This window comes from Lygodium microphyllum, chromosome 17 (genome assembly GCF_053477565.2).
Source record: "Lygodium microphyllum isolate KBCC chromosome 17, Lygodium_microphyllum_v1.1.10, whole genome shotgun sequence".
Classification (NCBI taxonomy): Eukaryota; Viridiplantae; Streptophyta; class Polypodiopsida; order Schizaeales; family Lygodiaceae; genus Lygodium; species Lygodium microphyllum.
Genome location: NC_141151.1, coordinates 29,924,056 through 30,500,771, shown reverse-complemented (window position 1 = coordinate 30,500,771; position 576,716 = coordinate 29,924,056). Strand labels below are relative to the sequence as shown.

Genomic DNA, 576,716 nt, shown 5'->3' with positions numbered 1-576,716 from the left:
CAACACCCACATAAACAAACACTAATTTTTAAAAACCCCACATACAAAAAAAAACCAAAAAAAAAAACAAAAACAAAAACCTACATAAAAACACAAAAGAACACACCTAACAAACAAACACACATAAATAAAACATTTTTAACAAAAAAAACACACGAAAAGAAAAAAAAAAACAGTTTACCTAACTCCCCCATCGCATCGTTCTCCTCTCGCCTTCCTCCAACCTCCCCCGCCAGGCTTGCCCTTCACACCCCATCACCTCCTCCCTCTTCGCGCCCTCCTCCCTATCCTCCTCTGTCGCCCCGCCCCATCGCCTCCTCCCTCTTCGCACCCTCCTCCCTATCCTCCTTTGCCGCCCCGCCCCAATCTCCTCCTCCCTCTTCATGCCCTCCTCCCTATCCTCCTCTGCTGCCCCGCCCAATCGCCTCCTCCCTCTTCACACCCTCCTCCCTATCCTCCGCCTCGCCACCCCTCCAACTCCCTCCTACCTCTTCGCCATCTCCTCCTACCGCCCCTCCCCTCCCTCCCTCCTCGTTGGCCACCTGCGCCACCTCCGCCTTCACCTCTCCTCCACTCTCCTCCGCCACCTCCTCCTTCACCTCTCCTCCACCACCTCCTCCTGTGTCCCCCTCCTGTGGGCATCGTCCCCTCCTGCCCGCCCATCCTCTCCTTTGGGCCCCACCCTCCTACCTGCACATCACCTAATTTGGCCCCCTCCAGATTAGACCCCCCTCCTCCAATTTTAGCCCCCCCCCCCCCAACTTTGGCTACCCCACTCTTAGTTCCCTTAACCCACCCCTGGTTACCCTCAACCCTGACTAACCCCCTGTTACCCCTACCCAAGCCCCCTTTCCCATCCCTTCCCACTTCTCCCCCTCATAGCCCCTTTTCCCCACCCACACCCCTCTTCACCCGCAGCCACTCTCCCTTCTCCCTCCCCTATTCCCACGCCGTGCAAACCTCTCGGTGTGTCCGTGTGTAGTACGGGTGTGGCTAGCAAGCATTCACGCGCAACGACGCGCCCTCCACTTATCCGTGTGCGGTGGTGTGTTGCAGTCAGCCGTTCACACGCAGTCATCCTCCGTTGTTCACATGCAGCTTGGGTACCGCCTTTTAATTTCCAAACCCGGAATCCACATACAAACACATAAAAATAACATAAAACACCAAAAAACTTTAAAAATTCATTAAAATTTATTTAAAATCCAAAAAAATTATAGAATTTTTTCTTTAAAAATTTTAACATTGTTGAAATCATTTGGAATATTTTCTAAAGTGGAAATTCTAGAAAATAAATTGTTAAAAAATCAAAACTTTAAATTTCTTTCAAAAATACGTGCAAAATGAGTAAATTTCATTAAAATTTAGTAAAAATTCAAAAATATTTCCAAAAAAAATTCAAAAAATTTCACAAACCTCCTTGTCCATTTTGCCAATAATTTCTCAATTAGAAATGCTTCCATAAATTGCCAAAGTATTATTTGAAGCCAAAATCCTAAATTTTATATTTCACCCCATGAAAATTCATTTTAAATTCCAAAAATCAGCTGAAAAATCATGGATACATTCAAACACATGGTTGACACTTGTTGAATTGTTGAAATCCCACCCTTACACTTCACACCATATTCATGTGTCATATATCATGTTTTAATCTTTTTTTTAACAACAAAAAAAAGAAAAAGATTAACAAAACAAAAAAAACCAAACATTATACAAAATACAAACACATCTAAAATATAATTTTTTAAAAAATAAACAAAATAAAAAATAAAAATAAAACAAAAACACTAAGGTGCTTTATTTTTTCCAGTTAGTGATTTTTGCTTTTTGACTGGATTCCTTGCCTTTGGGACTACTCAGTGTGCCTTCAGTTTTTTGCATACACACCCTTACAAGGTATTTATTTTTTGAGCTTTATTCATTTTCATTATCTCTTAACCACAGTTAATTGTTAAAATAAAATTTATTCATTCACTTTTTCACGCGCACTCGCGCTAAACACACAATGTTTCTAATAACTTAAAAATCAACCAGTCGTTCACTTTGCACGCGCTACGTGCACTTCACATGCACCTTAATTTTTAATAAAAATTAACCAACCATCACAAAAAAGCACACACTGACAAAAAAACGCTCCACATCACCATTAATTTTTAATTAATGAATTTGCATTTTGAGACCCCAGTCTGGGAATCGCAGTCCCGGTTTCGTTAAAGCATCGCTTCACCCTAATAAGTTGTAGTTAAAATTTTAAGAAGGAACCGCCATTTTCTTATTAAGGTTTATCACCTAATAAAGTTTCACCCATTGTTAATAATTTCTTAAAATGTACCCTTCATTAAAATCATTTCCCCTCACTGCACTTTTTTCCCTTTTTAATAAACGCACTTCGTAAGATGGGCATGTAAAGTCCTCTTAGCTGACATTGTTGGTTAAAGTTATGGTTAGGTTCTGATTATATTTGTAAGGTATTATGGTCTGCTTATGTGATACGATTGCAGCTGCAGTTTGTAGTTTTTTCTTTTTTCTTTTTGCCCGATACAGGGTTTTGGATGCCTATTTGTTGCATCGCATGAAGTTTTCGATTGCATATGTGTAGAGCTCATGTCGAATTTTTTCTAGGATGTGGGTTGTTTGGGGTGGTAAATTGGTTAGTTACATCTGTGTGTGTACTTCTTTTGATCGATTTCTTTTTTATAGCTATTTGGTTGTTTTGCAGGCATTCTTTGTGATTGTCTATGTATGTGATGTGTGCGTTTTCCATCCGAATGGCGCCTCACGCTCCTCCTCCTATCCAGTATGTTCCGTTGATCAACAGGGATTATTCTTCCCTACTAGCTTTTGAGCCTATAGCGAAAGCAGGACTTGCAACTTTCGTGGCTGCTTCACTCCCATTGATTCCAGACGATCCATCCTTGTGTGCTGAGTTTCTTGCATCATACAGTAAGAAATGGAGCCTGGTTCGTGGTGCTTCCATGGTATTGACACCCCGAGGGTTAGGGAAGGCTTTGTCTCTTCCCTACAAAGGAGAACCCTTTGTTATAGCCAGACAATTATTTTCCAATTATGAGATTCTCACGTTGTTACAGAAGCAGACCAAAGAGATTCTGGATGTCAAGAAAGTGATAAACACTTCAGGAGTGTCTTTTTCCATGATCACTGATCCTCTTTGGAAGTTAGTCTGCGAGTTCCTCCAAGACACGTTTATGCCTGCCAAAACACCATCCAAGTTCACTGATCCTCTTTGAAAGTTAGTCTGCCAGTTCCTCCAAGACAAGTTTATGCCTGCCAAAACACCATCTCATTATTTGTCCAAAGAACTCTTCACAGCTTCTAGAATGGTGTTAAAAGGGGTTGCCATTGATTGGAGTACTTACCTACTTACGAAGATGGACCAACATTTTGTCAAAGTGACCAAAGGAAATGTCACAAATGACACTTATGGTTCCTACTTATATGCTTTCTTGACATAATCAAGCCTTAAGAAAGGTGTGCTACCACCACCTCCTCCATCTGATCCAATTCCTCAATCTCCACCTTCAGAAGAGTCAGAACCTATTGACATAGAGGATCTTGATTCCCCTCCTCCATTGGTCATTCAACGGAAGCGCTTGAAGCGTGTGGTAGATAAAACTCCCTCAGTCATTCCTTCAATCACAGTTCTTGCTACCTCTAGAAGTGACCTTCCTGCCTACCTTACATGCAACAATTTATTCAGAGCACATAGAGAGGGTTCACTGAACAGTTTAGTGTCAGGAGATGCTATTCCATTCCTTTGTAATGACATCCAAAGTTCTATTGAACTCTCAGTGACAGCTTGTGTTCAATAGTTATATGTTTTTTTTCTATGAAGAATTGATGCAGTCCAAAGACCAGTTGCATAAGGCAACCACAGAGTTAGCTTCTACTAAAGACACTATTGCTTATCTGTTTAAGCAGATGGAGCAGCAGACCCAAATGATTGAGACCCATAGAGAAGAAATATCTTCTTTGAAGACTCAGTTAATAGAAGCTCAGTCAGAGGTGACTAGAGTCTCGAAGGAGAAAGAGAAAATGTCCAAAGAAGCTCAAGAGTTTTAGACTCTTTTAGATGCGAAACTGTCAGCTTTACAGACTGCTCATAATACATTGGAATCACAAGCTTCCCAGATTAAGGAGTTGCAAGACCAACTGGCACAGTCACGATCCATTCCTCCAAGCCCCAATGTTCTTATGATTCCTTCTATATCTCTGTAGGACTTGGCAGTTCTCCAGAGATAGGCCACATTGTGTCCGTTGTTTCAAGATAAAGTGTAAAGATTGCAATCCCAAATGAATTTGTTATGGTCTACATTCGAGCACTTTTAGGAGTATGTTCCTTTGGACTTTGTCCACTATCAGTTGCAGAAGTTGGCCTTCTATATGAAGCTTTCAACGATGGATCTTCGTCTTCCAGAGGATGGTTGGAGTGGGGCTTGGTCTCCTAATTTGCTGACAGAAATGGTCCGTATGGTTTTTGAAGATTCTGTGATGACAGATACCATATTGTTGTTTTACATGTATCTACGAGGTGATTTGTTGATTTTAGATGATGTAGATCTGGCCTGGTATGTGGGGGATGTGATTTTGCAAGTTGTTTTATATGTCCACTATTTGAAGTTGAGGATAGATTACATGTTCCAGTGTTATTCTTCTAAAGTGGCTACTTGCCCTGACACTTCATGGCATTCAATTATTGATTCTGTGGTCCTGAATCAATGTCAGAATACAGCTTCTACTTATGTGCAGAGCACTAACCAACTGAGGGTGGATCTCCTAGCTTATCTTTCCAAGAACCATCCATTTGATTCATCCTTCTTTGATACCTATCAGAGATGATCTATTTTAGATCCCTCTGTTCCTAGCCTATTGTATTATCAACAAATGGCCCATCACTATGATACTTATCTTTCCCTTTATCAATCCAACTCAACAGCTATCTTACCTCTCCTTTTCCAACCTTAGGATTTTCCTCAAATTCCTATATTTATCTATTGTTATTTCATCAAAGATTGAGTCTTTTTCCCTTCTCCGCCATGCCCTTCTCCATCTATCCATATACCTTCTACTTTTCCTGCTTATCAATTGACACCTTTCCAAACTAATTCACTTAAATTTTCAACCACTCCTCCTTTAGCTTATTCCTCCTTTTATGATTTTGCATACTCGTCTCTTCATCCTCTTTTACTTATTCCACTTCCATCTCCTGCCACTTCTATTTCTCAATCCCCTCAGTTGGTTAGTGGGTACGAAGGATTTAATCAGATTCCGAGAAGAAGAGGATGGAGCTCGACTGATTCTCTTACGGGACCACAGATTAACTGGCCATTAATTCTAGGGGACTAGACAATTGCTAGTCAAGCATACCAGAATTACCTTCATTTTTCTCACCAATATTCACAATCTCTAGATCCTTCACTGAGATTGATAGCTCATTGCTTGGTATCTAGCATATATGCATAAGCATTCCCATAACTATCAAAAGGCCATTCCAAAGCTTTGTATGAATGTCAATGTGAATATTGATTCCCAACAGTTGGATGTCCTATATTTTCATGCCCTATGTCTACCTAGTGGATACCTTGTTTTGTTAGAAAGGATGTGATGCCTATAGTTCTTTCAAAATCCTCCAAAGACATTTGTGGATGAGTCCTTCTCCATGGATCATTTTCAAAGTCACCAAGCCTTCAAAAGGGATCACATTCATTGATGCCTTTGCAATGTATTTTGGATTATTTTTAATTATATATATCTCTTTTTGGAGGTGTCATTCAAATGGTTGTATTTAGTGTTTGTGTTGTGGGTTAATTGTATGTGATGAGTTCGTGCTGGTTGAATAATTTGTTCGAGAGCTCTTTTCAAACTATTGATGGTGGATAGCAAGCATATGATAGAAAGCTAAAGAAGAACCTCTTATATCCTTTACAAATTTGTTATGACTTTTAATTGTTTATCAGATGTGTTAATGAATAACAAAGTTTTCCTTTAGAAGTATTTTTTCTATTAGATACAGGTGATAAGTTGGGGTCGTGGTTTGGAGAGATTGTTGAAGATCCTACGGAAGATAAAATTGAGCTCTTTAGTGAACTTATATTCTTCTTTTCCTTAGGTCGCGAGAACGCTTCCTTTCTAAGTGTAGGGATATGTTGAGAGTGGAAAAAGACTGAATTTTTGACTGATTTTTGTTGTTTTTGAGATCTGAAGTGATTGATTTTTTATGGATTTAAAGTGATGTATGGTTGTTAATGAAAGTGTTTGAGAATGTTTTGGATAATATTGATTATATTTTAGAAGTTCGTGATGATTATTAGTGGAGATATGAGGCTATGTGATGTTCTGATAGGTTCTGTTAAGGTTTTAATTAGTTCTGTATAGCTTCTGTTTTGTTCTGATTTTCTTATGTATGAAGCATGGATTGATGATTGATGAAGATTGAAATATTTTGAAGGCTTATTGAAAATTTTTTGATAGTTTGGAATGGTTTTAGTATGAATTATGAGGATCTACTATTCTCCGATGACCTTCTGTAACCCTCTGTAAACCTTTTGCAGAGCCTCTGTCTCTGCTCTGTAATTGTTCTGTATCTGCTTTGGTCCTGTACTGTACTGTTCTATAGATCTTATGTAAGTGTTCTGTAGAATGTATGTGTAACTTTGAAAAAAAATTCTAACTTTTGGAAAGGATGAATCTAAGTTCAAAAGAGCTAAAACAAATGGAAGAAGCAGCTACTGAAGACTGAAGAGAAGATTGGAGTGACAGTGACAGTAGTGAGCTATGAAGAGACACTGTAGTGGCTCTGGTGCCTCTTCACATCAAACATACCTCTTAGGAGGCGCATTCACAACCTAAGAAGGATTATTGGGAGTCATTATGAGAGTATTGTAGTGAGGAGATAATGTACTATAGAGAGAGAGAGAGAGAGAGAGATAGAGATAGTAAATTCTATTAAAACAGTGTAACTATATATGAGAGATTGAGAGAGAGAACTATGAAGACATTGAAGATGAATACTATGTGATTGATTTTCATTCAAAAATGGTGTATTCTTTTGTGTTCTTTGTTATATTGAAGGATTCTATGAAAATGTCAAAGATTATGATTGATTCTATCAAATCCGCGGGAGATATCTACTATGATGTTGCGTGAAGAATTGTTGTTTTCTTTGTTTTGGTCATCAAAAGAATGAAATAAAAGCTTGTTGATGTTACAATATAGATTTTCTTGCAGTAGAATCCCCTTTTCCTTAGTGTTCCTCTTGGGGCTCCACACAAGAGTGAGATAGAAGCTCAAAGTACAAGAACAAAATCTTATTTACTAAGTTGCTCAAAGTACAGCTTGGGTACACTCTATCTCTCTCTTTGATAGTGACCCATAGGTTGTTTATATAGCCTCTGCCTGGCTAGGGTTAGGGTTTCCCATGTCCTTCAGGCTATTCACACCCATCTGCCCTCATACACCCTTGTTTATGGTGAGTTCCTATGCCTATATTCTAGCACCCCCCCCCCCTCAATGCCAGGGTGGCATTGGATTACAAAGCATGTAAAATGCCCCCCCCCCCGCCCAACAAATGTGATGCCTTTATAGATCAGGCTACAAGAGTATTTATAGGTAGATGGTTTAGAGACTCAAAAAAGTCAATCATCAAATGGATTGGAGGCATAGTTGGCCTCCAGTTCTTTGGGTACTTCAACAATGTTGGAGCATTTACTAGTGATATGCCCTGTCTTCTTGCATTTGTTACATTTCATTTTTTCGGAATACTTTTTTCGACACTTGTTTACAATATGCCCTTTTTTCTTACAAAAAGAACATTTAGTGAGAACTGTATGTACCAAAACTTGATCACGGGAAATTGAAGATGCATGATTGATGTTGCCTTCTTTGTGGTTCCTCTTTTTTTCATCTAAACAGGATTGGATGATACTTGCCAAGATAGGATCTAAAATGTTGATAAGAGTGGTTACACAGGTTGGAAACACCTTTTTCACAGCTTTTAGGAGAATAGCAATAGCATTCTCTTCATGGATTGGAGCTTGTACTAAGGCAAGATGTGCCATGAGACCCTTCATGTGAGAAATGAATTTTCTCAAGTCTTCTCCTGATTTATATTCCAAGCTAAAGAATTCAATTTTAAGGAAGATTTTAGTATTTTTACCACTGGCTCCATAGAGCTTTTCAAGCTCATCCCATTTTTCTTTAGCAGTATTTAGTTTATCAACATGATGAATCAAGTTGGGCATGTTGGTCATCCTCTACATCAACCATATTCGCAGAGTTTACAGCTCTAGTGCCTTGAATGAGAGGCCAATATCCTCTCTCCATCTTCTACTTGATAAGTACCTACCATGGGTGGAAATCTTTGCCATCAAATTAATGAATTTGAGGGCGGACATCAACATAGGTTGTGGCCATTGGGAAGGTCTTACCACTTGCTAAGACAAGGGCAATGTCTAGTCCCTTACAAACTTGCCAATGAATGCGAAAGCAAATCAAGGACACTCTTACAAACAATTGATATTCAAAATTACAATGAAGAGAAAGGCTAAAAATCATACATATGTAGTGCTTCAAAATATGACTTTGGTGGTCCTTTCTTATGTGCAATCTTCTTTTGAGGTTTAATGGTCTTTTTAGTCTTCAATGATGTGAACCTAGACTGGACTTCTGGCTCCTCCTTGTGGGATGGTTTAGTAGATGAACCTTGTGTTGAACAAGGACAGTCTATAATTTCAATGCTTGTTGCTGATGACTTCGAGGAGAACACAATGACACTCATCTCTCTGATTTCATTGACCAAGGTATTTGAAAGAAACCACACATGATATGCAGTAAGCAACACAAGTTTAGGATAGGATGGTCTATGTGTTTATAGTTGCACACATAGCCTTATGAAATAAAGTAGAGCACTTAATGGTTTTAATTTTCTGATGAAAAACTTAGATTAAGTAAATACCAGTAGCAAAATGATTGAACAATGTGCTTTAGTGCTTGCAAGCACTCATCTCTAGTTTATGCTACTAGAGATGGTAGATGTCGGTCTTGATGAGCTTAGTAATGCCCTACCAAGTGAAAGAACCTCTGAAATGGAGTTCCCATATTAGTAATTGACTTTGGAAAAGATAACTCATTAATAAAAATCATTGTTAGTTAGAGCAAAAGATGAAAAAAAATATGAAGGCCAAGCTTTCAAGCTTGTGGCTATGGCTGCCATGAAACCCACAATTAAGGTTTAACTATGTGGGAGCAGCAAAACAAGAATTTCAAGAAACCCTCTTGGGTGGAGATAGCCCACTTGGGGGGCTATCAAATCCCCATGGTCGTTGCCATCATTGTGTCTGCAGGCCACGTCGCCACACGAACTACCCAACTGTTCAGAAGTGCACCAATCTAACAATTTCCTCAATGTCATCGTGCATGCCGCCCAATGTTGCTCTTTGATGTGCCAGGACTAGTTGCATTGTGTCAACGAAGAAGTTCTTAGTTGAAGCCAAGAGTTGAAATGCTCTCCTTTGGATTCCCCAGGTCCTCCAAGGTCAGGGGTTCAAGCTAGCTATGGAGTTTGAAGGTCCAATATAAGAGAAATGAAGATTTTCTTGTGCACTTAGTGAGGTTGAGGTTTGAGGAAGCTGAAAGGATCAGAGGAGGCTCTGATACCATGTGGAAAACCAAAGTTGTAGCAAGAAAAGTGTGCACAAGAGGGAGATAGGAGCTCAAAGTACAAGAATAAAATCTTATTTATTAAGTTGCTCAAAGTACAACTTGGGTACACTCTCTCTCTCTCTTTGATAGTGACCCATAGGCTGTTTATATAGCCTCTGCCTAGCTAGGGTTAGGGTTTTCTTGTCCTTCAGGCTATTCACACCCATCTCCCCTCATACACCCTTGCTTACGGTGGGTTCCTATGCCTATATTCTAACACAGTTGGTGTTGTGGCACCCTATATGGCTACACTTGGCAAGAAACATTGGGATGTCGTGAAGGGTATCATGAGGTACTTGAAGGGCACATCACATATGTGTATTTGCTATGGCAGCTAGGATACAGGAGTTGTGGGGTACATAGACTCCGATTATGCAGGACATGTAGATATTAGGAATTCCACTTCTGGCTATATATTCACCTATGCTAGAGGTGCTATCTCTTGGATGTCCAGGGTTTAGAAGTGTACATCTCTCTCTACCACTAAGGCCGACTATGTTACAGCCAATGAGGCTTGTAAGGAGGCCATATGGTTGGGCCATTTGGTTCGTGACCTTGGGATTGATGCTATAACTACGCTGCATTCGGATTCTATGAGTGCTATTCAGCTAGCCAAGAATCAGGTCTTCCATGCAAAGACGAAACACGTTGAGGTGAGGTATCACTTCATACGTAGGGTCCTGGAGGACAATATTAATACACTTGGGATTATAGTAAGTTATTTTTTGCCATGGACCCAATATGAACTTTCCCTTGTAAGGTGACACTAAAAAATCCAATCCATCCAACTCTAAAATCCTTTTAGTGTACTATTGTGTATTGGGTGGGTAGGTGGGTGGGTGGGTAGGGTGGGGGAGGGGGAGGGGGAGGGGGAGGGGGAGGGGAGGGGGGTAGTACACATGTGTGGTGCATGTGTATGTGTACATGCATGTGTGTGGGTGTACACATGTCAACATTTTATGTATCATATGGCTAAAGGAAAAACACACATATGTGCCTTATCTTTTCTTGGGATTACTAATTCATAAATTTGTGTGTGTGTGTGTGTGTGTGTGTGTGTGTGTGTGTGTGTGTGTGTGTGTGTGTGTGTGTGTGTGTGTGTGTGTGTGTGTGTGTGTGTGTGTGTGTGTGTGTGTGTGTGTGTGTGTGTGTGTGTGTGTGTGTGTCAGTCATGGGTGTGTGTGTGTGTGTGTGTGTGTGTGTGTGTGTGTGTGTGTGTGTGTGTGTGTCAGTCATGGGAGGTGGTTTAAAAGAAATGACACCTTGAAGTCAACCATTTCTCTTGCATTTATCAAGTCTTTATGGTTACTGCAACTATTTTCCCATTTCAATTTTGAATCCATAGGGGTTCAAAAAGTGCAGTGTGAGATATATATTAAAATATTTTGGGATTATGCATATCATGTAAACACTCTTTACTCTATCTTCTTCTCTCTATGTGCATGCACGTATGTATGTATGTGTACATATGTATCTAGAGAAAAAGAAAAAGAAATGGGGTGAACCCTAAAGTGAAAATTCTATACAAGAGGCCTAACTTGAAGCTTTACAATATATTGGTAATAGAGGCTCCACTCCACAACCCCGTTACTCATATTCCACCTAGGATCATAATAAAAACATTAAATTGGGCACGGATGCTAGTGAGCACTTGGCACAAGGTAAAATTTGGACAAGTAGTATTAACAAAAAATATTTGATTTAAGAAATAGATACTTTTAAATTTTAATATTGTATTGATTATATTCATACACTTTACCATTTTCAATTTGAAAAGAAAAAGGCCTAAGAGTATTCAATAAGGATGCCAATGAAGATTTTGACTTTATAAAAAGCCCTTTCCAAGCACACCATATTAACAAGCGTGACTCTATTTGTGCATTGCCTGCTAGCCTATTTTAGATAGAGTAGATCACATTTATGTCACCTCTTCACATGTTATCATGTATGGCACTCTCATAGTTAGTTGTGCGCAATGATTTTACTCATAGTTTTAGGTCGAGCTAGCCAATGCACTTTCTTTTCCAACTTGATTTGCAAGGTCTATCATACTTTTTGCATGTCTAGGTGGTGCTAGAGCATTATTTCAACAAAAAAAAAAGTGCGGTGCAAAAAAAGACTTTGAACTTAGAAATTTGAAGTGGGTAGAAAAAGCTAAGACTAATTGGATCACATTTGATTCAAGGATAATGTTTGTTGTGGATTATTCTTGTGCAAACTCGTACCATACAAAGTCTTTCCTTAAAAGCATAGGGATTTAATAATGTATGTAATTTCTCAGTGCTTTCACAGTCCTAAGTTCCAAGCCATCATGCAAAAGCCAAATATCTTCAAGGCTATTTTCAACATATTTTTTATCTAAATACATGAAATGTGCAAGAAAGGGCTCTCAAGGAGGCAAATGGCTTCTTGATTCAAAGTAAGAATAGTAATGTAGATGAAATACAATATGAGGTATCATTAAAGGAGACATCATGTTGTGCATGTCCAAACTTTCAAGACATATCAACACATAAGAATTATATTTGGCTTACACATATAATATTTCTTGCTTGTATAAAGGTTTTTCTATACTTAAATTCACATGTAGAACTAGTCATCACTAATTTTTTTATTGATTAGCCATGATATATGTGAAGTACAAAGTGAAAGCAAAACCAACTAGTGGATACTCTAATGTGATAATAATATGCCCCCAACTCAAATCACAAAACGCATGTAGTTATGGATCACCATGATGTGGATATAGCTCATGATCTTTTGTGCCCTTCAACTATCAAAAGATCCTCTTCATAAATCATAATATTGTGTTCCCTCAGCTATCAAAAGATCCCCTTCATAGTTTACTAATGCTTTGAACCTAGGCAATGCATAAACCTCCTCACATGTGATACTATAAATTATACATGTAGCTTGGTGTAGTGGATAGATGGATCAATTATATCAACTAGATCTTAAATACTCTGATGTAAGATAGGTTTTGGTGGAGTACCACATGCTTACATACATTAAGACCAAACACTTTCAATAAATTCAAAATATATATGTTACGTAACAATATCATTCTATGCCTTTCAATGCACCGATCGCAAGTCTAGCATCTCAAAAGCCAAGTGTAAATAACCTTTGAATGTTGAAATCATAGCCTCATTTACGCTAGTTTAGTAGTAAACACACAAATTCATGACCAAGAGAGAGTCTTTAACTTTTCTCATGTAAGTCGTACTCTAAATTGAACTATTACAAATTTCACAAGCCAACGAATATACATCTATATTATGATACTAGGCTTGATATGCGTGTTTAAGATTATAAAGAGGATTTCACAACTTGCATACATTTCCCTCATGTCCTTTGATAGCAAAACTAGGAAGCTACAAAACTAGGAAGCTACAAAACATGTACCTTCATGAAACTCACCATTAAGAAAAGTAGTCTTAGCATCCATCAAATGTACATTTCAGACATAATGTGTAGCAAATGCAATAAGAGAAGAATAATAGTCATACGTGAAGCATATGCAAAACTTTCATCATACTTAATCCCCTTATTCTAAGATAACCCTTTGCAACAAGTTAAGCCTTGTACTCGCCTTCTAGATGTCAACACTTTGATCTACTTTCCTCTTCAACTTTTAGAATCACATGATACCAATGGCCTTTTTTCCCTCAAGAAAGTTTGAATTCCATATGTCATTTTTGAGGATCAGATCATACTCATCTTGCAAGGCATGCATCCAATTAACACTTGTTTTTCTTCAAATGAAGCATATTCCTCTCCATCAGAGATAGAGGCAACAAGATCTTATCCATTAACAAATGAAGGATGAAAAGAGATCCTAACGCATGTCCTTCTATGTAAAGGAGTAGCTAAATCACACTCTCTAATAGTATGTAATGCATTGATTTGGGCAACAATCTTGATGCATCAATAAGGGCCATAACTAAAATTTGCTATGAATGGATAATCCTCCTAAAAGTCATGTGCATATCCTTCTTCTCAAAAATTGATATCATACATCAATAACTATCAACCCTTTCTCTTTCCTTTTTTTCTCCTTGGCCTGCAACTTCTGGTAGTCTTAATAATGTAACTTTCATGCTTGCAACAATAGGAGAAATGCTATTTTTTTTTAACATTAGTCATTGTTTTTACAAAATTTCTATGCATAATCAAACTTAGCCTTTGAATCACTAGCAAAACAATCATTTTTATGACCTACATCAAATACATGCTAATTTATATGCACCAAAAAATGATTTTTCCTAGAGTACTAATATTCCTATAGTTGCAATAGACGCATTACATAAAAAGGTGTTGATAGCCCTCCATGATGGGCTAAAGAGTAAACACAAAACCTTGATAAGTATCTAATAAGGCATTTAAAACATTGGTGATCTTGTCATCCCACAAAATTTCATTAACTATAACAAGCTACTTTCAATCCAACTACTTACACATGCATAGGTGGTGGCAACAAAATTTGTAGTAACTACAAAAAAACAACCACTAAAAATAACAATCACTAAAACTAGCAAATAAAGTCTAAAATAGCCATGAATCTTTTAAAAGCACTACAAACTACCACACACACCATCCTCATAAGAGGCAAAGGATAGTAGCTACTAAAAATAAACTACCAAAAAGCATCAATTCAAGCCGTATGCACTATAAGCAAGCAAAAAATTTCGAGGGAGCCAAAAAGACACATTAATAATTTTTTAAAGTATCTTTACTTTTGATATGCATAAAAATAGATTTTTGCAAATAATTTGTATGTTTCATGAACTTTAACAATAATTTTAAAGATTCCAACTACATGTAAAACCGGTTGCCCCATGTGTAAATTCAAAATCATAATTTTTTTCTAAATTGTGGGAAGTTTGCACTTTTTGGGATAGCCATGCGCCAACTCTAAATGCACAATCAAGCCACAATGTAATATGTAAGGATATAGAGAAAATTGTTATGGCACCCTCTTATGTAATTCCATGTGTTTAAAATTCAAAAACAAAAAGAGACACATTGTTGACTATGCAAACATTGGAGATCCCTTCTTATCTTATCTCCTTCTTCTTCCCAACTTCATAGCTTAAGAGGGAGAGATTGAGAGAGTGAGGTAGAGAATATGAGAGTGTGAGACAAACTATGAGAGAGGACTCCACCATCTTTATTATTTATCATCCTCTCTTGCCAAAGAAATACAATAAGAAGATAAAGAAGAGAACAAAAGAATGGATAGATGTAAGCAAAGCTTCCATTGTTTATGTGTCTTGAATCAAGTGAATATCGTGACTTAATCTTTGGAATCCAAAATGTAATAAAGAAGGAGAAACATTAGTGAGCATTTCTCATATTCTCTTATTTTCTTTTCTTGTTTGCTTGCATTCATAGGAGAATGAGTGAAGTAGGAAAGAGATAGAGAATGTGACATAGAGACAGAGTCATCTTTGTGAGAGGTGGATGCCTTAAGAGTAATCGGCTCTCTCAAAAAATAAGAGTATTTTGTCAACATTCCACCATTGAGCTCATAGAAAAAAATATTTTGGCTCCATTCTTGGGGCCAATGAAAATCTCTTATAGGGAAACACTCTATTTCCTTACCAATTTCGATGGACAAGAGAGTGGTCATTGATTGGTAAGATTATTGGGATCTACTCTATGTCCAAGAAGGCATAGTTCACAAAACCCAATATGACTAGACTAGGAAGGGTAAATTAGGGGGAATGTATTTGATTGAATAGGCAAAGTTTAAAAAGATTAGAGAATAAAATTACTACATCAAGAATAGGTAAGACTCTTAAAATCTATGTAGATCTTTGTATCTTGAATATAAGAATTTGTCATGAGCTTTAGTTTAGATCTCTTATGCATTGGATGCATTTTTGAATTAATGAATTATGCAAGGATCAAGAAAATTTGAAAACATTCCCTTCATGATAAGGAAAAAACTAGTTTTGTTCCTCTTAAGAGCAACCTAAACTCATTCCATGCTTACTTGATTCATTCTACATATATTTTACTACTTATTATGTATCATGTGCCCTATTATGACATATCTGATGGCTAAATGAGTTTTAAATTTTCTTGTGAGCTTCATTTTATAAGTTTGAAATATTATGGTTATGTATTTGAGAAGGCTTGCTACAAGCTTGAATGTTCTTCATGAGCAAGGCATCCCTAGGGAGCTTGCATGGAAAGAGAGGCTTCAATGCACGATTGGGCATATAGATATTGCATTGCCTTAATAGTTCTATTGGTTGAGTACTTGGCTTAGAAGCCATAATTCAAAAAAAAAAAGCTTTGCACTTAACATTTTCATATATATGAAAAGTTTGCTTTATGCATTTTGACCATGAAATCATTAACTTGGGTTGGACATCATAGATCTAGGCAAAACATTCTACAGGAGCTATAGAAAGCATTATGTTCTTAACATTGTATCTTGCTTGCAAATCAAAATCGAGTGGGAGGCTAATAGGTAAAATACTTCTCTTTGTGTCCAAATTTCACATATCACATGGGGATTTTGAGCTTGCATTCCAACACTTGCATCAAGGATTTAACAATCATGTTGGTGAGTTGTGAGATAGTATTTAGTGTTGCCTTGTATCCTATTTGGTCATCTTTCATCTTTGGATTTTTCAATATCACTTAGTTAATAACAAAAGTTGGCCTATTTTGTGAGATAGTATTTATTATTGTCTTGCATCCTTTTTGGTCATCTTTAAGATTTGGCTTCAATAAACGTATTTAAATTCAAAATTTGGCCTTGAGATGAGTTTTTCACACCATGTTTCTAACATCAAGAAAGTGATCTCTTGAGCTAATATGCAAATAACTCATCTCATAGAGAGGTATTAGGGGATTGCCTAATGTGTTTTATCCTTGTACTTGGAGTTGCCCTTGAAACTCCCTACCCCCCCCCCCCCCCCCAAAAAAAAAGCACACACACACGCGTGCTTTCTCCAAAAATCTCATATTTGTATTCAACATATCATTGACATAAACCTCCTCCAAGGGTGATTTTTCACTTGTTGGATGTTTGAAGAACTTATAAGTACACCTCTCTTGAGTCAAACATCTTGTAACAAAGCTTGTATATCTTGTTATGCATGCTAAGCCGCTTGGACTTGGCTTCAAGATTGCAAATTACTTCCAAAAAAAAAAAGTTTTTGCTTTAGCCTACCCTTGAGATGAACCACCTCAACGGCGATTCTTCATCATGGAGCTTCTTCTTGCATATTTCTTGTGCTCCTTTGTACCACTAGTAGTATCAAGCACATATCATAGGAGTTAGAGATTGGAGAAGACTACACACTGAACTTTGCAATTGAGAGAGAGAGAGAGAGAGAGAGAGAGAGAGAGAGAGAGAGAGAGAGAGAGAGAGAGAGAGAGAGAGAGAGAGAGAGAGAGAGAGAGAGAGAGAGAGTGTGTGTGTGTGTGTGTGTGTGTGTGTGTGTGTGTGTGTGTGTGTGTGTGTGTGTGTGTGTGTGTGTGTGTGTGTGTGTGTGTGTGTGTGTGTGTGTGTGTGTGTGTGTGTGTGTGTGTGTGTGTGTGTGTGTGTGTGTGTGTGTGTGTGTGTGTGTGTGTGTGTGTGTGTGTGTGTGTGTGTGTGTGTGTGTGTGTGTGTGTGTGTGTGTGTGTGTGTGTGTGTGTGTGTGTGTGTGTGTGTGTGTGTGTGTGTGTGTGTGTGTGTGTGTGTGTGTGTGTGTGTGTGTGTGTGTGTGTGTGTGTGTGTGTGTGTGTGTGTGTGTGTGTGTGTGTGTGTGTGTGTGTGTGTGTGTGTGTGTGTGTGTGTGTGTGTGTGTGTGTGTGTGTGTGTGAGGCAAGCATAATTTAAGCAAAAAGAGAACTCGTTGTTTATTCAAAAGAGAGTACCCTTATCACAAATACAAAGGTGGATTTGCCAAGTGGATTGAGAAGTGACTTGCACCTAAATGATAAAAAGGTGAATCTGCTAAACTTGTCTAAGTGATTGGTGCTAATATTCTCTCTTATATGTTTAGATGTCAGTAAAAAAACTCTCCCTTTATTCATGGATACAAAAGAGATACAAAATAAGGATAGGAATAAAACAAAGCTTAGTTGGTGTGTCCCTTACATAAGACCCAACACACATCACACATTTGGTATTCCAATACCCCATTAAAACTCATGATGTAGAAATCTTAGGCATGACCATCATTTCTCAATTGTTTGGCCACCACATGACCTGCTCAGTGATTTTTCCACCTTTGGATAGATTACAGACACAAAGAGATTGTATAATCAAGATAGAGAGAGAAATTTTGGCTTCACTAATTGTGGACAAGAAATTTGAGTGGTTGAGGGGACCTAAGCTTTGATATGAAAAGTGCTTTGATTCAAGGATCAATCACTTATAGTTACAAAGGTTGCAATATGATTTAAGGGCTATTGAAAAAGAGATACACACTATAGAATATCACCATCACATTGAAGAATCTAAGGATCCTTTCTAGTTCCCTTTTTCTTGAGTGACATAATAAGAGTTTCATGATTCTCTTTTTCTTCTTCTCCTAATTGATTATCCTCCTCTTCTTCATCACTTGCTTCATGACATTGAACTTTTGAGGTCTTGTCCTCTAGAATCTATATTTCTCCTTGTGCCTTGGTTTGTGACAAAATCACACACAATCATTTTATTGTGAATCATCTTATTATTGGACTTAGACTTGTGGTAGAGGGCATTATGTTGAGGCACTACATTACATTATTGCTTGATATTTAATCTCTTCACTTCTTCCAAGAAAGAAATGTCAACTTCTACCAACTTGGGAGAAGGCATATGGTGAGAAATTAATAGTATTTAAATTCTATGTCCATGGCTTCTAACTTACAATACATGTAGAATTTCACCAAGGCATTTAAACCATAATACCTACACTTGATAGGCTAAAGATAGACTATGATACCTTGGAGAATGATCTTGTGGATGAGTAGTATAGGTTGCTCTAAATTTGCATTTATAGATCTACCCGTTATTGTAATACACCCCTTGTTTTTCCATAAAAGAAATGTGTGTATTGAAACCCTCCTAAACAAAGATGCATCATTCAATGTATTCTAAGATGATCCATCAATCTCCTTGCTTGGATCTCTAGATTTGAAGATATGGCCTCTCCAATGGCAAGTGTTCATGTAGTAAGAAAGATTACTTGTTCGAAAGATACAAAATTATTAGAGCTTAACTAGATCAAATGGACCCATAAAAGCAATTCAGAAGTGCATCTTTCAGCAAGTGATAACTTCTTACTTTGCATGTGGAAGATATTTGGCCTCCATTTTGTTGTGGACATCCTCTACTAGTAGGCAGTGCTATTTATTTGCAAGCTTAGAAGGCATGGCAACTCTTGATTAAAGGAGTATTGCAAAGAAAGTGACATGTGAAGTATTGATGCCACTATTGAGGGAAGAGAGCTCTTTATCTTCTTTTGGGTAGTGCTATTGGATTGTAGACTTAGATGGCATGGCATCTCTTGACTAAAGGATTACTGAGGGATTACTACAAAGAAAGTGACATCTGAAGTAGTAATGCCACTATTGAGGGAAGAAATATCTTCATCTTCTTCTCACATTAGTTTCTCAATAGCAAAACTAGCATGTGGTGACCACATAGAAGCATGCTTCTTTAGAGCATCAATTAAGAATCTAAGTGTAATGGCCCCAATGATCCATATCTAAGTTTCTCTAAGATACCATGTTGATAGATTGAGAGGAAAAAAAGAAAGAAAAAAAAATGTATTTACATCTCTAGAAAGCCAAAATGGTCTATGAGACCAAGAAATAAGTACACCTAACCATATCATCTCTAATCGACAACAACAATGAAAATGAAGATGAAGATGAAGATGGCTAACTATGATACGCTCCAATTGTGTACAAATGATCTCTCAATGGTCCTTCAATGAACATGTGGGATTCCACCCTAATCAATATAGCTCTTTAGAGGCAATGTACTATCCTCAAGGCAAAAATGTCTCTCATGGGGTGTTCCAAGACATCGAGTTCCCTAAGGGAGGTACTCATATCAAATGGAAAATAATGATGGCTTGAGTTTGTCAAAGGTAAGGCATGACAATAGGGTGGTGGCTACTGTGCTCTATGAAGTGTGGCCACCTCATCTTATGACTAGCAATGAAAAAATTTGTAAGAACACATTGTCTCACAAGCTTTGTCTCTGTCTTTGTCATATTCCTTAGTTGCTTCTCTCAGTTTTCTCATAGCTCTAATAAGAATAGTTCTAGGCATATCTAATCCTCATACTCCATCACCCTATGGAGGGGTCCAAATCCTTCCCAAAAAAGGCAATGAACGTCTAATCTCATCATATACAGTACATCTACAAGCAAAGTGCTCCTCAAACCCAACCTCCTAGCAGCATAGTTGGAAAATGCATGCATCCTCATACATGTATGTATACCATCCTATTTAATCCTAAGCTAGTGTGGTGATGTTTGTATATGTCCAATAATACTATTTATCCCATGGAAGAGGTGGATGTCCATGTACATTGGAATGATAATGAATCCCTTTGTCAACACGTGTAAGAAATGGTAGTGATACCATGCCATCTTTGCACTAAGGAAGTCTAGGGAGTGTATCCACGTACAATCTATATCAATCATCATAATGTCTAACCTGATAATTTGATACCGCTATATATGAGTGAGATCTAAGTATTGGCAATCCAAATTGTACTATAGTGGTGGGAGTGTATTCATCTGTAAACCATGTGTGTACTAAATCATGACTATATATCTATGCACAAACAATGTGTACCCCACTATCTTGGAGGAAATCAATGCAATTGTAGATATCTGTATATAGAGAGGTATCATATTCTCTATAAGATTTACTAACTTGAATAATGCATTTTATATCTATATATATAGAAAGGTCTCATATTCTCTATAAGAGTTACTGACTTAAATAATGCCTTTTTTATCACAAGTGCTGCTCCAATCTCTACTCTAATAATATCATGGGGTACTAACGGTTTGCTCCATATCATGCAAGCAATCATCATCACTAGTGGCCTTTGATTACTCTTCCAAGTATTTTTGCAAAGACCTATTGGGGATAAAGGCACATGTGCCTAGCCGCCCATGTATTAGTTACATTGATAGTACCAGCACCGTGTATTAGTTACCTTGCACAAGTGGTGAGCACCCATCATTATCACTTCATTCTTTCTTCTTTTAGTAACATTTGAATAAAGGGAAGGCCTATCACACATTGTGACTATTAGAATGTCCACATCTTGTGTGTGTCTCTCTCTTTGGCTCTTGCTCCTTCCCCTTAGCTCTTGCTTTCACTCCACGCTTTTGCTTCAGGGATCACTCCCTTCAACTGGTATAAGAAGCAGGTTTCTCGAGAGCTCAAGCCCAACCAGCATTGCCCTCACATTGCTTCAGCTTGTGGAGAATACCTTCAATTCACAGCTTTCATGGCAACCATGGCTCAGCTTAAAGTGGTATGTATTGTGGTTCCCTTACTTCCCTGTGCATGACATTTATGCCTCCTACATGTATGGTTATTGACACGCTGCAATTGTAACAATCTCGAGTGCCGATTATTCTTGGCTTTTCTTTTCTTGGTTGCCCACAATTGATTGTTTGCATATTGTTGCAATTTATTATAGCAACCTGTCATTTCAGTTCTATGAATTCTATTTGAGGGTAGTCACTTGGGTTTGACAATTTCTTGCCTATAGTTTGTAGACATCTCATTACTTTGGCAATATCTCTTATTTTCAGCCTGATTTGGCAGCAGCTTTGGGGATGATTTGCAGGTTATTATAACAACCTGCTTTGCCTTTTGTGCACTTTCTTGGTCCCATTATGGCTAATGGGGCTCTAATGATAGTGCTATATTTAATCTTGACAAGTTGGGTGGCACTAACTACAACTATTAGAAGGCCCAAATCTGCCAAGTTTCAATGCAAAAAGTACATATTAAGCCTTTGAAGCATGAGGGTGTCAAGCCCGAAGGTATTGATGCATATGATTGGGCTGAACTAGAGGAGCTATGTAATTCCACGATCATTTTGTCCCTCTCTAAGAAAGTTTTCTATAATGTTATCTTTGATGGGCACTCTACATGGGACTTATGGGATAAGTTTCACAATGTCTATGACAAGCAGAGCCCTATTTTATCATATGTATTGACTGAAGCAACTCATGGACCTTTGCATGAAGGAGGACACTTCCATGTCAGTCCACTTAAATGAGTTTCATTCTATTCTCAACCAATTGTCATCACAAGGGATTGAATTTAAGGGTAATCTCCCTCCCTTGCTCCTCTTGGTTACAGTGCCTGAATCATGGGATACACTTCATATTGCTATGTGTGTAAACATGCCTACTAAGGGGTTAAAGTTGCAGAATGTAGAGGGTGCACTCTTGAATGAAGAGATTAATATAAATAATGTTGATGCTTCTCGCACATCTCATTCTTTAATTATTAGAGGCAATAATGGTAGTAGTGATAATGATCGGTGTGGGAGAGACTCTCAGTAGTCTCATTCTCAATCACATGGACAGTCTCGTAGTAAGTCCCATGGCCATAAATCCTCATTAACTTTTCATTACTATGGAAAAATAAGACATATTTGGCCAGTGCCATAAAATACACGAGAACAAGCCCAAGGAAAAGGGCAAGGATAAAGTATAGGGTAAAAATGATGATTGCAACATTGTCCCTAGCAAGTCCAGCATTAAGATTGAAGAGATTAATATCATGCAGACTCATTCTGATGATAATTCCATACTTGAAGCTTCTTCTCTTGATACTTCACAACTAACCGATGCATTGTCAGGATATACTCAGTGTTGGTTGATAGATTCAAGGGCCTCATAGAGAGTGGTTTTACTCTTATCGCAGTATGATTGGATCTATCCATTTGGGTAATGACCTAGCATTAGAGATAGTTGGTATTGGTGACATCCAAGTTCAAGTAGCATGTTCACTCTTCATGATGTACATCATGTACCGACTCTCATGAAGGACCTTATCTCTATTGGCACCTAGGATGATGCAAGCTATGTTGTCTCCTTTTGTGGTTCCTCATGTAAAATAACCCGTAGGAATCTTGTCATTGCACGTGGTGCTAAGTCCAATACTCTCTATCTCTTACTTGTATCTGGGTTAGTTAACCATGTTTTAGCAGTGGGTGCAATTTCACATGTCTCTCCTTGAAATTGTCGCCTTTAGCACATGTCTTTGAAAGTAATAAAAATGCTTATTCATATGCACTATCTTCCACCCCTTGACTATATGTACTTTGAGTCTTGTGATCATTGTTTATATGGCAGGCAGACACGTAATATATATAAAAAGTTCAATATGACATGCATAGGTGAGCCTTTGGCTCTTGTTCATTCGGTTGTATGTGGTCCCATGCCTTGCAAGTCATCAAATGGTATGAAGTATTTTGTTACCTTTATTAATGACTATACATATAAGATCTGTCCATGACCTATTAAGCAAAAATCAAAAGTCTTGGCTACATTTCAGCATTGGCTTGCTCTTGTTGAGAACCAGTTTGGGTATAGGCTAAAATGCCTAAGGTCAGATAATAGGGGTGAGTATGTCTCAGCCTTTGAGCAATTTTGTGACAGGAGGGATATCAAGCATTAATTGACCATCACGTACACTCCACCCAAGAATGATATGGTTGAGTGTATGAAATGACAATTCAAGGGCAAGTCCGTAGTATGCTTAGCCAAGCATGCTTACCACAATATTTTTGGGCTAATGTAGATACTACTACCATACACTTGATTAATCAATCCCCATGTACTGCTCTTGACTATCAAGTTGCAAAGGAGGTATGGTATGGCCAAAACCTCCATCATATGCTCATTTACATGTCTTTGATTTTAAGGATTTTTTCCATGTCCCCAAGAACGAGCGCAATAAGTTGGATCCTAAGTATGTGAAATGCATCTTTATTGGTTATGCAAACATCAATAAGATGGGTTATCGCCAACGGGATCTGATGGTTGCTCAGAAGGTCATCCGCAACCATGATATTGTTTTTTATGAGAAGAAAATGCATAAACAGCCTAAGCATGTCATTGAGGTACACAATGTGATATTTTAGGAGGATCCTTGTACTATTGTACAGCCAGATAGATAGCCTACAGCAATGACTCATGCTCCAATTGACCATAGGATGTATAGGCCCCCAAGCCTGGTCTACTAGAGATAGAAAATAGCTCGAGTGGTTTGCACCCTTATGGATTATATTATGGTGACAAGTATTGGTGAGCCTCTTATTTATGATGAGGCTATGCACAAAGATGATAGTCACTCTTGTGAGAGAGCCATGCAGACAGAGTATGACCCACTATAGAAAAATCATATGTGAGGTTTGGTTCCTTTGCCTGGTGAAAAGTGTGCTTTGCAATGCAAGTAGGTGTACAAGTTGAAAAGTATCCTTAGATGCCCCAAGCCGACATTCAAGTCTAGGTTGGTTACTAAGGGTTTCAAGCAGGAGCATGGCGTGGACTTTGATGAAGTCTTTTCTCTTATTGTAAAGATGACAATCTTACACTCGGTACTGCCTTTGGTTGCTTAGCATGACTTGGATCTTTATCAGATGGATGTCAAGATGGCTTTTCTTTATGGGGACTTACATGATGAGATCTACATGGAGTAGCCCAAGGGCTTTGCAGACCATGGCAGGGAACACCTAGTGTGTTGATTGAGAAAGAGCATTTATGGCCTTAAGCAAGCACCTAGGAAATGCTACCACAATTTTGAAGCTTTTATGCATTCACGAGGATATTCCCATAGTGATATGGATCCGTGTTTATACATGAAGAATGCTCATTATGGCAACCTTATGATATTGATACTCAATGTGGATGATATGCTAATTGTTGGGAGTGCTTATGATGAGCTAGATACCTTGAAAGGTCAGCTCAAGAAGAGCTTTGAGATAAAGGACATGGGATCACATATTCTTGGAATGTGTATTATGTGTGATCGCTCTAAGGAGCTCCTTTACTCGTCATAGAAGGAGTACATCCAAAAGGTCCTTGAGCGGTCTCATTTGCAGGATGTTAAACATATTGGTTGTCGTCTATCTTCTCATATGAGAGTTAGTTAGGTCGATTATCCGCAATTTTATGAGTAGAAGGCCGAAATGGCCAAGGTCCCTTATGCATCCACAGTGGTCGGACAGTTTGATGTATGGCATGATAGCCACTCATCTTGACATAGCATTTGCAGTGGCAATTGTGGCATGCTATATGGCTACACCTAGCAAACAGTATTGGGATGCCGTCAAGGATACAATGAGGTACTTGAAGGTCATGGAAACTATGTGCATTTTCTATGGTGGCCAAGACACAGTGAGTCATGGGGTCATTGACTCTAACTATGTAGGACGATGCAGACAATAGGAAGCCCAAGGTATGTCTTCACCTTTGCTAGAGGTTCTATTTCTTGGATGTCTAGGTGTTGAGTGTTGAAATGACTTGTTTTTTTGGCTGATTTTTGCTGTTTTTGAGAGCTGAATGGTTGATTTTAAGGGATGATTGATTGATTTGGAAGTGGATTGAGAGTGTTTTGAATGATATTGATTGTGTTTTGGAAGATCGTGATGTTTGGAGAAGGGGGAGTTGGCGGTCGGGGCGGCGAGGCGGTCCGGCGCTGCAGCAGACGACGGCGGCGGGCAACGGCAGCGGGGCGGCTGCTGACGGCGGCGGAAGTGGCGCGAACGACGGGCAGAGGGCACCAGGCGGCGGTCGAAGCGCGAACTGCGGCGACCAGGAAGGGCGTCGGCGGCGGACGGGGCAAGGAGAGGAAGGAGAAGGGGAGGAAGAGGGAGGAGGAGGGGAGAAGAAGGAGGAAGAGGGGAGGAAGAAGGGGGAAGAGGGGAGGAAGAAGGGGGAAGAGGGGAGGAAGAAGGAGGAAGAGGGGAGGAAGAAGAAGAGGGCGATGGCGGGCAGGAGAGAAGGAGGAGAGAGAAGGGAGAGGAGAGAGAAGAAAGAAGAAGGGAGAGTACGTGCAGAGAGGGAGAGAGAGAGAGAGAGCGATCCTCAAGAAAAACACACGAGAGAGAGAGACAGAGAGAGAGAGAGAGAGAAAGAAAAAGAGAGAGAAGAGAGAGAGACGGTTGGCGGGAGGGGGTATCCATTGTTTTTTTTTTTTGAAATAAATTATTATTATTTGTTTTAAATAAAAGGTGGGCGGGCAGGGGTAAAGGAGGATGGGCGGGTTCAAGAGGGGACGGATCCCTGGCCCGCGCACGTGCGCGGGGCGGGGTAAAAAAATTTGCCGTGACGAGATTGAAATGACGCGGGGATGACAGTACGGGGTACGCGGACACGACCGGGGCGCGGGAAGACGCGTTAAATCGAAAACGGGCGCGTTCACGCGCAAAACGGGCGCGAGAAAGAACATAAAAATAAAGAAAAATTAATAACTCCCAATCCGGATGTCAAAACGAAATATTGTAAAAAGGAAAAGTAGGCAGGACGACAGGAGGGAAACAAGAAAAATATGGGACGGGGGTTCCGGGAGGGGGAAAGGGCAGTGACGTGCAAAAAACACAAAAAACGAACCAAAAACGCAATTTAAAAATTAATATCGAAAGATCCGTGCATCGGAATGAAGTGCGGAAAAAAGGAAAACTGTGCAGAAAGATGTGCCCGACAATCCTATCATATCAAAACATAATTCCGACTGAAATAAGACGCGTTCACATGGGAAAAACCCAAAAAACAAACCCGAAAATGGGATCGGAAATTAAAATCGAACAAACCGTTTACCGGAATAACATGCAATAAGAAGAAAAAATGTCCGCAGGAAGGAGTGGCACAGGGTGATCACGTTAAAACGTCGTTCCGGCAGAAATAGGAGGGGTTCACATGTGAAAAACTCCAAAAATACTCTCGAAAACTCATTTAAAAATTAATAAATAAAAATCCGAAAGTCGAAAAAGGGTGGAGGAAAAAGGAAAAAGGTAGGGGAAGGCACAGCGGACACGGCTGTCAAATCAAATTGGAATTCCGATGCCAATAGAGCAAGTTCACATGGAAAAATGTCAAAAATACGCACGAAAAAGGCTTAAAAACCCGGAAAATTAATAACGGACAAACCGTGTATCGGGATGATGTGGAATAAAAAGAAAAAATGTCAGGGGAGAAGCGTTGGTCAGGGTTATGACGTCAAATCACGGTTTCGAAGCAAGAAAAGCGCGTTCACATGGAAAACCGTCTGAATTGTGTAAAATGGTTCAAAAATTAATAACTCAAAAACCGTGCACCGGAACAGGAGTAGGTAAAAAGGAAAAATGGACCATTCAATGGGAGGAACAGGTCTATAAGGTTGGATTTGGATTTAAGTGAACGTAGGGTGCATTCACATGGAAAAACCTCAAAATCAGGGAATGAAGAAATACTGCAAGGGAACAGCCCCAAGGGTGGGTGGAACATAACCGGGTGGGTGGGAAGGGACCCCATTAGGATAAAAGCAAGGCATGGTATACATGCATGAGCAAAATAAGGCATATGCAGATGAGTCTGCAATGTAGACGCGCAGGGACGCGTCCCCACACTTAAGACCTTAACGGATAGGGTTAACCGAGCATTAGGGACCTGGGACCATGCCACAGACCATCGACTAACTTCCCCACACTTAAAACATGAACATCACTAAGAAACAGAAGTTGTAGGGTTAGAAAAACTTGGCCCGTTGCGTCAAGAATCAAGGTTGAGTGTCAACGGCACGTCCAGTGTTGTTGTCGGCGCTGGAGGGACCAAGGCATCTTCTTGGCACACGTTCGTCATGGCAGGGACCACGCAGCAGCACCCAGGGAGGTAGCTGATGGAAGGAATCGCAGGAAATTCGTTGTCGATGATGAGGGATATTGCACTCAACTCACAATCACTCAAACGAAATGAAAGAACAGTCACTCGCCCCATGACTAATATCACACGAGAAAGAATGATTAAAACCCATATCTCATACCCGGTTGAGGAATCGACAAAGGGGGAAATGGTGCAGAAGGAGTATGCCAGGGTGCACGATTGACGGTGCATTAGTGCGTCCAACCCGTCTGGCATAGGTGCAAGGAGGAAGGCAAGGGAGCCTTATGGTGCAGTGCACAGAACAGGGTGATGTGTCTTGTGTTGATGGTAAAGACCCATCCCGTGGGTGCATAGGGAAACGGGAACATACCTGACTCCAAGTGTCGTAACGTCCCTCAATCTCACCTCTCGGGAAATGATTGAAGAAACTCCAGTCACACTCAACCCACCCTCTGTCTCACTCTCTGTTGATAGATACAGGAGGGCAGCCTTTTCTTGAAACCCATTGATGTAATCCTCACAATCACTTGTGCAAAGGGTGTATGCCTTGTGCGCATTTGATGGTGCAACTGTGCATCCCGCCCTGTGCCGGCATACGGTGCGAGAAGGAAGGCCAGGGAGCCTTATGGTGCAGTGCACAGAAACAAATTGTGCTTTGTGCATTGAGAGGCCCATCCCGTGCGTGCAACACTTCATTCATACTTCTCACCTCTCATTCGATTTGAAGAGAAAAGACTGGTCTCTCGCCCCACCCTCTGTCTCACTCTCGGTTGATAGATACAGAGGGGCAACCCATACTCACTTCCCCATCCGGTTAGGATGAAAGCTCACATCACTCGATTGTTTGTCGATGAAGATCGCGTCATCAGTTGTTGAGGAGGCGTACCCAGGGAGGTAGCCATCAAATTCGAACATTGTGTTGGATAGGAAGATGTCGTTTGCTAGAGGACAGTTAGTCACTTTTGCAAAGAGACCCATGACACAGCGTACCAAGGGAGGTAGCTTCGGGATTGGATCCGAGGGATATCAATCAATGAATCCACTTTCTGGACTGCTGGGTGTTACCACCTTTTCCACAGCCAGCTTCCCGCCCAAGGGTGTTTACCACCTTTTCTTGGAGCGAGGCCTGCTATGACAGGGAATTGCTTCATTTTCTCTCATAACAGATTTGTTTGTTTGTTTTTTTTTTCTTTGATTTTTTTTCTTTTTCTTTTTCTTCTTTTCTTTTTTCCCTATCCTCGAGGGTGTTTCCACCTTTTCTCGAAGAATAGGTCGGCATGACAGGGACCTAAGTCCTTTTCTCCCATGACCGATATATTTTGTTTTTTGTTTTTTTTTTTTCTCTTCATAGTGAACAAGGAAATGGTAGAAAAAACCATGTGTCAAGACCCACCTCGCCACTGTCGCTGGTGGAAAATAGAGGATAAGAGATCAAGGCTGGAAGGGGGTTTGGAGGGGACAGAGGGTTGCGTCCACTTCATCAGGAGTGATTGAAGAACGGCTAACAGAAGTGTCATCATAAGAAGTACAGTGCCGCGACAACGAGGGAAAAGATCAAGTGACCGTAATTGTCAAGATCCCCAAGGAGGGAAGTACTTCTTCAGGCGATATCCATTGATCGGAAAGGGATCATCAGAGGCATCAACAGTCTGCACTTGGACAGAACCATTAGGGTTGACGGCAAGTACCTTATAGGGGCCCATCCACCGCTATTGGAGCTTGCCAGGAAACTTGCCAAAGCGTGAATCATAGGCTAGGACCAAATCACCTTCTTTGAACTCCTTGTGCTTGATGAAACTGTCATGGTAAGCCTTACGTCGAGCTTGCGTGGCTTCCATGCACTGTAGAGCCATCCTACGAATTTCATTCAAACATTCCAAGTGCAGGAGACGGCGTTGCAGTGAATCATCATCCCCCAAACGCTCTTTGATAGCTACTCTCAAAGAGGGTAGCTCCAGTTCAACAGGAAAAACTGCTTCTGTACCATACACCAACTGGAAAGGTGTTTGTCCCGTTGCTGCTTTATGGGAGGTTCTGTACGCCCAGAGGGCCTCTGTAAGTCGATCATCCCAATCACGATGATGTGCGGCAATCGTCCTTGTCAGAATTGAGCAAAGGATGCGATTGGTGACTTCGACTTGGCCGTTGGCTCTGGGGTAATAGGGAGTAGACTTGCGATGGCGGATCTTATACAACTCTGTCAACTCTTCCATGACTTTGTTGAGGAAATGAGTACCTCTGTCACTTACCAGCTCTAAGGGACTGCCAAAACGGGTGATGATATTCTCGTACATGAACAGGGCCACGCTGTTACCATCGTCCCGCTTTAGGGGTTTAGCTTCACACCACTTTGTGACATAATCCGTACATACGAGGATGTATCTGTTCTGTTTCCTTCTGGTAGGAGGATCGATCGGACCTACGAAGTCGATGCCCCACTTCTCGAACGGCTTCAACGGAAGGATAGGTTGCAGCGGCATGGCACTTGTCTTCGTGGGTTTCCCCATTCTTTGACAAGCATCACATCTTTTACAGTAATCATAGGAATCTTTGTGAATGGTAGGCCACCAATATCCTGCTAACAGAGCCTTCCTGGCCGTAGCTTCTCCTGCAAAGTGACCTCCACATGGCTCGTCGTGGCAAGCCTTCAAAACAATCCCAATCTCTTCTCCTGCAACACATCTTCTGAGTACTTCATCTTTGCCTTTCTTGTACAGTGCACCACCTAGCAGGGTGTATGGGGCTGATTCTAGCATGAGCTTCTTCCTTTCCCGACTAGAAATACCAGGAGGGTATTGTTGGGTTGCCAGCAGATTAGCAATATCCGCATACCAGGGAGTTACAGTTTCTACCAAGAATAGGGAAGCATCAGGGAGGTCTGGATCATCCTGCTCCTCGTCTGCAGTTTGTGGGATACGCGACAGATGATCAGCCAGAACATGGGAACGACCAGGCTTAGTAATCACCTCAAAGTCGAACTCCTGGAATAAAAGGAGCCATCTCATCAATCGTCCTTTCACATCTGCTTTGTTCATTAAGAAGGACAGGGCCTCATGATCCACATAAAATTTAAAGTGGGTAGATAGGAGGTAATGGCGAAACTTCTCCAGGGCAAACACCATTGCCAAGCACTCCAGCTCTGTCACTGTATAGTTTCGTTCCCTATCAGTGACTTTTCGGCTTGCATAATAGATCGGTTGATCCAACTTCGAGGAGCCCTTTTGGCAGAGGGCTGCGCCTAAGCCTTCAATTGATGCATCAGTGTGTACGTGGAACTCTTTCGTCCAATCAGGAGGTTGCAGGATGGGTGCCTCTATCAGACACTGCTTCAGAGTGTGGAAGGCTTTGTCACATTCTTCTGTCCAAGTAAACTCTGCATCTTTCCTCAGGAGCTTGTGCAAGGAGGTTGCCTTTGTTGCAAAATGGGCTATGAACCTTCTGTAGTAACCCACATGGCCTAGGAATCCCCTCAACTGTTTGAGGTTGGTGGGTGCTTGCAGAGCTGAGATCTTTTCGATCTTTGCAGGGTCTGTTGATATCCCTTGTGCTGAGACAATGTGGCCCAACAAGACTCCAGAAGAGACCCCAAAGATGCATTTGTCGGGGTTGAGGGAAATCCCATACTCCCGGCATCAGTCAAAGCATTGTTCCAAATGTCCCCAGTGTTCACTGATCAAACTATAGACACAGAAGTCATCCAAATATACCTCAATAAAGTCGTGCAGATGATTTTGAAATGCAGCCATCATGACTCGTTGGAAAGTAGCAGGGGCATTGCAGAGCCCAAATGGCATCACTCGGTAAGCGTAGGTCCCCCATTCTATGGTGAAGGTTGTTTTGGATTGGTCTTCTTCTGCGATTTGGACTTGGTTGTATCCACTGAACCCATCCAAAAGAGAATAAAGCTCATGTCCTGCCACTGTGTCCAACAGTTGGTCTGTGAAAGGGATTGGAAAGTGATCCTTCTTTGTCTTGGAATTAAGCTTTCGAAAATCCACACATATTCGCAATTTGCCATTCTTCTTGGGTACAACCACGATGGGTGAAACCCATTCACTATTTGCCACTGGATAGATGAACTCGGCTTCCAGAAGCTTCAGCAGCTCCGCTTTCACCAATGTGGAATAATTCGGGTTCATTCGCCTCTGTCGTTGCCGTACTAGCTTGGCATCAGGCTCCAAATCAATATGATGTTGACATATTGTGGGATCAATCCCCTTTAGGTCGTTGTAGGACCACGCAAACACATCCAAATTCTCTTTCAACAAGTTGTACAAAGTTGACAACTCCTCTTCTGGGAGACTGCTACCCACCTTCAAGTGGCGTTCAGTGCCTTCTGAATCCACAAAGGTTAACTGCCTTTCACCTTCTACTTCACGGATGAAGGTCCCGCGGACTGCTTCTGGATACAGATCCGACTCCTTCAAGGGAGTGGTATCCTCTTCTGATGTCCCACTAGAACCAACTTCTTCTTTCCGTGGAGACTTAGGTTGCTTCTTAAGACGTTGAAATGGGATAAGCGCCATTTCGGATTTGGTTTCAAGATTAATTACCTCGTGGCTTGAAGACTCATCTTCTGATGATGACACATCCAGAAACGTCACATAACAGGGACCCTCTGATGCTTGTTGGGTTGGTGGGACTGGTGCTTGTTGGCACGATGCATCATCATCATCTTTGTTTGGCAAAGATGGGTTAGGACGGCATGAGCCACTGCTGAAAGACGGCTTCCTCTTCTTAATCCATTTCTTATAAAGGTTTTGCATATGAGAAGATCCATTTACCAGACCAAATGGTATCATTGCCATTCTGTCCCATAGCATGAGCTCATCGGCTTCTGATGCTTCTGGAACTTCTTTCTCAAATGTATCCTCTTCAGGTGGGATAGACTCTTCTGGCTCACTTTCATCATTCTCTTCGTCCATATCATATTCATCCTCTTCTGTCTCTGTCTCTGCTTCTGCGTCTGCTCCTGTTGCTGCTTCTGCTTCTGCTTCTGTCTCTGCTTCTGCTTCTGCTTCTGCTTCTGTCTCTGCTTCTGCTTCTGCTTCTGCTTCTGCTTCTGTCTCTGCTTCTGCTTCTGCTTCTGTAGGAGCTCTGTAACAGAAGAACAGATTCTCCGTTTCCTCTCATGCCTCTGTCTCTGGCTCTGCTGTGGCCATATAACAGGGAGAGCAGTACATCCATGCTTCTATCTCACTGTCAGAAGTGATTTCAGAAGGCATTCCTGGTTCAGGCAGGAAGTATTCACCCATTGATAATGGCTTTGCATCTTTTGGAAGTCGGCTTACAGTATCCACTGTTAAAGAATGTGCCACTGTTTTCTTGGGAAGGATCTGTTTGACAGCATCTTCATCTGCTGATGTTCCATCTGTAGCCTCATTAGGGGAGTCAGAAGATAATTCCAAGGAGGTGGATCCATGTCCTTTTTGAGAACCATACAGTTTCAGCACCACTTTGTTGGGTCCTCTACCCAAGGTCAAAGTTCCTTTGAACCAATCAGTCCTTGCTCGGGCTTCAAAAAGCCATGGTCTACCTAGTAACAGAGGATAGGATGTACCATAAGAGTTTGGCTTCACCACCAAATAGGTCAGCCAATAATCTTTTCCAGCCACTGTAGTCTTCACATATGGAAGAATGCCCAAAGGCTTGATTCTACTCTGATCCGCCAGTCTGATGAGCCATTGGGTTGGTTGCACACCTTGTAAGCCTAGATCCTTCATCGTCACATCCGTCATAATGTTCACTGATGAACCACCATCAATCAGTGCATTTGCAATGAAGCAGCCTTCTATCCATACGCCAGTCTCTGGAGTACCCGGATCTAGGAAAGCGTTAGCCACATCCACTTCTTTTACAGGCTCTGGAGCCTTGTTGGACTTTGTCACTGTTGAGGGAGCAATCCTTAAACCACGTCTTTTTGTCAGTATACTTTTGAACCTTTTCCGGCAACTGGGAGACAACAACAATAATTGTCGGAATGTGAGGTTTGGTCTGAAGGTATCTAGATCTCTGACCAGATCGTATTCCTTAATAGGATCCACTGGCTTCTCTAATCGGTTAGGGAATGGGGCAACACCCATTTTCATTTTCCCTCTTTCTTCCAACAGAGGAATTACATGAGCTTCTTCTGCCACTTGTGGCACTTCCTCCTCTTCTGTATCCTGGACCTCTGGTCCTGTCTCTGTAATTGTCTCTGTAACTCTCTGTGGCACTGTAGGGCTCTGTACGGCACTGTTAGGCTCTGTTCTGTTTTGTTCTTCTGGTGGAAGACTGAACTTCACTGTTCTGGCAGGAGGGTTATTTTCTTTCTGGATAGGTGGTTCCTTCTGCTTTGCACGCGTGATGGCAGCAACTTCCAATTCCACCAAATTGGAAGTAGGCTCTTGGGCCTTGGCTGGACTATCAGTAGCACTATTTTTCACTGGGGCTGGGCTTGGACAGTCTTTTGCAGTGTGGCCTTCTCCTTTGCATCGACTGCATAAGGGCTTGTAATCCACTGACCTTCGAGGATTTGGACAATTTGGTGAGATGTGGCCCTTTTCTCCACATCTGTAACACTCCACTTCTGATCTCTGACCACCGCCAGACTGTCTGCCTCTGTAACTTTGAGAAGGAAATCTTATGGGTCCGAAATTAGGACCAAACTCTCTAGGCTTGGGTCCAATATCTTGTGTTGTCATTTTGGATTCCAGCAAGTTAAATCTTGCGTCTTCTTCCTTTCTTCTCCTATCATGCATCTCTTTCAGAGAGCAAATGTCCTCTGTATGGTTCTTCCGTAAACAGTAGGAACAGAAGGCTCCAGGGATGGTTGGTTTCCGTGTACATTCAGTGGCTAAATGGCCTGCTTGATGACACTTACCACACCAAGTATTTGACCGCATCACATCTCTTCCTGCTCCTGTAACGTTGGATATGCTCGCTGTGTTCACTTTCAGCGTCTGTAGTTGCTCTGTAATCACATCCATCAACTCCTTTTTGATGTTTGCAACTGAGTTAGATAAATAATCCTTCAAGCTTTCTCCTCTGGACGTACTGGCAGGAGGGTTTTGAGGAGGCTCTGTAATCACTGCATAAACTGGTTGGGTTGGTACAGAGGGATCTCTGTTCTGGTTCTGATTCAGAGCTCATGTTTGAACTGTTGGCTGTTGACTCCAGTTGGTAGGGTTCCACTGTTGCTGCTGATTTTGCATTGAGGAGATTGGTTGGGACCATTGTTGTTGTGGTTGAACCATCATTTGAGGCATGGATTGTGGCCACTGTGGATTTGGTGCACTGTACTGTGATACCGGGGGCATGTGTTGGTAGGGGTAGGGAACAGTCCCAGCAACTGCATTTGGTGGATACATCATTCCTGGCATCAGAGGAGGTAAGACTCCTCTTCCTGTATTCATTGCTAATCTAGCTTCCACTTCATCGTGCAGTCTTGCACCTTCTGTTGCAGCTTGTAGTGTAGCTGGTCTTTGTAGCTCCACAAACTTACGGACTTCTGGTTGTAATCCTCTGAGAAACACTCCCTTCTGAATGCCATCATCTAGATTATGGTTAGTCCATCTCTTCAGGATGGATTCCATTCGTGAGACATAGGCTTCCACTCTTTCTCCAGAGGACTGACTTAGGTTCATAAATTCCTCTCTCATCCGCTCTTCAAAACCTTCACGCCTGAATTTAGTGAGGAAGGCCAACTTCAGGTCGTCCCATGTGCCAAAAGTTCCTGCTGCTTGTCTCTCATACCACTGAAACGCCGCACCCTTGAAAGTGGCGGGGAATATCGCTAACCAATGCTCAGGGGTTTTGGCATTGTTAGCCACACATGCTACCATAAACTCTGCTACATGAAGATCGGGGTCTTCATTGTATTCTCCCTTAAAAACTGGCAATGGAACTACATTCGCTGGTCTGTCATCAATATTTCCAGGACGGATCTGGCTTGGAAGTGGACCTCCAGCAGGAGGAGGAAGGGCTTGATGTGCCATTGGGACTTCTATAAAGAGTTCCGCAAGGGCGTCCAAGGCGGCTTCTGCTGCGAGCTCGCTCTCAGCTTTGATTCTTGCTTTCTCTCTTCTCACGTACCTCTGGACTCGTTCTAACGCTTACCTTTTTATTGCGTCATTCATCAGGGGGTTGACTCCACTATGTTGTTAGTGCTCCACAGAGGGTTAACAGAAGCTTCAGTCTCTGGAGGACTCTCTTGCCAACATTTCTTCTACTTCTTTCTTTTCAATGTCCCTAAATTCCGCTTTCATGCCACTACACAGAGGAAGGTATTCGGTTCTGAAGGTGTCAAAATGCATACGTCTGAGCATTGTGGTGGTGCCATCATCATAGCAATGCCAGCTTCTGATGGTTTCAATAGTGTATGTTGTGAAAAACACTCTGTCTACCAACTTCCAGTGGGTTGCTAATTGAACAAACAGAAGATTATCAGTACACCAAGCATCCCATGTATCTTGCTGTTGAGCATCTACGAACAAATTCCAACTCTTTTCCTTCTTGTCTGTGTGAACCTCTACAGACCAAGACTCCTGTAGCTTCTTCACAATCTCCCACTTGATGTTGTCTGGAAACTTCTCAATGAATGCCAAATCTTCCATGGATGTTCATTCTCTCTGTTTCTGTTCTTCAGTTTGTTCCCAACAGTTTGCCACCAAGATGCAAGTTTCTGCTGCTTCAATAGGAAGAGGAAACTGTCCACCACATAGAGCATGCATCATGATGGTGATGTGTTTCCGCCATTGTGGGATGAACTTCTTATGGAAAGTGGCTTTGATTATGAGGAATTCCAACTCTTTTGTGGAAGAAGGAACTTTACAAACATCCATTGAATTCTTCTCTTCTTGGCAATGCCAATTCCTTCATTTTCAGCCTCTTCTGGTGCTTGTTGATGGCAAGTTTCCCCGGCTGCGCACCAAAAACATGGAGCCCCGAGAGGAACACCAAGGAAAAGGGAATTCTCTTGCAAGAAAATCTATCTTGTAACATCAACAAGCTTGTTTATCATGTTTCATATGATCACAATGAAGAAAAGAACACCAGGCACAACAAATCCTCATGCAGCATCATGTAAATCTCCCACGGTTTTTAATAGAATCAACCATATTCTTCAATATCTTCACAAAATCCATCAATAGAACAAAGAAAGCAAAGAAGTACACCATCTTTGAATGGAAATACATCACATAGTATTCATCTTCAATATCTTCATAGTCTTCTCTCTCAATCTCTCATATACAATCACTCTGTTTCAGTAGAATTGGCTATCTCTGACTCTCTCTCACACACTCCATCAATAATACATCATATCCTCTCTACAATCTCTCAAAAATTACTCTCAATAATCACTCTTAGGTCGTGGATACCCCTCCCAAGAGGTATGTCTGATATGAAAGGTCACCAGAGCCACTACAGTGTCTCTTCACAGCTCACTACTGTCACTTTACTCTAGTCTTCACTTGAGTCTTCAACAGCTACTTCTTCCACTTCTTTCAGCTCTTTTGCACTTGTATTCACCTCTTTCCAAGGCTAGAAAACTTTCCCAAAATCACACATACATTCCACAGAACACTTACAGAACAGTCTACAGAACAGTACCAGAACAGCTACAGTACAGAACAGAACAGAAACAGAATAGAAGCAGAAGCTCTACAGAAGACCTACAGAAGGTTACAGAAGGTCATCAGAACTACATAACTCACTCTCAAACCATTCCAAACTCTCACAAACCATTCAATAAGCTTTCACAATATCTCATTCTTCATCAATCAATACTCCATCCTTCTTTACAGAAGACAATCAGAACAAAAACAGACCAAAACAGAGCAAAACAGAAGGTATACAGAACCTATCAGAACCTATCAGAACATCACAGAAACATCAACAAACATCACGATCTTCCAAAACACAATCAATATCATCCAAAACACTCTCAATCCACTTCCAAATCAATCAATCATCCCTTAAAATCAACCATTCAGCTCTCAAAAACAACAAAAATCAGCCAAAAAAACAAGTCATTTCAACACTCAACACTAGGGTGCAAAAATGCAGAGCCCTATCTACTATAGAGGTAGAGTATATTGTAGCCACTAAGGTTTGCAAGGAGGCTCTTTGGTTAGACCATTTGTTGATAGTAGACCTTGGCATTATTGATGCAGTCCCTACACTACGTTCAAGTTCTATGAGTTCTATTCAGTTGACCAAGAATCCGATCTTCCATACGAAAATAAAGCACATTGAGGTGCATTATCACTTTCTTAGAAAGTTCATTCAGGACAAGTCCATTAAGCTTGTCAAGATCTCAACTACCCTACAAATTTCTCACTAAAAGTCTCTCAACAAGGCATTTTTCGTTCCTTAGGAAGTTGATAATATGACTCCTAGATATGCATAGAATCTAGCATATTCAACCATTTTCCCTTCAGGAGTAAATTGATGTCCTACTCGAGTTATCCAAGCTCATGTGGTGTTAAACACCATCACCTTGGTCTTCCAAAGGTTCATTAGCAATCCTCTATCCATGCAAAACATTTACAATGCATCCATGTGTCTCTACAAGCCTTAGGAGAGTCCAAGATCATCTGCATACAACAAGATGGGTACCAATATGCCAACTAAGTTCACACTAGGTCCCCCTAATCTTTCCACATAATTTGAGAGCTCATCAAACATAAACACTAAAGAGAGTAGGTGAAAGTGGGCACCATGCTTCTCCCCAATGGTATTATTCATCATATCAAAATGCCCTCATGGAGCATGCACCCTCCCTATCACTAAATCATACAAGGCATAGGTCCCTCAATATCAAACCTCTAGAGAGAAGCAACCACAATTGAAGTAGAAAGATACCACAATGTTTAATTTCAAAGAGATAATGAGCCTTATATACACAAGTACAAGGTTAGTTTGAGCAAGTAGATTTGAGAGGCGGATTGCACCTAATTTATAGTAGGTGAATCTCCTAAAGTTGTGCTAAGTGGTTCATGCATGGTGGATGAAAAATAAGCATTGGTACAGACCTAGACTTTATAGCCATTGTTGGCATTTGCAAGACCACCATCAACAATTGGATTAGAAGAAATCCCTCAACCAAAGCACTCAAATCTATCTCAAGAGGCTCCTACAAGCTTTAAACTTTGTATGGACTTACACTTGTGACCTTGAGCCATCATCCATCAAGCATAAAATGCCATATTCCCTTGATCAAAATCGTAGATACAATCGTTAAACTCTCAACTTTCTTCAAGAAATTCGTACTTTTTGTCAAACCTTGTCCTTGAGATGGATCACCTCAACAATAGTTTTTTGGACTTTCACCTTTGTGAATCCACATTGCAATTTAGTAAAGATTGAGTGTCAACTAACACATTACTTGTGCAATATTTGTTTGCTTATTGAACTTAGGTCTCTAATCTTTCAAGAAATTACTCATTTCTCATAAAATCCACACTCAAGGTGAACCATGTTAATGGTAGGATAGCCTATTACAGTCACATTTGAAGCTTTGAAATTTGTAAATAGCATACTTGACTACTAGGACATTGGACTAAGGTACACATGTAAAACTCTCTTGCTTGGAGAAGAAGCTTTAAGTACTTGATATATGTGGTAAAAGCCTTCAAAATATCAAGTGCCCAAAAATTACCCTTGGCTAAGGTACTTCCATAAAACTCACTAGGAAAATTGATGCACACAAAAAATGGCATAACTTTCACCTTTGAAATCAAAATATCTTTTTACTCAAAACGATTTGAGCAAAGCTAATTAGCAATCTAGCATAGAGTGAATTGCAAAATATCATCTTTAGCTTTCCTTTCAAGGTGAAAATGGTTACAAAACCCCATTCCCAAAAGCTTTGCACTATAGTGATGTTTGTTGAGGACCTGGGGAAACCAACTTATCACCTAGATGTACTTAGTGACTTTCTTGACCTTTCTTAGTTATCTCATTTGGAGTTGTTTACCTTGACCCTAGGGTGGTTCACATACTAGGGTATTTCACCTCAAGCATGTGTTTACAACAAAAATTTTGCATTTGGAAATTAGCATAACTTTCACCTCCAAACTCAAAATAGGGTAATATTTGTACTCAAATCATCAAAAGAAGATGGTTAAGGAGAGCCCATAGGAGAAATTCCATGAATTTCACCTATAGCTCAACTTGTAAGGGAATAAGAAGGTAGCATAGGGACCTCATCCCCTAACTATTGCACTGTGAGATTGTGCTTACTAAAAGACACGTGTTTCAAAATCAAGACAAGACCCGCTTTCCCTTGAATCCAAGACTTTAGTTAGACGTATATTTGGTTTCATCTTAGGGAATATTTGCCATGACTCCTTAATGCCCAACACACCTTAAAGCACCTCGGGTGCTTAAAAGTCCTAAGCTAGTCCATACCTTAAACACCACACTTTTATATGAAGTTGATTACATTGATTTGGCCGACTCAAGAAAATACTCTTGCCTTGAGATCCAAAAGTAGGCTTTATGAGCCTCAAAAGACTCCCATGCAACTTGAAGTATCCAATAGTTCACTAGCATAGTCAACTAGTACAAGCCTTAGACATAGACTGACTTTTGCATATTCAACTTGTTACATAGCTAAACCCAAGAGCCAAATCTACTCCATCTAGTCCGAGTCATTCTTAATTGGTCCACAAAAATTAACAATTGGTCTCCATGCCATTAAGACTTAGTCACTTACCCTTTTCTATTCAATCTATAAATAACATCTTTTTATAACACCCTTTTATATGTAAAAACTATGTAAAACAAGTATATTAACAATCTCTTTTTTTAATCCACTTGATATCCTTACAAATTTTTAAGTCACTTCCTCAAGCTAGAGTCATATATTAAAAGAAACTTAGAAAATATCTTGAGATCAAAATACCTTTCCTTAAAGTTAACAAGACAAGAGGGATCAAGCAAGTAGTCCAAGATATATCAATAAACCTTATATTAGAGCTAATAAGACAAGAAAGATCAGGCATACAATCCACGATTGAACAAGATCTTAAGTTCAGATCTTCAAGTTTACTAGAAGAATACAAGCCCAAGCTTGGGTAAGTTACTTATGAACATATGTGTGTATCACGTGGGTTAAAAATAAGGTATTTTTAAAATATCTTTTTTATTCATTTTCTTCATAAAGAAGAGTATAATGTAAAAGGGTTATTTACAAATTGATTAGAAAAGGGTTATGTTTTATTCAAGAAAAATTCACAGATAATGATCTTTCTAAATAGGTCTTGAATGCATGTGATGTAGAGGATATGCATATAGTAACTTCCCTGAGAGCCCAAGGAAGAAGAACCTGGCTTAAAGATGGTCTAACAAGAAGCATGACCAAGAGCGGTTTAACAATGCATGAGAAATAGAATCAACATATTGACAGCAGAGTCCCTAGAGCTTCCAATCTACCTTCCATCCCTACCCACCCCAAGCTTGAAAACGCATATTTCTTGAAGAGATCTTTCAATAGGTAAAGAATATCCACTACAAAGAAACCATATTAGAAAGATTTTTCTACATCCCCATAAATGGAATCAAAAGGGGGAGCCCTACAAAGCCGTTGCTAGCAACTCTAACATAGGTAAAACTAATATTAGAAGTATGTTGATGAAGTACACATGGCTATCACAAGGGCAACCATTCCCTTGCGAAAGATTAAACAAACAACTCAAGTTGTTGATCATATAGTTAAGAAAAAAACAATATGAAGGTATTGGTTGAACAGTCAAAGGTCAAAGAGATAGCTTTCCCTTTGGTACCAAAGTGTCCTCTAGTGGCTGGTACATAAGCTAAGAAGGAGATGCCATTGAGACAAAAATAAATATACAAAGACCACTCCCTTTGGCTACCAAAGATTAGACAAAAAACTTCCCAAGTTGTTGTTCATATAGTTAAGAAGAAGAAAATTGTGAAAGTAGTGGTTAAATAAGCAAAGGATAAAAAGATAGTTTTCACTCTCACGCCAAAGGGTCCACTAATGGCTAGTACAAAACCTAAAAAGAAGATGCCATTAGAGAAAAATTAATATACTAAGATAAATACTTAGCTACAATATTATCGTAGCAAACAAAGAAACCTATGAAAGACACAATAATTAAGAATAAGAACTGCAAAAGAAATAACAATGTATGCTACCACACCACAAGGACAACTCAATGAACCAGGGACATCAAATCATTAGGATTAAAAATATCCAAAAAGAAAACCTTTATTGCTTCCTAGGTTAAGATAAAAACAAAAGAAAGTTTACCACATGTACAACAATCAGTTAATTCTTGTATCCTTTACTTGGAGATGGTAGAGTCCATTTCATGCTTTTATCCTCTTTTTAAGCTGGAATCTCCAAAGTTTGACACATGGTGGTGGTTCCATGGTCCTATCTACTCATAAAAGCTATCAAAAAATACAAAATAATAATGTGAAGTTAATGGCAAATGATTTGAAGATCCACATTCAACTCATGTCATACTCTTTTTCTTAGATTTGTATCTTCTTTTGACATCATTAAAAATAGTTTCCCTTCCAAATAGTTTCACTTCTTAACCTTTTTTGGCTTTCTATTGCTCTTAATGTACTCATGTGTAGGATGATAAGTAGTATGTTGAAGATGCAACTTCTTAAATGGATATTTGCTCTTGGAAAGTTCTTTTGTCAATATATCCTTCATTACTACTTAGCAAAAATTTATCTTATTTTAGGACTTGGATAATGACTTGATATCATGCGATGTTGCTCTCTTTGTTCTCCTTGCCCTACTAACTTCTTAGGCTCTCTCATGTTAATACATAAGATATTGGTTGTCAATTTTTTGCAATTGTATAGGTGAATATTAATAGAATCTTTAAATTCTATGGAGTATAAAACTTATGTTGCCAATCTGGTAAAAGAAGATCCCTATTATAGGATATATAATCTAGAAAATATGTAAGGATCCAACATCTATTATTTTTTTTCATCTAGCTCAAAAAGATGGATTATATAATTCAACAAAGAGACCCTTTATTCTAAACCTCTTCAAAAGGATAGTCTCTTTTGAATCCTCACTTTGCATTGCCACATAGAATAAATAGCAAAGGAATAACCAAAAAAAAAAAAAACTAGCACTATTGTCCTTGAGGTACTTTAAATTTAGTAATATTTGTATTGAGACTCAAAACTAATTATAGCAATGTTAGTATCAAGTCACATTGACCAAGAGTTTCAATCCACATTTTTTAATGATCTTCTCAAAACATATATCTATACTATTAGTAAGGAGAGGTGGGGAACAGGTGCCACATGCAAGCCCTCCACCTCCCCACAAAAAAAAAAGAGAACGCGGGGGCAAGTGCCATGCGTCCAGCACCCGCCGACCTCCCCCCCTGCCGCAAATATCGCATCCGCCCCAGCACTTCGAGTCTAGGCGCGGAGCGCCTAGTATTTCATTAAGTCATGAAAAATTTAGCATACCTTTTTATGAAAATGAATCATAATATCCATTTTCAAAGTACACAAACAATAATATTATGACTATTTTCAAAAATACTACACTAGTCCACAAGTTGTAAAAACTTTCTCAAAAATATTACATAATGTATCTCTCAATGATTGGTTAGAAATTTCTTACTCCCCAACCTTCTTGCTAAGAATTAAAAATAGTTTTCTAAGCTATTAACAAGACTACTTTCATGTGATGCACTTTGGTTGCATGTATGTAAGATGCATGGTATAACTTACATTACCCAAGCAAACCATCAAAACTATCTTCAACATATCAAGTGAGATGCATTGAAAAATGGAGGAGGTTTCTCCATAGAAGGCTCCTTTTGATAAATACTTTGATCTATCTGTAAATCAATGTCCTTCCTTTCTTCTAATTCTAATCTATTGGCCTCATCCTCATCTAGGGACACTCAATGATTCTTTTCTAGGATGAATATAGTTGATCAATCTAAAAAGTTAACTTCTACTTGTGGGCACTTATACATTCAAAAGTGGCATTAGTTGACATTAGAATAGTCCTAGTGTGTGAGAAGAAAGACACAAAAAAGCAGAGAGAACATTGTTATCAATAACAGCGAATGAAGAGAGATGTGATTTTTATGGAGATTTTTATGGAGATTTTTAAAACAAAACATCTTTTAAATCACTATTGAGAAAGAAACATATGTGATTTGAGAGGAACAATTTGAGAATAGAACATTTAACCATTCGAAAAGAGATAATGACAACCCAAAAGTGATCCTTGAGATAAGGATCTCAAAACAATTAATGAAAACTATCTTAAATGGACAACACATTCTATCATAACTCACATTTAAATGGCATGTCTTGTTAAAGGAAATACATGTCATTTTCCACTAACATTATATATAAAATGCTTGGCTCTCTAGATAATTGAGACTTAAAACCAAATGAATGAACACAACTTCAAAAAGCGTTGCTATCACATGACATACTGAGCATCCAACAAAATTTTGGGCTACGAAGGCTAGCACACCTAAATTTGCATGAACTTCAGGACCACATTGTACATAATATGTGCATCTACGCTCCACATTCTACTTGAGACTCCCATATTAAGTCACAAGTACCCACACAACTAACATGAACAAATGCATGTTGTTAAATAGGGTATTGATCTCTAACAAGTCTCACGTTTGTTTTCATTGTTATTATGTGTGTTTTCATTGATATTATGCTACATACTTTGAGACTCAAACAGCTAAATGAAAGGACATCCCAAGAAACTCAGATGGCACATGAAACACTAGGCATTATATCAAGTTTAGTCGATGCATCCATCCAAAGAAGTACATAGAATAATACGAGACAGACGTCTTTTTTGGGTTACTCGGAACTTTATTGGCTATCATTTCTAGATATCGAATATCTTCAACAGCACGCTCGCCTTGTGGGTATTCATCTGACCTAATTGAGATACATGTATTAACGCAGATCTAGGACCCATGAGAGAGCTCGATTACTATGTACAGCGCTGAAACTGTATATACACAGAAATTAGCTGTGAAATTAGCCCCTCAGCTTCGATGGGATGAGTGCTATTCTGATTATTCTTTCTCTCTGCAGGAACACTGACACCTTGATTGATTCTCTTTCAGTTCCTGCTTCCAAGTCAAGGTAAAGACTATCATTTCTTCTTCCTAACAGAAGAGAAGTACATGCTCAGCATGCCATGCTCAACTATCAAATTTCAGTACGAGCCAAGTAATCTCTTACACACTAAATTCTAGACAAATTCCGGTGACAATTCCCACATTGTAAATTTCGACGACATCATGAGCTTCTGTGAGGGAGGGACCCCATACTGGCCCCGGGAGCTGGCAGCCCTCTGCCCCCCAACCGCACCTACCTAGGTATGCGGTGACTCCCAAGCAAAGGCTCATGATGTTGAGCAAACACTATACTAGAGAAAAGCAAGGAGAAAGTTCAAAGATTCCCTTCTCCCCGGATGAGAAAATGTGAAGAACTTCTTGTGTTAGGCTGGAAAGGGGACTTTACCTGAACCTGCCGCTGAAGAGACTTAACATATTCAACTGCCTCATCCAGCATCTCTGCTGTATTTGTTTGCTGAAAAGAGCAAGAATGTGCTTCCAAATGTAAAGCTAGAAGATGGCACACTCTGGTCTCACCAGAAACCCAGTGCATGCTATAGATTCTCCGTGAAACACAATATCCTGTCCTTACCTTGTCCATATTTGGCACTAGCTCTTGCAGCCTTTTCATGCGCTCACTGATTTTTGTTCTTCGGACCTGTAAAATCCGCAGAAAACCATGAAAAGTTCAGGCAGATTCATCAAAACAAACGAGGTCAACCTTGAACTAAAATCCTTCATAACATTCCCCATTCTGGACTATGCAGGACCCTAGCAACTCAGCAAGGTTTGATTCTTAATGCCAACAATCATAATTTGCCTCCACATTATATGCCCTTGTACTCACTCTAGTTGACAGTTATCCAAGCATATCTTATCAGCCTCTCCAAGCACCCGCACTATATGTCATGCACTAACTCTAGGAGACCATTGTCCCAACATATCTACACGAAGCAAAGCATAGATTGCAATAGAATCAAAGCAGACGAAACAAAAGCACTAACCCGTTCTGCAATGCTGCGTGGATGAGTAGCACATCCTCGCTTTGCTCTGGCTCGGCACGGTACTATATTATCAGGTGACAGGTTGTCAGTAGGGTACAGATTTTCAGCACTAGTGGCAATGGGTAAGCCAAAATGGTTTGAAAAAAGGCCATGCTCTGGGGCCTCTCTTTGCTGTGTAACCAGTCACAATTTTGGGAAGTTAATACACGAAGAGAAGCAGAAAATACAAATCAGACTTTCTGTTGTACCCACCAACAGCTTATTCTCCAGTTCTCTGATACGCTTCCTGGCTGCAAGTGAGACTCCAGTAGGTGAGCCACCCATGGCATCTTCTGCAGCATTGCACCCTTCCCCCAATAAACAAGTCCCCATTAAGTCTCTCCTCTCATAACTGCCATCTTCAGAAGAGTTTCCAGATGAACATGGAAGTGGCACTTTTTCGTAGTCCACAAAGTTATCATTCAGGTGTGATAGTAGCCCGGCAGGAGAGCTGCTGTGCCTAAGGAGATTACTGACACCTTTGCTTGAAGATGGAACCCCCACACAGCTCACAGAGGTCACGAAATCGTCACTTCTCTGAGAAGATAAGCCAGCAACACTAAAGGAATTGCTTAAGGGTAAAATGGGAACTGAAGTTGATGCCCCTGTATGTAATATAGAGGCACTGAGTGAAGGTTCTGATATTCCACGAGTCAAGGTAGCTGAGAATGACACATTTTTCATGTCCCTATCCTCTCCATGACCCTCGACCAACAATTGTAAGCTCCCATTCTCAAGAATGTTCACATTTTGCTCAACATGTGAATGTTGAGAATGTAGTCCACTTTGCTCAGGTTCTGCACCTGATCCACTCACTTTGGCATTTTGATCTGTCACACTCATGCCTGCCCCAGCACTGTTCAGAGGACGAATCCTATTGATCTCTGGATGGGCCTGTTTCGACACAGTCTGTGCAGAAGTGCACACGCTATCCTCATGGAAAATACGTGTAAGCCCAGTTTCCTGGCCCAGATAATCATTCCCCACGGCTACAAGGCCTGCAAGCGCAGAACTCGGAGCCGAATTGTACCGCAGCAGGCCTACAGCGGACACCACCTCCTTCATAGTTTCCTCGAGGAAAGTCTTCAAAAACTCATGATCCTTCTGGGTATGTCTTTCATCCATGTTCACATCCTCCTGATTACTTCTGTTAGTTAAAGCATTACCATTGCTTTGTTGGGGTGCATATGGGAGATAAAGTCGAGGCTGAGTCTGCTGCTCATGCTGCGACGGAGGCACTACCTCGCTAGGCGATGCAGAGCTCTGCGATAAGCGCTGCTGAAGGGAAGCAGCAGCAGCAGCAGCAGCCTCAAACCCTAGGGTAGTGCTTGGAGGCGAGGCAGGGGTCATCCCTGGCCCTAGAATAAGCCTCTCCATGCTATACATGCCAGAGGGTGTCTCCAAAGTCTGCTTGTCTGATGGTGGCATGGCTCCTGGGCAGAAGAGAGGCCAAACTAAACAATATACGCCATAGCTATGGCCACACTCTGGCATCTCGACACGTGAAACAATCCATCAAGCCGCGAAAAAAGAATGAAAAGGGGGAAAAAACACAGACAAGCAGACACAGAGAGAGAGAGAGAGAGAGAGAGAGAGAGAGAGAGAGAGAGAGAGAGCGATCAGAGAGAGAGAGCGATCAGAGAGAGATCCAGCGCACCGTAGAAGCTGCTTCTGCGTGTTGTCCTCTCACTTTCAGCAGTCAGCAGATACAGCGCACCATATTCCTTTCTCCTCAGCAAATGGAGACCAGAAGGAACAAAGAGCCAAATCGGGCAAATAAATATATGTTCGTAATCGGGGGCTATGGACGTTGCACCGCCAACCTGCTCCTGAGAAAGAATGTGTGTAGAGGATGATCGAAAGAGCGGAGTTTTTGGATCCTTGGGAACGCGTGCTTGGCAGTATACCGGCAATCGCCGGTCGCCTTGGTGTGTCTGACAGGCGTGACGGCGGCGACGAGCCGTCAAATTATAAATATCAGCATCGTCGATTTTCTTATTATTATGTATTTGTGAAAGAGTCAGACGACACGAGCTGTCAATAGACAATATTTAAGAGAAACATTGTTTATTTAAGCCAATATTATTATTATTATTTAATAATAGTCAACAGAAATGAGAAGTTAGAAGTTAGAACTACGGAACGGAGAAAATATTAAATTTTATCAGGAAACGTATCAATGTTAAATTTCGTTACTTTAAGTTTCTCCGAATATGAAAATAGGTAAAGTCATATTTACCCAATGAGGCATCTAGGACAGACCTGGTACATTCGGCATTGTCTCCATCGGGAGGTTATTCCACGTCAGCATGCGAAGTGCCAAGGCAATCAAGGTTTGCGTCGTTGCTTTGTCCGCATCCCATTGACCGGCAGAGTCTAATGAATCCAATTTCTTTCCTTATCTCCGGGCCCATGCCCACATTTAGTAGCCACGCATTCAAACAACCTCCCAAATTTTGGTCCCGATTCATCTCCCTTCTTCGAGGTAACTTAGATCATAGATGATAGATGCATAGACCTTAATGCAAGGTCAGATACAATATGTAAAAAGCACCCGTCCACTAGACCTCCGAATGACTCCTAGTGTCCATACCTAGGTTAATTGACTTATGGGGACAATCAATGGTGTCAAAGTTTACATGGTGTGGCTAAAGTGCCTCTCCTTACTCTCAAAAATTTCATGACTTTCTATAGTAGAAGTAGTAGTTTGAAAGGCGGCTTTAGTTTAGTAATTGGTGGTCAAGTGGGGAGAGAGAGAGAGCAAGGCGCATCAATTTGATGCACAACCAACTCTAAAGGTTTGAATCTTGTTGTTTGACCACAAACTTTAATTTAGGTATGGCACCATCACTTATTTAGTTTATGCCACGCCTACTTAAGTCCTTTATTTAGGCATGGCATGGCCTTGAGACTCCACCCCCAAGTCAATCCAAGTTTGGACCCCAACAATAAAGAAAAACAATTGGGAGAAGATATAGGCATTACTGTAAGCCAATCAATAAAAAAATCAGGGACTCAATAGCACGTTAAGAACCCTTCATACGAAGGGAATATTTTGAGGGGATATCACATAATATTTAGAACTCCACTTAATGGATTATCGATATAAAGATTATTAGAGCCCACCATGTACAAGTATATAAATTTGCAATTGCGAGACATGTTGAGATGTCGAGCTCTACATGAGCTAGCATTCACTACGCATCTTAATGATATGGCAAGAGATTACTTACTGGCATGTTAGATGACTAATATGAGAATACACCAATGATTCTACATCAATTTTTGGGTATACTGTAGTTTCGACTATGTCAACCGTTTACAAGTGCATAAATTACAAATTTCAAATCTATAAGGTTTCAAGTGTTTGTTGGATTGCAAACACAAAAGGTATCTGTATATACAGATTGCAGATTGTGGTTGCTATTGTATAATTAGTGAAAAAGGTTGTGTATTTAGTTGTGGTGCACCTAGTATTAGCTTGCTTGCAGATTACAATTTTTTGCAAGTTGTTTGTTTTGTCGACATGTCTGATAACTTCAACCAGATTGTCAGCAAGAAGCTTGATAAAAACATTTAGCATGCATGGAAGTTCAAGATGACAATTTTCTTGAAGGACAAAGGTGTCTAGAATTACATTGAATGACACATGGTAGTAGCACTTGAGGTTCTTGTGTGAAATGCTACTACATAATAGGTAAAAGCTAGGAAAGATTGAGAGCAAACACAAAGTAATGACATGTATTGGCTGTCTGTCAGTATCAGAGATAGCATGATGGGCTATTTGTAGGAATTTGATGCCCCCATTATTGCATGGAAGAATCTGGCAAGGCTGTTCAAAGTAAACACAAAGGTCGGCAAGCTACAACTCAAGTTAGAGCCAAATCAAGTGCAAAGAGGGAACCTACCCACCATTAATTATTATGCATTGAAGATCAAGAGTATTGTAGAGGCTCTTAGATCTATCAATGTGATAGTAGTTGATTGTGATTATATTGTGCATGCATACTTAGATAGACTTGGAAATGAATACAAGAGCTTCAAGTCATCTATGAATACGAGGGATAATATCTCTAATTTTGCAGACTTTGATTTCTATGCTGATACTTGAGGAGAAGAACCTTGGCTTGGATTTCTCTTCTTCTCAAAGCAAAAACAAGTCTAAACAAGTGTTTTACTCTACTACTAGAGGTAGAGCTCATGGCAAAGGCCAAGGTCGTAGTCATAGTCAAGGTTATAATGCACAACAAAATAGAGGAGAATAGTCCCAAGGACGGGGGAGTCAAAGAGAGCAAACTACAGATTCTAACAGGCAATAGAATTTTGGTGATAGTAGAGAGTGTTGGGATTGTGGTCAGAAAGGCCACATTTTTAAAAATTGCTTCAAAGATAATGCTAAAATTAGAAATGGAAAAAAGTAGTAAGGAAATTATGCATCCAGGAAATATAAACAATGATGATAGAAGTGAATAGTTATTTGTTATGTAACACTTTATGAATACTATGAATGTTGATGGTTCATCAAAGAATGATGTATGGTATGTAGACTCAGGTGCCTCTAACCACATGACTTCTCATGGAGAGTAGTTTAGAGAGATGTGCAGTCTAGAGTCTCCAATCTATGTGAGACAGGGGATAATACAGCTCACCCATTACTCATATTGGAAATGTTCCTTTAAGTATGCAAGATGGTAAAACTAAGTACTTAACTTATGTGCTACATGTACCAAATATTACAAAAACTTAGTTTCTATTGGTCAAATAGTAGACTAAGGATTGCAGGTTCGGTTCACATCTGATGGTTATTATGTAGAAGATTTAAAAAATGATTGCATGTTGATTACAAAAGAGAATTGTGCTAGCAAATTATTTACTCTTGATGTAAGTTTGCCTAAAATGGATGTTGTCATGTTTACACAAGGTTCAGATGTTGTGGCTAATATTGAACTTTGGCATAAGAGAATTGGTCATGTGAATGTGCAAGGGCTAAAAGACATTCAATCAAAATAGATTGTGGATAGCTTGCCCAAGTTTAGGATTGATGGGATGTATAAAGTATGTGAAGCATGTCAATTTGGAAAGCAAGCAAGGTATATATTTTCACAGGAAATGCATGTATACAAGAAGCCACTTAAATTAATACATTCTGATATCTGGGATCCTACAAAAACTACAACTTTGAGTGGCTGTAAGTATTATGTTTCCTTCATTGATGATCATACTCGCAAAGTATGGGTTTACATTATGTGTGAGAAAAGTGAGGTATTTACTCACTTCAAAAGCTTTAGGGCTTTGGTTGAGAAGGAGACTAAGGGTTGTATATTAAATGCCTAAGATCGAATAGAGGGGGAGAATATCTCAATAATTAGTTTTTTTATTTTTTATAGAAAGATGGTATACAGAGGGTATATACATATACTCCGTAGCAAAATAAAGTTGATGAGCATAAAAAGAAGTATATTGCAAAGATGGCTCATGCATTGATATCAGAAAGAGACTTGCCTCATTACTATTGGATTGAAGTAATTACTATTGTTGTATACATTATGAATAGGACACCTACTACTATTATACATGGTATGTCACCTAAAGATAAGTTTACAGGTAGAAAGTCAAATTTATCCCATTTGACAGTATTTGATTGTATTGCTTGGATCCCAAAGTAAAAAATGTATGTTTTTGGGATATTCTCTTGAGCATACACGTGAGTTGAGGGGGTTAGCAATTATTTTTTTTAATGAATAAGTAGCTAGTATAATAATGTATAGAATACTCTTTGGACTAATAAGCATGAGAGTGTGGCTATGTAGAAAACAGGTCAGTAGTCATAAACATTGAGTGGACTACAAGAATATCCTAGTCATGGTTTTATTGGTAAGATTTGGAGTGGTAGATTGAGGTCATAGGTTACTCCACTAAGTATATCACAAATATCAAGAAAAGATAAGGAGAAAGTTGAGAACTCACCTATTATAACAAATGTATCATCAGGTTTCTCTCGTGTTGATGTTGATTTAGATAGCTCTGAATAGAGTTTGGATGAGGAGTTTGGGATTCTGGCTATTAAAACACCAAGTGTACAAAAGACACAAGAGGATGGTAAAGCACCTGGTAGTAATCTAGGTCCATGCAGGTCAAGTAAGATAAAAAAGGAGTAAGAAAGCCAATGCAATAGTTGACATATGATAGCTATGTGCCCATCACTATACTTACATGGCTAAGATTATGCAAGATGTAAAACCCACCTATTTTGAGGATGTAGTGGGTAATGAGTATTGGGATCATTCTATGGATAAAGAAATGGTTGCACTCAAGAATGATAACACGTGGAAGTTAGTATATTTACCTAAAGGCAAGAAAGCTATTGTGCTGAAAATGGGTTTACAAGGTGAGATTAATCTATTGAGCACTATAAGGCATGACCGGTTGCCAAAGGGTATACACAGAGTCATGGTATTGATTATAAGGATTCTTTTGCTCTAATGTTTAAAATGGCCACTATAAGGTCTCTCATAATAGTAGTTGCTACATCAAAAGGTTGGATTATGCATCAAATGGATGTTAAGAATGCCTTATTGCAGGGGGGGTTTCAAGGGGAAGTTTACGTGTAGCAACCACCTGGTTATGCATATGAGAGTCATCTAGATTATGTATGCAAGCTTTGTAAGGCCATGTATGGGCTAAAGCAAGCACCCAAGACATGGCATGAATAGGATCGTAGAATACCTTATCTTCATTAGATTTCATAGAGCACAAGTTTATCACTCACTCTATGTGTGGGGAGTGATACATATATTGTGATTATTACTCTATATGTGAATGATTTGATCATTATGGGTGATAGGGAGACAAATATTGATAATGTGAAAGGTCTCCTCAAGACTCAATTTGAGATGAAGGATTCGGGAGAGCTGCACTATCTTCTCTACATAGGGATAATCAAGGCTCCAAAGGGTACTCAGCTAACATATTTTCATTAACATCTCTATGTCTCTTTTTGGGTCTCTCCAATCTACCTCATATACTTCAAACTGTCAAGATTGTGGGAGAGAAGGAAGGAGTCTCACTTGTAGCTTTCTTGCTTGCACAATGGGGGAATACACACACAGGTGGAGGCTGAAAACAGTTTTCCTCTTCTTAGTTGTGTAAGCCAAAAAGAACTCTCGTACATAGAAATAGAAGAACCCTATATATGGGTCTCAAACCAAACTCAACTAACTAAGGTGGCATACTAACTGAGCCACGAACTAGAGTAGATAAGGATAGCTATCATCTAGCTATTATTCATGGGCGGTGTACCAACCGCATCTACAGCTAACAAGTCGGTGACATAAATACACAACAGTCACCCTGTCATATCACGAGTGGAGCTAGATATCTCAACACTCCCCCTTGAGCTCAATCCCAATTCCTACACACCAAGCAGGTCTCTGAACTTGCGGAGCTTCTCTGCGCCCAATGCCTTCGTAAATATGTCAGCTACCTGATCCTCTGTGCTGACATAAACTAGATCAATAAGACCTAGTAAAACCCTCCCACACATAGTGATAATGCACCTCAATGTGCTTTGTTCTAGCATGATAGACTGGGTTATTTGCCAAGTGTATACTGCTCATGTTGTCACAATAAATGACAACTGGCCCATCTGTAGGCTGATGCATATCATAAAGTAGCTTATGCAACCAAGCTACCTCACATGCGCCATTGATGCACCCCTATACTCAGCCTCTGTGCTCGACAAGGCAACTGTAGGCTGTTTCTTGCTGCTCCAAGTGACTGCAGCACTCCCAAAAGAGAACACATATCCACTGGTAGATCGTCTATCAGAAATACTACCAGCTCAATCAATATCAGTGTATCCATGCAACTGTATCTGAACCCCAGTCTCATAAAGTAGTCCATACTGCAATGTGGACTTCACATACCTGAGTATGCGTCTAGCCGTATCCAAATGCGGTTTTCTTGGAGCCTGCATAAACTGACTTACCAATCCAACAGCATAGCTCAAATCTGGCCTTGTAATAGTCATATAAATCAAACTTCCTACTATGCGTCTGTACATAGTAGGGTCTTCCAGAAGCTCACCTGCATCTGCGCTCAGCTTCACATTCTGCTCCAAAGAAACTGAAATAGGCTTACAGTCTGTCATCCCATATTTGGACAGCATGTCGAATCCATATTTCCTCTGCAAGAGCCATATCCCACTTGGTGATCTAATCACCTCAATGCCCAAGAAATAACGCAGCTCTCCCAAATCCTTCATCTCAAACTTCTGCTTCAATAGCATTTTCACATAAAGGATATATTCATCACTATCACCTGTGATAATCAAATCATCAACATAAATGACAAGCAACATAATATATTTCTCTGTTTTTCTCACATAAAGTGAGAAATCTGCCTTGGAAATCTGAAAGCCAATAGTGACAAGATACTGTCCTATCTTGTCAGACCATGCTTTAGGTGCTTGCTTCAAGCCATACAAGGCTTTCTTCAACCTGCAAACAAACTCAGGATGAACAGCATGCACATAACCTGGTGGCTGCTCCATATAGACCTCTTCTTGCAAATCACCATGCAAGAAAGCATTCTTTACATCCATCTGATATAAAGACCATCCCTTTGATGCGGCCATAGCAATGATTGCTCTTACGGTTGCCATCCTTGCAACCGGACTGAATGTTTCTTCATAATCAATGCCATATGTTTGTGCATACCCCTTGACTACTAATCTTGCCTTGTATCTGTTCACAAAACCATCTGCATTGTGCTTCACCTTATAAACCCACTTACAGCCAATTGCATTCTTACCTTTAGGCAAAGATACCAATTCCCATGTAGCATTTGCTTCTAAGGCATCCATTTCTTCATCCATGGCTTTCTCCCATTTTTCTTTTTCCATGGCTTGCTCAAAAGAAGTGGGTTCTAGTTCCTGTATCACTTTGACCATATATGCATAGTGAATGGATGTAAATCCATCATATTTTAGCCTATCCACAAGATACCTAGCTCTGGTAGACCTGCGCAAAGTAGGTTCACTCCCAGCTGCTCTCAAAACATCCCTGGTCTTCCTTACTCCAGGTGTAACAATAGAAGAAATACCCAACTCATCATCAATGCTTTATTCTGAGCCGCTGGATTCACCATCCACATAAGAGTGACCTGCATTCACATCAAACATGGGCTGATCTACCTTCTCTTTTCCTTTTCGTGATACCTGCATACCACTATCTGCATTGATTTGAGAAGATTCTCCTGATCTCAATCTGCCTGTCCATGGCGAAGAATGTGAACCACTGCTAGAGGACGCTCCAGGTCCACTAATATCTTGTGACTGCTGCTATGAATTCTGTGCAGCATTACCATTTTGTGCATCTACATTATCAATCACATTTACTGGTTTATACCAGCTACTCATCTCATCAAAAACAACATCTCTGCTCACTGTAAACTTATGAGTAGAAGGGTTATAGCATCTATACCCTTTCTGCTTCTCAGCTTTTGGATCCAACTTGGATCTCAACTCATCTGGCACATGAACATAGGCAATGCAACCAAAAATTTTCAAATGAGAAATATCTGGTTTCCTACCAGTATACCTCTCCTCTGGAGTCATCCCATATATTGCTGCAGTGGGAGTCATGTTCATTATGTAGACTGTTGTAGCAACTGCTTCATTCCAGTAAAAATTTGGCAAGTCTTTTTCTTTGAGCATGGCACGAGATACCTCTCCAATATGCATGTTTTTCCTTTCTGCAATTCCATTTTGTTGTGGGGTATGACTGCATGAATATTGCTGCTTTATGCCATGCTCATGCAGGAACCTTGCAAACTCATTTGAGAGGTACTCTCCCCCTCCATCTGACCTTAGGCATTTTATTTGCAGGCCTGTTTCTTTTTCAACCATAGCTTCAAGAGTTTTGAAATGCCCAAAAACTTCACTTTTTTTTTTCATGAAATACACCCAAACTTTTCTGCTATAGTCATCAATAAAAGTGACAAAATAATGACAGCCTCCAAGAGATGTAGCTTTAGTAGTCCACACATTAGAGTGGATTAATTCCAATGGCTTCTTACTCTCTTGAACGTATCTAGGAAATGGTTTCCTTGCCTGTTTTCCAAATTGACAGGCTTCACATATCTTATGCATTTCTGCAACCTTGAATTTAGGCAATCCTGCAACAATATTTTGGGCCTGCATTGATTTAAGTCGATGTACATTAACATGACCAATGCGTTTATGCCAAATATCAATATCTGCAACTACACCGGTCCCATGTGCAAACATTGCTGCACTCAATTCAGGCATGTCTGCATCCAACGTAAACATTCTACCCTTCTTCTTTCCTTTTGCTATCAAGCGACCTTTATTTTTCATATCCTTAACAAAGCATCCATGAGGATTAAATCTGACCTGCAAGCCCTGCTCAACCATTTGACCAACAGAAACCAGATTCTTGGTGATATTGGGGACATGAAATACATCTGACAGGTATTTCTTTTTCCCATCCTGCATAAACAAAGGAATTTTTCCAATCTGCATAATATGATGTGCAGTATCATCACCAGTTTCCACAAATCCTGGTTTTTCCATTTTCCTTGCATCCTCCATCCATTCTGCATGACCTGTCATGTGGTTTGATCCACCTGAGTCAACATACCATACATCGTTGCTTTCTTCTACACTTGTCATAGAATTGTTCATGTGCTGCACCATAAACAAATGCTCATTTCTGTCATCACCCTGTCTACTAGAAGATGCATAATTTCCTTGTTGCAATTTTCCATTCATGATGGCATTCTGCTTTTTATAGCAGTCATTAGCCATATGACCCATTTTACCACAGTAGTAGCATTCAACATTACCGTTTGCATTTTGGCCTCCTTGCCATCCACCACGACCTCTTTGGCTCCCCCTGCCTCTAGAGTTACCACGTCCTTCTCCATAGGACTGGTTTTCTTGAGTTTGCTGCATATTCTGATTTCTACCACGGCCTCCAGATCAGCCTCCTCTACCTTTGCCTCTACCTTTTCCAGCATTTGAGTAGAAGACAGCTTCTTTTGAAGTTCCTCCTGAAGAAGATGCACCACCATTTCTCTACTCCTCAGAAATTAGAGAAGCAATCAACTCCTCAAAATCAGGAAATCTTTTACGGACGGAAATGGATGTTCGGAACTGTGCATAATCCTTTCCTAGACCATTCAAGGTCACAGAAACTAAATCATCATCTTCCACAGGCGACCCAATGGAAGCAAGTGCATCTGCAATCTTCTTCACCTTCATGTGGTAGTCATTGATGCTCATATTTTCTCTTTGCACATTGTGCAACTCTTGCTTGAGCTGCATTTTCCTGGCTTGCGTATTTGTGCTATACATTTTTGACAAAGTATCCCATGCCTCCTTTGACGTACTTGCATCTTGAATATGCACAATCATAGAGTCTGAAATGCTGATAAACAGCCAGTACATAACTTTCCTGGCTCTCTCATGCCATGCTTTAAATGCCTGCATTTGCTGTTGATTGGGAACATCAAGAAGAACTGGTTCTTCTTCATTTCCTGCAATGAATTCCCAATATCCTTTTCCCATAAGGAAATTCGTCATTCTAAACTTCCATGCTTAGAAGTTGTTCTTGTCAAGCTTTTCAGTGACAATCTGTGAAAGAGAATCAGAGGCCATTACAAAACACTGCAAAAAATTCTGTCACCGCAAAAAACACAGCTTCAGCCTCATAAGGGCAAATCTGCAAAACTGACGAAAGTGGTACTTGACCACACAGTCACTTCCTAGTGACGATTTTGCATCAACAGGCAACAAGGATGATTCTATAACTCCCAATGTCTCTGCGCACAGGCATACGATGCAATTTCTGCATTAACTTTCCACCGATCTATAGAACAGTGGTCGCACAGCATAAAACAGGGCCTTTTCCTGAGTGCGTGCAAAAAACTTCCGCCTACAAAACAAGCCCCGAAATGGCCTCAAATCAAAAAAACAGGGATACCAAGGGCTAAAGCCCTTGCCCGCAGCATATGCTGCCCTCTTGTCACACCGCAAAGGGCGTCTCAATCTGAGACAATGCACTCCTACACTTTCCGGCTGTGCTACCTCTGCAGAGACTTGCTCCCAAACCAGAAAAATGAAAGCAACACTGGTCCTCTTACCAGAACACCGCGAACTTGGTCTACTTTCTTGAGCTCCTTACCACGAACAAGGCTTTGATACCATGTCAAGATTGTGGGAGAGAAGGAAGGAGTCTCACTTGTAGCTTTCTTGCTTGCACAATGGGGGAATACACACACAAGTGGAGGCTGAAAACAGTTTTCCTCTTCTTAGTTGTGTAAGCCAAAAAGAACTCTCGTACGTAGAAATAAAACAACCCTATATATGGGTCTCAAACCAAACTCAACTAACTAAGGTGGCATACTAACTGAGCCACGAACTAGAGTAGATAAGGATAGCTGTCATCTAGCTATTATTCATGGGCGGTGTACCAACCGCATCTACAGCTAACAAGTCGGTGACATAAATGCACAACAGTCACCCTGGCATATCACGAGTGGAGCTCGATATCTCAACACAAACCCCTATTTTCATTAACATATTTGTGTGTCTATCTAGGCTACCTTGATATAATTAGCTAAATTGTGTAATCGATTCATGCAACTCCAACTTGACCTCACAAATCAATAAGCAAAATGAATACATGCAAGAAGGAGCTACATATTGAGATAGAGCTTGAATATGCTCTTTTATTCAATAGGACACATCAAACCAATATTAATCATTAAGTTCTACAAAGCTATAGGCAAATGGAATTAAATCATGTGATCTTATGGATTAACATGGGAATCTATCCAATTGATTCCCTAACCAATAAGCCTCCTATTTTCTTTGGAATCACAAACATAATGAAATATATGATTGAGGCTAAAAATGGATTGCTTGGTTACATTAGGTAGCTTAGTGAACAAGCATTGAATATGTTTGCAACCTACCAAGCAACTTTGAAAAACTATCATGATATCATTGTTGCACATTAACTTCAAATTCAATAGCTAATAGGACAAGTAAATCAACTAAATAAAATAATAACTAAAAAAGTAATTAGGTTATCACAATGCAAGGTACTATCCATGATATCGATATCATGTATAAGGAGACAAAGTTGCAATTGGATGACCTAAAAAAGATTAATAGTCAGTTGACACAAGAGCACAAACAAAAGAGAAAGCCTATAAATGAGTTGATTGTGAGAATCGGCTGATCGAAGTGGCACATCAAGGCATGCAAGGTCATTCAAAATGAAAATCTAGCTAAGGATGGGCCTAGATCATCCATTTGCATATTGCTGAAGGCAAGTACATTGAAAGACATTTTGAGAAACCCAAAGGCTATGAAGGAAGAGATGGTTGACTCCATGTAAAAAAAAGTCTCAAATGAGTTTTCTACTGTGGATGCACAATCTATTTGTGACAAGGCCAACATTGGTATGATGACTTAATTGAATTTATTTCAGGGTGTCAAGGATGGGTTTAGTTATATGCTAAAGAGAAGCAAAATAATACATTTTCCTAGACCTTCAAAGTCAATAGAGGACTGAAGGCTACTCAATGCAAAGGTTTTGGAGCTAATAGGAGATCCCATGCATGTTATTGGCATGGAAACATTAAATGTAGGGACATGAAATGCATGTAAGGTTTGCTTTATAGGTTTCAATAATTACTACATGGATCTATGCAAGGTGCAATTAGCAATGGTGACGTACTATAATATGACTATAGAAAAATGTAGTAGTAAATTGTAGCTTGTCATAAGTTTGGATGAAAGTGAGTTTGTTAAAGGAGTAAAGCTCAAAAGAGTTAGTGTCACTTTGATGAGAAGAGCCAAACGATGGAAGAAACTTCAATGTTTAATCAAAGTGCCATGTATGTTGGCTTGCTACATTTGAAGTTCCTAAACAAATATTTGAGGTGCTATAACTCTTCTTCACATGCACAAGCATTCCAACCATCATTGAGCACCAAGAACATGGCAAGATGCTCTCAGTCAAAGGGTATAGTGAATACTAGTTAAATGGCACCTTGGAAGAGACTTGAAAATTTTGAAATGCATCTATTGAATCTCCAATGGTGCAAATCTAATATTTCCATACTTATGCTTCTTGATAATAGAGAGGGTGAAAGGAAAGGATGGAAAGAAGAACTTGTAAAGACTTATAAGTATTATATCAACACATGATAAAGAAGATCCCACATAGAAGTCTAACTTCAACATTCCATTAGATCATATTTTTATTTGTTCATTGCAATCTTTTGTTAGATTAAGGAAAAAAATTTGTATGAATATATTTGCTTTGCTAATAGAATGCAATTGGAGAAAGAAGCCATTGCAACATATAAGAATATTAAGTGAGTGCTATTATAAGAGATTGAGCTACACAACCATCGGGTAATGATTGAAAAGGATAAGAAGAGATCAGAAAAATTTAGTAACTTGCCAAATAAACTTTGCTTTGAAGGAGCCAAGGCCATGAAGTTTCTTTTCAATACCATTGATGAGCAAAGGAATGTTATAGTTTGCAGATCGCAAGTCTACAATGGATGGAAAAAAATGTATGTTGTGGTTCTTAATTAAAGTAATGGAGGGAAAACAAGATTGGAAAAATCCAAGGTTTGGATTAGCCTTAATAAATTGACTCCCTTACTTCGAAAGCTAGCCTTATTATCTCACACAATCTATTCATATTCCATTCTTGAAGCTAGCTACTCTCTTCTCACTATCTTAAGCAAGTAAGAAAACAAACAACCAAGAGTTCATAGTAGACTCACCCTCTTGCTCTCATGTGTTATAGTCTGAATGCCTTTGATGGCTTGATAATAGCCTCAATTTGCTCCAACACTCCATCATAACTTATCACCTCCTCAAGTGTTCCAACAAAGAGAGGAAATGTATAGAAGAAGAAGAGGTATCCCAACTTCACCTAAACTCCACCTCTTGCCCTCCAAACTATGGAATAAGAAAAGGAAGAAGAGAAGAATTTGAGACAAGAGAGAAGCTTCACTCTTCAAGTTCCTCACTCACTCCCTCACTCTCACACTCTCACTCTCAATGTGGAACACGAGAAGATAGGATGAAAGTAGGAAAAAGAGAAGTCTCAAGTTTGCATACACAAGAATGAGCACTTCTATTCATTGTTTAGCTTTTATGCATGGATTTGTGATTTAAGTTTCCCTCCATAACTTGGGTAACCTTTCCGCTTTTTAACTTCATTGGGATCCCTTTTAATACATGGATACACCTTATGTTAATCACATTATCCTATCTAAAGGGGAACAAAAGCTAAGTGCCCAACTAAGTGCCTAAAAGGGAAAAGAAGCTAAGTGCCAAAAACCTTGCACAACTATGAGTTTTTCTATCTAGTTTGGGGTACTTTACAATTTGCACAACAATGAGCCTGACTCTGATTATTACAAATTAATAGTGCAAAATAATTAATTACATGCTATAAATAACAATGCCCAAAATAATATTATGTGATCCAAAATAATTAATTCTTTTAAAATGTTTTTAGCACATTACACCTCTACTTGACTTGTATCCTTCTTTGCCATTTGTGGGTTGCTATTTGTGCTTCACCATTTGCAATTAATAATAGTAAAGGGCGGAACAAATTTAGGGGGTTGCAAAAGAAAACTCGCTCCAAAAGCTTGCTCCTTGCATGTACTTCATAAATATCTCACGTTCACCTAGAGAAAGCTTTGTGATTGGAATCTATTTGGTGTATCTTTTGTATCATCTCCTTGGAAGAATCCCATATTGGCTCTTAACAAATGATTTGTGAGTCTAGTTCTTGCCATGTTTAGTAGCTTAAGATATGATTCTACTTCTTTGATACTTTGTGGCCTTCTAGATCCTATTCATGGCTTGAGATATAAATCCGCTTGTTTGATACTTTGTGGCCTTCTAGATGCCACATATGGTCATAGACTATTGAATGGTATTCAATAGTTGTTTGAGCAACTCTTGCTTGGACTATTGTAGAAATAGGTGAGCTAATAATTGTGGGAAGTTGTTTCTTCCTCCCATTCTTCATCCTCGAGAAATATTGTTTATGCTATCTAGAAGGCACATCTATTTTATACAATATCATGGTTCTAGCATTTAGTTGACTTTCTTAGAATATTCTATGTCTTAGTACTTAATGTTAATCGAGTATCACGAGGAGTGTATTAGGAGTATGTGCTACTCTATAGAGTTACTCTAGTGAGATACAAGTCCTCTTTCCTCTCATCCATGCAATTATTTCTAGAGTATCCCACTTTATAGCCTATATAAAGGTAATTTCACAATCCAAACATTGTGTGCAAACATATTTTTCCATGGTTGCCCCTTTGTTGGTTAATCTTTCATGATGATAGTAGGTGCTTCATCTTCACCATGTCAATAATAGGCCAGTGTCAAGGGTTGATCTCATGAATTGCATGGCGAAATAACACTTGAGATTTGCACGGTACTTGAATTTTCTTTGACCACACATATCCTATTAATGACTAGACCACCATGGCACCACACTCGTGTGATGTGAGATAATCATATTTTATTTCAATCACATTGTAAAATTAAAGCTTACATTACTACACAAGCTAACATTTTGAGGAAGCTTTCATAACAAAGGATTTTGTGTTGCAATTGTATGAAATATCAAGGTTAACTTGGGGCTCAAGAAGGAAAATGTAAGGAGCCAATAAGAAACATGGAAAAAGGGGCAACATCACCATCATTCCAGGTTATGATCAAGTGATCCAACTCAGAAGGAGTTCCTCGCAATAATGAAGCCAAGATGCAGAGAGAGTTCATGTGGTACATGGTTTGGAAACAAAAGTATCAACCACACATGTAACATATGTTCTTCCATTAAACTCGCTCCACCTAGAGTCCTAGAAGTGTGGCCGGTGGCTTGTGGCACATATTTGACTATAAAAGAAATCAAGATGTTAGAGAGTAGATGTTTGTTCTAGGGGACCACAAAAGTAGTGGGAACTAAAAGCATATGTAAATGTCAACAAGGTGTCTCGCAAGTTGTAGACATAAGAGGATAGATTATGCCTTGGCTTTAGATGCAATTGTAAAGGGCCACACCATGGTCAAAGCCCAATACACGATTTAAAAAACAGATACTTCCAACTCAAGTGTCTTATAGGAGTGCTACAATATGCACATAGCAAAGAATCTAATATGCAATTGTTGAGATTTTATGGATCATGCTATAGAAGTAAAGGAAAACCTTACATGCAAGACCTTATACTATGCATACCTCTATGTATTTGGAATGAATGCAAATGTTGACATATGTATACACTATCCCACCCTTATAAATAAAATTCATATCATATTTGAAAGGGCATTAACCTTCTCATCATCACCAATTGTGTAGCCATCCCAAAAAGAATGCATTATTCTAGTAATTACATAAATGTATTTTCTTTTATTAAGAATTTTAACTATAACCACTCACATGCTTTTCATTAACCCAATTTCTCTCCTTGGGGAAAGAGAGAGTTGATATGGAAGAAGGAGAATTGCAGAAAGAGAACACACACAAACATGTAAATGTAGAGTGGATGAAGAAGGATAAAGAGGAGAGTAGAAAAACAAGGAGAAGAGGAAGAGATGGCTATGGTGGTTGAGAAAAGGGTGGAACAAGTAGACTATGTGGAACAAAAATAGGGGGGTTGCAAAGAGATAAAGTTTCCGCACACACTCCATGAATAGGGGTTGCAAAAAGATAAAGGTTCCACACAGACACACACACACACACACACACCATGAATATTTGACATTGGCCTTGAGAATGCTTCTAAGACTTGTTCGCTATATCTTTTGTTTCATTTCCTTGTAGGAATCCAATATTGGTGCTTGGAGCTAGTCCGTGCCACATTTAGTAGCTTAGAATATGATTACATTCTTCGATATTGTATGGCCTTCTAGATACCACATATGGTTGTAGACTATTGAATGGGCTTCTCAAAGCTTTGTATTGTGGATTGGTGAGCTACTACTTTTGCGAAGCTTCTTTCTCACTCCATTCTTCATCCTCAAGGTATATTGTTTATGCCATCTACAATGTACATCTAGCTTCTATAGGACTAGAACATTGTAGTCCTAACATTTTATTAACCTCTTTGGAATATTATATCTATTGATACTTAACATTTATTGAGTATCAAGAGGAGTATATCAAGAGTATATATGATACTTTATACAATTCCTTTAGGGAGGCACTCATAATCAGTCCTCTTGGCTCTTTTCCATATGATTGTCTACAATCGCATCCCACTTTGTAGCCTATGTAAAAGTAATTTGGCAACCCACCCACACATAATGTACTACACTCATTGTTCACTCTTTCTTAGTGTGTATCTCACTATTCGCTCCAAATTGTTATGAGCTTTTTTGGTGGCTTACTTTGAGGTTACTATTGTGTGATCTTCATTGATATTAGATTACTCTCCATTTCTTCTCATTGCTCTTATTTATGCTTCATATTGCCTTCTTATTACTAAGTAAGTGCATCATTGTTGGATTGAGAGTTGCAATAAAATAAGTACATAGCTTGGAGAAGAAGAAGCTTGAGAGAGCACAACTAAAAGTGTATCAAGAGGTCTCAATAGAGAAGATTTACAAGACTAACTATGCTCTAAAAGTGAATAGGTATATTTACAAGGCCAATGAAAAAACTTCTAAAGAGGAAAAACAATGCCTCAGTGGTCCTAAGTGTGCTAAAACACATCACTACCAAGATATAACAGCAAATGTCCCTAGGAGTAATGTAGTGAACAAGAGTTGGCACTCATATATAGGAAAGTGATATGCTCAATGGACTATATCAATCCACAAAAGGGAGCAAGCCCAAAGATTTGTGGAAAGATTTAAACTTCTCATGAGGCAAAGCCTTTGTGAATAGATTTACAAGGTTGTTTTGTGTTGGCACATAGGCCAGCACAAGCTAATCTCTCCTGCAAAGAATCTCTCCTTGACATAGTGATAGTGCACCTCAATGTAGAGGTGATCAACCACCAAGACCCACGGACTACTTATTGTTTCAAGCATTCCAAGCCGAGCACTATTGGCTACCTCTCACATAGCCGACGCACCATCCATCTCTATGGGTGTAGTGAGCTTACATCCATGCCCGATCGAGTTACCTCCTCTCCCAAGCACTCCGGTAGCTCCATGATCCAAGTGCAAGCTTCAAGCGAGCTCCATCCTCAACCTTCACGCTCCAAGCTCCATCGTCGCGAGTAAGAGAAGAGAAGAGAAGAAGAGAGGAGAAGATTGAGAGCTTCTCCTCCCCAGTCCCTCACCCTCACACACTCACTCCCTCACACTCTCACACTCCCTCTCTCAAGCACAAGCTCAAGCAAGCAACAACAACAACAACAACAACAAGAGGAGAGCCACTTTTGGCCATACACAAGAATAAGCTTCTCATTCACTTTTCAACTTTATATACAAAACCCTAATTCCCTTTTGGACGCTCATCCCCTTATCCCCTTTTTTTACATGGTTGATCATGGTCTAGGCCCCTTTTTCCATTGTCCTCCTATCTTCCTAACTTCCTTTACAAATTGCACGAGTAAGAGGCACTCTTAAAATAAATCATGATGTGTTGTGTGCTCTTTTACAAAAGTACTGACTTGCACTTTTCTTGTGCGCCTTTTTCCTTGATTTAGGACTTTTTTGCACCTCTTGTGTTTCCATATTTTTCTTGGTGCGCCTTCATCTTCTGTTTCACTTTTTCCTTGGCCTTTGTCTTCTGCTTTAGGATTTTTGGATTTTCCACCTTGTTCATTTGAGGATTAACGTTACTCCCCTCATAGACGAGTGCCAGTCCCATGGCACTCACCGACATAGGTAGTAGGCTTTGGCATGCACCGAAGATGTGGGTGGAAGGGACTGCTGTGGTTGGCCTTTGAGGAGTTTTAGTGGTGGTGCGGATGAAGGCGATTGGTGGCACTTTGTTAGCCTACTTGGTTGGTGATAGGGTTGTCGAAGTTGGGGATAGGGCTAGTTTTTGTTGGGAGTTGCATTCCTAGGTTGGCACAGGTGTTGATGTTTGGGGGATTCTGGGACAGGCAACGATTCATTGGTGGGCTTGCAGGATGACGAAAGATAAAAATTTAGAGTGGAGTGTTGATTAAGAGTTGATGGTACTTTCATTGCAGTCTACAATACCTGCAATTGAAAATCTTTATATGTGGTCTCTCCCTGGGGGTAGTGCTAGTATTCTTATCATGCACAAGACGTAGTTTGATTAGTTTAGGAGACAAGTCAAACTCTAAGCAAGCTGAGAGTATTGTCCTGTACTTGAGGACCCAAACTGTGTATATGTTATGGTGCAAATATATTGCGAGTGCTCGTGCATACTTAGATATTATGTAGTTAGAAGACCACTAGTCTGGTTCCTCATAGCAACATGTGGATGAAGCAAAGGTGTCAGGAGAAGTGCCCATGAGGTGTATGAGATATCCTTTGCATTGTGACAACACAATGTAGCATAATTGAACACATTGACCCCTAACTTTTGGTAGTTGGTAGCTACTGGGTGTGCTCGATGAGTACACTGTACTTTCCATGGCCGTTCGTGCATTGCTTACCCCGCTCGATTCCAATGGTACGGAAGTGGAATGCAAAAAAGAAATCATGCAAATGGGTCAAGGTGGCAGGTCTAACCATACGTGAGACAAGCTCCCTTTGACAAACATTGAGAAGGTGGTTTATACTATTGAGCTTTGAGTCTTATGAGACTGAGATCTTCTTCACTTGGATGTTGCATGGTTGATATGCCGTGGTTTGCATACATATACTTGGGATGATATGGGCTTCGCACTCCCTGAGCATGCACCTCTTTGTGTCAGGTCTTGCTAGTGTTGTGTACACTTTGCCCTATTAAACATGGGCTGTGCCGACTTATTGATGAATTCGTTTGATATGCTTGGGTGTTTGCTTGATGTTCGTATGACTATCATATGCTGATTTATGCCCGCTTGATGCTAATTATGCTTTGACAGTCAGTGGTTGACTTGGTGCATTGATTTTGCCTACAGTTTGCTCTCATTGTACTTGGCTGTAATTTATTACAGCAAGCAGTTATGTATGGACTGATGTGGAATTTTCATGCTGAATCATCCTGATTTTATGTAGTTTTGATGGTACTTGGTGGGAATCATCATTAGCTATCAATTCGTGGTCATTCTGCCTTGGTTTTGGTGGTATTTTTGGCTGTTTATAGCAGAAAACAACAAGAAGTTTTGAATTGTTTGCACTCTTTTGGACTGCATTATGGGTTCTTCTTCCACTGACAGTGCTATCTTTAACATCACTAAGCTTGATGGTATGAATTATGCCTATTGAAGGAGCCAAATTTGGCAGGTATTGGTGTAAAAATTGCAAATAAAGCCACTAAGGATGCATGGTGAGCAGCCTAAAACTATGACGGATGACGAATGGGATGAGCTTGATGAGTTATACAAGTCCACCCTCATCTTGTCTCTCACTGAACAGGTGCATTACAATGTGGTTGAGGAAACACTGAGTGCTTGGCAGCTTTGGGATAAAATTAAGAACCTCTATGACAAGAAAAGTCCAGCAAGTCAGATGTATTGGCTGAAGCAGCTTATGGACTTGCGCATGAAGGAGAATATGACACTATCTGTTCATTTGAGCCAGTTCCATGCTATTCTCAAGAACTTGACTTCGCAGGGTATTACCTTTAATGATGAGGTTACTCCATTGTTTTTGCTTGGGACTCTAAGTGAGTCATGGGATGTATTTTGCACTGCCTTATGTGCTCCTGCTACTATTTTGAACTTGCCTGATGTAGAGAGTGCTCTTCTGCAGAAGATATCAACCATAAGAACTTGGATACCTCTCGTGTGTCACATGCCTTGACTGTTAGAGGTAGAGATGGTCATGGCAAGAATTACTGTCGGAATGGCCATGGCAAAGACTCGCACAAGTCTAGGTTTAAGTCGTGTGGTAAGTCGCGCATCAAGTCTCGTGGGAGAAATGCTAATGTGACATGTCATCATTGCGACAAGAAGGGTTATATACACCCACAGTGTCATGAGTTGTGCAATGAGAAGCACAAAAAGAAGGCGAAAGACAAAGTACAGGAAAAGTCCTCTAATCGCAACATTATACCTGTGAAATCCAGTGTGAAAATCAAGGAGATAAATGTCATTCAGAGTGATGACTCAGATGGGGAGTACATACTTGTAGCTAGTTCTTGTGATGTTACATCATTGACCGATGTTCACTCTATTTATGCATAGTGTTGGCTTTTGGATTTTGGTGCTTCATTTCATGTTACACCATGTCATGAGTGGTTTCACTTCTACCACACTATCTCTGGTTTAGTTCGCTTGGGTGATGATAGGTCACTTGCTATTGTTGGCATTGGAGATATACGACTGTAGTTCTCTACTGGCAATACTTTTCTGCTATAGGATGTATGTCATGTACTTGCGCTTACATGCAGTCTTATGTCTGCAGGGCAACTTCATGATGCTGGGTTTCATGTTTCATTTGGGGATTCTGCCTGGAAGATCACCCGTGGCAGACTTATGCTTGCTAGAGGTGCCAAAGCTAGCAACCTCTATCCTCTTATAGTTGATGGGTTCTCTTTTGACCATGTTCTATCAGTGGGTTCCATCCCATATGTATCCCTTTGGCATGCCCGTTTGGGCCATATGTCCTTGAAGGAAATGAATATGCTTTCTAGTTTTTGTAATACTTACCACCCCTTGACTAAGCATGTTTTGATTCATGTGAGCATTGTCTTTATGGCAGACAGACTAGGAATATGCATAAGAAGTCTGGTAGGATACGCATGAGTGAGCCCTTGGCATTGATACCTTTGGATGTCCGTGGACCCATGCCATGTCAGTCTATGGGTGGTACAAAGTATTTTGTGACGTTCATTAACAAATTTTTGCATAAAGTCTGGGCTTAACCCATTAAGCTTAAGTCCGAAGTCTTGGCTATGGCTTGCATTAGTGGTCGAGAACTAGACTGGGCATAGGCTGAAATGCCTTAGGACTAACAATGGGAGAGAATATGTATCACATGCTTTTGAGCAACTCTATGATGAGAGGGGTATTAAGCGTCAGTTGATCGCCCCCTATACCCCACCCCAGAATGGTTTGCCTGAGTGGATAAATAGAACCATCCAAGAGCGTGTACGTAGTATGCTTAGCCATGTAGGCTTACCATAGAGCTTTTGGGCTGCTGAGGCAGTCATTACAGTTGTGCATGTCATAAACATATCACCTTCTAGTGGTTTGGATTTCCAGGTTGCAGAGGAGGTATGGACTAGGAAACCTCCGTCTTATGCGCATCTATGTGTCTTTGGATGTGAGGCATTCTGCCATGTGCCCAAAGACAAGCATACTAAGTTGGATCCTAAGAGTGTCAAATGCATTTTCCTTGGCTATGGGGATGCAAGCGAGATGGGTTACCACCTCTGGGATCCGCAAGCACAGAAAGTCATCCGGAGCCATGATGTTGTCTTCCATGAAGACAAGATGCATAGGTAGCCTGAGAAGGTGATAGAGATACGCAGGGTTATATTCCAAGAGGAGCCACGTACTCCTGCAGAGCTAGTTGGACAGCCTACAGCAGCAGTTGGTACACATGGCCAGGGTGTTGGACATGCCACATAGCCTGCCATAAATTCCTTGAGCATTTTCGCATGCAGGACATAAAGCCTATTGCCTATCCATTACCTTCTTATGTGAAGGTTTCACAAGCCGATTGTCTGCAGATGAATAAATAGAGGGCCGAGATGGCCAAGATCCCTTATGCATTAGCTGTGGGTAGTTTGATGTATGCCATGATAGCCACTCATCTAGATATTGCATTTGTAGTTGGTGTTGTGGCATGCTATATGGATACACCTGGCAAGAAGCATTGGGATGCCGTCAAGGGTATCATGAGATACCTGAAGGGCACAATAAATCTGTGTATTTGCTATGGCAGCTAGGATACAGGAGTTGTGGGCTACATAGACTCCAATTATGCAGGACATGCAAATAGTAGGAAGTCCACTTCCGGCTATGTCTTCACCTATGCTGGAGGTGTTGTTTCTTGGATGTCCAGGTTTTAGAAGTGTACAGATCTCTCTACCACTGAGGCCAAGTATGTTGCGGCCACTGAGGCTTGCAAGGAGGCCATTTGGTTCATGACCTTGGGATTGATGTTATCCCTACGCTGCATTTGGATTCTATGAGTGCTATTCAGCTAGCCAAGAATCTGGTCTTCCATGCAAAGACAAAACACATTGAGGTGAGGTATCACTTCATACGTGGGGTTGTGGAGGACAAGTCAGTTGACCTTGTCAAGATCTCCACTGACAAAAATCCTGCTGATTTGCTCACGAAAAGCCTCATTATTGAGCGCTTTGCCTTCCTCAGAAGATTGATGAGCGTTGGATGAGATTTTCCTCATCATGTTGTACATGTGTACGTTGTATTGTCTTTTTTCTTTTCTTTTCACTCCTCACTAGGGCAGATTCGCGTTTCAATGGGAGGTCGTTAGGGGGTAAAGACGCCTCTGTCTAGCCGCCCATGTATTACTACATTGATAGTACCTACCATCGCACACTACAAGTGGTGGGCTCCCATCACTATCACTTTATTCTTTATTCTTTTAGTGACAATTTGAATAAAGGAAGGCCCGGTCACACATTGTGACTGTTGGAGTTCCCATTTATGTCTCTCTCTCTTTTTGCTCTTGCTCTTTGCCATAGCTCACTTCCAAGCAAGCTTCGATCCTTCTCTCCTTTCAATATCCTGGGTCGTCTGTGCAGTACCATTCAAGATGCATCCATCTTCAAGACTATCATGTCTAGTCATCCTCGCAGTTGTAGCTTGAGGTTGTTGCATTCTGCTTTGATTAGATACAGTCCGAATGCAACCTATACATGTTTGTGTGGTATGGCTATTTTTTTCCCTTGTTGGCTAGATTGGCCCATTGAGGTTCTAAGGTTCCTTGCTATGTCCTCTTACTTGTTTTAGATTTGTTTCAGGGCCTATGACTTTGCTGGTTGTCGTTAATATGCTGACTCTCTCAACCACCTATACTGAGACTGCTAAGCGGCTGTGTCTTGCGAATTCGCCTATTCCTTGCGCCAAAATCGAGTTCTGGGCTTCAAGATGGCTCACAAAGGTTTGCGTAGTTGAGATCTACCTGGGTCTGTTGCAAATTTTCAAAAATTTTGCAAGACTCTAACTTGGCCCAACTCATCCGAATTGCAAGGGCCGAGTGACAGACTTAGACAGGCTGAGTCAAAAAGGGTCGAGTGGAGATGGCTGAGTTGGTTTGGGCAGAATCGAGTTGGCCGAGGGTCGAATATTAAGTTGGTTCAAATGGTTATCTCGGACGGGCCGAGCGATTAATGTCTGAATCAAGTGGGCCAAGTGGGGGCATTCGAGTCAGGCAGACCGAGGGCCAATTTTGGGACTCGACCGAGAATCGTCGTCACTCAGATGGGTCGAGCGTGACGCGTTTTTCGCTGGACTCCACAGAATTCGTCGCGCCAAGTGCTCGAGGCCTTCCTACTGGCCGAGCACCTCCAGATCCTAGCTACTCATGCAGGGAAAGGTGTGGGATTACCTGTAGTGGGCAAAGAACTCCTCAATGGCAATATCGAAACAAATCCATGCAATGAAGCTCTCTCTCCCTCTCTCGGCTGTCGTGAAACTCTGCAATGCAAAATGTGGTCTTTCTTGCCACTCCTGGCCTCTTATTACCCTGTCCAGGCCTGCATTCACCTTAGTCTTGCTCCCCATACCAATATTTAACCCAAATTTTCATTTTTTGCCCTTCTTTTTTTTGTTTCAGCCTGTTATACAGCAACAGAAAACCCTACTGCGTGCTCCAATGTTTTGCTCCTATCTTACCTGATTGCAAGCAACAAATCATAAAGGACATACTTGCACTACTCCAACATGCTTTTTCCAAAAAACCAAAAACCCGCTTATTGAGGAGATCGAATACTTCTTCAAACTCCCTCGCTTCCTACCTATCTACCTCAGGCACCGGTTCAGGGAAAACCCTACTTCAATGCTTGATTCAAATTGCTCAAGGTTTGAATCCGTTGGTCCAGGCAATGGAACCAAAATGTAGAGGCGATCAACCGCCAAGATCCACGGACCGCTTATTGCTTCAAGTGTTCCAAGCCAAGCACTAGTGGCTACCTCTCATATAGCCAACGCGCCATCCATCTCTACGGGTGTAGTGAGCTTACCTCCATGCCCGATCGAGCTACCTCCTCTCCCAAGCACTCCAGTAGCTCCACGATCCAAATGCAAGCTTCAAGCGAGCTCCATCCTCAAGCTCCATGCTCCAAGCTCCATTGCCACGAGCAAAAGAAGAGAAGATAAGAGAAGATAAGAAGAGAGGAGAAGATGGAGAGCTTCTCCTCCCCAGTCCCTCACCCTCACACGCTCACTCCCTCACAGTCTCACACTCCCTCTCTCAAGCACAAGCTCAAGCAAGCAAGAAGAAGAATAAGAATAAGAATAAGAAGAAGAGGAGAGCCACTTTTGGCCATACATAAGAATGAGCTTCTCATTCACTTTTCAATTTTATATACAAAACCCTAAATCGCTTTTGGGATGTCATCCACTTTTTTTACATGGTCGAGTGTGGCCTAGGCCCTTTTTCCCATTGTCCTCCTATCTTCTTACCGCCCATCTACCTTTACAAATTGCACAGGTGAGAGCCCGGCACTCTTAAAATAAATCATGATGCACCTTGTGCTCTTTTACAAAATTATTAACTTGCACTTTTCTTGTACGCATTTTTCCTCGATTTAGAACTTTTCTGCACCTCTTGTGTTTCCATATTTTTCTTGGTGTGCCTTCATCTTCCGTTTCACTTTTGTGGCCTTTGTCTTCTGCTTTAGATTTTCCAAATTTCCCACCTTGTTCATCTGAGGGTTAACACTCAATGTCCTTAATATATGCATGGAACACTAGATTTTGTGCAACTACCAATGCACTTGGACTGTCAATATTGATGTTGATGGGAGATGAATGTCCAACACCCAAATCAACCAAGAGGCATTTGAGCCAAATCCACTCAACTCTATGAGAGCTACCCTATATTCAACTTTGCAACTAAAAGTAGACATAGTGGGCTACTTCTTACTCAACTACTATATGCATAAGCTACCAAAACATTGCTTGTGGAGGATAAAACAACCTAAGGATTCAAGTGCCACTTAAGTGGTGAAAGATCTACTTCAGTATCTATCAATGCTTAGTGCCTAGGCTATGCATAAGGTCTTGTAATGCATACATAAATCAAGCACCCAACAGCCTAGTGATGGAGAAAGATATTAAAGTAGTCTTTGATATCATGAAGCTCAACTTCAAATCTCTCTCTATACAGGAGTAGCAATACACTTGTAATCTTCAATTTCAAATCTATGTAATAATATTGCAACATACTTTGTTTGCCACAAATCAATACCTCTATCACACTGCTTAAACTAATGCAATAGGCCCAAATCCAACATGCTAAAGGTCGAATTCAACTTAACCCTAAACTTAGCAATATGCATCTAATTAGGACTAGTGAGTAGCATATTATTGACATTAACTACAATTATCAAAGGCACATCACCCTCATGTCTGGCATGTAAGGTGCTTTCATTTTGACTATTCCAAAAACCACATCCATTCAAGTATGCATGTATCTTCTTATACCAAGCATGGGGTGCTTCAAACCAAAGAAAGCATTTTTTTTATTTGCACACTGTTAACCCCAACATGAAGAAAGCAAAAGGAAATAAAAAAGACGTAGGGAAAAGGCGGAAAAAAGTAGCCTGACTGAAGAAAGAAGATGAGAAAAGGCCAAAAGTGCAAGGGCAACCTTAAAAAGTCCACGGCAAATACAAAAGGGGAAAGGTGCATTTTAAAATACAAAGGTGCACCCTGAAATCTTATAAAAGAGTGCCAGGCGGTGGAAAATCCGGAAAGATAAAATAGAAGACAAAGACAAAGGCCAAGGCAAAGACAAATGGAAGACAAAGGCGCACAAGGAAAAGCGCAAGTCAAAACTTTTGTAAAAGAGCACAAGCGCACAATGGTTTAATTCAAGGAGCATCGGGCTCTCACCCATGCAATTTATTAATGTAGACAGGCGGTGGAAAGGAAGCTAGGAAGATAGAAGGACAATGGGAAAAAGGGCCTAGGCTATGGCCGGCCATGTAAAAAAGGGGAAAAGGGGATGACCACCCAAAAGGGATTTAGGGTTTTGTATATAAAGTTGAAAAGTGAATGAGAAGCTCATTCTTGTGTGTGGCAAAAAGTGGCTCTCCTCTTCTTCTTCTTCTTCTTCTTCTTCTTGCTTGCTTGAGCTTGTGCTTGAGAGAGGGAGTGTGAGATAGTGAGGGAGTGAGTGTGTGAGGGTGAGGGGTCAAGAGGGTGAAGCTCTCCATCTTCTCCTCTCTCCTTCTCTTCTCTTCTCTTCTCTTCTCTTCTCTTCTCTTCTCTTGCTCGCGGTGATGGAGCTTGGAGCGTGGAGCTTGAGGATGGAGCTTGATTGAAGCTTGCACTTGGATCGTGGAGCTACCGAAGTGCGCGGGAGAGGAGGCAACTCGAACGGCATGGAGGTAAGCTCACTACACCCGTAGATATGGATGGCGCATTGGCTATGTGAGAGGTAGCCATTAGTGCTCAACTTGGAACGCTTGAAACAATAAGCGGTCAGTGGGTCTTGGCGGTTGAGCGAAAGCTTCCACATTTTGGTTCCGTTGCCGGGACTAACGGATTCAAGCCTTGAGCGCTTGCGCGCTTCGAATCGAGCATCGAAGTAAGGACTTTCCCCAAACCGGTGCTTGAGATAGGTAGGAAGTGAGGGGGTTGAAGATGGTATTCGATCTCCTCAGCAGGTAGGTTTTTTGCTTTTTTGAGATTTATGTTGTGAGATGGAGTAGTGTAGGTATTTACTTTGTGAATTGGATGCATTAGAGTAGGAGAAAACAAAGAAAAATAAAGAAAATAAGCATTAGTTACTGTTGCAAAACAGGTAAAACAGGGCAAAAATCGTGCAAAAAATGATAAAAAGCTCGCTTGTGATGCCTAAGATCGAAAAGTGAGTGATTGGGGGCATCAACACCATACCCGGAAGGGGCATAAGAGCCAAGAGGCCAAGGGAGAGCTCATTTGTGACCATTTCAATGAGAGAGAGAGAGAGAGAGAGCCATCACACGATTTGCCCCGATCTCACCATCGACAAGCCTACTGCTCTATTCAAGTATATGAACCCCTTCCCCTATCCCCCTAGATAGGATCTGGAGGTTTATGCTTGCTATGATTGGGTAAATCGCATGAATTAAGCAAGATTGACATCTCGCTATTGTCGTCGCGCCACATTCGGCATGTCCGAACGGCCACTTCTGGGCTAAGCCCCAAAATTAGTCCTCGGCCCACTCGGCCCCAGACCTACTCGGCCCGTTCGAGTCGACCATTCGGACCATCGACCAATTCGGCCCTCGGCCACGTGTCATATTCGGCCCTCGGCTCAAGTGCCTTAGCCCGTCCGAGTGACCTCGTCCAAATCGACCACTCGGCCCCCGTCCTAGTCTACCCTGTCCGAGTCATGAATTTGGCCCTCGGCCCATGCGCCTCGGCCCGTCCTAGTAACACACTCCGACCCTACAATTCGGACCAACTGGACCGAGTGTAAATTTTTATCAACTTCTTAGAAATTTGACCTGACCCGGCTGGAGCTCAACAGCGCGAACTGTCGAAAGTCCTTCTCACGCTCAAAAGTTGATTCTGGCACATGGAATAGACGAAATCCTAGGGAGCAGCTGCTTAGCAGCTTGAAGTAGGCAGCAACGAGACCCAGAGACCTAGACGCAAAACGCTGAGCAACTAAAATCTATTGGCCAAAAACAAACGAGGCAACATATTAGAAAAACCCTGAACCCCGAAATTGACCCCAAAGGCTACGTAGAGCTAAAGGCACATCACAGACCCATCACTAGGCAGAAACTTAGAACATTAGTTCAAAATTTGGCTAAATGGTGCTCCAAATTGCGCATGGTATTTACCGTAACGACCTTGCAGGCCGGGAGGGACTGCCCCCCCGGACCCCCGTAGAGGGGGCTCTGCCCCCTCCGCGCCTCCCCCAATTAGGTTGGAGAGAAAACGCACGCTGTGACAGGTCCCCCAAATTAGACCTTAGTGTAGTAATGGCTCTACACGAACGTGGATCCTCACTGGCAAAAGAGCAACCAAAAGCCCATACCCGAACCAAGAGAAATAGAGATCCTAGTACCTCAATGGGCCAATCTAGCCAACAAGGGCAAGGTGGTCACATTGCAAAAACACATACGTGTTGCATTCGGACTACATCTAGTCAAAGCGGAAGGAAACAACATCAGGCTACGATAGCGAGAATGACTAGATATGACAATCCTGACAATAGATGCTCCTTGAATAGCACTGCACTGACGAGCCAAGACATCAGTGGGAGAATCCACATCTGGTCGTGCACTTGGGGACTCAAGGGCATTTGTCAGAAGGCTTAAATTTACAAGCCAAGACCCGGAAGATGAAGACATAGTACCACCTGCTTATCTTAGGGTGAGTTTGACGAAGGCATCGATGGAGGGTCAGCACAACACCGCGGTGGATATCCAAAGCATTGCTACGTGCTCAAGGGTATTACGCAGATAACCGATGGATTTGGGTGCCAAAATCCCATGCTAAGCCATCTCTATCAGCTGAAGGCAAGATTGCATCAAAAGCAACAAAGCACATGAGAAAATCTAAGAGAAACTCTAGGTCTCGAGGTAAGAGACCAGACATGAGTGTTCAAAAGAAAGAGCCTCAACCTAGCATGCTTACTAAGCAGATGTCATATGTAGCCATTGAGCATGCACAAAAGCCATTAGTGCCGAAAGAGCCTTTGATTTTCCAAGAGGATAACAGGCATCATAGGCACGATATTGCTCATGGCAAGGCTGATCGTTCAACAACACAAATGGCACAATCATCTAATAGCCTCGAGCAAATCATTCAGCCACAGTGCCAAGTCCACCTAAGAGTCCTAGATCTCCTACATCCTCTTTTTCCAAATGAACATAGGAAGCACAACAGTGGTCGTCAATGGCAACTTCTCACTCCCAATCTCTATCTCTATCAAAGCTTCCAGATGTCCAAGAGGCAGGACATGACACCACCGTTAGCTCTCAACCTAAGGATATGCCTGTGCAATCCACCGTGGCTAGCTCAACTGATACTCGATCTACGCAAGGGAACGCTCTAAGGGAAACAAAAGACACGACCACTTCTAATTTCCCTAAGGACTTGACACTACAATCCACCAATAGAAACAAGTCCACTGAACTAGCTGCAAGTACTTCAAATCAGGGACCACAGCAGTCACAGCCCTTGGCCGTGACAATGCCCCTTGTGGAACGTGTCCTTAGTAGTTTACCTATGGAGGAGGTGTCACAACCAACTTCATTAACAACTCCAGCACTTCCAAAGCACCTAAAGCCTAGGCTGGAGAAGTTAAACACATGGGAATTGGCTGAAGAGCTAGACTCTCCCAAAATGGAGACAGTTGTACCTTCACAACCTGGCAAAGCTACTCAGCAAGCCATGGCTATGTTCCATGAGGACACACTAGAGAAAGGAAATGCTGAGGCCCAACCAAGCACAACAATGGTTGACCTAGTCTAGGGTCCTGAGTCGTTGAGAGATGCACCTTCACTGACCAAGAAAAAGAGGAGAAAATAGCGAAAACAACAACAGTTGCAGGTGGTTGTGGACCCCAAAAACTTTGAGACGAAGAGTGCTAGAGAGCTTATAAATGAAGCATCAAGTCCATCCACCAATGAACCCATTGATACCTCTCCTAATAACGGTGAAACCTCAGACACATCCGTGTGCTGTGAAAAATCAAAGCAGTCGTTGCCATCGACAGTTGCTTTCAACACTCAATCCATCGACAATAAAACTCGCATCGACCAATCAAGAGTAGATACAATGCTGTCACAACAGGGTGACAAATCTATACCAGTCACATCCAAGGAGAACCATGAAAAAATAGTAGCAAAACCTCAGGAAAAACACACAACCCCCAGGAGCATAAGCAATCCTAGCGTTGACCAATCTTGCTCATCTAGGCCTAAGCCCCCAGCTATGCTAAAGCCTAGGCAAACTCCTAGAACCTTGCATGAGATAGCAACCGAGCAAGCCCTCGTTAAACATAGAAGTGTCGCAAAATGCTTAACTAAGTTGGATGCTAAGCTCAAGGTGTTCGCACGTGTCTATGTCCTTGCAGACATGGGGACATTCCCTAAGGAGCAGCTTGGAGAATACTTGCCATTTTCCTTATCCTGGGAAGAGCAAGAATATCTTAATGAGCACTATGATTAGCTCCTGCATGAATGCATGCGACTCATCTCTGATGAGGAAGCCGACAAACTATGCTTAATTGTAACATTCAATGATGTGCTCTACCAACCAAATCTCTTAGAGATAGAGCAACTAAAGCGACAATTGAAGGATCAAAGACAATTTGAGAAATGTTGGTTTGAAAACCGTGTTGCAATGGCCGAACTAGGAGCCCAAATCATGACAATCTCAGAAGAGTGATTGGCCAAATGGTGGTTTCAAAGAGACCCAACCTATGTGGCGCCAACTTCCTTTTGAGTGCTAACTACCATTCGGGGTACGAACTTAGCTAGAACTAGGTAAGAGAACTCTTTTTCTGATAAGGTTCTCACTGAGGAGGAGCTACATGTTGCTAGTAGACTCGAACAAGGTTCAATGCTACTCGATGTTGCAAAATATCTATCAATATTGAGTAAGCTGTCACGAGTACTAGATGTGTGTGACACACTTTAGTACAATCCAGAGTTCTACAATTGGCTTTTATCATCGTGAAGTGACATGGATTCGTAAATATGTATATAAATAAACAATGATTTTTGTGTGACCCTGTATAGACAATATCAACACACACAAGCAATGATAGTCAAGCGCAGGGAGAAGAGTTGGGTTTGACAAGCTAAGCTCCTCAGGTCCTCCTCTCATCAGACATTTAAAAGTCATGTGACCATCCCGACCTCCAAGTCAAGGACATGCAACCCTCATTACCACCATAGGAAGCCCTGACCAACATCTCTGATGGTGTAGACAGGGTGCAGTCCCTTTCTATACACCTTTCCCTTTTCGGTCTATCCTTCCGAGGATGAGCCCTGCCCCAATCCATGACCACCAGTCCACGTAACTCAACGTGAGCCAAGATCTTCTAATGGCTGGAGGCTAAATGAACATCATCACGGGGGCCATCCCTCTACAACAAGCACTGCACATCTCACCTCTCCCCTTCTCGTCATATGCGCTTGATAACCCACACTATAATCCCTTACATGCGAATGGTTTTATCATGTATTAAGGACTAATCCTTGGTTTGCATCTTGCAGGTCCCTCTACGAGGAAGACATGGAGCACCTAAGGCAGTTGGCTTGCAAAGATGCTCTCCGTTGTTGACGGGAACATACAACACACGCCCCTCCGTTGGTGCGCTATGTACCTACCCTCAAAAGGTATGCAAAGAAACGAGGACCCAAGCGACACCGCGCCAGACGTAGGCCGAAGAATCCCCAAGTCAGAGGAGTAGAAGCTCAAAGAAGCGCACAAGGTGTGGCAACACCGATCGTACCAGCCCCCAACAGGCGCTCGGACACCAGGTGCTCAAAGGCTGAAAGGGCTGCTCAAGACAAGGAAGAATTCGATGCCTTGTTCAAAAGCATCTTGGAAATGGTCACGGCTAGAGACTACACCATTCACGTCTTGGCCGACATCTTCCCTGCCCAACCACACAGGAGCCCCTCACCAGCAGCAGCAGAGCCTCAGTCGCCTAACCACTCAGACTCACCCTGCCTTGTGCAAATCGAGTAGCCCCTACGATACGCAAGCAGCTTAACAAGCCATCCCGCCATAACTTTTTGTCTTTTGATGATTAAAGGGGCAAGCTCCCCACTTGTACACACTTCCTTTGCCTATCGTTAATATATGCCACGTCTTCAACAAGCACTAAAATAGGCATTGCAATCAGCATAATAGCATTTTGAAAAGTTATATCTTGACATGATTGCATTTGTTCGTTGTACTTGATGCATGCGACTTGCATATACTCTCATGAAGTGACAAGTGGATACAGGATGACACAGGTCTTCGTGCAAACGTGTTCAATGCCCAAGTCACCGCAAAACCACCAACCGCACAAAGAACCACAACAAAGCCACACTGTCGAACACGAAAAATCACCCTTGCGAGTGTCCACATCGCACGAACCAAAGCATGGTCATGGGCTAGGCTCATTTCTTGGGTGAAACTCTACAGTGAGCTCACGACGGTTGTTACCTCAATCATACCAACATTGCGACAACGGCTTCTCTAACAATGAGACTAGGGTGCAATCATCACTGTCATATCCATGTCCTGAGCCTTTGAAGCTTGATATTTTCCAACCCATCCAAAGGCTGATAGCCTCAACATATTGCAATGGTTGTACTCAAGCAAGTTGAAAAAAAAAAAACAAACAAACCAACGAACGAAAAGATAAGAAGCACCCAAGATCACAACACCTCACCTAAGGGTCCTCAAATTAGGTGCATCCAGTGACCTTGGTCGGCTGGCTCCGTCCCTAGTCCCCTTGTCAAGATTGTGGGAGAGAAGGAATGAGTCTCACTTGTAGCTTTCTTGCTTGCACAATGGGGGAATACACACACAGGTGGAGGCTGAAAACAGTTTTCCTCTTCTTAGTTGTGTAAGCCAAAAGAAGTCTCATACAAAAAAATAGAAGAACCCTATATATGGGTCTCAAACCAAAGACAACTAACTAAGGTGGCATACTAACTGAGCCACGAACTAGAGTAGATAAGGATAGCTGTCATCTAGCTATTATTCATGGGCGGTGTACCAACCGCATCTACAACTGACAAGTCGGTGACATACATGCACAATGGTCACCCTGGCATATCACGAGTGGAGCTCGATATCTCAACACCCCTAGCCCCCTAGCATCACCCACAATAGTTCAGGGCACATCGAGGGCATGCCAGACCTAAGAGCTTGTCTCGCCTATGGTTAGACCTGTCACCCTGACCCATTCACACATTTCCCTCTTGCACTCTGCCTTAATACCATTGCAATCAATTGTGGTAAGCACTCCACGAATGGCCATGAATAGTACACTATCCTCATCGCACAGGCCCAATGTCTATACCGATAGTGCAATATCCCTATGTTCTATTCTATTACGTCGTGCAATCACAATGCACAGGATGTCGCATACACCTTCACGTGTACTTCTTCCCACCATGGACGACTTTGCTTCATCCACACGTCGTTATGAGAAACTAGCCCGCAATCTTCTACCTACGTAATATCTAAGTATGCACGAGCACTCACATAATATCTGCACCGAAATATATACATAGTTTGGGTCCTCAAGTGCATGACAATACTCTCAACTTGCTTAGAGTTCGACCTATCTCCCAAACTAATTAAACTCTATCTTATGCACGATAAAGAAGACTTGCACTACCCCTAGGGAGAAACCACCTATGAGAGTTTTTCAATTGCAAGCATTGAAGACTCCAACGAGGGTGTCGTTTGCTCTTCATCAACACTCAACTCTGAATTCCTATCCTTATTACCCTGTAAGCCTGCCAAGAATCATCATGTACAGAATCCCCAATAAACCGCCACTTATACTCCATCAGTGCAACCCCCCCAACGAACAGCCCCACCACCAACTCCCATTGCTCTACCACCTACCACTTAACCTACCAACATGCCCCCAATGACCTTCCTCCCCACCATTACCAACACTCCGCCATGGCAACCACAGACGTCCTTGCCACCCACGTCTTCGGTGCATGCTAATGCCTACTACCTACGACGATTGAGTGCCATGGGACTGGCACTCGTCTAGGAGGGGGGTAATGTTAACCCCAACACGAAGAAAGTAAAAGGAAATAAAAAAGACACAGGGCAAAGGTGGAAAAAAGGTAGCTCGATTGAAGAAAGAAGAGAAGAAAAGGCCAAAAGTGCAAGGGCGACCTTAAAAAGTCCAAGGCAAATGCAAAAGGGGAAAGGTGCATTTTAAAATACAAAGGCGCACCCTGAAATCTTGTAAAAGAGTGCCAGACGGTGGAAAATCCGAAAAGATAAAACAAAAGACAAAGACAAAGGCCAAGGCAAAGAGAAACGGAAGACAAAGGCGCACAAGGAAAAGCGCAAGTCAAAACTTTTGTAAAAGAGCACAAGCGCACCATGGTTTAATTCAAGGAGCGACGAGCTCTCACCCGTGCAATTTGTAAATGTAGATGGGCGGTGGAAAGGAAGCTAAGAAGATAGAAGGACAATGGGAAAAAGGGCCGGCCATATAAAAAAGGGAAAAAGGGGATGACCGCCCAAAAGGGATTTAGGGTTTTGTATATAAATTTGAAAAGTGAATGAGAAGCTCATTCTTGTGTGTGGCAAAAAGTGGCTCTCCTCTTCTTCTTCTTCTTCTTCTTTTTCTTGCTTGCTTGAGCTTGTGCTTGAGAGAGAGTGTGTGAGATTGTGAGGGAGTGAGTGTGTGAGGGTGAGGGGTCAAGAGGGTGAAGCTCTCCATCTTCTCCTCTCTCCTTCTCTTCTCTTCTCTTCTCTTCTCTTCTCTTGCTCGCAGTGATGGAGCTTGGAGCATGGAGCTTGAGGATGGAGCTTGCTTGAAGCTTACACTTGGATCGTGGAGGTACCGGAGTGCGCGGGAGAGGAGGTAACTCAAACGGCATGGAGGTAAGCTCACTACACCCGTAGATATGGATGGCGCGTCAGCTATGTAAGAGGTAGCCATTAGTGCTCGGCTTGGAATGCTTGAAACAATAAGCGGTCCGTGGGTCTTGGCAGTTAAGCGAAAGCTCCCACACACACTTTATTTTCTTACCCCATTTGCACAAAACTATGAGGTTGAAAAATACACGCATCCTCATGTAAATCACCATTCAGAAAAGAAATTTTGATGTCCAACTAATATATATTCCAATCATTATGAGCTATTAATTTAAAAATGCTAAAAATAGTTGCGATCAATACCCTTCTCCTAAGCATAACCCTTTGCCAAAAGTGTAGCTTTATGGTCAACACTACCATCTAGCTTACACTTTAACTTGTAAACCCACTTGGTACCAATGGCCTTCTTGTTGCCAATAAGCAAATCACATAAGAACCAAGTACTATTTTTGATAATAGCATCATACTTAGATTGCATAGTAGCAATTCCATTTTCTAAATTTTATGTCTCTTCAAAATGCACAAGCTCATCCCCATCACACATATGAGAAACAACCAATGCATAACAATGTCATACATAAGAGGAGGTATGAGAGCTGCCTGGATGAGTGTGACTAGCCAATGGTGCATCCAACTTATTGACACATAGTGTTCATACCAACCATTTTAGCATAGTCCTAGATTGCTCAAAATGTACTCTCTGATCAAGAAGTGTATCATTCACATTTTCATCAAAAATAGATTGAGCTATGTTATTGTGAGAAACCCACACAAACTAAAAACTATCTCATTTGATACTGCGTGACTACACACCATTGAAAAGATGCAACAAAGTATCATAGATATCCTATGAGTGTACATCTATATCTTTTGTGCATGAGAGTAAAGGCTCAATAAAGATTAAGTAAAATCTTTGACAAAGACAACATCATGATTAGCCAAGATATGATTGCTTGGTGGATGATATAACAACATTTGCTTTCATTATTGTATCTAACAAAATTACACTTTATAGCCTTGTTGTCCAACTCCTTCGTACTTGGTATCAAAGCGTAAGCCAAGTAACCAAAAACACGTAAGTAAGTCACATATGGCTTTTTACCATGCCAAGTCTCATACAGAGTGATAGACTACAAAGTCTTAGTGGGACACTTGGTAAGTACATTGGCTATACGTAAAACAATCCTAAGCTAGAAACTATGTGGCAAAGCTAGACTCTTAATCATACATGATGCCATCTCCATGAGTGATCTATTTTTTCTCTTAGCTAGTGCATTTTGTTGTGGTGACCATGCCAAGTCTCATAGAGAGTGATAGACTACAAAGTCTTAGTGGGACACTTGGTAAGTACATTGGCTATACGTAAAAAATCGTAAGCTAGAAACTATGTGGCAAAGCTAGACTCTTAATCATACATGATGCCATCTCCATGAGTGATCTATTTTTTCTCTTAGCTATTGCATTTTTTTGTATTATATATAACATTGTACATTGGTGTTTTATCTCATGTTCAACTAGATTTGCATCAGATTCTTTAGACATATAACCCCCGGTCTAAATGGAGAGTGACCACTTTACATCTTGATAAAAAAATTTCCATTCTAGTAAACTACTTGAAGCACACAAACAATTTGGACTTAGCTTTAAACCATATATATATATATATATATATATATATATATATATATATATATATATATATACATATATATACACATTCTTAGAGTAGTCATCAATAAAAATCACAAAGCATAGGTAGTTGTTGCCAAAAGATGTTGTTTGCATTGCACCACAAACATCACTATGTACAAGTTGTAATTTGGGAACAACTCTCACTAAATCATCTCTTGGAAATGAAGCATTCTACAATTTTCCCAATATGTAGCCTTCCCAAATGTATTTTCAAGGTATGTCGAGAGTAGCTAATCAAGACACCATATCAGATTTTTACAGATGCAGCAAACTAGCAAGGATTAAGATACACATGCCAAAGTTTTGCATTTGAAACTACCTATGAATCTACAATTGCACATGCCATGTCTTCCATATGTTTTATGTAGTTATTAAGCCTATAAAATCTATAGTATAGTGGACCATATGCAAAAAAAAAAAAAAAAAAAAAAAAAAAACACCACAAGAGAGATCATGAACTATACATTTTTCATTAATAAACTTCACAATTAAGCAAAGTTGGCAAGTTATGCAAAAAGTGGCAACAAATTCTTTTTTATCTTTGGTACAAGGAAAGCATCCATGCGTGAAAGTACTACCATTAACAACAGTCAACATAAAATTTTCAACTACTTTGATAGGATAAGAGGAGTTATTTGGCGCATGTCATAGTATTGTCCTTAGGCCCATGCCTAAGAGAAGTAAATAGACTGGAGAAGTATGCTTTCGTGGCACCACTATCAAAGTACCATACATTTGAATCCACAATAGACATGTAAGAACCATGTAAAGAATGGTCATAAGTCATAAATACATTGCACACTATATGCCCATTCTATATTTTGCACAACATTTGCAAATTTTGACTTCGAAGGAGAGGCATTTGCAACAACCACAGTAGCCTCTTTCTTCTTGGCCATTTTCATAACTAATTTAGGGTAGTCCTTAATGACATGATCTTTTGTCTTACAATACCCACAAAACATCTATCTCTTTTTTTAAATTTTCATCCTCTCATCATTCTTCTTTGTTTGAATAGCTTTTGCAAATTTCTACTTACTAGCAAAAGGACACTTTTCATTTTTCTTTCCAACTAGCCACAAAAGCTTGGTTTGCAACATGCATAATGAACCTATTTTGCCTATATTCTTCTTCTTGGAGAAAAATAGAAACCAACTCATCAAATGACAAAGCATTTAGATTTCTTTTAATTATCAAATGAAGAGTAGACGTAAAACGAGCGTAAAACTCTCATAAGAATCTGAAAGATCATTGAGAACAATTTTGGACAAGTGAATTGTTTGGCAGGATCTCATCTGAAGATCTTTTATATTTATCCAAAAATTGTCCATGAAATCACATTCATCCATATGTTTGCTCTCTAACTACTCACATAGGTAAGCAACATAGGCCTCATTTCTTCCTTGTTACAAATGTGTAAGAGTATACCAAGCACCCTTAGTTGTCTTACATGAACAATATATGAGATCATGGTATATTGAACCAACAATGTAAAGAACGAATGAGCCTCTGCATATTTGCCATCCTAATGAATTTGCTTAGGAGTAGATGGTGGTGGTGCTCTAGCATTAACTGGACCCAAATTAGAACCTACATCATCCTCAAGAATACTTGTTTCTATTGCTTCTACTACACTTGCAACTTATGAAATATCACTAGGACATCTATCAATTCCATGCACAATGTTCCAAAGGCCCTTTGCAACCAATACATGATGCATCATATAAGCCCGTAGTGGACAATTGGTTCCATACAACTTGTTCTTGATAGCCCTTGTAGCTTTGTCAATTGCGCTTGCAAGGCTTGCCTAGCTCTTCGCTCTTCTTCCAATTACAGCATGATAAGATCCAGCTTTTGTTCCATGGTAGGCTCAGGTAGATCGTCTTCAGCCATAGGATCATCCATATGTGGGGTAGTCATCCTGTAAAACTCAACAAACCTTTCTCACTCAAAATCAGTTAGCGGGATGAGCGTAGCTCAAATTTGGGGTTACAAGGCTATGTATTTTTGGGTATTTTCTTCTTCAATTTGCAGAAATTCTGCAATATTTCTGTCTCCGTTTGCTGAAAGTACTTCAACGAACTTGTAGATAGGTAGAACAGCTTGCTGCAAACAACTTTCCAGTTCTGAGTTTTTGCAAACGAACAAGTCTTCTATGAGTTTTAAGCGTTAGTCAGTTCTGATTTAGTCTGACTTGCAGAGTTGCAGACTTAGCAGACTTGCAGGGTTGTTGACTTGCTGGACTTAGCCGATTTGCAGGACTTGCAGGACTTGATTCCAAGTGACTTACTGAACTTGACTTCTGTAGTGCGAGACCCGGAGTATTTTGACTTCTCTGCCCTGTAGAACTTGCAGAGTATAGTGTGTCTTAAGCTTTGACTTAAGATTAAGAGAGTTTTAAGAGAGCTTAATGGTGGAAGTGGCCGCCGTTTCTGATCGTGGGGGGGGGGGGGGGGTCCGTTTTTTTCCGCCGAAAATTTCGGGCTGATCCTCTTGCAAGTCGATTTGTCTCCTTCTCGATTACCAAGCTTCCTAAGCTTTCTTTTAAGCTTTTAAACTAAGCTTTTTTGAAGAAATAGATATGGCTTCTTACTGTTTCATCACGACTTGTTCATGGAGTTGAGGGAGTGGTCCTCCGCCTGCAGAGATTGGTCCTTCGCGATCTGACAGTGGAAATAGGGGTTCTTGATCGCCAGAAGTCTGCCTGTATCGACGGTTCGCGACGAGATTGACTGTAGAGGCCGTTTGTTCCTGGAGCTCCGCCTTCGCCCGAGATTGGTAGCGATTGGAAGCCCTTGATCTCTGCTCCGCTCTGATACCACTGGTGCGCAGATCGGACGCAGATAGCTCACGTGGTGAATTCCCGAAGGTCCCCAAGAACAAAGTACTCTACTTTTTAGCACAAAAACCCATGTAAAAGTAAGCACGACATGAGACAAGAGACAAATTGGGTTCAATCTCCCCCATGCCTTGTGTGAGCGCTTCACAAAGCATGTATTTAATGTATATTTCCAATCTTTATGCTCAAAAATAGCCCAATTACAAAAATATGACAAGCTTTTAGCTTTTGAGTTTGCTTTCTACCAAAAATAAGAAAATAAAGCTAATGGACGGTGCCCATAGTGTCTGGCACGCCCAATCTCAATATCCAAATAGAAATAATATATCCAGGCGCATAAGCGCATACAAAATAATAATAAATAATCGATGTCTCTATAGACATAACAAAATATAGGCGTGGCGCCTATCAAAATATAGTCCAAAGATCGAAAACCCGCTAGACTCCAATGCTTTCCTCCGCCACTGCTACTATCTCTACACATCAACTGAAGCATTCACAATCGTTAGTAAAATAACACAATTAAACCGACAAAAGTGAATACCTAGCAATCTTCAACTACATAAATAAATCAACTGGTTAGAAATAAATCCTAACCTTAATTTATTACGAGTGCGCACTCTAAACTCATAAACGCTTATTAATTTAATATGCATTTTGCGGAATCACCCGCTATGGAATCACCCATGTACACACTAAATTAATGAAACGCCCGAAAAGGACAGGCGTCCCCATCAACTTCTCGCACAAAGAATCCTCTTTGCGTATGAGCCCCGGTCATCTAAGTTTACGGAATCCACCGTGGAATATGCCTCCTGGCATCATAGCCCTCTCCCAGGAGTGATAGTCACCCCTACACATAGCCTCATTATAAGTGAAAGGCTCTCCTGCATCTGTAACCAAGACATAATGCATCGATGGCTGAAATCTATCAGGTGGACGTCTGTCTCTAGTAGACCGTCTCACAGCAGGCTCTGCTGCCTACCCAGCTACCTGTCCAACACCCTGACCATGAGCATTTGCTGCAATTGTAGGCTGTCCAACTGGCTATGCGGGAGCTCTCGGCTCCTCCTGAAATATGACCTTGCGGATCTCAACAACTCTCTCAGACTGCCTATGCATCTTGTCTTATGGAAGACTACATCATGACTGTGGATGACTTTCCGCGCCTACGGATCCCAGAGACGGTAACCCTCTCGCCTGCATCCCCATAACCAAGGAAAATGCATTTGATACTCTTAGGATCCCCCTTACTTCTCTTGTCCCTGGGCACATAGCAAAATGCCTCACATCCAAAGAAATGGAGATGCGTAGAAGAGGGAGGTTTTCTAGTCCATACCTCCTCGACAACCTAGAAATCCAAACCACTAGAAGGTGATCTATTTATGATATCCACAGCTGTACTAACTGCCTCAACCCAAAAGCTCTGTGGTAGGCCTGCGTGGCTAAGCATATTATGTACACGCTCCTGGATGGTTCTATTCATCCGCTCAGCCAAACCATTCTGGGGGGGGGGGTTGTAGGGGGCAGTCAACTGACACTTAATACCCCTCTCATCACATAACTGCTCAAAAGCACGTGAGACATACTCACCTCCATTATCTGTCCTTAGGCATTTTAGCCTATACCCAAACTGGTTCTCAACCAATGCAAGCCATCTCTAAAACACAACCAAGACATCGGATTTCAGCTTAATGGATTAAACCCAAACTTTCCGTGAAAAATCATCTATGAAAGTAACAAAATACTTGGCACCACCCATAGACTGACATGGCATGGGCCCACAGACATCCGAATGTACCAATGCCAAGGCCTCACTCATGCGTGGCCTACCAGACTTTTTATGCGTAGACCTAGTTTGCATGCCATAAAGACAATGCTCACATGAATCAAAACATGCATAATCAAGGGCGGTAAGTACTGCAAACTAGAAAGCATTTTCATTACATATGGCCCAAACGGGCATGCCAAAGAGATACATGTGGGATAGAACCCACAGACAAAACATGATCAAGGGAAGAAGCTGATACAATCAAGGGATAGAGGCTGCCAGCCTTGGCACCTCTCGCAATCACAAGTCTACCACGAGTAATCTTCCATGCAGAGTCTCCAAAAGATACATGATAACCTACATCATCAAGCTGTCCAACTGACATGAGACTGTGTGTCAAAACATGTACATGACGTACATCCTACATAACAAAACTGCTGCCAAAAGGAAACTGTAGCCTAACATCACCAATGCCCAGAATATCAAGAGAGCTGTCATCACCCAAGCGCACAGAACCCGAAACAGTACGATATGAATGAAACCACTCTCGGCAAGGTGTCACATGAAAGGACGCACCTGAATCCAAGAGCCAACATTGTGCATACATGAAAGAACGCACCTGAGTCCAAAAGCCAACATTGTGCATACATAGAGTGTATCTATATTATCTACGAAGCACTAGAAGAAGGTGCAAGGATATAATCATCATCATCAACATCCTCAGGCTGCATTACATTGATCTCTTCAATTTTAACACTGGACTTTGCAGGCACTATGCTGCGATTAGAAGACTTATCCTGCACTTTGTCTTTCCCCTTATCTTTGCACCTTTCATTGCGCAGTTCATGGCATTGTGACCTAATATGGCCCTTTTTCCCACAATGGTGACAAGTAACATCTGCATTCCTGCCACGGGATTTGGTACGTGACTTCCCATGAGACTTGGACCGAGATTTCTGAGAATCCCGTCCACGGTCACTACCACTGCCATTGCCATGCTTTCCATATCCATCATTCCTACCTCTAGCTATCATAGCATGCGACACAAGAGAGGCATCCAAATTCTTACGGTTAACCTCTTCCTGCAGAAGAGCACTCTCAACATCATATAATTTCAAGGTAGCAATAGAGGCACATAATGCAGTGCGGAATACATCCCATGACTCATTAAGAGTACCAAGCAAGAAAAGAGGAGTGACATCCTCTGCAAAAGTGATGTCCTACGAAGTCAAGTTCTTGAGTATAGCATGGAACTGGCTCAAGTGAGCAAACATAGTCACATTCTCCTTCATGCGCAGATCCATAAGCTGCTTCAGCCAATACATCTGACTCGCTGGACTTTTCTTGTCATAGAGATTCTTGATTTTATCCCACAACTGCCATGCACTATGTTCTTCCTCAAATACATTATAATGAACTTGTTTTGTGAGAGATAATACAATAATGGACTTGCATAACTCATCAAGCTCAAGCCATTCCTCATCTGGCATAGCTGCAGGCGGATGCCCGCTCAACCTCAAAGGTTTGATATGCGATTTCTGCATCAACACCTACCAAATCCGGCTCTTCCAATAAGAGTAACTAGTACCATCAAGCTTAGTGATATTGAAAATAGCATGATCAGTGGACGAACTCGCCATAATGTAGGCTGGAAGACTGTAGACAGTTCAAAACTGCTTGCTATTTACTGCAGAAAATGACTAAAAAATCACCAAAATCGAGAGAAAATGGCGAGAAAAGTGTAACCAAAGCTGCTGCCCACCAAGTACTAGTGAAAGTACATCATTTCATAATATTTTAGCATGAAAAATCCATGTCAGTCCATACATATATGCTTGCTATAATAAATTACAGATTTCAGTAAATGAGAGCTAATAGTGCCAAAATCGGATCCCAAGTGAATCAGATACTGCCAAGACCAAAGCCAGCATCATGCAGGCATAACATAGGCATATGACAATCGATAAGCATGAATCCAACACGCAAACATGTCATACAAACATCTGCCAGTGAGTAGGCACACCCCCCAGTCAACAGGGCAAAGTGTTCCTGCCACTACCAAGACTTAACACAAGTAGGTGTCAGCTCACAAAGAGAGGGACCCAAAGCAAAGAGTCAGCTCATAAGCATCAGAGGAACCAAGACATATGAACCATGCATCATCCTGAAGGGTAAAAGATCCCAAATAGTCTCAAAAGCTCAAAGAGCATAGACCGCCTGCTCATCATCCTGAGACATATGAACCATGCATCATCCTGAAGGGTAAAAGATCCCAAATAGTCTCAAAAGCTCAAAGAGCATAGACCGCCTTGTCAAGCATCCAAAGACGCTCCCACTGGCACAAAAGCTGTAAATATCAAGCAAAAAATCTCGAACAAAGCATGTACAAGCACCAGTGATGACAAGTGTCCAAGATCAAGCATCAATGGTACATCCCGAACATATAGGCGGTAGAGCATCCGTATGTAGCATCCATAAGCATGTAAGACATCAAGTACATCCCAAGATACAACTCTAGCAAGCCAATAAATAGCTCAAGTAAGCTCCGAGAATCCAAGGTCAAGCCAAGACAGAGCTCCAGTAGCAATAGGCTCCAAACAATGTAACTAGCATGTAGTAATGGCATAGGCTAAGCATGTCAAGACCGGTCAGACATAAGCAACATACATGCCATAAGTACATCCAAGATGGAGAATCCAAATGCTTTGCAAAGTGAGCTCAAGCTCAACCAACGATCCCAAATCAAAACCAAGCTCTATGTTGAGCCCCAAGTGTCAATACATCACCATATATGCCCGAAACATAGCCCGAAAAGCATAGGCATAAGCATACATGAGTAAAATGACTTCAGTCCAGCTGTGTACAGCAGTGATTTACTGTTCAAAACTGAGAATTTCAGCACAAAAATCAGCTCCAAATGGTTGCCAAACAATATGCATACATTCCCCTAACATCCGGGCATCAAGTGGGACCAACGGGCATCAAATGACAATGCCAAACAAGCTGTAGCATCAAATGTCAGTGTAACACTGTCATAAATTGCCTATGGACTATAATGATAGTCCCAAAATAGTGTTAAATTAGTCCAAATGCTATGCCAACACATCAATCATCAAAACCAAACATCAAAGCATGTTGGAGCCTTTCCAAGTGCCAATGGAGGAGGAGAGCTGCTGTTGTCTGTCAATGCTGAAGACACATATGGGAGGGCTATGTGATTGCGCCAACTATAAATGCTGGTCCTGGGCTGCAAAAAATGGTGGCCAATCTTCGGAGGGGTCCGGTTAAAGCTAAGGAAGGCCTCAAACAAGCTCCAGCAAGGGGAGAGCAACCCACATATGAAATGAGAGCTGGGAGTGTAATGGTTGCCCTGTTTCAAGAGGGCTGAAAACTGAGGTAAACCCTATAAAGAGTGAAACAATACCTCTGTGTGAATGCCTTGAGGGTGCCCAAAGGAGCCGGAAAGGTGCTCGGGAAGTCGGGGAGTGACGGGACCTCGAAGGAGTCGGATATGGCTGCCGGGAAGGAGACCCAATGCGAGTGGGGAGTCTATGGGAAGCTGAGAATGCCACGAACCAAGCTCAAGAGTCGGGAAGGTGAACTTTGATACCAGTTGAAAGGTGAGAAGGATCGAGGCTTGCACTCGAGAGCTATGGCGGGAGAGCAAGAGCAAGAAAGAGAGAGGCAAAAAATGGGAACTCCAACAATCGCAATGTGTGACGGGCCTTCCTTTATTCAAACTGTCACTAAAAGAATAAAGAATAAAGTGACGGTGGCGGGCGCCCACCACCTGCAGTGTGCAATGGCGGTGACTGTCAATGTAGTAATACATGGGCGACTAGGTGGAGGCGCCTTTACCCCCAATAGATCACCTATTCTTCAATAGTTTAAGCTTTGTTAATCAATGGCTCTTCAATCGTCTAAGCTTTTTTTAATAAATGTTGAGCACATATGATGCATTGGAAGGACCTTGCCTCAACGTGCAATTTGGGAGGTAGGAGTGTTCATTGACTATGGTCTCTTGGTTGTCATGAAGGAGCATGTCTACCTATGTGGCATGTTCTAGAAGGAAGCTGATACTATGCAATTTTGCATACCCCAGAACAAGGTAGAAATTTACCAAATATTAGCCTATCAAACCTCATGGAGCAGCATGCTACTATATCGAATTTCATGGAATGACATGATTCTATATTTAAAAATGTTGAAAATAGTAATGGATCGAAATATTGAAAAGAGATGTGGGATGAAAAAGCGAGAGAAGAGAATGCAAGCTATGATATACTCTTCTTGTGATGCAATTGGATTATTCCCTTGATATCGAAAGTTGAGAGATAATGTGTTTCTTTTTTACATCTCAAAATTTGAGGCAATTCTTTGTTGTAACAATCTTCATCGATAACTTCTCAATTTGAAGTCGTGTATCAATGTTGCTACAAAAATAGCCATGTATCAATGTTATACAAAAATATATATGTTAAAATGTGGAATTTTCAAAAGCATATCTAATAAAATAGTGACCCACATGTTAGTGCCACCATAGGTTTGATCACCAATGACATTCTTGGACAATTGGCGAATAGAAACATACAAGTCTACATTGTTGTTCATGTGATGCACCACCAATGCTTATTGCAAGAGGGTAGGGAAAGTCGAATACATTCACATTGCGAGAATGTGGTGACTAATTGATGTAATCTTATAATTTTTATCATAAATAAGAGATGCATTATGGTTTATAATTCGAGCAAAAGTAAACAAAGAATGGGAGCATGAAGGGCACTAGAGACTCGAAGAGGGTCATAGCCTTGTGGAGAAACACATAAGAAGAGAAGGGGGAGAATGTGCAAAGGATGGGAGAAAAGGAGGAAGAAATCTAGGTATTGTCAATTACTCAAGCAAGAGGTTGAGTTCCCTAATGCTACATCAATGGTATCATAGGCTTGTATGCATGCAACATGGCAGGCCATGCATAGCTATGAGAGCTTTTGAGGTGTACACAATAGCAAGAATTCAAGGCCACAATATGCCACCACCTATTCAACAATAACTATTGGGTGGAGGATCTATCACAAATGGCATTCCATTGCAAATAGGATGATGATATGTATGATAAGTATCGAGTGTAAGTACCTCATGAACAACATGCATCTACCTTGAAGCATTAATTCTTTGGTTGATGTGTAGGATTAATTGATGTTATGGTTATAGGTGCCCCATGATGTATGGTAGGACCATGTCCTTTGTTGAGAGGACTTCATATCCTTAGTGCCAACATACATTATCATTTGAAGCGCAAGCACTAAGTTTCATAGAGGCTCATTATGCTAACTATGAGGGAGATTTTGTGTGAAAACAAGCCTAAATTTGAACCATGCTACTCAATTAGCATCATATCTGGTATCACACAATTGACTTGTACCAAGATATATATCTTATCATTAGTTATTCATTGTTTTCGAAAGATTTAGAGGATAGTTTCTATATGATATGGATTAATATAATCTATGATAGAAATCGATATTAGCATGATAACTTTGTTCATTGTTATGATCATAGGCTTGACTACATCAAATGCCAATGTACTCTTTGGAATTACAATCTTTACCAAGGTTAGAGCCTATTCTTAGGATTTTTTAAAATTAAATTTATCTTCCCAATAGAAGAGAATAACAAAGAAAAGTACATTTAATTAAGTATATATAGTTACTTAGCTTGTATATTATATTGCAATTACTTAGTGTATTAATACAACTTATTCAATATTGTATTTGTACTTAGAGTTAATGTACTTTTCTCATTTGGTTTTGTGTCATTATTGCAAGATTCACTTTAGAAAAGACAACTGTAATCTAGATACATACAATCTTTCATAAGGTTAGAATCTACCTTCTTTCCTTTCTATCTCAACGGTAAATGAAAGTAAAGAAAAGCAATCTTGAAATACGTGGGAGTGGCATCTTTCTTCATAATTATAAAACAATGAAGATACTTGTGCCAACTCTTGACATACTACTTGTATAGCATAATTATGTGTTTTTTTGTATTATAGCTATGTTTTTATAAAGTAATAAGCTAATTTATATTAACCAAAAAAAGTAGTCAAATGTGAAAGCTACCACATCTCAAACTTCGACCAAGCAACTTTTTGGTTTTTGATTTCATGTATTGTAAGGCACTCTTTATCAACACAATGTCTCATAATGTACGGTAAGTTTCCAGCTAAATTTGATTAGCTTCAAACACTTGAGTGTTATTCATCTAATTTATACTTTAAATAGACTATATATAGTAATGCTTTTAGTGACATTATTAGTGACACCGCCAATTCCTCTCGAAAACATGTCCCTACGGTTGCATTTCCTTGTAGTGTTCTACCTCCATCTCTCTCTCACCCCTTCCCCCCCACCATCTTGGTCTCCAGCTCCTCCTACAGGTCACCGTCCCCTACTCCTCTTCATGCTACCAGGGTAGGATATCACCAAGCAAGGCCGTTAGAGCTCTCCCGCCTCTGCTCACTCCCACCATGTAGGTGGCCAACCACTATCGCCTTAGCTCGTTGTTGCCCTTTGTCTCCACGTTCTATCACCTCTACCTCTTCATCTTCCTCTCCTCCCCCTAGCCTGTAAGAACAATTCCACCTTCTCGGACTCTAAGGCCACTTGATCTACAGCATTCATCTCATTAAACATGGACTCAAAGTCTCCCAATAGCTGCATTGCCACCAAGCCCTTTGTTTGGCTTAGATATCCGCTTGAGAAGATGTGTCTTGTGTCCACCCTAATATATTCTTAGAATTAGTCTTTCTTCAAGGCTTTCTTGAAGTTAGGCCAAGATGGAATCAAAGTATAGCTCTTTAATGCAGAGCTTTAGGGAAGAAGTCACCAATTGCACAAAATACTGGCTCATTATATGCATTGGCACACCAAAGAACTTCATCTTTGACTTATAAAGTTTCAAATAGATTGAGATATTGTGTCCTTCAAAGAGTCTCTTCTAATTTTCTACAACTTCCATAACCTTGGTAGCCCTAACCTTATACCACACATTGACCTGAAGCTACATCTCTTGTAGCATTTTCTCCTCATCGCGTTGTTGTTGCTATTGCATGTATGAATTAAAGGTCCATAGAAGTTACTTCAACTCATCCCTAGAATCTGGTAAACCTACTAATAGAGATGGTTCTTCCATCTTGCTGACAATTTCCATGTGGCTTTCATGTTGAGCTCACCAATGATATCGAAGGGCAATCGTGTGGAGCCACAAATCCATAGAGGATACAAAAGAAGCAAGATGGAAGAAGGTTTGTAGTCTCCATCTAATTGAAATCCTTGTGGAAGTTAGAAGCTAAGTAGAACTTTGAGAAATAACTTTTAGGATCAACATGCAATAGTCAAACAAGCTAATTTGTAACATAAAAATTAATTTAATACAGCAAGGTTAATATCATATATAAAAAGAGACACATTGAGTTTTCAAGGAGGGGTGCTCCTCTCTTTTGAACATGAGGAGGTGTTATCCTAGAAAGAAAACTATATAGTAAATAGTACAGAAGAGGTTTCCCTATGAATAATTAAAAAATGATGAACCATTTGGCATGCCACTACTTAGAAGGGAAAAAAAGAGGGAGAGATGGTAGCAAAAGGAGGAATTCTTTTTCACTTCTACAACTCTATTAGCACACCCAATAGTAAATCCTACTTCAAACAAGTCAAATGAAAGCTATATCTCTATTACTTTAGATGGAACAAGCTTAGAATAAGTCCCCTTTTATACTATTATTGCTTCGCCAAGGATAGACTATCCAAAGATGTATGATTCAATCCAAATGGGTCTCTTAGAAGCCAAGGGTTGCATTATTACACAACTATTCTCCACCCAAGTAATAAGATATGCTTGCTTATTCCTCATGATATATACCATCATCTACCTTTAGATAGATAGATAGAGAAGTGGCTCACAAGTTATCTCATCATGGATGCCGGTAAGGAGGATTTAAAGAAGAACTAGATAGTGACTTGCATACCCATGAAAAAACATTTGTAAGATATTATAAATATAATGGCGAGGTTATTGTTTGAGAGCTCCCCTTCTCCTTGCCTAAGGCCCGTTACATATCGGGGAGGGGCTGCCCGAACTATCCAATGGGATGGGCCAAAATGGAAAAAAAGGTGCTCCCCCATTACACATCGGGGGAGCCTAGTCGCGCAGGAGTCGCGGGGGCTATTGAATCCCCCCCGGCCCTGTTTCCATGTTCCATAGGGCGGGGGAGCTCCCTCGTCCGATCTCATCATTGGGTGAGGTGGGCTCCTCCGTCGTTGCCTATTGGTCAAGCAAGAAGTCCATTGCGCTTGGAGCCGTTGCTGATCGCTGCTTACCGTTGCTGTTCGCTGCTCCCTGGGTGATGATCATCATTGTTTGCTGATGCTGCTGTATAAAAACGTGGACAGGAGAGATGCCATGCTTGCACAAAGGACGTCCTGCAAGCAGATCAAGGTATGCTTCTCTCTCTCTCTCTCTCTCTCTCTCTCTCTCTCTCTCTCTTTCCTGCACATGCATGGTCTCTCTGGTGATTACACATGAATGGTCTCTCTGGCGATTATGCATTCCTGCAAAAATATGTTATTGTGATAGTTGATGCTCTCTCTCTCTCTCTCTTCTCCACATGAGAGTAATCCATCATGCATCATCTTCTTCATTGCTTCGATCGGTTCAATTTTTGGTTTAATTTCATGTCCTTCATTTTGGCCCTTTTGATTGGTTTAATTTTTGGTTTAAGTAAGCAGTGAACCCCGAATTTATGGTTTAATTTAAAAGGGCAAAAATGAAAAAAAGGGCGCCCCCCGTTACACATCATCTGAATTTCTAGTTTAAACATGCATAATCTTATTCATTGCTCAGCATGTCCTTCATTGCTCTGATTGGTTTAATTTCTGGTTTGTCTTTTCGATTGGTTGAATTTTTGGTTTAAGTAACCTGTGAACTCTGAATTTCTAGTTTAGTTAATCTGTGAACTCCAATCAGAAGGGCAAAAATGCAAAAAAGGGTGTCCCCCGTTACACATCATCTGAATTTCTGGATAAAATAAACATGCATCATCTTCTTCATTGCTCAACATGTCCTTCATTGTTCCAATTGGTTTAATTTCTGGTTTAATTTCATGTCCTTCATTTTGGCCTTTTCGATTGGTTTGATTTCTGGTTTAAGTAACCTATGAACTCTAAATTATTGGTTTAAGTAACCTGCGAATTCCAATCAGAAGGGCCAAAATGAAAAAAAGGGTGCCCCCCGTTACACGTCATCTGAATTTATGGTTTAATTAAACATGCATCATCTTCTTCATTGCTCAGCATGTCCTTCATTGCTCCTTATGTCTGTAACTTGTGAACTCTGAATTTCTGGTTTGATTAAACATGCACCATGATGCATCATGATAATCGTGTTTAATTATGTTTCTAGAATGATGCATCATGTTCTGGATATTCTAAAATGATGACAATCTATATTTTTGGAATGATTAAACCTGTATTGCTAGCACCATAATCATTAAATATGCATCATGGATGAATGCTCTCTCTCTCTCTCTCCTGCACAAGAGAGCAATGCATCATAATTTTGTGTTTAATTAAACGTGCACTGTGAAGCATCATGATAATGGTGCCGTGATTGTGTTTTTGGAATGATACATCATGGTCTGAATTTCTCGAATGATGATAATTTGAATTTCTAGAACAATTAAACATGTATTTCCCGTGCCATGAATGTGAACTATGCATCATGCATCAATGGTGTCTCTCACTCTCTCTTTTCTGCACTGGCAAGCAATGCATCATGTATCATTCATGAATGGAATGTGATCGGTCTAGGGTTTTTGGATATCGATACAATGCCACTCCATAACTTCAACATATTTGTAAGGTTTTCATGAGAATGTTGTTAGCCCATTGAGCCATGAATGATTATTTGGTGCATGAAGCTCACAAGACAACTTATTATCACTTATAGTTAAATTTGTTGGTACACAATGGGAATCACAATAACATATTTTTGTAGGATTACACATTGGCTCTTGTTTTGAATTTAAAGTAGGCAAAATTTTCATGGATACTCTTTTGGTGCGGCCTATGACAAAGGTTTTCATGAGAATGTTGTTAGCCCATTGAGCCATGAATGATTATTTGGTGCATGAAGCTCACAAGACAACTTATTATCACTTATAGTTAAATTTGTTGGTACACACTGGCAATCACAATAACATATTTTTGTAGGATTACACATTGTAAGGTTTTCATGAGAATGTTGTTAGCCCATTGAGCCATGAATGATTATTTGGTGCATGAAGCTCACAAGACAACTTATTATCACTTATAGTTAAATTTGTTGGTACACACTGGCAATCACAATAACATATTTTTGTAGGATTACACATTGGCTCTTGTTTTGAATTTAAACTAGTCGAAAAATGACATTTCAAAACATTAGCCATTATCTAAGTGCTCTAAATTGAGGTCAAGCAATATAGATAATCTTATCTTTTATACATAAAAGATGTTTTAGAAGGCATTGAACAACATGGCATACATGTCAAGCGAAGAGGTGCAACCTTGGTAGAAACTATGGGTTAAGGAAAATGGCACCCATGACAAGCCTTTTCGAATGATGACTCTAAAGCGACAATAGATGAAACCTTAGGCACGTGTTCATAAGCATGTTCATAATGATGACTCTCATAAAGTTATGCAAGAATATTAGATAGGTGGCATCATGGTTTAGCCAAGCTCATAAAACATATTTACAAAGTAAATTATGTTTTTGTAAAAACCTAAGTACATTCTACTTGCTTGATAAGTTTTGACATATTGTAGTTAGTTTTCATTAAATCTATTTTAACTTTACAATTCATAGTTATGGATAGAATAAAGTTATTGAACAATAAACCTATTTTTCCATTTACGTAGTGTAAATTATGGATAATTTTTATGCATAAGGTGAAGCTCGATGGATTCTCAAGAGAGCACTCCCATGGAGGAGTTTCAACAATTCATGTCTCAAATGAGCCAGGGTGCAATATGCAATAAAGACTTTATGTACTTTTCGAGCCAAAGTTTGGGTGTTCCAAGCCATAGTGTGGTTGGCAGTATTTCGGTAAATGTGTTTCCAAACCACCCTCCTTTGATCAATCCTCGTCCTCCTCATTTTGCGCCATTCCAACGACCAAGACATTCAGGTGTAGAGGGACCTACAACAATACACAATCATGTAAAATGTCGTCCAATTGCACATAGTCCTCAACATGGCCCCTCAGCATCATCACAACAAGAACCACAGAAAATAAGTTCCTGTGATGCAATCCAAGACACATGTGAAGAGGTTGACTTAGTTCAGACTCAAGAACCAATGGTGCCATCTTCTGAGAATGCCAACAAGCAACGTCCACAGCGAACCTCATTTGAGTTCGATGCGCCAAAACCTCCTAAAGCAAAGAGGGTGCGGAAAGGAAAGAATTAGGATGACGGACCTAAGACACAAGATCATTCAACAACCACAAAAAAACCGTTTGCGTAGTGGAAGGACACATGGACAATACAACTCATTCACATCCGAGGATCCATGAGTGCGGAGTTCTCAAAGCCACCGAAGCAAGGAGTGGATATATGGTTGAAGGTAGCCACACAGCTAGTATCACTATTTCCAGAGTTTGACAAAGATGGTGTGGCATACAGAAAACGATGGGGACGCGTTTATGAGTCATATAGAAAGGATAAGGCCCACAATGCCATATCATGTAATGATCGCAGGATCATTTGTCAATGGTATCATCTTGTGGATGAATATATGTGGAATCATGCAAATGTTGTCAGTGATGCACATGCCTCATCTGTTGGTGGGTTGTCTTCTCCAGAAGACAACACTACATCTATTTCCAATGATCCATGTGACCACACCTAGGAAGACATTGGATCCAATGAGCCTTTGAAGATTGGGCAAGATCAAACAACTAGCCAAGGAGCACGCAATAAGAAGGGTAGAAAGATAGAGGAGTCTCTTAGTAACATGGCTAGCACCGCTCGATCTATGTTAGACAACCAGAAATCAAACCTAGAGGAAAAAAAGCATTTGAAGAGCGCAAGCTCATTATCATGGATACACTTACCTCCTCTGTATCTGGTTTGTTGGATGTAATCAAAACTCTTAAAAAGGAATGATGGTTTGAGCTTTAGATGAATTTGGAACTTTAAAAAAAAAAGTTTTTTACTCTACCTAAACATCTCTATTCAATTCTCATAGAGTTTCATCAAATCTTTTGACAGGTGAATGGACAACGAAAGTCATTTGATAATGTGTGTCATTGGTGTTACAATTGCTATCATGGCGATGTTTCAGCTATTGTTAAGTGATTTGGATGACGGGGATGATGATAGTATGCAATTGCATACTTTGATGGAGTGCATGGCTTGTGGTTATGTTGCACGTCGAGCTAGGATAGGTCAATGAAGGCACGATCGACAGTCATGCTGGGCCTATCCAAGACCACAAACTTTTACGGAGCAAGGGCTTCTGGGGAGTTATTCAAACTGAATGTTCAAAACTAGGTTACGAGTTAGCAAGAGTACATTTGAATATCTCGTCACAAAGTTAGCACCACAAATGCGACGCAAAAACACGAACTATCGAAGAGCAAACCTTGTGGAGAAGTGGGTTTGTGTGGCTCTGCATCGCTTGGCAAGTGGCTCAAATTTGAGACTCATAGCTGATTTGTACAGAGTCTCAATTTCTTTTACATAGATGGCTGTTCTGGACTTTTGCAATGCACTGGCCGCATGTGGATTGCATGCTATATACATAAAGTGGCCAACATCACAACAAATGCAAAAAAATGCAAATGCATTTCAGGCCCTTCGAGGTATACCCTATGTTGTTGGTGCAACAGATGGTAGTCATATTCCCATCATTGCCCCAAGAGAGAACCATGAAGATTATTTTAATAAGAAGGGCTTCCACTCAATTATTCTACAGATAAGTGTGGTAGCCAATTGTGTTGTTTGGGACTATGACGTTGGCTGGGTAGGTTCTATGCACGACTGGAATGTTTTTCAATGTTCAGACCTAGGAAAATGATGCATAAACAAAGCTTTGGGATAATACTGTCTACTAGGTGATTGTGCTTATCATACACGCTTTTGGATGCTTCCTCCTTTCAAGGGTGATAAGGATGGACTATCTTCAGAACGCTATCATTGGAATTACACACAATCAAGTACTCGTATGCCAGTTGAAAGGGCATTTGGCATCCTTAAAGTGCGATTTCGTATTTTGTTGAAGAGATGGGATATGCTTTTATAAAATGTACAGAAGATGGTGGCAACATGCCTTATTCTACATAATGTATGCATTGTGTATGGAGATAGTTTTGATGATGCATGGATACGTGAAGTGACAACGGAACTTGAGAGAGAAAGTAATGCACCTCGTCAAGATATGGACCAGCAAAATAGTTTGAGGAATGGATTAGCAGAGGTTGCTACGCTAACTAACACAGGTACCACGCAAGCAATACAAAGAGCTTAAGCAGCGGAGCCAACACCGGAGGCAAGCCATCCTGGGGGGGCATCTCGAAGAGACAACATTGCTCGAGCCATGTTTCGAGAGAGGGAGACCACAAATGTGAGAACAGTCTTTGGTGATTTTGACTCTGCGGAGGAAATCGACGACGAAGACAACGATGAGTAAACTTCAGTAGCGTCTGTAGTGCAGGTGAAAAGGTGGAAAGAGGGGTGGCGTGCTAAAAAAATTTCCCTCTTTCCACCTTTCCGCAGAGAGCTGGGTAGAGCCATGTCTCAATAGCATGGTGAAGGGGTTCAACTCCCCTGCTCTCTTTTTCATTACTAATTTGCGTTAGTGTTATAAGCCGTTTTTAAAAAGTTTGTAATGCTTTTAATTCAGTTAGTCGCTTTTTATAGTTTTGTAACACTTTTAGTTTTATGAATCACTTTTTTTCAATTTTAATAGTCATTTTTTAAAATCTAGCATCAATGATTGTGTTTAAATAGGTATTCAAATAGTAATTATTATATCAATAATGATCAACATCCGTAGCATCCCTTCATTCACACATGAGTCGAGAAGTGTTTGGTGCATAGGTGGTGGCCGGTGTGTAAACGATTACGAACGGAAGATGGGCGGACACTTAATGACCACGAGAAGTGTCTGCCACCCAGTGTATAAGCAGGTGACGGACAAGTGACCGGTGTGTAACGAGCCTAAATCCTCTACCTTTGGCAAGGACTCCCAAAAAGGCAGGTGGAATTACCAGTATCCACCTCAAATTGTCCCGAAAAACAAAATCCCAAAACCGAAGCCTAGTTGCACGTGTCAACCTAGTTACGTCGTTGTACTATTAATTATGTTTGATGATGGCAGCATAACTTTAATTGTATGATGGCAGAATGACTTTCAACAATCATCAAGATTAGTGAAGTTCATATTGCGATCGAAGCTGCGTGGCCCCGCCATCGTTAGGCGCGAGGGAGCTCGAGTGCAGGATGGCTCGTCCGAAGAGGCAGAAAAGGAAGGTACAGAGAGAGAGAGAGAGAGAGAGAGAGAGAGAGAGAGAGAGAGTGTGAGACTAGAAAGCCGTAACCAGTCTCAATCCGTGTCATTTGCAGTCCTAAGAAACTGCACTTCTTAATCTTGTTTTGTACTCGTATCCTTCCGCTTCTGCTGGCTTGAAATTTTGAGCTATACTTCTTAAGTTTGACGATAGAATCCGCAATGTCCTTGAGTCAGTGAGCACCTTGTATGTTACGCGCCTGGCTAAGCCAATCAGACACACATTTGGATCGTAGACATATCCTGTGGGAGAAAGTAGAGACAAAAGCGCCAGTGCAAGGTATGGATGAAGAAACTTCATCAAGGCAAGAAAACGATTGAAGAACACAGCAGTATACAGTAGCATTAGATCAGATATCTTGTCTTCAATGTTTTCAAAACAGTGCTGAAGGAGGAGAAATTCTCCTATGGTAGATGAACGATACCTTCAGGATCGTGTAAAATATGTGACAGTTACTAATGGCGTGTTTAGATTGTCTCTGAAAACCTCAAGATAGGAAACGAAAGCTTGAAAAATTTCCAGCTTGCTGGTGCCACGCATATGGCCACTTGCAGCATGTCATGCCATGTGACGCACCAGTCAAACCTTTCTAATTTGGTTTCCTTTGATTCCAACATGAATTCAAGTCTTTTTTTTGACAAGCTTGTTTACATGTAAACGAAGTTGACACTCAAACATGCTTTAGGAGAGCTTTATGATTTTACCATGGCCTTTCACGTACGTTCATTTAAATGGTTTGTTTTGTTGAAAAACCTTGTAGATTTTAGTTAATTAACTAATCAGGGCCTAAGTTTCACCAGTGGCAGGTATCAGGCTTAAGCCCTTCCCAAGTGAGTGAACCTTCTCTTGGCTACTTCCTCCTTGGCCACTACTTCTTCGATGTTATGGATGGTTCGAAATTTTAGTTGGTTGTAGGCACGGCTTTCCAAGGAGATGCTGTACTGGGTCCTCTCCTCTTCTGTGAAGAAGGGGAGTCCGTGGTGGGCACGATCTTGTTGTGACATCTTTCGTTCCTATCATGAACCATAATTCCCATTAGTGCTTTTAAAAATAATAATTTGCTAAAAAGAAAGACTTTATGTTTGTTACCATCACTTGCCACCCCATCCCCACGAAACCACACTCATGTTAAGGAAGTGAACACCCAGAAAACCCGAGCAGCCAAGAATACAAAATCCATGACGGTTGTGGTCAACAAACCCCAACCAATCTATCAATCCAAACAACTGCATGATAAATCAGAATCATCTGAGTCACGAGAGCTTGGCACCCCACTGACTGCGCAAGAAGAGGGCAATGCACCATCTGTGCCACTGGAGCCACCCTCAACACCCCAAAGCAAGAATGGACACACGAATCAGATTATGGAGCTACCCTTAGAAACATCGCTTTCAAGTCTCCCACCCCTAGAACCATTAGTGTCGCCTGAAGTGTATCAAATGCACCTTAAGTGTCTGGGTGTCACCCGAGATGTTTGGCCTGCTCATATGTCTATAAATAGGGGATTTGCCCAGCCAATCTGCATCACACACAGTTGCTACCATTGCCCTTGCTCCTATGCCATTTCCACCTGATGGCTGTTCTGTTGCCACGACTGTCTATCATGTCATCATCAACTGCTGGTGGCTGTGTTTTTCTGCATAGCAGAGGCTGCCCTATGCTACCCAACTGCCACATCATCATCTATCAGCTGGTGACCAGTTCCAGCAGTCTATCCAGCATTTCCAGCACTTGACATAGCTGCCTTTTGCTGCTGTTCAGGCTGCTTCAGCTTATGTTATTTCCTGGACAGTTTATTGGCTGTGATTTCATCATAATTGCTGCTCTGGAATCTTGGAGTTCTCCTACAGCTGTGATTTCATCTTCAAAGGCTGCATTTGCTGCTGATCACTCCTTTGGAGCTGCTACAGCTGTGTTATTTTCATCTCCGGCTGCATGACAAACTTCAACACTCGGGCTTTGGTGGTCTGCTGCTTTGGGATGTTCCAGAGGCCATCTCTAGTCGCTCGCTCTACTTAGCTTGCTCCTTGAGAGACAATGGCTCGAGTTTTTCTTTGCTCTTTGGACTTACATTGTATCATTCAGTTCATTGAGTCATTTCTTTCACTTGCACTATATGTTTTGTGTCTTCAAGTTTCTTTTTGAGTTCAATTGTTAGTTGCTCCTCACATGGTACCAAATCTATCATGACTCCTGAGACTAGGGCTTGCATGAGCAAACTACACTTAACTTTTGATGTCCTAGCTAGGTGCTCTCTTCCCACAACTTGATGACGCCTCTCAGCTAGCGACTTGATCCTTTTGTTGCATTTTGGTTCTCAATGGGCTGCCTTTCTATCCACGACATCCTCACTACAACATCTTTTGTGTTTTGTTGGATGGGCAACTCCATTATGTAGATTGCGACCGATTTCACTCCCTTTGCATACACATTGTGCTATTATTTCATGTGCACTTGGGAGCGGGATACTGCAGCCAACCTCCTTCTTGGAGAGGTGGTAATCACTTGATTAATCAACAATTACAGCAAACATAAAATTCACATAAACTGAAAATGCAAATGTTATCACTTAATCTTGGAAATAGATAGCTTGTTGGCTTCAAAATTGGTTGCCCTTGCGGTATTTGTTTATCTTGAATTGCAATTTGGATGGAATACAATGAGATTCCATGAATCTCCTTCGCTCTCCAATTGCCCCTTACTGTCATAAATGACCAACAAGCCTTCAAACCAATTTGCCTCCTGGTTTGCTCAGGGATTGGCGTTCAATTTTGCTCCTTGGGTGGCAAATTCAGCTCCAAATGTTTGTTGGCTGAATGGCCTCTTTAATCTCTCAAAATCGCCCCAATTTTAGTGATTGAAATTCAGGTGTTTAAGCCTTTAATTTTTGAGTGTAGTTTTTGAGATGGTTGTCAAACGCTGTTGTAAATTAAGATTTAGAGTAGATATTAGTCAAAATCTCCACCTCCAATTGTTGATTTTGCTGGTATTCCCTAAGTCTTATTTGCAGAGAGAGAGAACATTGTTAGACAGTCATTTCCTGGACAGCTGGACAGTACGGATGTCAGTGCCACGTCAATACCTGTAGTCGGACAGTATTTACTACAATCGGCTGCAGCCGACCTGCTGCAATTATTTCCTATTTTCGGCTATTTATAGCCGGGTTTTTGGCACACTTCAATATTCATTATTCAAATTCTGATCTTGAGATCTGTTGGTTGAGACAGACTGTGCTCGGGCTGACGGAGATCGAGGTCATCAAGTCGGAGACATACACAGATATTTTCTCTGCCCCCTTGTGTATCTCTGCACTCTAATACAGCATACTACACCGCAGATTTTCTGCGTTTACACTGTCTCCTTTTCTCTTTCTCTCTCTCTTCTCTGTGTTCACTCTCTCTCAGTCTTTGTCCTACGCTTCCGCATCGTTGCACTGCACTCTGACATGGTATCAGAGCGGTGAAGATGGACTGACTGAGAGCTGAACCTATCTGAAGAGGAGATTTCAGCGCGACACAAGGCTGTGTTTTCAGGTTTTGAGGGCGAGCGGGAGGGCTGCGTATCGGATCAAGGCTGAAGCGAGCGTGGGTGTGCGGGAAAGGAGTCTAATCGGTGAATTTGCTGTAGGTTATTGCTGTTCGAAGAGGAGGAAGGCTGTGTTTAAGGCCTTCCATTGCAGATTTTACCTTCGGCGGGTAAAGAAGGTTTGGGCAGCGGAGGAATCAGTCCTAGAAGGCTGCGTTTTCACAGTCAGAGGGGGTTGCTTTTGCGTTTGTGCAGGTTAACATGTCTTCAGAGACTGATTTGGAGTTCCAGGCGATCATGGATAGGAAGGTGCCTGTCCTACCGGCTCTTCCCACGGATCAAAAGTTTGATGGTGACAATTACCGCATTTGGCGGGTGATGATATTGGCCATTTTAGAGTCTTATGATTTGGCGGAACTGGTGATGGAGGAGATTAATAGGCCCTTGGTGAGGGATGAGTCCAAACTCTCTTCCAATGCTCGTGCGGAGTTGACCAAGGCCCAGTCTCCTTGGGACAAGTTGAATGCCAGGATTCGATCTTTTTTGTTTCTGTCTTACACCACAGCCGTGATAGCTCACATCGAGCACTTGACGGTGGCTCGTGAGATATGGTTGGAGCTTGACTAGATGTACAACCTGATGACCTTGATGATGAAGAGGGTTTCTTTGGAGATGCAGATGCGGACTTTGTCCGTGAATAAGTCTTCTTCGCTTCAAGAACACATAAACAAGCTTCGGCAACTTCAAATGTAGGTTCAAAATGCGAGGAAGCCTATTGTCTTTGAAGACATGGCGATCACTTTACTATCCTAGTTGCCTCCACAATTCGGTACTTTTTATTTTTCTTATTGCTTTAGGGCGGGAGTGGACTCTTCGGTGGGGAGAGTTGGTCTCTGTGGTCTTGGACCAAGAGGAACAATTGAAGGGACAAAATGCTTCCAAATCGGAGGCATTGGTTGGTCAAGCCTCTCAAAAGAAGGGGAAGGACCAAAATAAGAAGAAGGAGAACAACAAATCCAAGAAGGACAAGGAGAAGGAATCAACTTGCCATATTTGTGGCAAGACTGGTCACTGGAAGAAGGATTGCCCCGACAAAGACAAGAAGGATACCAAGAAGAAGGACACGAAGGACTTTAGAGCGGTGGCTGCACCCTCATCAGTTGCTTTTCTACACTTAGCAATCATTGAGGACTCTACATCGACAACTTCTGATGCTGTGATGATAGCTCCCCAGGCTCGAGAGTAGATTGTGGACAGCAGTGCCTCACAGCACATGACTCCTGTTGGTGTTGGCCATTTGCGACCTTTGCGTGGGTAGATTCTCATTGGAGACAGCTCTTATGTGTCTATTGCTGCACGGGGTGAGATACAACTTATTCTAGATGGACGTGGTGGTATCCACACCTCTGAGCTGTTGCATGTGCGAGGATTGGGGTATCATTTACTTTCGGTTCGTAAGATTTGTGCTCTTGGCCTCTTGGTGGAGTTTGATAGTGATACTGTTCGAGTCCTTGATTGTGGATCGAGGAAGGTTCTCTCTGCAGGGTATGAGGAGAATGGAGTCTACAAATTGAAGTCTTCTTCAGCTCTTACTTTTTTTCTTACTTCTCAGACACAGTCCGAGCTATGGCATGCTCGGTTTGGCCACCTGAACTACGAGTACCTTCGGAAGGCGTCGTGAGGGTCCTTTATTCAAGGCTTGCCGGACATAGTGGTGTGGCCCGATGAGGACCGAGCCCTTGAAGGGGAGCTTGTACTTCATGTTGATTGTAAATGACTACAGCAGGATGACTTGGGCCTATTTCTTGACTTTGAAGTCGGAGGCTTTCTCTCATTTCAAGGATTGGCTTCTCTTTGAGGAGAACCGTTCTGGCCGGTGATTGAAGACCTTGTGTTCAGACAAGGGAGGTGAATTTATGTCTAATGAGTTTGCTCGTTTTTGTGCATTCACTAGGAGTTTGCCAACACCAACACTCCCCAAGAGAATGGCATTTTGGAGCGGAAGAACTGAAGTGTGATCGAGATGGCACGCACCATGATGGAGCACTGCAAGACACAGTTTCTGTGGGGCGAGGATTTGGCTACCGCAGTTCACATCCTTAATCGATCTCCCACTTCGGCCGTTGACAGGATGACACCTTTTGAGGCTTACTTCGGGGCTAAGCCTGATGTCTCTTATTTCAGGATCTTTGGGTGTGACGCTTATGTGCACATTCCAAAGACGCAGCGTGATAAGTTCGAGGTGGCTTCCCGACAACAGGTTTTTGTTGGCTATAGCTCCCAATCCCAAGGTTATCGTTTGTTTGATCCCGTTAAGCGGGATGTCTTCACGAGCCGAGATGTGAGGTTCGTGGAAGTACCGGCCACAGAGGGGGGTGAGGAACACCCCGTCCTTGGAGATCCAGGGGAGAGTTGGGCTCCCGAGACAGTTTCTTTGGAGCTCGAGCCTCTTGATGGAGATTCTTCTTCGGATTTAAAGTCTTCTCTTCCATCGGCCAGCCCCGAGGAGCTTCTGTTAGTGGATGTTCTTGAGTCTTCAACAGATAGAGAGCGATAGGGAGAGGTTCGTCCTCCTCGTTGGGCCCGTGACACCCTCCGAGATTCAGGGATCGAGGGGGTCTGTGAGGAGTGGGAACAGTAGGATGGACCGCGGAGGTCACGGAGGAACCATGCATATTCTTCAGAGCTTGTCTGCTCCAACTATTGTTTTCTGACCCGTGTTATGCAGGATTGAGAGCCCACTTCAGTGAAGGAGGCTTTGCAGTCTGATCATTGGTGGAAAGCCATGGAAGCCGAGTTGGAGGCTATTGAGAGGAATGGCACTTGGTCTCTTGTGCCTCGTCCCTCTCACAAGAAGGTGATTGGTGTCAAGTGGGTCTTCAAGACCAAGTACCTTAGCAATGGTTCTTTGGACAAGCACAAGGCTCGCCTTGTTGCTAAAGGTTTTGCTCAGCGCCCAGGCATTGATTTCCATGATACTTTTGCCCCCACTGCTCGTATGGCGACTATTCGAGTGATCCTTGCCTTGGTTGGCCATAGGAGATGGCCTGTTTATCAGTTGGATGTGAAGTCAGCCTTTGTGAATGGTGACTTGCAGGAGGAGATCTATGTTGAGCAGCCTCCTGGCTTTGGATCCTCGGATGGGAAAGTTTAAGGTTGAAGAAGGCCTTGTATGGCCTCAAGTAGGCTCCGCATGCGTGGAACGAGAAGATTGACTCGTTTCTTTAGTTGAAGTTGGGATATCGGCGCTCCAAGGCCGATCCGCAGCTTTATGTGCACACTTTCGAGGTTGGTCGTGTGTTGTTTGTGTTGTATGTTGATGATTTGATTTTGACAGGGGATCATGCACAGAAGGTTCGAGAGACCAAGACAGCTTTACATCAGGCATTTGAGATGACGGATTTGGGGCTTCTTCATTTCTTCTTGGGTCACGAGATTTATCAGTCTCAGAGGGGGATTTTCATCTCTTAGCAGAGGTACACTTAGGAGCTCTTGGTGACTTTTGAGATGGAGACTTGTCGGCCCATTACTACTCCTATGGATCCGAATTGGAAGGCCACTTCACACTCAGATTTTCCCGTGATGGATGCTTCACGCTACCATCAGTTAATTGGATCCTTGATTTGGCTTCTCAACACTCGTGTTGATCTTTGTTTTGCTGTGGGTCTTTTGGCAGGGTTCATGACGGAACCCAAACAGGTGCATTGGCAGGCTGCCTTGAGGATCCTTTGGTATTTGAGGGGGACCTCTGACTTAGGGATTGCTTATCCCGCAGGTACAGATGCTACTGATTTGGTTCTTGCAGGTTGGAGTGACTCGGATTGGGCTGGAGATGTGGACCACCGACGGTCTACTACAGGCTACTGTTTTATCTTGGGTACAGGTGTTATCTCTTGGAGTAGCAAGAAGCAGCCCACGGTAGTCCTTTCTTCTAGTGAGGTGGAGTATCGGGTTGTGTCTTCCACCACATGTGAGGTTGTGTGGCTTCAGAGATTGTTGGAGGAGCTTGGTTGCCCCTAGACTCGTCCTACTCTTCTGCGGTGCGACAATGAGAGTTGCATTGCCTTGGTACGGAATCCAGTATTCTATGCCCGGACGAAGCACATTGAGATCCAGTATCACTTCATTCGGGAGAAGCTTCTGGATGGGACCATTGATGTGGAGTATTGCAAGACGGAGGATAATCTTGCAGATTTGTTTACAAAGGCGCTTCCCTAGGCTCTTCTTTGGCAGCATTCCAGATCCCTCAGTCTTTTGACCTGTCCAGGATTTGAGAGGGGGTGTTCGACAGTCATTTCCTTGACAGCTGGACAGTACGGACGTCAGTGCCATGTCAGTAGGCGCCACGTCAGCACCTGCAGTCGGATAGGTTGCTGCAGTCGGACAATATTTACCGCAGTCGGCTGCATTTAATGCAGCCGACTTGCTGCAATTATTTCCTATTTTTCAGCTATTTATAGCCGGGTTTTTGGCACACTTCAGTATTCATTATTCAGATTCTGATCTTGAGATTTGTTAGCCGAGACAGAGTGTGCTCGGGCTGATGGAGATCGAGGTCATCAAGTCGGAGACATACACAGATATTTCCTTTGTCCCCTTGTGTATTTCTGCACTTTTATACAGCATACTACACCGCAGATTTTCTGTGTTTACACTCTCTCCTTTTCTCTCTCTCTCTCTCCTCTCTGTGTTCACTCTCTCTTAGTCTTTGTCCTACGCTTCTGCATCGCTGCACTCTGACAAACATCTCAGCTGAAGTGGCCCCAACTTGGCTACTACCTTTTGGCGCTTGTGTACTAGCCTTCCTTCGTAGTAGTGAGCTGTCCACATTAGTTGTCCCTTGCAGTCAACCAGTCCCAAAATCTGCATTTGTTGGTGGCATATCTACTGTGAATGGCACTTATCCTAGAGTTGTCGCCTACTGTGGGCAACCCCCCAACTGGCTGCATTTTGATCCTACTTGCTAGTCTTCATAAAAAACTTGTGTTTTGCTGCTCTAGCACTCCACCATGCTGCCACGCCATCTCCAAAAGTTGTGTTTGCTGTTTTTTTTTCTCTCCTTTGCTTGCCTGCCATCACAGATCTAGCATCCATGTTGCTTTGTTTGCTGTTGCCAGATGTCTTCTTAGTTTGCCTTGCTATGTTTCGGGATCCATCGGAGTATGACATACTCTCCAACTCATTATCTTTGCGTTGGTCCTTGAGACATGAGTTCGAGGTTTAGTATTCATTCATTGCATAGTGTGTTTGCTGCATGAGCTCTGCAATTATTTAGGTTCATTCGTTCTAGATGATTCACTGTATTTATTGTCTCTGAGTTACCCTAACCCTATCTACGTTTTGTCATTAGTTTGTGCTTTGTCGCGTATGATTGTATTTGTATTTTTGCGTTAGGAAATTTCTTTACATGGTATCGGAGCTAGGTACTCTCTAAAGAAACCTAGGTCATTGATTTGGAAACTCTTTGCAAAAGCAGGAACAATAGGAGGGCAAGATGGCTTTAAGAACCACATTATCGCTTCATTCTCAAGTCAAATTCATCAAGAAACGAGCAAGGGTGGCTCTCCTAGCTTGCTTCGCAAGGTTCCGATATGGCTGGAGATACATTGGACTATTATGAAGTCCAAGGACCCTATGAGATCTCACGACCCGAGTATGCCCTCATATTTATGTTTCGGGCTCAACAACCACTTGAATGTAAATTGGAGTTTTCCCCTTTAGATTTGGTGCATTGGTCTAATTACTTTGTAGAATGGAAGCTCCACAAGAGATTGGCCATCTTGTGGCGGAAACAAACATGGAGTACAAACCATTCATATCTCTACCTCTTTTATATAGTACACCCACACCACTCACTTCTCTACTAGGCTACCCCTCTCATTTATGCCATTTACATCTCTATCATCATTTACTCCCATGCTAGGTATGCAGTTTCATACTTCTCAATCTTTTGATTTCACTTTCTCTTTTCCACAAGATTTTGGTGATTCTCATGGAGAAGAGGCAATGCAATCAAGATATTGGTTCATTAGTTTTAAAGAAGACCGACTTTCGTTTTTGAACTCTAAGAAAGAGGGATTTCCCAGATGAAGAGAAAAGTAATGGATTAATTAGAAATTAGTTGGTAGAGTAAATCAAAGTATTTGGATTGAGAGAGTTGTGGTGGATTGAATAACTAAATTAGTTATTGAGTTTGGTAGCATGGTGCTTTGAGAATCTAGAACAAAATATTTTTATGACCTTAGAAACATCTAGAGTAAATCCAAGTGTTTGCATTGAGAGGATTGTGGATAACTAAATTAGGGCTGTTTTCAATTGAAGAAAGAGAAAGGCAAAAGCAAAAACACTGAAGACAACAAGGCTAAGAAAAAGGACAGCCAACGTGCAAAGAAAAGCAGTGTGAAGATAGAGGAGGTAAATGTAGTCGCTCATGAGAATGATAGTGACAGTGATATACTCCTTGCTTCTTCTTTGAGTGCACATACATTGATTGTAGATTTTGATGATGACATGTACACTTGGATACTTGATTCAGGTGCATCTTCTCATGTCACACCACATCATGAGTGGTTTTCTGACTACAATGGTGGTGCACGTGGTGTTGTTTACTTGGGGGATAACTATGCATGTCAAATTGTAGGTCAGCATGGCTCTGAGTTTGTTTTGCATAATGTGAGGCATGTACCTTAGCTTAAGAAGAGCTTGATAAGCACAGGGTATCTAGATGACGAAGGCTATCATACTACCTTTGGAGATAGCAAATGGATAATTTGTAAGGGCCCTCGCATTGTTGCCAAGGGCTCTAAAAGTGGTACTTTGTATCCTCTGTATGTATCTAGTGACTGTGTAGTTACCATAACTGAGCAGCCGAGTGTTTCTTTGTGGCATAGCCGGTTGGGACACATGAGTTGAATTGGAATGAAAATGTTTTCTCATTTGGATTATTTGGCGTATTTGAGGTTTGCTGATTTTGAACAATGTGATCATTGAATTTATGGTAAGCATGCTCAAATGTCACATAGAAAATCTCTTTCTCTAAAGTCTTCACCCTTAGAGTCGGTACATTTAGATGTAGGTGAGATGCCAGGGTTATGTCTAGGGGGAAAGAAGTATTTCATTACTTTTGTTGATGATGCCACACACAAAGTATGGATTTATCCAATCCGTCGTAAGACGAGGCCTTGGATAAATTTAAAAAATTCCTGGTACTTGCTAAAAATCAGATCAGCAAGACATTAAAGTATCTTCGCTCCGATAATGGTGGAGAATATGTGTCCAAAGCCTTTCAGGATTTTTTTTGATAGCAAAGGGATTAAAAGGGAGCTCACCATCCCTCACAATCCACCCCAAAATGGTGTTGTAGAGCGTATAAACAGGACCATTCAAGACGGGGTTTGTATAATGCTGTCATATGCTGCTTTACCTCATGGATTTTAGGTAGAGGCTGTTATGATAGTCGTACACTTGATTAATCGGTCACCAAATAGGTCTTTGGGAGGGGGGGGGGGATCCCCGCAAGAAGTGTAGTCAAGCAAGCCACCTTTCTATGCTCACTTGAGAGTGTTTGGCTACGAGGCATTTGTGCACATTCGCACGGAAGAATGCAACAAACTTGAGCCAAAGTTGTGCAAATGTATTTTCCTAGGATATGGTGATGAGGGTGAAATGGTGTATAGGTTATGGGATCCCGAAAAAAGGAAAATTGTACACAGCAATGATGTTATCTTCCGGGAAGATTGCATGGACAAATAGTCTGAAAATACTGAGGAAGTTAGAAGAGTTGTATTGTGGGAAGATATATCGATATGATAGCAAAGAATGCCCTGCTGGATAGCAGCAAATACTTGTTGTAAATGGCCTTGAAAATGCAGGGAATGATGCTGAAAATGATCAGTAAGATGTTGAGAAACCCTTCATCCTTCACCCGCAGTTTGTGTTTTTGTGTTTCTGCGTTTTGCGTTTAGGGTTTGCATTTAGGGTTTGTAGCCCCAAAAAGGGGCGCCATCCTAGACTGACTGTGCCTATTTATAGGCCACTCTCTCATTCATTCCTTACGGCTGATTTATTCAGTCCGTCACCTCTTCTCTCCAGCCTCTCCACTACCCTCACACCCCTTCAAGAGGACATTGCGGTTCGTGGTTCGTGGCTGTCTTCATCATCTTCCTTGTGCTACGACATCCTTGTTCCCTTGCATCACATTCACTCCATGATTCAGAACTTCATCATTCCATTCATCAGAGTTTCTTCTCTCTTCTCTTTTCTTCTCCATGTTTGCTGAGTTCACTCCGTGTTCCTCCCCACAAATCCTACTATCTCGCTGGTACATAATCTTTTGACATGGTATCAGAGCTGGATCTGCTCATCTAGCAGCGAAGATTCTCCACTCTAGTGAAGGCAAACACCGGTGGCGGGTTCGGTATCCACTTCTCTTCTTCTTCCGCTGCATCAAAATCTCGTTTTTGTAGATTTCAAGTGTTTCAGCTTGCTACCCACACCCTGCTCTCGGAGGACATCTCAGTTGAAGCTGTCCATTATTGTCTCCATCAGTTGGCGCTTGATTTCCAGCCCTCTTCACGCAGTTTGGAGTTGATTCCAGCCAGGTGACTGCTATTCTTGTGCAGACCTGCTGCCGTATCGCCTGCCACGTCGTCACATTCGTGGTGTATGCGTTTTTAGTCTCTCTCTCCAGGAAGTTGTCCTGCTTGGGTTTTTAGTCTTTCTCTCTCCTGCAAGCTGTTCTGCCTGCGTTTTTAGTCTTTCTCTCTCCTCACCTGCGTTTTTCTACTGGTTGCAACCTCTTATTGCTGGTCACATCCTCCTCTCACTAACAGCTCACTTTCAACCCTTCCACTACCCTCCCACCCCTTGAGGCGAACATTGCGGTTCTTGCTTCACACTATCCTCACACCCCTTGAGGTGGACATTGTGGTTCGTGGTTCATGGTGGTTGGCCTCTTTCTTCTTCAGCAAGGCACACTGGTATCCATGGCTTCTTTACCAATAGATGACTAGATTACTGGGTGCTCCTACTGTGGTATCACCGGACACACCACCAATGCTTGCCGACTTTGACCCTTGCTCCCCACCCCCTCGGAGTATATACGTCTTTCACTAGGCACTCCTTTCTGGGCCACAGAGATCGTTTCGCATCGGCTATCAAAGTACTATACTCAAGGCAATAAGACGCATCCAATGCGCACTAAGTCCTTTCGAGCACATGGAGGATCGATGGCGCTACGACCTCCTGGAGATTGTCGCAATGCCAGTGGCAGTCTTCTCCCACTTATTTTCCGGTACAGTGGCTTCCACAACTTACGGATTTGCAGTCCGCTCCATCAAGAGACAATGATTGTTTGATACTGTCTCCTCGTTAGTTTGCTACTTCGAGAGATAGTGGCTGCTCGACTTCTTCCTCTTCTTCGGCTACCCAGTCTGCTCCACTGAGAGATAGCGACTGTTGCCCACCTCTTGCTCATTTTGAGCCCCACCCTTGCCCACCCTCGACTACTTAGGCTCGAGAGGCTACCTCTGGGAGCTCTTCGGTACCCCAGATACCTTCTTTGGCACGATCGGCAACACTTTCTTCGTCATCAGACATTTCGGAGTTCGTGATCCATATGTTTTTGGATTCCCTATCTACTTCAGAGGGAGATGTTATTTCTTTGCCCTCAAAGGGGGTATCTACTTGTTCTTCGACTTCAGCGGGGGCCCCTCCACCTCCCACCTTAGAGGGGGAACCTACTCCACATGAAGTTCTTCACCCATCCTCTACTTTCTTGGGGTGGCTGTCTTCGACCAGTCATCTCTTCTACTGATACCCAGGATCTTCAGGTACCATCTAGATCAGGACCTCGGAGGTTCAGCCGCGACTTGGTGACGAGGCCTTTGTATTCCTTCCAGCATGGATGCATGGAGCTAGTGGCTTCTCTCCCGAGGTTGAGTTTCGGTTTCTCGAGTTCACTTTGTCTACTGTTCTTTATTGTAGGTTCCCTTTCTAGTGGATATCTTGGCTCTTAGGGATCCTCTACATCTTCTTCCTCCTCTTCTCTTCTTGCCTTGGTCACTTGGTCAGCATGGAGCCACCTCCCGAGATCGAGTACGGGCATATCCTTATGGTTCTCGGCACCACACAAAGTCCGACATTCCTCCTATGCATTGTATGATTTCATCATCTATATATTAGGGCGCTTGGGCAAGTGAACAATTTCCCCACGAGGGACAGTGTCCAAAGTGGCACCTGCTGCATGAGCATTCTTCAGCATGTAGCATTGTATCTCCACCTTACTCTTTTCTTGTTCCCCTTTTTGGGCCTGAGAGGGGGTGTTGAGAAACCCTTCACCCTTCACCTGCAGTTTGCGTTTTTGCGTTTCTGTGTTTTGCGTTTAGGGTTTGCATTTAGGGTTTGCAGCTCCAAAAATGGGTGCCATCCTAGACTGACTGTGCCTGTTTATAAGCCACTCTCTCATTCATTCCTTACGGCTGATTCATTCAGTCGGTCACCTCTTCTCTCCAACCTCTCCACTACCCTCACACCCCTTCAGGAGGACATTGCGGTTCGTGGTTTGTGGCTGTCTTCATCATCTTCCTTGTGCTACGACACACTTGTTCTCTTGTATCACATTCACTCCATGATTGAGAACTTCGTCATTTCATTTATTTGAGTTTCTTCTCTATTCTCTTCTCTTCTCCATGTTTGCCAAGTTCACTCCGTGTTCCTCCCTGCAAACCCTACTGTCTTGTTGGTACGCCATCTTTTGACACAAGATATTGCCCATGATGTACAATAATTTCAGCAAGAACAGATGCCTTTGGAACAACTAGAATTGGCTGTACAACATGCTGAACCTACAAAACAACGATCATTGGGTCCATAGGTCGACAGGAATGCAAAGATAGCCAAAAAGGTTTGTTCTTGGTGTATATTATGTGAGTGATTATGTCATGTTGACAGATTGTGGTGAGCCGTCATGCTTCAAGGAAGCAATGGACATAAAAGACAACAAGAAATGGCATAAGGCTATGTTGTAAAAGATGAAATCTCTCATGAAAAATGGCACTTGGGATCTGGTGCATTTTCCTAAAGGGCAGAAATTGCTACCATGCAAATGGTTTTACAAAATGAAAGTCACTTTTGGTTCTTTGCCAAGGTATAAAGCACAACTGGTTACTAAAGGGTATAAGCAGGAACATGGAATTGATTTTGATGAAATTTTTTCTCTTGTAGTCAAAATGACTACTTTGTGAACCATTTTGGGCTTGGTTGTATCTGAAGATATGGAACTTGCATAGATGGATGTAAAAACAACTTTCTTACATGGTGATTTGCATGAGGAGATGTATATGTAGCAGCTTGACGGTTTTGTTGCAAAGGGGAAAGAGCACATGGTATGTAAACTCAACAAGAGTTTGAATGGGATGAAATAGGCACCGAGAATGGTATCATAAATTTGATACATTTATGAAATCTTAGGGATTTCATCTCTCTCAAGTTGATCATTGCTTATACACCAAGAAGGCAGCAGATGGCAACCTTATTTTCTTGGTTTTGTATGTGGATGACATGCTGATTGTAAGTAGGGATGTTCATGCTTTGGACTCCTTGAAACAAAGCATACACAATAGCTTTGATATGAAGGATCTTGGTGAGGCCAATCATATTCTTGGCATGTGTATACTTCGGGACAGATCGCAGGGTCTTCTCTATTTGTTACAACAGGTGTATGTTACTAAGGTTTTTGCAGCATTTCAATATGGATGGGGGAGGGGGGGAACCCATTGGTATACCGTTGTCTTCATATGTAAAACTTAGTGCAGATGATAGCCCTACATTTGATGATGGAAAGGTTGAGATGGCCAAGATTCCTTATGCTTCAGCTGTTGGTAGCTTGATGTATGCTATAGTTGCTACACGTCCTAACATTGCATTTGTGGTGGGAGTGGTTAGTAGGTACATGGCATATCCTAGCAAAAAGCATTGGGAAGTAGTGAAGGGTATCATGAGATACCTTAAGGGCGCAAAGGACTTGTGCATCTGCTTTCGCAAGCAAAAGTCATCCATTGTTGCCTTCATGGATATAGACTATGCTGGTCATTCTGATTGCAGGAAGTCTACTTCAGGATATGTGTTCACGTTCACAGGGGGAGTAGTCTCTTGGATATCCAGGCTGCAGAAGTGTGTTGCATTGTCTACTACAAAGGTAGAGGATGTGGCTGCCACTAAGGCATGCAAGGAGGTTTTATGGCTTTCACGTTTGGTGAGAGAGCTTGGTATTATAGAGGTTCCTATCCTCCACTGTGATAGTTAGAGTGCTATCATACTAGCACGGAATCTTGTCTTTTATGCAAAGATAAAGCTTATACAGGGGAAGTATCATTTTATCAGGAATCTACATGACAGCAAGAGTATTGAGCTTGTCAAGGTACATATTGATGATAACCTTGTAGACCTTCTCATGAAGAGTCTTCCAATAGAGCGGTTTAATCATTGCCGCCAGATGATGGGGGTTGGATTGTATATGTGCATTTTAGCTTTGTATATACATAGACTTAGCTGATTCTTTTCTCTAACATCAGACATCTTGTCTTTAGATGGGAGATTGTTGGGAATAAAGGGTCACCGTCCCTTATATGGTGTTCGGGTATGCATGCAGCCTTACACACACACACACACACACACACACACACACACACACACACACACACATATATATGTGTGTGTGTGTATGTACGTACGTACGTACGTATATATATATATATATATATATATATATATATATATATATGTATGTATGTATGTATGTATGTATGTACATGATAAAAAATCTAAAGTGGTACTTGGAGATTGATCCACATCGAGTCTTGTGCTCTCTCTCTCTCTCTCTTTCTCTCTCTACTTTGCACTCACTCTCTCACTGTGCGAACCACAACATCGCGTGTCTCGATGCTCGCGCACTCTGTTGACATCCACAAATCCATTTAATCTCCCACCCATCCCTTTCTCTTCTTCTGTTGCACCTTTCTTCACATATCCATTAAGTGTATCTCACATGTCTTCACACATCACATTGGGGGCTTTACCCTTAGACACAACCTTTAGAACCTCTTTTTTTCCTCAACTGGGTGATGTACCCATGATGGAGGCTAGTTCTTTATTTCACACACTTTCGTGTTTCTTACGAATTGGGATATCCTCCTAGCCATTATTGAGCGTGGATTAGTTGGTACCACGATTTGCCTCCATGGCGTTACCTGGTGGACCTTCTAGTCATTTTGCTATGGCCCAGCCAACTTTTAGAGAGGGCTCATGTGTCATGATGCTGCCACCTCCATCGGCACCTTATGGAAATGTCACGTTCTAGTACTAGCCTCTGCATCAATTGGCACCCTTTGGACACTCTTAGGTTATTTTTGCCTACCCACTTCCTCCTCCACCTCGTTTTTATCCCCTCCACGACCTCCTCCTTAACCACACTATCCTTCTTACCCCACCTATTTGACACCTCATGGTTTTTTCTTCGCATTAGCCAATCATGCTTTCATTGACAAAACTTGTTTTAATGGGTCAAACTACACTACTTCCTCCTTAGTACCCAAGTATGCTTTCATTGACAAAACTTGCTTTAACGAGTCAAAATTGTACTTGGTCCAATCAGATGGAATATTGTGCAGGGGTTGAAACCCCAACTTGATCTTGCACTTATTCCATAATACGAGGTTGTTCGCTCACAGAAGGCTAGGAATGCCTCTGGTATTATTGAGCTGATGTAGGGTTTATTGCTTGAGTTTCGTTCTTAGCCTTAGCATTTTGACTTAAGGTTAAAGCGTTGGGCACACTTGATTGATTGCTATGCAGCTCAAGGTAGGCCCCTTTGCATAAATCTTGACCATGAGCATCAAAACTTTAAAATTATTGACGGGGATGACTTGAAAGTCAAGTTGGTTGAGTATCGATGACTTCTTGCTGAATTCTCTACTATGGGGGCTTCTAAGTCGTGTGATGATTAGATCACGTTGTTTCTTAACAAGCTATCGCAGAAATACATTCATTTTGTGCAACAGAAGGGCAAGCAAAACCAAAAAATCAAAATCAAAAGCAAAATCAAAACCAGAACCGAGCTAGTGAGACCTAAGGGAACTCGTAGTCCTCTCTCAAACTCAGATGGTAGAATGTACCTAAGAAAAATAGGTATTGTTAGCATTATTAAAAGGCTGGGTATTTTAACGAGGAGTGTCGATCAAAGGCAAGAGACACAATACCAAAATGTATGATTTAGATCCCTACCTCTCAATCAGGAAATCCATTGCAAAGGAGGTAGGTTGGTGGCAAACCTCAACAGGGGCAGTGGGGAGGTCAGACCCACGCTACCGCCGGTCAGCCATCATAGTCAACATTGTTCTCAGTGCTAGTGGGCATGTCTGACTAATTTGCATAGGTCCATATCGTCTCCTTAGAGACATTTAAGGATGTGAGTCTCATCTATATATGCAAGTTGCCTCCCGATGAGATTACTTTGCAGTGGCCAACATGTCATAGCCAAGTACTTCAGCTACTTCTTGGATTGTGGATAGTGGAGCTACTCAGCATATGAACCCCATCTCGGATATTTTTGTCAACCTGAGCCCTTGCAGTTGGAATAGTCCATGTTGGAAAAAACTCCTCGGTCAACATTAAGGCTCATGATCACGTCGGTTTTGCCATTGACCAGGGCTTGGATCTTACTATGCTAGATAATGCATACTATGCCCCCAGATTGGAATGAGCTTGTTATCCATTCAACAGCTTTGCTAGGTGGGATGAGTAGTTTTCTTTACATTGACCACAACTAAGGTTCTTGACTTCATACAGGTTTAGTAATTTCTCATGGTGAGGCACAAACTATTGGCTCCCATGACCAAATTCCTTTTGAGCTGACAATCACGGGCTCAAGAGTTCCATTGTGTCAAAAGACGACGTACTAGTGAGACAGTAGGATCTGCGAGGAGGAACATAGAGTGAACTCGGAAAACACTGAGAAGAGAAGAGAAGAGAAGAAACTTTGATGAATGGAATGATGAAGATCTAAATCATGGAGTAAATGTGATACAAGGGAACAAGGGTGCCGTAGCACAAGGAAGACGATGAAGATAGTCGCGAACCATGAACCACAATGTCCTCCTAAAGGGGTTTGACGATAGTGGAGAGGCTAGAGAGAACATGTGATGGACTGAATGAATCAGCCGTGAAGAATGAGTGACAGAGGCAGTCTATAAATAGGCAAGAGACTGTCTAGGGTGGCGCTTGGAGAGAGGGCGTCAACTATCTACGGTGGCGCCCCATTGTGGGTGCTCCGCCCCTTTTTGGGGCTGTCCACTGTGAAACCCCAAACACAGAACATGAAATCCTAAATGCAAAATACAGAATGCGAAACCCTAAATAGTAGATGCAGGGGAGAGCAGCCGCCAGGTAAGGTGTTGATGCAACGGAAGAAGAAGAGAAGTGCCTTCACTGGAGTGGAGGATCTTTGCCACTGTTTGAGCAGCTCCAGCTTTGATACCATGGTCCATGTCAAAAGACGACGTACCAGCAAGATAGTAGGGTTTGCAGGGAGGAACACGAAGTGAACTCGGTAAACATTGAGAAGAGAAGAGAAGAGAGAAGAAACTCTGATGAATGAAATGATGAAGATTTGAATCATGGAGTGAACGTGATACAAGGGTACCGTAGCACAAGGAAGATAATGAAGACAGCCACGAACCACGAACTGCAATGTGCTTCTGAAGGGGTGTGAGGGTAGTGGAGAGGTTGGAGAGAAGAGGTGACGGACTGAATGAATCAGTCGTGAAGAATGAGTGATAGAGGCAGCCTATAAATAGGCAAGAGACTGTCTAGGGTGGTGCCCAAAGGGAGGGCATCAACTGTCTAGGGTGGCGCCTAGCCCCTTTTTGGGGGAACCCTAAACGCAAAATGCCAAACCCTAAACACAAAACGCAGAATGCAAACTGCATGTGAAGGGTTTCTCAACACATCGCTTCTAGGCTTTAGCTGCTATACGAAAGTCCATGAATAAGGAGTGTTTTTTGCATTTTTTCTTGGGACATCTCAGATAGAACTCTCTTTATGAGTTGTTTGGTCGACAAATAATTGAGAGCCTTCCACTATTTGAAACTATTTTGAGATATCTGTAAAGCTTGTCATACCCCATTCCTTCAACACTTTGTACATAGAGTTGAGGTGGCTCTTAGATTGATTCATGTTGATCTTTGTGGGCCGACATCCATTGTTGCCTTGAATGGCACACTATACTTCTTTTTGATCGTGGATAATCATTCTAGATATATGTGGGTGTACGAATGCGTGAGGAGTGCTAGTGGTGGCGAGTTTACTTTCCACCAAATTTTTTAGTTTCTATAGGAGCATGGTATCTCTCACTAGTTTGCTTCTATCAACTCCTCCCCTCAGAATGGAGTTGTAGAGCATAGGAATCGGACTATCATGAACATGTATGCTCTATGTTGTTCGTAGGAGAGCTCCCTGAGTGCCTTTGGGTGAGGCTGTTAACACTTTGGTGCATATCCTCAATTGGTGTCGGATTGCGGCTGTCCCTTAGAGGACTTCACATGAGGCATTGTTTGGCTCTGCGACTGTAGTTTCCCACTTTAGTAGCTTTGGGAGTCGTGCGTATATGCATACCCCCGATGATAAGATAGGAAAGCTCACTGCTCGAGGTGTCCTCATTTTTGTAGGATATTCCTTCAAAGCAAAGACCTATCATTTGTTTGATCCTCCGATGAATAAGGTGATTGTTAGGAGAGATGTATTTTTTGATGAGAGGGATATTGTGCAGTCTTTTGCACCGGACTCTGAGTTGATTCCTCAGTATATTCCATCGAAGATAGTGCCTTTTGAGTTGGGTCTACTACTTGCTCCTTATCTTCTCAGATTTTTCAGCTCCCAAGCCCTAGACACAAGATCCATTACCTTGTTGATACTAGTAGACCATGTGGGATTTGGGGATTCTTCCACCAGATTCCACTCCGAAGGGCCCTAGAAGATTTGCTCAACTTGCACCTTAGGCTTCATTTGTGTTGCTGTTTATAGCTGATCACATTGCACATTATGAGTTGGATAGCTGGCAAGAGGCTCTTAAGCACCCTCAATGGCAAGAGGCCATATAGAAGGAGCTAGAGAGTATTGATTGAAATGAGACTTGGACCTTGGTGGATCATCCAAGTTATAAGAAATTCATTGGGACAAAGTGGATATTTAGGATCCAACTAAAGGCTGATGGGACTTTTAGACAAGTACAAGGCTTGTGCAAAATGAGAGAGACAGAGAGAAGGCTGCCATAGCTGCTAAACAGTTGGTAGGACATTTCCAACTAGCAAGAGACCTTCCAAGAGTTGGTGACATGTTGTGAAGAGACTACAGCAGTAGGTGACAGTAGTTTGAGGGCTTCCAACAACATTGTATTTGGTGTGTTGTTCTATCAGTGGAGATAGCTTTCATGGCTATCTAGAGAGGCTACTACTTGCTATGATAAGTGAGGTCTTGGTGTATAAGGATCAATAATGTCTAACAATTTACAAAGGATGGATTGAATTGCTCACATATCTTTCTCTATTAACATCTACAATAATTAAATTGGCTAGGGCAATTTGTCTCCCAAGAGTCCTTGAGAAGTTATTGACCCCTAAACTAGCAAATTAATTAATTAATGCCTAGTCGCTAATGTCACCGTTGACATTAGTGGCTAGTAGATTGGTCTAGGCCCACATTTGACACTGGGTACCCCCTAGTACCTGTGAGGTATAACTTATTCCAACTTTTGCCTTTGGCACCAATTGATATCTCAAAGTCCTGCATCCCACATGTGAAATAATTAACTTGCACCTCACACGTACAAGTCACATTAGCACATTTTATTAACTTTTAATAAAATGTTAAGCAAAGCAATAAAATTTCACGTCTTTGTGACAATTAGACTTTTCTATATTCTTTTCCTATTCTAGATAGTTGTTATGGGTTTTATCTTCTTTGATGGTGTTCCATGAGTGATATTAAGGATCGAAACAATGTGATGTTATGGGAATATAATGTAGATCTATTCAAGAGTGGTCAAGCTTGTAGGTGTTAACCTTGATCAAGAGCCTTATACCTCCACTTTAATGGTCATACAATGTGAACTTTCAAATGTTGTTCATTTAAGTAATAAGACTCAAGCTTCTTAGGTGATGTTTTTAAAATGACATACAAATAGCCTTGCAATTTCTTTTCCTTCATTATTATATAAGGTTCTAAGTTGATAGTTGACTGCTGATTCATTCATAAGATAATTTGTAAGTTTTATACTGGACATGCAACCTTCAATTTGCAAAAGACCATGAGATAGTGTGTAAGCTGACATTATGCTATGATAATTCATTTGTAGGCTTTCAAAGTGGGGCTTTGAATTGGTCTAAAAAATGTTAAGAGGTTTAATGATCAAATATTACTATGTGGTTGAATTGGCACAGGTGACATATAGGCAAATCTGTTTGCATGTTGTTGGAGTAATGGCAATGTTGTCCATTGTTGTATCTATGGCGAGCATAGTTATTTTAGAGAGGACGAAGGCTGGTATCAAACTAAGAGCAACCACTAGAATTGCTTTTGGATCAGGTACATCATGGGATTATCGACCTCAACCTGTTTGGGTGGAGGGTGTTATCCCTAGTAACCCTGATGCATGGATTTGGTAAGGCTTTGCATTTGATGCGGTTGACTATTCTTAACTACATATTACATAATTTTTAAGATACGCTTTGATGAATATTCATGGGTAAACTTTGGCTATATTTGTACGTTTGATCATAATAGATAGCAACTTTAGTGTTGTACTTGGTGAACCTTATTTTTTGATTTGTCAAATTCACATATAATTGTAAGCAATTGTTCCAACTTGTTCTTTTTTCCATTTTCGCTAAGTCCTAATTCTTCTTGCTTGCTTTCAACGGGAGAATTGGCTCGACTTGTCAAGATTTTATGAAAAAGTATCATCAAGGTCCTACTAAACTTGAAAAAAAATTCCTAAGCAGGAATCCACCTGTTTATTTTTTCAGGTCATGTACAAACCAGGGTGGCTTTTAGCTTTATCTCATGTCTGTGGTAATGACTTCATATGGTCCTTGTTCTTGCCATGTCCATCCTTTGGCAACTAAAAGTATGCATCATGGCCCATTGAATTCCTTTGCCTCATTGTTGTATTCGATTAGCACTACACCCTCATGTATTATGAGAGTACTGTTTGGGCTGAATATTTGTTTTGGAGACATAACATTTCTAAGGCATACTATATGCTGAATAATTTTGGTGTTGCATAACCAATTTCTCTAGAATACGATCTGCATGAGACATAATTGAGGACAAACTTGCAGTTAGCAATGAACAAAATGAAAAAAAAAAAAAAAAAAAACTTTATCTGCCATTTTATAGCACAAAAATCCAACAAATCTCTATGAAATGGCCCAAGGGGTATTGCCTGTATCAACCTATCATTGCGCTGCTGGTACCAGCCTCCACACCAGCTCCATCAGTCCCATGACTGTTTTGCTGCCATGTGGTCCAGGCCTTGTTGCTGCTTGGGCAACCTCTTCTACTGCTGCACACTGCTGTTCTGCCCCTAAAGGCAGGTTCTTGCTGCCTACTGCCAGCTCCAAGTGACCTCTGTTGCTGTTCCAGCCACCCACACTACTGCCATGTCATCAGATCTGCTTTGATTGCTGCCCCAGAGATTCACCCCCTGCTGTTGTTGCCCCAAAACAAACTTTTTGTAGTGCGCCATGTGATTAGAGCTATATCAGTTGCTACTCTAGACACACTTGCTGCCCCTGAAACATGGTTTTTTCAGCTCGCCATGTCATTGTTCTGGCTTCAGACCATTAAGTGACCTAGAAATTGCCATGAATTTATCACATATATCTTGTTCTTAAACAGTTCAATAAGATGATTGTTTGAATCCTCCTAGCTATTAGGCAAGCCCAAAGTGGTTGCTCACACTGGATGCTCCTCTAGTTCTACCCCACCAATTATTCCAGACCAGCATATTGATGGTGGTTTCACCTATCCTTAATTTTGCTCATCCTATTATTTTGATGGCCAGTTGTTCCCAAACTACAGCCATACAACTTGCATGCTTGAACTTTCTGAAACTTTCAACAAAGATGGTAGAAGTCCAGATCTCATCCAAATGCCCATGTCAAGTACTTTGACAAGATTTACCCTCTCAATTATCCATGTTGGGTGTGTAAGAATGTGCAACAAAGGAGAATCACGAACATAGAGAGAAAAGGAGAGAAGAAGAGAAAGTAGGAAGAGAATAATGATTTGCATTGAATAAAGAAGAACATTGAATATAATGAGGACTGATTAGTCCCTACACGCAGCCCAAGGGATCACTGAGGGCATTGGATCAGGCTGAGTAATGATGACAACACCTTCAACAGTGACGGAGACAATGATGTAGACAGAGAATATGCAGTTTACTATCCATGACAGAGATGGAGAGGATTGCAGCCACTTGATGGATCACCTGTGAGACAGAAAAGTAAGTGACTGCCCCAACTAAGTGACCAGCTATATACAGCTGAAAATCGGAAAAAGTGGCAGACTTGATGTTGGCCAATTGCATTTAATGCAATCGGCAATAAAATAATGTGAAAAATGTTGAGGTGACATCCAGGTAGTCTGGAACAAAATGTAGTCACCTTGGGGGACTTAGAAATGATCCCGCAGACCAGCATAACTGACAAACACTCCAAGAGTAGGAAGAAAGGCATAGTCAGAGCTCCAAAATGTCCTTGTTAGACTTTGACTAAGGCTCACAACTAGGAGATGTTAGATAGACAAAATAAGGCAGGCTAACACCCCCTCAGACCTTGGGAGAGTTTGAAGACTCAACTATCTCATGTGATGAAGCATAGAAGCCTGGGCAAAGGCTTCATAAAGAGATCTACCACATTGTTCGCCACAGGACAGTAAATCACCACTAACACGGAATCCACGATCCACTCCGGTACATAATGATATTGAACCTCTATGTGTTTCATGTGAGGATGAAAGACGGGGTTCCTGGCTAGAGCTAAGGCATCTTGGCTATCCACATGCAGATGAGTGGGACTTGTTTGCGGAAGGTCAATCTTTGCCAGTTTTTGGTAGAGCCAAATTTGAAATTGCCTCTATAGCTGTGGAATAAAGAGCATGGTACTTAGTCTTTGTAGAAGAAAGTGCCATAGTAGGTTGCTTTTTATTGCTCCATGAGATAGCTCTTGATTCAAGGGAGAAAGCATAACCTCTGCCCAGTCGGAGTCATTCCATCCAGAAAGAGTGGCCCCCTCTTCGTGCATGATCTCGTGGGATTGATTCCCTTGTAAATAGCACAGAATGAGCAAAATGGCTCTCCGGTGAGCTTGAGTAGGAGTCTTTATAGAAGAAGACAACAATGCTACCACGTGCAAAGAAGCCAGATCAACAAGCCAACAAGGCATTTGTATTGGGTGGCATCTCGAAGGGGATGAGTAGTTGTCAAAAGCTTGGACTTTGGGTCCATGGGGCAAGAAACAGGTTGACACTCGACCATACCAAACTCTGAAAGTAACTGAAAGATGTACCTTGGCTGGGATATAAAGATGTCTTATGCCATTTGATAGATCTCCAAGCCAAGGAAGAAGCATAGGATCCCTAGATCTGTCATGTTGAACTCTTGTCTTAAGATCTCTGGAGTTCGGATCAAGCTCCTGCGAGAGTCACTCCTTATGATAATCAAGTCGTCCGCATACAAGACGACAAACACACACTTGTAACCCTCAACCTCATAATAAAGGTTGGGGTCATGGTTTGCTCAATGGAAGCCACTATGTAAAAAGAATCAATCAATCCTCTGGTACCAAGCTCGAGGTGCTTGCTTTAGGCCATAGAGGGCCTTCTGCAATCTGTAAACATGGTCCTCCTTTCCTTGCACAAGAAAACCAGGAGGTTGTGAGACAAATCTCCTCCTCCAAGATGCCATTTAGAAAGATAGATTTTACGTCCATTTGGAAAACATACCAATGGTGATGAGTTGCAAGAGCCAAGATAGCTTGAATAGTAGACATCTGAGTTGTAGGTGCGAAGGTCTTTGAGTAACCCGATCCTCCTCAATGGGCAAATCCCTTGGCAACAGGCCGCGCCTTATGCTTGTCCAAGGATCCATCTGCAAGATACTTGGTATTATAGATCTAGTTCACACCAATCACCTTGTTTCTTTGACAGAACCAACTCCAAAGTTTGGTTGCGCTCGATAGAATCGAGCTCCTCTTGCATAGCATGATGCCAAACATCTTGTACAAGAGCCTCATCAATTGTAGTAGGCTCACGATGCTGAAGAATTTGTGACATAAGGACATAGTTCACACAGAGTCCACTATCCCGTTGGGCTTGCAATTTGGTTGATCTATATGGGCCTCTAGTGGTAGTAGGAAAATTGGACACACCTGAATCTTGCATATTCTACCGATACCACTGTGGAATTGTGATAGGCTCACATCCTGTTGCAAAGGAGACCGCGTAGCCTCTGGTACCTATAAAACACTTGTTTAAGATAGGGACTTCCCCTCACTATGTGAAGGCAAATCCCTCTTATTCAGAGAGGAAGGCTCCCTTTTGATTGCTCAATACCCCTAGAAGAAACTTGAGGGGATGGGGAAGGAGTAGGAATACTCAAAGATGAAGTAGTAGAAGAAGAAGGAAGCGTCAAGGGAGGAAGGGAAGCAGGTGGAGAGGGAGGAGGAGGAGGAGGAGGAGTCGCAGATGAAGAAGTGTGAATGGGTAACCTAGAAGGAAGGGGAGGGGCTGATGGTAGGGGGTAATTAGTTGAAGACGAAGAACCATCGACAAGATCATTAGAGGCCGAAACCTCATCAAAAATCACATCCGTGCTCACCTTGATCTTTCAATTCATCGAGTCGTAGAGCTGATAGCCCTTTGTGGTTGTGTTGTAGCCCATGAAGATAAGCTTCTTTGACTTGGAGTTGAGTTCGCTCCCTCTTTTCTTCGTGTCCACATGGACAAATGCATCGCACCCAAAGATGCAAATGTGGAAAATAGAAGCCTTCTTTCCAAAGAAAGCCAAGGAAGAAGGCTGAATACAATGAGGATTGATCAGTTCCTACACGCAACTCAAGGCATCAATGAGGGCATTGTAACAGGCTGAATAATGGTGAGAACACCTTCGATGGTGATGGAGACGGACAAAAGCAGTCTGCTGTCCATGACGGAGATGGAGAAGACTGCAGCCACTTGACGGAGCACTTGTGAGACAGAAAAGTAAATGACTGCCCCAACTAAGTGACCAGCTATGTATAGCTGAAAATCGGCAAAACTGGCCGACTGCATTTAATGCAGTTGGCGGCAATAAAATAATGTGAAAACATGCTGGCAAGGCATTGGGGCAGTCGGGAACAAAATGCAGTCACCCTAGGGGGACTAAAAATAATCAGTAGGGCTGCATAATTGGCAGACACTCCAAGACTAGGAAGAAATGCATAATTAGAGCTCCAAAATGTCTCTGTCAAACTAGGGCTCACAACCAGGAGATAACAGACTGACAAAATAAAGTAGGCTAATAGGGTGGACCTGGTATAGTACCAAAGAAAGAACAAGGACTAGTCGTTGGCCATACACATCATGCAAGTTGAATTTAGGAGCCAATTCACTTGTCAATAACCTATATATAAAATACTAAGCTGGTGCACATTGCTTCAACATACCGGGTGGCTTGCTGATCGAGTTATGATTGGTGCTCCTTGCCTGTGTTGCCACCATCACAATCACAATGGTCTAAGCTGGTGGCTTTCCCCAAAGTCTCCAATACAAGTTGGCCCCCTTTTCTAGAGTCTTAACTTTGGTGACTCAACTCAAATCAACCATAGACCATTACATGAGGAGTTCAAAGTTTAGTGACCTGTCACCCACATAAACTAGATGCCATCGAGTCACATTTTATCTAGTTTCACAATCCACAGACCAGAATGCAACTTAGTATTTCTAGTTATGCATAGTATGACTTTCCAACGTTTCGTATTCTTATTTTCTCAATCTCTGTATTTGAAAAGTTTTAAGTTTTAACTTGGCGTTTTCTATGACATAATTGGGAGTTGCTACTAGCTGCAGGAAAAATCCTCTGGCCTGCCTCCAAAGCAGTGGCAAAAATTTTGCCATTGTGGCTGTTGTTGAACTGCAGAAGCCAGTTGTAAGTTCATGATTTAGAGATGCAAAAACTATTGGTTAGAACTGTAGCAGCTATGTGTACTTTGACAGCTGTGTACTTTGTACAGTAGCTAACTTCTTATTAGTTTTTCTATGCCCAGGGATTCATAACTATTGGCAAGCAGCTAATCTCACTCACTTTCGAGCTTCATTTTTCCATCTTCCATTTTCTATTCTAAAACATTTGATTGCAACTGCATAACACAGGCACAGCTACTATCGTGAATGATTGGTTTTGATTTAGGAACTGACTTAGCATATAAATTTATAACAGAAGGTCAATCTCACTTCCTTTCTGAGATTCCAGTTTTAGTGGATAAGCTTTATAAAAAAACGTTTTGTACGGCAATTATTTGAAAGTTTTTTCAAGAATGGGGAGTTTGGGGGTAGTTTGCTTTGCCTGTGTATAATTGTCCTTTTTTGGAGGATATTCTTTATACCAATATCCACAGCAAAGTACAGCTCTTTGTAGCTCAAAACTACATTTTAGAAGATGTATAACTTGTGTGCTTTGTTGTCTTAGCAGGGTAGGTGATATGGCTTACATGGACAAGCCGAGGGTCAACTGTGATGCCTTACCATGGCACCAACAGTGCAATTGTAGCAGTGACTGGTTTCATCAATCAAATCACTCCTGCATGGCTGGTGCTTTTCTCTTCTTTTCAAGGGTTTCACATGATTTTTCTGCCGTTAGAAGAGAATGTTAGAAAGGAATTAGCAAGTAGGATGTGTGTGCCAGGTCTTGAGGCATGTATGGTGATCTGTAGTGCTACCAATGTGCTTTAGACTTAAATGACGTCTATCCCTTATTATGGTGCATCAAAGACAGGAGCTTTGAGTTTTCTGCAATAAGCTGGATTGAGTACAGGACTACTTCATTCTCGAGTTGTTGCTAGATCCTACTGTATAAGGATAAAGCTTTGTGCCACTGTGTGACTGTTCTCTATATTGTGTCTTTACTAGGTTGATCTGTCTGTTGTTAAGTGTTGTTTTAGTATTGCTTTTGTTTTATGTTCATCATGAAAGCAGCTCATTCTATACATACTTCTTGTTCCCCTCAACCAGTTGTCTAGAGAGTTTGATAATAGCTCATTCGACAACATTTTATTTTCATAGATTACATGTTACCAGCAGGAATTCGGAGGCCCAGTATAAGAGCATTAGTTTATGGTTTCGATATGGATTTGTTGCAGGTAATCTAGAGTTTGCTTTGAGTCGTGCAGAGGTCCAGCTTTCAAACCCAGACTATGCACAAGTGGGACATCTACCTTTTATTCGGGCTACAGTTCAACAAATCAAAATGGCTGATCTTATACTTTTAGTTTTTTTGTTGGTGATGACAGTCATTATGTTTTCTCCAATAGAACAGTAGAGTTGTCTTTTTCTGTCTAATTCGAGAGAATATGATTGTTTCTATGTTAGGTCAAAACTTTAGATCCTGATCATTAATTGTCTATACTCTGAAATTGCAGGAGCTTGTGGTTTGACCATGCAGCACTAGATTGATCTGGCATAACTTCATCACTGTTTTTCTTTGTTTCATGGAGCAAAGTAACTGTTGTTTTTCCTCATCTTCTCATCTGGCATAACTTGATCACTGTTTTTCTTTCTTTCATGGAGCAAAGTAACTGTTGTTTTTCCTCATCTTCTCATCAAGTGGTTGACCTCGCCCAGCTTGGGTGCTATTGGGATGAAAGGCACACAATTCCTAATAGTGTGCTAAGTATGGCTTGCTTTAATAACCTTGTCATAGGAGCTGGACAATGCATCAGCTGCCAGACATCTTTGCTCCAACATCATTTTTTTCTCAGATGGGGTGGCCATGACCTGTTTTTTACGATGCAGGCCGACAGCCCTAGGTAGCAATATACTCCTGCTCCACGACTTCTCTCCCCCATACAACCGAGACTGCTTGAGAGGCTTTTTTTTTTCCTCTTCAGAGAAAAGTGAAAATTCTATTAACACACCTCAGAACAGTGTCCCAATGCAAAAATCAATTACAAAGCAGCCCTGTAAGGGACTTCCATATCAAGAATTATATAACAAGGGGAAGTCTATTACAAAGCTTGAGTAAATAGCCAGTCGCGAGGTCTATAATGACAAACCATGTGGGTCTGGAAGAGGAAAAAGGTGCCAGAGTCCCATGTCCTAAGAAAAGCATCTCTCCTCTTCCTCATAGTCTCCGAGCTGCCCTGTATTCTCTCCCATCTCCCATGAAGCGTATGCACAGTCTTTGTCCAGATCTTGGAAAGAGTCTCTGCAGTAGATATGTCCAATAAATCAATAGCTTGGCTACATCTGGCTGTCCATATGTACCAAGCAATAATGCTAGCTATGGGCTCCCATTTGTGACAATGTCCCTGAGCCCATACCGTCTGTGAGAAATCTGGCATGAAAGTCCTCACAAGCTGCTCCAAGATGAGATAAGCCTGTCACCCCTGTACATCCTCATACCCACAAGCTGGGCCTCTGTCAGTGACCCATGCAATTGTTCCCCACGTAGCAATCATAGAATCTGTCGTGCCATGAAACACCATCGTAAGGGCTCTCCTCTAGACCTCTTGTGCGTGGGCAATCCCATAAGCAATGCCTCTGGGTCTCCTCATGCTCCCCACATCTGAGCTCCAGCTTGACTGTTGAGCATATGTACTTTGTTGTAAAATTCCTTTGAGAAATGTAATTAGCCACCTTGTCACTGCAAAAAAAAAAGGTATGGCTTGCTTTTATAAGCCCCTCTTTTTCATGTTCCTTAGTGTACCATACAATGAGGATGTTTGTTATAGACATGGTGTACATAGGTTTGGGTCTTACAGGTCACTTTTGCCTTTTGAAGACATTAATATTTGTCTTTCGGTTTGTATATTGTCACTATGTTGCCATTCCCATTCCCCCCCTCCTCCCTCTTTCTACCACCTGCCCCTTGCACCACCACACAAAACAAACCCAACACACACACTCATAAAACGGGTGAAAAAGAGAAGAAAAGCTTATTGCGGTACGTTCACCCCTGAAACGGCGTGTTTCAGCATGAAACATTTCACTCTTGGGTAGCTCCTAACTGAAATGCCACAAGGAATGCCAAAAAACACATTTAACATACATATGCTCAGCAGGTTTTTAATAGAAATTGTTTTTCTCCCTTGGAATGAAACATGTATACCAAATGTTGCATACTGAAACATTTCATTAGTGAAACATGTTTTGCATTTCACGTTTTGTGAAACACACTTCATGGTCACCATGTTGAGAATCCTCTCCTTGGACATAAAGGGACTTGAAGAGGTTTCTTTATATTTTCTCAGCTTCCAAACGTCATTCTATCCATTCATACTTGATTGTTGAATAGCAATTCGTATTTTATATTTGATAGTTACTGAACATATTGATGAATTATGAATGATTTCTCCTTCAGGAAAGACTGCCTCAAATTAGTTTATTACTTGCAAGGGTGTGTGCACAAGCATGAGTGCTCATAATTCAATAGATTTTTAACTTAAAGTTTTGTTAAAAGAGAGTCTTTCCAGACCAAGTATGAGCTGACTCAGGAACACACAAATGCATTTCAACCCCTGTTTTGTACTACTCTATCAACTTTTTTGTATCATCTTATGTAAAAGCATATTACTCTTTGCTCCGGCACTAACTTTTAGTTGTTAAATCCCCTAGCATAAGACTTTTCTTCCTTGCAACAGTATTGTTTTGCATACTCTCAATGCTCTGGTGTGCTAGTTTAACTTTGTAGTCAGTAGGGGTATAAAAAATCATTTTATTCTTTGTTCTGGTTTTCATGGTCTGTGCATTATTAGAGCTGTGAAATCTTGGAGCTAGTGATGCTATTCTCAGTTTGAATAATGTGCCAAACATTGTCTCCGCAGTTTTTGGCTTTCATGTGCCCTGGACATCGAGTTAAGGGTTTGCACCCTCCAACAGGTTCGGATCCTTCTATTTGCCCAAGACCTATCCTTGGCACATATGATGATCATGATTATGGCTGGTATCAACTCATCCCGAAGTCTGCTCTTTCAGTTTCTTTTGATTTTCAACTTAAAACCTTTCTAGTGGCCCAATGGGGAATTTGAGTGCTGTAATCAGATTTTATCCACTTTTGTCCATGGAATACAATAAGGATTTGTTGTTCCCAAGTGCTGCTTGAAACTAGCATCCTGTTTGTACTTCAGATGCATTTTCAAAATTACAATAATGAAATAGAGAAGCTATAATAACGAGCTCTAGGTCGCCACTGAGCTACTACTAATTTCCCTGAAGCTAATATTGGAAGTAACTGAGCTCATTTGTTCCCCTACACAATAACCCATGATCCTCTATCATTGCTTCCTCCCTACTATTGTTCTTTCTTGGGTGCTTCCTGCTGTTTCCAGGTTTCCCGGTCTCCTCCCATCTCCCCATATCAACCTCCTCCACACCTGTTGCCTATTCTGATCTCCTCTTGCTGCTAACAATGCCCTTTTTGCTTTTTTCTCCACCTTGTAGCTGTTAAGCTGCTCAGAATTAACCAGTTAATATCAAATCATGGGATAATTTCTTTCAGCTCGTACAGCGCCAAAACATTTTTGAGATAAAACTTATGTAAATACAAAACTGGAGAGTTTTTGGAACAAATGGCTCAAAAAAAGTTCTATAAAAGTGATCCAGTGTCTGACCACTGTTCTCATCCCTGAAGTGTACTCTACATCCCTTGGTTTTACCTGCCAGCATCCATCACCCCTGCCATGCAACCTGCTGCACCCTGATTTCAATCTCCAACAGGACCTGCCCTGCCTCTATGACATCATCCATCAGCTGGCAACCTGATTTCTTGCTGTGGATGTCATCCCCTGCTGCTGGGACAGCCTGTTGGCATGTAACTTCAGTAGTTTTCCTTCACTCTGTTGAGCTAAGAAATGCATTCTATGCTGATTAGCCTCTTAAACAGCCCCAAAATATGCTTATTTTAGGAAAAATGCAAAATTGGTCCATGGTTTGAGAGAGTTTTTGTGAAACCCTTATTTGGGAGGGTCCATCCACATGTATAAATAGACAGGCTGCAGTCTTCATCCCTTCTATGCAGGTTTTTCATGTTCACGTGAAGATCTTCGCCATCAGTCTTCCTCCATGTGGCTGTCCAGCCTTTGTGGCTGCTGTCATCACTGTCTACTGCTCCAACCCTTGGCGACTGCCCTAGCCAGCCATCACCAGCCCCGGTCGACTTCTTTTTTGGTTTGTTTGGCAGTTTCAGCCATTGCAGGCATCCTCACGCATCTCCACTACTATCGCTAGGCATTTTACTGCTTCCAGTGATTTGTGTTTTGGTCTTCTACATCCTCTAACATACTCCGACTAGTGGTTACAACACTCCGGACCTGTCTTTGGTGGACATCACACTCTGATATTCACTGCTCTGGCCTTGAGCATTCTGTATACTCTTATTTTCATTTATTGCGTTGTTTCATTCACTTCAGAGTTCTCCTTCTCTCTGTGTTTGTGTTTGAGTTTTTGGATTTTTGAGTTTTGCATTTTGCGTTTAGGGTTTGAGTTTTGCATGTTAGTGTTTGTGTCTTTGTGTTTTTGTCGTGGTCGTACACTCTGTGTTTCTTGAGTCTAAACCCTAGCAATTTCTTCATGTGGTATCAGTGCCAATACTATTGTAAAGAGTATCTTGCGAATATTGTGGAGTGCTAGGTTTTGTGTGAGGCACATGAATGAGTTGTAACTGAATCACAATGTCTTAGTCACCTTCTTCTTGGGATGGCATGATGACTTATCATGCTTCTCCATCACTAGAGGCCATGAGGAGGATAATGGACTCGGCGAGAAAGACGACATCCCACCTTCACCTTCACCTTTTTTGTTTTCTCCTATTTTAGATTTTAGTCTCATGACAGAGGAGTTCGAAGAGTACTTGCGCATCACGTATAGTTGATCTTACACTCCTTCTACCAATGTTGGTACACCATCTGGACCCGTGGGTGAGGTTGGCTCTCTCTTTGATCATGAAGGACATACGACATTTGGGACGAGTGGTGACCCATCTTCATTTCAGCTAGGCCTAGCGTCAGGGGATTACACTTCACATCCGTATCCTCCATACTAGGAGTTGGAACCTCCATTTCTACTCCTAGCACATTCTCATTCTCTATTCCATACTCACACTTTTCTCTCTCTTCACATTATGGTACATCATTAGGGGGGATGCCACCCTTAAACATTGTACCATCCACTTATCCTCATGTATCTTTGCACCATGGGGCCTTGTTACAGGGCATTCCACCCTTTACCCAAGTTTCCTCTACCTTTCTATCAATGAGTACATCATTTCCTAGTGGGATGGTTGTGATGGGCAACCCCCTCACTACTCCTAATCACTCGTCTCCTTTGACCTCTTAGATGCAGGGATTTTCATCCTCTGCTTATGGTATGCCATCTCAGATTCCTTGGGTTACTCCTACATAGGATTCCCATCCTTTGCTCCATGTGTCCATATCCCTCCACCATGGGCTTTTCATGTGGTTACCATGCCTATACCTAGTCAGCCCATGCCCACATTTGGATCCACTATGCACACTTCTCGTATGCGTGGTGGGCACTTTTGGGATTTCTCTTCAAGTGTACTCCACTCCCCCATCCTATCCACCCTATCCACCCTACCCCCACCATTACAGACCTTATCTATCTCCTAGCACTACCACTCCTATTGCCACGGCCAAGAATGCCTTCATGGATAAGACTCATTTTAATGGGTTGAATTTTACCCGAACTTCATGCAACAACTGTTTGAATCTGAGGGACTTTGGGGCCTCGTTGTTGGTCTAGAGCTTATGTTGGACCCTGGATTAGCTCACCCTGATCTTATCCATCAATGAAGAGTCCGCAATGCCACAACCAATGTTGAGTTAACGCAAGGGTTGCTTCCTAAGTTCCACTGCCAATTATAGCATTTTCTCCTTGCATCTAAGCATTGGAGTCATCTCATTGACCACTATGTGGCGCGAGATCGGACTCGAGGTATCAATCTCAATTTTGAGCTTTAGGAGTTTTTCATTAAGGAAGGGGATGATTTGAAAGCTAAGTTGGCCAAATATGGGCAGTTACTGGCTGAGTTTGCTACTACTGACTCCACGAAGTCAGACGACAATTAGGTCATATTCTTCTGGAACAAATTGCCTAACAATACTTCCATTTTTTCTAGCACATTATCTCACTGCATAGATTGTTGACCTTCTATGAGTTTGAGTGTTAGTTCTTGCATTGTGCATGGTGGTACGATCAAGTCCACAAGAAAGCCTCCACATAGCCTTACTCTAAGCAGAGGGGATTGGTTGTCTTTTCTTTGGGAGGGAAAATCAATAGGGGCAAGAAGGCAAGCCAATCAAAGGGTGATGCCTGTTTCTCAGACAGAGAAACAAAACCTATCTAGCAATTAACTCGTAAAGAAAAATAGGGTTTGCACACATTGCCAGAGGTCAAGCCATGTGGGTGAGGAGTGTTGTATCAAGGCCAGGGTCTTCCACCTAGAAAACCACAACACAAATTTCGATGAATACCTTTGCTCTAGCTAGCCAATCCAGTGGGGCTACGCCTCCCACTACGGCACCATCTGCTTCATCTGCCCTAGTGGCAACTGGAAATATGGTACGCGGACAGCCTCAGCAGCCTATATCTTTCACTACTCAAATTCAAAATCTTGCTGAATATTCAGATCAGCTATAGGCCGAATTTCTACATTGCTTAATGGAGTAGTTAACTGAACATTTTGTTCATTTATTGAAACTCTAGTTGTATCACCAAAATAAATGGGCAGCAGCCCTTCAAACATATCATTTGTAGCCAGATCTGTGCCAAAACTGGTAAGAGATAATTCTGATTTTTCATAAAAAATCACATCCCTATTGACAAAGACTTTCTTGGAAGCGCGATCATACAATTTGTATCCTTTGCTCTCACTAATGTACCCCAAAAATATGCACTTGACAACCTTGTTGTCCAACTTCTTTTTTTACTTTGGGAATATGAGCATATGCAAGACACCTAAAAGTATAAAAGTCACCAACTAAAGGTTTCCGACTGTTCCAAGCCTCAAAAGGTGTGACATTTTTCAATGCCTTGGTACGGCATCTATTCAAAATGTGTCAAGCACATATAGCTGCTTTTGTCCAAAAGCCATGTGGCAGATTCTTAACTTTTAGCATACATTTGGCCATCTCCATGAGTGACCAATTTTTCTTTTCTGCAACCCCATTTTGTTGTGGAGTATATGCAATAGTATACTGATGCACAATGCCTTTCTACTTCAAAAAATTATTCGGCAAATAAGACTTGTATTCCCCCTCTTGTCCGAATGGAGAGTCTTAACCCAACAAACAAATTTATTTTCCGCAAGTGTAATAAAAGCCAAAAATGCATTATATACCTTTGACTTTTTTACAATGAATAGACCCAACAAAAGCGAGTAAAGTCATTAATGAAGGTGACGAAACAATAACATCCACCCAATGACTTTGTCTGCATAGGTCCACATACATCCGAATGCACAATTTGTAACCTGGCTGTTGCCTTAAAAGCAACATCATGAGGAAAAGAGAACCGACACATTTTTCCCAAAATGCATCCCCCACAAATATGCTCAGGAGGCTCTCCAAGAGAGAGAAACCATCTAACATTTGAGTATGCTCGATAAGCATCAAATTGCCATAGTTAACATTCCCCATGCGAACATGCCATAACTCCGCCTATGACATAGCGGAAGTAATAGTGGATGCCAAATAGACTGACTGGTCAATCGAATAAGTATCTAACTCATAGAGTCCATGATATAATGTGCCAGTCAATATCAAAGTCAAGAATTCCTTATTCCTGACCATGCCTTTGTCATCATCAAATGTGACCTGCATACCACATTTTGCCAAAGAAAAAATGGATAATAAATTATTCTCTATCCATGGCACATACAATGCATAATGCAAATGGAGAGTGGAGCCATCAATGGCTTTCAAGACAATCTTTCCCACTTCTCTAATAGGGTAAGATGCATTGTTGACACATTGCATAGATTTGCCAATAAGAGCTGCAATAATAGAGGTAAACAAATCCGTGTGGAATGTAATGTGCTTAGAAGCACCACTATCAAGGAACCAAGTGCTAGCATTCTCTATAAAGTTGAATGCTCTATTTGCCTAAGAAAAATCATACGTGTAGGTGTAAAAACAATAGTCACGGTCAACAACAAAAGACGTGGACTTTGGAGCAGTAGGAGGTGCATCAAAAATAGACATCCCTAACTCTTTCTTCTCCTTGGCAATGCGTTTCTTACATTCTATGATGTAGTGACTTGGCTTTTTACAATAATGGCACTTGCCCTTCTTGGCTTGGGTGCCCCCTATTTCTTGTTACTCTGTGAAGTACCTGAACTTCGAGAACTCTGCGGAGTATTTCTAGATTGGTTGCCCTTGCCCTTCTATTTTGCTATAAAAGACTGTTTAGAGGATACTTCTTCTAGGAACAAACTAACCAATTGAAGAAAGGTAAGTGGCTATGGAGAAATTTTCATGATGAGATTTCAGGCCATGTGAAAGGCCAAATAAGAGGGTGGCAAGGAATTCAAAGTTGTATAGATCAATTGTGCATCAGAACAATACTCATCTATATTCATTAACTGCTCATGCAAGTCTTGAATTTTGTTAAGATGATCCTACATGGCATCACCTTTATCCATCTTTACATTCTCATGCTCCTTTTTCAAGAAGGAAATGCGTCTCATTTTTTCTAGTAAACATCTACTCAAGTGTGAGCCATGCTACTCGTGTAGAAATAGCAGATCGTATATGCAAGATTATGGACCGTTGAACTGCCAATGCAATCAGTGACAATGCTTGGGCATCTTGAGTGTCCCAAGCCTTTTGTGCAGCTCTTCTTTGCAGGAGTCACAACTCTAGGATGGAATTCTTCATCACTAACATACTCCCATAGATTTTTAGCAATCAACACTTTCTTCATCATGAAGGACCATAGAAAATAGTTGTTGCCGTCCAATCTATCCTCTTTGGATACATAGGTGAATACATCACTTTGTCCTTGATTGGCCATGATAAATGTCATTGTTTCAAAAAGCACGAAAGCAAGAACCAAAGCTGGAACAACCTAGAAATCTACAAATTTTGAGAAATTACAGTATACACCAACCTATAATTAGCAAAACTGTGACTCACTTGATCACAACTATCCAATATGCTGAAATTCCCACTAATTTCAGTGAATAGCATGCTGTCCAATGGACAAACAGTGCTCAGCAGCATGAAAAATACAAAAGCCCCAAAATATCGCTGTCCAAGATGCAGAATTTCAGTGTATTTTAGACTGAATCTTAAGTACATGTGCCAATGTTTGCCAAACATCGAAAAGCCCCAAATTTTTTTGGCTTGAATCCCAAGAAATTTCTGCAATGTGTGTGCTCAAAGGCACTTCCAAAAGCAAAAATACACTCCTTGGGCAAAAGCCCCTTGTTGTAGCTTGGATTTCCGAATAAAAAATAATTCTATGTACTTGTTATCTTCGAAATGTGTGGTGTGGTTGAGTGGGGAGGATGCCTAAATTGACCAGAAGGTGGTGGTGGCTTGGTGGAGTTGTGTGGAGCTCGGGCGACAGCTGGAGGGACTCTCGGACCTGGCAGAGGTGGTGGCGGGTTTGATCGCTAGTGGGCAGTGATAGGGTGGCGTAGTAGAGGACAACCCGGCGGAGGAAGAGTTAGAGGCGGCGGCGAGAGGTTGGCAACGACATTGGTTGTCTCGGCAGAGCTGGCACCAGGCGGAGCTAGTGTAGGTTGGTGAGCATGGTAGCGCAGGAGGACCAAGAGTAGTAGGCGGTGGATCCTGCAGGGTGGCTGACTTGTGGCAAGCTATAGAGTTGTTAGTGGTAGTTGCTTTTGGATAATTGCTGTGGTGCAAGATGAGCAGGAGGCAGAGGCTGACAAGCTTGGGGTAGCGAGCTTGGAGCTGATTGAGCCCGAGCTCTGATAATAAATGTGAGAGAGGAGATGGCAACTTTAAGTTGGAAGTACATAGTAGATAGTAGAGAGAGTGAGAGTGAAGACACAACTCGACACACAATACAATTTCCAAGTGTGTAAGTGAAAGTAAAGAGTACATCCCTTAGACCTTAGGGTTGTTAAGGTGTGTTCACACCTGAGAGGTGTAAAGTATGGTAAGTGACCAAATTGTGTAACATAAACACACAAAATAGAACATAATGTGACTGGGGAAAAAAACCTCTTGTATGGAGAGTAAAAAATGCTTCAGTGTCTTACTGTGGATCATCGAGACTCCTCTGTGAGCGTAGGCGTGAGTGAAACCCGACATGGGGAACTCTTGAGCTGGCTCAATTTTGATATTACTTGCTTGTCTTCATGAGAAAACTTGCATTTTTCTGCTCTAGGATTTTGCTAGGCTGCCATGTCATCACCAGCTGCTATGTTTGGCAGTTGTCTCTCTCCTTGTTGCTCCATTTGACTCAGATCCACACGTCTTATGTTACATTTGCTGCTGACAAATGTCTTGGAGGCTGCCCTGCTACGTTTCAAAATCCAAAAGGAGTGCGATACACTCTCTAGCTCATTACCTTTGTCTCGGTCCTTGAGGCATGAGAGTTTAGGGTACATAATTCCTTAACTGTAGAGTATGTTTGCTGCATGAGCATTACATTATATAGATTCACTCATTTATGATCTTCAATGTGTCCATTGTCTTTGAGTTATGCTAGCCCTAAGTATATTCTGTTCAGTTTATGCTTTGTTATACTCTTGTATTTGTGTTTTTGTTGTTATTACTTTATATGGTATTAGAGCTAGGATCTCTTTGAAGAAACCTCGGCCTTGGATCTGAAAGGCCTTCGCAAGAAGCAGGAACAACAGGAGGGCAAGATGGCTTGGAACATGACATCACCACTTCATTGTCCTAAGCCAAATTTGTTGAGAGAGAAGCAAGAATTGGTCACACTCCTTGCTCCGTCATTCTTTGGCATGGTTAGAGAGACTTTGGACTACCATGGAGTCCAAAGATTATACAAAATTTAAGAGCCGAATGCAACCTCATCCTCATGTATTAGGCTCAACAACCTCGAGGACCTATTGTCATCGCTTTAGTTTCCATGTGCTAGGTGATTGTCCTCTATTGTGACAACTAGAGTGCTATTGTACTAGTTGGTAACCCGATCATTACACCTCGGACATGGCATGTTGGAGTATATTTCCATTTCACTAGAGAGCAAGTTGAGCTAGGCACCATTCACTTAGAGTTTGTGTGTTCATTAGATAATTTTGCAGTCATATTGAAATTTGACCAAGGTGGTTAATCGGTCGATAGTATAGTATTTACTATCCAGGATCGGCTTGGGTGCTTCCTCCCCTTCCTTCTTCAGATAGATGGGGAGAGGATGCTTTCCTCCAACTTTCTGTTCAGTTTGAGAGGGTGTTATTTACAACTTTTGATTAAGACATTATGTATATTGTACTTTGTATCTTCATCTGCATCATCAATGACCATGATTATAGAAGGGCGCTTGGGCAAATGAATCATTACCATGTGAGGGCACTGTCCAAGTGGCACCATTGCATTGCATTTTGCATGAGCATGATCCCTCTTGTATAATTCTAGTCCATTAGCATTCTATTTGTCTAAACATGCATATGTGTGTATTTATCCCTTTTCGGTCTTTGGAATTGTTGATTATTGGATCCACCATATTCGTGGCATGGCTCATGACAATCTTTGAGGTAGTCTTCCTTGCTTGCTTAGCTTGTCTAGGTTGCTTTTTGCACTTCTTTTTTGTCTCTCCACATACCCACCATAGATGCTTTTCATAGCTTATTTTCTTCGTCAATGACACCATGTAGTGGTTGGGATAGGCTTGTTTATTCTTTGAAGGTCTTGGGGTTTAACCATCCCTATTTCACCTTGAGGCACTGTTTCTCAATCGACCAAAAACTTTTTTTGAAAACCCTCACTTGATGAGAAATCTTTTGAAACCCAAAACCAAAGCCCTTAATAGAATAAAATAATATATAGATATACTTATAGTCCATTGTGTTCCATCGGCCTTTGTAGGCCATTGGGTAGCTGATGGGCACTCTTTGTCTGATGCTCTACCCTCTCAAGGGTGAACACCTGGGCTCCCTTGGTAAGATAACCATCACCTCTATAGTCTTCGTAGGTCACTGGGCAGCCTAGGTGCACCCTTTGCTCGATGCTCTAGCCGCTTTGGGGTGGAACACCTTGGGGAAAAGAAAAGAAAAAGGGCTTGGGCTTGTTAACATTCCCTTTCTGGTTCTAGTGTTTGGCTTGAGAGGGGGTGTTGAGCTAAATTACCATTAGCTTTAATTAGATAGCCCCAAAACTTAATTTAATGAATGAAATTTACCCATTTTTTAAAAGTGGGAGCAGTTTGAGAGAGTTTAAATGTCCCACATGTAAACAGTAATTTGGGAGGCCCCAAACTTTCTATAAATAGATAGCTTGCCCTCCCATTCAATCAATCTCGTTTTTGCACAGGCATTCTAGCCACGCTGCCCACATCGTCTTTGTAGAGGACATCTTAGCCAAAGCTGGCCATCAGTGTCTACCACACTCGGGTGCCTGTATCCAGCCTTCCATTGCGGTTTGCTGTCCACATCAGCTGTCACATGTTGCCAACTAGTCCCAAAATCTGTGTTTGGTGGTGACAATCTGTCTACTACGACCATCTAGGAGTTGTCACCTGCTGTGGGTGACCTCTAGCTGGCTGCGTTTTGATTCTACCTCTTTGTCTTCATAAAAAAACTTGCATTTTGCTTCTCCAACACTTCCGTAGGCTGCCATGTCACCGCAATTGCTATGTTTTGGAGTTTTCTTGCTCCTTACCACTTCCTTTGACTTAGATCTGGCATCTTTTGCTACATTTGCTGCTGGCAGATGTCTTGGAGGCTGCCTTGCTCTATTTGGGGATTTTCAGGGATACGATACACTCAAGGTCATTACCTCAGCTTGTGTTCTCTAGATATGAGAGTTTGAGGTACAATATTCCTTTAATGAATAGTGTGTTTGATGCATGGGCATAGTATTACCTCGGCCTGTGTTCTCTAGATATGAGAGTTTGAGGTACAGTATTCCTTTAGTGAATAGTGTGTTTGATGCATGAGCATAGTATTATACAGATTCATGCATTTATGATATTCTTTGTGTTCATTGTCTTTGAGTTACCCTAACCCTATGTGTGTTCTATTCGGTTTATCCTTTGTCGTATGTACAAGGCTTTGAGTGTTTGGGATGATCCTCAAACAACCACAAAACATTGCTCACCTAGTTTGCATGGGAAGATTTGCCAAGTGGTAGCCTTCTAATCCCATTTGCAAGCTTTACCCACCTTATTAAAGTACTTTTCAAAATATTAATTCTGAAAATTAACATAATAATTTTGAAAATATCAAAGTACTTTTCAAATTATTAATTTTGAAAATTAATTTAATAATTATTTCTTGTTTAGGAAAATAATTCCACGAGCCAATAATTAAATTGGCTTGGCCAATTTATCTCCCAAGTAACTTTGGACAGTTATTAGCCCCCTAGATAGACATTAATTAATTAATTAACGCCTAGTCTCTAATGTCACCATTGATTTTAATTGCCAATAAATTGGTCTAGGCCAAAATTTGACATGGGATACCACCTAGTACCTATCAGGCATAACTTACTACAACTTATGCCTTTGGCATCAATTGATACCTTGGGGTCCTGGGTCCTACACTGTGAAATAATTAACTTTCAGCTCACATTTGCAAGCCATGTTAGCACATTTGATTAACTTTTAATCAAATGCTAAGCAAAGCATTAAAATTTGACATCCTTGTAACAAATACCCAAAGAGAAGTCCTTATTGACATTGTACAAAGACCCATTGGTCTTTAGAATGCCCCCATGTTAGGTATTGTTTGAATATAAAAAAGAAGAAAGATTTGTATGAAAAAGTTTTCAGCTGCATAAAAGTCAACTAGGAAATATTGTTTTGCTGCAATCATAGCTTATCCAACTACCACAACTTGAGATTTTTCTGCTTTTAAAAGTGCTTGCTGTGCTTGCTATAACATGCCAGCAGGCAATACAAAGAACATTACCACCACAAACCAGGCTCACATGTTATCATTGTGAAAATAGGCAGTGATTGTGGCAAAATCATACACCACAAATAGAACAATTTCATGTGATGCATCTTGTGTGAAACCTCAAAATGCAAGCCAGTCAATGAGGGAGCAGTTTGACAGAAAAATCCAGTTTTCCACAAGAAGAATAAGAGGAAATTGTAGATGTAACTTCTCAACACTCCTCCATTCCCATTGTTTGTTCTTTTTCATGTGTCAAAAAGAGGACTTTTCTAAGAGAAAGGGCCTTAACAAGAGGTAAAGATAAAGAATGACGTAGCAAAACGTTTTCTTTTGGGCTGTGACAGCACTAGAGACTCTCATTTCTTCCCACCTGACTATTTTACTTGGTCTTAACCTTCTTTTAAGACCTCATGTGTTCAAAATTGAGGGAGAAAAAGCTCTTTTATAACCACAAGACCTGTCAAAACTGCTTAAAGGATTCGATTGGTAGAAGTGTTGATAATGTGTCTCTTTTTCCTGCTGTAGCTAGAGATAGGGTTAGATTTCCTGACACAATAAAATTCTATGAATTGTTTTGTTTCTTCATTTGAGAATGGGAGAGTTTGTTCTGGACGACACATCAAATCATTGCATTGTATATATGTGCTTCAATTTGGAAGCTACTGCATATGCCTTTTATAGCTTAGTGTCATGACATTGCAGGGTGACTTTGAGTGCATGAGGTGGAGAGATGGATTTCTTGATACAAAGAGTGTTGATTCTTTCACTCACCTAGAGTCACATGTGGTCAGACATTATAGACCAGTAGATTGGCTTTTTCTGGTGAGCAGCTAGCTGAAAGCATATTATATTTTGTTCTATTATTTGTTGGTGTTGTATACAAGGCTTTTATTGTATTTTAGATAATTGATTAGTAGTTAAACTCATTATCTGTTTCATTCTAGTGCATTCTGAATAGGTTTTGTTTGAGCCTCCTTAGAGGGACTAAAACGAACTTGAAGCAATTTTTTACACAAGGCTGAATTTGAGATGCAAAGCTAAGTGAAAGTGTATAACTTAGGGCCATAGGACCAATCAAGCTCAGAGGAAAACGTTGAGGGACACATTCTGTTATGCAATATTGACAAATCGGTTGTTCGACATATTGTAGGGAACAAGGGAATAAACGCTTACCTAAGAAAGATCAAATGAAGCAAGCATTTTTAGATGCAATTGGTGAACCGGATGGAAGTTTCCGCAGAGGATTGGGGCAGGGTATAGAATATAAGGTATGGATGACAAAAGAGTTGAATGATGTTTCAGTTTGCTAGTAATTTTCCAAACAGTAGTCAGAGAATTGAATGCAAGTCTTTATGCAGTAGGAATTAGGGCTTGTGCTTTTATGTAAAACAGGTAAAAGAGAAGGTAAGCAGCAAAAAATGGTCGGACCATCTTGTGGATCATTATAACTCATGTGTACATGATTGGCATAGCCCAGAGAAAATATGTCAATGATCTTGCACATTGTGCAAATACCACCATGACAAGCATATTAGAAATGTTGAAATGTTCCAACGTGTCCTAACATTTTTAATATGAGCTTTTAAATCTCAATTCACTGTGCTGAATTGATCAGAGTTTTACTGTTGCAAGGCGAACAGACAATTTAACCTGACAGAATGCCCAAATACATTGTCAAAGTGTGCTTTTATCTGATTGATGATGCACTTGAATTCTCCTATTGAGTAACTCTTACATTTGCTATGAAACCTGTGCGAAATGCCAAAATCAAATATTGGTTTTGGGGATTTCTTCTGCTAGAAGCCTCTTCTCTCTTTTGGGGTTGTCTTTCTCATTAAATTATTCCATGGAATCTGCAAAAGCAATATCAATTTTGTGTTGTTCATGCAACAATTATCCTTAGAACCCACTTTTCAAATAGAATCAAAATTTAAAAGAGAGAGATGATTGCTGAAAATGGCAAAGCCTTTGCACTTCTGGACATCCAAAGGATAATAAGATGCAAGATCACATAGTGACAAGTGTAGGGGAAAGGAGCAAAAAAAGAAAAAATAAAGGAGGAAATTGGGGGGCGGTTATAATCCTGCAATAACTACCAATAATCCTGCAATAACTACCAAGTGGCTGTTTAGGTGCTGCCAACATGGGCTGACTTTGTAGCCAGTAACTGGCTTGGTTGATCTCACTCCAAGTGCCTTTGCTTGTGGCAATTGCCATGTCATCTTGTCTAACCTGTGGTGCAGCTGTTAGCATTTCATGTATTGACGCTGTTCATCTCCTGGTTGTGAGGTCCATCAGAGTTTGACGGAGACAGAGGAGCTTCGGGAGTTAGTCATGCACTTGCATTTCATTTTTCAGCATTGTCAGTTTGTTTTGCAGCTGTTCACTCTGTTCATGCTGTTCACATTGTTTAAGACTGAGTGCATTTGAGTTTTGTCCATGTGGCAGGATGATTGGCACCATACATTGCAGGTGGCAGCAGTTTGACCAGGTCGGCCAGTTTATTTGGCCACTTTTGGCAGCTGATCGGCCAGATACAACCATGTGAAACTATTCATAGCTGCCAGCAAGCAGCCTGCCCTTCTCAGTTGCTGATTACCATTATTCTCTCTCCTCAGCCTGCTGTTTTCTCACTGTCATCCTGGTCCGGTCCCCTCACTGATGCATAACTGCTGCATGTAGGGGCTGACCAGGCCAGCATTGTTTCCACCAACATTGTTTTGCAGATCAGTTCAGTTTGTTCCTTCATCTTTCTGCATTCTTTTCAGTCTCTCTCTTCCCTTCACTCTTTGTGTTCATGTTTCTCTTCGGTTGTGCACTTGACATGGTATAATTGCCAAGCAAGAGAAACCAGAGCTTCCCTGAATAGGAGATCGTGTTTGGTGGCATCTGCATTCATTGCAAGTTCTTTGCATTTGCAGTCCCTAAAAACTGTGTGACATTGAAAACAACCCTGAAGGCTGGGCAACAGCAAAATGCAACTGTTCCCATGACAAAGATGATTGCCTTGGCCTGGATGACACATCTACATGCTGCTGCTATCAAAGCACAGCATGGAGCAGCTAGACATCAAAACACAGCCTCTCGAGTGTGTTTGCGATTTGTGCAGATATTCTCAAAGGACATTTGGCACGACAACTTAGATGATGACCGTGAAGAGCAAATGTTACATTCTTGGACATCCAGATGGGTGCTAGTAACATTGGTCATTGTGATTACGAAGTGACTTAGTGCGAACACACTAAAGATAATTTAGAGTTAGGGCAGTTGAGTCCTATTTATAGGACTCAAGGCCCTATTATGCACATGATTGTGTGATCACCACTCTTGGACTCTTGGCCCTTAGGCTGATGTGTCTGGAGGCACAACAAAATTAGTGCGTAGCACAGTTGGTGTAAAGCAAGGTTGTCCGCTCTCTCCTTTGCTGTTTGGATTTTCCATTGACGAGATTTCAGATTACATGCAAAGATAGGGTGGCATGAGAGCTAGCTTGGCTGGGGTATTGATACCAATATTGTTATATGCAGACGATATTGTGCTCATCTCAAATTCACCTGAGGGGCTATAGAGACATTTGGATGCATTGCATGTGTTTCGTGAAGAGAAAGGCCTCAACGTTAATCTTGGAAAGACTAAAATTATGGTCTTTAACACCTCAGCAGCTTGGGTGACTTGCTCAGAGCATCACTTTATGTATGACGGTCAGTTTGTGGAAATGGCTAGACAATATGTATACCGTGGGGTCACTTTTCAAAGACCACAGTTTTTATGGAAGGAGACTCCATAGGCTAGGCTTGCACGGGCACATGTAGCTTTGGGCACTCTAGAGCGACAATGTGCACACATGGTTCCAGGAGCCCCGTACCAAATTGTGGCTCTTTGACACTTTAGGTATGCCCACACTACTCTATGGAGCAACCATTTGGGGCCTAAGCCTTTATCGTACTAGATGGGTGCCTCTCATGGACTGTAACAGACTTGAAGCACAACATTATGATAGTTGAGAACATATGGAGAGACCGCTGGTCATGATGATAGCACGTATGATAAGGGTGAAAGCCTCAGTACCACAAGAGATCATCCGAGCAGAGTTGGGTGCAACACCCATGGTAGTGGAGGCACTATTCCAAGCAATCACCTTCCTCTAGAAGATATGGCAGCTCCCTAGAGACCGATACCCTAAGCTAGCTTTGGAGTCTTCAAGATAGCTTGCAGCAGAGGGAGATAGACAGTGTTGGTATGCACATATGAGCACGTGGCTGAACTTGCATGGCATGAATATAGACAGATTGCCACCGTTAGATTACAACCTTGATTGTCCCACTTTGAGTCTCAGGCGTTTAGAGTTGAATAGAGCGATCATAGTATACATCACTAAAGTGGAGGCAGAGAGGACTTGGTCCAAGCTGCCTTTCCCATTAGACACGAAGATGGCACAATACTAATGTCACTTCTTTCCATGATGGTTTCATAGTGAGGCCAAGATATATGGATGCTCAACTTTCTCGTGGGCTTTGAGTTGCTCTTGGACAGATCTGCACCTCATCACATTAGCTGATGATTGAGATAGGTCAAAGGAGCCATGTTGCAGCAAATGAGAGGTTGTGCCAGCTTTATGATGGGAGCCAGAGACAGAGGAATACTACATTTGTAGATGCACTGTATGCTATGATATCTGAGGCTGGTACCATTGCCTCTTTAAGGAGGGCTTTGGACCATTGAGATGGGTGATGGACTATGAGGACGAGAGATGGCTGGGCCTTTTCTTATTGGAGTCCCAACGATGTAGAGTAGCATTGTTACGGGATCGGAGGTAATCCTCGAGAGAGGAGCTATAGACTTTTTCAATATAGCTGACCCCCCCGGTCACTTCCACCTTACTATATCTTCTATTGACAGGTGCCATCGAGGGACATCATTAGGTGGCATCATAGTAGACAGAGCTACAATGTTATGTAGAGCACGACACCCTAGGGTACTTGCTTGGCAATGTAGGCATGCTCACATGCGACACATTTGCGTCACGGTTGCTCGTTACAAACAAAGATTACCATGACGACTCAGTCGGAGATAGCTTGCAAAGTCTTGATGGATTCCATACACTGAGAGGGGGATACTATATACTCTTCAAATTTTTAGTTTTCCATATTTTTCATTTTCCATTTTAATTTATCATGTAGACCTAGACATAATTCTATGTTTTTCTCTAATGAGAGGTGATGATACTGGTTGTATTAGTTATGGTCTCATAGGCCATTTTGACCTTCTAGAGACGTTAATAGATCTCTCTCTCTCTCTCTCTCTCTCTCTCTCTCTCTCTCTCTCACAGTGAAGTACCCACCTAGAATCCAACTTGCACAAGAGACATGACACAAGCTATATCCACAAATTTAAAGGGATTTAACATTAGACTCACCTTCTAGCCATATAGCCAAATGGGCTCACCTTGGAGCATGGAAGCTAGTAGTACTTGGGGTTAGGACCATTTCCCAAGGACTAGTGTTTTATACTACTAATCCACATTGTGTCAATGTATTGACACATTGGTCTATGACCCAAGAGTCCAAGAATGGTAATCACACAATGATGTGCATAATAGGCCCCTAAGTCCTATAAATAGGACTTGGTTTTCCTAACCTTGAGGTGTGCATTTACACTAAGGCACTTCATGACCATAGTGAGGAATGCTACTAGCACCTATCCTATGTAACACTTCCTCCCTTATGAATGATTCCTTCTCTTAGCAATATCCTCAGGATCATAGTGGGAGAAACAACTTTTCATTGAATATACCATTTTCCAAGTAGCTTTTGCCTTTGGGTAGTTCTTCCAATTGACCATGTGTAAAGAAAAATACCCTAACACAGAAACATAAACAGAAACCGTATGACAAAGCATAAACTGATAAAAAGAACACAATTAGGGTTAGGGTTAGAGTAACTCAGAGACAATGAACATAGTGAATAAATGGAATGATATGACTATTAATAATATGATCTCATGCAGCAAACACACTATGCAGTGAATGAATACTGAACCTCAAACTCCTATATCTCTAGGATCAGGGCAGGGGTAATGAACTAGAGAGTGTGTCGTACTCCGAACGGATTCCGAATCGCAGCAAGGCAGCCTCCGGATGTCGAACACCAGCAAACGCAGTAGTGAGAAGCTGGATTTGATGCAGACAGCAGTGAGGAGAGAGAGACTAAGAACGCAGGCAGGACAGCCCGCAGGAGAGAGAGAGATTGAAAACACAGGTAGAACAGCCTACAAGAGAGAGAAAGACTGCAGCGGACTAGAGACGGGAGAGAGAAAACTGTTAGGGCGGCATCTGGAGCTTGCAAACGTAGTAGTTTGCTGGTGTGGCAGGCTGTATGACAGCAATGCAGATGAACAACAGTCAATCGCTAGGCAGAAACAATAGGAATCAGCGTGTGGAGGGCTGGAAATAGGCGCCAGACTATAGGGAACAGTGATGGACAGCAAGGGCTGAGATGTCCTCCATGACTGGGGTGTGGGCAGTAAGCTGGTAACACCTGAAACTTGCAAAAACGTGATTGTGAAAGAGTGGAGGGCTAGTTGCCAATTTATAGAAAATTAGGGTTCTAGATCCTCTCCCACTTAACTTTCTTGATCCGCTCCCCGTTTTAGGGTTTTGGCTAAAATAAGCCTAAAATAAGCATGTTTTGGGGCTGTTTAAGTGGCTAAGTGCATTTCTTAGCGCAACACCCCCTCTCAAGCCCAAAATAGGACGCGAAAAGTAGGCCAACCTAAATTTTGATTTACCCCAAGGCATCCCATCCCAAAGCAGCCAGGGCATCGGACAAAAGGTGCACGTCGGCTGCCCAGTGGCCTACCAAGAGGGGATGGATATCTTACCAAGGGAGTCTAAGAGATCACCCCAAAGAGGTCAAGGCATCGGACCAAGGGTGCTCGTCGGCTGCCCAAGGGCCTACCAAGGCCTACAAAGGCGGATGGAATTAACAATGGACTTGTTTGTTTTGTTTTGTGTTTTTTTGAAAAGTGTTTTAAAAATACATAAGTAATATAGGGGCAGAGGCCGATTAAGTTACAGATAGGAAAAGATAAAGAGAGTTTTAAAGCCAAGTTATTTACAAAACTAGCAAGCCAATCGCTTGCACTGACGAGGATAAGTGCCTAAGGATAATAAAAGTAAGTGTATGTGTCAATCATGTGTTGAATATGTGAGAGGCAAAAAAAATGGTGGGCTTAGCAAGACAAGCAAAGCAAGCAAGCAAGCAAGGGTAGGAAAACTGCCTTTAGGAGAACTGCCATGTGTTATGCTACAAATATTGTGGATCCTAGAGTCGACCACTCCAAAAGACCGAAAAGGGGTGAATCTGCACAGATGCATGTTGACATGAATAGAATGCCAATGCATAGGGTAATGCAAAGGGAGATGCAAGATGTCATGCTTATGCAATATGCTATGCAACAGTGCCACTGGGATAGTGCCCTCGCAGGGGAATTATTCACTTGTCCAAGTGCCTTTTTACAATCATGTCATCCTGACAATGCGGATGAAGTTACAAATGTCCATAATACAATACAAAAAAATAAGTGAATGTAATGTCTAAAAAACTGTAAGCATCATCACTGTCATGATTAAGAGTAGGAGCCGCCCCCTCTTAAACTGGAAGGGAAAGCAAGAGGGAAGCACCCTCTCCCTGTCAAGTTGAAGTAGGGGAGGGTGTATCCAAGCCGATCTTGGGTAGCAGGTATTGAAGAACCGGCCGGTTGACCGCTTTGGTCAAGATATCTGCAAAATTATCTGATGAAGGCACAAACTCTAGGCGAATAGTGCTTAGCTCAATCTGCTCTCTGGAAAAGTGAAAGTGGACTCCCACATGCCGTGTCCGTGGTGTGATGATTGGATTGCCCGCAAGGGCAATGGCACTTTGGTTGTCGCAGTAGACAACTGTGGGAGAGTCACATGAAAAATGAAGCGCCACCAGTAAACTCCTCAGATAGATGGCTTTGGTGGCCTTGGTGGTGCCATCGAAGAGAGCCCGGTGATCCGGGTTTTTTACAACCCGGATTACTACCACAAAATTTGGCCAAAACCCCTATCAAGAGCTTACCGTATCACTTTGGGTTTACTCTTTAAGCACTAGGTATGCTACATTGCTTCTCTATTATGATAACTCTAGTAAATGGGGGGAACAAGTTCTTAGGAGGCATGTCAATGTAAAGGGTAAAAGGGATGGTTATCTTAGTGAAGATAGAAATGGATTACACCTAGGAGTTGAGTGAGTGCATAGATTTTTCAAAGGACTAGCCTCCAACTACACATGGGCTCCGTCTGCATCACTAAGATTTGGAATCTATCACCATCATTAGAGGACACCTCACCCTAGCACACAAGTCAATATCCACATCATGGTGTCACTTGGATCTTGCACAAAAGCTTACAAGCATGGACCCCTTTTGTCACATGCTTGTATGTATTTATATATATATGGGAGACTAAAGTCAAAGCAGCTTTTGGAAGCCGTTTTTTATAATCTCAATAACTCCTAAGAAAAAGCGAATTTCAAGAAAATTCCCGTGTTGCCCGATCGGTTTCGACCTGGTCTATAAAGTTGCAGAAGAAACTTTTTTTAGATTCTTCATGGATTTGAAGTTACGAAGGTGCAGACTGCTGGCTACATACAATTTGCTTCTCTTTCACCACACCAACTTTCCATTCTATCCTTCTTGTAAATATATTATAATAATGTGCTTTGGGTACCCAGCTCTTGTAATCTAGCTCCATTTCTCTATTTTGTCTACCACTACCCTTGGCTTCTTGCATGATGATCAAGGTGGGGACTTGTCCCATCCACTATTTTTCATATTTTTAAAGATGCCATACATCATCTAGGATTATGTTAATCAAGAAGATTAGCTTAATCTAATCCCTCATGGAGGCTATACCCTCATCTCTTTGAGGTGAGCTATGAGTAAGTTCTTTTATTATGTAGTATAATGGCAAGCTTCCTCTACCTCTTCTCCTATTATCTCCCTCTCTTCTCATCTTCTCATTCCATGTAGCATAATGGCAAGCTTCCTCTACCTCTTCTCCTCTTGTCTTCCTCTCCTCTCATCTCTCTCTCTCATATTCTAATATGGTGTCTAGTATATATATTCTCTCTTGTAAATTTGTGTCTTGGTTCTCTTGATTCTCTTTGAGAAAAGGGATGTCCTAGCCCATCCTCCCTTTGGCTAGGTGGTGCCCCTCTTTAGTTCTCTCAGTGAGGATTGGAGGTTGGATGGGTAAGAGGCAACTCGTTCATCATTTCAGCCCTTACCGGTACTCAGCCTCGGTTGTGGAAGCTGCCACGGTCTCTTGCTTACGGTTGGACCAAGAAATGGGAGCCGTGCCCAAGGTAAAGAGGTAGCTGCCATGGGAACGTCGGGTGTCAGGATCACCTGCCCAATCAGAATCAGTGTACCCCTGCAAACATAATCAGAACCAAAAGTCAAGCCATAAGAAAAAGTACACTGCAAATAATGCAATACACGAAGACATGCAATCCAATGTGACATCCTAGGAAATAATTATGACATATGGATCATAGTGAGAGATTGAGAAGATGTAAATCCACTCTCTCTTACAGTGAAGTAAAACCTATGCAACTAGCTTATGAAGGCAGGATTGAGAGCCAAGAAATCATTGGTGTAGGAGTATATTATAAAAGGAAGGAAAATGAAATATAGTATATAGAAATTAAGAAATTCATGAACATCCTTAAAGGATTTTAAGAAAACATGAAAAGGTTTAGCTCTAGCATTAGCATCAATGTGAACGGTCATGGATTGTTTCTTCTTGAATAGGCTTTTGAAGCATTGGATCGTCCACTTTTCATGACTTTAAAAAACAAGTAAAGTGAGGAATTTTTATGTTTCAAAATCCAATATGGTATGAAATCAAAAAATCTCTTAGGACCTCATTTCATTGAACTCATGTCACTTGCTTAGATTAATCTCTTGCTGCTATGGAATATCTCTGTCTCTGTAGTGGTTTAAAAGATGAATTTAGAGACGTAGAAAAGCAAGAAGTAGAAGAGATGCTGGCCAGAGAGTCCTCTGGATACTAAAGCCCGTTGGCCTCTAGCTATCCCCCCAGAGGCGGCGCTAGTAAGTCCGTCGGAAAAGCTCCGTGATGCTATGCTCCACCCAGTGTCTGCTACGTGACGGCGCCCAATCCGTATCCACTTGCATCGGTACGTATCTACCAATCTTGACAGTGTACTCCAGTAACGTCGATGGCTTCTTGGCAACCGCAGTGGCTGGCCATAGCCACTCTCCTGGATCCCTCTCTAGCTCATCAAGTGGTCTGCTCTCCCAGATCCAAAGGCACCACTCCCTTGAAGGGAATGCAATGGTAGTGGAGAAGGAGAAGAGAAAGATGCGGGAGAGAAGAGCACACACAATGTAGGTACTGTCAAGAATGATATGATAGCCTTATTGCACTATCTCATATATATGAATAAAGAATATGGGCGGTTAGTGTACATGGGCACGCCCAAGGGCCTTTTACCCCAACAACCTCCCACTAAAAGGCCAATGGGCAAGGGAGTGAAAAAACAAAGAAAAAAGGAAAAGAGATAAGGTGAGGAATCATGACATCTCACCCAACGCCCAATCGGAAAGCGAGCTGTGCAATAAGCGGGAATCTTTGTGAAAGAAGAGTCAAGCAGCCCCGAGTCCATTACATTCAGGAGATAAGCGATCCCGCAGCTCCATACAGCAGATCAATCCAAGAATGCTTGTCATAAAGCAAGCACAACTCATGAGTGCAAGGCTGTAATGCATAAGTATCAGAGTAGCGCATAGCATCAGCATGGCGCATAAGAGACAACTGAGAGCACATAGACTCTTCAAAGTCAATCATAGAAGAAGAGCCAACATCTAGGACACATGTCAGACGGGGTCTCAAGATAGTATGCGGCCTCAATGAAGCGGAAGACTGACATATGGCTGTAGCATCAACCATAAAGTGCACTGAACGCGCATTAAGAGGCTTGAGAGATGTTTGCGTCTCATAAAAGATAGCATGATGGCTGTGTATAACCTGCTGGGCATCCAAATCCTGTAACCTGTAAGCCTGAAAGTCACCATTTCCATAACCAAAGAGGATACATTTGTGTGACATAGTCATATTTGGCATACATTCAAATTTCTGGTAGCCAAATATCCTCAAATAATCATAGGAGGGTCTCATGCCACTCCATGCCTCATGTGGTGTAATACCATCCAAAGTCAAATACGATGTCCTATTAAGCAAGTAGACTGCCGTTATAAGGGCCTTAGTCCAAAAACCATAAGATAACCTAGCTGTGGTAAACATAGAAGCAACCTTTGCATGTAGTGTCAGGCACATGCTATGAGCAATCTTGTAATACTGTGGGCATAGGAAATCAATGCGAGATTGTTGACAATAGGACTGAAAGCTGGGAGAGATAGCATGACTCTCATAATCCATTTGCAAGCACCTAGGCTTGCAACCAGCAGAATCCATAAACTTGCCAAGCATAATTGCGGTATTCTCAATCCGCACCAAGGGAAAAGCCCAAACACGGTGGGTAGTATGATTCACGAAGGTCATAAAGTACGATGCTCCACCAAGTGACTAGGAAGGCATAGGTTCATAGACTGCACAATGGACAAGATCTAGAGGATCATGCCTCTTACGATTGTCATGAGCCAAAGGGGCTCTACAAGGACCATAAGTACAATCAGGGCAAGCATCAAGATCTGCATGTGACAAAGGAGGCAGCAATGAGTGTGAACGAGACAAGATCTGTTGGAAATAAAGGGCCATCGTGCCTTTTATATGTGCATGGGTGTGAACACACCCTTAGCACATTGTACTTTCATACATATATCTATCTAAAAACCTAAAGTGGTACACTCGTCATTGTACCAAAAAAAATGTGTTTATTCTCTACTCTGCTCTCTTGCACTCTCTTTGTCTCTGTCACTGCGCGTAATGATTGTCTGCCTCAATCTCTATGCCTAATCGTGTGCTGCAGATGGTCGTCAGGCTAAGGCAGAAGACCAGCGTGGTGACGAGAGCTCAAAGGTGAGCAGGAGAGTCATAGGTGTAAGCTGTAGGCAGTGATAGTTGACTACAGCAGGCGTGGACCAAGCGTGCAACGGGCTGCAGTGCTGACGAATGAGGAGGCTGCTGTTGCGTGACACGAACACAGGCTCGCGCGAAATAGGGACAGGGTGCCGGGCTGCACGGGTGACGATCGGGACCAGCAATGATGGAACCGGCAGCGAGGCTCATGGCGCCCGACTGATGGGTCAACGGACCGGTCAGAATTTTCCAAAAAAAAAACAATCTTTTTTGAAATTTCATTTACCCACTGACGGAGTTTCATGCGTGTAAGCACAAAATCTCAGATTTGTGCAAAATCGGCTCAGAAATTTGGGGCTTTTCTCGAATCTGGGGATCTCAACACGGAATTGGATAATCTGACTCAGAAATTGCAAAGTCGGTGCACATTTGCTCGGGAATTTTGGGGCTTTTCACATTTTAGTGAAATTCTTTCAATTTCACATAAATTAGTGCACGCAGGACTTGGAAAATTTGGGGATTTGTCCAGACTTGGTGTGAGCAAGATGCAACAGTGATATTTGTCTCAGAAATTGCAAGAATTTGTGACATTTTGTCCCCGACATTTGGGGCTTTTCATGTACATGCACAAATTGGGCTGAAATTAACCCAATTTCTTGACATTGAGGCACATTGGACCCCGTGCAATTTGGGGCTTTTGCGATTTGGGCAAAATTTGTGCAGCATTTGGTCATTTTATGTACATGTAGTTTGAATTCCACGCAATTTGGACATCAACACTTGGTAAAATTTGGGGGTTTTGCTGAAATCGTTCTATTTTGGCAAAATTGGAGTGTCCTATGCATGACAAAGGAAATGCAGATGTGTGTTTGACGCTTTGAGCACAAAATTTTGGGGCTTTTGACCGTTCGTGTCAAATTTTATGCTCGTAATGTACAACAGAAATTGCAGCTGAAATTTTTGGATTTCTCATGTAATGTGATGCACATGCCCTTGGAATAGCTGTAATCAGTTGGATAATGCTGTAGCACTTGTTTTGGGGCTTCTGAAATCTTAATTACAGATCTGAAATCTGTACTTCTGCATGGTTATTTATTGCAGATTGGTACTTGTTTGTACCTTGGTCACTTGGGTGATAGTTTGGGCCTGCATTTGCTGGTTTTTTTGGTCACATTTGGGCTGAAAATCATGTCTGGCAGCAATGACAGTAGTAATTTGATGCACATAAAGAAGCTTGAAGGCGCACATAATTTTGCAGTTTGGCAAAAACAGTGCTACAATATCCTGTTACAAAAGAAGCAGGCAAAGCCGATCAAAACCAAAGGGGCAAAGCCCGCGGACATGGATGAGGATGATTGGGATGAGTTAAATGAGCTTGCGCGCTCAACCATAGAGCTATCAATTTCTGATGCCTTGTTGTTCAACATTGAAGGTTTGGATTCTGCATATGCTATATGGACTAGATTGGAAGAACTGTATGCACAGAAGAGTGCTGCAAGCAAAGTGTATTGGCTGAAAAAACTTATGGATTTGCGTATGAAAGAAGGTACAGCAATGTCTACTCACTTGAGTGAGTTTAACTCCATTTTCAGCCAGCTGGTTGCCTTGAAGTTCATGATTGTTGAGGAATTTAAGGCTACTTTCTTGCTTTGCACTCTACCAGAGAGTTGGGATACATTCAGGACTGCTATGAGCAATTCTAATGTGATCCTTTTGTATGCTGATGTAGAGAGTGCTCTACTTATGGAAGAGATGAATCGGCAGAACAATGCATCCTATAAGTCTTCTAGTGCTTTGCATACTAGGGACAGATCACAGCAAAAGGGCAAATATATGGCAAGGGACCTAGTAGATCACGTGGCAAAGATATTGAATGCCATCATTGTGGTAAAAAGGGTCACTTTAAACGTGATTGCTACAAATGGAAGAAAGAGAAAGGAAAAGGCAAGAAGACAGATAATTGCAAGGAAGAGAAGAAGGACAGTCAGCCTAAGAAAAGTAGTGTAAAAATTGAAGAGGTGAATGTAGTCACTCATGATAGTGACAGTGGGAGTGATGTACTCTTTGTCTCTTCACATTTTGGTGCACATGCTTTACTTGCTGATACAGATGATAACATGCATACGTGGATTCTTGATTTAGGTGCTTCCTTTTATGTCACCCCTCATCGTGAGTGATTTTTCGCCTATACAGGGGGTCGACATGGTGTTGTCCATCTTGCAGACAACTATGCATGTGAGATTGCAGGTATTGGCAGTGTGCAGTTATAGTTTCAGCATGGCTCTGTCTTTACACTTCAGCATGTATGGCATGTACCTCAGCTCAAGGAGAGCTTGATTAGCACAGGGTAACTAGATGATGATGGTTTTCATACCACCTTTGGTGATGGAAAATGGAAGATCTGTAAGGGATCTAGGGTTATTACCAGAGGTTGCAAGAGTGATACTTTGTATCCACTTTATGTATCTAGTGTGCGTGACCATGTTGTTGTCGTGACCGAGCAGCCAAGCTTTTCTTTGTGGCATGGCTGGTTGGTACACATGAGTCAAACAGGAATGAAGGTGCTTTCTCGTTTGGGTTACTTGCCTTGTCTTCGTTATGCTGATTTTGAGCATTGTGATCATTGCATTTATGGCAAACATGCACAAACGTCTCACAAAAAGTCTCTTTCTTTGAAATCTTCTCCTCTAGAGTTAGTACATTTGGATGTATGTCAAATGCCAGGATTATCTTTAGGGGGAAAGAAATATTTTGTCACCTTTGTTGATGATGCTACACGGAAAGTATGGGTTTACCCTATTCATAGCAAGGATGAAGTGCTTGACAAGTTTAAAAAATTCTTGGCATTGGTTGAAAATCAGACAGATAAGACACTTAAGTGTCTTCGCTCTGACAATGGTGGGGAATATGTGTCCAAGGCCTTTCAGGCATTTTGTGACAGCAAAGGGATAAAGAGGGAGCTTACTACCCCTCATAATCCACCCCAAAATGGAGTTGCAGAGTGTATGAATCGGACCGTATAGGATAAGGTCCGTACGATGTTGTCTCATGTTGCATTACCCCATGGTTTTTGGGCAGAGGATGTTATAACAGCCGTTCACTTGATTAATCGGTCACCAAACAGGTCTTTGGGGGTGGGAGTTTCCCAAGAAGCGTGGTCGGGCAAGCCACCTTCATTTGCTCATTTGAAAGTGTTTGGCTGGGGGGCTTTTGTGTACATTCGTAAAGAAAAACGCAGCAAACTTGAGCCAAAGTCCTGTAAATGCATTTTCCTAGGATATGGTGACGAGGGTGAAATGGGGTATAAATTGTGGGATCCCAAGAAAAGGAAAGTAGTACGCAGCAATGACCTTATCTTCCGGGAAGATCACATGCACAAACAGCCCGAAAAGACCGAGGAGGTCCATAGAGTTGTATTCCGGGAAGAAATACCTTTTGGACAGCAAAATGTGCCCATTGTACAGCAGCAAATACGTGCTATAAATGAACCTGTGAACGCAGGAAATGATCAGCCAGCTATTGCCCATGAAAATGAGCCATTACATGTGCAGGAACAGCCAAGACAGGAAGCTGTTAATGCTGATTTGCAGGCTGAAATGCCAGGACAGCATGCTGAAAATGGAAATTTGTAGGAACAGCCAGCAAACAATGACCATTGGGTTAGGAGATCGTCTAGGGCTACTAGGCAACCTGATAGGTTTGTTTACTGGTGCAATTAATGTGGCTGAGTATGTCATGTTGACAGACTGTGGTGAACCATCTTGTTTCAAGGAAGCAATGAACAGACAGGACAGCAAGAAATGGTATAAAGCCATGTTATAAGAGATGAAAAAATAATGGCACTTGGGACTTGGTGCAGTTGCTTAAAGGGCAGAAATTCCATGCAAATGGGTTTACAAGATGGTCACTTCTGGTTCCTCACCCAAGTACAAAGCAAGATTGGTTGCAAAGGGGTACAAGCAAGAGCATGGAATTGACTTTGATGAGATTTTCTCTCTTGTAGTCAAGATGACTACATTGAGAACCATTTTGGGCTTGGTTGCAATTGAAGATATGGAACTCATACAAATGGATGTAAAGATTGCGTTTTTACATGGTGATTTGCATGAAGATATATATATGCAGCAGCCTGAAGTGTTTGTTGAACGAGGGAAAGAAAAAATGGTATGTAAGCTCAAAAGGAGTTTATATGGGCTGAAATAAGCACCAAGAGAATGGTATCATAAGTTTGATACATTCATGCAGTCCCAAGGCTTTCATAGAAGTCAAGTGGATCACTGCTTGTACACCAAGAAGGCAGCAGATGACAGTCTGATTATCTTGGTTTTGTATGTTGATAACATGCTGATTGCTGGCAGGGATACTGATGCCTTGGATTCATTGAAGCAAAGTCTTCATGGCAGCTTTGACATGAAGGATTTGGGTGATGCAAATCACATTCTTGGCATGCGAATACTCAGAGATAGATCTAAAGGCTTACTCTATCTATCTCAACAGGAGTATATCTCCAAAGTTTTGCAGCGTTTCAATATGGAGGGGGGGGAAAACAATTGGGGTTCCATTGCCTCCATATGTGAAACTTAGTGTAGAGGATAACCCTACATCTGATGATGAGAAGGCTGAAATGGCCAAGATACCATATGCTTCAGTTGTTGTTGGCAATTTGATGTATGCTATGGTTGCTACATGTCCTGACATTGCTTTTGCAGTGGGAGTGGTTAGCAGATATATGGCAACCCCTGGCAAGAAGCATTGGTATGCACTGAAAGGTATTATGAGATACGTCAAAGGCACAAATGAGTTGTGCATCTGCTTTGGAAAGCAAAAGGCATCTGTTGTTGGCTTTACGGTTGCAGACTATACTGGTCATGCTGACTGCAGGAAGTCCACTTCTGGGTATGTGTTTACTTTCACAGGAGGAGCAGTCTCTTGGATCTCCAGGCTACAAAAGTGTGTTGCATTGTCTACTACAGAGGCAGAGTATGTAGTTGCCATTGAGGCATGCAAGGAGGCTTTATGGCTTTCATGTCTGGTGGGAGAGCTTGGTATCACAGAGTTACTTGTTCTCCATTGTGATAGTCAGAGTGCTATCATGCTAGCATGGAATCTTGTCTTTCATGCAAAGACAAAGCACATACAGGAGAAGTACCACTTCATTAGAGATGTACTTGACAGCAAGAGCATTGAGCTTGTCAAAGTGCATACAGATGATAATCTTGCAGACCTTCTCATGAAGGGTCTTCCAGCAGAGCGGTTTGCTCATTGCCGACAGATGATGGGAGTTAGATAGATATATTTATTTCAGCTTTGTACATACCTAGACTTAGTTGATTCTTTTCTCCTCTTAAGGCACATTGTCTTTAGGTGGGAGGTTGTTGGGAATAAAGGGCCATCGTGCCTTTTGTATGTGCACGGATGTGAACACACCCTTAGCACATTGTACTTTCATACATATATCTATCTGAAAATCTAAAGTGATACACTCGTCATTGTACAAAAAAAAACGTGTTCATTCTCTACTCTGCTCTCTTGCACTCTCTTTGTCTCTCTCACTGCGCGTAACGACTGTCTGCCTCTATCTCCATGCCTAATCGATTCCTACAAGATCTCCATCTCTCTGTGGTGCATATGGCCTAGGCAATAATGCCATAACAATGCATGTGGTATCACGATAACTGCAACCATAGAATCTCTTACATGAGAGACATGGACTGGGTAATGAGAACCAACTCTAGAACCTCTTGCCAAAACCAAGCAACCATGATAGATCTTCCATGAGCTATCATGAAGAGAAATAGAGTAACTTGCATCATGCAAATGACTGACAGAAATCAAGCTCTTACTGAGCATAGGAACATGTAATACGTCATGGAGCACAAGAGAAGTCCCATCAGGCAAAGCTAGGTGTATGTCCCCTGTACCAACAATAGCGTAAGTCTGCTCAAGGTCCAAATAATACATTTGTCAACCTCCCTGTAAGAGGAGAACTATGCTCTATGAGGGGTAACATGACAAGAAGCTGAAGAATCCAAAAGCCAATCAAAGGCAGAGGCATGATCATTGAGCAAGAAAGCTATAGGATGTGAAGGAAACTGCTAGGGTTTGCATTGAGGACACATAGAGTGTACGACCACCACAGAAACACAAAGAGATAGACACAGACACAGAGGGCAAAACTCAAACCCTAAATGCAAAACTCAAAAATCAAACCCTAAACGCAAAACTCAAAACTCAAAACTCAAACACAAACAGAAGAAGGGAGAGAGTGAACACAACTCTGAAGTGAATGAATGCTGTAAATGAATGTGAGAGTGTACAGTGTGCTCAAGGGCAAAGCAATGTCGGAGTGTGACGTCCGCCGAAGACGGATCCCAAGTCTGTGACCACCAGTCGGAGTGTAGGAGTGCCGAATAGTGAATGGCAGCATGCTGGTCACCAAAACGCAGCAGTCTAAAGGCTGGAAACTGGTAGACGCAGCAGTGTACCACCGATTGGAGGCTGGAAACTGTGCACAGTTTATTGTAAACAGCAGGCTGAAACAATGTCTGAGAGTGTCAAGGCCTGCAATGCTGAAAGCGCAGGTTGGCTGACCTTGGAGATGATGGATACCAGGCTGAATAGCACTCTAGGACAGCTTGGAGCAGTTGCCAATAGCTGAGAGCTATCGCCTATAGCAATGGACATGTTGAAGATAATGTGGCTGCAGTCCATGATGGCTGGACAGCAGATGGAGGCGGGCTCCAGGCTGGAAACTGGGTGCCAACAGCAGCGGAGGGTGTGTGGGCTGGTGTAAATTGCAAACAAGGATAATGGTTGAATGGGGGCAGCCTATCTATTTATAGATGTGGAAGGGCGCCCCAAAAATTAGGGTTTCCACTAAACTCTCTCGAACCACTCCTCGTTTTAGGGTTTCCATTGAACTCTCTCGAACCGCTCCCCGTTTTAGGGTTTTACTCTAAAAGAGCATTTTTAGTGTGTTTTGGGGCTGTTTAAGAGGCTAATCAGCAAGTAATGCATATTTTAGCTCAACAACCCCTCTTAGGCCCAAAACTGAGTTGAAAGGTTAGGCTAGCCATTGTGATGTTTGTGTACCCCAAGGCATCCCATCCCAAAGCAGCCAAGGCATCGGACAAAGGGTGCACGTTGGCTGCCCAGTGGCCTACCAAGACTACAGAGGGGATGGTTATCTTACCAAGGGAATCCAAGTAGTCACCCCAGAGACGTTAGGGCATCGGACAAAGGGTGCACGCCGGCTACCTAGTGGCTTACCAAGCCCTACAAAGGCGGATGAAACTATATGGAATGTTTTTTTTTTTGAATAAGTGAAGTAAATTTGATGGGATGCGGCCGAATGAGTAAAAGTGACTCAGAAGATGGGAGCAGGGAGGGTACACCCAACACATCACAAAACAGTACAAGCTGACCCATCCACTGAGGGTGTCGATGACGAGATAAAATAGGTGGTGAGGTATCCATGTGATGAAGAAGGATGGTGGTGTGGTAACAATAGTTGCGGGTGGAAACAACTTAGGATCCGCGCAAGTGGTGCTCTGCACAATGAAATGCAAAGTATGCTACATGCTGAAGAATGCTCATGCAGCAGGTGCGACTTGGACAGTATCCCTCGTGGGGAAATTGTTCACTTACCCAAGCGTCCTAGTACAAGGATGATGTAGTCATGCAATGCAAAGGGTAAGATACAACAGGGGAAAGAAGCCGATGTCGAAGACGAAGTACTGAAGCCAGTAGAATACCAAGAAGGGTAGGAACCCCCTCTCAACCTGGATGTAGATGCCGAAGAAGGAAGAGGAGCCTAATGTCAGTCTTCATATGGTGCCAAGAACTATAAGGAATGAAAGAAGATGAAGTGGATGAAGCACCCCGCTCATAGTTACCTGGAACGGGGAACGAGAACACGAACGGGACTCCCTGGAACGGGGGGAACGTCCAAGGTCGGGGAACGGGAACGGGGGGAACAGCACATGTCTTAAGTGTCCCAAATATGCCTTGCATGACCCAAATTGCCCCAAAGAATGTCCCTCTAATTGCCCCAGTACCCGTCAATGCATGAAATTGACCCAAATGTCCCAAAATTGACTCGATTACCCCCATAGCTTCAAATTGCCTTGAATTGCCCCAATTATCCCAATTTCCCTTGAAATTAGACAATATAAATGGATGAATACCTTGGAATTGAGGATCGGCCGAAATTTGATTGAATGCATCTAATTTGAACTTTGCATGGACTCCTAATTAGCTTGTGGGTTGTCTTGACACTTTGAATCTTCAACCCGAGAGAGAGAGAGAGAGAGAGAGAGAGAGAGAGAGAGAGAGAGAGAGAGAGAGAGAGAGAGAGAGAGAGAGAGAGATTAGTGTGTGCACATTAGGCAATGGAGATGGGTGAATATGTGGTAGGACTATGGCCCAAGCAAAAAAAGAAGAAGAAAAAATGTCAATTTTTAGTAAACAGGCCTGGAACAGCCGTTCCAAATAGGGAACGGCAGGGAATGGCAGGAAACGGTAGGGAACGGCAGGGGGAACGGCAGGGAACATTCCCTGGCCGTTTCACCTCCTTGGAGGGTTTGGAACGTGTTAGGCCGTTCCTACAGGCTGGAACGGCCATTCCCTGTTTCTATGACCCTGCTAGAAGAGCAAGGTAGAAGTCACCGTCATGATAGCATCGAGAGAGATGCTGCACGATCGGCCTCGGGAGGGAAAACCGCCATGTTGGAAGAAGAGCAAACACTCCTAGGATGATGAAACCATGAAAGAAACCGTGCGCATCCCCACGTCTCTAGCCCAAGGAGGACCAAAGCAATCTGCAAGTTAGCCCTACATTGAAGGACAAAACCTTGCAAAAGAGATGAGAATCTGCAAACACAGAGGTTAGTGGTGAGATGCTCCAAAGCAAAACAGAACACAAATAAAGTCTAACTCAAAATAAATGCAATGAATATGTATGTGTAGGAGGTGGAGAGGAAGGTGAGATGGATACATGAAGTGCAACGGAATCGGAACCTGCAGACCAATCAGCCAATCCCTCAGGGGTAGTAAAAGAGATGGGCCGTTGAGGCTGTACTCAAGCCACATGCACAACAGCAACAATGGGTATTGAAGGAGCAGATGAAGCAGGAGTGAAGGGCGTAGCCCCAGTGGACTGTGCAGTTGCAGTGGTTTGCTGAGGCTTTTTAGGTGGAAGACCTTGGGCCTTGGAGCGACACTCCTCATCTATATGGCCTACTCTCTGGCAATGTGTGCAAAACTGGTTTTTCTTAGGGAGTTGCTGCCAAATAGGTCTAGATTCTGATTTGAATAAGGCTGTGATGAGCATTTTTTGTGGACTTGATCATACAGCCTCGCGTAACGTAAGAAGTGGCACTCAAAACTTGTAGAAGGTTGGCAATCTAGGTTGGGAGATGATGTGTTGAATGAAATTGAAGTACTTGTCGGGGAACTTATTTAAGAAGAATGTAACCTGATCATCATCTGACTTTGGAGGGCCAATAGTGGCGAACTCGGCAAGTAACTGCCTATATTCAGCTAGCTTGACTTTCAGATCATGCCCTTCCTTAATAGAGAACTCTTGAAGCTCAAAGTTGAGATTGATGCGGTGAGTATGATCACGAGCCGAATAGCGGTCGAAAAGGTGACTCCAACACTCTGACGCGAGCGGGAAGTTTTGCAACTAAGAGTGTAACTCAGGAAGCAATCCCTGCATCAGCTCAACATTGGTTGTGGCATTGCGGGCTCTCCATTGACGGATATAATCAGGGTGAGCTAGTCGAGGGTCCGGCATAGGCTCTAAACCAATGACGAGGTCCCAAAGACCTTGAGACTCAAGCACTTGTTGCATGAAATTAGACCAACTGGTGAAATTTGACCCATTAAAACGTGTCTTCTCCGGGAAGGCATTCTTGGCCGTTGCAACAAGAGTGGTAGTGCTCAGAGATGGATAGTGTGAAAAAGTGGTGTGGGTAGGATGGGGGAGTGGAGTACACTTGGGAATGGGCCCTAGAGTGCCCACCAGACATGCGTGTAGTGTGCAAAGTGGATTTTTAGGTAGGGATGGATTTATTAGGCATGGGCATGGTAGCCACATGAGGAACCCAAGGAGGTGGGACGGGAACACGGTGAGCAGAAGATGGGAATCCCTGCGTAGGTGTAACCCAAGGAGAGTGGGAAGACGCATCATAAGCTGAGGATGGAAACCCCTGCGTATGAGTGGTCATGGGAGACGTGAAGGTGGGGAAAGTGAGGGGGATGCCCATCACAGTCGTCCCAGGAGTTATGGGTGTGCTCATGTGCTGAAGGGTGAGAGGCACTGTGTTAAAGGGTGGCATTCCCCCCAATGAAGTACCATGGTGCAAAGAGGTAGAGAATGGGGTGGAGAAGGAAAATGTGCTAGGAGTGGAGATGGAAGATCCAACCCCTAGGGTGTGTGATGTAAATGTGGAGTGTAATCCAAGGTTTTGGAAGGATGATGAGAGGTGTGATATAGAAGAGGGTGACATGGGAGGGAAGTGAGAAGTGTGTGTGATATGCTCAAATGAAACAAAAGCTGTAGATGTATCTGAATTTCGTTTGCTTCGTGAGCCCCCTCTATTGAAGTTCACATACGCAAAGCTTTCTGGATCCTGTACCTCAAAAGAAGAAACAGGCGAGGGTTTTGATTCATGTAACACAAAAGAATTGTATAAACTTGACATTGGATTTGGTTGAGATGATGAAGATGGATCGCTAGACATTCCGAATGCCGTATGTCCTCCACGATCGGGGAGGTGGCCAGCCTCACCAACCGGTTCGGATGTGGTAGCAAAACTGGTAGGAGGGGTGTAAACATCACCATACTTGTTGCAATAGCACTCAAAGTCCTCCTTTGTCATGTTAGTGAAAACTGGTGAAGGTGGAGTGTCGTCCTCCTCACTGAGTCCATAATGCCGTCTCAGGGCGTTTAATGATGGAGAAGCCTGATAAGACATCATAGGAACTGGAGAAGAAGGTGTTTGGGACATTGTGATTTGGTTACGAGTTGTATTGTGTGCCTCGCACAAAGACTAGCTCTCCATAATATCCGCAGGATACTCTTTACAAGAGCACCGGCTCTGATACCATGTGAAGGAAACTGCTAGGGTTTGCACTGAGGACACACAGAGTGTACGACCACGACAGAAACACAAAGAGACAGACACAGACACAGAGGGCAAAACTCAAACCCTAAATGCAAAACCCAAAACTCAAACCCTAAACGCAAAACTTGAAACTCAAACAAAAAACTCAAACACAAACAGAAGAAGGGAGAGAGAGAACACAACTCTGAAGTGAATTGAGTGTTGTAAATGAATGTAAGAGTGTACAGTGTGCTCAAGGGCAGAGCAATGTTGGAGTGTGATGTCCACCGAAGACGGATCCCAAGTCTGTGACCACCAGTCGGGGTGTAGGAGTGCTGAATAGTGAATGGCAGCAGGCTTGTCACCAAAACACAACAATTTGGAGGTTGGAAACTGGGAAACGCAGTAGTGTACCATTGATCGGAGGCTGGAAAGTGTGCACTCTGCTGTAAACAACAGGATGGAACAGTGTCTGAGAGTGTTAGGGCTTGCAATGTTGAAAACGCAGGCTGGTTGACCCTGAAGATGATGGACAGCAGGCAGAACAGCACTTTGGGACAGTCTAGAGTAGTCACCAGCAGCTGAGAGTTGTCGCCTACAGCAATGGACAGGTTGAAGATAATGTGGCTGCAGTCGATGATGGCTGGACAGTAGATGGAGGCAGGCTGCAGGCTGGAAACTGGGCGCCAACAGCAGCAGAGGGTGTGTGGGCTGGTGTAACCTGCAAACAAGGATAATGGCTGAATGGGGGCAGTCTGTTTCCACTGAACTCTCTGGAACTGCTCCCCATTTTAGGGTTTTACTCTAGAAGAGAATTTTTAGTGTGTTTTGGGGCTGTTTAAGAGGCTAATCAACAAGTAATGCATATTTTAGTTGAACATAGGGAAACTAGATGATAGGAGGATATGCTCAACTGCATCATCATGGGTAACTGCATGTACCTCACCAGTAGGAGTGGTAACACCTGCTGCATCGCTAACTCTGTGCTCATGTCGAGTCCGGCTCTGTCTCTATTGCTCTCTAATCTATCTAAAACATTTTCTTTTAACATGCCCAAGCTTTCCACAATGGAAGCATACAACATCTATAACTGAAGAACCTGTAGAAGACGACAAGGAATCCAAGTCATCATGAATAGGGCTATCCATAGTATCCATGGAGCTCAAGGAGTCGAGGGTTGTCCCAATGGAGGGAACCTGCTCATGAAACCTCAACGGACGAGAGGACATAAAGGCATCAACCAAGGATGCAAAAGCTCCCACATGAAGAAGAGTCGTAGGCAACTGCAAGATATAACCAACCACAGTACGGTAAAGCATAAGACATCTGTCATAGGAGCATATGGTATTCAGCCATGAAATCAGACCATAACCATACGCATACGCATAGCTATGCTGTACATCATGCCACCTAGGAACATCCAAGTCAAGTAAAGACCGACAAGTAGCAAAGCATCCTACAAGAATCAAGCTCCAGGAGAAGCCCAAACATCTGTACAACATCATCCAAATAAGTGGCTCTGTAAGGTATACAATAGTAGACCATGTGCATAGACGGATAAGCATACATAGCATTTACTCTCTAACATGGATGGGCAACACTAGCCCAACTAGCATAGAAGCTAGACAACAGAGAAGCAAGAAAGCCATAACTGCAGCCCAAGCACTGTAAAGTCGACCAAAATAAGTTGCAATAAATCCAAGCACCAATGAGCGTACAAAGCTCAATAAAACTCTGCCATGACAATGAAGCAACTCTTCTCAATACGTCTGTATCAACCAAACATCTAGGGATTCATAACATTGGAGCATAATGCCAAGTAGCATCCAAGGTCAAAAAGGAAAAAGCCAAATCAATGTCCACAACTGCTCCACAAAAGTTCTCAAATGCAAGTCTTGTCAAGCCCAAACATCTGCCATACTGCAGCTGAACCGAGAAGCATCCACCAAGACATAAACCCACATGGATAGCCTAGGCATAAGTAGTCATAAGTGGAATGCTAGCTGCAAATAAAAAATTGACAGTGAACCATATAATTGAGCTCTACTTCTTGCTCAAAAGCATTCCGGGAGCAAAAAGAACCACGTGGCATCATCCAAATACATCAGTACATAACCTCAAATAGCTGGGAGCACCCCGTGACCAATAGGCATAACCCAATTGTAGCATAAATAGCTTCAGCCGTGAATATTCCAGCAGCAAATAACCTCTGTAAACTGAGCAAATCAGTGCTCAAACCAAGCTCAAATCGATAGGCAAACCATAGGCATACATTCCCATATGTGTAGGCACCAACCGGGCATAATCGGGCATCAAATGACCATGTAGCATGAGCATAAAATGTAATGACAGGGGGCTGCCCTGTTTTGGGGTGTCTGTGGACTATGTAAAACAATCAATGACTGAGAAAATTCAGCCCCAAAAGCATCTCAAATCAGTGGGCAAACATCCCCAAAGCATGTGGGCATCAAATACCAAGCCTCGGGAGCATCACATAAGCTAAGAGCATGATATTTTCTTGCTGTAAATCAACTCAGATCTGTTGCAAAACATTCTGTGATCAGAATTTGGCAGATCTAACATCGTCATTGCATCTAGAGCATGCGAAAACCCAAAGTTAGACTCTTACCTTGCCTAAATCGGGTTCCAGATGCCTAAGATATGAGAAAAAGTGGGATTTTCGAGTCAAATTTTGAAACAGGTGCAAAAAAACATGAGCTGCTACTATGGAGCCTGCTGGTTATCTTGAGGATAAGGGGGACAAATGGGGGCATATAAGGTGCCTAATGAAGCCAAGGAACACTTGCAAAGAGCCTATGAGGGCCGGGGAGAGGCAGGAGATGAAATCTTACCTCGGGGGGAATAAGCCATGGCTGGCATTGAAGCTCGAAGCTCTAGGTCTTTAATCCGGGCTGAAGTAATGCCGGGCCAAGCTCCACCATCAAGCTTTGATCCAAAGCTCTGATACCAATTGAGGGGGATGCAATGGCAGTGGAGAAGGAGAAGAGGAATATGCGGGAGAGAAGAGCACACACAATGTAGATGCTGTCAAGAATGATGTGACAATCTTATTGCACTATCTCATATATATGAATAAAGAATATGGGCGGTCAGTGTACATGGGCAGGCCCAAGGGCCTTTTACCCCAACATCCCTGAGCTCTCTCTAGAAAACGTAGGGGTTCAATCGCCATGTCTTCCCCTGAAAGCCCACCACCCGAATCCTCCTCCACGAAAGGGCAACTATCCCCTCATCTTGCTACCCTCTGTCAAGGGCCAGATGACCCCCCTCCTGAACGGTGAAGAAAATCCCTTGCGGGGCGCCTCTCACCCTACCTGCCACCTGTAGGGGGATGCCTGCTGGTGAAAACCTAGCGGCCCATACCTCCCCGGGCTCTATCGGCTCTCATATCGGGGGAGCAAGCCACTCCAGAGGTATCATTGCGTCTATGTCCCTTCTCCTAAACTCCACTCCTCTCTCGAGTCGGATACATGTTGCAGCACCTCCTCGTCCGCCATCCTGTATACCTCCCACCAAGTCCTGATGGTACGGGCCGGGCCGGCCTCCCGACTAGCCCACCGGACGTAGAGGCGCTCGCCAATTTGTGCCCCTTCCCGATCTTTGACCTAGGGGTTCCAGATCACCGGCTGATGATCTATCTCCTCCTGGCAGCTTGGGGGGGTTTCGATTAAGACCTTATGGAGGCCTTGCCACACGCCGAGTAAGTTGCGTAGAAAAGGTGATCCTGGGGGGAGGGAGGTGATCTGGGCTGACGTGAAGATCCATCTTAGGGATGGCCTCCACTCCCCGCTTAGTCTCGGTCTACAATCCTCAAGACCCTCCTGCAATAAGACCTTCTAGGTGTGCTCGCCTAGTGTGAGGCCGCGGACAACAAGCGTGTCCAAAAGGGCCGTACTTTGATACTCTGGTTCTATGATTCCAAGCCCTCCCTCTGATCGATGCCATATGATGGTCGCCTATGCCACCTTGGTTTGGAGTCCTTGGAGCCATTTGACCCTGACCAAAGGAAATTCCACACTAGGTGGCAAAGCTGCACTACGCAGGATGAGGAGAAGCACCAACACGAGGCGATTTACCAGACCGTCGCTAGGAGGACTTGGTTAACTACCAAGGCTTGGCCGGCTAGTGAGAGGCGAGCCGTGCTCCAGTAGGTCAGCTTCCTCCAAATAGAATGAAGGACAGGAAGAAAGTGCTGGGCAGGAGTGATATTGAGTCCCACATGGAACCCTAGGTACCAGACGGGGTCTGCCCTCTGCTCACCCATCTAAATCCGAGGTGGACCCCCCACTCCGTGCTAGAGGCCGGGTCTGTGAGGAAACCAACTGACTTTCGCCAGTTGATTTACGCTCCGGCTGCAGAACAGAACACGTCCATCGCTAGCCTTACTCTCTTCAGCATCAACTCATCGTCCTCTATGTAGAGTGCTGTGTCATTTGCATACTCTGAGTCTAACAACACAGTCTTCTCTCTCACTGGAAGTTGGAGGCCGCATAATCCACTCACACGCGACCTGAGGAAGTGAGACATCGCCTTTGCAAAGACTAGAAACAGGTATGTGGCCAGGGGGCAGCCTTGTCGGACCGATCTCTCGAGCCGAAACTCTTGTCCTCGCCTTCCACCTATGAGAACCTTGTTGGTGGCCGATCTGTAAAGTGCGGAGACCTTGCGAATCCAAACCTTGGGGAAGCCCAATCTCACCATGGTGCCCTCTAGGAAATCCCAGTCCACCCTGTCATAAGCTTTCTCGAAATCCAAGAGTAGTACGACCAATCTCTACCCACAGTGCTGAGCCCACTATGTCGTGTCAAAGAAGGTGAATACATTGTCTAGGATGCTCCTATCCTGGTCAAAGCCTATCTGTGTGTCACGGATGATGTCTGGAAGCACGGGGCGTAGTGGCTTACCAATCATCTTTCCCAGTGCCTTATAGGCCATTGATAATAGGTGATCGGTCTCTCCATTGGTAAAGCTCCAGCCGGTCTCCCCCTTTGGGGAGAAGACTGATAAGGCCTGCAGAAAGACTCCCTGGCATCTGTCCTGAAGTGAAAATCTCCTGGAAGGCCATCAGTAGGGGGTCCTCCACCACTTCCCAATAGGTAGTGAAGAAGGCCTTAGAGATGCCATCCTCTCCCGGGCATTTCTGCCCATCCTATGTATGGAAAGCCTCCTCTAGTTCATTCTCTGTGAAGGGGGCTAGGAGGGAGCATCCCATCTCTGTGACGAGGGATTGGATGTGATCCTAGACCTGTTGTCTAGATCGCTGTCCTCTAGTTGAGGTTGTCTCCTGCTGGGAAAGGCGCGTGTAGTAGTTAGTGGCAATCTCCATCACCTCGTCCGCGCTCGAACGAGTCCTCCCATACTGATCCCGAAGGCTGCGTATCTGCTCTCCTGCGCTGCGAGGCTGGTGCACCTGAAAGAATTCCCTGCACATCGTGTCCCCTTTCCGTGCCAAGAAGACTACTGAGGTGCGGAAAGAGAACTCCGAACGCATGTCCTCTAGGCTAGCAATGGTTGCTTGCGCGTACACCTCCTGTGGGTGGAGGGTGGGATCCCCTGGTACCTCCTGTAATAATCTCTGTGTGGCTCCCGTGCCTTCTACTCCTCCCCCGCCATGCCTTGGTAGTTTGTGCCTCTGTCGTGCTAGTCCTCTAGAGCCTCCAGGTTGTTGAAGTTACCTCCAATGATCCAGGAGGCTACCTTTGGGAGTCCATTCGTGATCTCCACCTAGAACCTGCTGTGTGCCCTAACCTCTGTAGGGGCATAGACATTGAGGACTCCAAGGCATGAGTCCCTAATATCCAATCTGATCCATAGAACCCTCCCTGCCACTATTGTCTCGTGGTCTCGTACACAAGCTGTCACAACTCTATAGAAACAGAATTTGTATCCTTTTTCATTAATTTGTCTATATAATGATTTATTAAATTTATTTCCTTTGCACTAATTAGATATAAAGAAAAGTGCATTGGAGCTAGCCCACTGATGAGTGGTCACAGGTTATGGTGGACCCACGGGGTGGGTTAGAGAAAAGATAGTTCACACTTCCATCTATATGGCCCGATTGGGCGCCTGTGACCAGAACTCACGCATATTAGGGTTAGACTCGCACACAGAAAGGATTGATGCCTTGAAGTGTGAAAAAAAAAAAGTCACATGAAGATTCTGATACTGTTTTTGCGATGTATACGGAAAAAGCTTTCATATGACACCCATATTGGGAGGGTCCCTAAATTTTAGGAGATTCCTAAATTTTAGGAGGTCCCTAAATTTTAGGAGCCTCGAATTAGCCTAAAAATGCTAGTCTAAAAAATAGGGATGTCATTCTAAAAATAGTAAGTTCTGTACTCTGACTGTGCTTACTAAATTTGGTTGTTTCTATTCTTGACAGTATTCAACCCAAAAAGGAAGGCCATAGAGAAGAGACAAGTGTCAAGACACTTGTCACACAAGTTTCCAAGTGTCCCACCACTTGTCACATCTCATGACATGTGGCTGGACACTTGTCTTGTGCTACTCCACTTTCCCCTTTTGTACTAGCTCTTCCCTCTCTTATAAATAAGAGCTCGTTTTTCTTTATTCAACATCATTTTTCTTTGTTGTAAACTTATGTACAGCACCCACAGATAGCCAGAAACTGGCCCCATCCATCCCCATCATCATCCCCCACTTCTCCATGATCAAATTCCTCCATATTCCCTCTTCTATCACTGCTGTTTTACAGGACAGCAAGCCTGTAAATTCATTACAGCACCTTCTTCTCGAGCTTTTTCTTCCATTTTAGCAAAAAGAAGCAAGCCCTATCCATGTACTGCTGATCAACGATGGAGAAAGGCTGATTTCCCCTCTTTCTTCTCTCATACTGTAAAGAAATCAGTTCTTATCATTGCATAATAGATAATGCATGTGTGTTTGTACATCTTTGCATGATCTTGTGAGAGTGAGAATTACTTCTCCTCACTCTCAGGTTGATTGTAACTGAGCTCTTCCCTAAAGGACTTGGGTTGAGCAGAAATACATTCCTTCGAGGGGGGGGGGCGGTTTGCCCATCTTCAACCCTCAATCTTGTCTCCATTACTTTTACATTTTCATGGCTGTAATTTTGTGAGTAATTTTCATTTTCAGCTTTAAGTGTTCATTCTCTTTTATATTAAATCTCGAAAACAAGCGAATATCATAATTGTTAAGCATACTACGTTGTTCGGGGCGTTTACAGTGGTATCAGAGCTTTGGCTCGGTCCTCACCCCAACATTGGTAGTGCTTACAATTATAAGTTTGTTTGTTTTCAGCCCTTGCATTGAGTGCTTGAGCATATTTTTCTTAGAGTCTCAATGGATCAATCGAATGCTATCCTTCAAGCCATTCAAAGTCTTAGAGAGGAGAATCAGCAAATTCTTGAGCAACATCTCAAATTAGAAAAAGTTGAGAATCCCAAAGAATTCAAGGAAAGAAGCCCATCTACTTCAAGGAGACAAAGCCATACCAATTAAAGGAGCCGATCAAGAAGTCCAACTACTTCTAAGAGGCAGTCCCATTCTTCTTCAAGACAAAGAAAGAGATCGCGTTGAAGCTTATCCTCTTCTTCAAAGTCATCTGGCGCCTACTCTGATGGATCCTCTTCTAGTGACGAAGAGTCACACCCTTCTCGTGGAAGACCTCATCATCGTCAAAGGCGTCGACATTCTTCACCCTCGTCTCCATTTTCATCCCCATCAAGCACTTCATCATCTTTAACCTCAAGATCCGAGGATAGACGAAGGCATAAGAAGAAGAAGAAGACTAAGTCACTATCTCAACTTGAAAAGAAGATCAAGTTCAGTATGTATGATGGTTCCCGAAATCCTGATCTTCTTTTGAAGTTTATTCGTCAATTTCAAATTTTGTATGGTCGTGACAAGTATAAAGAAAAAGAAAAGATTAAGTTTGCAGCTTTACATTTAACCGACTTAGCCCATACTTGGTGGACGGGGTTGGAATATGATCATGCTGCCCCAAAATCATGGCGGTCCTTTGTTCGCATGATACAAAGCCAATTTCTTCCTGTTCATTTCAAAAGAGATGTAAAAATGGAATGGGATCGGCTTTGGCAAAGGAAAAATGAGTCACTTAGTGACTATACGAAGAGATTTTGGGAGTTACTTTTGAAGGTCCAACATTTCAAGAAGATCAGCAGTTCGGAAAAGCTTAGGAAGTTTCAAGGAGATTTGCATTTTAAACTTCGTAGTGCTCTTAATCATTATCATTGTTCTAGTCTCAGGGAACTCATTGACCATGCTGAGACATGGGAAATGGAGCACAATGGCAACAAATCATTCCAAAAGAATGATAAGAAGAGAGTAGCTGACGATGAAGAGTATTCAGCCCCAAATGAAGGACATAAACAACGGCAAAAGCAGCCATCAAATCAAAAGAAGATGAAGCCCTATGCACCTCCTAATGCTTCTCAATTTCGCTCCAATCTATACCCACAAGCAAAGCAACTTTCCAAAGAAGAAAAGCAACGCTTCATGAAAGAAGGGAAGTGCTTTAAATGTGGACAAACAAGCCACATAGCAAAGCAATGTCCAAACAAGGGACGAAGCAAGGTTTTTGACAACAAGCCTAAGTCGCCAGTGAAAATCAATGCTATCAGTGATGTAGTTGCAAACACAACTCACACTCCAGAGACGCGCAAATTATTAAAAGCTTGGGGACAGTTGCAAGGTAAGCAAGCACTATTCTTGATAGATCTTGGGGCGAATGAAAATATCATTTCCTTACAATTAGCTAAAGAGCTTGGATTAAAGAATGAAGATATGGACACTCCGGCAGAAGTTCGCCAAGGTTTAAATGCTGATGAAGGTGACACAGTGAAGACTGTGACACCCTACATTGGCAAGCTCAAGTTTCAAATTCAAGGCTACTGTGACGAAGATACCTTCTGTATCGGAGACCTTGATGGTTGCGATGTGATTCTTGGCATGCCCTGGAATCACAGACTAGATTCAACCATCTTCTCTTAGAAAAAGAAGGTAGAACTCACCAATAAAGGCAAGAAGTACGAGATCCAAGCTGGAGTTTCTAGAGACACCATACCTATGGTAAGCCATATGCAAGTCTCTAGAGCAATTAAGGATTGTGTTCAATGTTGTTTGCTTTATGTCACTGATGTAAAAGATAATATGAATGCTGAAAACAAGAGTGACTTCTGCTCTTGGAAAAGTATAAAGATTGTTTTTTGGAAGATCTTCCTTATCAGCTTCCCCCAGAAAGGCCAGAAGACCATCATATTGATATTATCTCGGGCAGTTCTCCTCCTAATATAGCACCATACCGTGTGAGCCGTCCTCAACAAGAAGAAATCAGAAAGCAAGTCGAATACCTACTCAACCGTGGGCTAATTAGGCCAAGTAGCTCACCATTTTGTTCACCGGCTCTTCTTGTTCAAAAGAAAGATAGCACATTCAGGATGTGCATTGATTATCGAGCCCTCAACAAAATCACTGTGAAGAATCGGTTTCCTATTCCCAAAATTGACGACATTTTGGATCGTCTAGGAGGCTCAAAGGTTTTCAGCCGCATTGATCTAAAGAGTGGTTATCATCAAATTAGGGTAATACCACAAGATGTACACAAAACTGCTTTCCGCACTTCATACGGTCTTTATGAATTCTTGGTGGTTCCTTTCGGATTAACCAATGCACCAGCCACCTTTAATCGAATGATGGAGCGCATCTTTAGAGAGCATCGGCAATATGTCGGTACTTTCTTTGATGATATTTTTGTCTTTAGCAAGAATGAAGAGGAGCATCATCAACACTTGGAAATTGTTCTACAATTACTACAACAAAATCAACTCTTGGTAAATGGTAAAAAGAGTGAATTTTTCATGCATAAAATAAATTACCTTGGGCATGTCATCTCTTCTGAAGGGATTCAGATGGATCCTGAAAAGATCAGGATAATCCAAGAATGGCCTCATTTTCATGATGTACATGAGGTGCGATCGTTTCTTGGCTTATGTTCTTATTACCGCTGCTTCATCAAGCATTTTGCACATATGGCTTCTCCACTTCATGACCTTACAAAGAAGAAGGTCTCTTTCCAATGGAAGGAAAAAGAGAAGGCAGCCTTCACAAGGCTGAAAATAGCTCTTACTTCTGGACCTGTTCTTATCATTCCAGATCTGGTAAAACCATTTGTGGTGGAAGTAGATGCTTGCGGTGATTGTATTGGTGCAGTGCTAAATCAGGAAGGCCATGCCGTAGCCTTTGAAAGCCGCCGTCTAAATGATGTGGAGAAAAGGTATGACATTTATGAAAAGGAGCTCTTAGTAGTGGTTCATGCTTTAAAGATATGGAAACATTATCTTTTAGGCAATGAATTCCTTATTAAAACCGATTATCAAAGCTTAAAGTATTTCAAGACTCAAAAGCATTTGCAAGAGAAACATGCAAGATGGGAAAATTTCTTGTCTATATTTCATTTTCAAATTATGTACACTCAAGGGAAACAAAATGTAGTTGCTGATGCACTCTCTAGAGTGCCTCGCATTGCAACTATTACAGTGGCTCATCATGAAGATTTTCAAACGATGAAGAATACTTATGATGAAGATACTGATTTTGCAGCAATTTGGTCAAATTTACAGCAAGGAGGTTCTCATCCAGATTATTCCATCAAAGACGGTTACCTTCTCATGAACAATCGCCTTTGTGTTACTCTTCCTGTTTGACAAAAGGTGCTTAAAGAAAGTCATGAACCCCCTTATGCAGGGCATAGAGGGAGGGCAGCCACTCTAAGTGCAATTGAGCGCTACTTTTATTGGCCAACATTACGAAAAAATACACATAACTTCATTGAGGCTTGTCTGGTATGCCAAAATTCCAAATATGATAGGCAGAAGATTCCAGGATTGTTGCAACCTCTTCCAGTACCCAAAGATCCATGGGAATCTATCACAATGGATTTCATCTCAGGTATTCCAAGAACACCTCAAGGTCATGATATGATTTGGGTCATAATTGATAGATTCAGCAAACAATCACATTTTATTCCATGTCATAAAACATTGAAATCCGCACAAGCTGCAAGACTTTTCATTCAACATATCTTCAGATTACATGGTATGCCTTGTGAGATCATTTCAGATAGGGACTCCAAATTCACAAGTAACTTTTGGGGTGCTTTATTTGAGAATTTGGGAACCACTTTAAAGTTCTCCTCAGCTTTTCATCCTCAAACTGACGGCCAAACAGAGGTGATGAATCTCACTCTTTTGGATATGTTGAAAGCTTATGTTAGTGAACATAAGTCACAATGGGAGAAATATCTTCCATTATTGGAGTTTGCTTACAACAATACAGTGCATTTATCCACAGGGAAAGCTCCAAATGAAATAGTCCAGGGTAAAGTGATTCCTCTTCCAATTATTCTCACTAAAGATAAGATTTTTGCTGCTGATGAGTTTGCTTCAGATTTAAAAACAACAATGGATCATGTTCGAGCCACTATCAAAGTTGCCCAAGAGCGACAAAAGAAGCAAGCAGATAAACGAAGAAGACCTTTGGCTTTTGAAAAAGGTCAATATGTCTTGCTAAAGTTTGATAAAAGCAGGCTCAAACAAGGTTCTGGTCAAAAGTCATCTTTTCCAAAGCTCTCCAGTAGATACTTTGGACCCTTCAAAGTGATTGAGAAAATAAATGAAGTTTCTTATCGACTTGAGCTTCCTGCTCATTGGAAAATACACAACGCTTTTCATGTAAGTTTGCTAAAACCTTACATAGGACCAGAACCAAAGGAACCCATTACTGAAGATCCCACAGAAGTTGAAGAAACAGAGCAACTCTTGGAACTTGAACAGATTTTGTTTCACAAGGATTGAACCACGAGAAGTGGCCTTGTGACACGAAAATTCTTACTAAAATTCAAGAATCTACCCACAACAGATGCACAATGGGTAGATAAAAAATTCATGAAGGATTACCCAAACATTCTTCAGCCATATCAAGAAGCTTTTCAGCTGAGGACAGCTGAATAAGAGCCAGCAAGCAGTGAGACTCGGGCCAATAGAGGTGCATACGGCTCCACTCGTTCCGTGGGCACCCATGGCGTGCTCCCAGTAAGTGTGCGAGCTGCCCGGGAGTATCTTCCCAACCCGCTGGCCTGGGTGGGAGTGAGCTTGTACTCCTGTTGAAGTAAGATGTCGATCCCCGTCTGGCAAGGGTAGGCTCTAGCTCTTGGCAAACAATGAACTTCTTGGAACCATGTGCCCCACTCTAGTGGAGACTATTTACATTCCAAGATGCAAGGTGTAAGCTCATGGGGAAACCTATGACTGACCAAAGAGGCATCTATTCGGTGTGGAGGTTGCTGATGAGGACGAAAAACTATGGGTCATACAAGCTTGCTTTGCTGGCGGTTTGGACGGCGAATTCCAGTCCCCCATGGTGGCCCTCGGTGGGACCATAGGGGTGATAGATGCTGCAGGTGGTACTATCAATGCATCTATCAGCCATGCGGAGAGTCGTGACTCTGTACATTGGCAGAAACGGGCCGCTTGTGCCAAGGGCCATTCAATCACATCCCGCGGAGCTTTCCACTGTGGAGGGGCTCGAAAGATAATGCTCAAGTGTGGGACCTTGGCACCCGCCCACCAGTTAATGTCCATCATGCAGCTAGGCCAGAACTGTGCAATTAGTGCTAGTCCTTTCTCTCCCATCCACTGGGAGGTGTGGTCCACCACCTGACTCTTTAGTTCCTCCTCTATCTGTGTTGTGGTCTGCTCCTCTGAGTGAGCGGACTGAAGGAAAAAAGCGTAGTTTGGTCCATCCAGTGTTGCTAGTAGATGGACCTTGCCCCTCCTTGACTTACGAACCACAAAGATCCCCACCTGTAGAGATAGTGGGAACTCTCCGCGCTCCGCAACTCTGATGCAGGACCATGGGCCACTGCGGAAGAACTCTTGTGGCAACAACTATGCATGTCTTGGGAAAGTGTGATGGGCGGTAGGGGTGGATTTACGTTGGACGGGTGCCAATGGGGGGCTTGGTGGCAAGTCCTGGCTCTAGCCCTTGAAAATGACTTGTTATGTCATGGGGGTTCAAAATAAGAATCATTTAATGCCAAGGACTTCAGCTAATGAAAGTTTGAGCACTTTCAACTCCATAGGGCTTACCATTTTGAATGTGGATGGCAGTTTCTGGGAAGGGCCAAGTAATTTCTTATTCTCTAGTCAATTATTGCCGGAAATTCATTTCTAGAGGGTATGCATGGCCAAGTTTGCCACTTGGCATGCACAAAGAATTCATGCCATGCAACACTGGCACAATTTTAGGAAGCCATTCTGGGCTGGCTGGTCTACAGAGTTGAGGAGGGGGGATGGGTTTGGGGGGGATCAGCTGAGAACCGGGTTCGGATCGGGGGGGGTACTCAGTAGGGGAGGTGGTTGGGGGGAAGAGGGTTAGGGGATGGTGGGATGGTCGGAGGTAGGTGGTGGGGGTTGGTGGTCCTGGAAGGGGGGGTTGCGAGCGAGGGTCAGGGGGGGCATGGGAGGTTGGGGGGAGGGCGGGTATAGGGACTGTGGGATCTCAAGTGAGGTATTCTATGGTGCAGGTGGTGGATGTGGGGGACTACGGTCCTGCTGGGTGGGGCAGGCAAGGGGGGCTACGGAGTGCTTTGTCGAGGAGGTGTCGCCCGCCCTCCTACTCCTTGCTGCCAAGGTTGGGTCTGAGGAGCTGGCTGTGGCCCCCCCTACCGTCTCCCTCTCTATTGTCTCTGGACCCGTGTGGAGGTGTCGACGTCTACCTGTGGGCTTGTCGGTGGAACCACCTTGGCTCCGAAACGCGTACAATCTGTTGCTTGATGGCCAAAGTTATGGCAGTGCAGACACTGCCGTGGTTGCCCAGTCACAATGACCTGCTGCCTGAAGGAGTGACCTCCTGTCTCAATCTCTCGGAACTTTGGTATACTCTTTGTGTTCTTCACAGCCACTCATACCTTTGGGACTCTTGCAGCTATCACTGCATCGGCGAAGGAGGCATGAAGAACTGTGCGAAAGAGTCGTCCAAAGTCCTCCACTAACTGGCGGTACTCTACCGCGAGTTCGGGGAAAAGTAGGGTGACTGGGTGTCTGAGAAAGCTGTTGTGGATCGCAAATGTCTCCACTTTGAAGTAGCTATACCAGGGAACCATGTAGATGACCCCCTTTGTGGAGGCATAGAGAGAGCTCTCCACTAACTCACGAGCTGCGTCCGCAGAGGTGAGTCGAACCATGAAGATACCTGGGCCCATGAGGACTGCCTCCATGATCTGTGCTGTGCCAATGCGTAGCGTGGAGTGAAGCTAGTCCCAGAGTTGGGCCCTTGATGGGGAGTGTCCAACAACCTGACCAAATATCGTTGTTTCTTTTAGCTCCAACTCTATGGCCTGGACGGCTAAGAGTTGTTCCTCAGAGAGGATGATGCGCAAGGTGTTTGACTGGGGGACACTCGCAGAATGCACCGGTATCTGGCCAGGGGTTTCCTTTGTGTGTCCCTGTTGGGAACCTACCAATCACGTTGCTGTGCTACCGGGGGGGGAGGGGGGAGTTGCTGTAGGGGGGAGGGAGCAACTGGATGTTGGGGGGGGGGGGGAGTTGATGGCGAGGAGAGGGGGGGTTGGAGGGGGGGGGGGGGGATTATTGTTTTCCGAAAGGTGGTAAGACCGCTTGGCCGGGCCTCAAGGCGGAAGAGGTGCGGGGGGGGGGGAAGGGGAGGTGGCCGCAAAGGGGGGCGGGGAGGACTGGCGCAGGCGGGGGGGAGGGGACTGGCACAGGCGGGGGTCGGGGGAGGATTTCTTGTGGCGTCGGATTAGATGGAGGCGTTGGGGGGCTCGTGACGTGATGGCGGGAGCTCGTAATCTTTTAATATGAGTTGGAATTCTGGACTTGGCTACCCTAACCTTCAAGTATCCTTAGTGCATTTGATTTAAGTCAGTTCATAACTATACTGACTAATGCAACTAGTGCCTATCCAAATGTCCAAAGATAACAATGAAGAAGCCAAGATCATGATTAAGATTGATGGGAACCTTGGAATGATCATAATGAAGATCATCACGATTGAGAAGATTGTGAGGATCGTTGTAAAGATGAAAGAGATCACATATTTGAAATAGATTGCCCATTAGAAACAAGGTCAGAAATTTTGATAGGGATTGAAGATCACACCATGTTTTGTACCATGATCAGGCACCATCATCTTTGCCTTCACAACTTGTTTCTATTAGAGGCCCAATTGAGGAACCTTGCTTGGCTATCATGGCATTGTTTGTGTAGGTGCTCATGCTTCCTATTCTCTCGAAGAAAGGGCATTTGAATGGTTCAAACTACTTTGGTCCTGCAATGGAGTGCATGCTAGATATATTCAACCTATGGAACTTTGTCATTACCCCTATCCACTATTCATTGGTGGATCCCCATTTCGGTTCAATTGTTGATAAGATAGCCTCAACTCTTTATGAGTTGCCATGATTTAGTTCTTGTGCATATGATAAAAATTTGCTTTGCATTGAAGGTGTAGATTTGGTTTGCATCCATTTACCAAGTCCATATATTTGCACCTCGCACGACCCTGGAGATGAGGTTATGCTAGCTATTTGTTGTTGACGTCGTGATTATGAAGGACCGTATTAACAACATGGAGGAAATTCGGGAGATTCAGCATCCCTTGGCAAGAACTTAGAAGATATCTTCCATAGACATGGCTGTGACACTTCTGACACATCTTCCATCTTTGACATATGATGTTTTTTATGCGAGTCTCCTCATCTAAAGAGTTAGGGATGACGATCACATTTGAGGATCTCATGGCAATGAGTTTAGAGGAGGATGCGTGCTATAAGATTGTATGACAAAGCACAAACTGATAACATAACACAATTAGGGTTAGGGTAACTCAGGGATAATGAACACAATGAATAATCTAGAATGAATGAATCTGAATAATACAATGGTCATGCAACAAACACACTATGGAATGAATGAATACTGAACCTTCAACCCTTATATCTCCAGGACTGAGGCAGAGATAATGAGCTAGAGAGTGCATTGTACTCGAATGGATCCCAAAGTGCAGCAAGGTAGCCTCTGAAGACATTTAGCTACAGCAAATGCAGCAAGATGAATGCCGGGTTTGTGTAAGTCAGGTCGAGAAGAGAGAAAAATCGGCAAACAAATCACTAGAGTGTAGGCGATAGGGAGGTAGACACCAGGTAGATCAAAACACAAAGTGTGATGATGGCAACAATTGCTGTAGATCATGCGCCGTCTCTAGAGTGAAAACACGACATGTATCAGGCTGCCAACAGTTGGGTGATGGAGAAAATGCAACAAACATAGCCTTTTGGAGGTAGGCGATAGCTAGCACTAGTAGAACAGGGTGGAAACTGTGAGAGAAAGGCTGGAAATAGATGCCAGAAGGATGTAGACAATGTGGGGAAGCTTTGGCTGAGATGTCCTTTGCGGACCGGATGTGGACAACAAAGTTCTAGTTCCTAAAACTTGCAAAAAACGAGATTAGATTGGAGGGCAGATTGTTTGTTTATAGAAAGTTTGGGGCCTCCCAAATTAGGGTTTACATTTGGGACATTGAAACTCTTCGGTTTAAAAGAAATGGTTAAAATTCATTAATTAAGCTGAGTTTTGGAGGTGTTTAAGATAATGATAGTGTAGCTTAACATCCCCTCTTAGGCCGAAAATTGGAACCAGAAAGGGGTTGTAACCAAGCCCAAGCCCTTTTTCTTTTCTTTTCATTCCCTAAGGCATCCCTGCTTATAGCTAGCCAAAGAAACAATCCAAGTAGTTGAAGTACTCGGCTGTGATGAGTGGGCCTCTACAGGTACCTCGTCAGGAGAGGCAACTCACATAGATGTGGATGAAACTTGCATTCTCAAATGTCCCCAAGGAGACCATATGGGCCTTTGTAGGCCAGCTGGACATGCCCTATAGCAACGTGGGTAGTGTAGATAGAAGGTGGTGGAGGGGGATAGTAATAGAAAGATGAGGTGTTGGGTAGTGAGAAATAGGGTGAAGATGTCCAATGACTACTGACAAATGCGGAGATATTGGAACGTGAATGTTTCCGTAAGGTGCCGGTGGAGGTGGATGCTTGATGAAGAAGAACCATGAGGTGTCAGATAGTTAGAGTAAGATGGGTAGTGTGGATAAGGAGGTGGTGGAGGTGGATAGTAGGAGGAAGAGGAGGAGGTGGGTAGTGAGAAATTGGCTAAAGGTGTTGAATGGATGCTGATTGATGTGGAGATACTAGAACGTGGATGTTTCCATAAGATGTTGGTGGAGGTGGAGGTATCATGACAAGTGAGTCTTGTCCAAATGTTGGATGTGGCATAGCAAAATGATGAGAAGGTCCACTAGGTAATGCCATGGAGGCAAATTGTAGTACCAACTAATCTATACTTGGTAATGATTGTGAGGGAATCTTAGGCCATGATAAGCCTAAAAGTATGTGGACGGGAGGACGAGCCTCCATCATGGGTACACCACTTGGCGAAGGAAAAGACAAGGTCCTAAGGGCTATGCTTGAGGGTGGACCTCTAATGTGGGGTGTGAAGACATGTGAGATGCATTTAAAGCATATGGAAAGGAAGGTTTAGTGGAAGAAGAGGGAGGATGGGTGGGAGATTAAATGGATTGGTAGATGTAGTAGTGGGAAATGTTTTTGGTTCTTTTTATCCATTAAATGCATTGGATTGAAATGAAGAAAGAGACGATTTACCCACTTCAAAATGACCTTGAGATGAAGAAATTGAAGGAAAAGGAGGAGAAATACTTATAGTTGGTTGAATTAATCTTCTGTACTCTTCACCTTTCTTTGAGTTTTGTCTTCTTAAAGTGGAATCAAAAGATTGAGAAGTATGAAACTACCTACTTGATATACCAGTATATGAGGGTAGAGATATGACTAAAATCTTGTGGAAAAGAGGAAGTGGAATCAAAAGATTGAGAAGTATAAGACTACGTACTTGATTTACAGTAAATGAAGGTAGAGATATAAATGGCATGGATGGGAGAGAGAAAGAAGTGAATGATGTGGGTGTAGATGAAAGAGAGATGAATGGTGTAAAGAAAATACCCTAACACAAAAGCATAAACAGAAATCGTACGACAAAGCATAGACTGATAAAAAGAACACAGTTAGGGTTAGGGTTAGAGTAACTCAATGACAATGAACACAGTGAATAAATGGAATGATATGACTACTAATAATACGATGCTTATGCAACAAACACACTATTTTATGCAGTGAATGAATACTGAACCTTGAACTCCTGTATTTGTAGGATCAGGGCATGAGTATTGAACTGGAGAGTGTGTCGTACTCTGAACGGATTCCGAATCCCAGCAAGGCAGCCTCCGGATGTCGAACACCAGCAAACGTAGCAGTGAGAAGCTGGATCTGATGCAGATAGCAGTGAGGAGAGAGAAAGACTAAAAACGTAGGTAGGATAGCTTGTAGGAGAGAGAAAGACTAAAAACGTAGGCACGACAGCCTGCAGGAGAGAGAAATACTAAAAACGTAGCTGTGAGGAGAGAGAAAACTATAGACGGCAGCTGGCAGGTGAGAGAGACTGCAGCGACTGCAACAGGAGAGAGAAAACTGCAGATGACAACTAACAGGTGAGAGAGAGACTGTAGCGACTGCAGCAGGAAAGAGAAAACTGTCAGGGTGGCAGTTGGAGCTTGCAAACGCAGCACTTTGCTGACGTGGCAGGCTGTACGACAGCAGTGCAGATGATCAACAGTTAGTCGCCAGGCAGAAACAACAACAATCAGCGTGTGGAGGGTTGGAAACAGGCGCCAGACTGTAGGGAACAATGATGGACAGCAAGGGCTGAGATGTCCTCCGTGAATGGGATGTAGGCAGCAAGCTAATAACACCCGAAATCTGCAAAAACGAGATTGGGGAGAGAGTGGAGGGCTGGCTGTCAATTTATAGAAAATTAGGGTTTTAGATCCTCTCCCACTTAACTCTCTCGATCCGCTCCCCATTTTAGGGTTTTGGCTAAAATAAGCCTAAAATAAGCATGTTTTGGGGCTGTTTAAGTGGCTAAGAGCAATTCTTAGCACAACAAATGGTTGATACTCCATGCACATTTCCATGATAGGATGGTTAGTCCCTTTTGGAGCTTCCATCCATCCTTTTCCATGATAGGATGGCTAGTCCCTTTTGGAGCTTCCATCCATCCTTATAATCATTAGATTGGTGCACCGAATCTTAAGAGGAAAACTCATATTTACCTTCAAGTTGTTGTTGAGTCCGATAAGTAAGTAAGAGGTCATATTCCGCTCTTAAGATCTTGTAGGTGCGAGGGGGGTGATAGGATCGAGATGCAGCTGAGAGTGCAGTAGACAGTGTGAGAGTGAGAGAGACAGAGTGAAGCACGACACCCAATCCAATAGTCTGAAAGAGTGTAACATGAAAGTACAAAGTACAACCCTTAAACCTTAGGGTTGCAGGGGGTGTTCACACCCAACACACTGTAAGTGCCCATAAGTGTGTATCATAAGCACATAAGCACATACGAAAATAAGACTATAAGTCTGGGGGAAAAAACCTCTCCTACCGAGAGTAAAAAGTGCCCAGTGTCCTATTGATCACCGACACTCCCATATGAGCGTAGGCGTAAGTGAGGTGTGAGTCAAATACCCAACAAACCCCCTTGGAGTGAAGAGTGATCAAGAGTACAAGGATCATCCACCACCAAAGGATATCAATTTTAAAGCATCGCCAAATGCTTCAAATTTGTCACGAGGAAGAGCTTTGGTGAAGATGTTTGCCACATTACTGGTGGTAGGACAATAGACAAGGCTGATATCACCTGCATGTAGCCTCTCTCTGACAAAGTGATAATGGATCTCAATGTGTTTTGTGCGGGCATGAAGCACTGGGTTCCGTGCCACTGCAATGGCACTCTGACTGTCAGTGAACAAAGAGTAGGCTTCGTAAGAGATACATCCAGATCAGCTACTAGCAAACGTCTAAGCCATACGCATTCAACTGTGGTAGTGAAAGCTGCCTTGTATTCAGCTTCACATGACGATGTGGCAACAGTGGATTGTTTCTTGCTAAGCCAAGAAATGCAAGAAGAGCCAAGAAAGAAACAATTGCCACTAGTGGAGTGACGTGTATCATAATCACCAGCCCAATCAGAATCACTATAAGCATGTAACTGTAGTGGTCCCCCCTTGGCATAAAGCAACCCAAGAGATCGAGTACCTTGCAAGTAACGAAAAACACGCTTGACAGCTTGCTAATGTGACATACGTGGCTGATGCATATACCTGCTCAAAGCTGAAACTGCAAAATGTATGTCCAGCCTAGTGTTGCATAGGTAGATTAGACATCCAACTGCAGGAGCATATGTATGTATATCAAACAAATCACTGTCATCATGTAATGACAGTTTCAGTCCAGGTTCCATGGGGGTACAAATTGGCTTGCAATCCTGTAAGCCAAACTTCTCAAGAAGCTGCCCAATATACATTGACTGTGATAGCCCAATACCTCGAGCATCATGTATGAACTGGATGCCCAAGTAGTAATGCAAAACTCCCAAGTCAGACATGTTAAAAGTTTGCTGCAAATTTTGTTTGAATGCTGAAATCTGATCAGCATGTGTTCCAGTGAGCAAAAGGTCATCAACATAAAGACATATAATCAGCATAGATCCCCCTTCTTTACATACGTAAAGGGTAGACTCAGATGAGCTGTTTAGAAACCCCTAACCAAGCAAGAAAGCATCTATTTTTGCATATACCAAGCTCTAGGAGCTTGTTTCAAACCATATAGTGCCTTTTTGAGCTTGCATACCAAATGTTCTGAGCCTTCAACTGCAAAACCAATGGGCTGCTGTACATAAACTTCCTCTTGAAGTTCCCCATGTAAAAATGCAGCCTTGATATCCAGCTGATGCACTATTGTGCAGCCAAAGCAATCATAGACCTGATGGTCGTCGTACGGGAAGTAGGAGCAAATGTCTCCTCATAATCAATGCCCTTTTTTTGTGCATAGCCTTTAGCTACAAGCTGTGCCTTGTATTTATCAATGGATCCATCTGCTTTCCTTTTCAGTTTGTAGACCCATTTCATTCCAATGGCTTTCTTCCCAAATGGCAAAGACACCAAATCCCAAGTTTGATTCTTAGTGATAGAATCTAATTCAGCTTGCATTGCTGCCATCCAATGCACAGTGTGTTGTGCATCCTCAAAACATTCAGGCTCTTCATTATCAAAAGTACTTGCTGCCATAACAAACTCCATGGTATGTGCTGAATCATGCAAACGAGTTTGCCTTCTAGTACGACCAGCCATGGGTGCATCCAAAGGACTATCTTGCATAGTCTGCAAATACCATCTAGGTAACTGTCTAGCTTCCTGACTGTGTGCAAGCTCTTGCTGAATTTCAGTTTCAGCATTATGCTGAATATTCCGATTAGCCAATGGCTGAATTTCTGCACTTTCCATAGGAGCAGCTGGCTGAACATTAGCTTCATTTTCTGAAGCTCCAGCTGAATCACCAAAAGTAATGGGAAGCAGCCCTTCAAAAACATCACGGGCAGCCTGATATGTGTCCAAACTAGCCAAGGATAATTCTGATTTTTCATCAAAAACAACATCCCTGCTGACAAAAACCTTCTTTGTAATGGGATCATAGAGTTTGTAGCCTTTGCTTTCACTGCTATATCCCATAAAAATGCACTTAACAGCCTTGTTGTCCAACTTTTTTCTAAGTACCTGTGGAATATGGGCATAGGCAAGACACCCAAAGGTACGGAAGTGGCCAACAAAAGGTTTACGGCTGTTCCAAGCTTCAAAAGGTGTGATGGTCTTCAAGGCTTTGGTAGGGCATCTGTTCAAAATACGACAAGCACACATGATTGCTTCCATCCAAAAACTATGAGGCAAGCTCTTTGCCTTCAGCATACACCTGCCATCTCCATGAGTGACCGATTCTTCTTCTCTGCTACCCCATTCTGCTGTGGAGTATAGGCAGTAGTGTACTGATGGACTATGCCTTTCTGCTTCAAAAAAGAATTAAGCATAGAGGACATGTATTCCCCCCCTCGGTCCGAACAGAGAGTCTTAATTTTGCATCCAGATTGATTTTCAACAAGTGTACTGAAAGCCAAAAATGCATCATACACTTCTGACTTCTTTTTCAAACAGTAGACCTAGCAAAAACGTGTAAAGTCATCAATGAATGTCACAAAATAATAACAACCACCCAATGACATTGTTTGCATAGGCCCACAAACATCGGAATGCACCAACTGCAATCTGGTTGTTGCTCTGAAAGCAACATCACGGGGAAATGAGAAACGATGCATTTTCCCCAAAATGTATCCCTCACATAAGTGACTTGCACAAGTCTAGCTGCCACACATATTCTTTCCTGCCTAGTTTCTTTGGTAATGCCACACAATTGTTGATGATGAATGTTTATTGAGCCTTCTTGTTGCATACACTGCAAGACATTTCATTATAACTTATGCATGAAACTTACATCTAGTGTTGGGTCTTAGTGTGGTCTATTCTCAACTTTTCATCAGGGTGTTTCTTGGTCTCTATTGGCCCTAACTCTTCAATGAGTTTTCTTTTGCTGTCTTTCCACATTGTCTTCGGGAAATTTTCTCAACATGTTCATGATTGCTGCTGTGAACTCTTGATGCTGTTTGTGTTCATGGGCCTACCGTGTGCTTATTGTCTGAAGGCCTGCTTGGCAAAAGATGTGGGATTGGCAAGCTGTCTGCTACTTGGACCCTTCCAAAAACTATTATATCTAGTCAACATGAACATTAAAGTATGATATTAGAGAAAGCAATGATAATGGAGACTCATTTACTTGAGCACTCCCCAAAACCGAAAAATTCATGCATGGTCCACATAAGAATGGTTCTTATATTAGTGGACCATCTCTTCGAATGCTTCCTCACATCTTCCGTTCCAATTTCCTCCTCCCACAACATATTGAGATCATCAACTAATGGGTGGAGATAAACATCTATATTCTTAACTCTATAACATCCATGCATGAGCAAGCTAAGGATCAACTATTCTTTCTTGATAGAAAGCCATGGTGGAATGTTGTAGTTAACAAGGTCAAGGCTGCTGCAAGCCTATGGTCGATTCTCCTGAGGCTAGATGGTTTGCTGCATAGAAGTGCTCAGCTGTCTTTGAGAAATTTTCTCCACTTGTTCATGATTTGCTGCTGCCAACTCTTGATGCTGTTTGCGTTCATGGGCCTACCATATGCTTGTTGTCTGAAGGCCTGCTTGGCAAAAGATGCAGGATCGGCAAGCTCTCTGCTACTAGTCAGGGTTGCTGCAAGCCTATGGCCAATTCTCCTGAGGCTAGATGGGCTGTTGTGTAGAAGTGCTCAGCTGCTGTTGACTGGAATTTGTAATACCCAAATGCTGTGATTACTTGGGTCCTGTTTTTCTTAGTAGACAGTGCTGGCCTTCAGCAAAGAAATTAATTGGATTCAGAATGATGCCTGAAATCTCTGGATGGATTCATCTGCTTACTTCAGGCATAGGGCTGCAAAGAGTTGAATGTTTCAGCCTACTTATAGTACTATTTTGTTTGATTTGAACCTTAGAAAATCTAAATATAGTCCTATGTAAGTAAGCAGGCACTGCTTGAGTCTACAAAAGATGTTTCTAATCTGGCATTTAATGGAAATGTTTTTCACTGATTTGTGTACTATAATTTCAGACTTTGTTTGGTTTAAGTGTATTACTGCTAAATTTTGGATATGGTTGTAGAGTTGGGACTTACATTAGAATTTGGTTATAGCATACAGTGAATGAAGGAAAACCAGGGCAAGAAATTGATATTTACATCCTGGATGAGCGATATTACCGTGATACACTTCCATGTGACATCAGAAAACCTTTCTGTGAAAAGGTGGCTTTGACAAGTATACATCACCCAAAATACGAATGGTAAGTTTCTTGGTTTGTTTTTAATGCTGTAAGATCTGTCCGGCCATATGTGTAGTGATGGTTGCAGGGAGAGACAGAAGGATGAGAGGAAGGGAGAAGGTGGGACCAATGGAAAGAGGAGAGGATGGATGTTGTGAAATAGAGGGGTAGAGCGAGGAAGGAGTTGAGGGGGGGAAGAGGCAGTCCAAGGGGCCATATGCAGGTAAAAAGGAGAGGGTAGGGAAGGGGAAGCAGGAGAATAGAAGAAGTGAAAGTGGGGATGGAAACATGAGGAAGAAGAAGAAGTGGGAAGGAAGGAGAAAGTTATATCAACATTAGTTGCTGTGGTATCAAGAAAGGCATTATAAACGATTCCATGCTGGTTTTGACAAATATATATCACAGCAAACATGGGTGTTAAGTTTTCGTGTTTTCTCTTAAATCTTGTAAGACACCTCTGGCTGTATGTGTAGTAAGGGGAGAAGGGAGATAACAAAGGATGGCAGGAAGGGAGAAAATGAGGCCAATGGAAAGAGGAGAGATTGGAAATTGTAGAATGGGTGGGTAGGGCAGTCCAAAGGGCCATGTGTGGGTAAAAAGGAGAGGGAAAGGGGTTGTGGGACAGCAAAATGGAAGGCGAACTAGGAGAATAGAGGAAATGGAAACATGGGGTAGAAGAAGAGGGATGGACGAAGGGAAGAGTTCTATCAATAGTAGTGGCTACGAGACCAAGAAAGGCAATATTAACAATCCCATGGAATATCTTGCCATGGAAAAGAGATTAAAGAATGACTACATAAGCTAGAAAAAGGTACAATGCAATGGACATCACTTCTCAAGCTTGAGATGGGCACACACAAGCACCTGCACACACCTTTGTTTGTTTGTTTTTTGCCTCTTTGGTGAAAGGAGTGAATTATGTTGTGCCAATGTAGAAAATGCCTGCAAATCTTTGTGTGAGTTTGGCATATGCTAGTCTGCCCATAGAGTGTCGTTCGAGAGAAAGAGACCCCAAGGGAAACATAGGAGGATACATGCTCTACTAATTGGCCTTGTAGGCGGACTGGTGCTGATATGGGAAGTCAGTTACTTGAGGCATTAAAGATCAGAACTTTAGTTCTCCCCAAACTTACAGTAAGGTCTGTCTGTGTATAAGAAGCATGTAGGGCATTAAGATGGCATTGCAATCCCTCAAGAGAATCTGAAATTGGCAACAATGTCACGAGTGTCCGGGAAGATTAGGGATTGACTGTTTCAAGGACATTGTACAAACGTAGAGTCTTCCTTTGGCGAGTCATGGTTGGTGGGCTGCCTCTAGCCTTGGCACTTATGAAATGCTGCCTTTCCAATGGCATCCATTTGCTTTGTCTTACCAATATGGAATCTTCTCAGCACTGTTTTCTTTCGTGCTCTTTGGCATGGAAAACGTGGTCCTCGTTGTCTACTATTTGGAGGATTGTGGTTGGCATGTTACTACGTTGCTTTGATTGGGTGTTTAGTCTGTCCAAATACCCTACTTCAGCACAATTACATTTGATGATTTTGTTTCCCTTCCTTCGTTTTTGGGGCTATCGGCATAATTGGACAACTCGGAATGCTTTTGTTTTTGGTTTTGCGTCTAGGGTGCAGAGACACTTTGCTAAGTTGAAAGGTCTCTTATATTGGCAGTTGGATCTTCTTTAGCACATTGATCTGATTATGGTTTGGGCCTCTTAGACGTTGACCAAGTGGTCAGGGTTGTTATGCTCTGCAAAGTGCAATGGGCCGGTTTAATGTGACTCCCCTGCATGATGTAGATATGGTCTGAATAGAATGGGGCTGGATCTACTAAGCTAGTGGTACTTGTGGAATCTGATCTGTGAAAGAAGTTTGTCACTAGCCTCTACCTAGGTCCTTTTGGGTGGGGTGGTATTTTGAAGCTTCTCACCTAGCATGGCACATAGGAAGAGACGCAGATGTTGAATAGAATGGCGTGCTTGCGATTGGTCACTATTGACAAGGCTACAAGTGGGGCTGTCATGACACTACTGTCGTGTTCTTAGAGGCTATCATCATTTGTGGGATTGCATTTTGACCTCCTTACATGCCATGCAGCCTCTCCTCTCTTTGGACCAAGACACCCCTTGGCAAGATCGATTGATTAATGGTCCGTTGTATTTGGGTTGTGCCTCAATCAATTAGATACACCACTTGCTTATATGTGATAAGAATTGGCTTGCCCAAAAGAGCAACACAAGCTAGGGTCTCCAGAAAGGTCAAGTGTGGTGGAAATCTATGGTCACAACAAGTTGGCTGGACAAAACATTTTTTAAATACAAGGTCTTCATTTGGCGAATGTTGATTGGTGCTCTTCCTGTTGCCTCTACTTTTTTCAACTATCCAATTTCTAATATTTGTTGTTTCTTTTGTGGCAGACATATGTAGAAACCGCTTGCCATGGGTTTCTTTGTTGTTCAGTGGTGAGGAAGGTTTGGTTACTGCTATCAGCCATTTGGTCCGGAGTGGTTAGGTTATCAATGCTTCCAAAAGACACACGCTTTTTACGCTTTTGGGATTTCTAGCACATATGGATTATGAAGAAGACATTCATCTTTGATGCTTCTTCTCTATGCTCAAAATATAAGACATTGCATGTAAAAACCACAAATATGGTAACACTATATATAGATCATAACTCTCCAAGGCTATCGATGCTACAAATAGCCACCAACACACTTTAAAAGCCTTCAATATACTCCACTATAGTACCCCATGCATTGCTTTTCACCCTTCAAGTCTCCCTCTATTTTGATTTCACACCAAATAGCCACTAACACACTTGGAAAGCATTCAATATACTGCAGTTTGATTTCCCCCGCTCACCCGCGTGACTCACCACCTTTCTCGCACCAGTGGCCTCGTCTCCGCCCGACAAGCCCAAATTCGTGCTGTGCCATTTCAGAGCCGGCCTCCCGTAGTGTCCAGCATCCCCCCTCCCATCGGCACAAAATAATCTTCCCCCCCCAGTAGCACAGCAGCGAGATTGGTAGGTCCTTAGTAGTAACACGCAATGGAAAACTTTGGTTAGACGTCGGTGCATTCTACGAGTGCCCCCTAGTCAAACACCTTGCACGTCGCCCTCTTTGAGGAGCAACTCTTAGCTGTCCGAGCTAAAGAGCGCTAAAGGAAACAACGATTTATGGTCAGGTGTAGTAGGATATTCCTGAGCCAAGGTCCACCTGTGACAGCCCCTCGCCTGGCGCCGCCCCCCCCCCCCCCCCCCCCCCAAACGCGCTTGACTCGCCGCCTTTCCTGCACCAGTGGCCTCGTCCTCGCTCGACAAGCCTAAATTCGCGCTGTGCCATTTCAGAGCCGGCCTCCCGGAGTGTTCAACACCCCCCTTCCCACTAGCACAAAATAATCTGTTTCCCCCCCCCCCCTCTCCCCCGGTAGCACAACAATGAGATTGGTAGGTCCTTAGCAGGAATATGCAATGGAAAACTCTGGTCAGACTCTAGTGCATTCTACAAGTGCCCCCCCAGTCAAACATCTTGCGCGTTGTCTTTTTTTTAAATAAGAAAAACCATAAATCATTAAATGATAGATCATAGAATACATGTTTAAAGTGGAAATAGCCATTTCATTACAGAATAAGATGAATACATGAGGGTGACCATTGCGGTCGCATGGGCCACGCAAAATATGTGATACAACTACAGTTTAGTATATCTGATACAAAGAAAAAGAGAGACCTATGTCATATGAATGATGAATCTATGACAAGGCATCACTATCATCATCATCAAAAACATTTGAGTGCTCATCAAGAGAGTCTGAAGATGACTCCTCAGCATCCGATGATGAGACACACTCATACTCATCCTTATTGATGAGGTTACCATCATCATCAAATGATGGCTCCCTAGTTGGCGGCTGTGTAGGCAAGGGGGGGATGTCATCATGAGGCCCATGATATGAGCTACTAGAGCCTCGCCTTACATATGTTTGGAAGCCACTCGAACCACTCCTCCTCGATGATGGAGAGCATCGAATGACCATGCCCCTGCTACCACCTACTTGAACTCCTCGCCCACGAGCATGCTAACTGCGAGTGTCATGAGTATCTGCTGCTATAAGCTCTCTATAGAGCTTTGCAAAAATCATCTCCTCCTCGTCCACCTCCTTATGTATACTCGGAAGAGTGTCGCCCGTCAAGTTGAATGTATCAACATTCACCTACACAATGTAGTGATGCACGTAAGATTGATCATTGTAAATGCTAAAGTCTAAATTGTAAAGTATAAAGTTTAAACTTCAAAGTTCAAAGTTTAAAAGTTAAAACAACAAATTTTAAATGGTATGGTAAGGTGTTTAAACTTTACCTGCTTCGGACTACCCATGCTCATCATGGCCCTCATCATGCGTAAGTTAGTGCAGCAATAGACTAGCCGCTCTAACTGTCGTGTGCTAAGCTGATTGCGAATCTTTGTGTGAATGAGAGAATAAGCACTCCAGTTTCTCTCATATGCACTCGAAGAGCAATCCTGGGCAAGGACTCTCATTGCTAAGGGCTGAAAGGTCTCCAGTGCGTATCCAAAGTTTTGCCACGAAAATAAAGGCTTCACAAGTGACTCTCTCCTCCAACTAGTGGGAGAAGCAAAAGCCACATGCCCTCTCTGATCTGCTTAGCATCCTAGCTCCTCTAGCACTGCATTGTGGTCATCAACATGGAGCACACGAGTCAAATAAGCAAGATGGTTTGAACGGAACTCTCTATCATCCATGACCGTTGCTGACTTGTAGGTCAGATGTACCAATGCAACAAAACCATGGATGGGCTTATGCATCCATGCTCATGTCCTCTCTGCTATCTCTAAAATATGTGCACACTGTGTCTCTGTGATCACTGTACAAGCACGTGCCTCCACCAATGCTGCCCTAAAGAAGTGAATGAGAAGGCTTATGGTGGACCCCTCACAATCACTCATACGTAACACCCTGTAAAAGGGAGTCACGACAATGACAACGGCACAGACTTTTTGCCAAAACTGCTCATTAAGGCACAAGCGCTGCATGGCTTTGGCCTCCTCTGTCTCATGTTCATCCCACTCATTCCATAGCGTGGACACCACTGTCCGGACCGCACCTCATAAAGACGCTCCAACAATAACCACATGTAAGCAAAGCGAGTTGAAGAAGGCTTCTTCAACTCCAGTGTGCTATGCTCACGATACATTGCAAGCACCTTTACCTTTACCATGAAGAATGTGACAATTGATGTAGCGTTGCGGACCACCCTCTTCACCCACTTGAGCTTCCCAATGTCCTCCATGAGCAAGTCCAAACAATGACTTGCACATGGAGTCCACACAATTGTAGAGAATTCGGCCTCAAGCAAATGGCATATGCGTCGATAATTCGATGCATTGTCGGTAACAACTTGCACCATATTTGGGGGGCCCACCTACAACCACATTTTACAAATTACAAGTTATGTATAAATCAAATTTCAATTATGAATCATGATATTATCATAATGAAAGAAAGTGAAACAAATTTAAAACACAAATTGCAATGTATACCTCAATGATAGCTTGTTGAATGTGGCAGTAGATGAATGCGTTCGTCGTTTTTCTCCCCCTCTTGCCGGTATCTACGGCCCGTAAAAAGTAAGTGCTGAGTGGACATGAGACAAGTATGTTGATGATGCCCCATTTCTTACGGTCACTCTATCCATCGGTGAGAATGGAGCAACTATATTTTATCCATGCGGCCCGAATAGGATCAAGGACTCTATCAATCCTCTCCTTCTCTTCATCAATCTTTCTCGTCCTCATGTTGTTGTATGTGACACTGGTCCATCCTTCACATGGACCCACATTAGCAATGGCTTTTACCATCTTCTTCCATTGCTCTTGCTTTAGGACATTGAATGTAAGATATCACTCAATCACCATGCATGCAATTTCAATGTCCACAAGTCGTTGCCTTTCTCTAAGAAATGCAACCAATCCACGCACATGACTGGGAGTCTGAGAGAGAGACGATTGTCTCTCCGGTACCGCATGGGTCTCCACTCTTTGTCTTTTACCGGAGCCGGATGCGGATGTGGAGTCCCCACCACCAATGGTAGAGGCCTCTCTTGCATCGGTTGAAAATACGCTCACATTGGATGCTTCCTCTTTAGTAGGCATAGGAGTTGGTGCCGATAAGGCTCGTTCTCCTCCTCTTGTGGATCCCCCTATCATCTTGGTGAGAAACTCCTCCGCAATGTTTTGAGAGATCTCCTTGCATGGAGCAACTTGGCCCCCTGTCTTGGAAAGATGTTGAAGCTGAGTTACACCGCTTGTATAGTGCTTCCCGCAATACTCGCATGTCCAATGGTGGGAGTTGGACTTCTTTGTGTCTCTCTCCACATGGATCACATGCAAATTGAAGGCCTCGTGCTTCTCACGAGTCATGGTGCCGATGACGAATAAAGAGGCCTGAGAGAGAGAGAGAGAGAGAGAGAGAGAGAGAGAGAGAGAGAGAGAGAGAGAGATGCTTGAGTCTGGACTCTTGAAAGTTGAAAGGGAGGGAGACTCGAGAGGCTCGAGGGTTGGGGTAAAGTTGAAAGAGCAAGAGTGAGAGAGAGGGAAGGGGGGATGAGAATGGCAAATGCTTTGATAGGGTGCGACATAGAGGGGATGGGAGATGAGATTTGAGAATGGCAAATGCTTCGATAGGGTGCGGGAAAGAGGGGATAGGGTCCATTCAAGAATCAAGATCAAAGAGAGGAAGATGAGAATGGTAAGTTGTAAGTGCTTGCTGAATTGGTGTGGAAGCATGGAGCCTTGGAGGAGAGGAGCACCTTTTGTAGATGAGAGAAGGGTCATAGTTCAAAGTTCAAACAATCAAAGAGAGAAGGAATCCAAAGAGAGGGCTGTAGCTTGCAAGTTGGAAAGAATCCAAAGAGGAGCACATTTTGCATGGCTGGAAATTGGAATTTGAAAAAGGGGGTGGGGTGAGGTATCCAAGGCTTTCCACCCCTCCAAAAAGCGCAACAATGCACGAAATGTGCGAAACGCGGGACGCAAGGGTGCAGGAAACGCGAAATGAGGATGCACAGGCCAGGTGGCCAAAACAAGCCAATTTGAATGTACTAAGTCATACAAATTTGTACCGTACGGTACTGTTTGGATCATACCGTACGGACTGTGTTGTACCATGTACGGAGGCAACTATGCCCCCTTGGTACAATGGCTTTACTATGGGAGGCATTTGCACTCCACAACAGGTTTCTTCGACACCTGGTCACCCTTCTTTTCCCCGGCTTGGCGATAGAGTATTGCTAGTTGGTGGAAGACTTTGGACGGCTCTTTGGCATTGTCCTTCCCACGTCTTTCGCGGATGCAATGGCAACCGTAGGAGTCCTAAAGGTACGGGTGATAGTGAAAGAGGTCAAGAGTATCCCACAATTCCTAGAGGTTGAGGTGGGTGGGCACTTCCTAGGCAGCAGGTCATTGTGATTGGGCAGCTAGGGCAGTGCCTACACTGCCATGACTTTGGGCACTAGGCAGTAGAGTGCACATGCTTTGGTGCGAGGGTGGCTCCGCCTACAGGCCCATAGGTGGATGCAGACAGTTTCACACGAGTACAGAGACAACCGAGAGGGAGACGGCCCCCCCGGCAGAGCACAATGCGTTCCCCCTCTCTTCACCCCGCCTGACAGGTCTACAGATCTCCACATCCACCCCCCACAGAGGTGTCTCAGGCTGCCTCACTCGAGGGACCAGAGCCCCCCCACGCCCCTGCCCTCCCCACGGCCCATCCCCTGACCCTAGCATACACCCCCTCCTCCCCAAGAGACATGGGCCCCCCCCACGACGCCTGGTGAGTGCCTCTGTCTCCCCTACTGTCTCTCGATCCTCACCCCTCCACCATCAGCCCGCCAAACCTTCCCTCCCTCACATAGCCACGAGTTCATTTGCCCATACCGCATGCCACACTTACCCGAGATAGGCATAGTTGCTACCGTAGGAGTTTTTTCGCAATGGGCTGTGGTCTTATTTGAGAGTTGCAGAGCGCAGAGTTTTCCCACTACCCCTAGAGGTGGAAATCTTCGTGGTACGCAAGGCTAGGAGCGGCAAGGTCCATTTACTAGCACCATCGGATGGACCAAACTACGCCTTCTTCTGTCAGACCTCTCACACAGGAGGATGGACGACGACTCAGGTAGAGGAGGAGGTGGAAAGCTAGGTGGCAAACCACATCTCCCAATGGATGGAAGAGGGGGGTTTGACACTTTTCTCCCAGCAGTGGCTGGGCTGCATGATGGATATCAACTGGTGGATAGCTGCCGAGGTTTCTCATTTGAGCATTATTTGTTGAGCCCCCCCGTAGTGGAGCGCCAACAGATGTGATTGAGTGGTCCCTAGCACAGGCGGCCTGTTTCTACCAGTGTACAGAGTCTTGCCTCTCAGCTTGGTTGTTTGTTGCTTTGGTGGTACCACTAGGCACATCCATCACCCCCATGGTACACCCTAGGGCTACCATGGGGAGACGGAGTTCACCATCCAAGCCGGCACCGAAGCGCATCCGCATCCCCCACAGCTCCTCTTCTTCGTCTACAATGTCCACACCGAAGAGATACTTGTTCGGTCAAGTCACAATTATCCCCATGAGTGTATACGTTGCATCTTGGAACGTGAATAGCCTCCACTACAGTGGAACACGTGGTTGCAGGAAGTTGATTGTTCGATAGGCGCTGCAGCTTGCCCTTGCCGGTCGGATCAACCTCTTGCTTCTACAAGAGCACAAGCTCACTCCCACCCAGGCTTGTAGGGTTGGGAACGTACTCCTGGGCAGCTCGCACACTTAATGGGAGCACGCCATTAGTGCCCACGGCAGGAGCAAAGGTGTATGCACCTCTATTGGCCCGAGTCTCACCGCCTGTGTATGAGACCACGGAACGATAGTGGCAGGGAGGGTTCTATGGATCAGATTGGATATTGGGGACTCATGCCTTAGAGTCCTCAATGTTTATGCCCCTATTGAGGTTAGGGCATGCAACAGGTTCTAGGTGGAGATCGCGGATGGACTTCAACAACCTGGAGAGAGGATCATCAAGGCACAGGTAGAAACTACCAAGGTATGACTGGGGAGGAGCAGGAGGCACGAGAGGTCTTCCTACTGGCAGTAGGAGCACACGATGCTTGAAGAGATCGTGCCTTCCACAGGAGGAAGGGGTCTCTTGGGGATACAGACGACTAGGTGGTGTCTTATTGGAGCGGTTGGATAGGTTTTATGTGGGAGAGTGGGGTTGTTGTCGCGGAGGCCAGATTGGGCAGTTGACAGGCACCACACTGTCCGATCATTGCCCGGTTCCCCTGACACTTCCTTCAGTATCTGCCCTTGACGCACGATCTTGTGGGATCCTGGACTCGATCTATAGGAGGGAGGAGGTGATGAGACAAATTGAGCAGATTTGGACCAGGGAGTGGGATAGGAGGGACCAGATCGCAGAGGAGGTCGCAGAGATCCTAGCCGAGTCGAGCAGAATCTCCCAAAAGGCAACCATAGAGGCCAGGCAGCAGAGCTGGGAGGAGGAGAGAGCACTCTGGTGGGATCTTGCAGCCACACAAAGATTATTACAAGAGGCACTAGATGATCCCACCCTCCACACATAGGAGGTACGCGCGCGAGCAGCCATTGCTGGCCTAGAGGACAGGCGCTCGGAGTTCTCTTTCTGTACCTCAGCAGCCTTCTGGGCGCGGAAGGGAGATATGATGTGTAGGGAGTTCTTCGAGGTGCACCAGCCTTGCACCGTAGGAGAGTAGATACGTAGCCTGTGGGATCAGTATGGGAGGACTCATTCTAGCCCAGACGAGGGGATGGAGATTGCCACCGATGACTACACGTGCCTTTTCCAGTAGGAGACGGCCTCAGCTAGAGGACAGCGATGTAGATAGCGGGTCTGGGATGATATCCCATCCCTCGTCACAGAGGAGACGGGATGCTCCTTCCTGGCCCCTTTCATAGGGAATGAACTTGAGGAGGTTTTCCATACATAGGATGGGCAGAAATGCCCGGGAGAGGATGGCATCTCTAAGGCCTTCTTCACTACCTATTGGGAAGTGGTGAAGGATCCCCTACTGGATGCCTTCAATAGATTTTCACTTCAAGACAGATGCTAGGGAGTCTTTCGGCAGGCCTTATCAGCCTTGTCCCCAAAATGGGAGATCGGTTGGAGCTTTCCCAGTGGAGACCGATCACCTTATTGTCAGTGTCCTATAAGGCACTGGCAAAGATGATTGGTAGGCGACTACGCCTTGTGCTCCCAGACATCATCCATGACACATAGACAGGCTTTGTCTAGGATAGGAGCATCCTAGACAATGTATTTACCTTTTTTGAGGTGACAGAGTGGGTTCAATACAACAGGTAGAGATTGGCCGTACTACTCTTGGATTTCGAGAAAGCTTATGACAGGGTGGACAGGGATTTCCTAGAGGGCACCATGATGAGGTTGGGTTTCCCCCAGGTTTGCATCGGCGGGGTCTCCGTACTTTATAGATCGGTCACCAGTAGGGTTCTCATAGATGGAAGTCGAGGGGAGGAGTTTCGGCTGGAGAGATCGGTCCGTTAGGGCTGACCTCTGGCCCCATACCTGTTCCTACTCTTTGCATAGGCGATGTCCCATTTCCTTAGGTCACGTGTGAGCGGATTATGCGGCCTCCAACTTCTAATGAGAGAGGGGATTGAGTTGTTAGACTCAGAGTATGTAGATGATACAACACTCTACGTAGAGGACGATGAGTTGATGTTGGAGAGAGTGAGGCTGGGTCTTGAGGTGTACTGCTCTGCAGCGGGAACGAAAATCAACTGGCGAAAGTTAGTTGATTTTTTCACAGACCCAGACTCTAGTACGAAGTGGGGTGTCCACCTGGGATTTAAATGGGTGAGGAGAGGATAGACCGTTCGGTAGATTGTCCGCTACCTAGGGTTCCAGGTGGAACATGATATCACTCCTACCGAGCACTTTCTTCCTGTCCTTGACTCTATTCCGAGGAAGCTGTCCTATTGGAGCACGGCTTGCCTCTCACTAGGCAACCAAGCCTTGGTGGTTAACCAGGTCCTAGCGACGGCTACGTACATCGCCTCATATTAGTGCTTCTCATCATCTTGTGTAATGCTCCTTCGCCGCTAAGTGTGGAACTTCGTGTGGTCAGGGTCAGATGGCTTGAGTGATTCTAGGGCCAAGGTGGCGTGGGCGAACATCATATGACATCGGTCAGAGGGAGGGCTTGGGATCATAGACCCAGAGTATCAGAGTATGACCCTCTTGGGCAAGCTAGTTGTCGATGGCCTCACGCCAGATGGGTAGACCTGGAAGGTCTTATTGCAGGAGGGTCTTCAGGATTGTAGACCGAGGCTTGGCGGTGAGTGGAGGCTGCCCCTGAGATGGATCTTCACATCAGTCCAGATCACCCCCCCTAGATTACTTTTTCTATGCAGCTTACTACGTGTGTGGCAGGGCCTCCATAATGCCCTAATTCAGTGTCCCTTAGGCTACCAGGAGGAGATAGAGCGTCAGCCGGTGATATGGGACCCCGAGGTCAAAGATTGGGAAGGGGCACAGATCGGCGAGCGCCCCCACATCCAGTTGGTTGGTTGGGAGGCCGGCCCCGCTCGTACCATCAAGACATGGCGGGAGGTGTACAGGATGGTGAATGAGGAGGTGTTGTAGCGAGTATCATGCTGCGAGAGAAGAGTGGAGTTGAGGAGAAGGGAGATAGACGCAGCAATACGTCTGGAGTGGTTGCTCCCCCGATACGAGAGCCGATAGAGCCCCAGGAGGTATGGGTCTTTGGGTTTTCACCAGAAGGCATTCCGCTACAGGTGGCAAAGAGGGCAGCAGGATGAGGGGATAGCTGCCCTTTCGTGGAGAAGGATTCGGGTGGTGGGCCTTCAGGGGAAGACATGGCAACTGGAGTGGTGCCTTTGGATCTGGGAGGGCAGACCACTTGATGAGCTGGAGTGGGATCCAGGAGAGTGGCTATGGCCGGCCACTGTGGTTGTGAAGAAGCCACCTAGGTTCATGGAGTATACTACTAGGATTGCCAGACACGTACTGATGCAGGAGGATATGGATTGGGCGCCCTCACGTAGCAGGAACTCGGTGGAGCATAGCATCACGGAGCCTTTTCGACAAACCTTCTGGCGCCGCCTATGGGATAGCTAGAGGGCGAGGAGGGTATCGTATTTCTTATGGCTGGTTGCACATGGAGGCTTGGCGGTGGGAAGTTGGCTTGCCCAGATGCAGAAGGAGGGAAGTTGTAAGCGCTGCACATAGCTTCCTCTAGAAACCCCAAAGCACTGCGTTTGGTCATGTGAGGAGGCGCAACTCGTGTGGAGAGGAGCATGCCGCATCCTTCGCCGTATTGCACCTAGCCTTGGATGTATCTCATGGGGAGATTTCTGTTGGGAGGCAGTCAGCCAGGGCTGTCACCTTCTGTATGAGGCTGGGATGTAGGACATGATATTCATCATCGAGCAGGGTCGTGCGCAGTGGTCGGTTTAGAGGCTCTACCCAGCCGGCAGGTACTGGAGCCAACAACAGACTGCTGTGTGTTATGGGAGATCATAGGGAGTCTTACTGGATGGCATATCTGGAAGGCGTGGCGTCAGGAGGCTTTCGGCGGAGAGAGACTTTCAGTACAGGTGACCTTTGCAGAGCTCTAGACCTCCATCAACCACTCCCTCCGCGGCCGATGGGACCAAGTGCAGGGAGAGTCCGGAGCTTGCCAGGAGACTTGTTGTCATTTCATGTGTACTTGGGGCGACCAAGACCTGTTTTTTGTGATGCAGGCAGGCAACCCTAGATGGCGATACACCCCCCTTCCATGGCTTATTGTCCCCATCCTCCCCAAACCGCCTTGAGAGGCTTGTATGCATGATGTATTTGTGACTTTGCACCAGCTCTAGCTAGTCTGTTGAGCATGAGCCTCCGTTGGAATCTATTTTTTGAGCAATATAATCAGCCACATTTTACTTGCCAAAAAAAAACCATACCCACCTTCAATATACTCCAGTTTAGTACTCCATGCATTGCTTCTCACCCTTCAAGTCTCCCTGTATTTTGATCCCCCCCTACTTGTGCCTTATATGTAGAAACTAGTATTAGTTTCTATGGAGAGAGAAGGAATGGTTTTTGGGGAGAGAGAGAGAGAGAGAGAGAGAGAGAGAGAGAGAGAGAGAGAGAGAGAGAGTTATATTAACATGTACAAAAGGCCAACTCGGCCTATGAGACCAAAATGTTAGATCTGAAAATTTAGGGAAGTTTCCCATGTCTCAAAATAGATGACATCTAATCAGATGACTATAAATGGAAAATAAACAGTGAACAATACATAGTTGATGAGTACAAAACGATGTCTAAGCTAGATACAGTGTGGAACTGTTCAAGAAGCACTCTCATCTTAGGATACCGCTCATGGGTCTGTCTCACATAGAGAGGTCGAAGCGGTGAGATATGGTCCTCCTATGACATTGTAGTATCCTCTGTATTTGCACATGAAATAATGTTCTACTTTTTGTGTTTCTAGGGATGTTAGCATGATTGGGTCACTTGGAATGCCTTTGTTTTTTTACTCCCTTTCAGGTATTCAAAGTCGCATTGCTTGATTGAAAGGCCGCCCTCAGTGGTTGCTTGATATGGTACATCAAGTAAGGCTTCTTCCTTGGGAGGATTTGCTCAAGAAGCACTCTCATCTCAGGATATCTCTCATGGGTTTGTCTTGCATAGAAGGTTGAAGTGGTGAGGTAGAGTCACCCTATGATGTTGTAGTATCCCTTGTATTTGCAGATGGTGCCTCTTGTGAGGGTGTGGACTAGCCGGACATGTGCGACGGGCTGTGCATCTATTCATGGTTGTTTCTAAGGTGGTCCCCCATGGTGGGGACATTGGTTGCACGAGGGAGGGCTTGGTGGTGAAGGGAGTAGTCGATGCTTTGTAGAACTCCATGAGTGCATGCTGGTGTCTGGCTCCATGTCTCTGCTACTAGGTTCGTAAGAGATTGTCTTTGTGGCAGCATAGATCCAGCAAAAAGAGCTTCAGACATCTTTGAACGAGGAAATCCGTAACCCTGGATAGTGGCCCAAACATCTCTCTAAACAAGCAATGGAAGTGCCCTTGGGTCTCATAGTACACCAGGCATCTGCATAAGTAGTGTTTCTCTGTCTTTGGCTTGAGCCGACAAAGCTGGCAAATCCTGTCCTTTGGGGGCAGGAGTCTACGCTGTATCTACTTGTCTTGATCCGGAGCTAGTGTGAGGATGTATGGAGCTTCCCAATGGCACAGCGTACACCATAAGATAGGTGTGCATCCATGTATCTCGGGCGGACAACAAAGCCGTCAAGGGATATGTATAGAAGATGCTTTTGCTAGAAATCCCTATTCATGGCCAAATCCTTAGTAGGTGTGACCCATATCTTGGCTATGTATATTTGAATAATGTCTATTTTGATGATGTGGTTCAGCTCCTCTCAGTTGAGCTCCAAATGGGGGCAATCCAAGTTGTAATATAGTGTTGGGAGGTGATTCATGTGTAATCCATGTAATTGTAGGCATGCCTCTGTCTTGGCATACCAACACTCAATATCCCCCTTGTAATGCTAGTTGTCTAGATGACTCTAGTGTGAGTGGGGAGTATGTTTGTCTCAGTGAGGTCAAAAGGCTATGTAGGAAAGTCACTTTTTGGAAGAGGGCCTCTGTCACGAGAGAGAGAGAGAGAGAGAGAGAGAGAGAGAGAGAGAGAGAGAGAGTATTTACGAAAAAAAAAGAGAGAGAGAGAGAGAGTATATTAATGTCTCTAAAAGGCCAATGTGGCCTATGAGGCTAGAGCAATACATACAATGATGGTGTGTTTCTCATCTGGAATGAGAAAAGATGAAAAACATGTCCATAAGACTAAAAAGTGAAATAGTGTTCTATAAAAAGAGAACATGTCGATGATCTAAAAGTAAAAGTGAAATAGATCTAAAAGTAAAAGTAGAAAAAGGAAACTCTCCATCAATGAGATGTCTGTCCTCTAAGGAGATGTATGCTTGCATTTCTGAGGCATCTTGGCATCTGTCTCTTGTGGTGCTGAAGGATTGCTCTAATTTGTTTGTGGTGTGGATGTCTAGGCCTTCGTCTAGGTGGGCGTGGGTGCCTAGACCGGGTGAGTGCTACCGCTCTATCTAAAGGGACACCTATAGATGTTGAGGTCTAGTGATGTACTCCTATAGGTTGTGTGGCAGTAGTAGTGGTATGTGTCATACTTGGTCGTGTAGTAGTGAAAAAATCACAACGGAAATGTCCCAGTGAAAGGAGCTAGGGTATTTGTTAATGTGTGCACATCAACTATCCGTGGATCTACCAAGACTATAGAGGTGATGGATATCTTTTTTGAGATAGCCTTATTTAAAGGGTCTTACCTTTTTCTTGTGGGTGGCTCTTAATGATAGTAAGAGGGGAAATGTTGCATCCTCCATAAATGGAATCAACATAAGGCAAGGCTTTGGTGACAAAGTAGAGTTGAGGTAAATATCTACCACCATATTGGATTGCCACAATTTGAGGTGTTGTGAATATCATGGATCCAAGTCGACCACTCCTTTGACGAGGTAAAAGGGGAACATGCTTATATAGTGCAAGGACTTTTCATCCTTGGATATGCGCCTACAAATTTAGGTCTCTCTCCATTCAAAGTGCTCATTTTACATTAAGACAATGCCTACGTATGGGTGATGCAAGGGGTAATGCAAAGTGTTATGCTCAAACAAAATGGAATGGACAAAGTAATAACACTATTTGAGTAGTGTCCCCATAGGGCATTTTTCACTTTCCCAGGCACTCTTTTACAAGCAGAGGATGATATAGAGGTAATAGTAATCAGTTCAATAACCAAAATATTGAGAAATCCATTCATTTCTTTTTCTTAATTTCTTTTGGTTTCAATCTTACTGCCCCAAAAAGGGCTTGGCACCCTCATTCTAGGGTGCCACTCGAGATTTTCTTTGCCTACAAATAGGGTAGTGATTGTCTTGACTCCATACGTACATTCATTCACTCTGTCCATCAAATCACTCTATTCTATCAGTCTTTATTTGGTAGCCTCTGCACTACTATGCTATTGGGTCCTCTACTACTACGTTTCAGCCAAAGCCAGGCTGCCTTGCTGTCCTTTAGACTTTAGAGTGCGGTGGTTGTTGGTGATCTTTTTCTCTCACTCGGTTGGCATCCAAGCATTGTGCTCGGCTCCCTCTACAAGTGTTCTTCACCTTTCAGCATTTACTTCTATACTCTAGCGCCCTAAGGATTGCATTTTGGTCCCTTCATTGTGCAGATTTCCTATAAGCGTTGCTACTTGGTCAGCCAGGACTGTGTAGATTCCTTATAAGCGTTGCCCCATCCAAGAATTGCGTTGGGCTTCCTCTACAAGTGTCCTTCACCGTTTAACATTTACTTCTATACACTAGTGCGCGAAGGATTGCGTATTGCTCCCTTCACTATGTAGATTCCCTATAAGTGTTGGTTCCTTTAGTGTGTAATGGATGCCAAGCAAGGATAGCCCATGGTTCCATGAAGTTTCTAGAAGATTCTAGAACATTTTGGAATATATCTGCATCATCACTTATGTCATCATTGATGTCAACTTGCCATGTGTTAGTATGCATGTCATGCCATGTATGGATGTGCATGTCATTCCTTGTGGCATCCTCTTGTAACGACACGTGTTTCCCCTAACCTCCCTAGGCCATAGTATAAATAGGGGTCATGGGCTACAAGCCCTTTCATTTGGCCAACACTACTTTTGTGCGGCTCCGATGAGGTAACTTCTCTTCCAGTTCTTGTCTTGTAATGAGTCTTGCCTTGTAATCAATCCATGCTCTTGTGAGCATTCTCTTGTAACCGAGTTATCGTGCAATCACGATTTAATTCAAATTCTCGTTTGAAGTTCTTCTCTTGTAAGTTGTGAGAGCAATCTCCTCACTCTTGAATGGTACTTGCCATGCCCATAATAGTTTGGCAAGGCTCTGCCACCATGATCTTGCCTAGTCGTGATGGAGTCATGGTGGAAGGTATTGTTGCTTCTTTACAAAGCATCTAGTAGCAAATCCAAGAACTTCAAGAAAGTAATGCAGAGCTACAAGCAGAGCAACCACAAGCTTTGGGGTAAGCTATGTAAGACCTACAAGGAAGACATCAAGAAATTCAGGAGACAAGTCCACATCAAGGTAGATTTCTATTAGCTATTGGAAACCTTCATGATCAATATAAGAAAGAACCAAAGGGTAGTCTTTCAGAGAAATTTGATGGCACAAGGTCAAAATTCAGAGGTTTTCTCTAGTAGGTATGATTGCTTATATATATGCAACTAGATCATTATCCAAACAATGTTTCTCAGGTTGGCCTCATAGGAACTCTTCTCTCAAGTATAGCTCTATCTTGGTTTGCGCCCTTGCTTGAGAAGGAATCCCCATTGCTATATAAATTTGAGTCCTCCATACAAGAGTTATCTGCCGCATTTGGAGAAGTAGATAGAGCAAGAGTAGCTGAAACAAAGATTAGAAATCAACGCGAAGGGTTGAGACATTAAGATTTTGGCAACTCATATGCGATTTAACATAGCATGAGGATTATTTTATTAGTCAATTCTATTAGGGATTGAAAGATGATGTTAAAGTTCTTTTGCTCACTATGCCAAAGATGCATACACTTGGTGAATTTCTCTCTCAAGCAATTGAATGTGATAAGTACTTGTTTGAGAGAAGACAAGAATAACATGGAGGAGCGGCCTTGAATTTAAGTAGGACGAAGACTTTTGGAGACCCACAAGCCAAGAAGAGCAAGTATTTGAGGTAGAGCCTATGCAAATTGATATGACACGGTTCAAGCCATTGATGGCACATTAATGGATTATGCATGTATTGCGGCCAATTGAGACACATAGCTAAATATTATTCTAACAAAGGAAGGATGAGAATTCATGGTGCTACTACTCTATAAGTGTCGGGGAATGTCGATGTCCAGCCTCAGTAGAGACCATACAACTGGACAAAGCTTCAAGAAACCCAAAAGAAGGTCTCTTTCTATCTGTAGATTGAACATTTAGCTTTATGTTACTAATAAAAATTTTCTTGGAGGGAAGACAGATAGATGGACAGACCTTGGTAGACTTTGGAGCCACAACATGCTTCATGGATAAGAAATTTGCAAGGCAACATGGTATATAGCTTCTAAGGAAAGCAAAGCTAGTATGTGTAGAAGTGATTGATGGCTGACCTCTTGCTTTTGTACCCTAAGGAGTCTTGTATCATGTATAAGCTTCAACATCATCCATTGCTCAAGTAGTCCTGTTGTTATTGGGCTACTGTGGCTAGAATTACATAACCTTGACATTAGTTGGGGGGGTCTAGAAAGGTTGCCAGTCAAAATAATAAATGGAAGCATCCTCAACCAATATACATTGGGGCAAAATTATTCATGCGTCAAGCAAAGAAGAATCCATCGTTTTTTATTTATGCAATTCCAATGGAGAAGCCAAGGGACAAAAGCTTGGTCACACTGCAAATTGATATGACACGGTTCAAGCCATTGATGGCGCATTAATGGATTATGCATGTATTGCGGCCAATCGAGACACATAGATAAATATCTAACAAGGGAAGGATGAGAATTCATGGTGCTACTACTCTATAAGTGTCGGGGAATGTCGATGTCCAGCCTCAGTAGAGACCATACAACTGGACAAAGCTTCAAGAAACCCAAAAGAAGGTCTCTTTCTATCTATAGATCCAACGTTTAGCTTTATGTTACTAATAAATATTTTCTTGGACGGAAGACAGATAGATGGACAAACTTTGGTAGACTTTGGAGCTACAACATGCTTCATGGACAAGAAATTTGCAAAGCAACATGGTATACAGCTTCTAAGGAAAGCAAAGCTAGTATGCGTAGGAGTGATTGATGGATGACCTCTTGCTTCGGTACCCTAAGGAGTCTTGTACCATATATAAGCTTCAACATCATCCATTGCTCAAATAGTCCTGTTGTTATTGGGCTACTGTGGCTAGAATTACATAACCTTGACATTAGTTGGGGGGTTCTAGAAAGGTTGCCAGTCAAAATAATGAAAGGAAGCATCCTCAACAAATATACATTGGGGCAAAGTTATTCATGCGTCAAGCAAAGAAGAATCCATTGTTTTTTATTTATGCAATTCCAATGAAGAAGCCAAAGGACAAAAGCTTGGTCACACTATTGGCTCAATATGTACAGTTCAAGGATGTGTTTAAAGAAGAATGTCGATGTGCTACCAGAACACCAACCTCATGATTGTGCAATAGATTTACAAGAAAGAGCTCAACCTACTTTCAGTCCCATCTATAAGCTATCCCAAAATGAATTAGTAGAGCTTCATATGAGAATCTTACCAAGGGATTGACACGTAATTTAAAATCTCCAGTGGGTGTTCCAATTCTATTCATCAAGAAAAAAGATGAATCTCTCCATGTGTGTGGATTGCAGAAGGCTCAATAAAATTACTAACAAGAATCACTACCCTCTTACCTTGAATTTCCAACTCCTTGAACGATTTGGGAAAGCCAAACTCTTCACCGAGATAGATCTTCATGTTGCTTACAATCTTGTTAGGATAAAGGAAGGTGACAAATGAAAGATGGCATTTTGAACGAGGTATAGGCATTTTGAATATGTTGTCATGCCATTTGGCCTCATTAATGCTCGAGTAATTTTCCAACATATGATAATAACTTTTGAGAATACTTGGACAACTTTATTGTGATCTATTTGGATGACATTTTGATCTTTTCTTGGAACCAAGAGTAGTATGAGCATTACATGAAACCAATCTTAAGTAAATTGTAGGAAGTAGGCTTGTATGCAATGCTGGAAAAGTGTTCTTTCCATTAGAGTGAAGTTGAGTTTTTGGGATACGCCTTTTTTGAGAAAGGAATTTCTATGGACCCTAAGAAGGTACTAACTATTCTAGGATAGGAGCCACCATCATTTATGCGAGATATTCAATGCTTATTGGGATTTTTAAAATTTTATTGAATCTTTATGAAGTATTACTTTGATATGGCTGCTTGTCAAACCAACCTGGCTGGAAAGGATAAGTTTGTATGGGATTAGAAGCCTAAATAGGCTTTTCAAAGATTAAAGCAAGCCGTCACCTCAACACCCATTGTCATCCATGCAAATTCATTGAAGCCCTTTGCATGAGACAAATACCTTAGCACTTAGAGTTGTTCTATCTTAGAACTTCTAGTTGTTGTGGATTCCTTGAAGACCTAGCGACACTTACTTAAAGGTGGTGCTCATAAGATCACTGTTTATATAAATCACAAGAATTTGGAATATTTTATGACTTCTTGTGTCTTAAAGCGTCGCCAAGCAAGATGGAGTGGTTTCCTATCTAGATTTAACTTCATCATTACCTATAGGTTTGGCTCCCAACAAGGAAAGCCAAGTGATTTATCTTGAAGATCCTACCTGGCAACAAAAGAAAGCGATGAAAGCCATGACCAATAGAATATAGAAATTTTGAAATGTAAGCAATTGAAGTTAAGGACAATTTATCAGAAAATCTCCAGAAGACTTTGGATTCTTATTAAAGGTCAAGAAGGAAATTATAAAAGACTCATTTGCCGAGGACATAAGGAGGCAATAGCATCAAGGCCAAGAACAAACTAAAAGGGATTTTTGGGACATCGATGGGCAGCTCTATTATAAAGGACTCCTCTACATTCATCGTGGTCCTTTGCAAGTGGATATACTCAAGAGAGACACGATCTCCCCTCGGTAGGGTGCTTTGGGATTAACAAGCTAATCAAGCTGGTTTCAAGGGATTTTTGGTGGTTGCAAATGTGGAAACTAGTCATGGACTTTGTGTGTTCTTGTGACACATGCAATCGAGCTAAAGTCCCTTTCCATCAATCTAGTGGCCTTCTTCAACTATTATCTATTCCAAGTAAGCCGTGGTCATTCTTATCCATGGATTTCATTTGTTGAACTACCTTTTTCTAGAGGGTATGATTTTGTCTTGGTGGTGGTTGATCGATTCACAAAAATGGCACACTTTATCTCAACAACCAAGAATATCAATGGAGAAGGGACAGTGAGGTTCTTCTTGGAATTGGGTATTGGCACTACAGGTTACTTGATGATATTGTCTATGATTGCAGCCCCTAGTTTATATTTGGGTTTTAAGAAATCTTTTTAAACTTTTGAAAGTACAAGTGAATCTTTCCTCAGCCAATCACCCATTGAGTGGTAGACAAACAGAAAGAGTGAATCAAGCCTTGGAACAATACCTTAGACGCACAATCAACTATCATCAAGACAATTGCGTGGATCTATTAATCCTTGTTGAGTTTGCATACAGTAATTCCTCCCATGCCTCCACTCAAATCACACCATTCTTTACTAATTATAGTCAACACCCCAAGGATAAACAATCATTTAAGATCACAGGAGAAGAATCCAACTGCTATAGACTTAGCTCAACACTCCTTCAATATTCATATAGAGTTGCAAGCATAGATCAAACAAAGCTCAAAAGAAATATAAGAGAAATGCAGATAAGCTTTGCATGCAACATCCATTTTGCAAAATTGGAGATCAAGTTTGGCTTCTTCAAGGTGATCTACATTTTTCTTGTCTCTCCTGGAAACTGGATTATCGATGATTTGGGCTCTTCAAGATTCTTGGCCAAGTAAATCTAGTCACCTACCAACTCAAGCTTTCCCAGTCCATGAAAATCCATTGGTATTTCATGTTTTAGTCTTGGAGCTATGTCATACATCTAGTATCCTTGGAAGAATACAAAGCCATCGCCTCCAATCATAATTGAAGATCACCAAGTATATGAAGTAGACAAAATCCTAGATTTGAGAATTTCAAGAGGCAGTTTACAGTATCTTGTCCGTTGGAGGGCTATGATGGAAGTGAATGAACATGGGAACTGGCTTCATATCTTCAAAGAGCTCTTGTTAATGTTTGATAATTGCATCTTCAACACCCAACCAAGCCAAGCCCTATTTAGAAGCATACCATCACCCCTTGTGGAACTCGATGCTAGAAGGGAGGGTAATGTAACCAAGGTAGCCTTTGGTTTTATGAAGTTTCTAGAAGATTCTAGAATATTCTAGAAAATCATCACTTATGTCATGGCTATTGTTAGTGTATCATGCGTCAATATGCCGTCTGTCAATGTGCATGTTGTATCCTGTGGCATCCTCTTGTAATGACATGTGTTCCCCTTAACCTCCCTAGGCTATAGTATAAATAGGGGTCATAGGCTACAAGCCCTTTAGTCTTGTCAACACCAGTCATGAGGCTCTTGCGAGGTAAGCCCTCTTCTAGTTCTTGTCTTGTATCGTGTCTTGTCTTGTAACCAAGTCATGTTCTTGTGAGCATTCTCTTGTAATTGAGTTCTTTCGCAATCAAGTTCTAGTTCAATTTCTTTTTCAAGTATTCTCTTGTAAGTTGTGAGAGCAATCTCCTTGCTCTCGAAGAGCACTTGCTGTGCCCATAATAATATGTGTTGCTACCTGATCGGCCAAGAGCATTGAGATGGTCAATCATGGAAGAGATTTGTCGGTAGATATAACTATCAAATAAAGAAAAGGATTGGCTTTGAGAGGTGTTGTAGTGAAGGGAGCCCTAGAGCTTTGAGATTGTTAAGCACGGAAGAGATTTGTAGGCAAACATGACAAATAGATCAAGGAAAAGATTGTCTTTAGGAGGTGGTGTAGCAATGAAAGGCCACTAGCCCTCTTCATACATTCTAAAGATGATCCATTGAATAAAATGCTTAGCCTATGAAAATGTAAAGTCCTATGGACTTACTATAAAAGGAGTGATCTCAAGGTTCATGATGGGCATAATTTATTCAAGTTGGGGGATCAATGGAAGAGGGATCCTCCTCATATTAAATAAGGATGTAGAAGCAAAGGTTCAAGCTAGTTTAGGGAAGCATTCCTTCAAAGGGATTGAACTTGATATTGTGGAAATGGCTCACGATCAACCTTCCCACTAGCAAGAGGCTAAGTACCGCTTGGTAGATCTCACCATTGTGTCTTGTGCAAAATAGTTGATGAATCCATCCTTCACATAGTTTGGGAATGACAAGAATTCAAGCATGTATCAGCCTTGTTGAGAAAGTGGACGGACCAAGCATGTTTCAACTACAAGATTAATCATTGCTCTTTGGAGACCTAGGAGATTTTTCCCAAAGGAGGTGACTGACTAGTGTGTGGTGCATGCGTTGAAAATTTTCAGGATGGCACACTAGGCATTGACATGTTGGCTAATTATGTGGCTATTTGTGAGGTGGCACACTAGGCATTGACATGCTAGCAAATTGTGTGGCTATTTGTGAGATAGGAGGGGTGGGAGGGGCTTGATATGCACAGATGGGATACCCTTGTGTGTGGTTTCTCACTGGTACCTTGTTTAGAAGTGGAATTCGATGAAATAGGTGCCTTTTGTTGTTGTAACCCCTTGGTGTGGTTAATTATGGAACAAATGAGTGTGTGAATATAGGGGAAGCAAAAGGATTGTGTGTAATGTGTGGGATGATTGGGAATTGAGTTTATGAAAACACAATACCCTTCTCGGCCTCGAGCTATCCCCCTCAGAGATGGCACTAGTAAATCCGTCGGAAAGGCTCCGTGATGCTGTGCTCCGCCCAGTATCTGCTACGTGACAGCGCCCAATCCATATCCTCCTGCATCAGTACGTGTTCGCCAATCCTGGCAGTATACTCCTGGAACCTCGGTGGCTTCTTGGCGAATGCAGTGGCCGGCCATAGCCACTCTCTTGGATCCCGCTCCAACTCATCAAGTGGTTTACCCTCCCCGATCCAGAGGCGCCACTCCCTGAGCTTCTTTCAGAAAACATAGGGGTCCAGTCGTCATGTCTTCGCTTGAAGGCCCACCATCGGAATCCTCCTCCACGAAAGGGCAGCTATCCCTTCATCCTGCTGCCCTCTGTTAAGGGCCAGATGCCCCCCGTCATGAACAATGAACAAAGTCCCCTGCGGGGCGCCACCCACTCTATGTGCCACCTGTAGGGGGATGCTTGGTGGTGAAAACCTAGCGGCCCATACCTCCCTGCGCTCTATCGGCTCTCGTATCGGGGGAGCAAGCCACTCCAGAGGTATTGCTGCATCTATCTCCCTTCTTCTCAACTCCACTTCTCTCTAGCAGCTTGATATTCACTGCGGCACCTACTCGTTTGCCATCCTGTACATCTCCCGCCATTGCTTGATGGTAGGAGTCAGGCCGGCCTCCCAACCGGCCCATTGGATGTGGGGGCGCTCCCCAATCTCTGCCCCTTCTCGATCTTTGACCTGGGGGTTCCAGATCACCGGCTGACGGTCTATCTTCTCCTTTTAGCCTAGGGGACTCTAGATTAGGGCCTTACGGAGGCCTTGCCACACTCGTAGTAAGCTGCGTAGGAAAGGTGGTCCGGGGGGGGGGATTTGGGCTGACATGAAGATCCATCTCAGGGACGGCCTCCCCTCACTGCTAAGCCTTGGTCTACAATCCTGAAGACCCTCATGTAATAAAACCTTCCACGTCTGCTCGCCTAAAACCTTCCACGTCTGCTCGCCTGGTGTGAGGCCGTCGACAACTAGCTTGCCCAAGAGGGCCATACTGTGATACTCTGGGTCTATGATCCCAAGCCCTCCCTCTGACCGATGCCATATGATGGTTGCCTAGGCCACCTTGGCCTTGGAATCCGTGGAGCCATCTGACCCTGATCAAAGGAAGTTTTGCACTAGGCGGTGATGCTGCACTACGCAAGATGAGAAGCACCAACACAAGGTGATGTACCAGGCCGTCGCTAAGAGGACCTGGTTAATTGGACCATGGAAATAACAATTCTCCCGGGAACGCAACAAGAGCAAAGTCTATGCTGAGATTTCATCTCTCGCTTGTGGAATATAACTGAAAATAAGCATGAATCTGAATCAGCATTCTCTCCTTGTTCATCACTTTCTATTTCCATGAGAGAGAGAGAGAGAGAGAGAGAGAGAGAGAGAGAGAGAACAGCTTTGTAAAAAAAAACTGCCCCTTCGAGAAGTTGCATGTGAGAGAGAAGGGGTATACCAAGGAAGGAGCATACCCAATCGTCCCCCACATGCACTGCTTCATAAAACAATTTATTTATTGTAGTCTTTTGGTTTTGTGTACATTGCCCTTAGCCTAATCACCATTTTTTTAGGATCTTTAAGAGTGATGGCCTCATTTTATGAATATAATATTTTTTAAAAAGCATTATAAGACTATATTGATGTATTGTATGGTTCATGTAGATGTGTTAGAGCTCCAAATTTGGAGCATCTTTAGGCTTCGTCATTCTCCTCAAACACAATTGCGAAGCCATCCTTGGCAAGCACAGAGAAGAAGAACCACAAAACCATCAAACATGTCTTTAGCATTGATGATGAAGCCGAGCCATAGGAGACCACCTAGGGACCACCACACCAAGGATACCATCCCCTACTTTGCCATGAGCTTGCACACTTCAAAAGCAAACGAACACCATCTTCTTCTTGATAGTGAGGATGCTTCTGCCATAGTGTGTAGAGAATGCTTTTGCATAGAAACGTTTTCTATCATTAAACTCTTTTAGTTATGTATATATAGGATTATTGGAAATTATAAGGAATAATGAATTGTGTCAATGAAAGACTCCCAATAAGGATAATGAATATGTGATAATTGACAGTTGCTACGCTTCCTAATAGGAACGACCATGATCCATTGGTGGCATGGTGGGGGTCATGATCAACGGCGCCGAGGGTGGGGAAAAACTAGGAGTTGTGGCCGGGTGGTAGGCGGTGCTGTAGGCAGAGACGTAGCGATGGGTTGACCAGGCACACCAGTTTGCAGGCCATGCACTCAGGCCAGTCATAGCATGGTGTGGTGCTTGTGGTCGGGGTCAATCCACATGACTGCAGGGGCTCACACTTCTAGTCCCAACAAACATGCGCATGTCCTTGAGGACTTGCACCAATATCAGCGTCGAGCCCTTGGCCTCATGAATATTGACTTCTTGTTGTTGTGGTTGCTGTTGCTGCTTTGCCTCTCCCCCCGACTCATCTTCTCCTCCCTCTTGTGATTTACGAATAATATTATCCTTTCCATACGATCCCCCATCACCTCCCCTCTCTTGCCGCTCGACGTTCCGACGTGTTGTCCTAGCTGGATTGAATAGTACACTGCCATCCATTTCATGAATATCGTTCACTAAATATCTCCCGCACGAGTGACTGTATTCCTAGCCAGTGCACCAGAAATGGACCATGGAAATAACAACTCTCCCAGGAACACAATAAGAGCAAAGTCTATGTTGAGATTTCATCTCTCGCTCGTGGAATATAACTGAAAAGAAGCATGAATCTGAATCACATCCTCTCCTTCATCACTCTCTATTTCTGAGAGAGAGAGAGAGAGAGTATATTAACGTCTCTAAAAGGCCAATGTGGCCTATGAGACCAAAGCAGTACATACAATGATGGTGTGTTTCTCATCTAGAACGAGAAAAAAGATGAAAAACATGCCTATAAGACTGAAAAGGAAATGAAATGAAATAGTGTCCCATAAAAGGGAAACATGTCAGTGATCTGAAAGTGAGAGTAGAGAAAGGAAAACTCTCCATCAATGATATGTCTGTTCTCTAGGGAAGTGTATCTCTGCATAGCTAAGGCGTCTTGGCATGTCTCCTGTGGCGCTCAATGATGGCTTTAATTTGTCTGTGGTGTGGATGTCTAGGCCTTCGTCCGGGTGGACGTGGGCGCCTAGACCGGCTAAGTGCCACTGCTCTATCCAAAGGGACACCTACAGAAGATGATGTCCAATGATGATGTACTCCTGTAGGCTGTGTGGCAGTAGTAGTGGTATCTGCCATACTCTGTTGTGTATCCATGAAAAAGTCAGTGACTGCTCTCTGTCTATGTGAGCCGAGCTGTGGGGGCCTCCTACTCCGTAGAATTGTTGCCCTGCGCCTCTGGAGCTCCAAGAGGAAAAATCCCAAGCATCTCTGATCCTCATACTGCATGATCCGTCTCAGGGGTCCAAAACCCTCTCGAAACAGACAGTGGTATCTACCTCGTATGTCGTAATATACAGTGCATCGGCAGATGTAGTGTTCCTCTGTCTCTGGCTCTCTGTCGCATAGTGGGCATATGCGTTCTTCTGTCTGTATACCCTCCCATTTGCCTGTCTCAATCCTCAGGTGGTGGGATGAGGTGCGGATCTGACCAATAGCTGTGCGTAGTCCATGAGGCAGCTGTGTGTCCATGTAATTGGGTCGGGTGATGAAACCATCCTCAGATACCTGGAGGAAGTGGGTCTGGTAGTGTGCCATCCTCGTGCCATGGGGCGAGGGGGGTCGGATCCAGGTCTTCTCCGTATCTAACTTCAGTATGTCTGCTCTGATCACATGGTTTAGCTCTGATCGGCTTAGGTCAAGTGTAGGGCAATCCAGGCTATAGTCAAAGGGAGGTAGTCTGTCAATCTGCAGACCATGTAGACGCATCCATGTACTCATCTGAGCATACCAATAGTGTCTGTCACCGTCTGCTGCTAGTTGTCTAGAAGAGGCCAGGGCTAGCCGTGGGTATCTATCTTGGGGGAGCTCCCATAGTCTATGTATGAAAGTCACTGCCTGAACCAAGGCCTCAGCCACCATGGGTGATGCCCCCAACTCAGCTCTGATAATCTCATGTGGGGTCGAGCTCTTCGCTCGTATCATGCGTGAGATCATCATGACCAGTGGTCTTTCCATATGCTCCCATCCATCATAGTATTCCTTCTCTGGTCCATCCTGGTCTCCCAAAGGCTGTCTCCTCATGTGAAACAAACTCGGACCCCAAATAGCTGCCCCATATAGGAGTGTGGGTGTAACCAAGGTGTCAAAAAGCCACAGTTTGGTGCACGGCTCATGAAATTGTATGTGAGCACATTGCCTCTCCAATGCCCCTAAGGCTGCATATGCTTTTGCTAAACGAGCCTCTGATGTCTCTCTCCAAGAGAACTGTGGTCTCTTCAATGTGACCCCCAAATAAACATACTGCCTAACCATTTCCACTGGCTCTCCGTCAAAAGTAAACTGGTGCTCAGCTCTTGTCACCCAAGCAGCTGAAGTGTTAAATACCATAACTTTGGTTTTCCCAAGGTTCACCTTAAGATCTCTATCTCTGCAAAAAGCTGACAATGCATCCAAGTGTCTATTTAGTCCCTCAGGTGAGTCAGATATAAGTACAATATCATCGGCATAAAGCAGTAATGGTATCAGCACTCCAGCTAGGCTGGCTCCGGCCCCACCTGTCCTATCCACATATTCTGAAATTTCATCTATATACAGCCCAAAAAGTGTCGGTGAAAGTGGACAGCCTTGTTTCACCCCAATGGTGCTATTGACTGTATCTGAGATGTCCTCAGGTGTTCGTACTCTACCTGTCACTGTCTCATATAGGGCATAGATACTCCACTGTATCTCTACGGGCACACCAATGTTTTGCATTCTTTTCATGAGTCTAGCACGTGGCACTGTGTCAAAGGCCTTGCGAAAGTCCACAAAACAGCAATAGATCTTTTTCTTGAATGCCTTGCCTTCTTCAATGATTGCCCTCAACGTAAAGATATGGTCTAGAGTTGTATATCCCCTCCTGAAGCCAGCCTGGCCTTTTGACCTCAGGCCATGCATCTCGGCCCATTCACTCAAGGCTTGTTCCACGATAGAGCCATATATCTTGGCCAGCATGTGTCCAATCATGATAGTTCGGTAGTTACTAGGTAGCGCGGGGTCTCCACTCTTAAAGAGCGGCACAATAATATGGTCTGACCAACAGGTTGGAAATCCCTCACAAACTGCCCTATTAAAGATGTGAGCCAGCTTTGGTGCCAGAATATCACAGGCATGCGTGAAGTGTTCAGCCACTAAACCCTCATGGTCTTGGGCTCTTCCATTTTTCAGCTTCCATATGGCATTCCTCACTTTTTTTTCTGTGAAAAATCTGCAATTTGCTGGTCTTGAGGTTGAGGGGAGTGGCATAGGCTCTTGGCCAGGGATATCATAGAGTGTGCAAGCATATCCATGCCAATCATCCGGTCTAGTAATTTGTAGGGGTGGCTGGCTCTCATGCATCTTTTTCCATGCTCTCTTGCTGTCCTGCCCCAAGAACATGGAATACATTTCTGTTTCTAGTCTGCTCAGGTATTCCTGCTTCTTTTTGCGTACCAACCGTCTGAAGAGTGTTCGAGCATGCTTATGGGTGCATATACCAAGTGCCAGCTCTCGCTGAAAACGTGCTCGTGTCTCTCTGCACTCATCATCATACCAGCCATTCTGTGGAGCATTACCTCGTGGAGGTTTATCCGAGTGCCAGCTCTCGCTGAAAACGTGCTCGTGTCTCTCTGCACTCATCATCATACCAGCCATTCTGTGGAGCATTACCTCGTGGAGGTTTATCTGACGGTGTAGTGTGTGGGAAAGCGTATGCTGCTGAAGTGTGTATTATCTCGGCCAACTGTCCTGTAAACTCATCCAGAGAGGCCTGTGTGTCTAGCTCCCTCAATGCATTTCGCACAGTAATGCTGTATATGTGTGAGGTCGCTTCCACAAAATCATAGCGTGGTAATTTTGGTATACGTGACTGTGCTTCATGTATATGCCCATATTGCATTGTGAAAGCTAGAATAGCATGGTCTGCTACTAATCCAATTGATCTGTCCGAGATTTCAAAACTTTTTATGTCAGGTAGCAAGTTGGGTGATCCAATCAAATAGTCCACTGTGCTTGACCCCTTCTTGTTATTCCAACATGTGAAGCCATTAGATCTTGGCCACTGTGGTAGCCCGTTAAGGATAGCCAAACCATGTGCACTTCCTAGTGCCAGTAGGTGTGTCCCATATTCTGTTATCTCTCTATCTTGGGCTGATCTAACTAATCCCACTTCATCTAATGCAATATCTCTGAACATCTCATCACTAGTGTCAAAGAAAGCAGATTGGTTGTTTCCTGTGCGTGCATTAAAGTCTCCTGCTAGTAGAACATCCCCAATTCTCATGTATCCCATTATGTCCTCATATAGTGGTGTATACGGGGATGCCTCTTTAGGGGCAAACTTAGAGTATGCAGGGGGAAGATAGCATATGGCAATATACATGTCGCGAGTTCTGCTTGTACGTAACCTGATCCACATGTATCTTGCCTCTACATCTCTATGTACCACTTGGACTGTATCTCGGAGCTCTTCTCTAAATAGAATTGCCACACCTCCTGATCCCCTCGTTCCTCCAGGCCGTCTAGGCTAAGGGCGATATACACTTTCCCATCTATATCCATATACATCAGGTAAACGGCTGTCTTTACATTGATGTGTCTCAGTATACATAGCAATGTCTATACCTTTGAAAGTATCCTCAAAATAACCTACATCTGTCTTAAGGGAGCCATTGCAATTCCACAGTGTGAACTTCAGGGTCTCATAGGCCGCGCACCGTCATGCCGTCCTTTTCTCTGTGATGATGACTCTTCCATCTCTGTATACAGCCCATTTACCTGCTTTCCGTGCCTCTAGAACACGTGGCATATTTTCCCTCCTGTGGGCTAACTGGGCTGGGGTGAGGTCTTCATCTAGGTAGATCTTTTCTCCTTTGAGAGCGATCCTCTTAGAGAGGAAGGCTCTCTTCTTTTCCAGGTCTCCAAACTCAAGATGAGGACTTTTGTTTTTGTGTCAGCCTTCCCGACTCGCCAAGCCCCAATGATGGGTACATTTGTAGCTCCAATTTTGGTGGCAAGAGCTGTAGCATCTTCAATTGGGGAGCTTTTCTCGTCTAGTCCAACCACTCTTACGTGGAGTGCGCGTACCCGCCTTTTTGCCTCTTCTTCCAAGGTGGCATTCATGACTTCCACTTTGTTGCCATGCATTCCTTTGTTCTTTTTTGCCACATCTATCCATTCTGCATTTTCTTTGACGGTATTCTCAACATTCTCCATTTTCTTTTGGGTGCCTTCCACCACACTTGCATAGGTGTGCATGTCCTTTTTTAAAACATCAATTTGTTTTTGTAGTTCCGGTGCGGTTTGTGGTTCCTTTTGTGTGTCCAGTTTCTTTTTGCATTCGTCTAGTTCTTCTTGTAGATTAGAGATCAATGAGTCTTTCTCTGCCATGCGTGCATCCAAAGTTTGTTGCATCTCCTTTTTTAGTTCTTCCATCATTTCAGCTCGAACCTGCTCTTGTATGTCCTTTTCCATTTCCTTCCTCATGGTACGTATTTCAGCACGGAGTATGGTCAACATCTCCTCATATAGTGTTTCATTAGTTTTGCGGGATGTCTTCCCATATCTACTCGACCCTGGAGAGACATTCCAATCTCGGGTTTTACGCCCATAGGTTTTGTATCTCGTGTTCTTTGGCGGTGTATGAAACATTGTCTCCATGGCTGGTTTTGTGATTTCTTCATTGTCAGTTTCTTCCATCGTAATTATAGTATGTGCTATAGCATAAAACTGTTTACAGTCTGGGTAGAGTAGTAAACCAGTGACATAAACTATCACTCTAGCATGAACTAGAGACAGTATATCATAGACTGTCAATGTGACTATATCATAAGATATGACTGTAACATGAAATGTTAATGTGCGTCAGTCTGAGATCCCGTAGGTTTCCAGTCCACACAGCATGCAAGGTTCATTCACAGTGTATGCATACGTCACTGCTGCCACGATACATTCACAGTGTCTGCATTCATGTCAGTTTGCATTCATGTCAGTCTGAGAGAGTGTCTGCAATCTGAGAGAGTGTCTGCATTCGTCACTGCTGCCACAGTACATTCACAGTGCATGCATTTATGTCAGTCTGAGAGAGTAAGTGCAATCTGAGAGTGTCTGCATTCGTCACTGCTGCCACAGTACATTCACCTAGGACATAGCAGACAAGCCAGCATTCATGTCGTTCTAAGTACATTCGTGTCCTGTAGGACAGTGGCTGTCTCCCTGTGCAGAGACGTGACCTTGCAGAGCAGCTCCCCAGTGGCGGCACTCACGACAGTCCCGCCCGTCAGACGCTTGCTGTCAGACGCTCGTCCACGCTCGTCACACGTACGTCAGCATTCGCCCGTCAGACACCCGTCAGCACGCCCGTCAGACGCTCGCCCGTAAGACACATTCGCCCGTCAGACACGCTCGCCCGTCATTCGCCCGTCAGACACGCTCGCCCGTCAGACACGCTCGCATGTCAGCATTCGCCCGTCAGACACGCTCGCCCGTCATTCGCCCGTCAGAGAGAGAGAGAGAGAGAGAGAGAGAGAGAGAGAGAGAGAGAGAGAGAGAGAGAGAGAGAGAGAGAGAGAGAGAGAGAGAGAGAGAGAGAGAGAGAGAGATGAAATGATATATTAACGTCTACAAAAGGCTAATATGACCTATGAGACCATGAGTTACAATCATGTGTATGATGGTACAACTGTCTGCACAAAATATGTAGCATACCCAATCGTCCCCCACATGCACCTCTTGATAAAACAATTTATTAATTGTAGTCTTTTGGTTTTGTGTACATTGGCTTGAGCCTGATCACTATTTTTTTAGGACCTTCAAGAGTGATGGGCTCATTTTATGAATATAACATCTTTTAAAAAGCATTATAAGACTATATTTATGTATTGTATGGTTCATGTAGATGTGCTAGAGTGCCAAATTTGGAGCATCTTTAGGCTTCATCATTAACCACCAGGGCTCGGCCGGCTAGTGAGAGGTGAGCCATGCTGCCCACCTGGAACCCTAGGTATTGGATGGTCTGCCCTCTGCTCACCCATCTAAATCCCAGGTGGATGCCCCACTTCGTGCTAGAGTTCGGGTCTGTGAGGAAACCAACCGACTTTCGCCAATTGATTTTCGCTCCCGCTGCAAGAGACAACACCTCAAGAGCCAGCCTCACTCTCTCCAACATCAGCTCATCGTCCTCTATGTAGAGTGCTGTGTCATTTGTATACTTTGAGTCTAACAACTTAGTCTTTTCTCTCACTAGAAGTCGTAGGCCGTATAATCTGCTCACATGTGACTTGAGGAAATGGGAATCACCTGTGCAAAGAGTAGAAACAGGTATGGGGCCAGGGGGCAGCCCCATCGTAATGATCTCTCAGCTGAAACTCCTCCCCACGCCTACCACCTATGAGAACCCTAGTGGTGGCCGATCTCTAAAGTGCGGAGACCCCGCGAGTCCAAGCCTAAGGGAAACCGAACCTCACCATGGTGCCCTCTAGGATGTCCCAAGTTACCATGTCATAAGCTTTCTCAAAATCCAAGAGTAGTACAGCCAGTCCCTGCCTATTGTGTTGAGCCCAGTTTGTCGTCTCAAAGAAGGTGAATATATTGTCCAGGATGCTCGTATCCTGGACAAAGCCTGTCAGTGTGTTATGGATGATGTCTGGAAGCACGGGGTGTAGTCGCCTACCAATCATCTTTGCGAGTGCCTTATAGGCCACTGACAATAATGTGATCGATCTCCACTGGGAAAGCTTCAATCAGTCTCCTCCTTTGGGGAGAAGACTCATAAGGCTTGCTAAAAGACTCCTCGGCATTTGTGCTCATCCTCTCCTGGACATTTCTACCCGTCCTGTGTATGGAAAGCCTCCTCTAGTTCCTTCTCTGTGAAGGGGGACTAAGAGGGAGTGTCCCATCTCATCTGAGACGAGGGACGGGATGTGATCCGAGAGCTGTTGTCTAGATCACTACCCTCTAGCTGAGGCTGTCTCGTGCTGGAATAGGTGACTGTAGTAGTTGGTGGCAATCTCCATCACCTTGTTTGGGCTAAAACGAGTCCTCCCGTACTGATCTCGAAGGCTGCGTATCTCCTCTCCTGAGGTGGGAGGCTGGTGCACATGGAAAAACTCCCTGTACATCGTATCTTCCTTCCACGCTCAAAAAGTTGCTAAGTTGTGGAAAGAGAACTCCGAGCGCTTGTCCTCTAGCCCAGCAATGGCTGCTCGCGCGCCCACCTCCTGTGCGTGGAGGGTGGGATCCTCTGGTGCCTCTTGTAATAATCTCTGCATGGCTGCAAGGTCCCGTTAGAGTGCTCTCTCCTCTGAGCTTTGCTGCCTAGCCTGTATGGCTACCTCTTGGGAGATTTCGCTCGACTCAGCTAGGGCCTCTGCAACCTCCTTTATGATCGGGTTCCTCCTGCCCCACTCCTTCATCCAAACGTGCTCTATCTGTCTCGTCACGTCCTCCCTCCTATAGATGGAGTCAGGGATCCGACATGATCTTGTGTTTAGGGCAGATGCTAGGGGATCTAGTGTGAGGAGAACATGGCAATGATCGGACAACGTAGTGTCTGCCAACTGCCCAATTTGGCCTCCACGAGAGCTTCCCGACTCTCCCACATAAAACCTATCCATATGCTCTAGGAGGACTCCACCTAGCCATCTGTATCCCCAAGAGAAGTCCAATGACCTCTCCCTCCTTTGGCAAGCAGGGTCTCTCCAGGCATTGCGTGCTCCTATTGCGAGTAGATTGACCTCCCATGCCTTTTGCTCCCCCCCAGCCATGCCGTGGTAGTTTCTGCCTCTGCCGTGCTTGTCCTTCAAAGCTTCCAGGTTGTTGAAGTCTCCTCCAATGATCCAGGAGTCCACCTCTGGGAGTGGATTCGCGATCTCCACCTAGAACTTGCTGCGTGCCCTAACCTCGGTAGGGGCATAGACATTGAGGACTCCAAGGCACAAGTCCCCAATATCCAATCTGATCCATAGAACCCTCCCTGCCACTATCGTCCCATGGTCTCGTACACATGCCTCCACTGCTGCTGTGGCACCTATGGCGTGCTCCCAGTAGGTGTGCGAACTGCCCGGGAATACCTTCCCTACCCGCTAGGCCTCGGTGGGAGTGAGCTTGTGCTCCTATAGAAGTAAGATGTCGACCCGTCCGGCAAGGTTAGGCTGCAGCTATTGCCGAACAATCTACTTCCTGGAACCACGTGCCCTAGTGTCGTGGAGACTTCAGATTCTAGGATGCAAGGTGTAAGCTCATGGGGAAACGTGCGACTTACCGAACAGGCATTTGTTTGGTGTGGAGGTTGTTGATGAGGAGGAAAAACTATGGTGCGTGCAAGTACACTTTGCCGTAGGTCTGGACGGCAAACTCCGGACCCACATGGTGGTCTTGGGCCGAACTAAAGGGGTCATAGATGCTGCAGGTGGTACTATCAATGCATCTATTAGGCATGCTGAGAGTCGTGACTCTATACACTGGTAGAAACGGGCCTCCTGTGCCAAGGGCCACTCGATCACATCCTGCGAAACTTTTCATTGTGGAGGGGCTCAAAAGATAATTCTCAAGTGTGGGACCTCGGCACTAGCCCACCAGTTAATATCCTTAATGCAGCTAGGCCAGTGCTATGCAGACAGTGTTAGTCCTTCCTCTCCCATCCACTGGGAGGTGTGGTCTGCCACCTGACTCTTTAGCTCCTCCTCTATCTGTGTCGTTGTCCGCTCCTGTGAGTGAGAGGATTGAAGGAAAAAAGCGTAGTTTGGTCCATCCGGTTGTGCTAGTAGATGGACCTTGTCTCTCCTTGATTTACGAACCACGAAGATCCCCACCTCTAGAGGTAGTGGGAACTCTCCGTGCTCCTCAACTCTTAGGTAGGACCATGGGCCACTGTAGAAAAACTCCTGTGGCAACATTTGTGCCTGTCTCGGGAAAGTGTGATGGGCGGCAGGGGCAGATGAGCTGGTGGTTGTGTGGGAGGGGGGACACTGCTGGTGTGAGGAGGATGTGGGCATGTGTGGCTCATTGTTTCCTGTGGGAGGGGGGGGGGGGGGGTTTGGGGGATCACTTGAAACGGGTGCGGATCACTAGGGGTTCTCGGCAGGGGGGGTTGGGGGGGGGGGGAAGAGGATCGAAGGATGGTGGGATGGTTGGAGGTACGGGGCAAGTATGTGTGGGGGGGGGTGCTGGTGGCCCTGGTGGGGGGGCTGTGGGCGCTAGGGTCAGTGGGGGGAGCTTGGGAGGTGGGGGGGTGTGAGGGCTGTGGGATCTTAGGTGGGGTAGTCTGTGGCGCCGGTGGTGGCTGTGGGGGACTGCGGTCTTGCCGTGTGGGGCAGGCAGGGGGGGTTGCAGAGTGCGCTGCCGAGGGGGCATTGCTCGCCCTCTTGCTCCCTACTGTCGGGGCTATGTCTGAGAAGTTGGGTGCAGTCCCCCCCTGCCGTTGCCCTCTCTGTCGTCTCTTGACCCATGTGAAGCCATCAACGTCGACATGTGGGCCTATCGGTGGAGCCGCCTTGGCTCCGAAACATGTACAATTTGCTGCTTGATGCCCAAAGTCGTGGCATCGCAGCCATTGCTTTGGTTGCGCAGTCACAATGACCTGCTGCTAAAGGAGTGACCTTGTGCCTTGATCTCCAGGAACTTTGGGATACTCTTTGTGTCTTTCATGGCCACTCGTACCTTTGGGACTCCTGCAGCTGTCACTGCATCTGCGAAGGAGGTAGGGAGAATTGTGCCGAAGAGTCATCCAAAGTCCTCCACTAACTGGTCGTACTCTACCACTAGTCCAGGGAAAAGTAAAGTGACTGGGTGTCTGAGAAATCTGTTGTGGATCCCAAATGATTCCATAGTGAAGCCGCTATACCAGGGAACCATGTAGATGACCCGTTCGTGGAGGCATAGGGCGAGCTCTCCACTAACTCACGAGCTACATTTGCAGAGGTTAGTCGAACCGTGAAGATCCCTCGGCCCATGAGGATTGCCTTCACAATGTGCGCTGTGCCAATGCGCAGTGTGGAGTGGAGCCAATCCCGTAGCTGGGCCCTCGATGGGGAGTGTACAACGACCTCACCAAAGATTGCTGTTTCTTTCAACTCCAGCTCTGTGGGACGGACGGCTAAGAGCTGTTCCTTAGAGAGGATGATGCGCAAGGTGTTTGACTGGGGGGCACTTGCAGAATGCACCGGCATCTGACCAGAGGTTTCCATTGTGTGTCCCTGCTGGGAACCTTACCAATCACACAACTGTGCTACGGGGGGGGGGGGGGGGGCACAGGATAGGGTAGTCCTGGCGAGAGGCCGGGGGGGGGGGGAGGAGCGCAGGGCAGGTGGCCACAGGGTAGGCCTGGCGGGAGGGGAGAGGCCTGGCGAGAGGGTGCAGGGCGGGGGGGGAGGAGGACTGGTGCAGGCGGGCGGGGGGGAGCACTAGCGGAGGCGGGGAGAAGAGGGATCCGGCGTAGTCGACAGTCGAGACGGTGGGGGGCAGCGTTGCGTCACGATGGTGGGAGATTCCGGTAGTGTTGTTGGATGGGTAAGATGCACCTTTGCTTTGTTACCATGTAAAGAAATTTTATGGTGGACACAGAAATCTCAAAGCGAACATGGGGAACACACAATCTGTAGAATGATCAATGGTAATGATTGAATGAGAATGAAAGATGATACAATCACAGGGCTTTGAACTTCTATGTCTTTAGGACTGGGGTAGAGGTGGCTGATGGATATGTTGGAATGTGCAGAAGGAGCATTCTGATGATGTTTGAGTGAGTTGCAGGTAGTGTATGCAGCTATAGCCTATAAGGCAGCAAAGAGCAGATCTCCCAGGGGTATATGATGATGTCGGCAGCAGCCATTGATGCACCAACAGTCTGGTGACCAGCAGGCTGCAGAGTGCTAATCTGATGCTGAGCAGCTTGTAGGGCTGGAAAGACAGGGTGCAGCAGCTGAATAGTGTTAATGACCAGCAGGGTGGCAACTGTAGACTGAAAATGCAGCTGTAGAATGGCTGGAAATCGGGCTGCCTGGTTTTGTAGGGGCTGTGGAGAGCAAGGGCAGCATTCCAAGAAGGATCCCAATCTGAGGCATCTGCTGGATAAGGGTGTAGACAGAAGTAGGTAAGGAAGGTGTGTAGAGTTAGCGGGCTGGAATGAAGGGACTCAGGATGCATGAGCACAAGACTCCTATTGGGGGTGCATTTGCCATATTGACAAACATAAGCCATTTACTTTTGCTAATTTACATTAATTGCTTTTGGGGGACTGTTTTAAGGAGACTAAATTAGAGGTTCATCCACCACAGTTATGACTGAGTGCAAACCCTAATATTATTGGTTCAACAGATAAGGCTGTTGACTCCAAATGGCTAGTAGTTGCCACCTCATCTAGGTGCCTTATCTGTATGCTCATTGGCTTGTTTCTACGTTGTGTTGAAGATGATAAGTAGGATTGTGGCGGGAGAGCACTAGAAAGCCCTGCCTTGAAGGAGTGCACTCTTAGGCAGCTGAACAATGCTGCAGCCCTCTGGTAGACCAGCTTAACAAAGTTACTCAGGCTATGATTTGCTTGATCAAGCAAGGAGGATATTAGAACTCAATGATGACAAAGTTTAAAGCATGGCCTTGCTGAAATAGAGTCAATTCCCTATCTGGAGTTGGATGCTATAAAGTTTTGGACCTTCTGAGCTCATTTTTGGGGTGAGATTAGTCCATTATCTGCAATACTTTATGTTTTATATGGATTCATATTCTTGAACTATTTTTATGAAAATGGTAAGTTCAAGTTGTTTTAAACCAAAAGGAGGTACTTGCATGGACTATGCCAATAAAATATTTTGATAAAAGCTTGACTAGCTGTACATTGTCTCCAAAGGTCTGCTTAACAAGCTCACCCAAAAATTTAGCTCACATGATTGCAGTATGTGTTACATGCTTAGTGGATTTGAAACTATTGAAGAATAAACTATCACAGTCAAGTTGATAGTGTATTCCCTAAAGCACATGGTAAAGGAGATCATCTTTTAGTAGGTGCCTGGACTTTCTGCGAGGGGGACATTCACAAAGTGGCTCTTGTTGCAAGAAGGATGAGGAGATATTCTATGGTATGTAGTCTTGTCCCTCTCTAACGTGTATGTATTTTTCTCTTGTACAATCAAAGTTGTGTGGGATCATGGAAACCTCCTGAAAGCTCACCAACTCTGTCTATTGAAGTGTACACAAAATTGTGTTTGCATACATATAACCATGAAGTTATCATTTACAGTTGTTGGGCTGAGATGACAGTCTTGGAGGGTGAATCATGCACTGCTTGGGAGGAGCTACATGAGTGATGCTGTGGACTTGAGAGGGGTGAGCCTTGGATTAGCTGGATTGAGTGCCAGTTGAGTGGCATTGGCCAGCATTGTTTGTCTAAAAGGTTTGGAAGGGTTTTTTCTTATACTATATCTACAAGTAGGCAGATTTGATCTAGCATCATAATAAGTGGCCTTAGCAGACATTAACACTAGGTAGATCATAGCATTAGTGCATCTTTGAAACATGATTTTCTGGAAGGGCCATAGGATACTTGGCAACCAAGTAAGTTATCCTTCTTTATGTGGTTGATGTCTTCTTACACATGTAAAGGCCCCACTTGTGGGTTGTGCAGTTGTCACCAAATGAGGCATGGGTCCATACTCTAGGTCTTCTCAATAGGTGGCTTCCATAGATTGAGCAAAAATGGATATATCAATGTTGTCCATGGTGAATTCACTTGCTATGTGAGGTTTTTCATGAGTTTGTGAGGTAGCTCACCTGGAATGGAGGGGGACTTGCAAGGTGCCAAACAAAGAGCTGAGCATATTATGCGTCGTTCGGGTGGGTTGATGTTTTGGTTATGCTTAGAAATCCTCAAAGATGGTGCAATCTAGGAATGGTTATAGGGAAACTAATCAAAATCCTTGATTTGATAAAAGGTGGATGATGCTCCGACCTTGTTCAAGGATTCAATTTTCTTTTTGCGATGGAGGGTTTTTTTTAGGATACATTGGGATGTTGCAAAGAAAATTCAGAGTGTAGAACAACCTGACAACAAACAAATGAACCAAGACATGAAAGATATATGAATGGAATGAGATTCCACAAACAAACCAAGATAGGAAAGTACATGGAATGAGCAAGGAGTGGAGGGCTGTCCAACAACCACTAGCGATGGGCTCAAGGATGCTCAAAGTATGTGTTGTAGTTGGATGGACCCCAAATGCGGCAAACCACGAAACTTGATGTGGATAGGTAATATAGAAGGCATATTAGTAGTGATAGCATCAATATGCAACCAAAGAAGAAGGATAAAGCTTCTTCCAATGCCAATATTCTTACAAAATCATGGTCCATAACACAAGCAAAGCCGATAATACATCCTACAAGTATGAGAATGTTTTGTGGTTGTATATAGTGGAGCTTATGTGTCAAGTTTACTACAATCCTCCCTTTTTAAACTTGATTTGATGCATGACTTTGATCCAAAGAAAGTCATGACCTTATGAGTTATTTTAGCTATCTCAGTGTAGCTATTTCGGATTTTGGTAATATCTTGCATGTGTTATTGGACCCAAACTTATAAGGTTTAATAGTATTGATGACAACAATGGCCAAGTATTAGGTGTCTTGGACCAAGATAGTAATAGGGCATTGCCACCCTCTCTTGTTTGAAAACTAAAAGATAGGGGTTCTAAATGTGTTGGTGAGTAGGGCTGCCAATTGCAAATTGCAAGCTTAACACCTTTTCTTTTTCCACAAAAAATATTGGGTTGAAGTATCACGAGAAAAGTAAAGAAGTAGCCATGTGAGGAACTTCCAAAATAAAAAATATACAACAAAGGGGAGGTCTATTACACGGCTTGAGTGAATAACCAATTAGGAGGTTTGTAGTGCCAAACTATCTATGGCTGATAGTGACAAACAGTGTCAAAATCCAAGTCTTGGGTAAAGCTTTGCCCAAATCTTGAAGATATACTTTGCAAAGGACATGTTTCATGAATCTATAGCATTATTAAATTTATGGCCCAAATGATGCTAGCTATGAGTTCCTATGATGGTAGCTATGAGTTCCTATGTGTTCCCTTGAGTCCACAGTGAGTGTGAAAAATCTCTTTTGGTGATCCTGCTGAAGAGTTGGCTTGAGTTGAGATAGGCATGACTCTCCTCTACATCCTCACTTCAAGAGGCTTGGCTTGTAAACCATGCAATTGTCCTCCATGTCACAATCATAGTCTTTGTTGTGTAATGAAACACCATTCAAGGGTTCTTCTCCATACCTCTTGAGCCCGATGGTAGTTCCATAAACAATGTGTCTGTGTCTTCTTTGACTCTGCAAATCTAGCATAAACAACTATGTCTCTGCCATAACCAAGTCAAGTGCGAAACTACTAGCAGCTTGTATGCTCAAAACTATAAAGGAGTGAAATATTTTTGGATCTTAAGCTATCCTTCAATCTCCTCGAAAAGAGAGCTAGAAAAGGTTGTGACATGTTGGAAATGCAATCCACACTTGCTAGAGAATACTACCTCACTATTGGTAGAGTGGCAATGTGTTGAGACTAGGTTTGAATCCTAGGCCAAATGGAGGAAGATTTCCATAATCCACACTTGCTAGAGAAAACGAGCTCACTGTCGGTGTAGTGGTGATGTGTTGAGACTAGGTTTGAATCCTAGGCCAAATGGAGGAAGATTTCCATAATTGGATAGACCAAAGGTTATCCGTCATCTTAAGGTTTTGGGGGCTAGATGGCTAGCCCACTTATGGGAAAGTTCCAATTAAGCGCGCACTGGTGTGAACAATACTGGGATGGGTGACTTGCCAGGAACGGGAGGTACAAGGCCCCTCACCTAGTTTCTAACTTGAGATACTTGTGTAATCCAATGTTGAATTGCCATTGGTATCACTCTAATCTTACTCATCTGGATTCTCATCACTGATGTAGCAGTGTATCTAAAAAGGGGACATCCTTGGGTGTCTCTACAAAGGGATCTCTTTAGACCAAGTCCCTAGGGTTCAACTTTAGTGTCTGAAGAGGGTGCCTCCTATATGCTTAAATACCTATCGGCAGAGTGAGCCACAACCCTAATCCTTTGTGGAGAGCATCTTGCCAACTTCGACTAATCCAAAAATGCTTTGTTGAGTTACCTATCCCCGTGTATTGAAAATGTATACTCCTCTCTCCCCCATTGGTAGCCACCACTGTTAGAAGAAGGTTTCCTCTAGTAAAGAGTCCAATCCTTGTTTGAGAGGTGCTTGTATGAATCCTCCACTCTGGGATACTGCTTCCCTAGTGCTCTCCATCCTTTCTCTGACCCCTCTAATGTCATGAAGTCTCGGTCTTTGTTGCTGAGCCGGTAGCTCAAGGAAGGCAAATAAACTATTTGTGAAGAGACCCTCCCCTAAGGTAAGTGCACCTCTCGCCAGTGGTAGTCTCTCTTTTTCATAAGTAGTTGGTTGAAGAGAAGGGGCTGCCTCATCCTCTCTTCAATGGTGGCTGTAACAATTTGGTGAAATCTCGTTGATATTGATTTCCAAGTTCAGATAATAGCAGCAGCAAATCTGCCCTCGAAACCCTTCTCAAACGTTGTAGCTTGATCTGCTGAAAAAGGAAATGAATTTTAGGTTGCCGTGGTCTCCTATTAGTAGAAGTAATAGTCTTTGTTCTCCATAGCAGTAACTTCTTCCATGGCTCCTTGTCTAGAAGAAGGCCCCTACAATATGCTCCACCAATAATGCTTTTCTTTGAATGTCTAGGTCTATGATCCTCAAAAACCCTGGATTTAGGTTGAATAACATCCCAAAATACTTTAGCCCTCGATAGGCTTCCACCTCATGTGACCAAGTGACATTCTTGATGAGGTCCTTTACTTGGCAGATGCTTTACATTTTGTGCTTGATGCTAAAGAGTATGGGTGCTCATTGTTGCGTGAAGGTGATATCAATGCTTACTATGAAGTGTTACAAAACAAAAATCCATATGATCTATGCGAATTGATAGTAGCATTTAGGCTCTACAAAAAGTCCCCATTGCAACTATGTAGACCCTATAATTCTTATCATCTCCATCCAAGTAGACAGCTATGCCATTTGTGTACTATAAATGCCAAAGGTTCTTAAACTTTGGGATGGGCAGCTTAATGCCATGGATACTTGTAGAGTTGTTGCTGAAAGATGAATACACCTTTGGAACCACCGATGAGAACTTGCCTATGGGCTGAAAAATAGAGACTACCACTCCTTGGATGCATTGTTGTGGAAAATACATCCTCAGCATATTGCCCTCTATGAACATCCAACCTAGTTTGTCAAAAGACTCCTTGAAGTTGAGAAGTATCACAATAAGGTCTTGTCTCTTGGAGTGTGCAAGAGGCATGGATTCCTAGAAGGTAAATGTATTTTCTAGGATACTGTACCTTTGGAATAAAACTTGTTTGGGTAGGGTGGAGGATGTGTCACATGTGAATAGATGATCTAAGATTGATTGCTTTACCAATGGTCTTATATACATAGTCCAATTAAAGTGATGTCTCCACTGAGTGGTCTCCAATCTATCTCCAATCCCATTTGGGGATGGGTGCATCATGATGCCATAATCTCCTAGAAGGTTGCAAGAAGTCATGTGCCAATCAATTCTTAGTAGCTCAAAATAATGTCATGTCCAGTTCATCATCTTGTGATACTTGCCTCAAGGTAGACCATCTTCTTGGTACTCTCCCAAACAATCTCAATAGTCTCTCCATATCTATCATAACTTGGAGGTTTAGTCATCAAACCGAGTAAGTAGTATAATAATCTATAGCCACTTGTCCAATCTCGAGAGACCTTGGGTAAGGATTCGTTTGCTCGCGAGGGCCTGTCTCGAGCATCTAGGCCCTGTAGTGCAGAATAAGTACTTGCTTGCACTTTCCCTTGTTCGTGTCCAAAAGGAAGCTCTAGCATGATACCTATACTTTGATTTGGCTTCCTTAATAATATCACTCTGTACTTTGGCAGCATCTATCCTCTCAACTACTACTTGCATCTTGGATGACTTTCCTCCTTTATTTGATTGTAGTTGTCTCTCCCCCTTCAAGAGGCCCTCTCTCTTCATCTACTATCATGGACACCTATAGGGTCCTCTGTGAACTAGGATGCACAAACATTGAACTCCATAAAAGAATAGCTTGTCTACACAAATAATAGATGACTACTTAAATCTTTGTGGCATCGATTGCTTTTTTTTTGCAAATAAAGTGTGGCTAATTACATTACTTCAAAAAAAAACCTTGAATACAAAGAAGTGCTCATGCTCAACAGACCAAGCTAGAGTTGGTGAGAGTCACAGATATATCATATATACAAGCCTCTCGAGGCGGTCTGGGGGGGATAGGGGCAAGACGCCATGGAGGGGGGGTGTATCGCCATCTGGGGTTGCCTGCTTGCATCACAAAGAACAGGTCCTGGCCACCCGAAGTGCGCATGAAATGACCTCGGAGCTCCTGATGAGCCCTAGACTTGCCCTGCACCTCATCCCATCAGCCTCGAAGGGAGTGGATGATGGACGCCCAGAGCTCTGCTAAGGTCGCCATTATTGAAAGTCTCTCTCCACTGAAAGCCATGTCACACTGCGCCTTCCAGATATGCCAACCAGTTAGACTCCCTATGATTTCCCATACCTCACAGTGGTCTGCTGTGGGCTCCAGTACCTGGCGGATGGGTAGAGCCTCTAAACCCAGGACTGCGCATGACCCTGCCTCGATAATGAATATCGCATCTTGCATTCCGCTCTCATACAGAAGGTGACGGCCCTGGCTGACTGCCTGCCAGCAGAAAGCACCCCAAGAGATACATCCAAGGCTGGGTGCTATACGGCGTAGGATGCGGCATACTCCTCTCCACACGAGCTGTGCCGCCTCACATGACCAAAGGCAGTGCTTTGGGGTTTCCATAGACTATTGTGTGCAACACTTACAAACTCCCTCCTTCTGCATCTGGGCAAGCCAACTTCCCACCGCCAAGCCTCCATGTGCCACGAGCCATAAAAAATAGGATACCCTCCTTGGCCTCCAGCTGTCCCATAGGCGGCGCCAGAAGGTCCGTCGGAACGGCTCCGTGATGCTGTGCTCCGCCTAATGTTTGCTACGTGGGGTGATGGTGCTCAATCCATGTCCTCGTGCATCAGTACGTGTTTGCCAATCATGGCGGTGTACTCCAGGAACCTCGGTGGCTTCTTGGCAACCGTAGTGGCCGGCCAAAGCCACTGTCCCGGATCCCACTCCAGCTCATCAAGTGGCCTTCCTTCCTAGATCCAGAGGCGCCACTCCCTGAGCTCCTGCCAAAAGACCAAAGGGTCCAGCCACCATGTCTTTCCTTGAAGGCCAACCACCTGGATCGTCTTCCATGAAAGGACAGCTATCTCCTCGTCTTGTTGCCCTCTGTTAAAAGCCAGACGCCCCCCCTCCTACACTATGAAAAAGGTCCCAGTTGGAGTGCCACCCACTCTTTCTGCCACCTGTAGAGGGATGCTTGCTGGTGACAATCTAGCGGCCCATACCTCCCCGGGCTCTATTGGCTCTCAGAACGGGGGAGCAAGCCACTCGTGAGGTATTGCTGCGTCTATCTCCCTTCTCCTCAGCTCCACTCCTCACTGGCAGCTTGATACTTGCTTCAATACCTCCTTGTCCGCCATCCTGTACACCTCCCGCCATTTCCTGATGGTACGAGATGGGCCAGCCTCCCAACCAACTGGATGTGGGGGCCTTCGCCAATCTGTGCCCCTTCCCGGTCCCTGACTTGGGGGTTCCAAATCATTGACTGACGGTCTATCTCCTCCTGGTAGCCTAGGGGGCTTTGGATTAGGCCTTACGGAGGCCCTACCACACGCGGAGCAAGCTGTGTAGGAAGGGTGATGTGGGCTGACGTGAAGATCCATGTCAGGGACGCCTCCAGTCACCGCCAAGCCTTGGTCTACAGTCCTGTAGACCCTCCTGCAATAGGACCTTCTAGATGTGCCATCTCGGTGTGAGGCCTTGGAGAACTAGCTTGCCTAGGAGGGCCATACTCTGATACTCTGGGTCGATGATCCCAAGCCCTCCCTCTGACCGATGTCGTATAATGGTCGCCCACGCCACCTTGGACGTGAAATCCCTGGAGCTGTCTGACCCAGACGAAAGGAAATTCTGCACTAGGTGGTCAAGTTGCATTATGCAAGAGGAGAGACACCAACACGAGGCGATGTACCAGGCCGTCGCTAGGAGAACCTGGTTAACTACCAGGGCTTGGTTGGCTAGTGAGAGGCGAGCCGTGCTCTAGTAGGTTGGCTTTCTCCGAATAGAATCGAGGACTGGAAGAAACTGTTGGGCGGGAGTGATGTGGAATCCCACTTGGAACCCTAGGTACCGAACGATCTGTCCTGTGCTCACCCATCTAAATCCTAGGTGGACGCCCCACTCCGTGCTAGAGTCCGGGTCTGTGAGAAAACCAACCGACTTTCGCCAGTTGATTTTTTCTCTCGTTGCAGAACAGAATGCCTCAAGAGCCAACCTCACTCTCTCCTGCATCAACTCGTCGTGCTTTATGTAGAGCGCTGTCTAACAACTCGGTCTCCTCTCTTACTAGAAGTTGGTGGCCACGTAAACTGCTCACATGTGACCTGAGGAAGTGAAACATCACCTCTGCAAAGAGAAGGAACAGGTAGGGGCTAGGGGGAAGCCTTGTCGGACCGATCTCTCTAGCCGAAACTCCTCCCCTCGCCTCCCTTCTATGAGACCCCGGAAATCCAAGTGTGGGGGAAACCCAACCTCACCATGCTCCTATCTTGGACAAAGCTTGTCTGTGTGTCATGGGATGTGGATGGCGGGGTGGCATGGGATGTGGCGGGCAGTGGGTGTGGGGGTTGTGGGGACTCAGGAGAGGTAGTCTGTGGCGTGGGTGGTGGATGTGGGGGGATGCAGTCCTGCCGGGTTGGGCGGGCAAGGGGGCTATGGAGTGCTTTGCCGAGGGGGCATCACATGCCCACCCACTCCCTGCTGCCGAGGCTGGGTCTGAGACGTTGGCTGCGCTCCCCCTGCTGTCTCTCTCTCTGTCGTCTCTGGACCCGTGTGAAGCCATCAACGTCCACCTGGGGCTTGTTGGCAGAGCCACCTTGGCTCTGAAACGCGTGCAACCTGCTGCTTGATGCCCGAAGTCGTGGCAGCACAGGCATTGCCATGGCTGCCCCGTCACAATGACCTGTTGCCTAAAGGAGTGCCCACTCGTCTCAATCCCTAGGAATTGTGGGATATTCTTGACCTCGTTCACTGCAACTCGTACCTTTGGGACTCCTGCAGCTGTCACTGCATCCGCGAAGGACGCGGGAAGGATAGTGCCAAAAAGCCATCCGAAGTCTTCCACCAACTGGCGATACTCAATCGCCAGGTTGGGGAAAAGAAGGATGACCGGGTGCCGAAGAAACCTATTGTGGAGTGCAAACGCGTCCACAGTTAACCCCTGTACCAAGGGACCATGTGTATGACCCCCTTCGTGGACGCATATGGTGAACTGGCGAGTAACTCGCGAGTTGCGTTCGTCGAGCTGAGCCAGACCATGGAGATCCCTTGGCCCAATAGGACCGCCTCCTCGATCTGCGCTGTCCCGATGCGCAGTGTGGAGTGTAGCCAGTCCCGAAGCTGGGCTCTGGCTGGGGAATGTCCTACTACCTGACCATAAATGGCTGTTTCTATTAGCTCTAGCTCCTTAGCTCGGACGGCTAAGAGCTGTTCCTCAGAGAGGACTATGCGCAAGGTGTTTGACTGGGGGGCACTTGCTGAGTGTGTTGGCATCTGACGAGAGGTTTCGATTGTGCGTCCCTCCTGAGAGGACTACCAATCACGTTGCGGTGCTACCTGAGGGGGAGAGTTGGTGCAGATGGAGGGAGCAATTGGAGGGTGGGGGGATCAATGGCGGGGGGGGGGGGGGGGGGGACATTGCTGTGTTTTCTATGGATGGGTGCGAGGTTGTGGACAGGGGAAGCGCTCCCGGGGGGAGGGGGATCTGGAGCAGAGGATAGCTTGGGGGGGGGGGGGGGGATTTGGAAACAGAGGGTAGCCTGGGGGGGGGGGGGGGGGAGCGAATTGTCTGGGCTAGGCGGAGGGGGGGGGGCACAGAATGTCGGGGCGGGATGGGCAAGGCGGCGAGGCGGAATGGGAGGCCAGGCGGGCAGGGGGGGTTGTCGGGTGTGGGCAGGTAGGCCATGCAGTCGGGTGGGGGTCGTTTGATGGGGGTTGTCGGGGGTGGGGAGTCGGGTGTGGCCAGTTGGGTGGGCGACGGATAGGGCAGGGACGGGGCGACAAGGCGGAGCGAGGCATGAATAGGGCGGGGACGGGGTGATGGGTTACAAACGGGGGCCTAGGTGGGGGCCACAGGCGAAGAACGGGGGGGCACCAGACCGGCCAAGGCGGTGGGCAGGGCAAGCGCGGGCGTGGGGGAGTAGTCGGGGGGTGGGGGTAGCAGGCGACGCGACGGCGAGCTTTTTCTGACTTGGCAATAGAGTATTGTGTGGCTTCGATTGTTGGAGGTTAGTAAGTGAAGTTTTGTCTTGGCAACTGTTGCCATACTTCATTGAGAGAGACTCTCTTTCAGGAGATGATGCTCATGTAACATAAGAAAATCTAGTGAAATTCCAACTACTTCTCTTTGAAGATCTTGTCCCATGAGGCTACAACCTTGGCGAAATAGACAGTTTTGATATGTGTAGCACTACCAAGGCTCAAATGAGACAGAGGGAAAGTGCCTTAGTCACTAATGCCATTGGGGGGGGGGGGGATTGTTCCAAATGCAACTCTTTGCAAGCCTATTGTGTCTCTATAAGTAGTGGACTGGGGGTCTTTGACAACTCTCAATGTCTTTCTAGTTGGTGTGTTCATATTCTCGTCTCTCTCCTTGTCCTTGTCATCATCTCCTCTTTTGTCTAGTGGCATGTTAGAAGCAGTAAATTTTTACTTTAATGCTCTTTGCGCACTTAAAGTTGGGACACTTAAGTGGTGCACATGCGAGGCTAAGTTAAATGTGTATCACAGTGATAAATAATCCTAGCTTTGGCAATGGGGAACATTGGTCGAAGTTCTTGTGGACAGGCGCTAGTGGGGTACGTAGGACATCTCTTGGTCTAGGGACATTGAATTTCCCCTTGGAAATGACGTTTGATGTATGGGGGGTTAGAGATTTAGATTATTCAATGTCGAAACTAAGGTTTCTGCAAAGTTTCAACACTTTTAGGCTCAAAGAGGTTAGGAATTTGAAATTGAGGTGGGGTAGCATTTAATGTTATTTTAATGAGGGCAGGGTTAAAGGGCTATGCAACTTGAATTTGCATGTGGAGGCCCTAGTGAAAATGGAAATTTGCCAAACGTAAAGTTTGAATCAGTTTTGGGATGCATGCAAGTTAATCTTTCTTTCCCATTTTGGGTTGGTTGGGGCAGATCTCAGGGTGGAGTATTGAGTAATGGGCTTAGAGAGAGTAGCTGAGCTATCAAGGACAGCAAAGAGGCCTGATCTATAGAACTTTCCAAGGGTGGAACAGGAGGGCATTTGCTGTGCAAGCACTGCTCTTGCGGGAAAGTAAGAGACATTTCTCGAAGTTTTTGCTGATCTCTTCTCCCTGGGAAGATCTGATATTTCTTAGCTCAAATTGTTGGTACAGCTTTGAATTTCCGCAGATTTGAGAGTTTCTTAGTTGTTTTGAGAAGCGTGCCATCAAATCTAAGCCATGGAACAGTGGCATTTGCTGGAAATCTGGGAAATATAGTATGTTTGAGGACGACTGGTCATGTACAGCCAAGGTGACTTGTGTGTGTCAAATGGAGCAGATTTGGGGATTTTGATGGTGGTCATTGTTTGACAGCTGAATTGGAGAATTTTCTCTTGGTCCCAAGCACTTGATTGCAAGCTAGAATTGCAAGCAAATTGCTGAAGTTGTTCTCAGCTATGGTAAAATTCAGCTAGCAAGTCATCTTCAAGTATTGAAGAATCTTAGTATGGTGATGTGTCATCAGAAGATAATAGAAACAAGGCAATGTCTAATCTTGGTATGGACGTTAAGCTGGAAAGCATACAGTAAATGCTGGTTTTGTTGACGAAGTCGAGACTTCAATGCACAGAGATGCTGAAAATCAGAAAGAGGAAGAGGATTCAGATGCATAGTAATTTTGATAATGCAAACATTGTGCCTTCTGGACAGCAAGGTATGCATTCAAGTGTGGGGACATCCGGGTACTCTAGAGGAGGATCCACTTTTCATGCTTTGGCTGGTCATGTATGCATGGATTGCATAGGCAAATGTATTTTGGAATGATAGGTGGAATGTAAATTCCAATGTCTAGTCACATTGAAAGGTTTTGCAATGCATCTAGTGCTCTTGGAACGGCTCCCGACTGATGCATTGTGTGTTCGCCATCCTGCCATCGCGCCTCCCCTGTTTATCCCGCCGCTGCAGCGCCTCCCCACCCTCTGCCCGTTAGTGTGCCCCTCTCCCTGGCCACCACTGTGCCGCCCTCCCACCGCCTAGTCACCTCACACTTCCCCCTCTTGGCAGCCACCGTGCCCCCCTCCTTCTCTGGCCACCACTGCGCTTCTCCCCCTTCCGCCGTCTGCCAATTGGGCCGCACCCCCCCCCCCCCCCCCCCCCCCCCGCTGCGCGCCTCGCAGCCATTGTGTCCCCCCCTCAATCTGCCCGCATCTGGGCCTCTCTCTCTCCATGCCTGTCCGCCTTGGCCTCCCCTTGCAGTGCACGCCCCATCATCGTGATGGTCTTCCCCCCCCCCCCTGCGCCGGCAATAGTGCAGCGTGTTTGGTAGGTTCTCAGCAGGGATGCGCAATGGTAGTAGGACACTCCCCATCCAGGGCCCAGTTTCAGGACTGGCTTCACTCCACGCTGTGCATCGGCACACAGATCATGGAGGCGGTTCTAATGGGCCAAGGGATCTTCATGGTACGGCTCACCTCGACAGACGCAGCCCGTGAGTTACTCACCTCGACAGATGCAACTAGTTCACCCTATGCGTGCATGAAGGGGGTCATCTACATGGTCCCTTGGTCTAGTGGCTTCATAGTGGAGGCATTCGTGCTCCACAACAGGTTTCTTTGGTACCCGTCACGCTTCTCTTTCTCGGAATGGTGATAGAGTATCACTAGTTGGTTGAAGACTTTGGACAGCTCTTCGACACTATCCTTCCCGTCTCTTTTGTGGACGCAATGACAGCCGCAGGAGTCCCAAAGGTACGGGTGGTGAAACCAGCCTTCCTTCTCGGATAGGGTGGTTTAATGTGATTAAGCACTCGATTACAGCAATCAACAAATGAACATAAAGTGAAATGCTCACTTTACCTTCATAAACTTGGGCAGTGGACACCCTGTTGGCCCCTAAATTGGCGCCCCTTTCGGTATTTCTTTAATTTCAATTGCTAATAGATAAATTACAAGCCGAGATTTCACGATCTCCTTGTTTGATTTAAAAGCGCTTTGCTGTTCCAATAATCCACAAAGCATTCGGGCAAATTGCCCCTTGATTTTCACCCTGGACTTGCTCTAATGGAACCCCAACTGGTCAAATGCTTCCCCAAATTCACAATAGATGGGCTGGCATCTGAAATCCTCACAATTCCAGGAATTTTTTGTGCTGATTTCAGTGTACAATGCCTTTGACTGATGGCATGGGACCCAAGGTGGCTGCTAAACCCTAATTACTGCTGTAATTTAGGGTTTACAGCAGTAAACTCTCTGTTGTCCACCAAATTTGGCTGTACTCTGCTACCAATGACTGAGAACTACTGAGAATGCTTGAGCATAGACTGGAGGAGATGAGAGAATGTTGTAGAGAGAGAGAAAATCAGCTGTAATGTATCTTTTGATTCGTAGCTTTGATGACAAATCTAATGGCACCAACAGCTTCAAAAGGGGGGTAAAACACTTGCTTGGCTGGCGAGCCCTCCTCTTCTACTGCTGCCTCTCTTGAGGCAGAAGAGAAAACCTGCTGCCCCCTGTCGTGTCGCGGTGCGCGATCAGTCGTCGTCACCTCTCGGAGCCAAATTTGATCACCTCCTCTCCCTCCAAGCTCTGAATGGCTGCAATTCAGCTTTCACCACCCTCCAACAGCCTTCTCCCTAGTTGCATGGGAAGGTTTTGGCAAGTGGTAGCCTTCCTAATGCATTTTCAGCCATTAAATTAAAATTTCAGAATTACTTAATTCTGAAAATTAATTTCAGCCCTTTTGACCCGCCCCAAATTAAACATGCCGATCTGTAATGAAATTAGTTAGGCCATTTGCAACTTGGAGTGGTTCCCAACCTCTGTTAACCCTTAGACTAGCATTAATTAATTAATTAATGCTAGTTCCTAGTGTCACCACTGACACTTAATGGCCAAACAATTGTCCTAGGGTCCAACCTGGCAACAACTGACCACCAAAACCCAGTTGGCATAACTTAACACAACTTTTGCCTTTAACACCCAGTGCATCCTCGGGGTGCTTGGCCCGTTCCCATGAAATAATTGCCATGTGCATCACATGTGCTAAACAACCTTGCACATTTGATTAATAACTTAATCAAATGTTACTAGCAAGATTAAAGCATCTCAAAATTTCACGTCCCGGTGACAGACTTAATCAAATGTTACTAGCAAGATTAAAGCATCTCAAAATGTCACGTCCCCGTGACTGACCTCCCCCTTGAAAACCTTGCAATCGTCCTCGATTGCACTGCATTGGGCCAAAGCAAAAGTATATAGCATTGGAATTTCAATTTGGCATAACAGTCACCACAACATTGGCCACTGTTGTCGAACTGTTGGATATGCACAAAACTTATTGAAAATTTCCAGCCAGCAAACATAATAGAAAACTGAAAAACAGTCCAAAACTGTTGCTAGAAACCATTGGATGCATCCATAACTCATGTTCTTCAACCGTTTTGACTTCAAAACCACAGTAAAGCATATTGTCAGCATAAACCATGGCTGAAACTGTCAAAGACATTCGTTTACATGCGGCTGTCCATGGAATCAGCTGTGAACCATTAAAAACTGAGCATGACCTGATCATAAACTGATCATGGACTGATATGAGAACTGAGCATGACCTGATCATAAACTGATCATGGAGCTGTGAACCATTAAAAACTGAGCATGACCTGATCATAAACTGATCGTGGACTGGTATGAGAACTGATCACAAATGGCTGCAAATGTGACTCCAAACTGATCACAAGCTGATGGTAAAAAACTGATCACAAACTGATGCAAAATTGATCCCAAAGTGATCATAAACGGTTCTCAAACTGATAAAAAACTGAGGTGAAACTAATCAAAAATTGATTTGAAGACTGAGGCAAAAACTCATGCCAAACTGGTCTAAAAACTCATGCATAAGTATAGTCTCAGAGCCGCGGTGACAACCATACTCATATACATGTATCTCACAGTGACTAGTACACTGAGTAGTGACCTCATGGCAGACATACTGTCAGCACAGTACCTTGGATGCATGCTGAATACATCCGAGATCCATACGAGAGTTGTCCAAAACCGGTGGAGTGGAAGTGCTACCTTTCCCTTGAGCATCAAGCAATGCTCCGGACCCCCGCTCTGCTGAACGTGAGTAAACCCGATCCAAAGTCGGCTCTAGTTGAAAGGCATCGAGATAAAGTTGCAACAACTGAGGATTGTCTGCCAAGTCATCCTCTTCCATCCATTTTGCATCCATTGGGGATATAGGTGACTAGGTGGAGTCTTGCTAGAGCGGTTGGACATGTTCTATGTGGGAGAGTGGGGATGCTCTCGTGGAGGCTAGGTTGGGCAGTTCGCGGGCACCACGTTGTTTGATCATTGCCCTGTTCTCCTGACACTTGATTCCCCGACATGTGCCCTAGATACACGATCCTATCGAATCCTTGACACGATCTATAAGAGGGAGGAGGTGAAGAGACAGATTGAGTAGATGTGGACCAGGGAGTGGGGCAGGAGGGACACAATTGCAGAGGAGGTTGCGGAGGTCCTAGTCGAGTTGAGCAGTATGTGCCAGGAGGCAGCTCTACAGGCCAGGCAACAGAGTTGGGGGAGAGAGCACTCCGGTGGGACCTTGCAACCACGCAGAGATTATTATAGGAGGCACCAGGGGATCTTACCCTCCATGCACAGGAGGTGCGTGCGTGAGCAGCCATTACCGGCTTAGAGAACGTGCACTCGGGTTTCTCATTCCGCACTTCAGCAGCCTTCTGGGCGCGGAAGAGGGACGAGATGTGCGGGGTGTTTTTCCAGGTGCACTAGCCTCACACCTCAAGAGAGTAGATATGTAGTCTTTGGGATTAGTGTGGGAGGATGAGACGAGGTGATGGAGATTGCCACTGGCTACTACAGATGCCTTTTCAAGTAGGAGACAGCCTCAGCTAGAGGATAGTGATGTAGAGAGCAGGTCTGGGTCACGTTCCGTCCCTCGTCAGAGAGGAGATGGGACGCTCCCGCCTAGCCCCCTTCACAGAGAAGGAACTAGAGGAGGCTTTCCATACACAGGACAAGCAGAAATGCTCAGGAGAGGATGGCCTTTCTAAGGCCTTCTTCACTACCTATTGGGGGGTAGTGAAGGACCCCATACTGATGGCCTTTAAGGAGTTTTTCACTTCAGGACAGATGCCATGGAGTCTCTCAGCAGGCCTCATCAATCTTCTCCCAAAAGGGGGAGACCGGTTGGAGCTTTCCCACTGGAGAACGATCACCTTGTTGTCAGTAGCCTATAAGGCATTGGGAAAGATGATTGGTAGGCGACTCTGCTTTGTGCTTTCAGACATCATTGGTGACACACAGACAGGCTTGGTTCAAGATAGGAGTGTCCTAGACAATGTATTCACCTTCTTTAAGGCATTGAGTGGGTTCAACACAGTGGGCAGCGACTGGCTGTACTAATCCTGGACTTCGAGAAAGCCTATGACACGGTGGATTGGGATTTCCTAGAGGGCACCATGGTGAGCTTGCGCTTCCCCTAGGCATGGATCCGAGGGGTCTCCTCACTTTACAGATTGGCTACCAATAGGGTTCTCATAGGTGGTAGGCATGGAGAGGAGTTTGAAGTGGAGAGATCGGTCTGGCATGGTTGCCCCTTGGCCGCGTACCTGTTCCTACTCTTTGCAGAGGCGATGTCTCACTTTCTTAGGTCACGTGTGGGTTATGTAGCCTCTGACTTCTAGTGAGAGAGGAGACAAAGTTGTTAGACTCAAAGTATGTAGATGACACAACACTCTACATAGAGGATGATGAGTTGATACTGGAGAGGGTGAGACTGGCTCTTGAGGTCTTCTGCATTCCATCGGAAGCCAAAATCAACTGGCGAAAGTTAGTTGGATTTCTTAGAGACCTGGACTCTAGCATGGAGTGCCGCATCCACCTGGGATTTAGATAGGTGAGCCATAGTAGCTAAGAAATGCGTTTCTATGAATTTGAAACTTACGAAATGTTTCTTAAAGTATGAAACGTTTCTGAAAGTAATTTTTTTTTTTTTTTGGTTTGGTTTGGTTTGGTGAGTTGAAACTCAAAACATGGTTTTCTGGACAAAAACTGTTGGGCAATGTTAAACATGATGATGATGATGTGTAATGACTCCCGAGGGCTCAAGATTTTGGACGAGAGATTGATTTTTTTGTGATTTTGTTTAGTTATTGGACTTGGTCAATCTAGTATCTATTCTTGTCTTGAGAGTTGAATATGATACGACTTTAGTCTCATTTATGAGTTATTTATGATATATTATGATTCATTCTCGATTTTGACATTTTGTCAATTTGTTTTGAAATGAGAATCATGATGTTGCAACTTGACTCGGTGCATATTGTAGATAGGCTATTTACATGTTAATTTCAATTTTCTTTGTATGATATGTATGAATCATAATGTTTGAGTTCTAAACCATAGTATAGCTTGTCCAAAGACTAACTTTGACATAAGTGATAAGTCAATAATGTATCATGGATATATAACGTATTATTCTCAATTGATTCTATTATCACTCAAGCTCAATTGGCCATTCATTGTTTAAGAGAGAGTTCCATAGAGATTTAAAACCTCTTTCCCTAGTGAAAACTATTAAAAATCCCTATATAAAAAAACCCGCATTTTTTATTTTACCCCCTCTTGAAAGAAACTTATGAAACACATTTTTGACGTTTCGTTTCTAAACGTTTTTGACGTTTCTGGCTGCTATGGGGTGAGCAGATGGCAGACTATCCGTTACCTAGGCTTCCATTTGGGACTCGACATCCCTTCCACCTAGTAGTTTCTTCCAGTCCTTGATTCTATCCGGAGGAAGCTGACCTACTGGAGTATGGTTTGCGTCTCCCTCTAGCAGGCCGAGCCCTTGTGGTTAACCAGGTCCTCCTAGCAACGACTTGGTACATCGCCTCACGTTGGTGCTTCTCCTGATCCTGCATAGTTCAGCTTTGCTGCCTAGTGCGGAATTTCCTTTGGTCTGGGTCAGATGGTTCCAGGGATTCTTGAGCCAAGGTGGCGTGGGGGACCATCATCGGGCATCGATCAGAGGGAGGGCTTGGGATCATAGACCTAGAGTATTAGAGTATAGCCCCCCTTGGCGAGCTAGTAGTCTGCGGCCTCACACCACAGGAGGGCAGACTTGAAAGGTCCTATTGCAGGAGTGTCTTCAAGATTGTAGACGGAGGCCTGGCGGTGACTAGAGGTTGTCCCTGAGATGGATCTTGACGATAGCCCAGATCACCCCCCCTGGATTCCCCTTTCTACATAGCTTGGTCCGTGTGTGGGAGGGCTCCTGTAAAGCCCTAATCGAGAGCCCCCTAGGCTGTTAGGAGGAGATAGACGGTCAATCGGTGATTTGGAACCCCCAGGTCAAAGATCGCGATGGAGCACATATTGGTGAAATCCCCCCCCCAACCCCCCCCCCCCCCCCCCCCCCCCCCACAACCCACCCACAAATCCAGTGGGCAGGTTCGGAGGCCGGCCTGGCTTGTACTGTCTGGACTTGGCGGGAGGTGTCCAGGATGGTAGATGAGGAGGTGCTACAGCGAGCATTAGGATGCAAGAGAGGAGTTGAGTTGAGGAGAAGCGAGATAGACGTAGCAATACCTCAGGATTGGCTTGCTCCCCTGCTACGAGAGCCAGTAAAGCCCCGGGAGGTATGGGCCGCCAGATGTTCATCAGCAGGTATCTCACTACAGGTGGCAAGTAGAGTGGGCAGTGCTCCACATGGGACCTTCTTCACTGTGTAGGAGGGGGGGTGTTTGGCCCTTGACAGAGGGCAGCAAGATGAGGGGATAGCTATCTTTTCATGGAGGAGGATTCGGGTGATTGGCCTTCAGGGGAAGAAATGGCGGTTGGACTCTTATGTCTTCTGGGAGAAGCTCAAGGAGTGGCGCCTTTGGATTTAGGAGGGCATGCCACTCGATGAGCTGGAGTGGGATCGGAGAGAGTGGCTATGGCCGGCCACTGCGATCGCCAAGAAGCCATGGAGGTTCGTAGAGTGCACAACCATGATTGGTAGACACGTATTGATGTAGGAGGACATGCATTGGGCGCCGTCACGTAGCAGACACTGGGTGGAGCACAGCATCACGGAGGCTTTTCTACAGATCTTCTGGCGCCGCCTATGGGATAGCTGGAGGCCGAGGTGGGTATCGTATTTCTTATGGCTGGTGGCACATGGAGTCTTGGCGGTGGGTAGTTGGCTAGCCCAGATGCAAAAGGAGGGAGGTTGTAAGTGCTGCACACAACAGCCTTTGGAAACCCCAGAGCATTGCCTTTGGTTGTGTGAGGTAGCGCAGCTCGTATGGAGAGGAGCATGCCGCATCCTTCACCGCATGGCACCCAACCTTGGATGTATCTCATGGGAAGCTTTCTGCTAGCAGGCAGTTAGGCAGGGCCGTCACCTCATGTATGAGGCCAGGATGCAGGACACGATATTCTTTATCGAGGCAGGGTCGTGCGCAATGGTCGGTTTGGAGGCTCTACCCATCCGCTAGGTATTGGAGCCAAGAGCAGACCGCTCTGAAGTATAGGAGATCATAAGGAGTGTTACTGCATGGCATATTTGGAAGGCGCGGTGTCAGGAGGTTTTTGGTGGAGAGAGACTTTTAGTACAGGCGACCTTAGCAGAGCTCTGGACCTCCATCATCCACTCCCTTCATGGCGGATGGGATTAGGTGCAGGGCCAGTCTAGGGCTCGTCAAGAGCTCTGCGGTTTTTGGCGGAGAGAGACTTTTAGTACAGGCGACCTTAGCAGAGCTCTGGACCTCCATCATCCACTCCCTTCGCGGCCGACGGGATTAGGTGCAGGGTGAGTCCAAGGTACGTCAGGAGCTCTGTTTTCATTTTATGTGCACTTGGGGCGGCGAGGACCTGTTTTTCGAGTTGTAGGTAGGCAGCCCCAAATGGCGATACACCCCCCCTCCATGGCTTCTTGCCCCCATCCCCGCTAGACTGCCCTGAGAGGCTTGTATACTTGATATATTTGTGACTTTGCATCAGCTCCAGCTAGTTTGTTGAGCATGAGCACTTCCTTGTATTCAAGTCTTTTTCTGAAGTAATATAATTAGCTGTACTTTATTTGGAAAAAAAATCTGGTATTCTTGGCATGTTTAGTGCACATGACATTAGGGCTAGTCAGCTAGATGCACATTTTAGTAGTGAGCAAGTTGAAGTTGTAGTAAATGTGCCATTTTGGCAGCAGTGTAAAAAGTTCAGAGGAACCCAATGCAGATTTTGGGTAAGCAAAGTTAAGAGGTATAGTTTCCATGTGCTACTGGTTGAAGTTTCAAGATTGTTTCACTTATTGATGGATGCCAATGCATGGAGGAAGTTGACTTAATAGATCATCCTTAGTGTTACGCTTTATCTTGATGCGTGTTAGTTGGAGCCTCATTCAAGTTCACTAGAGCACATGGGGTGCAAAATATTGGCTAATGCTCAAGAGGGAGGTGGCATTTACTTCATCTAGTGATGGATAGCTTGTGTACATAGTGGATCCGTGATGTATAGAGTGTGCATCCGGTCAATGTGAGTCGGTATGCAGATGTATAGGATGGAATCAGCTTGGCTGACATCCCGGATTCAGAAATTGCAAGCGAAGATGATCCACACACTCTTCTCGGGCCAAAGGTACAATGCATTGATGAACAGGATCGGGTTCCCGTTGTTAGAAAGCATCGCAGCAGGAGTCCCTGAGGAGGTAGACTGGAATGGGTTCGTGCAGAAAACCATTCAAAGCTCAGCTGCCCTTCTCACTCCAGCAGAAGCACCAGCAGGAGGAGAATCCCCTGCCTCAACCGCACGCTCCACAAGGAAGAAACTTGCCTCAAAGGCAGCCACAATTAGATATGGTGGTGTTTTGACAGCCATCATAGATGAAGCAGTGAGGGCTGCTGGAGGTTCGCATCTATGCTCTGAAGCTATATATTTGCAAGGATGCTAGCATGTACGGAGTACATGGGATGTACATTTGGATGTGATGTACATTTGCAAGGCATGTATGAGACAGTTGGTGTTAGAGATTCACTCATCCCTTGCAAGGCATAAGCAGTGTGCTGTTGTACAGTTAGTAGTCTGAGGCATATTTCTACATCTCATAATCAAGTCGGGTAGTTCCATGCAATTGCCGATTGATTTCCAGCAGTTTTGAGCAGTTAGGGAGGCCACACAGGCTGCATAAGATTCCAGTGTCATGGAGCTTATCTGTGCTGCATTTTTATGATTATTTTATTACTGTGATTGTTTCATGCTGCAGGCAGCCAATTTTTATTGGCCAATATGGTCATTTTCCCAAAAATTTTAATTGCCTATTTATAAGCTGGCATGCCTGGGTTCTTCTCGCTTGTTTTCTCAGGTTGATAGAGATCATTTGGTGGAGATACATTCGATAGCCCATTGTATATATCTGCCTCCTTCATTTCAGCATTCATTCAGTGAAGATTTCTGGCTTCTATTGTCTCTTTGTCTCTCCCTCTTCTTTCGATATTAATTTTCTTTCAATCCGGTCATACACTTCTACATTCGTTGCACTTAGACATGGTATCAAGTTGGCCTTGAAAGGGCTGATTGATCAAGGCAGACTTCAAGGGGAGAATTCAATGCAACAAAATTTTGTGATTTTAGTGTTCTAGGACGATTGGGAGGGATACCTATTGACACAAGGCTGAGATGAATGGTGAATCATGGGAAAAGAGCAAAGTTGCTGTTTTTTTGTAGGTTTTTGCTGTTCTTGAAGGAGAAAAGGCTGCATTTTCAACCTTTTGGTGCAGATTTTGTGTTTTCAATATCTTTGATGGTTGAAATAAGTTCAGGGCAAGCAGAGGAAGCCCTAGTAGACTGCATTTTTGGAGTGATAGGGGATTGGCTGTGTTTTGTGTAGGTTATTCACGTGACAGTGTCTTTGGAGCTTGATGTGGAGTTTCAGATGATTATGGACTGTAAGGTCCATGTGTTACCGGCTGTTTCTCAAGATTAGCAGCTCGATGGGGAGATTTATTGTATTTGGCAGGTAACGATGCTTGCCATCTTGGAGTCCTATGATTTGGCGGAGCTCATGATTAAGACTATAGACCATTCTATAGGTAATGATTTATTGTATCTGGCAGGTAATGATGCTTGCCATCTTGGAGTCCTATGATTCGGCGGAGCTCATGATTAAGACTATAGACCATTTTGCACCCTGTGATATATCCAAGCTTTTTGCTAATGAAAAAGTTGAGTTGGTGAAGGTATAGGCACATTGGGACAAAGTGAATGTTGACATCTGATCGTTTCTATGTCTTGCACTTTGGCCATGATAGCCCACATTGAGCATTTGACGGTTGCTTAGGAGATATGGCTAGAATTTTATCAATTGCACAATCGGATGATCGTGATAAAGTAGGTGCCTCTGGAGGTTTAGATACAGACGTTGAACCCATCCAAGTCGGCTTGCATATATGAGCATGTTGATAAGTTTGGGTGATTGCAGATATAGGTCGAGAACATAAGGAAGGTGATGACTCTTCTCTCATAGTTATATGGGATGGGGGAGTTTCAAAAATGGGGGAAACAGAAACGGGAAAATTGGAGTTTCAAAGTGTCGGCCAAATTTTGAAAATGGGAAAATGACATTTTAGATTGCACATTAAAATAAATACGGTATTATGTGGATGTGTAAATATATCAATGTCTACAACATGTATCCAAATTTCATAGTCTTTATGTCATATGATTGAATTCATGATTCATTATACGTATCACATCTCAGAGTGAAGACTCAATGGTTAAAACTTAAGATAGCTTAACATAGTTAAGATTGAATTTTCAAAACTTTAAACAACAAAATGAATTGTAATTTATGATTCATAAATCATCTGAAGATTGATATTAAGAACAATGGAACCGAGATGCATAATAAGTAAAATCAAGATACAATGATACATGTAACTATATCATATGAATAATTTGTCCAAACTCTAAAGTCTAGTGAGCACTGAGTAGTGAGTATTAGTAACTACTGAGTAATAAGTATCAACATCACTGGAACAATTGGTAAGTACAATGCTAAATTGACTCTTGAATATCGTAATTCTAGTTTTTAGAGTCCATATCACATGAGTCATGACTCATGCAGATTCCGAGGATGATCTCCTTGTCCGACTCCAAGGATCTTGATCAAGAAGATGATAAAGCAGTCTTAGGTTTAGCCTCCGATTTGGGTTCTAACTCTGTTTGTGATGCATGAATACATGTGGCTCTCGCTCTACTAGCTCTAGTGCTTCTTTGTGTACGAGTCTTATGCATTGGTGTCAATAGTTCCTTAGAGCGTATGGAGTAGATATTTCACTCCTTGTGTAGTATCTCCGGGATGTCACACACCTTATCTCTATCAATCTTGTCAACATTCACCTATAAAGGTGAATGAGAAAAAGATATGAGAGAAGATTGAACATGTTCAATGTTCATACATGTTAGAATTTACAATCCAACTTCTAAGATGACAAGTGTCAAGGTTAAAAAGTTAATTATACGCGATACTATTTTTTACGTGTGAAGGCTCAAGGAATAGAGCGGTGCTCTCAAGAAGTTAAAGATTGCAATGGCAAAACACAAAATGCTCCAACTAGGTTTTTGTGAGATTGTTCATATTTTTGATGTGGAAGAGAGTCCGTATACTTGAGTTTCTCTTGGCAGACCTTGAACTACAATCTTGCAAGAGGGCACAAGTAACAATACGTTTTTGCTTAAATTTAAGAGATCGTGGTTAGGTAATTACTAATGACAAGTTGTAAAATTAACATTACAGTAGGCAATAGATTATAGAATCTAGGTTGCATATTGCATTAGATTATGAAGATTTAAAACATAAAAGTCATGGTTCACATATAAAAATAGCAGCATAGTTGCTATATTTTTTCCATTAAGAGATAGATTGAAGCTGTGTCTCTCGAATCCGAGTGTGGGTTAGCCAAAATGAAGAGAATGATTACGGAATGCCAACAAATCATTGTCTACTCTCTTCATTACACTTAGTTCATCCCTTGTGAGGTGCCTCATATACTCCATGAAACTCTACTTCAACTCTTTGCTAGTGTACTACTTCTCACTATGCAAAAGGGGATTGAAGATATATGTGATAGCATGGATTGGTTTATGGAATCAACCCCACTGTACATTCTACACTTATTGAATTTCATCAATCCTTAAAAGTGATGGATGATGAATCATAGATAAAATAAGCTAGAAACTTAGAAGTTAGAATAATCATCAATGAGTGGTTAACACTAAATAATTACATATATAAAAGCTAAACTGTAACTTACTTGTCCTAGGGTAAAAAGATGTTGCAAAGCAAGACTGTGCCAGTTTGATCCATAGACTACTTTTTACGAATGCCTCCACCTCAATGCATCAACTCTCATTTAAAATGTTACGTTTAAAAGCAAGAGCCTTTGGAGACTCTCTCTCACTCCACGTGAGCCATTCTTAGTGTGCAATGGTTCATATTGATAAGCAAATCTAGTGGCAAAGGGCTTCAATAGCTCAAGTGTGCTATTGGTTTGAAACATGATTGGCGTGGATGGTCTATTCTTTAGAAATCTTATGATGTTTGTTGCCGTTTTTAAGATGTTATCTATCCAGGATATTTGCCTAACATATTCAATAAGCAAATCAAGACAATGGGATACACATGGAGTCCATACTATGCTAGGAAACTTCTCCTTAAGCATATGTCCCATAGACACAGAATTGCTTCCATTATTTGTCACATGATTGTTGCAGATGGTCTGTTCTTTAGAAATCTTACCATGCTTGTTGCCGTTTTGAAGATGTCATCTATCCAAGATATTTGCCCAATATCTTCAATAAGGAAATCAAGACAACGGGATGCGTATGGAGTCCGTACTATGCTAGGAAAGTCCTCTTTAAGCATATCTCCCATAGACACATAATTGCTTCCGTTATCTGTCACCACTTGCATCATATTTTGGACTCTTATGTGCATGATGACTTGTCACATGTACTACCAAATGAAAGCTCGTGTGATATAAGACCAAGGTAGAGGCATTTGCGTGAAGATACTAAATATGGTACCTTTGCATGAAGACACCAATACTTTCTATACATTCCTTAAGTGTATATTCGATCATCTATATTTAGCCCATGTCTCCTTCAAGAGCTCCAATTGAGCCTCTACGGGTACTTTTTCCTTTGGAAGCTTCTGTGTGCGTAATGCATCTCGAGATAGGCTTTTCTACTCATATCCTATGGGGCTCATCGCCCTAATTGTCTTCTTCGAGCCACATTGAAAGGGATAGCACACCAAATAAATGAGTACGTGAGTTTCCTAGTTGCCTTCACAATAGCTTGCCTCTGAAGTCCTACATGGACACTTGCACTGTGCAAGGATTTCTCTTGCCCAACACCACTAGAAGATGGCAATAATGTCATTTTTGGACTTGGACCCGATACAAATATGGATGCACTTTTTTTTGATGAACCTGATACAAATATGGAGAGTAGGAGATGATTGCGTGGAAGATGGAGGCGAAAATGTCAAAACGATGATTCCCTATGGTTGTTCTGGTTTGAAATGGTCGTTTTGATTTGGGGCTGCTAAAATGCCATTTCGGGGTAATATGTAGAGTTACCATTCCAGTTTAGTATTTTACTCCGCCTTGGTTTCTTCAGGGTAGACAGATATCCTTAAGTGGGAGGAGTTGATTCCGATGATCTTAGATCAGGAGGAACAACTCAAAGGTCAGAATACTTCCATGGCAGACATAATGCTCTGAAGGTGGAGGCATTGGTAGGCCGATCTTTTAAATGGAAGGAGAAGAATAAGAAGAAGAAGAAGGATGAGAAGACCAAGAAAGATAAAGCCAAGGAGTCTGCTTGTTATATTTATGGCAAGATAGATCATTGGAAGAAGGATTTCCCAACAATGAAAAAAAGGACACCAAGAAGAAGAAATCTACAAAGAATTTGGAAGCGGCGGTTGTTGTTTATTAGCTACCTTTCTCCATTTGCAAGCGATTGAGGATTCGACACTCGTGGCTATTGATGTAACAATGATGGCACTACAATGTCGTTAGTGTACTACAGATAGTGGTGTTTGCTGCCACATGACTTCTAGAGATGGTATTTGCCCATATGCGTCTGATGCATGGGCAAATTTTCATTGGTGACAGTTCTTCAGTCCCTATTGAATGTAGACTTCATTAGCCTTTACTTCTCTTCTTCTTTCTTCTTAGACTCACACCAAGCTATGGTGTGCTTGGTTCTGCCAATTCGATTATGAGTATGTTCGAAAGGCAATTCATGGTTAGCTTGTGTAGGGATTGCGAGAGATCAGGGGAGTCACCTGCCATGTGTGCCTTGCATTCGTGGCAAGCAACATAGAGATGTGATTCCCAACAAGGGTTGAGGAAGGTTCTCACACTTGCACGATTGGTTGATCTTTGAGGAGAATAGGTTTGGTAGAAAATTCAAGACCTTGCGTTCTGAGAAAGGAGAGAAGTTTCTCTCGAGTGAGCAAGCTAAGGTTTGTGCAGATAATGGCACTCACCAAGAGTTTACTGATATGAATACTGGTGAGGATAATGGTATATTGAAGTGGGAGAATCACAGTACGATTGAGATGGCATGGACTATGATGGAATATCAATAAACACCCTAGTGCCTATGGGCTGAAGGAGTGGCCACCACTATCCACATCCTTAATTGATCATACATTAGTTGTGGTTGGTATGACATCTTTTGAGAGGTAATATGGCGAAAAGCCGAATGTCTCATATTTTAGGGTGTTTGGGTGTGATGCTTATGCTCACATTTTGAAGAAACATAGGGATAAGTTTGATCCAGATTTCAAAAGAGAGGTGTTCATGGATTATAGCTCGCAATGACAAGGATACAAGCTTATGAAACCTGTTGCATGGGAGGTCTGCACGAGTCTCGATGTTTGGTTCATGGTGTTTGCAGTTGCACAAGGAGGTGTTGAGCATCCCGTACTTGGTGATTGGAGTGAGAGTTGGGCACTTGAGCTAGTGCCTTTGGAGCCTATGTCTCTTGAGGCTCCACCATCAATGGAGGAGGAGATTGCCTTACCACCGGATTCACCAATTGAGTTGGCACCAATGGATGTTTCATAGACTTCATTAGAGGTAGAGCGGTGAGGGGAGTCGGCTGCCTCCTCATTGGGGGTGTGATACACTCTGTGATATAGGGATCGAGGGAGTTTTGAGGAGTGGTAGCCGCAAGATGAAATGTGGCGATGTCAAAGGAACGAGGCACATTCCACCGTGCTTGTTTGTTCTAACTATTTTTTGAATGTCTCATGCTATACACTAGAGGGAGCCCACCTTTATGAAGGAGGCTTTGTAGTCACAACATTGGAAGAAGGCTATGGAGCAGGAGTTGGATGCTATTGAGTGGAATGTCACTTGGGATCTTGTGCCACGACCTATTCATAGGAAGGTGATTGGAGTTGAGTGGGTCTTTAAGACTAAGTACCATAGTGATGCCACTGGATAACGACAAGGTCTGGCTTGTTGCTAAGGGATTTGCTTAGCAACCAAGAATGGATTTCCATGATACATTTGCACCCACAGCTCAGATGGCTACCATTAGGGTTGTTCTTGTCTTAGCTAGCTTGGATGGCTACCACTTACGAAACATGTTTGTGATGTTTCATTTTGAAATGTTTCTAATGTTTCTGGCTGCTATGATCTCTCCAATTTTCCAGGAAACTTAATACAGCAAACACGTGTACTCAAAACACACAAATTTCTTCTAAAGCAAGGCCTTGGTTCATAAACTAAAAGCATTAACCAGAGATTGCAACCAAATACATCATCCAGTAGCCTTTGATCGAACTATTACCTACAGATAGTTGTCTATTTTATATGGTGTCCTGCACCTTGGTTTGATACAAGGCCTGTCAACTTATCACTAGTGAACTGGTGACACAAGAAGCCTTAATGATGTAGCTTAGGCCTATCTCCCCTTCTAGTATCTACAGAGCCTAGGCGTCTACACAATCCCACAAGCACTGGTTCGAGATGTCCCAAGACTATGTCAAGCACACTTGGCTTGCACCTCAGCTGCCCAGTCTAGATTCAGTGACTAAACAAAATAAAAAAGTGAACAAAACATTCGCCACCCTCCAAAAGTCCTAAGCTCTGCACTCAGCCCAGTGTGGAGGGATGCAAATCTCTAGCCCTCTCAGCATGCTGCCTTTGTAAGCACTACTAGAATATAAACTCCTAACATGACTAGGGATACAAGGTTGCCAGCCAGTACTATCCTTGCAGTCTCAAGCCGGCTCTTCCAGGATCGAAGGTCCAGCTCTTCAACAACAAAATACAACTCATGGAGCTCCACAGAGGTTACCATTGGTCCAACTTTTGGAGTCTACCTAAACCTACAACGTATCTAGTTACAATAAACCATTTCATACTCAGAAAACACCCAGTTGGGAAGCATTCAACCCAATGGAAACCTCTTACATTGCACATCAAGATTTCTCTTCAAACCAGTATTGTACAGAAACGCATTCCTACATGTATGAAACATATGAAACATGTTGTACTTAGGAAACTCTCTTTTAAAGGTGGTTTTCGAAGTCATTATAAAAGGTGTCTGTAAGTTAAAGACTAACTGTTTTTAGTTCCTAGTCCTAGTTAATGTGTGAAATTTCATATAAGTTTTGTGTTTAGCGTTGGACTTGTTTCTTACTGTTTCTAAAGCTACGAAAAGCGTTTCTCATGTATGAAACCTTGTGTTTCAGAAACTCTTGACTGCACTACTTCAAAGTTAGATGGTACATATTGGACATGAATTGCTCGCCATCCAGTCAATATGGGATTGATTCCTGAGATTTTGCTCCAAGCCTGTCACGTTGCGCTGCTGCCCCACCCCGACCGCTCCCTCGCGCCAGTCCCCACCTTTCTCTTTTCCGGCCTGGCGATAGAGTATCACCAGTTGGTGGAAGACTTTGGATGGCTCTTCGGCATTGTCCTTTCCGCCTCTTTTGCGGAACCAGTGATAGCTGCAGGAGTCCCAAAGGTACGGGTGGCAGTGAAAGAGGTTAAGAATATGCCATAGTTCCTAGAGATTGAGGCAGGCGGATACTCCTTCAAGCAGTAGGCCATTGTGATTGGGCTGCTAAGGCAGTGCTTGCGCTGCCATGACTTTGGGCACTAGGCAATAGAGTGCACAGGCTTCGGTGCTAGAGCGGCTTTAGTGACAGACCCACAGGTGGATGCGGACGATTTCACATGAGTAGAGAGACGACAGAGAGGGAGACAGCGGGGGGGCAGCAAGGAGCTCCTCAAACACAGCCACAGTATGGAGCAGGATGGTGAGGGTCTCCCCCTCGGCAGAGCACCACATGCGCGTTTTCCCCCCCCCCCCTTCCTCACCCTGCCTTACAGGATCACAGGTTTGCACATCCACCCCCCATAGAGGGATCACAGGTTGCCTCATCTGAGGTCCCATAGCCCCCATCCCCCCCCGGTCCCCCATGATCCCCACCTAGTACAGGTGACCCCTCCCCCACCCATTCCCTCCACCCCCCCTCCATAGGAGGTGAGGAGGCCCAAACAGCGATATCCTCCACCCACTGGCAGTCTTGCCCCCTCTCCCTCCCTCACACAGCCACCAATTCATCCATCCATGCCGCTCGTCACAATTACCCGAGAGAGGCACAGTTGCTACCACAGGAGTTTTTTTGTAGTGGGCCATGGTTTTGCTTGAGAGTTGCGGAGCGCAGAGTGTTCCCACTACCCATGGAGGTGGGAATCTTCGTGGTACGCAAGTCTAGGAGCGGCAAGGTCCATCTACTAGCACCACTGGATGGATCAAACTACGCCTTTCTCTGTTAGACCTCTCACACAGGAGGTTGGACGACGACTCAAGTAGAGGAGGAGGTGAAGAGCAAGGTGGCAGACCACATTTCCCAGTGGATGGGAGAAGATGGACTGGAACTTTTCTCTTGGCAGTGGCTGGGTTGCATGATGGACATCAACTGGTGGGCAGGGGTCGAGGTCCTTCATTTGAGCATTATCTTTCAAGCCCCTCTGCAGTGGAGAGCGTCGTTAGATGTGGTAGAGCGGCCTTTAGCACAGGGGGCCCATTCTAGCAGTATACGGAGTCTCGCCTCTCAACCTAGTTGATAGATGCCGTGGTGGTACTACCAAGCGCATCCATCACCCCCATGGTCCGCTCGAGGGCTACCATGGGGGAATGGAGTTCATCGTCCAGGCCGGAAGTGAAACAGCGTATCCGCATGCCTCAGTTGTTCTTCTTCATCAACAGCTTCCACACCAAATAGATACTTGTTCGGTCAGTCACAGGTCTCCCCATGAGTTTACACGTTGCATTCTGGAATGTGAATAGCCTTCACTACAGTGGGGCACGTGGTTCCAGGAAGTTGATTGTTCGGCAAGAGCTATGGCCTGCCCTTGCCGGACGGATTGACATTCTACTTCTACAGGAGCACAAGCTCACTCCCACCCAGGCCCAAAGGGTAGGAAAGGTACTCCCAAGCAGCGTGCACACTTATTGGGAGCACACCTTTGATGCCCACGGCAGCACTGGAGGCGTATGCGCATTATTGGCTCAAGTCTCACTGCCTGTGTACGAGACCACGGGATGATAGTGGCAAGGAGGGTTCTATGGATTAGATTGGATATTTTGGGGACTGATGCCTTGGAGTCCTCCATGTCTGTGCCCCTACTGAGGTGAGGGCATTCAACAGGTTCTAGGTGAATATCACGGATGGACTCCTAGAGCTGCATTCCTGGATCGTTGGGAGGAGACTTCAACAACCAAGAGGCTTTAGAGGACGAGTAGGGCAGACACAGAAATTGCCAGGGCATGGCTGGGGAGGAGCAGAAGGCATGGGAGGTCTTCCTATTGATAGTAGGGATATCCATATTCAAAGTTCTCGTAACTGCTCCCTACCGTCGCGTTCCTGCCCGCTATCGTGTCTCCCTTCCTCTTGTCGCGCCATCATGCCTTCCCTCTCCTCCTGCCCGCCATCGCGCCACCTCCCTCCTCCCTCTTGCCCGCCATCGCGCCTTCACCCCTCCCTCCTCTCACGAAGGGCTCCCTCACCCTCTTGACGCGTTGCGCCCCCCTTCCCGTCAGCTCCTTCTCCTTATGCTCCCCTCCCGGCCTTGCTTCCCCCGCCTGGTGGCCGCTAGGAAACCCCTATGTGGCCCCATGCTTATAATTGGGCCCCCCCCCCCCCCCCCCCCGACTCCCTCGCCTTGCAGCTTTGTTTGGCCCTTCCGCTTGAGGATCTATTTCATTGCCCCTCCGCACTCCTTCCCCCCCTGCCTCGATACGAGCTGGATTACAGCAGGGTCCAACACTTCCCCCACCGTGTAAACAAGCTTCTTCCACCACCAAGCCCCCCACCCCCCCGCCATCGTTTCGCCTCCCCTCTAGTTGCTCCCTTTCTCTGTAGCAACATATCTCTCCTCCCCCCCCCCCCCCCCCGCGGCCCTTTTCTCCGACAGCGCAGTAGCGGAGTGGTAGGTCCTTAGTTGGGACTCGCAATGGAAACCTCGGTCAGACACTGGCGTATTCTACGAGTGCACCCCAGTCAAACACCTTGCGTATCATCCTCTCTGAGGAACAGCTCTTGGCCGTTCGGCCACAGAGTTGGAGCTGGAAGAGTCAGCGATCTTTGGTCAGGTCGTTGGACACTCCCCATCGAGAGCCCAACTGCGGGACTAGCTCCACTCCATGCTGTGCATTGACACAGCGTAGATCTTGGAGACAGTGCTAATGGGTCGAGGAATCTTTATGGTTCAACTCACATGTGCGGACGCAGCTCGGGAGTTGGTGGAGAGCTCGCCCTATGCCTCCACGAAGGGGGTTATCTACATGGTTCCTTGATATAGCGGCTTCACAGTGGAGTCATTTGCGCTTCACAACAGTTCTCTCAGACATTCAGTCACCCTATTGTTTCTTGGACAGGCGGTATTCTAGTGGAGGACTTTGGACGGCTTTTTGGCACAATTCTCCCTGCTTCGTTCGCGGATGCAGTGACAGCTGTAGGAGTTTCAAAGGTACGAGTGACCGTGAAAGACACAAAAAGTATACCAAAGCTCCTGGAAATCGAGGTTGAAGGTTACTCCTTTAGGCAGCAGGTCATTATGACTGGGCAACCAGGGCAGTGCCTACGCTGCCATGACTTTGGACATCATGCAGCACGCTGTACGCGTTTCGGGGCCAAGGCGGCTCCGGCGACGGGCTTACAGGTGGACGCCGACGGCTTCACACGGGTCCAGAGACGGTAGGGGGGCCCACAGCTAGCGCCTCAGTTGCAGCCTCGACAGCAGGGCGTAGGAGGGCGAGCAATGCCCCCTTGGCAAAGCACTCCACAGCCCCCCCCCTGCCCGTTCCACCCGGCAGGATCGCAGTCCTCTACAGCCACCACTCGTGCCACAGACTACCCCACCTGAGATACCACAGCCCCCACACCCACCCTCCACCACCTCCTAGGCTTCCCCCACTGACCTTGGCCCAACCCCCCTCCCCCCCCCCCCCCCCCCCCCCCCCCCCACACACACACACACACACACACACCCGCCACATACTTCCGACCATCCCTCGACCCTCTTCTCCCCCACCATCTCCCCTATCGAGCACCCCCCTTGATCCGCACCCGTTGTAGGTGATCCCTCCCAGGCCGACGCCCTCTTATTCCAGAGGAGGGGATGAACCATATAGGCCTACATCCTCCTCGCACCAACGGTGTTCCTCCTCCCACACAGCCACTAGCTCATCTGCCCCTGTCGCCCGTCACACCTTCCCAAGACAGGCACAAGTGTTGCCACATGAGTTTTTCCGCAGTGGCCCATGGTTCTACTTGAGAGTTGTTGAGCGTGGAGTGTTTCCACTACCTCTAGAGTTGGGGATCTTCGTGGTTCGCAAGTCAAGGAGGGGCAAGGTCCATCTACTAGCGCCACCGGATGGACCAAACTACTCTTTCTTCTTTCAGTCCTCTCACTCAAGGGATTGGACGACAACACAGATAGAGGAGAAGTTGAAGAGTTAGGTGGCGGACAACATCTCCGAGTGGATGGGGAAAAAACGACAAGCACTGTTTGCACAGCAATGGCTTGGTAGCATAATGGACATTAACTGGTGGGCTGGTGCTTAGGTCCCACACTTGAGCATTATCTTTCGAGCCCCTCCACAGTGGAGGGCTCCGAGGGATGTGATCGAGTGGCCCTTGGCACATGCGGCCCGTTTCTACCAATGCACGGAGTCACGACTCTCAGGGTGGATGATAGATGCACTGATTGTACCACTTGGAGCATCCATCACCCCTATGGTCCGGTCAAGGGCCACCATAGGGGACTGGAGTTTGCCGTCCAAACCTACGGCAAAGCGTATGTGCATGCCCCATAGTTTCTCATCCTCATGAACAGCTTCCACACGGAACAGATGTTTGTTCGGTTAGTTGCAGGTTTCCCCATGAGCTTACACACCTTGCATCGTGGAATGTGAATAGCCTCCAGTATAGCAGGGCACGTGGATCCAGGAAGTTGATTGTTCGGCAAGAGTTGCAACATGCCCTTGGCGGATGGATCAAATTTTACTTTTACAGGAGCACAAGCTCACCCCCTCCCAGGCCCAGCGGGTAGGGAAGGTACTCTCGGGCAGCTCGCACACTTACTGGGAGCATGCCATAGGCGCCCACGGCGGGAGTGGAGGCGTATGCACCTCTATTGGCCTGAGTCTCACCGCCTGCGTACAAGACCACAGGACAATAGTGGCAGGGAGGGTTCTATGGATCAGATTGGATATTGGGGACTCGTGCGTGGGAGTCCTCAACATCTATGCCCCTACGGAGGTTAGGGCACGCGGCAGGTTCTGTGTGGAGATCACGGATGGACTCCCAGAGGTGGACTCTTGGATCGTTGGAGGAGACTTCAACAACCTGGAGGCTTTGGAGCACCAGCAAGGCAGAGGCAGAAACTATCACGGCATGACTGGTGAGGAACAGGAGGCATGGGAGGTATTTCTATTGGCAGTAGGTGTGCATGACGCTTGGAGAGACCTTGCCTTCCACAGGAGGGAGAGGTCCATGGACTTCTCTTGGGTATACAAGCGACTAGGTGGACTCCTGCTGGAGCGGTTGGACAGGTTTTATGTGGGAGAGTGGGGAGGCTTTGGTGGGGGCCATATTGGGCGGTTGGCAGGCACCACGTTATCTGATCACTGCCCGGTTCTCCTGACACTAGATCCCCTGGCATCTGCCCTAGACACTCGATCTTGTCGGATCCCTGACTCGATCTACAGGAGGGAGGAGGTGACTAGGCAGATAGAGCAGCTCTGGACTAGGGAGTGGGGCAAGAGGGACTGTATCATAGAGGAGGTTGCAGAGATCCTAGCCGAGTTGAGCAGAATCTGCCAAGAGGCAGCCGTACAGGCCAGGTAGCAGAGCTAGGAGGAGGGGAGAGCACTTCGGCGAGACCTTGCAGCCACAAAGAGATTACTGCAGGAGGCACCAGGGGACCCCACCCTCCACGCACAGGAGGTGAGAGCGCGAACAGCCATTGCTGGCCTGGAAGACAAGTGCTTTGAGTTCTCTTTCCGCACCTCAGTAGCTTTTTGGGCGCGGAAGGGGGACACGATGTGCAAGGAGTTTTTCCAAGTGCACGAGCCTCGTACCTCAAGAGTGCAGATATGCAGCCTTTGAGATCAGTATGGGAGGATTCGTTCAAGGCCAGGCGAGGTGATGGAGATTGCCACTGATTACTATAGGCGCCTTTTCCAGCAGGAGACAACCTGAGCTAGAGGACAACGATGTAGGAAACAGGTCTGGGATCACATCCCGTCCCTTGTCACAGAGGAGATGGGACGCCCCCTCCTAGCCCCCTTGACAGAGAAGGAACTAGAGGAGGCTTTCCATACACAAGATGGGCAGAAATGCCCACGAGAGGATAGCCTCTCTAAGGCCTTCTTTACTACCTATTGGGAAGTGGTGAAGGACCCCCTACTGATGGCCTTCCAAGAGATCTTCACTTTAAGACAGATGCCAGGGAGCCTTTCGGCAGGCCTCATTAGTCCTCTCCCAAAAGGGGGAGACCGATTGGAGCTTTCCCAGTGGAGACCGATCACCTTATTGTCAGTGGCCTATAAGGCACTGGCAAAGATGATTGGTAGATGACTACGCCCCGTGCTGCGAGACATCATCCATGATACACAGATAGGCTTTGTCCAGGATAGGAGTATCCTAGACAATGTATTCACCTTCTTCGAGGCGACAGAGTGGGCTAAACACAGTGGGTAGAGACTGGCTGTACTACACTTGAATTTCGAGAAAGCTTATGATAAGGTGGACTGGGATTTCCTAGAGGGCACCATGGTAAGGCTGGGTCTCCCCCAGGCTTGGATTCGCGGGGTCGCTGCACTTTACAGATCGGCCACCGACAGGGTTCTCATAGGTGGTAGGTGGGGGGAGGAGTTTCGGCTGGAGAGATCGGTCCGGCAGGGCTGCCCCTGGCCCCGTACCTGTTTCTACTCTTTGCAGAGGCGATGTCTCACTTCCTCAGGTCCTGTGTGAGCGGATTACGCGGCCTCGGACTTTCCGTGAGAGAGGAGACTGAGTTGCTAGACTTAGAGTATGCAGATGATATAGCACTCTACATAGAGGACGATGAGTTGATGGTGGAGAGAGTGAGGCTGGCTCTTGAGGTATTCTGTTCCACAGCAAGAGCGAAAATCAATTGGCGAAAGTCGGTTGGTTTCCTCACAGACCCGGACTCTAGCACGGAGTGGGGCGTCCACCTAGGCTTTAAATGGGTGAGTAGAGGGCAGACCGTCCGGTACCTAGGGTTCTAGGTGGGACTCGACATCACTCCCGCCCAGCAGTTTCTTCTAGTCCTCGATTCTATTCGGAGGAATCTGACTCACTGGAGCACGGCTGGCCTCTCACTAGCCGGCCGAGCCCTGGTGGTTAACCAAGTCCTCCTAGCAACGGCCTAGTACATCGCCTCGTGTTGGTGCTTTTCCTCATCCTGCATAGTGCAGCTTCGTCGCCTAGTGCGGAACTTCCCTTGGTCTGGGTCAGATGGCTCCAGAGATTCCCGGGCCAAGGTGGCGTGGGTGACCATCATACAGTATCTCGCTCAGAGGGATGACTTAGGATTATAGACCCAGAGTTTCAGAGCAAGGTCCTCTTGGGCAAGCTAGTTTTTGTGCAGCCTCACACCGGGAGGGAAAACCTAGAAGGTCCTATTGCAGGAGGGTCTTCAGGATTGTAGACCAAGGCTTCGCGGTGAGTGGAGGCCATCCCTGAGATGGATCTTCACTGCAGCCCAAATCACCCCTCCCACATCACCTTTCCTACGCAGCTTAGTCCGCGTGTGGTAGGGCCTCCGCAAGGCCCTAATCTAGAGCCCCCCAGGCTGCCAGGAGGAGATAGACCGTCAGCCAATTATCTGGAACCCCCAAGTCAAAGATCGGGAAGGGGCATAGATTGGTGAGCACTCCCACATCAAGTGGGCTGGTTGGGAGGCCGGCCCTGCTCGTAACATCAGGACATGGCGGGAGGTGTACACGAAGGCGGACGAGGAGGTGTTGCAACGAGTTTTAGGCTGCCAGAGAGGAGTGGAGTTGAGGCGAAGGAAGATAAGCGCAACAATATCTCCGGAGTGGCTTGCTTTTCCAATATTAGTGCCGATAGACCTTGGGGAGGTATCGGCCCCCAGGTTTTCACCAGCAGGCATCCCCCTACAGGTAGCAGGTAGAGTGGGCGGCGCCCCACAAGGGACTTTCTTCACTGTTCAGGAGGGGGGTTGTCTGGCCCTTGACAGAGGGCAGTAGGATGAGGGGATAGCTGCCCTTTCATGGAGGAGGATTCGGGTGGTGGGCCTTTTGGGGAAGACATGGCGATTGGACCCCTTCGTTTTTTGGAAGGAGCTAAGGTAGTGGCGCCTTTGGATCTGGGAGGGCAGGCCACTTGAGGAGCTGCAGTGGGATCCAGGAGAGTGGCTATGGCCGACCACTGCAGTCGCCATGAAGCCACCTAGATTCCTAGAGTACACTGCCAAGATTGACAGACACATACTGATGCAGGAGGATAGGGATTGGGTGCCATCACATAGCAAGCACTGGGTGGAGCATAGCATCATGGAGCCATTCTGACAGACCTTCTGGCGCCGCCTTTGGGATAGCTGGAGGCCAAGGAGGGTATCGTACTTCTTATGGGCTGGTGGTACATGGAGGCTTGGCAGTGGGAAGCTGGCTTGCCCAGATGCAAAAGGAGGGAGGTTGTAAGCGTTGTGCACAACAGCCTCTGGAAACCCCAAAGCACTGCCTTTGGTCATGTGAGGAGGCGCAGCTTGTGTGGAGAGGAGCATGCTACATCCTCCGCCGTACAGCACCGAGCCTTGGATATATCTCACGGGGAGGCTTCTGTTGGTAGGCAGTGAGCCAAGGCCGTCACGTTCTGTACGAGGCCGGGATGCAGGACATGATATTTATCATTGAGACAGGATCGTGCATAGTGGTCAGGTTGGAGGCTCTACCCATCTACCAGGTACTGGAGCCCACAGCAGACTGCTCTGAGGTATGGGAGATCATAGGGAGTCTTACTGGATGGCATATCTGGAAGGCGCGGTGTCAAGAGACTTTTGGCGGAGAGAGACTTTTAGCACAGGTGACCCTAGTTGAGCTATGGACCTCCATCATCCACTCCCTCTGCGGCCATTGGGATCAGGTGCGGGGTAGGTCCAAGGCTTGTCAGGAGCTCCGTGTCCACTTTATGCATACCTGGGGCGGCCAGGACCTGTTTTTCATGATGTAGGTAGGCAGCCCCAGATGGCGATATACCCCCTCTCCATGGCTTCTTGCCCCCATCCCCCCAGACCGCCTTGAGAGACTTGTAATCATGATGTATTTGTATTTGTATTTCTGTTCTACAGGAGGAGCGAAAATCAGTTGGCGAAAGTCGGTTGGTTTCCTTATAGACACGGACTCCAGCACAGAGTGGGGCGTCTACCTGGGATTTAGATGGGTGAGCAGAGGATAGACCGTCCATTACCTGGGGTTCCAGGTGGGACTCGACATTTCTCCCGCCAAGCAGTTTCTCCCAGTCCTCGACTCCATTCGGAGGAAATTGACCTATTGGAGGACTACTCGCCTGTCACTAGCAGGCCGACCCCTGGTGGTCAACGGGGTTCCCCTACCAACAGCTTGGTAGATCGCCTCCTGGCGGTGCTTCTCCTCATCATGTGTAGTGCAGCTTCACTGCTTAGTGCGGAACTTCCTTTGGCATGGGTCAGACGGCTCTAGGGATTCCAAGGCCAAGGTGGCGTCGGCGACTATCATATGGCATTGGTTAGAGGGAGGGCTTGGGATCATAGACTCAGAGTATGAGAGTATGGCCCTCTTGGGCAAGCTAGTAGTCCCCGGCCTCACACTAGGAGGGCAGACTTGGAAGGTTCTATTAGAGGAGGGTGTTCAAGATTGTAGACCGAGGCTTGGCGATGAGTGGAGGCCGTCTCTGAGATGGATCTTCACGACAGCCCAGATCACCACTCCCAGATCACGTTTCGTACGCAGGTTGCTCCCCGTGTGGCAAGGCCTCTGTAAGGCCCTTATGTGGAGCCTGTGATCTGGAATCCCCATCTTAGAGATCGAGAAGGGGCATAGATTGGCGAGCGCCCCCACATGCAACGGGCTAGATGGGAAGCCGGCCCAGCTCGTACCATCGGGACATGACGGCGGGAGGTGTACACGATGATTGATGAGGAGGTGTTGTAGTGAGTATGAGGCTCCCAGAGAGGAGTGGAGTTGAGAAGAAGGGAGATAGATGTAGCAATACCTGAAGAGTGGCTTTCTCCCTCGATACGAGAGCTGATAGAGCTTGGGGAGGTCTGGGACGCTAGGTTTTCACTAGCAAGCATCCTTCTCCAGGTGGTAGGTAGAGTGGGCGGCGCTCCACTTGGGACCTTCACCATGCAGGAGGGGGGATGTCTGGCTCTTGACAGAGGGCAGCAAGATGAGGGGATAGTTGTCCTTGCATGGACGAGGATCCGAGTGATTGGCATTCAGGGGAAGACATGGCGACTAGACCCTTATGTCTTTTGGGAGGAGCTTAGGAAGTGGCGTCTCTTGATTTGGGAGGGTAGGCAACTTGATGAGCTGGAGTGGGATCGGAGAGAGTGGCTTTGGTCGTGTGAAAACCCTAGAGCACACAGCAGCCTCTGAAAACGCTAGAGCACTGCCTTTGGTGGTGTGAGGCGGCGCAGCTCGTGTGGAGAGGAGCATGCCGCATCGTTCGCCGCATGGCACCCAACTTTGGATGTATCTCATAGGGAGCTTTCTGTTGGTAGGCAGTCAGCCAGGGCCGTCACCTTTTGTATGAGGCCGGGATGCAGGCAGGGTCGTGCGCAGTGACTGGTTTGGAGGCTCTACCCATCCGCCAAGTATTGGAGCCCAGAGCAAACCGCTCTGAAGTATGGGAGATCATAGGGAGTCTTACTGGATGGCATATCTGGAAGGCGCGGTGTCAGGAGGTTTTTGGTGGAGAGACTTTCAATACTGGCGACCTTAGTAGATCTCTGGATCTCCATCATCCACTCCCTCTGTGGCCGATGGGATCAGGTGCAGGGCGAGTCTAGGGCTCGTCAGGAGCTCCGTTTTCATTTCATGCACACTTGGGGCGGCCAGGATCTGTTTTTCGAGATGCAGGCGTGCAGCCCCAAATGGTGATACACCCCCCCTCCATGGCATCTTGCCCCTATTGCCCTTACACCGGGCCTTGAGAGGCTTGTACATGTGTATCTATTCGTGACTTTGCATCAGCTCCAACTAGTCTGTTGAGCATGAGCACTTCCTTGTATTCAGGTTTTTTGCTGAAGTAATATAATTAGCCACATTTTATTTGCAGAAAAAAAAAAGGGATTGATTAGCCAATTTGGACTCTTTGTTTCCATGGGCTGGTTTGATTTGGTTGTATGTCAAACTCTTCTTGGCAGCTTGCTGCCACTTTTGCCTCCGAAAACTTTGCCAAACTTCAAAGAAAATACAAAACTATGACATGTGAGGCATCATCAAGGGGTTAAATGGTGGGTCCTTTTTTTGGGGGGGGGGACATTATTGTGTTTGTTTTACTTGGTAAGAAACATAGTTGTCAGCCGAATATTCTATCTTATAGGCGCATGCGACAGCATTGGCTTTGCACCTAGAGAGGGGCAAAGTAGAAACAAGTCCACCTCAAAGAAGGGCTCCATTCTCTCAAGGCTACAGAATTAGTGAAGAGTTGATGACTCCCCCCAGCCCCCCTTGCGTGTGTGGTAAAAGAAATTGCAGAGGGAGGTTATCAGCAGCATAGAGAATTAGCATGTTTGGAAGCCTAGTTATACAAGTGATTGGGGGCAAGAGAGGACTTCTCAAGCAGAGATTGTTAGCCATTTTGATGGCTATCATCCAGGGGCTACGAATGTTTTCATAGCGTGTTTTGTTGAGCAAGAGGTTAATGTGAGAAGATTTTTGTGCATTTAGGGCTTTTTGTTTCCTCCTATGTGGGAAATTTAATTGCGTTTGTAGAACACCTTTTCCGTTCCCCTTGTGTTTTCCCTAGTGTAGCTATGCCATCAGATTGAGCACAACATGGGAGTTACCTCTCTTGTCCTTTTTGGTCTCTTTATGAGAGGTGATTGTAGGCTCTTGGCAATCTTATATCCCTGAAGGATCTCCATTTGAAGGAAGAAAGCTGCCGAGAATTGAAAAAGGGATGAGAAAGCATCTAGAGGCTTTGCCTTTTGTATGGGATGCATGATCTTGGCTGCAGGTTTTACTTATCTGAATTACTTCTTAATCTTAGTTCTTCTCAGATTGAGGTAAGTCAGATCAAGTCTATCAGCTTTTTTCCACATTGTGTGTTGTTAGACTCAGTCGAAGAAGTTGGTAACTGATGTGCAAACATCAGATGTTGCTCAAATCAGTTTTTATGTTGCTGCAAAGTTTTATGCTCTTAAGTTGTTGATGGCTAGAAGAATGTGACTGTTGGGTATTTCACTTACGCCTCACTTATGCCTACGCTCACATAGGAGTGTGGGTGATCAGTAGGACACTGGGGCACTTTTTACTCTCGATATGAGATGTTTTTTCCCCCAGACTTATTGTCTTATTTCGTATGTGCTTATGTCACACACTTACGGGCACTTATCGTTTTCGGGTGTGAACATCCCCTACAATCGTAAGGTTTAAGGGTTGTAACTTGTACTTTCAGTTTACACTCTTTCAGTCTATTGCATTGGGTGTCGTGCTTCACTCTCACACTGTCTACTGCACTCTGAGCTGAGCTTCGATCCTCTCTCCATCTCACATTTGGTATCAGTGCATTGGCTCTGTTCATCTCAGCTCAGGTTCTGCTCTGTTGAACTCAGCTCAGGTTTTGCTGAGTTCAGCTCAGCTTTGCTCAGCATCAGAGCAGAGTTCTTGCTCAGTCCAGCACTACCCCCTATCATCACTGCCCTTCAATACTCCCTCCACACTGCCCGCGCCTGACAAAGCTCCCACCAGTCCTGTCTGAAGCGCCACCAGCTCTCACCAGTCCCGTCCATAGCATCACCTGCTCCTGCCTGTGTGCAGCGCCACCCCTGCAGCGTCAACGCCTAGAAGTACAAGTAGGCCACTGTTCACCACCTGCTCAGGCCGCCCGTCTGCTAGGTACAAAAATTTTCAAGGAAAATTTTCTTTTTTATTCAAGAATTAATTTTTGGAAAAGAAGGGTTTCTGCGCAAGTAGGCACAGAATTCTGAGCACGTGTTTGGGACATGGTTGATGCAAATTTGTGGGCAAATTCATCATAAATTTTGGGGCTTTTGACTTTTTTGAGGACATTGGCACATGTATTGCAGTCTCAGTCACCGGTAGACTGTTTTGGACAAATTTGGGGAAAGAAATTTTGGGGATTTTGCTCATATAGTGTTGCTGAACACTGAATGCGCCTTGGGCTGCGTGCATAACAGACAGTTTTTGACAGAGTGCACTCGAGTGTAGTAATTGCAGCAAGTTATTTGCTGTAATTTATGGAAATTTTGAGATTTCCGGTTTGGTCCAACTTGGATATTACGCTTTTGCTTCTTTTGGTAATTGATTATCATGGCAAATCAGGGAGGTGATGTCTTTACCTATGTATCCAAGGAGGACAGATTGGATGGTAACAACTACTCACTTTGTTCCTTAATGATGAAGAATGTGCTTGTGGCCAAAAATCTTTGGGATTATGTCAGTGGAGAAGAAGTAAGGCGTGGAGTTGTGGCTCCAACTACTGCTCCTCCAGGAGGACGTGGACAACGGGCACCTTAGCCTGCTTCACTGCAACCACTTCCCCAAAGATCAATAGCTCAAAAAGCATGGGATACACGGGATGCACATGCTTTGTCACTGATTGCATTGGCGGTACATCCCCCACATTCATTTAGTAGCTTCTTGACGAGAAGCTTGGCTAACTTTGGAGCAGATGTTTACAGGTAAGAATGAGACTCGCATCTCTTTCTTAAAAAAAGAGGTAGAGACATTGAAAATGGATGAGGGTGATCTATTGAGGATCACTTGAACAAAATTCAGGACTTGCGTGAGCAACTCACGAATGTTGATGAGTACTATTGAGATGCACAGATGATGTCTACTACATTGAACTCATTATCTCCTTCATACTTGGCTTTTCATACGGCCTTAAATCTCACCATGAGGATTGCCGCAGAGCCGATCACTTTTCTTCAGTTAGTCAGTTTGCTTGTAGAAGAGGAGCAAACAAGAAGAAATAGTGATGTGGATGCCATAGCCTTTGAGCAGGCTTTTATGGCTAGATAGAAGGGTAAAGGCAGCCAAGTAAAGAATGCTCCGCAGAGCTTTGGTACTTCCGGCACTTAACCAGCAAGTAAAAAACAAGGAGGCACGCAAGCCAAAAAGGGCAAATGCCGTTATTGCAAGAAGCCAGGCCACTACATTATTGAGTGTTGAAAGCGCATCACCAAGTAGAAGAAAAAGGAATCATGAATGTCAGTTTCTAATGCTCCTTCCACTACTATCGAGTCCGCGTCCTTTGTTGCAGACAATGACTATTGCTTTTACACATGCAAGTATGACACTTCATGGGCTGATTGAGCGTTTAGCTCTACTGAGGATGCAGACACTTGGTTTTTTGACAGTGGTGCTTCTAGACATATTACATCTCACAGAGGATTTTTTATTCTGTTGGTGTAGCTCCAGTTGGCAAGTTTGTATAGTGTACCAACAATGCATCATATCCTGTTATAGAGGTATTGGGGAGTGTGTTCACAGCCATTGATGACTCTATTCTCCGCTTACATGATGCTTTGTTTGTGCCAGGCATAAAGAAGAATCTGCTCGCTATTTCTTCTTTGGCACGTTGTGGATTGCAGGTCACATTTGATGATGATAGATGCATGGTGAGAGACAAAGAACACATGACTTTGGTCTTGACTCGCACTTTATGTCATGGGTTATATGAGTTGGATGCTCTTTCAGTTGATTAGTCAGCGTACTTGGCATCCACTCTTACTCATGCTATGATACAGGTAGAGTTATGGCATGCTCGGATCGGGCACGTCAACTTTGGTAGCTTGATGCTCTTACAATGTACACAGATGCTAGATGGATTACCTATTATGGAGTGACCTCCTGAGCACTTGTGCGAAGGATGTATTTTGGGAAAAATGCATCGGTTTTCGTTTCCTCGTGATGTTGCTTTTAGAGCGACAGCCAGGTTGCAGTTAGTGCATTCAGATGTTTGTGGGCCTATGCAGACAAAGTCATTGGGAGGATGTTACTATTTTGTGACTTTTATTGATGACTTTACACGATTCTGCTTGGTGTATTCTTTAGTAAAAAAAGTCAGAATTGTATAATGCATTCTTGGCTTTTGTTACACTTGTTAAGAACCGATCTGGTTATAAAATTAAGACTCTCCGTTCGGACTGAGGGAGCGAATACATGTCCTCTATGCTGAATTCTTTTTTGAAGTAGAAGGGCATTGTCCATTAGTTCACTATTGCTTATACTCCACAACAGAATAAGGTTGCAGAGAGGAAGAATCGGTCACTCATGGAGATGGCCAGATGTATGCTGAAAGCAAAGAGCTTGCCACAGAGTTTTTGGATGGAAGCCATCATGTGTGCTTGCCATGTTTTGAGCAGATGCCCCACCAAAGCGTTAAAGAAAATTATACCTTTTGAGGCTTGGAACAGCCGGAAACCTTCTGTTGGACACTTTCGTACCTTTGAGTGTCTTGCATATATACATATTCCACAGGTACTCAAAAAAAAGTTGGATAACAAGGTTGTCAAATGGATTTTTGTGGGATATAGTAGTGAAAGCAAAGGCTAGAGACTATACGATCTTGTCTCTAAAAAGGTGTTTGCCAATAGGGATGTACTATTTGATGAAAAATCAGAATTGTCCCTTACTGGTTTAGACACATATTGGGCTGCCCGTGATGTATTTGAAGGACTGGAACCCATTACATTTGGTGATTCAGCTGGAGTTTTAGCAAGTGAATTCAATGTTCAGCCAATTGCTCCATTGGAAAATGTAGAAAATCAGCCATTGGCTGATTTGACTATTCAGCAAAGTGTTGAAACTGAAATTCAGCAAGAGCTTATGCACAGTCAGGAGGCAAGACAAATGCCTAGATGGTATTTACAAACTATGAAGGATAGTCATCTGGATGCACGCATGGCTGGTCGTACTAGAAGGCAAGATCGTATGCCTGATACTGCACATACCATAGAGTTTGTTATGGTAGCAAGCACACTTGATGATGAGGAGCTTGAATGTTTGGAGAATGCACAATAGAGTGTGCATTGGATGGCAGCAATGCAAGCTGAATTGGATTCTATCACTAAGAATCAAACATGGGATTTAGTGTCTCTGCCTTTTGGGAAGAAAGCTATTGAATCAAAATGGGTCTACAAGCTGAAAAGGAATGCAGATGGATCCATTGATAAATATAAGGCAAGGTTTGTAGCTAAAGGCTATGCACAGAAGAAAGGCATTGACTATGAGGAGACATTTGCTCCTTCTTCTTGAATGATGACCATCAGGTCTATGGTTGCTTTGGCTGCTCATTATGGATGGATTGTGCATCAGTTGGATATTAAAACTACATTTTTACATGGGGAACTTCATGAGGAAGTATGCGTATAGTAGCCCATTGGTTTTGCAGTTGAGGGATGGAAACACTTGGTTTGCAAGCTGAAAAAAGCTTTATATGGTTTGAAACAAGCTCCTAGAGCTTGGTATGCAAAGATAGATGCTTTCTTTCTTAGCCAAGGGTTCATAAACAACTCATTTGAGTCTACCCAGTACGTATGTAAAGAGAGGGGATCCATGCTGATCATTTGTCTATATGTTGATGATCTCTTGCTTACAGGGACACATGCTGATCAGATTTCAGCATTCAAATAAAATTTGCAGCAAACTTTTGACATGTCAGACTAGGGGTCTTTGCATTAATACTTGGGCATTCAATTCATACATGATGCTAGAGGTATTGGTTTATCATAGTCAAGATACATTGGTAAACTTCTTGAGAAGTTTGACTTACAAGATTGCAAGCCAGTCTGTACACCAATGGAACCTAGACTAAAGTTGTCATTACATGATGACATTGATTTGTATGTTATACACATATGCTCCAGCAGTTGGATGTCTTATTTACCTATGCAACACTAGGCTGAACATACAGTTTGTAGTTTTAGTCCTGAACAGATATATGCATCAGCCACGCATGTCATATTGGCAAGCTGTTAAGTGTGTCTTTCATTACTTGCAGGGTACTCGATCTCTTGGATTGCATTATGCGAAGGGGGGACCACTGCAGTTGCATGCTTACAGTGATTTTAATTGGGCTGGTGATTATGATTCACGTCACTCCACTAGTGGCAATTGTTTCTTTCTTGGCTCATCTTGCGTATCCTGGCCTAGCAAGAAACAATCCACTGTTGCCACATCATCATGTGAAGCTGAATACAAGGTAGCCTTCACTATGACAGTTGAATGCGTATGGATTAGACTCTTGCTAGTTGATCTTGATGTATCTGTTATAGAGCCTACTCCTTTGTTCACTGACAGTCACAGTTCCATTGCAGTGGCACGGAATCCAGTGTTTCATGCACGCATGAAACACATTGAGATACATCATCACTTTGTCAGAGAGGGGCTATATGCAGGCGATATCAGCCTTGTGTATTGTCCTACCACTAGTAATGTGGCAGACATCTTCACCAAAGTGCTTCCTCGTGAAAAATTTGAAGCATTTCGCAATGCTTTAAATTTAATCTCCTTTGGTGGGGAATGATCCTTGCACTCTTGATCATTCTTCACTTCAGGGGTGTTTGTTGGGTATTTCACTTACGCCTCACTTACGCCTATGCTCACATAGGAGTGTCGGTGATCAGTAGGACACTGGGGCACTTTTTACTCTCGGTACGATAGGTTTTTTCCCCCAGACTTTGTCTTATTTCGTATGTGCTTATGTTACACACGGGCACTTATCGTGTTCGGGTGTGAACATCCCCTACAACCCCTCAGGTTTAAGGTTTGTACCTTGTACTTTCAGTTTACACTCTTTCAGTCTATTGCATTGGATGTCGTGCTTCACTCTCACACTGTCTACTGCACTCTGAGCTGAGCTTCGATTCTCTCTCCATCTCACAGTGACTTGTACACAACTTATTGGTAGTGTGGCTGTGGCATGAGTTTAAGGGAGATCAGACACTTGAAGGCTCTTTGAGTGTCAAGGTCTACATTAGAGAGGCACGTAAATATGGTTTACACAAGAGTGGCACATAACCATAGCAAATGACTCTTTCATCTGCCTGCAGTGTTTTTATTTTCCTATAATCAATTTCTAAAACTCACTTGCTGATGCACATAGATACAAAAAGCTAAAAGATGAACTGAAAATTTTCAAGTTGTAGACTGAGTCAAGACACTGATGGGCTTTGGCACACCTTGTCAGATTCTTTTTGTTAAGTATTGTATGATTGTTGAGTGCTGATGATCATGGCATGGTACTGGGTTTATCATGTCTGATGAGCAATAGTCTGGAAGAAAATCTGCTACAAGCAGATCTTCCTGAAACTTAGCTCATACTATTACATTGAGTTACTATGTTTGGAATTGGGTCCTCTTGTCTTGTTGCCTGCTTGCTTTATACAAGGCATGTTCTCTTCAGCAAATTTCAATGCCCTGAATAATTCAGGGCATTGAAATTTGCAAAGTCTTTCCTTTTATGTGGTAATATGATATGCAAAGTCTTTCCTTTTATCCTAGTTAAACTTCTTTCTAAATGCAAAGTCTTTCCTTTTATGTCTTAATAGTTAACAGAGCTTTTGTTTCTCATTTTCGATAGCTAGGATTAATGTTGTAATATGATATTATTTTGGATAGGAAAGGAGTAACATGTTAGTGGTGAGCTCATGTGCTCTTTTACAATATGTGTTATGACTCAATCCAACCAAGTGCCTACACGTACCAGAATTCTGAGGTAAGGTTGTTTGCTGAATGCAGGATGGTGTCTCCTACCTTCTAGCAGAACTCATGCTTTATGGGATAGCATGTGCAATACAAAGTCTCTGAATTTTGGTCTACAAGGGTCAAGAATTGATCACCCTGATTCGGATGGAGTTAACCAGGAAACTGAGGACTCACAATTTTGTGAGGTTTGTGTAATTATCCTGTGTTTATTTTCTTCACCTTGCTAACCCTGTGGGTGGATATTTCAAGTAATCACTCTTGTTTTTGTGTCTTCTGTAGCATCAGCCATAAATGTATGTTCTCGATCTACTGGTATACGTGTTGAGATAGGAAGATGGGAAGTCTAGGTCAGTTTAATGGGAGATCAGCTTCATAACAATGGTAATGGCTAGCATGTGCTTCTAGGATAACAGAGAGTATTATCATGGAAATTGGAATGGGAACAGTGTAAGCTCCTTAGAGGTATGGGAATGAACTAAAGGAGAGACAAGAACAAGGAGGAATGGCAGGAAAGAAGGCAGTAAGATAGTTTAGGAGAAAAATGAGATTGGAATAGGTTGACTATTGCAACAGGTAAGGGAAAAACAGAGAAACTTTACAATCATTATTGACTCATATATATCATATAAAGAAAATTGAAATAAAGATGTAAATAGCCTATCTACAATATGGACAGAGTCAAGTTGCAACATCATGATTCTAATTTCAAAACAAACTAACAAATGTTAAAATCAAGAATGAATCATAATATATTACAAATAACTCATAAATGAGACTAAAGTTATATAATAATCAACTCTCAAGACAAGAATAGATACTAGGTTGACAAAGTCCAATAACTAAACAAAGTCACAAAAAAATCAGTCTCTCATCCAAAATCTTGAGCCCTAATGATTTATTACACATCATCATCATCATGTGTAACATTGCCTAATAGTTTTTGTCAAACAAACCATGTTCTGGGTTTCAACTTTAAAAAAAAAAACCATGTATTTTACTCTAGAAAACGTTTCGTACTTTAAGAAGCGTTTCGTAAGTTTCTAACTAAAAGAAACGTGTTTCTTGGCTACTATGGTTGGAAAGCCTTTTTTAATACCCTGATTGAAGATCCTTCAAGGCAAGAAAAACTTGCAAGTTTATCTCAATGCTTAGTAATCTGATTCTGGATATAGTGGTCTCATTGAAGCGCCCAAAGATCTAGAATACCTATATGCCAAGTTTTTGAATGCAAACAAGAGAAGCCGTTATTGCATAGAAATAAAAGCGGACACTCTTAAATAGGTAAGGCAATGTGTGAGCTGTCACAGGATCAAGACCGAAAAGGGTCAAGCTACCTGGTGAATTACACCCTCTCGATATTGGCCATCCAAACTACCTTTGAAACATCATTGAAACCTTGAGGGTAAATAAGCTCTATGCAAAGCAGAGTGAATGCGTCCTATGTGTAGATATCTTGAAGCCACATACACACATACACGAGAGAGAGAGAGAGAGAGAGAGAGAGAGAGAGAGAGAGAGAGAGTTTACGGGAAAAAAAAAGAGAGAGAGAGAGTGTGTGTGTGTGTATGTTCTGGAGAACCAATTTCTAGGAACATACCAAATGAGCAAGCAGGGATGATGAAGGACTAGAAAACCGAGAGTCTGCATTAAGAACATGCCACGAGGAGCTCTGAATTTGGGTATTACCATGCACAAGTCCGTGATCCTCAGGAAAATAACGGGCTATAAAGATCCACGGGTGATGATCCAAGCACATAGTACGAAAAATAGACCAACGGAGAGCCAGCATATGAGTTTCGGCATCCAAAATAGCCCCACCACCCATGTGTTTGGGGGTACATGCATGCGACCAAGAAATCCATGAAATGCCTGCATGCAAGGACTCCTTCTTCCATTACATGAAACGAATGTACCAAGTAAGAGCATTCAATGTAGTAGTAGTCCAAGGCAGCAGTGGCAAGAAATATGTGAGCATTGGCAACATAATTGTCTGAGCCACTTTGAGGCGAACATGGAAGGGCCAAGCCTGCGACTTCCAATACAGAAACTTAGCTGCCAATTTCTGTGAAATCCACTCGAGGTATACATATTGTCTAACCATTTCCACAGGCCGAGCATCATACATAAAGTGGTGCTCTGAGCATGTCACCGAAGCTGCTGAGGTGTTAAAGACCATGATTTTAGTCTTTCCAAGATTAATGTTGAGACCTTTATCGTCACAGAACACATGCAATGCATCCAGATGCCGTTGTAGTCCCTTTGGTGAATTTGAGATAAGCACCATATCATCAGCATATAACAAATTTGGTATCAGTACCCTAGCCAAAGGTGGCTCCCATACCACCCCATCTCTGCATGTAATCAGAAATCTTGTCAATGTACAGTCCAAACAGCAAAGGAGAGAGGGGACAGGCTTGCTTTACACCGATCATGCTAGAGACTGAGTCTATTGTGCCTGCAGGCACTTGTACTCTCCTTGTCATAGTTTCATGCAATGCATAAGTACACCATTGTATATCCTCTGGGACCCCAATGGCTCGCAACCTTTGCATGAGTCTTGCAAGTGGCAGAGTATCAAAGCCTTTGTGGAGGTCCTCAAAACAACATTAGATTTTTTGCCTCCGTGATCGTCCCTCCTAAATCAATGTCCTTAGGGTGAATCTATGGTCTAGCGTATTGTATTAGTGGCGGAAAGCAGCTTGTCTTGTAGACCATATTTTCATTGTTTCAGCCCACCAACTCAACTCATGCTCCACAATAGAGGCATATATCTTTGCTAGCATATGGCCAATCATAATAGTGCGGTAGTTGTTAGTGACCAATGCATCTCCACTCTTAAAAATCGGCACTATTGTGTGGTCACACAAACTTATTGGAAACCCCTTACATACAACTCTATTGAAGAGATTCGCCAAGATAGGGGCCAGTGCATAACATGCATGTGCAAAATGCTCTGCCACAAGGCCATCTTGATCATGTGCTCTCCCATTCTTCAATCTCCAAATGGTATATCTCACCATCTTTTCAGTAAAGAAACCACATTGTGTTGGCCTAGAGTTTGATGGACAGGGTATTTGCGCTTGTGATGGAACATCATATAGTGCCCTAGCATGTTCATGCGAAACCATAGGTGATGTCAACTGAATTGGGGGTTGTCTTTCGTGAAATTTCCTCCATGCCTTCTTGTTATCTTTGCTCAAAAAGAGCTGATACATCTTTGACTCTAGTTTTGCTAAATAATCTCTCTTCTTTTTCCACACAACACGATGAAAGACATTTTGTGCCTGCTTATGTGTGCATGTCTTTAGTGTAATATCTGTCTATAGGCGGGTTTGTACTCATCATCATACCAAGCATTTTGAGGGGCAGTACAACTACGTATTGCAGTAGAGCCCATCTTACATGGGAATGCCTTTGAAGTTGCAGCATGTGAAATCTTCGCTAGAGATCTAGTGACATCTTCTAGTGGTAGTCTTTGCTATCTAGCAATCTAAGACATCCACTCAATGCCGGGCAAGCAGGCCTCTTACCTGTTTGACTAATTAGCAATCCCCTGTTGGGAATAGACTTACGAAACACGTTTCTAACGTTTTGTTTCTAAATGCTTCTGATGTTTCTGGCTACTATGGCCTCAAGCAAACAACCCATGTATCGACAATTCAATGCATTGTCGGTAGCAACTTGCACCGCATTCAAGGGGCCTATCTGCAATCACAAATTACGAGTAATAGTACTTAGAAGTCACACACACATACACACACAAAGATCTATTAACGTCTCTAGAAGGCCAGAATGGCCTATGATACCATAACTAATACAATTGACATCATCTCTCATCAGAGAGAAGACTATACTCATGCTAAGGCCTAAACCCTAATTCTAACTTTACAAAAATAATTGTCTTTGCCTCTAATTCCAACTTTATTACAATAATATACAATTTTATGCATAAGCACACAAATAAATTCAAACAATTCCATGCACCAAATGTGCTCCATTGGTAAATACAAAAAACATTATATGTGCATTAATCTAGCTACTATCAATCGCTTCACTAGAAGGCCAAAACACATTTATTGTATGCATATTCGTGTGGTGCAATGTGACAAGTGCTACACACACATGCACACACAAGAAGTCACTATTATACAGCACAAAGAAAATAACAATGAACATTCACAAAATCCATGAATAACATTTTCTTTTTATAGAAATTAAATATCATAATAATAGGAATAGAAGAGTCTTTTTGTTTAAGCTCATTATCAAGTGACTTGCCTAGGGTGAGTAGCCTTGGAAGAATCTTTTGCTATAGAGCCTTCAATCTACGATACTCACATATGGAGGACAATGGGGACCTAGCATTTAGTGGATATTTCAAGAAATTAAGATTAGAGACCTAGTGAAACCAATATTCTTTCTTTGTATGGGTGGTAAATAATGTGATTAAGCACTTATTACAGTAACCATAGAATTCTCATAAACTAGAAATACAATTGTTATCACTTAATTGTATATATTGGTTAATCCAAAAAATTGGCCCCCCTTGCAGTATTTCTTTAACTTGTATTGCTAAAGAATGAAGTATACTGAGATCTAGCTTGATCTCATTCATTCCTCAATCCATCTTGCTATCCATAGCAACCAGCAAGCTTCAAACCAGATTTCCCCTTGGTTTTCTTGGGGATTAGCCTTTAATTTTCTCCTTGGATGACAAATTCTACTCCAAGTTGTCTTGAAATCCTCTAAAATCCGCAAATTTCAATTGGTGAATTTCAAGTACTAGGTAACAATTTCAAAGCACTTTGTTCTAAATTAGCATTTACCTAGAGAAATTCTTTGATTGCACCCTCTTGAGATTGAATTTACTTGAGATCTCAAGGGAAGCTACGAATTGATTGAGAGATGAAAGGTAGAGCCCGAGTGCAAGTACACAAGCAAAAGTAAGAGCAAAGTAAGAGCTGAGGCAGATAGAGCAAGAGAGGGAGATACTATAGGTGGAAACTCCAATGGTCACAATGTGTGACCAGCCTTTCCTTTATTCAATAGCCATTGAAAGAATAAAGAATGATGTGATAGTGATCGGTGCTTCCCACCTGTAGTATACAGGTGTGCGGTCATAGTGTGTGTAAAGGTGCCATGCCTTGAGTGAGGAGAACAAGAAAAGTGACAAAGTACAAATGTACATAAAGTACAACAAGATGCACAAAGTACAAATGTACATAAAGTACAAATGTACATAAAGATATCATCTCATCCTACGTCTATCATCTTCCTAAGGTAAAACATTTCATTGATAGACTTTTAGTGCGCAGATTTGCAAGATCCTCGTAAGTCGAGTTCTTGACAAGCTTAACAAACTTGTCCTTTACCACGTCCCTAATGAAGTGAGTGCATCTCAATGTTCTTTGTCTTCGTATGAAAGGGCAAAATATTGGCCAATTGAATACTACCATAGAATCCGAATGCACTATGTAGGAGTAATAGTAATACCAAGGTTTGCTACCGGACGGCCGAACCATAGGGCCTACTTGCAAGCCTTAGTGACTGCAATATACTCTACCTTAGTATTAGATAAGACCGTGCATTTCTACACTTTGGATATCCAAGAAACAACACATCTAGCCAAGGTGAAGCCATATCTAGAGGTTGACTTCCTACCATCCGCATATGCTACATAGTTGGAGTCAATGAAACCCATGATTGTTGTCCTAGCCACCATAGAAAATGCACATATTTGTAGTGTCTTTTAGATACTCGGCCAGGTGTAGCCATATAGCATATCACAACTTCCACTACAAATGCTATATCAGGGCGAGTGGCTATCATGCCGTACATCAAACTACCCACTAACCTTCACACGGAAAGGGAAATGGCAACCAATAGGCTTAACATTGTATATATGGAATTGCTCGAGTATCTTTTATATGTAGACCTATTGTGACAGGTAAAGGAGGCCCTTAGAATGATCATATGTGATGCGCATACCAAGAAAATGTAAGGTCTACTTCATATCCTTCATCTGGAAGCTCTTCTTGAGCTAAGTGTTCATACAATCTAGCTCTTCATGAGCTCTCTTAGCAATCAACATATTATCGACATAAAGTACTAGGATAATAGGCTTGTCATCATGAGGCTTCTTCGTGTATAAACACGGATTTATATCATTGTCAGTATATCCCTGTGAATGTACAAAAGCATTATCCTCAGCTACAACAACATTGAAGTAGACCTGTTTAGACAATGATAGTATAAGGATAGATTTACATAGCTCATCCAACTCATTCGAATTATCCTAATCCATACCTTCGAGCTTTACACTCTTGGTTTTCAATAGCCTAGTCTACTTCTTTTTGTAAGAAGAAAGGACAAATCAAAGCTCAGGTGAGAGTACAGTAGATAGTGAGAAGAGTGTAAGAGTGTGATAACATGACACCCAATGCAATAGTATGAAGTGCAAGGTGCAAGTACAAAGTACAACCCTTAAACCTTAGGGGTGTAAGAGAATGTTCACATCTGAAGAGTTTAAAACACAATAAGTGTCCAAAACTGTGTAACATAGGCACATAAAATAAAACAAATAAATTTGGGTGAAAAAACTCCTTTGTGAGCATAGCCCAACAAACCCCCTTGGAGTGAAGAGTGATTAAGATTCAAGGGTTATCCACCAAAGGAGATCAAATTTAAAGTATTGCAAAATGCTTCAAATTTATCATAAGGAAGAGAATTTGTGAAGATGTTTGCCACAATACTGGTGGTAGGACAGTAGACAAGGCTAATATCACCTGTATGTAGCCTCTCTTTGACAAAGTGATAGTGGATCTCAATGTGCTTCGTGTGTGAATGAAACATTAGGTTCCGTGCCATTGCAATGTCACTCAAACTGTCAGTGAACAAAGGAGTAGGCTCCATGACAGATACATCCAAATCAGCCAACAAGTGTCTAAGCCATAGGCATTCAATTGTGGTAGTGAAAGCTGCCTTGTATTTAGCTTCATATGACGATGTGGCAACAGTGGATTGTTTCTTGCTAAGCCAAGAGATGCAAGATGAGCCAAGAAAGAAACAATTGCCATTAGTGGAGTGACGAGAATCATAATCACCAACCCAATCAGAATCATTGTAAGCATGTAAGTGCAATGGTCCTCCCTTGGCATAAAGTAATCCAAGAGTCCTAGTACCCTACAAGTAATAGAAAATACGCTTGACAGCTTGCCAATGTGACATGCGTGGTTGATGCATATATTTGCTTAGGGCTGAAACTGCAAACTGTATGTCTGGCCTTGTGTTGTATAAGCAAATAAGGCATCCAACTATTGGAGTATATGTATGGATATCAAACAAATAATTGTTATCATGCAATGATAGCTTCAATGCAAGTTCCATTGGTGTACAAATTCCCAATGTACCTAGACTGTGAGAATCCAATGCCTCTAGCATCATGAATGAACTGAATGCCCAAGTAATAGTGCAAAGGCCGCAAATTTGACATCTCAGAAGTTTGGTGCAAATTTTGTTTGAATGCTGAAATCTGATCAGCATGTGTCTTTATAAGCAAAAGAACATCAACATATAGACATATGATGAGCAAGGATCTTCCTTCTTTACATACGTAAAGGGTAGACTCTAATGAGCTGTTTAGGAACCCTTGACTGAGTAAAAAGGCATCAATCTTTACATACCAAGCTTGAGGAGCTTGCTTCAATCCATAAAAAGCCTTTTTCAGCTTACACACCAACTTTTCAGATCCCACAACTACAAAACCAATGGGTTGTTGTATATACACTCCTGGAAGTTCCCCATGTAGAAATGCAGTCTTCATATCAAGCTGATGCACAGTCCATCCATAATGGGCAGCCAAATCAACCCTTAGACCTAATGGTAGTCACGAGCATGTAGGAGCAAATGTCTCCTCATAGTCAATGCCTTTCTCTTGTGCGTAGCCCTTGGCCACAAGCGTGGACATATATTTGTCAATGGATCCATCTGCATTGCTTTTAAGCTTATAGACCCACTTGTATCAATGGCTTTCTTTCCAACAAGCAAGGACAATAAATCCCATGTTTGATTCTTTATAATGGAATCAAACTCAGCTTGCATTGCTGCCATCCAATGCACACTATGTTGTGCATTCTCAAAACATTCAAGCTCCTCATCATCAAGTGTATTTGCTTCCATAATAAACTCCATGGTATGTGCACCATCATGTATACGAGCTTGCCTTCTAGTATGACCAGCAATAGGAGTATCCAAACTATCTTTCATAGTCTGCAAATACCATCTAGACATTTGCCTAGCCTCTTGACTGTGTACAAGCTCTTGCTGACTTTCAAAGTCAGCACCTTACTGAATATTCACATCATTGGTGGGCTGGTTTTCTGCATTACCCAATGGAGCAGCTGGCTGAACATTAAGTTTACTTGTTGAAGGCTCTAGTTGTATCACCACAAGAAATGGGCAGCAGCCCTTCAAATATATCATTGGCAACCTGATTTCTCAAAACCAGCAAGGGATAATTCTGATTTTTCATGGAAAAGCACATCCCTACTGATAAATATCTTTTTAGAGATAGGAGCATATAATCTATATCCTTTGCTTTCCCTGTTGTACCCCACAAAAATTCATTTAACAGCCTTGTTATCCAACTTCTTCTTGAGTACCTTGGGAATGTGTGCATATGCAAGACACCTAAAAGTACGAAAACGTCCAACAGAAAGTTTTCGGCTATTCCAAGCCTCAAGAGGCGTGACATTCTTTCATGCCTTATTGGGGCACCTACTCAAGACATTGCAAGCACACATAACTGTTTCCATCCAAAAACTATGTGGCAAGCTCTTTGCTTTCAGTATACATTTGGCCATCTCCATGAGTGACCAATTCTTCCTCTCCGCAACCCCATTCTGCTGTGGAGTATAAGCAGTAGTATACTAATGAACAATGCCTTTTTGCTTCAAAAAGAAATTGAGCATAGAAAACATGTATTTCCCCCCTCAGTCCGAATGGAGAGTCTTTACCCTACAGCCAGATTGATTTTCAGCAAGTGCTACAAAAGCCAAAAATGCATCATACAGTTCTGATCTTTTCACCAAAAAGTAGACCTAGCAAAAATGAGTAAAGTCATCAATGAAAGTGACCAAATTGTAGTAGCCACCCAGTGACTTTATTTGCATAGGGCCACATGCATCTGAGTGCACAATCTGTAATCTGGCAGTTGCTCTAAAAGCAACATCATGTGAAAATGAAAAACGATGCCTTTTTCCCAAAATACATCCCTCTCATATATACTCAGGAGGTCTCTCCAAGAGAGGTAAACCATCAAATATCTATGTACACTGCGTAAGCATCAAGCTACCATAGTTCACATGCCCCATTCAAGCCTTGCATAAGTGAGCCTATGACATAGGAGTGTGAGTAGACAATAGATAGACTGACTAATCAACTGAAAAAGCATCCATCTCATAACATAGAGTGCCTGTCAAAACCAAAAAAAAGCAACATGTGGAAATGAAAACTGATGCCTTTTTTCCAAAATACATCCGTCTCATATATGCTCAGGAGGTCTCTCCAAGAGAGGTAAACCATCAAGCATTTGTGTACGCTGCATAAGCATCAAGCTACCATAGTTCACATGCCTCATGCGAGAATGCCATAAGTCGGCCTATGACATAGGAGGAGCGTGAGTAGACGATAGATAGACTGACTAATCAACTGAAAAGCATCCATCTCATATAACCCATAACATAGAGTGCCTGTCAAAACGAAAGTCGTGTTCCTTATCTCTCACAATACATCTGTCATCATTAAAGGTGACATGCAAACCATATATTGCCAAAGAAGAAATAGATAAGAGATTTTTTTTAATGCCTGGCACAAACAAGGCATCCTGCATGCGGAGAATAGAGCCATCAATGGTTGTCAACACAATCTCCTAAATGCCTCTAACAAGGTATGGTGCATTGTTGGCACATTGCACAAACCTGCCAACCGTGGCTGTAATAACAGAAGCAAACAAACATGTGTAAGATGTGATGTGCTCGGAAGCACCACTGTCAAAAAACCATGTGCTCTCATCTTGAATAGAGCTAAATGCTCTATCAGCCCAAGAAGAGTCGTAATTGCATTTGTAAAAACAATAGTCCTTGTCTGCAACAAAGGACACAAACTCAGTAGCAGTAGAAGGTGCATCAGAAATGGACATCTATGACTTCTTCTTCTTGTCCTTGGCTATGTGCTTTCTACATTCAGTGATGTAGTGTCCTGGCTTTTTGCAATAGTGGCACTTGTCCTTCTTGGCTTGCATGCCCCCTGTTTCTTGCTACTATGTGAAGCACCTGATGTCCCAAAGCTTCGCGGAGCATTTTTAGCTTGGCTTCCCTTGCCTTTTTGCGGTGCCATAAAAGCCTGCTTAGAGGCTATGACATCCACACCACTATTCTTTCTTGTCTACTCTTCCTCTTAAGAGCAAACTAACTAACTGAAGTAAAGTGGTTGTGGAGAAATCCTCATGGTGAGGTTTAGGGCTGTACCAAGTATGAGGGCGGAAATGAATTCAAGGTAGTAGATATCAATTGTGCATCTGAGTAATATTCATCTACATTCATAAGATGCTCACGCAAGTCCTAAATTTTATTTAGATGATCCTGCATGGAATCGCCCTCATCCATCCTCACAGTCTCAAGCTCTTTCTTCAAGAAAGAGATGCGTGTCTCATTCTTTCCAGCAAACACTTGCTCTAAGGTTAGCCATGATTCTCGTGAAGAAGTTGTTGACCAAATGTAAGGGATGATAGACTGTTGAACTGCGAATGCAATTAGCAACAAAGCTTGTGCATCCCGTGTGTCCCATGCATTTTGTGTTGCTGATATCTAGGGAAGTGTCTGAGTTGGAGCGGGCTGAATAGGCTGAGTTGCCCGTTGTCCACGTCCTCTTGGAGGAGGAGCAGTAGGAGCCACAACTCTGGGCCTAACTTCTTCACTAGTGACATAATCCCAAAGATTCTTTGCAATTAGCACATTCTTTATCATAAAGGACCATAGGGAATAGTTGTTGCCATCCAACCTATCCTCCTTGGACACATATGTAAATACATCACCTCCTTGATTTGCCATGATAAATGTTACTGATTAGAGAGAAAGAGAGCAATATTTCAAGCTAGACCAACCCGGAAATCTCAAGTTTCAAAAATTACAGCAAGTACTTTGCTGTAATTAGCAAATTTAATCACACTCTGTCAAAAACTGTTTGAAATGCACGTTGTCCAAGGTGCAATAAATGCTCAGCAGCACTGAAAATGCAAAAGCCTCAAAATTTATTGTCCCAAAATGCACGAAATCACTTTATTTCAGACTATCACAGATGTACATTTGCCAATCTCTAAGCTGACAACAAAGGCCCCAAATGTGTGACCCAAAATTCACAAAATCTCTTCAATAATTGTGTCCCGAACATGTGCATGAACAGAGATTGTTTGGCCTGGCAAAAGCCCCTTCCAAAGGATTAAATTTGAATAAAAAAGTAATAAATTTTTATTTTTACCTTTGCTGCAGGTTGTGCAGAGCTAAACCCGGTGCATGGACCTGGAGGACCTGGGGGAGTAGGTGGTGGTGTTGGCGGCAAAGATGGTTGAGCGGGTGGCTCAGCTGGCAAATTGGGCAGGTGAAGTGTTGCTCAATGGTGGCGCTATCAATCACACAGGTAGCTAGCGGGCAGCTTTGGTGGCAGCGCCCAGAGTTGGCGGGCAGCTGTGCAGACACAGGCAGTCAGGGGCGGGGTAGCACTAGGGCGTTGTGAAGGTAGCGTAGGGTGTTGGGCAGCTAGCGGCAACCCATGGAGGCAGTGCATAGAACTAGTCGACACCTGTGGCACTGACGAAAGTAGAGGCACTACCTGATCGATGCTAGCGGTGCAGACCAACATGCTGGGCTAACTGGAGCTACCTCAGGTGAATGGGGTTGGCTTTTGGTGGTTGGTAGCAGACTTGGTGGTTACACAAACTGCTGCTGCAGACAGAGGTAGCAGTTGACCAAGCTGGAGCTGAAGTAGGACAAAGGAGTGTTGACTGAGCTGAACTCAGCTCTTATATCAAATGTAAGAAGAACAGACAGATGGAAGGTTAGTTAAGAGTACAGTTGAGAGTGAGAAGAGTGTGAGAGTGTGATAGCACGACACCCAATGCAATAGTTTGAAGTGTAAGGTGCAAGTACAAAGTACAACCCTTAAACCGTAGGATTGTAAGAGGGTTTTTACATCCAAAGAGGATAAAACACGATAAATGCCCAAGACTGTGTAACATAGGCACATAAAATAAAATAAATAAATCTAGGGAAAAAAACCTCTCATACAGAGAGTGAAAAGTGCCCCGGTGTTCTACTGAAGATCACCGGCACTCCTCTGTGAGCGTAGGCGTGAGTCAAACCCAACAAACCTACTTCTTTTAAATTAGCATTTGCCATACGTGCATTTTGCAATAGATGACATTTGTGCCATTAAACTTTTTAATATTGAAAATAGCACTATTATTCAAAGAACCAATCATAATGACAGTATACCAATATAAAATCCAAAAGAATAGGCTACTGTAAATGATTATAAGTTAGCCCCAAAAACTCAGCCAAAATAAGGGCCAACTGCAAGCAATAGACAATCAAAGTACAATGTCTGCTCTTGAAGGCAATGTTGAAAACTATAATAATAGCAATGTTGAAATAAAGACAGCAGTATATCCCAATCCAATTCTGGGCGAATAATCGAGAAAGAAAACTCCTGTTGCCAAGGATATCCGAGTAGCAATTGGAATTCAAAGAATGCAACTAGCTATGACTAAGCATAGACCAGTGGTACCATAGATTGTCACAAAGTCAAAGTGTTAGTAAACCATATACATCCCATAAGCATATTCATCATAGAGGTAAGTGTTGGTATCTAAAGCATATAGAAACAAATCAGCCCGCTAGCGGAAGCAATTGCATCCAGTAGCATGCAGGAGTACATATACATGAACCAAGAGTCCATTGTCTCAAAAAACCAAGCTCGTCTAAGTAAGTACAAATGTCTCCCATTGAAAGCGAATCTGAAATGCAAAATAAGCAAGCAAAGCTCAAGACATATACACCAAAGCATCCAAGAAGACCAAGCGCATCACAAATACATCTAGGAGCATAAGTGTCCAATGAAGCTTCAATATCCATGAGTGAGCAAAGCATAGAAGCTTCCAAACCCACATATCAATGCTAGACATTGCCTAGACATATATCATATCGAAAATATCATCTAGGCACAATAGGCATTCAAAGCATGATGCTCATTGTTGTATGCTTGCTACCCAAACTATTGTTAGAGTAATAAGTACTTCGATGACTGAGTTCAACAAGCTCTAATCAGCCCAAAAGCTTTTCCGGAGCATCAATGCATCATCCAAGCATTGCAAACATTCTCCATAAGCATCAGTAGAGCATAAACCAATCAAATGCTTGTTGTCCAAACAATAATTGTTTTGTTTTGTGTGAAATATAGAACTAAAAGCTGCATAGAATCAATTTTGTGAGTGCTCAAATCTGTAGCTCTCATTTTGCTCTTCGTTTCTAGCTATAGAACACTTGAATCGGATATCGTATACAAAAGTTATGGCCAAAATACAAAAGTGCTATCAAGTTGCTATAGCTATCCATGACTTTTGTAGTATGCTCTCTATCCACTCAAAATGGATAGAATGACTGCTTTCCAGCTCAATAAGCGCTTAGCAAGGCTTAGCTAAGCCCTAGGAAGTTCCTCAACAAGTTGGAAGCAAGCCAGAACAAGTTGTGAGAAGTAGAGACTTAATGCATACCTCGAGAGAAAGAAACAATGGTTGCCATGAAACCTTGAGTTTAAGCTTTGAATCCAAGCTGAAGCAAAGGATGAAAAAACTCCTTGAATACCCGCTTTGGTACTAGTTGAAAGGTAGAGCCCAAGTGGAAACATACAAGCAGAAGAAAGAGGAAAGCAAGAGCTATGGCAGATGGAGCAAGAGAGCAAGATAGAGAGACATTGTATGTGGGAATTCCAAAGGTCTGACCAGCCTTCCCTTTATTCAATAGTTATTAAAAGAAAAAAAATAAAGTGATAGAGATGGGTGCCCGCCACACCTGCAGTGTACAGGTGTGGAGTCACGGTGTGTATGGTAAATACAAGGGAGGGTAGGCACAACTACCTTTATCCCCAACAATATAATGCAGAGGAAGTTGCAAACAGACATTTCAAAGTCTCATTGCCAAAATTGGTTGAACTTTAATGTTACTTGCTATGATTGGTAGATTGATTGCAGCCCTCCATCAACTAGAGCCCCACATGCAACTGCCTGCTCTTGGGGTCCCCAAAATTACTATCTATTGCTTGTAGATAGCCTAATGGATTATTATTTTCCTTTAATGGCTTCCTAATCAAGTGAGGGCTGCTCTTTGTCAACCTCCAATGGTTGGATTTATCACCAACGATTGGAAAATTATAGCAACAACTCCCTCTCTTTCTCTCCCAACCTCCACAATACTGGAATGAGGCTCCAACAACCTCTAATAGGATTTTCCTCACTTGCATGTGCAAGTTGTAGCCTTCTAAATGCATTTTTTAGCACTTTTCAGACCATAAATTGATTTTTAGAATTACTTATTCTTAAAGTTAATTTAATTATTAATTCTTGCTGTGAAAAAGAGTTTTACCAGCCAACAATTAAATTGGATAAGCCAAATTTCCATCCAAGAAATCTTGAATATTAATTAGTAGTATAACTTGCTTTAATTAATTGATTAATGTCTAGTTTCTAATGTCACTATTAAGTCGGCTAATAAAATAATGTAGGCTGAAATCTATCTCCGGATACCATCTAGTATTTGTCAAGGACAACTTATTACAACTTTTGCCTTTGACATCAACTGACTTCTCAAGGTCCTTGGCCCGTCATTGTAGAATAACTAACTTGGACATCACATGTGCACCTCACATTGCACATTTGATTAAAACTTACTCAAACGCTAAGCAAAGCATCAAAATTTCATGTCTTGTGCCTCATGACAGACCTTCTCCTTGAAATCCTTGCAATCACCCTTGATTACACTACAATTTTGTCAAAGGCTCCATTTCCACTACTGGAAAATACATACTAGCATTATAGTCAAATGTGTGCACTTATTGCTTAACGATGCCCATGCTCTTTGCATGTTTGAAATTCCAGCCACTTAAACTAGTTACAATCCACACACATGAATCATAACCACTGCTAGAACCATGAGGAATGCATCCATATACCAAATCCTTGACCACCATGGCAGAATAATGCATAAACTAATCACAACCTGTGCCTCATCACAATGATGTATCACATGATATTCATGTAAAGCATACATCAGCTGCAAACCACATGCAAACTTATGCAAATGTACTTCTCTTGCATCACCTGCAAATGTACTTTGTATACCATCCATGTATCCCATACATGTCTTCCAAACATACATCTCATCCAAATGTACATTCCATTTTTCCATACGTGTTAGTAGCCTTGCGAATGTATAGCTATCATGGGTGAAACAATACTAAAATTTCACCAAGAAACACATAAAAACTTGATCTCCAACTCTTCATGCCCCCAAACTTGCACTAAGATCTAGGCCATTTTTTCTCTCGATCACACAAATCCTTGGAACTTTGAGAGTATTTCCAAAATTGATACATTGACTGCATTTTTGTCATGACCAACAGCACTATATGAAGCATTTGCATGACCAATATTAATATCATGAGTCCTAAACACAGTGGGCTGCATATATGCGTTTACAAAACAACTAGGAAGCGCATCCTGAGGTTTGGGAATAGAGCCAAGTGTTGTTTGTGGGGTTGCAGAGTGGAGTTCTCCCTTGGGAAGTCGTAATTGCTAAGGAAAGAAGTACCCTCAGGAGATGGTACCCGACACCACTACTCACGCCTGGACAACTATGAAAACATAGGCTAGACATCCTTTGGCGGACCCTGAGAGCACATGCGCATGCAGACCTACGTGTGTAAGAAAGATCAATGTGGTCGCCTTGTGTAATCGGGTCTAAGCCTAGATTATGGTCATCAGGTGTAAGCAGATTGCACTAACTCTGCAGGACGAAGAAGCCGTAACATGCTGAAGAGAGTGGGTTTCGGGAGACCCGTTCCTTGTTAGGCCATGTCATGTGTCCTTCGGTAGCACCATCAGGCTAGTGAGGAGGATTCAGATGAGTAGAATTAGAGCACGACTAGTAGCCTTTATTGGCGAGAGGGTCTCTTACATAATTTTTTGTTAGAGTTTTGGGGGAATTTTTTAAGGCTTCTTTTTATCAAACTTTTCTTAGACTCTTCACTGGCTCAAAGAGGCTTTAGGCTTAGGAAGATGTCTCTCTTTCTATGCTTACTGGCTCATAGGAGCTTTGGAGTTTATACATGACTTGGGTATATTAGGGTCCTAGTGGCATGTGTGAGATTTGGTTAGTTAGAGGAGTGTGGAACACAAGGGACTAGTTGTGACTTGTGGGGTAGTAGCTTCGGTCACAGCCAGAGGGCCAATATGCAGGTATGAACATTTTTTAAGGAAGCGTTGATTTTTCATCATTGGCCAACATTTGATTAGGATGTCACCTCCAAATTACTGGCACGCACAGTAGACTCAAGGACATTGTCACTAATGGAAGCTTATTCCTAGTATCAGTGCTTGGTACATTTGGATTGCAAGGTGTAGCCATGCTATACAGCCTCCAAGTTGTTTCCACAATAGAGATTCTTTCAAGGATTTGGACAAAGATCGTCTATACTCTTTGCGAGAGACAAAGAGATTGCAAGTTGGTTCTAAGGGGACAAGGAGGAGCAGAGATCCTTCTTTCACCTAACTCCTCACATGGTCTGGCAATATAGCCCACCAGATTGGTTATTCATATAATCATTGTAGTTATGTTGTATGTAGCTGCTGTAACAGGGTCCTTTGTATTAGCTTGGGTGTTGATAATTCGAGACTTGTGAGTTAAAACCTGTCAGATAAGACTGAGCTTTGTGTTTTCCATGTAAGGTAAATTGAGAATTGTTAGTGTCACAAAACTTTTATGATGTACTTAGTCTCTCTATATAGGACCCTTTTTGCACTGCATATTTTTTACTTCAAGGGGATTCTTCCTCTGAGGTGTCATTTATAGAATTTCTTTTATCGGAAAAATAAATAGCATTGTAAGCAACTGCTGAGCCAGATGTGGGACTCAGTGTTTCCGGATTCTGGATTCTATTTGAGCATGTGTGTTGCTGATTTCCGGCCAAACACTGTGGTGTCTGTGTACTTTTTGATTTGGCAATTTAGTAAGGAAATCGTATTCTTTTTAAGAAGTATATCAAGGTTTTGAGTTATTTTTTTGGTCTTTTTTTTTCTTTTTTTGGTTTGCTGGGGGAGCTGCAGCTTGTTCCTCACTGAATTCTGTGTTGTAAGTGTGTGCATGTTGATCATAAGCTCAACCTGCAACATGAAATGTGCAGAAAAGTAGGGAAAAGCCCCCTGCAAAGATAAGGCAGGACTAAATAGCTGTGCAGATGCAACAAAATGGTGGTGATGGTAGTTTAGGCGAAGGTGGCTATGGTAAGGTGCAGGTGGTGGACAGGACAGGAAAGGGAATAGATAGGAGGCATGGTGATGCAGAGATAGTGAGGCAGCTCAAGTAAGGTAGTGAGCAGGGTTGCACAAGCAGGAAGGTGACCTAAAGCAGGTTGTAAGCCATGGAAACACGAATTGGAGCACAAAGAAGAGGAAAATGAGGAGAGGAGGCATAGGGTCATGCCAAATTTACACAACAGAAATGTATATGGAAAACATGTAGAGAGGAGGATCTTCAGTACATCTCACATTAAAAACGGTTCTAGGAAGAGAAGCAATATTACAAGAAGGGGATTGATTTTTCATTTGGTGTCTACACTAAAAACTGGTGAAAGATGCTCATTTTGGCTTTTTTATATCATGAGGGTGGAAACATGCATTAGAACAGCCAGCTTGGGACAATAAAGGTCATGTATGCCACTTCTGTCCCTTTCAGGAAGGTTTTGTACCCCTTTGGGGGTCCTTTTAAAGTATCAGACGGATCATTCTTTTGGGGAAAGAATGCTAACAGCCACATCTGTTCCATATCTTTTTTGTTTACACTTGTAGAAGCTGTTATCAAAATCTTCTCTCCTGCTTTTGACTTCTTTCATTTCCAAGTGCCTTGTTCCTTATCCTGAGTCTTTTTGTCCTCATTTAACCTGATTAAGGCCTTCTGGCTTTTGTACCACTGCCCCAATACCACCGCCCCAAAACCCAACATAGCACACACAGACACACATGAAGAAAAGGGCAAACACACAACTTGCCGCACACAAACATACGAAACACATAATACCAAGGCACATGTTTACGTCCTTAGTGCTTTTGGATGGATTCCTGGCAATCGAGAGAGAATAAGCCAACAACAGCAGTTAAACAGATTAGCATGCCAAACAGTTACAGGTGTTAAATGTGTGTCATGCTTGTGTTTCCATAGGACATTGAGATGTATATGCATACTTAAATGAGTATTGGATGTTTTAACCTGTATAGAGTGTTCAGATTCTCTTGCTTAGTTCTTGGTGATTTTTCTTTCCTTCCTAAAGATTGAAATCCTTAAGCCCATGTACCTGTATCAAATGTACAGATTCTCATGCTTAGTTCTGGAGATTTTTCTTTCCAACCTAAAGATCCAACGCTATACATCCTTACACAAACATGTGAGTTAGAACACATATAGGACATATACACAACCTCGCACACATAGACCTGCAAGATACAATACCAAGGCACATGTTTGTGTCCTAGTGCCCCTGGCTGGATTCCTGGCAGTCAAGAAAGATAAGCCAACAACTGCAGTTCAACAGATTAACATGTTAAACTCTGTTATAAGTTCTAACCGGGTGCTGTATTCTGTTCCCATAGGACGGTTCGATGGAGCATACATGTATACCTAAATGAATATCCTATGTTTTTACATGTATAGAATGTACAGAATCTCATGCTTACTGCTTGGTAATTTCTCTTTCCGTGTGAAAGATTGAAATCCTGAAGCCCATAATACCTGTAGAGCATGTACAGATTTTTATGCATAGATCTTGCTGCTCTTCTGTTCCTACACATGAAATCCTCAAGCCCTTGCAGTTTTTGGCTTTTGGTCTTTTTGGAGGTTTTTTGTAGGGTTTCATTCTGCAGGTAGTTCTATTTACATTAATGAAGTAGATGATGGCTATCTTTGTGAATTACTTCTGCTTTAGCTGCTAGATGGACCATCTCTCTGCATGTGTACTGACATATATTTTCATTGATACATGTATGGTAAGGTGCTTGGAAAAAGACAGAGAAAATGGTTGGAGAGCATGATTCTGCAGTCCCAAGCTCCACTAAAGCTCATCGTTTCTAGCTCAGTAGTGCTTGGAAATCCATTGAAAAAGGTAGACTGAATCATTTGTGTTAATAGAATGTATTAGCGAACTGTATAATATGTGGCTTGTATCAAGACTTGAGTGCTGTGTTTTTTAATTTTTCCAAAATAAAGTATGGCTAATTACATTATCCAAAGTAAAACATGGAAGCAACAACACGGATGGAGCATAAAGTAGCTAGTCACATAGATACAAGACCTTTTAGACATTGTCACAGGAAACAGCCATTTCTGACCTTTTCACTGGGAAATTCTGTTTCTTACAAATCGCCATTATTACCCTTTGCATTCCACCCATTTTCTAATGTTTGTCCGGAGTATTGGCCAAAGATTTCTTTCAACTAATGCTTGTTTGCTAATTTTCTCACTACTTGTGGTAGCTTACATTGAAGAAGTATACACATTTAACAGTTCCCAATTGTTTCTTAGCCATTTCCATTGCTAGTCTGTTGTCATTTCTTGTACACCAGAGTTGGTGGTTGCACTTGCCATTTCCATTGCATGTGACTATGTTCTCAGGGTGGTCTAGGTGGAATGGGAAATGTATCCAAGGCAAGAGACAGTAGCTCCATTTATGAGTACCTTAGGCTATGATGTCCTTGGGTATGTGAAGGAACATTTGGTTGAGCTGCTGTAATTCTAGTGGAGCTACTCCCATAGTCCATGAATTGTGTGAATAACAGAGGACCAGGGCTTCACAATAAGAGTATGGGGGTGTACATAGAAGGGCATTGACCACCTTGCTAGGCTACCTCGCAACAGGCATTCTAGCTATGCCACACTACAAGCCTCCAAATGAGCTCCCAAACTTCTTGTGACATTGAAGGTCTCGAAATCTGACAGGTGCAACATCACTATTATCCTCCGCACGTAGAGCAATGTGTGCAAATTCTAAATGTAGAAGCTTTCCTTTAACCTTGTTGGGAGTGTAACTTGTAAGGCCTATCGGACAAATAGTTACCCTGATAGACTGAGCTCTGTAGACCAAAGATTCCCTCTCATGTTCAAGGTCTGGCCTTAAAGGCGATCTACATGGCAGAGGGATGAAAATCGGCTAGTAATATTCAGTTGGCTCACCTCCTATAAGGTCCAACAAACCCACTCTTATCCTATCTCTACATTGCTTGACCAATTTTATAGTCTCTAGAAGAAAAACATGATGTTTTCTAGGATACTCTTATCTTGGATAAAGCACGTATGCATGTGTGCATGTTGCAGCTCGTGGATACTCTTGAACATGTGCTTGCTTAGGATGACCTTGTTGGAATAGCTAGTAGTAGAAGTCAATCATGTGTTCAGTCTATGTCTGCAATGTCCCATAATGATTCTTGAGGCTTCGGTTGTGCTCTTTTAGGACACAAGGTCGATGTACCTAAAAGAAGTCCATATAAATTGTGCCCCTTTTTAATCCAAAAAAGCTTCTTATGTGCGAAGGGATATTCCATCCACTTGTCATGACACTCACAAGGACTGATCTATGCAAGCTTGTACATTAGGAGGTGTTGTTGCATGGGGTAATAAGATGTGCACTAGCAGGGTCAAAATGGACGATTGCGAGGACATGGCACAAACCAATGAGGAATGTATGCCATTAGGCATTGTGAGCTACACAAGAGCATTCGGAGGAGAAAAGAGCAATTCACATGGACCTTGTCTCCATTCAAAGCATGCCATACCCACCTGCCTACAAAACTCCTCATACATGGTGTTAGGAATCTGCGAAGAGTAGGGCTTCTAGAGCAAGGACGAGGCATGATTTGAGAAGGTAGTACTTAATATTATCACTATGAGGAGTTGCTAACAACTATACTATCTTGTTGGTTTTGACATAGCCTCCAGCTGTTCCATCCCCATGTCTCTTGCTTTGCTTGACGTGCCAAGCCCTTTCCTTGAACTCTTACCATATTACCCCGCCTACCAAGCCTACTACCCAAAAACCATGCCAATTTGCCCCTTGCCCCTTGCCTCTCATCCATTTACATGTTGCCTCTTGTATCAATGTTTCTCTTCTACTTAGCCTACCAATCGTCTATATTCTTCCACCTACCTTCTATGCTCATCCATGAGCTTTATCTATGAGCTCGGCCATCCATGCTAATGTCACCCAACCCTCTTGCTTTCAACGCAACACCACCACTCAAGACCTTTTTCCACACATGCTAGGTGCTCCCTTTTCTTCAACAATGGAAGTGTCCTCAACGTCCTTCTCAATCTTAGCTGCTCTTATTTGCGTCCTCACCCAAGGTGCTTCTCTCTCTTTCTCCCTCTCTCACACAACCTATGCCCACAGGATCAAATTCAACATTGTAAGAGCAAAAACGAGACTCTCATGTAGATTTAGCGACATAGATGCAGGAACTAAGTGAGACTTAGGAGATTAGAGTCGTTTTACCACCACTGCTAGGGGATACCAATGGAGCCCCTTGTATACCCTTGGCTCATGCCTTTCTGCCAATTCACTTTGGACTAGACACAAAGCTTATACTCAAGGACAGAGTCACCACTCTCGAGGTGTTGTCTTTTACCTATAGATCCCGCATTTGTATCCTCAAAGACTCCATCCATGCGGCTCAATAGCATCCCCATTCATATGGCTTAGTGGCATGATGCATCCCAAGCAAGGTTACTTGAGTGGTATCCTTGGGGGGCAATGGTGCTTTCAATTTCAGTTCAGCTGACTAGAGCAAATCGAGGCAACACTCACTATCAGTCCATTGGAGGTCATGCCCTCACTTGTGTATGTTGACAAATGGGACAAAGGTTGGGATTATTCTACACTCCAAGATAACATGGGATCATTCAACACACTCGAAGTCAATGCTACCATTATGGTCTTTCTTCTAGGTCTCAATGCGGTTTGAGAGGGTCCACACTATTACCCATCAGTTAGAGTCTTAGTCCCCATGGGTTCTCGAAACGCACTCCCTTGGAACATTAGGATTTGATTCATGTTCAATCAATGTCTTACTTGGGCCTCCTTGCTTACTATTTTTCTTGTGATGGATTGGCCACCTTGTAGCAAGTTTGCCCTAGGATGTGACAATGCGAGACCTCATCTTGAGATGAGGGAGGGTCACATGCCTCAACCTCCAAGGAGGAGCTAGCACCAGGGAGAGCTAAAGCACACATGTTGTAGACAAAGCTAGCGACGGTGAGACTTAGATCAACAAAGACAAGGTAAGGGACAATGGAGACTAGTTAGACTTTAAAGTTGCTTCTCGAGTGACACCACAACCACTCATGAGCTTTGTAGACACTCTTTTAGCCCCTTAGGAGCAAGAGCTACCATAGCCTAAAGGACTAGTAGGCCCTTAGGGTACAACCCATCAAGGTAGAGATTGCGCGGTTTTGAGTTCTACAAGAGACAACAGCCGTATGCTCTAGCGATCCCTCATTGAATTGTTGATTCACCATCCTCTCTATTTCCCAAAGGCCACCAAGCTAAGCCCTTGAAGCTGATTTTGTTGCAAGTCCAAGACACTCAATAGGTGGAAGGTGAGACTACCCCACAAGAGACTAAGTAGGAGCTAGATGACTTGGGATGCAAACTTTGAGATTTCTTCCCTCTTAAAAAGGCAGCAAAGTTGTTAGAGGGAAAATTCAATAGAGTTATCAAAGCACTCACCCTTTGGTTTCCTCTCGTGATCGTGCACGCGTGCATTGGGGATAGTATGCCAAAATGGTGTTTTAGGCAAGCCGAAACAAAACAACCATTATGGCCGGAACTAGGATCATTGAAATGGCGTTTTAGCCTATCCATCTTTTGGTAGGAGGTTTTATCTAGAGAGTTTTTCTCTTTTTTTACATATGCCTATTTGATGTTACATTTTTGTCACTCTTGCATCTCGATTACTGCCCACCCTCCTCCTTTTTTCTTCTTCCTTGTTGTTGTTGTTGTTGTTGTTGTTCTTCTTCCTTTTTGTTTTTATTCTTATACTTTCTTCTTCATGGCAAGAGGCATGTCACTCCACTCCCGATATGCTAAGGCATCCATGGATTGAAAAACTAGGAATTCAAGGTTTGTTGATTGGAAGAATCGAGTGGTAAACCCCATTCCAAAGACCATTTGATTTGTGTGCTCAAGAAGCATGTCAAGCATTGTGTAAATGTGCCAATGGATATAGAGACAAACCTTGATCTTTGGATCAAAAAGAGATCCGGGCTTGCATTAGTGATGGAACTTAAGCCAGTCAAGTAGAGATTAGTCTAATGGGGACATAAAAAAGAAATACATCCACATTTGTGTCTAGCCCTAGTGTGGAAAGGACTCCATTTCCATCTTCCAGTGCCCCATGGGATTCATTACAAAGTGCAATTATCCATGCAGGGTTTTGAGAGCAAGCTATGGCTGATTTAACTAGAGATCTCACTTGCTTATTTATTTGATGTGCAATTCCTTTTGATGTGGCTACCGCAGGATAGTGAAAGAGGACAATCTAAGCAATGAGCTACATAGGATAGAAGAGGGAAGGTCTCTCAGTCAATGCATTGTGCATGTACTATATTCTCTTCGATGCAAGGAGGAGTACAATAATGGAGAGCTTGAGAAGGGCTTGATAGAGTACATGTGATACATCGCAAGTGATGGTGAGGAGGATAGAGAATGATTTTCTAGCATTTCGCAGTCATTCTCTTCATTTTGGCCAACCCATTGATAGGCTTCAAGAGATGTAGCTTTAATCAATAGGAGAAATATGGCAATTGTGCTCCTGTTTAGTTTTTGATAATTTAACAATCTAATGTAGCCTAGCTCTAATCTATACCTAATTTAGTGGCTGTTAAGTGTTGATTTTTTCTTAAGCTCAATCTCTTGAATCTAAACAAAATTGCATTACTATTTGTGTTCTCTCACAAGATTGTAGTTCAAGGCTTTGTGAGAGAAACTGTAGCATCTAAGCTTTCTTTTACACGAAGAAGAGAGACAAGCTTAAACCAGCCCAATTGGAGCGCTTAGTGTTTTGTCATGCAACTATCTTTAAAAAATATATTTCTTCCTTGAGCCTTCATAAGGAGTGAATTGTTTAACCTTGCATTGTTTAGGTGTATTAACTATAAGTGCCCAAGTACTCTCTCAAGACTCATATATTTGCTTCAATTCTAACTTCTCTCATATCTTTCTCCCTTTCACTTTCACAGGTGAATGTGGAGAAACTTGACAGAGAAGGTGTGTGGCATCCTAAAGATTTCATAGAAGTGTGACATCTACCCTATCCTCTATGAAGAGCTATCAACACTAGACCATGAGACTCATGGATAGGAGAGCTAGAGTGACGATTGCATGTGAAACAAAGCTAGAGTAAGAGCCAGAGGTTGCTTCATCATCCTTCTCAGGAAGGAAGTCTTCAAATGAGGATATGATGCATGGGTCGATGATGCATAGGCATGTGTCAAGCCCCATCATCCATATTTTGTAGACCATGATCTACCATTCTATGATGGCTGTTGGGTATTTTACTCACGCCTTACTTACGCCTACGCTCATATGGGAGTATCGGTGATCAGTAGGACACTGGGGCACTTTTTACTCTCGGTAGGAGAGGTTTTTCCCCCCAGACTTATGGTCTTATTATCGTATGTGCTTATGTGCTTATGTTACACACATTTAGGCACTTAGTGTGTGTCGGGTGTGAACACCCCCCTACAACCCTAAGGTTTAAGGGTTGTACTTTGTACTTTCAGATTACACTCATTCAGTATATTCTCTTGGGTGTCGTGCTTCAACTCTGTCTCTCTCACTCTCACACTGTCTACTGAATCTGGCTGTATCTCGATCCTCTGCTCTCACATTTGGTATCAGAGCTGTCCTCAGGCAGCAACCAGGAGTCCCCGCCAGTCTTGCCCCCGAGTCGCCAGCTCAAGACCTACCCAGTTCTACCCTGTGCGCAGCTCACAATCAACGCGCAACACTGCCCTGTCCCAGCGCGCCACCAGCAGGAGCCGTCAACATCCCAGACGCGTCACGTCAACTGCAGGTGCTGACGTTTGTCAGCGCAGCCTTCTCACATTTCGTCGTCGCCTGCAGTCGTCCACGTCAGCAGCTGCGTCGCTTGTCGACCACGTTAGTAGGTGCGTCGCCCGTCAGACCTCGCCCAGCCCGCCAGTCCGCCTGCCGCCGTTTTAAAGCTCCACGTCAGCCAGTCCGCCCGCACGTCAGACGACCTGCCACGCAACCAACCTGCCCGATGTTTGACACCCGCCTGCAGCTCGCGAGAGTTCTCACGTCAGGTCCACGTCAGTACTCTGCCACACACCCAGGTAAAAATTTCAAAGTTTTTATTATTTCAGCCCAGAATAAAATTCTGGAAGCGAAGGTTCACACGCGGTTGGCACAGAACTATTGGAGAAATAAATTTCATGCAAATTTCTGGACTGAATCGTCAGAAATTTTGGGGCTTTTGTGTATTTGGAGGACAGATGCATTTAAACTGCTGATACAGTCACAGATCGACTGTTTTTGACAGAAATTTTGGCAAAAATTTTGGGGATTTATTCATAACAGTGTTGCATTGCACTGTTTGCACCTTGGGAAACGTGCAGTAAAAGACAGTTTTGTAACAGAGTACGCCATTGCACATTAATTGCAGAAACGTATTTGCTGCAATTTTTGGAAATTTGCAGATTTTCAGTTCGTACTGCTTTGACATTGCTCATTTTGTCTTTGGAGATTTGTCATCATGGCAAATCAGGGAGGTGATGTTTTTACGTATGTATCTAAGGAGGATAGACTGGACGGAAACAACTATTCCCTTTGGTCATTTATGATGAAAAATGTATTAGTGGCCAAGAATTTATGGGATTATGTCAGTGGAGAGGAAACTCGGCCGGGAGTTGTAGCTCCCGCTACTCCTCCTCCCCATGGCGCACGTGGACAATGGGGACCTAAGCCCGCTCCACCTCAGCCACTTCCTCCAAGAACTGCAGCTCAAAAAGCTTCGGATACCCGTGATGCACAGGCCTTGTCGCTGATTGCTCTGGCAGTTCAACGGTCCATCATACCTCATATCCGTTTGGCATCTTCTTCACGAGATGCATGGTTGACTTTGGAGCATATGTTTGCAGGAAAAAATGAGACACGGATCTCTTTCTTAAAGAAAGTTGGAAACTCTGAGGATGCATGAAGGTGATTCTATGCAGGATCACTTAAACAAAATTCAGGACTTGAGGGAGCAGCTCATGAATGTAGATGAGTATTTTTCGGATGCACAGTTGATATCCACCACCTTGAATTCCCTACCTCCTTCGTACTTGTCTTTTCATACTGCATTGAACCTCACTATGAGGATTGCTGAGCACCCATTCACTTTTATTCAGCTGGTTAGCTTGCTTCTAGAGGAGGAGCAAACACGGAAAAATAGTGGTGTGGATGCTATAGTCTCTGAGCAGGCTTTTGTGGCAAGACAGAAAGGCAAGAACAGCAAGGTGAAAAATGCTCCACAGAGTTCTGGCACTTCGGGCACATCACAGAATCAAACACAAGGGGGGATGCAAGCAAAGAAATGAAAATGTCATTATTGTAAGAAGCCCGGCCACTATATCACCGAGTGCAGAAAGCGCATTGCCAAAGAGAAGAAAAAGGAGTCAGGAATGTCTGTTTCTACTACTCCTTCCACTGCTAGTGAGTCCGCATCCTTTGTTGTGGACAGGGACTATTGTTTTTACACTTGCAGTTATGATATCTCTTGGGCCGATAGAGCACTTAGCTCTACAGAGGATGCTGACAGTTGGTTCTTTGACAGTGGTGCTTCTAGACATATCACATCTCGCAGAGATTTGTTTGCTTCAGTTAGTGCACCTTCCGTTGGGAAATCGGTACAGTGTGCCAATAATGCATCATACCCTGTTCGTGGTATTGGGGAGATTCAGCTCACAGCCATTGATGGCTCTATTCTCCGCTTGCAGGATGCTTTGTTTGTGCCTGGAATAAAGAAGAATTTGCTTTCTATTTATTCTTTGGCACGTTATGGTATGCAGGTCACTTTTAATGATGACCGTTGCATGGTTCGAGAAAAAGAATACATGACATTGGTCTTGACAGGATCTTTGTGTCATGGTTTATATGAGTTGGATGCTCTTTCAGTAGATCAATCAGCATACTTGACATCCACTCTTACTCCTGCTATGATACAGGCGGAGTTATGGCATGCTCGTTTAGAGCATGTAAACTTTGGCAGCTTGATGCTTTTACAGCGTACTCAGATGTTGGATGGCTTACCTCTCTTGGAGAGACCTCCTGAGCACTTATGCGAAGGATGCATTTTGGGGAAAATGCATCATTTCTCATTTCCTCGTGATGTTGCTTTCAGGGCAACAACCAGATTGGAGTTGGTGCATTCAGATGTTTGTGGGCCTATGCAGACCATGTCATTGGGTGGTTGTTATTATTTTGTGACATTCATTGATGACCTCACACGTTTTTGTTGGGTCTATTGTTTGAAAAAGAAGTCAGAAGTGTATGATGCATTTTTGGCTTTCAGTGCACTTGTTGAAAACCAATCTGGATGCCACATTAAGACTCTCCGTTCGGACTGAGGGGGGGAATACATGTCCTCTATGCTGAATTCTTTTTTGCAGCAAAAGGGCATAGTACATCAGTATACTACAGCTTATACTCCACAGCAGAATGGGGTAGCAGAGAGGAAAAATTGGTCACTCATGGAGATGGCCAGATGTATGCTGAAGGCAAAGAGCTTGCCTCATAGTTTTTGGATGGAAGCAGTCATGTGTGCTTGCCATATTTTGAACAGATGCCCTACCAAAGCCTTGAAGACCATCACACCATTTGAGGCTTGGAACAGCCGTAAACCTTCTGTTGGTCACTTTCGTACCTTTGGGTGTCTTGCCTATGCCCATATTCCACAGGTACTTAGAAGAAAATTGGACAACAAGGCTGTTAAGTGCATTTTTATGGGATATAGCAATGAGAGCAAAGGCTACAGACTTTATGATCCCGTTAGTAAGAAGGTTTTTGTCAGCAGGGATGTTGTTTTTGTTGAAAAATCAGAATTATCCTTGGCTGGTTTGGACACATCAGGCTGCCCGTGATGTTTTTGAAGGGCTGCTGCCCATTACTTTTGGTGATTCAGCTGGAGGTTCAGAAAATGAACCTAATGTTCAGCCAGCTGCTCCTATGGATAGTGCAGAAATTCAGCCATTGGCTGATCGGAATATTCAGCATCATGCTGAAACAGAAATTCAGCAAGAGCTTGCACACAGCCAGGATGCTAGACAGCTACCTAGATGGTATTTGCAAACTATGCAAGATAGTCCTTTGGATGCACCCATGGCTGGTCGGACTAGAAGGCAAACTCGTTTGCATGATTCAGCACATACTATGGAGTTTATGATGGCAGCAAGTACTTTTGATAATGAAGAGCCTGAATGTTATGAGGATGCACAACACAGTGTGCATTGGAAGGCAGCCATGCAACTTGAATTAGATTCTATTACTAAGAATCAAACTTGGGATTTGGTGTCCTTGCCATTTGGGAAGAAAGCCATTGGAACAAAATGGGTCTACAAATTGAAAAGAAAAGTAGATGGATCCATTGATAAATACAAGGCACGGCTGGTAGCTAAAGGCTACGCACAGAAAAAGGGCATTGATTATGAGGAGACATTTGCTCCTACTCCCTGTATGATGACCATCAGGTCTATGATTGCATTGGCTGCACATTATGGTTGGACAGTTCATCAGCTAGATATCAAGACTGCATTTTTGCATGGGGAACTTCAGGAGGAAGTTTATGTACAGCAGCCCATTGGTTTTGCAGTTGAGGGCTCAGAACATTTGGTATGCAAGCTCAAAAAGGCACTATATGGTTTAAAACAAGCTCCTAGAGCTTGGTATGAAAAGATAGATGCTTTCTTGCTTGGTCAGGGGTTTCTAAACAGTTCATCTGAGTCTACCCTTTACGTATGTAAAGAAGGGGGATCTATGCTGATTTTATGTCTTTATGTTGATGACCTTTTGCTCACTGGAACACATGCTGATCAGATTTCAGCATTCAAACAAAATTTGCAGCAAACTTTTGACATGTCTGACTTGGGAGTTTTGCATTACTACTTGGGCATCCAGTTCATACATAATGCTCGAGGTATTGGGTTATCACAGTCACGGTATATTGGGCAGCTTCTTGAGAAATTTGGCTTACAGGGTTGCAAGCTAGTTACTACTCCCATGGAACCTGGACTGAAACTGTCATTACATGATGACAGTTATTTGTTTGATATATATACATATGCTCCTGTAGTTGGATGCCTTATCTATCTATGCAATACTAGGCCGGACATACAGTTTGCAGTTTCAGCCTTGAGCAGGTATATGCATCAGCCACGTATGTCACATTGGCAAGCTGTCAAGCGTGTTTTCCGCTACTTGCAGGGTACTCGTTCTCTTGGGTTGCTTTATGCCAAGGGGGGACCAGTGCATTTACATGCTTACAGTGATTATGATACACGTCACTCTAGTAGTGGCAATTGTTTCTTTCTTGGCACTTCTTGCATTTCTTGGCTTAGCAAGAAACAATCCACTGTTGCCACATCGTCATGTGAAGCTGAATACAAGGCAGCTTTCACCACCACAGTTGAATGCGTATGGCTTAGACGCTTGCTAGCTGTTTTGGATGTATCTGTTACTGAGCCTAGTCCTTTGTTCACTGACAGTCAGAGTGCCATTGCAGTGGCACGGAACCCAGTGTTTCATGCTCGCACGAAACACATTGAGATTCACTATCACTTTGTCAGAGAGAGGCTATATGCAGGTGATATCAGCCTTGTCTATTGTCCTACCACCAGTTATGTGGCAGACATCTTCACCAAAGCTCTTTCTAGTGACAAATTTGAAGCATTTCGCGATGCTTTAAATTTGATATCCTTTGGTGGCGGATGATCCTTGTACTCTTGATCACTCTTCACTCCAGTGGGCTTTGTTGGGTATTTTACTCACGCCTTACTTACGCCTACGCTCATATGGGAGTGTCGGTGATCAGTAGGACACTGGGGCACTTTTTACTCTCAGTAGGAGAGGTTTTTTCCCCAGACTTATGGTCTTATTATCGTATGTACTTATGTGCTTATGTTACACACATTTAGGCACTTAGTGTGTGTCGGGTGTGAACACCCCCCTACAACCCTAAGGTTTAAGGGTTGTACTTTGTACTTTCAGATTACACTCATTCAATCTATTCTCTTGGGTGTCGTGCTTCAACTCTGTCTCTCTCACTCTCACACTGTCTACTGAATCTGGCTGTATCTCGATCCTCTGCTCTCACAATGGCAAATACACACTTGAGAGGATTGGAAAACTAATAATCAAACAATTTTACAGCAAGCATCTACAAATTAGATATATCCTCTGCTTATCAAGGATCACACATAGTTATTGAATAATGACAAATTATTATGGAGTTGCTGGGAGGCCACCCACAAACATTCTCCCAATGAAGTCTTTTTGAATGAAAAGTGTTTATCTGGAGAAGGTTGGTGGGTGGTCTTCCACTTGTTGCAGCTCTCTTTAGATGTACTATTTCAAATGGTTGCTACTTCGTTTCCACTACAATTAGAGATCTAGAATTCTTGTGATAGGTTTTGGCTTCCTCAGTCATTCAAGGCACATGGTCATCGAGTTTGGTGTTCCATTTTCAGAAGCTTTATGCATTTGAAGGACTTGGTTTTGGAAACTCCAAATTTGTAGGTTTTATGTAGTGATATGTACGGCTAGTTTTCCACTTTCTATGCTTTGGGGATGTTGTATAGTTAGACTATTTAGGTTCCTATTCTAGTGTATAGAGCCATACAATTGTTTGTGAGCCCTCCTTCAGTGGCAATAAAGCACCATCATAGGCACAATAGTGTTAGTGCTCCAGCTCTCTGGGAAGCCTTTGCACATGGCTTTGTTAAACATGTAAGCTAGTAGTCTTGCCACGAAGTCCTTAGCATGCATCAAGTGCTTTGCTAATCCATTGTAATCTTGTGCCTTTCCACTACCTAGTCTGTCAATAGCATCTTGGACTCTTTGTAAAAAAGTGGAAGTCTCTGGATAAGGATCATGTGGATCAAGGAGAGAAACTGGCCTACTATTGTTAAGAGCCTAGGTGCACATGGCTCCTACGTATTAGATGATGTAATGTGTGTGGTTGCTACTTCGTTTCCACTACAATTAGAGATCTAGAATTCTTGTGATAGATTTTTGGCTTCCTCAGTCATTCAACGCATATGGTCATCGAGTTTGGTGTTCCATTTTCAGAAGCTTTATACATTTGAAGGACTTGGTTTTGGAAACTCCAAATTTGTAGGTTTTATGTAGTGATATGTACGGCTAGTTTTCCACTTTCTATGCTTTGGGGATGTTGTATAGTTAGACTATTTAGGTTCCTATTCTAGTGTATAGAGCCATACGATTGTTTGTGAGCCCTCCTTCAGTGGCAATAAAGCACCATCATAGGCACAATAGTGTTAGTGCTCCAGCTCTCTGGGAAGCCTTTGCACATGGCTTTGTTAAACATGTAAGCTAGTAGTCTTGCCACGAAGTCCTTAGCATGCATCAAGTGCTTTGCTAATCCATTGTAATCTTGTGCCTTTCCACTACCTAGTCTGTCAATAGCATCTTGGACTCTTTGTAAAAAAGTGGAAGTCTCTGGATAAGGATCATGTGGATCAAGGAGAGAAACTGGCCTACTATTGTTAAGAGCCTAGGTGCACATGGCTCCTACGTATTAGATGATGTAATGTGTGTGGTTGGGCGATGCTATCTAAAAAGCCTCCAAGCCTCTCTAGAATCCTAACTCCAGAATAGTTTATATAAGTCCCTCTCCAACTAGGCCAAGCACGCTCTCTTCTTCCGCCGTACATGACGTTTGATGAGTAGCTATGGATGCCATGTATCTCCAGTTCTCCTCTTGTATCGAGGATCTAGCATCGTTGTGAATGCCTTTATTATTATTCTTCAAGTTCATTCCTTGTAAGTTGTGAGGTGATAATCCTTGTCCTTGCCAAGTTTTTGCCACTCTCATAATAATTTGACAAGACTATATATTGTGATCATGCTTGGTTGTAATGGATATAGTGATGGAAAGTGTCATCACCACCTAGCAAAATATTCAAGAATAAATTCAAGAACTTCGTAATAATAATATGCAATTACAATTGGAGAAACTCCAAGCTTTGGGACTAGCCATACAAGACCTTTAGAATCAACTCCGAGAACTCGGAGAGGCAAGCCTACATCAAAAAAGCCCTCTAACATCTTGTAGCCACCCTTCTAGTTACAAGAAGAAGTCAAAGGTCAACCTTGATGGGACCAAATCAAAGTCCAAAGGCTTTTTGTAGCAAGTGCGGTTGTTCATCCACATGTAGCGTGAGTGCTATCATGATGATGCTTCTCAAGTGGGACTTATCGACACATTGCTCTAAGGTACATCCCTTTCTTGGTTTGTATCCTTGCTTTAGAAGGAATCTCCTCTACTTCAAGATCTCGAAGCAATTGTTCTAGAATTCTCAACCACCTTTGGAGATACTAATAAAGCTAAAGTTGCTGAGACCAGAATAATGAGTCCACAACAAGGATCTAGACAAGCATCATTTTATGCATTCACATTCCAGCAACTCACTTTTGGCGTGAAGATTTTTTGTTACCAAATTTCGTTGGGGATTGAATGATGATGTGAAGGATCTCTTGTTGACAATGCCAAAGGTTCATACATTAAGTGACTCTATTGGAGAGATCCTTGACAATTGCCTATTGGAGAGATACCAAGAAAAGTGTTGTGGGGCTCTATTAAGTCTAGATACCACGATATCAATGAGCTCCCAGGGTAAACAAGAATTCAATGTGGAGCCTATGCAGAGTGATTCAACTCAATTCAAGCCATTGTCAACTCAAGAGAAGCAACAATGACGTGATCTTGGATTGTGTTTGTATTATGGAGGACTTGGGTCTATTGCTCATTGTTCTCCTAATAAGAAGCTACAAGTATGAAGCTCTATAGAGTCGAGCAACCAACAAGAGAAACCAGATGCATTGTCTCAACACTTCTTATCATGTCCTTCCAGGGAATGCACTAGTGGTCAATGACCTATGAGTCAACAAGCCAGAGATGATGTCTCCAAGCCCACCAATTCGTTTCTCATGTCTTTGCTGAAGGATTAAACTATGTAGAATGGAGATGCGCTAGGGTTTGCAAAAGAAAACACAGTGTACAACCACGAGTGAAATATAGTGAACTCAAACAAAAATGTAAAAATGCAAAAACATAAAAACATAAAATGAGGATAACTGAATAATAAATCAATAAAATATTAAAAATGTATAGAAGGCTCAAGGGAAGAGCTATCCAACAGTTGGTGGCTCTCGTGGGAGCTGCTGAGGGAGGCGTTGATGTGTGTCGTTCATCAGAGATGGATCAGAAGTGCAATAACCACTAGTCAAGCAGAGGCTGATGAAGAAAAGTGCTGAAAATGCAAAAACGACCTGCTGCAGATGAACACGAAGCTCAAGCCAATTATGAAAAAGTGCTCTAAATGACAAACAGCAGCAAGGCAGCCTGTTCAGATGAGACCGCAGCAGTCCACTAGGTCATTATGATTAAGGCAGCAGCTGGGAACACTTGAACGGGGATTGCAGCAGTCAAATAGAGAGCTGGAGTGATAGCGACAGCAGTTGAAACCAAATGCAGGTGTGGACAGCCTTTGGATGATCACAGCAGCAGCTGGAGATGATTAAGAATGAGTGAACAGCAAACAGAAGGACAAGCTGGCAGCCACATGATGATGAATTGGGGTGAGATGCAAGTGCCCAAGCACACTCTCTATTTATAGATGAGGAACCAACCAAAAACTGGGGAGTTTATGGGACACTAAGACACACTAACTACATTGTTTGAGTTTTGCAAATGTTGAATTAGCTAATGAAGGTTTAATGTGCAATGCCCCTTAGATGAGGACCCAACCAAAAACTGGGGAGTTCATGGGACACTAAAACACACTGACTGCATTGTTTGAGTTTTGCAAATGTTGAATTAGCTAATGAAGGTTTAATGTGCAATGCCCCTTTTTTAGCTTAATACAAACTAGATCTATGGCAAAGGATCATCCATGTTAAAACTGAGGGCTTTACTGGCATCCCCTAGGCAAGAACAAAGACCAGCTACTGTCTATTACTTTGCGAATTGAGTTTTCTCCTTCATTTGGCTGTTGTGCGTGTTCTTGTACTTAGTTGACTCTCCTGGCCTTGCTGGTATTTTGACACTACTTGAGGGGCAGGTGTGATTGAAGTGAAAGGGGAAAAGGCCAGTGTTTCAAATAGGGCAGGCAGCTGACATGGCAGGCTGCTTGGGCAGCAGGGCAGTGCACAGGTAATGGCAGGAGGTGGAGCAGGTCAAAATGGGCAGCGGAGCTTGAAGGCTGGTTGCAAGAGGGTTTGGAGTGATGGATGGCACTCAGGAAGAAGCAGAAGTGCTAGGCGGCTGGATGATGGAGCTTGCAGGCTGGTGATGAGGCAGTCTAGAGTGGCAGGTGGCACACACTGATGGTGGCAAACCTAGATTGATGACACAAGGCTAGGATGCTTGATGGTGGCATCATGTTAGCAGTTCTGCTTGCACGAGTGTGAGGAAAGCATTCTTAGAAATGTATTGGTCACAATCTTGCACACCTCTCAATACAAAGTTGAGAAAACCAGGACTTCATGGTAGGGAGGAATTGATGAATCTCTTGCTCATAAATATTCGAACCTAATAATAGGGTAGCCTATGAATCCCTAATAGTCACAGAAAATATGTGACAAACACAGCTATAAGCCTTCCATCAGACACAACTCTGTGCATCATCTCTGAGATTTTTTATAAAATTTACAAACTACAGCAAAGCAACTAAACACAGCCACAAGACCTACTAGACACAACTATTGATATCATCTCTCGGATTTTTCAAGAAATTTCCAACTATAGCGAACACATATTGGCCTTGATTCATAAACTTAAAGCATTTACCAGAGAGCACAACATCCAAGTACCTGCCAGTGACCTCCTTTGAGCACATCCCCTGTGAACTGCACCCCCACCCACCTAAGCTGCCACTGCCCACACCTCCCTGCTTGTCTGCAGCTGCCACCACCTTCCCCTTTCTGCCTCCCCCTGCTGCCACGTGCTGCCTTGCTTTTTCCCACACAGTATGCCTCTCCACTGTTGCCCCTACTTCTCCCGCATTGCCTTCCTACACTGCTTGTTCAATGCTGCCTGCCCCCTGAGCACCTCCTTGGCACCTCTTGCTGATGCCCTTGCAAACACTCCCCCTCCCTCTTTTCGCTGTTCTGCTATTGCCAAGACACTTGCCTCTCCAGGCCCCATCGCCCCCCTAGCACCTCCAGCTTGCTAGAACTTACTGCCCCAGCCACCCCAACCCCTCATGCCACCTCCCTCTCTTTCTGCATTGGCTCTATCACTGTGTAGCAGCATTCTCATCAGCTCTACAGCAGTTTATCTAGGGGGTCCTCGGAAGTACGTGCAATGGAAACCTTTGATTAGACACCTGTGCAGTCGAGGGGTGCCCCACAATCAAACAGCTTGAGAGTCATCCTCTTTGAGCAACAATTTCAAGTACTTTGTGCCATAGAAAAGAAGTTAGAGAAAACCACAGTCTACAAACAGGTCGTGGGTTACTCTGCTTCAAGAGCATAGCTTCAAGATTGGCTTAGGTCCACCGTGAGCATCAGCACCTCATGGATAGTGGAGGTGATGCTAATGGGCGAATGCAAGTTTACGATGCATCTCTCCTTAGGAGATCTAGCGAACGAACTTGTTGAAAACTTCCAAATTGCATTTGCTAAGTTTGTAATTTACATGGTTCCATGGCAAATGGGTTCTACCATGGTTTCCACAAACACCTTGTGACTTGTCACCCTCCTTTTCCCTAGGCTTACAGTCGAGTACTACTAGCTATAGAGTGTTGAGAAACCAAGTCATTCAATACATTTTTCCCTCTTCATGCCTATTTTTGGTTTTCATTTATATCCCCAAAAAGGCTTTCTAGGTCCCTTTGGAGAGTTGGAATGCCACCCGAGAGACCTCTTTCAGAGGTGCCACTTGAAAGACTTCAATGGACACCACTCAAGACAATTTGTGCCTATAAATATGGCACTGGCTCCACTTGTTCACTATCCCACATTCATTCCTTCCGACGTCCTATCACTTTCTTTTCTCTCTCCACTGTTGCTCACACCCCACCCAGAGGACATTGCGGAGCATGGTCTCTATCTTCCCTTGCACTAGGCACCCTGTATTCCACACCTTGCAAGGTGCTTTTTGGGCTGCAGACTCTCTCCATAGCATCGAGACATTTACAGGCTGTGTTTGGGTGGTGCATCATCAAACAACCATCTCCTCCACCAAGCGTCATCATCCCTAGTTGTGTTTTGAGGTCTGGGCCTTCCCCACATCGAGAGTATCTCCAACAAGCACCTGTTACTTCATTTGAGCTGTATTTTGCAGCTCTTTGCTCATCTAGGATCTAATTCCCTCATCTAGCCATTGTGTTGATCCTCATCTTCCGAAGTACGTGTTCATAGTTGATGATCATCTTCTTCCACTCCAACGGCCTAAAAGGACTATGTTTCACTCCCTCAACAACTATCCTTTACCTTTAGCATTTGCCTTCAATATCCTATTTCTAAAGGACTACATTTTGCTCCCTTCATTGTGTAGATTCCCTACAAGTGGTCACATGATATAGACAGGACAATGTAGTTATCTTTGAAGCTTAATTCCGTTGCATCAACTTGATTCATCATTCATCTTCTTCTTCTTCTATGTTTTCTGAGTTTCTTTTCTCTCTCAATGTTTGTCGTGCACAATGCACACTTTGTGTTTCTCCCTGGAAACCCTATTGTCTCTCTGGTTTGCTTTCACAGCAATCATATTTTGACATGGTACTAGTATTAGAGGCACTCAGAGAGCCAAGAAGATCCTTTGCATTAGAGAAGGCAAAGACAAGTTGCAAGAGCAGCAAATCTTCTAATTACCCCCCATTTCCACCGCATAATTGAGAGTTCTCCTTATCTTCTTCTCCCTCCCACCCTTCCTTTTACAGGTTGACACTCTAGTGCCATGGCTTCTCCTGACCGACAATCCATTGGGTGCTCCTAGTGTGGCAAGAACGGTCATACTACCAAAGACCTTTGCCCCCCATACCACCGAAGCACACACATCTACCACGCACTTCTCGTGCCGCATTCCCATTCTAGGCCATAGAGATCATTCTACATTGGCTATTAGACTATTATGCTCCAGGCAATAAGACGCATCCAATGTGCACTAAGTTCTTATGAGCAAAAGGAGGATCATTAGGTGGCACAACCTCTTGGAGATCGCCACAATGCATTACGGAGGTTTCCATCACTTATTTTCAGGTCCAATGGCTTCCATGGCCATGGCCTACAGTTCTATAGTCCGTTCCACTGAGAGATAGTGATTGTTGGCTATCATCGTCTCATCAGTATGCTTCTTCGAGAGATAGAGACTGTTTGACTTCTTCCTCTTCTTTGTCTTCGCGGTCCACTCCACTGAGCAACAGTTCGTGTTGAATTCAGACATGTATGAATCATCATACTCGATGTCTAAAAACATCTCTTATGAAAGCATATGATACGTCATTTTATACTTGACATTTTTTTGCCCATCAAAAGAGAAAGGCCACGACTACCCCAATTTGACGATTTCATTCCAGCGCCCCATTTGCAGCAGTTTTTGCCTCAGTTCTCTGCGTTTTTCCTACGTGTGCAGCTTACCCGGTCAGCTCTCAACCTGCATGTGTGCAGCCAGTAGTATTCAGACTTCAAGGATCAGCATGTGCAGGAATTCAGCTTCAGGAGAGTGTGCTCAGCCTATGTGAAAACAGGGCAGCATGTGCAGACTGCAGTGTGCCCACTGCTGAGTACTCAGCCCCATCCTTTCTCTGATCTCAGTTTTCCAGGCCAGCATGGTTCGAAAGCAAGGAAAAGAGTGGCGATTTGTGACTAAATTGCAGAAATTGAAGGATGGACAGCGTATTATGCAAAACAAAGATTGTTCCCACAAATGGAATGGTGGCCCCACTCGTATCCGTGCCCACATCTTGGGACTGGAGGGATTGGGGGTTGATAAATGGTCTAGTGCACCCCAAGATGTAAAAAGTGTAGTTCATAGATTGCATGTAAGTGCTCCCATGAGCTTACAGGATGCATTGGATGCGAAGATTTCTGATTTGGAAGATGCATCAAGAAGTGCTAGTGCTAATTTAGCTACTTATTCCTCTCAAGCTAGTGATACTCATGGAATGATGCCTAAAAAGGGCAAAGCTAATGCTAGGGAAGGCTCCTTGTTTCAAAGTTGGGACATACAAGCAAGGAAAGAGGCATCAATTGCCCTTCGTCGGTTCTTTCATGCAAAGGACATTTCTCATTCAAGGGTGAGGGAGTCTTTACTTTTCTTGACATGGTGAAGGCAATTGGAAATGTTGACCCAACCTTCAAGGCCCCTTCATACCATCACATGTGCACTAAAGAATTGGATGATGAGGTCAAATGTGTGCGAAGAGATTTGCTTAATCTCAGAGAGAAATGGAAAAGATATGGCTGTAGCATTGTTTGTGACGGATGGTCTGATGCACGTCGTCAACCCATTATCAATGTAATGGTTTCATGCATGTTTGGTTCCACATTCTTGTGATCAATTGACACAAATGGTGAGTATATGTCAAGACTCAAGAGACTACATATTTGAAATTCTTAAGAGCGTCACTCTTGAAGTGAGCCTTAAAATGTAATCAAAGTGTGCATGGATAATGCAGCCAATTGTGTTCATGCTGCTCACTTGGTTGAGCAAGAGTGGCCAACCTTTTTTTTACACCCGTTTCCCATGCCATTGCCTTGATTTTTTTACTTGAGGATATTGGAGAACTTTCTTGGGTGAAGCCTATTTTGGAAGAAGCTGTGCAGATTGTGACAATTGTCATATGAAAAAATTACCGTTCTTGCCTTGTATAGAAGATACCATTCTTGGAAGAAGCTATGTAAGTACGGAGAGAGATTTATAAGACTTGGAGGTTTTATAGCAATCGACAAGATATTAAAGAGGGGTAGAGGCCAGGGGTTAAGAGATTAATGCAATAATCCCCTGTGATTGGCTAGCCTTGCCACATAGAGTTGGTGTAGCAAGGAGAGGGATGGTGTCACAAGGACGTGAAATTTTGATGTATTGCTTAGCATTTGATTAAGTGTTAATCAAAGGTGCAAATGTAAGGTGGACATGTGATGTGCAAGTTATCTATTTCACAACAATGGACCAAGAACCTTGGGATGCCATTAGGTATCAAAGGAAAAGTTGTAACAAGTTGTACTTGATGGAAACTAGGTGGTACCTAGTGGTAGATTTTGGCCTATTAGCCATTAATGGTAGCGGTGACATTAGGAACTAGTTGTTAATTAATTAATGCCTAGTTCAAGGGCTAATAAATGCTCAAGCTTACTTGAATGGCATTAATTAATTAATGCCAATTCAAGGGCTAATAAATGCTCAAGATTACTTGAATGATAAATTGGCCTAGCCAATTGAATTGTTGGTTGGTATAGTTTCTTGTAAAGCAACAATTAATAATTAATTTAATTTTCAGAATTCATATTCTAAAAATTAATTTGATTGGGCTGAAAAATGCAATTAGAAGGCTACCGCTTGGCAAAACCTCATTCTAGCATTGTGGAGGTTAGGAGAGCAATAGAGAGAGAACTGCTACTACAATCTTCCAGCCATTGGTGATCAGCCCAGCCATGGGAGGCTATCAAAGAGCTGCCCCTAGCTGATTAGGAGGCCATTACAGGCAGACATTGTCTATAGGCAGGGGACAGAAAGTTTGGGGCCCATAAGAGTAGATGACTGCATGTGGGGCTCTTGTTGATGATGAGCTGCAATCAATCAACCATTCAAAGTAGGGTAGCTCTGAATTTCAGCCAATTTTTAGCAATGATACTTTGAAACTTCTCTCTCTCCATCTTCGTCTCTATTCTCTAAGCCAATTCACAGCTTCTCTCAAGATATCTCAACCAAATTCAATCCCAAGAGGGATTGAAGAATTTCTACTGCTCAACCCTAATTCGCAACAGAAATTAGGATTTACCAGCCACCATGGGAAGAGTGCTCAAAAATTGGGACCTAGTACTTGAACTTTAGCAACTGAAATTTGGGGATTTCAAAGAATTTCAAGAGGCTGAAATCAAGAGGCCAACCAGTCGTATTAAATTTGGGTTAGAATTTGTCATCCAAGGAGGAGATTGAAGGCAAATCCCCAAGCAAATTGAGAGTCAAATTGGTTTGAAGGATTGTAGTTGTTATGGAGAGCAAGATGTATTGAAGATTGAAGGAGGTCAAGCTATATCTTAGCGTATTTCAACCTTTAGCGATAGAAGTTAAAGAAAATACCTAGAGGGGTTCCAATTTTTTAGGCCAACTAGGTGTTCAATGTCCAAGATTAAATGGTAACATTTGCATTTTCCGTTTATTTGAATTTTATGCTTGTTGTAATCAACACTTAATTAGGTCATTACCACTTGAAAGGTAAGGCTAATTTAGTGCTTGTTGTAATTAGTGCTTAATTAGGTCACATTACCACCCATCCTCCGAAACCAAGGCTGGTTTTTGGTGGATATCACAATTTTCACTAATGGGCGTCCCTTTGCAGGTGCGAGTTAGAGTGAGTGTGGTGTCCCCTTAAGACTTTCTTATTGTATTGGAGGTTGGTTGGCGAGCTTTTGATAGATGACAACAAGGTCTAGACTTTCCCAATATCCCTTGGAGGAGAATTTGAGTTATAGGCCTTCAAGGAAAGATGTGGTAGTTGGACCCACTCATAGCTTGGTCAAACATACAAGCGTGGCATCTCTAAATCTAGGAGGGTCAGCCTTTGGATGAGTTGGATTGGGATCCATGAGAGTAACACTAGCTAACCTCCATATGTAAAAGTGTTTCCTCAAAGCTATGTAAAAGTGTTTCCTCAAAGCCAGTTTGAATGTATTGGACATGAATCACTGACCATCCACTCAATATGGGATTGATGGCCAATTTCATACCCTTTGGTTCCATGGTCTCGTTTGATTTGGTTATAAATCAATCTCTTCTTGGCAACTTGATGCCACCTTTGCCCCCAAAAACCTTTTCAAACTTCAAAGAGGTTGTAAAATTATTATGTGTGAGGCATTGTTAAGGGGGCAAATGATAGTCTTTTTTGTTTAATAGCATAATCAAGTTTGATTTCCTTGGTCAAAAGCATAGTTGTGTACTTATCCAAGGTCCATTAGCCCCAAACTCTATATTGTAGAACCACCTGACACTATTGGCTCTACACCCAGAAGGGGGCAGAAGTAGAAATAAGTCCACCTCAATTAAGGGCTCCACTCTCCTAAGGCTACATAATTACTGAACAATTGATGACTTTCATCCCCCGTCTATGTGTGTTGTAAAGAAATTACAAAGGGAGGACATCAATAGCATAGAGAGATAGTGAAACCAACCTCCTTCTCGGATAGGGTGGTAAATAACTTGACTAAGCACTATTTATAGCAAGCATAAAATTCACATAAACTGAAAATGCAAATATTACCACTTAATCTTGGACATTGGTTGGCCCCAAAATTCGTGCCCCTTATGGTATTTCTTTAATTTGTGTTGTTAAAGGTTGAAGTACACTCAAATCTAGCTTGATATCCTTCAATCTTCAATGCATCTTGCCGTCCATAGCAAGTAGCAAGCCTTCAAACTAATTTGCCCCTTGGTTTGCTTGGGAATTGGCATTCAATATGCTCCTTGGATAACAAATTCTGCCCCAAACTCAATGTTGGCTGGCTAGCCTCTCGAAACTCTCTAAAATTCCCAAATTTCAGCTACTTAATGTCAGGTACTAGGCCTTGAATTTTGAGCTCTAAACCCTAATTTTTATTGTAAATTAGGGTTTAGCAACAGAAATTAGGATTTAGCAATAGAAATTCTTCAATTGCACTGTTCTTGGACTGAATTTGGCTGAGATCTTTTGAGGCAAACTGTGAATTGGCTAAGAGAATAGAGAGGAAGCTGAAGAGAGAAATTGCAGAGTTTTATCACCAAAATTTGTTGAAATTGAATGCTGCCGTGCTGAAAATGGCTGATTGACTGTAGCCCACCATTAACAGGAGCCCTACATGCACTTGCATGTCCTTGTGGGCCCCAAGCATGCTGTCACTTGCTTGTAGACAGCCTCTAGGTGCTGTCACTTGCCACCAAGGGCCTCGTGATCAGCTAGGGGCAGCTCTTTGATAGCCTCCAATGGTTGGGATGATCATTCATGGTTGGAAAATGGCAGCAGCAGCTCTCTCTCCCTCTTCCAACCACTACAGTGTTCAAATGAGGCTCTAGTATCCTTATATAGCCTTTCCTCACTTGTATGGTAAGGTTTTGCCAATTGGCAGCCTTCTATTTGAAATTTTCATCTATTTTCAACCCTATTAAATTGATTTTCAGAATATTAATTCTGAAATCTACTTTAATTTTTCATTCTTGCTCAAAAAATAACTATGCTGATCAACAATTAAATTGCCTAGGCCAATTTTTCATGTAAGTATTCCTAAGCATTCCCCTAGAAGTGGTATAAATTAATGCCAATTCTCTTGTCTCATCCTTGATACTTAGGGCTAATTAAATGGTCTAGTCCAAAATTTGACACGAGGTATTACCTAGTACTTGTCCAATATAACTTGTTACAACTTTTGCCTTTGGCACCCACTTACATCTTGGGGTCCTTGCCTGTCATTGTGAAATAACTAACTTGCACATCACATATGCACCTCATGTTTGCACATTTGAACACTTAATCAAATGCTAAGCAAAGCATCAAATCTCACATCCTTGTGACAGACCTCCTCCTTGAAATCCTTGCAATGGCCATCGATTGCACAATACGTGTCGAAAGCATTCGTTGGCACTACTAGAAATACATGTTGGCTACATAGTCAAATATATGCACCTATTGCCTAACCATGCTCATGCCTCTACATGTTTGAAATTCCTATCACTAATTATGATTCATGCACATTAATCATTACCATTGTTAGAACTATAAGGGGTGCATGCACGTGTCAAAACCCAATACTATCACCAAGGCAAAGTAATGTATAAACTAAGCATAACCAATGCCTTGTAGCAATGGTGTACCGCATGATACTCTTGTAAACCATACATGAGCTAAAAACCACATGTAACTAGGGCAAATGTATTTCTCTTACATCACCTATAAATACACATTGCATGCCAGAGTGGAGGTGCAACCTCCCCCTTGAGCATCAGGTAATACTCTCGATCTTCTATGCTCTGCTAAACCTAAATGAGCCTTATCCTAACTCAATCGACACTAAAACACGTCAAGGTAAACTGCAACACTGAGGGTGATTTGTGAGGTCACCTTCCTCCGTCCATTTGCATCTTTGCAAAGGTGAAATAATACTGAAATTACACCAAGTAGCACATGGAAACTTTACCTCCACTAGGTCGTCGATCTTTTTCCCTTTGGGGTATGGAGATCCTTTATACTTCCACATTGTTGCAATTCTATCTTAACCAACATGAAATCTTGCATCCAATTGACTATCCCTACATGTATACATGACATGCTAGGAGCACCATATGCATTAGGAAACACTCCTATTTGCATACTTTGGACCATTGCAATGTGAATGTGCGTGGGAATTTGCATACTACTAGCCATACCAAGATACATTTTCCCATATATTGGATGCATTAATAGCTACATTTTCCCTCATGACTAGCACTATACAGAGCATTTGCATGACCATGACCCGCATTAATACCACGAGTCCCAAACATAGTGGGATGCATATCTACATGGCCAAACTTGCCACTTTGTGCCCCAACATCATGTCAACGTTTCTATACATTCGGCTTTTCATTCCACTTGCTATACCCAAATACATTGAGCTTGCATACCATGCATAGGTGGCTGCATACCAAATACATTTAGTCCTTGCATCTCCATACCTAAAGCATTACCAGCCATTACTTCTAAAATTGAACCACCACCAAAGTATTGAGAGTGACCCACATTAGCTTGTATGCCTTGCTGTCCATAATCCGATGGATTGACACTTCCAAGTTAGCCTTGCATATGCATCAATTGCCCCATTGGCTTCATTTGCTTATGCTCATTACCCACATTTGGAACATCATGCCACAACATTGGAACTTCCTTCCAACATCTTGTTGTGCTGAAGCCCTTGAAGATGATTTTCCCTTCTTGCCTTTGCTACCCTCTTTTGGGGAGTTCAAAAAGTGCATAAATTGAAGATCTTTTTGAATTACACAATCATTTCAACAATTGTACTCAGCTGATCTTTAAAATGGTCATCAAATTCCTCTTCCTCTTGTTGGTCATCAACCTCAAGAGGCTAGAAGAACCCATCTCTTCTCCAATTCCCTTATTGTCAACTTGCTGCCCATGTTGCATGTGTCATTGGAACATGAAATTGGGAGATGCTCTAATCTTGCTAATAACATTTGATTAAGATATTAATAAAATATACAAGGTTGTTTAGTACATGTGATACACATGGTAGTTATTTTGTGGTAATAGGCCGTGAACACCAAGGATGCAATGGGTGTCAAAGACAAAAGTTGTGGTAAGTTATGCCAACTAGGTTTTGGTGGTCAGTTGGTGTCAGTTTTGACCCTAAGACAGTTGTTTGGCCAATAAGTGTAAGTGGTGATGCTAGAGACTAACATTAGTTGATTAATTAATGACAATCTAAGGATCAACAAAGGTTGGGGACCACTCCAAGTTTCAAATGGCCTAGCCAATTTAATTATGGATGAGCAATTTGATTTTGGTACGATCAGAAGGGCTGAAATTAATTTTCATGATTATGTAATTCTAAAAAATGGTTGGATAATGCTGAAAAATGGGTTTAGAAGACTGCCACTTGGCAAAAATTTCCATGCAAACTGAGAAAACGTTTTTGGGAGCAAGGCCTCAGCCATGTAGTCAGTTTACAACCAGGAGTAGAGAGAGAGGGAGTAACTCGTCCATTCTTTTATCAGAAAACAATAATCTGCTGCTGTAGAAGACAACCATCCAAGGGAGTGAGCAGGGAGGGAACAACAAGGAAACACCTTCCAAGGGCTGGCAATAACATTACTAATCAAGTGACAGCATTTTGGAGGTGCCTAGGAGTAGATGACTACATTAAATGCAGCCTGGAGTAGGGAATAGGCAGATTTTAGGATTTTCTCACAGAGAAAATGAGATTTCTCTCTCATATTGGCTTTCTCTCACCTTCTCCAACCCATTCTTAGGAGATTTCAGCATTTCCCAGCCATTCTCAAAAGAACTTACCCATATTTGGTTGACAGCCAAGAGATTTATGTTGTAAACCCTAAATTTCTACAAAAATTAGGGTTTAGTAGCACCTCAGGACCCATGCCATCAGAAGAAGACATCATACACTAAAATCAACACTTGAAATTTGTGAATTGTTAGGGATTTCAAATGTCGGTTTTGAATTAGCCAAGGAGATCGTGGAATCTCAGCTTATAATACATCCATTGGCAATTGAAGCTAAAGAAATATTGAAAGGGGTGCCAATTTTGGGGCCAACATGGTGCCTACAATCCAAGATAATTAAGGTAAATTGTGCATTTCAATTTATGTTTATTTGCTAATTGTTGTAATTAAGTGCTTGATCAAGGAATTACCACCTTTTCCAAGAAGAAAGGTTGGTTTCAGCATGATTTGTCCAAGATCCAATATTGCATTTCACCCTTCATTATGCGAATTTTTAGATTAAGAGGCATCATCACTCCCTAATTCCATTCCACTATTTGAAATTCTCGCTGCAATACTTAGGTGATTAGTATTTCAACAATGGACCATTGGAACCAACCTTCCGTCTTTGATAGGGTGGTAAATAACCTGATTAAGCATTGTTTGCAGCAAGTATAAAATTCACATAAACTAAAAATGCAAATGTTACCACTTATTCTCGGACATAAAACAACGTGTTGGCCCCAAAACTTGCACTCCTTGCAGGATTTCTTTAACTTGCATTGCTAAAGGTTGAAGTACATTGAGATCTAACCTAATCTCCTTCAATCTTTAAGGCATCTTGCTGTCCATAGCAACCAATAAGCCTTCACACCAATTTGCCCCTTGGTTTGCTTGGAAATTGGCCTTCAATATACTCCTTCGGTGATAAATTTTGCCCCAAACTCAATGTTGTTGGCTAGCCTCTTAAAAATCTTTGACATCCCCGAATTTCAGCTATTGAATTTCAAGTACTAGGTTCTTAATTCTATGCACTCTTCCTAGGGTGGTTGGTAGACCCTAATTTTTGCTATATATTAGAGTTTAGTAGTAGAAATTCTTCAATTGCACCCTCCTGGGATTGAATTTGGTTGAGATCTCTTGAGGGAAGCTGTGAATTGACTAAGAGAATAGAGAGGAAGTTGGGGAGAGAGAATTTCCTCGCCAAAATATGCTGAAATTGAATGCTGCCCTACTGAAAATGGTTGATTGACTACAGCCCAACTGCAGCCCACCATTAACAAGAGTCCCACGTGCATTTGCTTGCCCTTTTGGGCCCCAAACTTGCTATCACCTACCTATAGATAGCCTATGGGGGTTGTCACTTGCCCCCGATGGCCTCCGATTAGGTAGGGGTAGCTCCTTGGTAGCTTCCAATGGCTAGGTTGATCATGAATGGTTGGATTATTGTAATAATAGCTCTTTCGCCCTCTCCCAACCTCTACAATGCTAGAATGAGGCACCACCAATCCCATATAGCCTTTTCCTCACTTGCATGGGAAGGTTTTACCTAGTGGCAGACTTCAAATTGTATTTTTCAGCCCAATTAAATTAATTTCTAGAATATTAATTTTGATTTTCAGAATATTAATTTTGAAAATTAATTTAATTTTTTATTCTTGCTCAAAAAAATAACTATCCAAGCGAACAATTAAATTTGCTATCCAATATGTTAGCCCTTGAACTGGCATAAATTATTTAATTAATGTCAATTCTCTAGTGTCACACTGACACTTCGGGCTAATTTAATGGTCCAAGCCAAAATTTGACGCCAAGTTCCACCTAGAATCTATCCAATATAACTTGTTATAAGTTTTGCCTTTGGCACTCACTAATGTATCAGGGTCCTTCACACGTCACTGTGAAATAACTAACTTGCAGATCACATGTGCAACTCACATTTGGACATTTAATCAAGACTTAATCAAATGTGAAGCAAAGTATCAAAAAATCGTGTCCCCATGACATCTAGCATGTCTACAAGGCTAGATGTACAAGAAATTGGCAAATAGAGGACTTCTCATGCAGAGATTGTTAGCCAGTTTAATGGCTATTATACAAGGGCTACCAAGGTTGTCATAATGTGTTTTCTAGAGCAAGAGTTTAAGGTGACAAGATTTCTTGTACATTTAGTGTTTTTTTTCTTGTATGGGGAGGCGAGGAATTCAATTGGGTCTGTGGAAGGCACACCTCCCCTTGGTGTTCTTTCTTGTGTAGCTACTCCACCAAATTGAGCACAACACGTGTGTAGGTAGTGAATACTTTCCAATAATTTATTTTTCACATGATATGTGCTTGGTTTTGCAAATATGAATACTGTTCCCTAATGGGCATGAGATTTACACAGTTGTTCAGTCAAAGCTTAGAAATCTTGTATAGATTGTAGTTGTTAGAATTGCTCTACCAACAATATGTGATGGTGACAAAATTAAGCTTAAGATTCAAAATTCCAACATAACCTTATACTCAATGATTTGGGAAACTCATGTTCCTTCTTGCAGTTAAGAAGTCTCAAACCAGGATGAAAAATGAGATTAGTTGCTCGTCTAATCATTCTCCAGCTGTATTTTTGGTTTACTTTTCTCCATTTCATCTGTTCACTGGTTTTGGGAGCTTTGGAAAGCCATAGCGAGAGCAGTTAGGAGATTCTCAGCCATTTTTCCAGCTGTACTTTATCTTTTAGCTGGTTCTTAATGCATCCAAGAGTCTTCTCCCTTGGAAGTTCATTCATGTAGTTTTCACCTCTGGGAGTTACTAAGAATCAGAGCTAGTCTGATCAACCATCAAAACACAGTGTGTCAACTTTGAAGCCCTCAGTTTCCTCTACCGTTCCTCCTCAGTTTCCACAGCCATATTCCTCCACTGTGCAGCTTTAGAAAGCCCCAAAGTTCTAAAATCCCACTGTGCCTTCTTAGGTATTTGGGATTCTAGTATTTTTTCATTTAGTCATTCTTCAAACAGATTAGCACTATAGACTGTTAGACTGGCTTTTTTTAAAAAGTCCTTGTACTAGTTATTTTCCTTAACTGCGACCACCCTGGTAGATGTCTATTTTCTATGCACATTGGACTGGTAACTCATCTTTTTTTGAGAGCAAGAATAGTAATATAATGTACAATCATGAGTCTTGCTCACTAATCGCATACTTCAGTTGTGCAACTAAGGTAGATTGTGCAACTAAGGTAGATATCCCATCATCAATACGTAACAAGACTAGGGAGGAGGAAGCATTCCCCCAGGTTGGGGACCCTGGCAAATGGTTATGTTGTATCCTTATATTATTTCATGTATTAGAACTGGTACTTTTCTTTTCTTGAAAACGATGTAACCATTTTCCAGAGTCAGAAGCTTGCTTACTAATCGAGCACAACATTGTGTTGCAAGAAATTGAAATTTCTATTGATGACATTATATCATCAATAGTTAATGAGAGTAGGGAGGTAGCCCCCCAGGCCAGTCACTCTCAGGGGAAGTGTCTGATATAATAGGTTGGATTAAAAACCAATTCGGCAAGTTGTAACACCAAGTTCTCCACAAAGGGTGCTTGTGTTGATATAGCTAAGAAAGCCTCTCTCCACCTCTGTGCACAATCAGAGCCTCTCTGCAATGTCTCCCTTTACAACCTCAAAGAAGATATTGCATGTTTGAACACATATCAAACCTGAGTACACTATTGTCAGTGTTTTCACGCATAAAAAGCACATTCTTTTGTTCTCCTCGGATTGTCAGCACTCTGATGAATAGCAACTGTGTTCTCCTAGAATTGTCAGCATTCATGAGTTACACAGTATAATGATATGATCATATAAGCCACAAGTCTATTGTGAATGATGGAACATTGTATCTATTATTTGTCTTAGAACGAGCTTCATGCTTGTTAGAGACCTTTTAAGCTCTGAGAAATCTTAAAAATGGGAGTTGTTTTTCTCATTTTTGTTTCAGACATGTGAAGACTTGGGCATGTATAGCACTGATGTAGAATGCCCATGCTTTGGCAATGATTGGGAATGCTACAAGCCTGCACAACTACACTTGTTAAACCTACTCTCACAAAGCAATGGCTGTGTTGTACTCTTGACAGGTGGTTTAGAGTATTCAGACATCAGGGTATGTTTTCTCATTCCATTTTGTTGAGTGCCTAAATATTCCATTTTGTTGAGATCCTGAATATCATTTTCTTCACCCTGCCTCTTCTGCTTCAGTTGTTGCACCTGTTGTTATTTAGGAAACGAGTGTCAGGAACATGAACCTCCTGTTTAAGAGATGTCTATTTCTGTATCTGCATTCTTCTAATGTCATATAGAGCAATCAATATTGGAAGTAATCTAAAGTGTTGTCAATTAGGTAATATCCTTCTAGTGGGAGATCTCAATGAATGAATAGGGTAAAGGCAAGTCCATTCACCTGATCATAGATTGAAGCATGCATAGAAGGAAAATGTAAAGGTATGATAGAATGTGTCACTGATGCCTGTTGGGATCCCTGCCCAGGGAAGGAATAGGAAAATTGGAGTTAGAAGCAAAACAGGGATACTATAATAGAGTAGAAGAGTATGAAAGGGATTGGTGCTTTTCATTTAAAATGAGACTTCTGAAGCCAGTACTGAAAACATGCTGGCAAACAATCCTCTTGGGGATACAAGAAGAGAAAACATCTGTCAAGTCACTGAAAATTGCAGTTTAATTAATTACATTTTCCTGGTACTTTTATTGCCCTTATTTCAGTCCCAAAAAGCATTTATTCAATACGGACAAGACTCCAGATTTTTCAGTAAGACAACCGCTTAGAATGATCTATAAAAGGAGGACTCAATTTCACTGCCACATTCATCACTTATCCTTCGCTTCATACTCCTATGCCAGCTCTTTCCCCTTCATCATCCTCTCTCCTCTCCACCTTGCAGCTGTCCAGCTGCTTCCACCTGCTGGAATTGCAGCTTTGCCCTTGGCTGCTGCCACTCTGATCCTGGTGATGCCACCCTGCACTCAGCAGCTGCCACCTTCAACCTGGTGGTGCCACCCAGCTACCAGCCCTTGGAGCTGCAGCCGACTGCCATGGAGGTCCACTGGAGGCTTCGTTTTCTGTTTCTATCTGCCATGCTACAACTGGTGGTTCCAGCCTATTCTGCTGGCCTGTGTTTGGCCCCTCCAGCCAGCACTTCTGGTGCTGATCACATATCCAGAACTGATCTTCATCACTGCACATAGCTGGACTGCTCCAGAAAAATCAATCTGATGGTTTGCTGCAGTCGGGACTTGGGATCTGTCACAGAGGACTCCCCTCAGCCCGCTCCCATGACTATGGTGGTTAACTTGTTGGAAAGCCTCCACTCATTCACATTCTTTTCTGAGTTCTTTGCAAACTCTCATTAATCATTCAATCATCATCTTCTTTGTTTGCATTCTTGTTTGAGTTCAATGTGCATCAGACATGTTTGTACACAATGTGCATCAGACATGTTTGTACACTTTGTTTTCTTTGCAAACTCTAGCATACCATCACATGGAAGTAAAGCCAGTGCTCTTATGAAGAGCAACATGTGCAACTAGCTCGAGAAGCTAGGTTCGCACGAGCAGCACACATCTAACCCTTGATTTTTCAAACACCCTCACATTTGGAATCTACAAGGTCAATTCAGGCTTCTCTTTCTCTGGAAACCTTAAGGTAGCATTATTCTTGTTTTTTCCAAGAAAAAAAATCTATTAATAACACATGGAGAAAACCTATGGCAAAATACAAAGTACAAGAAACTTGGTGAACAGTAACTAAGTACATCACAAATACAGTGGTTGTGTGAATGATCAATCAAGTGGGCTACAATGCCAAATCATCTAAGGGGCATTATGGAAGAGATTGTACGAGTCCCATATCTGCAAAAGTGTCTCTTCTCGTCTACATCCCTATAGAGCTGCCCTACATCCTCTCGCATCTCCAATGTACGGTGTGGATGATCTCTATCCAAATCCTCAACAAAGTCTCCACTAGGGATACATCCTAAAGGTCAATGACATGAGTGCATCTCACGTTCCAGATGTACTACTAGGCTATGATATTGGCAATCAGCTCCCATTTGTGACTGTGTTTGTGGGTCCACTACACATGCGAATAATTTGGAGTAGGGATCTGTTCAAATGTTGTCCAATTCTCCCTTTCTCTCTCTTTCTAACTTTTATCTCTCTTTTCTTCTTCTATCTTTTTTCTTTCCCTTTGTCTCTTTATCTCTTACCCTCTCTCTATCTCTCTCCCTTTTCCTCCTTTCTATCTCTCTCTCCCTCTACCTATCTCTCTCTATATTCTCTTCTCTCTCTCTCTCTCTCTCTCTCTCTCTCTCTCTCTCTCTCTCTCTCTCTCTCTCTCTCTCTCTCTCTCTCCATCAACCTTTCAGTGCAATAATCAAATGACCCCTTTTAGCCTTATAATGCAAGGCTTATGAGAAAAGAAAAGCTCCCTTAAACATCCTCATAACCACATGTTGGACCTCTATCTGTGACCTAGGCTACAGTCCCCCGAGGTCGTCACAATGGTTTCTGTTGTGCCATGAAATATCATCCTAAGGGCTCTCTTCCATACCTCATGGGCTCTAGGGCAATCTTATAGGCAATGTCTCTATGTCTCCTTTGGCTTGCCGCATCTTGTGCATGCTAGTCGGTCCCTATCATACCCAAGCCATGTGCCATCTGCCAAGCTCTTATGAGCTACAAACCATAGGAAGCGAGATATCTTCCTAGGCCCAAAGTTATCACGTAGCCTCCTCCAAAAGTCATACAAGAACTCGTTTGAGATTTTCTCTATGTACCAATTGGAGGTGGGTGTTGTGCGTGCTTTGATTGTATGCATTTAAATTTTATATCCTCCTCTCCAACTTAGTTATGTAGCCAACAAAGGCTACATTACATGGTCTATCAAGGAATGGATCTCTCCATAACCACTCTCTGTGTAATCTTTGTAAAGGCCTCCTCTAAAATGCCCAATATGTCCTCTGTCTCAAACATTTAGTTAATGTTGTCTAGTCAAAGTCCTCTGATTGGAGGTGGCCGTCCTCTTGAATAATGACCGATCCAAGTTTGAGAAGTGCTTGTATTTGTCTGCCAATATGGTGAAACTCCCACCATCAATGCCTCAATCATAGCTCTAGCTCCCCTCAGACCCTGTAGTCTCTGTCTATGAATCTCCTATGGTAGCTCTTGGAATGTAAATTTGTTTGCCATTAGCACGACCTATAGAGAGAAAACCCTCATGCATAGTTACACGAAACGCCGTTTTTGGCGTTTTAGAAACGCTACAACGTTTCTAGAAACGGAAATGCCCAAGAAACAACGTTTCTGCAGACTGCAATTTGGGGCAAAACTTTGGCCCGAACGTGAGCGTCCCCAGACTCCCACATTCCAGTCGACTTTTCATCTGCCTACGTTTCTTCTCTCCACTCTGTCGGGCTTGCTCCTTTGTCGACTGAGGACTCCAAAGCTACGCGCACACACACACACATTCTCTCTCTTTTTTTTCGTAAAAGGTAATTGTATTAATTACGAAAAAAATACAAGATTACTTGATTACAAGATACATGATGACCCTAAGCCATCATGTGAAGAGGTTCCAGTACTACGAGTTACAAAGTCATGGCAAAGACGCGGAGGAAATTGCCATATGCCAGGGATATAAGTCCTCCCTAGAGAGCATGTCAGAATGCTGGAGAAGATCTAGCTGCCAATACAAGAGGCCCTTAAGCGTAGCAATATGCCGCTGAACATTATAGGCGGAATCAAAAAGAAAAGCATTCCGAATGGTCCAGTTATGCCAACAGTCCAAATATCGATGAAAGTGATACATGAGCTTCATATGTGGCTGTGCCGGAGTGGGGTATTTGGGCTGCCCAAAAACCCAATCAAAGGGGCGTAGTGTGAAACCAACCACCGCTCGCCAAACGGCTGACAAGAATAACCAGACTTTCTTAGCGATGGGGCAAGAAATAAATCGGTGCCGGGCGGATTCCACAGTAGTGGCGCAAAAGAAAGAGTTGCCATTGGAGATTCGTCGCTTGGAAAGAGCTGAAGCAAGCGGAAAACCACCAATCATCACTCTCCAAAGAAAGACCTTATATTTGAAGGGTGTCTTGTTCAACCAGCCCTCCATCACAGTTGCCCTCCACCATGACCGGGATTTACGCAATCCCCATAGAGTATTCGCTTTAGTAACCAGCCATTGATGATCTTTAATCAGAAGATGATACACTTGGTTAGCAGAAGCTTTGCTTAAATTCAGCTTGCCTTCGAAGTCCCAATCCTGCCAGGGATGATCGGAAGCAAGGGCAGGCAAGGGTTGTCTGCTCTGGAGCACCATCAAAAGCTGTTCCCATAAATGTCTATATCCACGAGGGATCCTGAAAAGCCTCCTAGCTGTACGAAACGATATTAGCACATTGCAACTGGCAAGGGTGGCATCTGCGAGACTAAAGATATGCCCAAACGTGCCATCGGGTTGAATTGTGGTCTAAGCTTGTGTTTACCTTCCCATGAAAGTAATCGCGAGACTGCCAGCAATTCCAATTGAAAAGAATTAGTAGCTATGCGATCCTCCGCTGGATGCCACTGAGCCTTCTGGAGGACCAGTTTCGAGGAACATACCAAATGTGTAAGCAGCGATGAAGAAGAACTGGAGAACCGCGAATCAGCATTAAAAACATGCCACCAAGAACTCCGGATTTGGGTATTGCCATGCAGAAGCCCATGATCCTCAAGAAAATAACAGGCTATAACGACCCACGGATGATGATCCGAGCACATGGCACGGAAAAGAGACCAACAGAGTGCCAACATGTGAGTTTGGGCATGTAAAATAGCCCCTCCACCCATGCGTTTGGGGGTGCACGCATGCGATCAAGAAATCCAGGAAATACCTGCATGCAATGAATCCTTTTTCCATAGCATGAAACGAATAGACTGAGTAAGAGCATTCAGAGTCGTAGTAGTCCAGGGCAGCAATGGCAAGAAATATGTGAGCATTGGCAACATAATTGTCTGGGCTACTTTGAGGCGAACATGGAAGGGCTAGGCCTGAGACTTCCAATACAGAAACTTAGCCGCCATTTTCTGAGAAATCCTCTGCAGAAGCTGCTTTGGGGGAACATCAACACCCGAAGGGTACCCAAGATACCTGACAATGGAGCCAAAAGGAACAACCATACCCTGCCAGTCCAAGGACTGCAAATCGACTCCATGCAGCTGAAAATGGCTGATTTGAACTCATTGATGCGAAGGTCGGACGCCTGACCAAAGAGAGCCCAAACATCCAATGCTTTTCGAAGGTTATCCTTGTCCGCATGCAAAATCATAAAGCTGTCATCAACCAAGGATTGACTAATGAAGTGCTATCCAGAAGGAAGCGACAATCCAACCAATTGAGTAGAAGCTGCCATATGAGATAACATCGAAAGAACTGGATGAGTCGTAAGGACAAAGAAGAGAGGGCTCAAAGACCACCCCTGTCTGACAGAGCGGGCAAGGACAAATGGCTCAGTAACACCTCCATTCAGCATGACTCGCGAAGACGCCGCAACACTGATGGTGTAGATTAGACAAGACATCCGAGCACCAAAGCCCATAGCAAACATAAGTTCAGCAACGAAAGAGTAGTCCAAATAGTCAAAAACCTTTTCCAGGTCCAATTGAATCAATACGACCTCCTGATTAGAATGCCTTGCATAATCAATCGCAGGTTGCGCATTTCATACATTATGCAGAATGTTTCGGCCCTTAATGAAACCATACTGGAGAGGGTGCACAATAGCAAGGAGATGCTTATGGAGCCGATTCGCCATTACTTTGGAAAAGATTTTATACATAGAACTCATCAAAGAAATTGGGCGCCAATGTTTCAACATAGACGGCAAAGGAACCTTTGGAAGCAGTTTAATAAGTCATTCTTTCCATGAGGAAGGCATGATCCCCGTTTCCCACACCTGGTGAAACAAAGCCTTTAATGGTTTCGCCAGTTGGGTAGCAAAAGCCTCAAAGAACTCATTGGTGAGACCATCCCAACCCGGACTTTTATCCTTGGGCAAGTGTAACAAAAGGTCTATAACCTTTGTCTCACAAATATGTGACTCCATAGTAGCTTGCATGTCCTGCGGAACGTGATTGCGGACCAGGTCATAAAAAACTGAACGGGCCAGAGTAGTTTGGGCTGAAGGTGGAGAAGTGGAACCAAGAAGGTCGTGGAAATAATTCCTACACATATGCACAATAGTCTGCGGATCAAGGATCAAGTGGCCTTCTGCATTCTCGAGTCTGGTCATATTCTCCCGAGCAGGAGAGGCATGGAGAGCTCGAAAGAACTTATGAGTTTGACACGCACTATCTTGCAAAGTCTCCGTCAGATGTTGCAATTTGGCCTGCTGATACGATTTCAACTGAAACTCTTTAATAAGATCAGCCACCCGCATTGCCAGTGCTAGCAGAAATGCATCATCCAGAGTGTCCACCAGTAGAGAACAAACCAAAGCCAGCAGGTCCTCTGCTGCTTATCGACGCCGCCGACAAAGAGAGGCATGATGGATCCCATACTGTCGAGCAACCCACTGCACATTAGAGAGCAATCTTTCAAATGAAGCAGTGCCCTGAGAGGAGAAGTCCAATAAGAATCTATCAATCAATTGCTGCATATAGCCCTGAAAGATTGCATGCTTCAAGTAAGACGAGTTGAAACGCAAAGGGAGTCTCTCCAGAAATTGCTTGAAAGGTGCAATGGGTTGTGCAAGCAGCTCAAGCTGCAGAGGGAAATGGTCCGACAAGGCATATTGCTGCAACACTTTCATTTCCAGCATCTCAGGAAGAAAATCATCATTCTGCATGATGTATATGCGGTTCAACCGCACGACCATGTTGTTGCATACTCGGAAGAATGGAAAGTAAACCCTGTAGAAGACGAGTGTAGCCAGGACCAGAGATCTTGCTTAATAACAGCAAGAGCCAACTCATGCCACATATGACTTTGCGGCGCGTCCATTACCGAATGCTCCGATGTGGACTGGGAAGAATCAACACACATATTGAAATCCCCCATCAAGAAGCCCCGTCTGCCAAGTGACAAGGAGGTCTGCAAAGTCTGCCAAAACTCCCGGTGAGATAAAGGATCATTCGGAGCATAGAGGCTGAGTAACCATAAGATCTCCCCTTCGAATAAAATTTCAATCACCAGAAAGCGGCCATGCACATCATTTTTAATAAGAACAAGCTGATATTTGTCATGTACAATCATGAGCACACCCGAATAATGCATGGCCTGTGTCTCTGCATAGAACAAACGAAAGCCATGGCAATCCACAACTTTTCCGGCTTCTCCGTGACTCTTGTGCTCAACAGTACACAAGGCATCCCACTGATTCTCATGCAATACAGTCCACATGGCATGTTGCTTGTGGCGAGAACAAATTCCTCGCACATTCCACGTGGCTATTTTCATGTGTATTCAAAACAAAATCAGGTACGAGGCACAGCTTGCCTCGATTTGACTTTTTCTGCGAGAATGTCCAGGACTCCCTCATCCAAGAAATCCGCCAACACACCAAAAGAGTTCTGAGGACCAGATTTGGAGGTAGACGGCATATCTGCTAGCTTGGGGATGGAACGGGGAAAACGACAATCCCACGGGGTAATGACATTGCCTCTGGTATCAAAAGCCAGCTTAGTAGGTGGACCCTTTGGACAATCCGAATACATTCTCCTGGTGGGCTGAGGACGGGGGGCAAAGGAAACCATAGCAGGAGCAGAGCGCTTTGAAGACAACATTTCCTTCCTGCGCATATAGGTACGTATGGAATCTTGTGAGGTAGTAGGCACAGTATTCTCCATGCCAGCAACAACCGTGTTGCCTTTTTTTGCACGTACTTCAATCCAGTCAGTGGCACGGGAATCCAGACCCAAAACCTGTTGTTTACCTTTGTCCAGAACTTTAGGTGGGTGGATAGCATCCAGCAACGGAGCATCACACACCATATCTTCCATGGGCAGCGCAACATGGCCAGCATCTGAACTGTGTTGCTGCTCCGGGCATTTAGCCATAAAATGCCCCAATTGTCCACAGGAAAAGCAATGTCCTGCAAAATTGCCCCATTTCAAACAAAAGTGTAACGGATGCATGCCGGAGCGATTGAGACGTAACCAAGCAGGCCTTTTTCTTGCAGTGTCCCATAACATACACAACCGGTTGCGATTCACAGCCCTTAGACTTGGAGGAGCTAGAACAGTGTCCACAGTGGCCATAGCATCCTTCAACAGTGGCCAATAGACAACCGGACAATTTTCCACTTCAACCCACACAGGGCATTCACGTTGCAGTAGACGCTGAAAATCTGCCATTGGGCGCCATGGTACAACATGGACCAACTGGCGATCAAAAAACAAAGGCAATTTAGACAGGAGAGCAGCACGGTGCGTCTCAGATTTTAACAGCACCTCAAAAAAACCTCGGGTCCCAACAAAAATCTCTTCAACATATTCCCCTTGTAGCAGACTGTGCAGCCACTGGCGAATACGAGAAAGTAGTGGGATTCGACCAGTGAAGAAGAGTATCACAGCGCTATCATAGAACACCGAAAAGGAGCGCAGGACAGTTTTCGGGTCCACAGTGGCTTCCAGAACATCGTCAGGTGCAGAGTCAAAAGACTTCTTGATTATGTGGAACATAATCGCCAAGCAAAGTGTTGGCAAATTCCAGCAAATGCTCCCAGTTAATATCCTGAGAGTCCATAGAATCCGAAGAAACCTGAGCATAGGAAGGATCCTGATGATCCACTGTCTCTTCCGAAGTATGCTTGGTACGTTTTCCCGCAGGCTGGATGTCAGGACCAGGGGGTATCTCTTCAGTGCACAGAACCATATCCTCAGGTTTCTCAGTATCAGAATCCGGACCAAGCGCTGCCACCGTTTGGTCTATAAAATCCAGATCCAGACCAGCCATATTGTATCACGATTGGATCTCGAAGGAGGACCGACGCGCGGTGAAGAGCGGGAGACGCAACCTTGTCCACCGGAGTCGCGACCTGTCCCAAGAGGGCGTGCGGCAAGGCACAACCCTAACAGTGCAGGGGCAAGAGGGTGGAACATAGGGCGCACATGCCTCTCTCTCTCTCTCTCTCTGTGTTTCTATGTGTCTTGCTGTAGCACAGGTCTCTGTCTGCTGAGTTAGAAATCTGCACCCCTGAAAGCTGGTTTGGATGTCAACACAATCTCCCCAATACCTCTAACAAAGTATGATGCATTCTTGGCACACTGTACGGACTTGCCAACTAGAGCTGCACCAACAAAAGCAAACAAATCTCTGCGAGATGTGATGTGCCTAGAAGCACCACTGTCAAAAAATCAAGTGTTGCATCCTCAGTAGAGCTAAATGCTCTATCAGCCCAAGAAGAGTCATAACTACATGTATAAAAGCACTAGCCCCAGTTTGCAACAAAGGATGCTAACTCAGTAGCGGTGGAAGGAGCATCAGAACAACAGAGATCCCTGACTCCTTTTTCTTCTCTTTGGCTATGCACTTTCTACACTCAATGATCTAGTGGCCTGGCTTCTTGCAATAATGGCATTTTTCCTTCTTGGCTTACGTGCCTTATTGCTTCTTATTACCCTATGAAGTGCCTGAATTTCCAGAGCTCTACAGAGCATTCTTTGTATGGCTTCCCTTGCCCTTCTATCGTGCCATAAAAGCTTGCTCAAAGGCTATGATATCCACACCACTGTTTCTTCTTGTTTGCTCCTCCTTTAAGAGCAAACTAACCAGTTGAAGAAAAGTAATCGGCTATGGGGAAATCTTCATGTGAGGTTCAAGGCCATATGAAAGGCCAAGTATGAGGGCGGCAATGAGTTCAATGTAGTAGATATTAGCTGTGTATCTGAGTAATACTCATCAATATTCATAAGCTGCTCGCGCAAGTCCTGAATTTTGTTTAAGTGATTGTGCATAGAATCACCCTCATCCATCTTTAATGTCTCAAGCTCTTTCTTTGAGAAAGAGATGCAAGTCTCATTCTTACTAGCAAACATCTGCTCCAAAGTGAGCCAAGCTTCTCATGAAGAAGCTGTAGATCAAATGTGAGGGATGATAGACCGTTGAACTGCGAATACAGGCTGAGGTGCCCGTTGTCCATGTCCTCCTGGAGGAGTAGTAGGAGCCACAACTCCAGGCCTAACTTCTTCTCCGCTTATGTAGTCCCAAAGATTCTTCACAATTAGCACATTCTTCATCATGAAAGACCAAAGTGAATAATTGTTACCATCCAACCAATCCTCCTTGGATACATAGGTAAATACATCACCTCCCTGATTTGCCATGATAATCAGTGCCAAAAAGAGCAATGCCCAAGCTGGACCAACTTGGAAATCTCAAAATTTCCAGAAATTACAACAAATAGGTTGCTGCAATTCGCAAAGTTAAGTTCACTCTGTCCAAACTATCTGTAATGCACGCAGTCCAAGGTGCATTTAATACTCAGCAACACTGTAGAAGCAAAGGCCCCAAAATGGTCAAAAACAGTCTATTTCAAACTGAAACTGCAATACATTTGCCAATCTCTGAATTGATAACAAAAGCCCCAAAATTTCACAAAATCTCTGCGTGAAATGTGTCCCAAATACTTGCAAATGCAGAGATATGCCACCCAAGTGCAAGCCTTTTCCTACGAATAAGATTTGAAATAAAAAATTAATAAAAATTTTCCTTTTACCCTGATCTTGGCTGCCAGGCAAGCTCGAACTGTTGGACCAGAGTGTTGCTGAGGCGTGGAGGGCAAGAACGGACTAAGGGCGTAGGAGGAAACAGTGGTGGCAGATTGGCGAAGTGGCGGCACTCACGGGTTGCAATCGTGTGCAGGCGGACTAGAGGAGGACAGGCAGAGCTGACCAAGGACTCAAGCAGCATAGTACAGGAGGAGCACCACAAGGGCGGTGCACACAGCAGGCGCTAGGGGTGGCAGGCGACTCAGTGAGGGGGTACCAACTGGGTAGTGGCAGCAGAGGGCGGAGCAGGCAGGTGCAGCATTGGACTAGAGATAGTCTGGCACTGTTGGCGAACTACTACAAGGGGCGTTGGCGGTCTTCAACTGAAGCTTGTGATGAGGCAACTGATGGGGCAAAACTAGATTGAGCAGAGACTCCTAGAGATTGAGAGTTGTGACTAGAACAAAGCTCGACTAAGCTTTGATACCAAATGTGAGAGGATTAAGTGGATTGAAGCTTAGCCATAGTTGTTAGGTACAAAAGGTACAATACAGTATGGTACGATAAAATATGGTACTAAATGGCACCTTAAGATTTTATAAGGTACGCTACGATATTAGTATGACAAAAAAAATAACTTGATTATTTTGGACTAAAGATAATATAATAGATATTTCAAGTCTAAATAGCAATGCTATTAGAGTATATAAGATGAGTACTTGAGGATAACATACCAAAACCTAATGCGGAATGCGCAGCATGCGCTGCTGCTACCTACAACTTATAACTACATAGATGGAAGTGGATACATCATACATGCATGATCATACAAATAAGAGAAGTGTGGGCTTGAGAGAGAGAAGGTTGAGAGAAATTGTTTGAATCTCAAATAACCTAATCTCATGGAAGAATCATATTAATATAAGGAGCATTTAGCTCGTCCCAAAGTGTAGTTCGAATGGAAAAGATGCATTCATTAAGTTGGTACCTTATGGTAGTAATATGTAAGGTACGGTACCTAAAGTATGGTATAGTATCAAACCTTTCATACGTGGTACTAGTGCAACTAGAGAGAGAAAGAGGCTAGAGAGAGAGAGAGAGAGAGAGAGGCTTGGGGGAGAAATAAGAAAGAAAGAAGAAAAAAAAAGAAAGGAGAAAGAAAAAAAGAAAGTTGTAGACTTAAAGGAGAGTGGCCAAAAAGTGCCCATTTTTTCGTACTAAATTGTACGGATACGTACCGTATCGTACCATACGGATCAGTCCGTACTACGTACAGAGACAACCTTGAGCTCAGCTGAGAGTGCAACAAACAATGTGGAGAGTGAAGCACGACACCCAATGCAATAGATTGAAAGAGTGTAATATGAAAGTACAAGGTACAACCCTTAAACCTTAGGGTTGTAAGAGGGTGTTCGCACCCGAAAGTGTGTGCAACATGACAAGTGCCCATAAATGTGTAACATAGGCACATACAATAAAGAGAATGAATCTAGGGGAAAAAACCTCTCGTACGGAGAGTAAAAAGTGCCCCAATGTCCTACGGATCTCCGATACTCCTCTGTGAGCGTAGGCGTGAGTGAAACCCAACAAAATCATACTACATTGAAGTTTCATAAAGCATCATAGTCACAACATTAGCCATTGTTGTCCAACCATGTTACATGCCCCAAAACTTGCATAAAATTTTGAGCCATACTAGAAACCCATTGGATGCATCCATAACTCATGTTTCTCAACATTTGTGACTCCACAACCATAGTAAAGCATATTCTCAACATAAACCATGGTTGAAATTGTCACTGCCATTTACTAACATGTTATTGTCCATGGAACCAGTTGTAAACCATTGAAAACTAAGCATTATCTGATCATAAACTGATCACTTGCTAATCTGAGAACGAATCACAAATTGCTGTAAATGTGACCTCAAAGTGATCACAAACTAATTGCAAAAATTGATCAGCAATTGATGCAAACCTAATCCCAAATTACTAACATGTTATTGTCCATGGAACCAATTGTAAACCATTGAAAACTGAGCATTATCTGATCATAAACTAATCACTTGTTCTGAGAACTGATCACAAATTGTTGCAAATGTGACCTCAAAGTGATCACAAACTAATTGCAAAAACTGATCAGTAATTGATGCAAAACCAATCCCAAAGGTGACCATAAACAGTTTTCAAACTGATTAAAAACTAGGCTGAAACGAATTAGAATTTGATCTCAAAAATGAGACAAAAACTCATGCCCAATTGATCATGAACTAATCCAAAACTAATGCAAAACTATAGTCTCAGAGCCACGATAACAACCATATTCATCTGCATACATCTCATAGTGACTAGTACACTGAGTAGTGACCTCATGGCAAACATACTATAACCACAGTACCTTGGATGTATACTGAATACATCTGAGATCCACTACATTCAAGAGCTATCCAAAATTGGAGTGGAAGTGTTACCTCCGCCTTGAGCATCACGCAATACTCCAGACCCTTGCTTTGTTGAACCTTACTTAGCCCAAATTATAGTCGGCTCTAACTGAAAAGAATCCAGGTGAAGCTGCAACAACTGAGAATGGTTTGCCAAGTCATCCTCTTCCATCCATTTTGCATGCATTGGTGAATAATTCTGAAACTTCACCAAATATCTCTTGGAAACTTTACCTCTAACTTTTCTTTCCTTATGTGCCAAGATCTTCTTGAGTACCAAGATCTCATCCAGCTTCTCAACCTTAGGCTGAATTTCAATAGACATCCTTTGGCACATCACCATGAAAAGGCCTTAATAAACTGACATGCAAGCATTGTGTATCCACCAATGTGAAGGTAATTTCAGTCGATATGCCACATCGTTGATCTTCTTCTATACCTAGAAAAACCCATAGTATCTCATATCTACTTTGGATACATCCTCTCTCTTCCTTTCATCTTTTTTCAGCGTTGCCTTTTCAAAACGCAACAATACATAATTGTCATCTCAAACTACAAAGCACGTCTATGGCGATCGACTGCCTTCTTTCGCTTTTCCTATGATCTCTAAAGTGTATATCTTATCTTTGCATAGACTACATCCAAGTTTTCCACGTAATAATTAGTCTCAAAGATCTTATCCTTAGTTTGCAAGATAGGTGGTACTTGCTTGCCACCCTTAGCTACCTCAAATGGAGCTTTACCAATGGAACTATGCACTATATTTTTGTAAGTAAACTCAACCAATGGCAAATATTGCTTCCACTATGTCTTGTGGTCTGACCATAGTACCTAAAAAGATCTAACACTGGAATTTGCTTGCTTTTAGACTGACCATCTATCTACGAATAAAAGGATGATGAGAATTTCAGTGTGGTACTCATATTTTCAAACACCCCCTTCCAAAATAAACCGGTCATCTTAGAGTCTCAATCATTGATGGTCGACTATGGCATACCATGATACTTAAAAGATATGCTACAAAAACAAGCGTGCCATATGATCAGCCTTTATTTTCTCTCTTTCTCACCAAAATGAGATGGGCGTGTTTGCAAATGATAGTCCACATCCCATCATTTCTTGTAGGTGTCCTAGGAAGTTCAAAAATAAAGTCCATCACAATGCTCTGCTAAGGCCTATCAGGAATAGACAAGGGTTGCAACAAGCCCACCGGCATCTTTTACATGTCATGCATGCTTTACCTTTTGGCATACAATGCATGTCCTAACAAAGTGCTCTACATCATGCCTCAAAGCTGGCCAATTAAAAAAATGCTTTATTAACTTGATTGTGGCATCAATATCTCTATGTTTCAATGGTAACTCTAGGCCTCAATTGCTTCATGACACATAGTCGTCCATGCATCATCAGAAATCCATCTCTTAGCACAAAGTACTAATGTCTTTGGCCATTGCACAACTGATTATAAACATTAGCAAAGTCTGAATCGGCAACATATTACTTTTTCATGGTATCCAACTCAGTGTGATAAACCATGTTGATGGCTGAAATTTGTGGTGTACGTGACAGTGCATCAGCCACAACATTCTTTTTATCATCAATATATACAATTTGTAAATGAAACATTGAGAGAAAATTTGCCCATCTCATATGTTTCTTTGATAACTTTGTCTACATCAAAAAGTACCTCAAAGTTTGATGGTCTATTTGCATTGTAAAATCAACCCCCAACAAATAGTGTTTCCACGTAGACAGTGCATAAATTACAGTCAAGATTTCCTTCTCATAGACTTGCAGATTATTCTCTGCATCATGGAGAATTTGACTCTCATTATCCACAACACAGCTATCATACATAAAAACAATCCCAATGCTCTTACCACATGCATTACACTAAACGACAAATGACTTTTTTTTATTAAGCAACATAAGCACAAAATCTGAAGTCATCTTTTCCTTTGACTTTTCAAAGGCTGAAATTTTTACTAGTGTCCATCGAAATGGCACATTTTTCTTCTATAAAGCATGCAATGGAGATGCAATTTCAGCAAATATGTGTACATATTTCTTGTAGTAAGAACATAAACCCAAGAAGCTACCAATCTCATGTACATTTCTCAAAGGTGGCTATGTTCGTATTGCCTCAACCTTTGTAGGGTCTATATGAATACCATCAACCGATACAATATGCACCAAAAAGTGAATTTCATGCAAAAAGAAATCACTTTTCTTGTCATTCATAACCAACTTATATTTGCATATTTCATTAAACACAATGTCCAAGTGCTTTCTATGCTCAGCCTCATTCTTTGAGTAGACAATCATGTCATCAAAAAAAGTATTCAAAAATCCTCTATGTGGCTTGAAAATGCAATCCATCATCTGATTAAAAGCGGCAAGAGCATTTGTAAGCCCAAACAGCATGACAAGAAACTCGTATAATCCAAAAGATGACTTAAAAGCTATCTTAGGCACTTCCTCCAGTCTAATGCTTATCTGATGATACCCACTTTTTAAATGTATACGATTGAATAAGACTACCCCTTTCAATCTACCCAAAATATTATCGATCCAAGGGATCAGAAATCGATTCTCTATCATGATCTTGTTCAGACTACGATAATCAATGTACATACATCAAAAGCACTAGAGAACAAAAAGAAGATGAGCTAGGCTAAATCATCCCTTTTTCTAATAGCTCATTCACGTGACTCATAATCTCCTCCTACTAGGCTACACTGACTCTATAGGATGGCTTATTAGATGGGCTACTTCCAGGGATAAGATCTATGCCATGATCTTTAGGTTGTTCAAGCGATAACTGCCCTAAAAGTAACTGAGAGAAGCAATCAACATACATTTTCAAAAATGACATGTGATTCTCCTCTAACTTAGACATATTCCCAACATTCTCACTGTCATCTTTAATTTTAGTAAAAACCAAGTACGCTAAAATATGATTTTGCATTATTTTAGAAATGATAGTTGTAAATACAACAAGGACAAATTTTCCTTTTAACTTTACATTTAGTGTGAGTGTCTTTCCCTTATGTTGATTAGTAATCTCTGTTGTATGAGAATCAATCACTATATGCATAGGGTGACACCATGGCATTCCGAGCAATACGTCACAACTGTCAAGTGGAACAATAAAGAACTCTTCGTTGTCCACATATCCCTATATATGTAACTGAAGCTTTTCAATGAGTATTGTGACAAGCTCTACCATGGCCTTTATGTGCCATGCCAACTTCTCCCATGGATTCCATCCCATCTTCTCTGATGCCTAGATAGGTTGCACAACTCAGTAGCATCATCATTAGGCTGATCATTAACAACATTGGGCATCAATTCCAATGATGTTTTGGGCTTATTTCGAATCTCCCTGATTTTTTACTTTCTAGCTTGCTACTTATTGGGACAATCCCTTGCAATGTGACCCTTCTATTCACAAATGAAACATTTATTTACAACCATAAATTCCTTACATTGTGCCAATGTTTTTGAGCCCTTGCTTTGCTATTTTGGCCTCTTTTCAGGCTGATTTTCAGATCTATCCCTTTTCTCGACCTTAAACAACTTTTTATTCAACTTCTCCTTACTCTCTAGGAAACGTGAATCCTTCTCACGCAACAAAGTATTTGTTGTAGCAACAATCCCTATGAGCTGAGATATGCTAGACACACTGCATTTAATGCAAAAATCCCTAATTCCTTTGGGTAGCTTGCAAACATATTTTTCTACTTACCCATGAAGGGGTACAGGGCGATAAGAAGTAACTAGTAGCAATGTATTCCAAAACTTCTTATTATATTGCTCCAAATTCTTACATTCCTTACCATCTAGCTTATTCCAAGTTATCATGATGTCCACCTCAAAGATACTTGTCAACCAATTTGATGTAAATATTTTCTTGAATTGTACCCATATCGACAGTGCTCTACTTTGCTTTAAAAGAGTGGACCATCACTGTAATGCATTCCCCTTCAAGAAAGTAGTTGCCTTTCGAATCTTCGAGGACTTAGTGAAGTTTCCCCCTATATGGCTGCATCAAATTGCTAAATGAAAGTCAAAGCTTTCAGCCTATCTTGTGCACCACTGAAGGACTCAAACTTCATTGTTTTTCCACTGTCATCATAGTCTTTTGCGGCCCCTTTTGGTGTCAAGTTGTTATACATTGGCTGCTGCAAAAAGGGTGCATTCACTGAATTTACATCAAAACCAACACCAAATAGAGAATTTACATGACTGGCACTCATCTCTAGAGCCCCATAAACATTCGGGAGTATAGATGCAATACCAAACATGCTACTTCGTGCCCCAGTCATCAAGCCAATGCTGCCATCCATAGGGTTTTACATATTTTCAGCCATACCCAAATACATTGGACCCTGCATACCATGCATTGGCTGTTGCATACGATAGGGATTTGTGCGATATGTTCCTGTATGTGATCCCTATCCAACCATAGCACGAAAAATCATGCTACCACCAAAGTATCCTGGCTACCCTATCATAGCATGCATACCCAGCTATCTAAAATCCATTGGATTAGCACTTCCATGATGGCCTTGCATTTGCATTCCTTGCCCCTTATGTACTAACTATTTTTCTTTTATAGCATCTTGGGAAGCTTCAAATGAAGGCTATGGCATTTTCTTTGATTCACCTTGTTGTCCTTCTTTCGAGCATTCAAAAATTGGGTGAATTGAGGATCCTTTGCTCATTTAAATTAGCAAAGAGATTTGTTGTTATCCTCATACGGTTCTTAAATTGGTCATCAAATTCCTCTTCACTTTTCTCATCACTAGCATCATTATGCCTTGAAGGCCCTACATCTTACCCAATAGCAACATTTTCAACTTGTTTCAACTTTTTATGTTGCAGAATCCTTTTGACGAATTGATTGTATGTAGCTTTCTTTAGATACATTTCTCATTTGTTGTATGTGGCTCACATTTAGTGACTTTTATGGATAGTTTTTCCTGTTTTCGATCCTCCTCTCTATCACTCAATGTAATACTATGGAATGTCATCCTTTTATTATACTTGTTTGGAAATTGTCACTATTTACCTAAAAAATCATTGCTATTTACATCAAAAAGTTAAACCTGCAAGTCACTATTTGTATTGGTACTTGGGTGAGTTATCCACTTGGGATTTAAATAGGTGAGCAAGGAATAAGCTATTAGGTACTTCGAATTCCAGGTGAGACTAGACATCATAGCAGCCAAGTAGTTTGTACCAATGCTTGACTCCATCCGCTGGAAGCTGATCTACTAGAGCACGTTTGCTTCTCACTTGCTAGCAAGGCTCTAGTGGTGTCGATCATGTCCTATTGGTGACACCTTGATATAGCTTAGTTCAAAATTTCCTAATGGTTCAACTTAGACGGGTCCAAGGAATCCCGTGCTAATATTGCATGGCAAACCATCATCCAACATCATTTAGAGAGTGGTTTAGGGATCTTTGATCTAGAGTATGAGAGGTAGGCCCTACTAGGCAAGCTAGTGATGCAAAGGCTCTCTTAGCAGTCAAACCTAGAAGCTTCTCCTACAAGAGGGTTTTAGGAATGTAGACCTTATTTTGAAGAGCAGTAGAGACCATTGAAATTGATTTTCACTATTGCTTTGATGATATTAAACAAATCATCTTTTCTTTGCAATTTGCTACAAGTTTGGCAGAATTTGTGGAAGGTCCTAGAGCAGTGGATCCTAGTTTACTAAGAGGAGATTGACAAACAGCCCATCATCTAGAACCGCAAATTTGAGATCATGATAGGATGTGCCTTGAAGAGTGCATTCACATGTAGTGGGTTGGTTGGGAGTTGATTCTTTTCTTTCCATGAGAGTGTGGAGAGACATTTACAAGGGTACGGATCTAGCGGTACTATAGTAGGCAACAAGAAGAGGGGTAGAGGCCCTCAGGGAAGAGATTAATACAGTGACCCCATAGCATTGGCTAGCCTCCCCTCACCGAGAGCCTATACAGCCAGGACATGGATTGGCAGTACAGTTTTAGCCTATGGGCTTTCTAATGCAAGTGGCAAGTAAAGTCAAAACTACCCTCCCAAACACTTTATTTTCTATGTAGGAGAGTGACCCATTAGCTTTGGACAGAGAATAGCAAGGTCTTGATTTCAATGACGCCCATTGGACGAGGATCAAAGCCATACACCTCCAAGGGAAGACATGGCAGTTGGGTCCACACAGCTTAGTCAGACATCCAAGAATGGCAACTTTGGATTTGGGAGGGTAGGCCTTTGGATGAGTTAGCAGAAAAGTGGTTCAAGCTAGTTATAAAGGCCCCTAAAAGCCAGTGAGCTATTTTGCTTGCCTCAAATTGGCCTCAAAACTAGCAATGCTTACTAATTTGCTTATTTCTATTCTTGACAGTTCTCAGCCCAAAAAGGAAGGCCGTAGAGAAGAGGCTAGTGTCAGGACACTTGTCACACAAGCTTCCAAGTATCCTACCACTTGTGACACCGCATGACATGTGGCTGGATACTTACCTTGTGCTACTTCACTTTTCCTTTTTGGACTAAGCCTCCTTAAAGAGCTTTTTTTTTCATTCTATATTAGCTTTTTTTGTTGTAAACTCATGTACAATACCTAAAGATAGCCCAAAGTTGGTGCCATCCATCACCATCATCATCCTCCACTCCATCAAGTACCTCAATATTCCCTCTTCTTTTGGTGTTGTTTTACAAGAGAGCAAACATATAAATTCCTTACCGCACCTCTTTCTCGATCTCTGCTTCCATTTCAAGATTAAACAAAAAACCATAACAATGTATAGTTGATCCACCATGAAGAAGTGCTGATTTCCTCTCTCTCTCTCTTCCTTCTCTAGTTTGTAAACGATTTACTTGCTTTATTGCATATTAAGTGATGCATGTGTTCATGTACCTCTTTTATAGGATCTTGTGAGAGTAAAAAATGTTTCTCCACACTCACATTGATTGTAATTGAGCTCTTCCCTAAGGGAGTTGGGCTGAGCAGAAATATACTCCTTCAAAGAGGGTTGCCCATCTTCAATCCTCAATCTTGTTTCCATTTCTTCTACGTTTCCATGGCTGTAATCTTCTGAATAATTGTCATATTCAGCTTTAAGTATTTGTTTTTCTTCATTTACTTGAAATATCAATTGTTGAGCATTCTACATTGTTTGGGGTGATTACAAAGGGGGCAAGGCTGGTGCAGATTTGGGAGAGGTGGCACATACCTGGAGAAGAGTGGCACAATGTTGGGAGTACGGATGAAGGGAGAGGTGCAAGAGTTGAGGTGGTGCACTGTCTTCAGCAGCACACATCTGGCAATCTAAAGATCCACAGACCACCTCTAAGTTTTAGGCTGAATGGTGGCATCTCAAGTGACTTCACCTTGGCTGGATTCCCATTTCCTTCTGAACAAATAAAATACCTGATGAATCATTTGACTTTATCTGTTTTGATATACAAGTAACAGGTCATTAATTCTTGTATTGTGATATCTTTTATGTTATTTGTGGCTATGCACACACGTATATTTATAAACCAAAAAAAAAAAACTCAACATGGCCTAGGCATGTGAAGATTCCTTAAATCTTTTCGTTACAGAAACCCATGTGGCTTACATAACCAAATAGCCTGTTTAAAGGCCAGCAAGGTAATGAGATTACCCCTAGCAAGACCCTAGAGCATGTGCAGTTTAATTATATTTATGCATGCTTAACACATAGTCTGTGCTACTGCAAGCAAGGGAATAAAATCATCCCCAAGCACAAATTGATGTGATCATGATATCATGAAACATAGACTGGATATGCAGCTGAGCTAGCTCCTCTCTTTCTTAACAGAATTAATTTGTAGCTGCATCAGGAAGTCTTTTTTTTTGCAATCTAATCCATGATAAATTTGTAAAGCTTAATATGCTCTCGAGTCTTAAGATTGTTCCATTAAAGATCTGATTCCGATATAGCTCACCTGTATGAAGATAGGTTCATTAAAGACCTGATTCCTAGATAGCTTACCGTGCATCTAGTATTTATTGTATGAATTAATGGTTGTTCTTTCGAGGGAGTTTATTTGCACCACAAGTATATATTACTGCATACTAGCCATCTGCTTGGACAATACTGAAAGCAGGTATTGAGACCAGGTGAGCAGCAATACACAGAATTTTATGGAGGCATTCGTTTCCCATATCCTCTTTTTCAGGTTTGTCAATTTCATCTTTGCCACAGGTGAAGTTGTAAATATATGAACTTGATTTATTGCAAAAATATAGATTCAATTTCTTGTCTAAAAGTTAAACAGCATTCAGGAGGTGTTTCTAGAAATTTGATAACTCAATCTACTAGTAGATTAGCCTTTGTGGGAGACTGCAAATAAGTGAGACCTCAACTACAGCCCATACACTTAAACGCCATGCTTACAAAGTGTTTAGTATCTCTGCAAGGAACATGGTGAATTAGTTGAGACCATCTAGACATTTTATTGAAAGCTTAACAAATTTGGATTTTATTTTTTTAGAAGTTGATTGATTAGAAATTTATGTGTAATGTCCAAAAACTTCAACAGAATTGAGTATTCAGATGTGCCACATTGTGAGGCTCCAAAAGAGCTCCCATATGATCGCGATGCCATAAGCTCCAATATTTGGCAGGTGAGCAAAGCCTCCAAAGCCTACCATGGCACATGAGCCAGCCTCGATGATAAAGATCATACTATGCACCTTTGTCTCATAGTAAGTGGCGGCTCTGGCTAACTGACTGCCAGCAAAGAGATATACCCCAAACTAGGCACTGCTCAACAAAGGAAACGGGGGGCACCTCCCCACACCAGATACACTGCCTTGCATGACCATATGCAGTGCTTTGGAGTCCCCAGGCACTGCAAACTCTATTTTTCTGCAACTGGGCAAACCAGCTATCAACTACTAGACCCCCATGCACTACAAGCCATAGGACACCCTCAGCCACCAACCATCCCATAGGCATTGCCGGAAGGTCTTGCGGAAAGCATCCATGGTCCTATGCCCTATTCAATATGTACCACGTGATGGGACCCAGTCCATGTCATCTTGCATCAAGATGTGACTGCTAATCCAGGTGTCTAAGCAAAGAAGCTCATTGGCTGTTGGGTTGACTGTTGAGGCTGGCTAGAGCGACTCCCTTGAGTCCAAATCCAACTTATCCATAGGCCTACCCTTCTAGATCCAAAGGTGCAAATCTTGGATGTCTGACCAAGCTGTGTGTGGATCCACCTCCTCCAAGGGGTGTCAAGGAAGGCAAGACTTTGCTGCCCTCTGTCCAAAGCTAACCAGCCACCCTTTTTGTGAGAGATGGAGTGGATCGAAGCTCAGCTGAGAGTGGAGTAAACAGTGTGGAGAATGGAAGCACAACACCCAATGCAATAGATTGAAAGTGTAAGATGAAAGTACAAGGTACAACCCTTTAACCTTAGGGTTGTAAGAGGGTGTTCACACCCGAAGTGTGTGCAACACGATAAGTGCCCAAAAATATGTAACATAGGCACATAGAATAAAGAGAATAAATTTGGGGGAAAAAACCTCTCATATGGAGAGTAAAAAGTACCCTAGTGTCCTACTGAGATCACCGACACTCCTCTGTGAGCGTAGGCGTGAGTGAAACCCAACAAATCCCCCTGGAGTGAAAAGTGATCAAAATACAAGGGTCATCCACCACCAAAGGAGATCAAATTTAAAAGCATTGTGAAATACTTCAAATTTGTCACAAGGAAGAGCTTTGGTGAAGATTTCTTTAACATTACTACTGGTAGGACAATAGACAAGGCTGATATCTCTGGCATGTAGCCTCTCTCTGACAAAGTGATAGTGGATCTCGATGTGTTTCGTGCGTGCATGAAACACTGGGTTTTGTGCCACTGCAATGGCACTTTGGCTGTCAGTGAACAAAGGAGTAGGCTCCATGACAAATACATCCAGACCAGTTAGCAAGCATCTAAGTCATACACATTCAACTGTGATAGTGAAAGTTGCCTTGTATTCAGCTTCACATGACAATGTGGCAACAGTGGATTGTTTCTTACTAAGCCAAGATATGCAAGATGAGCCAAGAAAGAAACAACTGCTACTAGTGGAGTGATGAGAATCATAATCACCAGCCCAATTAGACTCACTATAAGCATGTAAGTGCACCGGTCCCCCCTTGGCATAAAGCAATCCAAGAGATCTAGTATCTTGCAAGTAATGGAAGACACGCTTGACAGCTTGCCAATGTGACATGTGTGGCTAATGCATGTATTTGCTCAAGGCTGAAATTGCAAACTGTATGTCCGGCCTAGTGTTGCATTGGTAGATAAGGCATCCAACTGCTGGAGCATATATGTGTATATCAAACAAGTCACTATCATCATGCAATGACAGCTTTAGTCCAGGTTCCATTGGTGTATAGACTAGCTTGCAATCCTGTAAGCCAAACCTCTCAAGAAGTTTACCAATGTATCTTGATTGTGATAAAGTAATATCTCTAGCATTATGAATAAACTGAATGCCCAAGTAATAGTTCAAATATCCCAAGTCTAATATCTCAAAATTTTGCTGCAAATTTTGTTTAAATGCTGAAATTTGATCGGCATGTGTCCCTGTAAGCAAAAGGTCATCAACATACAAACAAATGATCAGCATGGATCCCCCCTCTTTACATACATAAAGAGTAGACTGTGATGAGCTGTTTATGAACCCTTGGTTGAGTAAAAAAGCATCAATCTTTGTGTACCAAGCTCTATGAGCTTGTTTCAAGCCATATAAAGCCTTTTTCAGCTTGCAAACCAAGTGTTCGGATCCCTCAACTACAAAACCAATGGGCTGTTGTATATATACTTATTCATGAAGTTCCCCATATAAAAATGTAGTCTCTATATCTAACTGATGCACAGTCCATCCATAATGGGCAACCAAAGCAACCATAGACCTAATGGTAGTCATGCAGAAGGTAGGGGCAAATGTCTCCTCATAGTCAATGCCTTTCTTTTGTGCATAGCCTTGGCTACAAGCTTGGCTTTATATTTGTCAATGGATCCATCTACATTTCTTTTCAACTTGTAGATCCATTTTGTTCCAATGGCTTTCTTTCAATAGGCAAAGACACTAAATCCCATGTTTGATTCTTAATGATGGAATCAAACTCAGCTTGCATTGCTGCCATCCTTCAAGCTCCTCATCATCAATTGTATTTGCTACCATAACAAACTCCATGGTATGTGTAGTATCATGCATACGAGCTTGCCTTCTAGTACGACCAGCCATGGGAGCATCCAAATGACTATCTTTCATATTTTGTAAATACCATCTAGGCATTTGTCTTGCCTCTTGATTGTGCACAAGCTCTTGCTCAATTTCAGTTTCAGCACTTTGCTGAATATTTAGATCAGCCATTGGCTAATTTTCTGCATTATCCAATGGAGCAGCTGGCTGAACATTAAGTTCACTTGCTGAAACTCCAACAAATGAAATGGGCAGCAGCCCTTCAAATACATCATTGGCAGCCTGATACATGTCAAAACCAGCAAGGGATAATTCTGATTTTTCATCAAAAAGTACATCCCTACTGACAAATACCTTTTTAGAGATAGGATCACATAATCTATATCCTTTGCTCTCACTGCTATACCCCAAAAAAATGCATTTGACAGCCTTGTTATCCAACTTTTTTCCAAGTACCTTGGGAATGTGTGCATAAGCAAGACACCCAAAAGTACGAAACTACCCAACAGAAGGTTTTCAGCTATTCCAAGCCTCAAAATGCGTGATATTCTTTAATGCTTTGGTGGGGTATCTGCTCAAAACATGGCAAGCACACATAACGAATTCCATCCAAAAATTGTGTGGCAAGATCTTTGCTTTCAGCATACATTTGGCCATCTCCATGAGTGACCAATTCTTCCTCTGCAATCCCATTCTGCGATTTCACCCAGGCAACCCCTTTCCCCAAAGATGTCATACTATAGAGACCACTTCATGAAGACTACAATAGATGGATTCATTAAGAGACTTGGATTGTTGGGTATTTGACTCACGCCTTACTTACGCCTACGCTCATATGGGAGTGTCGGTGATCACTAGGACACTGGGGCACTTTTTACTCTCGGTAGGAGAGGTTTTTTCCCCCAGACTTATGGTCTTATTGTCGTATGTACTTATGTGCTTATGTTACACATATTTGGGCACTTAGTGTGTGTCGGGTGTGAACACCCCCTACAACCCTAAGGTTTAAGGGTTGTACTTTGTACTTTCAGGTTTCACTCATTCAGTCTATTCTCTTGGGTGTCGTGCTTCAACTCTGTCTCTCACTCTCACACAGTCTACTGAATCCTAGCTGTACCTCGATCCTCTGTTCTCACATTTGGTATCAGAGCACAGCTCTGAACTCAGCTTCTGCCTGAAGTCTGCAATCTACAGTCCACGTCAGTTCTTCTCCAACACCGCCTAACACTGCTCGCTAGTCCCCGTCAGGTTCTCCCTAAACTGCCTGGGCGCTCCAGCACGTCTGCCTCCAGCACGTTCGCCAGTCGCCACTAGTCTGAAGGGCGACGCCAGCTCCAGCTCCACGTCAGCAGTTAGTCTGCCCATCGTCAGTCTCATCAGTCAGTCTCGTCAGCAGTCAGGCGCGCTGCCCGACTCAACCCACAGCTCACGACTGTCCAGCAACTCCACGTCGCACAGTTCGCCTGTCAGACGACTTGCCACACGACTGTCCTGCGCCGCTTGTCCGCCCGCCCGTCAGACGTTGGCTATCTCCACGTTAGCCAGTCCGCCCGCCCGTCAGACATTGGCCATCTCCACGTTAGCTCTGCTCGCGACTGTTCGCCCGCCTGTCTGACCAGCACACGCCACTCTGCTCGCCAGCCTGCTCCACGTCAGGTAAAATTTAAACAAAAATTTTTTAATTTCAGCCCAGAACACACCTCTGGAAGAGGAGGTTCATACGCGGCAAGCACAGAACAGGTGGGGGATAAATTTCATGCAAATTTCTGACCTGGATCATCAAAAATTTTGGGGCTTTTGTGTATTTCATGGACAGTTGCATTCAAACTGCTGGTACAGTCACAAAAAGACTGTTTTGAACTGTTTTGACAGAAATTTTGGAAAAAATTTTAGGGATTTTGAGATAACAGTGTTGCAGTGCACTGTTTGAACCTTGGAAAGCGTGCATTAAAAGACAGTTTTCTGACAAAGTACGCTCTTGCACATTAATTGCAGAACAATTTTTGGAAATTTGCAGGTTTCCAGTTCATACTGCTTTGATATTGCTCATTTTTTCTTTGAAAATTTGTCATCATGGCAAATCAGGAAGGTGATGTCTTTACGTATGTATCCAAGGAAGACAGACTGGACGGAAACAACTATTCCCTTTGGTCATTCATGATGAAGAATGCATTAGTGGCCAAGAATTTATGGGATTATGTCAGTGGAGAGGAAACTCGACCGGGAGTTGTAGCTCCCATTACTCCTCCCCATGGCGCACGTGGACAACGGGGACCTCAGCCCGCTCCACCTCAGTCACTTCCTCCAAGAACTGCAGCTCAAAAAGCTTGGGATACACGTGATGCACAAGCCTTGTCGCTGATTGCTCTGGCAGTTCAGCGGTCCATCATACCTCATATCCGTTCGGCATCTTCTTCACGAGATTCATGGTTGACTTTGGAGCATATGTTTGCAGGAAAGAATGAGACTCGGATCTCTTTCTTGAAGAAAGAGTTGGAAACTCTGAATATGTATGAAGGTGATTCTATGCAGGATCACTTAAATAAGATTCAGGACTTGAGGGAGCAGCTCATGAATGTAAATGAGTATTTTTCGGATGCACAGTTGATATCCACCACCTTGAATTCCTTACCTTCTTCGTACTTGTCTTTTCATACTGCATTGAACCTCACCATGAGGATTGCTGAGCACCCACTCACTTTTATTCAACTGGTTAGTTTGCTTCTAGAGGAGGAGCAAACACGGAAAAATAGTGGTGTGGATGCTATAGTCTCTGAGCAGGCTTTTGTGGCAAGACAGAAAGGCAAGAACAGCAAGGTGAAAAATGCTCCACAGAGTTCTGGCACTTCGGGCACATCGCAGAATCAGACACAAGGGGGGACGCAAGCAAAGAAAGGAAAATGTCATTATTGTAAGAAGCCCGGCCACTATATCACTGAGTGCAGAAAGCGCATTGCCAGAGAGAAGAAGGAGTCAGAAATGTCTGTTTCTACTACTCCATCCACTGCTAGTGAGTCTGTGTCCTTTGTTGTGGACAGGGACTATTGTTTTTACACTTGCAGTTATGACATCTCTTGGGCCGATAGAGCACTTAGCTCTACAGAGGATGCTGACACTTGGTTCTTTGACAGTGGTGCTTCTAGACATATTACATCTCGCAGAGATTTGTTTGCTTCAGTTAGTGCACCTCTCGTTGGGAAATCGGTACAGTGTGCCAATAATGCATCATATCCTGTTCGTGGTATTGGGGAGATTCAGCTCACAGCCATTGATGGCTCTATTCTCCGCCTGCAGGATGCTTTGTTTCTACTTGGAATCAAGAAGAATTTGCTTTCTATTTCTTCTTTGGCACGTTGTGGTTTGCAAGTCACCTTTGATGATGACTGTTGCATGGTTAGAGAGAAAGAATGCATGACTTTGGTCTTGACAGGATCTTTGTGTCATGGTTTATATGAGTTGGATGCTTTTTCAGTAGATCAGTCAGCATACTTGACATCCACTCTTACTCCTGCTATGATACAGGCGGAGTTATGGCATGCTCGTTTGGGGCATGTAAACTTTGGCAGCTTGATGCTTTTGCAGCGTACTCAGATGCCGGATGGCTTACCTCCCTTGGAGAGACCTTCTGAGCACTTATGTGAGGGATGCATTTTGGGAAAAATGCGGAAAAATGCATCGGTTCTCATTTCCTCGTGATGTTTCTTTCAGAGCAACAACCAGATTGCAGTTGGTGCATTCAGATGTTTGTGAACCTATGCAGACCATGTCATTGGGTGGCTGCTATTATTTTGTGACATTCATTGATGACTTCACACGTTTTTGCTGGGTCTACTGTTTGAAAAAGAAGTCAGAAGTGTATGATGTATTTTTGGCTTTCAGTGCACTTGTTGAAAATCAGTCTGGCTACATGTCCTCTATGCTGAATTCTTTTTTGCAGCAGAAGAGCATAGTCCATCAGTATACTACAGCTTATACTCCACGGCAGAATGGGATAGCAGAGAGGAAGAATCGGTCACTCATGGAGATGGCCAGATGTATGCTAAAGGCAAAGAGCTTGCCTCATAGTTTTTGGATGGAAGCAGTCATGTGTGCTTGCCATATTTTGAATAGATGCCCTACCAAAGCCTTGAAGACCATCGCACCATTTGAGGCTTGGAACAGCCGTAAACCTTCTGTTGGTTAATTTCGTACCTTTGGGTGTCTTGCCTATGCCCATATTCCATAGGTACTTAGAAAAAAATTGGACAACAAGGCTGTTAAGTGCATTTTTATGGGATATAGCAATGAGAGCAAAGGCTACAGACTCTATGATCCCGTTACGAATAAGGTTTTTGTCAGCAGGGATGTTGTTTTTGATGAAAAATCAGAATTATCCTTGGCTGGTTTGGACACATATCAGACTGCCCGTGATGTTTTTGAAGGGCTGCTGCCCATTACTTTTGGTGATTCAACTGGAGGTTCAGAAAATGAACCTAATGTTCAGCCAGCTGCTCCTATGGAAACTGCAGAAATTCAGCCATTGGCTGATCGAAATATTCAGCATCATGCTGAAACTGAAATTCAGCAAGAGCTTGCACACAGCCAGGATGCTAGACAACTACCTAGATGGTATTTGCAAACTATGCAAGATAGTCCTTTGGATGCACCCATGGCTGGTCGTACTAGAAGGCAAACTCGTTTGCATGATTCAGCACATACCATGGAGTTTATTATGGCAGCAAGTACTTTTGATAATGAAGAGCCTGAATTTTATGAGGATGCACAACACAGTGTGCATTGGATGGCAGCTATGCAAGCTAAATTAGGTTCTATTACTAAGAATCAAACTTGGGATTTGGTGTCCTTGCCATTTGGGAAGAAAGCCATTGGAATGAAATGGGTCTACAAATTGAAAAGAAAAGCAGATGGATCCATTGATAAATACAAGGCACGGTTGGTAGCTAAAGACTACGCACAGAAAAAGGGCATTGATTATGAGGAGACATTTGCTCCTACTTCCCGTATGACGACCATCAGGTCTATGATTCCTTTGGCTGCACATTATGGTTGGACAGTACATCAGCTAGATATCAAGACTGCATTTTACATGGGGAACTTCAGGAGGAAGTTTATGTACAGCAACCCATTGGTTTTGCAGTTGAAGGCTCAGAACATTTGGTATGCAAGCTCAAAAAGGCACTATATGGTTTGAAACAAGCTCCTAGAGCTTGGTATGAAAAAATAGATGCTTTCTTGCTTGGTCAGGGGTTTTTAAACAGCTCATCTGAGTCTACCCTTTACGTATGTAAAGAAGGGGGATCTATGCTGATTTTATGTCTTTATGTTGATGACCTTTTGCTCACTGGAACACATGCTGATCAGATTTCAGCATTCAAACAAAATTTGCAGCAAACTTTTGACATGTCTGACTTGGGAGTTTTGCATTACTACTTGGGCATCCAATTCATACATAATGCTCGAGGTATTGGGTTATCACAGTCAAGGTATATTGGGCAGCTTCTTGAGAAGTTTGGCTTACAGGATTGTAAGCCAGTTTGTACTCCCATGAAACCTGGACCGAAACTGTCATTACATGATGACAGTGATTTGTTTGATATACATACATATGCTCCTACAGCAGTTGGATGTCTTATCTATCTATGCAATACTAGGCCGGACATACAGTTTGCAGTTTCAGCTTTGAGCAAGTATATGCATCAGCCACGTATGTCACATTGGCAAGCTGTCAAGCGTGTTTTTCGCTACTTGCAGGGTACTCATTCTCTTGGGTTGCTTTATGCCAAGGGGGGACCACTGCAGTTACATGCTTACAGTGATTCTGATTGGGCTGGTGATTATGATACACATCACTCCACTAGTGGCAATTGTTTCTTTCTTGGCTCTTCTTGCATTTCTTGGCTTAGCAAGAAACAATCCACTGTTGCCACATCGTCATGTGAAGCTGAATACAAGGCAGCTTTCACTACCACAGTTGAATGCATATGGCTTAGACGCTTACTAGCTAATTTGGATGTATCTGTTACTGAGCCTACTTCTTTGTTCACTGACAGTCAGAGTGCCATTGCAGTGGCACGGAACCCAATGTTTCATGCTCGCTCAAAACACATTGAGATTCACTATCACTTTGTCAGAGAGAGGCTACATGCAGGTGATATCAACCTTGTCTATTGTCCTACCACTAGTAATGTGGCAGACATCTTCACCAAAGCTTTTCCTCGTGACAAATTTGAAGCATTTCGAGATGCTTTAAATTTGATATCCTTTGGTGGCGGATGATCCTTGTACTCTTGATCACTCTTCACTCCAGGGGGGTTTGTTGGGTATTTGACTCACGCCTTACTTACACCTACGCTCATATGGGAGTGTCGGTGATCAGTAGGACACTGGGGCACTTTTTACTCTCGGTAGGAGAGGTTTTTTTCCCAGACTTATGGTCTTATTGTCGTATGTAGTTATTTGCTTATGTTACACACATTTGGGCACTTAGTGTGTGTCGGGTGTGAACACCCCCTACAACCCTAAGGTTTAAGGGTTGTACTTTGTACTTTCAGGTTATACTCATTCAGTCTATTCTCTTGGGTGTCGTGCTTGAACTCTGTCTCTCACTCTTACACTGTCTACTGAATCCCAGCTGTACCTCGATCCTCTGTTCTCACATGGATATCTAGATGTATACATGCTAGAGGTGAGTAGAAATTGGCCAAATGAGGGTATTATCTCACTAGCTTGAGATGTAGTGCTCATCACTCTCCACCTCCTCTTGGCATAGTTTGAAAATCTGCTCAACTTGGGGAATGTAGGATATGTGTGTGAGAGAGAGAGAGAGAGAGAGAGAGAGGGGGCCTTCTAATCCATTTTTTTTTAAAAAGGACCTTCTACAAAGAGCCCACATGCACAAAAATAATAGTGACCTTATAGTTCTATGCATACATATTAGGCATAGCCACCGCCATAATCTATCTTGATGCTTTGAAAGGTGACTATGATAATTGCTTGTATGGGCAAGGATTGATAAATTTTAATACAAAAATAATATTAAGCAGTAGTGAACTAATGAACAATGCCCTTTTGCTTCAAAAAGGAATTCAACATAGAGAACATATATTCCCCCCCTCAGTCTAAACGGAGAGTCTTCACCCTGTAGCCAAATTGGTTCTCAACAAGTGCTACAAAAGCCAAAAATGCATCACACACTTCTAACTTTTTCACTAAAGAGTAGACCCAGCAGAAGCCAGTAAAGTCATCAATAAAAGTCAAAAAATAGTAACATCCTCCCAAAGACTTTGTCTGCATAGGGCCACATACATCTGAGTGCACTAACTATAACCTAGCTGTGGCTCTAAAAGCAACATCACGGGAAAACGAAAACTAATGCATTTTTTCCAAAATGCATCTCTCGCATAAGTGCTCAAGAGATCTCTCCAAGAGAGGTAACCCATCAAGCATCTGTATATGCTGTAAAAGCATCAAGCTACCATAGTTTACATGCCCCATGCGAGCATGCCATAACTTCGCCTATAACATAGCAGGAGTAAGAGTGGACGCTAAATAGGCCGACTAATCAACTGAAAAGAGCATCCAACTCATATAACCCATGACATAGTGCCAGTCAAGATCAAAGTCATGTGTTCCTTATCTCGCACCATGCATTTGTCATCATCTAAGGTGACCTGCAAACCACACCATGCCAAAGAAAAAATAGATAACAAATTCTTCTTTATACCTCGCACAAACAAAGCATCATGTAGGCGAAGAAAAGAACCATCAATGGTTGTTAGCACAATCTCCCCAATACCTTTAACAAGGTATGATGCATTGTTGGCACACTGTACAGACTTGCCAACTGGGGCTGCAACAACAGAAGCAAACAAATCTCTGCGAGATGTGATATGCCTAGAAGCACCATTGTCAAAAAACCATGTGCATGCATCCTTAGTAGAGCTAAATGCTCTATCAGCCCAAGAAGAGTCATAACTGCATGTATAAAGACAATAGTCCCCGTCTACAACAAAGGACGTTGACTCAGTAGTAGTGGAAGGAGCATCAGAAACAAACATCCTTGACTCCTTTTTCTTCTCCTTGGCTATGCGCTTTCTACACTCAGTAATGTAGTGGCCTGGCTTCTTGCAATAATGGCATTTTTCCTTTTTGACTTGCGTGCCCCCTTTGTTTCTTATTACCCTAATGAAGTGCCTAAAGTCCCAGAGCTCTGCGGAGCATTCTTTGCTTAGCTACCCTTGTCCTTCTATCGTGCCATAAAAGCTTGCTCAAAGGCTATAACATCCACACCACTATTTCCTCTTATCTGCTCCTCCTATAAGAGCAAACTGACCAGCTAAAGAAAAGTAAGTGGCTGTGGGGCAATCCTCATGGTGAGGTTTAAGGCCATATGAAAGGCCAAATACGAGGGCGGCAATGAATTCAGTGTAGTAGATATCATCTGTGCATTTGACTAATACTCATCAACATTCATAAACTGCTCACACAAGTCTTGAATTTTGTTTAGGTGATCCTGCATAGAATCACCCTCATCCATCTTCAGTGTCTCAAGCTCTTTCTTCAAGAAAGAGATGCAGGTCTCATTCTTACCAATAAACGTCCTCTCCAAGGTTAGCCAAGCTTCTCGTGAAGAAGCTATAGACCGAATGCGAGGGATAATAGACCGCTGAACTACCAATGCAATCAGCGACAAAGCCTATGCATCCTATGCCTTTTGTGCTGTTGATTTTTAGGGAAGTGGCTGAAGTGGAGCAAGCTCAACAGGCTAAGTTGCTCGTTGTCCATGTCCTCCTGGAGGAGTAGCAAGAGCTACAACTTCGGGCCTAACTTCTTCACCGCTGACATAGTCCCAAAGATTCTTCGCAATCAGCACATTCTTCATCATGAAGGACTAGAGTTAATAGTTGTTACCATCCAACTTGTCTGCCTTCAATACATAGGTAACTACATCACCTCCCTGATTTGCCATGATAAACAATGCCAAAAAGAGCAAAAGAGCAATGTCCTAGCTGGACCAACTTGGAAATCTCAAAATTTCCAGAAATTACAGCAAGTAATTTGCTGCAATTAGCAAACTGAAGTACACTCTGTCAAAAGTGTTTGTAATGTACGCATTTCAAGGTGCAATAAATGCTCAGCAACAACTGTAGAAGCAAAAGGCCCAAAATTTATTGCCCCAAAATGCTCAAAAACAGTCTATTTCAGACTGAAACTGCTCTACATGTACCAATGTCTTCACAAAACCCAAAAGCCCCAAAATTCTTGTCTTATTTGCCAAGAAATTTGTGTCCCAGACATGTATCGAGACTGCTTGTGCCTGCCCGAGAAAACCCCCTTCCCCAAAGATGAATTTGGAATAAAAATTTAATTTTTACATGAAAAATTTTGTACCTGGCATAGGAACCAATCGAGTTGGTGGCGGGTGGTCTGAGCAGGTGGCAGACTGGTGGTCTAGGCGTTGAGGTTGCAGGGGCAGTGCTGGGCACAGGAGTGCAGGTGGGTGGCAGTTGGACACAAGGTGGTGCATGCGAGCAGCGCTAGCCACAGGCAGGTGGAGGAGACGGGTGGTGCAGGGCAGAGGCGGAGCGCTGGCGGGCTGCAGCGCTGACCAGATGGAGGGCGGTGGTTACAAGCAGGCAGCTGAGGTCAGAGGCAGCAGAGCAGCTGGCGCAGGGCAGAGCTGTAGTCGCTGGTGCTGGCACTGTCTGGAACCACACATTGCTGGCTGGTGGGAGCTGACTGTTCCAGCTGAAGGGCAGTTCCAGAGGGGCTGAGCTGAGCTGTACTCTGAGAAGGGACTGAGCTGTACTCAGCTCTGATACCAAATGTGAGAGATGGAGTGGATCAAAGCTCAGTTGAGAGTGGAGTAGACAGTGTGGAGAGTGGAAGCACGACAGCCAATGCAATAGACTGAAAGTGTAAGATGAAAGTACAAGGTACAACCCTTAATCCTTAGGGTTGTAAGAGGGTGTTCGCACCCGAAGTGTGTGCAACACGATAAGTGCCCGAAAATGTGTAACATAGGCACATAAAATAAAGAGAATAAATCTGGGGGAAAAAAACCTTATATGGAGAGTAAAAAGTGCCCTAGTGTCCTATTGAGATCACCGGCACTCCTCTATGAGTGTAGGCGTGAGTGAAACCCAACACTTTTGCACAAAATAGTTGTCTAGGGGACACCTCTTGTTATACCTGCCACCTGCACAGGGATACCCATAAGGTGAAAACTGTGTTGCCCATCAATATCTTGGCTGCATAGGCTATCAGTGAGGAGGGGCTAGCCAATTCTAGGGGATCACTACACACCTCTCTCTCTCTCTCTCTCTCTCTCTCTCTCTCTCTCTCTCTCTCTAGCATCTTGTTGCCTATTGTTTTACCTCCAAATCCACACCCTTGTAAGTGTCTCTCCATACTTGATGGAGCAAGCACAGCCAGCCCATTAGATATGAGTGCACTTGCCGAGTTAGATCCTATCACAATTTTGGACCTATGGGGCCAGTTGACAAACTGCGTATCAATGTCTTCCGAACAAATCGGTGACAAATTGGAGCCTGCTTTTTTAGGACCTTCCACAAACTCTAGCAAATGAGTAGCAAGCTGTGAAGGAAGGATGATGTGGGTATTGCAGTTGGTGTTGTGGAGAATATCCATCTCATAGATGGTCTTCACCCCCCTCCCAAATGAGGTCTACTTTTGTGGAAAACATCCAGGAGAGAAGTCTAGGTGTATCGACTTGGAGTGAGCACTCAGATGAGTAGCTTGCCAATTAGGACCTAACTCTAGAACTCTGGATTGATGATTCCCAATCCTCCCTCTCAATGATGTCAAATGATAGTCTGCCGAACCACCTTAGCACGGGAGTCCCTAGACCCATCTAAGCTGAACCATAAACAATTCCAGATTAAGCAACATAATTGAGCAAAAATGATAGCAAGAAACACCACCAGGAAGCTATATACCAGGGCATCACCATGAGGACCTGATTGACCACTAGAGCCCTATCAGCAAAGAAGAGGCAGGCCATGCTACAGGAGGTCAGCTTCTGCCGGCGGATTGAATCTGGCACTTGTACAAACTATTGTGATGTCATAATGTCTAGTAGTCCCACGTGTAATCCAAGGTACCAAACTGTTTGTCCCCTGCTCACCCAACTGAACACCAAGCAGATGCCCCAATCAGTGCGAGAGTCAGGGTCTATAAGAAAACCAATTGACTTACATCAATTGATTTTTACACCTGCTACCATGCAAAACACCTCTAGTGCCACCCTCCCTCTCTCTAATATCACCTCGTCATCCTCAACATAGGGGACCATGTTAGCTGCATACTCAAAGTCCAGTAGCTCTGCCTTTATCTTCACTGGCAGCTCATTCGCCTCAAGCCAGTGACTCTTAACTAGTGGAAATAGGACATCTCCTCCAAAAGAGTAAAGAGCTAAGGAGCAAGGGGGCGGCCTTGTCTAGTTGATCACATCAAGCGGAACTTTGCACACCTCTCCTCCCCCCCATAATCTCTCAGCTACTAGCTGACTTGTAGAGTGTTGAGACACTGCTAATCCAGTACTGAGGAATTCCAATAGGGCCACGGTACCCTCCAAGAAGTTCCAATCTACCCTATCATAGGCCTTTTTGAAGTCTAAAAGTAGCACTGCAACCCTTACACAGCTGTGCTCAGCCAACTTTGTACCCTCAAAGTAAGTGAATATGTTATCCAAAATATCCCTACCCCGAGCAAAACCTATGTGTGTCATGAATGAGATTTGGAAGGAGTGGGTGGATGTCAGCTGCCAATCATCTTTGCCAGTGCCTTATAAGCCACTTGACAATAAGGTGATTGAATTCCATTGGGTAAGCTCAAGGCGATCCCCCCCTTTTGGGAAGGAGACAAACTAGACCAACAGAAAGATAGCCTAGTATCATCCCAAAGCTGAAGATCTATTGGAAAGCCTATAGCAAGGGAACCCTTCACCTTCTTTGAGTAGGTAAAGAAAAAGGCCCTGGATAGCCCATTCTCTTCCTATGGCAAGGGAACCCTTCACCTTCTTTGAGTAGACAAAGAAAAAAGCCCTGGATAGCCTGTTCTCTTGTGGGAACTTCTGCCCATCCTATGATTGAAAAGCGCAAAACATATGATGCTCAGTGAAAGGAGTGAGGAATGACTTGCATGACTAGAAAAGGGATGCAATGCCGCACCTGCTCCCTACAGTGGTGTGCTCAAGCTAAGACCATCTCCTGCTAAAAGAACTGTCTATAGAAGTCATTTGCAAGCCCTATCATCTCCTCGGGATAAGATCTCACTCTTCTGTATTGATCACGCCAGCTATGAATGTGATCTCTTGAAGCCCTAGGTTGGCGCACCTAGAAGAACTCAACACATGATGTCCCCTTTCCATACCTGCAACTCTGTCCTCCTGTCGCCTATACTTGCTAGAGTTGCTCATGCCTGCAACTCCTATGCATGGAGGGTGTGACCTCTAAGGGACTCCTGTAGCAGCCTGTGGATGGCTACCAAATCTCATCATAGGACCCTCTCCCCGAAAATTGTTCTCACATGGAGGGTCACCTCAAATCCTGCTTGACTCTCCCATGGTCTATGCCACCTTCTCTACGATTCTTCCATCCTCTGTCCAATCCTTGGCCTGGAGCTATCTGATCTGTCTCCACAGCTTCTCACACTCATAAGTTGAATCTAGAATCCAACATGAGCATGGGTCAAGTGCCGGAGCAGGTGCATCTAGAGAAAGGACCAGAGCATGATCTGGCAATGTGCTAGTGAGGTGCCCCACTCCCATATAGAATTTGTCCAAGTGCCCTAGGAGCATGCCACTCAACCACCTGTACCCCCAAGAAAAGTCTAGTGAGCCATTGCGTCTATGGAAAGGTGGGCCTCTTTAGACTATGCTTGTCATTAGTTATGCCCTGGAAGTTAATGCCTTTTCCCTACTGATCCTCGAAAGTCTCCAAGAGTCCAACTCAGGCCATCCAGCCACACTCTCTCTCTAGATACCAACACATGCTTAAACCTTTGTAGGTGCATAGACATTGAGGATTCCAATGCAAGGACCTCCTGCATCTAGTCTCACCCATAAGGCTCTACTTGCAACAATAATCCCATGATCCGACACATAGGACAACAAGCTCAAGCCAAGTGAGGCATGCTCCTCCATTCTGATCATGGGCACTGCTAGAGTACTCCCAAAAGGTGTGAGGAACCTCTTGGAAGCACCTTCCCAATTCTCCTGTCCTGGGAGGAGGGAGCTCATGCTCCTGAAGAAGAATGTTGATGTATCCTGCAGGGACTGGGTGCAACTCCTACAGACCAATCAGCTTCCTAGGACCTCATGCTCCACTGAACTGGAGCCTATTCACGTTTCAAGATGCTAGGTGTATGCTTATGGGGATATTCTTAAGATTTTCTGGACAGGTTCCTGCTTGGCATAGTTGAAGAGGATGAAGATGGAGAACTAGGGGACATGCAGTGGCTCTTGGTGGCTGGTTTAGAGGGGGAACTCCACTCCCCCATACTAGCCCATGGGCGTAAAGGAGGTTTATGCTCGTGCCTTGGACCACTGAGTGCACCTCTAAGACCCATGTTGTCAGGCAAGCCTCCCTGAGAACTATCGAGCAACCTACCAGTTGTGGCCCTTATGCATCTACTCCATTGATTCGAAAGCAGCTCCAGCATTGCATCTCTCAGCCAGTTGGAAACATGCTTTGTCACCCAGCCAGTTGGAGACTAGTCGCTTATGTACATTTATGTGTCTGCAAAATAATATGATAATGCTTATATATGTTGGGAGAATATAAAGACCTTTGTTGAAGGACAATTAGCTCATACTGCATGGTCTTTTGCAGCCAGCACCTTTTCTTAAGGAAATGCATTGGATTACAAGAGACAACTTTATTTGTGTGTTTGTTTCAAATGTGGGAGCTTACAGGCTAATGATGGCACCACCATTTCTTGTTGTGTGGTTATTCTTGCCACTTTTATACTAGGCAAGAAGATCATGATATATGTAGCTGTGCTGTTTGGTAATGCTTCTCAATGTTTATCTTTTCAGGTCACTGCAAGTGGACTCACTATGACTGCAGAAAGGAATTTCAGTTGTGATGGTAGGCATGATCAGACCTTGATTTATGCTTAGAAATTTATTTTTGCAGATACAATTCAGTCAACAAAAATACTGAATGCACCAGAGCTGCAATGAGCAAATGATTTAGGGAAAATGGTGGTTGTCACACAAGTTTTATCTTTCTCTGTAATAAATGCTGTCTTGAAATCTTTTTCAGTCTTCAAGTAATGATCTGCACATCCATTATGATCGTCTAATTTGCAATGTCATAACCACTGTGCAGTGCTGAGGAAAGACCCTCTGCATCTTCGCGACCATGAGGAATGTGACTTTGTGAAGGCACCATCATTCGGGATGGTAGAGGTGGTTTAATTTCCGGATTAAGCAAATCCAGAAATAGTTGGACAGTCTGTATGTATGTATTGTGTTACAATATGTATTAAGTTGCTATGTTGTAAAATGCAGGTGGAATGGGACCATGATCCAGTTATCAAACTTCAAATTCGAGATGGCATGACAGGAACTGTGAAGCTGGAGTCCAGTCTAAAATTCAGCAGCTGTTCTAGTAGGCATTTCCATAAATTGAATATACTGGGCTAAAGTGCCTGTGTAAATAGTAGTACTATTCTTAGGTCTCTCCATCTTCTCTATTGCACACATACACATGCACACATGCAAGTTTATTTAATAAAAGGAATTAGAGATAGAGATATCTAAGAGCTTCCATGTTTGTTCACATCATATAAACTCACCAAAGAAAGTTCATTCACAATGTAGATTGAGTATGGTAAATTACTACATAGCAAGAGCATATGGAGATTTCATTGGATATTCTCCACTTAGTGTTGTAGTCTTGAAGTATTGAAATGATTCTCAATAATCATGGGTAGTTGATATGGTAGAGTTCTTGTTGCCGTGTTTCTCATCTCCGAGGACCTAATTATCGTTGGGCATTCCTGATTGGTCATGGTGCTTCTGCTTAGTGAATTCTAAGCCTTTAGAGAGGATAAATCATGCCAAGCACTTGATTGTAGAGTCTACCCACTACCAACTAGCTTCAAAAGATGCAAGTCAAAAGCATCAGTTGAAACCTAGAGGGCATAAAAGGAGTTGGGGCTTGGCAAGATTCTTATCATTCATTAGATTGCTAATCCCTCAGCTTCAATCTTATTGTCCCATACCATCCACCCCAAGATAAATAGTCTATATGCATTCTGGGCTCCTCATGTTAAATCTCTTCCATTCTATGAGTTTTACTTTTTTTAATTATAATAGGGTGTCATCAGAGTGATTTGCATCGTACTCACGAATGATCATGTTAGCTGACTTTAGTTTGAGGTATAAATCATAAAAGGATCAAGTCAGCTAAATTGAAAGCCTCGTTGGCTTTTGTTAGTTTTAAGTTTAGATAAAATGTAATTTAAAAGCCTTGATAATTTAGCACTAAAGGACAGCGGCTTCAAGCAATGAATGAAGAGCATAACATGTGTTAAGCTCAAAATATTTCAATCAATAGGTGAATAGCATATTAAAATTGAGAAAACATTATCAACTTGCTCAAGGATCCAACTTCAAGCTTTTTGCAAAAAGATATATGAAAATAGATAAGCAAGGATTTTCAAAACATAATTGAACTACATTAAGGTTCCGAAGCATGTGACAATGCTTCAATTAGTAGACAATTGTACACAATAATTAATATGATGATAGTGAAGAATCTTCATTAACATTATCAAAGTGCTTTTGTTCTTTATAAACTATATATACTTACAAGGAAGAGATGTAAAAGTAAAATTTGGCTACTTCTAGGTGAGCAAAAGCACATTAAGGATTCAATGCCTTTTACGAAGGGAAATAAAAAAGATATTCTCTCTTTTCAATATAATAAATTCAACCATTTTTTGATGGATCTTAGGAGGGTGCAAGTTACAATGCTATGTGTTTATAATATGACTCCATATAATACAAAGGGAAGACTCATCTTTGTATTGAATCTATTGAGACACAAATATTAAAGCACTAGAAAATAGAACATGTTAGTATTGCACTCATGAATAGAGCAACATGCAATGGATTTGCCATCACAAGGTAGGGCTTCAAGCGTTCAATCTAAGAATGATTTGTGGTGGATAGTCGTATCACAAGTGCCCAATGAGAGCCATCACACCCTAAAATGCCTTTTTCATAAACATCCTAAGCATTATTGAATCAAAAAACGAATGAGAGCTACTTGAGGTAGAAGACCTTAGGTTATTTGAAGTGGAATGGCATTTAAGCATTGACTAGAAAGCCTTAAAATTCATGTTTGGGATTTTGCATGAAACAACAATGGTACATTCATGCCTGTATTTTAAAGATGGAATAAACTCCATGGGTTGGTCTAGCATATGAGGCCTAAGAGTTGCCCCATCGAGGGACAAAGGTAAACACAAACATGTGCAATTCAAGGATTACAAGACCCAAATTGGGAGGTCATCTTGTAAATTTCATTAGAAAGAGTATACATTGCATACAAAGATCTTGATTCTTTATAAGCTCTTAAGTTTTCATTTAGATTATACTTACTCTATTAAGTTTATATCATGTTTAAACACTTGTATTAAGAAATGTGAAGAACTCCTTTCAAGAATGGGCTTTCATGGGTTCTATGTGCAACTTCAAAAGGATACACAATAATTTAGAAAATTGTGTGATTGGCACTATATCAATGGGAGAGGCAAAGGCTAGAAGATCTCTCCAATTTTGATCATGTCCAACCAAATGCAATATGGAAATGTTGAAAAAAACTGTATGAATATACAACCAATCTAGGTAATAATCCCTTGGTAGCACAAACGATTGCATAAAGTTCCAGATAGAACTCCATAATTTCACTGATGTCTCTTAAGGAAATGTAGGAATAGTGTGAGCTATTGTTCAAGCTTCAAGAGGGCAATAAAAAGTTTGGTGGAAGCAATGGTAACATCTTGGAGTAAAAAGGATATCAATTTGTATTCTATAAGTACAATATTTTACCACTTTATCTCATAGCCTCACTTTTTCATAATTTTGACAAGTTTTTTTCCTTGTATAGCACATTTTAATAAGGAATAGAACATACTCTATTGACAATTATATACCACTGTCAATATGGAATAAAAATGCATATTAGTTCCATTACCAAGCAAGAATATTTTATATTAGAACCACAAAATCTTGTGGTAAAAAAAGGGGACTAAAAAAACTTTGCTAGATGTTCAACTCTTTTTTATAGAAAACATCTTGAACATATAAAGTCATTAGACAATACACATCAAATTAAAGAAAATGCACAAGACCCAAATGTAACTCAATATAGCAAGAATATTTTATATTAGAACCACAAAATCTTGTGGTAAAAAAAGGGGAATAAAAAAACTTTGCTAGATGTTCAACTCTTTTTTATAGAAAACATCTTGAACATATAAAGTCATTAGACAATACACATCAAATTAAAGAAAATGCACAAGACCCAAATGTAACTCAATATAGCAAGAATATTTTATATTAGAACCACAAAATCTTGTGGTAAAAAAAGGGGAATAAAAAAACTTTGCTAGATGTTCAACTCTTTTTTATAGAAAACATCTTGAACATATAAAGTCATTAGACAATACACATCAAATTAAAGAAAATGCACAAGACCCAAATGTAACTCAATATGAAGTTTCTCATTAGTATAATGAGATTTTGTTCAATATGCAATTTAATCACATTATTTTATAGAGTTGCTTAAGTAGCCTTCTATAGTGATCATCAAGGTTGTATAATACATGTGATCTTTTTTTTTGCATTGCTTGAAAGTCAATCAAAAAGCCGTTTTCTATTACTACTTTTTGCTTCCCCATCTTTCTCTTTGTCTTCAAGTGCAAGAGGTATATTTGCTCCTATAGCATTTCCATGGGGGTTCTTCAAAGGATCAACTACCAATGCATAAGTTCTATAGCACAAGAAATATCCACTTCTTGAACCTTTATAAGAATACCAAAATTACTTTCAATTAGTATGACTTTATCTCTATTTGTAGATATATGGGAATACCCTGAATATCTAGACAAAGTCTCGAGAATAGGTATTGGCATTGTTGGCTTGTTAGTACACTTTATATTATAAATCTTCACAATATTTGAATCAAGCTTAGGTAGCTAATGTGAAAGGGTAGAATCCTATCCAAGCATAGTCCTTGTGCTAGTAGAACAAGTATAATGAGATTTTGTACAATATGTAATTTAATCACATTATTTTATAGAGTTGCTCAAGTAGCTTGCTATCGTGATCATCAAGGTTGTATAATACATGTGATCTTTTTTTTTGCATTGCTTGAAAATCAATCAAAAAGCCGTTTTCTATTACTACTTTTTGCTTCCCCATCTTTCTCTTTGTCTTCAAGTGCAAGAGGTATCTTTGCCTCCTACAGCATTTCCATGGGGGTTCTTCAGAGGATCAACTACCAATGCATAAGTGCTATAGCACAAGAAATATCCACTTCTTGAACCTTTATAAGGATACCAAAATTACTTTCAATTAGTATGACTTTGTCTCTATTTGTAGATATATGGGAATACCTTGAATATCTAGACAAAGTCTCGAGAATAGGTATTGGCATTGTTGGCTTGTTAGTACACTTTATATTATAAATCTTCACAATATTTGAATCAAGCTTAGGTAGCTAATGTGAAAGGGTAGAATCCTATCCAAGCATAGTCCTTGTGCTAGTAGAACAAGCTAGAAAGTCATCGTCACGATAAATTAATAGCTATAGAACAAGTGAAAACTCAAACAAGGAACTGAAATGCAAAAAAACAAACAAAAATAGAGCTCATGGATTGATGGAACCTAGTTGAGGTTCTTCCACAATGACATTCTTCTCCATCTCCTTCCCATGTACTTAATACTAATTCTTCTATGTGTCTCAAGCAACTCCTCTTCAATGTGGGAAGCTTCTCTAAGTGTGCCAAAGCTTTTGATAGGCAAAACCAAAGAGCTTTACTACAATCCACAAAATTTGTAGTGTTGGTGTCTAGGATGGAGGATTCCTCATTTGTAACTTCCGCAATGTCCTTGTCATCTTTGACAAGACTCTTTAATGACTCCAATGCAGAAGTCCTCCTTGAGCCTTGTGAATTTTGGGACATCATTAGAAGAAACTTCTGCCCTAATATGGGAAAGGAGGGGAGATTTGCTAGAGTGAGGGATTCAACAGCCATTGGGATGTCTTTTTGCTTCTCCTATTCCAGCAAATTACTCACTTCCAAGGTAAACAATGTCAAGCTCCTTTGACATTGGCTCCTCCTCTATGGACAAGACCTCCGCCATGTCCATATCAACATCCTCCACATTTATGATTCTCTTGCAAGTGGTAGCAATCCCCTAAAGTCTTATTGGGTCTATTGGTTCCTCTTGATAGACCAGGAAGCTTACAAACTTAGAGTAAAATTCATACAGCTCACAGCTCTTTTTGTGTAATGGACACTCCAATGTTTCCTGCAAGCTTCAAGAAATTGTTAGTTCTTTTTTTGAACAATTTTCTTTTGGTTGTACTTCCTTTTGTGATATGGATAGTGTGTATAGATGTTGGAATCTTCAATAACTTTTTGGAATCTTCAATAACTTCCTTTTGTGATATGGATTGTGTATAGATGTTGGAATCTTCAATAACTTTTTCTAACTTCGCCAACTCCTTGAAGATCTTAGACTCATCCTATAGGAACAACACGTTGGACATTATGGCATTCTTTGTATTGAATGGAGCATTGAATATTATATTGGCATTCTCAAAGTATACAATATACTAGCTTTGTAAAGGAAGGAGAATATCTTCTTTTTTGGAAATTCACCTCCGATATTGATTTATTCTCCAACATATATGCTCTTCCAAATGTTCAAATCTTCTAGCTTTGCACGAGTATCTATGGTCTTCGTCTCTCCATTTCAAATAGTTCTAAATTAGTTGGTATCTCTTCTCCAATGTCCATACATTCAAATTCTACATCATGAGTATCTCTAATCTTCTCTTGTTTGGCCTCCATTTGCACTAAAAAGAGGAAGATCAAAAGAAAACTTAAAAGAACAACCTAAAATGCACCCAAATTCCACTTGGATCCTACAATGTACAAGGAGGCATTCTAGGCACTATTGAAATGCCTCCTTGCAAGTTGTAGGGGTCCACATCATAAAATGTTTGATTGGGGTCAATCATTGCTTATTTGGGTCCAAAAATGATTTTTTGGGGTCAAAGGATTGAGAAGCTAAATGATTGGGTCCAAAAGTTCTTGACTGGAATCAAATAAATACCTAGTTGGGGTCATGCAAGATAATCAAAGTATCTTTGTGCCAAAGTAGGGCTTGCAAATCTAGCCACAAGTGATCTAGGAAAACCTATAAACTTCAGCTAGAAACCAAGAATCACTTGTGGCTAGGTTTCTATCTGAAGTTTATATGTTTTAGGGGTGCGAACCCAATTTCTTGTTTTAGGGGTGCGAACCCAATTTCTTTACCCACAAAAACAAAGAAGCCAACGTGTTTGCAAATTTTTTACACCCAAGCAACCAAGAAGCACTCAACCCCCTAAGCACACAATGCTTTGCAATTTTTTTTGCACCCAAGAAGAACTCAAGCCCAAAGCACATAATGTCTTTTGCAATTTTTATTGGACCACCTGAGCCCCTAAACACACAATGCCTTTGCAAAACTTTTTGCGCCCAAGAACTCAAGCCCTCAAGCACACAATGCCTTTGATTTTTTTTGCACCTAAGCACACAATGTCTTTGCAAAAAAAATTTGCACCAAAAAAGCAATCAAGCACCCAAGAAGCATTCAAGCAGCCCTTAAATACATTGGAAGCAACTTGAAATGAGCACAAATTGTCCAAGACACTAGGCCTCATAGGGAAGCATTCCAACACCTCCCGATTGCCTCTCTATGCACCTTAGGGTCTAGGTAGCAAAGCAAAAATTATAGTAGACAATAGACACCAAACATAGAGGACAAGGTGAAACATAAGACTAAACTTAGAGAACAAGGTGAAGCAATTAAGACCAAACTTTGCAAACTTTTGAATACTTGTTCACAAGATGAAGCTATAAGACAAATGCAAAAGATTGTAATATGGAGACACCTCCACAAAAGTCCAAACACAACATTGAAGCTAACTAATATTGAGAGGTAAGTGTGAAGAAAAAGGGGGTGAAAACAATATGATGCATTTATAAGATGATGCTCAATCATCCATGACATCAATACTGCCAATGGTGTGAACTCCGATATGACTACCACATGAAAAGTGGTTGGCCAAAAAGATTGTATTTGTGCACACATGTCACCATCCACTGATTGCCATGTATCATGTCAACTATAGATCTCAACAAGTAGTTGCCACATGGCAAGGATGTTGATGTTGACTCACATGTGTGAGGAGAGGAGTATGTAGTGAAGGTCCATTTTTATTATTTTACTTTTCATGCTCATTCTACCTGCATATGTTGAAGTTTTAATTGTCTTAGCCTTCCTTCCACCTTCCTACCTACCTTCCTTCCATCCATCCAAGTTTTCCCCCTCTAAGTTTTCCCCATCCAAGTTGTTCTCCTCCAAAGGATTGCCACCTCCAAGTTTCTGAAGGATTTGGCCCCTCCAAAGGCTTCATCCAAGTTTGCCGCCTTCAAAGAATTGCCACCCCTAGGTTTCCAAAGGATTGCCCCCTTCAAAGGCTTCCAAAGAATTTCCCCCTCCGAGTTTGCCTCCTCTTTCAGGACTTTGAAGCTTGGATACACCTTTTCTTCAACACTTTGCTTCACAACATCCTTGGTGGGGTTTTACCATGTGAATTGAACTCGAAACCTACAATGTGCAAGGCGACAATGTGACATTTAGCAAGTGGCCTCCATGCACATTGTAATCTTTGTGTTCCATGTTTTCTCATATTTTCTCACATTTGTTATCTTTTCTTATATTTTTCACCTATCTTGGTGTTTTGCACATCCAAATGTTAATTTAAGGTAATGGCAAGGGGGTGAGACACACATCAAGGAAGGCTCCCAAGGTGCTAATAGTGGACATTGTAGCAGATCCTTCAGAGGGTTGAAAGCAAGAGAACATGCAATAGGCACATAGCACTCCTAACCAAAGAGCACATCCTTAGGAGATTGCAAGAGGAGTGCGAGAGAAGAGGAGGCATAAGAAACAACAGAGGCCCCATGGACACTACTCAAAGAGTCAGATGCTCCATAGTTGGCACAATAATGTGTGAGAGGTCAAGGCTCCCCAAGCTAAAAACCTTAGGAATGGAAAAAAAAGTGGCATTTTCCCATGCAATGTGTCTCCTAAAACATGTCAAGAGGGTTAGTCACAACAAAATTAAATGCCCTAAGAGATGTCATAAAGGCACAAAAAGCCTTCCACCACTTTCTTATCCTCAAAGCTCCATTCTTAAGGACGGTCAAGGATACTTATGATAAGTTCCATTCCTAAGGCTGGTCAAGAATATTTATGATAAGCACTATCTTAATGTCAGGTGGAAAACTAGTGCACTAGCTTGCCTTCAAGAGTTTGTAGAGGACTTCTTGATCAATTTTCTCCATCATAGCTATATCTATGTTGCTCATGCTGCTCACAGGGTCACAATGATGGACAAGGACGTGCACATGCAAAGCTCATAAGTACATGTTTGACAAGTTGCTTGTGTCAACACACACAACTAACAAAAACGCTTATGAGATTTTTAATATTTCCATTGTAAGAAAGCTAATGGAGTCCAAGGCATCCATGGAATCATATATCAAGATTGAAGAACTCAATGGGTACATAGGCAAGGGGGAAAAGAGGAACAAGAAGGAAGCTAGCAACATAGGAAAAGGAAAGGTGAAAGAAAAGGAAAATGGCCATATAGAGAAAGAAAAGGGAAAATGGAAGGATGGAGTGACTGACTGACTGAATAATTGAATGAGTGAGTGAGTGAGTGAGTGAAATGCAAGAGGAGGAGGCTAAAAAGATGAGGCATGATAGGTTTAGAGACGAAGAAAACATATTGAACAAGCTAGTGGACCTTGACAAAGAGAATGCAAAGAGGCTTAATCAAATTCCATGCTAGGTGGTTATGGAAGGAGTTATATGTAACTCATAATATCTCATCGTTTCTACAAAGGACACTATCTTTTTGCACATGAAGAATAAGGAGATCAATGACACAACAATGTAAGGTACGCTTAAATTCCATTTCCTTTGCATAATATCACAGACAAAGGCTAGGTTGTGGATAATACCTTAAATTTTTTCAAGATGTCCTCGTCACTCTTAAATGTTCCAAATGTTGGGAAGCCTAATGCAAGTGCATTTGGAGCACCAAAGAGGGCCAAATGGGCCAAATGGGACCCATGTTCTAGGATCTAGGTCCCATTTTGCCCTCTTTTTTGCATTTCATGTGGTTGTATCGGGTTTCCAAAACTGGTGGGCCTTGTTTGAGTAAACATTATGTGTTTTTGAATGATATTTTACCATTTTTGGAGTCATTTGATCTTAAATTTTTTTGAAGGTTTATGATGCTTACACTTTCAACCAGACAAGCCTAAAAAGGTCCATGTAATGGATCCTCTAATATCTACAAAGGAAAAATGCAACTTATATCGATTTCTTCATATAGGAGTTAAGACCCAAGGAAAGTCTACTATGTAATTATACCTTATAATGAGGGGTAAGTTATATCTTTTGATAATGCTTTTCCAAGAGGTTAGAATTGAAAATTGGTGTGAAATATATGAGTTATCTTTATATTTGAACTCATGCAGATCACACTAGGGCAATGCTATCTAGCACCTAAGATTGAGGAAAATTTGTCTAATGAATCCCCTCTATAATTTCCATGGGGATGCTAAATTGTAGATATAAATCTATACATGGTTCTAAAGTGTTTGCAATATTCTAGGAGTGGTTTCTGAATTTCTCAAAAGGTATCATTTCTAATAAATTTCTCAACGAGTTTTCTAAAAGGGCATCTAATGCTATGGAGGACATTGAAAAGGGACAAAGAGATATTTGCCTATAGCATTCAAGCCCTCACTATTCAGACAACTCCTATGGTGGATGGAGGGTCATTGCCAATTCTTTGAGAATTCTGGGGGCCAAGTTCATAATTGAAAACAACAGAATAATTGTAACTAATTCACCTATTGTTTTTCCATAGGAGAATACATTTTATTATCTCTTATAACATTCATGCTCTCTTTTTTGGAGTTTGCTAAAGTTTGCTACAAAGAAGACCATGTTTGGCCAGTTAGGGCATGTAGAATGAAGCTTTTTCTTGACAAGCATATTGAGCTACCTCCAAACCCAGATTCCCTAAATATTTAGAGGGAGAATGCTATTATGCATTAGCCACACCATTAACATTTGTGTTGACCATCAACATTGTACTATAGAACATATATCTTAGTTACAAATGGAGCGTGTCTTTTGACAAATGGGCAAGTGGCAGTTGGGATGAATGATAATCTCCCCAATGTGCACATATTTTTAAGATTAAGCATGCAACGCATTTTTTAACATAGAAGTTGCATCTTATTGGGTTGATGATGTGGTGCAAATTCTAGAGAAAAGACCCTCTAAGAAGCTCATAGGGAAGGCCAAACTAAAACTATTACCAACCAAAAACTCAACCTTATCACAAAAATACTATCTCAAGTAGGGCAATATGGATTACATGAGGTTTATATGTGAATATGAATGATGATTTCTTGCAAGAAGCCTATGGAGGAATAATAGGTAGCCACTTTAACACTTAGAAAAATGCCCATGAAAATTTTACCGTTTTTTAGTATGGTCGTTGACCTTATTTAAGCATCTGTCTAGATTTGTCAAGCATGTCAATGAGTATCACAAACTTAGTTACAAATTAAGAAGAAAAATGTGGAATTGGCACCTAACATACCTATCCACTATTTGAACAATGGGGCGTTACTTCATGGAATCAATTAGCAAACCTCTTAGTACTCTCAAGAACGATATCTCATCGTTGTAATAAATTATCTAAAAGTGGACCTTATTTTAAGAGTAAAGGCACAACAAGGAACAATGCCAAGCCACAACTAAGTTATTTTAAGAGTAGACAATCTCACAATTCAATTACCCTGTTGGACTCATGAGTGATCATCAAGAGAGATGATTGAACATTTACTATCCATTTTCTTAGTCACTCACCAAAGATCCTCACTCCATTATCCCAAGCAACAAATGGACACGTTGAGTCCATAAATAAGCTACTCATAAAAAGGTAGTCTCCACAAGTAAAAGAATAAGAGAGAAGTAATGGTGAGATACAAGATAGAAACTATAGAGTGCAAGAGGGTTGAGAAAGAGAAGCACACAAGAGAGTTTTGTGGATAATAGTGAATGGTACCCTTATTCTTCATTACCTATACCTATATATGACTATACAATGTGTACTTATATAAGAGATGCTCGTGTAGTTATTGGCCGTTAGGCTTTACCCCAATAACCTCCTACTTAAAGGCCAATGCAACTTTATGAGAGTATAAGAAGAAAGGTGAAGATACTATCTAATGTTGATCATCACTATGCAGTGTGTAAAATGCTTAGAAAAGAAACTCTTCATCATGAGAAGATCTACAAGCTTATCATCTATATGGACCTTGGCAAGCTCAATGTGCTTGTCCTCAAGCACCTCCTCAATGAATGATGCTTTAACTCAATGTGATTTATCCTTGCATGAAAAGAAAGGTTCCATGCCAATTAAATTGCACTCTAACTACTAATGCCCAAGTCTCATGCTATACGAATAAGCCATATAGCTTCCTTATAGGTGTCAATGGGAGACCCAAGAGATTGTAGAACTTGTGGAAGTAAAGAGAAAATATGCGGAAGACCTCCTAGAGTCTATACTCCCTATAAAATAGGCATCTTCTATATATGTGCTAGACCTCCCAATGCTTCCTGCCAACATTTGTTACATACCTACAATCCACTCCCATTGCATAGGCAATCTTTGAACCTTGGCCATTTCAACCTTTTACTAATCTCAAATATGGAGACAATGGAATGTTGATTGGCTTCCCCCTCTCCATATAGAAATGCTCCAATATTTTTCCAATGTATTACTTTTGAGAAAAATAGAGTATTCTTTTGCCTCTATTCCACATAGTACACATGGCAAGAATGTGACTAACATTCCCCAAGTCCTTTACGTCAAAGGCTTCATGTCACCTTTTCTTTAGCACATCCACATCCATGATAACTTCCCAACAATTAGCATGTCATACACATTGAAAATAAAAATCATAAGTATCATGAAGGGACCTAAGAGGAGAGAGAAGACTACATGAAAGAGAGAAGAAGAGTGCAAAGGTGAGAGAAAGTCTAGACAAGGAGAGAGAAATATTGGAAATAAAGAGACAAAGATAGGAAAGAAGGAGAGAGATGGTTGACAACCATGAAAGGACAAGAAGAAGCTTGAGAGATGAAGGATATAGTTGTATTCTTGTCAAAAACATATGATGCTATACACATGTCCTTTACATCTTTTACATACCCCTAATTCAGCTCTTTACATTCGATCCCCACTTGTTTTTATCCTCAAAAACAAATATGGGACTTATTACAATTGTCCAAGTGGTAAAAAAGGGGTAGAGTACTCTACATGGACCAAAACAATTTGGCCTAATCTTCAAGAACTCACTAAAGAATCACAACTACAGAGCTGAGAATCAAATATAAAGTATTTTCATCCATTTGGAAATGTAAAAATGAAACCTTGGATCAAAATTTTGTCATTAAGAGCTCATCCTAGATGTAGGCACTATGATACCAAATCTATAATAACTTGGGATTGATTGACCCCAATCAGACATGCTATAGCTCCAAATGAAGTTCTCTTTAAGTACTTTCAGTCCATATGACTCACGCATCTCTAACATTAATTTAGCATTAAATCTGGCCCAAAATAGAGAGTTAAGGACAGCATTCCCAAAATAGAGAGTTAATGATATTGCCACAAATTTCTTGAAGTTAAGGGCAGCATTCCCAAAGCAATGTTGGTCCATGTAGAGAGTTAAGGTTAGCCCTTAGCCTCCTAGATCAAAAGCGAAAGTGGCATCCCACCCATACATTAAAGTCATGACTACTAAGGCATAGGTATCATCATCCATGAAATAATATGCATGTACTTGTGAATCCACAAAAGCATAAGAAATTGAGTCAAATAGAAACCCATGGTCATGGTCTTTCTCATTAGAAACTTCATAGGCTACAACTTTAAACCTTTTATCTTTCTCTTGACCTACATCACATATCTATTTGATTGTGGGATTTGGTGACAGCCATTACAATAGAAATAAGTACCCTACAGATAGCCAGAGATAATATGGATTTTCAAGACTAATCCAATTATCTATGGATAGCTTCTCTTAAAACAAATCAAACTCTTAAGGAAGAATTGAGATTGTGGTGGCCTTTTGTGGTACTCCATTCCCTAAATTAGCAAAGCACTTTGGTGGGCTAGACAACATTGAAGGATTCTCTTATCTATAAGCTACAAAATTTCTTGAAGAAAAACAAAACTCAAAGCATCTAGAGTTTCCAGGTTGTATGAAGTTTTGAAATCAGTGCAATCATTCAGGTCCGATGGCATAAGGCCGAATATGGGCATACATGGGGTAATTCTAAAATGCTTTCAGAAGATACAAGCTTGGAGCAATTCATCTTTTATGTCTTAGCCCTGACTTCCTAAAGAAGAGTTTCCAAGTTTCTTTCAATATGTGGGACAAGTGCTCTTTGATAGACGCTATCTTTTGATTCATCTTCTATGTCTTGGCCCTACTAAAGAAGAGTTTCCATGTTGCATTCAATATGTGGGTCAACTACTCTTTGATGGAAGCCATCTTTTACAATTATCTCAGAACAAATAGCAATTCCATCATGTACCAAATGCTTAGTAGAGGTGTACCTACTTGAATGCATCCATAGATATGTATCCAGTTATTTTAATACTATACATATTATTCTCTAATACTTAGATAAATGGTCTGTGTCAGTAACTGAGTGCTGAGTATTGGCAATAACTATGGAGTTATTGCAAGAGAAGTTGGTGCTAGGAGATTGATTTCATTTGGATTAGTAATTGCTGATAGTAAGGAAAAATATTCATCTACAAGCTATGCTACTCAATTTGGTCAGTCGGAGTTGTTGCAAGCTTTCTTTGATGTGCTTGTAGTACTAGACATACATATGCAATAGAGGATCATACACATCAATGGTAAGAGGTGTGGTGGTCTAGCATTAGGGCATAGCCATTGTATATTTGTTAAAATCTCAGCAATCTTTATAGTACAGCATATAGACATAACCATTGCTTATCTATCTAGGGTGATAATAGCAATGAGCTATGTGATGGTTGCACTATTTGGAGATAGGCAATTTGAGCTAGAGCACAGATTCAAACAAACTAGGCTAGAGTAGAGATTGGCAGACAGATACTTAGTTAAGAGCAAACATCTCCATGATCTTGTGCAGTTTTGGAATTGCATGGTTGTTCTTATTAATCATGAATATGGTCTGTAGTTTCTCAACAACTGCTTGCACTATCAAGACATTTGACACTAATTTCCATCATCAATAGTCTCAACCATTGAGAGAGGAGTGATTCCAGCTTGCCAGGCAATAAGGATGGGTAAAGCTCATTATGGCCAAGTTTTTCAGTAGCAAGTCAACTATGAAGCAAGTAGTTCTTTATTTGGAAATGCTGGAGCTTATAAGCAACAACAAAGTTGGAGCATAGGAACACCTCTTGAGCAATGTGGACATTCTAAAGGGTCTTGGAAAAGATATACACCATTAAGCCAACCTCTAGCAAGAATAGATATTGCGGGTCAATCAATAGATAAAGATGGTCATGGCAACATTTATAACCATGATTTTTAGCAAGGCAATCTTGACTCTGAAGTGTTCTATAGGGGCAAATGGAATTCAACAAGTCAATTACTCACATGGCTAACATGATTGATGTATTGGCACATGCACTCATGGTTTTTTATGATACCATGATGGCAATAAAGTACTAGATGCAGTCTGGATAGAATGACCACTTGACAAACACTTGCCCAACACTTGATATCTCATATGGATCAATTGGTACATCTATGCATCTTGGAAGCTCTCATAAATCTTTATGGTAATGTTATTTTGCAAGAGGGTTTAGCACATGTACAAGACAAGCATATGTTGGTTGCATTGATTGCTATGGTTGATGCAATAGTTCAAAAAGACTTATGGTAATCATTGCTAAATTTGTATAGTAATAAGTATAAACAATCACTCTCTTATGGGCAACATTATCTATATGGGCAACAATATGACTATGATTAGCATTCATTTATTTCTCAACCACGTGCTTATTATGAGTACCATGGACAGCAATATGACTATTCTATTGTTGATCTATATAGTGATAATGTGGGAAATTTTATGTCTAAAGCTAGTAGAGCTCAACATTTAACCAGTGACCAAATCAAGAATTGCATGCTCAAGGGTTATGTTCTAGATGTGTTGCACCAATGTACTCCAATCACAAAGACATCTGCAGAGCAAAGAATGCAAGGACATTCTTGGTACTTGAATATTTAGATGAAAAGAATGAAGATAGTCATGCTGAGAAAAATTTTGATGCATGTCTAGAGGAAGATAAAAGATTTAAAGTTGCAACCTATGAAGTTTTTGATGAGGAAGACCATGACCATGGGTTTCTATTTGACTCAATTGCTTATGCTTTTGTGGATATCATATTTCATGGATGATGATACCTACGCCTTGTGGTCATGAATTTAATGCATGGGTGGGATGTCACTTTTCCTTTTGATCCAGGAGGCTAAGAATTGGCATTAACTCTCTATGTTGAATAGGATTACTTTGGGAATTATCTCCTTAACTTGAAGAATTGTGTAGCTTATAGATCCAAGAATCCTTTAATGTTCTCCAACTCACCAAAGTGCTCTGCTAACTCAAGGAATGGAGTGCCATAGAAGGCCACCACTATCTCAATTCTTCCTTAAGAGTTTGATCTATTTTAAGAGAATATATCCATAGATAATTGGATTAGTCTTGAAAATCCATATTCTCTCTAGGAAACTATAGGGTACCTATTTCTATTGTAATGGTGGCTGCTTCCAAATCCCCCAATTAGATGGATCTATGATGTAGGAAAAACATCAACTATCCTAAATGCTCTTCCCATGTGAATGATAATTCAAGTTGCCATTGGGAATATTGACTATTTGCAACACAATATCCTATCAAATATTCAAGTTTCCATTGGGAATATTGACTATCTGCAACACAATATCCTATCAAATAAACAATATGTCAATGATGAACCCTTCTTGATGATTTTTAATTCTACATCTAGTTCTTTGTCCACCTGCTACCATCCAAGATAACCAAGGCTCCTAGATGATACCCCAACAGTTTCAAAACCCCTAAAAGATTTTGCAATGGAGTTTCAAACTACTAAGCTTAAAGAGAAATGTAGACACGAGGGGATGGCCAAGGCCAGGGAAGCAGTAATCATCAGCATTTGATCATGTAGTTTCTAGTTGTTCTCCAAATTGTTGCTTGTACCACCAATAGCTTCATGTGTTATAGAAGAACTTCCTCTACTACAGAGCAATGCCCATTTACATCACGAAGTATGCATGGTTGTTGTGCTAATTGTGGATATTGTCCAAAATATCAATGATGTCGGAATCCTACAGGGAGGAAGTGAAGCATCCTCGATCTTTGGCTATGGTCTATTTAGAGAAAATGTATCAGCAATTGTTTGAACTATAGAGGTATTTAGAATTTATAGTGTGCATAGGCTTTGAATCATCAATTGTAATCCCTTGAGAAGGTTCAAGAGCTTGTAGTTGCATGGATCAAGAGCTTACTAGGAAGATTAGCCCTACTCAAGTCCTGCAAATCTCAGATGTCACTCATTGATATACATGATAGTAGTGTTTGCAATCATATATGTCATAGTGTAAGGATCCATATTGCTTGTTGGCTACCTATCCTCAAAGTAGCCTCTTCCTTCTACTTCCAAATCCTGAAACTGATTTTGATTTTGCATATCTTCAAATCCTTTGTGATTTGAAATCCCTCATCATATCCAAAAATTTTCCATACTTTTCTTGTTGGTCCTTGAATGTGTCCTTCACTGATCTGAGGTACAGAAAGGCATTAGCTATTGCTTGCGTCTAGAAATGATGGTTGCCTTTAAGGGATTGTGATGATTCTTTGTGTCGGCTTGACAAGTTGTTCTACACAACCATTTCACAACATATACTACATCAGTAGATGGAATCATATGGAGGTGGATGTAAAGATCACAACATATACTACATCAGTAGATGGAATCATATGGAGGTGGATGTAAAGATCACACAATTATAGAGAGCCATTATGATGGAACAACTCATGTAGTCAAATAGAAGAAAACTTATAGTTCAATTCAATCACATAGCAACAGTCATTCTTTGTAACGTGGACTGCTTCGAAGAAGATTGTGTCAATATTGCCCAGTAGGTCAAGATGACTTTTGCAAAATGGCCAGTTGCTTGATACCTCAATTGATTGTAAAACAAGCAAAATTTAGCATGCATGTCCATGTTAGCTTGACTGGTTCAATCACCATTTGATTGGCAAAGCTCCTTCACTTTTTTTTCTAAAAACTTAGCAAAATCACCATCTAGGAATAATTTGATGCCACAAGAAAGTCGCTAGTGTTTCCCACAACTTGTGTCATCTGCAAAGCTTTGGTTCTCCAATCACTCTTCAACGAGTAATTCCTTAGGCTTCACACAATCCTCCCATGCTGCATCATGGTTGGCTTGATCCTCACATTGTTTTGGATCCAAAGATATGCCTCATTACTAGTATATCTGATGACCCCTAAAAGCCCAAAGTCATTATGGCATTTCAACGGCCTACAAGCCAATCTACCATCATTGAAGATGAAGACCACATAAATTATTCCTTTGAGCTAGATCTTGCCTTCAAGCTACTGACTTCTTTTGCACAAGCATGTACAGAGTTGTTATTGCCATTTCTATCAACATGTGCTAGCAATCGCCATTGGATGCCCTTGATTTTGTGGCAAGAACAGTTTCCATCTTGAATGCCATAAAGGTTGTAGAACATGCTTCAATTTTTTCTGACTAGCAAAGCAAAGAGTTTGCTTTGTCTTTTGTTATGCTCTCATGGCTTGATACCTCTAGTTGTGGATCTAATCTCTCTCAATACTCTTATCAGCAATATACTTTCACAAATTTTTGAGAGGCTTGCTAACTACCATATCTAGGGTTTCAAGATGAAGAAAATGCTTTAAAGAAGAGAATATGAGCTCTATTTTGAAGCAATAGATGCCTTAGTTGATAGTTGGCACTTAGTGGAAGAATGAATGACCATTTCTTACTAAGATTTATGAGGAAGGGCTACTAAAAATACCATAGATGTTGAAAAGAAAACCTAAAGAAGAAGAAGAAAGAAAAATCAGCTCCTTAATGCCTCTTCAAAGCCACCAACAATGGTGCTCCACTCATTGCTCTTGAGGTCAAGAAGGTCTCTGATGTGCAAGCTTTGATGGTGAGGAGTGAAGATCAAGAAAAGAGACAAAGATTTTTTTGCTAGATATATTTCTTCCATAGAATCTTGCCATGACTTGAAAGAAAAGAGGAAAGAAGAGTATGTTTCAAAAGTAACTATAACTTTTCCCTTCTCCAACTTCAACGGAGGTCCATTTTACCAAAATACCTCTTAAAAATGCCTCTGAAAGAGTGATGACTTGCTAATTTGTCAACCCACTGCCATACCTGTCCCTTCTAGCTTCAAAAATCTCTAAACTTATCTTCTTCCAACTGTAGGTGTCTTGCAAGTCACTACTAGTCATAGTCCATGTCATGTCCTTGCAGTACTTGTCTAAAATAGAATTTTTCTTAGTTAAAAACATGAGATAATATATGAAGAAAAGGAAAGAAAAATGGATCAAAGTCCTTTGCTTAGATACCACTTGTCATGAAGGGACCTAAGAGGAGAGAGAAAGAGGAGAGAGAAGACTACAAAAAAGAGAGAAGAAGAGTGCATAGGTGAGAGAAAGTCTAGATGAGGAGAGAGAAAGGTTGCAAATAGAGAGAGAAAGTCAATAAAGAAGGAGAGAGATGGCTGACAACCATGAAAGGATAGAAAGAAGCTTGAGAGGTGAAGTACAAAGTTGTATTCTTGTCAAAAAAATATGATGCTATACACATGTCCTTTACACCTTTTATATGACCCTAATTTAGCTCTTTACAATAAGGTTAGAATCCCTAATGTTTCTAGCATAAAGGAAATAGTTAGTCTAACTTCTAGTCTACCCTTAAGAACACATAAAGGCATCAAACTTATGATATCATTCCCTAAGAGCCTATTTTAAGCCACATAAGCTCTTATGTAGCTTACACACCAATTGTTCCTTGCCTTTTGTAGCAAACCTTTTAGACTACTATATATAAATGTCCTCATACAATTCTCAATGTAAGAAAGCTATATTTACATCCATCTAATGGAGCTCCATGTCTTAGAAGGTGGGTTAAGAGGATGAGATGCAATTGATAAGGGATCTGTAAGCTTATGAGGTTGAGTTGGCAAAAAAGTATATGGGAGTGCTACCAAGGGTATAGGATGAGGTGGTAAGATGGGTGTAGCATGCAAGGAAAATAGTATAGGCCATAGTAAGGTGGATTGATTATGAGGTGGATGTGGGTGAGGTTGAAGGCTTCTTTGTGCATGGTAAATATGATACCATGATGGTAGAGGAGGTCAACCATTTGGATGAGAATATAAAGTAAAGGCATGGGTAATTGTAGAGGTAGATCATCAAACTAGGAGATGATGGCATAGTAATTGTCAATATGGAGGATCTTACAATGAGGAATGAGAGCGATAGGAAGGGTTAAAGGGGATGGAATTGGTTAGAAGAGAGCACAACCATGAGAAGCAATAAGCATACAGTCCATGGTTTTAATTTGAATCAAGTGTCAACATTCAACATTGGTCCCACCAACATAGATTGGACTTCACTAACAACTTGTGAACTTGCATTTGGTAGTAGCAATTGGAATGGATGAGGATATGGAATTGTGGAGACATGTATCTAGTTGATTGTTGATTATTTGCACAACGAAGAGCTCTATGGAATCTTAAAGCATTGGAAAGAGTTTCTTTAGCATAGCATTGGCCTAATATAGCTAGCCCTTAATGCAATGCCACTCAGTGTGGCACAAGGACTTGGGCTGTGATGACTTGGATGGTGCAAATAACCTATCCCACAATCTCTTGACCAAATATTCTCCCCTAGTGTCTATACTACAATATCAAAGATATGGAAGCAATAGCAAGTATTCTTATGACGTCTAGATATTTCCCTCTCCTCCTCCTTTTCTTGGGAAAACAGTGGTGAGAATACGTGATAGTTATCTACACATGCTTGGTGCTTGGCATTAGGATCATTTTGGCATAGTAAGGCTTTTTTTTTTATTGCTACTAAAGAATTGAGCATTTTTCTCCCCACGCCTGAACTCTTTACAAATAGATTAAGGTTGGCTGAATAAATTTTAGTTTAGGAAGGGATAACAAGACTTAGATTAGGACCATTATATATTTTTTGCCTTCATTTTTCATCTCATTGAGGGATTGTATGATATAGAGGCTAACAGTGCCCTAGTTGCTACACATTGATCACATGCATTAGAGGGCTAATAGTGACCTAGTTGCTAAAAACATTGTTTGGGCATTATGGTTGGTTGCTAAACATTATTTGAGCATTGTGAGTGGTCTTGGTTGCAACAGCACTTAAAAATCATCAATGTCGAGCTATTCTCTATTTTTCATCTCAACTTGACACTAATTCAAGAAAATTTTTAGAAATAGACCATTTTCTCATTATTCACAAAGCAAACTCCAACCATACCTTCACTTGATATGTTCATCTCAAGGGTCATCTTACGTTTGATGAGAGTGTTGCAAGGCTTCAAAACCTAGATCTACCTACTCAAACCCCAAGCACATGGTGGATTTTTTCATCATGAGTTGGCCAGAACTTAAGTACCTTGTGCTCTCATGAGGTAGAGGGTTGGCCACATCTAGACAAAACTAGGCTACATTTTGAAGTATGAGCCTTAATCTTAGTTTCATTTAATATTTATTTGGCCATTAATTTTTTCCAAAAACCAAACTCAAGGAAGGAAACCAACTCAACCTCAAAATTGTATGACAACTCAAGGGGAACGAATGCACTAATGCTCCAATTGATAGCCACGTTCACCTTAAGGATGACCCTATGTTTCAAAAGAGTCTTGAAGGGCTTCAACTCTATTTGAGTCAACTTAAGGGGAATCAATGTTGTAAACACTTGACTTGATAGCCAAGTTCATCTTAGGGGTGAGTCTATGTTTCAAAAGAGTGTTGAAGGGCTTCAAAACTAGGATATACCTACCAAAAATCCAATGATATAGTGAAATATTTTCCATCATGAGTTGGTTGGAACTTGCCTTGTGCTCAAGAGTTGGAGATTCTCCACTCTAGGCCATACTAGGTTACATGTTAGAGTATAAAGCATACCCACTTGCATTTAACCTTCATCCAAGTACTAAATTTGGCCAAAAGCATAAATAAAGGTGAAGATTGTTGACTTTAGTCAAGTAGAAAGAACTTCTCATTTGACAGTTTGGGTTCATCACAAGAGGCATCATGCATATCATTGAGCACTTGAGTCTAAAAACCTCAAGGGTGCTATCTTATATTGATTTGGAGCAAATTTTTATTATGAGTTAAATTTCATCATAAGTTGTGGAAGTTTCATTTTGAGTTCAAATTTGAGGAACAACCCATATCTGCACAACTAGGTAAAAAATCTTGTATTATGTTATATAATGCTCAAATAATACAAAAAGCTTTATCTATAGTGATTGTCTGCCAAAACTTTCCAAAAATAAAAACTCAAGAGAAAAACCTACTTTTCACCTCAAGTCAGCCAACCAAGTGGTGAAATTTACAAGGTCCTTAAAATCCTTAGTCGCTCCTCATTTGGTAGCTTGAGTCCATCTCAAGGTCCAAATCACATCAAGAGAAATTTCTCACATGTTGCAAATCATGGAAGTGCCCACTCCAATGTCAATTCAAGGACAATTTATTTCCTTGATGTAATTAAGTACTAATTTAATTAAGTAGCCGATTATATCTCATACTTTATCTAGACATAGGAAGCCTCTAATGCCTCTAGTCATCTACCAAGATCAAGTTGAATTATCAAAGTTTCCCTAAGTCCTAAAAATAGCAACTCAAGATGAAAGCCTTGATTTTTACTCAAATTCCTATTTTGTAACTCTACCTTCTTGGCAAAGACCCCATATCACAAACTTTAGCCCTAGTCTATCATTCAGTTGAACAAAGCTTCCCTATCAACCTAAAAACCTAATGCCAAGTGCCAAGTGACAATCAGGTGTTGAAAAGTCAACTTGAGGTAAAAATACCTTAATATTTTGCCCGATTTGGGATTTCGCAATTAAAGAGCATCCTTGACCAATCATAGACCCATTGGGAGTTGGAAAAGGGCAAAGGGTGCCCAACCCTACAATGGAACCTATGTGTATAGTTTGTAACCATGAATAGAGCTCTCATTCTTGTGTGTAGAGCTCTCATTCTTGTGTGTAGAACTCTTGAGATTCTACTTCTATATCATCTCTATCACAAAGCTTGCAACATCCATAGCTTAAGAGTGAGGAAGTATGAACGAGACTATGAGAGATACTGACTAGTGAGGTGAAGCTCTATCTTCCCTTCTTGCTTCCATCTCTTTCTTTTATAGCTTGAGCTAGTAAGAGGTTTAGTAAGAGAGTGTGAGAGGGAGACATTGAGAGAGTATGTGTGTGAGGGACTAATGGGGAGAATCTCTTCTCTACCTCCTCCTCCTCATTCTTCTTCTTCTTCTTCCTTTTCTCTATTCTTGTCCCTTGGCATAGAGTGGTGAGGAATCACAATTTGAAGAGGGAGGGGTGATGGCTTAAAGAGCATCACTTGCAATAGTAAGGCCACCAATCCCTTCCATTCTAAAGATAACAATGGAGAGGCTAGTTAGATGAGTCTACTATGCCTTGAGAATCAACTTGCTTTCTCCATTCATGGGTTTGAGCAAATGAAGAGAGAACATAGATAATTTGGAGATAGAGTACGAGTTGGCTATGTGGGAGGTGGCCTAACCCACAAGAATTGTTGAACTCTTGAAAGAATAAGAGCTCCATCGATGTCCCATTATCAAGCATAAGATACAACAAGTTTAAGTAAATTAAGTTTCAAAAATTCATTGAAATAAGTCTAAAACATGACAATTTAGCTCACTAAACATTCAATCAAATTTGAATGTGATAAATAGAGAACATAAAGAAAAACAATATCAAGTTACGTTTAAAGAGAGAAAAGAATCAAGAAAAAACTAGGAGACTTAGAACTTGATAATCAAGAAACTTAGTGACAAAATCTCGCTTGGATTGAAAACTGATGTTTAGATTTTTATGGCATTGAAATCAAACCCTAAGAGATCATTCTAGATATACCAAAGTGTTAAAATTAATTAGACTAACAATAAGGCCTTAAGAATAAATTCATTAATATAAGAAATAAAATATGGAAGGATAATAAAAATTCCAATGATTTTGGGGACTTTGCATAAAGCAAAAGAAAAATAAGCATTTCATAACATAGGACCTTCCAAATTGAGAGAGAAACTCCTAGCTTTTTGGAGTATGGGTTGTGTATTACTCTTCCCTCCCTCCACTCGTGTTTAAACACCCTCTTGTTAGCTCTCAACATCATCTTCTTCTTCATGATCTAATTTCGGCACCATAATTGAGTGAGAGAAAGAGCTTGGATATCTTCTACTTTAAATTTTTCATCACCTTGTCTACTTTTGCATCTCATCCTTCCCTCCTCTGCACAAGTTTCACTATATGCAAGTTGCCATGTTTATAACATGTTAGAATATGACAATTAGTGGGATATGGAACCAAAAGACTAATCCTAGGAGAAAATTTAGAAGCATCCTATCAAAGTGCCCACTATAGAGCTATCACAACCACACCTAGAAATGGTCAATAGGATGATCAGAACTTTTAGATCCACTATCTAGCATGGGTCTAATATGCCACTATAATTGCCAAAAGTAGACAATAAGAGGAGATCAAAATGTCTGCAAAGGATTTTAGCTTAGCATAAGTCAAGGTAGATGTTCTTATAGCCTTTGACTCTATTATCCTTCAAAACCTCAATAGAATACTAACCATCTCCACTATCAATCATCTCATCCTAGGTACAAAACTTTTGAGGTTCCACTAAAAAATGCAATCATCACAGTAACAATAGGATTTCCATTTATACAAGTACTAGTGCTAGCTCAAGAAATACTTAGGAGTTTATAATGGCATTCCAAGACATCCTACTTGATATAAATCATTTCTTTACACATACAAGTGACTTTGAGAGAAAGATATGAAACTTAAATGGAAGACATAACCTCTTAATGGATATGAGAATGATGAATTGGATAAAATGTCAACATTGTGAGGTGAATGCAAATGGTAAGTAGCCCAATTGCAAAATATCTACCAATCATGAGCCAAAATTCCACTCAAGACAAATTCAGCATCATTGTGGTGAACATTAGCGAGGAGGAGATAAGTGTACCACCAACAAGGTTGTGACAAGGATTCCCTTTGAATAGAATGTAATATTTCATAAGTACCTAGTGGATAAAAAGGCTAGTCATAATGTAAGGTCATGGAAATTTTATAATTCTCTACAATATCCAACTTTGAGTTGAGCCCAAAAAATGCACATGTGAATAGCTTATGAAAGAGGATCTCAAGCTAAAAGGTTGTGGATACAAGTTGACCCAAGTTTTCTATGTGCAACGACAATCTCATCCTAAATATGGAAGGTGGTTTTCTTAAAACATCATAATTTCCTTCCACGTATCAAATGAAGCATCTTACAACTCATCCATCCTTTTTATAAACTCCTACAAATAATCTAAACAGCAAGGCATCATCAATCGTACCCACAATTGTGTATCCATTGCAAGCTTTATTGTTATTAGTATAATGACCATAAAAAGTCATTGAAATCCCTCTCAAATCCTCACATCAAAGTAAGAAACAAAGACTACCTATTTTCTCTTCAAATGTTCAAACATTATTGCATATATTGGTACAAAACCACTTACTTAGATGTTTCTAGATTTAGGGTTGTAGGAATGCACACACACAACTTGAGAAAGAGAAGATTGAGAGCACACAACACAAAGTGTATTGAGAAGTATCAATGTAGAAGATTACAATACAAGAATATCTTAGAGGGAAACAGGCGTATATAAAAGGCATAGGCATAAAAACCTCCTAGTGAGGGAATAATATGCCCAAGTAGTCTTCAAGATATTCATACACATTATTACCAAAATATGGTAACAAACCCCCTTGGGAATGATGATGTGAATAAGAGCTAGCATTTGTGTATTGGGAACTGTTAATATGGTGGCCTATGGTCAATCACAAATGGAAGTAAGCCCAAATCTTTGCAAAAATTGTCAAAATTCTCATGATTTAAAGCCTTTGTGAGAAGATCTACAAGGTTATTTTGTGTTGGCACATAGGCCAAGTTTATTTCTCCTACAAAGAGTCTCTCTCTAACATAATAGTACCTCAATATGCTCAATATGAGCATGGAATACTAGGTTTTGTGCAACTGCCAATGCACTCTAAATGTCAATGAAGATCATGGTGGTGGAAGATGACCATTCAACACCCCAACTAGGTAAAAGTTATCTAAGCCAAAGAAACTCAACCATAGCATGAAATTTGCCCTATACTTAGTTTCACAACTAGAAGTACCCACAATGAGCTGCTTCTTACTCAACCATAGTATGCATGAGTTACCAAACATAAAACAAAAATTGCTTATGGATACACACATGTCATAAAACAACCAACCTAGTCATCTAGAAAAGCTTGTAAATCTAAGCAATGATGATCCCCCCTTGGGTTAAAATATCCAAAAGTGTTGAGTACCACTCAAATAGCAAAATATATACTTTACTACTGCTTGCTAATGTGCGGTACCTAGGCTATGTATGAATATACTTATTTTTTTAGATTGCACACTAAATGTCAAGCCTCATAAAGCATAGATAAACCAATCATCCAAACAACCTTCTAATAGAGGAAGACATCAAAGCAATCTCCTCCATCATGAATCCTTGAATTCAACCCTATCTCTACAGGAGTAGCAATATGCTTGTAATCCTCAAGACTAAATATATGCAATAATATCTCAATGTATTTCATTTGGAAAAATGGCATACATTCATCATACTACCTGAATTGAATGAACAAGTCATGATATAATAGACCCAAATTTGACATGGCAAGTCTGGATCCAAGTCAACCTTAAAATTATCAATAGTATGTTGACTCAACATAACCACAATGATTAGAGGCACATTATTCTCATGTCTAACATATAAGATGCTCTCAATTGGACTAATCCGAGAACCATGTGCAGTTAAGAATGCATGTGTTTTCTCATATAAAGCTCAAGGTGCTTGCTTCAAACCATACAATGCCCTCCTCAATATGCACACTTTATTTTCTTGACCTTTTTCAACAAAACCATGAGGCTAAAAAATGTATGCTTCTTCATTCACATCTGGATCAAAAATAGATTAAATTTTTTAACTCATAAGTGACCTACATATGTTGTAAATTTGCCTCCATTTGACTACCCACCACTAAAAAGAGATGAAAAGTGTGTTATACATCTTGTAAGCATTCATGTATCTCCTTACTATATGAAAGTAAAGGCTACATAGCATCTTTTAAGAAGATAACATCATGATTGATCAAAATATGCTTAATTTAGGGATTATATAGCATATAAGAGCTCATTTTAGTACTTTAGCCAACAAAGATACATTTCATAGCCTTACCCAATTTTTTACATCGTTGCAATAATACTGATGCATAATCCAAGCAACCAAAAACACACAAGTGAGTAACATATGTTTTTTTGCCATGGTAAATCTCATATAGAGTGATAGATTTCAATGCTTTGGTGTTGGTGTTTTATCCCATATTCAACCAGAATTTCATTAAGTTTTAAACATATACTCTCCTCCCCTCCCCCCAGCAAAGACTAGAACAAAAACTACCCCCTTTAGATCTTGACAAATTCTCAACCATCAGTACAAATTGTTTGAAACACAAAAGCACTTTGATCTAGCTTTCAAAGGATATACCCATGTATACCTTGAGTAATCACCAATAAAAGTCATGAAATGTAGGTGGTTGCCAAAAGATGATATTTGCATTGAATGATAAACATCGCTATGTACAAGCTATAGTTTATGAAAAGCTCTCACTCAACCATCTTTTAGAAAGGAAGCATGTTACATTTTTCCCAATATGCAGTCCTCACAAATGTATCTTATAGGTGCCTCAAAAGTAGGTAATGCATGCATTACATTAGATTTTAATAGGTGCCTCAAAATTAGTAAAAATTAGACAATCTAATAGCATGCATGCTAAAGTTTTGCATTAAAATAGTCTACAAATCAAAAAATACATATGGCCCCTTTTTTCTTCCATAATGCTTATCAACCCTTGACGACGTAGTGAACTAGATGCAATAATTATATCACCAAATGAGAGGTCATGAACTGCACATCTATCATCCACAAATGTGACAATCAAGCCAATCTTGGCAAGTGGCAAATGTGGAAAAAAAAGATGTCTACAAAGCATCTATAAATGTGAAAATAAGACCATTCAAAACAATTTTGCCAACTCCTTTAAGGAGTTATTGGCACATATAGCAGTATTGCCCTTAGGGTTTGATTCAAAAAGTGGACAAACTAGGTTGAGAAACAATGCTTAGTGGCACCATTATTAAAGTATCACACATACTAGCAAAAAATGTAGCTTTTCCTTTACTTTTCTAATAGCCACAAAAGCTTGATTTGTAACATGCATAATGGACCTATTTTGCTAAGATTTTGCTTCTTGTAGTAAAACAAGAACCAACCCAAAAAAACAATAGAGCATTGGGAATTTCTTTCATCATCAAATGAAGAGTAGACACAAAACTCTAATAAGAATTAGGATGATCATTAAGAACAATTTGCATGCATGAATTGTCTAGCAAAATCTGACATGCACAAATCAACTCCTCCTTAAGATCTTTGATCTTTGTCAAAAAACTATCTAAAGAGCCATCTTCACCCATATACTCACTCTCTAGTTACCTATGCAATTAAGTAACACGAGCCTCATTTCTTCCTTGGTGCAAAAGAACAAGCATCATTAGCTCTCTTGCATGAGCAAATGTATGAGATCTTAGTACATTTAATAATGATGCAATCAAGGCATCCACATCTCTATCATCTAAAAAAGTCTACTCAAGGCTAGGTAGTGGTGCTCTAGTATTCATTGGAGCAAAAATTGAATATGCAATTTAGAACAATAGCATGACCTATTTCAATTCTATGTATAATGTTTTTAGAGCCCATTTGCAACCAATACATGATATTTTATATAAGTCCACAATGGATAGTTAATTCCATCTAACTAAACACCCTTACTTGCAAAAATGACTAATATAAAAATTCCTATATTAAAGGAAGAAATAGCATATGCAATACTAATAATAGTGCAAACAAACCCTGAATAAAAAATCCAATGAAGCCAATCTCTAGGGGCTACCCCACAATATTAGTCAACCTATGAATTCTTGACAAATCTCATCGCAACAATTAGAGGAGATGAAGTGGAGGATGTTGATGACTCTACACAAGAGGTCAAAGTCACTTTGAATGTTTTAGGGTTGCAAAATAACACATATATAGCTTGAGAAGAAGAAGCTTGAGAGAACGTGACAAAGTGTATCAAGGGATATCCATATAGAGGATTTATAAAACTAAATATGCCCTATAGGGAAATACACATGTATACAAGGCCAAGATTAAACAACCTCCAAGTGAAGGGAAAAAGTACATTGGCATTTTTTTTGCACACATCCCCACCAAAATATGGTAATAGACATATGGCTTCTACAACAAAAGCTTTTTTATTTGGATTTTAAAACAAATTTTAAGTGTAAAAGGAATCCAGAGAAGAAGGCCCAAACAAAAAAACATTCTCCCTAAAAATTGAGTCTTCTACAAGTTCAGGGACAACAACAACTTGGATACGAAACATTATCTATCTAAAACCCCCTTTATCAACAAGTATTATAGCCTCAAAGGAGAGTAATCTATAGAGCATCAAATTGAACTAAAAAATAAGATGCAACTATAGTTAGTCCCTATGCACCTCCTCAAAGCTCAAGGGTAGCAAGTATAGTTGGATTCTAGAAACTTATTCATCATTGAGGATCAATGCTAAGTTGAGATATTTAATGATGCCTTGTTACACCCTCAATAGGTCACATGGAGTGGAGACCCAAATCCAACCAAAGATAGACTACAAAGACATCAATAGCTCACAAGAACACAAATCTCACTCCAACAACAATACACTAGCTACACTATCCCAAGATTTTGTACAAACCTCAAAAAATACAAGTATGAAAAAAAGCCATACTTGAAGCTAGTCAATGACATACGAACTAAACATCAATCAATTGTAATCTCACCAATATCCTTGCAATACCAAAACCAAATTTTTAATGTGACCCTCACCAATATCCTTGCAATATAGAAACCATCAGGATTGTGCAAACCAAATTCTAAACGTAACCCTAAATATAAAAACCTTCAAGATTGTGCAAAACATCACTTGAGAATCCAATAAGAAACTCTCCATAGAAGGGGATCAAGAATACAAAAACCTATCTAGCAAATATTATTATACAAATTCCACAAGAATCTCTCAATAATAAAAATAACTACCTCCTTACTCTTTCACATTTTTCCATTCAATCACTTCTTCTAATATGCTACATCAAGGCCAATATTATTATAGAATTCCATTCAATCGCCTCTTCTAATATGCTCCATCATGAGGCCAACATGGAAACTCTTGGCCAATGTTGACTATCAAGTTGTTATCCCTCATGTAGATTATTAATATGTGTCCTACTTTCCCAATGACTCCTATGTATACCCCATTTAATCACCCTCCAATAGAGTTGCAACAAAAAGAAGGTCTTTGATGATACAAACATCATACCTACTAATTGTTGTTACTATATTTTGGTAGTGATGTGTGTGAACACACTTGGAACTATTATGGAACTTTTTACCCTCTTTAGGAGGATTTTTCCCCCATCCTTGTATATATGCATATTCACTTTTAGTGCATACATAAAAATCTTCTCTATTGATACCTCTCAATATACTTTGAGTTGTGCTCTCTTAAGCTTCGTCTTCTCCAAGTTGTGTACTTGTATTCCTACAATCCCAAATCTAACATTTGGAATCAAAACAAGCTTCAATCTCTTCGATAGAGTCATCAACACCCTCTACTTGGTTTCCTTGGATTAGAATGATATTTCACGAGCATTCACAAGTCAATAGATACCTCAAGAAAACCTATACAAGCATGGCATTGTGATATTGTTGATTCAATTCATTTCAGCCTCCATCAGCACTACTACTAGTACTAAGCACATTGTATAGAATTTCCAACGTCAATCATTTTTTCATGTGAGAGCCCTTATAGTCTTCTTTATACTATGTTACATAGCACAGGTTGGTTTTGTGTATATTTTTCTCTATATAGGTAGCTTTTTCATCAAGTACAATCAATGGCCATGGCTAGAAATAATAATGCATTCCATATGTTGGCTATTGAGGACAAGTTGAATGGAACCAACTATCCTCTATGGGTTTATATGGTGCATCATCTATTAGTTGCAAAGGGGCTTTGGAATAGTGTACATGGAATTGAGAGACGTCCTAGTGATGTTTCAAAACTTAAAAGTGTAGCAAAAGCAATAAAAGTATGTGATGTTGAGGGTGTTACAGGTTTAGGATTTGGCCCATGCTAGAGCACCACCATCACCTACTCCTAAGCAAAGTTGTTAGGATGGAAAAAGTGCAAATGCTTCTACTTTGATTATATCACTTGTTAAATATGTCATGATCCCATGTATTCAATCATGTAAGACAACTAAGGATGCTTGGGGTACTCTTGCATATTTGGTATCAAGGAAGAGATGGAATTCATGTTGCTTACCTTCATAAGCAGTTAGAACATGAACATATGGATAAAGATGACTCTATGGACAGTTTTCTAAGAAAGATCAAAGATCTTAAGGAGTAATCAATTGCTGCAAATGAGATTTTACTAGATAGTTCACTTATGCACATTGTTCTCGATGGTCTTCTTGATTCTTATCAAAGTTTTGCATCTACTCTTCATTTGATTATGAAATTCAATGCAAATGCTTTATCATTTGATGATTTATTTCTATTTTGATGTAAGGAGAATAATCTAGATTAAACGTGTCCATTATGCATGTTACAAACCAAGTTTTTTGCAACTAGTCAAAAAGGTAAGGAAAAGCTTTCATTTCTACTAGTAAGCAAAAATCTACAAACATTGCTCAGACAAAGAAGGTCAATAAGGATAAGAAGAAAAAAAGAAAATTAGATGTTTTGTAGGTATTGTAAGGCAAAAGATCATGTCACAAAGGACTATCCTAAATTGACTACAAAAGAGGCTAAGAAGGAAAAGGCTAGTATGGCTGTTTTGCAAATGCCTCTACTTCTAAGTCAAAATATGCAAAATGCTGTGTAGGATATAGAATGGGCATTTAGTATGCAATGAAATTATGACCATTATTTACATAATTCTTACATGTCTATTGTGGATTCAATGTGTGACACTTTGACAATGGTTTCACGAAGCATATTACTTCTCTATGCCATCTGTTCACTTATCATGAGCCTACCTCTAAGAGCAATATCATGACATGTGCTAATAACTTCTCTTATCCTATCAAAGAAGTTGAAAAGATTGTGATAACTATTGGTAGTGGCAATACTTTTATACTTATGAATGCTTTGTATATACCATAGATTGAAAAGAATTTGATGATCAATTCTATAGTAGCTAAGATTGGGTTGATTGTGAAGTTTGTTGATGATAGATGTATTGTTCATGCTCTCTCTTGTGGTAATAAAATTATCTCATTCATTTGATTCACTATTCCATGGGTTCTATAAGCTTAATAACTATGGAAAATGTGTGAAAGACTTGGTATGTGCTATTGCTAATCTGCAAGTAGCTTTAGATGCAAAAATTTGGCATATGCACATCTCAATTTTGGTAATTTATTGATTCTACAAAAATCTAATATGGTGTATCCATTACCTACTCTTAAGGCACCTAGAAAACACATTTTTTGAAGGATGTATATTAGATAAAATATAGTGTGCTTCATTTTCAAAAGATAGTTCAATAAGATCTATTCACACACTGTAGCTTGTATACAATGATGTTTGTGGTCCAATGCAAACATCATCTTTTGGCAACTACATGAACTTCATGACTTTCATCTCCAAGTATGCATGGATATGTGGTTTAAGACCTAAGTCCTGTTGAGATGGTAAGATCAACACATGCAAATATTGGTGATGGACCACCTGGTTAGATGGGTCTACATGTCTACAGCTAGCATATCAATGGTCATTATGACCCTCATATGGCCACCAACTTATCACTTATTATATTTAATTTGCTCCAACTACCTACAAATGCCATACCATAGTACTATTGCAATGTTTGACTTAGTAGGCCACTCTCCTTTATGTTATATCTTATCTATATTTTTTGTATATTGTATTGTATGAGGAAGAAGAAAAAGAAACCAACAAAAAAACGTTTTTGGACTCCATCTCTCTTCTTTTGTTCTTAAGTGAGCGTCCTCTTATATGTATGGTGTGTGTTTGGTGCAGCAACTCAAGTAAGTCCCCCCACTATGCAATTCTTGACATGGTATTAGAGCGATACTACTAAGAGACGCTGGTTTTAAATGTCAAAGTGAACGATAAGTAACAAGGATTCGAGCAAGCAAGCAAAGGGTAATAAGCTCTCCCATTCTTCCACTCTTTCTCTAAGATAATACTTATGGAGGCATCGAAAGCATGGCAGAGTAAAAATCTCAAATTCTTGAGAGATTTAAAGTATGAGCAAAGCATTGTATACTCTACAAGAGTGCCCTTTAGGAATACACAACACACTACTTTTTTGGCCATATGAGGCCGTTTCAAGCCCCGTTTTAAAGCCACAATGTTGTGGACAACAATTTCACGGTATATTGCGATTTTGGCTATGTCGACCAAAAGTGGATGCATAGGTTACAAATTTCAAATCTGTAAAATCTGAGGTATTTTCCAGGATGCAAACACAAGTTTTATCTACAAACAAGTCACAGATTATATGTACTATTGAGTAGTCAGTAAAAAAGATTGCTTGGCATATTATTATGTACTTTTTGTGAAAGGTTGCTTAAGACTTGCTTGTTATTTTGCATCATTCTTATGATAATGGCAAAGAACATTGGAAACCCCATCATTGACAAGATAGACAAGAACAAGTACCTATCATAGAAGTTTTATCTCCCTTATTAGAAAATGCCTTTATGAGTTTATTTTAAGTGGAGAAAATGAGCTAGAATTGAGTAACCTTGCAAAAACTGCAGATGAATTAAAGACGTTGAAATAATGAAATGAAAATGACAAATATGTGATGTATTGGTTATCTGTAGTCATTAATAATACTATATTGGGACATATCAAGAATGTAGAAACTTTGCATACATCTTGGACAATTTTTGAGAACGTGTTTTCAATAAATACAAAGACAAAAGATTCAACTTAAGCAAGAGTTAAATACTTTGAAGAAAAGGAAAATAACTATCAATGAGTATGTTTTGAAGGTGAGGAGCATTGTAGATGCTTTGGCAACGATTGGTGCAATGCTTGATGATAATGGTTTGGTTTCATCTATTTTAGGTGGCATTAATAATGAGAAGGCTTGAAAATCATTTGTCAACTTTCTATATGTACAAAATCCATTTTCAGATTTTGATTAGTTGATCTCTCTCATGATTACTAAAGAGATCAATATACAAGGTGACTCATCTGAAAGAATTGGTGAATAGATCCAAGAATTTTACTCAAGTTTAGGAAGGAGATATGGCAAACCCTCTTCGAGAGGCTATGTTATAAGACATGCTAGTGATAACCATCAAAACATGTTAAATCAGCAATTCAGTGAAATGGTAGGTTTTAGGAGGCCATGGAAACTTTAAAGGCAAAGGGAAGCTCTAGAGGAAGAGGTAGATGGCAGAACATAGGTTTTGAAAATTCTGATATTGTTTGTTATTATTGTGGTAAAATAGATAATATTGCAACTCATTGTTATGCTAAGAAGGATGATATCTACAGTGTAAATTGCAGTAAGGAAACTATGCATTGACTTCAGGACAGAATAAAGATAAAAATTAGCATCAATTTGTTATGCAGCATATGATGAATATTGTTACAAGAAAGGAGATACATGATTATATATGGTATGTCAATTCAGGTGCATCGAATCATATGACCAATCATGTTAAATGTTTTGAAGAGATACAAAATTTACAAAATCCAGGTTATGTGCAAATATATGATGATTCATGTCACCCAATTTCACACATTGAAAAGGTTCCCTTATCGTTGCATGATGGCCAGACAAAGAGTCTATCAAATGTATTACATATGCCATCAACTAGTCATAAAGAATCTAGTGTATATTGGCCAAATGGTAAAGCAAGGGTTGTAGATTTGATTTAATCCAAAGTTTGTTTTGTACAAGACTTTAATGATAATTGTAGGTTGTTCGCAAAAGAAAGTAGAGTTGGCCACATGTTTACCTTAAATATTGGAATTCTTGGTATGAATAGTGCCATGTATGCTAAAGGCAAAGGAGTAGTTGCAAACATTGAAATATGTCACAAACATATTGGACATGTAAATGTGCAAAGGCTAAAATTAATGCAATCTAAAGGATTGGTTATAGGGTTGTCTGCTTTTAGAGTTGTAAAATTTTATAAAGTGTGTGAAGCATATCAATTTAGTAAGCAAGTAAGATAATATTTTTTACATGACAGAGATGTGAGTAAAAAGATACCTGATGTTGTGCATATAGATGTTCAAGAGCCTATACTGAACATATCTCTTGGTGGTAGCAATTACTTTGTCATGTTTATTGATGATTGTTTAAGAAAGCTATGGTTATATTTCATAAAGAAAAAGAGTAATGTATTTGAGCACTTCAAAACTTTCAAGGTTGCTATCAAAACAAAAATAGGCTTTGAAAGTTTAATGCTTGAGATCAGATATAGGGGAAGAGTACCTTTCTAATGGGTCTAGTGACTTTTTGAGGTCTCATGGAATAAAGAGATAGTTTAGTTGCAGGTATATCCCACAACAAAATGGGATTGTAGAAAGAAAAATTAGATATATAACTTTTATAGTTGCAGTTCATGGGATGACCCCCAAAGAATGCTTTACAAGCTAGAAGCTCAATGTGTCACACACTGTTTGGCTATATTACATATGTTCATAGTTAGATGAGCTATGAAAGAAGCTTGATCCAAAGGTTGATATTTTTATTTTTATTGGATACTCTTTAGAGTAAAAAGGGTATCATTATTATGGCATTGTCACAAGTGAGTTTAGAGTGAGCATGGATTTTATTTTTAATAAGATAAGTAATTGATATGCATCTAGTGGTGATGTGTTGGATGATGATGGTGATCATGATAGTCATGTACAGAAAGAAAAGAAAGAATCACAAAGTCTTAGTGGAACAAAAATATAATTTAGTACTACATCTACAGTTAGCCCTTAGTGTGGGAAACTAAGGAGTAGCCCCATATCTTCAAGTGGATTTACAAGTGTTGCAAGTAAAGACAAAGGAAAGAAGAAAGTGTTGGATGGTAATGATGCATATACCAGTCATTTGGGATTTGATGGAGATGCCAATGGATCAAAGACTTGGATAATGATATTCCTTCAGTCAGAACACCAAGTATACAAAGAGCACATAGCAATGTAAAGACTCCATTGAGTGATCCAATGGTACACAATTCTAGCACGATCAAATATCATATTAAAAGATTTGGTTTTAAAGGTTATAAAACTCACCATCATGCTTATATAGTAAAGATGGTTGAGGATATTGAGTCCCTTGCTTTGAGGATGTTGTTGGTCATGCTCATTGGAATGCAATAATGAATGAGGAGATGGTTGCATTAGAAACTAATAAGACTTGGGATTTGATAACATTGCCTAAGGGAAAAAAAGCTATTGTTTGTAAGTGGATTTTCAAAATCAAGTATGATATACTTGGTTCTATTAATAGGTATAAGGCTAGGTTGATTGCAAAAGGCTATGCTCAAACATATGGCATAGGTTATGAAGAGACATTCAGTCTAGTTGTTAGGATGGTAAATGTTAGTTGTGTGATTGATTTTGGCAGCATCCAAAGGCCGAAATGTGTAACAAATGGATATCAAGAATGCCTTCTTGCATGGTGAATTTCAAGAAGAGGTGTATATGGAGCAGTCAGTAAGCTATAAGGATTTAGAACATCTCACATATGTGTGCAGGTTAAAGAAAGTGCTTTATGGGCTGAAGCAAGCACTTAGATGGTCTAACAAGATGAAGAGTATCTTGTCAACATTGGCTTTTATGTTTTTTATGTTGATCACTCACTTTATGTGAGAAGGGAGATGCAAGCTTGGTCATCATAGTCATCTATGATGATGACTTAATTATTACAAGTGATAGTGATAGTGGGATTGCTGAAGTTAAGGACTTTTTGAAGAAGAAGTTTGAGATGAAAGACGTGGGTGACCTAAGGTATTTTCTTGGTATTGAGGTGATCAAATGTGATGATGGTATGTGGCTTTTCCAAAGGTAGTATGGCTTAGATATTTTATCCAAGTATGATATGATAGCATGTAAGCCTCTTTTAGTACTATTGGAGCAAAATGTAAAGTTGGGTGCTAATGTTGGGGATTAGATAGGAGACCCTACTATGTTTAGGAGAATAGTAAGAATTTTAATTTACATGACTATCACAAGGCGATACTTAAGCTATATTGTTATCCTTGTCAGTCAGTTTATGCAAATATCTAGAAATCCTCACTTGGATACAATTAGACACATATTGAGGTACATCAAGTCCACTTTGCATTATGGACTTTTTAATGAGATAGGTAAGGATATACATGTGCTTGGATACATAGATGTAGATTGGGTCGGTAATATATCTAACATAAGATCTACCAATGGATTCATATTTTCCCTTGGTAGTACAGGAGTTACATGGAGTGACAAAAAGCAACCTACAATTGTTTTATCGAGTACAAAGGTCGAGTATAGAGGTGCTATTATGGCACCATGTGAGATGATATGGCTACAAAAATTATTTTGTGATTTGGATGTGCAGGGAGATGGTCCAATTGTCCCTCACTATGACAACATGAGCAGCATACAACTAGCTAGACACCCAGTGTAATATGCTAGGACAAAACACATTGAGATGCATTACCACTTTACAAGAAAGAAGATACTTGCACAGGAGACATTGACTTGGTATATGCCGGTGCACAGGATTAGATAGCCAATATTTTCACAAAGGCATTGGGTGCAGAGAATCTCCGAAAGTTTTGAAGCTTACTTGAAATTGTAGATATATTGTTGGCTTGAGGGGGAGTGTTGAGATGGCAAGCTCAACACATGCTGACATTGATTGATGAACCACCTAGTTAGATGGGTCCACACATCTACATTTAGCATGTTGGTGGTCCTTATGACTCTCACATGGCCACCACTTTCTTATCACTTATTATATTTAGTTTGTTACACCTACCTATAATTGGCATAGTTATAGCTCCAATCTATTAATATAGTCAATTATGCATTGCTTAACTTAGTAGGCCACTTTCCTTTATGTTGTATCTTATCTATACTCTGTGTACATTGTATTGTGTGAGGAAGAAGAAGAAGAAGAAACCAATAAGAAAACATTTTTGGACTACATCTCTCTTTTTGTGTTCTTGAGTGAGTTTCCTCTTGTGTGTATGGTGTGTGTTTAGCCTAGCAACTCAAGCAAGTCCCCCCACCACACAATTCTTGACAATTTCAAAGTGTTTTTGTGCTTCAAGAAGTTTGTTGGCATCTAATAATTCATCAGGATATAAAGTGTGCACCTATTGTCAAATACACAACAACAAAAATAGTATAGTTGAGAGAAAAAATAGATCACTCATTGAGTTGATAATGCATGATTAAAAGTCAAGCTTTGCCACATTGTTTCCAACTCGAAGCTACTTTATGTGTAGCCTATGTACTTAATAGGTGTCCCACTAAGGCTTTGCTATCTATCACTCCATATTAAGCTTGGTATGGTAAAAAAACCATATGTATCTCACTTGTATATTTTTTGTTACTTGGCTTATGCTTTGATTCCACTCGAACAATGCAAGAAGTTGGATGACAAAGCTATAAAATATATTTTTCTTGCGTACAGTAATTAAAGCAAAGGTTATAAGTTATACCATCAAAAGTAAATGTATCTTGTCTCACCAATGATGTCTTTGTGGAAGCTATTGTTCAACCTTTACTTTCATGTACAAAAGAGATTAATGTATGCTTACATGATATTTACAGTACTTTGTTATCTCTTACGAGGCAATTTTTCAATGGTCTCATGATAATGCAAATCAACTTATTTTTTATATAAATGTGAATGGTGCACCTTTTTTATGAAAGTAGAGATTAACCAATCCAAGTTTATGCTTAAATGGCTAGTTGAAACATTGCATGATAGTAAGTTAGATGCACCATTGCTATTCATATATGTTCAAACTCCTATAGTGCCTCTTATCCATCAAATTGTTATGCATTGGTTGTTTCTAGTTTGTGTGATAAGGATGTGCCTATGACTTTTGAAGAGGCATAAAATTCAAAAAATTGGATGGTCACTATGTAATATAAATATAATGCTATGGTAATTGCACAGAATCTAGTGTGTCCCATGCACATACTAAGCACATTGAGGTGCACTATCATTATGTGTGGGAGAGACTATCTACAAGAGAGATCAACTTGGCCCATGTACCAACACATGACAACCTTGCATATATTTTCACAAATTCTTTGCCTCATGAGAAGTTCCAAGATTTCTGCAAAGCTTTCGGCTTATTCCCCTTTGTGAATTTATCTAGTCTATTAGGCATGGTATTTTCATATACAAAAGTGGCATATCTCATGCACCACGTCACTCCCACAATGATTTGTTACTATTTTTTGGTAATGATGCATGTGAATATATTTTAGGACTATCGAGACATTTTTTTCCCCTCTTTAGGAAATTTTTTGCACGTGTCCTTATATATATGCCTATTCAACTTTAGGGGATACTTAGTCTTGTAAATTTTCTCTATTGATACCTCCTAATACACTTTGAGTTGTGCTCTCTTAAGCTTCTTCTTGTGCAAGCTATGTACTTCCATTTCTAAAACCCTAAATCCAACACTACTAGTTCTTCTTCATAGTAACAATGCCCCTTGATGAGAGACTTTTTCATCAACCACCCACCTAGGATGCTCTCTTATCATGTGCTCTACATTATTTCTTGAGTGTCATAGGATCCCACATTTATATGACCCTTAATACTCCCAACAAGTCTATGATGGAGACTATATAGTGACTTTCATATCTTGTCCAATAGTTAATTCCATAATGCAGGATAGAATTTTGAGCCTTGTTAAGGAACAATCATGATCTATGATGACATCTTTGTGCAATAACAAGGAGGAGGTGGAACAATACACTACCCAAAGGTAGTTGGATATAAGAGGCATTCTACTCCATCCAACACCATGAAATCTTCCCATAAAATGATTGAACGAGATACAACTAACTGAATCCTATTTTCTAAGGATTATGAATATTGTAGATTTGATAATAAAATCTCCACTTCATCACTTGTTCCATTCCTGGGGTCTTTGATTTGTAAAATAATTCAATGATTCACCAAACATCCTACATTTTTTCTACTTACAACTACATAATTATTTATCTCTACAAAATGCTCCTTGGTTTTTTAATGCACATTGTTTTCTCTTGTCTAAATATTATGTTATCAATGTGAGGCTAAACTTCCAATCATATCAAGTCCCATCATTTGCAATCTTGATGATTTTAATATATATTTATTCAAGAGTCGTTCCAATAGATCAAGATATAGTGATATGTGTGAAGGTTGTCACTATGTTGTCTAGGTGACTCCATTTGTTAACTCTCGGAAGACTAAGACCAAAAATCCTAAAAATCAGAAGCACAAGACAATCCCTAGGCAAGATGAAGACAAAGGATAAATATGCATTAAGGAAAATTTGAAGGCACAAAGCACATGAAAAAATTCTAAATATAAAAGGAAAGCGCACAAGAATAAGTGCACCTTAATATTGTTGCAAGAAGAGCTCCAAGCACATAGTACTTTATTTTGTAAAAGAGTTCTAGGCTCTCTCCCTTGCAAGTTGTAAAGAATGAGAGACACAAGTTTCAGGCCAAGCTAACATGAAAGGAGGAGGAAAAGAGGGGAGGAATAGACAATGCATATATCAAAAAGGGGATGGCCACCCAAGGAGGAGATAGAACATGTATAAAAGTCAAAAAGTAAATGAAGAAACTCAGCCTTGGTGTGTGGCCAAACTTGCTTTCTTCTTGCTTTTTGCTATTGCTTCATTCTTGTGTATGAGAGAGGGAGAGAGGGAGAGTGTGTATGTGGGAGAGTGAGGGACCATGGAGAAGCTCTTCTTCTCCTCTCTTCATCTTCTCCTTCTTCTCTTCTCTTTTCTCACATATGGCGATGGAGCTTGAAGCTTGGAGATGGAGCTTGCTTGAAATCACATCGTGGAACTTGGAGCTATCAGTGGATGTCATCGCTTTAACAAGCACACCACCAAGACCCACAAATTGCTTATTGCTTTAAGCGTTTCAAGCCAAGAGCTATGGCTACCTTTCACATAGCCATGTGCACTCTCGCACACACAAATGTAGTGAATGTACCTTTGAATCTAATCGAGTTTCCTCCTCCCACATATTCGTCGATAGCTCCATAATCCATGATGCACTTTCAAGCACATCTCCAAGCTCCATAGCTATATGCGAGAAAGGAGAAGAGAATAAGGAGAATATAGAAGATGAAGAGAGGAGAAAAATAGCTTCTCCATGGTCTCTCACTCTCCCACACACACACACACACACACACACACACTCTCTCTCTCTCTCTCTCTCTCTCTCTCTCTCTCTCTCTCTCTCTCTCTCTCTCTCATACACAAAAATGAAGCAAGAGCAAGAAGCAAGAAGAGTGCAAGTTTGGCCACACACCAAGAATGAGCTTGTTCATTCACTTTTTGACTTAAGGAGGACCCAGTTCGTGTAAAAGGAGGTGTTGTGTATGACTTAAGGAGACATGTCTATCAAAATGTCTTGCCCTTGATGTGCCCTAAGTTGTGAAGTGGAGGAGGGGCTAGGGTGGTCCCTACGTACAGTGGTTGTGATGCTCATATAGAGTTTAAATGGAGGGATTTTATTTTTCTTTTCTTGCCTTTTTCACTTCTTTTCTCTTCTCTTCTTCTCTTCTCTTTTTTTTTTCTTCTCTTTTTTTTCAATTACAAGGAAGCACATTAAGTGACATCCCATTCATGGGTAGGTACCAAGCTGCAGGGAGGCTTGAGCAATCTGCTTATGAAAGTTATGCTCTATATATAGCCCTTCAAGTTAATTCTTACATTGAGAGGCATGGTGGATAAAAATGGGTGGTTATATCCAGTAAACCTACTATCACTCATATCTTCTAATAAGCTCATATTAAATGCTAGCAAGATGGTGGCTCTCACGGGCCATTATGCAACTATCTATTCTTGCGTTAATGTCAAAAAAAAGGGCGGTAACCACTCTTCCTCTGCAATAGAATTTTGTTTTAGTAATATTAGTAAGAGACAGAGATAATTACAAGTGGTGATGAAGGCTAGATCTGGGCAAGAAGAGAAGTCCCTGAGAGAAAGCTTTCTATGGATGGGCAGAGGTCTCTCTTAATGAAGGTTAAGCATTCCTCTAGAGACGTGGCATTCACATTATAGATCTTAGGGAAGTCATACCTACCATGCACCTCCCAATTGAAATCAACTCCAATTCTCTACAGATAGGGCATGTAGGTAGGATCATTCTTCTCACATGGTAGTGTGCTACAGAATGCCATCCAAGCATCTAAGTTAGAATCCTAGAGATGTTTCTATGCCACATAGGTTGTGCTTCATACCCCTCCACTTTCCAAGGCACCTCCACCACCTTGTCCTCCCAATAATTAGCATGCTCCTATTGCCACTTTGTGGGGTGTCTAATTATCTCCTCCAACCATCTCTTCCCCATCCTAGCCAAGAGCTTTATCACTTCCTCCACCACCCTTGGAGATATCCAATGTTCAAGGCAAGGTGAAGGAAAATTCAAATGGTTGGCTATGATTCTCCCATTGCTCCCATACTACCACTTCCTTCCTGGGTCCAATTTATAGGATCGCACTCCTCTCCTCAAGGGATGGCCACATTAGGAACTTGCAGCAGCTTAGCTTAGAGCTTTTTTGTACTAGCTCTGCATGCTCCCTTTGCTTGTGCCTCATTTTCACCATTCTCTTGGGGGGTATGTTTTCCTGCCCTTGCTCTTTTGGTTGTGCTTGTGTTTGCAGAGGGGGGGCTTAGTTCATGTAGCTGATCTTTCTCAATGTGGTCAAGCTCAAAGTCCCAACCCCTCTTCATGGTTTGGATCTCTTGCCTCTTCAAGGAGAGGCTATGCTCATTGCTCTAGCTCCCCAAATCCTAGTAATTCAAGTACTTGCATGGTTACTTCAGCCATGATCATATGGGCTCTTTATTCCTCCACTCCTAAGCTAGTGCTAGGTTTGGGTGTTAGGCTTTGCCTAGAGTCCATGTTTAGGAGCTCTCCTTGCCAGCTCTGAGTTCCTCAATTTTCTCTTCCTCTCTTGACTAGGTGACATTTAGTATTATGTTTAAGAAGGGCTTTTGTTGCTTCATCATCCCTACCTCCACTGCTCTGCAACTTTACTTTTTGTCGTGACATGTTTACTATCTAAATGGGCTAGTCGGTAAGCTAAGTCTTTAATGTTGTCCTCATTCTTGGCTACCCATTCTTCCACCCTCCCTTTTATCAACTCCAAACCTTGGTTAGGGTAGCAATTACCTACTCTTTCTATCGCCATAATATATTCATTAGTTCTTTGTCTTGGTTCTAGCATTCTACTTGTTTCCTTAGGATGGCCTACTCGTGGAGTACTGTGTGAAGTTGGTTATGCAATTCTGCTATCTTTCCCCTTGCTTCCTTCTCACTTTGTACCTTTGCCTCTTGTGTTTTATTGGATAGCTATTCTCTTTGTTGCTTCAATCTATCAACCGCTTCCTCAAGGCATGCATGTCCTAAGCTACTATATAATTTGTTCCTCTAGAGCAATGCAACTCTCCCTTTTTGCATCATATAGGTCCTTTAAACTCTCTTTGCCCTATTTTGCCTTTAAGGCCTCTTTTGATGCCATCACCTCCCTAGTTACTATGGTCATCTGCCGCCTCATTTTTTATAGGCGATAGGTTGCTAAGGCATTCCTTTCTTTGTCTAGCTCAGTAAGGGTGGCCTTTCTTTATTCATCCATCTTGTCATGTTGGCTCTAAAGCTACTCTTCTGTATTGCACATGGCTGAGGACACTAAAGTAGTTTATACTTCTAGGTGGGTTACCTTCGGTCCTTGGCGACGCAATTCAGCATCAATTCTACTGGTTGCTGGTCTTTTGATTATTGTGAGTGGAGCTTCTTCACTTAGTCTAGGTGTAAGCTCTTGCACTTTGCTTATGAAGTACTACAACCAAGCCATGACTTTACTTTCATTGAGTGCCCCTTCCGTAATTCCTTGCATTGGGGTGATTGTTGGGGTGACTATGACTGGTGGGATTGCATGTAGAGGAGCCTTTCCCCCCTTGCCTTCCACCACTAGTCATTACCTTGCCTCTTTTGCAGCAACACTTGTGCTTGGCACATCCTCCCATGTGGGGTTCATCATAGCTAACTCCTAAGATCAAGAGGATTGCTCCACTAATCTTATAATCGCAAGAGCTATCTATTCCTCCTCTTTTCTTAGTCTTTCTTCCACTTCCTCTTATCTTGTTTTACTCTCCTCTTTGAGTTTCCTAGATTCTTCTTCCACCCTTTGTAATTTTCTGTTTTCTTCGATGGAGGATCTAGTTCTTCTTATAGGAATCTTCAACGTGATTTTTCTTCTTTTTCCTTGGCTTGATGGCTTTGACCCCACTATTCGCTAGTCATCCTTTTACTAGAGGTTTCTTACTTTGTTGAGTGGGGCGGTTGGCTTCTATCTCCTTAGCAGTTTGTTTTGCCTCCTTTTGATGAACTCTATTGAATTCTTCATCCCCCACATTCACTATTGAGAATGAAGCAAGAGGGCACACTAGAGTGGGAGAGCAGCACTCTTCTTGGGTTGGTAATCATTTAGGGGTTTCCTCCACTACCTCTTCTCTTTCCACCTCCCCCAAGTCTTCCTGGATTATGGCCATCAACACCCCTCTAAAACCTATAGTTGATGCCTTGGGGATGCAATTTTTTTCCTCTTTGACTCCATTGTTATAGCTGGAGACACTCCTCCTGCTACCCTAAAAGGTGCTATTGCTACACTCCTATTTTGTTCACGAGGGCATTATACCTTTGACTTGAGAAGAGGGTGTGGACCATGTTTGCTTGCAATCTGATTGTGAGATCAAGAATATCAACCAAGTTGATTCCATCATTCATGTAAACTTTCTTCTTATCCATTCCTAACATCCCATGGATCTCTCTCTTCGGCCTCTTCTCTAGCTTGTCCACTAGCCCCAAGGCCTTTTCCACGATTTTCGGGCTAAGTTCGACATCCACCCTTCTAGTGGCATCTCCCTATCTGATTATCACTATGCCACTATCTTTCTAGATATCAAAGGTTTTTAAGAACTCGGTGCATTTGCCATATTCTATGCCCTGCCCCACCTTCTCCAGGTATTTGGCAAGATTGCATTATTCTATTATCTGCCTGACTACCTCTTGCAATGTCACGAGCTCCCCCAAGTTATGGATGCTACGGTATTTCAATTGGTTGAAGGTGTGTGTCTCCATGGCTAAGCTATATTTTCTTTGTTCTTCCTCCAAGAATGGGAGCTTGTTGGTTTTATCCTACTGCCCTACCATCTAGGTTCTTGACATTACATAACAGCCCACAATGAGTTCTCCTTAAAGTACATTTCTTGCATAGAAGGTAAAGTGATTAGGAAGAAACACTATTAGATGACGAAATGTATAAATCATGAAATGAGAATTTCCACATCAATCAATCCATACATTCCACATAATAACTTCATGGAGAATATTTTACTAAAAGAAGAAGAAATTTCAATTCATCCTTTTCTTTTGAAGTTCAACTCCTATTTAGATTTTTCATTCACCTTCCACTTTACCCCCTCCCCCTTGGAAATGATGAAAATCCTTCCTAGGATTGTGAAAATAAAGGTGTAAGGGCCTTTAATGTGTCCTTGGTGTGCCTTACTATTTCAAGATCCAGTCATTAAACTTTGGGTTATACTCTTGTGTTGCATAACAGTCCATATCTTCTGGACAAATACCCAGCTATGTGTTATAAGTCAATATGTCAATCAAGAGGGCACCCGAGTTGATTTAGCTTGCAATATGGAGTTCCTCCTCTATGAGGATCCTATCCAAGTATGGATGTAGCATGATATTTTCTTCTAATGGCCAATTTATTGTCATTATTAATACCCTAAATGAAGTTGGGGCCATGTATGTTTGGTCATACTTGGAAGTCTTGATAGCACATCATTGCTTCACATTGGTCATGATTTTGTAACCCTCTTGGGCCCATGAAATGCACAAAGTGAAAGGGATGCATGAGATGCAGGAGAGAAGAGCACACACAATGTAGGTGTTGTCAACAATGTTATGACAGCCTTATTGCACTTTCATATATATATGAATAAAGAATATGGGCGGTCACTATACATGGGCAGGCCCAAGGGCCTTTTACCCCAACAACCTCCCACTAAAAGGCCAATGGGCCAGGGAGTGAAAAAACAAAGAAAAAGAAAAGAGATGGGGTGAGGAATCATGACATCTCACCCAATGCCCAATCGGAAAGCAAGTTGTGCAATAAGTGGCGGGAACCTCCTCACAAGAAGAGTCAAGCATCCCTGAGTCCATGACATCCAGGAGATAAGTGATCCCATAGCTCTAGACAATAGAACAATCCATGGCTGCTTCCCATGAAGCAAGCAATACAACTCATACGTGCACGGCTATAAAGCATTAGAGTGGTGCATAGCATCAGTGCAGTGCATAAAAGACAGCGGAGAGCATACAGACTCTCCAAGGTCAATCATTGAAAGAGGGCCAGCATCCCATACACAAGTCAAATGGGGTCTCAAGATAGTATGCAGCCTCACCAAAGCGGAAGACTGACATATGGCTGTAGAATCATCCATAAAGCACATTGAACGCGCATCAAGAGGCCTGAGAGGTGTCTGTGTCTCATAAAAGATAGCATGACGGCTACATAGAACCTGCTAGGCATCTAAATCCCAAAACCTGTAAGCTATAAACTCACCATCTCCATAACCAAGGAGTATGCATCTGTGTGACGTAGGCTCATGTGGCATACTGACAGAGGCCTAAACATCCTCAAGTGGTCATAGGAGGGTCTCATGCCACTCCATGCTTCATGCAAAGTAATAACATCCAAAGAGAAACACGATGTCCGATTAACTAAGTAGACTGCCATCATAAGGGCCTCAACCCAAAAGCCATAAGACAGCCTAGTTGTGGTAAGCATAGAAGCAACCTTTGCCTGTAAAGTCACGCACATGCCATGAGCAATCCCATAATACTATGGGCATAAGAAATCAATGCCATATTGTTGACAAGAGATCCATAAGCTAGGAGGGATAGCAGGACTCTCATAATCCATCTGCAAGCATCTAGGCCTGCTACCAGCAGAATCCATAAACCTGTCAAGCATAGTAACAGCATCCTCAATCCATACCAAAGGGTAAGCCCAAACATGGTGGGTAGCATGATCCATGAAGGTCACAAAATACGATGCTCCACCAAGTGATTGGGAAGGCATAGGTCCATATACTGTAACATGGACTAGATCTAGAGGAGCGTGCCTCACACGATCGCCATAAGCCAAAGAGGCTTTGCATGGACCATGAGTGCAATGAGGGCAAGTAGCATGGGGAAGAGCAGGCAATAAGCCCATATCACATAAAGCATCCATCTCAGTGTGTCATACACGACCTAGGTGACAATTCCATAACAATGCATGTGGTATCTACGTAACTGCAACCATAGAATCTCCTACATGAGAGACATGCACTACATAATCACTGCCATATTTAGCACCTCTGGCCAATACCAAGCAACCATGACAGATTTTCCATGAAGTATCCCCAAGAGAGACATAATATCTTGCACCATGCAACTGACTGACAGAGATCAGGCTCTTACTTAGCGTAGGTATATGCAAGACATCACGGAGCATAAGAGAAGATCCATTTGGCAAACCCAAGTGTATATCCCCTGTACCAATAACATGACAATCCTACTCAAGGCCCAAAGAAATACATCTGTCAACCTCCATGTAAGAAGAGAACTAAGCTCTATGTGGACTAACATGACAGGATGCCATACTGTCTAAAAGCCAATCAAAGGTATAGGCTGTATCACTGAGCAAGTAATCTGCAGGGTAACACGATGCCAGGAGTTTAGGCTCAGCTGCATCATCATGGGTAACTACATGCACCATACCACTATCAACAATGGTCTCACCTACTGTATCACTGACTCTGCTCTCATGTCTAATGCAGCACAGCCTTTTCTACTCTCTAATCCACTTGAAGCATTTATGCTTCACATGCCATGTCTTTCCACAATGAAAGTAAACAGAACCTGTAAAACCTGTAGAAGAGGACAACTGCTCTGTAATAGCATGAGTAGGGCTATCCAATACATCCAAGGAGCTCAAAGAATCACGGTAACTCTCATTAGAGAGAATAGGCTCATCAAGAGGATTGTCTGCATGACTAGAAGAGCTGGAAGGCGTCATAGCATACTGCAAAGGGGACTTATGCAAACCAGAAGGGGAGAACACAAAGGCATCAACCACGGATGTAAAAGCTCCCACACGGATAAGCCTAGCAGAAAAAAGCATGACATATCTAGCCACTGTAGCTTACATCCATAAAAGCATAAGCATGCCTCGGAGCCATAAATGCATAAGCATCCCCGAAACATAGGAGTATACATAACTTTGCAGTGTCTCATACCATGTACTGACATACATGTCTAGCCAAGAACGATAGGTGGCAAATAAACCTGCAAGAATCAAGCTCTAATAAAATCCCAAATATCTATGTAAAAGCATCCAGGTAAGAGGCTCTGTAAAATACATAGTAGCAGACCATGTGCATACACAGGTGGCCGTAAAGATCAAATGCTCCCTAACATACACGGGCAATAGCATCCCAAATAGCATAGATGCCATATAATAGAGAAGCAGGACGGCCATAACTATAAATCCCAAGCACTATCCAAGTGCACTGATTAGTAAGTATCCCGCATATCAAATAACGAGCAATCACAGCTCAATAGGCAACTGCCAAAACAAGGAAGCAGTTCACTGCTCAATACTTGTAAGTGCATCCAAGTAATAGCCAAGATCCATAATCAGAGCATCAAATCCCATATAGCATCCAAGGTCATAACGGAAAAAGCCAAGTCAATGTCCAACTTCTCAAGGGAATACTCAAATGAATGTTGAGACGAGCAATTGCCATCCACAGCCAAAGCATAAAGCATTCACCAAGACATCATAATCCATACTTAGTAGCCTAGGCATAAATCATGTCATAAATGAAATGGCAGCTGCAAAGAAGTGACAGTAAAACCCAAATCTAGCTCTAATCTCAGCTCAAAAGCATTTTGGAACATAAACAAGACATGTGGCATAGTCCAAATACATCATGACATCATACTGAGTAGCCCAGAGCACCCCGTGACCAATAGGCATAACCCAACTGTAGCATAGATAGCTTCATCCCTAAAGTTTCCAACATTAAATAACAGTCCAAAATTGAGCAAATCAGTGCTCAATCCAAGATCAAATTCATAGGCATACACTCCCGTATGTATAGGCACCAACCGTGCATAATTGGGCATCAAATGCCGAGACCTGTAAGCATAAAATTGAAGTAGTAGGTGGTTGCCCTATTTTGGATAGATCTATGACTATTCAAAATAGTCAATGGATGAGCTAAATCCGCTCCAAATGCGCCTCACATAAGAGGCATAACATCCACAAGTGATATGGTATCAATAGACATCAGTAGAAGCATCACATAAGCCATAGGCATACAAATACATGCTATCTCAGACTTGAAATCTATTGCAAAATATTCTATCATCAAAAGTTGGCAAATTCGATGTCACCATTGCGTTTGAAGCATGCCAAAACCCCAACTTAGACTCTTATCTTGCCTGAATTGGGCTCCGAATGCCCGAGATATAACAAAAAGAGAGATTTTTGAGCCATTTTTGCAAATAGGTGCAAATAAAACGTGAGCATGCTGCTGTACTTGAGGGGCCAAATCAGGGTGGGTAGGGGATAAGCAAGAGCCCAATGAAGGCCTACAATAGTCCTACACAAGCCTAGGACAAGTCCAAGCAAGAGGTGAAGAGAACAAGCTTCAATGATGGAAGCTATGGCTACCTCTTCATGAAACCCTGTTATTCATGTCAAAGAATGGATGAGAACTGAGTGAGAAGCAAGCTCTCATACCTCGTGTAGATGCTGGGGAAGGTCGGGAAGCACTCACAAAGGAGTGGCTCTGATACTAGTTGAAAGGGACGCAAGAGACGCGAGAGAGAAGAGCACACACAACGTAGGTGTTGCCAACAAAATTATGACAGTCTTATTGCACTTTCATATATATATGAATAAAGAATATGGGTGGTCATTGTACACAGGCAGGCCTAAGGGCCTTTTACCCCAACACAAAATTATACTACTTGGATAAGAAATTGGACTTAGATTCAACTAATTGTTGGAGCTCAATAAGTCCCTGTGTGGTGGCATGGAAATTTTGCTTTTCTTGAAGGATGTGATTAAGCATTGTCTTAAGGCCCATTCTCTTGAAATTTCATTGGCAATCAATTCTTTTGCAATGGCAAAGGCCTTACTAAAGATGAATTCTATTCTTTCCAAGAACACGACAAGGAACTTACGTAATTTGCTATGTGATCATCAAGTAGGCCAGGGTCCAAGTGTTCATAACTTCTAACAAACAATGTAAAAGTTGAGTCCAATCATTAGATGCACATTATTAAGTCATCCCCTGTGTCCATAGCCATGTTGAAAGCTACTTCAAGAATCAATCATTGTTGTTATGATGGCTCAAATCCTATTGGTAGATTTGGTTTAGTTAAATTGGACAAGTTGGTACCTAGTGTTTCTACTTTGGGATTCTCATTGGCTTTGTTGAGCATGGTTTGAGAAGTTGATTACGTTCAGAGTTCAATTGACACTTTCTCATTGAATTTGGTAGTGGTGATCACATCAAAATTATTAGGTGGGAGCTCATTGATGATTGATTACTCATTGACACTTGGTTGAGCTTTTGGTCGATAGACCATTGGAGCACTCATGGATTGAGCAACCTTCCTCTTAGTTTTTCTCCTATCCTATTTTGATTTATGTTTCTACGCCTTATTTTTTGAAACTTGAGAATGAGGATCATACATGCCACTGATGAGTTTAGGTAGCCACACCAAGGTGTTACCTTCATAGTAGCCTTGGTCATGCAATAGGGCTTTTGGAACCCAGCGTGGCCTAGTCACGTATGTACCATAGTGGTGCGCCAGCCACTGTGTTTAGGTCTTGAGTGTGAGGCATGAAAACTATGAGTTTTAAATATTTGGCTTTTGTGAGGCTATGGTCTATGCTTGGGGACCCACTTGATTGTTTGGTCCATAGCTTTGGTTGTGGTTTCTAAATGTTGGTGGGACTTCACAATGGGTGTACATTGCGGTGCACTACCCTTCTTCTTAGGGCTAACACTGAGGTTAACTACCAGTGGCACTCTAGGTGTTTGGAGGGCTGTGATGCCCTTGTTGAAAGCCACTACTATTCTAACATTGCCTATGGTAAGGTGGATACACTATGAGTCGTAGTCAACATTATAGTGAGCTTTTTCTTTTTACATGCAACCCAATAGTGATTTATTGCCAATATTTTGTTTGTTAGGTAATACATAAAAGATGAAGGGTAGGCTCTCAATCTCAATGAAAACCATTAGTATGCACTTCCCCAAGAGTGGATAGGACTAACCCCAAATGGGCTAAGTTTTCCGTTGGTTGGTTGTGATTGGGGTTGACCCATAGTGGCCCAGTGATCATACGTTAAGATTTTAGAGTTAGCTCCCTCACATCAATTAGCATGTCAAATGTATATGCCTTCTGAGTGGTCACTATTATATATAGGTAGGCTAGTGCTACTACTTCCTCATCCTCATCCTCTATTTCAATGATGGTTGCAACTCTCACATTCATTGGTGGTTCTATCATTGGAGGTTCATGGAGTGGATGTGATGGAGGATAATACTTTTTAATGTGACTTCCATTGAAAAATCCTATGCCTTTCCCCCCTAAGGTTTTGAGTTTGACATTGCCTGTTCTACTGATATTGTGAACCTTGAAAGGTCCCAATCCCCTGAATTTCATATTCTTCTTGTATCCCTTAATAGAGCACAGTAAGGCTAGGTCTCCTTGTTCAAAGTCTCATTGTTTAACGTACTTGTAAAACCAACTCTTGCAGCATGCCTTGTCATAGATTAGGGCATGGATTGCAATGAGATGAGTCTCAAATAGGTGTTCTAGCTCTGCCAAAAATGATTTGTTGATGCTTCCTTGCCCTCCCATCTCTCCTACACTGCTATTCTCAAGCTTGGAATAAGGAATTCCACTGGTAGAATCACTTTAGTTCCATGGGTCAATTTGAATGGGGTTTGTACTATGGCCATTATATAGGCCCTCCTATATGTCCATAAAGCTGCCATGAGCTTGTTGTCCCAGTCACTACAAAAAGTAGAGACTACCTTTGTTAGGACATTTACTAAGATCTTGTTCATGGGTTCAGCCTAACCGTTAGCTTAAGGATATATGGTGAGAATTTCATGTGGATTATTAAGAAGGTGGATAACAAGTGAGAAATCACTTCATAGATGAAGTGTTTGCCTTGGTCACTAACCAACTTTATGGGGAAACCAAACCTTGAGATCACATGCTCCCAAAGGAACTTAATCATGGTCCTAACGTCATTTTTGTGAGTTGCTCAAGCTTTCGTCTACTTGGTGAGATAGTCTATGCCAGCAATGATGTACTTGGCTTGTGAGTACTGTGCCGCAGGGCTAATTGGACCAATAAAGTCAATTCTCCATTTCTGAAATAGTTGGCATGTGATCACTAGGCTCAACTCCATTTTATCTTCTAGATAGAAACTTTAGTCTATTGACACTCATCATAGTGCTTTACAAACTTAGTTGCATCACCAAATAGCATAGGCCACCACAATTGAGACTGGAGCACCTTGCATGTTGTGGTGTCTCTACTAAAATGTCCTCTAGGAATCCCACCATGTGCTTTCATGAGCACATCATGCATTTCGTATTTGCAAACACCTCTACTTAAAAGGCCATCCTATCCTAATCGATATAATTGATTGTCAATCAACTGATAGGGTTAGATCTTCAACATTAGTCTCTTCAACCTGGCTTTTTCTATGGGTCATTTAGCTAATCCATTCTCTAAGACGTGGACTATATCATCTACCCAATACAATGTGAGGTTTGCTCTAAACAAGTCTCATTTACTAGACATTCTAAAAAGATGTGCATCCAGTAGGTCATTAATGATGCCTTGTCCAACCGCTTTACCTATGGGCATGGGGGACATATGATCTGCCATATAGTGTTGTTTGCCTTTACATACTACCACAGAGAAGTCAAATTCCAACAATAGAAGTAATCATTGAGCAATGCATCTTGTTGCACATGGTTTGTTCACAAGATAGAGCAATGCTTCATGATCCACAACAAAGATCAAGGGTGTCACTAGAAGATAGTGTCTAAACTTCTTTACGGAAAATACCATGGCTAGCCGTCTCTCTCTATTGTGAAATAGTTCCTTTTTATATCAGTTAGTTGTGCATTAGCAAAGCTCACTGAATAATCAAGGTTATGCTCACCAAGTTGGCACAATATTGTCCCTATGGAAAACTTTGATGCATCAATGTGCACATGGAAGGTAATGGACCAATCTTGGACTCTTAAGATAGGAGCTTAAGTTAGAGCCTGTTTAACCCTTTCATAGGCTTGTTGACATTCTTCGATCCACTGGAACACTATGAATAGATTGTATAAAGGTCTAGAAATCGATGCTTAGTTCAGCACAAACCACCGATAGTACCCTATGTGTGGCCTAAGAAGCATTGAACTCCCTTGAAGTTGATCGAAGGGGGAAGGTCTACAATTACCCTAACTTTTGAGGATTTTGTGGTTATCCCATTCCTCAGCACAACGTGTCCTAAAATACGATTGTGCTTCACCCAAAACTAGCATTATAAGGGGTTCAGTGAGAGGTTGTAATGCCTACATCATTCAAAGACTATTTGTAGCTTTTCTAAGTGCTCTTCCTAGTTGGTGTGGAAGCACAAGTCATCGATGAATACTTCCAACCATTTTCTAAGTATGACATGAGGCGCTAGAAGATAGCAAGATCATTGGTAAGTCCAAATGGCATGACTATGTAGGTAAAAACACTTCATTCAATCGTGACTACCATCTTGTGCCTATTATCCGAATGGACTTGCACTTGGTTATAGTCTGAGAAGCCATCAAGGAAACTGCATGCTTCCTTTCCTACCACTCTCTCTAGCATGTACTCAATGTATGGTAATGGGTAGTTGTCTCTCTTTATAGTCGCGTTGACCTTTTTATAGTTTACACATACTCGAATCTTTCCATTCTTTTTCATGACTATCACTATGGGTGATACCCAATCTATGTGCTCTATCTCATAAATGAATCCTACATTTAATAGCTTATCAATCTCTTTCTTCACTGCATGTGCATGCTTAGAATTTATTGCATATGGTCATTGCTTAACTGGTATTGCATCGGGGATCATGGGAATATTATGAGTCATGATACTCAAATTTATTCCTCTCAACTCATTTAGGGACCAATAGTTTTATGAGATTAGTCTATTCCTCCTTAGTTAGGTCATCTACTATGTACACGGGTCGAGGCTTGTCCCCTTTCCTTGCCAAGTTGACTTCCTTAACTTTGGTTGGTCCTTCGATGGGGTTCACTTGCTTGCTCTTTCCACTTTGTTCCTACTAAAACCACTACTCGATCACCCTTCTTAATCTTCATGAAGCGCTTAGGAAAGTCTTGGGGTTTCTTGTGTTAGTCAACTTCTGTAGACCTCGACTATTTTCTTCTCTCTTCCTTTAGCCTCTTGCACCTTAGGTGGACTAGGAGGTCCCCCTTGGTTCGTTTCGTCCTAGGTGGTCGAGGAATTTTAGGGTCACTATCAGAGCTTACCTCCAACTCGGAGTTGTACTCACAATCCTCACTCAAAGAGGTTGTCTCCCCTAGTGGTCATAGCTTTGAGGCTAACTCCACTCCAAATAATGATGTGGTGCTAGGTTGGACTAATCTTGCTTGCTCATAATCTACTACCTCTAGGTATTCTGGCCAAGTTCAATCGCAATCTACCTTGGAAACTCCTTTTTTCACTCTAAAAGGATTCAATTCTTAGGGTTTAGAGTCTACTCTGGTTTGCTCAATTACTCTTCCATCTATGTCATATTCTATGGTCTCCACTTCCTCTTTTCTTTCCTCACTGATGGAACAGTAGTCTTTATACTCATCGTCGAAATCCTCATATGCAGACTCTGTGTTGTTTTCAGGGTTTCTATCCTCAAGTTTTTTCTCACTCGTAATGAGATTCCTATTGTATAACATGCTTAATTCATGCACCTTAGTCCATCACCACTCCTTAATCTCCATGAGATCCTTGAGGGGCTTTAGGTTTGCAACTGGTTTGCCAGCTCGCTCACTCAACAGGTACTAGGGGTTAAAGGCCACTTGTCCCTCACCGCCTACATTCACTTATATACAATACCTACACACTTGTAAATTGCAAGTGGTGAGTGCCCATCATTGCCACTTTATTCTTTATTCTATTAGTGGCAATAGAATAAGGGAAGGCGTCACACATTGTAATGATTGGAGTCCCCACACAATGGTCTCTTGCTTCTTACTTTTGAACCTCCATAGCTGCTCCCTTCTTGCTTTCGCTCATGCTTCCACTTCTACTTAACCTTTCAATATCAAATTTTGAAAGAGTCTTTTAATTCAAAGGGTATGGAGGTGTTAATGTAGGAGAACACAGAGTTAAAATAAGAGTTATAAGAGATGAAGTTGAAGCATCAAGAAGTGTAAGAGCAATTGGAATAGGTTAAAGTACTCAAGTTTCAAGATTATATCACAGAGATGAGAGAGAATATCTAATAGATATCTATGCATTGTTTTGATTATGTTCTTGTTCTTTCCAAAACTATAAGATGTTGTTGGGATCATTTGGATCAAGTTTTCAAACACAATGCATTTTGTTGTCTATTTTCAGTGTGATAAAAGAAGCAAAATTAGGGTACATACTATCACATGCTTGCCTAACAATCCCCTAGCAACACGTTTTAGTGGCCCATCGGGGAACCATCCTAGATGGCTTCACGTGGCACTCGCAAGAATGCATGGGGTCTATCCTTTAGGTTTCCCAAATCCCCCACCCTGTATAACGGAAGGTATCGGCCATCCCCACGAGAATTAACCTGCAAGCTCGAGGTCCTAATTTGACAACTGAGGTCTTGATACATCAACTAGCTCCATCAAAGGTGTCCCACAAGGACTTCTCATCCGACTATAGCAATTGTAGTTACCCTTGATTCATGGAGTGCAATGCTTTTTTCTAGCAACAACTGGTTAGGATTCAAGGAATCTTAACAAAGTTCTAGCATAGATGTCGCACCTTTCTTCTAAGATAATTACTAATCAAGGTTTTAAGACATGACCCTAGGCAAGTCAACGCTCGGCTCTGCTGGATCCATCGTCAGGGATCTCGCTCACCCGCTTCCCGCAAATGGTTTTCTTTAGTTTTCAAATTACCTATCACATTAAGCTATGGCATATGAAAGCAACTTCTCCAAGATTTCTGTCCCTTCACTAGTACTAGGACTCCAGGATCCCATCCTGATTTGTGTGAGGGTCAAGCAATTCCTAGGAGCGATCGAGAGATGTACGGCCAAAGCCCCCATGGCACTCCCGCCTCCTCCTGTTGCCTAGCAGATTCCTCATCGAGCGACCTCTGGTCATCGAGACCGATGCAAACCTCCTCGCGGCGGTACAAAACAATACGCTTTGGAGTAGGTTTCCGCGTCTAGTATATATTTTCCTATACAATTTTCTGTTGATTTAATGCATTGATTATTTCATGATATTATCTAAATTATCTTCTATAAATTATTATAAAATTTATATATATCTTTTTATCATTAGAAAAATGAAATAGAGATAGTCACTTTCAAGGAAAAATTATAAATATTGCATTCCCTAGCATCGTCTACTTTTTTTCTATTATTATGATCACATGCATCATTAAATGAAATAACAATAAATCTCATGAAATAAACCATAATTAAGATATTTTATCAATGACAAGCATCTAATCCTTTTCCAAGTGAAAGAGTCTTTTCACTAAATAGCTAATTATTATATTACTTAGGTTATTTTCCTAAGCGGTAGTTCATATGCATTTTCTTTAGAATACATTTATAATCATTTAAAGCCAAATATAGCGATAATCTTATAAAACATTAATTTTTTCCAAACCGACGAGATGTTACCTCTCTCAAATTTGTTGTAATGGGGGTTTCGCCAATTCCTACCACGTTATTTTCTCCATCCGTCGCATTTTTTACTTCCCTTGCTTTTCAAATGGGATTTTTGAATTTTTGTGACCTTGCAGAGGCATGCATGTTAGGCAAAATTGATGTGCTAGTTCAGGGAGATTTGGTGGTCGTCCAAAAAAATTTCGATAGTGTTTTGCTTAGCAGTATGGTCGTATGGGACGAAGGCATAGCAAGGGGTAGAGAAAATGAAAATGAGGTAGAAGGGGGTATTTTCCTCTTTTGAGCTCAAAGCTTTAATGGATAAGAGAATTAGAGTATTTTTTCCATCATCAGGAGTTCTTTCTTCTTGCTTTCTTTGTGAAGAAGAGGAGGTGTATTTATAGGCATGAGGGGGAGCATGCAGGCAACTTATTATTTTGACTACTTGTCAAGAGACAATTGAGCTTTATTAAAAATGCATTTTGATTGCCTACCTATTGGATGCTGGCATGGGGATGATTATTTTATGCTTTCTCTCCCTCCAGGTGTTAAAAACATCATGAATTTTGGCCTATTTTTTCAAAAACGTCTTTTTTTCTTCAACAACTTCATCAGGTGGTTTTTGATTGCCAAGTTACCTCATGACTTATCTAGTTTATAAAGTCATGTCATACTCTTTGATACTTAACTTACTCAATATCATGCTTGTTCTTGTGTGTTTTTCGTCTACCAATTAAGACTTTTGCGATTTGTCTTGCGGTTACAAAATCAATACGATCTTTGACGCATTAAATGGAATCGAGAATGCTAAAACAAATATAATGCAAGAAAATTTATAATCAAGTCATTGTAATATTATTTACAAGGCATCTTTACTTTTTGTTGACTAGGAACATGAAGGCATCTTCTCGTGTTGGATTGTAGAATTGATTTAATGTAAGACTCGATATTAAGGTAATTACGTTCATTCACTTATGTGATAGTTCGACGAGTAATTTTTAAAACACCCCAAGCCTGAATTCATTTCTTGATATGAAGCACTGTGGCAGGAATATTACACATACCCTCTAGATTGTGAAACTTATTCAAGTACAGCTTATCACCCAACTCATTGCATAGGACCTAGAGTTCTCCTGGGGATTCAAGAGAAGCTCAATTTACAACTCTAAAGGATGAATATGTTTCTTGATATTTATTAGCAGATGGTGTTTGTTTTGTGTTAAATAATTATTTTCCTCGATTGTATCCTCCCTCCTACTTCTCCTTCTCTTAAGAATGTGCAAGACATTTGGCTCAACAGTGTCCAATCTTGTTGTATTAGCAATATTGGTGAGACTAATACTCTAACCATGTTTAGGATGGTTATCATGGAGGTGTTCCATCTTGTAAACACTAGTTGCTATGCTATAATAGGCATTGGAACATACATCCCTAATTTTCTAGATTAACTCTATTTGTTTTCTATCAAGCCATGGATTTCCTTTTCCTACATAAATATTCAAATAGAACCTAAGCTCTTGATCTTAGAAATACCTGCACAAAATGTATGATTCTTCTAATGTTTGAGCACTAAAGGTACGATAATTCTCTTAATTATGTCATGGAATCCTACATTTCAAGTAGTTGTAATTTTGATTGCTTGAGTACTACAAAAATTCCTCATTAGGCAGCAACGACATTTCTTAGCATTGTTACTCATACAAGGTATCTAATAGTCAACATCACTCTTTTAGTTTATACTTACATTGCAACTTTAATTTCTTTATGAAAAGAAAGCATTTATTATTTTTACTTTGATGCCATGTGTGATGTATTCGCCCCTAGCCAAGATAAGGGAAAGAATGTTTGGTAGTCACTCAAACACCTTTATTGAGCAATGTTGTCTAGACCCCTTAGGATAGAATTTATTATTTTTCTTTGATACCACATGTGACATACTCGCCCCTAGCCAAGAAAAGGGAGAGGACATTCGGTAGTCACTCATCAAACATCATTCTTGAGCAGCGCTATCTAGACACCTTAGGATTAATAGACTTAGCTTGTCAAGCGACTTCCAAGTTTGTCTCATAAAAGAACGTTCAACCTCAACCCACTAAGATGAGAGGAACCTATGACCTCTCAATCTCTATCAACATTCTAGCACCCAATCAAAATGGATTGTTTTACAATTAATCAATATTGGGAGCACACTATCATCACACTTGGTTCAAAAAGAGTGAGAGATGAAGGGGAACCGAGCTTAACCCCTCTTCCCATAAGGCATAATCTCAACTTCTAGCCCCTAAAATGATGTTTTTAATATGCAGTCAACATTTGGCTCTATTCCTATTTCCATCTATCAAAAAGCATATGACTAATCAATTCCACACATCCATTAGATGGCATCATTCGTGATGACTGTCCAGCTACTTTTCATGCATGCATACGATATTCTTAATTGTTTAATAAGGTCCTAATATGCTATGAGACATATTAAAACAACTTCACTGACTAATCTCATTAGGCGAGGTTTGTTGTGAACATCTTTGATCATGACACAAAACTGTTGAAATAATATTTTCAAAAAAATTAGTTATTTTTATTCAATCATTGTCTCTAGCCTCAAGTCCAAGACTTTTATCCTCACCATTGGATATTCTTACCCTAATCCAAGTCCCTTCCTCACCTTGATCCCTCCCTCCCAATCAAACCTTTTGTGATGTCCATCTCCATGCACCATTCACATACCAAGGATCTCTTCCAATATTACCTAATTGACTAGAGCCTCACTAGTTCTCGCATCACCACAAGGGGGAGCCTTCCTCACATGTTTGATCTTAACATCTAGGTCCGATATACACTCTCTAGAAAAATATATCCAATCAAGTGAAAAGCAACATGGCAAGACCAAGGAGAGCATATGCCTCACAATTCCATAATAATTCTCATCGCGTGATAGTTATCTTTCACCCATATCTACACTCAGGCATATCTAGGCACAAGCATCATCACGAAAGAGTAATTCCCCTTTAAACAACCATCTTTCAATCATAACATCTTGACATGATACCATCAAATCATTCTATCTTATACAACATATCATCCATCCAACACAAGGTGTGATTCTAAAAAACACTTCATATTTCAAACACCATCACAAGATCCCTATCTTTCACAATAGCACATCTATGCACACAACCACTGCAAGTTTCCCTTCTTAACAATGCTTCCAATACATGCAACACAAGGTGTGGTTTAAGACAATGTTCTATTTTTTAATTATTTTTACTATCTCATTTTTCCCTATGGCATAATCCTTATCTCAACATAATGCAACCATCCTAGCTCTATGCGTTGTTTAGAAAGCCTTCTCATGTTTAATCCATGGCTCATGCCTATGTCTTATTTTAACAAGCACTAGTCCATTAGCAACTATTTTTCAAAAATTCCTTGGGCATTGACTTGGGTCTCTTCCATGTATTTTAAAGGCTAGTCCACATAATCCCTAGATCAAAAGTACGATATTTTCTACTATTTCTTCTACTAGTTTCTAATAATGCTACAATCTCCCCGACATTTTTTTAATATACTTTGACTAAAGTGGCTAACCCTTTTTATAATTTTACAAATATTTTATTTTAAATTCTTCCATAATTTTTTCCATTTTTTAAAGCTTATGATTTGAGAGTTTGATCTATCCTAATAATGTTTCTCCATAGTTTACCTTGCTTAAAATTTTATTGATAGCTTCACCCAATATTTTGCTTAACTAGATGAGCATATAAATTTTTTTATCTATTTTATCTTTCTAATAACCACTATCATTTCTCTAGACTATCATCTATAACTTACTTGAAAGAAGTCATATTTCTTAACACTGTAATTTATCAACCTTGAGTTTCTTGTGGCCTCCCTTTACAAAATATAATAATCTTCCCCCAAGTTATGTTATGCATGATATTAAATTTACTTTTTTGCTAAAAATTTCCCTAATCAGTTTTCTAATATTTTGGATATTTATCTAGCATTCAAATTATTAATTCTCTAAAATTTCATTTGCTAATATTCATTCCATTAAAATCTCTATTTCTTTAGTTAACTCAATTTCTATTATTTTTTACTATATTATTTTATTGTTGGTAATTATAAGGAACACTTTATTTAATTATTAAAGCACAAATAAATGAGGAAAACCTGGAGATTATGCGGTGATCATGTGCTTAGATTCATCAGTTGCATTCAAGGATGACCCCAAGTCATTCACACCCTTCCATGGCATCATGGAAATGCAGGAATGAAAGATAGAAAATAAGAAGGGATGGGTATGGTCAAACCTTGCATCGACACTTGTGTCTCCCATTGTCTTTGCTTTGCTTTGCATTCTCTCTCTCTCTCTCTCTCTCTCTCTCTCTCTCTCTCTCTCTCTCTCTCTCTCTCTCTCTCTCTCTCTCTCTCTCTCTCTCTCTCTCTCTCTCTCTCTCTCTCTCTCTCTCTCTCTCTCTCTCTCTCTCTCTCTCTCTCTCTCTCTCTCTCTCTCTCTCTCTCTCTCTCTCTCTCTCTCTCTCTCCCCAAAGTTGCTTTTAAAGGGGGAGGGGGGATCACCCTATATAATGGGAGGAAATATTATTTCATTTCTAAATGTTAGGGGGAAAGAAGAGGGATTCATGTTGTTTTTGCGGCACGTGGAGAGGGGGGAGGCAGGATGATGGTTGGTGGGGAGAAGGGGGTGGGTATGGAACACATGTTGCAACTGGCAGGAGGGTATGGCTTGACAAAAAAATGGGGGGTCTATCATGGTGGCCCTTTTATGGGTTGCCACCCCACCTATTACCTCATCTACTCTTACTTAATACTAATGCTTTTATGCTTTTCTATTATTGACTAGTTATCTCTTCTCCCCTTACTTAATACTAATTCTTTTATACTTTTTATTATTGATTAGTTATTATTACCTATCTAGACTAACTTATAACTAAGCTTCTTAGCTAGTTACTAACTTGCTACTTAACTAACTACTAACTTATGTATATATTTTTTCTTTCTTTTTACTCCGCATATCTGAATGGTGTCACATGCGTGTAAGGTGAGAAGACAAGCTAATTCTATGTATTTGTTATGTTTTATTGTGTGCATGCACGAGCAAGTTTACAATAGTAATACAAATAGATGTTGAAATGAACATAAATCAAAAAATTGATGACATTAACTCTTATTGCAATTCTGCAAACTTTGTCAACCTATGAGCACTTGTCAAATCTCATCCAAATTTGTGAAAATTAAGTGCAAGGTGTTGCCAACTCTACCCAACAATCCCGCTCTGATACCAATCATTGGATTTAGGGTTGCAAGAATACAAGTATGTAGCTTGGAGAAAAAGATGCTTGAAAGAGCACAACTCAAAGTGTATTGAGAGGTATCAATAGAGAAGATTTACAAGACTTAGTATGCCCTAAAGTGAATAGGGATATATACAAGGATGAGAGGTGCAAACCTCTTAAAGAGGGAAAAAAATGCCTTAGTGTGTTCACATACATCCCCCTTCCCCCCCATGAGTTTCTTGCTCCATGCAGAGGATTCCTTGCTCAAGGTGTATTTGCACCTTTCAATTCTCATCATCCAAATCTATATCTTAATCTACCTCATCATACTCATCATTAAATGTAGCTTATGCCCTAAAAGAGGGCCACACCCTCAATCTCCCTTGGTAGATGTGGTTTTTTCATCCAATTGTCAAGTTCCTTTTCTCCCTTCTCCATTTCCATCCTTGCTTCTTCGATGACTTCTTCTTCAAGTTGGGCTTTCTACAATATGAGAGTTTGAGGGCTTATCATTTGCTACTAAAAATTCTTCTTCTTGTAGCCTAAATTCTACATGATGTTTTTGATCATTTTCTTTACTTCTATATTCCATTCTTCTCTTTTTTGGTAGTCTTGCTTGAGTTCATAATGAATGGAGTGGTCTTCTAGGTTGAACTCTTCTCCTTTTGGATTGTAGCTGTTATAATTATCTTCGAATTAGGACTCTTTTCCTTCATGATGGTAGTCAACAAGATGATATTATTTGGGGTATTCTTCTAGTGGACAATTCCAGTCTTCTTCTAGGTAGTAATCTATTATTGGCTCTTCATACATGTCTTCTTTTGTTGGATTGTAGTCTTCTTCAAAAGTCACCTTCGTCTTTCCTTTGTCCTTGGTTGGCTTCTCATTAGTTGTATTTGCTCCAATTTTTAGCTTTTGAAACTTTTTTATCTTCATCTATTTGAAATATGGATCATCCCACTATTGTGCTTCTTCAGACCCAAAGGCAATCACCTTGTCCAACCTAAGGGCAATGTCTCCATCTAACTTAGGTTTTTAGTCTCAATCTTGCTTCATTTGCCACATTTCACACCAAGATCAACAGCCAATCACAAGTAGGGTCTCTTCTAGAAATTTAATCTTTACTCTCAAACTTTTTAGAAGCTTAGGTCCTTTCTGCGTCTTTTTCATGGTTTTGATGGTCTTCTTTACTTGATGAATATGTTTGAATAATAATTCCTTGTACACATCTTTGGGCTAGTGACAAGGCTTAGATTCCTCTTCAAGGTGTCCTTTCCAAACATGTAGGTCTCTGTAATTGGTTGTTATCTTGGTTGGTACCATTGCACTCTTCCATCAAGCTCTAGTTCTTCACAACTTAGGTGATACATTAGGGTCAACTTTACATTCCATTAATATCTCCTCCCACCATGATTCCTCTCCTTTATCAAGCAAAAGATAGATCCACAACAGAGTCACTCTTATAGCAAGTGTTATGGGCCTTTGCAAACTTCAAATAAAACTTAAAAATTTATTACCACATTTTGGTAGTGGTGTGTGAACACACTTACAACAACTATGGCACCCTCTTCCCTCTTTAGGCCTTTTTTCCCATCCTTGTATATATGCCTATTCACTTTACTGCACACTGAGTCTTGTAAATCTTCTTTATTAATGCATCTCAATATACTTTAAGTTTTGCTCTCTCGAGCTACTTCTTCTCCAAGAGCTGTGTGTGTGCATTCCTAAAACCCTAAACCCAATAATCTCTACCAAAGTGTGCTTTGACCTCTTCAAGAAAAATCGTCAACACCCTTTGCTTGATTTTCTCTAGCTTGAACTTTTTTATTCAAATTTGTTGCAACATTTGTTGCACTAATGCCAATACTGCATAGGTCTTTTCATCCTTTTATATAGAATTACTAACAACAATAAATTCTACATGTAAAAATCTTTATAGTATTCTTTGCACCAGGCTATATAACATAGGTTGGTTTTTTGCACATTTTCCTCTATAGAACCAACTTTTGCATCAAGTATAGCCAATAGCCATGGTTGACAACAATGATATATTCTATACATTAGCTATTGAGGACAAGTTGGATAGAACTAACTATCCAACGGTGGGTTTATATAATGCATTATGTATTGGTTGCAAAGGAGAAAAGCTACAAGTATAGTAGAAATGATAGGAATGTGTATAGGATGGTGCATATTCAAATTCTACTATGATTAATACTAAAGTACCACCACCATCTACTCTTTAGCATATTCATTCAAATTCATTCAGATAGTAGAGATGTGAAGGCTCATATTTTGATTGCATTGTCTGTTAAATATACCATGATCCCATATACTTGCTTAGGTAACACAACTAAATAAACTTGGGATATATTTGCACATTTGTATCAAGGAAGAAATAAGATCCTTCCCTACGTAAGCAATTGCAGAGTAAACATATGGATGAAGTCGACTCTATGGATAGTTTTTTAACAAAGATCAAAGATCTTGCAAAGCAATTGATTATTCTAGGTTAGATTTTACTAGACAGTTCACTTGTGCAAACTGTTCTCAATTGTCTTCTTAATTCTTATCAAATTGTTGCATCTATTCTTCCTTTCTTTTGTTGGAAGAATAATAATCTAGGAAAAATAGGTCCATTATGCATGTTACAAATCAAGCTTTTTGCAATTAGTTTAAAAAATAAAGGAAAAGCCACCTTTTCTACTAGTAAATTGCGAATGCTTTCCAAACAAAGAAGGCTTGTAAGGATGAGAAGAAAAATGAGAGTAAAATCTATTACAAGTATTACAAGCTAAAATATCATGTCAGTAAACATTTTCCTAAATTGGATATGAAAGAGGCTATTGTCCTAAATTGGATACCAAAATATCATGTCATTAAAACACCAAGAATATTACTTCTCTATATAATATATTCAATTTCCTAAGCAGTTTGTTCACTTCTCTTGGTTGGGAGCCTACCCTGAAGGGCAGTACAGACACTTGTCAATAACTCCTCTATCATGTTAAGGAAGTTGGTAAATTTTTGTTAATTGTTATAAATTGTAGTACTTTCACACTTACTGATGCTTTGTATATAGTAGAGATAAAAAATAATTGCAATTAATTTCAACGCTTTCTAAGATTGGCTTGATTGTGAAGTTTATTGGTGATAGATATACAGCTCATGATATCTCCTATTGTGATACAACTATTCCATTTGGTTCACTATATCGTGGGCTACATAAGCTCAATAATTATGGTAAATGTATAGAAGACATGGTACATGTAGGTGTAGATTTACACGCTATTTTAGATGCAAATCGTTGGCATGCACACTACATTTATGAAGGCTGTATAGTAGGTAAAATGCAACATGCTTCGTTTTCAAACGATGGTTTGGTGAGAGCTATTTGCAAATTATAGCTTGTACACAATTATATTTGTGGTCCAATGCAAACAATCGCTTTTGGAAACTACTTGCACTTCATGACTTTCATTGATTACTAAGTTAGGCATACATGGGTACATGGTTTCAAAGCTAAGTCAAAAGTGTTTTTGTGCTTCAAGAAATTCATTAGCATGACTTAGATTTTGTCAGGATGTAAAGTGGGCACTCTTCACTCTAATTGAGGGAGGGAGTATATATCTAAGAAATTTAATGCATATGTGGTTGTAACTGGGATAAAACACTAGTAAATAGTATCATATACACCATAGACAAATTGTGTAGTTGAGAGAAAGAACAGATCTCTCATGCAATGGCATGTTGCATGATTAAGAGTCAAGCTAAGCCACATAGTTTCTAGCTTGAAGCTATTTTACATATAGGCTATGCACTTAACAAGTGTGCCTCTAAGGCATTGCAATCTATCATACCATATGACACTTAGCATGACAAAATGCCATATGTTGCATTTAGTACAAATTTAGAAGCACAAGAAATTCGATGATAAGATTGTCAAATGCATTTTTATTGAGTATAGTAATAAAAGCAATGGTTATAACTTATACCATTCATAAACTAAGTGTATATTCGTCAATTGTAATCTTATCTTTGTGGAAGATGATGACACTTTATTTCAAGTATGAGAGAGAGAGAGAGAGAGAGAGAGAGAGAGAGAGAGAGATGTGCCTTGACAATATATCTATGACACTTTGGTATCTCTTTTCACTGGTCCACAATTACATGTAGCACCAAATGAGGCAGCTCTTCAACCTACACAAGTTCCTCGCGATACCACAAATAATCATATTTTTTATGCAAATGTTAATGATGCCCTTCATGATGAGAGAGTAGAGATTGAGCAGTTTAGGACTATGCCCAAATGGCTAGTCCAAACATTGTGTGATTGTAAGTTGGACACATTGTTGACTAGTCATACTCATTCAAACTTTCACAATGCCTCTTACACATTAGGTTGTTATGCATTGGTTTTTTCTCCTCTGTGTGATGAGGATGAACCTACGCCTTTTAAAGAGATACAAAGTAAAAATTTGATGAATACTATACAATTTGAGCACGATGTTTCTGTGATTTGTCTCCTAGCAAGGCCACTGGTACCAAGTTGATTTATAGGTTAAAGCCTAAACTCGATAGTAATGTTGATTACTACAATGCTAGACTTGTGGTAAAGGATTATACTCAGTGGAAGGACATTGATTTTGATGAGACCTTTACTCAAACTTGCCATATAACTACGATTCATAGCATTTATACATTAGCAACTCATAGTAATTAGAATGTACATTAGTTGGACATCAAGATTACATTTCAAAAAGATTATTAATATGAGAAAGTGTATATTTTTCAACCTTGAGGTTTTGTATCAAAATGGCAAGAAAACAAAGTGTGCACATTGAAAAAGGCATTGTATGGCATGAACCAAACATGTTAAGCTTAGTATAAAAATACATGCATATTAACTCCATGTGGCTTTCAAAATAGTCCATTTAAGAGTACTGTATATGCCAAACATAAGAGTGATGAGCCTCTAATCATTGTGGTTAATGTTAATTACTTGCTACTTTCTAGTCCTAATGAGACATATTGTTTAAGGCTAAGTTGAATTCAACATTTGACATTTCAAATTTGGACCTATTGCAACATTATTTGGGCATTCAATTCAAGCAATGTGATCAAGTATTGCTTTGTGTCAAACAAAGTATATTGAGACATTATTGCAAAGATTTTATTGAGGATTGCAAGCCTATTACTACTCTTATGAACACAATTTTGAAGTTCAACCTTCATGATACCAAAAACTACTTTCATGTCTTTCTCTATGAACAAGATGTTGAATGCTTGATTTATGTATGCATTATGAGACCTAACATTCAATTTGCAATTTCACAAGTAGGTCTATGCATAGCCCAAGCACCAAGCATTGATAGACATTGAAGCATATATTTGGCTACATGGGTGATACTCAACACCTTCGATAGTTTTATCCCAAGGAGAGACCCTATCGCCAAATTTACATGCCTTTTCAAATTTTGACTAGGCTACTTGTTACGATACTTGCGTATCCACAAGTAGCTTTTGCTTCATGCTCAACAACACATGCATATTATGGTTGATCAAGAAGCATTTATTTCACTTTGGCAAAAACAATTTAATTTTTTATTGATTATCACATTAGCTTGTGTATGGCAAGAAATGATTTATGTATGGAAAAAATTAATTCAACTATTTACCACTATCACGGTTAACTTGTATCTATATTGAATATTTAACTTACACATAGGTGACAAATCTTAGTTGCATAGCCAATATTGGTGTGGGATGGTGGGGCGTATTCAGCTTGAATCGATTTCTTCATGCTCGTCCTACAACCAATATGTGCATTAGCGGCATCTCCAAAGGATGTTGGTACCAAAGCACCAAAGGAGAGGGAGTGTAAGGGTGCATGGTGTTGTGAGCTTGACTCCATTGCAACATGCTCATCTTGCAACCAATCTGTGCATTAGTGGTATCTACAAAAGATGCTGGTACCAACGCACCAGAGGACAGCCAAGTCTACCAATTGGCGATACCCACTACAAGACCTAGAAAGAGGAGAGAGAATATGCCAATGAAATTTTTCTAAAGACTAACACTCAAGACCATGAAGTGTTGCACCACAAAACCATGTAGATGATACCATTTGCAGAGAGCACAAAAGAGCTGTCAACTAGATCCTCGTTTGCCTCCATTCTTTAATCAGATATATTTACAATGTTTGCTCACATGTAAAAAAAGCTTGCTTGTTACAAGGAGGATTTACTCATTCAAAAATTGGCCTGTACCATCCTAGAGTTTTTCTATCATTATACAACCCCAAAACACTCTGTGGGATACAAACAAAGCTAGCCTGCAAAACAGTCCTCGCTCTGGAACTTCAATGATGTCTACTATCAGGGTAACATTCCAAAGTCTTTGAAAGTGACATACTAGATTTCCAGATCCTCCAATGTCACATCATCCATTGCACTCATCAGTTTCAATTTCTGCACACACCAACAGATGATTCAACTCTCCATTCAAAAGGAACATATATAAGCCCTAACTTCTAACATGGTCCATACGGATTTTTTGAAAACTCCTGCATTCAATCCTAAGCTCAGTTCTTTATTTTCAAAGTAACCAAGAGGGAAAGGTTTACCGTTAGAAATTCATGTGGTTCATCAAGACTCGTGGTGCCCAGGACTACTTCTCTCCTCAAAGAGGCAGTGAGTTTATGCACTGCACGCAGCTATTCAAAAGATGGCCAGAGAACTTCAGCTATAGCACTTCTAGTTGCAGATAAAACAGTTTTCCAGCCAAACATGAAATTGACCATATAAGAATATTTTTTGTACCTCAGAGCGAGTCGCACCTCCAACTACAAACACAAAAATCCGTTTTCCTGTGATCTTTGGGTCACTGTGAGCATGCCTTAAAGAAGATTCCCTAAATACATAATCCATTCATTAGGATTATGAGTCGGTTGAACACAAAAACACTAATCAATTGTGACCCACTTACAATGACTCTAGGAAGCTACATTAAAAATCCTAATTCTATCCATTTAAAGCGTTAACAAATACACATCAGTGGCAAAGCACAAGAGAATCCAAACTACTGCAGGCAGAAATAGGGAAAAGAGGATCTCTAAACAAATAATGAAGGAAAGCTCAATACAACCAATGGCTAGGACTAAAATGCTTTCACCTGAGCTAAACACAAAACACCACCAACCGACTCAAAATGTGTACTTGCATTGGACAAAGCAAAGTACACAGAAAAAAATGCAAGCCGCAGCAGAGTGCATCTTTCAAATATTTATGACTATCTAGTCTCTAGCTGTTTCAGATGTAAAAAAACATCTAGTCTCAGATGTTTCAAGCTACAAACCCATCGAGTCTCTGGCCATTCAGGTGCACCAAACATTTAATCTCAGATATATCAAACTACAACATCTAATTCTATCCATTGATCATATAATTCCTAACTATTCACATGTAACGATCATCCAATTTCTGACTCAAGACAATGACAACAATTGACCCCTGAAGTGTACATACTGAAATACATTCAGAAAACCTGATGCACAATCCTCTCGTTCGCCTCATAGAAACCACCAAATCTGTGATTTAATCCTTTACTTTAGTTCTGATTTTTGGAACACCTTTTGAAACTCAAATGATGGAGAAAATTACCCTGATAGCTGTCCATCATCTGAGGGTCGATTCTTGGTAGCCCATGTGGAGTTGGGCTTTGATGTTCTCATTGATTGGGCAGGTTTTGAGTTCGCAGTCCTCACAGAACCAGTGTCCCCAGACATAGAGTGCAAGATTGCAGGAGGCGGCTCCTTAACGTAAGGGTAATCTTCTTTTGACAATTCTCCTTTGGCTAGATCTTCAATCACATCCTGCTATGAGAAAACACAAAAATAGGAAAAAAGAGCATTCGTGAAAGAAACTAGCGTCAAGTAACAAACAACTTGATAAGATAGCCAAGGACATTACACAGCATGCCCATCTACATACTCAGTGCTTTAATTACCTGAAGAACAGGACAAAACCGAGACAGCTTCCATTCTTCTTCATCTTGATTCCTCTCTTTCCGTACAGCTCGTTTATTCTTCAGTCCAAAAGCTGAATGTTATTATCCAATGTGATTCAACCAGAAAATTGAAAACTCAATGGCTAATGGTCATACTTTCCGATTTCCGAACTTCAGGGAGAAGCCCCCAGACTGCTTTTTGGCTACAGAAACTCCGAGATATTCCATGTTCACCACTGGAAGCATATCCTCTTCTGTAAGCCGTGCAAGCTGCTCAATCATTAAAAATTATTGGCATAAGCTGTCTGCTGTGCAATTTTGTGTAAATATTGGAATCCAAGTATCAATTGGATTCCCACAAACCAAAGGTACAGATGGGAAAAATTGCAACTCAACCAAAATCAGGTTATGTAGTTTGGGCAGTTTGAAAACAGCTTTGATTTATATTGATATTTTAAATATTAAAATATCACTTTGCAACTCCCGAAAACAGAAAATAATCTGACAAGTTAAAAGGAGCTACTAAAGTAAGCTGATGTTCATCATGGGAAATTTAGCTTGGATGTTCACAAAGTTGCCCACATGTGACAAAAGATTTAGGCAGACGAAATTTTGCAATGTCATGCCATATCACCTGTGACCACCTATTTGAACTCTCCAAATAAAGACCTTACCCTTGTAAGGAATCTTCAATTTCCACAGTTTACCTAATCCATCTTACCAATTAGCTTTATTTCCCGGTGAACTGTTATACATCAGTACAACACCAGCTGTTCTTGGACCTAGGGTAAAAATGCTATTGACTTCCTGCTAGCTGCTAGCAGCCAGAACATCCCAATCTCTCTCACTTTTTGTGTTGTACTGGCATTTGGGATATCTGAAGGGCACAAAATGCCTTTGCATTTGATTCAGCTATATTTGGCCATGTGCAGGAATTATTTTGTGGCAAATTGGTTCTATGGTCTGTGCTATTATTGTGCTTCAAGAAGAAGTTACATGGCTGGACATTATCTATTCCACTCAGAGTGTGCCTCCTCCATAATGTGTCTTCCTTTGTCAGTAGCCTAATAGCTTCTTAGGTTGTTTAATGGTAGTTCAAAGCTTTCAAAACCACATGCTTCACAAGGCTGGGGGGGTGTTTGATACGATTCTCTATCTACCTAGGGGGTCCTATTCAATATGGACTTCTTCTAATCTGGATAAACCAAAAAAAAAAAAAGTTTATCCTGACCATTAAATTTCAACTTAGGCTGTCATAGTATATTCAAGATCCACCGCATCTCATCCAGCTATCACACCTAAACACGCACTTCTACACACAATCATGTGTGCTCACATACAAGGATTACTAAAGGTAACAAACCCCCCTTTGGGTCATCGGTGATTGAACCCATGACACAAAACATACAAAAAAGGAAAAGGGAAGGTCTTACCTCAAAAAGGCAGTGTCTAATCCCGTACAATGATTTTGAAAAAGGAGATACATAAGTGAGAGAGATGCAACATGGATACATAAGTGAGAGAGATGCAACATGAGGATGGTCATGACATAGTCTACCGAGAAGTTTAGGGACCCAAGGTAAGGCATAGTTTAGAGGTGGGTGTGCATTGCCCAAAGGCTAATCAAAAGCCAGCATGGCTCATAGGCATTGGGCCATGTCCAGAGGCCAAATAAACGGTATAGCTTTCACAATCAACTCAAAGGTCATATGCAAAGTGGTTAGAATCCCCTGTGAAACATAACTCCTTTGTGAATCGAGGCAAGGGATACAACTTGTTTTGGATTAAAATCCGAGTAGAGAACCCTACACAATTATTTAATATCTATGTGACAAAAAGATCTTAGCACATACATTTGGATGGCCAATGTTTAATTCCAACCGCATCTAAGCGTCTTGGGTTTTGAAATTACAGACTGAAAGACTTTCTCAGTATGCCAGCATGAGTGTTCCTCGCTTCGGCACCTCGTCGTGGCCGACTGCCTGGCCCGACTAGCTGCACCCACCTAGCCCGTCTCAGCCTGGCCCACGTCCAGACATCTGCCGCCTGGCCCGACTAGCCGCACCCGCCTAGCCCGTCTCCGCCTGGCCCATGTCCAAACATCTGCGCCTGGCCTGACTGGCCGCCTACCCCCAGCCCGTTTTCGCCCCAGCGGCGCCGCCCAACTGCCTGCTTGCCAACGCCTGCCTACCCAACTGCATGCCCGCACTCTACCTGTTCGAGACCACTCAACTATGCCCATGCCTGTCCCGTCAAACCCCGCCCTCAGCGTCAATGAGCATTGACCTGCCATGGCGGTTCTGCCCTCTGCCTCACACACGAAAGGCCTCCCCAGTCGACCTACTTCCGTGCCTCTGTTCTATGCTACATGTTCATACCACTAGCATTCGTTGCTCCCTCCATCTGCAACAACATTCCCCCCGGTGTCACAGCAACTAGATTGGTAGTCCCCCAACAGTTGCGCGCAATGGAAACCTCTGGTCAGACGCCAGAGCATTATGCCCCCCAGTCAAACACCTTGTGCATCATCCTCTCTAAGAAACAAGCTCCTTTCCGTCCGTGCCACAGAGCTGGAACTAAAAGAAACAACAATCTATGGACAGGTCGTAGGACACTCTCCATCCAGGGCCCAGCTTCGGGATTGGCTTCACTCCACACTACGCATTGGCATAGTGCAGATTGTGGAGGCAGTTCTCCTGGGTCAAGGGATCTTTGACTCACCTCCATGGATGTAGCCCGCGAGCTAGTGGATAGCTCACCTTATGCCTCCACGAAGGGGGTCATTAACATGGTTCCCTAGTATAGTAGCTTCACGGAGGAGGAGTTTGGGCTCCACAACAGGTTTTCTAGACATCCGGTCACCCTTCTATTCCCCGAACTGGCGGTAAAGTACCGTCAATTTGTGGAGGATTTTGGACAGCTTTTCAACACAGTTCTTCCACCCTCCTTTGCGGATGCAAGACAGCCGCAGGAGTCCCGAAGGTATGGGTGGCTGTAAAAGATACAAAGAACATACCCGAGTTTCTTGAGATTGACGCAAGTAAACACTCTTTCAACCAACAGGTTATTGTAATAGGGCAGCCTAGCCAATGCTTGCGATGCCATGATTTTGAGCATTAGGCAGCAAACTACACGCGTTTCAGAGCCAAGGCGGCTCAACTGGCAAACCCACAGGTGAATGCTGACAATTTCACACAAGTCCAGTGATGACAAAGAGGGAGACAGTAGGGGGGCCCTCAACCAGCCCCTCAAACACAACCACAGCAGCAAAGAGTAGGAGGGCATGCGACAAGCCCCCGTCAAAACCCCCCGCAGTGCCCCTTCCCCCCCACCAGAGATCCTCGATCTCCATGCCCCTCCCCTCATAGATCCCCGCCCCCCCAAAACCCTATCCCATAGCCTCCCCCTTCCGAGGCCACTCAACCCCCCTCACACCCGCCTCATACGTCCAATCGCCCCACCACCCCTTACTTGTCCTCTTCCCCACTTTCTCCCCAGCCGATCCTCACCTAGTACATGTGTCCCCCCCCCCCTTTTTTCCCACAGGGGGTGACAAGCCTCACACGCCCATATCCTCTCCTCACCAACAGCCCAATCCTCCCCCCTCCCCACACAACCACCAACTCATCTGGTCCAACCACCCGTCACACCTTCCTTGACAGGCGCAATTGCTCCCCATGAGTTTTTCCACATTGGTCTATGGCCTTATTGAGAGTTGCGGAGCGCGGAGAGTCAAGGAGTGGCAAGGTCCATTTACTAGTACCACCGAATGGACCAAACTATGCTTTCTTCTTTTAGACCTCTCATTCATACAGGAGCACAAGCTCACTCCCACCCAGGCCCAGCGGATAGGAAAGGTACTCCCGGGCAGCTCACACACTTATTGGGAGCACGCCATTGGTGCCCAAGACAAGAGTGGAGGCGTATGCACCTCTATTGGCCCGAGTCTCACTGCCTGTGTACAAGACCACGGGGGACAATAGTGGCAATCAAGGCTCTATGGATCAGATTGGATATTGGGGACTCGTGCATTGGAGTCCTCAATGTCTATGCCCCTACAAAGGTTAGGGCACACAGCAGGTTCTGGGTGGAGATCGTGGATGGACTCACAAAGGTGGACTCCTAGATCGTTGGAGAAGACTTCAACAACCTAGAGGCTTTAGAGGACCAGCAAGGTAGAGGCAAAAACTACCAAGGCATGGCTAGGGAGGAGCAGGAGGCATGGGAGGTCTTTCTACTAGCAGTAGGAGCACACGATGCCTGGAAAGACCCTACCTTTCACAAGAGGGAGAGGTCGCTGGACTTCTCCTGGGGATACAAGCGGCTAAGCGGAGTCCTGCTGGAGCGGTTGGACAAGTTTTATGGGGAAGAGTGGATAGGCTCTCGTGGAGTCCAGATTGGGCAGTTGGCGGGCACCACATTGTCCGATCATTGGTCAGTTCTCCTAACACTTGATCCTAGACACACGATCCTGTCGCATCCCTAACTTGATCTACAGGAGGGATGAGGTAACGAGGACCAGGGAGTGGGGTAGGAGGGACCGGATCACAGAGGAGGTCGCAGAGACCCTAGCCGGATCAAGCAGTATCCGCCAAGAGACAGCCATATAGGCTAGGCAGCACAACTGGGAGGAGGAGACAGCACTCTAACGCGACCTTGCAGCCACACAGAGATTATTACAGGAGGCACCAGGGGATCCCACTCTCCACGCACAAGAGGTGCGCGAGTGAGCAGCCATTGCTAGCCTAGAGGACAAGCATTCAAAGTTCTAGTTCCCCACCTCACCAGCTTTCTGGGCACGAAAGGGGAACACGATGTGCAAGGAGTTTTTCGAGGTACACCAACCTCGCACCTCAGGAGAGCAAATATGTAGCCTTCGAGATCAGTATGGAAGGACTCGTTCTAACCCAGATGAGGTGATGGAGATTGCCACCGATTACTACAGTGGCCTTTTCCAACAGGAGACATCCTCAGCTAGAGGACAGCAATGTAGACAGCAGGTTTGGGATCACATCTCGTCCCTCGTCACATAGGTGATGGGACACTCCCTCCTAGCCCCCTTCATAGAATAGGAACTAGAGGAGGCTTTCCATACACAAGACGGGCAAAAATGCCCGGGAGAGGATGGTCTCTCTAAGGCCTTCTTCACTACCTACGAGAGGTGGTGAAGGGACCCCTACTGATGGCCTTCCATGAGATTTTCACTTCAGGACAAATGCTAGGGAGTCTTTCGGCAGTCTTCTCCCCAAAGGGGGAGACCAGTTGCAACTTTCCCAGTGGAAACCGATCACCTTATTATCAGAGGCCTATAAGGCACTGGCAAAGATGATTGGTAGGCGACTACGCCCCGTGCTTCCAGACATCATCCATGACACACAGACAAGCTTTGTCCAGGATAGAAGCATTCTAGACAATATATTCACCTTCTTTGAGATGACAGAGTGGGCTCAGCACAATGGGCAGAGATTGGTCGTACTAGTCTTGGATTTCAAGAAAGCTTATAATAGGGTGGACAAGGATTTCGTAGAGGGCACCATGGTGAGGTTGGGCTTCCCCCAAGCTTGGATTCGCGAGGTCTCCCCACTTTACAGATCAGCCACTAGCAGGGTTCACATAGGTGATAGGCGAGGGAAGGAGTTTCGGCTGGAGAGATCGGTCTACCAGGGCTGCCCCTTGGCCCCGTACCTATTCCTACTCTTAGCAAAGGCGATGTCTCACTTCCTCAGGTCACAGGTGAGCGGATTATGCGGCCTCCAACCAGTGAGAGAGGAGACTGAGTTGTTAGACTCAGAGTATGCAAATGATACAGCACTCTACATAGAGGACGATGAGTTGATGCTGGATAGAGTAAGGCTGGCTCTTGAGGTGTTCTGTTCTCTAGTGGGAACGAAAATCAACTGGCGAGAGTCAGTTGGTTTCCTCACAGACCCGGACTCTAGCACGGAATGGGGCGTCCACCTCGGATTTAGATGGGTGAAACCATCTGGTACCTAGGGTCCCAGGTGGGACTCCACATCACTCCCGCCCAGCAGTTTTTTCCAGTCCTCCATTCTATTCAGGGAAAGCTGACCTACTGAAGCACGGCTCACCTCTCACTAGCAAACTGAGCCCTGGTGGTTAACCAGGTCCTCCTAGCAACGGCCTGGTACATCACCTCATGTTGGTGCTTTTCCTCATCCTGCGTAGTGGAGCTTCGCCGCTTAGTGCGGAACTTCCTTTGGTCCGAGTCACACGGCTCCAGGGATTCCAGGGCCAAAGTGGCATGGGCAACTATCATATGGCATTGGTCAGAGGAAGGGATTGGGATCATAGACCCAAAGTATCAGAGTATGGCCCTATTTGGCAAGCTAGTTGTCTCCGGCCTCACAACAGGAGGCACACCTGGAAGGTCCTATTGCAAGAGGGTCTTTAGGATTGTAGACCGAGGCTTGGCGGTGAGTGGAGGCCATCTTTAAGATTCATGTCAACTCAAATCACCCCCCCTAGATCACCTTTCGTACACAGCTTGCTTCGCATGTGGCACGACCTCTGCAAGGCCCTAATCCAAAGCCCCCCAGGCTGCCAGGAGGAGATAGACCATCAACCGGTGAATTGGAACCCCCAAATCAAAGATCGGAAAGGGGCACAAATTGGCGAGCGCCCCCACATCCAGTGGGCTGGTTGGGAAGTTGGCTCGGCTCGTACCATCAGGGCATGGCGGGAGGTGTACAGGATGGTGGACCAGGAGGCACTGCAGCGAGTGTCAGGCTGCCAGAGACGAGTGGAGTTGAGGAGAAGGGAGATAGACGCAGCAATACCTCAGGAGTGGCTTGCTCCCCTGATGCGAGAGCCGATAGAGCCCGCTAGGTTTTCACCAACAGGCATCCCCCTACAGGTGGCAGGTAGAGTGGGCGGCACTCCACCTGGGACCTTCTTCACCATACAGGAGGGGGGGCGTCTGGCTCTTGACAGAGGGCAACAGGATGATGAGAGAGTTGTCCTTTCATGGAGAAGGATCTGGGTGATTTGTCTTCAAGGGAAGACATGGCGCCTAGACCCTTTTGTCTTTTGGCAGGAGCTCAAGGAGTGGCGCCTCTAGATCTGGGAGGGCAAGCCATTTTATGAGCTAGAGTGGGATCCGAGAGAGTGGCTATGGCCGGCCACTACAGTTGCCAAGAAGCTACCGAGGTTCCTGGAGTACACCGCCAAGATTGGCAGACATGTAATGATGCAGGGGGATATGGATTGGGTGCCATGCAAACATTGGGCGGAGCACAGCATCACGGAGCCTTTCCGACGAACCTTTTGGCGCTGCCTATGGGATAGCTGGAGACTGAGGAGGATATCGTATTTTTTATGGCTAGTGGCACATGGAGGCTTGGCCGTGGGAAGTTGGCTTGCCTAGATGCAGGAGGGAGGTTGTAAGCGCTGCACACAGCAACCTCTGGAAAACCCAAAGCACTGCCTTTGGTCGTGTGAGGCGGTACAGCTCATGTGGAGAGGAGCATGCCACATCCTTTGCCGTATAGCACCCAGCCTTGGATATATCTCATGGGGAGCTTTCTGCTGGCAGGCTGTCAGCCAAGCGTCACCTTCTGTACGAGGCCGAGATGCAGGACACGATATTCTTTATCGAGGCAGGGTCGTACGCAATGGTTGGTTTGGAGGCTCTACCCATCCGCCAGGTACTGGAGCCCACAGCAAATCACTCTGAGGTATGGGAGATCATAGGGAGTTTCACTCGTTGGCATATCTGAAAGGCATGGTGTCAGGAGGCTTTCGACGGAGAGAGACTTTCAGTACATGCGACCTTAGCAGAGCTCTCAACCTCCCTCGTCCACTCCCTCCGCGGCTGATGGGATCAGGTGTAGGGCGAGTCCAAGGCTCGTCAAGAGCTCCAATGTCATTTCATGCACACTTCGGGCGACCAGGACCTGTTTTTCATGATGCAAGCAAGAAACCCCAGATGGCGATACACCCCCCTCCATGGCTTCTTGCCCCCATCCCCCCCAGACTGCCTTGAGAGGCTTGTATACATGATGTACTTGTGACTTTCATCAGCTCTAGCTAGTCTATTAAGCATGAGCACTCCGTTGTAATCAGTTTTTTTTAGTAATATAATCAGCCACATTTTACTTGCAAAAAAATCACCCCAATGGTCCACCCGCGAGCCACCACGGGGGAATGGAATTCACCCTCCAAGCCTGCAGCTAAGCACATTCGCATGTCCCATAGCTCTTCCTCTTCATCAACAGCTTCCACACCGAACATATCCTTGTTCAACCAATCACAAGTTTCCCCATGAGTCTACACCTAGCATCCTAGAACATGAACAGCCTCCACTACAATGGAGCATGTGGTTCTAGAATATTGATTCTTCGGCAAGAGCTACAGCCTGCTCTTGCCAGACAGATAGACAACTTACTTCTCCAGGAGCACAAGCTCACCCCCTCCCAAGCCCATCAGGTAGGGAAGGTACTTCCAGGCAGCTCACACAGCTACTCAGAGTACTCCATCGGTGCCCACCGTAGGGTGGAGGTGTATGCACCTCTATTGGCCCAAGCCTCACCGCCTGTGTACGAGAACACGCAACAATTGTGGCAAGAAGGGTCCTATGGATTAGACTGGATATAGGGGAGTCGTGCCTCAGAGTCCTCAATGTTTATGCTCCTACTGAGGTTAGGGCACGCAGCAGGTTCTGAGTGGAGATCGCAGCAAGACTTCCAAAGGTGGACTCTTGGATTGTTGGAGGAGACTTCAACAACCTCGAGGCCTTACAGGACCATCAGGGCAGAGGCAGAGATTACCAAAGCATGGCAAGGGAGGAGTAAAAAGCAAGGAAGGTCTTCCTCCTCGCAGCACGAGCACGTGATGCTTGGCGGGATAGCTTTCCACAAGAGGGAGAGGTTGCTAGACTTCTCTTGGGGATACAGGCAGCTGAGCAAAGCTCTTTTGGAGCAGCTAGAAGGGTTCTATGTGGGAGAGTGGGGGTGCTTTCACGGAGGACAAGTAGGGCAATTGGCCAGTACCACTGTGTATGATCACTGCCCGATTCTCCTCACTCTTGATGCTCCCGCTTCAGCCCATGGCACGCGATCCTATCAGATCCCAGACTCGATCTATAGGCAGGAGGAGGTGAGGAGGCAGATTGAGCAGCTCTCGACTAGGTAATGGGCCAGGGGGAACTGGATCACAGAGGAGGTTGCAAAGGCCTTAGCAAAGCCGAGCAGGATCTGCTAGGAGGCAGCCCTACAAGCCAAGTAACAGAGTTGGGAGGAGAGAGCACTCCGGCAAGACCTAGCAGCCACACAAAGACTACTCCAGGAGGCACCAGGGGATCCCACTCTCCACACGTAAGACGTGCTCACACGGGCAGCCCTTGCTGGCCTTCAGGACAAGCACTTTGAGTTCTCCTTTTGTACCTTAGCAGCTTTTTGGATGCAGAAGGGGAACACGATATGCAGGGAATTTTTTCAAGTGTATCAGCCTCGCACCTCATGAGACCAGATTCGCAGCCTCCACGATCAGTACGGGAGGATTCGCTCTAGCCTAGATTAGGTATTGGAGATTGCCACTGACTTCTACCAGACAACTTTTACAACAGGAGGCAGTCTCAGCCAGACTATAGCGATGTAGACAGTAGGTCTGGAATTGCATTCCACCCCTAGTCACAGAGGAGATGGAACGCTCCCTCCTAGAGCCCCTTCACAGAGAAGGAGCTAGCTAAGGCCTCCAATGCATAGGATGGGAAGAAATGCCCAGGAGAGGATGGTCTTTCTAAGGCCTTCATTACCTACTAGGAAGTGGTAAAGGATCCCCTACTACTGGCCTTTCAAGAGATTTTCAGCTCAGGACGGATGCCCGGGAGTTTATCGGCAAGTCATATTAGTCTCCTTCCCAAAGGGGGAGATCGGTCGAAGCTATCCCAGCGGAGACCAATCACCTTGTTGTCAATGGCCTATAAGGCCCTGGCCAAGATGATCAGGAGTCGACTCTACCCCGTGCTTCCAAACATCATTCATGACACCAAGACAGGTTTTGTCTAGGATAGGAGCATCCTAGACAATGTCTTCACTTTTTTCCAGCCAACCGAGTCAGCTCAGCACACTAATCAGGGATCGGCAATACTCCTCCTGGACTTCGAGAAGGCCTATGATAGGGTTGACTAGGACTTCTTAGAAGGCACCACGGCGAGGTTGGGCTTCCCCCAGGCATGGATCTGCGGGGTTTTGGCACTTTACAAATCGGCCACTAGTAGGGTTCTCATTGGTGGTGCACAAGGGGGGAGGAGTTTCGGCTAGAGAGACCTATCCGACAAGGCTGCCCTCTTACCCCATATCTTTTCCTACTCTTTGCGAAGGCAATGTCTTATTTCCTCTACTCACGAGTGTGCGAACTATGTGGCCTGTGACTTTCGATGAGGAAGGAAACTGAGCTGTTGGACTCAAAGTATGCAGATGATACCGCTCTTTATGTAGAGGATGATGAGATGATGTTGAAGAGAGTAAGACTAGCTCTGGAGGTATTTTGCACTGCAGCTGGAGCAAAAATCAACTGGTGAAAGTCAAATCCGAACTCCAGCACGGAGTGGGGTGTCCACCTAGGGTTCAAATGGGTGAGTAGGGGACACACCATCCAATATCTAGGGTTCCAAGTGGGGCTCGACATCACTCCTGCCCAGCAATTTCTTCGAGTTCTCGACTCTATTAGGCACAAGCTAACCTACTGGAGCATTGTTCACCTTTCTTTAGCACGCCGAGCCCTGGTGGTCAACCAGGTCCTCCTTGCAACGGCTTGGTACATCATCTCTTCTTGATGTTTCTCCTCGTCTTGTGTGATTCAGCTTCGCCGCCTAGTGCGGCATTTTCTCTGGGCTGGCTCAGACGATTCCAAGGACTCTCGAACCAAGGTGGCGTGGGCGACCATCATCCAGCATCCGTCTGAGGGAGGGCTTGCGATCATTGACCTAGAGTTTCGGAGCTTGGCCCTTCTGGGCAAGCTAGTGGTCCGTGGTCTCACACCAAGTGGACAGACCTGAAAGGTCCTTTTGCAAGAGGGTCTCCAGGAATGCAGACCAAGGCTTGGCGGGCATTGGAGGCCATCCTTGAGATGGATCTTCACCACTACCCGAATCACGCCACCTATATCTTCCTCCGCAGTTTACTTCAAGTGTGGCAGGGCCTTTACACCCTACGAGACTTTCTTTACCATGCAAGATGGGGGGTATCTAGCTCTTGACAGAGGACAGCAGGATGAGGAGATGGTTGTCTTGTCCTGGAGGAGGATTCAGGTGGTCAAAGACCTAGCAACTGGACCCTTATGTGCCCTAGAAGGAGTTTCGGGAGTGGCACCTTTGGATATGGGAGCGCAAGCCACTTGATAAGTTGAATGGGATCTTGGAGAGTGGCTATGGCCGGCCACTGCGGTCGCCAAGAAGCCTCTGAGGTTCTTGCAGTACACAACCAAGATTGGTAGACATGTACTGATGCAAGAAGACATGGATCGGGCGCCTTCGCGCAATAGATACTCGACAGAGCATACCATCACAGATGCCTTCCATTGGACTTTCTGGCATCGCCTGTGGGACAGCTGAAGGCCAAGGAGGGTGTCGTATTTTCTTTGGCTTTTGGCACATGGGGATCTAGCTGTTGGGAGTTGGTTGGCCCAGAAGCAATAAGATGGAGGTTGTAAGCACTGCCCACAGCAGCATTTAAAAACTCCAAAGCACTACCTTTGGTCTTGCGAGGCGGCACAACTCGTGTAGAGAGGAGCCTACCATATTCTCCGTCGTGTGGCACCGAGCCTTGGATGTATCTTGTGGAGGGCCTTTTGCCTAGTAGGCAATCAGCCAGGGCCATCACCTTTTGTATGAGGCACTGATGCAAGACACAATTTTTCGCATCGAGGCTGGGTCTTGTGCAGTGGTCGGCTTGGAGGCTTTACCCATCCGTCAAGTATTGGAGCCCACAGCAAAGGGCTCAGAGGTATGGAAGATCATAGAAAGTTTTACACGATAGCACATTTGGAAGGCACACTGTCAATTGATTTTTGGCGGGGAGTGCCTTTTAGTATATGCGACTTTGGCAAAGCTTTGAACCTCCATCATCCACTCATTCCACGACCGGTGGGGCCACGTTCAGGGCGAGTCTCGAACCCGTCAAAAACTCTGTCTTCACTTCCCCCTCACTTGGGACAACCATGACCTGTTCTTCATAATGCAGGCGGGCAGCCCCAGATGGCGATACAACCCCTCTCCATGGCTTCTTGCCCCCATCCCCCCCAGACTGCCTTGAGAGACTTGTATACATGATGGATTTGTGATTTGCATCAACTCCAGCTAGTGGTCTGTTGAGCATGTGCACTTCATTGTATTCAGTCTTCTGAGTAATATAATTAGCCACATTTTACTTACAAAAAATAATAATTCCAACCGCACTTTTTATTTTTGTTTTAATTTTTATTTTTATTTTTTGCTTTTTAAATTATTTTATTTATTTATTAAAAAGTTTAACAAGATTAAAATCCCCTCTCAATGTTGATGTCCAAGACATTGTGATTAGTGTCAATTGCTTCTGATGGCATCGCCAAGCACTGGACACTTGGTGGGTCATTTTTCACCTAAATTAAAGGTAAGCACCCAAGTCAATGCCAATGTATCACCAAATGCTTTGATTTGATGCCAGAGAGTGCCAGCACGAAAAGCCCCAAATTTTATCGAAGAAATTTTAAGATTTTTTAATCATAGTTGAAAATCCCCAAATTTTGATAAAGAAATTTAAGAAATTTCAATATAAACCAAAATGTCCCAATTTGAGTGTAAACAAACCCTAAAAAGGGTTTTAGACTTAAATTAATCGAGGTTTAATGTAAATATTATCCCTCTAGTATTGTGGATTCTAGTGGATGACAAGCCACACCACTAGGATGTGATGGTCAACGGGCAAGATAACATACCGATTGCGGAGACAAAGGAGGCATATATAGGTTGTGGTGGAGAAGGATAATGCAAACGTGGATGTTGAGCTCCCACTAGTCGCAAGGATCCACAACAGGAAGGCATCGTCAGGCAAGGACACTTCATTGCATAGCCATGTGGGCAAGAGCAATGGCGACAAATCTAGGACACATTGCGAGACCCTAAATAGAGTTGTCTGTTTTGAGTGCTAGGACTTTGGTGTTTAGGTGATATGGTAACACATGTAACATTGCAAGAGAGGAGCACACAAGGGGTGAAGCAGTCAACAGGTTAGGCTTTGGCTTCAACTTTTTCTTCTTCCTCTTCTTCTTAATTAACGTGCAATAAGGCAACACAACCAAAGTCAATGGTGATGGCATTGTGCAAGCAGGTAGGGACAAGTTGACTACAACTGAGAACGAGTGGGTGGAAAGAACGGAGTGTTAGGCTGGAGCAGACCACTACACTGGTGCAATTCTTTAGTTTCTTCTCTTTCTTCTTCTTCTTCTTCCACTATTTCTTCCTCTTCAACTATTTCTTCTTTTTCTTGGCCTAGGGTGGAGGCATGGACTTCAATGGGGCGGCTCTTTCATTTCAAGAGAGCTATGGCAACAATTGGTTGAGGCATAGTTGAAACCGCTCTAATACCACCGTTGGATATGGAGCTCACATGTGACTAGCAAGCTATGGCAAATGGAACTCCATGCCACATGGAGCGTGCGCGCACACACACACAAAACTATTGCAACTTAGCAAGTATACATAAATTGAATGATAGATTGATAATGATAGGTGAGATGAATGTACAAGTAATAGGACTTGAATATATAGGCTAAGCTATGGAGCTAACTCTTTGACCCTTATTTAATGCTAAGTGGCGTAAAAGGTGTTCACACTTAAACACACACTTTTACACACAATAATATGTGTTCACATATGAGGCTAAATAACGCTAACATTTTAGCGGGGTCCCTAGATTATAAGAGCTTCAAATTTACTCAAACGTGATTATCTTGAAAAATAGGGATGATGTTCTAAAATTAGTAAGCTTGTGGCCTAAAAGTTCTTAATAAGTTTTGGTCGTTTCTATTCTTGATAGTTTTCCGCTAAAAAAGGAAAGTTAAAAACCATACCCTCTAATTGTATTCGATCATGACATGTGGTTGGACGCTTACCTTGAACTGCTAATCCTAAAAAATAGGGATTCTAAATCAAGTAAGTTTGTGTCTCAAGAGTTCTAGCTTTGGTTTTTCCTATTCTTCATACTTTTGAAACAAAAAAGAAAAGCCATAAACAATAGACAAGTATCAAGACATGTGTCATTCAAGCTTCCAAGTATCCCTCCAATTGTCTCGCTTCATGACATGCGATTGGACACTTAACTTGTGCTACTTCACTTGCTTTACTTTCACTTTGAGGGTTTCTATGCTCTAAAAAAAGCTCTCATTTTTCATCAAGATTTCCTTGCTATAATATATTGGTCAGCCATCTCTACCATCATCTACCAATTTTTCTTATAAGGAATTTCTATTAATAACACGTTGGAGAAAAACCAAAGACAAAATATAAAGTACAAGGAGCTCCATAAAGAGCAACTAAGTGCATCACAAATTCAACGATTGTGTGAACAACCAATTCAGCGGGTTATGATGCCAAACCATTTTGAGGGGCAATATGCAAGAAAGTATCTGAGTACCATGGCTGCAAGAAAGCCTCTCTTCTCTTCCTCATCGCTTAGAGCTACACTACATCCTCTCCCATCTCCTAGGGAGAGTGTGGATGATCCCTATTAAGATCCTCAATAAGAGTCTCCAATGTGGATACATTCTAAAAGTCAATAACACGACTGCATCTTGAAATCCAAATGTACCAGGCTATGATACTCGCAATCAATTCCCATCTATGACATTGCCCTAACTCCCCAAGTCCACTGCGCATGCAAGTAATTCAGAGCGGAGATCTTGCTAAGATGTTGTCCAATGATGAGAAAGGAAAAAGTCCCATGAACATCCTCATAGCCACATGCTGGGCCTCTATTTGTGACCCAAGCTACAGCCCCCTAACTCGCCACCATGGTCTCTGTTGTGCCATAAAATACCGTCCTAAGGGCTTTCCTCCATACCTCTTAGGCTTCAGGGCAATTTTATAGGCAATATCTTTGGCAATCCCATAGGCAATGTCTGTGTGTCTTTTCTCTAACTCACTGCATCTCACATATCAAGTGCCAACTGCTAAGCTCTTGTGAGCTACAAGCCATAGGACGAGGCATCTTCTTAGGCCTAAAGCTGTCATGTAGCCTCCTCCAAAAGTCATATAGGAACTCATCTAAGATTCCTTCTCTGTGTCAATGGGAGGTAGCTGCTAGCTGTGCTCTGATCCTGCTCATATGTATTTTCTCCCTAGTCTAGTAGTGTAGCCAAAGAAGGCCATGTCAAATGGTCTATCAAGTAATAGATCCCTCACACCCACTCTCCTTGATCCCATTGTAATCTCTATAAAGGCCTCCTTTGATAAGCCCAATATCTCCATCCATCTGCAAGTGGCTGGCTTTGGGTCGATGTGACATTTCCTCTCGAAGTGTGTCACTACTCTAATCCTATGTGTGGAGAATTATAATCATTAAGCATACTGTGTCACACATGGCACTTACATTTGGCATGCTTCATCAGGAGTCTCGTTTCAGCAGGCTAAGCCTAGATCTCTACATGTTTGCATCAATTTTTCCATGCTTGTAAGCATCGGTTTGATGCGTACTTTTGTAGGGTATTACAAAAACATATGTATAATCATATCCGATTTCAAATTTTAGGGTATTACAGAAACACATGTATAATCATATCCAATTTCAAATTTTTAGGGTATTACAGAAACACATGTATAATCATATCCAATTTCAAATTTGTGCTTCCAAGTACTGCCCAATTTCCCTTTTGTGTTGTTGTGTACTTTCTTGCATAGTCACAGCTCTCTCTTTTTATCCAACATCTAACACCCAGCATCTTAGATGTCAATACTCCCAATGCATCACTAAATTGACATAAAATCTACCACTCCCGCCCCATACTGCACATAGATGTTAATAAGTTACACATGTTATTTCGTTGGGAAAAGTTACCACATCATACTGAAATGTGCCCACAACACCACCTCATTTTACCAGCTAACCTAATAACAACTTCTTTAGACCATCATGATGTGCTTTTAGGATCCCATCAGTTGCAGTATCAAGATGCATATATAGCACAAACCATACCGCCCATTATATTTTGAGTAAGTACTGTTTCTACAGTTAGCTTCTGCTCTTTTCAGTGCACAATTTCTCTTTCATCCTGTTGTGTATTTTTTCTAGATTGTCTAGTTTGTAATAGCATATCATAGAAGCTCTCTCGTTTTTCCCATTAATGATACCATAGCAACTTTCCTATGTGCATTCCCTTTGCAGTTGTGTTCCATTTTTTAATCTTATCATTCAGCCTCATTCATATCATGTCAGCTTGCCCAAGGCAGATGACTCTGTTTGCATGTGTCTTCCAGCCCATGTTATCATTTGCGAGTTAGCAACTAGCAGGATGCTCAACATCAACAAAAAGAGTGTCACTCGTAGGCCATTTTCGAAAACCATCTGCAAAGGTGAATTGTAGCTCAGTTCTTTTCCTGTGATAACCCTCATGAATTGGTAGAACACTATCAAGGTTCATTATGAGCGCTCTTCAATTAGGAGGGAAGACCTAGTCAAGATGGGAAATGGAGCTGAGCTTAAAATTTTGAGGATCAAACATATTTAGGTAGGATTGCCTTTCATAGCCTAATTGACACTCGCACTACCAACTTTTGTCAACATGCAATAACAACTACCAAAGTAATTTTAGAGAAAGTTTAACCTTCATCCACTGTTGCCTTTTTGCTGCATCGAGTTTTTCTGGATGCGATGCAGCATATACCATCAGCAGCCGCAATTTGTTTTCCTTTGTGATATCCTGAATATAATGGTAGAACCATACATTATCAGGCTGTGCAATTCCGCATGATTAACAACAGGAAAGGGCTGTGTCAGACCTGTTTTGCAGTCAACATATTGATAAGTTCTTTGCTACTAGCATCTCCAAAGACCAAATCTTGTTCCAGGTGGCCAAGCCTAATCAATTCATACTCGGTGATTTTTTCATTTATACACGTTGCTATCTGTGTAATAACAAAGTTCAATCAGCATGCAGCAAGAGCAAAACTGAATCCTGATGACACAATCTACCTAGATAGAGAAACATCAAAGCAACAAGCACTGGCAATATCCTGCCTGTTCAAGGCAGCTGCAACTCAGATTACCAAATAATAAACAAGAAGAATCTCAGGGATAGCTGTGCAAACATAGAACACAGACCATGAAACAATGTTTTCAGATTTTGCAGAAGTGATAAGATATGTTAACAAAACAAAAGTTGATACAGGTAGGAGAGACTTGCCTTGTTCAGGCTGCAAAAGCAAGCATATCCTAGATCTAGAAACTTGACAAATGAGAATATAGTGTAATATCCTTACATCAATATGAAGACTCAGCCTTTCAATCTGATCACGATATTGAGGCAAATCTTGGACCATTTTCTGCAACTCACGAGTGGACACCTCATGGCCATCCCTGTACGATGTTTCAAAGCAGTCAATGAGATCTACCCTATTACAGATTGAAAACCATACAAAATCTGCTGCAATGCAACCTAAAAACGAAGTGGATTAATTATGTCCATATACCCAACACTAATTTGCGAAATATGAAATAAAGAATTGTCTATGGATTACATTGTACATCTTGTCAGTTACACATGCAAATCCCAGATCATAAATTCAGATAAAAGTATGTAGGCATATAGCATGGCTTCATCCTTAAAATTATTTATGTCTATTTGCATCAGAGATTTAAACACTGCTCCTTTCATATCAGAAAAGAATGAAATTTGAAAACCATTTCACAGTTCAAAGAGCAAAACAAACTTTTTACTTTGTGCCAGCCCGCAGCTGAGCAGCCCTATTCTTTTCCTTCAAAAGTATCAGCCTCTTATTCAAGATCATACTAACCTGAAAATACATGTACAACTTCAAAATGACGTGAAATTCATGCTAAGCCTTTGTTGAGCTTTTAAAAATGGCCTGAAGTTGAGAGTATAAAAAAACAACAGGAACTCATTCTCACATCTGCAATAAAAAGATGGCGTAATTCAACCCAGAGCGGATCGTGCTCTTCAAGTAGAACCTCCTTCCGCTCTTTCCTTCCCGTGCTTGTTGTAATCTGCAAAACCATACCCATGGACTGTCAATACACCATAAGCTCCACTTGGAAAGTGGCATCCAAATACCTCAGAAGCTCTATTCAATACTTATACCTCATATGAATACTTATTGCCTTCCATGTTTAGCAGATCATGGCACATTGCTTCATATGTCCATTCATGGATGATGGGAGCAATCTGAAAAGCATAGATTGTCAGAGACAGAAGTTTTGTTTTGCTGAAGGACACTATGAATCACCTTCCTAACTCAATCAGGTTCAAGTAAGAACTACATTCAATCAAAAAGCTAAATGCAGACCGGATCAACTGAACGATCCACGATCACAAGTTCACATGTTTCTGTCGCTGGGAAAGTTGGCAGTGTATTTTTATATCTTTGTAGGCGATCCCACAGCGCTGCAGCAAGTTTAGTGGGCACGAGATCCTGGAAAGTTGTTGCAGTGGCAGCATCGGCCACTGATCTAGCAGCTCGATATCTGATCACTGGAAACTCCTACAACATTTCAAATTGCAAAATCGTATTAATGTGATTCCTGATGGAGTTGGCCACATCAAACATCACAATCATTGGGCTTTGCAAAGAGGGCGGGGCATGAAACTCGAGCAATCATTGGAAGGTCCCAAAGTTACTGTATAAATTACAGACATGTATAGCATGTGTACAGGCTAAATCAGGGTATGAAATGTTAAAGCATATGCAAGAAAATCTTACAATAAATCATACACTTGATAAACAACAAACTAACACTTAAACCATTTTTGCTCCAAATTTTGAATCCATTTTGTGAAATTGACAATCTCATTTGGGAAGTAAATGCTGTCAGTTGCATTCCATAGGAGAATCATGACAATACAGTACATGAACCATATGCAACCTTGTTTCAGATTCAGTTACAGATCTTATTGCTGCAGTAGAATAGTGGATATAAAGCACTCGTCATTTCTATATAGATACTAGCATACAAGCAAGGTTCAGATGATCTTAGTCAAGTAAAGATTCAACTTTATAGTGCACCACAGATAGTCATCAGTATGGAGCAAGTTGCAGTACAGCTTGCCATGGAAGGGTTCTAGGCAGAATCATTGCAACATTCCTCTGGGAAGTCTATGTACAAGGCCTGAATGAATAACCAATCGGGAGGTCTATAGTGTCAGACTATATGATGGTGCTGACAATGGAAGAAAGTACAAGCATCCCAAGTCCTGAGGAAAGCATCATCCTCATAGCCTTCGGACTGCATTGTATTCTCTTCCATATCCTATGCAAAGTGAGGACAATCTATGTTGTCAAGATCTTAGAGAGAGCCTCTCCCAATGATATGACTAATAAATCAATGGCATGACTGCATTTGGTTGTCAGCTCCCCATAGTTGTCAGGTACGGTACTAAATGGTACCTTAAGATTTTATTAGGTACGGTACGATATTAGTACAAAAAAAAATAACTTGATTATTTTGGACTAAAGATAATAGAATAGATATTTCAAGTCTAAATATTAGAGTATCTCAGATGAGTACTTGAGGGTAACATGCCAAAACCTAATGTTGCATGCGCAACATGTGCTATTGCACCCTAAAACTTATAACTACATAGATGGAAGTGGATACATCATGCATGCATGATCATACAAATAAGAGAAGTGTGGGCTTGAGAGAGAGAAGGTTGAGAGAAATTGTTTGAATCTCAAATAACCTTATCTCATGGGAGAATCATATTGATATGAGGAGTATTTAGCTCGTCCCAAAGTGCAGTTCAAATGGGAAAGATGTATCCATTAAGTTGGTACCTTATGATACTAATACGTAAGGTATGGTACCTAAAGTATGGTATAGTTTCAAACCATTCGTATGTGGTACTAGTGCAACTATGGTTGAGAGAGAGGAAGAGGCTAGAGAGAGAGAGAGAGAGAGAGAGAGAGAGAGAGAAGAGGCTTGAGAGAAAAAGAGGGTGCGAGAAGCTTGAGAGAGAGAGAAAGAGAGGCTTAGGGGAAAAATAAGAAAGAAAGGAAAAAAAAAGTTGTAGATTTAAAGAAGAGTGGCCTAAAAGTGCCTATTTTTTCGTACTAAATCGTATGGATATGTACCGTACCGTACGGATCAGTCCGTACTACATACAAAGACAACCCTGGAGCTCCCATTTGTCACGAGGACGTGAAATTTTATTGCTTTGCTTCGCATTTGATTAAAAGTTAAATCGAATGTGCTAATGTGACTTGCACATGTGAGGTGCAAGTTAATTGTTTCATAGGGTGGGACCCAAGACCCCAAGATATCAATTGGTGCCAAAGGCAAAAGTTATAATAAGTTATGCATGATAGATATCAGGTGGTATCCGGTGTCATATTTGGGCCTAGACCAATTTATTGAACACTAATGTCAGTGGGATGACATTAAAGACTAGGCATTAACTAGTTAATTAAAGCCATTGTAAGGGTAAATAATTGCTCAAGGATACTTGAAAGAGAAATTGGCCTAACCAATTTAATTATTGGCTAGTGAAATTCAAAATTAATTCAATAACTTGAGCAATGTTGGAAAATGGGATTAGAAGGCTGATACTTAGCAAAACTTGTCCATGCAAGTTAGAAAAACGTTTTTAGGGGCTGGTGGAAGTCTATTGCAACCATTGTGAGAGGAAAAGACTGTTAGAGAGCAAGGAGAGATTGATGATATGATTTGCAGCCACCAAGGATCAATCATACAACCTGTGACAGTAGTTTGGAGCCCTCCAAGAACAAGTGACAATAGCCCAAGGTCCTTCTAGTATAGGTGATAACTTCCATGGTTGTTTGAGCAAGGTAGCAATAGCTTTTTAGTGTTTCACAATCATCTTGGGATGCATGCTAAAAATTGAGGGCCTAGGCCTTCAATTCCAACAACTAAAATTGAGAAATTTCAAGGAGATTCAATAGGCTAACCAACCAACATCAGATTTGGGGTTGAATTTGTCTTTTGAGGAGTAAGATGAAGGTCAATCCCCAAGCAAACCAAGGGGCAAATGTTAGAGATCACAGCCAGGCAGGCAGGCAGGTCAGGCAGGACCAGTCGGACAGTGTGCAGTCGGACTGCACAGGCAGTCGGTTGCATTTAATGCAGCCAACAGGGTATTTCTGGCGTCCTTGTTTTGGCAGATTCTGGCTATAAATAGCCGACATCCCCAACAGTCTCCCACACTTCTCTGCTCGCAGATTACAGACCGGTGACACGCGCAGATTCCGTCTCTGTTTGCAGATTTCAGACAGGAGACAGTGCAGATTGCAGCGGACTTCGAGGTGAACAGCAGGTTGCATCGTCGAGGTGGAGACACGCAGTCCAGCGCACTGCACCCGTGTATATATCTGCATATCTTCATCTTCCACTGTCTCTCTCTCTCTTCTCTCTCTGCGTTCTCTCTCTCTCTCAGTCCTACGCTTCCGCACCGCTGCACTCTGACATGGTATCAGAGCAGTGTTAGAGGGCTGACTGAGCGCAGAATCAACCTGAAGAGGAGTTTCCATCGCGACACAAATTTGTGTTTTTTGCGTTTAAGGGCAGACAGGAGGGCTGCGCCTTGAAACAAGGCTAAAGCAAGTGTGGGCGCACAGGAAAGGAGTCCAGGTGGTGGATTTGCTGCTGTTTACTACTGTTTGACGCGGAGGAAGTTTGAGTTTTCAGCCTACAAGTGCAGGTTTTGCTTTTTCATCGCCTCCAGCGGGTGAAGAAGTTTTCAGGACGCGGAAGAGCCTTAGCAGGCTGAGTTTTCACAGTCAGAGGGGGCTGCTTTTGCGTTTGTGAAGGCATTACAGGTGAAGATGTCTACAGAGATTGACTTGGAGTTCCAGTCGATTATGGACCGGAAGGTGCCTGTCTTACCAGCTCTTCCTGCAAATCAGAAGCTCAAAGGCGACAACTACCATATCTGGCGCGTCATGATGTTGGCCATTCTTGAGTCCTATGATTTGGCGGAGCTGGTACAGGAGGAGATCGACCGGCCCTCGGTAAGAGATGAGTCCAAACTCTCTTCCGATGCTCGTGCGGAGTTGGCCAAGGCTCAGTCTCATTGGGACAAACTAAATGCCAGGATTCGTTCCTTTCTCTTTCTATCATGTACTACAGCCGTGATCGCTCACATCGAGCACTTGACCGTGGCTCACGAGATATAGCTGGAGCTTGATCAGATGTACAATCGGATGACCCTTATGAAGCGGGTTTCTTTGGAGGTACAGATGTGGACCTTGTCCGTAAACAAGTCTTCTTCGCTGCAGGAGCACATTAACAAGCTAAGGCAGCTTCAGATGCAGGTTCAGAATGCAGGGAAGCCGATTTCTTCCGAAGACATGGCGATCACACTATTGTCCCAGTTGCCGCCACGATTCGGTACATTTTACTCTGCCCTTATTGCTTCGGGGCAAGAGTCTACTCTTCAGTGGGAAGAGTTGGTTCCTATGGTCTTGGACCAAGAGGAACAGTTAAAGGGACAGAATGCTTCCAAGTCGGAGGCGCTAACAGGTCAAGCCTCTCAGAAGAAGGGGAAGGACCAAAAGAAGAAGAAGGGGGATAATAAGTCCAAGAAGGACAAGGAGAAGGACAAGGACAAAGACTCCACATGCCATATTTGTGGAAAGACTGGCCATTGGAAGAAGGATTGCCCTGACAAAGACAAGAAGGACACCAAGGATTCTGGAGCGGTGGCTGCTCCCTCATCAGCTGCATTTCTTCATCTAGATGTTATTGAGGACGCTTCACCGAATGCTTCTGATGCTGCGATGACGGCTCCCCAGGCTCGAGAGTGGATCGTTGATAGTGGTGCCTCGCGGCACATGACTCCTTCATCAGATGGTGTTGCCCAGTTGCGACCCTCACGTGGGGAGATTCTCATTGGAGATAGCTCTTCAGTATCTATTGCAGGTCAGGGTAAGATGCAGCTTATTCCAGATGGACGAGGTGGTACCCATACCTCAGAGGTTTTGCATGTACCAAGCTTAGGGTACCATCTCCTGTCAGTTCATAAGATTTGCTCCCTTGGCCTTTTGGTGGAGTTTGACAGTACTACGGTGCGAGTCCTTGATCGTGAATCGAGGAAGGTTCTATCATCCGGATATGAGGAGAACGGCATTTATAAATTGAAGTCTTCCATCGCCCTCTCTACTCTTCTTCTTACCTCTCAGTCACAGTCAGAGTTATGGCATGCTCACTTTGGTCACCTGAACTATGATTATCTTCGGAGGGCGTCACGTGGACAGCTTGTTCGAGGGTTGCCAGATATAGTGGTGAGCCAGCAGCCATGTGTCTCCTGCATTCGGGGGAAGCAGCATAGGGATGCCATTCCCCACACAGCTTCACGGCGGTCTACTTCACCGATGGAGCTGGTATCTACGGATCTATGTGGCCCTATGAGGAATGAGTCCTTGCGTGGGAGCTCGTACTTCATGCTGATCGTAGATGACTACAACAGGATGGCATGGGCCTACTTTTTGGCATTAAAGTCAGAAGCTTTCTCACACTTCAAGGATTGGCTTCTCTTTGAGGAGAACCGATCAGGCCGGAAGTTGAAGACCTTGCGATCCGACAAGGGCGGTGAATTTGTTTCTAATGAGTTTGCTCGGTTTTGTACAGATAAAGGAATTCACCAGGAGTTTGCCACTACCAACACTCCTCAAGAAAATGGCATTATTGAACGGAAGAACCGCCGTGTGATCAAGATGGCGCGCACCATGATGGAGCACCGACAGACCCCTCAAGTTCTGTGGGCCGAGACTGTGGCTATAGCAATCCACATCCTTAATCGATCCCCTACTTCGGCCGTGGAAGGGATGACCCCGTTTGAGGCTTACTTTGGGATGAAGCCAGATGTTTCTTACTTCAGGGTCTTTGGGTGTGATGCCTATGTTCACATTCCCAAGGCTCACTGTGATAAATTTGAAGCAGCTTCCCGAAGACAAGTATTTGTTGGCTACAGCTCCCAGTCCCAAGGCTATCGATTGTATGATCCCGTCAAGCGGGATGTGTACACTAGCCGTGATGTGCGGTTTGTTGAGGTTCCGGCTATATCAACGGGTGAGGAGCATCCCGTTCTTGGAGATCCAAGGGAGAGTTGGACTCCTTCTACAGTTCCACTGGAGCCCGTGCCTTTTGATTATGATTCTGTTTCTGACAAGAGTCTACTGTTCCACCGGTCACCCCTGAGGAGTTACTACCGGTGGATATTCCAGAGTCTTCTGCTGATGGAGAGAGACGAGGGGAGGTTCGGCTTCCTCCTCGCTGGGCCCGTGACACACTCCGTGATTCAGGGATCGAGGGAGTTCCTGAGGAGTGGGGACCGCAGGATGGTCCGCGGCGGTCACGGCGCCACCAGGCACATTCTACGGAGCTTGTTTGCTCTAACTATTGTTTGATGACCCGTGTTATGCAGGATCGAGAGCCCACCTCCGTGAAGAAGACTTTACAGTCTGCACCATGGAAGAAAGCTATGGAAGCCGAGTTGGAGGCTATTGAGAGGAATGGCACTTGGTTACTCGTGCCCCGTCCCCCAAATAAGAAGGTGATTGGCGTCAAGTGGGTCTTCAAGACCAAATACCTTAGCGATGGTTCTTTGGATAAGCACAAGGCTCGCCTTGTTGCTAAAGGTGTTGCCCAGCGCCCAAGGATTGACTCTCATGATACTTTTGCCCCCACAGCTCGTATGGCGACCATTAGAGCTGTTCTTGCTTTGGCTGGCCATAGGAGATGGCCTGTTTACCAGTTGGATGTGAAGTCGGCCTTCCTCAATGGTGATTTGAAGGAGGAGATCTATGTTGAGCAGCCTCCTGGTTTTGGATCTTCAGATGGGAAAGTCTACAGGTTGAAGAAGGCCTTGCATGGCCTCAAGCAAGCTCCGCGTACATGGAACGAGAAGATTGATTCGTTCCTCCAGTCTCAGTTGGGATATCGGCGTTCCAAGGCCAATCCGCAGCTTTATGTTCACACTTCCGAGGATGGTTGTGTGCTTTTTGTATTATATGTTGATGATTTGATTGTCACAGGTAATGATGCACAGCAGGTCCAAGAGACGAAGTCAGCTTTACATCGGACGTTCAAGAAGACGGATTTGGGTCTACTCCGTTTCTTTTTGGGCCATGAGATTTATCAGCCTCAAAGGGGGCTCTTCATCTCTCAACAGAGATATGTACAGGAGCTCTTGGCGTCTTTTGAGATGGAGGATTGTCGGGCCCTTTCTACTCCTATGGATCCGAACTGGCATGCCACTTCCCATTCAGCTTCTCCTTTGGCGGATGCTTTCCGCTATCGTCAGTTGATTGGGTCCTTGATTTGGCTTCTCAACACTAGGGTATCTTTGTTTTGCTGTTGGGCTCTTGGCAGGGTTCATGAGTGAACCTAAGACGGTGCATTGGCAAGCTGCTCAGAGGATACTTCGGTATCTGAGGGGGACGTCTGATTTAGGGATTCATTACCCCGCAGGGGCAGATGGTTCAGATCTTGTACTTGCAGGTTGGAGCGACTCGGATTGGGCCGGTGATGTGGACCACAGGCGGTCTACAACAGATTACTGTTTTACCTTGGGTGCAAGTGTTATTTCATGGAGTAGCAAGAAGCAGCCCACGGTAGCCCTTTCGTCTACTGAGGCGGAGTATCGGGCCGCGTCTTCCACCACATGTGAGGCTGTGTGGCTTCGGAGATTATTGGAGGAGCTTGGGTGCCCCCAGACTCGTCCTACTTTGCTGCAATGTGACAATGAGAGTTGCATTGCCTTGGCACGGAACCCTGTTTTTCATGCCCGAACGAAGCACATAGAGATCCAGTACCACTTCATCAGAGAGAAGCTTCTGGATGAGACCGTCACTGTGGAGTACTGCAAGACGAAGGACAATCTTGCGGATTTGTTTATGAAGGCACTTCCCCAGGCTCTACTTCGGAGACATTCCAGATCCCTCAGGCTTCTGCCCTGCCCAGGCTCTGAGAGGGGGTGTTAGAGATCACAGCCAGGCAGGCAAGCAGGTCAGGCAAGACCAGTCGGACAATGTGCAGTCGGACTGCCACGTGGCAGTCCGACCTGTGCAGGCAGTCGGCTGCATTTAATGCAGCTGACAGGGTATTTCTGGCGCCCTATTTTTTGGCAGATTCTGGCTATAAATAGCGGACATTCCCAGCAGTCTCCCACACTTCTCTGCTCGCAGATTACAGACCGGTGACACGCGCAGATTCCGTCTCTGTTCGCAGATTTCAGACAGGAGACAGTGCAGACTGCAACGGACTTCGAGGTGAACAGCATGTTGCATCGTCGAGGTGGAGACACGCAGTCCAGCGCACTGCGCCCGTGTATATATCTGCATATCTTTGTATTCAGCACACTTTATACAGCAGATCTTCATCTTCCACTGTCTCTTTCTCTCTCTGCATTCTCTCTCTCTCAGTCCTACGCTTCCACACCGCTGCACTCTGACAGCAAATTGGTTTGGATGCTTTCTAGTCAATTTTGACACTAAAAGGTACTTGGATTAGGAAAGGATATCAAAGGAATTTCAAGGATATTCAAGAGACAAACCAACCAATATTAGATTTGGGGCTAAATTTGTTTTTTAAGTAGGGTGAAGACCAATCCCCAAACAACAAAACAACCTTCACAACAGAATGGAAAACCCATGCTTACAGAGTGATGCCATTTGGGCTTTATAATGCTCTTGCTACCTTCCAACAAGTCATGATGGCCACATTCAAAAAGCATCTGCATGATTTCATTAAGGTGTACGTAGATGACTTTTGTGTCTATAGCCTAATCCGTGAGCATTGGGGACACCTAGAGCAGTGCTTTGACTACCTGATCTGACAAGGATAGAGAACCATCGGACTACCATGGAGTCCATAGACCATATCAAATTTCTGCCGCTAAGTATGATCACATTCTTATGCATAGGGCTCAACAAGAGATTGAAGGTATGCATGAATTTTCTCCTTTAGATTCAGTGCACAAAACTAATGATCTTACAAGACCTTCAAAATCTCCACTACGGATCCCATCGGCAAGTGAAACTTGGCTCACTTTCCTCACTTCCATAGTACTCCTTTTCTTCAATCCCAAGTTGAACCCTAATATTTCTAATTCTATGTCAAATGATTCTATATTTTTTGTTAGATTGGGAGATGCTTGTCAAGAAGGAACTCTTCAAAACAAGCTTTGATTTATGAGTAATGAGGAAAACAAGTATTTCTTTATGAGCTCAAAACTAGGTAAGAAGCTAAAAGAACTTGTAAGTATTCCGTCCCTTTCTTTTCCTTCAAATTATTTTATTTCTCATGGTCAATATGGAGTAGGTGCATCTTCAACTAATGCATTTAATGGACCAAAAGGAATCAACAATGTTTTCCACAACAACATCCATCACAAATCCATTTGGGCTCCCACATATCCCTCCCTCATCTTCCACTACAACTTCCTTTCCGCTTCCATTAAGTGCACCACATTATTCACCACACACCACACTGGGGGGTTCTACACATTTAGGCATAGCCTTTAGAACCTCTACATACCCATTTCCAAGTGGTATACCTGTAACGGAGGTTCAACCTCCCACACACACACTTTCGAGTTATCCCTCTAGAAATGCATCCCAGACATATTCGAGTGTGGAGCATTTGGTATCACAGTTTGCCTCTATGGCATTACCTAGTGGACCATCTAATCATTATGTTGTGCCCCAAACAACATTTGGACAAGGCTATTGTGTCCCAATGCCTCCACCTACGCCTAAGGTATCATATGCGCCTATATCCGTTTCAGTATCTCCACAGCACAATCGGCACCCATTGGACATCAGCAACCTATTTCTGCCTATCCACATTTACCCGCTCCTCCTCCTTATACACCCCCACCACCACTATCTTATCCTCCATCTTATCCCATCTATCCATCTTCACAAGCACCTCATGTTTCTAGTTCCTCATCTACCAAGATTACATTCAATGACAAGACTCGTTTCAACAAGTGAAACTACACCACTTCGTAAAATTTAATGAGGCATGTCTTAGACTCTTAGAACCTATGGGATTTAGTGCAAGGTTTGGAACCCCAACTTGATCCCACACTTATTCCATACGAGGTCATCCGCTCATGGAAGGCTCATAACGCCTCCGCTACTATCAATCTTATGCAGGGCTTACTATCTGAGTTTCACTCTCAGCTTCAGCATTTTGACTTAGTATCGAAGCGTTGAGCACACTTAACAGATCACTACATGTCTCGAGATAGGACCCATCAAATAAATTTGAATCACGAGCTCCAAAATTTCAAAATTACAAACAAATATGACTTGAAAGTCAAGTTGGCTGAGTATCAGCGTCTCCTCACTGAGTTCTCAAGGATTGGGTCTCCTAAGTCCTTTGACGATCATGTAACCCCCAATAGGGGAAGCAGGGTGGTCACAACCCTCACCAAGCACAGTGGTGAGGCCAAACCCACACTGCCACTGGTCCGTCATCACAATTGTCGAACTACTCAACTCCAAAGGGTTTGTCTAATTGATCTACAGAGGCCCACATTCTCTCTTCAGAGACATCGAATGCGAGTCTCATTCACATCTACGAGGTGCCTGCAAAAGCCCACTCATCACAGCCGACCACGTCTGTACCTGTTTGGCTTGTGGACAATGGAGCTACCCATCACATGACTCCTAGAGCGCACATTTTCATTTTCCAAGCTCCTACAGTCGGGAGTGTTCGCATAGAAAACTCCTCGGTCAAGATTCAGACCCAAGGTCATGTCACTTTTTACACTAACTTAGATACAAATCTTGCTTCGCTAGATAATGTCTATCATGTCCCCCAGCCTAGGGTAAACTTATCCACTCAACAGCTTTGCCAATTGGAGCAAGCATTTTTCTTCACCACAGCCAACATCCAAGTCCTTGACTTTCAGACTAGTTTAGTCATTGCTCGCAACAAGGCATACCCTAATGGCCTTTACCACATGATACACTTTCTTACCGAGCTGACTGTCAATGATTCGAAGTTCCATCACTTCCAAGCTTTAGCCACCACATGGGAGCCTACGAACTATTGGCGTCTTTGGCATTTCCGCTTAGGATATCTGAGCTACAACTCTCTATATGAGCTATCGCATCAAGGGATATTGAGGGCATTTCACGCCTAAAACTATCTTGAGAGGTTTGTAAAGCATGTCAACTAGGTAAGCAGCATCGTACACCCTTTTCTCAACAGTCTATCACTCATGTTGCGAAACCCCTTAGGCTCATTCATATAGATCTTTGTGGTCCCATATCCATTGCCACCTTAGATGGCACAATGTACTTCTTTTTCATAGTGGGTGATTTCTCTAGAGACATGTGGGTGTACTTCCGAAAGCACAAGTCCAATGATTTCACTTATTTCAATACTTGGGTGTTGTTAGTCCATAACCAAACTGGTCGCCATGTGGGTACTACAAGGAGTGATTCCAATGGAGAGATTACCTCCCACGAGTTCTCAGAGTTTCTATAAGAGCAAATCATTACATGCCAACTCACCTCTACTAACTCCCCATACAAAATTGAGTCATAGAGCATAGGAATCACATAGTCCTAAATATGGCACACTCTATGCTCTTCACAACAAAGCTCCCTAAGCACCTTTGGGTCGAGGCTGTTACACTTCAGTGTACATCCTCAACTGACACTTGAATGCAGCAATCCCTAAAGAGACTCTATACGAGGTAATTTTTGGCTCTCCACCTGTTATTTCCCACTTAAGAGTTTTCGATAGTCCTGCTTATACACACACTCATGATGACAAGATAGGAAAGCTCGTGCAATCTTCTGAACTAGACTCTTTATCCTCACCTTCACTCACATCATTTGAGATCGTGCATATTGAGCTAGATCTACTACCTGCTCCTAATCTTCTTACAAATACTTCAGCTCCCATGCCTCCTTGACAAGATCCGTTATCTCGCTGGTATCAAGAAACCATGCCAAATTCAGGGATCCTTCCATCGGATTTCACTATACAGGGCCCCAGAACGTCTGCTCAGCTCACCCCTCACACTTCATATGCATCACTATCTACAACTAATTACATTACACATTCTGAGCCGGATAGTTGATAGGAGGCTGTGTGGCGTGAGACCATGGAGAAGGAACCAGATAGTATTGATCACAATGGGACTTGGACATTAGTGGATCGTCCTCTCACTGAGATGAAGTGGATTTTTCAGGACCAAGCTAAAGGCTGATGATACTTTAGAAAAATACAAGGCTCGCCTTGTAGTGCAAGGTTTCAAGCAAAAGCACAACATCGACTATGAGAAAACCTTCGCATCTACCACTTGGTTAATATCATTTCATCTGTTGCTTGCACTTGCTGCTCACCGCATTTGGCCAATCTATCAAATAGACATTAAAAGTGCATTTCTAAACAGTTATTTAGAGAAGAAAGTCTATACGAAGCAACCTCCCAGCTTTTCTTCCATTGAGCGGACTGACAAGGTATTTGATTGCGGAAAGCTCTTTATGGACTGAAGCAAGCACCAAGATATTGATACCACATGATGGACGAGTTTTTAGGGACTCATGGATACTATTCTACCCCTTATGATCCAAATCTATATATATGCACCACTGGCACAAAAGTCAACTATATTCTGCTATATGTTGATGGTATATTACTCACTTGCTCAAATTCTGTGACTCTAGCAAAAATTAATCCATAGCTTTGCGCTACATTCGAGAGGACACACTTAAGCTTATTGTCTTATTTCTTAGGGATGAAGATTGTTAGATTTAAGAGAAGTATCTTTTTATCACAGTAGAAGTACACCCTACAGCTGGTGAACCAATTTTATATTGATCAAACATGGCCAGTGAGGACCACACCTCTAGATCCCACTCTCCAGTAGGGAAATTTCTCTAGTTAATTCATACTAGGCCAAATCTTACATTCTCAAATAGTTTGCTTAGTCAGTATTTTAATGCACCTAGAATGTCTCATTGGATTGCTTATCTTCGTGTGTTAAGATATTTACGATGGTTTATGCTTATAGGGGTATATTAATTCCGATTGGGTGGGAGATCCTAACACTGGACGTTACCATGGAGGCTACCTCTACACCTTGGACACGGCACCTCTCTCTTTGACTAGCCGTTAGCAAGAGACGGTGGCAACTTCCACGGCTGATGCAAGGTATTGAGCTCTCTTCGATGGTACTATGGAGACTATCTATCTGAGGAACTTGTTGCCTGCATTACTATTTCCTTGCAAGTCGCCTACAATTGTCTACTCTTAGACACAACACGTGGCGGTTCATTTCCACTTCATCAAAGAGCAAGTTGAGCTAGGTACCATTTGCCTACAATTTGTGCCGTCAAGTGATAACTTTACAAATATTTTAACCAAGGCAGTCAACAAGCCAGTTCTACATTACCTTCTATCATAGATTGGCTTGGATACACCCTCCTCTACTTCTTTAGATTGATGGGAAGATGGTGCTTCTCTCTTACAGCTCCCTCGTACTTCTCCTTCTAGTTAGAGAGATGAAAGTTTTCTTCTCTTGATAGTGACAGTGATGATGTTAACAGTTTTTCACTTTTAAATATTTATTTATTTTGTAATGTACACCATGGATATTTGTAATCTCATCCGCATTGTCAGGATGACATGATTGTAACACGGTGCTTGGACAAGTAAACAATTGCCATGCAAGGGCAATGTCTAAGTAGCACCATTACATTGCATTCAACGTGAGCATGAATACTTACACCTTCCTTTGCATTTCCCCATGCATTGGCATTCTATTCATGTATGTAAACATGTATCTGTGCACATTTATCCCTTTTCGGTTATCCTTGGAGTGGTCGACTCTGAATCCACTATACTCGTGGCATTGCATATGGTAGTCTTTAAAGGCAATATTTCTTATGCTTGCATACTAGCTTTGCTTGTCCTGCTTACTTGCCCGTCTTGCCTTTCTCTCCATATATGCTCCATATAATTGGCACGCATGCACACTTAGCAATGCCGAGACACTTATCCTAGTAGTGTATGGGATTGTTTTGCTTGTTTTATGAAGGTAGTGAAGCTATTCATCCTTTTTTTCCCATACTTCGGAGCACAATGACTCAATGGGAAAAAATTCAAATTGAAACTATCACTTAATACTAAATCTTTTGAACAAATTACACCAAAAGCCCTTTATTTTTTAAAAAACAAAAAGTCCAATGTTGATTACATACACCTTTGCAAGACTTGGTAGGCCCCTAGGCAACTAACGTCCACCCTTAGTCTAATGCCCTAGCCTCTCTGCTAGGGTGATCACTTGGGCTCCCTTGGTAAGATAATCATCACCTCTGTTGTCTTTGTAGATCATTGGGCAACCAATGTACACCCTTTGTTCAAGGGCCTAGCTGCTTTGGGATGGAACGCCTTCGGGTAAAAGAAAATCTATCAAGGGCTTATTTCTCATGGCTCAGTTTTGGGCCTAAGAGAGGATGTTGAGCTAAAAATGCAATAGCCTAACTTAAACAACCCCAAAACACACTTAATTAATGAATAAACTTTTTATTTTAAAGAGAAACGCGATCCTAGAGAGTTACTACATCCCACATCCAAAACCCTAATTTGGTGCCCCAATTTTTTTTTAAATAGACATACAACCCACCACTCTCCCTTAATCTCATTTTTATAGGTTTCAGGAGCCATATCTCTACTACCCATAATCCATTCACAGAGGACATCGTAGTCAAAGCCTTCCATCACAATCTGCTATCACGTGGTGCATGTTCCAACATTTGTACCTATCGCCTACATTCCGGAGCTGTTGCCAACATCAAGGAATTTAGTTTACTGCTACCAAGGCTAGTCGCCATCATCTACATCAAGTCAGCATCAGTAGGAGCTATCGCCATCACTGTCCAGCTTGCTTTTACAGTCAATTTCTCTCCTCCAACTATCGCCATCAACATTTGCACTGTCGCCATCAGTTTCCACTTGTCACCCACCATAGTCAACTTGCATTTACCTATTCTGCACAGTCGCTAGTTTTTCTCTCCTTAGGTACCTGTGTTTTTAGTCTTTCTCTCCTACATTGCCGTCTACATCAAATGCAGCCTTCCTTGGCTATGTTTGCTGATGTTCGACACTTGAAGGCTACCTTTGTTGCAATTCAAGATCCATTTGGAATACAACACACTCTACAGCACATAACCTCTACCTTGATCCCAAAGATACGAGAGTTCGAGGTTCAATATTCACTGCATAGTGTGTTTGCTACATGGGCACTGTATATTCATTGTTCATTCACTCTATTATTCATTGTGTTCACTATCTCTAAGTTACCCTAACCCTCTGCGATAGAAACCTCCCCTATAACCACAAAGATGTCTCATGCTTAAGTGGAAAACTAACAAGTGTCGATGACATCTCAGCCCTCAAACCATTAGCCACTCCATCAAACACTGAGGGGGGAGTTTGTAGAGCACAATCCCCACAAGATAAGCCTCTAGAAGAGCAAACTGCATGTGTCGAAGCTGCTCCTATATCTCTATGACACCAAGTAAGAAAGACTGAATAGTATCCTTTGGCTCAAACTTCATCTGCTGGAGTTGTCCATAAAGAGTGACAGCACGCATAAGCAAAGGAGCCTCATATATCATCTAAAGTTTCATCCAAATTGCAGGAGAAGTCCTACAGGAGGTGATCACCAAAAGGGATGAAAGCAAAGAAGAGTGGAATATGTACAAGCATCACGAGTGTTCCATGTGAGCATAGCTTCTTCATAGTTGTCCTCATCAAAATCAACTAGAAGAGGAGCAGAACACTTACAAGCTCCATACACGTACTGTAACTGCTTTTGCACAAACCATGCTTTCATAACAGCACTCCAGGTTAGGTAATCAGGGCCATGTAATTTGTCATCAATAGAACAACAAGGGAAAGCCATCTAGAGAGTATAGAAAGAGAAAATAAAGGAAAGAAGAGAAGGAGAGAGAGTATACAGCCAAACCAACAGCACAGACTGCACTAAACAGATTTCACACGCAATATACACAAGCTAATCACAAAAACAACTGCAAAAAAATAAAAAAGAGATAGATCACAGTCAACAAACACTTTCAAGAGCCGAGAAAAGCTGCTGCCCAGCCTGCAAAGGCATTAAATCCAGTAAATGCAGCAGCTGTACAGCAAAACGCAAATTTATTCAGCAATAAAATAATGCAGAATTGAAATACAGCCTGCTGAAGGCTGGAAATAGGGCGATTGGCAGCAGGCAGCTATTGCCAGGCTGTAAATAGGTGGCAGCAGTCAAGAGATATCAAGGATCAGCAATGAAAGACCTGCAATCAGCAGGAAACAGCATCACGAGCGTAGATCTTGAATCTGACACCATGTCAGAAGTGGATGCATCAATGGAAGCATAAACAAATGCTAAAAACAGACTCCTGAACACAAGACACACGAGAAAGAAAGAGAAAACGTAGAAGAACATTGCAAAGAAGAGAACTCAGAAGAATGCTCAGGAAATGGAATCCATATACCAAACACGAGACAATCATGTACAACAATGAGTCATTGGCTGCATAGGTAATGGCACTAGCTCCCTCTCTACAACAGAACCTATAGGTGATGAATGAATGACTAAGGAGGAGGAACCTGAATACAAAGGACAAAATAATGCCATAAGCAGCAGCAAGTCTGTGAGAAATTTTTTATTTTTGGTTGGCCAGCATAAAATGCCCAATTAATCATGAAAATTACCAAAATAAAATGCCTAAATACCCTAGAAATGTTAGACATGACCCAAACTCCCATAGGAGCTGACTAGATTGCTAACATAACTAGGGCTATGGAATCTCATGCTCCTAGGTGGCCATAGGAGTGTCTACAAAGCCGTAGGAAGCTAAGGTGGCACCGTGTGGGCTGCCAATCTAAAGACTAACCACCCTCCATTCTCCTTTAGTTTATCTCAACTCCTCTGGACATTTCTTTTCTCTATTTTTGCATATCCATCCATGGTTCTTGATGTCATCGACAACATGTCTCCTCTACCTCACAATGCCCTATCTATTGTGCTCTACCTCGCACTTCCTCTACGGTTTGTCGCCTCACTCGTCTCAAAAGGAGGTCTGCCACTCCCATGCCCCGGGATACTTCAATAGTAGATGGCCAACCATCCTACAAGTGAAACATTGACCAGAAAGTCCTGAATACAAGACCAATTGGACAAGGAATACTCCATGGAAACGGATTCTTATGGTCCAAGGGAGGGTATTGAGAGACTTTTTGTAATCCTAATAGATAGCATCAAATGTTCTCTTTGTTTTGAATGGACAAAAACACTACCAATCATAAAAAGAAACAAAGTAAAGTACTTGATGTCAAGCCCGAGAACAGAGATAGTGATGGCAACGGCATCCCAAAGTGATGAGTGATCCAAATTCCAGACCCTTGGCCCCTCTCTCAAAATATGCCATTGAGGACCTGACGTCAAGCAGACTACTGGCAAGTGCCACCTCCATACGCATGGATAAGCCGAACTAAGCCTAAAACACCCTTTCCAAGGGGTGCCACTCAAATGATCTTGCCTAGGGCACTAGTGAGAGCCACCTGGATGGAGTCCTAAAGGCTACAAATGGGGAGGTAATATCCAACCAATCTAAAAGCTAGAGATGACGCCTCAGAGCACACTAAAGTCCCCTAGTGGTGTTGGTGGACTGACTACAATCTTGCAAGTCTCACTAGCTCAATGTTTCTATGGTGCTAACACTTGCTAAACAGCTGATATCAGCCCCTGCTTTGGTGATTCCAACCCCCCTGTAGAAGGTTTTGCGGGAGAAGGGAAGATGGATGTGGCTTGGGCAGGAAAACAGATAGAGGCTGCTAGGGTGGAGGAAGAGGCTGAGAACACTTCTACATCTGGACAGAAGGGAGCACCTAGCAGGGACATGTGCCCCAGAGTGCACATGCAGGTGTGACGGGCAGCAGTGGCACAGTTGCAGAATAGAGACCCCAGGGAGCAATGCAGCAAGGAGCATCCAGGCAGCAGGTACAACAGGAGCTATGGGCGGCAAAGGGGGGACGTAGTGGTGCTGCTGGTGTAGGAAGAGACAGGTGACGAGACAGAATGGAGGGTGCACTGCAAGTGGCAGAGGACAAGGCAGCAACCAGGCAGCAGTGGCAGCAAAAAAGGGAGAGGCAGAGCTATAAGCAGGGGAATGGCCAGGCAGCAATGGCCAGTTGAGGAGATGGCAGAGGCAGCAGAAGAAGGAAATAGAGCAGAAACCAGTGTGGCAGGGGCAGTGGGGAGGAATCAGGGCAGCGACCAGGCGTAGGGAGAGACAGGTGACCAGATAGAATGGAGGATACACTGCAAGTGGCGCAGGCAGCAACCAGGCAGCAGTGGTAGCAAAAAAGGGGGAGGCAGAGCTGCAAGCAGGGGATTGGCCAGGTAATGGTGGCCAGTCAAGAAGGGGATGGCAGGGGCAGCAGAGGAAGGAAATAGGGCGATAACCAGTGTGGCAGGGGCACTGGGGAGGAATCAAGGCGGCAACCAGGTGGCAAGGGACAGTGGCACGTCTGTCAGCTCCCATGCTTCTTCGAGCTTTCTAGAGACTTGCCAGATAATCCAAACAAAACCACCAACCAGAGATGCAGAGTTGCAATTCTCTCAAGAAAAGCTAAACCTTCTCATTTTTCAAGTTTCAACTTGCTAACAAATATTAGCTCAAAAAACATTCAAAAAACCAATCTTGAGAAAGGGGAATTCACAGCTCTTTCACTAACAACACACATGAAATTCCTAGACTACCCACAAATTTATTAATAGACTTAAAACGATCCTAGAACAAGAACACTTTAAAGAAGTAACTTAAGAAGTAGCACTAACCTTCAGAGATGTAAAAACAGTGCCAAGTCGAGTGGCAATTGTCTCAAGACAAGCATCGTCATCATGGTTACCTTGGCCATGTCCACCAAAAAGTTGTTCCAAAGCTCTCCAATTATCAGTTGAGAAAGCCTGTGACATGTTGTTTTAATGTAGTAGTGCCCCAACCACAAAAAAAAAAAGCAACCTGCTTTGTGTTTTAACATACTAACAGCAAATTAAATGTAGGGTCTTTTTCCTTAGTGCACACTAACAGTGAATTTCTTTTTTCAGTATTTTACCTGTAACACAAAATTTGTGTATCTAATGTACTTGCATTACCTGGGAATCAACAGTGAGGTACTCCAAATTCATCTGCATGCATGAGAGGCCAGTTATGATTCGAACATTTCAACAAAATTGTGCAAGAGTCCACCATCCACTTAACAATAAAGACTACACTCAGTGAATTAGAACAAAACTTTAGATTAGAAGCCATAATCCACCTCTCTTAAGGCAGCAATACGAGAAAGAAGTGTCATGTCACTTTTAATGCTCTGTACTATCTCTCTTGAAACTGGTGAGCTAAAAAAAACATGAGCCCTGTAGATGCAGCATACTGAAAGTTAATTTCAAGCCATAACTAACTTGTTTCACAAAATATCAAGATCAACAGAATTCACATCATTCTTTAATATGTCTACACAACTCAAGACTCCCATACTTCTTATATAGTGGACTCTTCCCAGACATGTCCATCTTGAATTTCTTTACACTGCAGCACAAAGGATTAGTTTCAGCCAAAATTTTGGAAGTAAAACCATTATACACAACAGAATCTGACAATATAGAGTACAGACTAAAAACCTGTCTGGTTTCGGCTGGATGAAATAGACAGCTTCCAAAGCTGGAAGTGGTTGTCTGCGCTTGTTGAGATCCTCCACCACTGAAAGTAGTGTGTGACATGGATAATAGATCATTCCCATATCTCTCTCCCTCCCTCTCCTCTGCAGGTCTATCTCTCCTCTTCCCCTGCCCCTCCTCTCACCCCCTTGCCCCCTTTTTCCCACCCAAAACCCTCTCGCACTATCTCCTTCCTATCAGAACTTGCTTTTAGACTCCTGGACAACTGGCATTTGGGACTTGGGGATAAGGATTGGAAAATGAATGTGTACATGTCATGTGTGTTTGAGAAGAGCAAGGATACCAAATGAGTTTCTTGAAAAATGAGAAAATAAGCATAATCACAAAGTACAAATGTATATAAGGAGTTATGATTTAAACAAACACAATGTAAAAGGTCTCTGTAAATATAGACCCCTCATACATTGAACCTCAGAAGTGACATGCTTTGTTTTTTGTGAAATCCATGTTTCATAGTTCATATATGTAAAACCACAATAAACTTAATGACATTTTACAGAAGAGCAAAAGATTAACTAGGGTCCTACAACATATAGAGAGAGGGAAATAAACAGCATAAAATGATCATATTAACAGAAGCTATGATCCAAAATGTGGAAGTAAAAAGCAAAATATAAGCAAACATGTAAAATTAATTAAAAACATTGAATAAGAATGTAGTGAATAAGAATGTAGTGAATAAGAAACCAAGTAAAACCTCTACATATAAGAACAGTGTTCATAGTATAAAATATTTAGTAAAATAACCAAAAGATTCAAGCAAAATGCAACAAAATGAGCCAAAATTCTCAAAAATGCTCATGTTTAGCACAAGACCTAAACGTTGTCATAGAAGTCTTTAAAAATCAATCTCTATTAACCTTATAACCCTGCCTAAAGGCATGTTGTGCCTATGTCTTGCCTTTGTGGAACACCAAAAATTAAAAGTGAAAATAGAACACATGTTCAGCTAAAACACACTTTACAGTTGATTAGCACTTTTAAACAACCCCGAAACACGCTCAATTAATGGAAAATGCAAATTTGGTACACGGTTCAAGAGAGTTTCAGTGGTCCCCCAAAACCCTAATTTTTGGGACACCATTCAACATTTATAAATAGACAAGCTACCCACCATTTAGCCTTATCCTTTTGTGCAGGTTTCTCACTCTACGGTGCAAATTTCGACCATCAACCACCTACCATCTGCTGTTTAGCAGTCACCGACTGCAGCCCATTACTATCCAGCCCTAGGCAGCCTGTTTCAATCATTGCCCTATTGTTTGGAGGTCTCCATCTACTACATCATTAAAGCACTTGATAAGCCTACGTTTCAAGCGTCTGGTGCCAGACGACAAGCTGTTGCCATCTCTCCCACCAAGCAATTGTTGCAGTACCTACGTTTTTCCTATCTAGTAGGTCATCTACGTCAACTAACACCTCTCCTAATGTTGCTTGATAGTTCTCTCGCTCAAGTGATTAGTTTTCAGCCTTCCTTTGGTGGTACATTGCTACATTTACTAGATTTCAACCTCCAACTACTATGTTTTGGTAACCAACCTGCTGCTCTTCATTATTCAACACTCTCTCATCTCTGACTGGTGGTTACAGCACTTGGGATATGTCTCCGGTGGACGTTACTCTCCAACACTCCATTGCTCTATCCTTGGGCATTCTGTACACTCTTACATTCATTCACAACATTCATTCAATTCAGAGTTTCTTCTCTCTATGTTTGAGTTTTGAGTTTTTGTGTGTTGCGTTTAGGGCTTGAATTTTGCTTGTCTCTGTTTGAGTCTTTGGGTTTCAGTCTTGGTCGTACATGTTGTGCTTCCTGTGCAAACCCTAGCATATTTTCACAACACATCCATGTAGAACATCCAATATCGCAAATATAAGGTTACTGCATAGGAGAGCAAGTTTATCTGACTACCTAAGCAATGTGAGTTCATGAAAATAGACATGGTTGCATTTGTACTATGTATGAACCGGTTTGTACTATACCGTACGGTACGTATCCATACCAATTCGTACCAAAAAATAGACTACTTTTTTCCCATCACGACTAGGACATACAATATCTTCGAACTTCCAAGCCTTGTGTTTATTATCATAATTTCAAGCCTCTCTCATACTCTCTCCCCCAGCTTCCAAGATGAATACCCAATCCCAAGCCTCTCTCTCCCTCTCTCTCTTTTTCTCCCCACTTCCCTCCCAAAATGCCAAGTCTCTCTCTCTCTCTCTCTCTCTCTCTCTCTCTCTCAACACACACACACAAAAGAATGAAGAGCCTCTCCGTCCATCCATCCTACACTTTGCTTTTTTGTATGACGTATCATGTATCATGTATACACTCCCATCTATCTACTTGTAATGCATTGCGGATATTGCGCATTAGGTTTTGCCTTGTTACCCTTGTGTATTCATCTTATTAACTTAAGTGCCATTGATATTTTAGCTCTAAACATATGCTCTATAACCTATAGTCCAAAATAACCAAGGCAATTTTTTATTTTGTGCTAATATCGTACTATATCTTATAAAATCTTAAGGTACCAATTAGTACCATATTTTATCGTACGGTACCATATCGTACCTTTTGCAACCGGTCAATGACTCACATAAAGCGGTAGTTTCTTCAATTAACACCTGGACTTTACATACACACACATAAACAGAGACCTCTCTCCCTCGCTCAACACCAGATTGGCTCCGAAGACCGGCGCCCCTCTTGATATTTCTTTATCAATTAAAATATAAAAAATTTACAAAAATGGTAATGTTCCAAAATACATAACTTGTGAACATTTGGTTTTCATCTCTTCTAAGTAAATCCCAGCTGCATAGGAACAGTACAGCATGTCCAGATCAACATCCCTAACTGTCCAGCATGTGCAGAATTCACTGTTCTTACTGCCCAGCACATTGTTCTTACTGTTTAGCATGTGCAGAGTTCACTGTTCTTATTCAGCATGAGCAGAGTTCACTGTTCTTACGATTCAGCATGTGCAGAGTTCACTGTTCTTATTCAGCATGAGCAGAGTTCACTGTTCTTTCGATTCAACATGTGCAAAGTTCATTGTTCTTATTAAGCATGAGCAGAGTTCATTGTTCTTACAATTCAGCATGTGCAGAAAAAAACACAGAATTGTACCTTAGATAGAATCAATCCACCATGCAAAGCATTTCTTCTGAGAATAGAGAGAGAGGTGATCAGAGGGAGCAAGCTCTACCTCCGTGCTTGAGTCAGAGACGTAGAAGTACTCTCCATGGCTGGTTTTCCTACAACAATCTGCCCTCAGCTCCTCCAAGCTTCATTCTCCCATCAACCCCTTATGCCTATTACGTTTTTTCTTTATGCTCTCTCTCTCTCTCTCTCTCTCTTTTGGGAATTTGTGCCACATGGCATACATGTAATAACTTTCCTGTTTAAACCTTCCAGTCTAAAATTCTCCATGATCGGTGCAAAATTTGACCTCGGCACAGACCAGAGAATTAATCCTTGCGTAAAAATAAAGACAATGGCGCGAACAAATTCTGGGATCCAAAAATAGTAACTCCCTAAATTTTAGGAATGGTGACCCTTGCATTTCTCAAGTTGTTTTGTGCAACTTTTATCATTGCGACCACATCAAAAGTGTAATGTGGCTCAGTTACAATGACTTTTATTCCATGAGCATTCTCACATGTGCATCTTCTATCTTGGCCAGGCTCATTGTCTTGCACCATCTCCAGTGGCTAAGCACACAGTCCCAAACCACTAGCATTCTATTCTTCAATGCCCATTCAATATGGATCTCGTCCTAAGGCTCAGACAAACCATTAGTCCAATTTGTCCCAATGGCTGCCTCTTCTAGCTATACAAAGATCCTGCTTATTCCAAGAGAGCTCTAGGGATAAAAAGCAACAGCAACAAAAGAAAAGAAAAATAAAATACTTACATAAGTAAATAAGAAAAGCAATTGTAAAAAGTATCACCACCTGGTGACACCTTTCATACTTGACAACCCTAAAAATGGGATAGCATCCAAAGCTAATATCTAGGTAACGTGGTCCTTTCACAATACTTAAAAAGATGGGGAGAGATGGCTTATAAGTTTCCTTACTTATCACAAGTAAAATACATCCATATTTAATGAATCTTAAAGAGAATTTGGATACAATACATAATCTAATCTCAAGGAATGAGATAGTGGAACTCTTTGATAAACTATCACTTCCACATGAGATGAGAGGATTCCTAATTACTAGGAATATGTGGCAAAGTGAAAGGATTGTTCAAAAGAGAGTTCAATATGAAAGTGTGTAAGTGCAATTCAAAAACTCTTTCTAATTTAGAGCTAGGGGCTCTCATTTTTGTTTACAAGAACAAAAAGCCTTTCTTAAGGGGGAGGAAGTGTCACATTGATACACGTGACTAAATGGAGAAACAAAATATAAGAGTTGTCACCATCTATATAATAGTTTATATTTAGAAGGTTGGTTACATCAAGGCAGTGGAGGGTCTTATTTCATACTATCACAACCTTCTAAAGGTACCATGAAAAAGTCTTCGATGTCCACATAATTCTAAATGTGCAGTCAAAGCTTTCCAATGATAGGTGCAACACGTTCTATGTGACCCTTACATGACATACCAATCTCATACATAGGACCCATCTCTTCCTCTCTAATGCCTATATAGGAAGCCTTATCTGTGGAGATAAAGTTAGCACATACACCCAAATCAACAAAAACCAATGCATGTTGATCTCTCACTTTACCCAAAGCTCTATATACCAATGTTGTATCATCATTGAGTTGCTCACTAAGTACATCAAGGACCGAGTCAACAATGGTTTTGGGCTTCTTCCCCTTTTATTCACCCTTATTTTCAGCAAGACTAGCATAGAAACAAGGAACGGCCGTTCCAGCCTGTAGGAACCGCTAGGAAACGTTCCCTGTTGTTCCCTATTTGGAACGGCCGTTCCAGCCTATAGGAACGGCTAGGGAACGTTCCCTGCCATTCCCTATTTGGAACGGCCGTTCCAGGCCTGTTGACCGAAAATTGACATTTTTTCCAGTTTTTTCTTTTTGCTTGGGTTACACTCCTTCTACCACATGTTTACCCATCTCCATTGCCTAATGTGCACACACTAATCTCTCTCTCTCTCTCTCTCTCTCTCTCTCTCTCTCTCTCTCTGTGGTTGAAGATTCAAAGTGTCAAGACAATCCACAAGCTAATTAGGAGTCCATGCAAAGTTCAAATTTGATGCATTATCAACTCTTGCAAATCACAATCAAATTTCAGCCTATCCTCAATTCCAAGATATTCATCCATTTATATTGTCTAATTTCAAGGGGAATTGGGATAATTGGGGCAATTCAAGGCAATTTGGAGCTATGGGGGTAATCAAGTCAATTTTAGGACATTTGGGTCAATTTCAACCATTGAGGGGTATTGGGGCAATTAGAGGGATATTCTTTAGCGCAATTTGGGTCATGCAGGGCATATTTGGGGCACTTAAGACATGTGTTGTTCCCCCCGTTCCAGGGGGTCCAGTTCCCGTTCCCGTTTCCCGTTCCAGGTAACTATGAAGACTAGCTTGCTACCTATTACAACAATCCTTTGCCATGCACCTTTGCAGTTCTTCTCAGTTTTAGAAGACTTCTTCTCCAATTTTCCATCACTTCCTTGAAAGCTAGAGGCCTTTCACACAACAAATCAATGATGAATTTCTTTGGGCAGCCTACAAAACACTTCTCTATCTACTCTATTAAGGGGGGCAGCACAATATCAAATTGTTTGTTACATTGCTCTAAAATTTTGCATTGAGAAGCATCCAACTTATGCCATGCAGCCATTATATCAAACTAAAAGGTGCTCACCAACCACAGAAAGCAAATAATTGCTTAACTTGTAGCCATGTTGATTGTGCTCACATTAGAAGTGATGTCCACCACTGCAATGCCTTACCCTTCAAAAACCTAGTTGTCTTGCACACTTTGGATGGCTTAATGAAGTTCCCTCCTAGGTATATGCCACATCAAACTACTAAATAAAAGTCCAAGCTTTCAGATTGTCTTGCACACCACTAAATATCTCGAACTTCACTGCTTTGCTACTCTCATTAAAGTCTTTTGCCTTTCCTTTAGGTGTCACATCACCATAAACAAGTGGCTGCAAGAAAAGTGCATTGGTTGCATTTATATCATTACCACCATTGAACAAAGCATTTGCATGACCAGCATTCTTTCCATGAGCCCCATACACACCAAAATTAGGAGATGCATTTCCAAAACATGCGATTTGTGCATCGGAAGCGGCAAGCCATAGCAATATTACTATACACTGAATTATACACTACACCAGCACATTCCTGGATACTTTGGACCATGCATTCAATGCATTGCTTGTTGCATACCATAAGCATTTGGGCTATACATATCTATATTTGAACCATGACCATCCATTGCATGGAAAATGGAATACCCACAAAAGTGTCCAAGATGCCAACTTTGGGATGCATACTTTGTAATGCAAAATTCATAGGATTCCTATTTCCAAGATTGCCTCGCATATGCTGTACATGCCCGTTTCCACCATTCATAGAAGCTCATTGTTAGCATTTAGTGCCTCCAGAAGCTAAGTTGCCTCTCCTTTTGGAAGCTCATGCTGTCCTACAGCTTTATATGATGATTTTTTTCTTTTTGCCCTTCTTGTACTTCTTCTGATCATGCAAAAATTCCACAAAACAAGGAATCGTTGCAAGTTGTGCAATGATATTAACTGTTGTTCTCGTTGTGCTTTGAGCCGAGCATCTTGATGATATTCTTCTTGCTGGTCATCATCATTTCGAGGTTCAAAGAGCCCGCTACTTGATCAAGTCCCATATTCTCAATATGCTGCCCATGATGTGCGCCCATTCCAAGATTGGCCATTGCATTCCTTTCAATGCTCTGTGATCTTTTGGACTATGATGCATCACGATTGCTTGAACCCATATCAGTAGAGTACAGTGATGACATGCTTGCTTATTTGCACTTAGCTAATCACAAATTCAGCCACTTGCAAATGCATTGGCTTGCAATCAAGTGCCTCGAGCCCACCTACTCAAAGGAGTTGCTATATTCCAACAATGGAACCTTGAAACCATCCTTCCTTCTCAAATAGAATGGTAGACAACCTGATTTAACTCAATTTACGAAAAGTGTAAATTTCACTAATCTGCATTAAAACTTTCTATTTAAGATACAAGACCTATTCTGTTTCTTCAACTTTTGGGTGATCTTCAATAATGGGTTCCTCCAATTTTGGTCATGTTTGTAAGGCTTAAGCAAAGTTACATGGAAAGCATTGTGTATTTTCTAAGGTATAAACTAATCACTTTGCAGATTTGAGAACTAATCACAAACAACTGCAAATGTGGCCCTAGACCAATCACAAACTGATAGCAAAATCCAATCAGAAATTGATGCACAAACTGATCTCAAAAGTGACCATTAGTGGTTCTCAAACTCTTCAACAATTGAGCTGAAACTAATCAGAATTTCTATCTCAAAACTAAGGCAAAAACTCATGCCAAATTGATCATAAACTAATGCAAAAGTATAGTTTCAGTGCCTGGATGAAACTTAAACTCATCTGCAAACATTTCACACTGACTAATACGCTGACTAGTAACCTCACAGCAAACATACTATCAGCACAATACCTTGGATGCATGCTGAATACATCCGAGATCCACTACATATGAGAGTTGTCCACAACTGATGGGGTAAAAATACTACCTTCCCTTTTGGGCATGAGGCAATGCTTCGAACCCTTGCTCTGCTAAACCAAACTGAGCCTGAACCAAAGTCAACTCTAGCTGAAAGGCATTTTGGTAAAGTTGCAACCACTGAGGATGGTCTGCCAAGTCATCCTCTTCCATCCACTTTGCATCTATTAGTGAAACAAAGCTGAAGCTACACCAAGAAACATATAGAAACTTTACCTCTAACTTTACTTGCCTCAAAACCTTCACCAAGTTATAGGCCTTTCTTCCCCTTAAGCATTGTGATGCTTTATACTTTCACACTATTGCAATTCTGACTTGGGATTCAAATGAATCCTAAAGAGACCAAGATAATCTAAGAATGGTTTGATCTTCGTGATGTATGTGAGATGCAATTTTTTCTTAGCTTATGCTCCTGTTACTACTTCTACATCAAGCATTTTGCACATGTGGCTTCTTTTCTTCATGACCTTACAAAGAAGAAAAGCTCCTTTCAATGGAGAAAAGCTCCTTCATGAAGCTGAAAACGACGTGCACTTTAGCACTTTAGGCATGTTCTTATCATTCCAAACTTGGGGAATCTATTTGTAGTGGAAGTGGATCGTTATAGAGATTATATTGGTGCAGTGCTCAATTAAAAAGGCTATATGGTAGCCTTTGAAAGCATCATCTAGATGCTATGAAAAAAAAGAATGGCATTTCTATAAACAAAACTTAGTTGTTGCTCATGCTTTGAAGATATGGAAGCACTATCTTTTACACAATGAATTCCTTATAAAAATTCATCACATGAAAGCTTAAAGTATTTCAAGACTCTAAGGCAATTACAAAAGAAACATATAAGATGAAAATTTTTATTGTTTATGTTTCATTTTCAAATTATGTACACTCATGGGAAACATAATGTAGTTGTTGATGCACTTTTTGGAATGCCTACCATTGCAACCATTACAATGGCTCATCATGAAGATTTCCAAGCAATGAGAAATATTTATAACCAAGATGTTGATTTTGCAATACTTTGGGCCAATTTATAGCAAGGAGGTTCTAATCCATATTATTTCATCAAAGACGATTATCTTCCAATTTATAATCGTCTTTATATCACTCTTTCTGTTCCACAAAAGGTGCTTAAAGAAAGTAATGAACCTCGTTATGCAAGGCACAAAGGAAAGACAACCACTTCAAATGCAATTGAATGTTTTTTTTATTGGCCAACATTACGAAGAGATACGCACAATTCTATTGAGGGTTGTCATAACACAATCCAAAAAAAAAAAACTTGTATCATTTTTAAGATATTTGCATAGTCAATTATTTATTCAAAAGAATAGAAGTTCTTTTCCTATTGTGTCATGACAAAAGCAAGTACAAAAACATATCTAATGGTGGTAATGTGAGAGATATGAGGAAAGGTCTTCTCAAAATTAATGTCTTGTTGTTGGTCATAGCCTTAGTAACTAAATGGGCTTTGCATATGTCCAAACAACTATCAAATTCATCTTTAATTTTAAAAATCCACTTGGTACCAATAGTATTTTGTTTGATGGTAAGACACATGGCTCCTAAGTATAATTCTGATGGATGGAATCCAATGCAACCTTCATAGCATCCACCCATCAATCATCTACAAATGCATCTTGGTAAATCCATCCTTGTAAGACAAAAGTTATTCATTGAATGTCATAGCTACCAATGTGCATGCCAAGAAATATCCCTATTCCTGACACCTTCAGCTCATCAAGCAGCCAATGTAAGGGGCTGCTTGCAATCCCCAAGGTAGTACCAATAGCATGTTTATCTGAAAGTCATATAGCTCTCAAGTATCATTCTGATGGATGGAATCCAATTCAACCTTCATAGCATCCACCCATTAATCATTTGCAAACACATCTTGGCAAATGCATCTTTACAAGACAAAAGTTCTTCGTTGCATGCCATAGCCACCAATGTGCATGCCAAGAAATGTCCTCGCTCTTGACATACGTCAGCTCATGTATGACCAGGGGCTGCTTGCAATCCCTTAAGGTCTCTAGCAACTATCTAGGGAAGAGTCTTGGTTGCTGAATATCAGCCCGCGCATGCTCAAAAGTATCATGGGTAGTAGGCTGATCCTTTGAGGGTATATCAAGCTAAAGTTACCGCTGTAAATCAGACTGATTTTGAGGCTGCAAAAGACCTGCAACGGGTGGTGTGCAAGCCTCAAGTGGCTCATCAACTGTAGACAAATAGTGGACAAAGGCAATGAACCGTCAAATACATCTGAAGCAATAACAGGCTGTTTTTCCAGTCCACAAAGGAGCAGCGGAGTGTCCAGCTGAGATAGCATCTCTATTGTTAATAACCTTGCTTGTGGAACGGTGAAACAGACAATACCCTTTGCTTTTCATTTCAGCAGTATAGCCAAAAATTTGCATGGGACAGCACTGTCATTAAGCTTATGCTTCTGCAGGTAAGGCACATGAGAACATGCCAAGGATCCAGTAGTTAAATGAGAGATGGAAAGCTTAGAACCAGTCCAAGCTCCAGAAGGAGTATCAAGCTTTTGAGGCTGCAAAAGACCTGCAATGGGTGGTGTGCAAGCCTCAAGTGGCTCATCAACTGTAGACAAATAGTGGACAAAGGCAATGAACCGTCAAATACATCTGAAGCAATAACAGGCTGTTTTTCCAGTCCACAAAGGAGCAGCGGAGTGTCCAGCTGAGATAGCATCTCTATTGTTAATAACCTTGCTTGTGGAACGGTGAAACAGACAATACCCTTTGCTTTTCATTTCAGCAGTATAGCCAAAAATTTGCATGGGACAGCACTGTCATTAAGCTTATGCTTCTGCAGGTAAGGCACATGAGAACATGCCAAGGATCCAGTAGTTAAATGAGAGATGGAAAGCTTAGAACCAGTCCAAGCTCCAGAAGGAGTAATGGTCTTCAAGGCTTTTGTAGAGCAACTATTGAAAACATGAGTGGCACACATAAGTGACATAACTACATCCAACCAAAAAGTATTGGGTGTGTTATTACTCTTTAGGATGCACTTGGCCATCTCTATAAGAGTGATTCTTATATTCTGCTACTCCATTTTGTTGTGGGGAATAAGAAATTGTATGTTGAGCTACCAAGGTCCAAAACATGCCTCCAATTTACCCAATTCTTCTAGCCTTTTTCAGCTCATTAAAACAGGCCCAAAAAGGCCTTTTTGCTTTTGGAATGAGACACAAGACTTCTTCTAGCTCCAATGTTGTCCATACAAAGGGAGCTCGTTGTGCGTGCCACTAATCATCCTTGTGCCTCACAAGTACATGCCATCATCTTCTATCCACATACTCAGGTATTCCATCTATAGCATCACTGACTCCTCCAAACAACAAGAAACCTAATTCCCAACCGAAACATCCCCCTAGAATCCAACGTGCACAAGACACAACACAAGCCATATTCACAATAAAGGGATTGGACATTAGACTCGCCTCCCAGCCATAAAGCCAAACGGGCTCACCCCTCAGCCTAGGAGCTAGCAGCACTCCAAGTCACAACCACATCTCAAGGGTTGGCACCCCATACCACCAACCCACACCATCCCGGTGCATAGATGCGTAAGTCATAGTAACATGGAATGGGGGATGGGAACACGAATGTGGGCGGGGTCACAAATGGGGGACGGCCAAAAGCAGTAAACGAGGACAAGGGGTGGGACAAGGGAGGGGACAGCATATATAAATAGCATCTTAAAATGTATGCATGTGATGTGGTGGGTGGATGTGTGGGTGAATGTATACTACCAAATAACATATGCATGTGCATGCATGTATATATGTATTTTCCACTGTAGAAAAACTGCATGTGTAATGTGGGCTGATTTGATATGACTTCATTAAAAAGTATGCTGATTTTATATGTGTATATGTGACACAAGGGGAAGTCTTTGGAATAAGTCGGAAAAACAATAAACTCGCCCACAAGAAAAACCGACCAAAAAACCACCCCCAAAAGAGCCCCCCTTCCTCACCCACCCACTAAATTTTCTTTAAAAACCATGTGTGACGAGGACAAAATAGGGAACAGCCAAGACACGGGAACAATTGTTGGAGCGAGCCACGGGACATCTCCCGTCCATTTTGGCATCCCATTCGGAAGATTTCCTACTACTGTGGCATCGGCCAACAAGGTATGAGTCCAAGCTCCTTCCTCCTTCAGCCTCTGAATGCTGGAATGACCCTCAACTAGTCTCCAAACAGTCTTTTCTCAGCTTGCATGGGTAAATTTGACAAAGTGGCAGCCTCTTTTGCCACTTGGGAGCCTTCTAATTGTAATTTCCAGCTTGAATTAACTAATTTCCAAAATCTAATTTCTCAAAATTAAATATGCTCCCAAAATTAATTGGCCTTGAACTAGCATTACTTCATAAATTAATGCCTAGTCCCACAATGTCGCCACTAGACATTTAATGGCCCAATTAATGGCCTAGACTCCAAACAAACACCAAGTACCCACAAATATCTATCCTACATAACTTTATACAACTTTTGCCAATGTCTCCCACTATTCACTTGGCTTACTTAGGCCATCACCGTGATTTTAACTAACTTGCACTTCATATGTGCACCTCACATGTGCACAACTTAATAATACCAAAGCTAAGCATTAAAAATACACATCCTCATGATAGTTTCTTTGTGCAAACCCTAGCAAATCTTCACAAGGTATTAAAGCCAATGCTCAATTAAAAGAGCATCATGTGGCTATCATGAAGGCTTGTGGCTATCATGAAGGCTTGGTGTGGCTATCATAAAGGCTTGGTTTACACATTCATAATGGCTCAAACTTCTCCATCTTGGGATCCTCTGCCTTTTCAGGTCACTCCTTCAATGGAAGCCTTATAGAGGCATTACAATGTTGATGTGGAGGCCAACGCTCCATCATCATATCCACTTATTTCTCTTCTAGGGATCATTCACAGAAGCCCATATCTTCTTCTTTTCATATCACAAGGTGCCTTTTTAGTTGGGCACTCATCCCACTCATTAGCATGTTTTCATTGGGTGTACATTAAATAAGATCTTGCCCCAAAAATTAATGGAGGTAAGTCATGATATCACCCTTTACATCATGATAATTGCCTAGAATTTATTTTTGTCATAGAAAAGGGCTTCAATAGTCAAAAAGATATTCATGTTGACATGATGTGAGCATAATACTAGAAGCAAACCCGATCAAATAGCATCACTACACGAACGATTATGCTCCAGAGCTATGGAATGGTGGATAACTCTACTGACTGTGGACTACAATACACACAAACACACATTCTATTCTCTGACATTGAACTAATCCATTAGTTCCTAAATATTTCAACAACTTAACACTTCTCAAACTACCAAAAACCATTGCCATGTCCACTACAATGGAGCTAAGGGAATGTTTATGAAATAATATAGCAAAATTTGTTTGTTCAAAAAACAAAAAAACAAGAAAAAAATATCATTATTGTGCTTTGATAAGATAAGACTCTTACGTGATATGCCTTCATCTGTGATATCTGACATTTTGCAAGAATATGACATCACCTTCACTGTGCACTCATCCATTATAAGTACCTACAATCATTACACAACTATATCTTGTTAGAAACTTTTTACAAGTGCACAAATTCAGCACAACCTCATTTATTTTCAAAATAAATTCTTTATTTAGCTAAACTAAGTACTAAAGGTAAAGCACATACTTGCATACCCTCTTAGGATTTGATTACATATGTGAAACAAGTGGACTATAAGAAGTACACAAAGAATAAATGAAGTCAAATAACGAGAAAATGATGAGGATCTATATGATGAAGACTTGTTATTTCATGAGACTCTATATGATGAAGAGAAATACAACGATGATGAAAAAAATGCATGAGGGAGGTACAGTATGATAGAATAGAAACTAACTACGAGCTAGAGCAAAAGCAAAGGCTCTACAAAAGGTGGTAAAAGGACCACACAAAGAAGCCCAAACTGAAAGCAAAGGCTTGATGCAAAAGATGGCAAAAGGGGAGAAAAGGGGGAAAATGGATTTTGTACCCTTTTTTTGTGGTGGGTATGGGTACCTAGTGGAAAGGTCGGATTGGGAGTTCAATACCTAGGCAAATGTCTAGTATGGAGAGGCTAGTGTGGTCCACTAGTATGGGATAGTAAGGTTTTGAGATTCCCCAATGTAGAGAGCCATTGGGCCATGGTTATGGAGGGGCGGTTTGTCCTACTCAGTTCTCTAAACATCTTGTAGCTGATAAGATCCTTGAAAGCAGAGCCAAACCAATAATAAATTAGAACTTTAAACTACATGTTGAAACTAACTAGCTATGGAGGAGAGAGAAATGAGAAAGTGAGAGTGGACAATGAGTAGACAATATGAGCTGAAAAAACAATAGATTGTACTTGCTAAACTGAAAGTGATAGATTGAAAGTGCAACCTTAGGTCTAAGATAAACCAAACCCGTAACTTAACTCAAGTTAGCTAACTCTAGAAGTGGTGACAAAACTTATTAATGCAGCTGTGTTCACACTACAAACCAACTAACTAAAACATTGGGCACTACCCATAGAATTGGCAAATTTTAACACCCCCTTGCAGTGCCAATGTGGTAGAAGCATAAGAAGATCAATCACCGAAGGGTGGCAAATTCAAGGTCTTAAAAAAAGCCTCAAACTTCTCACAAGAAAGTACTTTGGTGAAAATGTCTGCAACACTCTCCTGTGCAAGGACATACATCAAATTGCTCTCTCCTACATAGCATCTCTCTTTGACATTATGGTAATGTTGGGTGTAGGACCCTCAAAAGAAATGTGTAGATCAACCAATAATCTCTGCAACCATACGCATTCCATTGTTGCAATGAAGGCTGCCCTGTACTCAACCTCCCAAGACGAGGTAGCCATTGTAGATTGTTTCTTACTTGGCCATGAAATCCATGAACAACCTAGAAAGAAACAACATCCACTAGTAGACTACCTAGTGTCTGAATCACCCACCAATCCGAATCGTTGTAAGCTTGTAATTGCCAAGTCTTCCCCTTGGGAAATAATAAAGCATATAATTGAGTAGCTTGCAAATATCGAAAGATCCACTTGACAACTTGCCAATGTACTATCCATGGGTTGTCCATGAACCTGCTCACTTGAGATACTATATACTATATGTTAGGACATGTTGCAAAGGTAGATAAGACATCCAACAGCCTAGCTGTAAATTGCAGCATCAAACATCTCTTTACCATCATACATGGACAACTTGAGTACTAGCTCCATAGGAGTGCACATAGGCTTGCAATCTTGCATATTAAAACTATGCAAAAGCTTATCCACATACTGCGATTGCAACATGATGATGCCATGATAATTTTGGGTGAATTGAATCCCCAAATAGTAATATAAACAACCCATACTAATATAGCAGAAATATGTTTCAATTTAGCCTTGAAATCTGCAATTTTATGTTCTTTTGGTTCAGTGAGCAACATATCATCTACATATGGAATGATAACCAACATGTCCCCCCCTGCATTCTTAGTGTAGAGAGTGGATATAGTTGGACTATTTGTAAACCCAATGCTTGCCAAATAAACATCAATCTTAGCATACCATGCATGAGGAGCTTGTTTCAAACCATAAAGAGCATTATGCAACTTGCAAACCATGTGGTATTTGCCTTTCACCACAAACCCTAAAGGTTGTGGCACATAAACATCCTCATGTAGGTCACCATTCAAGAATGCCATCTTGATATCCAACTAACGTATCTTCCATATTTGCAGCCATTGCAATCACACACTTAATTGTACTCATATGACATGTAGAAGCAAATGTATCCTCATAATCCATACCCCTTTTTTGTGCACATCCCTTGGCTGCCAAACATGCTTTGTACTTGTCTATAGTACCATCAACCTTGCGCTTTAGTTTATAGACCCATTTTGTTCCAATGGCTTTCTTGCCATGGGGCAACTCAACAAGATCCCATGTATGATTGGAGAAAATAGAATCCAACCCTTCTTGCATGGCTTGCATCCAATGTACATCTTGTTGAGCTTCTTCAAAGAAAGTAGACTCACGATCATCTAACAATAAGCTCATAAATGCATACTTGTCACAAGAATCATCTACTTCCAAAACATCTGCCAGATGAGCCTCCCTACATGATGTGTTGCATGTCTACCAGCCCTTCTAGTGCGCTGAGGTAAGGGAGCATCCATTTTACTCTCCTAAAAAATTTGTAACAGCCATCTCAGGACTATTTTGGCTGCATTTACAAGAGTCCTTTCCTACTATACTGCATGCTCCACTATTGGAGGCAAACCATCATCAAAACCTTACTGGTCAGGAGTATGTGGTGCAACAACAGCTTGCTGTAATAAATGTGTCTGGCCATTTCAGCATGCTCAAACCCCAAAGAAAGTAGTAGAAGGCCTTCAAATACATCACCCAAGTCATAGGTGGCTGGCATTTCAAACTGATCATGCGAAAAGGCTGCATTTTCAGCAAAGATCACATCCCTATTGAAAAACACTTACTTCGTGCATGGATCATACAAACAACAGCCTTTGCTTTCTAAACTATAGCCAAGAAGAAAGCATTTTATCCTTGTCATCGAGCTTACCACAAAACTCTTTTGATACATGCGCATAAGCTATGCATCCAAACACTCAAAAGTAATCAACCTTCGGTTTCTTGGCATGCCATGACTCAAAAGGTGTGATAGTCTTTAGTGCCTTTGTAGGTACACAATTCAAGACATGATTTGCGCACTGAAGACCCTCTAACCAAAATGTGTGTGGCAGCCCTTTGCTCTTAAGCATGCCTCTAGTTATCTCCATGAGAGTGTGACTCTCTCTCTCTCAACCGCTCCATTCTATTGAGGTGTCATCTTTACACATTCTATTGAGGTGTCATCCTTACAGTGGCTTGACGCATGATGCCATGCTCAAGCAAAAATGTCTCAAATGCATGAGACCTATCCATGCATAGAGCATGCATCTCTCTATCCATACAAAGTCTCCCCCCTCTATCCATGCAGAGTTTGCACTTGTAGACCTATTTCTGCTTCCCATTTTTCTACCAAATATTTGAAGTGCACTTGTAGACCTATTTCTGCTTCCCATTTTTCTACCAAATATTTGAAGTGCATAAATACATATGATTTTGCCTTCAAACCATACACCCAAGTGTACCTAGAGTAGTCATCAATAAATGTAACAAAATACAAATGACCTCTAAAAGCTCTAGTCCTCATAGGACCACATGCATCAAAGTGTATAAGCTGCAATTTTTGGTCAACACACACTGCACCATCCTTCTTGAAATCAAATCTATGCATTTTTCCTAGAATACAATCCTCACAAGCATAGGGAGGTGGTAGTTAAAGTAGGCAAAGCATCTATCATCTGACACCTCTCGAGAGTCATGAGACTCAAAGACTACCAAAGCTTATGTGACCCCAACAAGCATGCCAAAGTTCCACATTCTGCATAGCAAGCATAAGAGTCCTAACTACTAGAGCATCATGAGAACTTCTCTCATATGTGTCCAATAAAAATAAGCCTGTATACAAGATACTTGACAACCGAAGAGCATAGTCCATGTCTCTGTCTCTAACAATACACTTGTCATTTTCCAAGATGACCTAAATTTATGCTTATTAAAAGCTGAAATGGACAATCGGTTCTTTGTGATACCATGCACAAACAAAACATCAAGAAGCATGAAATTTAAACCATCTACAGCAATGATCAACACTAAACCAATGCCACATACATCATAGCCGATGTTATTAGCACATGTAACACACTTCCTTGGAGGGGCTAAATACAAAGATGTAAACAAACATTTCAATGAAGTGATGCGCCTCGATGCCCCATTGTGAATGCCAAGTATGTTGCATTTCAACAGCATTAAATGCAATATCAGCCATGGATATGGCATAACTACATCTCAAGAAAGTATAGTCCTCCTCTACAAAGCGGCTATAGCACCCCCCATCTGAAGATGGAGTGGTGGATGTCTCCTGGATGGAGTCCTTTTTCTTCTCCTAGGCCAACCTTTTAAGTTTTCCTACATTCATCAATGTAATGTCCCAATTTCTTACGGCAATGGCATTTCCCCTTTTTTTTGTCTTCTCCATCTCTTGGGCAGCCTTGTTTGATTGCTGTCCCAAATCAACCTTTTGCTAATTTTTAACAAACTACTTCACTTTGCCCTTGCCCGCATGGCAACATCCCCTCACTTCATAGCAACATTCTGGCAAGTCTATTCTTCTTGTAACAAGAGGCTTTCCAACTCCACAAAAGTAAGAAGCTGCTGCCCCCCTAAACCAATGCCACATACATCATAGCCGATGTTATTAGCACATGTAACACACTTCCTTGGAGGGGCTAAATACAAAGATGTAAACAAACATTTCAATGAAGTGATGCGCCTCGATGCCCCATTGTGAATGCCAAGTATGTTGCATTTCAACAGCATTAAATGCAATATCAGCCATGGATATGGCATAACTACATCTCAAGAAAGTATAGTCCTCCTCTACAAAGCGGCTATAGCACCCCCCATCTGAAGATGGAGAGGTGGATGTCTCCTCGATGGAGTTCTTTTTCTTCTCCTAGGCCAACCTTTTAAGTTTTCCTACATTCATCAATGTAATGTCCCAATTTCTTACGGCAATGGCATTTCCCCTTTTTTTTGTCTTCTCCATCTCTTGGGCAGCCTTGTTTGATTGCTGTCCCAAATCAACCTTTTGCTAATTTTTAACAAACTACTTCACTTTGCCCTTGCCCGCATGGCAACATCCCCTCACTTCATGGCAACATTCTGGCAAGTCTATTCTTCTTGTAACAAGAGGCCTTCCAACTCCACAAAAGTAAGAAGCTGCTGCCCCCCGCGCCCCCCCCCCCCCCCCCCCCCCCCCCCCGCCAAATGATAAATTCCATGAGGTGGAAACCAAGATAAGTGTCTAGGAATGAGTCAGAGTGACATTCACCATTTCTGCATCCAAAATAACTTAATCAATGTCCAACAGCTGCTCATGGATATCTTGCAAGTGTGTGAGGTAATCAGTCATGTTGTCACCCTTATCCATATGTGCATTAGCGAGTTCTCTCTGAAAGTAGGAGATTTTGGCTTCATTACGAGCTGCAAATATGGGTTCCAAGACATCCCAAGCTGCTTTAGCAGTCCTACATTACCCTCATCCATATGTGCATTAGCCAGTTCTCTCCATAAGTAGGAGATTCTAGCTTCATTACCAGCTGCAAACATGTGTTCCAAGACATCCCAAGCCGCTTTAGAGGTCCTACATGATTGTATAAAAGATATGATGGCTTTGTTAATTGACAAGGCAATAAGTGAAAAAGCCTATGCATCTTTCAAGTCCCATCTTTTCTAATCTTTGTGGGAGAAGCAAGGGCAGCAACTTGAGCAATAGCAAGAGCATCTGGCTCCCCCCTAGCGCCATGTTGAGGTGTCTGAGGTTCAAGCTCATCCAGTCTGGAAAATCACTTGTGACATAATCCCAAAGATCCTTTGCAACGACTAGATTCGCACCATTAAACTCCATAGAGGATAGTTGGTGCCATCTAGCTTGTCCTCCTAAATGAGGACTCTGAAAATGTTGCTCCAATCTCGCGTTTCATGATTTGACATTGCTACAATTTATGCACAATCTAAGCAAACAAACACATACAAAACTAAAGTGTGAAATATACTCAACTAAGTACCAAAATCCCAACACCCCAACACAGGATACTAAAGCAAGTTCAAACCTCTCAAAACTATCCCTCTTTTTGAAAAATGTGCCCAAACTGCATAAACAGCACTAAATCTGGAATTTACAGCAATTCAGTGCTATACAACTGCATAGGCCTCAATATGCATCCCCAACATTAAATGCAGCAACTCAATGCTAAAAATCCCCAATTTTTCACTACAATTTCAGATGAGAAGAAATTTCTCTGTCCAATGTCACAGAAACAGCAAAATAATGTTGTTCCAGCACTTGTCCACTACTTTGGGATGTGTGCCACACAATCCCCAAATCTCAATGAAAAAATCTTGAGAAATTTCAGAGATTTATACTTACAACTTGAAAATCTAATGGAATGTCACCTCATGATGCGTGTCAACAGCAACTAGTAACTCTAGGGTGCCTCGGGATGCGTGTCAAATGCAAGAATCACAAAAGCCCCAAATTTGTGCCACAAAACTCGAAGAAATCGCACAATATCAGCACTTTGGGTGATGAAACGCATGTAGGACTCCAATTCGAGCAAAAGCCCCAAATTTATGTCACCTCGAGATGCACACACAAAGCCCAAAGGTGTTAGGCAGACTTCGAGCAGCACTAGACATTGTAGGCAGCAATAGCACATACGTAGCTGCAGCAAGCTGAGGCAACGGACTAGAAGACTGGCAGGCAGCTACAACACCAGCTGAACAAGGCAGCGCAACCGCAAGGGTTGTGCAAAACAAGCAGCGGAGCTGCAAGACATGGTAGAGGCAACGCTATAGCGTGGCAGACAAGGCAATCAACATTGTAGGGGGCGGCACCTAGTCAGGCAATGCACAAAAGCAAAGGCAACTGCAGGCAACGCAGCAAGAGGCGCAAGCGGACAAGGCAATGGGAGTAGCGCGAAGCTGGAGGGCTGCTAGTGAGCAAGGTGGACTGGGGCAGGTGGCAAACGGTGGATAGATAGGTAGCCTGGTGGAAAGAGCAAAATGGCGAGCACAAATTGGCGGATTTGACGGCACTTCCTCCTCCACACACGAAGCCAATTGCAACAAGAGCACTTGGCTCTAATACCAAATGTTGGAACTAGCCAGCTATGGAGGAGAGAGAAACGAGAGAGAGAGAGAGAGAGAGAGTGTGTGTGTGTGTGTGTGTGTGTAGATAGTGAGTAGACAGTGCAAGCTGAACAAACGATAGATTGTACTGGCTAAACTCAAAATGAAAGATTGAAAGCACAACCTAAGGTCTAAGGTAGACCAAACCCTTAACTCAACTCAAGTTAGCTAACTCTAAAAGTGGTGCCACAACTTATTAATATAGTTGTGTTCACACTACAAACCAACTAACTGAAACATTGGGCACTACCCATAGAATTGGCAAATGCTAGGAGTGCACTAGCACATGAAGGATTGGAGAATTGCAATCAACACTTTACAAAGGAAAATAAATTGATTTTTATTATTAAACTATTACAAGAATATTGCTATGGGCATGTTGAAACTCTAATATTAGGGTTCGCACTCACACATAATTATCGTGCATTAACCTCTAATTTAGTCTCATTAAAACAGCCCCAAAAAACAATTTTTTTTCAAGAAATTAATGATACCTTAGAGAAAACCCTCAGGCAAAATGTAAAGTACAAGGAGCTATGTAAAGAGTAACTAAATACATCATAAATACAATGGTTGTGTGAACAACAACCAATCCAATGAGCTCTAATACCAAACCATCTGAGGAGCCATGTGGAAGAAAGTATACGAGTCCCATGTCCACAAGAAAGTCTCTCTTCTCTTCCTCATCCTCTCAAAGTTGCCTTGTATCCTCTCTCATCTCCCACCAAGAGTATAGATGATCTCTTATCCAAATCCTCAATACAGTCTCCACTATGGAGATATCTTGAAGGTCAATAACATGACTACATCTTGTGGTCCAAATGTACAAGCTATGTTACTAACACTCAACTCTTATCTCTGGCACACTTGAGTGGGGATCTTGCTTAAATGTTGTCCGATGTTAAGAAAAGAAAAAACTCCACTAAGCATCCTCATAGCCGCATGTTGGGCCTCTATATATATGACCCAAGCAGCAACCCCCTAGGTCGCCACCATGGTCTTTGATGTACCATGGAATATCATCCTAGGGCTCTCCTCCATACCTCCTACGCTCTAGGACAGCCCCATAGGCACTGTCTATGTATCTCCTCTAGTTCCGTTGCATCTCAAGGCCCAAATAGCATTACATTAATGAGAGATGATAAATGAAATTGTGAAAAGGCCCTTGCTCAACCTAAAAGAGTGCTCAACAAAAAAATCCCTCGAAGAAATGCATGGACCAATAGGATTGTTGTCTTAAAAAAATTAGCTCAATCAAGAAGCAATGAAGGAACAATTCAAATATGGCTTGCTCGTAATCTCATATGTTCATCGAGTTCGAGGTGAAATCCTTGCACACGATTCACTTCTCAAATGAAACTTCGTTGGGGTGGGGAAGAGAACACTTTTCGAGGGTGTCACCTTATTGGCCCCGTTACCCTAAGCATATTTCCCTTTTACCTAGCAAGCAATGGTCATAGGCCATGCGGTATTTTGCTTGGTGGATAGTGTATCAAGCTAAAAAGCACATGGAAGAACATGAGAATGACAATACTTTAAACTTCACCAACTTGATCAATTATCACCATGAAAATCAGTTGACAAAGGAAGAGATGTTAGATTTACTTATCCTCGCGTGTGAACACACATCATCGTGTGTAAAAGTGCGTGTTTAGGTGTGAACACCTTTTGTACCACTTAGCATTAAATAAGGATCAAAGGGTTAGCTACACAGTCTAGTCTATATATTCAAGCCCTATCACTTGTACTTTCATCCTACCCCCCCCTCTCTCTCTCTCTCTCTCTCTCTCTCTCTCTCTCTCTCTCTCTCCACCACCATGGAGTTCCATCCGCCATAGCCTCCTGGTCCATCTTCATGAGCTCCATGCCCAACACTGGTATCAGAGCAAGTTCGATTGTCGCCTTAGACTTTTGCACCAACTCCTCTGTTCTAGTGGTTGATCTCTTTCGTTTTCAGTGCTACTCAAGAGCTTTGCCTCAAGAAGAAGAAGAAGAAGAAGAAGAAGCAAAGAAGAAAGAGGAGGAATGTCTACTTCTAGCTTACCCATCTACCTTGTCCAGCACCATAAAGACTTGCAGTACAGCAATCACCTGTCCCACACCATTTTCAGTCGAGTCCATTGCTATGAGCTGTCAGACCTATTCACCTCCAACCTAATATGTCACCTCCAATCAGACATGCTCCCTACACCACGTCAACAGACATTCTACAGCATCAATTGGCCCTACAATGTGTCCTGCTCTCGTTGACCAGCATCATGTTGAGCTTTCCTACATATGGTTGCTTCCACATGCTGACATGTCACCTTGAACCTAAGGACTGATCTCCAACCAGTTCTATCATGCAATCGTCTGCCTCTTCCTCACTACTCCCCTATCTATCATATCATCCTTCAAGTGCAAACAACCTATACATGTGAAGTCTGCTCGACACCACGTCGCCAAGAAGGGTCCGCATCATCTAGTCTCGGCTTGGCCTACACTTGTAGGAAAGATAAGGTTTAATTAAAACTTAAAACCCTAATAAAATAAGGTTTTTAACTTTGATAGGAGTTGTTCATGTGAATTCGGGGATTTTCAATTTTTAATTGAAATTTCTCGCAAGTTCCTTAATAAAATTTGGGCCTTTTTGTGTTGGCACCTTCTACAATCAAATTAAACCACTTAGGTGCTCACCTTCCACATCAAGTGCCAAGAAAAAATGACCCACCAAGCATCTAGTGCTTATTGACACTGCCTCAAGCAATGAACATTGAGCATAATGCCCTTGACATGAAGATCAAGGGGGGATTTTTATCCCGATTTTTTAAAAAATAAAGTAAAAATTAAAAAATGAACTTCAACAATGCAAAATTTAAAAATGAAAATATAAAAGTGTGGTTGGAATTAGACACTAACTGTGCTCACCCATGTACTAAGACCTTTCCATCACTTATAAAGTCATTATGTGGGGTTCTCTGCCCAAATTTTAATGCAAAACGAGTTGTGTTTCTTTCTATTTTCTTTCCTTCTGATTGACAAAGAAGTTGTATTTCAAGGAAATTCTAACCACTTTGTGTATGTCCTCTCAATTGATCCAAAATCTATATTAGTGTATTTGGCCTCCAGTCATGTGCCCAGTGCCTCGAAGCCATGCTAAATTTGGTCAACCTCTAAGCCATACACACAAAACCTCTAAACCATGTCCTACATCGGGTCCATGAGCTTTTCAGTAGACCATGTCATGACTTACCTCATATTATATCTCCTTTTCTAGAATCCTTGTGCAGGATTGAACACTGTCTCTTTCAAGCAAAACCTTCCCTATTTTCTTTCTTTACATTTCATGTCACAAATTATGTCACCCATGACCCAAAGGAGCCCTTTTAGAGTAGTTTCCAGTTGTGGCTCACCTCTATGGGCTGTGTTTTCATTGTGCAGGGCATCCCTAACAATTGATATCAGCATTTAAGTAGTCACCAGCATCCAAAGAGGCAGTAGGAGGCTGCATTTTGATCACACAGTAGCCGCTCCATCATATTGTACCCACATCACCTGTCCTACCATGTTTTCACCTCTGTTCCAGCCACCCTACTCCCACTGCCTCCAATCAATGTAATGTCCCCATTACTTAGTTTATTTCAATAAACAATGTGCGTATGCATTCCAAAAATTAATTTATGTTGAAAAAAAAATGGTAAAGATTACACATTTTTAAAATAGCTCTAACTATGAAGATAATTAATGAGATATTATATGCCAGTTCATGGAAAGAAGGCTTGGGAAACCCTCCCCAGACAAGCTTATTAAAACTATATTTGTAGTATAGAACAACAAAAAGAACTAGCCTAGTGGATAATCACTTGGCAGTTAAGTGCACTTGGGTGACAACACTGCTGGCATGGGTGACCTCCCGAGAAGCTTTTCCTACAAGCTAGTGGGAGCTTCTCGCATACAACCAACGGCACCAATGAAGCCTTCATAGCCCCTTGCCAAGTATGCCAAGGTCTATGCCTTGGTTACTACCTTAGTCGTGAGCCTTCGAGTGATGCCCGCCCGACAATGTGACGCGCGGTACTCAGCGTATATTCGTAAATTATTATCTTTATCTACATGCAAAAACGGAGCCCCCCTCTCTAACATCATCAATGATGTCCTCAAAAACGCTAAAAGCAAACGTTCTTTCTTTTATCCCCCCCCACCAATTACTATATAAACAATGATAGAGTATCACGTCAGAACAACAACCCGTGCAGAAGTCTCTCTGTTGTTGATGCGATGAAGCTCTGCTGCAATCAGCCGAGCCTCTCTCTCTCCACACCTACATGGAAGCACTGCTCAAATCCATCAAGCTTATTCCATGGCTCCCAAGAGACGTCGAGATGCTAAGCGAGGTCATGCTCAGAGAGCTTCTAATGCGAGGAAGTAGTCGTTGCTGAAGTGCAAGTGAAAGTTACCCTAAATCCATTCAACCCGAATGACCGGTTATTGTTAGAGTTCATAGCCTGTTTTTTAGGCAGCAGCACAGCTGGTCCAGCAGTCGGACCAGCTGCACAGTCGGACTGTGCAGTCGGACTGCCACGTGGCAGTCCGACTGCCTGCAGCCATTTTTATCAGGCTGCGCCCCATTTTTGAGCCCCGTTCTAGGTGATTTTTCGCCTATTTATTGCTGACGTTTTCAGCAGTCTGGCCACTATTCTCTGTCGCAGATTACAGACTGGTGCCGTGCAGATTTCTCTCTCTGTTCACAGATTTCAGACAGCAGACAGTGCAGACTGCAGTAGACTTCGAGGTGGACAGCAGGTTGCATCGTCGAGGTGGAGACACGCAGTCCAGCGCACTACGCCCGTGTATATCTTTGTATTCAGCATTCTTTATACAGCAGATCTTCATTGTACACTGTCTCTTTCTCTCCCTTTTCTCTCTGCGTTCTCTCTCTCTCAGTCCTACGCTTCCGCACCGCTGCACTCTGACATGGTATCAGAGCAGTGTTTGAGGGCTGACTGAGCGCAGAATCAACCTGAAGTGGAGTTTCCATCGCGACACAAATTTGTGTTTTTTACGTTTAAGGGCAGACAGGAGGGCTGCGCCTTGAAACAAGGCTGAAACGAGTGTGGGCGCACAGGAAAGGAGTACAGGTGGTGGATTTGCTGCTGTTTACTGCTGTTTTACGCGGAGAAAGTTTGAGTTTTCAACCTAAAAGTGCAGGTTTTGCTTTTTCATCGCCTCCGGTGGGTGAAGAAGCTTCGGGACGCGGAAGAGCCTTAGCAGGCTGAGTTTACCCAGTCAGAGGGGGCTGCTTTTGCGTTTGAGAAGGCATTGCAGGTGAAGATGTCTACAGAGATGGACTTGGAGTTCCAGGCGATTATGGACCGGAAGGTGCTTGTCCTACCGGCTCTTCCTATAGATCAGAAGCTCGACGGCGACAACTACCGCATTTGGCGCGTTATGATGTTGGCCATTCTGGAGTCCTATGATTTGGCGGAGTTGGTACAGGAAGATATTGACCGGCCTTCGGTAAGAGATGAGTCCAAACTCTCTTCCGATGCTCATGAGGAGTTGGCCAGGGCCCAGTCTCATTGGGACAAACTGAATGCCAGGATTCGATCCTTTCTCTTTCTATCATGCACTACAGCCGTGATCGCTCATATCGAGCACTTGACGGTGGCTCGTGAGATATGGCTGGAGCTTGATCAAATGTACAACCGGATGACCCTGATGAAGAGGGTTTCTTTGGAGGTACAGATGCGGACCTTGTCCGTCAATAAGTCTTCTTCGCTAAGGGAACACATTAACAAGCTAAGGCAGCTACAAATGCAGGTTCAGAATGCGGGGAAGCCAATTTCCTCCGAAGACATGGCGATTACACTCTTGTCCCAGTTGCCGCCACGATTCGGTACATTTTACTCTGCCCTTATTGCTTCGGGGCGAGAGTCTACTCTTCGGTGGGAAGAGTTGGTTCCTATGGTCTTGGACCAAGAGGAACAGTTAAAGGGACAGAATGCTTCCAAGACGGAGGCGTTGACAGGTCAAGCCTCTCAGAAGAAGGGGAAGGACCAAAAGAAGAAGAAGGGGGATAACAAGTCCAAGAAGGACAAGGACAAAGACTCCACATGCCATATTTGTGGAAAGACTGGCCATTGGAAGAAGGATTGCCCTGACAAAGACTCGAAGGACACCAAGAAGAAGGAAACCAAGGATTCTGGAGTGGTGGCTGCACCCTCATTAGCTGCATTTCTACATTTAGTTGTCATTGAGGACGCTTCACCGAATGCTTCTGATGCTGCGATGGCGGCTCCCCAATCTCGAGAGTGGATTATTGATAGTGGTGCCTCACAGCACATGACTCCTTCATCAGATGGTGTTGCCCAACTGCGACCGTCGCGTGGGCAGGTTCTCATTGGAGACAGCTCTTCAGTTTCTATTGCAGGTCGGGGTAAGATGCAGCTTATTCCGGATGGACGAGGTGGCACCCATACCTCAGAGGTTTTGCATGTACCAGGATTGGGGTACCATCTCCTTTCAGTTCATAAGATTTGCTCCCTTGGTCTTTTAGTGGAATTTGACAGTTCTACTATGCGAGTCCTTGATCGTGAATCGAGGAAGGTTCTATCATCTGGATATGAGGAGAACGGCATTTACAAACTGAAGTCTTCCACTGCCCTCTCTTCTCTTCTTCTTACCTCACAGTCACAATCTGAGTTATGGCATGCTCACTTTGGTCACCTGAACTATGACTATCTTCGGAAGGCGTCACGTGGACAGCTTGTTCGAGGGTTGCCGGATATAGTGGTGAGCCAGCAGCCATGTGTCTCCTGCATACGGGGGAAGCAGCATCGGGATGCCATTCCCCACACAGCTTCGCGGCGGTCTACTTCACCGATGGAGCTAGTATCTACGGATCTATGTGGCCCTATGAGGAATGAGTCCCTGCGTGGGAGCTCGTACTTCATGCTGATCGTGGATGACTATAGCAGGATGACATGGGCCTATTTTTTGGCACTAAAGTCAGAAGCTTTCTCGCACTTCAAGGATTGGCTTCTCTTTGAGGAGAACCGATCAGGCCGGAAGTTGAAGACCTTGCGATCCGACAAGGGAGGTGAATTTGTGTCTAATGAATTTGCTCGGTTTTGTGCAGATAGAGGAATTCACCAGGAGTTTGCCAATACCAATACTCCTCAAGAAAATGGTATTCTAGAACGGAAGAACCGCAATGTGATCGAGATGGCGCGCACCATGATGGAGCACCGACAGACCCCTCAGGTTCTGTGGGTCGAGGCTGTGGCTACTGCAGTCCACATCCTTAATCGATCTCCTACTTCGGCCGTGGAAGGGATGACTCCATTTGAGGCTTATTTTGGGACGAAGCGAGATGTTTCTTACTTTCGAGTCTTTGGGTGTGATGCCTATGTTCACATTCCCAAGGCTCACCGTGACAAATTTGAAGCGGCTTCCCGAAAACAGGTATTTGTTGGCTACAGCTCCCAGTCCCAAGGCTACCGACTGTATGATCCCGTCAAGCGCGATGTATATACTAGCCGTGATGTGCGGTTTGTGGAGGTTCCGGCTTCTTCAACGGGTGAGGAGCATCCTGTTCTTGGAGATCCAAGGGAGAGTTTGGCTCCTTCTACAGTTCCACTGGAGCCTGTGCCGTTTGATTATGATTCTGTTTCTGACACAGAGTCTACTATTCCACCGGATCCTTCTGAGGAGTTACCACCGGTGGACATTCCAGAGTCTTCTACTGATGGAGAACGACGAGGGGAGGTTCGGCCTCCTCCTCGCTGGGCCCGTGACACACTCCGTGATTCAGGGATCGAGGGGGTTCCTGAGGAGTGGGGACCGCAGGATGGTCCGCGGCGGTCACGGAGGCACCAGGCGCATTCTTCGAAGCTTGTTTGCTCCAATTATTGTTTGATGTCCCGAGTTATGCAGGATCGAGAGCCCACCTTCGTGAAGGAGGCTTTACAGTCCGCCCCATGGAAGAAAGCTATGGAAGCTGAGTTGGAGGCTATTGAGAGGAATGGCACTTGGTCACTTGTGCCACGCCCCCCGAAGAAGAAGGTGATTCGAGTCAAGTGGGTCTTCAAGACCAAATATCTCAGTGATGGTACTTTGGATAAGCACAAGGCTCGCCTTGTTGCTAAGGGTTTTGCCCAGCGCCCAGGGATTGACTGTCATGACACCTTTGCCCCTACAGCTCGTATGGCAACCATTAGAGCTGTTCTTGCTTTGGCTGGCCATAGGAGATGGCCTGTTTATCAGCTGGATGTGAAGTCGGCCTTCCTGAATGGTGATTTGAAGGAGGAGATCTACGTTGAGCAGCCTCCTGGCTTTGGTTCTTCAGATGGGAAAGTCTACAGGTTGAAGAAGGCCCTGTATGGTCTCAAGCAGGCCCCGCGAGCTTGGAACGAGAAGATTGATTCGTTCCTCCAAACTCAGTTGGGATATCGGTGGTCCAAGGCCGATCCGCAGCTGTATGTTCACACTTCCGGGGAAGGTTGTGTGCTGTTTGTATTATATGTTGATGATTTGATTGTCACAGGTGATGATGCACAGCAGGTCCAGGAGACAAAGTCAGCTTTACATCGGACGTTCGAGATGACGGATTTAGGGCTACTCCATTTCTTTTTAGGCCATGAGATTTATCAGTCTCAGAGGGGGATCTTTCTCTCCCAACAGAGATATGTATAGGAGCTCTTGGTGTCTTTTGAGATGGAAGATTGTCGGGCCCTCTCTACTCCTATGGATCCGAACTGGAAGGCCACTTCCCACTCAGCTTCTCCTTTGGCGGATGCTTCCCGCTATCGACAGTTGATAGGGTCCTTGATTTGGCTTCTCAACACGAGGGTTGATCTATGTTTTGCTGTTGGGCTCTTGGCAGGGTTCATGAGTGAACCTAAGACGGTGCATTGGCAGGCTGCTCAGAGGATACTTCGGTATCTGAGGGGGACGTCTGATTTGGGGATTCATTACCCCGCAGGGACAGAAGGGTCAGATCTTGTACTTGCAGGTTGGAGCGACTCGGATTGGGCCGGTGACGTGGACCACAGGCGGTCTACAACAGGTTACTGCTTTACTTTGGGTGCAGGTGTTATTTCATGGAGTAGCAAGAAGCAGCCCACGGTAGCCCTTTCGTCTACTGAGGAGGAGTATCGGGCCGCATCCTCCACCACATGCGAGGTTGTGTGGCTTCGGAGATTGTTGGAGGAGCTTGGGTGCCCCCAGACTCGTCCTACATTGCTGCGATGTGACAATGAGAGTTGCATTGCCTTGGCAAGGAACCCTGTTTTTCATGCCCGGACGAAGCACATTGAGATTCAGTACCACTTCATTCGAGAAAAGCTTCTCGATGAGACCATCACTGTGGAGTATTGCAAGACGGAGGATAATCTTGCGGATTTGTTTACGAAGGCGCTTCCTCAGGCTCTACTTCGGCAACATTCCAGATCCCTCAGGCTTCTGCCCTGTCCACGCTCTAAGAGGGGGTGTTAGAGTTCATAGCCTGTTTTTTAGGCAGCAGCACAGCTGGTCCAGCAGTCGGACCAGCTGCACAGTCGGACTGTGCAGTCGGACTGCCACATGGCAGTTCAACTGCCTGCAGCCATTTTTATCAAGCTGCGCCCCATTTTTGAGCCCTGTTCTAGGTGATTTTTCGCCTATTTATTGCTGACGTTTTCAGCAGTCTGGCCACTATTCTCTGTCGCAGATTACAGACCGGTGCCGTGCAGATTTCTGTCTCTGTTCACAGATTTCAGACAGCAGACAGTGTAGATTGCAGCAGACTTCGAGGTGGACAGCAGGTCGCATCGTCGAGGTGGAGACACGCAGTCGAGCGCACTGCGCCCGTGTATATCTTTGTATTCAGCATTCTTTATACAGCAGATCTTCATTGTACACTGTCTCTTTCTCTCCCTTTTCTCTCTGCGTTCTCTCTCTCTCAGTCCTACGCTTCCGCACCGCTGCACTCTGACAGTTATTCCACAACAAACCGAGGTTGCAGCCATAACCCGTAATCACGATGAATGGCCAAACAGAAATAGTCAGGTTTAGTAAATAAGAAAAGAATTACTTTGAAGCTATTAACTCTATAGCTTCCTAATTTTTCTATTTTATGTTATTGCTTTTTTGCATCTTACGATAAAATGAGAGATAAGTTAGTAATGTTAGAAAAGCCCATAGGATAAGTCCATTACATAGATTACGATTAGTTAAAACGTACTTAAACTTACAAAAACATGTTAGTATAATCAATTGCTTTTTAGGAAAAAACTGAGGAATTGATGAGAGGGATAGAATCTATGCATCGCATACATTGACAAGTATGTTAAAAATGTTTTATGGTTATGTCTACTTTTGAATTTGTGAATGATGAATTATGTCTCTTATGATTCCGTGCTTGTAACAACCAGACGAGTTGTAGATTGTGGTGGTTCGGGATGTTGGGGTCCCCAACCCAATGCTCCCTGGCACTCTACGGAGTATGGAAAATTCACCTGCGGATAGGGATCCTATACTCCCGAGGGAGATAGGTGTTTTTAGCATAGTTACCTGGAACGGGGAACGGGACCCCCTGGAACGGGGGGAACATCCAAGGTCAGGGAACGGGAACGGGAACGGGAACGGGAACGGGGGGAACGGCACATGTCTTAAGTCCCCCAAATATGCCCTACATGACCCAAATTGCCCCAAAGAATGTCCCTCTAATTGCCCCAATACCCCTCAATGCTTGAAATTGACCCAAATGTCCCAAAATTGACTCGATTACCCCCACAGCTCCAAATTGCTTTGAATTGCCCTAATTATCCCAATTTCCCTTGAAATTAGACAATATAAATGGATGAATATCTTGGAATTGAGAATAGGCTGAAATTTGATTGTGATTTGCAAGAGTTAATAATGCATCAAATTTAAACTTTGCATGGACTCCTAATTAGCTTGTGGGTTGTCTTGACACTTTGAATCTTCAACGAGAGAGAGAGAGAGAGAGAGAGAGAGAGAGAGAGAGATTAGTGTGTGCACATTAGGCAATGGAGATGGGTGAACATGAGGTAGAAGGAGTGTGACCCAAGCAAAAAGAAAAAACAGAAAAAAAGTCAATTTTCGGTCAACAGGCCTGGAACGGCCGTTCCAAACAGGGAACGGCAAGGAATGGTAGGGAACGGTAGGGGGAACGGCAAGGATTGTTCCTTGGCCGTTTCACTTCCTTGGAGGGTTTGGAACGCATTAGGTTGTTCCTACAGGCCGAAATGGCCGATCCTTGTTTCTATGGTTTTTAGTTTTTGATCACTCGAGCACCTGAGAGGGCAAAGGACCAAGTGATAAGTGCCGTTGCTATGTAGGATGGCTCTTGAGGCTCAGGAAGCTTAGAGGGGCTCTGAGCCAGTAAATTCCCTCTTGACCACAAACAGAGTGCGATCACATACAGCCCAATCCTATGAGATTGAAAGGTCCTATCCTAGGCTAAGCAATGTCTTTTTGTGAAAAGATAGTTTTATACCACTTTACAGAGTGATGGTTCTACTTGTTATTATGAAATAAAGTATTTGAATTTTGAATTGTTTGTTATATGCTAAAGATTGAGTTTAACGAACCTAGTTGAACTGAGTAATTAAAGGAAGCTATTTTTATATGTCCAAACAGCATGGTAGTATGCTTTGCTAATTAGAAAACTAAAGCAAACACAATCGAGGAAAGTGGGAGACTTCGATCCTGACGATCGAACGCCTATGGCTGGGTGGACCCGATAAGTTAGGTAACTTTCCAACACTAGATAGAGCTGATTAAATCGTGACCCTCCCAATATTAGTAGGATTAGTTACCACGTTTAATACCATTTTAAGGGGTTGGAACTCAAATTTTACCTTATGGGTAGGGGAATCAAGTTACACTCTTCCCTGTCTCTCACTCTTTTCGAACCAAGTGTGGTGTTAACCTCACTTTTGCCTTTGATTGATTACAAAGTGGTCTTTCTTAGGTAGGCATTAGATTGTTGTTAGGGGTGACTTGTCCATGCTTCCCCTGTGAAGTAGAACTGAGATTCCCATGTTCAACTAAGTCCTAGGTTTTCCATGGGAAGATTGGATGGTGATGTGCATGGATATGAATTTCGGTCGACTACTAAGAGGACTGCTCCGGGTCTGTTGGAGGAGGCACCTCACAATCAGCCTAATCTCCACTCTAGATCTACGTTTGCAACTACTGATTGCGTACAGATGCTAATTGATATGATTCATGATTCGTTCCAAGTACCCTATACGACACACTCTCCAGCTCATCTCTACCCCGGCCCATTCCAAGGCATAGGAGTTTGAGGTATTGTATTCACTCTTGCATAGTGTATTTATTGTATTGAGCATCGTATCATTCTTCTTTTATTCTTCATTGTCTTTGAGTTACTCTTCACCTTGAGTTCTACTATTATCACTTTGAGTTTTGTCCTACACTTATGTTTATGTTTGATGCTCAGAGTATTTCTTTGCATGATATTAGAGCTAGATACTCTTTGAAGAAACCTAATCCTTGATCTGAAAGCTCAACATAAGAGGCAAAGAACTCTGAAGTTCTTCATTGTCTTTGAGTTACTCTTCACCTTGAGTTCTACTATTATCACTTTGAGTTTTGTCCTACACTTGTGTTCATGTTTGATGCTCAGAGTATTTCTTTGCATGATATTAGAGCTAGATACTCTCTGAAGAAACCTAATCCTTGATCTGAAAGCTCGACATAAGAGGCAAAGAACTCTGAAGGAAACATGGCTTCAAATTCTTCTACATCACTTCAATCTTCTCAACCACCTATGACGAGAATCAAATAAGAGTGGTACACCCAACTCACTCCCAAAAATTCCAGCAAAGGAGGCAAAATATTTGACTACCATGGATCTTACTAACCATACAAGATTTCACAAGCCGAATACAATTGGATCCTTATGCATCAAGCCCAACAATAAATCAAAGGGAACATCGATTATCTCCCTTTAGATTCTATGTACAAATGTGAAGAACTTTTGTCATCCGTTGCCAACTCCACAAGATTCTGACATGGCCAAATACCATTTTGACTTTATTGGAGACATCATCGACGAGGAGCTACAACTAATATTGGCCCACAAAGCCAAGAAGTTTGAAGAGTTACGTCAAGAAGCCTTCAAACAAAAGCTGCATGAAGAAAAATGGTATATTTGGTTCTTTCTCATCAAATGTAATGCACAAGTTTAATGATGTTGCAAGGGCGTCAAGACCTCCATTAGGGGTGGAACCCCCTCTTGGAAAGAGAGATCTGGAGTACATTCCTTACTTTCATTCTACCTCTACTACTTGGTTCAAGGTGCACAAGTCTCTACTTTTGTTCCTTCTTCTATTTCTCTTTCTTCACTGCCTTTGCAAAATGTTGGTAAAGACCAAATTGAAAAAAGAGTGCCATATGCAGAACATGGCAAATCCCCCATGGAAGACCCGACCCATTCCTGGAAGTCAATACAAGAAGGGGTGATTATAAGAAAAACAAATATCCTTCTTTTCATTATGCTCCTAACAATCAGAATAAGTTTGATGCATCATCTTCTTTGCACTCCACATCTTCACCTTCATTTCAATCATTCACCTAATCAAAATTAAGTTTCAAACCCACCCATCCCGCCCACTTCTTCCGTTGCATCACCATTACCTTTCACATCATTCACTTTTGCATATCAATCCCCACACTGTTTTGCACACACCACACTGAGGGGTCCATCAAACATAGACACAACCTTTAGGACCTCTGCACCTTCCATTCCGGGTGTGCTCATGCTCATTTGGGGAGGATCAACCTCCATCCTTCACACCTTTGGGTTACACCCACCAGCATGGGGTTCCTATCAGGGTGAAGCAATGTGGAAGTGAATGACCATGACAATGACTGAACACAATGAGAAGAGAGAGAGAGAGAGAGTGAAAGAGACAGTGAAACGCAGAAAATCTGCACTGATGAATGCTATATAAGGATGCAGAATTATACACAAGTGCAGAGAGAATATCTGCATATGTCTCCACCTTGAGGATCTCGATCTCCGTTAGCCCTAAAAGCAATCTCCATAGTCTACAGGCTGAAATCTGTGAGACACGATTGCCACAAACTGCTGGAAACAAAGCCTATTTATAGGCTGAAAATAATGCCCAACAATGATCAAGTCAGCTGCATTAAATGCAGTCGACTGATGCAATCCAACTGTTCCCACGTGGCACCTGCCTGCTAGTCTAGGGAATGACTCTAACACCCCCTCTCAGATCCTAGACATGGCAGTAGACGAAGGGATCTAGAACGTCGATGAAGTAAAGCTTGGGGAAGTGCCTTCGTAAACAAATCTGCAAGATTGTCTTCGGTCTTGCAATATTCCACATTGATGGTCTCATCCAAAAGCTTCTCCCTGATGAAGTGGTACTGGATCTCAATGTGCTTCGTCCGGGCATGAAATACAAGATTCCATGCCAAGGCAATGCAACTCATTGTCGCATCGCAAAATAGTAGGGAGAGTCTGGGGGCAGCCAAGCCCCTCCAACAAATGCCGAAACCACACAGTCTCACATGTGGTCGAAGAAGCAGCTCGATACTCTATCTCAGTTGAAGATAGGGGTACCGTGGGCTGCTTCTTGCTACTCCAAGAGATAGCACCAGCACCCAAGATAGAACAATAACCTATAGTAGACCGCCTTTGGTCCACGTCGCCAGCCCAATCTGAATCACTCCAACCTGCAAGAATAAGATCAGAAGCACCTGTACATGTTGGATAGGAAATCCTGAGGTTGGAGGTCCCCCTCAGAAACCAAAGTATCCTCTGAGCAGCCTGCCAATGCACCTCTTGAGGTGCACTCATGAACCCAGCCAAAAGACCTACAGCAAAACATAGATCAACCCGTGTGTTGAGGAGCCAAATCAATGATCCAATCAGCTAAGGTTAGCAGGTAGCATCCGCCAAAGTAGAATCTGTGTGTGAAGTGGCCTTCCACTTGGGAGTAGAAATGGACCAACAATCCTCCATCTCAAAAGTCACCAAGAGCTCCTGTACATATCTTTGCTAAGAGATGAAAATCCCCCTCTGAGTCTGATAAATCTCATGGCCCAAAAAGAAATGAAGAAGTCCTAAATCCATCATCTCAAACTTCCAAGGACTGACTTCATCTCGTCGACCTTTTGGGCATGATTACCTATAACAATCAAGTTATCAACATACAAAACAAACAACACACAACCACCCTCGAAGTGTGCACATAAAGCTATGGGTCGGTGACTCAGCCCTAGAGCGCCAATATCCCAACATGGCTTGGAGAAACGAATCAATCTTCTCATTCCAAGCACGTGGAGCCTACTTCAGGCCATACAAGGCCTTCTTCAACCGTAGACCTTCCCGTCTAAGGAACCAAAGCCACGAGGCTGCTCTACATAGATCTCCTCCTTCAAATCACCATTCAAAAGGCCGACTTCACATCCAACTAAAAGATAGGCCATCTCCCATGACCAACCAAGGCAAGAACAGCATGAATAGTTGCCATGCAAGCAGTAGGGACAAAAGTATCATGGAAATCAACACCTGGGTGTTGTGCAAAACCTTTAGCAACAAGGCGAACCTTGTGCTTGTCCAGAGAGCCATCACTATGGTACTTGGTCCTGAAGACCCATTTGACACCAATCACCTTCTTATAAGAGGGATGAGGCACAAGGGACCAAGTGCCATTCCACTCAATAGCCTCCAACTCGGCTTCCATCGCTTTCCACCAATGATCAGACTGTAAAGTCTCCTTCACTGATATAGGCTCTCTATCTTGCATAGCATGAGACATCAAACAGTAGTTAGAGCAAACAAGCTCCATAGTATACGTCTAGTGCTGCAGTGACCTCCGTAGTCCATCCTGCGGTTGCCACTCCTCAGGGACCGCCTCGATCTTTGAATCTCTGAACAGCACCCTACCATGGCACAATATGAACCACGAACCGGCTAGGTAGAGGCTGCAAATACATTGCTGGCCACAAAAACCTGCAAGAAAACTCTCCTCCTCACCAAGAATCCATATCCTCAAGACACACGAGAAAGGCACACAAGAAATTGGACAATTCTTCCATCCTCACCCTCTTCCTCTTCCTCACTCTCCATTAGATTTTGCAATGAAGCACAAGAGAGAAAAGCAAGAACAAGAAGGCAAGTGTTGTGCCAAAATGGGGAGAGGAAGAAATGAACCGTGAGAGGAGAAGATAAAGGAAGAGAGAGGGTGTAACCACCTCAACCTCCCACCTCCCCAAATCCCACGACTGCAACCACCTCCTTTTCCTTTCTTGAATTATAAAATTCAAATTTGCATACATGAACTAAGGTCTAAGGACCTTTCAATTTTTGGAATGAGACAAAAGGGTTTGACCTTTCTTTTCCCTAGCAATATTTTATAGTGTGTCTCTTTTGGACTACACATTTTACATTGCTTCATATTTGAAATTTTACAAAGGGGTACAAAAGCAAAGTGTTAATTTGCAAAGGATGTTTCCATGTTTAGCACATTTTGGTGCCTTTATTTGCACATATTTCTCGGTCATTATTCGGAGCGTGTCACGAGCCCAACGAGGAGGAGGCCAAATCTCACCTCGGCGCTCTCCATCTGCTAAAGTTGCAAGAAGGTTCACTATCAACAAAGGACCAATTGGTGAATCCGGTGGCTGGAAAGTAGGCTCATCATCCGAAGAAAAGTCCTCAAAAGACATGGGCTTGAGAGGAACAGCAGATGGAGCCCAACTATCACCCGGATCTCCAAGTACAAGGCGATCCTCACCCCCCTCTAGGGTTGGAACCTCCACGAACCAAACATCACGGCTCGTGTAGACATCCCGCTTAAGAGGATCATGCAATCGATAGCCTTGAGATTGCAAGCTATAGCCCACAAATACCTGTCTTCTAGAAGCCGCTTCAAATTTGTCACACTCTGTCTTCGAGATGTGAACATAAGCATCACACCCAAAAACCCTGAAATAAGAAACATCCGGCTTTGATCCAAAGTACGCCTCAAAAGGAGTCATACCAACAACAGCGGAAGTACGGGAACGATTAAGGATGTGAACTAAAGTAGCCAGAACCTCAACTCATAGGCATTCAGGTGTCTGACAATGCTCCATCATGGTACGGGCCATCTCGATCACACTGTGATTCTTCCGCTCCAAAATGTCATTCTCCTAAGGGGTGTTTATATTGGCAAAATCCTAGTGCATTCCACGATCTGCACAAAACCGAACAAACTCATTAGAAACAAATTATCTGCCCTTATCCGATCATAAGGTCTTCAGCTTCCGCCCCGATCGGTTCTCCTCAAAGAACGACCAATCCTTGAAGTTGGAGAAAGCCTCCAACTTCAGCTTCAAGAAATAAGCCCATCTCTTCATGCTGTAATCATCTACAATGAGCATGAAATACAAACTCCCTCAAAGGGACTTCGTCCTCATCGGTCCACAGAGATCAATAGAAACAAGCTCCAAGGGTACTGAAGACCACCTCAAAGCCCTACTACTAGAAACAACATCACAAGTCTGTTTCCCATGGATGCAGGATACACAAGGCTGCTAACTCACCACAATATCCAGCAAACCTCGAACAAACTAGTCCTTAGACGCCTTCCGAATATATTCATAATTGAGGTAACCAAAACGGGCATGTCAAAGCTCTGACTGAGTTTGGGAGGTAAGAAGAAGAGAAGTCAAGGCAGAAGAAGACCGCAACTTGTAGACTCCATTCTCCTCGTAACCTGAAAAAAGAACCGCTCTCGATCCTTGATCAAGCATCCGAAAAGAATTGACATCAAATTTGACCAAGAGGCTGAGGGCACAAATCTTATGCACTGATAGAAGATGATACCCCAAAGCCGGCACATAAAGTATCTCAGATGCATGGACACCACCACGCCCATCTGGAAAAAGATACATGTTGCCCTGTCCCTGAATAAGAATAGACGAACTATCACCAGTAAGAATCTGACCATGAGAAGGCCGCAAATGAGTAACACCTACGAAAGGAGTCATGTGCCTAGAGGCACCACTATCAACAATCTACTCCCGAGTAAATGGGGTCGTCAACCCAGCATCAGAAAAGCCAACAAGGTCCAATCCTCAACCACCTCCAAATGGAGAAAAGTAGCTGATGAGGGAGCATCCACCACTCCGAAATCCTTCGAAGATTTCTCCTTCTTCTCCTTGTCAGGGCAATCCTTCTCTTCTAGTGACTTGTTTTGCCACAAATGTAACAAGTAGACTCCTTGTCTTTGTCCTTCTTAGATTTGTCTTCCTTCTTTTTCTTTTGATCCTTCCAATCAGAAAAGCCAGCAGGGTCGAATCCTCAACTACCTCCAAATGAAGGAAAGTAGCTAATGAGGAAGCATCCACCACTCCGGAATCCTTTGAAGATTTCTCCTTCTCCTTGTCAGGGCAATCCTTCTTTTAGTGACCTGTTTTGCCACAAATGTGACGAGTAGACTCCTTGTCTTCATCCTTCTCAGATTTGTCTTCCTTCTTCTTCTTTTGTTCCTTCCCCTTCTTCTGAGAGGATTGACCAACCAAAGCCTCAGATTTCGAAGCATTGGTTCCTTTCAGTTGCTCCTCTTGGTCCAAGACCATAGAAACCAACTCTTTCCACCGAAGAGTCTCAGACCACCCTGAAGCAATCAAGGCGGAATAAAAACCATTGAAGCAAGGCGGTAACTGTAAAAGAAGAGTTATCGCCATGTCTTCAAAAGTGATCACCTTCCCTACGTTTTGAACCTGCGTCTGAAGTTGCCTTAACTTGTTGATATGCTCCCGCATGGATGATGACTTGTTGACACTCATAGTCCTCATTTGCACTTCCAAAGTAACTCGCTTCATGACGGTCATCCAATTATACATCTGATCCAACTCTAGCCATATCTCCCTAGCTACCGTCAAATGCTCTATATGAGAGATAACAGTTGTAGTACATGAGAGAAATAAAAACGAGCGAATGCGAGCATTGAGTTTATCCCAATGTGCCTGAGCCTTTGCCAACTCCGCCTTCTCACTAGAAGAGATTCTAGACTCATCTCGCAAAGAAGAACCATTGATAGCCTCCGTAACAAGCTCCGCCAAATCATAGGACTCCAATATGGCAAGCATCATAACCCACTAAATGCGGTAGTTCTCACCATCAAGCTTTTGATCTGAAGGAAGAGCTAATAGGATGGGCACCTTCAGATCCATGATCGCCTGAAACTCTGTCTTGGTCTTTGAAGACATCTTCACCTACAATGCCTGCACAAAACTCAAAAAGCAACCCCCTCTGACTGTGAGAATACAGCCTGCTAGGGCTGAGGTTCGCTCATCCTGTTCCTTCTTCACCTACTGGAGGCGATGAAAAGGTAAAATCTGCACTTGAAGGCCAAAATCACTGCCTTCTTCCTTCTCTAACAACAAAAACAGCAGCAGCTTCAGCAAATCTTCTCTTTTCTTGAACGCCCACGCTCGCCTCAGCCTTGTTTCAATGCGCAGCCCACAAGCTCGCACTTGAACGCTGAAAACGCAGCCTTGTGTCGCACCGAAAACTCCTCTTCAAATAGGTCCACCCTAGGTCAATCCAATGCTCTCATACCATGTCAAAATGAAGCAATGTGGAAGTGAATGATCATGACAAAGAGTGAACAGAGAGAGAAGAGAGACAAAGAAAGAGAAAGTGAAACACAGAAAATCTACAATGAAGAATGTTGTATAAGGATGCAAAATTATACACGGGTGCAGAGAGAATATCTACGTATGTCTCCACCTGGAGGATGGAAACACTGCCTATTTATAGGCTGAAAATAATGCCCAACAATGATCAGGTCAACTACATTGAATGCAGCTGACTGCTGCCATGTGGCAGCCAGCCTGCCACATGGCACTTGACTGCCAGTCCAAGGAATGACTCCAACAGTTCCTACCCCTACTTACCTTGTTGTAGATCAGCTAGTACCACAATTTGCCTCCATCGCTTTACCTAGTGGACCTACTAGTCATTCTGTCATGCGCCAACCGACATTTGGATAGACCTTGGGTGCTCTAGTGCCTCCATCTCCATTGAAACGTGGTGGAAACATTCATATTCAAGAGTCTCCACCATTGGCACCATATGGACACTCACAACCTATTTCTGCCTACCAGCCACCTCTTCCTACTTATCCCCCTCCCTCCTACCTTACTCTTTTCCAATGCCTCATGGTTCATAGTCTTCATCGGCCAAGCATGCTTTCTCTGATAAGACTCATTTCAACAAGTCTAACTACACCACTTAGTCAAATTTGATGAGACATGTACTTGACTCTCAAAACCTATGGGACCCTGTACAAGGGTTGGAGCCCCAGCACGATCTCGCACTTGTTCCATACAAGGTTGTTCGCTCATGGAACCAAATCAAGAGAAGACAAATGTGTAGAAGTCTACAACTCTGAATATTATCCATCCTAGACATTGGGAGGTGACTAGACAAATACCTAAAGATTGAATATGAACTAGCCTCAAAGGAGTAGTATAATAGGAGAAATAAGAAAAAGATACAAACTTATTAATAAAAAAAGGGGGTGGACCTTTAGAAACATCCCAAGTTTCACTTATAGTTACAACGCTTTAACCTAGCATCCGGCATACTTGATTGACCGTTATGCAACTCAAGATACGACCTATTGTATCACATTTGACCATGAACTCCAAAACTTCAAAATCACTAACCAAGATGACCTTAAGGTCAAGTTGGTTGATGCAAATCTTTAGACTGCAATGGTTGTTCTTTGGAATCTTCTTGCTGCCCAAAGGCCTTTGAAGATGACATCTTCTTCTTGCCTTTACTGCCCTTTTTGGGAGAATTCAGAAATCTCTCACATTGTGGATCTTTGGACAATTAAACAAAGATGTCAACTGTTGCCTTTAATCGAGCCTTGAACTGGTCATCATATTCTTAATCTCCTTACTGGTCAGTAGCATTTTGTGGCCTTGAAGGACCTACTTCTTGGTCAACATCCACACTTTCTCCTTGTTGTCCATGTTGTAAGCCTGTTCCAAGATTAGGCATTGCATTTTCCCCTTCGCTATGTGCATTTTCAAAATGAGATGTATCATCATTGCTTAATCCCATCTCACTGTAAAAAGACATACTTGCTGTAAATGCTTAGCTAAACACAATTTCAGCACCCGAGTAAAACTCCTAACCTTCAATCAAGTGCCTCAGGCCCACCAAGTCAAGGGATTTGATGGTATCCCGGTAATGGAACCATAAAACCAACCTTCCTCCTCGGAGAGAATAGTAATGACTTGATTAATCAAAAATTACAGCAATCATAAAATTCACATAAACTGAAAATGCACACTTTACCAGTTTAATCTTGAACAATGGACATCTTGTTGGCACCACACTGATGCCCCTTGCGGTATTTCTTTAGCTTTTATTGCAAATGGATGAAATATAATTGCAATTCTCTGATCTCCTCTATTAGTTCCTCTTGTTGTCAAAACTGACCAACAAGCCTTCAAAATCAATTTGCCCCTTGGTTTGCTTGGGGATTGGCCTTCATCACACCCCTTGCAAGACAAAAAGGTTACTACCACCCTCTCAGAGGAGAAAGGCTACTTTCACACACTTTAGTCTAGCTTCACTATTTTGTTGCACATTTCTACTCCTACTTACCTACATCTTTAGTGTACCTACCTTTTGGTAGTGGAATCATCTTCTCACCTCACACATTGCATTGTAGCTAAGGCATGCATATTTTATGATCTTTTGCGGTACTTTTGTTCCTAACTTGAGTTTTGCAGGTTGACACTAACCGTTGCAAGGCTTACGGGTTGATGGAAGCGAAGACTTGGATCATTCGGCTCTTCTTGGTTACTCTTCTTGGATGGGGCTTTATACTCTAGACCAACAAGGAGTCTTTTCCTCTCTGAGGCTGAGTTCTTGCCTTCCTTAAAGCATCCTTGAAGGCCATTCCTTTCATAGGTTTTCAACCAAATATGAAGTTCACTCTTCTTTCTTGAGTGCTCCTCCTTTTCCCACTGGCATTGACATCTTGGGGGGAGAGGGGGTGCTTCCTTCTCCTTCCACTGTTCGGCAATCAAAAGGGGCAATCTTCTACTCCTGGTCCTGGTGTCTACAAGATTTTGATTATTTCAAACATTAACATTATTTTACTTTGTAATATTATCCATATCATCAAGATGATTAAGATTATAAAAAGGTGCTTGGGCAAGTGAACAATTCCCCTAGGAGGGCATTGTTCAAGTGGCACCATTGCATAGCATTTTGCATGAGTATGATGATTTACAATTTTGCATTGCCTCTTGCATAATCCCATTCATTGGCATTATGTTCTTATAAATGTGCACTCATTGACCAATGCCTTGGCCACTCTTGGTGAGATGTCTCATATACACAAGGCGAGCTATGATTGCAGTCCCTTTCTGGTTGCACTTTTGGGCTTGGGAAAGGGTGTTAGCTTTTAGGCTTAAAAACATGTGTGACACACCGTCACACATGAAATCTTCATTAGCTCATTAAGCAGCCCGAAAACTCAAATTCACTCTGTGTGCTTCAATTTCCAATATGTAAACTCCCCACTTTTTGGTTGGTTCCTTGTCTATACATAGAGAGTGTGCTAAGTCACTTGCATCCCAATTCATCCCCTATCATTACATGGCTGCCAGCTCCTCCTCCTACTACCCACTCATATTTCATCATCTCCAGCTACTATCATGATCATCCAATGGCTGCCTATACCTGCATTTCGTTCCAACTATTATTGCCTTCAACTCCAGCCCTCTATTCAATTGCCTATTCAAATATTCCCATCTACTGCCTTAACTGTTACAACATGATGGACTGCGACATTTTCATCCGTGCTAACTACCTTCTTATTGTCCATTGTCTAGAGCACAACATCAGCCTCATTAGTGTTTGCACCTACAACTGGTCGTTTTTGCATTTTTCTCCAACTTGTGGTTACTACACTCAAAGTCTGCCTCTGATGGATGACATACATGTACATCTCCCTCGGCCCACTCCCACGAAAGTCATTAGCTGCTGGACAGCTATCCCCTTGAGCATTCTAGACATTTTCATTCATATATTCATTCATTATTATCTTCATTTTTGTGGTTTTTCAATTTTGCATTAGTGCTTGAGTTCATTGTGTTTCAATCATGAGCATAGTACATACACACTATGTTTTCTTTTGCAAACCCTAGCATATCTCCAAACAAGATAGTATCAGCCCATGAGCCAAATCCAGCCACCACAATCCACCTTTAAACACAATAGGGAAGTATACCAGCTCCAATGAATCTCTTCCACACTCTAATAGAAGCTAGTAGGTTGTTAAGCTGATTCGGCTGAAACTTCAAAAGTACATAAACAGAAAACCTGTATGTGGGCTGATTTCAAGGCATCTTCATTCAGAACTCCAATCATGGTTTTTCAAGGGGCAGCATATCTTGTGATCCACTGGACATGAACTTATGCCAGTTATCCAGTAAATTAAATTTGACTGGTGAAAACTTAGCCTTGAATAGTTCATACACTGGCCAAAATCATTACCATAATGTGTGGCATAACATGAACCCTACTGAAATCATAATGCACAAAAACAGAATTCCAATTCAAAGAAGAGACTGCACTAGATAGAGCATTGAGGCTAGCTTCCACAACATGCACCAATCATGAAAATCATGAAATCAATATTCATATGCATTGAGAACACCCTAATGATCATTTGTAACACTGAAATTTCCCGATATGACTTTCTGACCAGCCAAGTGCATTCAATTATTTCATGCAATAGGGAATCATGCCAAAAAAGGGAAGACGTGACTTGTCAGGACCCGACCTTCCAATCAGACATATCTGCTCCTCGCGTTGATCGCAACATCTCATGAAGAAGGCCTGCATTATTGAGATCAAACGGGTTATCAGAAACCACTACACTAGACTGCAACAGGGACTGCACGCATTAAAATAACAGAAGCATGTAACAGCGGTGCAATCAAAGCTAGATAAATGGAGTGCTTTAGAGGCCTCACGTTCACGAGTAGCCTGCAAGAAGGACTTAGGTCCAGAATGTGAAGAGTGTGAAGATGAGTCCGAATGCGACATTGTGGAGTACAAGTATCTCAGCCTCTTGATCTCAGCTTTGATTTGACTGGGAAAAAGATTTGTTTCGTGTACGTTGCGTGCTCTCCTAGCAAGTTCAGGCTCCTTCTGATCCTGTCCGTGCAATGTGATCACTGTGTGCAAAAAACTGTTGTCTATAGTTCCAGAAGCTCCTTGTTGATTGAGGCGGAGCAACAACGTCTCGCTCTATCTCAATAAATGCCTTCTATCAATAGCTTTTCTGGCGCTGCGCCCTTGCCCTGATATGCAAGAGCGTCTGAGCAACCCTCCTTTTCCAATCAGGAAAAACCTGAAATCATAAAGAGCCTCTTCTATGAAGCATATATGCTGTCTTTGAATCTTATGATCGTCTGACAGCAGCGCTTGGCATCTGAAGAGCAGGACAAACTCTGCTGCAGATCTTCTGGACAACCGGAAGAGAACTATTTTGTGATCGGAAGGAAAATTAAAGGTCTGATACTCGGGGGAAGAAAAAAAGGCGGCCTCTCTCTCTCTCTCTCTCTCTCTGTGTCTGTGTTATATGCGTTTCTGTTACCTAGTCGACCTTCTGGCTAAGTCAAAAGTCTCTCGCGCATTCGATTGCGCTCCAGAGAGGCGAGCAAATGGAGCGCCGCAGCGAAACTGTGTCAAAATCCCGGGAGAGGCTTCCCACGCGGTGAAGAAGATGCCATCTCTCTCTCTCTCTCTCTCTCTCTCTCTCTCAAATGGTTGACCTGAGATCGCACGACTCCTGCGCGACGTCTTCTTTTTTCACAGTCCAAGATCTCTTGCCATTCCAGTTTCCACCACTTTTAGCAATGCATTATTGTTAATGGTCTCCACCAGTTTTAATTTGTTTCATTAATTTAGAGAAGGCTTGAAATTCAAAAATTTACTAATAATGATTAACATTACAATAATAATAATCATAATAGAGCATCGTAGTAACAATTTCATTATTTGGGAGAAGATTTGAAAATTGACTAATAAATGATTAAGAGTACAATAATAATATAACAACAACAATAACAATTTCAAAGAAGGTTTGAAATTCGAAAATTGACTAATAAAGATTAAAAGTATAATAATAATCATAATAATATAATAGTAATACATCATAGTCACAATAAATTTTGACAAATGGCATGACATTGAACAACAATAATAACATAGCATTATCGCAGAGTGTGAGAAATGGCATCACATTAAAAATAATAATTTTAACTGCAATAATAACTTAATCCAGTATTACTAATAAAAAAGTTGTTTAAATCACAAGTTTGATAATGAGAAATATTGCAAGGAATCATAAGTATAGTTTGCCTCACAATTAGCCAAGAAAAAACAATGGCTTTTCGAAGAGCCTACTAATAATAAGCATGGCCCTGAATATACTCATGTTTTAGTATTGTAACAAATATATTGTCTACATCACAATTTTGGTAAAAAGCAACTTGATATCATTTATAATGACTAATCGCAAGTATACTTTACATCACAATTGTACAAAAAAGAGGGTTTTGGAGCCAATACCGAGCATCACTTTAATATTGTAGACAAGAAAGAGGAAAAGGAACAACCTTCTCGAGAAGAGATTGGGACGAAAGCCAATCCATATAGATTGCATTTTTATTTAAAATGAGACAAAGAGGAAGATGGCAACAATGAAGATGAAGAGAGGAAAAATAATTACATGTTGATTGAAAAATCTATCTTCTTGGTAAAAGTCTTGGTGAAAAGTGCAAAAGACAAGCCAATGAGAAAGAGGAAGAGGGAGAAAAGGAAAGCAATTATTTTGTTATTTTTCACTAGTTAGTTACATATAAAGGAAAATAAAAACCCACAAAAAAAGTTACCATACATCTCCAAAAAAAATCATAACATAATCATAATTATAATATTTTAAATGTGATATAAATATGTATATTATATATTTCATCTCTAAGGAGATTACTACAACATTACAACCTTATTTGTTCGTTTAGATGGCTAGTTTTGCAAAAGAGCTAATTGAAATCATACGACAACTTCCACCTTAAAGAAGTGTGTTTCTACAATTCCATACTACTTGAAAGAGTAGACACTCACAACAAACCACAATTTATAAGACTTTTCATTCATATTGCATGTGTCTCCGAAAGTAACTTGCTTCCATCCTAGTTCGTGTGTAGACGTGCACTTCTCATGACATTTTTACCGATGCTTTGTCTCCGCATAGTCCCACATCGTATGCTTTTACAAATTTAGTGCCTCTCCTTTTGCAGAAAATATAAATTGGCAAGGACTGCAAAAACATCAGTCTCTATCTAGTAGGCAACATATTGGCTATAACCTTCCATAAAGTCAAATTAAGCTTAAGCAAGGGATTAGCGAACCAGCATTGTTTGTGTCTTCTTTTCCATGTTCTAATAGTGGAAAGTTGATTTTTGTGATGCAAAAACTTGGCCATCTAGTAATAGCAAACCTTCCATGAGTATAGCTTACACCCTATAATCTATGTAGTCTAGAAGCAATTGAGTTGTCAAAACAAACAAGAGTGGAGCCAAGGGGCAACCTTGGCAAATTCAATGCCTTAATTCAAAAGGGTGGGTTTAATACCCATTGATGTTCATAGCAACAAAAGTATTGGTGAATAGTCCATGAACTCCATGAACCGTCCTACAAAGTACCTTGCCAAATCCACACCATTGAAGAACATGTCATTATATCATGTGCCTTACTTAAGTCCATATTGATAGGCCAAAATCCTTCTCCAAGTTCAATGGCTCTATCCTAAATGGGATATTCAAAATGGCACCATGAATCCTCCTAATATGGACAAAGCCATATTGGCATTTGTTAAGAATCATGGGTAGCACAATTTTTATTTTTAGATCCATGGCTTTAGCAATCAACTTATAAGGCACATTAAGCATGGTAAGTGGCTGATAGTGATTGGGTCTTCTCTTAATCACATTCATCAGCACAAGCTTAACAACTCCTTGATTCTCTTTAGGTGGAAGTGACCCTAAGATGTGAACAGGCTTGGTGAACACAAAGATCTTCATCACGCTGATCCCAAACTATTGTGTGGAAATATATCAAGATCCCATCACCACCATCTCCTCATGCAAGAAAGAGTAAAGGAAAGCTCATGTTTTGCGAATGGTCTCTCCAAAAGGAGGTCTACCTTAGTAGGCAAAAAGGCTTTGGTGGGGCCTAAAATAATGCAAATATAGCATGGGAAATCTTCGTTTGCATCAAAAGTACACCCGACAATAGGTTGCTTATCTTTCAATAGTTGAAATGCCTTTTTTTTGGTTGGGGGGGGGTGGGGGGCTCACCATAGGCAATGCCTTAGCCTCTCAATTGAACCTAAGAAGTTGCAACTCAATCAACTTCCCAATCTTTAAGGGCATTTTCAATGTAATAATATCCTATTAAGAGGACAAAGAAGATGAGAATTAATGTCTCCCTAGTTAACTCTCCTATATTTTATAGAATACCTAGTAACTACTTCAATACACCTCTACTATTTAGTTGCCACATGTAGCATAGACAAAGAGGCATTATCCCAAATCTCCTTAACAATAGACATGTACTTCTTTTCCTTAAGAAAAGAAACATTTAACTTAAAGGGGGGTGGTCCATTAAAGGTGGATTTGGCCCTAATTAATTTGCAATTCATCATAAGTGGAAGATGTTCAAAATCCAATACGTCACCTAAAACAGCAAGAGAGACCTCTGAGAACAACCAATCCCCAATTCCACATGCATAGATGCGATCAAGCTATGCACCACACCATGTGGAATCCCAATGATTATTATGCCATGTAATCACTCTAGGATTAGCCCGAGAAAGAGAAATAATATGCATTAAGTTTGTGTTAACTTTCAATGATTGCCCTTGGTACCTCTCCATCTCTAGCATGAAATCATCCATCTCTAGCATGCAATCATCCTCGCACATGAATGTCTCTTTCCTCTCTATGCTACTAGAGATCCATTCCCAACATCTTCTTCTTTCTCCTAAACATTTAGGGGTGCAAACTATAAAATATGTGCAGCTCTTCATTCTCAAAGATAACCCTCACAACTAGTATACTACCAATTTAATCATTGTAGATTATAGAAGGGCTTAGAACATGGCAAACAACAATTAGGATGCCTCCTCTACTCTTGCTCTTAGGGTTGTTGAAGACAAAATATCCCAACTCTCGCACTCTTATATTCATCGTCATACCTAATTTTGCATCCTATAAACAAAAATGTCAAGTTTGCACCTCTTGGCGAAATTGACTTACAATTTCTTCCTATTTTCTAAACACGTAGGTAGCAAACATTGCAATTAAGGATGTCAAATTTTTTAGATGATCTTTCCATGTAGAGATTTTGAGGCATTTGGGTCTAGATCTCCAACTAAGGCATAGATGTTAGTAAATTTATATACTCTTCAAGCCATTTTCTTGAGAGAAGTATGGGTAGCCTTTGGAGTCCCTTGCCAACCCTTTAAATTTACTTAGACAAACTCCCATCATGCAAATAGTGAGCATTTAGAAATGATGCAAGTTTGTCATCACAGATGAGTTCAAAGCCTCTAGTGTCTTATATTTCTAGAACCTTGGGTGGCTTCATCCTTCAATGACAAAGCATGCAACCTCGGCATTCTCCCCTAGGATTAGAAGATAAAGGGGGTACATAGAGTACCCTCCAAACATATACTTGAATACTATGCACATTGGCTTTAAAGATAGCATGCAAGTCTGGGAATGAGATCCAAAATAGGTGCTTAATAAGCAAAATATCTCTAGCGGAAAAATCTACCATCCAAGGTAGACAATAGACAAAGTTTCCTTTGAACCCTGCCCAACATGGCATGACTTGGTCTCTCTCTCATTGAGAGCCCAATAAAACCTAAAAAAGTCCCTTAGCCACCACAAAACCTATGCTAAACTACTGTAGCCTAAAAGGTTCCCAAGAACCATCTTCTAAAATCATCATCCTAGGTGGTTGTCCCATTAATAAAAGCAACAAACTAGAGTAGAGTATCTAGAGCAAATAAAGTCATTAGTAGCTAAGAGATATTAGCCATTTATTGGAGTCCTCCAAAGCCTTTCTTTTAGCTTCATTGAGCACGTGCATGTCAACAACCATAAATTTAGCAACAATTGAAGGGTTAGCACCTTTTCCCTTAGTGTGAGAGGCATAGCTCTCTATCTCCATGCTCTCATCTTCATAGGCCCTTTGCAAATTTTCTACAAAAACAACATCAAGACTCTATCCTCTTTGACACGCTTACCTTACATCATGCAAGGTTGGTACCACTCATCACATTAGAGGGGACACTTCGTGCCTATTGCCTTAATTGTAGCAGTTGCCAAAGTAGTAATCATAAATTTAATCAATAGTAATATGAAACCCAACATATTTATAATGTGAAAAAATAGTGCAAATAAATAATGCATTGTTAAGATTAGGGCACATAGAATGTGCATGAGCATTGCCCCACGCATATTACTCAAATGGGCTTCTTACAAAAGTGAGCATCACAAACTGAGCATGATGTGCCTCCAACTCTATGATAAAATTTTCATGGACATTTTTACAAAAGGAAAGAAGAGGAGGAGAGAGCTACCAATTTTATTTGTAAACTTGAGTTAACTTGGTGCAATTGATGTATCTAGAAATGCACATTGACCATTATAATAGCAAGCCCTTGTAGGAAATACCATCTAATTTTTTCAAAATCCTTAAATATAAAAAATTACAAGTGAAAGATTTTTCTTTTAATTTACTTGAATCTAGTATTTTATTTATTAGAAAATAATTTTTAAGTTGACTTAAGATGATCAAATTTGCATTATATTTTTGTATTATAGATATTCCTACCAATGAAAATAGTTATGAGCTATGAGAACTTCATTCAAATGTACTTGGGATTTATGGACACTTTTGAGAACCCATTGTTTGTATTCTTGTCAATATTTGTATAGGCTCACAAATTTGAAATGGTTAGAAGCCCCTAGTAAGACCATTTCTCTCATCCTTAGCCTTCAAAACTAAAACCATGCATTTTCTTGTTCTGTTTACATGAAATTGTTCACAAAATCAACTATGTACTTGCAACTTTGGAAGGGGGATTTGTTAGAGATTACTTTATTTTTCATGATCTAGTGTAGTTTCCAACTAGGACAAGGCTTTAAAAGACCAACTTCATGAATACTTTTAGCTAAAGCATGGAAGAAGTATGATGGTGAGAATATGCTATAAGTCCAAGTTGAACCTTCCCTAATGAAATTTTTTCATTTAGCAGTTGTCATGACTATAGTATATGGGCTTATTTTTTGTTGTAAAGAACTTAAAGATATGCATATCAAAGTAAAAATTTATACTTTAATTCATAATTATTTGCATTGTGACCCTTAAATCAAGCACATGGACTATCTAATAGTTTAAGATTTTGCTAGTTAGACAACATCACGACTAAATAAGTCCTTGAGCCAATATACAATTATGTTGAGCTAAAGTACTTAATACTTATGTTAACCCAAGGCCTTAACTATAATAAGATGTCACTCATAATGTTGCATTGTTAGAATCTAATACCTTTATCATCCCTATTTATTTCTAGACTAATTTCTTAGCAAGGATTCCATAAGCTTTTTAGTTATAGAGATAATCAATCTCAAGAATGAATTTTACAAGGACTAAAGCAATTAATTCAGAAAAATGAATGGCTCATAAAATTTTCTAGCATAGGACAATGAACCTTACTACTTTGTAGTTAGTTAGCAAGTTGTTCTTATACCTATATGTAGATGATAACTAAAATTTCAGTGGAGGAAAGTGATATATATGTTTAGTCCAAACCTTCTCAATAAGTTTGAAAGTTCTTCAAACAAATTTGGTATTTACTCAAAATAGAAGTTGTAGTTGATTGTTTTGCTCAAAATGTTATTGTTTTATCACCCCCTCCCAAAAAAATGCCACATTGTCTCATCCATTCCCATGATTGAACTAGGCACAATTAATTAACTTGTCCTAAATAGATGTAATGACGATGGAGGAGCATAGTTTCAAAAAGGTACACGAAAACTTTAGCCTTGTGTAAATTCCCTCTTAGGTCCTCTTTACATCAAGTTATAAAGACACCATGATTATGCATATGTTCAATTTATCACACGTTAATTTTTTTATTGTGTGAATGTATGACAATATATATTTTTTGTCGCGTGAATGTATGAATTTAATGATGTGATAATGAATATATGGATAGCCCCACTATTGTGATGGGTAAGCCAATTCTAGCATTGCAGCAAGTAAGACATGGCTATGAAAAATTTGCAAAATCCATGACGGTTATGTTCTCCTTTGTATGTATGTTTTTGTCACTGCCCCCAAACCACTTTCATGGTATTTTGCCATAACACATGTTAACATATTCATTGTATATTATAAGGGTGTGTGTGATATGTTTTGATCATTTGTTACCCATATGATATACTTGAATTATGCACGGGAAGAGTTAGGGCAGTCATGAGAACATGTATCAATATATTGAAATGTTGTGTGAATAACCTCTTTAGAACAAGTTCATTCAAATAAATATGCATTTGCTTTTGTATAATGGAAAATCATTACAAATACATATTTATGCTACCAAAATATATCTATTTTTATTGATGATAAGTTGGCAATTCAAGCCAATCTCTTAGCAAAAACTATGATGATACGCCTACCTATAGTAAAGGGAGGTTTCATCTTCAAGTTTACAAAATATATATCTCTTAATAAAGAACTTGGATCAATGTTTTATGTCTAGGAGGGGAAAACATTATAACAAATTCTATAAATGATGACGAGGATAAAGGCCATACATTGTAGCTTAAACTAAGATTTATTTATGAGATCCATGAATGCGAGTTATTATAAATGTAGCATCAACTCAAATGTGAACGTCCAATAGTTTACAACAAATCAATGCCACCCTTTTAATATTCAAAGCATGTCAAGTGGTTATTGCATTTAACGTCAACATTACCTTTAATAATGAATCGATAAAATCAAAGCAAGAACTACTTTGTTGATTATCCATCATATACATGCATTAATTTAATAAATTTAAAGCATGATATAACACATATCTCAACCCCACCATTTCTTTGTTTCTTATATACAAGGCATTGGATAACATGGCATGTATAATAGACTTTAAACTTATTTCTTGTATGGTTCAATAGTGCTCTTATTTTAAAGGGGACCTTTGAGAATTGGTGGGGAATTAAGCAACCTATGGTCCAACAACAACTTATTGTTGTGGATTTCAGCCATCTTAATTTGAAGGGGACCTTTGAGAATTTGTGGGGATTCAACCACCTAGAAGCTATGTTAATTGAAAAGAGGAAACCATGACTACTTCAAGCCCATTTAGAAGTAATATATGCTAGACATTTGGTAGTTCTAGATTTTCGTACACCAACCCATAAGTCTCAACCAATAGCACCGTACATATTTGTGGTCAAACTTCTTGGATTGTGCCCAATATAAATTAGTGCATGAAAAGTGCATATTTGAGAACATTTCTTGTGCTTTGTATACTAGAGCATATTCTTGGGTTTTATGGGTTCCCTTAGTCAACCTCACCTTTTTGGAGTTAGCAAGGAAGCACTAACACACATCACTAGCCATGCTTTTTGTATTTGTATTAGAATAAGAAAATGGTAATGCCGTAAGATTGGTTTTGAATAAGAAAATTGCAATGTTAATTTATGTGATAATCAATCAAGGTGTTTCTTAAGTTTGAGAGACTTCTTATTTGGGTTCTATTATGTTTGATCAACACATGAATCTTTGAGTGTCTTTATTTATATGGTCATGAGGAAAAAAACTTCAAGATGAGTGCAAACAAGGTGATCATGTGAAACTTGGGAATTTGCTCCTTGAGACCTAAAGTAATGAAATATGGAGGAAATGTTGTAAGTTCTACCTTGGTCCCGAACTTGTTGGGAATAAATGACAACTCTAGCAAAGAGGTTAGAATTTGAATTGAAGCCATAATTAGTTCTAACCTCAAATTGGGCATAGTGTTAACTCATGAAAGTGGTATGAAAAGGAATTCAAACTTGAGCCATAAGGTAAACTAGCTAATTTTAGAGCAATGTTGGATTTATATAGAAAATTATGATTCCAAATAACTCAAACATATATAATAAATATGTTCAATAGTGAAATAGTTCTAGGAAATCTAGCAAAATATATCATCTGATATTACTATAGGTTACATAATGTGCTAGCCATTTAAAACATGCTAATCTCCAATTGAAAAATTTCCACCTACTTCAAGAATCTTAAATCAAGTTCTAGAATTGGAAGTACCGAGCTATGAAATGTTATAAATTTCAACCCATCTACTTTGATAAGAAGTTAAACTATGATCTAAGTTAATTTGCAAAACTAGGTATCAACCCTTAAAAACCCACTAATCAACAAATATTTGTGTGTGTATTGGTAATGGGGAATCCTAGTAGCATGTGCTAAATGTTTTCAAGTATTAATTGTAGATATCCTCGAGTGTTTGTACTTGCATGGTACTTTGACTAACATGAACAGATTTGAACAAACTTAAGATGACTCTTGTGTTTGCAACAAGAAGATCAATATCCTCATCATTATAGTTATCAAAGTTGTCGCCCAAATCACTATGACTTGAGTATTAGAAGTCTCATTACTACATCATAAAACTATTTCAATGCTTGCTTCGTTATACAATATCCCAAGAATAGGCCATGTGCTTGTATGCCTCAAGAGTGGCAACACTAGAGCAAGTCTTGATACTAATGCTTCTATGCAAGACACTCAAGTATACCAAGATCGATTTGAAGGAGGAAGGGAAGCCTGAAGAACTTGATCCTAATGCAACTCTAACAAGGTTATTCACACATATGTTTGAAGTTCTAAATGCTATCATGGAATTTTTTTGGGTAATTATGTACTATTGTATTAGAAAGAAACTTGGGTTCTTCTTTAAATCCCCAACTGCTTTGACAATGTCCTAGTGTGATGGCAAGTAGTTAGCATTATCCCAAGGCCATAAAGGCTTTTTCTCAATCTACACACTAGGTTTCCATGCATTTTTCCTCAAAGCCCTTAGGCTGCTTCCTTTAAATCTCCTCATCCAAGTCCCCATGTAAGAAAGCTATATTAATATCCATCTGATAAAGGTCTAGATCTAACTGAGCAACCAATGCTAGTACTAGATGTAGGGTAGTCATCTTGACTATAAGAGAAAAGACTTCCTCGAAGTCAACACCATGCTCTTATTTAAAACCCTTAGCAACTAATATGGCCTTATAGGCAGGCTTGGGGCATCCAGGGGTGCTATTCACTGGCGATGCACACTTTCCACCACACAAATTAACCAACTCCCATGTATGATTTTTCTATAAAGAGTCAAACTTTGATTGCATGGCTCTCTCCCAAGAGTGACTATCACCATGGTACATGGCCTCATCATAAGTGAGAGACTCACTTGCATCTGTCACCATCACATAATCAACAAAGGGCTCAAACCGCTTAGGAGGACGTTTAGATCTAGTAGATCATCTCAAGGCAGAGGCCGAGGAGCCTACACATTTTATCTAACATGGTCATACGCCATTTGAGCATCAACTGCTACTATAGGCTATCTAGCTAGTTATAATGGAGCAAGAGGCTCCCCCTAAAATATAACCCTTTGTATCTTGACTATTCGCTCAAGCTACTTATACGTCTTTTCCTCATGGAAAACTACATCATGGCTGCGGATGACTTTCCGAGCCTATAGGCAATAGCCCATCTTACCTGCATCCCCATAACCACGAAAGATGCATTTCACAAACTTAAGATATAGCTTTGTGTGCTTGTCCTTGGGTACATGGCATAAAGCCTCACAACCAAAGGCATACAAATGAGCATACGAGGGAGGTTTTCCAAACCACACCTCCTTTGTAATGTGAAATTTAATAGTATTTCAAGGAGATCGATTGATCAAGTGTACAACAGTAATCACTACCTCGACCCAAAATTGTTGTGGAAGCCTGCATGGCTAAGCATACTATGAACCCTTTCCTGTATTGTCATGTTCATGCACTCAACTATATATTTTGGGTCGGATGTACGGGGCAATTAACTGATGCTTGATACTCCTCTCATTGCAAAATTGCTTGATACTCACCCCCATTATATCTGACCATAGGAATTTCAGCCTATACCTAGAAGATTGGTTCTCAACCAATGCAAGTGAATGCTGAAAGGTACCCAAAACATTAGATTTTAGCTTTATGGGATATGCCTAGACCTTATGTGAGTAATCATCAATGAATGTGACAAGGTACTTCGCACCTCCCAATTGACCGGGCATAGGTCCATAGGTATCAGAATAAATAAGAGCCAAAGGCTCACCCATGCACAGAGCACCAAACTTCTCATGTGTACTACGTGTATGTCTGCCATACAAACAATGATCACATGACTCAAAACACTTATAGTCAAGGGGCGAAAGATAGTGCAAACGAGTAAGCATTTTCATTCCCTTTAAGGACATGTTCCCAAGGCGACAATGCCAAAGTGATACATGTGGAACTGTAGCCACATACAAAATATGATCTATGGATCCAGATACAAGCAAGGGATATAAAGTGCAAGACTTGGCACCACGTGCTAGAATAAGGTTCCCATGAGTTATCTTCCAAGAAGAATCCCCAAAGAAAACAAAGTAACCCTCATCATCTAGTGTGCTGGTAGAGATAAGACTCTTTGTGAGAGCACAGCTGGATATCACCAATACCAACTATCTACAATTCCAAGTCATTCCCCAAATGGACAGATCCAATCCTATTGTGATTGGAGTGGAACCAATCTCTATGAGGGTCACATGAAAGGAAGCCCTTGAATCCATCAACCAGCACGAGACCAACACTGAGTAAAACTAGGCGAGGCATCAATCAGTTGGAAGAAGCTATAAGTATGTAATCATCATAAGAGTCAAGTTGTTGCACTACATTGATCTCTTTGATCTTAACATTGGACTTAGCAGGGATAATGTTGCGATCATCAAACTTGTCATGCGCTTTCCCTTTGCCCTTTTCCTTGTGCTTGTCATCACACATTTTATAACAGTGTGCCTCATATGTCATGCTTTCCCACAATGATGGCATGTCAAATTGGACTTACGTACATGAGACTTACTGTGAGACTATCCATGGGATTTAGAATGAGACTTATGCGAGTCTCTACCGTGACGATCATTCCCACTCTTGCCATCATGGCAACCCTGAATAGTCAAAGCATAAGAAGTATGAGAAGCATACACATTCTTCCTATTTGTCTCCTTTTTCAGGAGTGCTCCCTCTACATCAAACAATTTCGGCCCATTCTTGAGCTTATTTGCACATATAGCAATACAAAATGTATCCTTGGACTCAAACAGTGTGACTAACAAGAACAAAGGTGGAAGATTGTTCTTCAAGTCAATACTTTGTGATGAAAACAACTGGCCAATGATAGCATGAAACTTGCTCAAATGCTAAGAAATATCGGTACAGTTCATAAGATGCTTTAGCTAATACATCCAAGAAGAAAGTTTTTGCTTATTATAGAGATTATAGATTTTTTCCCAAAGATCCCATGTAGACTGCCCATCTGTGACAACATTATAATAAACCTACTTGTTGAGAGACATAATAATCATAAACCTACAAAGCTCATCTAAGTCATCCCGTACATCGTGATCTTGACCTTCACGCTTAATGCTTTTGCATTTGATTGGCCTAATTTGAGATTTATGCACCAAAACCTACCAAATTTGGGTCTTCCAATAGCCATAATTGTTGCCATCCAACTTTTCAATGTTGAAGGTGGCACTGTCATTCGAATGACCAGCCATACTGCAAGAAAAAGAGGCACAATATAAACCAAACAAGTTGTTGTAATACTTGCAAGTAACCCCAAAAGCACTACCAAAATGAGCTAAAAACAAGAGGTGCGGACCAAATAATGAGCTATTCACAAACTATAACCAAAATAACATCAAATGGAGGGGACCGCTCTCATAAATAATATAACATTCTGCAATTATAGTATGTTGAAAATGAGGTACAATAGTAAGAAATCAATGCAAAATAGGGGCAATCACTGATACAAAACCACTTGTAGCACGCAAGTAGAAGTTGAAGTAGCTCAAGCTCAACTACAAATAAAATCCAAAGCTCCATGTAACATCCAAGTGTCAAATAAGCAACTCCCACTACAACAAAAGTCAGATACTAGATGAGCAAATAAAGCTCAAATCCTCATGTGAGTGGCATCCACACATCCAAGATATATCAAGTACATAGCCGGGAGCATAAGACCTAATAAAAGCTTCAAGCCCTTAAGGCTATAGACCTTTGAAGCATCCAATGAAGTAAATAATAATCAATGTCAAATTTCCTAAGCTCAAATCAAAGCTCAAATGCATTCAATAGCATAACCAAGCATAGAGCTTCATTGTCATGCACCAATACATCCGATAGAATGCTCGAATTGCATGAAACAACATTAGGCATAGGCTGTCCTTGTTAAAAGCTTGTTGTCCACTATATGTTCAACAGTAAAATGACTATCAAAATTGAGCAAAAGTGAGCTCAATTGAAGCCCAAAAGCATTCTGGGAGCATGGCCAAGCATGTGGTATCAATCGTAGACATCAATGTATCATCCCAAGTAACTGGGAAGCATCAACAAGCAATAGACATATGCTTTCACTGAAGCCCAAAAGCATTCTAGGAGCATGGCCAAGCATGTGGTATCAATCGTAGACATCAATGTATCATCCCAAGTAACCAGGAAGCACCAAAAAGCAATAGACATATGCTTTCACTGATAAAATAGCCTTCATCCCTACTTATTATAGTGGTAAAAATGACAATAAAACTAAGCCAAATATAGACTCGAATTAGTCTAAAATCATTTCAATACATTGGTCCCAAGTTTCCAGCGTCAAATGAGCATCCCAGGAGTATCACATAAGGCAAGAGCATGTCATTTCCCAAACAAATAGCATTCAACCCTGTTATGAAAGTAGTGATATTTATGAGAAAACTAAGCTAAAAGAGTGCTCAAATTAGTCCAATAGCATCTCAAACTAGTGACATATGATTCCCCAGGTATCCGACAACAAAAGATAGGTATACATGCATCTCGGGAAACATATACAAGCTCCAAACATGGAAGATATGGATGTCTTTGTTTTATAACAACATGCTGCCGCTCAATGTTGGGAGGAGTGATAAACAATGCCAAAGCCTTTGTCCAATGTTGGGGAGTGGTTGAGCAAGCACAGACGGTTGAAAACGGCCATAGCTGAAAAAACGTTTTTGTATTTCTAGCCCTAAATACCAAGCTAAATACTCCTTGAAATAAGCTCAATGTAGGCTCAAGAATGCCTTGAGATAGCTCCAATAGGTCCTGAGAAGTCCTAGAGCAATGAGAGCTCAATATGAACCTCAAGAGGTGGAGCTATGGCTGCCAATGGTAAAACCATGCTGTAGGTAACTCGAATGAGAGCTAAAACAATGCCAAAGTGAGCTTGAGCTCACGGAGAAGAAGGCTTTGATACCGATCAAAGGGAGAAGCCCAAGTGGGAGCATGAGTAAAAGGAAGCGAGAGAGGTATAAGCTATGGTGGATGGAGCAAGAGAGAGAGACTCAAGATGTGGGAACTCCAATAGTCACAATGTGTGACCGACATTCCCTTTATTCAAATGTTATTGAAAGAATAAAGAATGAAGTGATAATGATAGGTGCCTACTGACTATAGTGTGTAGGTGCGGGCACTGTCAAGTGAGTAATACATGGACAACTAGGAATAGGTGCCTTGACCCCTCGACAATTCTAGTTAGTGTTTAGGCACAAAAGGGAACCCACTCATGTTATGTGTTTGACATATTAATTGTCAAAATGATTTAACACTTTAGTTTTTGAGTGTGTATGATCAACACTAAGTGACATCCAAATTTGAGATTGGGCATGTCATTCATGACCATCAAATTGGGCATGGCATTCATGAAATCATCTCTTATATTTTACCACTTCTTGTATTTTTCACGTAAATCATCTCCTAGTGCTTAACAAGTGAAAGCCTAGCTATTCATAGAGACGCAAATACTACTCGTATACTAGCATTGCATGCTACTATATTTGTGCTTTTAGCACATTTCTTATTCCATTGGTTATACTTTAGTACTCTATGGAACACAATCATGTATGTGTGTAAGTTCACATGCATGCATGCATGGATGCACACACACAAAGTATTAGTGGGGATGATCATTTATGGGGGTTTGAATTATATGTGAAAGGCATTGAGCCTCATATTGGCATCTCTCCTAAAATGTTTGTTTCTCTCTCTACTATATTGGTTGTGGCTCTTCCATATCCACCTATATTCTATAATTGTCATAGATCATAGGCTTTAACATAGGACGATGCCATGCTCTATATGTGTAGCAGCCTATTGTGCATCACAATTATCTTCCTCTTATTGGCTTCTCTCCTATTCCTCAAATGACTATATTTTTCGTGTAGCTATGTATACTGCCTCAAAACTATCATTATATTCCTAGATTTAATATTGCAAATGCACTAGATTCAGCCTATATGTAGGCTGCCACACTCTACAAAAATAAGCATCTACTAAAGATTGTGGCTATCTATAGCCTTAGTCTCACCAATATGTATTTATGATTGCTAGTAAATATCCATGGGGGATATCATGCCATGGTCTTCCTTGGGATATTTGGGTGCTTTGCAACAATGATCATGTCCACAAGACATATAAGTCTCTTTCCCATACCCTCATCTACATATATACATGATTCCTTGTTGCTACCCCTATTATATGCACCATTTAAAGACATGGATGCATCAGAGTATACCCTAATTTGATATACACTCATGGGTTATGCAATAAATTACACTACTCTTGTGTACTATGGTTGTTTGAATGATGCATGAATGTTGTATACTAGGCCAATATTGTATTGTATTCTATTGTTGGCATGGTTGCTTGCATCCACTCATGCTTGATGCATGCTTTCATCCCTCACATCATAGTAGGATCATAAGGGAAGCCAAAAGTAACATATCCTATACTCTATTAGGGTATAAATACATTTACAAACACGATGAATGTACACATCAGTACTTGGCAAATGGATCTCAAACTTATGCAAAGGTCCACACAATCTCCTAGTTTTTGGCTACTAATAATATGATATTGTATTATTTTATATAAAAATCATGAATGCATGATAATGAAATCGGTTTGGTTATACATGAGGTGCATGCAAAGTGTACACATCTTTAGCGTACTCTAAGGGATTTCATGGGTAGATGGGTCACAACCTGCCAAACTAAAATAATAAAATGTTTGAATGTGGGCATGCCTTATTGATTACCTACTTTCATAGTTACATGGGGCATGCATTCATCCCACATACCATGACCTAAAGGATATGATAGTCTCAAACCAACATATCCATGGGATACATCTACAGCAAACCATGCTTAGCCCCACTCTATATACATGTGATAGAGACAATAGTTGGTCCCCCCCCCAAAGATAGACTTCTTCAAACCCTTCTTTCATTTTCAAATACAATGGCCTCTACAATTGACCCATTATCAACACCTATGTGTTGCATATACAAGCTAATGCAATCCATGGATTCCACTAAGGTAATCTCTAATACAAGTCAACATGGATGACAATAGTGGTAGGTCATACACTTGTTGATGTTATTGCAAATCTAGCACCCACATGCAAGACATAACTATGAAACAATGCCTTCACTATCCACTATCACATTAACCTAGCAAGGCCCATTTCTTCAACAGCCTTGCCACCAATCCTAAGACTCATAAGTAATCTCAATTTTAGACGAATAGTTCCAACATGGGCATCATGCCCCTACCAACTCATGGCACTCAAGTTGGTAATTGACTCTCTTGAGCTTGGGGTCAATTCAATAGAGTTATGTTATGTTCGAGGGTATGGTGCAAGCATTACCTATTTCAACAAATAAGTTTCCTAAAGTGAAAGTCCAACAAACCTAGACATAACCAATGCCACTCCCATAGCAAAATTTCACACATTCATGGATAGTATTGATTTATTCCTTAACCTTGAAATTTTTTAGCAAATCTATGATTGATTTAATGATATCAAGGATGCTACCAATATAGGAGCTCTTATGATTGATTATACCTAGAAGGTAAAAATTGTTACTAGATGAAAAAGAGACATGGGAGAGCTACAAGGTATCCTTTTTCACTTCAATTACCCAAAGCACATTTGGATGAACTAGAAAATATGCCATATGCTAGGCATAAGAGATATGTATTCTTTTGTGTGATAGAATGACCTTTAAGGAAGCAAGTGAGTATGTAATTTTCCTTAGTAATACATGAAGCTGTAATTCAAAAGTTTAATTTGATCATTCCAACCTATACTAGGTAAAAGGGATATGGATTCTTATGTGTTATAAAATGAGCTTTAAGGAAGAGAGCGATTATATTAGTTCCTTTAATGACACACGAAACCTTGATCTAGAAATATAACTTGATTTCTCTAATAGATGAAAGCATTACCCTCTTTGAGATGGATAGTATGGTATTGATGTGGATGCAATCATCCAATGAATGAATTTGAAATTTAAAAAGGGATCTATGACAACCTCCATGTGAATCCAAGGGCTCCGAGGGCTTGAATTTTCTTGAGGAAGTAGAGGGTTATGTGCTTGCTTTTCATGGTTAGTACCTTCTCCAAAAATATGGTCAAGGTAGCCTCCTCCTTACCCACTTCTGAGGGCTCTTTTTCCTTATCTCACACTTGCTTGTTTGCACCAGTTTTGGTTGAAAAATAGCCTCTCTTACTTCATGCTTTTCTTCTTGTTGATCAAGTGATTGTTAAGTCCCATAGGTGACTTCATACTATCTACCCCATGTCACATACCATAGTACTTATCATAGTGCATATCAAGACTTTCCATGACTTTGAAAGATCCAAGTTTAGCATGATCTTGTCATATGACTCAATAGAGATAAATCTTGCCTACCTCTAAGGCACTTGACTTTTTGCCTTTCCATGCCCTTAACATCTTAATTTTACAAACTAACTCTTCACTATTCAATTTCCATCATATCTTTTATATAGCTAAAATCAGAGAAGTACTATGTTTCATCCATCCTTTCTTTCCATTCTAGCTTTGTTTTTGTGGGCAAAAAACTTTGGGTAGGGATAGATTGTAAGAAGCTAGGAATACATGTGTTAGTGAGAGAGAGTTATTAATAATCCCTTGTTACGCTAACATGGGTATAAAAGGTGTGAGACATGTAAATTTTGCCATCTTTGATCATACCACTATTACTATCTCTCATCTCACCCCCTTGTTCATAGATTACATGGCTTCTCTCTCTTCTTTTCTATCTTTTTAGTATTTCTCTCTCCTCTTTCTCTCTATTCTACTCTTCTTTCTCTTACCTCTCAGTCCTATCCTTGACAAAGCTATTGGTCATGTGCATTGGGAGAAATCTATGGATGAGGAAATGGTTGCATTAGATGTAAATCAGACTTGGGATTTAGTGCCACGTGAGGGGAAGAAAGCTATATGATGCAAGTGGATTTAGAAAGTCAAATATAATGTAGACGATAGTGTGAGTAGGTATAAGGAAATATTGATTGCCAAAGGTTATGCACACACTTATGGGATTGATTATGAGGAGACATTTGCTCACGTGGCAAAGATGACAATTATAAGAACTATACTTATAGTGGCTATAGCAAAAGGTTGGGTTTTGCAACAAATGGATGTAAAAAATGCATTCTTGTATGGTGAATTACAAGAAGAAGTGTACATGGAGCAACCATAGGGTTATAAGAGCATGGTTCACCCCAATTATGTGTGTAGGCTAACAAAGCCTTGTATGGGCTAAAATAGGCACAAAGAGCATGGCATGATAAGATAAGAAAGTATATTGTCTCTATTGACTTCCATATTAGAAATATAGATCACTTGCTTTATGGCCATTAGAATGATATGGGCATTGTTGTGATTACCTTAGGAAAAGTCACACTTGTTAGCCCTTATCTAGATTTTAGGGAAAGCCACCTAGCTAACTAGGTCACCCTGTGATAAGACATTAAAAATGCTTCTTTAATTAATCTTGCATAGGCTCTTTGGCACACCTTTAATTTATGAATACTAAAGGAATCCTTTTGGAAAATAAATAGGTCACATTATTACCATATTTACAAAATGCTCCAAGGAGCAAACCAACCCCTAATTTGGGTGGCCATTGTTCATCTTGGGCTTTCCAACACTTGAACACATTAGGCTTGTTTAGGTTTTCTTCCTTATCTTAGGACCAATATTGATATTACAATCTCAAACTAGAGTCCCATTGGTTCTCATCACCCACCATAAGGGAGAATCTTCCTATATGAGAGACAAAATGTACCAAATTGATGGTTGGCCGATGTAGGTAGTTAGGTAGTCTATTTACACTTCAGGTGAGAGTATCTGAGGTAGCCTTGGGATAGCATCATGCCTCATTCTCATCCAACTTTCCTAGATTTATGGATATAATTAGCATATGTTTTCAATAGATTATTGCAATTGAAACCATTTTTAACATTTTCAATAGTCATTCCTTTCAAAATAAGGATGAACTAACTTTTCTCCAAATTTCAGGTAAATAGAATTCTTTCTATAAATTTTTACTTAAATAACTATGAATCCAATTAAAAAATGAAGTCTAACTTCATGTGTGTGAATGCGCTTTGACATACTATGCATGTAAATGCACCTTAATATTCTATTTCCATACATGAGAGCGCACTTTAACATTCCATACATGTGAATCCACTTTAATGAGACAATAAGGGATCTAAACTTTTTTTTTTCTGAAAAGAAAATCTAAAGGAATAACTTTATACCTTTTCTTTTACTAAATATGAAAGTACAAACACAACCTATGAAAATATCATTTTTCTAAACATGATTTTTGAAGCTACAATAGCAAGATATTTATTTATTTTGTTGATTATCTAACATCTTAACTAAATAAAACTACCTAAAATTTTAATAAAATTTTTGAGTGTCTTAGTAAATTTTTGTGTAAAGATATTAAATTTTTTATTTTTAAAACTAATTTTAGGAATTTTAACTAATTTTTTAATAATGGATATTTTTGTTGTTACCAATATAATTTAATTACAATATTTCTAAGCCTCTTTTATTTATTAAAAATTTAAGAATGATTTTTAGGCTAATTTAAAATATTTTTAACTTGAATATATTACTTAAAAACTTTTGGGTATTATTTTGGTTATCTTTTGAATCAAGAAGTTGAAGAAATTTAAGAGAAATAAGATATGGTTTAGTTTTTAATTTAAAAGAACTTCTATGAATGAAATTGAAATAACATGAATCAATTACTAGAATGATATAATATAATATTCCTCAACCATATTGCTGGTGTCATGGATAGTCGATGGACTTACCACAATGATATGTTTACGGGGGCCATAGTGGATGGGAAAAGTGATAGAGAAATAATAGGATGTTGTCGAGTGTTAACGCTTTTTTGTAGAATTTCCTTAGCTCTCATAAGGTTCTCTCTCTCTCTCTCTCTCTCTCTCTCTCTCTCTCTCTCTCTCTCTCTCTCTCTCATATAGCCTCCTCATCATTGTGTATTGAAATGTTGAAGGGGACCCCTCCTTTAAATAGTTTCTTGGGAGGCATGTGGGGGGGGGTTCTCTAAGGAGAGTGTCTGTGTATCCACACACACACACACACACACACACACACACACACACACACACACACGTGTGTGTGTGTGGGGGGAGGGGGGGGGGGGGGGGGGGGACTCATTAACTATGGGAACCCCCTCCCCCCCCCATCCGCCCCTTGTAAGGCTTTTAAAGTATTTAATAAGGTTAAATATAATATTTTTTCTTAATATTTTAAATATTTAAATTATTTTTTCTTTGTGTGTGTGTGTGTGTGCACATAATTAAGAATTCATGTTTCAAGTCTTATTTTTTAAAAAATAATTAAATATTATTAAAAATTAAGATAATATCCATGATACATTAATGAAACTCATGGCATAGAGAAATTTACAAACTTATAAAAAAATTATAATTTTTTTGATGATTTGAAAAAAGTGATAATAAATCAAGAATGATAAAAATAATCTTAAAAATTAACCATGATTCAAAAAATAATAATAATTAATAATTATAACAGGAAAAGGTAATCATGAATCCTAGAAATTTAAGAATATTTCAAAATAAATCTCAAAATTTTTAAAATAAATTATCTTAATTTAAAAACATGAAAATTTATTTTAGGCTAATCGAGTACTATTTAGCATAATTTGAGCTACGATGAGGATATATGAGTAAAAATTGATGTATGAACTTTATGGATAAGTTTCCAAGGATGAGAATAGGGCCAAATTATGTAAATTTTCTTGGAAAAATTGGGTATATTATGGTGTGCCAACTTCTTATGAGCTTTCTCTTTCTAGGCTTTTGTCTATTACTTTGAGCTCTCATATGCTATTTTGAGAGAGAGAGAGAGAGAGAGAGAGAGAGAGAGAGAGAGAGAGAGAGAGAGAGAGAGAGAGAGAGAGAGAGAGAGAGAGAGAGAGAGAGAGAGAGAGAGAGAGTGTGTGTGTGTGTGTGCATGTGCACGCAACGGTGAGAGCATGAGGGATGTGGTCTGAAGGGCTTGGTGGTTCTTTACTTTGTCCTTGTTTCTACATTCTTCTCTCAAAGGCAACTCAAGGCTAGCGGTGGCTGCATGTCTAGATTGAGAGTTTGTTGAACAAGGTGGCTATAAGAGGATTGTGGAGGTACCCTTTGACTTGCGAGAGGGTACAACAACAAGGGAGCTCAGAGTATATCTACTACAATCTCCATACTATTGGTTATTGTTATTGTTTATGAGGGCAGACAATGCTTATGACGAGAGAGGTGAGAGTTGGTCTACATCAAGTGATCAAACTCCTAAAACAATAGGAGCTCCGCATGTGTCCCATTCTTGAGCATGGTTGTGACTTGACAAAAAGACATGAATAAAAGAAAATTGACTACGAAGAAGGTTATGAGGGGGGGCTTAAAAGGGAGATTACTGGGGGGGAGAACATCCATTTTTTGCTGCCAAACAACAAGCCATTGCACCTAGAATTTAAAATTAAATAATGTTTCATTTAAAAATCCCCCCAATGATTTGTAGGGGTTGTTTCACAACCATGCCTCCTTCTTCTCCATACATGACTCCTTCCCCTCCCCTAACAACTTCCCCATTCCTTCATCCTCTTCATTCTATATGAAATGATAGCATAGTCCCCCTCCTCCATTAAAGGATAAAAAATCCTCCTCTCCCTCTTGCAAATGAACACCACCTCCTCGCCTCCCCCATTGAAGCCATGATGTCATCAAGCATCTCTCCTCCCCCTTTGATTCCTCTATAAAAGGAGACCATGAAGCCAAGAGATAGCAACCAATTCCAATACAAAGGGCTACCAAGCTGAGAAGCAAGATGGAGAAAACTTGAGAGAGAGAGAGAGAGAGAGAGAGAGAGAGAGAGAGAGAGAGAGAGAGAGAGAGAGAGAGAGAGAGAGAGAGAGAGAGAGAGAGAGAGAGAGAGAGAGAGAGAGAGAGAGAGAGAGAGAGAGAGAGAGAGAGAGAGAGAGAGAGAGAGAGAGAGAGAGAGAGAGAGATCCACTCAAGGCAAAACGAAGGTGAGTCCTACCAAAGTGAGCACACATCTAGGCAACCCTCTTCTCTTTGAATTCTAACCATTCACTCCTTTGCAATGCCTCTATGGAAGCGAATTAATATATCCAAGCCTTTGAACATATTGGAACTATCCTCAACCAATTTCAATGTGAGCATGAATGCAAACAAAGTCTAGCTAACTGTCTTAATATATTGAAAAATATTATATTGAAATATATATACATACATATGCATTTAATAAATGGATTTTCCTTAAAATATAATGTGCATCAGGCATGAGATTTTTAAATTTATGTTGATAAGTTATGGATATATTTTTAAAAACTTTTTTGGATATTTCATTTCCCTTATGCATGAGAAGATTTAAAGAGTTCTTTTATATATTATTTTCCAAAACATTCTTTAAAAGAAGTCAACTATAGTTTATGAAATTGTAAGTGTATCTTAGGAGTCCAATATAAAGACAATGAGTGGGGTCCATTAAACCAAGATTGGAGAGACTAAATAAGTTTTTAGAAAATTCATTTTTCTTAAATACAACTACATTAGAGAGAAAGTCCCAAACGAGTTAGGATCAAGAAGATCTTTATGGTCACTTAATACGAATTTATGCACGATATTTCTGATCCTTTTTTGAAAATTATTATTTATATAAGGATTGAGGATGATAGCTTTAGGCCTAGGAATATTTATCTTTTGTTGCCAAGTGGCATCTATAAATGTGGTACCACATAATTGAATTAATATTAGTAAATCTCAATTTCTTACCATGATGCAATCCCTAAGATATTGCATTTGGCATAGCCCTAAGGCTCACAAGGATTGAAGGAGATCTCTTATGACCCACTTATGAAAATGGACATGTTCAAATGAGCATAGCTTATTAGGAACTAGATTAGGATTGAAGGAGATCTCTTATGACCCACTTATGAAAATGGACATGTTCAAATGAGCATAACTTATTAGGAACTAGATTAGGAAATTGAGAACCATCCCAAATCCAAAAATAGAGTGGATATTAGGTCATTGTCACAAAAAGGTGTTCATTGCTTAGAATTGTTTGGTACATGAGTGTGTTGATGATGTTGCTTAAACAATTTATAAAAGGTTTGTTCTATATGCAAAAAATGACTATTAGCACTCACCATGGGTGGTTCATGTGAAGAATGGCCAGGTGGATAATATTTTGTTATTTTTTTGCCATTTAAATGGCTAATAGGTTGGCCATCTAGGGTTTCTAGCTCAATATTCCATGTCCTACTAGTTACATGGACATGGACATGGACATGTTTGAGGCCTTGGAGTTCCAACTTTTCCTTATGTCCTATAATCGAGTAAAGCAACATCAGATCCCCCTTATTGAAGGATATTTTCTTGATATTCTTGTCAAATTAGGCTTTACGTTAGGCCTTTTTAACCTGCAGAGCATGAGTGGCTAGTAGGTATGTTTCAATCAACTGCTTGAGCTCTTCTAGGCCCATGTTGCCATACTTTAGTACCTTCCCACCATTCTTGATTTAGCAATGTATAGGCTAGGGATTAAGGACTACACATGCATAATGGCATCCATGTCGTAAGTGATTCTTGTCTCACGGTAGTATTGTAAGCTGGTCTAATAGGCCCATAGTGCTGCCATGAGCTTATGATCCCAATATGAACATGATGTTGAGACAATTTTTGTTAAGACATTGATAATAACTTTATTCATGGCTTTCACCTAGCCGTTTGCTTACAGATAGTAAGGACTAGACTTCCTATGCATGACCAATAATGTAGATAGCAAGTGTTCACAATCACTTTGTTAAGAAAGTGTGTCCCTTGATTCACTAATGACTTTGATGAGGCAACCAAAACATGAGATGACTTGCACCTCCCCCCCCTCCCTACCCCGAGAAACCATGCAATGGTTCATGCATCATATTTATGGGTTGTCCTAGCCTCAACCCATTTAGTCATATAATCCATGGCTATGATGATGTATCTTTCTTGTGAGTATTATATCCCATTTTTCAAAAGGTTGATGGGAAATCACCGATGTGAATTCCAATTTATCCTTTGGGCATCATATTTATGGGTTGTCCTAGCCTCAACCCATTTAGTCATATAATCCATGGCTATGATGATGTATCTTTCTTGTGAGTATTATATCCCACTTTTCAAAAGGTTGATGGGAAATCACCGATGTGAATTTTAATTTATCCTTTGGGCTTAACAAATTTAGCCACATTTTTAAAGAGAGGGGGCCACCATAATTGGGATTGAAGTACTCTCCTTCCTATGACATTTGTGTCAAAGTATCCTCTAGCAATGCCACGATGTGCCTCTTGTAACATATCCTCAATTTCATCCTCACACACATTGTCAAAGGAGACTGTCTTGCCCTATGTGATACAATTGACCCCAATGATCAATTGGTAAGAGCATGTATTGACCAAGAGACATATTAGTCATACTTTCTCAATTGGTCATTTTGGTAGGCCTTGGTTCAAAAAATATAGACAATATCATTTTTCCAATGAGGTATGAGATCAGCCTTAAAAAACTAGCCTTCTCGATTCATGAATATATGAGCATTAGAGAGTTGATTGTCAACTCCTCAAGCCTTTTCACTACTAATCACTCGTGAGAAATTATTGGCAATGATGTGCTATTTTCATTTGTGCACAATAATAGAAAAATCAAATTCTAAGAGAAGGAAGAGCCATCTAGTGATGCATCCCATGGTGCAAGACTTATTTTTTACAAGGTACAACAATGCTTGATGGTCAACAAAGAATGTGAAAGGTATAGAGAGGAGATAATATCCAAACATTTCATAATGTAAACCATCACTGAGCTCACCCTCTCAATGGCATACTATTTAATTTCAGCATTAGTAAGTTGTTGGGCTAGTGAAGCTCAATAGAAAATCCCTATTATGCTCATCATGTTGGCACAACATGGCTCTAATTGCAATTTTAGAGGCATATGTATATACATGGAATGTTATTGTCTAATCTACAACTCTTAAGATAGAAGCAATCATGAGAGGTTTTTTCAATGGTTCATAAGAATCTTGGCATTCCTCTATCTAGGCGGTTGTAATCAGTAGCTTGTAGAGTAGTCATGTAATAGTAGTATAGTTTAGCACAAAGCAATGGCAATATTGATAGAGCACTAGTATGGCCGAGGAAGCATTGCACCCCCTTTATGTAGGGGAGCTTCGAGCTTTACCCCGAGACCTACGGACCACTTATTGCTCAAGTGTTTCGAACCGAGCGGCCATGGCTACCTCTCACATAGCCGAGATGCAATGCCTACCTTACGGGTGTAGTGAGCTTACCTTGATGCTCGATCGAGTACCCTCCTCTTTCTTGCACATCAGTAGCTCCATGATCCTTGAGGCAAGCTCAAGCAACCTCAATCCCTCTCCCATGAGCTTCATCCTTCATAGCCACGTGCGAGATAAGAGAAGAGAGGAGGAGAAGATGAAGAGAGAAGATGGAGAGCTTCTTCTCCAAGATCCCTCACTCTCACACAATCACTCCCTCACTCCCTCACACTCCCTCAATCTCTCTCTCAAGCATAAGCAAGAAGGAAAGAAACAAGAGAAGAAGAAGAAGAAGCTTTGGCCACACACAAGAATGAGCTTCCCATTCACTTTTCAACTTTATATACATGCCCTACTTTTCATGGGCGTTCATCCCCCTTTTTTACATGGCCGGCCATTAGCCTAGGCCCATTTCTCATTTCCCACCGTTCTAGTCCAACTAATGCATACAATTTGCACAGGAGTGAGCCTGGTGCTCTCTTACAAGGTTTTGGAAGCGTTTTCGCACTTAATGGTGCGCTTTTTATTCTTTTACTCTCCTTGGGCGACTCTAAGACTTCTTGAGGGTCGTGCCCGTGCATTTAATTTTTTCCAAATGCTCATTTTTCTTCTTTTCTTTTTTCCGTTTCCCACTCTTTTGTGCTGCGATCTTTGATCTTGGCTATGACTCCTAGAGGCAGGGCCCGGTCCAGAGATCGTGGGAAAGCAAACGAAAGCTCGAACGGCCTCTTATGTAACTCTCGCTGACGCCAGATGACCAACTCCTGGGGCCAGTCTATAGGATGTGTATCATTCCTCAGTGGCATGGGCTCCTCAGGGAGTTGTCGGGGAAGTGTGCGTGCTCGGGGTTGGGCCTCCTCAACTAACTCTTGTCTCCTTCTCCTTGCTGCAACTATGTGCTCAGGTAGATGGGCATTTGCAGGTTCCTCCTGTGGGATATCGGGTCGAGGTGGACTTGGCATTCTTTGTGGCTCTTCGTCATCATCTTGCTCGAAATCCGGACCCTCTTCAATATTCCGCTCAACCACAGGTGGGATGACTGGTGGTGGTGGTGGTGGCTGCTCCTGCTCCTGAAAACCTAACTCCTTGAGCTCAGCAATGGAAAGGCCCGTACAACGTAGGTAGTAGAATTGTTGCTCTTTAGTGATTCCTGTACTTGTTGGAAGCTCCCGCTCTTGAAGACCGTATCTTAGAGCTCGGGTGGTTAGCTCCAACTTTCTTTTCACCTTTTCCACTGGATCATCTCCCTCAGCTTGCGTCACATGGAGCACCATGTTGAGGAAGGCTTGCCGCTGGGTTTTAGTGGTTATTTCTGTAGCCTCAACCCTAGCTTTTGCAAGCATTCTTTCGCATTCTGCCACCACCAGGCGTTCGGTTAAGTCCCTTACCCTGTCAAAATTTTTCCTTTTCCATTCTATGGCTCTCTCCTCCATCCTTTTCCTTTCTTCCTCCAGTTGGCTCGCCAGGGTGGTTACTACCTGTTTGCTCATTTGATAAAAACCATAACTGGTTTCTTTCTCTTAATTTCTGAGCCAGCTGCTCTTCAGCAATCCCTCTGGCTTGATCGACAATGCTGAGCCTTTGGTGCGCCTCGGCCAGGATTTCTGATTTTTCCTGCACCAGCTGCTCTTGGCTTTGGATTTCAGCAAAGGAATAGCCTTTTTTGATTGAAAGCCATGGCCATGAGGGTTTCTATGTCTTCCTGGGAGGTCTCCAGTGCATCTTGTAATCTTTGCACTTCATCTTGTAGCCGTTTTGCTTCAGCTGTTGAGACTCCTGGCCCTTCACTCTTCAGGAATTCGATTTCGCTTATTAACTTGTTCTGTTCTTCTAGCTCCTGCCATGACTGGGGCTCCGTGGCATGTTCTTGTGGAACAGTGGCTTCGTCTTTCTGAATCCCTTGGTAGAGCATTTCCACTTGAGCAACCCTTTGCTGTAGATCACTGTATTGCTGCATTAGTAGCTTTAGGCTCCTTTGTTCTGCCACCAGGCTCTACTCCTCGTCTTCCAGCCTTTGTCTAAGGCGGCTTTCATTGTCTTGGGCTTCCTTCCTTTTTTCTGCTAGTTGGTCCTGCAGGGCCTTTATTTCTCTCCGTCTGTCGGCTTCCTACCTTGAGACTTCTAGCTTGAGGGCTGCTGACATCTCTTTTTCTTTCTCTAGCTCCAGCAAGGCCATTTTCTTCTCTTCTTTTGCCTTGTTCAGTCATGTCAGTAGCTCGGCCACATATGCATCATAGTCAGTGTCGACAGGCATGGAAGTATGGGGCGTGGTGGTTGATGCCTCCAGCCTTTGTCGTTTAGGGTCTTGCCGTGACTCTGCATCTGCGATAGTGGGCCTTTTCAATCTGGTCTTTGGCACGATTTCGGCCACCTTGCTTACTAGCATCTGCACCATGGTCATGAGCTGTGCTGTGTCGAGGGGAGGTGTGGGTTGTGCGGTGGTTACAGTCGTAGTTTCAGCCGTTGTCGGCACAAAGGAGGAAGGAAGTGGATGTAGTAGGTACTTGCCCTTGCCTACGACCACTGGAGCTGGTTCCACACTTGCATTGGCTTCGGCTTTATGGCGGGGGCTTATGGGTTCGAGTTCTTCGTCCCCATGGGTCTCTTCCACAGATCTTCGTGTAGCTTCTGCCAATTTGGCCAGTTCCTTCAGTTCGTTGCTCTTCGACTTCTTCTCCCGCCCGTCTTTTCTTGTCCTCTTCTGCCTTTTTCGACTCCTCTCTTATCCTCGCAAGCTCCTCCTCCTCTTTCCTCCTCCTTTCTTCCTCAACCCTCCTAGACTCTCTTTGAGTCCTCTTGATGTCAGCCCGTTCTTCTTTACTTAATTTCTCTTTCTTCTCCTTCTATCTCCTGTCACTTTTGTTTTGTTCTTCGGGTTTGCTCGCTCGTGTAGGCGACACTTATGTTCTCCCTTGTCACTTATTGTTCTTTCGCTTGATTCCCCTCCTTCGTGGTGAGGTGGGCTTTGATGCGCAGCTTGCTCCTCCATGACGCCCGCATCCTTTATTGCTTCATCTATGATGGCTGTCAGAATACCACCGTATCTGATTGTAGCTACCTTTGATGCAGGTTTCTTCCTTGCGGAACGCGCGGTTGAGGCAAGAGATTCTCCTCCTGCTGGTGCTTCCGCTGGAGTGAGGAGGGCAGCTGAACTTTGAATGGTCTTCTGCACGAACCCATTCCAGTCTATCTCTTTAGGGGCTCCTACTGCGATGCTTTCCAATAGCGGGACCCCGATCCTGTTAATCAATGCATTGTACCGTTGGCCCGAGAAGAGGGTATGGATCATTTTTGCTTGTAATTTCACTGCTGGGTCCGGGATGTCAGCCAAGCTGATTCCATCCATGGTGTGCACCTCTTCTTTCTTTACCCCCAGCATGGTGTAAACATCCCGTCTCGGCCGTCTCTCTTTCTTGGGTACGAGCCCCATGGCCTTTTCTATGATTGTTGCATTGAGGGGCACTTCGATTCTTCTTTCTTGCTCCCCTGTCCTTACTGTGACAGTGCCACAGTTCCTGCCCTTGTCGAAGTTCCTCAGGAAATCCACACACATGCCGTAATCCACGGCCTGCCCCACCTTTTCCACATACTTGTAGAGGTGGTATCTATCCACCAAGTCTTTGATCGCAAGTTCCTCCAGGATGGCCTAATCCAGATTCAGTGTGTGCTTGAAAGTGAATTGACTGAATCCTCGTGTCTCGATGCTGATGCCAAATTTGGTCATCTCTTCTTCAGAGAATGGGAGTTTGCCCCCTTTGTCTTGTCCTGCCATGGTGGTGACCTATCAACACACCATGCCAACATTAATGCCTAACAATCGGCTTATTTCTAATCAAAACTCAGTTTGAGAGAAAAATGTATGTGCCCAAAATTGGTATACTTACTTAGAGGCTTGAATTTTAGAGATCGGCCCACAGGAGCAACCTTGCAGTATTCTTCCATAGAAACTTAATTAATTATAACATTCTGCTAGCTAAATAGCACAACTCTCATTTTGCTCTGGTCTTGCTCACATTGCTCCCCCCCCCCATCGCAGATCTTTCAAGGAATCCTTCCTAGGATTAGCACAGGAAGGGTGAGGTACCCGCTGTTTTGTGTGGGTTGACTTACCTGGCCAATAACCAATCATAGAAGCTTGGATTGTATTCGAATTGGGCAAGACAATCAAGAGCAGATGGTTGGATGGAGACTTGGGAAATGTAGGTCAAAACATCGTGGAAGAGATCTCCAATATTGAGGCGACTGGCAACGTGTAACTCCTCTTCGGTGAGGAATTGGTCAATGTAGGGGTGAGCGAGCACTTGATCATCTAAAGGTTGGTTACGGCCAATGGCCAAAACCCTAAACGATATAGGTTCCACATAAGTAGGGTCATATTCGAGGGTTTCAACGGCCCTGCGTTGCTCATCATTGGTCATTATCCGGCAACCTTTTGTTTCCCATTGAATCCTTAGAGTAAACCACTGCTGCAAGAACGTGTAAGGCGAGCCTGCCATCTGCGTGAGCTCTTGCAACTCGTGTTCAGGAGCAGAACGAGGGGGCTTACGATACGAAGTGATAAGTCTTCTAAGGGTAGCTTGTTCCTTTGAGATTTCGTCGTTTGTTATCAGTTCAGTAGCAATTTTGGGGAATTTAGTGGTCATAAGTTCGTATTCTTTCCTAGTGCATGGTAATGCACAAACATTCGAAGCAAGCATTTTGTCAAGAAGACCTAGGTCTAGCCTCTCATAACTTCTAGCGAATGTAGTGAAAGTTTCGTCCAACATCTTAATGCAGGTTATTAAGTCATCCCCAGAAGTCGCGGCAAGGTCCTTAGCCAAGGAGAGGAAAGGTCGTATCGCGTATGAAGGTTTAAGACATGCTGGTGGGGGTGGTGCAACTAGACTGGATAGTGGTGACTCCCTCATTGGTGTTATGGATTGGGCCTTGCACTCTGAAGCACTTTGAGGTGCTGTAGGAAGCTCCGGGGGCATGGGGGTTGTGCTGGGTTCTGATTGAGCAGTCATAGTGGTTTTTAAGTTCTTTGGATTAGGTAGGTTTAAGGCCTGTGGCATTTGCTTTGGTCGATAGATGAGCTGAGACTTACTAGCCACAGCTGGCCATGGCCTGCTGACTATGTTCTGGGCACCACTTGTGCAAACCTCCCTCACTAGGGTGAGATTTCTTGTAGATGAGCTTCTTAGCTGGCCATTTTTAGGCACCCAAATCTAGGGGTTGCCCTCGTAGTATCCTTGTGCCCGCAAGAGATCTTTGGGGATCCATCGCGGCGTGGTTGTGTATCTACGTCGATAGCGCCTAGACTACCTCTTAGGTCGGGGTGGCTGATGATTTTGGCGATTAGGATTGCGTTTGGGTGGTGTACCCGGATGTGGTTTCTATTATTTTGGCACCCACATAAGCTTGGACTCCTTAGCCTTGTGAGCACTCTTGGTGGGTTTGGGCCTGGGGTCGAGAGCCTGGCACGAGGCCGTCGTTTCCTTCTGTTTAGACTCGGGCTGAAGCGTGGTCGTAGGGGTTTCTACTGATGGCTTCGTAATGGTGGAGGAATCAAAACAGCCCTTGCGGAAGGTCGTCACTATACACACATTGCTGATAGCAAGATGTATGCGGTTTAGGTTGTAATCCACATTATAGTTTGTTTGCTTCTTGAAAGTGTGACCCAATAGTGACACATTACCGGCTCCTTTAGTGTCAGGCAACACATGGAAGAAGGTTGGTAAACTTTCAAACTTGATGGAAACGACCACCTTGCACTTCCCTAGGAGTGAATAAGCAATACCCCCAAACGGGGTGAGTTTGGCCTTAGTGGGCTGTAGTTTCGGTTGACCAATGCGTGTCCAATGGTCATGCGTCAAGATGTTGTAGTCGGCACCTTCTTCAATCAAGGCCTCGAAAGGATACACCGCTCCTGCTGCGACTGTGATTCGTAGATACACCGGTGCCACTGCTTCTTTGTCTTGATCCGTAAGGGCGGTTACAGTAGCCATGCGAATGTTCAGTGGGGGTTCTAGCATGGGTGGCTCATGTAATGGATGGGAAGGAGGATAGTACTTCTTTATGCGGCTATCATTAAAAAAGCCTATTCCTTCACCGTCAAGTGTCTCCAACTCAACATTCCCGGTCCTACCAATCATGTGTACTCTGAAAGGCCCTAGCCCCCGAAACTTCATCTTCTGTTTATGTCCTTTTACCGAGTATAGCAGAACAAGGTCCCCTTGTTCGAAGTCTCACTGCTTGACATGCTTGTCAAACCACATCTTTCGTCGAGGCTTTTCACAAATCAGAGAGTGAGTGGTGAGGAGTCGGGTCTCCGTTAAGCGCTCTAGCTCCACCAAGTGGTTGGTCCAAGCCTGTCTTCCCTCCCAACGCTCCTGGACTCCTAGGCTCAAGCTAGGGATGAAGAATTCTAAGGGTAAAATGGCTTCAGTTCCGTACGTCAGCATAAAAGGCATTTGTCCTACAGCCGTTTTATAAGCTGTGCGATAGGCCCACAAGGCCGCCATTAGCTTGTTGTCCCAGTCGCTTCTTGAAGTAGACATAACTTTTGTAAGCACATTGACTAAGATTTTATTTGTGGATTCGGCTTGGCCATTAGCCTGAGGATAATAGGGAGAGGACTTCCTATGAATTATTAGGAAGGTAGAGAGCAAGTGGGCAATCACTTCATTAATGAAGTGTGTGCCTTGGTCGCTTACAAGTTCGATTGGATAGCCAAACCGTGAAATGACCTGCTCCCACAAGAACTTTGCGGTGGTCCTAGCATCATTCTTGCTCATGGCTCGTGCCTCTGCCCATTTTGTTAGATAGTCGGTTGCCACTATGATGTAGCGAGCTTGGGAATATTGTGCCACAGGACTGATAGGTCCAATAAAATCGATGCCCCATTTTTCAAAGGGTTGTCAGGCTATGAAAGGGGGCAACTCCATCTTGTCCTTTTGCACAGGCACTTTGGTCCTTTGGCACTCATCGCAATGCTTTACAAATTTAGCTGCGTCGCGGAAGAGGGTGGGCCACCATAGCTGGGATTGTAGCACTTTTCGGGCTATCGTGTCCCCGCTAAAGTGTCCTCCAACGATTCCTCCATGGGCTTCGTTCAATGCATCATGCATCTCGTGCTCACACACACACCTGCGCAATAAATTGTCTTGTCCCAACTTGTAGAGTTGACCAGCTATCAGTTGGTATGGCTGAATTTTCAAGATAAGTATTTTCAGCCTGGCCTTCTCAATGGGTCGCTTTGGTAGTCCATTTTCTAGCACTTGCACTATGTCATCGGTCCAATACGGCGTTAGATTAGCTTTAAATAATTCTCGCTCACTAGACAGGTCAAAGAGATGGGCATCCGACAAATCGTCAGGCACGCCTTGTCTAGCGGCTTCTCCTGTGGGTATGCGGGACATGTGGTCAGCCATGTAATGCTGCTTTCCTTTGCGTACAACCACAGAGAAGTCAAACTCCAGTAAGAGGAGTAACCATCTAGCTATGCACCCCGTAGCGCAAGGCTTGTTCACAAGATACAGCAAGGCTTGATGGTCAACAAAGAAGACAAAGGGAGTGGCCAACAAGTAATGCCTAAATTTCTTTACCGCAAATACCATGTCCAACCCCTCCCTTTCTGTCGTGGAATAGTTCATCTCGGTCTCTGTGAGCTGCTTGCTGGCAAAACTCACCGGATAATCCAAGTTATGTTCACCAGGCTGGCATAGCACGGCTCCAATAGAGAACTTAGAGGCATCTATGTGTGCATGAAACGTTATGTTCCAGTCTGGGGCTCGTAGGATTGGTGCAGTCATAAGAGCATTTTTCAACTCTGCATATACGCGCTGACATTCCTCCATCCACTCAAACACTATCAATAGCTTGTACAATGGTCTAGCTATTAGTGCATAATTTAGTGCAAAGCGTCGATAATATCCAATGTGTCCCAAGAAGCACTGAACTCCCTTGTAGTTATCGAGTGGCGGTAAGTCAACAATGACTCTGACTTTGGAAAAGTCAGTAGCAATGCCGTTCCTTGACACTACGTGCCCTAAGATGCATCCATGTTTTACCCAGAACTGGCACTTTAAGGGGTTCAACGAGAGGTGGTACAGCCTACACCTTTCAAAAACAACTCTCAATTTCTCTAAGTGTTCGGCCCAACTAGAGTGTAAACATAAGTCGTCTACGAACACTTCCAGTTTGCGCCTAAGCATGTCCTTAAAGATAGAGCACATTAGGTGTTGGAAAGTTGCAGGTGCGTTCATTAGCCCAAAAGGCATGACAATGTAGGCGAACATGCCCCACTCCGTGGCAAAGGCAGTCTTGTGCCTGTCGTCGGGGTGCACTTGCACTTGATTGTAGCCCAAGAAACCATCCAGAAAACTGTAGGCTTCCTTTCCTGCTACCCTCTCAAGCATGTGCTCGGTGTAAGGTAAAGGATAGTTATCCCTCTTCGTAGCGGCATTCACTTTTTTGTAGTTCACGCACACTCGGATTTTTCCATTTTTTTTCATGACAATCACGATAGGTGACACTCAGTCCGTGTGCTCGATCTCATATATGAAACCTGCCCGCATGAGTTTATCAATCTCCTCTTTTACTGCATGGGCATGCTTGGGATTCATGGGGTAAGGTCGTTGTTTCGTTGGCACTGCATCTGGGATCATTGGGATATTATGAGTCACGACCCTAGGGTCGACTCCCTTAAGTTTGTCGTCCAATGTCCAGGCAAATACGCCAATGTACTCTTGCAGGAGCACAACGAGTCTGGTCTCTTCATCCTCCGCCAAGTCATTTGCAATGAACACCAGTCTTGGTTTTTCACCCTCCCCAGCCAAGTTAACTTCTTTGACTTTGGCGGGTCCCTCGATCGGTTCATTAGTCGGACCTTGTCTTTTTGCACCTAACAGAATCACCACTCTGTCACCCTTTCTAAATTTTGTAAACCGTTTGGGCAGATCCTGTGGTTTCTTCTGCCTTTCTGCTTCTTAGTCCCTTGCTTGCTTTCTGGCCTCCTCTTTTAGCCTCCTGCGCCTCAGGTGGATTGTCAAGTCTCCCTTGGTGTGTTTGACCTTAGAGGGTTGCGGTATCTCGGGATCACTCTCAGTGCTAACTTCCGACTCTGAGTTAAACTCGCATCCCTCACTTGAGGAAGGTATTTCCCCAGGGGGTCGTAGTTCTGTAGGTGCATTTGTCTTGAGCACTGGGATCACCCATGGTTGTGCTACTCTAGCTTGCTCGTAATCCACGGCTTCTATGCGTTCTAGCCAGGATCTATCACACTCCATTTGCACGACTCCTTTTTCGTTCCGACCGATCCCTTCTTTCCTAGGCCTCGAGTCTGCCCTAATTTGTTCTATCGCTTTTCCCTTCGTGTCACACTCTATTGTGTCTATCTCTTCTTCACTCTCTTCTCCCGTAGAGTGACAGTCCTCATACTCCTCATCATCCGGGTCCTGTCCTTCTGACTGCTCATCATCCCCTAAGCTTCCCTCCTCAATCTCCTTGTCATCAATAACTAAAGCCCAATTATATAACAAGTTCTGGTCGTGGACCTTGGTCCACTTCCATTCTGGTTTAGCTAAAAGGTCACGTAGAGGTTTTAAGTTAGCAGCCAAATTGCCGTCCAATTTATTGGTCAGATACTCTACGATTTCCTGAAGCTCTAATTTGTTGTTGGGGATGTGGGACGAGGCCGGTTTGCCCGGGTTGAGTGAGCTTCCTACCATCATGCAAAGTGGCACAATTGGCTCCTCAATTGGCATGGTTGCGGCTTTAGCAGCCTGCTGATGTGGTTCTTCCTCATCCGAGAATGGTAGGTCAATGGTTGCCAAAACGTTCATCCAATCCCTCTCATCCTCGGGGCAAGGAATATATCTAGCAAGCGATCCATAGGGTTTGGTCGTTTGAGTATCGCCGTTTAGCATAGCCGAAATGGCAGCTAGATCAACAGGTATCGTCGTCCAAGTGTCCATCTCTACCCTCACTGCACTAGTTCTGTTCCCTAGGAAAATCAATCCATTGCCCCAATCCTCTATGACACTTGCATTCCTCATCCAAGGTCGGCCTAATAGTATGTCGTAATCCACTCCTTTCATGATAATGAAGTTTACCGAAAATTGCACACCGGCAATCTTCATTGACCAATTCTTTAGGAGCCCAAATGGTTTTACCCTCATTCCGTTTGCTAACGTGACATTGAATCTAGCAGTCTCTATAGGAGGGTTTCCCCATGTCTCTAGGACTGCATGGTTTAGCACACTAACACCAGCGCCTGTGTCTACAATTCCTTTTCGAGTCATGTCTTCTAAGGCTAGGATGGGCAGAATTGCGTGCATTTGAGTGCCTTCCCAAAAAGCATTGATGTGCAAAGACTTAGGATTTGAGTGTAGAGTTAGACTTGGGATCCGTGTAACTGCATCATGATCTTGCGGATCAGCACCCGCAAGTCCTGTGTGTCCCTCAATCAAGTCTTTTAACTCCTGCCACAAGGAGTGATTTTGCCTAAGCAGACCCTCCAACATTAGAGTTACTGGAGTGGACAGCAAGGTTGTGAGGAGGTTATTGGACCCTTGTCTTCCTCTGAGGTTAGCAGTTCTAGGCCATGCATTCTGTCTGCCCTGGTAAGTTTCCCCCCGGCCTTGCTGAGTCGCTCCTAGTGGTGCAGGTATGCTCCCAGCCTGTGGTTTTGAGGGTGAGATTGGTGTGCTAACACTGGAGAAGTCGTCCATAGGGTCTTCCAATATGGGTTCAGCATCCTCGAGGTGCTTTTGGGCGTCCTTGACCCACTCCTTGACCTTGGCTATAGCCTCGATTTGCCGTTTGGGGTGGGGATATTCCCCTACCTTGGCACTCCCTAGCTCTGCTATCTTAGGAGCCGAGGTCTCTGCCTCTGCGTCTGTGACCTTCTTTCCAGTTACTAGCGTAGTCATTTCCTCGATTTTAAGGGTTATCTTTGCATCGGTTCTCTTTTTTCGTCTCCTCCGGCTTTTCTTCCCCATTGAGGTTGCATTAAGGTTACTTGGCCCTGACAAGGAGATGCCTGCTTGTTTTGTTTGAGCTCGCGTCATAGCATGTAGTGGGATGGGCGTATCCTCACTACCAAAAGTTTCCACTCCAAAGATCCCCAAAGGCACCGATGGCATGTTGGCAGAGCTGGTTGATGGCTTCCGCCTTGGGCAGTCAGGAAACAGATGTGTGATTCCACACGCTGCGCATCGGAGATCCGCTTTGTCCTTGTTAGCTTGTTCTCGCTCTGGGCAGCGTGATGAAACATGGTCTGGGTGGCCGCAAGTCCAGCATGTGGCTGAATCCTGGCTGGGCCCTCCAAAGCCTCTGGCTCTTCCTCTTCCTAAAGCCATCACCGGCACTGGCCGATAGTCCATCAGGACCAGGTTGCCCTCCTCGTCATAGGATATGTACGGATTGACATATGTCTCTTCCTCATTAGGCTCTTCCACAAAGTGAATAGGAGCATCGCTAGATGGGTGAGTCACAAAAGGCCCTGGTGGCCTGGGTATACCAGTTGGGTTCATCTCCAGCCTAGGCACGGTAGGTCTTGAGTCAGTTGGTGCTGGAAGAGCTAACTGGGCTCCCCTGCCAAAGAAATTAGGTGGCCTATTACCTAAGTATGGAGGGTTGTACTGTTGCGTGTATGGGAATCTCCTCGGCATTTTGCAATGCGCTACATCATGCCCGAATCTACCGCAATTTGAGCATGGCCGAGATCTAGGATCTTGGCACTCAACTGGGAGGTGATCGCCACCGCAGTACACACATTGTACATGCGATCTCACATGCTTTCTCACGAGCTCTTGCAACCATGCAATCTCCATTCTCATCTCTGCCATCCCTTGGTCGTGGTCTACACTCTTTCCCTTATCCTGCATGCTAGCAGTTGCTTTTCCCCCCAAGGTGGTTGATCTCTCAGGGTCCCTCTGACTTGCACTGTCTTGGTTTTGGTAGTCCTCATGCTACGTTCCCTGAGTTGATCATCTACACGTATTGCCTCCTCGAAGACTCGAGCTAGCACGTCTCGTTGTAAGGTGGAGTTACTGGCCAAAGCCTTATAGAGCTCCTCACTCCGAATCCCGTTCATGAATATTGTAGACACTGCCCTCTCGGTAGGTCGCTCATTGGCAGGGATTCTCTTGTAGAGGATGCGCACCTAAGTGGCGTAATCCCTAACGTCCTCCTTCTCCCTTTGACTGATATTCATCAACCTAACAATGAGGTTATTTGAATACCCCGCCTCCGAAAACCTCTTGATGAAGAGGCCCTTAAGGCGGGCAAAGTTTGTACGTTTTGCGTCATCCAGACTAGAATACCAGGTCCTCCCCTTGTCACCTAAGCACAGATCGAAGGCTTGAGCTCGCTGCGTAGGGTCGGTAAGACCGTTTGCCTCACATACTTGCTCGAACTGCTCCATGAAGCTGTACGGGTCACTGCTAGGTTTGTATCGAGCTAGTTGTTTTGCTACTATGGGGATTCTAGCCTGCCCTTTAGCCCCTTGTGTGACTCCCAATCCTGACAGTAGCGCGGTGGCTAGGGCAGTAGCACTCTGTTCCACGGATGTATTGTCCATGAGTCACTTTGCCACCAGTTCACTCAATGTCATGCCAGCCTCTGCTGCCCGTTCCCTCTCTACGTTTGGTCCGAACTTGGTCACCCCAGCTAGGTCTAGTACTCGTCTAGCCTCGTACATATCCATGTATTGCTGCAGCCTTCTAGCCCTTTGCTTATGATTGTAGGCAATTATGCCTTCCAGCACTCTCTTGATAGCTCTTCTCTCTTCTTCCAGGTTAGCTACCACTTCCTCTACAGATCTCCCTTAGATCACGGTCCTGGTGAGTAGATCATAGTCATGGACCAGTTCTTGGACCGAGGTTGGAAATTCTCCTAAGTGTAATTGGTCTTCCCCTTGTTTGCCTCTTGATCCCGACATTGTTTCTGCTTCCAGCTCCACGAGGTTGTAAATGAATCCAATCAGCTCTGGCAGCTTCCACTCCTCTATCTTGTTGCTTCCCGTGTCTTCGTGTCTTCTCCAGGTACTACTGGTAGGGCACTCAAGCACCTGTCTAAGTCTTGGGGTCTTCTCCTACTAGTGGGTTTCTTAATGTTATTAGATATCTAGGTGTGTTCCTTGCTATTCGAAAGCAGCTGCAATCCTTACTCACACGTTGTGCTTAGTGCTTTCGTGGTGCTTGGTGAGAAAATAGGCTTTTCTCTTTTCTTGTCGTGTAGACTTAGTGGAGCACAAGAGTGAAGTGCCGATGCAGAAAACGTTTAATGCAAACTCCACCTTGTTTCTACCCACATTCCCAGCCTAATTTGAGTTCTCAACTTGGTTCATTCTACGGTCTTTCCGCGCCCTAAGTTCGATTGGTATCTGAGGTTCTAATGGTCAAACTGGGTCTTAGGGGTATTCAGGGTTGCGTCCTGGGGTCAGGTTTGTGGCAAGGCCAGCAAAAGATCCTTATCTTTTCCTTCTGGCAGGATGGTCCGATTCTGGGAATCAGATAGGAGCTGGTCCGACTCTGGGAGTCGGACGGTCCGATTCTTGCAATGGGACAGGTTTGGTCCGACTCTAATAGTCGGACAGGGTTGGTCCGATTCTAGGACTCGTCCGACCCTGGTGGTCCGATTCTGGGAATCGAACCAGGGGGGTGGTCCTACTTTCAAAGTGGTCCTATGGACTGGTCCGAGTTCGGCTACGATGGTCCGACTATAATGGTCCCACTCTAATGGGCAATCTACTGAGTGCCACGTGACACGTCCGATCAGGGTGTCCGATTCTGGGACTCGGACAAGGATGGTCTGACTCCCTCAGTCGGACGGTCCGATTCTGGGAATCAGACCACTGCGAGTTGGTCCGACTGCGTCGGCGGCGGGCGCGATTTCGGCGCGTTTGAATCCCTCTTAATGTCTGCTGCACACAATCACTATAGACTTTTCATATCTGATTAGAGCACTATTGGAAAACACTAGACTCACCTGGAGCAGCACGAATCGATGGCGCCTAGAATCGTGGTAGCGTTCCCTCGTCCTGTGAACCAGAAGCTCTCTCTCTCTTTCTTTTTAGTTAGAGTGGCCATATAGGTCATCAACTAACACTTGAGCCACTTTCATAGCATGTTCTAAAAGAATATGTACACGAACCTCTAGAAGGTTGTTGGCACATTAGTCAATTTGAATGGCATGATGAAATAAGAAGACATCTCTAGTTTAGTGGAAAATGCAATTTTTGGCTATTGTCTTGGTGGGCTTGTAGATGATTGTATCTTGAACATCTATCTAAGAAGTTGTAGGCTTCCTTACCAATTCGATCATATGATTAGTGTGCATGGCAGCGAATAATGATCTCTCTTGGTGGCAACATTTAACTTCTTATAATTAATGCATACTCAAAATTTTCCATTGAACTTCTTGAGTACCACTACAATTGGTGATAGCCGATTGGTATACTCAAATTTTTAAATGAATATTACGTTTTGTAACTTGTTTTTTCTTTCCTAACATGATGGGCCTATCAAGGATTCATAGGATAGGGTCTCTACTTGATAAGCTTTTCACCATCCTTAAGAGGGATTGTGTGGGTGAGAACTTGTGGTGGTATACCCTTAATATTAGAGTAATTCTATGTAAAAATATCCTACAATTCTTTTAGAAAATTAATCAATTATTCCTCATCCTTTTGGAATAAAGACCTCAACAATGTACATAGGCTTAGGGGATTCCCTAGACACTACAACGTTTACTTCCTCTTGGGATCCCTCAATGGGTCCATGAGATGTGTATTTGTGCTTTGCACCAAGTAGCACAACTACTCAATCACTCTTTTTAAACTTTGTGAATCCTAGGATAAGTTATTGTGGTTTTTTTTGGCTTCAAGTTGTTGAGAGTATAGGCATATTAACTCTCCTTATGCAGGAGTGGATAAGGGCATGCATGTGTGCATGGTCTTGAGGGGAAGGGGAAACTCTAACCCTAGCTAGTTGGGGCTATATAAACAACCCATGGGTCTACATCAACTGATAGAGTGAGGTGATCCTAGTTGTACTCATAAGCAACTTTATAAGCAAGAGATGTTCTTGTACTTTGTACCTCCTCTCCCTCTTGTGCACACACTCAATGTTGGCTTGCACTCTGATTTCTTCACATGGTATCAGAGCCACCTTTGATCCTTAGCTTCCCTCAGCCTCATTACTCCACTAAGTACACTTGAGTTGTTCATGTCATCTTATCCTCTTCTTCCACCATAGTTTCCTGTTAGATACCTGACCTTGGAGGGCTTGGGGAGGACAAACCAGACCGTGTCTCTTCCTACTTTCTTCTAGAGAAGTGTATAGCACTACAAAGCATAGTTGTGCGTCGCATTAGACCCCAACATTGGTGTGTGCTAAGCCCGACATTGCTCATTTCGCAGATCAGGTGCAGTCTATGGCAACGAGAGGATTTGTACAACAGTACGCATTGTAGGGGGCACAATCTCGATGGCCATCATAGGGCTTTTGTAGCCTCTATAGTAGGCCATCTCCCCCCAAGAGGGTTTGGCTTAACTCTCTTCCTATTGCCTACTATAGAAACCCTAACTATGGGTCATACTTTGCCATAGCCAAAAGCTTTCAAGCTTGGGCATTTGACTTATTTTTTAATCAGGCCATTATCAATAGTGATTCTAATCACTAAAAAATCTTTGTCAGGATCAATTAACTGCCATGTGGAGCTCAAATGCAGAGGTTTTTCTCATCTCATGGGCACTACTAAGCTCGCGAAGTTTGACCTTTATTATGAGTAGAAGAATGGAAGTTGGTACAAGTGCTTCTTAACACTACTGATGTATTTACTTGGTGTTTCTTACTATTTGCTCTGCTGGTAAATCAAAGAAACGAGTATTAATGTACTCTCCTCTGATTCATCACATAGCATAGAGTTGATTGATCAGCCTTGTTCCTCCAAGAACTCCTCTGATAAGCCACATCATGAGGAGGAGCCAAAAGTGCAGTCTAAGTTCACTTCACTAAAGCCAAGGAAAAAAATCAAACATAAAAAAAGGGTTGGTCAAAGGTAAGGACCACCTAAGTCCTATTTTGAAATACTTTTTCAACCATTCTCATCCTTGCAAATTTAATTGTAAAATCTACATTGTTTTCGTGCATGCACTAGTGGTCCTTTGTAAAGGATTAGACATTGCTACTTGCACTAAGCAAGTAGTAAGACCTTCCTATGGCCTTAGCCTATGCCGACCTTTGTCCTCAAATTCGTAAATTTGATAGCAAACCCCTCGGAAGTACTCATTAAGTACAAAATGATGGAGAGAGGTTATTGGCCTCTCATTCAAGTGACTAGAGTTGTTGATTCTACAAATCCTTTTGATGTGGAGGATGATCAACATGCTTAAGCAATAATCATGTTACACTTAGATGAAGAATTGATTCTTCATGTTGATTAGCTCTCCAGTGCCAAGGAGAAATGGGATGAGCTTGAAAAGATCTATGGTGCAACATATAAAAACACTAAGATTTTCCTGAAGATTGAATTCTTCAGCTTGGAATATAAAAAAGGAGAAGACTTGGGAAAATTTATTTCTCATATGAAGGGTCTCATGGAATAGCTTTCTTGAGTGCAAGCATCAATGCATGATGAGGATGATATTGCCATTCTTTTAAAAGCTGTCAAAAAGGTCTTTCCCACACCTGTAACAACTCTTACTAATATTCCCAATCCTACATTGGCAAGTACCATCCAATCCTGTTTGGATGAAGAAAAAAGGAATCACAAAGAAGGAAGCACCAGCCAGACATCTACTTCAACATCCCATGACCAAGTCTTGGTGCATACAATTGTCAATAAGTGTACTTTTTGTAAGAAGAAAGGGCATACTGTTAACAACTATTGGAAAAAATACCCAGAAAAGATGAAATGTAATAAATGCAAGAAGACATGACATATTACCAGTAAATGTCCTGACCATCCTGAAGTACCTAAGGAATTGGAGGCCAATTTTTCCTTCCAATCCACCGATGATCGACTCTTCTATCCTGTATCATTTCTACCTATAGCCGTCCTTGTAGCCTGATCTATAAAAGCATCCTATTTTGGATTAAGGGGGGGCATTCTCTTATGCTTTGTATTCCAATGCCACCTGGCATTGAGGGGGGGTGTTGAGAGTATAGGCATATGAACTCTCCTTACATGTAGGAGTGAATAAGGGTAAGCAGGTGTGAATGGTCTTGAGGGGAAGGGGAAACCCTAACCCTAGCTAGTTGGGGCTATATAAAAACTGATAGAGTGAGGTGACCCTAGTTGTACTCATAAGCAACTTTATAAGCAAGACATGCTCTTGTACTTTGTGCCTCCTCTCCCTATTATGCACACACTTCAATGTTGGCTTGCACTCTAATTTCTTCACACAAATTTTTGACTCGATGATGTAGTATAGCATTTTAAGTGTTTACATCTTAAATAGATTGGAAATTTGGTCTTAGACTTAGAAGATTGTGTTTCCTAGGGAATTTTCACACCAAAATCAATATTTTCATTCATATGAGAGTCAAATCTTGTCATGGTGTTCTCTTGAACTTTAATTATGTCATTTTTGACTAGGTGTTCTCTTGAACTTTAATTATGTCATTTTTGACTAAGAATACATCAAGGCCTAGATAGAGACTGTTGACTTGGTGTAGCAATTGTTCGTAGTTGAGCACCTTGAGGTATTCAAGCCATTTTAATTCCAATTTCAATCTCACAATGCCTACTTCAATAAGCAAGCTCTCAATTTGAGAGGGTTTGGGGTCCATAAAGATTTGCTCAATTGTGTGGCCATCAATGTCATAATCCACTAAGTTAGAATCATAGTCATCATTGTCTTGAATTTGTAGTCCTTGTAGTCAATTGTTTCCTAGGTATCTATATCTTACTCTTTCATCAATGAGGCAGAGAGACTATTATGGAAGTGGAACATCAGGACTTGGTGTAGATTTTTCCATTGCCATTTGGGGTTGTTTAACAATTCTTCAAAGATGATCAAATTAGTGTTTCCTCGATTATAGAAACATGGCCACCACTAGCTAAGGATCTTGCATAAGGTAGCCTATCCATTAAGATAGGATAACCTTGGAAAGTTGGGGCCATTGAGTTAAGGGCCATCATAAAGAGAAGCACTTAGAATGGTTCTAAGAAGTGAAGTTCTACAATGAGGACTAAAGTATCTCATACATATTTCTAACTCATGCATTCATGGGCTAATTGAAATTCTAGCCCCTCTCAAAATGGAAATTCTAAGGTGGTAAGAATATGCATCCAATCATGCATATCATAGAGAATATATATAGCCAACAGTTGTGGGAGGTTAGAGGGTCATTAGAATCTCCTTGTAATAGTGCAGAGATGACATCTAAGTCAATAGGTGAGGTTTTCCAAGACTCCATCTTAATGCAATTTATATTCTTCCTATTTCTTAGAAAGACTAAATTGTTGCTCCAATCCTTGATGAGACATGCATTGCATATCCATGGTTAGCAAAGCAACAAGTCATAGTCAACTCCTTTCATTATGACAAAGTTACCTTGAACTGTACCCCAGAAGTCTTGATCAATCAATCTCTCTAGACTCCTATTGGTCTAACTTTAAACCCATCGATGATGGTCAAATTAAAATACAGTAGTGTTCAATTGATGAATTTTCCTAGGCTTGGAGTATGCCTTGATTAGTTATGCTCATACTGACCCTAATGTTGACAATTCCTCATTGTATAGTGTCTCCAATAGTCTTCGTGGAAAGAATAGCATGTAACTCTAGCTTGTTGGAAGCTATCAATTGAGGCTTGAAAGCCATATGAGATAGCTCTTAAACCCTCACTTCTCTCCATTGTGCTTAGAATTGTCTCATGATTTCTCTTACCTCTAGGTAAACTAATTGGATGACCTGGTTGATAAGGTCACAAATAGGGATGCTTTCAATGTCTACATATCTACTAGGGTTGGGGTCTCCAGATGTAAAAGTTGGACAGCCACATCCACTATGCAAGTGCATGTGTCTACATCCTAATATTAAATCCTAGGTGTTCTTGTCGATTCATTGTTCTAGTCCTTATAAAAATTTTCCAATTATCTTAGGTTTTTTAATCCTTCTACTCTTATGATTGTTTAGTTCTTTAGCAAGCAAGGTTTTCTTGATTACAATTTAGGTTGTGCTTGTATACTATGTACAAACATGCTTTCTTTTTTCCTCAAACAATGTGTGTAAAGAGACCTCATCATGCAACACCTTAACTTTTCAAAAAAAATACATTTTTGAGTTCAAGTTGAGCATGGGTTCTTTTGTCTTTCTTGATTGTCCATTTTTCTCTCTTGAGTTTGTCTTTTCTTGTGTTGTCACAGTATAGCTTGATTGGTTTATCCATATATATGTCAAGATTGTGGGAGAGAAGGAAGGAGTCTCACTTGTAGCTTTCTTGCTTGCACAATGGGGGAATACACACAGAGGTGGAGGCTGAAAACAGTTTTCCTCTTCTTAGTTGTGTAAGCCAAAAGAACTCAAGTACAAAGAAATAGAAGAACCCTATATATGGGTCTCAAACCAAACTCAACTAACTAAGGTGGCATACTAACTGAGCCACGAACTAGAGTAGATAAGGATAGCTATCATGTAGCTATTATTCATGGGCGGTGTACCAACCGCGTCTGCAACTGACAAGTCGGTGACATAAATACACAACGGTCACCCTGGCGTATCACGAGTGGAGCTCGATATCTCAACACTCCCCCTCGAGCTCAATCCCAATTCCTGCACACCAAGCAGGTCTCTGAACTTGCGCAGCTTCTCTGCGCCCAATGCCTTCGTGAATATGTCAGCTACCTGATCCTCTGTGCTGACATAAACTAGATCAATAAGACCTAGTAAAACCCTCTCTCGCACATAGTGATAATGCACCTCAATGTGCTTTGTTCTAGCATGATAGATTGGGTTATTTGCCAAGTGTATACTACTCATGTTGTCACAATAAATGACAACTGGTTTATCTGTAGACTGATGCATATCATAAAGTAGCTTATGCAACCAAGCTACCTCACATGCAGCCATTGCTGCACCCCTGTACTCAGCCTCTGTGCTCGACAAGGCAACTGTAGGTTGTTTCTTGCTGCTCCAAGTGACTGCAGCACTCCCAAAAGAGAACACATATCCACTAGTAGAATGTCTATCAGAAATGCTACCAGCCCAATCAGCATCAGTGTATCCATGCAACTGTATCTGAACCCCAGTCTCATAAAATAGTCCATACTGCAATGTGGACTTCACATACCTGAGTATGCGTCTAGCCGCATCCAAATGCGGTTTCCTTGGAGCCTGCATAAACTGACTTACCAATCCAACAACATAGCTCAAATCTGGCCTGGTAATAGTCATATAAATCAAGCTTCCTACTATGCGTCTGTACATAGTAGGGTCTTCCAAAAGCTCACCTGCATCTGCGCTCAGCTTCACATTCTGCTCCAAAGGAACTGAAATAGACTTACAGCCTGTCATCCCATATTTGGATAGCATGTCCAATCCATACTGCCTCTTCAAGAGCTGTATCCCACTTGGTGATCTAATCACCTCAATGCCCAAGAAATAACGCAGCTCTCCCAAATCCTTCATCTCAAACTTCTGCTTCAATAGCATTTTCACATGAAGGATATCTTCATCACTGTCACCTGTCATAATCAAATCATCAACATAAATGACAAGTAGCATAATACCTTTCTCTGTTTTTCTCACATAAAGTGAGAAATCTGCCTTGGAAATCTGAAAGCCAATAGTGACAAGATACTGTCCTATCTTGTCAGACCATGCTCTAGGTGCTTGCTTCAAGCCATACAAGGCTTTCTTCAACCTGCAAACAAACTCAGGATGAACAGCATGCACATAACCTGGTGGTTGCTCCATATAGACCTCTTCTTGCAAATCACCATGCAAGAAGGCATTATTTACATCCATCTGATGTAAAGACCATCCCTTTGATGCAGCCATAGCAATGACTGCTCTTACGGTTGCCATCCTTGCAACCAGACTGAATGTTTCTTCATAGTCAATGCCATATGTTTGTGCATACCCCTTGACTACTAATCTTGCCTTGTATCTGTTCACAGAACCATTTGCATTGTGCTTCACCTTATAAACCCACTTACAGCCAATTGCATTTTTACCTTTAGGCAAAGGTACCAATTCCCATGTAGCATTTGCTTCCAAGGCATCCATTTCTTCATCCATGGCTTTCTCCCATTTTTCTTTTCCCATGGCTTCCTCAAAAGAAGTGGGTTCTGGTTCCTGTATCACTTTAACCATATATGCATAGTGAATGGCTGTAAATCCATCATATTTCAGCCTATCCACAGGATATCTAGCTCTCGTAGACCTGCGCAAAGTAGGTTCACTCCCAGGTGCTCTCAAAACATCCCTGGTCTTCCTTACTTCAGGTGTAACAATAGAAGGAATACCCAACTCATCATCAATGCTCTGTTCTGAGCCACTGGATTCACCATCCACATAAGAGTGACCTGCATTCACATCAAGCATGGGCTGATCAACCTTCTCTTTTCCTTTTCGTGATACCTGCATACCACTATCTGCATTGCTTTGAGAAGATTCTCCTGATCTCAATCTGCCTGTCCATGGCGAAGAATGTGAACCACTGCTAGAGGACGCTCCAGGTCCACAAATATTTTGTGACTGCTGCTGTGAATTCTGTGCATCTACATCATCAATCACATTTACTGGTTTATACCAGCTACTCATCTCATCAAAAACAACATCTTTGCTCACTGTAAACTTACGAGTAGAAGGGTTATAGCATCTATACCCTTTTTACTACAGAGAGTAACCAATAAAGATGCACTTCTCAGCTTTTGGATCCAACTTGGATCTCAACTCATCTGGCACATGTACATAGGCAATGCAACCAAAAATTTTCAAATGAGAAATATCTGGTTTCCTACCAGTATACCTCTCCTCTGGAGTCATTCCATGTATTGCTGCAGTGGGAGTCCTGTTCATTATGTAAACTGCTGTAGCAACTGCTTCAGCCCAATAAAAATCTGGCAAGTCTTTTTCATTGAGCATGGCATGAGATACCTCTCCGATATGCCTGTTTTTCCTTTCTGCAATTCCATTTTGTTGTGGGGTATGACTGCATGAATATTGCTGCTTTATGCCATGCTCCTGCAGGAACCTTGCAAACTCATTTGAGAGGTACTCTCCCCCTCCACATGACCTTAGGCATTTTATCTGCAAACCCGTTTCTTTTTCAACCATAGCTTTAAGAGTTTTGAAATGCCCAAAAACTTCACTTTTCTTTTTCATAAAATACACCCAAACTTTTTTGCTATAGTCATCAATAAAAGTGACAAAATAATGACAGTCTCCAAGAGATGCAGCTTTAGTAGTCCACACATCAGAGTGGATTAATTCCAATGGCTTCTCACTCTCTTGAACATGTCTAGGAAATGGTTTCCTTGCCTGTTTTCCAAATTGACAGGCTTCACATATCTTATGCATTTCTGCAACCTTGAATTTGGGCAATCCTGCAACAATATTTTGGGCCTGCATTGATTTAAGTCGCTGTACATTAACATGACCAATGCGTTTATGCCAGATATCAATATCTGCAACTACACCGGTCCCATGTGCAAACATTGCTGCACTCAATTCAGACATGTCTGCATCCAACATAAACATTCTGCCCTTCTTCTTTCCTTTTGCTATCAAGCGACCTTTATTTTTCATATCCTCAACAAAGCATCCATGAGGATTAAATCTGACCTGCAAGCCCTGTTCAACCATTTGACCAACAGAAACTAGATTCTTGGTGATATTCGGGACATGAAATACATCGGACAGGTATTTCTTTTTCCCATCCTGCATAGACAAATGAATTTTTCCAATCTGCACAATAGGATGTGCAGTATCATCACCAGTCTCCACAAATCCTGGTTTTTCCATTTTTCTTGCATCCTCCATCCATTCTGCATGACCTGTCATGTGGTTTGATGCAGCTGAGTCAACATACCATACATCATTGCTTTCTTCTGCACTTGTCACAGAATTGTTCATGTGCTGCACCATAAACAGATGCTCATTTCTGTCATCACCCTGTCTACTAGAGGATGCATAATTTCCTTGTTGCAGTTTTCCATTCATGATGTCATTCTGCTTTTTATAGCAGTCTTTAGCCATATGACCCATTTTACCACAATAGTAGCATTCAACATTACTGTTTGCATTTTGGCCTCTTTGCCATCCACCACGACCTCTTTGGCTCCCCCTGCCTCTAGAGTTACCACGTCCTCCTCCATAGGACTGGTTTTCTTGAGTTTGCTGCATATTCTGATTTCTACCACGGCCTCCAAATCGGCCTCCTCTACCTTTGCCTCTACCTCTTCCAGCATTTGAGTAGAAGACAGCTTCTTTTGAAGTTCCTCCTGAAGAAGATGCACCACCATTTCTCTGCTCCTCAGAAATTAGAAGAGCAATCAACTCCTCAAAATCAGGAAATCTTTCACGGACGGAAATGGATGTCCGAAATTGCGCATAATCCTTTCCTAGACCATTCAAGGTCACAGAAACTAAATCATCATCTTCCACTGGCGACCCAATGGAAGCAAGTGCATCTGCAATCTTCTTCACCTTCATGTGGTAGTCATTGATGCTCATATTTTCTCTTTGCACATTATGCAACTCTTGCTTGAGCTGCATTTTCCTGGCTTGAGTATTTGTGCTATACATTTTTGACAAAGTATCCCATGCCTCCTTTGGCGTACTTGCATCCTGAATATGCACAATCATAGAGTCTGAAATGCTGATAGACAGCCAGTACATAACTTTCCTGGCTCTCTCATGCCATGCTTTGAATGCTTGCATTTGCTGTTGATTGGGAACATCAGGAAGAATTGGTTCTTCTTCATTTCCTGCAACAAATTCCCAATATCCTTTTCCCATAAGGAAATTCGTCATTCTAAACTTCCATGCCTGGAAGTTGTTCTTGTCAAGCTTTTCAGTTACAATCTGTGAAAGAGAATCAGACGCCATTACAGAACACTGCAAAAAGATTCTGTCACTGCAAAAACTCAGCTTCACCCTCACAAGGGCAAATCTGCAAAACTGGCGAAAGTGGTATTTGACCACACAGTCACTTCCTAGTGATGATTTTGCATAAACAGGAACCAAGGATGATTCTGAAACTCCCAATATCTCTGCGCACAAGCATACGATGCAATTTCTACAGTAACTTTTCACCGACCTGTAGAACAGTGGCTGCACAGCATAAAACTGAGCCTTTTCCTGAGTGCGTGCAGAAAACTTCCGTCTGCAAAACAGGCCCCGAAATGGCCTCAAATAAAAAAAACAAGGTCGCCAAGGGCTAAAGCCCTTGCCCACAGCATATACTGCCCTCTTGCTTCACCGCGAAGGGCGTCTCAACCTGAGACAATGCACTCTTGCAATTTCCAGCTGTGCTACCTGCAGAGATCTGCTCCCAAAACAGAAAATGAAAGCAACACTGCTCCTCTTACCAGAACACCGTGATCTTGGCTTGCTTTCTTGAGCTCCTTACCACAAACAAGGCTCTGATACCATGTCAAGATTGTGGGAGAGAAGGAAGGAGTCTCACTTGTAGCTTTCTTGCTTGCACAATGGGGGAATACACACAGAGGTGGAGGCTGAAAACAGTTTTCATCTTCTTAGTTGTGTAAGCCAAAAGAACTCAAGTACAAAGAAATAGAAGAACCCTATATATGGGTCTCAAACCAAACTCAACTAACTAAGGTGGCATACTAACTGAGCCACGAACTAGAGTAGATAAGGATAGCTATCATGTAGCTATTATTCATGGGCGGTGTACCAACCGTGTCTGCAACTGACAAGTCGGTGACATAAATACACAACGGTCACCCTGGCGTATCACGAGTGGAGCTCGATATCTCAACAATATACACCCAAGTTGTGCAACATCTTAACCAACCATACAACTTCGCATGCTGTTAAGGCTATACCTCTGTATTCTACTTATGTACTCAAGAGAGCCATAGTGGGTTGCTTTTTACTACTCTAGCTAATCATGATGCTACCAATACCAAATGCATATGCACTTACCGATCTTCTATCATAGGCACATCGAGCCTAAATGATATCATTGTAACCTGTCAGTTCAAGAGTCTTACCATGCTCATAAAACAACCCATTGTGTAATGTAGCCTTCACATACCTCATAATCCGTCTCATTGCATCTAAATGTGGTTTCCTTGGTTGTTGCATGAACTAGCTAATCATCCCAATTGAATAATTGAGATCCGGTCTAGTGATGGTAAGATAAATCAAGCTACCAACCATTTGTCTATACATAGTCACATTCTCAATCTCATTTATTGTATCAACTATCAACTTAACATTCTACTCTAGTGGAGTATCCATAGGCTTGCATTCTAGCATACCATAATTTTCTAGCATATTATATGCATATTTCTTTTGCAACATCCAAATTCCTTGAGGTGTCCGAATGACCTCAATACCAAGGAAAAATTTCAGCTCTTCCAAATCTTTTATTCGAAACTCTTCCTATAACATAGATTAGATCTCATCAATGCCCTATGTGTCATCACCTGTAATGACCAAGTCATCTACATAAACCAAGCTTTATGAATTGTTTTGAGTATTTTTTGCTCAGGTTAGAATGGTGTTATTTTTTATTATAGTACGGCCATTGGTTGGTTATTGTCTAGACAAAGATTTCTCTTCATGATTGGTTGATGTGTATGCAATATATGGTGTTCGTAGCAACATGTATCAACTACCCTATGATGTGGAAACTATCTAAGATGCATTGAAGTGTTATTGGATTGAGAATAGTCCATCTACTATAGAATGTTTCACTGCTAGTTATAACAGGCTGCTTGCTTATCATAAACTGCGGGAAAGTTTAGTGTAAGCATTAGTTTCATGCATTCATTGATGCCTATATAAACATACTTTGATGATGAGATGATTTCCACTGCCTAGAATATTTTTGAGTTGATTTGAGCTTTGTTTATTCTCAGTTTTTTTGACTATGCTTTTTCCAATATTGGAATATAGTTTACAGTAAGCTGTTAGTCAGTGGAAGAATTGCTCTTGGACTATAGGGAGTCAGACACTGACAGTTGAGGACTACAATATTACATAGAGCTGTAATCATGGCAAATGCTGATAAGACTGACAATATCACTCGGATAGTGGATGAAAAACTAGACAATAATAATTATGCTTTCTAGAAATTCCACATGGAGAACTTTCTCATCAAGAAAGGCTACTAGGATCTTGTGACAGGTGATGAAGCTGAACCTAAGCTTCCAGAAAGACATCTAACTCCTGAACAATAGAAGGCATACCATGCTTGGCTTGAATGTGCTTGTAGAGTCTTGCACTGTGAGTCTTCCAAATATTCTTGGGAAATCTTAATGAAGTACTATGACACTACCACTAGTGCATGCAAAATTCAACTAAAGCAGAAGTTCAACACCATGGAGAGAAAATGATGGTCCGTATATAGGATTATGTAACAGAGATAATGACTCTTCCAGATTAGTTGGCAACTATTGGAACTGAAGTAGAGGATGAGGACTTGATTGTGGTGACCTTGAATGGTCTTAGACCTAAGTACAAGTCATTTGACATGTCTATATCATTGATATCTAAAATGCCTGACTTTAATGAGCTAGTTACATTTCTTATTCATGAAGAGGTGAAATTGGGTTTAGCTACTAGTTCTAGTAGCATGAAAGGAAAAGATGCATTGTTTTACTTAAATTGGAGAGGCCATGGTAGTCATGATAGAGGGTCCTTCCGTGGTAGAGGGACTCAACAACATGCATCTTAGAATATGCAAAATTAGCAAATACATCATGCTAGTGGTGGTGTGGATACTCTTGAGCGAGGGGGAGATCTAAGAGGTAGAGGATCTTGGCAATCACAAACTATGCATGATAATTCTCGCAAGGACAAGGATTGTTACTACTATGGGAAATATGGACACAATGCTAAAGAGTGCTAGAAGAAGCAGGCAAATAAAAGAGGTAGGTAGCAGGGACATAATGCCTCGTCTAGTCATGCAGAGCATGAGAGTGATGACAAGTTATTTGCTATGGCATATGTACAGAATAAGCCTGCTAAGCAAGAAAAATCGGATGACGTATGGTAGATTGATTCAAGAGTATCAAATCATATGACACCACATGGCAAGTGGTTTGAAGACATGAAAGCAGGTACAAATGGTATGTATGCATTGGAGATGACGCCCATCATGACATAACTCATACAAGAGTTGTCCATTGCTTGATGATAGGAAGAAGAAATTGTATGATTTTTACCATGTTCCCATCACGAAGAATCTATTATCATTTGGCCAAATGGTTGAACAAAACCTGCAAGTACAATTTAACAAAGATGGCTATTTTAGTGAGGAATACGACAAATAATACAAGCTAGTTGCAAATAGCAAAAGACATGGCAAAATGTTTACATTGGATGCAAACATTCATGAACTAAAAGCTATAATTTCTACTCATGATGATGCAAGTGTCAAAGACATAGACATCTAGCATAAATTCATTGGACACATAAATGTTGAGAGGCAAAAAAGTATGCAGCAAAAGGATATTATTTTAGGCTTGCTAAAGTCTAAATATGCTGATTTGGGATACATATATTCAGCTTGTCAATTTGGCAAACAAGCCCGCTTCCGTTTGTCAAACATACACAAAACAACATTAGACCCTTGCAACTTATTCATTTGGATGTATGGGGACTTGCACATAATGTATCTCTTGGAGGGTCTAGGTATTATTATGGATTTTGTGGATGATTTAAGCAAGTACACTTGGCTATACATTTTGAAACATAAAGATGAGGTTCTTGACAACATTATGGATTTCAAATCTCATATAAAGAAAGAGTTCAACTGTTATGTCTCATGCCTACGATTTGATGGTGGTGGTGAATATGTGTCAAAGGAGTTTGTGACTAAGCATGGGATCATGAGACAATTGATATGCAATTGTACTCTACAGCAAAACGGAGTGGCTAAATGGAAAAACATGTTGATTATGGAAGCAACCATGGCAATGTTGAATGAGAATGATATGCCTCTCTCTTACTAGGCTCAAACAATTCTAACTGCTATTTATGTCATGAATGAGATGCCTACAACGGGTATATGTTAACCCCAACACGAAGAAAGCAAAAAGAAGTGGAAAAGACGCAGGGCAAAGGTGGAAAAAGGTAGCCCGACTGAAGAAAGAAAAGGGTAAAAGGCCAAAAGCGCAAGGGCAACCTTAAAAGTCCAAGGCAAAGGCAAAAGGGGAAAGGCGCATTTTAAAATAAAAAGGCGCACCCTGAAATCTTGTAAAAGAGCGCCGGGCTCTCACCCGTGCAATTTGTAAATGTAGACGGGCGGTGGAAAGGAAGCTCGGAAGATAGAAGGACAATGGGAAAAATGGCCTAGGCTATGGCCAGCCATGTAAAAAGGGGAAAAAGGGGATGACCGCCCAAAAGGGATTTAGGGTTTTGTATATAAAGTTAAAAAGTGAATGAGAAGCTCATTCTTGTGTGTGGCCAAAAGTAGCTCTCCTCTTCTTCTTCTTCTTCTTGTTCTTGCTTGCTTGAGCTTGTGCTTGAGAGAGGGAGTGTGAGAGTGTGAGGGAGTGAGTGTGTGAGGGTGAGGGACCGAGGAGGAGAAGCTCTCCATCTTCTCCTCTCTTCTTCTCTTCTCTTCTCTTCTCTTGTCTTGCTCGCGGACATGGAGCTTGGAGTGTGGAGCTTGAGGATGGAGCTTGCTTAAAGCTTGCACTTGGATCGTGGAGCTACAGGAGTGCGCGGGAGAGGAGGTAACTCGAACGGCATCAAGGTAAGCTCACTACACCTGTAGATATGGATTGCGCGTCGGCTATGTGAGAGGTAGCCATTAGTGCTCGGCTTGGAACGCTTGAAACAATAAGCGGTCCGAGGGTCTTGGCGGTTGAGCGAAAGCTCCCACATTTTGGTTCCGTTGCCGGGACCACGGATTCAAGCCTTGAGCGCTTGCGCGCTTTGGATCGAGCATGAAAGTAAGGGGTTTCCACCGAACCGGTGCTTGAGGTAGATAGGTAGGAAGCGAGGGGGTTGAAGATGGTATTCGATCTCCTTGGCAAGTAGGTTTGTTGCTTTCTTGAGATTTATGTTGTGGAATGAAGTAGTGTAGGTATTTACTTTATGAATTGGGTGCATTAGGGTAAGAAAAAACAAAGAAAAAGAAGAAAAAAACAAGCAAACAGTAGGGTTTTCTGTTGCTGTATAACAGGCTAAAATAGGGAAATAGGGGACCACTTTCAAGTTTTTGGGTGAGACAGTGAACAGGGAACTAGCTGTAAGGTTTTGCAGTGCTGGGAAAGGACCTTAAGAGGCCTGGGAGGCCAGGACAGACCTCAGTTCCTTGGTTTGCCTTGTGTGAGAGAGAGAGAGAGAGAGAGAACTTCTGGTTCATAGGACAAGGAAGCGCTACCCCGATTTCTAGGCGCTGGGGATTCATGTTGCTCTAGGTGAGTCTAGTGTGTTCCAACAAGTGCCCTAATTAGATCTAGAAAGTCTGTGGTGATCGTGTGCAGCAGACAGTGAGGAGGAGTCAAATGCGTG

General features: G+C 42.2%; 3 protein-coding genes across 12 annotated transcripts; 1 reads left to right on the top strand and 2 right to left on the bottom strand.

Annotated features, from left to right (window-relative positions):
• Positions 1–44,231: 44,231 nt before the first annotated feature.
• Positions 44,232–47,587, bottom strand: LOC148021741 (uncharacterized). 3 transcript variants are annotated; one of them, XM_087697271.1, is made up of 5 exons: positions 47,372–47,587; positions 45,928–47,201; positions 45,676–45,846; positions 45,078–45,329; positions 44,234–44,680 (listed from the first exon to the last, which is right to left on the bottom strand). In XM_087697271.1, exons 2-5 carry the CDS (start codon positions 47,140–47,142, stop codon positions 44,627–44,629), a joined length of 1,692 nt encoding a protein of 563 aa, XP_087553397.1. In that variant the 5' UTR covers positions 47,143–47,201; positions 47,372–47,587; the 3' UTR covers positions 44,234–44,626. The 3 variants fall into 3 exon arrangements, with proteins under 3 accessions (XP_087553396.1, XP_087553397.1, XP_087553398.1); XM_087697272.1 differs by lacking the exon at positions 47,372–47,587 and having other exon boundaries at positions 44,237–44,680; positions 45,078–45,146; positions 45,264–45,329; positions 45,928–47,327; XM_087697270.1 differs by lacking the exon at positions 47,372–47,587 and having other exon boundaries at positions 44,232–44,680; positions 45,928–47,329.
• A 55,734-nt stretch (positions 47,588–103,321) lies between these two features.
• On the top strand, positions 103,322–368,622 carry LOC148021740 (uncharacterized). Of its 7 annotated transcripts, none has more exons than XM_087697262.1 (15): positions 103,322–103,471; positions 125,526–125,746; positions 131,819–131,937; positions 132,486–132,547; positions 135,168–135,286; positions 147,564–147,681; positions 193,462–193,610; positions 232,417–232,490; positions 279,458–279,609; positions 298,793–298,903; positions 329,197–329,361; positions 350,528–350,599; positions 367,690–367,741; positions 367,985–368,064; positions 368,167–368,621. In XM_087697262.1, exons 1-15 carry the CDS (start codon positions 103,442–103,444, stop codon positions 368,299–368,301), a joined length of 1,659 nt encoding a protein of 552 aa, XP_087553388.1. In that variant the 5' UTR covers positions 103,322–103,441; the 3' UTR covers positions 368,302–368,621. The 7 variants fall into 7 exon arrangements, with proteins under 7 accessions (XP_087553388.1, XP_087553392.1, XP_087553390.1 ...); XM_087697265.1 differs by lacking the exon at positions 103,322–103,471 and adding an exon at positions 103,595–103,788 and having other exon boundaries at positions 125,671–125,746; positions 368,167–368,622; XM_087697263.1 differs by lacking the exon at positions 103,322–103,471 and adding an exon at positions 103,656–103,788.
• Positions 368,623–436,346: 67,724 nt separating this feature from the next.
• On the bottom strand, positions 436,347–521,748 carry KEU (Sec1/munc18-like (SM) proteins superfamily). 2 transcript variants are annotated; one of them, XM_087697260.1, is made up of 21 exons: positions 520,874–521,748; positions 520,681–520,736; positions 489,475–489,556; positions 476,171–476,249; positions 476,028–476,078; positions 475,810–475,906; positions 475,646–475,678; positions 475,328–475,456; positions 456,783–456,977; positions 456,578–456,661; positions 456,388–456,483; positions 456,196–456,272; positions 455,739–455,835; positions 455,259–455,384; positions 455,084–455,179; positions 438,425–438,538; positions 438,269–438,346; positions 437,923–438,137; positions 437,083–437,173; positions 436,887–436,976; positions 436,347–436,731 (listed from the first exon to the last, which is right to left on the bottom strand). In XM_087697260.1, the coding sequence occupies exons 1-21, from the start codon at positions 520,944–520,946 to the stop codon at positions 436,675–436,677; spliced, it is 2,016 nt and encodes a 671-aa protein (XP_087553386.1). In that variant the 5' UTR covers positions 520,947–521,748; the 3' UTR covers positions 436,347–436,674. The 2 variants fall into 2 exon arrangements, with proteins under 2 accessions (XP_087553386.1, XP_087553387.1); XM_087697261.1 differs by having other exon boundaries at positions 436,349–436,731; positions 437,923–438,134; positions 520,874–521,746.
• Positions 521,749–576,716: the final 54,968 nt, after the last annotated feature.

What these genes read in the sequence shown, in the direction of transcription:
- LOC148021741 (XM_087697270.1), bottom strand. Translation starts at nt 47,208, where the DNA reads ATGCCAGAGTGTGGCCATAGCTATGGCGTATATTGTTTAGTTTGGCCT. An exon ending in AACTGGAGAATAAGCTGTTG is followed by an intron (nt 45,847 to 45,927) that starts GTGGGTACAACA and finishes CTGGTTACACAG; the next exon opens with CAAAGAGAGGCCCCAGAGCA. An exon ending in CACGCAGCATTGCAGAACGG is followed by an intron (nt 45,330 to 45,675) that starts GTTAGTGCTTTT and finishes CGGATTTTACAG; the next exon opens with GTCCGAAGAACAAAAATCAG.
- LOC148021740 (XM_087697262.1), top strand. Translation starts at nt 103,442, where the DNA reads ATGGCTCGTCCGAAGAGGCAGAAAAGGAAG. An exon ending in AACCCTGATGCATGGATTTG is followed by an intron (nt 125,747 to 131,818) that starts GTAAGGCTTTGC and finishes TTGTCTTAGCAG; the next exon opens with GGTAGGTGATATGGCTTACA. An exon ending in TTGGAAATCCATTGAAAAAG is followed by an intron (nt 298,904 to 329,196) that starts GTAGACTGAATC and finishes TTTTTGTTTCAG; the next exon opens with ACATGTGAAGACTTGGGCAT.
- KEU (XM_087697260.1), bottom strand. Translation starts at nt 520,946, where the DNA reads ATGTCGCATTCGGACTCATCTTCACACTCTTCACATTCTGGACCTAAG. An exon ending in AAGAGTCCACTATATAAGAA is followed by an intron (nt 475,907 to 476,027) that starts GTATGGGAGTCT and finishes CTGCATCTACAG; the next exon opens with GGCTCATGTTTTTTTTAGCT. An exon ending in AAAGGCAACAGTGGATGAAG is followed by an intron (nt 438,539 to 455,083) that starts GTTAAACTTTCT and finishes ATGATTGAGCAG; the next exon opens with CTTGCACGGCTTACAGAAGA.